The sequence below is a fragment of the Lagopus muta genome, chromosome 1 (assembly GCF_023343835.1).
Source record: "Lagopus muta isolate bLagMut1 chromosome 1, bLagMut1 primary, whole genome shotgun sequence".
Lineage (NCBI taxonomy): Eukaryota > Metazoa > Chordata > Aves > Galliformes > Phasianidae > Lagopus > Lagopus muta.
In genome coordinates this window covers 107,397,486-107,974,201 of record NC_064433.1, presented here as the reverse complement: position 1 = coordinate 107,974,201, position 576,716 = coordinate 107,397,486, and the positions used below count along the sequence as shown (strand labels likewise).

Below are 576,716 nucleotides of genomic sequence, written 5' to 3'. Positions count from 1 at the left end.
AGAAATGAAGAAACATTGCTAACAAGCTGCTTGAAGGCAAGGAAGGCAATTATAATGAAAGTGAATGAATACTTGGTGGCAGATCTGTAAAAGGGGACAAGAAGTCTTAGCAGACCAAAAATAAGATGTGATCTCAGCTTAGATAGCGATCTTGGAAGGTTTTATTATTATCCTTCATAAACAAGTTTTGGGAGAAAACGGCTTATTTTCATGCAGATTTTGATTTCATTCAAGAAGTTGGAGGTTTCCCTAGAAATTTACAAGAAGGAAATGCCTGCTAAGGTGAAGCGCCGGCACAGCTGCCCAGAGAAGCTGTGGTGCCTCATCCCTGCGGACACTCAAAGCCAGGTTGGATGGGGCCTTGGGCAGCCTGAGCTGGTGGGGGGCAGCCCTGCCTAGGGCAGGGGTTGGGGCAACGTGGGCACTGGGGAGATAGGAATATTGCTGCAACACAGCAGGGGCTGTAACATGGTTGGAGTGGAGCGATTTAAGCTCCACTCCAAAGAAGTCAAGAGGAGGAAGGGTGAGGACTGGGGTTGTATCTGTGGGAGTAAATGCTTCAGTTTTAAGTTCTAGGATTTTGTTCATTCTCATAACTGAGGTAAAATACATAGGTGGTCTTTCTGGAGAGTCTGATGATTTTATGGGCATCACTAGCTTTTCATGATAACAAACAAAGGCTTCAAACTGGTGGAGATTAAGCTTCAAATTGTGCCTTATCTTCATGGGGACTTGATGCAGGCACAGTGAATGGTGTACCTGCTTCTTCCCTTATCAGAACAGATGTGCATTGAGTTTGTGAATCACTTTCTCAGCTGCTTCAATACCTGATTTGTTCATTCATCTGTTCCTCCCTTCCTTCACAGTACCCGGTAAAGGTATGCAGTTGAGGCAATCACCGTGAAGACTTGAGAAACTACTGATTCAGCACCGTAATGTTTAGGTAAATGCTACAACACTTATTTAAAAGAGAAAAGCCAGACACTTTCTGCTCTGTGACTCACTAATCACTGTCTGTGCTGTAGAGCCTGGAGTACAAATTCCTTTTGTCATGAAAATGCTTGCTCCTTTGATCCCCACAACATCATTAAACAGTTCTAAAGAGAAAGTAAATCTTTTGGCACGCTTTGCAAAATAAGCATTTCAGGATTCAGACACATGTGGGTGTGTTTGTGATGCTGAGGAGATTGATACCGATACAGTTCTTAGCAGTGGGTGCAGGCCGTGTGTTGCATTGCTGAAGGAAAGAGAGAGACATTTTCCACCTACATTTCCAAAGCAATTATGTAGAAAATTGAAATGCACCAGGTAACCATGCAGGGCTGTAACACAAAGTCTGCTGCTGCAAATCAAATGCTATTTTGTTTGTCTACATGGCAGCTATACATGTAAACCTGCTCCACTAGGGAGGTGGTGCATTCCCCGTCCCTGGAGGTGTTCAAGAGCCGTGTGGATGTGGCACTGAGGGCCATGGGCAGTGGGTGTAGTGGGATGGGCTGATGGTTGGACTGGGGGATCTCAGTGGTCTTTTCCAGCATTAATGATTCTATGATTCTATTCAATGATTCTATAGTATGTACCCATCAGTATACTATGCAGAGCATTTTTGAAGAATTTCCTGTTTTTTACTCATAACTGAAGTAAAATACATAGGTGGTCTTTCTGGAGAGTCTGATGATTTTATGGGCATCACTAGCTTTTTATGATAACAAACAAAGGCTTCAAACTGGTGGAGATTAAGCTTCAAATTGTGCCTTATCTTCATGGGGACTTGATGCAGGCACAGTGCATGGTGTACCTGCTTCTTCCTTTATGAGAACAGATGTGCGTTGAGTTTGTGAATCACTTTCTCAGCTGCTTCAATACCTGGCAATGGTGGTCTCTTCTGCCCCGTGGACATCTGCTGAGTTCCTGGGTCTTCTGCTTTGGAACTGGTAAAATAAAGGGAAGGGGAGGAATAGTTATCACTAAGAATTTCACCAAAGGTTCTGTAGTATTTATGTAGCAACTTCACAAGGCTTTAGCTAAAATGGGAAAAGCTTATGAGCTTACTGAAAGAATAATGTAAAGCTAAACCATTCAAAGAAGCACGACTGTTTAGAAGTGTAGGAACAGCATTTTCATGCCACATAGCTCTCTATGTGAAATAAGTTTATACCCTTCCAACATGCCATCTGGCAGCAAACACTAGATTGGATCCTACTTGTGATCTTGCAAGAAAAATTAACTCATATATAAAAAAATGCACTTTTAAAATGCAACATTTTCAATAACGTTCAGTGGAACTAATGGGTTTAGAAGTCTTTCCAGTTATCTGTTGGAAAACGTCTGCATAAACAAGTATCTGCTCTCAACTGTGATGTGCATATGAGTAGAGGGATTTATGTCATCCTCAGAAATGCTGTTGTTTGTGTGCATATGCACCCTCTGAATGTTGAGAACATCCAAATCTGTATTTGTGCCTGAGCCACTAAAGTGGGAGGAATCGGATTATGGGTTTTGAATTGGTATGGGCTACCCATGCTGTATGCAAATGGTTGTTTGTTTGGGAGAAAAATGGAGCAAGACTGCTGTTTTTGGGAGTTAGAGAAGTCCATGAGTGGTTGCAGCGTGATACAATTAGTGGAAGCTCATGTGCCAAGGGCACCCCTGAATTGCCTTCCCTCTCTGATGTGAATTTTATATTTTGTAAATTTTGAGGGAGAATTATTTTTTGAGGGAGAATTATTAATGTAGGGTAAAGCATCTCTTCAACTCAGCATCTTCCTTCCTAGTACTGTGGTAGATCAAGGAATACATCAGGCTAAATTCAACCCCAGTGATAGGAAGTAATAATAATTTGTTTAAATTTTTCAGGAAATCAGGCAAAAATCTTTTATACGGTTGGATCATGTATCTCAAGGAAGATAAGATCAAATACATGCTAATATATCTGTCCTTATTAGGTTTAATACGAGGAAATTAGACTGCCCACTGGATGCATAATGAAATGATTAGATAGAACCTTCTATCTAGCTGTATACACAGGGTTGCAGAGATTTGATTAGGTTTTATGAAAAATAACAATGGAGGCTTAGTTTTATAAGAAGGATGGATTAAAATAATTCATGGAGAAATCGCTGTAATTAAAAACACTCTTACTAATATCCAGAGTCTATTTGTCTCCTTCCATTAAGGGCACATCTTCAAGTTTTTGTTAATATTCTCTGTGCCTCACATGTCCTCTGTGTCTAGGAACTCTTTCATTTGTCAGTCCACGTAAATTTAAATTCCAGGCTCCCAATCAGTGTTTTGAGTCACTAGGATATTGAGTAAGTATATAATTCTTAGCTTAGATGCTGAACATCTGTTGCCATTTGTGTCCAATATGTAATTACAGCAGGGGGAGCTGGACAATCGGAGATTAAAAGGATGCTGCTTGATCTTCCACCACATGTTTCCACTTAAAAAGAATAACACACCAGAGAAATCTCATTGCAGCTCATGGTATATCTGCTTCTCCTCCTATTCTTGCTCTGTAGAGAAGGCTTCATTTGGTTTCTGTTTGAAATCACCAAAGTCCTCATGTTTGGACCTGGGAATGCATTTACTTACACCTTGTGCAGCCTGTGTGTTAGGCCATGCTCTGAAGGTCTCCATTCCTGTTCGTTTTTCCAAATGAAAAATTGTAGTTTTTGTTTTTTTTTTTCCTCACCTTGTATATGCATGTATTTCTATGGAGTAATTTTTACCAAGAGAGAACCAACCATTTGGAGAAAGTGGTCTCTAGCATCAGCAGAGCCAGGTCTGATAGCTTGGATATGGCTGCCTCTTGAGACAGCTAATGCAATGTTGTCTCAGCTTGTGTGCTTAGGGTACCAAATGTGCCTATCAAGGAGACCATGATGCAGTTTTCCCTTTTCACAGGATGTGACTGTAGATCTTCCAGCAGGTCTGCTCAGACCCATGTACATTTACAGGAGATGGAGAAGAAGCAGCTGTGGTGCAGTGAGGACAAGCTTCAGGGCAGAAGGCCAGTGGTTGAACAGCTGAAAAAGATGGCAGAGTTTGCTTTGTCTTACTGCAAAACAATATTATCCACGTCCTTCTTAATTACATTTACTCAGGAGTGTACATAAGAGCTGTTCCATCACACTGAGCTGCAAGAAAGAACTGGAAGGGAAAAATTGGATGCTATATGGAGTGAGAAGTGATCTTGCAGTGCTGGGCAACACATCAGGGAAGAGTCACAGTGGTGTTTGCCTGAGGAAATTCCTCTGCAAGTGACTTTTCACATAAGTGTGGAAATGTGTGTTGAGCAAAACTACATCAGAGTCATAGCCTTTGTCACAAAAATATCCCATTAGATAGGTTATGGAGAATCATGCTAGCTCAGTGAAGTAGTGCTCTGAGTGTTTTCTAGGTGCCTGAGTGTGCATCAAAATACTGCAACAGCTCACTCACAGGAAGGAGATTTGATAGCAGGTGCTCTTGGGGTATTCAGCTCCTTCTAAGGAAGAAGCTGGAGATAGGCTTGCTTAATCCATGGGTTGTAAAGCCTCCTCATGATCCTTTTTTCTTCCTGAAAATTGACTGTGGCTGCTGTCTGCTCAGAACAGTGTGCCCTTTTCCTGTCCTCTCCTCACAGTGAGCCATTTTCCTGCCCATTGCTCTTTCTACATGCGAATCTAGTCTTCACATCTGTACAGAGGTCCTGCACAACCACCTTCAGCACCATGTCACTCTTGGGCAGTCCAGTAGGGAATTTCCAGGGGTTGAAATGGAAAAACTGGTGTACATGAAGTTCAGATTTGTGCCCTAGTGCTTTAGTGAGGGGTCTACAAGAAAAGCTTTTCCACATTAGCTAAATGTCCTACATTCTCCATGTGAGGTGAACACCAGAGCCTTCAAAAAACATGATGTCAAGGCCCTGGCCAGATAGGCCTATGCATGTTGAATAACTCTGGCTTGAATTGTTCGCTGGGAACAGCAAAGTGTGGTCATTGAACTGAAGATGACAGATTATTTACCAAATGTGTATGGGTGTATCAGTATGTCTCTCCACAGTTTTTGTGTTACCTAAATGTCAGTGACTCTTTAGTATCATTTTACTACATTTGTGAACTTTGTAGAGCTTTTGAACCACTCAAAGCAAGAGGTGGGAAGGTAAGAGGCATCCACTTCATAGCCTGCACAGGTTTGCATGCAGATGGCATAGCCCATTCTCCAATGTTAGATTTGCTTCCACAGTTATTCCGGAGGGGAAAAGATGCATTGCAACATTATTGTTTTCTTGTTTTCCTGATGATTCACCTCTGGATTCCTTTTTTCTTTATAGGTCTATTTTTCTATAAATCTTCAACCCACTAAATTCTACCAAATTTGATTGCCTGAAAAACATTTTTTTGTAAGTTTACATTTTTTCAGGGAGACTGTATGATACATTTTTCAATTTTCTATTATGACGTTGGAAAATCATGTCAGAAGAAACAGTTATATTCATCACAATGTAATTTAATTATGCATTAAAGAGTTTCAGAAACCATATTAGTCTGGGCACCAAAATAATGGAACAATCATCTTTGCAAAGTTTTGCTGGGTTTTGTCAAGATATGTTTCCTGGACTATGTGCCACTGATTTATTTTGGGTATGCATGAAATCCTCACTGATATGGTTTCTTGGATCATACTAACTCTTCCTATATATAAACACACGATATCATCCCATGGATATGATTTGATATACTTTCCTCAAACCACTGAAGAAAAAGTGGTGACTAAAATGCATGCATTTAAAGAGCAAAAGGCACTGTGGTATCTGGATTGCATTTTCTACTTTGTCTTAAAGATCTGCTTCTTTCAGTAATATGTATTTTAGTGATGTTAGTGATTTGCATTACAACATCATACTCATATTCTTTTGGTAATTCTGACCTGAATAAATCCTTTAAATGGAAGATCATAGGAAAAAAGCAAGTTTGTCCTCTTTCAATAACACACTGGCAATGAAGTTCTAGGTTCCCATCAATATATCCCTCACTAGGTCCTGGCCTGATTTTGGCTTATTTAATGTTGCGTGGAAGCTTTGTGGGCTGGTCAGGGACATGGAGCTTTTCTGTGTTGCCCACCACCTTGAGGCTGTTCTTTGGAGGGGTCTAGATTTTGCATAGGCATCCTATTTCTCAAATGGTGCAGCCTGTTTCAGCAGCAAATTATGCTTTATTTTTCTGGTTTCTTAATGCAGAATGCATTGTCTGCCATTCCTTCCTTCTAACCACCCCTTTAGAAAATGATTGCAAATTCTTGCAGAATGATTACAATGATAACACCGGGAAGCCTCCAGCTCTGCAAGAAAATGATTGATGGTCAGCGGTCAACACCTGCATATTGCATCTCTGTTGAAATGAATTCATTTAATCTCAGGGGCATTTATTTCATCTAAACTGCATTTTGCGAACTTGCATACCTTGCTCAAGTTAAAGTGAAGTAGTATTTTAACAGTATCCATTTCTGGGGAATAGTGTGTATTACTGGACCTGTCTTAAAAGTAAAAAGATCTGCAAATTTGCTGAAGAAGAGAGATACTTCCAAAGTCCTGTTCCTTAAAATGCAGGTAAAAATAGCCAAGCTCTTCCCTCACAGACATCACTTAGTTTGTTCACCCAATGAAAGCATTTCAGGGGCTGCAGAAACTGTAACTTGGTTCTCTTCAGAGAAGAGAATTTCATCTCCTGCCTCATTAGCTTACTTCTAGTTCATATTTTTTCCTGTGCTGGTCAATGTTTGCAAAGCTTCCAGTCTCAGAAAATCCTTAAAACTTGGTTTGCTGAACCATGGCCATTTTAGTGGGCTTTTCCATTGACACCAACAGGCTCAGCGTCAGGCCAGTAATGGCTATTTGTCAGTGTATCCATGAATTACATTGACCTGTATCATGCCAAATTTCATCAGTGTGTTTGCAGTTCCTAAGCTTTTTGGCACAGTAAGAATGTTATATAGTTGGCACTGCTCAGAAATTGCACAGCTTTGTAGTGCTGGGCAAATAATAATACTATTTTCTATCTGCTAATGGAAGACATGAAGTTCTTTTAGTGAATCTATATGCTGCTATTCTGATGGGGGCATTTGTCTCCCCCCCCCTCCCACCCAACAAAATGGATTTTCTGACATTTCTGTGACCTCTTAGAGAAAGAATTAGGTGCACCAGTTACCAAGCAACAGAAAGTCAGGCAACACACTTTCAAAGCGCTCTAATTGCCCATAATGGTAAGAGCAGCATCCACGTTCACAAAAGCTTCATAGACTTGATACCTATTCTGCTGTAGGAACTCATTTACCTTTTATTATCAGTACGGTGTTAAGCTGTAATCACCAGAAGGAGGAGATGTACGTTTGAAGGGTCTGTGAGACTTGGACCTGCTTTGCGTATAGAGGGCTGTAAGGAACAACTGTCATTTTCACAATTCATACCTCAGATTTTGTTTATCCAGGATATTTTAAGCTCTTAACTCGCAAGAGGGAAGGCGCGCTCATCTCTACAATATTGAAATCAAAGTGAATGTGAAAAAAACCTCACAAAGCATTTCAAAGATTTAAATAAGAGACCAAAGGAAGTCTTAAAAGGACAATGCATTCTGACAACTTATCCTCTAAGGTTTTAAAATGACATGTTTCTTGAATCACACAATGAAATCTTAATGGAGGGAAGAGAAATACATAGGTGACTATTTGACGGATTTACTTTTTTGTACCTGGCTGGATGTGAAGACTTGAACTGTTCTCTTTGTACACAGCACATCTGGGCCACGGCGTGCCGCTCATCCTTGCCATCAAAGGCTAAAATAATCTCCATCACTTTTCACTACTCGCTTCCCTCAGGGGGGGTTAAGAAATGTTTTGCTTCAGGTGTCACATGGCCTTTCATGGAGACCATTATCATAAAGGGACAGTCCTAATCTTTACGTTTCATCTTTACCTTGTTATTTCCTGCAAAAGATAATAGAATCACATAATCGTAGAACTGCTTGTGTTGGAAGGGACCTCTAAAGGCCATCTCGTCCAACTCCCTTGCAATGAACAGGTACACCTACAGCTAGATCAGGTTGCTGAGAACCCTTCCAGTCTGACCTTGAATGCTTCCAGGAAAGGGGCATCCACTGCCTCTCTGGGAAACCTGTGCCAGTGCCTCAGCACCCTTTATGTAACAAACTTTCTCCATACATCCCACCTAACTCTCTCCCAACTTACATCCCTCTCTCTCCATGTTTCAGCAGTGCCCATCCCTTGCTGTTCTCCTCTCCCTTCTGAAAATGGTGTTTCAGTGTGTTCCACATTGTGGCAGAGATTTCTGGAACAGCATTTTGTCTTCCTTCAGCTATTTGTTCTTGATAACACTTTGATCCTGGCCTTTAAGCCCCCTGCTTGCTGATCTGTTTACTTCAGATGGAGTAAAGGTGGCTTTAACAGGGAGACAAATCCCCCCTACAAGCAGTGGCAGGTGAGGTCTGTGGGCTTGGTGGGGTGCCAGGATGCTGCTTTTATCCCTCAGTCCCTGCAGAAAATCCAAGGGACCACAAGAAGGGAAGAGAAAGACCTCTAGCTCCACCACTGTGCATAGAAGTGCACTCTAATTCAGAAGCGAGCACCTACCTGCCAGGTCTTGGTTGGCTGACTGAGGTGACAAGAACCTTTCTGCAAGGCACACAGATCCCACCCCAGCAGGGATTTGGATCAGCCTCACTTATTTTCAAGCATACAGATGTGTTTCTTTAGAAAAAAGTAAAGCTCTAGAGTTCCATTCTCATGTCATTAATGCCAAGGTAGACTCTGATGAAGACATTATGTTGGCATATGTAAAGGCATGGACCATAAACCAAGTATTTTGCTGAAGTCCCAAAGCAAAGCATACTCTAAACTTAGCATGGCATTCTGAGTAAAGACATGCCTTATACACAAGCCCTTTCTCTAATATATTTTTTTTTTCCCTCCGTGCTTCTGCCCTCTTACCAGAAATGAAGTTTAATGGAGAGGTATCATACAGAGGAGGTGAAACGGCTAGCGGCTCAGTCATGCACTCTGTCAAATGCCATAGCTCCAGTCCAGCAAAGCCCTTAGGCATATGACTGCTTTCAGAGTCTCACAAAATGGTACAATACTTCAAATTGAGCCATGAATTGCCAAGAAACATGCATACAGGGCAGGAAGGTACTCACTGTTTTGAACTGTTAGAAGAAAAAAAAAAAGCAGAGGTTAAAGTATCTACATGCACATAGACATCTGAGCTCCGTTTTTATATTTTGGACCTTTTTACTTCAATGACTGTGTAATTACCATCATTTCCAGTGGAGTTACTTGGAAATTACTATGTAGTTTATAGTATCTGTCTAATTAACTTGTCTCACAACTGTAAGTGGAATGTGCCATCATTTCCAATCTGGAAAGCAATTCTTTGGAACCACATTCCAACAATTCAAGAATATTTCTGCTATGTTTTCATCTCTTAGAGTAGCTGTTGTTTAGAAACATACACTCTTGAGGGATGAGTATAAATAGAGAATTATTGTGTTTACAATGTGCCTAAAATGAAGCTATTTTTCCTGGGTTTGGTTAACCTAATTTTAAAAGGAATTGATCATACTGTGAATTAGAACTTCCATTAAGAATTACATGTCAGAAAAGCACAAGTGGTCCTGGCTGAATTTAGATTTTCATTGCTGGAGGGAGCCTGGGAGCATATTATGCTGACTCTTGCTGTTAATGTGGAAATGTAGGTGGTATCCTCTTGCAATTATGTTAGCCCCTCAAATCTTGCCCACCTTCCTATTATTTATAAATTCAAATATTAACATTGTTATCAGCAGCACTGTCAGTAGATACGTCAAGAAATAAATATCAAGCCCTCTCTATATGAACAAGATCTACAGTTGGGAATAAGAGGAGAAAAATAAAGTTGGAGTGGAAGACTGCAGAAAGATTCCCCTCCTAATACATTTTTTATTTTGCCTCATTATTGAAAAGGTTGTGGAAGTAAACCTCACTTCTAGCACATCATTACTGTGCTGTTATATACCACTATCAACAATAGTTAACTCAGCTTTGTAATAGCAAAAAAGTATACAGATGTTTTTATTGAGGTATGAAAAGCCTTTGTAGAAAGCTTGGTTTAAAAAAAAAAAAAAAAGGTTAATGCCCACTTGCATTTCTGGCAACACACTAATGAAAGCTTATGTGAGTTCCTGATGATAAATTTGCTATCATAGCAAGAGGGCAGTGAGAAAGAGAGAGAAAATGATGATATATATGTACTCTTGTAATGTATGTATCCTCTGGAGAAAGAGATGTGCTGGCTCTCAGAATAGTTCTGCATAGTTCTGTTTTCATGTTGGTGAAAAGATACAGAAAATAGGGGTTTTCTATTGCAAGTGAAGGGAAGATACAAAATGTGATTTCATTGCCCATTTTCCTCACCCAAAGCATACACATATCTGCAAGTGTGCTCTCCAAACTCTTAATACATCTAGAGGTTCTGTAAGTCTCAAACACTGCTTTCTGTCTTTAATTCTGATTTACTTTTTCTCAGTGGTTGGCATTATATTGCATGGCAGAACATTAATCATCTGCCATTAATTTTCTTTACTGTAAAGTCTCTGAAAGATTTTTCACTTGAACTTTAATGCTCCTGGACACTTCCTATGTAAGTTAGTTATGCCTGACACTGAAATGAACAGTGTTGAAAAGAGGTCTTATTTGAAGACCTGATTATACTTCTTGCACCACTTACATACATTTGCACCCATCAGTCAGCTACTGTAGAAACATACCAGACAAAGTGATCTCTAGAGAGTAGATCCCTTTTCAAGTGTGCATGAAGGAAATGAGAAGTGCAGCATCTGGTTATCAGCAAGTTGTCCCATACTCACAAAGCAAGGAGATGTGCTCCCAGAGCACATGGCAAATCACCTAGGTCTATACACAAGACCTTCCAGGGATTGAAAATCAATTGCAGAAAACACAGCCCTTCTACATTTCTGAGATAAAAGCATACGTTCGCATTCTGAATGTTCAAAGAAGTCCTTTAGAGGGTGGGGAAGTAAAAGAGAGCGGCCAAACCTAACTTCCAGCTCCTACTTCCATTTTCTTCATCTAGTTATCATCTCTTGAGGGACAAACAGTGGATCATGTTTTGCTCACACAAGCATGGCAGTCCCACATCTCTTTTGCAGCAGAACCCCTCCCCATGGAGCTTTCTATCTCTGCTTCTTATCTCCAGCACCTTTTGCTACTGCCCTGACCTGGAGACATTGTTCTTTCTGTGTTCAGGACGACATCTTGTGCTGTATGTCAAAGATAGCACAAATGTATTACTGTTTGTGAATTCACACAGGAGCAGACTTTTCTAGCTCTCAAAAATGGAAAATGGCTCTGGATTTTTTTCCTGCAAGACATCATGACATAGCAAAAAAACAACTGCTGCAGAAGACCTCAACTGTGTAGCAACCCTTGTGGTTGTGCTCAAGAAAAATAAATGCAGAACTGTTGTGGCGTGTAACTATAACTGTATTTCATTTACTTCATAAATGCCACGCAATATTACAGGCATAGATCAGTCAGTAAAGTCAGATGTTTGTGCTGAATGAGGCACTTGTTTATCATGCAAACAATGAACAGCACTAGTAACTCGCTCCTAATGGCAACAGCAACTTATATCTGCCTCCTTGCCTTGTATGCAAAGCTCCTTCTTGGAGCTGTGTGTACCTGGAGGCTAGTGTCAGTGGAAGATATACTGGTTTCAGCCGTGCATATGAAATATTAAAAAGTCAGTAAGCTGTAGAAATCTCTTTTTACTGTCAAAGCCTCTTTCTGCACACAAGTACCTTTTCACAGTTAGAGAAGGCCTTGCTATCCAACTTGAAATGTGGTGGTCTGACGCAGTTGTGACCAATCAATGCTTGATTTTCACCTGTCTGACTCAGAAATCATCCACACTTCTGGCCCTCTGAAGGTTAGATCCTGCTACAGGTCATCCTGTGTTTGCTTCTAATTTCTGAAGGCATTGCTCACATGGATAACTTCTGTGCCTGACTTACTGAGCCACCCCTGGAGATGCGCTTTTGGCTGAGGGGGTTTGCAGACTGGTTCAGAGAGACTGCAATCACAGCAGACTGGCTGTGGTCCTAGCAGCTACTTCAGTCACTGCTCAGGTGTGTGGTTCTAAGGTTGGCCCAGCAGCTGGTCCTTGTTACAGTCTCTAGGGCTGGGATGGCTTAGTAGAACTGGAATGTGTGCTGAGCATTCTGCTGGGCTCTGAGAGGCTTTGAGGAGTTGTGTGGCTTGTGCCTCTTTGGGAAGGGGAGCATTTGCATGAACTGCTCCAGCTTCCTTTGGTTTTGATCACCCCAGGTGTCTCCATTGCTAGTGGTGATACAGGTACTGCAGTGACGGAGGAAAGGCTTTTAAAAGTATCAGACGTCATTTCATGAAAACATTCTAGTTTTAAAAGTACAATTTTCTCTTCAAACAGGATAAATGAATGTGGAAGGAAAGATTTTTCTCTTGGTAACCTTTCTACGAAGCCTCCATGCCCAAATTATTTTTAATTTTGGCAGCCAGGAGGCCAGATCTCCTGAATCCAGCCCTCTGAAACAGAGATGGAATGAGGAAAAATGTCAGACTGAGTATATTCTCCTTTCCCTTCTGATCTTCTCATTATCCAGGCAGATGTGTCTCTGCTTGACCTTTTCTGTGTTTTTTTTTTTTAATTTTTATTTTTTATTTTTATTTCTGAAAATGTCTACATGTAAGGAGTTAAGGAACCAGCTTTTTGGCCATGACCTGGTTTGTTCTCACTGTCACATAGAAGCCTTTATGTTCTCACCTCAGATCCTTACGAGTCACCCATGTGTCTTCCCTAAATGGACTCGGTACCCCGTTCTACGAAATGGATTTGCAGAACATTCACTACAGGCCATGCTTCAGCCTTCTAAGTCAGTTTGTCACGAGTAGTTTCCATAGCTGACCTAGGAAGCAGTGGAGCCAGCCCCTCCAGTAGAGCAGGTTGATTATTTTTTACAACACTTTTTTTTTCTAGGAGAGCTTCTCCATTCCTTCTCAGGTAACAGCTTGCTGTTCTGCAGACATGACCTTCAGGGAGGCTGTTTTTGTGCACACGCTCTTGGAGAGTGCAAGCTGTCACAGGGTGAGCAGGTTGCAAATGCCTGGGTGCTACAAATTAGTTTTTAGCACTTCATACAAACTCTTCAAGTGTTTTGCTCAGCTGTTCGCTCCAACTCTGAGGTTTCTCTGGAACGCTTTGCCAACAGAAGGCAGGATCCTCAAAATAACCTTTTTACTGTCTCCTAGAAGTCCCTCTAACTGCAATGCTGTCAGTGAACGTATCATTTTCTGTGTAAATAGGTTCACTTTCTGGATGTTATTTTCCGAATCTGACACATCTTATTGTCTTACTCACGAATGAGAATGAAGCCAAATCTGATTGTCTCCGGAAGTAATGTGGGTATTTCAGAAATGTATGGCACTCCATAGGCCTGCAAGTGGGAGTTACTTGCTTCTAGGAGATTGAAAAGAGATTCTGCAGCAGCTGTCTCTCAAAGGAAGAGTCAAGGACTGTATCAGTAATGGATGGCTGTGCTGCTTTAGGTCTGGCTCTAGGTGCCTTTTTATCTGCTACATATCTACTACAGGTTTTCCAGTTCTTCTTTCCCTTTCCACTCTTACTTACACTCCTCAGTGAGAAAGGGAATGGAAGCCAATAACCTCAGATGAACATCCAGATGATGTCCACCATCCTGACTAAAGTAACAACCTTCTCATGTGAAAAATTGCAAGTGGCAAGTACTCCTTGTCTTTGTTCCACTTTTTTTCATTCTTGTATCAGTCCTCACTCTTTGTCCTCCCATGTGGTATATCCATTCCACATTATGTGACTACCCATCATGCTTTCTGGTCAGAAGCACTATGTTGTCTTTGCTGAGGCACTAAGTAGGTAGTTTGATCCAGCTCCCTGGGAAACATTGCATGCTAATCAGAGAATTATTTACCCATCCTTATTTTCCTTGCAAGAGGAGAGGTTAGTGCACTGCCACTTTGCAGTGGATAGGAGCAAAACATGCTGTGGGAACAGCAGGAGGCACGATCCCTTTCAGCTAACTCCAAACCTCCCCACATCAACTTACATCTAAAGAGTATCAAGGTCAAAAAGATCTGACTTAAGGTAGTTCTTACATCTTGCTTTCACTACTGTGTGTGCTTAGCCTTCTCATCCTGTACAGAGAATGGTTATGGATCAGAATATGTGATTGCATAAAAATAGCCAAGCATGAGTAAGGAGTGAAACAGAATTAAAGTTTCATGGGTTCCTTTTGTTATGACTTTTTTTTTTCTTTTTTTGGTTGGTTGAACAATGCAACTTTTTGAATGCAATTCTTCAAAAATAATCCTGGAAGATTGAATCCTGGAATCACATGAAGCTTTACTAAGTCCTTTGCATCAGTATTCATTCAGATTCCCAGTTTGGATCTCAATCATGAGTTTGATGAATGTCCGTGAGCAGAAATATTCTCCTACTTGTACTCTGTAAGAAAAGAGTGCAAATCAGACACTGCTAGCTGCAGTTGCTTGAAGAATGCATTTTAGATTTTTTTCTGACTCTGGGGAGTGTGGTCACTTAGAGATGTCACTGACAGGCATGTAAACTCAGTACATTTGTGTATGAGAGAGTATGAGTCACTAGTGGAGAACTGAGTGGGCCATCTTATAGCTGAAGTTGTAATTTCACATCAGCAAGAAGGGAAATATAAAACTAGCAAATGTTCCTATTTCTAAAATGGGCATGAGATTATGCTGGCCTACTGCTCACATGAATAATGAGGCTTGGCCAGTGGTACAAGCGTGGTGTTACAGAAAGATTAAAAAGTCAATGAAAATTGCTGTTCTCTTGGATCCCCAAGATGCAGTCTTTGTCCTTTGAATAGAAATCATACACAGGCACATAAAAAGGAATTCCTAATTTTTTCTGGAATTTCTAGTCCATAGTGCCCTCTCCCTCTAGAAGGGCCATCGGATCTGTACATGTCCTGTGTACTGACCTGGCATGAACAACCTTTCAGTAAAAGCTATTGTATTGTTAGATGGCTGTGAAAGCCTAATGTGGCTGTGAAACCTGTACTCTTCACTGGGACTTTTGAAGAGTACTGACATATTTTTTTCTCATTTTAGGCATGTGCAGGAGCTGATGATTTGTAGGCGGCTGGGTTTGTGTCACAGCCTACACCATCCATGCACATTGTGCCCATCCAAGATATCTCAGATTAACAGAGGGGTATCTGGTTTGTGTCCTGCCAGACCTTTGTCTTTGCATTAACTATATAGAAAGATCTGTGGAGCAAATGCATGTGCTCCATGAAGCTGATGTTTGCAAGGCTTTTCTAAGTAAAAATCTTAGGAACTTAGATATGCATGAGTGAGTTGTGGATGCTTCTAGGTGCAACTGGAAGCATTAGCTGCTATCAGCACAAGGCAGCCCTGCAGTTTTGGCCCTGTGTCCAAAGCAGTCTAGTCAGGACATTAGATACCTCCTCTATGACAGAAGAAAACATCTACTTCCTGTGCCATACTACAGATGTGATAAACATCTGGCAGTGCATTTGTCATTTCTTCCTGTTCTATGGAAATGGATGAGAGTTTTGGTTTCTGCGCTAGCTTCCTGGATGAGCGTACACAATAAGTGAATCAATGAGTTTAGGAGGAATTCAAGGCAATGTGAAGGAATTCAACGTGATACAATACAAAGGTATATGCAAAGGAAAGAAATCAGTCTCTCGGATGTCTGGACAAAGTGGGGTGCTTGTGCTGCATAGACTCCTGCCTCACCCACTAGCACAACTTAGGATGTGAGGAATTTGGTCCAGTACAATCCAGATCTAATGAAGTTTCCTGCTGTATCACATAATAAACAATAGAGGTGTTGACTGTGTACTGATTGCAGTTTATGAAATGAACAGCAGGTGGGAGAGAAGCAATATGCATCCTCTGGTAGACCTCCAGCTAACAATGCTACATCTGAAAATGTGAAGCATACCAGTGCTGAAATCAAGCCTTTTATACCCTGCTACTTGAAAACAGGGTGAAGTGGGAGGGAGCAGAGTGATAGGGGAGAAGAAGGGAAATGTGAAATCATGGCATTTGTTTATGAAATGATTTTCCTTTTCAGCCTCTTTGGTCCTCCTTTCCCTATTTCATACATGTATTTCTCATTGCCTGACAGTTTTGTCATCTGTCAGCTGCTCCCAAGCAGTTTGCCTCCAGATGATTTCTGCCTACCTTAGTGGCACTCACCTCCCTGACTATTCATGTCTCTGGATTCCTGCCTTTATATTTTGTCAACCTGTTTATTTCAAAACAGTTTCTCTGCGCCTCATCTTGCTGCTACCCTTATGCCTCTCCATCCATCTCCATTAAAAACTAAATATTGAATATCAATAAAGATAACACAGCCTGTTCAGGGAGGAGGTCATTTGCGTGATGCTTTATGACTGTCTGTTGATTTGTGGTCAAACGGAACGGTCATAAAAGGGCCGTGAATCAGGCAAATGACATAAAATGCACACATCAGCAATTAAAATCAGCTGTATTATCTGGGCACCCAGCAGGGCTGCCTAGTTAAGGCCCTGCCAATGTTTTGATTATTACAACTCTTTACAAGAATTCATGCTGTTCCTCTCCTCTCACCCCCACATCTAATATTTGACCCTTCTCTATGGCTTAGCTGCTTATCCCATGCTTTTATTCTCCCCTGCAAGTCATTCCTAGATCTTTCCCTCCGAGTCATTCTAGCCATAGGAATACAATATTGCCTTACTCATCTCCCTAAACCTGGAGCATGTTTATCCTCTACTGGAATTCTGCCAGCAGTGTTTTTCTACTTGCCATAGCCATTGCAAACACCTTGTTGTACTGAAATCTCACCTGTCTCCATCTCTGTCCTTGCATTTCCCACCCTCCCCCAACTCCTGCCTTGCAGAGGCAGGCATTCTCATCACCTGCAGGCTGCTTGCAGAGGAGGGGACTCTAGGATTTGTGCTGAGCTTATTGCTGCAGTGACACTTTGCAGGAGCACCAGGTCTGCCTGCCTGCAGCTGCTTACAGAGAGGCTGCACAGAGACGATGTCTTTCTCTATCACCTTCACGCTCACTGCACACGCTTGAATTCCTCCTTTCAGTGTACCTCATGCTGCTCCCCGCAGTGTTTGACTCCCTCCCACAGGTCCTTCTCCCAAGCTTTGCAGTTACTCAGGCTGTTGAGCTCTATGAGGGGAGGGTTCCCTGGAGCACATGTGCAGCCTGCTGTGGGGCTTACTTCTCTGTGAAGGGTCTGGAGCACAAGTCTTATGTAGAGTGGCTGAGGAACTGGGATTATTCAGTCTGGAGAAGAGGAGGCTCAGGAGAGATGTTATAGCTCCCTACAGCCACCTGAAAGGAGGTTGTGGCAAGGAGGGGGTTGGCATCTTCTCCAAGGTAACAACGATAGGATGAGAGGGAATGGTTTCAAGTTGCTCTAGGGGTGGTTCAGGTTGCTTAGTAGGAACCATTTCTTTTCAGGAGTGGTGAGGCAGTGGCACAGGCTTGCCAGGGAGGCAGTGGAGTCACTGTCCCTGGAGGTTTTTGAGAACTGTGTAGATGTGGCAGTGAGGGACGTGGGCAGTGGGCATGGTGAGGATGGGTTGGTGGTTGGACTAGATGATCTTAGAGGTCTTTTCCAGCATTGATTATTCTATGATTTTATGCCGCAATGTGTACTTGGAGCCCGTGTGCCTTCTACTGCATATCTACCACCTCCACACATATTGAAAGAACAAAAATAAGGGTGCACAAAATTGAAAAGGGATAGCGGTGATATTTGAGTGCTCATTTGTCACTATAGTATTCCTTAATTGTAAACAATTAGGCTACTTTTAATGAAATAATTTAAGTGTGAACCAATCTATGTAGGTATTTCATTTAGTGTTGTAGTTTTTTGTTTTTTTTTAATGTCTGGCAAGTTGACAGTTTTCAAAGAAATTTTATGCTTCTTATTTGTAATGTGGATTTGTTCTTGCTTGAGAAGGTGCAGAACAGACCTAGAGGAAAGATTTTTCCTGCTGTTCCTGGCCATCTCTGTCCAAAGAGTGAATCAGAGACAGTGATTGTGTCACCTGAAAAGAGTCAAGTAATGCTACATGAGACTCTTCAGAGTATCCAAAACAACAGCTGGAAACTGGTGGATGCAATGCAGGCTCTAGAAGAGGTGTGCACTTTCCTGATGAGGCAGTATCTAAGTGCTTCTACTTGCACTGAATCCTGCAGCGAGTATCAAAAATAGATTATTTGAGAACGTATCCAGATTTCACATTGCCACCTTCCCACCTGGTAAGAAATTCACTTGCAAAGGTGCAGGCATGGACTGTTTTAGATTTTTAGAATGATACAATCATAGAATGGCTTGGGTTGGAAGGGACCTTAAATATTATTTCATTTCAACCCCTTATTTCCCCATTTTAATCAGAAGCTACATTTACCGTCCACATCACTTTAGAAAAGCAACTGCTGATTTAGAAGCTAAGGAACTGAGAAGGAGAGAACTTTCAAGGTATTTTGAGAATATCTGGATGAAGTTGGAGGAGTTCTGGAGAAAAGCATGCTACCCAACAGAAGTTTTGCATTCTCTGAGGTTTGAGCCTACACTAACAGTTTAATAACACTCATGCTCTTTGTTAAATACTGACCGTTCCAGCCAGAAGATTAGTAGAAGGGAGGTATGCCCTTGTGGTGCATAATGAAGATTTTATCTTGTGCTTTGCACGAAATGCAGATTTTTTTCCATGATGAAGCACAAAATAACGCACTTTAAGCAGTGAGTTCCAAATTTTCACTTTTTGTTCTGACTTGCCGAGGCATATATTATAGGTTACATATAACAACATTTTTCTGGTACTAATTTTGGGATAATATAAAGTAATCAAAGAGGATCACAAAGTTTAAACATTTCTTTTTTTATTGTCGCTCTCCTTCCTTACCATCTAGCAAGCACATAAATAAAGTGGCCCAGCCAGCTGCACACCCCTCACCTCTTGAGAGCAGAGAGGGAGTCCTTCCGCCTCTCCAGTGCTACGCTTCCCCTTCTGAGCACTTGTGGCTCTGTGTGATTCCTGGCCTCGTTGAAAGCAGAGGCAAAATGCTAGTTAGCTTCAGTGCTGCTGGAACTAATATTGATGGCAAATGCTCAGGTTCCAGATGGCTAGGAAGATTTCCATTTTCCATGTGCATTATTTCCATATTTTGTAGAATCACAAACATATTTTGCTTCCGTCTATGGCGTTTGTTTTGTTGTGGCAGTGTACAGTGAATGATATCTTGACACTGATGTCTCCAAGGCTCTGAAAACAGCTTCAGAAATGTTTCAGAAAGTTCTCTATATATTCATTCAGCTTTAAAGCTACTTATACGCACATCTGCTTGCTGAGTCACCACTAAATATACAGGGGCGCTCCTTACTTCATACCTTGTCAAATCCTTTATTTCGGTGCCTTTTTTCTCTGGTCTTTTGGTAAAAGAATAGACCAAATTGATAAAGCAGGCCAAATTAGGTATACTTTTCTTGGAGGAAGGATGCCCCAGGCCTCGATGCAGTACTCCAGGTGGGGCCTCACAAGGGCAGAGCAGAGACAGACAACCCTGTTGGACTAATGGGGTGCAAGTGCACACTGACGGCTTGTGTAAAGCTTTTCGTCCACCAGAACCCCCAAGTCCTTCTCCACAGGGCTGCTCTCAATGAGTTCTTCTCCCAGTCTGTACTTGAATCTGGGATTGCTCAAATGCAACACCCTTGATGTAGCTTTCCCTTGATAGAACACAGCTCTGCTGCTGTTAAATTAGGTTAGACATGCTGTTAATTTAGGCTAGACATGAGGAAAAACTTTTTCTCTCAGAGAGTGGTCAGGCACTGGAAGGGCTGCCCAAGGAGGTGGTGGAGTCACCGTCCCTAGCAGTGTTCAAGAGGCGTCTAGATGAGGAGCTGCGAGATATGGTTTTGTTTGTGGTAGCAGTGATAGTGAGAAGACGGTTGGACTAGGTGATCTTATAGGTTGTTTCCAACCTTGTGATTCTGTGATTCTGTGATTCTATAAATGAAGAAGGAGGAGATACAAGGAGAGTGGGGGAAGAGCATGGGCACAGGGGGAGGGGTGCAAGACAGCAACAGGAAGAGCAATTCCAGGGCTTAATTGAAGTGGAGAGACCCAGGAAGGTGACAAGATGACAGCATGGAGGGCCTGTTGCTATTAATTTGTGTGCCTCCATCCCAGGATCAAGAAGGGAACCCGTGTGAGGGGGGCGGCAGGGAAATGACACTTGACAGGAGGTATCATCAGCATGCCAGTCATGAGGCAAGGAGGCAGCAGCAGGGTGCTTTTAGGAAACTTGCCTCTCTTTGCAACCTTTAGCATCCTCATCCGCACACCTCCACAGAGATGGCAGGGACGTGATGGCCGTGCTGATGAGGCAGCGGCTGTGCTGATGAGGCAATGTCTGCACGCTGATCAGGAGGTTTGGGACTGTGAGGCTTCCTGGCAGCATGCTGATGCTTCCGGTGGTGATTTGGGAAGAGATGCATCACTCCCCTTCCAGAGATGGCCAAATACAAAAGAAATTAAATGTCTAAAACGCATGTCAGGGCAATCCTAGCTGGCTAATAAAAGCCAAAGAATTCAGGGCTGCTTGCAGCTAGCGCTGTGATTTTTGCCAGCCTGGGGAGAACAGGGGAAAGGGTGATCCCAAGGTCACTCCCGATCATGGGGCTTTGTGAGGCATCGCTCCTGTCAGTGGGAGAGTGGAGCTGGCAGAGGAGACTTGCAGAGGTTCAGGCCTATAAAAATACATTATTAAAGAAAGTCTGAATGGAATGGCAAACAGTATGGAAAATAGCAAATAATACAGCATTAGAAATTCATTTCAATTGTACAGAATATAGCTTGGGTGTAAATATAAAGCATTGCATTAAAATTCATTATAACAGATTATAGTTTCTCCCCTATCTATACCACTGCAGACAGTATGATTGCAAGAGAGCTAAGCTGAGCAATTTAGAGGCAGGATTGATAATTCATGTGGCAGTTATTGGTGGCTCCCTCCATTTAGCACTTCAAAAGGAACAAGGATGTGTGCAGCACCACCATCCCCAGCAGTATCACCGGACATTTCAGCCTGACATCAGGAACCAAATTACTGCAGGCGCTGAGTGACACTGGGGGCAGCCGTGCTGATAAACAGCAGTGAAGATAGAGGCACGCACCTGCCTCAACCTGAGCTTCGTCTGCCAATGACAGCTTTTTGATCTACAGTTTAATGAATGTTTTCCTACAGCTTTAATGTATGCTAATGTCTCTTTAAGATTACTCCAGCTGAATGGGACACAAATCTTCATAAAACAGAACATGCAACAGTGCAGCTGAAATTTTCTCACAGTTTTCCTTGTATTAAAGCTTTACTAATCTTCCTGCTCTGTTGCTACCAGAGGTTTTTGGTACCGTCTCCCTTGTATGAAATAGGAACTGCTTTCTATTGCCTTGAATTTCCTGGAGAGCTCCTATGAAATTGCCAAGGTGGGAGGGGAATGGTTGATGTTAATCTGTATGGAGAGTGGTAATGAATAGAGATATGGCTTGTGGCTGTGTTTCCTGTGGCTCCATGTCTGAGAAACAATTACTGTTCCTCAGGTACAATAATGACAGGGGTAACATGTTCAGAAGCTTCTAATGGGACATCAATTTTTAGTCAGTTGACAGATTCGAAAATTTTGCCTGAGGTATTTATTATGTTTGAACAATATTGTAAAATATGTTTTTTATCCAAACTCCATGATTACTGACCTGAGCTTCGAGCTCGTAGGATGTTTCCTGTGAAGCTAATCTGCAACACAGAGTTGTTTTGCATTAGAAGGCTTTTATTCATCAGTGTGTGCAAAATGCTGCTGCTGTAGGGAACACCTGGGCCGAGAAGTTATCTGAGATTTCTCTTTCCATAAGAGAACACAGAGTTCTTAGAAAGATGATGAACATTTTGTAGTAGACTTGTCATAGGACGTGAAAGGTATCAGTGTTGTGATCTGGAAAGGCCTGACAAGCTCATATTCTGACTGGTGTGGGTTATGGCATGGGCATTTTCACTGAAGGACAGAATCGCAGCATGGAGGTACCAACATCCCAGGAACCTGATTGTTCACTATGGCATCTCATTGGCTCTGAGATAAGTTTTGCTGGTGTCTTAAAGGTGTCTTGAAAGCAATGCCTGAACTCTCTCCTGCTGTGTTTACTGTGCCTGCAGGAGGCTTTGTGTCTCTGTGGTAGTGCTTGATATGATAAACTCATATGGATCCATATCAGTTCAAGCACTTTGCCATTTTATTTGCTATGTTCAGCAAGCAGACCTCCAACAGAGAGACTTGAGAGTGCCTCTTCAGTATCTAAAGGGGGACTGTAAGAAGGAAAGGGACAGACTCTTTAGTAGGGTCTGTTGTGATAGAACAAGGATATAAGGATGCTTTTCACAATAAGGATGGTGAGGCACTGGAACAGGTTATCCAGAGAGGTGGTGGATAGTTCATGACATTGAAGGTCAGGCTGAATGGGGCTCTGAGCAACCTGATGTAGCTTTACTTATCCCTGTTCATTGCCGGAGAGTTGAACCAGGTGTCTTTTAAGAGTCCCTTTCAATTCAAATGATTCTGTATTCTATGTTCACTAGTTTTGTGAGGATGTATTTAATATCATCATTACACTCATAAATAAAATAGTTATTACTGATACTGGGGGATGTGATCTTCAAGCAAGTGGACAGCACAGTGTTGAGGGAAGTCTATGTGCAAGTTGAAATGTTTGCATTGGCATCATTGCTGGCAGTGCAGCTGGGTGCATTTTATGCTGGACAATGGTCCTTTCTGGGAGACAGAAAAGGAGTCACTTCATCATTCAGGGGCTGTATTCAGCAGCACACAGTCCACAGTGAGTCATTGCCGAAATGAGTGGCAGGGCAGGAAATCCCAGCTGTTGGGAAGGATTGGTTCCCATGCAGTTATGAAATATTTCCCCACCAGATGAGCAAGAGGCAATTTTTACTATCTATTTTGTCTAGGTCCAGATGACTGAATCAAGCCCAGTATTTCCAGACCTCGTGGCTGCATAGAGAGCTTGAAAAAAGGAATAGAGGCAATGTTTGACCGACGCGATGACAGCACCTGTAGGCTGCAGTAGAGACATCAGACATAGCAATAGTTCTGAGATGTATGAATTGCCCAAATTAATCTTTTGGGTCAATTTGAAACCTGAAGTTGGGAAAAGCTAATGTAGCTAATTTCACTGCTAATCAATTTAGCAGAATCGTCCAGTTAATGTGGTTATGTCTTAATCCTAAATCATTTTCCAGACTTTCCCAAGGGCTTCCAATATGTACTTTGATGTTAAAAGCTCTGTTTTCTCCACTTCACTTTCAACTTTGAACACACAGTTCTGCATTTTCTGAGCAAAACTGCAAAGCACTGATGATATACAGCAAGATAAAATAAACTGAATTTAATGTAGTATAGATAATGCAGTGGATACTGCATTACTGTATTCCTTTTCACATTTAATCCTAAAAAGGCCCCTTCACTGAGCTTATCTGATTCTTCTCTAGATGGTATTTTGCACTCTTTTTTTCAGAGTCTTTCGGCCTAGTTTGCTGGGCAAGCACAATAACAGGAGGTCTTTGATTATTCTTTATAAAGGAACTATATATATTTTTGAGGACAGGAGTGAAGGTGAATTCATAAATACAGGAAAATCTACATGAAACAGAGTGACATTGGTCAGTCCTCTGGAAGCAGAGGTGCAGCTGGGACAATATGAGCCTTTCTCTATCATTCATAGGTGACAGTGTACAAATCCCCCTTACCCAAAGTACTGATGAGAAAACCCAGGCAATGTGGATTAGATTTCCAGGTCCTCTCTTGCTCTGCAGCTCTCTAGCTGGAGATGCAATAACAGTGAGCTTTTCTGAGTGAAGCCATCCATCCATTCTGGAGTGACTGTACCCACTGAGCAGATGAGTCATGCAATATCAATCTGACTGAGTCTTGGCTTACTGTGGAGCTTCCAATGCATCTACAGGAATTGATGGAAAGGTCCAGACCCATATCTCAGAAGGTAATATGAGTACATGACATTTTGACTCCACTGTCAGTGAGAAACAAAGGGTTTATTTAGCGATGGTCTCAGGGACTTTTGCCTTTCCTTTATGGTATGAGTAGAACTATGAGCATGTACAGATTTTTTTAATCTTCATTATGCTTTTTCAACATTATGTTGGAATGGGTAGAGAAAGAGAGAAAATTAATTTGTTGGATGTTTATGTTGGAGAAATTGAGGTTGCCTTTCTGTCAGCCTGCTAAAATATTGTAAGAATCAAAACTGGAGCTTGAAAAGGAATAAGGAAGTATATTATCCTCCTGTATTACAGAGATGGGCTAAAATCGTAGGAAAGGAAGAGCTGAAGAGCACAATGTGGAATGAAGCAAGTCTTGCAAAGATTGCAGCCTGGGAATTTTCTTTTTGGATGATCAGAGAGGGACAGGACAGAATGGTATGCACACGCTCTCTGAGCCTTAAATCCTCCCTTTTAATCTTTACCAGACAGAACTATTTCCAGAGAATGAAGGCACTTCATACAAAGAGAAGGGTGACATGACACAGAATACCTGTAAGCAGAAGCTGTCATGTGTTTTTGATCTTTTTTTTCCTGCTGTAAAAAGCATCCTGATGCATCTTGTCTTTCAAGAAATAACCGTGGTTGTGTCTCTCACTCTGTCTGGTTCCTTGTTAATGCTCACCACTCCAGCTCTTTGAGCTTTCCATCTGCTACAGATGGGGTGAGCAGTGGTGCCAGGCGGCCTTTCCATGTTCTGAGCTTTCCTATGTGGAAAGAAAGAATTCAGTGGGCTATAATTGGGAACACAGCACAGTGATTTATGGGACACAATAGGGCAGGATTTTAAGTCTGCTAGAAAATAGATATTTCTTTTCTGAGTTTCAGGAAGTGACATGGCAGAAGCAAGCCATATTGTTGAAGTGCACTCTATTTTTCCAGTTTCTTTCTGTTACTCAGTAGTTCCAGAGTCTTTGGGAAATCCAATAGAAATTTACATGTTCAGCAATCCAGTAAGCAAAGTTTCTACACACATGTCAGTCTGTGGCCAAACTGCAAACAGTTATGAACAAACCCAAGGAAGCAAGAGTACACCTAGGACAGAAAACCACAGGTGCCATCTATCCTCAGTTAGGAAGTGCTGTCTTCCTGTTTCTTCCCCATTTTATTCCACTCTGCTCTTTGAATGACTTCCATATAAAGCTCCCTGGTTCCTCCAGCAGATTTCAGTACAACAAAAAATGCCCTATTTTTTTTCTTCCTAATTATTGTTTATGTGAAATTTTTTTTTGGAGATTGAAATTAAGTGTCCACAATTCTCATGCTGTAAATTTCCTTTTTTTCTGATAGGGAAGGGAGACAGCCAATATTGCCTAAAACACTTTTTACTCATTAAGCTGTTTTTAGTGATAAAAACAAGCTGTTACTACTAATGGCAAATGACTGTTCACACAGCACATTCACTCTAACAGTTCACTCACATGATCACACAGATCCCAGTTGGAGCTGCAGCTCTGAGGGCAACCCCAACCCCTTACTCAGGAGAAGAGGTTCATACTGATGCCTTCGTGGCATCTGCAGTGTTTGGGAATTCCTTTAGAGGGTCATATCTGCATGTGATCTTGAATAAATACAGCAGACTGTTGGTCGTGGATTGATCAGTTCTTGCAAGATCTGCAGGATCATTAATCATAGAAGGGACCCATAAAGATCACTGAGTCCAACCTTGGGCTCCACACCACCAAAAGAACAGACCCTATGTCTGAGAGTATTATCCAGATGCTTCTTGAGCTCTGACAGATTGAGGCCATGACCGCTTTCCTGGACAGCCTGTTCCAAGCCCTTGGCCCTCTGGTGGAGAATGTCTTCCTGTCACACAACCTGACCCTCCCCTGATGCAACTCCATAACATTCCCGCTGGTTCTATCATTGGTCACCGGAGAGAGTATCTGCAGAATTTTCCAGTTCTCAAGAAACTTTTGCTCATTATACTCTCAGCATGTCTTCTTTTCAGCGTGGTGTTTTCTTGCAACATTTTTCCTGTTCATGCTTATAAGTATAGTACCCACTCACAGAGAAGAAGGCTTGATGACACTGAAGTATTACATTATAAAGTTTAGTGCATATTTTATTTCTTTGCCATTAACAGTATGAAGCAACACATTAATGACATGGAAGTAAAAAGAAATAGCGGTAGTTATTACTTTCATCCATCACTTACGCCAAACACTGCTGCAACAAGGAGCATAAGCTGACAAAACATTTCTTCAAGCTGTGCCATGTCAGTTAAGTTTCTGCAGGTTAGTACTGCAGTGTCATCCCCCTGACTGCTTTCTGTGAGGGGCTGTAATTAGTCCTGGATGAAACGGTTCAGATCAAACAGATCATCCATTCTCTCAATCCTTTTCTCCTTCCTCAAAAATGAGTCAAAGCCAATACAGTTTTTAAAGCTTAAAAATTAATATGAAATGCCAGATGTAAGCAACAACATCATCCTCACCTTGATGCTACTCAAATATTGAAAGTGAAAAATTTGAGACTAGACAGAAAAACGTGTTTATTCTCCGTGAATTACAAAGTGAGGACTGGTGTTGCATCTCTCCTGCCTCAGGGAAAACAAATGGCTCCATTTCACATGTGAGCATCATTCAGTGTGAAACCACTTTTCTAAGTAGGCAACTCTGACTTGGTGGGACTTCCTCAGCAAAAAGAACCTGGAATCTAGGATGGTGGTAACGTTTAAAACAATGAAGAGTAAGAGACCAAGCAGGTGAGTTTCCATAGTAGAAATGCTATGAAAAGTCAGAGAAGGTTTGCTGCAGGACATAGTGACCCCCTAATCTAGGGGCAAGGAATGCAAGGAATGATCAATGCCAGATGACATTAACTGCATCCCAAGGAATACCCAAGATACCCAAGATACTGAGGACAGGAAAAACATAGGGGTATTTGTCTGGCTTACTTTAGACATCGAAAGTGTTTTACCTAGCTTGTGTTCTACTCTCCAGCTGAATCCCATGTGAGGCTTTTGAAGTATTATGAAGAATATGAAGTTCAGAGTTTTACCATCAAAACCCGAAGAGCACTATCAGTCCATATGGAACCTTACGAGCCTCTTCTGGAGTATTCTTCAACTCCTGGCCATGGCCTAGGAGCTCCATTTCAACCTAACCTGGGGACATCAGTCTCTGCCCCACTGATAAAGAAGGATGCTGATCTCCAGCTCTGCCACAGTATTGTCCTGCCTGGACATGGGTTACACTGAGACCTTCTCACACTTCTGAGACATCTAAGATAAACAGTGCTTTTTCTAGAAATTCTTACAATATGTATACACAATGCATTTTCTCTGCGAGGAGGCCTTTAAAAAACAAACTTTCTATCATTGTCCTTTAGACTGGAGTAGTAGGGAAAGCTGTGCTTGTTCACTTTCTGAGGAGTTCTGCACATATCTTCATTGATTCCAGTTGTCCTGTTTCTATGAGCCTTTGTCCAGGAAGAAAATCAGGGAAGCCAAATGAAGACACATGGTTGGACTGTTACCAGAAGAGGAGAAGGAGAAGAGTGTGGTTGTCTGCTATGTATGGAAGCCTGGTGGGGTGTCAGCAGAAGGCTGAGGACAGAGATGGTGTAACACCTGGCAGCAGAGAAAAGCCACCTATTCAAGAAAAGGAAAATGCGTCCATGTGGCATAGATCTGTTCTGTGGAAATCAAAAGACAAGGTTTATACTGTACATCTCCCTTGAGGTTTAAGCCTCAAGGCTCAAGTTCCTCAGGCTGAGGAAATCAGTGTGGGCTACTGAAGGTATTCCTGTGCTTGGGAGTCTGGCACTCTTTTAACCGGGTTCCTCTGCCTTGGGGAGGAGACTTCCACAGGCTTCCCAGTGTGGCATACTGCCATACTCAGGATGTTAGTCTTACAACGCATGGGCTATGAGAACAGATGGCCTTACCAACTACGTCCTATGTCTGCATTGGCAGAGATGTTTGTACTATCAATAGCTCCTGGGAAATTAAGCTGTTAGCGAGCAAAATGTGGCTTCTCCATTGTTCTGTGGGTAATACAGTCTATTGATCAGATTTCTTCACTAAAGCATTGGTAAAATGTCTAATGGCGTGTCCAAAAGCAGTGTTTGGTATCTGTAGTCCCTCCTACATTGGACTGAAATGCCCTCTGCAGTCAGAAAATCGAAAGTGCCTTTTGATGGCTGTGATTCTGCAGAAAGATCATGAGTAGATTTTTAATTAAGTCTTTGTTTTGGATACAGCATATTGTTTAATAAATTGGAAAGTAGTAGTTTTTTTCTAGGTCACCTGTCTGTCATTTCAGCTGGTTTACATATTGTTGCTGATTCCTGTAGGAATTCTAAAAGTATAGAAGAAGAAATACATGAATAAAAAACCAGTCACATTGCTTTTGTTAAGGGGCTCACCCCACTCTGTGCTTTGCTTCCGTTGGTCCTTCTTTTTCTTTATTTAGCCAGCCTGTACGAATGGTCCCCTCCATTCCCTTGTCTTCCTTTACTATTGGAAGCCTGTTTTTCTATTTCCTCTTCTGATCAATGAGCACAGCCATCTAGAAGTTGTTTTTTTTTTTTGGGGGGGGGGGGGGTTGCTGTCCTCAGTTACTGTCCAAAATCCTTCCTATCCCCAACTCTCTCCCTGTATCTCCACATCCTGGTACATGCTTCTCCTGTAAACAGTGCATTCTGTTTGCTTTTATTTCTTGCGTGTGAAGTAAAAGTTGTACACATCTACAAAATTAGTGGTCTCCATACAAAGATCTATACAAAGCTTTTATGAAAAAAGCAGTATCAGAATACAGAAAGTATTTTTGTCCTGTGGATCAGCCTTTGGAGTGACTAGAAATGAAAGAGTAAATACCAAAGGTACTAAGTATGAAGTTACATTACTGAAGATACTGTCAAAAAAGTAACCAGCCATAGAATAAAACATATTTCTCTCTTTTGTATAAAATTATTCTACACAGAGAAAACTGAAATGCCAGGCAGGAATATCATGGTTCGGTGCAGAATAAAACAGGGACTGTTTCTCACAGTGCTGCCTCATGATCTGTTTCTGATAATGTCAAGAGGTCCAAGAAGGTTGCAGAACCACATGGTGATGAACGGTCGGGCAGAACCCTGCTGGTGCTTCTTCTGAAGCAAGAACTGGTAGGTGCAAACGTTGGAAATATTGCACTCATGTAGTAGCTTTCAACTTCCTATGCCTTCACATTCTGAAGTCTCATGTGAGAAATGGCTTCATGCTGCAGTGGGAAGAAACGCATTGTGCTGAATGAAAGCCATATAATGACAGTGAAACAAATGCTATAAAAGTGGATATGAAGATATTTGTGAAGGGTTTCTTCAGTGAAACATGGAGTGGAATCTGTATGATTGACATTGTCTGATACTCAAAGACGCTGTACAAAATGCCATATTTTGTTCTAAAAGTAATTTGTAAGTGAAACATAGCAGTCAATTTACAAACTCTGATTAGGTTGTTTTTTTGTTGTTTTTTTTTTTTTTGCATCTGCCCTTTGCTGTTTCAATTGATTGTTTAGACTGAAATTGCAATCAGATCATTTTGAAAGCACTTAAAGAAGATTAATACATTCATTTGGTCGTGTCTAAGAAACAGTAGAATTTCTTTGAAATACTTCTGGTATTTAGATGCAGATATCAACAATCTTCCTGAGATTGCCAATTCATAGGAAAATTGATGCTTTAATTTTCCTTCAGTCAGCTGGTGTTGAGGATAAAGTATTTGGGAAGTAAAGTTTGAAACCCCATTATGGCTGTATTTTGATTGTAGTGAAGATGATGTCTCCTTTGCTTCTCTGTAGCATCATCACTGTTTTGCTCTTCCAAGTCAGTACAGTACATGAGATTTTTAAAAATCTGAATTAACAATTTTTTGTCTTTTTTTTAAAAATGAGCACATTTTTTTTTCTAATTAACTCTTTGCTATCACATTGTAGTTCTTAATTTTTGACATTGTTTGTATCTTAGAGATACTTGAGTTTTTGTTACTTAATTCAAAGCATTTCTACTGTTATGTTCAACTTTAAGCATATTCAATTGGATGCATCCATTCAATGATACAATTGCTGTAGCTAATTGAAATTGGTAGTATTTTCTGGTTCACTGTGTGATCCAAAGGTCTGAAATAATAAAAACTCAGAGCATTTTCTATCTTCTGGTGAACATTTCTGTTCATTACCCACTCCCTCTTGGAGATAGGCTTGAATTTCTAACAATTTTCCTTGGAAAATAATAATTAAAAAAAAAAAACACAAAAATGAACTTAGGCTGTAGACATTACTTTAAGGAACAGATTTTTCTGTCTTTCTAACAGTCCTCCTATTTGCAATTCAGTGATGGTACGGATCATCAGCTTTCACTTTTTGCACAGTAGACTGCAAAACAGCTACTCTGTGTATTGAACATTGAAAATTCATGCTGATAATTGTTTTTATAGAGAGCTTCATTTTAAGATGCTGTGCCTACCCACCAGAAATTTCTAGCTCCCCTAATAGTTCACAATTCCACTATTTCCCAATTATATATCCAGTGACTATGAATTGCATTTAGTGTTTGCAGAAGCTACCCCATTCAGGTTCTGCTGGCTTTGTTTCGGTTCTTTTCTTAACTTTCTTAGGAAACACAGAAAGAATCTCAATGTTCTTTTTGATGCATTCTAAATTTCTAAATATGTAAAGTTTAATTCATCAAGTGAAAAAAGTGCAAAGTTGTTTTTTTTTTTTAATTTTTATATATAGTAAGACAATTAAATGCATTCCATAGTGACATAGGAATTCAGCAAAATGTGGAGCAACCAATAGTTTAAACTGTTGCAACCCTTATCCCTTCTTATGTGAGGGTTGCTCCAAAAGCAATGCCTACAGCTTTATTATGTTGGCTCACATCATCAGAGGCAGATGTTGGTGGTATGGCAATAGAGGTTGAACCTTCCCTCCAGTATCCCATTACATGTTGCCATGTGACAGATGGCAGCAGAGGGGCAGTCTGACACAATAGTGTCTGACATGTGTATGAAGTAAAGGCGTGTCACTGAATTCCTGCATATGGGAAAAAATGGCACCCATTGACGCTCACAGAACTTGATGGAGACTAACCAGTGGATGCGAGCATAGCGAGGGGCAGGTGGTGCATTTCAGCAGTGGCAGAAGCAACAGTGAGTGCTTCATGCAGGCTCTTGTTCATCACTGGCAAAAATGCAGAGCTAATGGTAGTGCCTATGTTGAAAAACAGTGTTTTGTAGCTGAGAATTTGCTTTATCGTATAGTTATGTTGTGCTCTTTGCATTTACTGTAGTTTCTTGGAAATAATTAGGAGGCTTTACTTATGGAGCAACCTACATGTGTTTATGACTGTGCACACACACACATATAACATTGCAGAGCAAGAGAGGGAAGAGAGTAAACTAATTTTACCTCGGTCCTATTCATTGAGAGACAGAACTAAATATTTGCCAGTGGTAGGAACAAAATCAAGGTCAAAGGCAGCAGCACCAGATAGACTGAGATAGGGCTTCATCACCATTTGCCACCTGTGCTAGTTTCTAAGTTCTGACAGCAGAATTACTATGGAAAGTAACAGCTTTATATAAACAGGGAGTCGGTGATAATTTTATTGCTAAAATCAGAGCTGATGTTTCGTTACTTTCCCGTGGCTGGGTAGAAGCTGGAGACAGGAGGTGGCTGTCAGGAGGTGCTGACAAATCAGCAAATTAGGTGATTTCTGGGAGAAGTGAGTGCCTGGCCCCACTCTGCAGTGCTCCTGTCATTTCATCCTGCCAATGCTGTGAGCGTGGGAAGAATGCAAGGTGGACATCATCCCTTGCTCCCTTGCCTAATGTCCAGTATTATGAACAGTGAGGGAAGGCAATCCTGCATCTGGACTACTCTCCTCTCCATACTTTGTTCATTATCCCCTGGGCTCAGCTGTACCAAGAAAGCAGTGTTGCAAGCTGGTTGAGGGCTTCCAGACTGAAGTGCTTCTGAGGTGCTTGTGGGAAGAGACATAAGAACTTCATGAGAGATAGAAGACTGAATATGACAGGCACAGCCCTTGGAAATGTCGGGAGATGCTACTCGACATCTCCCTTTGACTTTGCTTCTTCCCCACCACCTCTCTTTACTCTTGACTACTCCACTCCATTGGATATTTCTCAGCTACTGTTGCAAAAATGGGATCCTATCAATGTGAGTGAAATGGAAAAAATCAGTTGTTTTCTACCTTATACTCAGAATAGTGAATAACAAATAATCAATGTTGCATATACTAACTATAGGGAAGATTTGTGTTGGGTCTGTCAGCATGATATGGCCTCCATAAATGTTACATGGATGAAAAGCTCAAGGAGCTGTTTTGAGTGAGCTTCATCTATACCTTATTTTACCCAGTTCACCTGACCTTATTTTAAGCCACTTTTACACATAGCTAATGCTCTCGAGTGCAGTGTATATAGAGTAGGTTTTTTTGCCAAATGTATATCAACACTTAATACTGTGCTAAAATGTTTGTGTCATCTTATTCTTCTAACTAAAACTTGTTCTTCAGTACTAATCAAATACAGCCTACTAAGCACTCCACACATTCAAATGGAACAAGGGTCCCAAATCTTTGCTCTTTTTGAAGAAAGAAGCAAATTTCTAAGGCCTCACTTTCCTCTGCTTGCATATCTGCAAAATTAAAACAACATATCCAATCAAACCCTTTGGTTGGTTGTGTAGTATTTTCTTAATCTTCCCTTACACTCGCATTTACCTTTAAATTAAAGAGATGCACACAGGACAAAGTAGTTCAAAACTAACTCAAACACAGGAAGCCTGCTGTGTCTGTTCTTTTCCTCAAATTATAGATAAAGTAGCTTTCTCAACAGTTCTACTCACTGCAAAAATTGAAATCAGATATCCCTACAATGTGTTTCACTTGATAATGAGCTCGTCCCATGTGCAGGACATTGCACGTTCATATTCACATTTTTCCAGTTTATATTACTTTATACTTTCTTTCTTTTCCCTTATGCCAGGAATAACACAGATAACTGGTTTAAAAACCAGTTTACATTACAAATTTACATTACCTTTACATTACAAAAAGACATCTGAGAAGGTGGGGCATAAATGTCCAATGCATATCAACTTCTCGTGCTTTATAAATCGATTCCTTCTGTCAAGAGTAGACTTCAGGACACTGAGGGCACTAAAGGGCTGAATGGCCTCACCTGGGACCCCTATCACTTGCCCACAGACAAGTAATTCAAAATGCAGCTTTACAAGGAGGAGAGGTAAAACATCTTTTGTAGTAAAGATCTTGCTGTTTGATTACAGTGACATACACTAATTTTACAACAATCATGAATTACTGAAGTAATGTAAACTGCTCTAGTTAAAATATTGCACATTATCATTACTGTAGCACCCAGAGGTGCGACAGTCAGGAGTATGGAGGCCTTACTCAGTCCTGAATGGCTTGCTGCTGGGGAACTTGTCTGCTGGGAGCCACAGGAGTTATCTTAGGTCCCTGAGCTTAAAGAAAGTCACTGAGAGAACACAGGAGATTTGTTGTATTAATTCTTCTTCTTCTTTTTCCCCCCCCCCCCCCCTTACTCTAAGTAGATTAGGGTTAAGACAGTGCGTGCTCCTGATTTGCCAGGAAAGCTAGGCTGACTCTCAGCTTTTTCATGAACCTGTAAGGCCTGTCTGTGACAATTCATCAAAAACTGCAGTAACCTGTGATAGTGGGAGGTATGAAACATTTGCTTTTGTTACATGTTTTTGACTGTAAGGTTTTGGTTAACAATACACTGCACTGATTCTACTGTCAGACTTATTCAACACAGACAAATATGTCACTCAGTCTCTATGCTTAAAAACCTTCCACAAAACACTCACTGCTGTACATGATTGATGCATAACTACCAAAATTTTAAGAAGTTTCACTGAGTTACCCATTTCTCAAATATTAAATTAGTCTAGGATTTTTTTAGAGCTTCTCTGTTCATTAAGTTTCCACTGAGGAACTTCCCTTGTTTTTAGATCCTTTCCCTGTATGGCCTGGGAAGATACAATGGCTGATCTGAAAGTAATGCCTCCTGTTTTATCACCTTGGCCCATGATGTCAGAAGCAGATGTTGGTAGCATAGCAATACAGGTTGAACCTTCCTGCCAATATCCAGTTACGTGTTGTTGCAGTGTGACAGGTGGCAATAGAGGGGCAGTTTGACAAAGTAGCATCTGACATGGAAGTTTGTATGAAGCAAAGATGTGTCACTGAATTCCTCTATGCATAAAAAATAGCACTCATTGACATTCATTGATGCTTGCTGAATATTTATGGAGATCAAACAGTGGATGTGAGCACAGTGATGCAGTGGGTGGTGCGTTTCAGCAGTGGTGACAGCAATGCGAAAGACAAACCACGTTCTGGACAGCCATGCACAGCTGTCATGATGAAATGAAGAGCATTTCTGTCAGCTCATCTGCGTGAATCAACAGATTACAACTGGGGAACTGTGTACAGAGCTGAATGTCAGCTTCAATGCATTGGAAATGATAGTAGAAACATTGGAACAACTCAAAGTTTGTGCCAAGTGGGTCCCACAAATGCTCACACAGGAACAAAAGAACACCATATGTAAGTTTGTCAGGACCTACAAAATCAATACAAGGCTGAAGGTGACAGTTTCCTGGATCACATCATTACTGGTGATGAGATGTGGTGTCATCAACACAAGCCAGTCAAAATGACAGTCCATAGAGTGATGATGTGAATTCCCTTTCAAAGAAAAAGTGGAAGACAGCCCTCAGCAGGTAAAGTGATGCACGTTGTCTTTGCGATAGGAAAGGGGTGAACCTTCTGGATTTCCTGGAATCTGGTTTATCATCAACTCTGACTGCTACATTGCAACTCTGTCTGAGCTGGAAACATGGACAGGTTCGAGAACAAAACACAAAACAACCTTTCCCTTGTAAGATGATGATGCCAGGTCCCATAGCAGTTTGAAGACTGTGGAGCATGTTGCCAGCCTTGGCTGGACTGTTCTGCCACACCCAACATGTAGTCTGGGTGGCACCTTCTGACTTCCATCTGTTCATGTTGAGGAAAGATTGTCTACGTGGGTGACATTTTCCTAGCAACAGCGCTGTCCTAGCAGCTGTGAAATAGTGGGTCACCTCTGCTAGTTTGTATTTTTATGTGCAGGGCATGCAGGCTCTTGTTAATGTCTGGCAAAAATGCATAGCTAATAGCAGTAACTATGTTGACAAACAACATTTTCTAGCTGAGCATTTGCTCTAGCAAATAGTGTTCTTCTGTTCTTGTATCTGTTGTAGTTTCCATGGGAATGAAGAGCGGGCATTACTTTGAGAGCAACCTACATACATCCATTACTCCTTTTCTGGCTCAAATCAGGAGTCCCCTGCTAGCGCAAGTCAGTCAACAATTTGCCTTTCTAGGTGGGAGTGGTTGTTAGTGCCAGAGTAGTGGGAATTGGTGTTCATAGATAATAAGCCTAAAAATTTTCCTGCTGTTGTAGCAGGATAAAATTTGAGTCAGCTCTGGTGCTTTGGTGGTGGTGAACTTAAAATTTTTATGCTGCATATAAAAAGCATGCACTTTAAACATGAAGAAAAGTAGTTCAGAATGTTGTGATGTCTTCTTGTGCTCAGGACATATTTTAACAAAAAGGGGTCTTGCAGCAGGAAAATAAATAGAAATAAGTTGTAACACCCTTCTGGAGATAAAGTCTCTCACCTCAGCAACACATGAGTCAGGCTGAGCCCCACAGAAGGGACAGTGATTGTGGCAGACCCAAGCTGACCTTCTGGAGCTTATTATAGTCATGCTGATCCTGCTGGGACTCTGCAAAGCACAACTGATGCCTACTTGTCTGCAAATCCTCCTGCTGCCCCACCTCCTTTCTTCACACTGAAGGTTGAAGTTACCAGTCTTATCAGTTTCACAGCTGGTGGAGGTAAGGTGAGTCGGTAGGTGTTGCACAGGAGCTGCTTCACCTGCTGCTGGGGAGGAAAACAAGTTGTGATTCTCTGTTGTTGCTGGTGAAGCGTTATTGGCTTGGTGGAATGAAAAGGGAGGAAGGAGTACATGGGTCCAGAGCCTGGAAGTGATGGTTTGAAATCACCACAAACTGTTCAGCCTCTGGGCAGTACTCTTGGCTACCTGCAGTGAGTCACTGCAGCTTTGGTGGCTGTGTTCAGTAATGTGTCTCCTCCCCTTAAGTCTCTCCTTTCCTTTAAACCAGTTCACTGCTCCGTCTGTGACCCTCTGGCTTTATGTCTTATTTAAGCATCCTGTGTTTTCTAATGAGAACAGAACGCTCTGTTAGCTTGGTAGATTCATAGCCTCGGTTGCTACCATCACATTGGACCTTGCTTTCTACAAGTACTACATTCACTTTATGAAGAGCCAACAAATGTTATGAGAAAAGCCAATCTGTTCGAAGGTACACTGATATACAGGAATGGTTATTTCACATCTGGGATCTCTCTGCATGGAAAGTACACAGAATTTTATAACTCATCAACTCTCAGAGATGCCCAACCGTGCTGAAAGTAGGACCATAAATTTCTAGGAGATAAAACATTTTCATAGAAAAAGAAAATACCAACAAAATAAGCCAGGTCTGTGGTGTTCTGGAATGCATTAGAAAAACATATATATATAAAAAAATCCTGCCTTTTAATTTATGTATAAAAAAATGAAAAGATTCCCAACTTCCAGTAAGAGATAGAAGATTAAATACATACTTCTCATTTCATAGAAGACTGCCCTGTTAAATCTGAAATTTAAATCATAGTGGTTGATTATCAGTGCTCACCAAGAGGATTACAGAACAGTCATTAAATCTTATTACAAAGCGAAGTGCAGAAAGTAATTGCACATATTTGTAAGTAGCTTAGAATTGATTAAAAATGCATAAAGAAAAACGGCAAAGTTTTCTGCTGGCTCAAGCCTAGTAGCCCCGCTGGGTAAACACACACCAGCTCCTTTCTCCAGTAAACTTCTCTGCTTCCTCCCCGTGTGGCAGGAGGAGGATTTCTCCCCGCTCTAGGGACAGTGACACTACACATGATGCTTGGACTGCTGTGAGCTGCAGGAGATAGGGAAGGCCTGCATTCATGCTGAAGTTAGGCAGCTTTAGGAGAAGCTCACCAAGTTTAATTTAAGCCGTTCCTCAGGCTAAGCCTTTCTTCCCCCACCCCCTTCCTCCTCTGAAGGCTGTTTTAAAGCTGCGTTTTCAAAGCGATGTATGGGGAATTAAGTGCTCCGGTTCCACAGCTGTTAATGTGATTTTGTGAGCAAATACCCTCTACTCCAGCACTGCACAGAAAGCCATAGTCTGCTGTGAGGTTTTATACATTCCCTGCATGCAAAGCTGTGCCAAATCAAGGTAACTTTGGAAGTGAGTTATCTCTGAGCAAATTATTGGCATGTGGAGCTTCTTGCTGTCTGTTTGTTTGGGCTGGGCAATGAGGCAGGCCTTCCCTGCAAAGGTTGAGCAAGAGGTAGAACCAAGTAAATTTTGTACGCCATTCCATGCTTAGTTTTGCTTGGTTATATAAAGATGAGCCCCCCCACAAGTCAGCTTTGAGTGAGCAGAGACAAAATCGGTGTGTAACACACTGCAAGGATAGTCTAGTTCCATGCAATCTAGGTCTCAGAATTTTCAGGCTGGATATCAGGAAAACTACTCAGCAAGAGCAGTGATGCAGTGGCACAGGCTGCCCAGGGAGGTGGTGCAGTCACCATCTCTGGAAGTGTTCAAGAGCTGTGTGGATGTGGCACGGAGGGACGTGGGCAGTGGGTGTGGTGGGGGTGGGCTGATGGTTGGACCACATGATCTTAATGGTCTTTTCCTACCTCAATGATTCTAAGCCACTTGCTGATTTTAGGTTTGTGTTTAAGCTGCTCACATATCTCTTTTGGCATTGAAGATATATGGATATATTCCTGAGACAGTGTTGTGTCATGCTTTCCCTTTCCTCTTAGATTCATCTTTTTCTCAGAGCCGAGGCAGTTTGGTTATATTCTACTGTGCCCATCTATGGGGATGTGGTAAGAAGGGCACGTGAAGTTTCTAATTTCTGGTCTCAAATTGACAAATTTATGACACTTCTTTTTATTTTCCTGTCTGAATTGAAGGGATTACAAAAGATTTTTCTGTTCTGTATTCATTTACAACATCTATATGAGCTTTTGAATAATCTTTGTTTGCAACTAGGAGAAAAATGCACATTTTGTCAACTTATCTTCGCTTCATGGGACTAGACCTCAACGGCTGTCCTTCACATTAATACGAATGTAAGAACCGAAGCTCTACATAATGAGTTGAAAATATCTGTCTCAGAGTTTACTATTGATTTGCTTCCCTAACATTTCTGAGAATTACCCGTTGCATAATCTATAGAACCAAATGATTTCTTTGCAAGGTTGCTGCTATCTCTTAAGGTTTTATCTAAAGCCTTGAGAACTGTAATTTTTTTCTCAAAGTCACATAAGAATGTTAGTTTTCTTCCTGCTCTAAAGAAAGTTGCTTGCTTCAAGGATTGTGCAGAAAAGCTTACAAATATGAATGTCAGAGAACAGCATGGGGCAGAGGGCCAGGAACCTGGGCATGGAGGTGACAGGCGACAGGGTCCATTAGCAACACCCAGCAAGGGCAAACATGTGAGCCAGGACCACTGTCCATCCAGAGAGTCCATCGGGAGCTGAAGGAGACAGGGCCAGGGCTGGAGGGAAGGTCATGGTATGGGCCCAAGAGATTCATCCAAAGGACAGGGCAAGAGGCAGAAAGAAGGATAAGCTATGGTGTCTGAAGGGTCCTCCCAGGAGATGAGCTGTTGCAGTGGAGGCCTGAGGTCCATACGGGGGACAGATCCAGAGGTAGGGATGGGGACCTGCTATAGTGCAGATGGGGCAGGCACTCATGGCCTTGAAATCATAGAATCATTAAGGTCAGAAAGACCAATAAGATTGTCTAATCCAACCATCAACCCACGCCTGTGACCACCCTAGACCATGTCACTCTGTGCAACACTGATGCTTTTCTTGTAAATCTCCAAAAATGGTTCCACTGCCTTGGGCTCAGCTGAACCTGCATCTCTGGGCAGGGGTGAGGATTCTCAATCAGCCTGGTCAAGGACCTTAAGGACTCTTAGTGCTTCTAGGTCTCTGACACCGAACCCAGCAAAGGCAAAAGTAATCAGAATATAAAAAGAATACAAAGATAATTTTCTGAACTCGAGATTTTTAAGCAGATTTCATTTGATAGAGAAAAGACAGTTACTTCCTGAAGCACGTTTCATTGAAGAACTGAGGCTGTGCCAGACAAGGCTCACTGTATGCTCTGGTTGCCTTTGCTGCTGCTTGCAAGGTTCATCAGCTTGCTCATATGAAGCAACAACAGGTTACAGGTTCCTCTGTATGGTATGTTTTTAAGTGAATTAGAAAACACCTGCCTTTTGGATTCTAAGCTCTTGATCAATTTTTTCTTATATATCTACAGCTTGACTTAATGCTTCTCATTTTGTAGTAGATAAGGAATTTCAGCGGTTCCTTGATACTTTCAGATCGTCACGTAGCAACATTTCAGAATAATTTACTCTCTTTTCCAGTCACATTTCAAAGCCATGAAAGGACTTCCATGAAACCGCATGAACCACACTTCCATGAAATGTTTGCTTTGACTTACAGCTGCAAAAGCCTGAAGCCAGCTGATATTACCATTGAAAGAGATATTTTGAAAATACTTTTGGTCCTGATTTAGGAAACTGTCTCTATCCAGGAATCACAGCTCAGCATGTGCTTTAAATGTGGTGTTAGGTCATGGAAATCAAATGGGTTTCTATGCATCTACCTCAGTATGATCCTGAATCTAGACCTTTGTTGATGAGAGGTAATCTTTGTTCTGGTTTGTACTCCACTTATACTATCATGTGTTTATCAGCAGCCAAGGAGATTGGAGAAGGGCTGCAATTTGTTAATCACTGCCTGGAGAAATCTCTAAGCTGATCCTAGTATAAAGAAGCAGGCATGAGAATATGCTTAGTAGTTTTCTGTTCCTTTGGTAATGCAGGAATTTTGTTTGACTTTTGCCAAGTGTTGTTTTTTTTTTTTTTTTTTAACTTAGTGTTTTTAGGTAAACACTATTTAAATGGCTTATGTTATTGTATTTTTTCCCTTTTTTTTCCCCTCCCCTCTTTCCCAGGAGATAAAACCAATGAAATCCTCCTCTACTGAAATCAGTGGCAAACCTCTCATTGAATTCAGGATCTCACTCAACCAGAGAGTTTTTTGCAAATTGCACTCAAGGGTGATATTCACAGATTTAATGTTGCTTTCTCAAAATAAAAATTCTTGCATGCTAGCATGAGGAGGCCCTAACTGGAATGCTACTCCTTGAAAACTGATTCCCAGCCCTCTAACTTAAAGTTGTCATCAAAACCCATAAGATGGCAGTGAAGTTAGCTATCCTAGCTGCTTTACACAGTGCCAATGACACAGTTAGTTGTTTGAAAAGGAAAACAAATTAACAAATAAACAGAAAACAAGCAAGACTGAAAGGGTTTGCTCTCCCTGCTTGTACGATCAGACATGTCTTTCAGGCACAAGTGAGATCCAGTATGCTTTTGCATGTATCAGCCAGACAGAGGTGCCAGAGGTGGATTGTGAATCTGGGAGCCTTTCAGATCCCAGGTCACCTTTATCAAGGTTGGATCCCAAAGCCAGGCCTGTATGGGCCATACCTTTTTATTAACTCAGAGGCTTGTCCAGTACTGGGTTCACCATGCTAGTTTAGACTATTTGGCTTTCCTTCTGGCTGCAGATTGAAGATCCTCTGGGTCACCCAAAGCAACCACATCATAGAGTCACCTGACAGAACACAGCCTGTTCCCTGGCAGAGGAAAGTTCAGGTGGACAGGGTGTTGCAGGAACCATCCTTTATGGTAAATGTGGGGTAAGTCCTCATACGTTAGTCCAGGGGCACAGTCACCTTCAAGCTCTACAGTGCCATGCCTGCATCTATTTGCAATGCTAGAGAAGGAATAAAAAGACCAGAGGAAGACTCTGCACAGGACGTCAGGTCTGCTGGTCTGAGCTTTGAGAATGAGATAAGGAATATAGATATAGTGTGTGAGAGAGAAAAGCCAGCTGGATGGGTGAACTTGCAACCAACAGAGATGTAACGGGCTGATCACTGCATTGGGAACCCTAAAAGCTGGCTCCTTGGAAACTGGGAATGCGTGAGAGTAGTTCTTTGTCACAGTGAATGGGTGGGTTAAAGGATTTAGGGTAAGTAGAAAATGCGACATACCTACACAGAAATGGGATTTGTTTCTGAATGTTTTTTCTTGGAAATATTTTTTTCTCTGTGTAAGACTTTAGAATAAAACAGGAACAGAACTGTTCAGTTGGAAAGGTCCTTCAGGATATCATGTAGTCCATCTAGCCTTGACCACTTCAGTTACATGTTTAAAAAGCTTGTTATTGAGGGAACTGTCCAAATATCTCTTGAACACTGGCAGGCATGGGGCATCAAATATCTCTCCAGGAAGCTGTTCCAATGTTTAATCACCCTTATCACAAAAAATTTTTATCCTAATGCACACTCTGAACATCCCCAGGCACAATTTTGTGCCTTTCCTACACATCATAGAATCATAGAATGGCCTGGGTTGAAAAGGACCACATTCATCATCGAGTTTCAACCCCCCTGCTATGTGCAGGGTCTCCAACCACCAGACCAGGCTGCCCAGAGCCACATCCAGCCTGGCCTTGAATGTCTCCAAGGATGGGGCATCCACAGCCTCCTTGGGCAACCTGTTCCAGTGTGTCACCACCCTCCATGTGAAAAACTTCCTCCTAATATCTAACCTAAATCTCCCCTGTCTCAGTTTAAAACCATTCGCCCTTGTCCTATCACTATCCACCCACATAAACAGTCATACCCCTCCTGTTTATATGCTCCCTTTAAGTACTGAGAGGCCACAATGAGGTCTCCCCAGAACCTTCTCTTCTCCAAGCTTAATTAGCTCAGTTCCCTCAACCCTTCTTCAAAGGAGAGGTGCTCCAGCCCTCTGATTATCTTAATGGTCCTCCTCTGGACCTGTTCCAACAGCTCTGCATCTTTCTTGTGCTGGGGGGCCCAGGCCTGGTCTCAGGCCTGTCATCATCCTGTCATCAGTTACCAGTGAACAGTGCCTGACACCTCCCTCTGTACTTCTCCTTGGGAAGGTGCAGAGAGCAGTGAGGTGACATCTCAGACTCCTTTCCTCTAACCTGGACAACCCAAGTGCCCTCACCCTCTCCTCACTGGACATGCCTACTAGCCCTGTTGTCAGCTCCATTACCTTCCTCTGGATGCTTTCAAAGGTCTTTTATACATTGTGGAGCCCAGAACTGCATCGAATTTTCAAGATGAGACCACATCAGTTCTAAATGCAGTGGAATCACAGAATCACAGAATCACAGAATCACCCGGGTTGGAAGGGACCCCAAGGATCATGTAGTTCCAACCCCCCTGCCTAGCAGGGCCACCAAACATACACATTCAGATCAGGTTGCCCAGGACCCCGTCCAACCTGGCCTTAAACACGTCCAAGGACGGGGCATCCACAACCTCCCTGGGCAGCCCGTTCCAGGGCCTAACCACTCTCCTAGTAAAGAACTTCCCCCTAACATCCAACCTAAATCTTCCCTCCTTCAACTTGGATCCATTTCCCCTAGGCCTGCTATTGTCAGCCCTTTTGAAGAGTTTACTCCCCTCCTGGGTGTAGGTTCCCTTCAGGTATTGATAGGCTGCAATGAGGTCACCCCGCAGCCTTCTCTTCTCCAGGCTGAACAAGCCCAACTCCCTCAGCCTGTCCTCATAGGGGAGGTGCTCCAGCCCCTTGATCATCTTAGTCGCAAGTGGAAGTATCTCCTCTTTTGATCAGCTGGCTATGCTGTGTTTGATGCACCCCAAATGTGGTTTGCTGCCTTGGCTGCCAGGGCACACTGTTGGTTCATGTTGAGACTGCTGTCACTAGCACCCCCATATCCCCTTTCTGCAAAATTCTTTACCCAGTATACCTCGACTGGGATAAGTAATTTATTTGAGAAAGAAGGAGAGCTACTTCATGTTTAAGAGGACTCCCCAAATGACACGACTGTTTCTATTTTTTATGACATCTGGGTGGCAAAATAGATAGGGTGACATGGATTATGGTGATGCTGATGAAAAGGAGCTTATTTAAATTTAGGAGATAAAGCACATTTCAGCTTTGTATGTCTGTCTTCTGTACAGACTAATTAGTGTACATAGGGAGATGAACAATGAGAGAGAGATATACCAAGAGAGATCTGTGATATGACTTAACCTTTAAAACATAACCATTGAGTCTCAGCATCTCTCTGTCTGCATTCCTCTATGGATAACACCTGGCCTCTTTAAAGTGTTCCTGCATGTGCAACCAGAAGGAAGAGGCACACAGAATCATGGGTCAAATATTTCAGGTAAATATCAGGAATGGGTATTACAGAAATGTGCATTCTCACATATGTTCACATACACATATATAAATCTGATTGCAGATCTAATTAATGCTAACAGGTAAGTTCTAGCTGTCATTAGACTGTATACCAAATGTACATAAAATGTAGCTAATTGTGCTACATCAGTTGACAAATAAAATACTAAGGTAAAAGAATACCGTACTCTTTATACAAGTACTTCAAATGGAATATGTAATACAAAATATTGATTCAAGAGGGTTGCTGTATTGAAAATCAAATGAGTTTTTGCCAATGCTGAGAGCAGACAAGCCTCGTGCAATCAGCCTGCTCAAATACTCATTACAGCAGTGCTGTTTGTGGCACTCTACTTAACAATCTGTCAGCAATTCCATTAAAAGAAACCTTATTTTTCAGGGGATTATATTTTGGCCATAAAAAGTTGTTCCAGTAAGAAATTAAAAACGTATTTAGAGATGTAGTGGAAGGGAACATGCTCACCCCTCCGTCCGAGTTGCTTTTAAAGGTCTGATCCTGGGTCACTTAAGTCAGCAAGAATTTTGCAATTTTTTTGGTCAGGAGGAGTAGAATTGAGATAAAAGGGTCTCTCAGTGATTAACTGCAGTTAACAGTAGCTTTGATTTTGACCTTAGCCAAGCTTATGTTCTCCAATAATATTTAATCACTAGTATATGAGGAACTTTGAGGTGTCTCAGAGTTATTTCTCTCCAAATGGTTTCCTATGGTACAGTCCTCCGAAAAAGCTTTTCTGATATGATACTTTGGTAAATGAAGGCCAGAACTATGGCCCAGATTTCAAGCCCAGTTCAAGCAGTTCCCTTCTGTGCTAAAATGGGGCCCCCTCCTACTACAGCTCCTGTGCTGAAAGATGGCACTGGAGGCAGTAGACTTAAGGACAGGAGAGTAACGTATTATCTTGAACAGTGAAGTGTAACATTTATAAGATTTGACATTCAGCTAGACCAGATCCTGTGCAACCTGATCTGATGTTGATTTGGGCCTGCCTTGGGAGAGTGGTGGTTGACCAGGCACTTCCAGAGGGTCTTTCCCACTTGCATTTCTCTGTGGCTCATGAGAGTTGTTATGAGGAAGTCTAGTATCTGCTGTTGCCAAGAGCTGCTGGGATTCCTATTCAGAGTCACTGATAAATATAAAACTTTCTGATGCTTTAGGACACAGAGTGTCAGGGTTTGCTCTGATCCATTATAGCTGTTGTGAGAGAAATAGCTTGGCTTGCTTTTCCGTATCCAAAGTGAATGATTTATCTGACATGCTGTGAATTCAAATTCTTCATTTTTTTCTCTCTTTGGGGACCACTTGAAACTTTATTTACGCAAAAATTAACTTGGATTGTAGCGTAGAAGTGCTTCTGAAAATTTTGCCCTGTAGAGTTGCATTAGCAGCAGAGCTATAATTGTGTTTCCTCTCATTTGTTCTGTAATGCTAAAGTCGCACCAGTGTATTTGAGAGGTGTATTAAGGTTATTAAAAGGTACTTTTTATACTTCTTAGACAGTTACTAAGAAGCAGTATGACAGCTACAAGAAAATAAGCAAAATGAAGGAGCATGTGAACTGAGAGTACATCAAGATGACACAAACTATGCTAGATCTTAATATTGATGCTAATTTACTATTTGGAGTCATGCGATACAAGCCACACCAGTCTCTGTGTTCAAGAGAAAGTCAAACTACCAATGTGATGAGAGGTGTTGTCTTCCAGGTAAAAATAATGAGTTCGTGTAGATGTTGACAAGCTCTGTGAGACAGAGATGATCTGTAGTATGATTTGATGAACACTCCTAAAACGGGACAGTAAGCTCCTATTCCAAAAAGATCACTGTAGAAAGCTATGTATCACCTTGTAACATGAAATATATTTAAAAGGCTGACGATGGTTACAAAGACAAAAAGATAAAAAACAAAATTCATCCAACAATTATGATTGTTTAAGTCTTTTGTGTTTAGATTTTACTGTCTTGTTTAAGTTTCCTCCATGCACACAAATATGAAGAAGAGAAGCCTTTCCCAGATCTCATATAAGTTTTTCCTTCTTGCCTATTTAGAGCCAAGTATGCCTGATCCTTCAATTACTGCTAGCTCCTAGCCGTGTCATCTACCTTTGAAATATTCATTTGCTGCCATCTTTGCTGCCATCATTACAGTGATTGCTGTACACCTTTGCTGTATTTGATGCTAGCCTTTGGTCAGTGCTAAGGTCCTTTCTAATCTTCTAATCTGATACAGAAAATGTTCTATTGTGTGTCTTTCAAAAATATGTATATATAAATAAACAGTAGCTTCTGTGCTCAGCTTCTTTGCAGTCTTACACCTTCCTCCTGAGTCAGCTACTGTGCTTGTTTGCTCCATCATTATCCTGGCTGAAAAATGTCAGAGTGATGGAGTACCTACGAGCAGTTTCCCAGTGAAAAAATAAAGGATTTGCTGAGTGAGCATGAGCTGTGTTCCACAGAGAATCCTAATATCTGGTGGCAAAACCAGGACAGAAGCAGGTCCCCTTGCAAAGAGGTTAACCACTGATGGAAACTGAATTGTCACAGAGCCTAAGGAGCAGAATTCTTTCTTACTATTTTTATTCTTATGATGGCTGTGGCAGGTCCCCCCCCCCCCCCTTTCCCATATACATACATACATACATACATACAGATACATACATACATGTTCTCTCTCTCTAGGTGCATATAGATCTGTATTCTCTTTATTATGTGTATATAAATTTACATGAAAAATATGTACGCATGCATATTTATAAGAAAACCACGTCACTGAAACACTAGAAAAATGGTAAGATCTACTGGTATGTATTTTAAATAAGATTCCTCTTTGTTTGTGGGTTGATATAATCTTCAATTACATGACTGTACTAATTTTTCCAGGCAGGCCTTACCATTCTGCACATGTAACCTCCTTGTAAGGAGGTTAAATTCTTTTCAGTTTGGCTGGTTTTAGTGAGGTTTCCTAGTTGTATTTCTGAGCAATACTTAACCTTTGGTAGATAAAATAATCTTATGAATTCATGTTCTCTTCTGTTCTTGTCCCTGACTTGCTCTGTCCTTCCCATGCACAAGTGCATTGACTGTAGGATTGGACCACACCACTGTGTAGTCTTCTTTCAGTGGAGGGTAACAAACCACTGGTGGAAGGAGGATTGAAGACATATGGTTTTGCCTTTGATATTGAGTGGAAAAAAAAGAAAAGGAGCGACATACAGATCTCTGGCCATCACCTTCCAGTCTTGTCCTAAATAGCATTTCACAGTATCTCTACACCCTTCTTCCCTTTCCTAGTCCTGCTTGCCTCACTGCTCCTTGCAGTTCTTATTTCTGCCTATTATTTTATTTCTGCCTATTTCTTTATTCTCACTATCCTTCTCCTGAAAGCTTTATCCCTGACATTGAATTTGGCATGTTTCCCTGTCCTTTGAGGCCCCAGCCACGTAACGTTTTGAGAACAGAGTAGAGATAGCCTCCCTGTATTCTTTTCCCATTGGTAGTGTCTCAGTATTAAGGCTAGCAATTTTAGGAGTAAATCCTTTTCAGCACCTCCATCCCTACTATACAGTGACATTTATTTGGTGGCAGTGCAGGCATTTATTCTGATTGGCACTGGGAACCTGCATAGAGATGGACTAGGCTCTGAGCAACCTGATCTGCCTATGGCCATCCCTGTTCATTGCAGGGGATTTAGACTAGATAACATTTAAGGGTCCCTTCCAACTCACGATTCTATGATTCTATGGAGCAGGCTCAGTTCATGCGTTAGTTGCCCAAATGTAGCTTAGAACAGGTTGCTCTGTACTAGTGAATGGAAATTTTCTTAAGTGAACCCTTATCCAAACTCAGCCCAAGAACACACCTTTGGGCCTAGAGCAAGTCCACCTCCTTCTATCATACCTCTTTTCTGTACATGAATATTTAGAACCTCTAAGATAAATTGTTGTATGTTTTTTTTCTAGTTGGCCTCTATTTTGTAGAGAACTGCCTGAAATACCTTACATGAAACCTCTGAATATGATAATCCTCAGATAAATAATTTCTCTGAAGACTGTACTCACTGCAGTTCAGTAGCATCAAATTGCTACCAATAATAGTGAGGGCTTTAGAATGGAAAGCATTGGGAAATGGTTGGACTAGAAGATCTTAGTGTTTTTTTTCCAACCTAAACGATTCTATGATTCTATTCAATCTTCATTACATCTAATACTGCACTGATTGTATTGCCAGCTCACAAATCACAGCAGCATTGCAGGGATGGGATAGTGGGAGCTTTAGCCATCTCCCTGGCTTCCTGGTAGATGTGGGGCCTGAGTTATTTATATGTCATCAAACATGCCTTTGGCAGGTGGCCTGAAGCATTGTAGCCATGGAGGAGCATTCCTTGTCACTTCTTGTATGTTAAAAAATGCCCAGACTAGGGAGCCCTGAAGCTTGCTAACCCAGATGTAGAACAACAGGAGCTGGCCTGTAATTCATACCAGATATAAAAGGAATGCATTCATGCCCTCAGACACCCCTTTCCACAATGAAGAGAAGAGTTAAGGCTTGTGCCCAGCATTACTTTAAAAAGTAAAGAGTTTCCTGTCCCCAGGTGAATCTGAAATGAAAAAGAGGAGGTGTCCTCATAAGTGCTGCTTGGTTTCTTGCATATTAGTTCCTCTGTGGAAGTTGGCTGTCTTTTTACTGGCAATTATTGTGTTTCACTGTTGAAAAAAAAAAAATGCTAAAATCCTTTGTGGAGGTGGAGAAATTAATTATTTTTGCTCAGGTCTGAAAGCATCAAAAAGGGAAACTTGAAACCTTTGTACTGTACAGTTTTATTCCACTCAGCTCTAAAGAATACAGAATGATGCCGTTCACTGGAGAGAAATGTACTGTATTATTTCAGAGGTTTATTGTTACCAATATAATTTGGGAGTGTGCTTTGCTCCCTATGGAAAAAGAACCGTTTCACAATGTTCTGTACTTTCTCTTCTGATGTTCCTGGTCCTGCTGGATGAATGTGCAAGCAGTTAGGTTAGGACATTCATTCTCCTAAAAAAGTAGGTAAAAATTATTCAGTAGATGTCCCCTGGTCAGGCGCTGATCTTATTTCTCACACTGTGGAGCCCACAAATAGCTGTAGCAAATTTCTGAGGAAATCTGACTTTAACCATCTCTAAATAATGGTATCCCACCATCCTATGGATACACAGCAGCACTCTCACTAGATCCTACCAATCAGCTGTCCTTTACTCCCTCTCACATTACGCTCCAGGCCTTGCTGTTCAGAAGTTCAGCTTCAGCTGACGACAGCAGTATGGATGTACTGCAGCTGCCCAGCTGCAAAGAAAGATCCACCACTTAGCAGTTGGCAGGCAGCTGATTTTTGTGCCTTGTAGTCACATCACAGTGCTGGTGCACACTGTAATGACCAGTATGCCTTAATGAGGAATACCTCTCTCCACTGGTGATGCACAGTCGACATGTAGGAAATCAATACCCAGCAAGGTCATATGTCCTACCCAAGAATTTCCTTTCTGATGTACTTTACAGACTCATAGAAAGGAGGACTTACTGCTCACGGTTGCTTATGCTTTCTTGTTAAATCTGAAAGCAACACATTGTACCCAACAACGCTTCCTTAGGACAGTAGCCCTGCAATGTTGTTTGCTTGGGATGGGGCTCCTGTTGGGAGAAGCTGCCCTCTGCTAGTGTTTCTTGCACTCCTATAGCTAAGAGGAACAAATGCCCTTAGTTTCAATGTACAAATATATTTTGTATGTGATTGAAATAAAGTTTCAGTGCAATTTTTCTAAGTCTGAACCTCACTGGTATACTTGTACACTCCTCTGTCAAGCTCTGGTATAATGACACATTTACGTTTAGGATCATTTTTGTCTCTGATTCAGAATGCAGCAATGAAACGTTGCACACTGATCTGAGAGGAGAAAAGTCATGTTCTCCTAAAACCTGGATTTTAATGACTTTAGAGTGAAAATCAATGTTAAATTAAAAAGAGATTTCAGTGCAACAAATGCCCAAACCAAGAGGGGAAAGTAATTTGCTTGCTTTTTTAGGTTCAGTTTGAAATTTTCTCACAAAGAAAAAGCATCACTGTTCCCCATCCATAAAGGACTTTGTCTGGAAATTTTGAAGGAGCAGAATTTTATGCCTTGCTCATCTCACGAATGGATGTCAATGTCCTGTAACCTTAATAACAAAGGTTACATAGGGATTCTTCAAAATTCAGTTTTCATAAGGAAAGGCCCTGGAGAACAAATGATATTAGTCCTGAGGAAATTACTTTTACTGCATGTATGTGACTGTAACAGACTGAGAACAAAAATCGATGGCTTATCCGCACAGCATGAACCCTTGAGATTATGGAAAAGCGGAGCTTGAATAAGTTATTTTACTTTCAAAAAGAGCACTGGGACAAACATAAAACCAAAAGAAAAACCAACCCATTCTCTGTGTAATGCTCTGTGCTTGCTGCAGCCTTATTCTCACGGTGAATATCACAATATTGCAGAGTACATGTGTCTAAGAGAACACTAACCTTTTCCTTAGCTTCAGAACAGGAACGTGAGAAGTGTAAGTTATTGCTTCAGTGCAGATTTCCTGCGCGATCTTCAATAGTTCATTTAATTTCACTACGTATCAATTTCGTGCTATAAAAGGAGCCTGTTACTTTTCATTCTTTTCTACAATGTTGTGAAAATGTGTTGTAAAATTTCAAAAGATAAACAGCCATGGGAGATATACATAATTGTATTGATATTTAACTCTCCTTTCTCCTCTTTTCCTGCTTTCTTCTAGATATCTTTAAATGTGATTTTAGAAAACAAAACAAAACAAAACAAAAAACAATGCTACAGGAGCCTGTACTACTCTAGAGCACCTCCAAAAAATCATTGCATTGGAAGTTTTTTCTAGGAAACAACTTGGGTTACTTTTTGGGCTGGAAGCAGGATATAGACAGTGAAAACTTCCCTAGAAGGGAGTGTGTAGGCTGAGTGGCTTTCAGTACCTTTATACGACCATTTGACAGGGTAGTATCAGTCTGCAAATTGGTGTAATTTAGGCCAGTTCCTATTGTATATTCTTTTTTTTTTCTTTGCCAGCTGCCCTAAACAACAGATTAATGCTAGTTTCTGCACGGATGACTCAGCCTTGCCAAGGCAATTTGCAGTGTCCTGCAAATCTTCCGTGTTTCTACTAAATCAAATGGGTGATTTTAAGGGAGTTCTGCCTTGCTCCATTCACAAAGCAGACCCTGGCAATTTTTGGAGTTGTCAAGTAAGATTTACTCAACCTGAATTTGCTTTTGCTATAAACACATAAGAAACGATGTGTATTGGTTATTGATAATTCTGTTCAGATGTGATTGTATAGGTGCAATGCAAATATACTTATTTTTATTAGAAGTTATTTTGGTACAGGGGGTCTATGAAAAGCCTCTGAGACCAATTTGAGCCTATTTAAACATTTGAAGTATTTTGCCACACATTGGCCCTCTTCCTTGGGGTACAAAGCACTGCCACAAAAAGATTTGAAGATTTTATCCCAGCATCCCAACTTGATTTCCAGTCTGTGGCTGCTTAGGAATGCTCAGCATCTGACCAGACAGCCAAGCAAAATCATCCCTTGACAGAGTGACTGACAGGTTCACTCATTTGACGTGATGAGTGCGTGTCAGTCCGTCGCAGCATGCACTGTTGCAGAGCTGGCATAGCGTTGGTAGCCCCGTTTTCCTCCCTGTTTCAGCCGTTCCCATTTAATCACCGCTTTTCTCTTTTGTCTTTCCCAGGCAGTGTTGCCATAGTAACGGTGTCTCTTGACCATGCTGCCTTCCTCCCATCAGGGCTACCCCTGTCAGCCTACCATCAGCAAGGCTTCACCCATCTCAGAAGCTCTCTCTGAAAGCTGCTTTCCCAGCATACGTGCAAGTATTTGGCAAACTCTTTGGTGAAGGTGTCTCTGGACATTGCAACTGGCGCCACCAGACCAGCAGCTGGTTTTATGTTGCATACTGGCACGTGTTAATTACCTGTGAGCAATTAGATCAAAAGGAACAAACCTTCCTTCCTCCCATCAAAAATCTCATCTTCTATTTCATCTTGTTCTGATCCTGATGTTCTCCAACATCACTTCGCCAAAGCTAAACCTGCAACAACTCCAAAACCACTTGCTGCTCCCGGGATAGAGGTTTGCCAGATCAATCATACAAAAAGTTGCAGTGGGATTTATTTTTTAAAATTATTGCTTGTTGCCCTTTAATCATTTTCCTAAACTAATTTTTTTCTACCAAACTTTTGCAACAGGTTCATTCAGCAGTTCTAAATTTCTCTTCTCAATAAGATCCAGAGGTTAAAAGAACACAGTATAGGGTTTGATGAATGTATTGAAAGGATTAATTAAAAAAAAAAAAGTTTCCATAAATATCTAAATGCATAAATGAACTTATTTTTAATGAAATATAGAACATTCTGTCACAACAGGCTATTTATACAAGAGATTTCCATTTGACACAAAGTAATGTATCTGTTTATTAAAATAAGGATCAATTTCATGTGTGTTGCATGTACATACTGCTTTATATCTTCTCATGAAGAACAGCAAGTGCAAACATAGATGCTGAACCGCCATATGAGGTGCAGCTAATGGACATGTGAGCGGATGCTAAGTAGAGGAAAATTCAGAGAGAAAATACAGAGCAAGTATCTGGGAAAATTTAGAATCATAGAATCATTAAGGTTGGAAAGACTGCTAAACATCTCGTACAACCATCAACCCATGCCTGTGACCACTTAAAAGCATGTCCCTCAGTGCCACATCCACACTCGTTCTCCAGGGACAGGGACTCCACCACCTCCCTGGGCATCCTGTGCCTCTGCATCACCTCTTTCTGAGAGGAAGTTTCCTAATATCCAGCCTGAACCTCCCCTGGTCAATGGAAGGCCATTACTGCCTTTATCAATCTGATCTAATCTATTCTGGAAACATTGTTATTGAATAATAATTTACCTAAAACTAAGCTGAAACACATAAAGGGACAAAATTAAGACTCTGTGTGAAAACTGTATACGTAAAAAGATATGTTAGTAAATGATTAGATTCTCTATTTATGTAATGCAGATATGTGCCATTGGAGCTGCATGACATCAGTAAAAATGTGGTAAAAACTAGTGAAAATGTTAGCTTATTGCTCCTATTATTAGAGTGGGTAAGATTGCACTCAGTATATCTAATAATATTAAGTATAGAAACATAATGATAGACTCTAAATTAGCTGATAAAAACAAGTCTCTAGGGAAGCCACTGTGAATAATACTCTGAAAGTGTCATCACATTGTCTATAGTATTCAGAAAAAAAAAGGAAGTTGGATTATAAAAAAGGGCAAAAACTGGAATGGAAAAACTCATGTCTGCACTAAACGTACTAAATGATGTTACATGTCAGTACTATCCCTGCGGTACATACATTTTGAATGCTTTACAGTTCTGGTCATACAATCTCAAAAATGACTTCACTGAACAAAAAAGGTGTTGAGAGAAGAAAGAAAAATAGTAGAAAGATAGAACAGCTTTTCTGCTGATTGGGAAAAGTTGAAGTACGCTACACTTTATCTCAGAAAGTACGCTTTATCTCAGAAAATAGATGAGAACTACCAAGGGCTGAGAAATGCCACAACTATTGTGAACAATGTAAACATGGAATATGTTTTGCTGTTTCTCATAACACCAAATTAGGTAGCACATTTAAGACAGAAGAAAAGAGAAATAGAATTTCATTTACCATTCTGCTGAAGCTGTAGATCTTGTCATAAGAGGTGGAGGTTGAAAAAGCTTCGCTGGATTAAAAACAGGATCCAGTGAATTTGCAGAGACACAAGTGCTAAGAAGTTCAAATTAATTTCCTAATTTGCTGGGGTAGTATACAAGGGCAGGAGTGCTGTGTGTCCTCTTCCCTCAGCCTCATTGGAAGATGAGCTTCATTCACCACTCCAAGTGAACCTTTCATGCCATGTGTACTTTGATCTGGTCCAATGTAGTTGTTCTAATATACTTCTGACATGATGAGATGGAGATAGACTGTTGTCCTTTACAGATTATCATGTCTTTCTCAACAAGGCGGAGTATACTAAAGAAAGTATTCACTAGCACAGCTCCAATGATCCACTGCTACAAAACTATTTCAATTTCTCAACTAACATGTGGCTGTTTCTCAACAGCTTCAAGTTTTTTGCAGGTGGCTTTGTGCAAGAATAGTCAGTGCTCAAAATTTATATCTAATTGTTCTTTGACAGTAAGATTCCCACTGAAGAAAAAAAAATATAATGCATGTTGCTATTTTATTTTGCTTTTTTTTTTTTAATTTAAATTCTATAATTTAATTTGAGAACATGTAAGATTTCTACTCATTATAACTTAGAAATGTCCCTGACCTATGGAGTAGTGGTAATGCAATGAAATATAATAGGTCAAATTCCTGTAGAACTACATAGAGGCTGAATTTGATTTTAAATAATACTTTACATCTTTTCCATCAAAGCTCTGAAAGTACTTTAGACTTACATGACTTAAATCTCAGTTGGGTTTTGTAAGCTTTTTTCCTAAAATGTATCACCATAAAATGGTATTTTTTCAGGTTTGCTTTTATAGACTTTTTTTTCCCTGTTGCTTTGGACAAAAATTACTTTTCCATTCCTGGTAACTAAAGTCCTGGGTGGCATTCACTGCCTAGAAGTAGCTACAGGAAATAGAAAAATTACAGTTTATTCTGGTACAGTGGGGTACCTGTGAAAATGTTCCTGTGCACTGCAGTCCTATTGAGACTTTCAGTGAACTCTCTTGCACTATTAGTTAATTACCGAAGAAAATCAGGTCAAGAAATGGATTTCAGCCCTAGAGATTATCATTATATTCCTGTTACAGCCATGTTGCGCTCAGAAATAGCATACCCCGTCTTTTCATTTCAGATGCGTTTCAGTTTAGTCTGTCAGAGAACTGTATGTGGTGTGGAAACCTCTAACCTAACCCTTTGGACAAAATTTCTCCACACAGACATAAAGTTGTACCAGAAATGAGTTCCCTTAATGTGTTTTCTTCTCCAGCTCTAGCAATAATTTTGCTGTTGTTTGCAATAATAGTAACATATTTTCAGTGTTGATAACTACTTGAAAATGTGAATGTTCTATCTTTCTTTTTCATGTTATCTTCTGAATGAAAATGTGAATGAGTTGGTTCTTGATTTTGTTTTCAGTTTTGGGGGAGCAAAGGCGCAAGGCAGATGGGAGCTCTTGCTATGTTTAAACTGTTTATGCTGGGGAACTGCAAGTGGGATGTCACATCCTACTTCATCAGTCATAATGAGTCAACGTATGTGAAGAGTTCAAGATGTTCCCTTCAGCAAAGCGAGGCAGCACACAACGGAGAGAACAGTTCTGTGGTTTTATCTTCAGAAATAACTGCAACTGCTCAAGGAAATGACAGAGGTACAAGTCTGAGCAACATGGTGCTCTGCCAAGGTCAGATAGCAGAGTTAGGTCCATAATGATGAATAGCACAATGTGCTAACCTGGAGTATTGTTCAGTTTTACTTGCCTCAACTCAGCAAACGTGAAGAAGTAAGAAAGACCCAGAAGTGACAGTGAGAATGATTAGTGTTTCCTGAAAGAGAAGATTAAGCAAGGTAAGAGTAACTGACTCCTGGCCCTTGTAGCGGGAAACATGACCGGCCTGTAAGAGATGGATCTGTAAGAGAAAGTCTGAAAGGGGAAATGGATTTCTGTTTACTGCCTTATTATATACTAATGCACTGAGTAGCTATAGAATACCTAGTAAATAACATCTTACAACACTTCTGTCAGGCTTTTTTTTTCTTCCATATATTATTCGGGGGAAAAAAAAGGAACAGAACTTCAGACCTTCCACAGGGTGATATTAAAACAACTTGCTGATAGCCGTAAAAAGAAGGGCAGTAGAGTATGAAAAATGGAAACACTTATTTTCCGAACGACACAGTTTTATGAGAGCTCAACCCTTGCACTTCAGGATATAAATTAAGAACTAATTAAGTGGGTACACAAATTAACTTTCATCTTGGTCGTAACAGTATAAGAGTATTTATTGCTTGTGCTTCATAGCTCTCTCCAAAGCCCTGTCAGACAATGCCCAACACCTGGTGACGTGTCTGACAGGATATGACACTGGCTTGATGTGGTACATCAATTTTTACGAAAGAAGAGAGCAGCCGAGTTGCTTTGTGCCTATCATATTTTATATAACGTGCTTGTCAACCACAAAGGTGATGAAGTATTAAGAGGTTATGTTTTTAAGAAGTTCCATGTTCCAATATGAGATTGAAATATAGAGAAGGGTTTCGATGGCAAATACTTAGGATCTGAAGCCTAAATGGGAAGAATGAAAAAAAGGTGGTAAAGTTAGGATTAAATCCCAGCTGTCTGATCCATTCTGTGTTATATGGAGTTTTCTCAATAAGATATTCTGAGTGTTATCTAAAACTACTGTCTCTAGCCAGAAAGATCCTTATCTACTCAACATAAACATAACAGGCCTTCTGTCCACAGCATGAGATTGTACTTTGAGAAAAAAATCTGTATTAACAAGTGAGCTTGGGTCTGGCATTGCACAGCTGACCTCAAAGCTCCATCTTTTCGCAGCTTAAAAATCTGAGCATTTATCTGGTTTGTGGGCAGCTCTGCAGCCTGCATGTTACTGCTGCTACATTGCCACAATCTATGCAAAATAAAACAAGCTTGGAATTGTCTCAAGGATTTTCAGTAGTGCTGGCAAATCTAAAGAATGGAGGAAGGCTAAGATGAACCACTGAGGAGAACTGGGTGAGGAAGGATGGGAAAGGCCCACAGCTTAGTTGTTGGCAGCCCTGCCCAGAGGGCTGAAGTTCAATCTTTAAGGTCCCTTCCAGTCCAAGCCATTCTGTAATTCTTTGGGAGCTGCAGATAAATTAGGAGAACTGGGGGAGTTCCTGTGGTCCTGAGAGAGACCCATAGGGTTTCCAGGGACTTGTGCAGACTTTGAAGGCCTATGGGTGCTTGCTGGAGTGCTTCTCTCTCTTCTGTTCCTCAGTCTCTCAATTCCAGGAAAGAAAACCACTGCTTCTTTACCAATGACTGCTTCCTTTCTGATGCTGGAGCTCCTCTCTCCTGCTCCAGGTGACCCTGCATCTGTGTACCCTTGCAAGTAGTCCCCTTTTCCTTCTGCAGTAGTGCCCTTCTTTTCCTCCTGCTCCCTCAGCATCTGTCCTGCTGCATGAGGAGGAAGGTGGCAAGGCTTTTTCCTGCAGCAGAGGAAAGACAAACATAAATGGGTGGTGAGAGGTCAGACAAGAGTGTAGAGGCAGAGGACTTGGCTGGTTTAACCTGGAGAGTTACCATCACTTGTTGTTCAAAGGTCAGTCCCTCCTTCCTCCATCTCTCCAAAGTAGGTACTCTGGGATGCTCAGCAATCGGCTGCCTTGGGCAAATGTTGACATTGAATATACACAGATGCAATCTTGTACTTTTGGTATGTTTGTGTGAGCTATGGTCACCTCTTTGACTTACAGAAATAGTCTGAGCTCACCTTGAGGCTGTGGGAGCTAGGGGTGGGTGGGAATTAAGAGGAAGGATTACTGCTGCGCCCACAGAAAGCTCTTGCACGTTGCCAAAGTTGTTTGTCTGAGGCTTAGACAAACATCTTGGAAAAATCCAGCCAACATACTTGTGTGCATCCCACAGTCAAAGCACAGGCACGTATTTATCAGAAAACTATCATGTACCAGATGGTAGAATAAAGTGGTTGTTTAAACACACTGTGACTTAGGGTAACCTGGTATAGCGCATTCTCAAAATATGCTGCATGTGTTTCTTCACAGATCTCAACTAAAGTATGGCAATGAATAACTTCTCAAAAATCCTGGTACAACAACATGTTTTTTGTTTTTTAAATGTTATCTAAGAGTTGCTATAGCAAACTCTTACAGCAAAGAATTAGATCTGTAATTGGGCTTTGCTGAATACAAGCAATGCCATGAAAGAGGAATTTAATTCTAAAGCATGGGCCTTCAACTGTGCATCTGGTGAAGTCCACAGGGACATCTAGAACCTACCCAAAGCACTACGCTGCCATGGGATTGACTGGCTGCTCTCCAGTGCAGCCCATATCTGTGCTCTTCCCCATATTTTGTCCCAGAAGGTACACGTGAGTTCTGCCTAAGCACAGATTCTTGCTTAGTTATGGAGACAGCATGCTTCTGGCAGAAGAACTGGGAGCTGTAGTGAGTTCACATTCACCCATTTTGATGCTCTCTGAGAAAGGTATGCCAATCTGCATGGTGAAAATGCTGTTTGCCTATCATTTATGTGTAAAGGACAGCTTGCACTCGCCAGCTGTCACAGCTGCGTTGAATCCAATTTCAGGTTACAGGGTGAGCTCAGGAGTTTCGTAAGACAATGATTGTTAGCAGTTCTTTTTAACAAGAAAAGCAATTTCTATTGGGAAAATGCAACTTTCTGTATTAGGCATGCTGCTCCCTTGATGGGTCTTGATGGGTCAGTATCCTATGATTCAGAGCCCCGGATGAACTCCACAAAGCTTTAATCACTGAGCATCTGCAAACAGCTTCCTTAGGGGTGAGTGTCTTTGAGTTGTTCATCAAATGAAGTATATGATAAAAAAATGTTTCTTACTGGATTTTGACAAGTTCATTTTCATAGTTTCTTAATTACTTTTCTCAGCTCCCAAATCGTCGAGTAAAATGAAAAATAGAAAAACACTGCACATGAATATTTAGCACAGGTTTTATTGTTTGTATTTTTTCTCTGTTATATAACTACTTCTTCCTTCACTTGCAAAAAGTGTTGTTACTCACATGTGATTCATAATTCTCTCCCTCAGCTCCTATATCTGCTTTTCTCCCCCCCTGAATACTATCTACAAAATTTTATGACGATATTTTCTGAACTACTTTCCATTTTTGCTAATGCTGTGGAGGGAATACAGGCAACAGACAGCGAATAGGCTTCTAGTCTCTTATTTATTCTAATATTCTAGTTCTCTTATCTATTACCTGAAGAATTATGGACTAAACTCTGCTTCTGGAATCTCCACCTCAAATAATATCCAAAGAGAATTTTACGTCTCAAGTGGTTTTCCTTATAGAAGGCTCAATTTGGACAGTAGGAAAAATATTTCCAGAAAGAGTTGTGAGGCTGCCCAGGGAGCTTGTGGAATCACCACCCCCTGAAGTGTCCAAGAGCTGTGGAGATGTGGCACTGAGGAACATGGCTTTGCAGGCAATATTGGCGGTAGGTAGATGGCTGGACTTAGATCAGGTCTTTTCCATGCTCCATGATTCTATAATTCTGTACCAAATTAGGTTGCTAGATGTATTGCTGTGATGCTTGTGCTAGAACCCACAGACTTGGCTCTTGGAATTTGCTAGGTGACAGTCAAAACAAATCTCTCTATAGACCAAGTGGTCTGGATCTGAAAGCCATTGCAAGTCAATAAACATGCAGCTCTCTCTGCAGTGACTTGTATAGAATCATTCTCCAGAGAAAAAAGCAAACAAACTCAAATGCAGCAAAACTTCTAAATCTGTCAACAATAGTTTTAACAGGAGGCAAGATTTTCTGCAAGTACTTCCCCATTCTGTCAAGCATATGGTCAACAACTTGTTGTGTCAAAGGAGCAAATGTGTCTCTGTGAAATGCAAAACACTGTAGGATCAATTAGAGCAGCAAAAATATTTAACAATCAAAAATACACTGGAATGTTCTTTTCTGCCGATGCAAGACCTAGCATAAAGTCTGATTTTTTTTGATCCCATTTAGTTCGTCTTCATGAAATCTACTTGATCTTCTGAACTGATCTGAAGTCATGCTATTCTAATAGCTTTGATTTTTTAATTTTCTCTTTAAGTCTTTGTGTCATTGCTGCTCTTTCCTCATGAGTAAATCATATGTAATGTAAAATGCCTTGCCATTATCTGAAGGGTTTATTTCCCTTTGCCCTGAGAACAAAAAATAATGCCACCTTCAGGAGTGTAAATGTGCTAGTGTGGGAGCAGAAGACAAAAGATGGCATTTTGATACTCCATTAAACTTTGCATTCTGTATCCACCTTGATTTCACCATTCTTCATCTGTAACTGAGGAAACCATGCACAAATGCTGCAGCTTTCCATTCTGAGTTTGAATTGGTGGTGCCTGGGCTCTGCAGATTCTTCGCAGGTTTGTGGTCTGTAGGACAAGGTTTTGCATGGAGCCTATGGTGAGGAAAAAGCTACCAGCTATAAAACTGTGATTTGATGCTATCTTCAACAGAGTTCTACTCAGTAGTTAATTTTTGCATTACTAGTAGTAATGTATATAATAATAGTAGTAGTAATAGTAGTAATAGTAGTTATTTTTGCATTAAGGAAAACAAGTCATATTATCAAGATTTATATTAGGATAGGATTAACCAATTGTTTCTCACAAACCTAATTCATAAAAAAAATATAACATATGGAATTATGCTATATGGTGCTCCTGAGATGAGTACTTAATTTCTCTGCCATGTCAGGCATTAAGTGAGGTTGCCAAAACAGAAAAAAAACCACAACAATGCTTCTAAATAAAGCAATCTTTATTAAACGTAATGAAAAATAAAGACAGTAAAACCCAACAAGTTCTAAAAGTAATTTCTAAAATATACAAATGAATAGACCTTCATAAAATGAATGCATACATACTATGATATATGGCTGCCACTAGTAATTCCATTTCTACTTGAAAAAATAAACTACTGTTTGTTAAATTTTCATACAGTGCAGTGCATTCTGGTCTATGACTCGGTGTTTTAGACTATGCCATAAATGGGAATGAATAAGTAGAAGAAATAACGTGTTTTGTAGAAGCCAACATCTTCAACAAGAAATAAGATGCCATCGGAGCATCTACACAGCCTATGACTACAAACATGGGAAGCTTCAAAGGATATTTTTATGCTATAGTTGCAAAATAACAGCAGATCATTATTAACATAGTTTAGTAACCAGACCTGAAGGGACAATTCAATACTGCATGCTTTTTTAGTGAAGAAATCTTTTCTCAAAATTATTGTCTAAAATGTATCCAAGATCTTTCAAAATTAGGAGAAATGTAGGATTAAATAAATTGGACAGGACAATGGGGTTAAATTAATAAATAGTTTCACTCAAAAATGTTGTTACTAAGTCAAAATACAGGATTCAGAAAGAATGTTCAAAGTCATTTGCCTGTTACTACTTAAGGTCATGCAGGATCATTATGTGCTTATGTCAGAGAAGATAAAAAAAATGTCAGAAAGGTTGAGTTACAATATCTCTGCTTTGCGTGACTGTCAAAATGGCTAGAGAAATTCCAATTAAAGTTTGAGTTAAAAATACTGGAAGTTGAAAAAATCTGTCAAGTACCATATAAGAAGAACGTTGAAAGAAATGAATGTGAAGATTAATTGCCTGCAGTAAGTGCACTGAGGTATTTGCATTACTTATCTTATTTTGGAGAGATGCTGTCCCAAAACATTGCCCAAAGGCAAAGCACATATGGCAAAAAGAATAAATACTGACCAATTTAAGGTAAAAATAAAGCAAAAAGTATATATACAGAACTCAAATCTTTTGGTATTTAGTTATAGTAATCACTATCTGTTTTAATTACTGAGCCAGAATGGAAATATAGCAGAATTCAAAAGAATGTGATTTTTGCACATGTTGAATGACTTCCCTAAATAGAAGAACAGGACACATTGAAAATGAATGTTTAAATAGATTCTTCTTTTTTTTTTAATCTTTTAATTTTAATTTTTATTTTTTAATGCAGATCAAGTATGAAGGTTTAAGCAATTCTAGGAACTGCAAGAAAATTCTCCTTTTGCCCCTCAAGCAAACAAGTGATGATAGCTTTCTTAGAAAGAAGAGAGCTAGTTTTCTCTTTTGCATGTGTTACTTGCTGTGCGTATCCAGGAAAAGAGGGAAAGAGTACAATTGAGGCTGCAGTAAAACAGTAGTTCTGATAGTACTAGAGAATTCTCTGCTATGTTTAAATGGACAGCTAGTTTTAGCATGCCTCATGACAAAGAAATATGATGGTAGTATGGACATGGCTTTAGCATGACTGTCAGGATGTTTCCAGTGTCCTGGCAGTTATGTGACCTTTAGAAAGAAATCTGGCAACCCTGAGACAACAAACTCAGAAAGATCCAAAATAGCATATATTGCTAAAAAGCTCATATACACAGCATATTAACATCAGGTGAATACAAAAACAATCAGGTGAATGCAAAAATTATGACCTTATTGAACTTTAGCAATAATAGCACCTGTTAACGAGGTAATTTAGTAAATTAAGTTCTGATTAAACTCAGCTTAAAAGAGGGAATGCAAACCATATCTTCTTATAGTTATAGTTATACTCTCCATGTAAACAAAGACAATTAGTTACCAAGGCAAATTTGTCCCAGATATCCGATTAAAATCCTATAATTGTTCAATTAATGTTTTCAAGAGAAAGGTTTAAAAATCTGAAGACTGTTATGGAGTAATCATTTTTCTTTTTTGCTTCTGGCATAAGCTTCTCAGATACTATATGGAATAAGATACCTGCACAAAATTCTGTGGAGGTGTGCTAAGGATATTGATTTTGGATATCCCTGAAATCAGAGCCTAGCAGAAATCTGAACCTATGGAAAAATGAGTTGCATTCCAGTCAGGTTGCTGTTCTAGAAAAGCAATTTTTTCACTCTTCAACGATACGTTTTGACGTCCTTTGAACTATAGAAATTCCCAGTAGAGTCTTTTAGAAATAAATATTGATTTCTCCTTTTCTCTTTCCTTTAGAGTAAATGCAGTAGTCCCTCCCTTATCTGTCCTTGCATCCTTTCGTATGGTTGTTAATTCATGTTGCTATCTTTGATTACTGGGAAAGACCCAAAGTCCAAAATCTGCTATTCAGAGTCCTAAATGCTTTCTGTCTTAAAGGTTTTAAAATAAGTATATCTTCCTTATTGGAGAAAAAAATTATCAAATGAATGAGCACTTTCAGTTTATAGTTGGTAAAATTTCAAGTACATCACCAGTTCAACATGATTCTGACCTCACTACCTTTTGGTCATTATATGATGAAATTGAGTAAATCCATCTGTTTCTGGACAACTTTTTAAAATTGATGTGAACTCCCCACAGATGTATCAATAAATATCTCTTCCTTGGGCCTATTTATAATGGTACTGTTTAATTTTATTTAATATTAGTAATGAACACATTTTTGATTCTGAATGATGATTTCACCATTTAGCTCGATTAAGTGACCGTGCGTATTACCTACCCAACCATTAGGTAGCATTAGGTGGGCAGGCTGGTTTAGTGGTTGGCAACCCTGCCCACATCAGGGTGGTTGAAACGACATGATCATTAAGGTTCTTTTCAACCCATTCTATGATTCTACGATTTAACTTTCAGAAAAGCTAAGCTTTCTATGCATTCTTCTTCTTTTCCTAGCAACAGGTTTTAGTTTAATTCAGTACTCCTAATTAAATTATATCAAGACTGAGATAATATTTTGGAATTATTTTTTCTCCGAGAAAACTTGTCTCCAAGAGTATGTCATCACGATTGCTTGAAATTCTACCATATTTTAAATTTATACCTGGCTTTCACCTGGGGCTGATCATTCCACTTTGACTTAAAAGTAGTAAGGCTTCTTTACAGAAACTAATTTTAGTTTCAAAGAAAAACTTTAACATTCACCATAAAAATTAGTATTCTACTTACTCTTGGCATTGCCCTAAATAACTTTGAAAATATCTACAACGTCTTGTTTATGTTGCTAATATTATCTCCTAATTTAAATTCTCAGTTTTTGCTCCTCATCTCTGAACATTCCTATATTTACAAGCTGAAATCTTTATTCAACACTTCATCTAGAAGATCACCGTTTCCTGGAGTTTAAAGGGACCATCATGCTAACGCAGGAGAAACATGCAACTTGCTATGGCCAAAGGCACACAAAGGGAGCGATGCAACTCTCCTCACATCTAGTGCACCTAACTCCTCTTCTTGAATGGCAGGTGTCTACTTATGCTAAGACTGACAAATAAACCTCTATATAAAAATGAGGCTTTATTTGTCCGTAGGAAGATGTCTTCATGCTCTAAGTCTTCTGCTTAACCACGTGTTATTATAAAATTGGTAAGCATGCCTGTATACATCTAGCAGGACTTTTAGCAATAATACAGCATGGAGCTTTGAATGAATAAATAATTCTTAAAGGAGGAGAATTGGAATTATTGGTTAGTCTCTAAATACAAAAAATGATTTGTGTCTCAGTGCTTGTGTGTAGAACAAAAAACACTTGAGTATTTACCACACTAAACTCAAAATCTGTGACCTTCCTTGGAAATAGCACTTCCTTGCACGTGTTTTGAATGATAAGAAAAGTGGCAGACTGGTTTATTTGTTCATAAACGGAAAAACTTTCCCCCAAATAAAGTAGAATGACTGTTTGTTTTAGTAATTCCTAGCAGCCTGTAGGCATGCCTGTGGCCAGTCACATCATTTGTAGCTTCCTGGGTGCATTTGAAAGCATTCATCATAAAAGATCCCATTCATTTTGATACAGAGGAACTTGAATTAAAGAATTCTTTATGCAAGTCTTGAAAAGATGCTGTTGGAGCAGTGCTTTCAGAATAATTATGGTTGAATCTTTGGTCTATTGTTTCTTATCAGAGTATTAATGCATCAACACAGCCACCTAAACAGCTAAAACTGAAATTTAGTCATGGGAAGAAAAATGGGAGAGTAAAAGACTGTCCTTCCTTTTCTATCTTTTGGAACATTTTAAAGAGACTATTTACTACAAACAGCAATACATCTTTCTCCTAGAAGATTCACTGACATTTAAGGGCTTAATCTCAGAGTGCGAGAAAAACAATTAAAAAAATGTAGCAAATTAATGTGAAAGGACAGTGGTGTATGCAATTCAATCTGATAGAGGCATTCATGGCACAGATCCATCTATTTACTTACATAGATAGTTAATATTTTTGAACATGGAGAATTGCAAAATTTCATATTCCTCAAAAGCTTTTGTACCAATGACATCACTGGAATCTCTTTCAGAGGAGCTTGTGAACTCTTTAAGTATGTTGTTCCAATGTCCTCACAGGCCTCATCCATTCTGCATCTTGGAAATTTAGGTAGGCTGAAATCTTGCGTGCTCTGAGGAAATAGAAGAAGAATAAGAAATGATGAAATATGATGCAGGCAGAATTAGATTAATTCACGAGCTTCTGGCAAAGCTGCCTCCAGGAGTAGTTCCATCCCATACTTGCAATACAACACCGATGTACCCCAGGGGACTTTTGGTTGAAACAAGCCTGATGACATAGTTATTAAAGTGTCTGCTTATGACAGGCTATGGCTTCTTACTGGCTCAAGAAACCAGAGAACTTCACAGATCTTTGAACCTGTAAATCAACTGATTGAACAACAGAATTTGTTCCATCAATAACTGTGGCTGCAATAGAAGAAGTAAGTTCTTTGGCCTTACTCTGGAGCATATTAGTTCTGCTTGTGCTGTGCTTTGAGCAGTTTATTAATTTTCACATATTGCATCTGGAGTGGCTGCAAGGAAACTGGGCGACTTCACTGACATCTGGTTTCTGACTTACTAACAAGGACTTTAGCTTCCATTTCTCACATGCATTTCTCTTTCTTCCTGAGATCCTTATCTTGTAGAATAACATGAGGAGCAACAGAAATTTGCAGGAACTGTAGGAGTTGGTCACTTTGAGGTGTTTCTACTCCATTACATTGTAAAATGAATACAGAAAAATCATATTTTTGTGCAAATACTGGTAGAAAAGGAGCTTTCTATTGGATTCCTTTGAGTGTTTGTGTTGGGAGAGATCTTGTTGCATATGTTCACAGAGAGTGAACATAAAAGGGGCCCAAAGATAGACAAAAAATCTGTTTGATTATCTGACAAATAGTCACAGAAACATTTTGCATATTTACCCATCTTCTAAAAGAAACATATTGCTATGCAACAAAAATGTGTTTACTGTAAAATGACACAGACAGTAGTGCTCGCAACATACTTGAAAGAGTTGGATTTTGGAAGCAGCTCATTTGCATAGAAACACGAGAACATTTGAATGCTATGCGACAGCGCCGAGGGATAAAAGACATCCGCTGGGACCAGTCTATATTAACCTTGGTTTAGTTTGGTTTTCTTTTCCTCTCTGGAGTGAATGTTTGTTTAACTGTTAAATCAGTTCATTAAAAGTATAGTAAATAAACGCCTTGCTGCCTGATTAGTCTAAATACCTCCTGAATTGATGTTACTAACTTTTATTACATTTCTAGTACTTCAGGCAAAATAAATTCATTCTCACTTATGGGGTAGTCTCAGTTACGGCCTGAGACCTGCTGATTTCTCACTAAGTCATTCCAATCGGCGGTTGGCATTCACAGTTATCTTTTCTCTCTTCTCAGCCAGGCTGTGCCTCGGTGAGGAGTCAAACTGAAGCTAAATTGAAGTAGCACATTAAAATCTCAACCTTGCTACTAAGGAGAATGCCTGAAGTATCAGGCCTTTGACATCAAAAAACAGTTGCAATAGAGAACTTTTAAACTAGCAAGATGATGAATTTTAACTTTGTGAGCTCTACACAAATATCTCTATATGTCTAAATGTAAGATGTCCTCCAGAACTTATGGTAATGGTATAGTAAGTGTAGATGTTATGATGCATACAAAAACCTGAAAATATTTTCATTATGTAACAACCAAAATCCTTCAATACTTTAAGTTTTTACAGAGAAGAGGTTTTGAAAGCATAACCAACAGAATAAGTTTCAGTTACTTGTAGCTAACGTGAGCTTAAATATATTTCCCTCAATTATTTGATCGCAGGAAAGAGACTCTTTCACCTCTGAATAGCCATGTCAGATCATGTCTGGGTTTAAAGTTGAAAGCTGTTATCCTTTCTGTATAGTTGTGTGGCTGAATCTCTAATATCCTGAGTGTTTTCACCAAAAATGTGAGCTTTGGCTGCAGAGATAAGGGTTTTGCTGTTGTATTTGATTGTACAACTCGTGCACTTGCAGATTTGAACCTAATGGTGAAAACAGAAATCTGTCTTACATTAATCTTCCAGGAAGCATCTAGATTCTTCAGTTGTGTTTGCTGAGGCTTGTACTGTTCCTTCTCTGTGCTCTGGAAAGTGACACTAGCGTGGTTTGAGGCTACAGAAGACAACACTGGGTGCCAGCCTTATAAAAAGGCAAAGTGCTGAAATGCTATTTGGTGGATGCCCACCCAGAAAAGGCAAGAAACAGCAAGTTGGCATTTTCCATAGAAACATTTGTGTTGGCATATCTGATGATGCACACACAAACAAAATGGCTACAGATACTGAAGCATGCCCATCGATGGAGATGTGTAAGAACGAGTTGGACTACCATGTGTCAGTAGTATTGAGATATTAATGATGATCTTGCTTTGGGGTAGGGATGGTCAACTGAATGATCTCCTATGTTCTTTTAAAATCATCTTCTTATGATTCAGACATCTCTGTACACAGTTATGCTGTCTCTCCTAATCCATAACATTCAAACTGCACTTAATAAAGATGTCTGGTATCTCTCATAATAAACAATGTATCTCTGGGTAAGATTATTGTGAAAGTAAAAACTATAAAATAAGAAAGATGAGACATTACTAACATAAAATTAGCCAAGGAAGAGCAATTGCTACCTATGCTGCTAGTGGCTCCAGTGTCCCAACGGATTTTTTTGGTTTACGGACCACATCCTTCTGCACTAGCAACACTGTGTGCAACAGAGTTCTAGCTGAGAGATATTCCATTCAGAGCAAATACTGAAACTTAGCAGATACTTGTCTGCAGCTATACAGAAAAGACAAAGAGCCTCCAGACATGCCAGCCCCACAGAGATTTTTACTTGCTGTATTTTAGCAAGATAAATTAATAGCTAAGCAGATGGAGAACTGGAGCTGGGATGAGAAAGAAATGGAAGCTGCTGGGGATAGGAGTACCGATGTTATTCGAAGTGGAGTCTCTTCAGCTCCCCATGCAGCAAAAGGAGAGCAAGAATATTTATGGCACCATTCTTCAAAACTTGGGGAGTTTAATCAGTAGAGTCTAGCTCTGCTGTGGAAGAAGGGCAAAAAACTTTGGGGAATATATATGACTTGCTTGCTAAGCCAATCTGGTTTCAGCCAGTAAGTACTCAAACTTATCACCAGTAGTATCTTCACGAAAGAAATAATGTGATCAAATATTCCTCTATATTCCACTTTTCTATCCTTTGTCCCTTAAAATTTGAACACTGTGGTCAATAGGGAAAGTGCTTCATTGTGTAGGTGGAAAATACCAATTACAGTTTGGATGGCCTACTAAGCAAACTAGTTTGTTCAGACAGAAGTATCTTCCTATTCCATGTTATGTAGAACACCAACCTCATGGTGAGGCTGAAGGCAGAAAGGGAAAGTTATAGCTCGGGTTTGGTTAATTAGAGTGAAATTCACTGCTGTGCCATAAATGAGTACCAATGTCACACAGTTCCCAGGTAAATGCAAAGTACTGGTGAATTTCATGCCATGTTTACTGTGGAATAGAGCTATTATTTTTAGAAAGGTACCAAATGAGTTCTTCTTCAAAAGAGTGAATTTCCCTCTCTTGCAAGAGTGATACATTTTGATATGTCAAAAATTGAAGAAGAGTTGTATATTATGCATATGGGGTATATATTGCTATGTATCCCAGGAGCATGTTGTATACCTCTAGGGCCGCCACAGGAGAGACATTTCATCTCCCTCAGTTGAGTTGCATAATGTAAGATTTCTCCACTGAACAGTGAAACAAAGGTAGTTTGGTTTTAGAGACAATGCAATAAGCCAAGGTATACCTTGAAAACACGTTAGCTTCCTGCAGTGCTCCATAGCATTGTGCAATGACTAGGTATGAGGCTTTGTGCTCCTTTTGGTGTGGCCAAAAGTCCAGTGTTTTTTACAATCCCATATCTATCACTTCTTCTGTGGTCTGAGTTTCTTAGATTTTATGTGATCCTAGTAACACAGGTAGGTGTCCTAAGTGCTGAGGGTATTTTCTCTCTTCCAACTAATTTAAAAATTGGCCATTATGAAATGAAATCAGATTTTGTGACAGGTGAAAATATTTACTATTAGTTCAACATCTTAAAAATGTTGTTTGCCCTTTCCTGTGGTGCTATCATTTCATTCAGCAACAGGCTCAGTGGTCCCACCTAAATGATACTGTGGTGACCTGTTTGTCAGCATGCCATCTATGTGTGTAAGCGTGTATGTACACTCACCTGAAAATATCACCGTGTTTGGTCTCTGAGCATCAGCAGGAGCATAATTCATTCTGTCACCCACGTGAGAAGCTGCTGTAAAGTACATGTAAAAACCTATTGGATAAATGCACTTTATGCCATAAAATTCTATCACCTGCAAAAGCAGGTGTTAATGCTTCAGGAAAACATACATATTATAGACAATGCTGCAGATTGCAGAAAATTGGAGGGTGTTTTGTGTTCTCCTAGCTCTTCCTTTAGCGTTTGATTATTCTTTCAGGGCCAATGTGTTGCTGCTGCTTATCTATATATTGAAACGATTGGTTCCACGCAGAGCATTTGCTTGTGTCTAACTTTGTTTGCAAAGACTATTTCAAGATGATGCCGGTGGGGGTGGAGGCATGAGAGGAGGAGAGAGAGAGTATTTTTAATTAGTTTTGTGTAGGTGGGAGGAAGAGGACAGATGTACATTGTAAATGCATCCTTTTTTTTTTTTTTATAATATATATATTTTTTTCTTGTGATATCATGCAGCAAATAGACCAATCGCAACAGTCTGGTAGTTTTGTTTGTTCTGTTTTTGGAAGACTTGGCACTGCTGAGCATTCTTATGATGCCTTATTGTTGTTCCTGCTTGACATTCCCTGTCCTTGACATCTCCCTCTCCTTGAATCAATGATGACTGCCATCTTAGCCCTCAGGCTTCTGCGCGGCTGCTTTCAACTGAGCTCTCCCTGTCCACTATTTCTTGCTGCCCTACTTTTGCCCCTCACCACCCCCCCCCCCCCCGCTTAAAGTCTGCGGCAACTTTAATTTGGCTTCTTAGCATGGCTGCTGAGGAGAGCTTTTTTTAAAAGCAGGAGGTTTGTGCACCCGGCAGTGTTCCTGGTGGGCTCGGGCAAGTAGCGTTTGCAGAGCATCAAGGGAGCTGGCTGCAACCAGCCTGCATCCTGCTTCTGACACAAAATGGCAGTTTGAGGCAAGCACGGTCACTTGCCTCGGTAATGCAGTTGAATATAAAAGGGAACAATTCATGGTAGCAATGTAGTTTCTCAGTGGATATGGCCATCATGAGGTAATCGCACCCAAGGGGGATTAGAAGCGCTCGTCTGTTCTTGATTCTTGATCACACCCCAAGGACCTGATTACTCCATGCCAGTAGTAATATTTCTTGTTATATCTTCTTGCTTAATTGCAACATCTTACCAAAAAAGGTAAAAAAAAAAAGAAAAAAAAAAAAAGAAAAAAAAAAGAGAGAGAGAGAGATGAGGTGAGATATTGCTGAAATCATTGCAAGGGAGTCTGATAGTTTCTGAGCTGCGAGCTATGTATATTAATTAACCCTTCTCAGAGAAAATCCACAGAGGCATATTTTCGAGAGAGATTCCCCCTGCTTCTCTCACAAACAGATACGTGGTATAGTCTCTTTCCTGGTATCTCACGCACTGCTTCAGGCTCTTGATGTCAAAATATACTAGCTGAGAATGTAGGATAAGAACAGCCGTAGGCTTTCCTCTGGTCCTCAAGACATTTCAAATCTATACTTTCCTGATTAGCGTAATACCCTCTTTCATCAGGACCAGAGATATTTTTTCTCCCCTGTCTCCAAATGGCAACTTTTATGGGAGTACATGGAAAGACTTAACATAGCAGAAAACTGCAAACATGTAGAAAAGTCACCTGGGAGTGTAAAACTGCAACCTATATTTACTTTTTCCAATGAGGGAAACATTTAAACAATTCCTCAACATTTATAACTGCACATCTATTTGAAATAATTGAAACAGAAACGTTAAAAGAAATTACATTTTGCTAATCCATTTACAATGGTATAAATTGCTTCTCATAGCCAACTGCCAAGGCGGCTGTTTTATTTAATAACTTTAATGCTGAGGTTCCCTGAGGCAAGGATACAGTTATCCCACCAACTGCAGAAGGTTTTACTGAAGTGTCCCCTGGCTATTGTCCAGGGACTGTGCGCGAGCTCAGCTAGCAGGTTCACTTGCATTCCCCATCTCTGACAAATACAGCTGTTACATGTTTTAAAGCAAACTAATTCAAAATGAAAGAGGAAAAAGAAAAAAAAAAAAGATGAACAAGGCATCTTACCAAATCAGACTTCTATTATTACACATTTGTGTCTGAGTCGCTAATAATTTGTCATTTTAAAATATGTTGTTATTACATTTTGAGAACCTGAGACTGAGTAATTGTGACCTTACCAGAAGAATCGTAGATGTGTCTTAAATTTAAAGGACTCTCCAGAAGAAATAACTCACAAGCATAGTCATTTGATAGTCACTGCTCTATGCAATGCAACTGCATCTATGGCATTTATTCCAATATCTATTAGAGTTACAGAAAATAATTCTTTCTCCTGCCTCAGTGATTGTGCTGACTTTCTCTTCAGGCTGTGAGTAAACATGGCTTCACAGGCTATGATCCCAATCTTTATTTTATGTTGGTTTAAGTGGAGTCACCTAATACAGAGAAGATGAGAATCCCATCCATTTTCCCTGCTGTGATCTCTGCAGTACTCAGTGTTTTGCTCATCCTATGATGCAGTGTTAGGTTCAGGCACGGCTCCTATCACAGTAGTTCAGGATACTGTTAATTGCTTCCACCTGAGATATATTAGAGGAGACCTGGTTTTCTCAAAGAACTGAATAACTGCTAAGTAACAGACACGGGACTGCTTTTTCAACAGTAAGACTGTACTGCTCAACATATTCAAAAGCTGCACAACATTAATTGTTTCTGAAGCTTAAAATGACATGCATTTTTCTTATTAAGGGGTAGACTGCATGACAACCTGTCAACTGATTTTTTCATAATTCTCAGAAATAGAACACAAGGAAACTATCAAAGTGTATTAAAACGTCTGTGTAGCCCATGTTTTTGATTAAAAATAATTAACCAGTATTGAACATAAAAGAGACATTATCTGCTATATTTACATTTTCAAATTGTATCAATTGTAATTGTTAATCATCTATAAAGGATGTAGAATCATGACTGCTGCTTTTTTTTTTTTCTTTTTTTTTAGTTATTTCTCTCAAAGAATTGCATTTTTATTTTCAGGAAAGTTGCCCTGAGGGCAAGATTAGAAATTGTTCTCAAGCAGATAGTATAATTAAGGATTGATTTGCACAGTGGGGAAAAGTTGGATGAATCAGACACTGACATTTCTTTCTTTCCACTTCTTTCTTAATGACTGAAAGTCTGGATTCCACCCAACTAACATAAGACACTTAACTATGGAGAAGATGTAGAGTTAGGAGTTTAGATATCCTTGATTGTCAAAGACAGATAGGTACTTCCAGCTGGCAATTTATCCTATATCTCATCTCTAACTTTAGCAGAAGCCTAAGGCGAATATTCTGGTTTAGGCACCTTGAGTAGGTGCCTGAGGTTGAGGTGGGATGAAAGGAGGCTGAAAATCTGGTTTGGTTTAGCAGAGACTACATGTAATCAATTACTTGACTTGGAAACAGTGATAAATATTCACAGAGCAAATTTGCAGTCATAGAAGGAGGTCTTTAGCTTGTTTCCAATACCTTGATTCCCTCCCTCATACATGTTCTCAGATTAGATTTCAGAAAAGCTCAGCTGTATGTCAGGAGCCAGGCTCAGGATCCCCCCAAAAGCATGAAACCTTTCATTTAAATGTCCCCAGTTTGATCCTAGCTCTAAATCAAATTTCATGAAGAAATGTGTGCTCTGTGCAGTTAATATTTTTATGCAGCAAATTGCAAGCCCTTAGAGCATAGTATTTCTACGTATAAGGATATATAGGGAGATACCTATCGCATGCCTTGTTGCTTTGTGCTGCAGTAGAAAATAGTAGCTGATGAAATTAATCTCCTTTGCCATGTGTCATATGTCTTTTGTTGAAAAATTATTTCCATAAAAAATCAATTAAAGCATATACTTAAAGAGAGACATGCATTGAGAAGAATATAATGGATCTTTCAAAACAGTACCTGATTGAGATGGCTTAAAATATATACCCTGAGAAATAAAAATGGTTGGGGATATGTGTTGCCTATCACGTTCTTTGTGCACAATATGAAACTAACTATCAATTATATATAATCACGCTGTCACATACAACAATAAAATGCAAAAGGCCATAAAATAACAGCAGAGATGATCATAAATAACACTTATGCAGCTTATCTGACCAGCACTGAGATGATCAAGACAGAGATACAGGCCATTATCTGCAAATGCTTATGAAATTTATTTTGGTTACAAAGAAGAGGAAACAGTAAGATAAGTCTGGAAATAAACTGCAATTTAATCCAGGGGTATTTTGTAGATTAACTTGACTCAAGACTGTAAATGTCTTTTGCTCAGTGAAGCCTCAATCAACATTAATCAACTTGATAAAATTGCGGATATTCTTGAATTAATATATCTAATTATTGAACTTAAAAAAAATATTTTGTCCTTTTCATCAGTGTAACTGAATGAGCATTTCTCTGTAATAATTTCTCCTTTTTTTGGGTGCTATGAGAATTATCATATCTCAATATACTAAATCTGCCAAAATCGATATTCATGAAGTAGAGCTTTTCCCCTGGATGAAAGGATATAATCTCTAAATGGACTCCTCACAGGATATTGAGAAAGGAACTTTGTTTATAACTTTTTGCTTAGAAATTGAAGTGTCCTGAATTTCTTGGTGAACAGAAACCCAAATATTTAGTATTACCTATTTGATTTCAGGAAAATCCCTGCCATTTTATGAAACTGGTTTAACAATAAATGGTGCTCAGAGAACTTAGTCATTTGACAGTGTTTACTGATCTACCATTTCGCAGTGCAACAGAAGGGTCCAGATATATGCCCCAGTGTGAGAAGCCTTTCAACTACAAGTTATCAGGAGTAGAGTGTGATGTGGAGGGAGTCCTGGCTTGATGCATGGCTTGCTTCTCCACATCTGCTGCTAGGAAAGTGGCTACTTTCCTAGATAGGACTCTGTGGGGTACAAAAAGACTTTTGGTTCAGTTCACAGAGTTGTTCTGGTCATGTAGTTTTTTTCTGTAATATAAATAATAAAGAATAACACAGACTTTGCTGTGACTATTCTGAGATCTGTCAAAGTGGGCAAAAGAAAGTCACAGAATCACAGAATCACAGAATGGCCCGGGTTGGAAGAGACCTCAAGGATCATGAATCTTCAACCCCCCTGCCACAGGCAGAGCCATCAACCTCCCCATTTAATACTAGACCAGGTTGCCCAGGGCCACATCATACATCATCTTTCAGAATGATATATATTTTTTTAACATCAAAATAACTCCATCTGAGCTGATATATCTCATTCATATCCAGAATCCATAATAGTCACAAAGCTTTTGACTGGCTTGTAGATAATGCCAATTGCAAGGAACTTTGTATGATTCTCTGTTCTGAAAGATGCTCCTTATCTTTGCTAAGAGCAGAAAGAACTAATGGGAAGGTCTGTGTCATAACAGTCTGTAAATCACTTTGAATGTTTTCGTGTGGACTCAGTATGTTATGTAGTTCAGTGTCACTCATTTGGTTACCAGTAGGGGCTGGATGTGAGATGTCTTGATGCGGAAGCTTGAGAATCTAGAACATCAAAGCAGTCTAAAAGTGATAACAAGCTTATAACTAGTAATGGTGAGAAGTGTTGTGATGAATTGTTTTTCTTGTTCATTGAAAACCAAAGCTCTATAACGAAGGTAGAAATTATCACAATAATTTTCATTTTTTGAGCAAGAACTAAGTAGATCACTTTTTCTAACATCATCACCATTTGTTCAAAGAATGCCTTATTTGTACTTCCAGAAGAGGCGAGGAGAAAAAAAAGCTTTAATCTCAAGTACTGTTTATCATCCTAGTCTTATCCTTATTATCTGTGGATCAGTCTCAACTGATGCATTTCCTAATCTTGCTCCATAGGACAGTTTCTATTTTTTTCCCCTTTTCTTTTTGGTAAGGGGAAAAAATGATATCAAAGTTATGAAATTCCATATGAAAAGAAAACGTGTTCCTTCTCTTAGTGAAGTTCATTCTGTTCCCATCTATCTAGTCCATACTGAGAAGGGAAAGATCCAGCTTACTCTGGCTGTATGTCAGATTTCTGCTGCAAAATGCTTACAGTGAACAACGGTATGGTGGTGCAGGACTGACAGCTTGAACCAAAGCCTTTTCTTGGAGCTGCTCTATCACCAGAGAACAGATGTCCTGGTTTCAGCCAAGAGAGTCAGATGCGGGAGGTTATGTTGTTGTTGGGCATTGGTCAGCAGGTGGCAAGTAATTGGCATATATATATATGTATACATATTTATAGATAGATACAGATATCATTGCAGATTTGTTTGCATTTTCCTCTTTTGTCCTAGTAGATTATTTTCATCTCAACCCACGACTTCTTTCTTGTTTCAAATTCTCCTTCATCCCATTGGTGGAGCAATGAGAGAATGGCTGTGTGGAACTGAGCTGCTGCTGGGTTAAACTATAACAGGGCATTCTGAGGATGCTATTATTTGGCAATCCCCTCGAAGCAACATTCTGTTGAGGCTTTTTACTCAATCAACAGTGAGAAAACAAATGCTCCAAATCATGATGTCCCGAGGAAGAAGAAGAAATTTGCTGTATACCTCAGATGTGAATTCTCTTGCCTTTTCAGACCTGAAGCAGGCAGATTTTAAATCTCTACTCAGATCACAACATTCAGCTTCCTCCAATCCATAGGAGAAATTATGATCATCTTGGCTAACATATTCTGACACAGTTAATAACTCCAGTGAAGGCAGACCCAAGGTGACTTACTTGCTGTGTATTGTTACACATAATATGTTAATCAGAAAAGCTCTGCTTGTGGAGCAGCTTGTAGTTCATCATTATACTGGACCCAGAAACCTCAATCTCCTGGAAAATAAAAAGGGGGGGGGAGGGGGAGAGGAGGTAAAGGGGAGAAGAGGGTAGGAGTGACTTTTAGGTGAACAATCTTGTTTGAATTTTGATAATGCAGATGCGTTTTGATTTATAGTGACTTCCTATTTCCTCTAGTATGAATGCTGTGGTAGCAGTTGTAGCCAAATCCCAGAGATGGAAAGATGAGAATAATAGTGAGACAAGTGTTGTATGAGTGGCACTGGGTGGTGTGAGGTGGCAGAGAGATCACCTGCAAAACAGGACAAAACCATGGGGAAAACGTAAGTAAGTGCGTGCCCAGGTTTTTCATTTGTTTGTTTTGAACAATTCTAGCAATTGTTGATGTCAGCTGTCTTCTCAGCTCTGTGTTTGCAAGTAAGATCCTTTCTTCCTGGGTCCTTTTTATTGTTCATAAAATAGTTTTTCATGAAATCAGTTTTTTGGGGCCTTTTTCTTTTCACGTAGGAGGAGAGATTTATGTGCATGTACGTGAATTTTTCCTATATATTTCCTTGAAGTATTTTACAATTTTTGATTGTTAAAAAGAAACAAGTGTAGAATTAAATGTTTCTGGCTAATTGTTCCCTAAAACAATGTATTCACAAGGTCAGTACTTTCTTCTCTTTCCCAAACCTCAGACTTCTTGCTATTTTTCACCATGTTTCCTCAGCTGCTTGAATGACTGAGTTTGAATTTAATGAAGTTATCACCTCTGAGGAGAAAGATGAAACCTTCTTAAATTAGGTGAGAGCAGATATGTGCAAAATATATATTAATTTTTTCAAACGCTTCAATGTAAAATGTATTCACTCTAATAGAAAGTCTCAGATGCTGAGGGCATTTACAAGCTTCAGGGCGCAGTTTTTCAGTCACTGGCCAAACTCAGCTGTCCTTAAAGTGAATGGAACATTTCCCAGAATCCTCTTTGGAAGCGAGATTTATATCACTGCTTAGTCCTAGGTTATCAGCTATACGCTTTTTTATATTGACATTCTTCAAAATACGAATGTCACAGGGTTTGCTTATGGGTCTCTGCAGGATGCTGGTGTACAGATGTAAAGGGGTTCACACTGCCTGTTTTATTATCTAGCTAGGGAGATTCTATCTCCAGATAAGCAAGGCTAGAAGATTTCAGAAGCACTTAAAACATATTAATATAAAGTTTTTAGGCAACTCATACAGCCTCCTTGCTGCCTTGGCCTCTCAAAAGTGCCTGTTTGTCAGAGCTTTGCAGTTGACCTTCGGGAATCTCGTGAGTATATAAATGGAGCTGTGATGTGCAAGATCTTCTTTCCTTAGATGTTGTTCTGACATAACTTGACCCTGAGTGGCTTTTTGAGAATGTTTCAGGATTATCAAAATAACCAAGATGGTAAATGCAATGATTTGGATATTGCTACTGTTAGAGTTGCCTTGGCAATGACAAATAAGCTAATTGAGATACAAAGCATGCTGCTCAAGGAAGTCATTTTCCATCGTTAAAGGTAAAACGCTTATGACCAAGTCGTATAATACATATTTAAGTTGAATAAAATTTCTGGCCTGCTTCTAATATATGTTCTAAAATCTATAAGAGATTACTTCCTAGAACATACAGTAAAATTATTACTATGTAATATTAATGAGATTTCAAATCCCTAAGGACGGTCATTTCATACAATGTAGTGAAATTTCAGGTTTGCTAGCATTGTAAAATTTGATTTAAGGAAAGTAAGGACATAAATGAATGCTCTGAATAATAAATATAGAATGCAGGTTCCAAGGATAGAAACAAATTATCCTTTAATAAGGCACACAGTGTCTCATGATAGAACAGTTACCCTTCTGTGCTGGTTTGCTACCAGATTTGCACATACGTTGTTGGTATGTCTCATACTGTGCAGTAGCCAGATAGAAAGATTTCTGTTTCATCCAGAGCAACGAACATGAACATTTTATTGTAATGCTGCTATCAAAAAATTTCATAAGTGTATAGTCATAAAATTATTGTGAAAATGTGGCATTTTACTCTCAAATGTTTTTATTTTACTTCTTCTTCCATAATTCACTTACCTTGTTTTAATTATTTCTTGTTGCTTAACAAAGCCTGTAATTGCTGGATTTTGCTAAGCACTGTGCTTAGGAAAGCACACTGTTATAAACATACTGTTATTTCAGAAATCAGACCTGCATATAAGTGAATAATTTGGATATTAATTATATGCTTATCAATAACAGCAAAACAAAAAGAAAACAAAACAGAAAAATTATCTCGGTTGTAGATTGGTGAGCTCTGATGCAAACTCTTTACAGACTTATTTTTTGTTTTGTTTTCTTTACATTGCCAGATGAGTACTGCTGCCCATTACCTCACATTTTTCACATGCAATCTTTCTTCTCTTGGGTCTGACCCTCCTCTGAATTACTGCAGGTTTACGCCAGTGAGGGTCCATTTACTTAGTTCCTCATGGAGTCATGTGGATTTTAGAAAGCTTAAAGTAAAATCAGCAGAGTGCCTGGGGAATTCTGTAGGAAATGTATCTTTGCCACAGTGAAGAGTTTAGATAACTTCACCTGTGACAGTTTTGGTTTGTGTGATTACTAAATTTCCAAACACCATTCAATGCTCATGCGTCTTGAAGCTTAGAAAAATCTCTTGCAAAATATGTGATCACAATTAATTATCCAATTATTTGTTCTGACTTTCCTGCCACCTCCTTTGTCATGCTTGGTTGTCATCATGGGTTGCCCTTCTAGCACTTTTTATAATCTTTCTCTCTGGTGTGCATAGTTGTGTGTATTAGAGGTATCAACAAAGGGTTTGCATAACAGGCAACAAAGGAGAGACTGTGTAGTCTTTCTGCCGCTAAGATAATGAGTAATTCTACCTATTTATACTGAGTATAAATAGACAACGCTATCTCTAGGCATTTATCCTTGCCATTATTTGAAGAAGCATTAGAATTTTCTTTTCCAGGAAAACATATTTTTGCTTTTGTTTTGTAAAGATGAACATCTTTCTGGTCCTGTGCTAGAACATTATTTTGGATGTTGTACTTTTTCCACTAAAAAACTTAGCCACAGAAATCAAAATTGTTAATGAAAGTGCTTTGGACTATTTCTTGTCTGTAAAATTGACAAAATAAGGGACAAATAAAATTCTAAAAAGTTGCAAAGCAGCTGCCAAACAGACTATTGCACTAAACAGTATTGATTTTAACTTGTCCTTGCCATCACCAAATAGATTACTAATCAAGATCGACTCTTCACTTACAGTGGGAACTTCATGAAAATAAGAAAAAATTCAATTATTTTCATGTCTCAGCTACCAAAATTGAGTTTCTCAGATGTCATCAAGATGGAACTATATACTAACAGGTTACTGTGAACTAATTTCCACATTCACTGGGAATTTCAGTGTTCGCTGCATAAACAGCAAATCATTTTATCATTTTTTCCCCCCCAAATTAAAAAAATAAAAAGTAAAAAAATTCTGTCTGGTTCAGATGATGTAATTAAAGGATCTCAAGGAACCTCAGTGCAGTATTTTAGTTTCTGCAAACCAGTTTAAAAATGGACCAACCCCCCCCTCCAACAACCAACAAGGTAGGCTGTATATGAAGACATAAGTTTAAAAGGAGGAGTAAATGACAGAACAGGTTTCTGGTCAATTAACCTGTCATGGCTCAATAAAAACATATTCAAGATATTAAAACGCATGGAAACTTCTAATGTAAAATGTACTAAAGTGGAAGTAGTTTTTCTTTTGTGAGGACATTTTTATTTAGTAAAGGAAAATTAGAAGACTTTTGATTAGAACAAATAGTTACATCACAACTTTAGAGATGGAGGTTGCAGCTGGGCCAGATTTGAATCCCAAATCTGAGCAGGACTGGAGACAGGGGCAAGACTCAGGTTTTTTAACTTGCATTTGTTTCTACTGTTTCTTTCATTTCAATAATAAGACTGTTGCAACAGATCACTATTTCTATTATGCACGTGCTGTAAGTAACGTGATGCCAGTACTCATGTACAGTCTTCCTAAGTTTAAGTTTTAATTTTGAAATGCTTCTGCCCTAGAAGTTTTACTGGGGCCTTCCAAGACGACCTTCTGATCAGCCACTTATACTGATGGATAGGTGACCAAAAAGAAAATATCCAGGCTATCTCACTTTTACTATGAGGGATTCAGGTTAGATTGAACCAACACATCTGTAATAACCACACTTTCCTATTCAGCAGGAGAAATTCTATGAAAAAAAAAAATATTCTATGAAATATTCATGAGATTTTTGACTCTTTCCATAAGAGACTCAAATTTGGGCTTCACTGATTCCTTTGGACACCCTAAAAGGAATGATGTGCCAATAACTGCAAAGAGTGATTGGAAGATAGCTAACACTGCTGTCACTTGTATAAAGAGGTTTCTGTTGTTCACTGGTCAGTCTGTGTTACATCCCTCCTTTGTGCCTGAGCAGAGAACCTGTGAATCTAATCTCACAGTCCCTCCTTCTTACATTCAGCTGAAGTTTTTGTTCAAATTTCAGTAGATTGCCCCTCAGTCAGTCTCCATAGCTGTAGAAATATTGAGTTTGCTTGGACTCCTTGCAGGAACCAAAAGCAAAACGTGTCAGGGCAAACACATTTTGGCTTTTATTCACAGGCTTCTCAGGTACTCCGCTGTCTTAGGAAGGAGATGTAATGTACTTTGTGGGGGTGAAAAGCACCATGTTTGTCAATATTTGCTTGAAGGGTAGAATCAACCTCAATCTCCAACTTTAATCCTGTGTTCTACCTCAGATCTGATGAAGAAAGGGCAGCTCATTTTACTAGAGCTGGCTAAGGGTGGCTGCAAGGTTAACTACAAATATCAACGTGGTTCTACTTCGAATGTCTAGTCTGACAGAGACACGTGCACTGATTATCTACCTACAGGTGAGTCTAAATAGGAACTGTTATGCATATGGTGAGTTTTCTGGGGTTTGAACTGCAGTTTATCTCAGACCTCAGAGGAAACTTTTTGTACAGTTGACATGGAAACACAAATCAGCATATGTCATTTATCGCGAAGCCAGAATACATGGAGCTGCCATAGAACTCAGTTTAAGGGCCTGGTCCATCAGCTGAAGCTGCAAATACCTCTTTTTTTTACTGTCGGATTTTTCTGTATTAGTCTCTTGAAGCTGCTCTAGGTGGTGGTCTTGGCCTGTGACCACACATTCCACTTAGCAGCTGTTTGCATGAGACTTTCACTTTTGGATAGAAATAATTAAAAAAGAAATAACACCAATAACACAAATAGCATCTTTGGTTTTGGTTTGTACAGTCCAAGAAAATGGTAGTTTCTTAGACTAGCTGTAAAAGCTTTTGCTGCCTACTCTTCTCTGCTGTAGACCTATTGAAGTAAAACTGTGGTTTTATCCCTCTAGACTGAAGATCATCAGGGTTATGTTACCAAGCTGTAATTCCTGTATCTTGCCTGTGAACACTTGAAATCTGAAGTCCCAGACCCTTCAAATGTCTACGTATACAAGTAATTTGTACTCATATACATAGATATTTGAGTTAAGCACGCAGATAAAGAACATAAGGAAGGAGGAGAAAAGCATTAGAGGAGAAAAGACAGCACAAGTAGCCTGGTTGTTCTGTGTACTGATTTTAATGTTTAAAAAAAATGAATGGGAGTGTGTTAATGCACAATGATATAAAAGCAAAATTTTCCTTTTTCCATTTCCTATAGAATGGTTTTAGTTTGTTCAGCTTTGCCTTCTTTGACATCATGTCTGAAAAAAAAAAAACAACAAAAACCCCCCAAAACAGCAACAAAACAACCAGCCAGCCATTTTGGAGACTACATGTCTGTGTGTAGGTCAATTGTGGATGGCTGCTTTCTTACTGAGTGATTACCAATAAATATTCCTGTCACAAATAATGACTTGAACTTTCTGGAAAGTAATTAATTGCACAAGCAGACAACTAATCCTTGCAGCTGCAAGGCATAACTTCTGTTTTTCTCACTAATATCAGTGTTATACTTAACTTTTGAACATCACCAGCATATTTTTGATGTCTCAGAATAATATTTTCCATCTGCCCGTATTTCATGTTGACAGTTCCTACAAGCATCTTACTATGTTGTGAGGAAAATGGCAGAGATGATGGGAGAAGGAACTTTGTGGAAGAGAGGAAGTGTAAGGATATGATGGTATTCTTCTTTCCATAACAACACGCAGTTATTTTGCAATTGTTCTGCATAGTGTTCTGAAAAGAAGTATGGCTTTCAGCCATCAGCTTTTGTCTTGGTGTACTTTAGTATGTAGAACTGATGATGTGACATCAGACATGGAAAGAGAAGTTTACCTGGGAACTAATGAAGAAATGCATATCTGTGCCAGCTTCTAAATAATAAAATGTTCCTTTTTTTGATGACTCCCATTAAATATATTCATACTCTGTTCACATCCCTTCCCTGGGGAAAACACAAACAACTTCTTTAAACAGTATTGCCAATACTAGTAATTTATAACATCTTCCTCTTAAACAATACTCCATCTGTACCTTTCAGAGTACATTGTGAATGAAGTATAGATTCTCAATTGGTTGAGTAAAATGTAGGTGGGATACTGGTTTTTGAGATGTGAATACTGCAGTTTATAGTTTCAGAATGTGGATACACTGAATATTTCAATAATATTATATTAAAATTAATTTTGTAAATTTTGTTTTCCAAAACCCGAGAAGGTAGGAAGGCCTGAGAGATTAGATATTTATCTAATCCTAAAACACTAACATCTATTCCTACACAAATTTAAAGGAGCTATTACTAAAAAGCAAGCAAAAAAATCAATTTGGGTCACTTATTGGCAAATGTTCTGTTTCTGTCAATCACTACTGCTTTGAGAACAATTATTTCTTCACTCCATCCTTACTCAAAGAAGCTGTAGTATCTAATCAAATGCTCACTTAAGCCTTAAACTAAATAGCTAGGCAGAGCTATGAGAGCTAGCAGTACTTTCCAGAGACTATCAATATAACTGTTGAGACAAAGGTTAAATTTTTTAGGGAAAGAAATTAAGAAAAAAATTCACTGGGAAAAATAAAAAAAAAAGTGTTCTTAAATATTCATCAATAAATCACCTTCTTGGATGACTGTCAATAAATTTGAATGTCGCTACCTATTCAATAAATATGCCCTACAATTTTTTTTTTTTTCTGCTTGTTTTGTACATCTGATAAATAGTCTAGAAATAGTAGGTAATACACCATTCAAATTGGCAATCTGCATAGCACATGTAAGGGGAGAGTAATCAACTGAAATACTTTAAAAATGAGTTAATCTTCATTCAGTTTGTGTATAAAAAAACATCCAGCAAAATAAAAAGCTAATGTTTGGTCTTGTTTCATTATTCTGGAAAAACAAACCTTAAAAAATGGAAAATTTTTAGAAGGAAAATGCTGTCAAATTCAAATGTAGCAGTCACAAGTGAGTGGATGAGCAGCCTGGGCAGAGCATTGCCAGACATCTGCAAGAAACAGTTTGAGAACCCATAGGAGATGCAGCCATGACAAGGTGCTGGAAGCATATGCAGGATCTGCACCAGCAGTTATAAGAACAATCTGTCCTGGATTTTGCCCGACTCTTCATTCCTGAATGCCCCAGTACTTGTAGTCTTACTAAAGTGAGGAACAGTAGTTCAGTTCCAGAAAGGCGAAGGCTGTTTCTTTGACTGAGTAGAGGTGCCTTGTGAGAGAAGGGCCAAGTTGCCTTTCATTGTCCCTGAGAGCAGCATGATCTGCTTGCTCAAGAGACTCACATAACAGACAGACACAGGCATTGCCAGAATGGTGAGGAGAGAGGCTGAAATGATTGCATCACCAGGGAGACTGAACTGATAGGTAATTTAGAAACTGTAATTATGGCTCAAGCCTTCTAAATTAATGTTTATATTTGATAGTAAAGGAGTAAGTCATAAAGCACTGTTATTCAGGCAGTAGTTCTGCTTCCTTTAAAGTCACTGGGTAAAAGTCCCTTTAATTTTGGTAGTACTGAACTAAACTGCATGATTCGTTCTCAATTTCCTTTTAATTCTTCAGCACTCCTAATGCATAGCTGTATGCTCCATGTAAGGCTGGCAGCAGTGGGGAATGAACTGATCTTACTGTCTTCTATCAAAATCTCAGAGGATTGAGTGAACTGAAGGGAAAGGTGCCTGCACTTTCATGATTGCTACATTTCAATCTCTGGGTTTCAAAATTGGCATCTCCTTCATCGTGTAGCAAATCCCCGAGGGAGAGCCACAGGCTTCTGTTTCCAGGCCTAGTTCTGTCCTGCTCTGTGTTATAAATGGACTCCAAAGCAGGCTTTTCTTTTATACGCTGTCCTTTGAATCTTGTGACTCACCTTCATAAAAGCTGTCTTGGTCTTCCAGTGAAATTGCTCCTCAGCTCTCACTTCTGTACTGCTGAGCAGCCGAGAGGAAGGGAAGGACACGCAGCTCTGTAACACCGCTCTACCGTACGCTGTCAAAACCTGCCAACGGTTCCTCACGCAAATGAGCTTCCAGCTGACAATGTATGTTTTTAATTTAGCTCACATGGTTATACATGGGCAGGTGAGAAGGGCCCATTTCCCTTTTTCATTTCTTTTTTTTTTTTCCCCAGTGCTGGTAAATGTATTTCATCTTGTAACTCTAGCTTTGGATTAAAAAGCTGTTGCCTTTGGCACTAAAGCTGCGCAGCAGGCTGAAGAAAGTAAAGCTTCCTTTCATTGCCATGTTTGAAACTAGAGGAAGTCATCATATTACTTTAACAAGCAGAAATGAATGAAAATGTTTAATACGATTATGCAAGCATGAGTAGCTGCATAGCTGTGTTCTAACTGCCATGGATTTTGCTCTGTGTGATTCCTCATGCTGGTGGATAGCCTGATTGTTTTCCACTAGCAGCTGAGTTAGTATTTTGTTGTTGTTTGGATATGTGAAGTCTCTGGTGATCTGTTTCTCTCCTTTTTGGATACACAGCTCCTTAAAAACAGGTTCACGCTATAATTTGACATTGTGCTTTGCTGCCAGTGAGCATCTCATACTGCACACCTTGCAGCTATATATTGTTAAGCATACAGGAATGAGTAACAGTCTTCTGATTTTGCTTCTGTTGTGGCACTGTGTAGAATAGAAATTAATTCCTGGCTTGTGTCAGAGTTGAGCAAAGCACCCAGAATGTAGTCACTCAACAAAAACCCTGCCACAGAGAGAGAATGGAGTTAGCTTAGGTGCCAGAAGCAATTTTATCTCCTGAGCATGGTGTTCCTCAATTAGTTAGCTCTGAATGTATGACACTACATTGTGCAACAAAACACATTTAATTGCTGTGTGTTTCACCTTGTCACCTGTTTTTATGCTGATTATGATTGGTGAAGAAGGCTGGGATTCGTCTCTTCTAATTTTGGATGTTGAATTGGGAGCTGGCTGAGCTGTATTTGCACTGGAGAGAGAAGGGGCACCTAATGATATCAACCTCATGTCTATCTCAGCCTAGAATGACTTTTTGTCCAGTGTTGCCTGTCTCTCTCCAGGCTAAATGTATGCCTTACAACATTTTTATTTCAATAAGAGTTTTTATTTGGAAGAAATTACAGAATACAGACAGTAATTAAAGTTGAAAGGGACCTCTCAAATTTATCTAGTCCCATCCTACTCAAAACATGGTCAACTACCGCAGGTTGATCAGGGCTATGTCCAGTTTGTTCTGAAATATCTCCAAGGTTGGAGTCCACAGAATCTCTAGGAAACCTATTCCCAGTTTCTGATCACCCCAACAGTAAAAAAATATAATTATGTTTTATAGGAATTTCATGTATTTCAGTCTGTGCCCATTTCTTCTTGCTCCTTCACTGGGCTGTGTTGACTGACTTGTTTTTTTTAATACTCCTCCTACCAGGTGTTTGATATGATGTTCCATCTTCTCTTCTTCAGGATTATAGTCCCAGCTCTCTCAGCCTTTCCCCATATGTCAGATTCTCCAGTCCATTAATCATCTTTTTAGTCCTTTGCTGGATTTGTTCCAGTGTGTCCCTGTCTGGATTCCAGCCCAGAACTGGTACCAGTGCTCTGAATATGTCTCAAACAGGCAGATGGCAAGGATCACTTCCCTTGACCTGTTAGCAATTCTCTTCCTGTAGCCCAAAACTCTTTTGAATTTTGTCATGTGACTGATCTTTGTGATTTTTTCTTTTTAATCTTATGCCATTTTTGTACAAAGAACCAGTTTCATTGACAGCAAGAAGACAACCTAAAACTTGATTAGTCCTAGTAGTACTTTTTCTCGTGCTTCTCCTCTGACTCAGACAGACCTAACTTCATGCAGACTCAAGGCTTGCCAGATGTGAATCAGATCATGTCCTTGTTAGTGCAGTAATTAATCCATGGTGATAAGACCTCTCTCTCAGTGCTTCATTAATGTGGCTTTATAACTTTTGGACGGGAGCTGACTCATAGCTGGCCAACTCAGAGGACGGGTAGAATTAGCACAGAGCAGTCTGCATTGGGCCATGTAGATGAGCCTCTCTCTATAGGTTAATAAATTAAGGAAAAGATCATGATATCGAGCCATTGATTATAATTGACACTTGTAGGTGCTAGTAGAGCTCGGACAGCAAATATAAGCAGTGTGTTCATGCTAAAATCTCATTGTCTGAGATTGGACAGTAATTTTGTTAATTAATATTTTTAATTTTAGTTTAATCTTTGGAGTATGAATGTATATAATTTAGTGTTCTTATTTTATCAACTAGTAGTGACTCTCTGAATGAGAAATAAGTATGCTGTCATTTACCCTTACAAGTTTCCCTAATGCTCCACCTTGCTTTTACTCCTTTGATTTTAATAGCTCAGAGGGATGGTTACTAAACTGCAATGTGGAAGAGCTGGGATTTTTCTCCTGCCTTCACCCTTTGCAGAGTGAAGTAAAAATAACCCATAGAAGATATAAAGTAGTAAAGAATTGTCCACATATGCTTAGATTGGTGTTATTCAGCTTACTATACATATGTAATGCACTGGAGTCAATGTAAAGGTCTCACGAAAAAGTCTATATTCTAGTAATTATTCTTCCAACATCTACTGAGATCTGAAATTGCCATTAAAAAAAAAATGTAGAAAAGGGTATAGGTTTCTATCTGTCAATTGCCCTTTTGTTGTGAGAGAGGAGCTAGTAGTATCATTTTTTCCAATGCTCATTCCCATTTTCTGTTACCATTACCAGAATAATTGAAGTCACATTTGTACAGCTAGATTCTTTCAGTCTTACAATAATTTATTGTATCATTTGAGCCTTAACTAAGAATCAGGTACGTGTTATACTGTGCTAATTAGAGAAAACTATGAGAAAGATATTCCCTGTGCAGGGAGCACACAACAGAGTTACAGGGGCCAGTAGGCAGAAGAAACAAAGTGGGTTAGTGTGTTTGGAAGGGCAAGAGAATGCTCGGAAAAAGAATCCAGTAAAAGTTAGTGATTATCTCTTTCCTAACGAATAAAATATCATAGTGACATCATCAGGGTATTGTGGCAGACAGAAGGCCCAAGAACAGAGGATGGTTTTCATAAATCTTGCAGGATATTTGTCTTTCTATAGAAAAGAGAACATGTAAATAAACATACAAGCATATGGCACAAAAATGGATATATAGATATGTATGGAGAAGACCTGGAGAGCACAAAACCAAGATGTTGATGGTTTGCTGACTGAAAGTGAGAAGATGGCTTCATATTCAGGCTTTGTGCTGGAAACAGAAAGGAACATTTTTCTTGTGCTAGAGACAAATGAATGGATGTTTCAGTGAACTGTCTTCGGTGGAGAATCACATTGAAATGTTCATTTTAAAGGCTCTTTTCTGTTGTAAATCTTAGCATCTCTTCCTAACTTCAGTGTGAATAATCATTTCTCATAGTAAAATGCCAATAAGAGGTAATTTGTTTTATTTCCCTAATATTTTGGATGGTAAGCCTCATCTTTGTTAGAAGTGGTTTTGAGTTCATGTGTTCAGAATATTTTAGCCTTTAGATTCACAACAGCCTGATTCTTTATTCACAGAATGTATGTCTTGCCAGACTAGAAGTTGCTTCTATTCATGAAGGATGAGGGTTTCTGATTTAGAGGATTCACTTGGATCTGTGATTTTTATTGCCAAGTACACACTGGCTGATGTAAGAGTAGTCGCATGGAAGTTTAGCAGTTATGTACACCACACTTTTACTTCCTTATTGTAGATGACTTCTTGTTTTACAAAGGTACAATGCATTTTGAGATCAACCAGTTATTTTGTTAATCAGTAGTTTCTAATAAAACAAACAAACAAACAAACAAAAAAACGGTGTAGCTCTTAGTTTAGATGCAATAATAAATCAAGCATTAAACAGGCTTTCCATGAGTCAGTCTTCAGTTATTGGAACCTCAGTGGGAAAAGATGCTGAAGGGACAGCATGGAAGTTCTTAATATACAACAGTGTTTCACAGATGAGTTCTCAGAAACGGGAACTCATGAAGCTCTATCATCAGATATCATTCACAATCTTGATATTTCTCTGTTTTTTCCCTATGAGGCATAAATTAAGATTTTATCACTGAAATACTGTTAGATGAAGCTCTATATCATTGCCTTGCAGAAATGAAATAAATCTCGGCCATTTAGAGAAAAAAATCACGTTCATAAATTATATCAGTTTATCCATATATAACAATACAGGATCTAATTTGAACCGTTTAACACCAGGTTGCAAATCTTTAGCAGCCTGCAAGTCAGTTTTATTTTTTGCTGCAACGTAAATTACAGTGCTTTGATTTGTTTGGGCTCACATAAGCTGATAGTGAATAAAATCTACCTATTTTCACAATATATTTTTTAGATGTTTATTTTTGAAGGAAACTGAGTGTTCAATACTTCTTGGTGTCAAGAACCTGTGCTAATTCACTGGCAACATCCCATAGTGGTGTTTTACTCTGAAATTCTTTGAAAAGGGAACTGTGGCCCCAGAAGCTCAGCTTTTGCAGCATGCTTAGGCGAAACAGACACTTTTCCCTCCCCTTTATTTACCATACCTTTGCACCTTTTAGCAGAAGCCCAATTAAGTCAAAGGATTTGTACTCAAGGACAAATAAGACGACACAGAACTCACAAAATGTTTCCTTTTTGCCTCACATCACAATTTGGAAAGTGTTCTTGGGGAAATTTTACTGTTTGTGAGCAGGAGCGTATTTTAAATTATTGGTAGGATACTGAGGATGTGCTTGCTTTCTGATATCTCTACATAAAAAAAGAAAGCAAAAAAGAAAAAAGAAGTGAGGGCAAAGAGATGCCGACAGGAAAATACAGGAATGTAATGGAGTGTAAGCCTTCTCATACTGTGGATGGACCTTAGCTTTACCTGGTCTGTTAGCCTGAAAAATGTGCAAGACCTGTATAGGGTTCAGTATGTCATCCTGACTTCTAATAATGAAGAATTTTGTTCAGACTTTGGAATTAATTACTTCAGAAAATCATGAAGGCAATTCTAAAACTCATGTTCTAGAGCTTAAGACTATCTTCAGTTATCAGAATGTGAGGTTTAAGATTCCTGAAATACGTATAAATGTTGAACTGAATAGTGAATCTTGATCTTAGCCCTATTGATTACTAGTGGCAATGAGATTCACTGTTTAGTAAGTAGTTATGTGATGAAAAATTTCCTCCTAGTAGTTTTAATCATAGTCACAAACTTAGCTTTATAATTTGGTCTTTTCAGGTATGCCAGGCCTACCTCCTTTTACTTTAATAGCTGTACAATCTAAAAAACTATACTTTTTAATAAAATATAAGGGTACTTTCACACATTCACGTTTTTCTACACAGCCGCTTTCTCATCAAAAAAAGGAGAATGTGGAAAAAGGGAAATTTAAGAGCAAGAAGTTTTATTTTAAAGAACAGAACTGAGAGATGCAATTATGTGTTGGCAAATGTTTCCACCTTTGAAGCAATATCAGTGGAAGCCCGAGGCAGACAAAGTTTAAGAACATTAAAACCACAAACTTTCTTTTTAATAATACATGAAGTTGCCTTAATAAATCCTTATGGAAACTGTAGCAACAGTAACTAATGACTGGTTTTAGTTAATGACCCATTAACGTCTTAGCAAAGCAGCCACTAACTGTGATATTTGGAGAGAATCAGTTTCAAAGGGACGATTAATATTAAAATGTGATGATGATTTATTAACCAATACATTTTCAAGGTATTACTTTCTACCTAGAGCAGTGGCAGTGTTGGTAAAGCAGTAATTTTCAGAGAGCTAATAATCTGTTTTGCTCCAATCAGGCAACAGCAGAAAGAAATCACTGTTCCTCCTCAGGGATGTTATTGCTGAGGTAAGTTTCAGTCTTGGATGGATGGTGCTTTAAAACAACGTTGCCACTGTGGGTCTTAACAGGATGCCTAGAAATCTGAGTCATGCACAGGCAGCAGAAAGGAAGACCTACTTTTCCCTTAATTAGGCTGGGGAAAGGACCTTCCATTAGTTCTTCACCGAGGAGGCTGGTATAACAAATGGCATAAATAAAAGTAGGCAGGAAACTACATCAGTTGGGATGTCTAAAACCACTAGTTTTATGTACTTACTTACTAAATATTCTTTTGTGCATGCGTCACAGGCCAAAACTCCCAGTTCTATAATTTTTACCTGTGCTCCTGAACAAAAGAAAACTACTTTCAGTTTGCATCTTTGTGGCCTGTTGTTGGGGTCAGTGTTGTTTCGGCACAACTAAAACCTGTAACATGCTGTTAATTATCTTTCTATGCATACTTCAAGTTCATGCCATGTTTATATCTGCTGGTTGCTTCGCTTCCCCCTGGCAGAGGCAAATAAATCTATCCTGTGCTTAGGGGCGTTAGCTAGCCAAATCTATCAGTACTTCTTGAGGAATGGGTTCTACATCTGGGGTGAGCCTTCATGAAATTGCTGTGTTTCGCACTTAAAATGTTATGTTATTCTACAAAATTTCAGAGTCAGTGATTGAGGTCTTCATCTTCATTGCATCTCAGAACTGAACGTTATAAATCCTTAGGAAAACCTTTTCTTGAGTTGATACACAACTGAAAGACAAATATATTCTTGGCACTTTCACTAGCAAGCTTTGCCTGCCTGAGCAGTCATCTGATTTCTGCAGGCGTCCTTCCTTCATTCCTTCCTTTAGAGTGTCAGCTTGAGCCATGTCCCAGATCCCTGTGGCCTTTCTATCAGGAGATAGAACACTTTGCAAAAACTGAAACATTTTTCTCCCCCAGCTCTGTAAATGGAGTCAGAGAAAGCTGGAGACAGGAATGTGTGCTGGAGGGCTACTACTAAGGCTTCAGATCCACACATCTCTCTTAAGAGTTCTTATGTTGTAGTTAGACCCCTTTCCTTTGTTAATAAGCAGCACTGTGGTAGGTTTCAGTGCTCAAACATGTTTCTGAAGGGTACACAGTGGGTGAAATTACAATATCAGTTACACCACTGGAACCAAATAAGAAGCAAGGTCCTTCACATCTATCATGGGGTGCCAGAAGATAAGGGCATGCCAACAGGTACTTGCTTGCCTGGACATGCTTAGGCACAATAAAAAATTACAGAATGGTCAGGCAATAGCCATTATAAGCCAGCTAGCACTCAGTCTGGTGTTCTGCCAGAAATGTTTTGGCCACTCAACTAAAGAGAGTATTCATCTGAGGTTGATTGGAGGTATTGTTTTCCTTTGCGGTTTGTGTGTGTATATATGTGCATTTGTGTTTTTGAATACTTTGAATGTTTGCTAATCAGCTTGAGATGCCTGTCTGCTGAGCACTTTACTTCTGAAGCCACCTGAGCATGGAAAAGTGAGCCAGCTCATCTATAAGGTGCTACCAGGGCAGCCAGAGAAGATAGAGCTGAAACAGCAACAATTTGTCTGTGCAGATGTGTTCTCTTGAGTAATCCAAAATACTTTCCAGTTCTCTGCAAAACTTCGTACACTAACAGCGCCACTGTGTAAAGGTAATGATGACAAAGGCAGTCTCATTTATGAATCAATTATTCATCATCAATTTATTACTGAGCTATTGTTAAGTGATGTTTTCACACGTTGATTTTTTTTTTTCTTTTAGTTTGAATCCAGATGACACGAAACCATGGACCCCAAGGAAGGGCTTCCCAAAAGCAGCACTGTCTTGAGTTTTGTTTCTTTGAAGAGAAAGCAGATTTATGTGGGGTTATTGCCATGTCAAACAACATTAGTTCAGTCATGCTGTTTCTTTATTTGTACCGCCGACTGTTCCCAGTTGTCGAGAATCACTATAAAACACTGTGGATCTGCACTCAGTTGATATGGATAGTGTTTTATTTTAGGAGAATGAGGCCTGTCTTTTTTTTTTCTTTTTTTTTTTCCTTTAGGAAATATTTGTTTAAACCTCTGCTCAAGAAGCTGTCTTCTGTCCAAAGAGTCTTGCCCTATTTCTTGAGTCTTTTTCTCTTTTCCAGTAATGAACAGTGGTAAGACACAGCTCTAATAACCCGAGGAGACCTCTGAGATGACAAAGGAAAATGGAGCCAGGGCATGCTTAGATAGTCAAATCCACACTTCAATTTATAGCAGTAATAGAACCTCAGCAGCTGTTCCTTGTGACAAAACAGCTAATGCTGCCGGGGTTGAGATAACCTTTGCATGTCAGTGATGCCACGGCTCAAGACACTGGCTATTCTGGTTTCAGGCTGGAGTAAAGCCTCAAACTGAGCTATGTATATCAGCAAAGATCAGCAGGTACAGCTGACAGTGGAGAATTTTTGTTTGGCTTTGGGGCTTTCTTTAGACCTCTTGGCCTGGTTAGGTATAGCTGATGTGGCCTTTTCTATTGTTATTATTTTTTACTTAAGAAGTGCTAGCAAAAATCACTCTGCTGTTTTTTGGTATCACAGGGAACGATACGGCATAGTTGCTTACCTGCCCTGAGGCTCTGCTTGATGAGAATTCACAAGTCCGAAGCAATCCCTCCACTCCTCTTGTATGTTTAATGTGTATCTAAGGCAGCTAAGGAGCTGAGTTGCTTTTTTTCCCTCTTTCTGTCTTGGATTTTTTTTTCTTTTTTCTTTCTTTCTTTCTTTTTTTTTTTTTAAAGGGCAAGTAGTGCTACCGTAAGCTTACTTACAACACCTAGCTTAGATGTTCATCTAATCCAGCTCCAATGCTTCAAATGAACAATTTTGTTGGAACCTAAGTGATGCTGGGGCTTGGATAAATGCCATCTTGCTGATCCTCTGTCTGATGAATACTGAAGAAAACAACTGGAAGACTTGGCAGAAATTACATCAGCATCCCTGATTGAGAGTGTGCACCTGCCACTTGCTGTTCAGGTCTATAACTCAGGTCTTTCTAAAATTCCACCTGCTCCTTTTGCATGGTTAGCTGTTCACAAGAGTGTGTTTTACTGTCTGTGCAGATATTTTTTTCTCTGAATATGGGACAAAAGGGCTCAACATGAAAACTCTTTGGAGCTTCAGCTGGCATGAGCATGAGGAGAGCCTGGCATGACTTGCCACGTGCTCACATTTAACTAGACCCAGATGCTATGGAAAGAGGGGGGAAGATGACAGCCTTGCACATGAGCATGGATGCTGAAAATATTCTCATCTGGGGATGGGAAGGGCCTTGTTAGTTTACCGAAATAGCTTCTGTTCCAGCTGAAGCTGGAACAAGATATATAAGATCCAGATATTCCTATCCTTCTGAAGAGGATCTGAATCTAGGAGCTATGGCAGAAGTGAGAAAGGATCCTGGGGAATACCTGTAAGCAGACAACTACAAGGTATTTTAATGCACACAGACGCTGGGAAGGAGTTAGCTTGGGATGGACTGTCTGTCCTTATCTAGTATCTTCTTTCATTCTCTCTTCTCTATTCCCCACGTTTCCTTCTTTTAACATATGTAGATTCACAATCATGAATACTTAAAATAACAGTATTACATGCTGTTCATTCTGACTGAAGAGAAGGCTGAGGTAATTTTAGGTAATTACAGAGGGCAAAACTGATCCCCAGTTGCCTTTGGTTAGGTATTAAAATAACTTTCACATGAAGATAAGATCTTTCATAAGATCCTTCATAATGTTATCTCTTAGAACTATCTCCTTAACAATATATATAGAATCAGAGAGGTATATATAGTTATACTTGCATTTGTAATGACTTAGATACTTTCAGGAAAAGTGCTAGGAAAATGGTAGAAGAACTGGAAAGCAAACTCAGGAGTATGATTTCATTAATTAAAATTGAAAATTATGTTTAAAGAAAATCTCAGGGAATGGAAGAGTCTCTATTGTCTAACTCAACAAACAAACAAACTCAAGAGAACTCCAAAACGCATCAGCAGAATGCCAATGTGGGACTACAGTGTGGGACTACACATGATTATGTTCATTCCTGGCTTTTTTTTGTTCCAGAGCATACATGATGATGCTCAAGTATTAAGGATGCTAGTAATGTGAAAGCCCTGACTCGTTCCTGGTCTAAAGTGATCTGGTGCACTCATGCTAACAGAAGTATCAGAACAGTATGGAGGAACTGTCCTTCCTCATGATAGTATGTCACCACGTACCCTAGTGCTTAGAGCACTAGCTTAATGGGAGATCCACATTCTTTGCTTGCCTAGGAGAAAGACTCCAACTCTTGCCTCAGAGGAAGATAAGGTTACAATAGCACTACATTAATCTTTTAAGTAGCCCTTGTCCTTGCTGTGTGAAGAGAGTATGGAAAAGTACTACTTTGAGAAAAAAAATAATAGCGACGTTTCAGTCAGCATAGGCAAGTGAAGAAGATAGAGTAGCAAGGGTCAAGGTTTTGTTTAATCTTTGTTAGAGAAGGATTTGAAGCCAAGTCTCTCACAACTGTTGGGTGTTGAACAGATGCAGAAGCCAATTGTGTCCACTTTGCATCTCCTGAGAGAGAATAGAATCAGGAATTTGACTATCTGATATTTTGTACTCTGATGGTTTGCCAAGCCATTTTGATAGTGCCAAGTCAAGAATAGAATATTTGTCTCACTATGGATCATTATTTCATCTTCAGGAAAGCATATATAAAATTGCAAGGAAATATTTCTGGATAAAGGATTCCTGCTATCCATCCTATAAAAAGAAAATAGTACTGGTCTGTACAAACCTTGCTGTTATTTTTGTATATTTAATTTATGTAAAAGGCAAGAGGAAACCAAGTCCATGTTTAGAATCTTACAAATAATTAATTCAGTGTTTCTACAATTAGCCTTAATTTGAAATTTTAGTTTTTTTTTCCTTTTCCCTTTCTTCTAATTCAAGCATCCATTTTGTAAGTAATATCAAGAATTAACTTTGTTGGCTAGTAATTCATTGTCACAAGTGGTCTTGTCTCATAGAATTCCACTTAATTTATTGCCAGTGAACATAAACTTTTAGTAACTGATTTAGGCATTAAGCAACAAAGAAGACAATCAATTATACAAACACCTAGGGAAACACCCTTGTTCCCCTTCACAAAGTTCATCTTTACTTCAGACATGTATCTTCCCTCTTCCTCGACGTTGCTCTTCTTATTTTGCTTGACATTACACTCAATCCCTTCACTGATGTGATAGCACAGGAGGCCAGGCTTAGTGTGAAATGATGTTTTTGTTTTGTTTTGTTTTGTTTTACTTTCTTTTGTGATAGTTCTGGTTTCCTACTCTTTTCTTTCATTGCTGCTTCCTTCTTACTCATTGCCAATGCTGTGTCATGGATTTATCCATAGGCTGCATTCTCTCTAAGAGTGCTCTTTTCCTGGTGTGACTTGCCCACCAACCTTCAAATACAGGCCTCATGTGTCTCCCTTTGTGCATCGTCCTTCAGTGTATTTTGTGTGTGTGCTGTCCCCTAGCAGCTACTACCCCTTCTTAAACCTGAACAGCAGGACCAAATGCTCTACTCTGCACTGTGAGGCCTCACTTCCAGCACAAGATGTGGTCTGGTCACCACAATATAAGAAGGCCATAAAAGCTGTCAGAGAGCGTCCAAAGGAGGACTGCAAAGATGGTGAAGGCTCTGAGGGCAAGGTGTGCGAGGAGCAGCTGAGGCGCCTCGCTGTGCTCAGCGCAGAGCAGAGGAGCTGAGAGGAGGCCTGATGGCAGTTGCAGCTCCTCACAGGGAGCGGAGGGGCAGCGCTGAGCTCTGCTCTGTGTGACAGCGACAGGGCCCGAGGGAACGGCATGGAGCTGTCAGGGGAGGGCAGCTGGGGGTCAGGGAAAGGGGCTGCACCACAGCGCGGTGGGCGTGGAATGGGCTGCCAGAGTTCAGGAGCCTTCAGGATCCGAGTCTGGAATCTGTGATCTAGATCTAAAGCCAAACAAGAGACATTACTTGTCTAGAAGAAAATATGACATTCTGGAGAGCTCCAAACACACTCCGTCTTGTGTAAATGGGAAATGAAGCTATTCCTCTCACTGAAAGATTTATGACTCGGCAAGGATATTGTAGGTAAAGAAGGTCAATATTTGGGATCCTTCTTTTGAAAATACGATTTTATATGACTGAACAAACATCCTTAAAAACAAACACTTGTGCTACAAACAATCCAGTGTAATACTTTTATGCAGTGATCCCCACAGAGTTCCACCTATAACACCTTGATCACCATTAAGTACTCATTACCTGTGCATGTACAGTTGGCACCACTGATACCTTTATCTATTACAGCAAAACGGGTTGCACTTTTTTTTTTTTGGTCAAATGAGAGAGCTGCCTTAAGACGGCAGAGGGCAGGGAGCGAGCAGGGCTGGCTTTGCCACTGAAGGGGAGCAGGGGAGCTTAGCAGCGAGGAGAGCGAAGCAGAGGAGAGGAGAGCAGAGGAGAGCGCAGCAGAAGAGAGCAGAGCACAGCAGAGCAGAGGAGCGATGTGCCCGGCCACCCGCCCGCCTGCCGCCGGGCCGACGGGCGCTGCGTGAGGAGCCGGCCGGCCGCGGGCTCGGAGCTGGGGGCTCGGGGCCGGCCGCCGCCGGGGATGCTCCCGTGCCGGCGCCGGAGGAGCCGCTCACCTGTGGCCCTGCCTGCGCGGCCCCGCGGGCGTCTCCCCGCGCCGAGGACGCACCTGGGCGCCGCGCCCCCGCCGCCCGCCCCCGCCGCCGGCCGCCTCTTCCCCCGCCCGAGAGCCGGGCGGCGAGCGTCGGCGGAGCCGCGGGGCTGCAGGCGGGGCTGAGCGCTCGCTGCGCGGACCGGCGGCCCCGCAGGCTGCCAGCAGCCCCCGGCCCAGGCGGCCGGACCCGGTGCGCGCTGCCTGGCGGCTCCGGCCCGGCCGTGGGCGCGGCGGGCGAGGGGGAGCGGCGGGGGCATGTGGATGTTGGCCGTCGCCTTGCTCCACAGCATCTCGCACGGTGAGTGCTGCCGGCACCGCGGGGCTCCCCTCCGGTCGTCGTTCCGCCGCGGGAGAGGGGAGCGGGCGGCGGGCTGGATGAGGAGCGCTGGGCGTGTGTGACTGTCGGGAGCGGGGCGAGAACGCTCCGCCACCATTTATTTAGCGAGGTGACATTCCCAGCGAGGTGACGTCCCGTAACTGAACCGGGCTGCTGCTAGCGGCGGAGTCACCTTCGCGGGGGGAGGTGCGAAGGAGTTGCCCCCGTCCCTTCTGCGTTCTGGAACAGCAGAAATAGCGAACTCTGCGCCGTTTGTCGCTCGGCGAAGGAGCTAACCTATGTGAAGCTCAGGTCTTCGTTTAACGCTGTCTTAAAAAGGTTGTATCTAATAGCAGTATGCGCTATTTCTGGTGGGCTGCATCTAACGGTTTCCTATTAATCCTTATGATGTAAAAATACATCTGCTAAGAAACCAAATTTAGAAGTAGCTTTTAAAAATATTTATCGCTTTTTCATAAGTATGTTTGCTAAAAGAAATAATTAGGCACAGAGGAAAATTCTGTTCTGGGGTTTAGAAGTATTCAGTCCTTGAGAATTCATTTCTTTATGATAACTATTGAAGCAAATAAGATCTTCCTCTCCTCCTTCATCCCGTCCCCCCCCCTGTTCCCCTCTGTCCCCCCCGTGCCCCCTTTCCCCCCACCCTTCTATTTCTCCCTCTTCACCCCTGGTTATTTAATCTTGTTTGGGTGAATTTTTTTTCTTCTTTACATGAGAAGTTTGTAGCACTTCGGCTGGATGTATAAATGAAGGCATTTTGCCATTTCCCCTCAAAGCTCTGCCAATACCTATCAGTCATGACCTGAAACAGCTGCTGATCACTTTTGAAAATTCCACTGAGTTTGGAGGTTTGTGATCTGAATTCAGAGATGAAAACTTAGAAATCTGCCCTTGTCATGCTGAAGATACCCAATGAAGATCCCAGTGTGTTAATTAAGGTTGAGAAACAGAGTTTGAATTAATGGCAAATGTAATCATAGTGACTTTTCTTCTTTGTAAGTATCAGCCAATAGAAAGCTCAAACTTCATGTGCAAAGAGAAGTTCATATTGTTGCAGTTTCCTCATTCTCAAGCAGTTCTCTTATTGTAATTTGAAAAAAAAAAACAAAAACTGAGCAATAAACTATCACTGAAATTTTAAACTTATACATCAGGGTGTTTCAAACATACTGAACAGTGATTTTTGAAAACTGAGTTACTGTTATCAATTAACTCTTTGATTACCCTTAACCTAAATGTGAGTTAGTGAAGTTTAGTGAGTCAGCCTTGAAACACGTTGGCAGCAGTAACTGAAGTGGTGACTGGCAGACCAGGAAAGACCAAAATAGTAAGAGTAAGAAGTCATTCTCTCAACGCTGCTGTGTAAGAGAGGCAGGAGATGTTATGCAAGATGTGTGCACCTTTTAAAGTCTTCGGGCTTATTGCTCAGCTGAAAAATGGTTAGAGTTCATTGTATTATGGTTCTATCATTTCAAAGAAAGACATAATAAAATCAGGCAGGATTCAGATATATGTAATAGGAGTGGGAAGATACTGTGTGAGAGGAATTCAAGGTTGGGAGAAAATAGTATACTTAAGGAAGAGATGAATTGGCAAGGGCATGATAACAATGCATGTACATGAATGTATAAAGTGGGCATCAGGAAATTGGGTGATAAACATTGCTGTTCTGTGCCTTGTGTTAAACAATCAAGTCTACCCCATCAGATGACTTCATCCTACACTGTTGCTACTGTATCTCAAAGTGTGGGGTGCCAGGTGGGGAATTTGTATTTATTTACTGAAACTCTGGGAGGAAAAGCTTTTTCAGTTACTGTCTGCTAACCCGCAGTCCTTTCCAGGCAAGGTTGGCAATCTCTCTCTCTCTCTCTTTTTGTTCCCCCCTACTGCAAAGGTGATATTTATGCTATTTACTTAGTAGCAGTGACTTTATAAGCAATCTCAGAGGAAAAACCCAGCTGTGGTAACTGTTGGTAAATGTATTTGTGTACACGCATACCTAAAAATAAGCAGTGGTGGTGAAGAGGCCATTGCTGACAGGTGGATGCACTTAAAGCAACAAAACCACTTGTATGGGAATTGCTGAGTCACAGCCTGAACCACTGATTGATCACCTGAGGCGAGCACTGAGTCAGCCACAGGAGCACAGGTGAAGGCAATTCAGCTGTGCTGCTGGAAGGGGTGGAGCCTGGCTGCACCTCTCCTAGACCCATTTAAGAGCTGGCTACCAGTGGGGAAGGATCTCTTCTGGAGATCTGCTCTGCTGGAGTTTTGTAAGTGAGCCCAGGGTAGGGGTAAGCTTTCTATCTATTCTCTTTTTGTTATCATGATCTGCTTTGCCTAACTCTCTTGTTTGTTTTGTAATTATAACATCTTAATATTCATTGATTATACACCACTCAAGGAAAGCTAGGCAAAAGTAACATGGCACCAATGTGACTTGTACCTTTTTTTTTTTTTTTTTTTTTTTTTAATCTCTGTGAAGAAAAATCAGTCATCTTGCCATAGAATCCATGAGAGGCTCTGGGAAATGCTGTCCAACCCTCTCTCCCCAAAGCAGAATTACATACGAGTGCAGGTTGCTTGGGACTGTGTCCCATCTGGCTTTCAACATCTGTGAGAAGGAGGGGGAGGGGGGTGCACTGGAATCTGATCATACAGTTTATTCCAACCCAAACCATTATGTGATTCTCTGGGAAACCTGCTACAGTGTTAGACCACCGTCAGTGGTTTTTGTTCTGTTTTTAAGAAAACCAAACCAAACCTAAAGTTCTCATGTGTAGATGGAGTTTCTTGTTTTCTCTTTGTGTCTGTTGCCTTTTGGTTGCTCACTGAATGCTACTGAGACGAGTCTGACTGCATCTTCTTTTCACTCTCCCATCAGTACATGTTCATAAGATTGCCACCAGAGTCTGTTCTTCTCCAGGGTGAACTGTTCCAGATCTCTTTGGCCTCTCTTCATACTTTTGACTGTTAAATCCCTTGACCATCTTTGTGGCCCTTCACTCAGCTCTCTTCACTATCTCTGTCATTGTTAAATGGAAAAACCCAGAACTTGTACACAGTATTACAGCTGTGATGTTGCCAGTGATTATATGATAATAATGATTTTTTTTTTTCTCTTCCTCTGATAGCAGTCCAATGTATGGGACTTAAATTTTACTTTACAGGGGAGCACTTCAGTGGACAGGATGCTCCGTGCCTTCTCTATTTCATACAGCTTTCTTCTAGTGCTGAAGACCTTTATAGCAGTGTATTATCAAACTTCTGTCATGAAGTATGTGGAGTTGCTTTCACTCTCCAACCAGTTTCTGCTTGTTTGCCAGATTTTCAGGCAAGTGCTTGTTATAGAATCCTCAGAGTTGGACAGGACCTCTGAAGGCCATCTAGTCCCACTCCTGCAATGAACAGAAACATCCACAGCTATATTGGCTTGCCCACAGCCTTATCCAGCCTCTCCTTTGAAGTCTCCAGGGATGGGAGATCAACTGCATCTCTAAGCAACCTGTTCCAGTGCATCACCACCCTCATCGTAAAAGATCTTTTTCTTATATCTAACCTAAATTTACTCTGTTTGAGCTTGAAAACATTTCCCTTTGTTCTATCACAACAGACGCTTCTAAAGGCTCCATCCCCTTCTTTCCCGCTGCTCCCCTTCAGATACTGAAAGGTTGCTATCTGATCACCTTAGTGCCTTCTCCAGGTAGAAAAGCCCCAGCTCTCTCAGCCTGTACTTGTAGGAGAAGTGTTCCATTCCATGGATCACTGTCATGGTTTTTATGATTTCTGTTATCAGCATTCCATGTCTTAATGTCACATAGTGCACTGGGAGTTAATGCTTCAATTCCAAGGGTTGTTGATATTTCTGGGTACCTGGCTCTCAGAGGAGGAGAACTACATCTCCCAGAAGACTTCACTATTCCATTTCTGTTTTCCATTGAGAGGGAAGGATAAAACTTCTCGCGAGACACAAGATTCTCCCTTTCTTTTTACTGCTTGTCTCTGCAGTGTGTACTCCCGAGATGTCTCACCTTCAGCATTAGAGTAAGGCCTTTAGTTTTGGACTTTCTCATTTATTTGCTTCAATTCCAATTATACTGTATTATCTTGCATTCCGCCATCGTATTTAGTAAATTAGTTTTCTCCCTTAGCTCATTGCCACTGTTTTGTTTTTAGGCTCCTCTTCCTTTTCCCTTTTTTTTTTTTTTTTTTTTTTTTCCCCCCCTGCTCTTCTATCTCTATCAGGACATGGGTTCAGTGTGTCCCTGCACCTCATTAGTCATTAGGAATTGGGTGGGACCAGGCCAAAATGTGACAGTCATTTTTGTGGCCCTTCTCTGGATGCACTCCAGTAGATAGATCCACATCTCTCCTGTACTGAGGACTCCCCATCTGGACACAGTACTCTAGGTGAGGTCTCACCAATGCAGAGCAGAGCAGCAGCATCACCTCACTTGCCCTCTGGTCACACTTTGGATGCAGCCCAGGACATGGTTGGCATTCTGGGCTGTGAGGGTACAGTGCTGGCTTATGTCTGGCTTCCCATCCATCAGTACCCTCAGGTCTTTTCTGGCTCAATTCTTTCATCCCTCAGCTTGTGTTGATAATGGGGGTTGCCTCAACCCAGGTGCAAGATCTTGTACTTAGATTTGTTGAACCTCATGAGGTTTGCCTGGGCCCACTGCTGCTCAAACCTGTCTAGGTTTCTCTGATGGCATCCCATCCTTTGGTGTGTTGACTGCACCTCACAGCTTGGTGTCATCACTGAACTTGTTGAGGGCACACTCTACCCCACTGTCAGTGTCACTGATGAAGATATTAAAGCATATCAGCCCCAGCACTGTTGGGAATACCACTTGTCATTGATCACCATCCGGACATTGAGCTATTGACCACCACTCTCTGGACTCAGTCCTGCAGTCAGTTCTTCATCCATTCTTGAACAGTCCATCTGTCAAATCCCCAGCTTTCCAATTTGGAGAGAAGGATGTTGTGGGCTACTGTGTCAAAGGCCTTACTGAAGTCACTTTTTTGCTCTTTTATAAGAATTTCTTGCCCAAAAGACAAATCTATGTCAGACTTCTTTAAATCCTTCTTGTGGGTTACTGTTACTTCAAAGCTCAGCAAAGCTTTGCTGCTTTGATCACTGCTCATCTTGCCTGATTTAAGGCATCAATGGTGTGAGTGACTTTAGCTGCTCTCTGTAGTTAATGGAGAGAGACACAGACACACAAAAACTGCATGTGTACAATTCCTTACTTTGGACAACCACTGTAAAATGAGAGAACTAATCTTAAATGTGCATACTCCTCTGTTCAGACAATTTCATTGGAGCTACGCAAGTGGCTGAGATGGGCCTGGACTTGAAAGGTATGAAGAAAGTCTGTATCTTTTTGCCTTATGGAAACATTTTCCATTAATGAAACTTATGTCTAGTATTCAAAAACAATGTAAATGCAATTTCCTCTATGGATCTTGTTTTCTCATTCTATAAATGTAAGCAATGATAGATTGGGGGTTGGAACTACATGATCCTTGGGGTCCCTTCCAACCCGGGTGATTCTGTGATTCTGTGATTCTGTGATTCGGGACATGTATTGTTGAGTCAAAATATTTGTACAGTGGTATATAAGAACATAGTTTCTTAGTGGTCTGTCACAAAATTACAGAATCACTTGAGTTGGAAGGGACCCTTAAAGCCATCTGGTCCAATTCCCCTGCAGTGAACAGGGTAACCTACAGCTACATCAGATTGCTCAGAGCCCCTTCCAGCCTGACCTTGAATGTCTCCAGGAATGGGTCGTCCACCAATACGTATAATAATGTCATAAAACGTATAAAGCATGGACAGGCATAAAAGAGTTAACAAACAAGGGGGGTCTCAGTTCATGTGACCACAGCTGGAAACAGCCAGGGAAGAGGCACAGACTTTGCATCTGGAATGTATTTGTAGAATTGGTAGAGTTGTGAAGAGCTGGCTTAGCAGTGGATCATCCTTGCTGAGAGAGACCTGGGATTCCTAAGGTCAGACTTTGTGGTTGCTTCTGCACTATGTGTGGTCTGCCTCCGTGAGCTGTTGGGGTTCTTTATTTTTGTTTTCCGTCTCCTCTCTTAGATTGTCTCTCTTCACCAGAATACCTCCAGCCTAAAGCTTTCACGAAGACCTCCTCTGATATCATATTATCAAATGTTTATGATCTGACAGTGAGTAGTCTTTGTCATCAAATGGAAACAAGAACTTTTTATGGGGGGGAGGGGGAGAAAGACAGAAAGCTATTCAAAGGCGAGATTCACTTGTCATATAGAAAGACTGTATGGTGTGAAGAAAAAAAATCTTCCATATGTTGTGTGCCTTTCTCTTGAAGGCAAATGATGGCATATCAGAAGGAACATCACCAACGCAGATGTGTGAATGGGGAAAGTCTGGTTTTACTTTGTGCTCCTTACTCATAGAGCAGGCCATCTGGAAAACCTGTGGCAGTCTGCTTTTGTTCTTGCTGTATAATCTATGATAACAAGTTGGCAAAGAAAGTGTTCTTCACAGGCTTCCCTGATGTAACCTTCTCAAAGAGCAGCCTGGAACCTTTGATGCAAGAAACACTTGTGGCCAAACCATTTTATGACATCCACACCAATAACTCAATGGAAGCAGGAAGAAAAGCAGATGGAAGGGCTACCATTGCCCCACATGAGTAAATGCAATTTATATCTTGTTTCCTTTCCTCATTTTAACACCCTCCCCCAGCAGGCTGTTGCTTGGCAACCCTGCCTCCTTGCTCTACAGCTGCTCTGCATCTCTTCTCCCCCTGGCCTTCGGTCGCAGTGGGGCTGGGAGGAGGCATGTACAGTGGTTTGTGAGCAGAGATGCTGCCTCTTCATCAACACTTGGGTAGGAGGCACATAAGGAAGTTGGGAGAGCATAGCATTTTCTGAGGCATGGAAAGCTCTGCTCTTCCTGTTTCCTTCTGTGTGCTGACTCTCTGTCCAGAAGGGTATTGGCTCAATAATTCCATTCTCCTTTTGTTTGTGGTTGCTATTCTGTGTAAGCCAGTGGCATCTGGGGCAGGTAACAGAGGGCAGGATTGGTTTCAGGGCCAGAGGTGGACTTCTTCTCACATAGTCACAGTCCCTCATGCATTGCATGGTGATTTTATTAGTACTAAAATCAGATCTGTAGAGATATGAAACTATTGTGGTTTTTTTTTTGTCATCGTTGTTGTTTTTCAATAAGGCCTTATGGAAATTGCAGTACTTATATTTTCCTTCTCCCCGTCCCCTCCTCTTTTTTTTTTTTTTTTAATAAGAAGCATCTCTGTATATGTACATGCCCATATTTAAACTCAGAGTAGCCTATATTTCTTGGAAAATGCTATGACTCCTAATCCAAGTAATCAGGAATCAGATTTGAAGGTGAAATAGCACTCTTGACTCAGCCATTTCATGCTGGAACATTATGATATGTACTGTATGGCATAGCTATGCCTATGATTTCAATATATGCAATTCATTCCATCATATCTTGGCACTAAAATCATCTCATGCTTTGATCTTTAATGTCTTTTTGTTATACATACATCAGGAACACAAAGGGTTTAACTTCAGTTCATCTTCAGACTTTTAAATGGCTATCAGCAGTGCCACATTTCTTGTATGTCATGTTAGACTACTTTCCCTTACGAGAACCAATTAGTACCAAAAGAAGCCTTTCTGCCCTTCTACAAGACTCTTTTTTCACCCTAGACTGTTTTCTGATATCTTGCATACTGTGTCCCTGGCTTTTATCTATAGCAATCTTACATGTTCCTTATACCCCCTACCCCAGTCCTTTCTATCATAGGAACAAACTGGTCTGTACGAATATATAAATATTAAATAATTATTTTTCCTAGCTTCCCCCCTCTGTAAGAGAAAATTATTTTGGCTATCAATTCTTTAAATGAGTAAAAATCTTACCTTCCTGATTGTTTGTAAGTGGAATGCAAAAAGAATTACAGAAAGCAAGAAAAAAAAAAGAGAAAAAAAATTATTGCCCTGTGTATTAATGTTGTTTTAAATAGAAAAGTCTGGTATCCTCTCTAGAAAACATGAATCACACATGCTGTGTTAAAATCCTTCCCACAGACTGGATTTTTCCATGCCTTGCCATAGCATGGTTTTCTAAGAAATATCTCTGTCAGGTCCTCTTCTCCTTTTCTCTAATAATATTTTGATCAATTTCAGTTTGAAAAACATAGTTATGTCACTGCATCTGTATGTGTATAAATGTTTACCTGAGCAGAGAGGCTGACTCTAAGTTCCTGAAGGCAATGGAAAATAAATAGGCATCTGAAAATCCAAATGTTCAGAGAAAATTCTTTATTTTCCCCACCAATTCTGTGTTCGCAGCATCACTTTAGGGGTTGGCTTGCTTGTTCACATCTTCCAAATGTTGGAATGAGCTGCAGGAGAAAAGACTAGCTGCAAGCACCAAAAAAAAAAATAATTTTTTTGTGTTTTCGAGCTTAGTAGGTAGAAATGGTCTACACTGTTTTGTGAGCAGCTGCATACCAAGACTGAATGGTTAATTGTGTGCATGCTGTAAGGACAGGTCAGGCGAGAGAGCACATTTTTGCCAGTTAACTGTACTCTTGTATGTTATCACTTTAGAGTTGTCAGTGGCTTCTGATGAAAGCTAGGAAGCAAACTGTACTTACCCCTAATATTTTAAGGGGTGGACTAGATAGCATGTGTTAGTACTGGTGCCTCTCCAAAAATGTATATGAATGTTCAGATTTCTTGGCCATCTTGAGTATCCCTAGCTTCATAGTAATAAACAACATTTCAGTGAGTGTTTTCATAATAGCACTTAAAGAAATAGAAATTGCTTTTAAATTCTTAGGAGTCTCAAGGAAAATATTTAATTTTTGCAGCTTGTTCTGATTAAAATGGCTGACTGTGAGCTTATAAGCATTAAGCTTGGTAGCCAGTGAACATCAGAAGGTTTAGCAATTGGTTTTGACAAGCATTCAACATTTATCTGAATCTTACTAGTATCAAATCGGGCATGAAGTCCTGTGAGGAAAACCTGTTCTCACAAGGCTTTTGATTCTCCTACTTGCAGACTGATGGAAATGACTGAAAGGGTTACCCACCCTTGATTTTCTTCTCCTCTTAACCCCTGGTCCCTTTACCACCCTTTGATTGCATCTTACTTCATAATGATTCTAGTAACAAAAAATCTGAATCACCAGAAAATTTGTAGAAGAGCTGTACAAGCTTGCATTCAGCTTTAGAATAGATTTGATTTAGAAAGAAGCTGAGAGCTGAATGCTTTGGAATGGTATTCATGAGGGCTGCTCTGAAAGTAATGCCTCCTATTTTTTATGATGTTGGTTTATGACATCTGAGGTGAATGTTGTGGTAGAGGCAGTAGAGGTTGAACCTTCCTGCCAGTATCCCATTACATTTTGTTGCCATGTGACAGATGGCAGCAGTGGGGCAGTCTGACCCAGTGGCATCTGCCATAGAAATGCAAATGAAGCAAAGGTGTGAATTCCTCCTGCAGGAAAAAAAATGGCACTCATTGGCATTGATCAGTGCTTGTTGAACACTAATGCAGACAAAACAGTGGATGTGAACACAGTGAGGTGTGGCTGGTGTGTTTTAGCAGTGGTTCAACCAGGAGTTTGAAAGACAAGTATAAAAGTTTGTATAAAAGACCATATAAAAGTTTGCCAGGACCTGTTGAACAAATATGTGTCTGATGGTGATAGTTTCCTAGATCATGTCACTACCAGCGATGAGAAGTGGTATCACCACTATGGTCCATTGACAAAACAGCAGTCCATGGTGTAGTGACATGTGAATTCCTTGTGGAAGAAGTTTAAGATGTAGCCCTTGGTGAGTGAAGTGATGTGCACAGTCTATTGGAATATGAAAGAGGTGATCCTTCCGGGTACTCTGGAACCCCAACAATCCACAAAATCTAATGACTATACTTGAGCTGAAGGCTCAAACTTCCAGAGTCAGGGCAGAAAAGATAACATTTCTTGTAACTTGATAATGCCAGGTCCCGTACCAGTTTGAAAACTGTAGAGTGCATTGTCAGCCTTGGCTGGACTGTCCTACTACACCCACCATATAGTCCAGATTTGGCTCCTTCTGAGAAGACTTACATCTGTTTGGGGTGATGAAAGATGCATTGTGTAGCTAATGGTGCTGACTATATTGAAAAACGGTGTTTAATATCTGAGAATTTACTCTATTAAATAGTGCTATTGCGTTTTTGTATCTGTTGTAGTTTCCATGGAAATGGACAGGAGGCATTACTTTCAGCACAACCTACGTATTTCGGATAAATATTTGCAAATCCTTTACATAGCTCCTTTTCACGTGCTTTCATTAAAAAGGGAAAAATAATTGCATACTAAAATGCTCCAGGCTTTGTTTCTTTACTATTGCCATCTCATGGTTAATGTTTCTGCTCTGCTTTTTTTGCTTGTTTTAAGTACTACAGCTGGGACTACAGCTCCCTTTTCAGTAGAAATAAACTGGAAATGATGTTATTGAAATTCAAATTTTAACTAAATTTAATAAAGTTGGTTTACTTGGATGACAGCCTCTATCAGTTATTTTTACCTGGTCTACAAAATAGAGACTATATTCTTTCTGATAACTGTGCTAGAAGGATGTAGTCAAGAAGACTACAGTCAAAGAAGGGCATCATAAATGAGGAGACGCAGAATGATTTAGAAACTGAGGGATAGGTGTGCCAGCACATCACCTCTTCTGGAAACTGGAGTCAACCAGTCATTTAGAATCTTGCTTCATGCATGTTCAATATTTTTTTTTTTTCTTTTTTTTTCTCCTCCAGGTCTTCTGACTGAGAACTTCCTCTCTCATCATGTTTTCCCTTCACTTCTTCTTTCCCTTCACTTCTCTCATCCCTCAGGTACTTCTTAAACTATTTTCGAAGCTGAAGTTGCAGATCAGTTTGTACATCCTGAGTGACAATAAGGGCCTCTGTTTTGATAGCTGAATGCTTCAATGGCAGACCGAGGTCCCTAAAGCCCAAAGCCTATGGAGCTATCCATGATCTAAATAGAACCAATTACTGCTGATGTCCAGCACAGTCTCTCCTTAGAATATTCCTCTGTTTTAAAAATCCAAATCAATAAGGGTTTACTGTATACAGGCCATTTTATATCTTTTCTTTGAAAAATGAATTTTCCTGCAAGGCTAAATACAGAAGTTATGATCTTGATACTACCTCTTCCAATGTTGAAATGTGAAATATTCATCTTTTTGGGGTGGGGAAAAAAAAAAACAAACACCAAAAAGCAACAACAAACCACCACCAAGAAAAAAAATCCCAACACAGAAAATTCCATAAATTTCCAACAAGATCTGTAGGGACAATTAAACAATGGGACAGGTTAACCTGTGGAGTCTCCTATGTTGGTTATATTCAGAAGCCATGATCATGGCCAAACCTACTCTTGGTGGCCCTGCTTGAGCAGGGGATTGGATCAGGTGACATCCAGAGACCACAATCATTTCTTTTATATCCTCTTGCTACATATGACTGTATGATGTATATACATTCCAAAAGTGGTTTGCAGATCTTGCCATTTAGCACTTTTCAGGTTTGCATAACTGAAAGTTAATGGCTGGGCTGGTTAACATCAGAATGACCGTGCTAATGGTATTTCTCTAAATATTTGTGTTGGTGGCTGAGAACATAGCACATCGTGAATGTATATGGCCAGAACTGTTCCAAGTTATGTTGATGTTCTGGATGCTCCTTTGGAACCTGATGGCTCAGATGCGCAGTTTTGTTCTGAGGTCCTAATATAGCAGTCTTCTGCTTGTGCTTTCTGCATTATAATGTTAAGTGTTCAAGTTACATTTGGCTGGTGTATAATGCTGACATGTCTTTGTTAATATCAAGAGGTCATTCTCAAAGAGTCTGCGTGGTAGCTGCAGAAAGCTTGAAAGTAAGGATGATCAACTTGATACAGTCAACCAGTACAAGAACTAAAGCTAGTTTAAGAGCTTAATTTAAGGTTGATGTAAGATTTTTGGTCCTTAACTGCAGTTACAGCTGTAATTGCATGGGATTATTATTATTTTCCCAGAGAAGATATAATTACGTGCAAATTCTAAATGAGTTATCTTGCTGGAAAATTATTTGAATTTGTTTTAGGAAGAACTCAGCAATTTCCATCCACCTAATCTGGATAATATCGCTCATATTTATTCATATAGAAAACCATAGAAAGGACTCTTTTGAGTTGATGACCCTGAATAACCCTGTTTGCAATTGATGCTGGGTCATCCTTGATTTTTCAGACTTGAAAGATGATATTCTGACTGACTGCATGTACTCTGAGTGGAAGTTATCATATAGTCCCATTTCTCCACTTGGACAGATTGCTTAATTTTGTTTTGTTTTCTGTCAAGTTATTTGCTGTGCAGCAGAACTAGTGAACCCTGCTTTCATGCCATAGTGTGTCCAGCCTTCCCTTCCTTAAATCTAGCTCAGAGCTACGTATGAATATACTGCGTAGTTGGCTGGTGGCTTAAAAAAAAAAAAAAAGTCCTATACCCACTGAAAGTTGGTTTCTTGCCTTTCAGAACCACGAAGAAATCAATTAGGCTTACTTTGTCTGCTGTTAGTGCTTAAAATACCTTGAAACTTAATGAAATTCACTTAGAATTCCTGAAATGAAACTGAAGTTTATCAAAGGCTTCCAGAGTTAGGCAGATGAGAAAAGGAGGTAGAAAGGTATAAGAAGGTATATTTATTCTGTGTGGTATAACACTGCATCTTTTAAGCCCAAAGCTTGATGGGCTTCAAAATGGGAAACAAAGCAATTCTGAAAGAGCTGCAAGAACTTCTCCAAAACACTCTCAGATGAATACTTAGGCATTTCTGCTTCTCACTAGCTCTCTTCTAAGCAAAGAGATTTAAAATAATTGTCATTTTTAACAGAGCTTCACTTCTGGTAAAAGCATTTTTTTTTTTAAACTTTCTCCTTTCCTCAGTACATTTGTACTTTTTCTTTTATTTTTATGTATTTATTTAATGTTCTCCTATAAGCATCAGCTATTCTTTCTCACTGAATTACTTTCCTGGTTACGTTTTTGCCTTGAGGGCAGCTATGAGCAGCTCTTCATGCCTGGCGATGGTCTCAGCTCTCTGACTTTGGGGCTTCAGTGCCTTCTGGCTGACATCCCAGTCAAAATGTGGTGCAGGGCACATCCGTAATGGAGTTCGCCGTGTTTCAGTTCTAACTTTGGTTTTCTCAAGAATTAGAATGGAAGGCTTGTATGGGGCTTTGCAAGGTCATTTTGGTCAGTTCTATTATGTCTTTAGAAATGGCTTCAGACTGATTTTTCCTTCCTATCAGGCTGTCTTGCTGAACTCTCTGCTTATGTTCACCCAACGTATTATGGAGGGGCATCCATTCTTGGGTTGCACTGTGGAGAAATAAGATTGAATTTTGTAAGGATGGCTACCTCTGCTTGTACATAATGTTTATTTATGTATTTTTAAATTAATGATGTTGACTCCATGGATTCTAGAGATCTGTTACTAACCCCTATATGGTGATGTCCTATAAAGGCCCCTAAATGGAAGGTTATCCTGCTTGGTACTGCATGGGGGTTCTGTGGGTTGAGATGCTTTAGGGCTTTACTGTGTATGCTTTTCATCTTATGGCTTTAGCTCAGAGTAGCCCTAATGCTGTTATGTATTTCAGTATATTGATCTATTTTTTTTCCAGCTGTTTTCGTTTAATATATTTTCACTTTTTCCCCCCTCCCCTTATCCTTGTTAGACCAGCCTTTACATCATGAAAGAAAGAATAGATGCAGAAAATGCTTTGGGTAGAGAAAGAGTAAATTGCAGTCTCTCTACAGGGGGGAAGAATTTGTTACCACAGAAAAAGAAACACATGAATGGCTGAACTGTAAGCAGTGGGCAATGTCGATGTTTTTCCCCCTCTCAGTTTTGCAGACTCCCAGTCCATCCCCGGCTGCGCTCGCCTGTCAGGGCTGTGACCTTCCAGAAGGGCCCCCTCCTCCGGTCCCCCCCACCCGACGTGTCACCACATTAGTCACATACAACTCAGCTGATGGCAAACGGCCGCAGTTCAGCCAACTATTGAAAGGCAGGATCTTCCGCTGCGTTCTTCTATTGGTCTTGTTTTTTTTTTTTTTTTTTTTTTTTTTTTTCGCCGCGGAGACTTGGTGCTGCTTTAAGACTGCAGAGGGCAGGGAGCGAGCGGGGCTGGCTTTGCCACTGAAGGGGAGCAGGGGAGCTTAGCAGCGAGGAGAGCGAAGCAGAGGAGAGGAGAGCAGAGGAGAGCGCAGCAGAAGAGAGCAGAGCACAGCAGAGCAGAGGAGCGATGTGCCCGGCCACCCGCCCGCCTGCCGCCGGGCCGACGGGTGCTGCGTGAGGAGCCGGCCGGCCGCGGGCTCGGGGCTGGGGGCTCGGGGCCGGCCGCCGCCGGGGATGCTCCCGTGCCGGCGCCGGAGGAGCCGCTCACCTGTGGCCCTGCCTGCGCGGCCCCGCGGGCGTCTCCCCGCGCCGAGGACGCACCTGGGCGCCGCGCCCCCGCCGCCCGCCCCCGCCGCCGGCCGCCTCTTCCCCCGCCCGAGAGCCGGGCGGCGAGCGTCGGCGGAGCCGCGGGGCTGCAGGCGGGGCTGAGCGCTCGCTGCGCGGACCGGCGGCCCCGCAGGCTGCCAGCAGCCCCCGGCCCAGGCGGCCGGACCCGGTGCGCGCTGCCTGGAGGCTCCGGCCCGGCCGTGGGCGCGGCGGGCGAGGGGGAGCGGCGGGGGCATGTGGATGTTGGCCGTCGCCTTGCTCCACAGCATCTCGCACGGTGAGCGCTGCCGGCACCGCGGGGCTCCCTGCCTTCCTGGCGGCCGGGGAGGGGAGCGGGTCGCGGTTATGCCTTTTGTGCTGTCCGTGCCGGCGGGAGGAGGGCGAAGCCGCGCGGCGGTCATTGAAAGTCGCTCACCTCGCGGAGGGGCAGCCCCGAGCCGACCCGCGCCGCCGCGCCTCCTCCTGCGGCACGAACCGGGGCTGTCGGGCGGGCACGGAGCGCTCGTGCTGCCCTTCCTCCTGGAAAAGTGCGGAATTTCGCTAAGTGCCGCGTCAGTCCGTCCGAGTGCGCGGAGACCGGTGGGAGGAATCGCATCCTGAGCGTTCGCACCGAGAGATTTCTGCCTTTGACGTTCGGTGTTTCGTCCTTCCATGCTTTCGCCTGACCGTTTCTTTTTCTTCTTTATTTAAATTTGAGACTTCTGAATGATTTTCTTTTCAACGTTTCGCTACTTGCTCAGTGGTGTAGTTTTTTTTTTTTTTTCTTTTTTTTTCTCCTTGTTCACTTATGTAAAAATATGCACGGCTAAGCATGACATCATCTGCAAATGTTGAAGAGAGTCAATTATAAAGTTAGCGGGGGGAAATTGGAAGGGAGAAGTGAGAAGGGTAAACCTGACCTGTTTATTTTCTCTTCGTTCTGCAGGCTGCTTCACATACACTTTATGTAGCTCCTGGGTTTTATCTTTTAAATAGTGGATGGGGGTCTTTTGGAACACTTGGGTATGTGTGCCTGAAAGCTGTTGTGGGAAAACGTGTTTAAATTGCGTAACTTTTATTAAGATCTATGTTAGCAGTGCAGTTTTAGGGACAGAAAACCAGTTATGTCATAGTGCGTGATTCCTGCTATTCCATTCCATTGCCTACTTCTCAGATTTGAGCACATAGCATTGCCTGCAACACATAACATCCTGACAGTTAAAACAGAAAGATTAAACACACCGTTTCCAGGCAAAGCAGGTGTGAGGGGAAAATGTTTCTTGTATTGAATGGATGGGAGAGAAGCACGGGGCAAAAGTATAAGGTTATTCTGGAAGATACGAATAATTGAGCCTGTGGCAGAAGGTGAGGAATGGATGGTGGCTGAGGGTGCCTTCACATCTCCTTAAGTATACGCTGGATGAGAAAATGCATTGACAGGCATGGCCAGTCCAGCGCAGCTAGCTGGATAGGTCATAAATCAGGAGGTGAATCTTAAGCATGTGTTTGCAGCTATCTTAAAATATTCTCATGTTCTGAGTATTGCCAAATGAAGAATGATTGAAAATCCCCAAATTTTAAGCTTGAATTTCTTTTTTTTTTTTTTTTTTTTTTGGCATTTCATCTCATAGTGAGACGACTGCAACAAGTTCTGATGTTAAGGGGTTATTTATTTAATTGCAGTTATGTATTTGTTGTCATCAGGCAGCACTCCATCCTTTCTCCATCCTTTTGAGGCAGATGCCTCAGATGGAGAGATCTGCTATTAGTGAGACAGAATCAGTCCAAAAGTGTGTTCTTTCACCAGTGCTATTCTGTTAAACCTCAATTTGCATAGAAAGGAACCCAGCGTCTGTCCAGAAATCTTACATTCTTCTTTTTCTTTTTTTTTCTTTCTTTTTTTTTTTTTTTTTTTCCCAGAAAGAAGAGGCATATGTTTTTATGTCTGCTGTACTGATGCTATAAATGACACGATCTAAGTTAGGCAGTCTCCCTCTCACCCAAAAGGTTTTGAAAATCAGAATGATTTTTGCTTTGTAAGGTTGAAGTGGTATGAAAATTGCTCTCACTTACTCCTAATTTATGAAGTCAATAGCAATTTCTCTTTCAGTATCCTTGTGTTTTTGGACCAAAGGCGGACACAAATTTGCATTCCAAGTATTTTTCTGTTTCCAGCAGTACAAAATGTAAATGATCTGTCCATCTGCGTAGATTCTGTAGTGCCACACGGCAACGTTTACATGCTTGTGGACCCAGGTTACTAAAATAAAATCCTTGCTATATGATGGCACTTTAAGATAAAAACAGAATACTTAATGGATGGGTCAGTAATCCTTTGCAAACTTGAATGTTTCTGTTTTGACATCATTCCTGATGTCAAAATGTGTATGTATTCAGGACCTTTCTAAAGGCAAATTTTGAACATGGCGCCTACCTTCATGTTAAGTGCTGCTAATAAACAAAGCCAAGTGGTTCAAGCCTTATTTAATTTAAACTACCGGATCAGAGTCACGAGTCAGAGAGCAGTATTTTTAAAGGACTTCAGGTTTTAATGCAGTGTCATATCAGATATGTATCTTCTTGAAGGAAATGACTGCGTATATAAATAGAAATGTCACATATATATTTATTTTCATTATTCTATCTATATCGGTATCTGAACTCCATTGTGTGAGAGGCTGTGTTCTTTTATGACTATATCTTAGTGTTTGGGGGGGGGGGGGGAAGTACTATTGAAGCTTCTACCATTGCCTTTTCTGAACTCCTTATAAAGCCATGCCATGTTAGCTTGAAGCACAGGAACATGTATGCTTGGTTTTCAACCATGTCATCTCATTCTGTCTTTAATTTAAAAATGTTGTATTGTTCATGTTTGTATTCTGTTTTTCTTTTTTGTCTTTTTTCTTTTTTTTTTCTTCCCCTTTCTGAGCTGGGAGATAGCTTAAAAAAAAAAATTCACACATTGTAGGTTTAACCCTGTAGTTGTCATCTTGGGCTGTATTTCCACTGAAGGTAATGGAAACTCTCTGAATAACAATAGCAAGCTTGGCCCCCATATTTCCCTGCAGTCACTCAGCACAATGCATTTTGTCAAATTAGATATGAATGGTGTTACTGGGTAGGCTTCATGTCTGTAAAGCAGCTTCCTTCTGGGGACAATAAAACACTGACATGCTGTTACATCCAATTAGTATTTCTGGAACCTGAGACAAAACCTTCCCAAATACCCTGTTAAAATTCTTCGATTTTATAAAGGCTTCAGACGGTCAGAGCTGTGAGTTTCTTAAAATACAGGTAAACAGGTACTGTTAACCAGAAATGCATTGCATCCTTGGTGTGTGCATGGGGCGATACAGGCATCAGTGGGAGCTGTGCAGCTGAATTCACCACTTGGAAAACCTGAGTCATGCTCAGCTACAAGCCTGAGCAGTACCTGGAGTTACCTTCAGGATTGCTGTACCTGTGCTGCCTTCCGTGTTTCTGCACCTACGTGTTCCAGGGGCATGTGCATCCATTAAACAGCACTGGTGGAGAAGGTCTGCTGTAGCCTGGTCACAGCCAGGAAGAGGGCATTTCCTTGTCAGAAGGGAGAGCAGAATAGGAGAGCAGTCTCCTTCAAATCTCCTGACTGTAATTACTGTGATAAAGTTAGCTCAGAATTAGGGTGTCCTGCTCCAAAATGAGTATCATTCAGCAGGGTTTAATTCTTGGCACAGGTGTGCTGAACCTGTTTGCAGGCTTCTTTCTGGCTGTGTTTCTTGTGTGCTGAGTGCCTGGTGCTGTTCTGCCGAAATGAAGGGAGCATCAAGAGATGATCAATGCAGTACGGATAGTATGAAAAATAAATTCCCCCTTAAGCAATTTTTTGTTTGAATCTTTAAGTCCAAAGCGTACCCGTCCCTTTTCGCCCACTATGCCCAGCCATACAGGCTTTCATAGTGCAGCAGAGCACAAAGAAAGGAGCTCAGCACAGAGCTGGGAGCAGGGTTAGCTGGAGGAGGAGCGGGGAGGGCAGCGAGGTGCCAGTGGCACTCTCCAAAGAAAATGGTGACTCGGTGTCAGAAAAGAAATATTTAAGGAAGAGAGCAAATGGTCTCTCAAGTCCTTGTAGAAACATGCTGTGCTGTGTGCATAGCTTATGTAGAATCTCATAGCCAAACCCTCACCTCAAATGAGGAGAAATGTCACTGCAGGTGCAGACAGCACTGAGCTCACTGTGTATTCGTGGATGGCACAGCAAAGCCGACTGTGTTTGCAATCCGGTGGAACCCTAGCTACAAACAGCTGTTAGTTCATCACCGATGCCACACAGAGAAATTTGCGGTAGTTGAGAAAGCGGAGTGCATTGGAGATCTCTATTCCATTTCAAAATAAGCTTTTCCTCCCCTTCGGCCCAGGCTGTGCTCAGGGAGAGATGGAGTCGGGCTGTGGGGAGCGCTGTGCCGAACGGTGCCAGCCGGCGCTAGTGAGCAGCCGCACAACACTAGTGGGCAGCAAACCACACGAGTCTGGCGGCGTTTCTGACAAGCGCTGCAAGTGCACCGTGCCCAGAGGAGGGGTTTTGTCTGCATCGTTTTTTCTTTTTCTTTCTTTCTTTTTTTTTTTTTTTTTTTTTCAAGTGGTCACCGAACTTTTAACTCGTGGATGCTGTGCCTCCTTTCCATAGGGACTGAATAGCAGATGTGTGTGACAGTGTAAGTATTCTTGGTAACAGTTTAAATTTATTTCTCCAAGTGATAAAACCATAAACCCCGTTAAACAACTCACAGCTCTGCACTGTTTTCCTTTCTTGCTGATTTCAGCAGCGTCGCTTCAATGGTGCTGCATCCAGAAAAGTTTGCAAACTGGTTTCAGTTTTTGTTTGTCCCCAAAAGTAAACTTAATCAGAAGTAAAATTTACCATTAAATGAGATTATCTTGTGGATTTTAATGAGCTGCTGATCCGGAAAGTTCCTCCAGCACATGAGTTTGCGCAAGGCTCTGATTACAGCAGCAGCTGTGCTCAGGTTGGACCTTAACTTTTTGTGTCTCTGCCTGGATCAGTGTGCTCATGAATATGCTGTTTTCTCAGGGGCAGCGATGGTTGGAGTGTGAAAATAATCTCCTTTACCTATTCAGTAAACACTGAAAAGATAACAAGCAAAAAGCTATGAAACTAAATGTCCTTGGGGGAGGGAGGGAGTTTGAGAACTGAATCGAGGAGCAAATTGGGTAGGTTAGAGCTATTTCCATTCCCTTCAGTTTCTTCTAGTGAATGTGTAGAATCAGGGCCTCTTCAGATGTACTGCTCATTTAGCCTCTGATTTCAATTGGAGCACACTATGGCTCAGTCTGTCAGCCTAGGGCTTTTTCAGATTTTACACTGGGGAATGCATGAATTCCAACTTTCACTTTAAGGGCTACAGATGGCAGAAAAAAAAAAAAAATCGTTACATTCACCTTTATTATTCTAAGGTACAATTATTGGATTTTCTTTTTTTTTAAAAAAAAATTATTTCTTTTGAGTTACTGAAATGAAAAATATTTAAAAAAATCCATTTAAGCAGTGCAGGGCTTTAGATCAGAATACTCAATTATTTCAAGGTGAATGTGTAGGTGTATGCAGTTAAATTACTTGTTTCACAATATAGTTTGAGATATTTCACAATCCTTTTTAAGCAGCACTTCCTTTTCTTTTAACTTGTTGTGAAATCAATGAAATTAAAATTCATTCAAAATTTATTCAGAAGAACCTTATCAGTCTTCATGTGCATTTCTTTAAACAACTACTATTAAAAAAAAACACAACACAAAAGACATAAGGTATATTTTATAAAAACCTATCACAACACAGTATTACAGAATGCTGAAGAGAACCTCTTTAAGAACAAACCATGGATTCAGGATGAATACAAGGAAACATTTCTTCTTAGCAATTTCTTCTGAGCAAGAGCAGTGATGCAGTGGCACAGGCTGCCCAGGGAGGTGGTGCAGTCACCGTCCCTGGAGGTGTTCAGGAGCCGTATGGATGTGGCACTGAGGGACGTGGGCAGTGGGTGTGGTGGGGGTGGGCTGACAGTTGGACCAGATGGTCTTAGTGTTCTTTTCCAATCTGGGTTTTAATCACTTTTTTTTTTTTTTTTTTTAAATACTGCTGTTGACTAATAAGTTTTTCTTATCTAATGAGGTTTGGTTTTTCTTTTTGGTCTGTTAGAATATTGGGATATTCATTGGAAAAAGCAAAACTAGAGTTCACTAATCTACATTTAACAGAATGGAGTGGGCAACAGATGTGATGATATGATGATGTATATCGAGGAAGGGAAGAAAAGTAAATGAATGGACAGACAGGATGACAGAGATGAACAAGTCTTCCTGTTCAAGCTATTTTTACTTAGAAGGCAGGGAATAAGATTTAGGACTGAGCCAGCAATCTTATTTATAGAAAGAAATGTTATAATGCAAAGGCTTTGAGAGTCACCTCCATAGTAAACACCAGCCTCCCTGGAGCTCACTGGTAATTGAAGGAGGGAGCAGCCTGGTGACCCAAGCTGCTCTGCTGATGTGCTCCTACTGAAGCTTCCAGATGGATGGAACCTGCACAGGCCAACACATGGCCCAAGAGCCTGTCCGAAAATAGCTTCCTGGTGCTTGTCAGTGCAGGAGATGCAAGGGTGTGGATGAGGAAATGGAAGTGTCTCACCTGAGAAATTGTTTAACAGATTAATATTCAAAGCCTTTATGTGCGTGCCACTGTAGAGCAAAATACCAGCCATTCTGCTCGTGGGGATCTAAGTCTGGTATGTCGGGAATACAGTTCCTTCTGATATCTATATCTATATTCATATATTGTTTGTCATTGCTTAAAAGCTACTGTGTATGAAATTTCTGGCACTTGTTCTGCTGTCTAAGTATGTGGATGCTATTTTCTTCTAATTAATCACATGGTAATCCCATGAAGATTTATGGCTTAAGATTTCTGTTTGTACTAGGCTAAAAAATTATTCTCAGTAACCTCCTGTCATCTGAAGAAATTTTTTGAGAAAGTTTTGAGGAGCCCCTCCAATTTCTTAAGAATATCAGGAAAATTTCAGGAAAATGATCCTGAAAGGACCACGTATCTTTTAGTACAACTGGTATATAGTTATGTTGCACAGTGGCTTCAAATAGTCATTTATCTATGTAATCTGCTCACAGTGATCTTGTAGATAAGATCATTGGGCTGCTCTGTTTGTATAAAAATCTGTTTGCATGAAATTCTTGCATATGGTTTTGTCAGGCGGTCACTTATGCTAAAACTGTTTGCCTCCTCCATTTTTGAGTGGTCCCACTTTATAGGTGCCACAGAATTAAATGATTTGCTGAAAGTTGTCTTGGAAGAAAGGGTTTACCTTTGCATATTTTCAGTTCTGCTCTTCAGAAACACTTTTGTGATAACGTGTTGTTCAGTCTCTGAGAGATTTAGTAGTATGGAGTTCAATTACTAAGTACAAGACTTTCACATACAGGTCTTGTTTAACCCGGCAGGGAAGGCTAGATGGGACAGTGAAATGCACAGGCTTGGAGGAAGCCAGATGTTGTTGTTAAAGTGTGTGCCGGACTGAAAGAATCATGGTAGGATCTGAGTGCACTGAGATGCTGCTTGATCACTTGCTTTTTTTCCAGATCACAGGAAAGAGATGACAGAATGCAAGCTCTGGCTTTTGCTAAACCCACATGCATGATTGTTTAGTTCACTAGAAATCTTTTTTTTTTTTTTTTTAAAGTGAAACTGAAAGCATAAAGGAAGTCCTTGGGATTTTCAGTGTAGCAGTTGATATTTGGGATTTTGGTCCTGATTTGGGCAAAAAAACCTCCTGAATGCATAAAGTCAGTCTTGCGAAAACTAAAAGATGGATGTGTGGCAGGCTGTTAGACTTCTGTCTTGACCTAAGGACAGGGGAAGTCCTTGACTTTTTTCTTCTGAAAAGCTGATTCTCATTTCTCTGATTTGGTGGAAAAGATGTCATTCACAAAAACAAGGCTCTAGACTTCAGTTTTAACAGAAAGGTTTAGTGTGGTTCATAATCTAGAATGTTTTACATGACAGCACATTCTACAGGTGACTCTACTCTTTTCCTCTCACTAGGTTGCTTTTCTGTGGAATAAAAACAGTTCATGCATTCTGGAAAAGAGAGTTGAACCGCAGTTTAGATTGCAACTGCAGTTGAAAAGCATGCAGCCAGACATTACTATGTCATGGTATGAAGTAGTTAGCTTGTAAGACGCTCACAGAAGTCCACGTTGCCTAGGCATGTCAGTAAAGCTTTTGGCATAATACAGTGATCCTAGAAGTCTAGAGTAATGATCTGCATTATACTAGTTCATGCTTTCAGCTGTACATATTTTGGAAGCTTCCTTTTGTGCCTTTCTTCCTATTTTTGTTGTGTGACTCTCAAAGGTTCCTCCTCAACTCTGACAGTGTTTCTGACAACTGCTTTGTGTAGGCATTCCAGAGAACAGATATTTACCATTGCAAGGTGGAAAGGGAAGTGAAGAAAATAAGGCTCAATTCACTGTGGGACTTGGGTGATGAGAAGTGCTTGCTGTGTTTTACTGTGACATCAGATGTGGCTGGAGCTTTTTTGTTTTGGCTTTATATGTGTGTATACATATATAAATATAAAATGAAAAATGGATTCTTAAGGGGGAGGTAAGGAAAAGGGTCTGAACAGGATTTTTAGTGGGTAGGATGAGAAAAGGAAAAAGGAGAGCTTTGGACTTCATAGAGATCTAGACAGCATTGAAAGAGGTGTGATGAGAAGAGGAAAGGCACTCAAAGCCTGAACCCCTGAACAGCAGGAGAACAGTGTCTACAAACCAACTCTGAACTGGGCTCCTTATTGTGAGTGGCTTTGAAGTCTCTGTGCTTCATGGTCTGCAGTGGGGAAGGCACACTGATCCTGCTCCCCTGCAAGCAAGAGCTGTGGGTATGGTACTCTACAGCTTGTGGCCTTTGGTCTCTCCAGTGCTGAACCCCATGACCCATCCTGTCTCCTGGTCTTTGCCAGGGAGGAAACAGGTGCTCCATATAGGTCTGCCTTTGTGACTGTGTTTGTGCCCTCCGCCTACCTGTACTTAGGTTTTTCTACAGTTTATATCTGCTCATGCTGTTTCAGCTGTGATTTAGGCTTAATGTGAGGCCAACAGTCCTTTCTCCCTCATTATCTTTGTAGTTATTTGTATTTATTTGGATAGTGAAAATATTCCTCCTGTCCCTAAAAGTTTATCAAATGAGACAACAGATGGATTTGAAGAAGCGAGGGAGATCAAGGACAAAAAGCAATCCTGTGAATGTCAGTACAGCTGTAGGGCAGGAGGTGTGAGTCCCATCTGAGCAAAGGAGAGAGGAGCTGAGCTGCTTTATTGGGCAGGAGGGAGATAATTAATCCTCAAAAAAAGAAGCTGAGCTGTCAGACTTTCTGAAGAGCTCTGGCAGTTGTGATTTGCTGTTGCACTGGAGGAGGCTGCAAGCAGATTTAGCACAACGGGGACTGCTCATCATGTGTGCCCAAGCACAGGCCCTGCTCCTTGGGCCCTCGTAGGCTGCAGGGTCTTGGTGGTCACTGCATACAGAGGACAACTTCACAGATATGGTGGGATCACAGCTTGAAGTAAGGAATGAGGATTTTTTGTTGATTGTTTGCTTTCCTAAGGCCTTGTCTTTTAGCCTTTTGCCATCTATCCTAGTCTGGTAGTAAAATCCTGACCAAACTCATTTCTTTCTTCCCTGATTTTCACCTTCAGTTTGTGTGTTAATGTGGAGCAGTGCAACTTCGGAGAGATATGGTAAAGTGGTAAATGCATTGGTAAAGTGCCACATGCATTCAAGATGAGTTTGCTTTTCTGGTGACAGAGGGAGAGGCCTGTTTGTATGTCCTAGCTAGTGACCAATAGCTAACTCTCTGCTGTGCCCTTGTGTGGCTCATCTGGAATACTGAGTCCAGGCCTGGGTTCCCCAGTATGAGAAAGATCTGGAGCCATTGGAGTGAGTCCAGAGGAGGCCACAAAGATGCTCAGAGGGCTGGAGCACCTCTCCTAGGAAGAAAGGCTGAGAGAGCTGGGCTTGTTGAGCCTAGAAAAGAGAAGGCTCCAGGGAGACCTCATTGTAGCCTTCCAGTATTTAAAGCGAGCTTATAAACAAGAGGGAAATCAACTTCTAACATGAGTAGATAGTGATAGGACAAGAGGAAATGATTTTAAACTAAAACAGGGGAGATTTAGATTAGATGTCAGGGGGAAATCTTTCACTGAGAAAGGGTGGTGAGGTGCTGGCACAGCTGCCCAGAGAAGCTGTGGTGCCCCATCCCTGGAGGCGCTCAAGGCCAGGTTGGATGGGGCCCTGGGCGGCTGAGCTGGATGGGGGGCAGCCCTACCCATGGCAGGGGTTGGGGTGGGTGGGATTTGAGGTCCCTTCCAACCTTAAGCCATTATCTGATTTTGTGATTCAAATGTGAAGGCAGTGCAGAGGAAAAGAGAGGCCCATCTGAAGGCACTGTAGCCATAGCAGTTCAGTGCACATTATGTTCAAAAGTTAGTCCTAGTGGATAAAAGTAATTACAGCATTCTTACTGCATTTCAAAATATGTTTTTGTAGAACAGAAAAAACACTGAGTTTTACTAATTACGAAGGGAGCTAATGAGTTTTCGAAAATATTTTTTTCCAGCTCCATAATAGTAACTGTTCACTGTTTACTTTTGAGAAATTTTGAGAAGTTTGGATCATTACATAGTGTTTATATTTCAGCTGTGTTTAAAGACAACAAAATGACATGTTTTACCTCTATATAATGTAATTACTCTTTCCCCATATCATCCCCATTGCTTTCAGTCCTTGATTTGAACACACATTGGAGAAGGGGATTAAAGTTGTCTGATTACCTAAGCTCTGGCATTTCTGAAGGCCAGTGCATTTGGCCTTGTGCTGAGAGAATTTCATTGAAGATCATTAGTACATATAAAAAAGCTAGCTAGTGGAGATTGAAAGAATTATGACATGGCACAGAGCTGCTGCTCTCGTAAGATTAGAAAATGGAAGAAATGGGGAGCTATTCTGCTGATATGATCGGAGGTTGCTGCCACTTGGCTCAGGACTGCTGCCCTTCCAGAGAGCAGCAGGGGGAAAGGTTTACAAAGGGGTTTGGTGGGATCACAAAATCAGGTATGTTGGTGAGTTCATCAAGACTGTTACGCAGTCTACATAGACTTCAGCAAAGCCTTTGACATTGTCTCCCATAGTAGAGAAGCTTGCAGACCATACCTTGGACAGGTACACTCTGCTGGGTAAGGAACAGGCCTGAAGGGCCTAGAGAGTGGTGGTAAGTGGAGTTAAATCCAACTGGTGACAGATCATGAGTGGTGCTTCCCAGGCGTCAGTACTGAGGCCTGTCCTGTTTAATATCTTTATTGATGGCCTGGATGAGGGCATTGAGAGCACCCTCAGTAAGTTTTCAGGCAACACCAAGTTGGCTGGAAGTGTTCATCCTCCAGGGGGTAGGAATGCTCTACAGAGACATCTGGACAGTCTGGATTGCTGGACTGAAGCCAATAGGATGAAGTTCAGCAAGATCAAGTGCCGGATCCTGCACTTTGGCCACAACAGGCCAAGGCTCCAGTCAATACTTGGGGTAGAGTTGCTGGAAGTCTGTATAGAAAGAATGGATCTGGGGGTGTTGGCCAACGCTCTGCTGAACATGGGTCAGCAGTGTGCCAAGGTGGTGCAAGGAGGTGATCGTCCCCCTGTTATCAGCACTGATGAGGCCACACCTCAAGTGCTGTGTTCAGTTTTGGGCTCCTCAATAAAAGAAAGACATTGAGGCCCTGGAGTGTGTCCAGAGAAGCAATGAAGCTGGTGAGGGGTCTAGAGCACAAGCCTGGAGCTGAGAGAACTGGGATTGTTCAGTTTGGGGAAGAGGAGGCTCGAAGGAGACGTTATTGGTGAGGTGGGGGTCAGCTTCTTCTCCTGCATAACTAGTGATAGAACAAGAGGGAATGGCCTCAAATTGCATCAGGAGAGATTCTTTTGAACATGAGGAAAAATTTCTTCTCTGAATCAGTGGTGAGGTAGTGGAACAGGCTGTCAGGGAGGTGGTGGTGTCACCATCCCTGAAGGTGTTCAAGAGGCATTTAGGTGTTGTACTGAGGGATATGGTTTAGTGGGGAAATACTGGTGGGAGATACATGGTTGGACTGGATGATCTTGGAGGTCTTTTCCAACCATGGTGATTCTATGATAAGACCAAGTATTTACTTACGCTAGAAGTCCAGTGCTAAACCATGTCCCTAGTATAGGTGGTGGTGGTTATCTCGTGTGCCATCCTGTCTCTGACCATGGCACCGTCTCAGATTTGTGTGATTTGTGTTACTAGCTCTGTGTTGCTCCGCTGCCATTTTGTTATATTGCATGTTTTCGTGAGGTGAGGCAGAATCTCCTGGCTTTGTTTTTAAGTTATGGCTTAGAAAAAAACATGCTGGATAGTAGAACAGCTAAACAGTAGAACAGTAGAACAGCTTAAGATATTTTAAAAATGATGAATTTTTTTATTTTTTAGTAAAATTACATTTTAATTAAATGGAGGCCATGTATGCTGGTATATGATCTCTTTCTTTGAGCTGGCAACGCTTGTAGGATGGTTGTTCTACCTTTATGCTAGTGAGAAACTAATTTATTTCCTGTTATTAATTCATCTACCAGTCACATTTCTTATTAAAAGCATGACAGTGCCTTAAAGTGGTATACTGTTGATCTGTCACTTCTGGGTTGTTGTTTTTTTGGAAATGTCACCTGCAGTGGAAAGCTGCATACTACAGTTGTGAGAGTTTCCAGGCTGTGCACACTGATTGCAGGTAACAAGGTGCCCGGTGCAGAGAAATCCTAGGTCAAACTGGCCCTGTGCCTTAATTGGTTACCTTGTGTTACTAATGTGCAGTCATTCCTAGAAGGCTGAAGGGTTATTAGTGTAGCTTTGTAACAGCAGAATAATCAATTTAATTTAGCTCATATTTGAGCCTGTATGATCTGGCATTTTTAAAATGTAAGCAAGCAGCTCATCATTTTGATTTCTTGTATAATATTGAAGGAATTTTTGTCCAATTTCATCTGTAAACGTTGCAGTTCATCATGTTTAAATATTTTTAGCATCTGGAAGAGAAATCTATTTGAAAAGATAAAAGGTTATTTTAAAGAATGATTCAATTACGTAGAAATTCAAACAAAAGACACCTCCTAAGATCTTTTCCCCCCACCATTCTGTTTCCTCCCTCCCTCCTTCCCACACAATCTTCCTGGCTTCCCTCTGCCCATGCATCTCTTTTTCTGTTTAATCTCCAGACAGAAGTGTCATTTGATTGCTTTGATTGTTTGGGTACAGATCAGGATAATTTTCTGGTCTGCTCAGATTTTTGTTTTTGAATGGCGATGTGATTTTACCAGGAAATCTAGACAATATTAGCCAGAACAGTTCTCTTAATATCTCTTTTTCTTCCTATTCTTCCCTGCCCTAAGCCAAAAAGCCCAGTAGTGCTGGTTTAGACTAATTACTTCAAACATGGTTTGCAAAAGAACATTAATGCTTTGTCATATCTCTGAAGGTCATCTAAGTGACCTAAACATTAACGTGGGAAACTCTTGGGGGAGGCAGCAAGGGATGATTATAATGGAAACACTGTTGGCTAAAATGTGGGCTTATGCTCAAGTCTTCATCTGGCAAAGGACAGCGGAGCATTTTTGGTTGCATCTGAATAAGCTATAGTTTGCAGATTCATCTTAAGCATCTTCCATACTGGAGAACTGTGTGTGATCCAGGAGTACTGAAACTGCTCCTTCAGCACTGCAAACCACAATTTCCATTGCGTTTTACGAAGGAAAAAAATAAATCTGTGCATGATCTCTCGTCATTAAAATGTGCTGGGTGCTCAAGGTGTTTCTTCGTCTGTTCCTCTAGCAGCTTTTCCCCTCAAGTGATTATGCTAATTAGTGTTTGATCAGATGATTAAATTATAATTCGATTAATCCTGTGCGCTAAACGCTCTGAATGCATTTCCATCGCCTGAATGCCTTGTGCTTAAGCGTTCATGTTTGCAGCGTGATATGAAGCTCTTGCCTTTTCCCGTACCTAATGGATTTTCTGTTTTAAAAGCACAAAAGTTCCCTTTGACATTAGGAAACAGAGGAGTGGGCTTTTTGTTTCCTACTGAATAGGATGAGAAATACGTATGTTTCCTGCTAGATGTACTGAATATTTCTAAGGATTAAAAAAAAAAAAAAAAAAAAAAAAAAAAAAAAAAAAAAAAAAGGATCCAAGCTGTTTTTCTGTTAAAATATGCACCTCATGATTCATTCACAATTTTCCAAGGCAAAAACTGTGATGCAGCTAAGTCTATCTTCTAATAATTCTCCCACTTTTAAAGCTGGAATATACGTTGGTCCAGAAGTCTCTCTCTACTACAGAGCATATGAACCTATTGGAACGTGTGTGTTTGTGAGAGAGAGAGAGGGAGACTGGGAGAGAAGGTTGTTTTTCCTTCTGCAACTTACTTTCTCTTTCCTTTTCATCCAGGTTTATTTTTACATGTACGAGACAATCTCCGTCAGGAGTGTAGAACACAGAACACACAGAATTTATAACCTTGGTGCCTCTCCAAAGCAAATGCTTAGCAGCAACATTGCTTTCTTTGTCTTTGGGGTCTTGTGTTTTTAGGTTATTTCACATGACTAGGAGAGGAGAAAAACAACAACTTTTGAAGCAGAGGTATTTCACACAATCACAGAATCAGAATCACAGAATGGCCCTGGTTGGAAGGGACCTCAAAGATCATGAATCTCCAACCTCCCTGCCAGAGGCAGGGCCACCAAACTCCCCATTTAATACTAGACTGGGCTGCCCAGGGCCCCATCCAGCCTGGCCTTGAACACCTCCAGGGACAGGGCATGCACAGCCTCTCTGGGCAGTATTAAATATAAATAGGTATTATATATCTAGATGTGCTAACTGACCTCTCCATTTTTGCAGAGGTAGGATGCTGTCTGAAAAACAGTGGCTGAGTTTGGAAAAAGATGCTAAATTTAATATTTTATTTTATTTTATTTTATTTTATTTTTTCCATTCTACAGTAAAAAAAAACCCATCACCACCACCAAAAAAGCAACAACAGCAAAAAAACAGCGTAGTGTATCCTCCCTCCCTCCCTTCCTTCCTCTCCTCAATTTTCCTCAGGGGAAGTACGAGACAGATTGAAAATAAGGTTGCCAAGACCAGTCTAGAGGGATTTGGCTTTGCTGTACCCCAGGTGTGGGAAGGTAGAGAAAGGGAATAGGGATGTAAAGGATGTTTTCACTCTTCCTCCCTTTGTTTGCCTTAAAAGCTGTCAGGGATTCATAGCAATCCTGTAACATCTTGTTTTACTTCTTTCAGCCTGTTTAGCAAACAGTTTCACCTGTGAGATGACTAACGTTACACTGTATTATCAACTATGAAACAAGATGGCATAAATGAGTATCCATAACAGGCGGTAAAGCAGCTTTGTATGGTCTTAAATGCACAGCCGTGTAGCAGTGACTGAATATTGAGATCTTGTCAGGTTTATAGTTGAAGAATACCTATGTCTTGTCAATGAATTGATAATGTCAGCCTCATTCTTTGCGAGCGGTCCTACCCTGTTAATCTGTCTTTCTCCCTTGGCTTTCTGATGCATGATTTTGCTTTGGATAGTCAAATCTCAGGCAATTGTCCCACTTGCTTATGTCCCCCAACCAGACTGTGGGCAGATGTTCATGCTGTAAACATCTGTGCAGATTTAAGGAGTTGCAGCCTATGGATGCCTACTGCTGCCTGGCTGGGAGGTGTAATAACCCCTGCAGGTTACCCCTAGAGTAGTGGTTTATATGAATGCTCCCGTTCTATTTCAGTAACAGGCCAGATTAATGCAAACCTCCTGTTCTAAATTGCAGCTGATACAGTTGTCTGTAAGCAGAACCACACACATGAATCACTCTGCTGTCATAGCCATGTGGGGTTAGAAACCTCCATCTGGAAAGCAGTGATGAGTAGCTGGAGGCAGTAATGCCTTCAACCGATTCAGATAAATAGATCTGGAAGCGGGATTGTGTCAACATACCCATTTTAGAACTGAAAGAATTAGGCTAAGCTGAATTAAGGCTCTAATTCTAAATGAAAGTGCTAGCTTAGGTTGCTGCTTAGCTCATTCTTCTTTAAAGTTTAATTTCAGATTCATTTCCTGAGTTTCCCCATGTGGACAGGTCCTTGGACTCTGCCTAGCCTTGGGTAAGCTACTTAAGCTTGTGACCTGAGGATGTTACTGTAAAATAAGCTAAACTGTGTGCAAAGCAGCCTAGGTATTCCATGTGAACTAGTTGTATGTCTACTCTTTTTCTTTATGGAAAATGCCCTTTGTGTGATCTTCCTTATCAGACAGACATCAACCTTGTAACAGTGATCTTAGATTAGGGCAAGAACATTCAGGCAAAATGGCTGTGGAGATTGAGGTGCTCCCAAATAGTCTGTACTTCATCTCCTTATGTGTGTGGTGGGAATACCTTCTCTGCCCAACTGGCAAACCTGCCTTTGGGTGACTGTAAATATTCTTAGCTCTTCTGAATTACAGATGCAGAGCAGTTCATATTCTGCAACATGCACACCCTGTTGAAAATGCCATCTCTGTGTGACTGAGTAGTCCTTACTTTCTTTCCCTGGCAAATTCACATGCTGATAATCTAGCAGTAGAGGTCAGTACTGATTTGCATTGGAGAAGCAAATCTAAGGTAATGAGGAAGAGGTAACTTCTCCTAACCTACAGAATACAAAAATACACTTTCTTCTTTGTTAATGGTACTCCCTGCTTAAATCATGTTTTCCCTGATGCTTTCATATGAAAACTGATAGCAGTGAAAAGGATGGATCCTCAATAGCTGTTGCTGTTTTGGGCATATAATCTTTTCTTAAGTAAATGGAGCTCTGCTTTGAAAGTACCTGGACAGTAGTTTGCCTGGTTTCCTACCTTCAAATAGTTAAAAATAATAAGTAGTGATAGGTGGGTTTTTTTTTTTTTTTTTTTTTTTTTTTTTTTTTTTTTTTTTTTATTAGGGGATTAAAAAGGTGGATCTGTCTTGAGGAGCATTTAATTCTTACCTTGTTGGTTTTAAGTCTTGCACAGAAACTTGATTAACTTTCTTTTCCTTTCTAAACATGACATTGAATATTTCTATTCTTTGTTGCAGGGATATGCTGAAACAGCCTGTAGTACCAGCAGATTTGTCAGATTGTTGGTGTTCTGCCTGACATATGTATTGTCCTTTCTGGGAAACAGTCACGCTTCCTTGACTGCTTCTCTTTCATTCTCCCAGCTTTTCTTCCTGACCTTCTCAATGGATTCGGGTTGGCTGGTTTGTTTGATTAAAGCTCAATGTGCTGATTTAATGCTAATATCAGCTCAGTGTCTTCAGGTTAAGTTGCCCTTCCTATTTGCCAGTGCCATAGTCTGGTGGTCAGGGGTGTGTACAGTTGCACCTGGAAGGGAGGAGGAGAAAGAGAGCAAGTCTGTGAGCAGGGGCAGCCTCTTCCTTGTCTTAGTGCTTGAAACCTGTGGGGAGAGAGACCACCACCCATAGATTTCTTAGTGGTACTCTGTCCCACTCGCCAGCCTGCTTGTGTATCTTGTTTGCATTGGTGGCTGCTCACAACTTACTCTTTTCAGAAACTGCTGCTCCCATATTGCACACTGAGGTATGTGCTATGCTTGGGTGGTGGTATGCTTATTATCAGTTTGCCTCTTTATCTTGTTCTTTTTTGCAAATGTATACAAGGAGTAGCTTCAGGCAAACTTGGTGAATGTTGATGTGATTGATGTTTAAATGGGCGTATGTTGGCCTGAGTACAGCATGATGTGAGCTGCTGCCCTTTGGCCCACCCCATAGTGAGCTCTTTTGAGGACTCAAACCAACAACGTGGTAAGTTGTTCTTCCCTTGGCCCTAAAACAGTATACAGGCAAGATTTCTCATGTCACAGGCATCACCAGTCAACAGTGGTCTAGGGTGGCTGACTGCCCTCTTGCAGAGGGAAAGAAGCTGAGCAGAAGCTTATCAGAAGCCAATAAAGCTTTCAGCTACTTTCTTATGCAGTTTTGCTCTTAGCTTTTAGAACTTAATCTTGGAGTGTTCACTTTTTAAAAGCTAGATTGATTTATTCCAAGTATTTTTTTTCTGCCTGTGAAAACATTTTCTGTATACTTCTTAAATCATCACAGATCTTTGTTTTCAACTTCCTGCATTCCACTCCTGCAGATAATTCTCTTGCCTTACAAGAGTCTCAGTTCTCTCTCTCTCTCTCTTTTTTTTTTTTTTTTTTTTTTTTTTTTGCAACACCTGTTCTTTATCTATTGAGAGAAAGTGAAGAATAAGTGCTGGAATCATAGAATCAGAAAATGGTGCTACGACACAAACCTGGATCCCATTTTCCTTTTCCTTTTTCCCTTTCCAAAAAAAGCCTTCATCAAAGTCTTGGAGTTGGGTCCATGAGCAGCTGACTGCATTTACCATGAATGGCAATTAGCAATGCTTAGAAACAGCAACTAAACAGAGCAGAAATAAGACTACCTGGGGACAAGGAAAAAAAAACCACAACAACCAAAACAAAAACACTGGATATCCCATATGCTATATTTTCAGAGGAGTTACTGAATGATTTCTATTTAGCTGTGTATAAATTTAAACACTGTGTACTGCATGCACTTCAGCACTATATACTCACTCATATGGAAGAGATTTTCTTGGTTGAAGGGTGTTGTCATTTAGAATTTTGTGCTTTACCTTTCAACAGCTGTTTTGTACCTTAGAAGGAAAGTCAACCACCTTGGGCTGTCCTCCCCTCTCCGGCCCAGGATCATCTGGTGCCATCTCATAGCACTTGCCAGTCACAACACGTTCATTTGAAAGCTAGGACAGCAATTCACTTGCACTTAAATTTATTTTTCTCCAATTGTTCTCCTTTCTCTACTTCCCTAGTCACCAGGAGAGTAAATATTCAAAGATGATCCATCCTCAGAGATTATTAAAAGTGAATAAGAAATATTTCTTTCTCTCTGCCGGAGACAAGCTTGGGTTCAAGCACCTAGAGTGACTTACTTATATTCCCTCTTGGAAAAAGTAACTTAATCAAAATAAGCGTGCTTCCACAAAGTCAATATTTCTTTCAAGTTCTAAGGTACTTTCATCAGGTTGTGTGTGTGTGTGTGTGTGTGTGTGTGTGTGTGTGTGTGTGTGGAGGATGGTTAGAAAGAATATTCAGAAAAATGCTTTCTGGCAAAGGAAGAGATCACAGATCAGATCAATGAAATTTCCACAGAAAAGAGAATTGGAGTGATTTAATTTTATCGGCCAGAAATCTTATATCTGGGAAGCGTTGCGCTTTACTGGCAGCCCCAGTGAATAAACTTATTTGAGAAAATAATAGAAAAATAATTTTGTAAAACCTTAAAAACAAAGGCTGGCACGCGATTTCAAAATGAACACATGTATGTCAAAAATCCACTTATATGAATGACTTTTGATCATGACAGGCTACCACAAATATAAAGCTCCCAGCAAAGTGGTGGTTAATTTGTTGTGCTGTGGTCGCAGAGTGTTGTGTGATGATCGCAGTGTGCAAATGTATGAGCAAATGTGTCCTTCTGCAACTGAAGTTCTCAAGGGACACATTATGTCAATAGCGTTGCATTAGCAAAATAGTGAAAATATGCCTTTTGTGCTCTTTTGTGTTTCCAGTGTACCCAAATCATTTTATTCCTCTTATTTATGAAACGCTAACAAATTTATTAGGGTTGACTAAAAGCTGCTGTATTAGCCCTTAGACCCTTCCCAGTTTGATCTGAACCATGAGAAATCTGCTTCTAGAAGAGTCTTCTCAGCCTTTTGTTTTGTGCTCCATGTACCATCCTCCGTGGTAGCCTTTCGGGCTTGATACTGCTCCTTTGTATGAGCTGGATATGAGCTGTTGGTAGTGATCAGTATGCACCTTTTTATGTGTCTACCTGATATTTTGGGATTTGTTCCAGAATAAGATAAATATAGGCACGGTTAATGAGCTCATAGTACTGGGGCAAAATCGAGACTTCTTTGTCTTTGATGCTGTAGCAAATAGTAACACCTGAAGGAAGTGAGTTAGTGCTTCTGCAAAGAACCTCTACATGTGCATTTTGTTCTTTTTTAAATGAAGCAATACATGTAGCAGGAAATGCTTTCCAGGTCCTATCTGTATGTGAATTTTTGCTGATAAGCCGTCATAAGCCCAGATTTTTTCTGTGCAGAGTGAGTGATACATTATTTAGTTCTTATCATAAAAACGCATGTTGAGGGGCATAGAAAGCATGATGAAGCTGTGTTACAGCTTCTTGAGATCCTTGTAAGTAATGAACATTATTAGAGGTATTTGGTTTGGCAAAAAGCATCCTATATTCCCCACTACAGGTTGCAAGTAATTGCTTGTTCTTGACTCTATCTTCTTGGCTTTGTTCTCACCACCAGTTGCATTTGCCAATACACAGGTGCTTAATTAATTAAGATATTGGTTGGAATATGAAACACTGCATTATATAGTATCTACTAAGGATTCCCATTGCCAGCCTGCTCTTTTTTTGTTTTTCAGAAAAGAAAAAAAAGAAGTGAGCTTTCATTTTGTTTAGCCATCAGAATACAAACAAGAAATGAACAAAAAAATGTATGACCATTGTATGACCATTTTATAAAAATATCAGAGAAAAAGCATATAGGATTTAGCAGTTTTGTGTTCATAGTCTGCGATCTAATTTGTGTGGCTGAAGAAAAAAATACGCAGTCTATATATATGTCTATAAACTTCATAGGCTACTGATAGACTTTCAGACATACTGATTGACAAGTCATAAGTAGTGCTCCCAGCAACGTTTTAGTTCTGTGGATTTACAGCTCATTATCACTTGTACTATCTGGTAAGGATTTAAAAGTAGTACATTTTTAGAACCTGCAATAGTAAAAAATGTGACTAGAATAATTACCTCTGAAATGTGTATTGCTAGTGTTATCAAATCCTTATTTTAGCAGAAGTATGTATTAGTGTTTTAAAACTGAGTAGTGTTAGACATAAAGTTTCACTTTAAATATTTCTGCATTGATTTTGAAAGTGTGTTTGATCTTAATGGCTCCATCTGAGGCAGAAGAACAGTGCTATGGTGTCTAGGCATAACAATTTGGAGAGACTTGAGCTCAAAACTGATTCTTTGCTGCATGTCTTCAGATACAATGCCAGGGAATTTGCTTGTCTTAAGAGTTCAGGTTCCTGATCAGCTAACAAGTGCTTTGCCCCAAAAGCACAGATATGATCAGGAACATAATACATGTGTATGTATCCATGTATAGCTGTTGTGTGCTATACGGAAGTCCAAAAGAAAAAATAAGTTATTACTGTGTTAATCATTACTAAAGAAAGCAGGACACTGAAGTGCTTATTTTAAGCTATATGGCATTGTTCAATAGGCAGTCTAGAAATGTTTGATGTGAAGGAAGAAAATGATGCAAGGATGAAAGTAACTGTCTGAAAAACCTAGAACACCGTAGCTGCATGCACTTCTAACTGTACTATGCTTCGTGATTTGGAAGAAAATGTGTTATTCAGGTGAGAAATAAGCTCCCAGGTATCAATTTTATTTTTTCTTCCCTGGATCAAGGGAGCTCTTTCAAGATAATCTGATTTCAGCATTAACTGTGAATTCCTCTGGCTGCCTCTGGAAAGCAGTGCTCTTGGCGCCAGGCAGTAATTGCGTTAATCATCCATTTTTAAATAACCACATTTGAAGTTAAGTTGAGAATTGCTTTTCAGATCTTTAATTTGCTTTGGAAAACTGAAATAATTCCCACAAGGGCTGTGCTAATCAATATTCCAAAGGCAAGTAACCTTTGCTAATACTTGAGCATGGGATATTCAATATTGTTCTGCTTAAAGAATACTAAGGGAAAAAATATAGTCCAATTTCATCTGTGATTTGGCAGGTTAATAACTTTTCTGACTGCCAGGCATAGGGATTTTTAGTCAACAGGAGATTCATCAAGTGCTGAATTGCATTGTATTATCTCCTTTCCATTGTTGTTGTTTTTATTTCAAACCTTCTTTCTAGTATAAATGATGACAAATCGCGTAGCTGTAAATTTGAATGTCCCTAAATGGCGTTTTTCTCAAAGCCTTTATGCTGAAATGCTTACTTGGAAAGATTTTAAACCTCAGGAGCCGGGGGAGGGGTTTTAATTATTATGCATCATGACACAATGCATTATGCATCATGGTTGTTTTTCTGCTTTTTAAACACTTGTTATGGATGACGAGGCTAATATAAATGGACATACAGTGAGAGCTGCTTCAAAACCTTCTTATGATGTCATATTCTGTTTCCAAAGAATTTTAGCCCCACTGCACTTGGAAAACAGAGAGTAAACAAACTTAAACTGGCACTTGGAAGCACACTTAATCATTAGCTGCCAGGTAGTCATCAAGGCAAAGTCACCTTGTTTTCAAAGGTGCCCTCCTTGTAAACTGGATATCAAACCCATGTGTTAAAAACTAAACATGATGGAGTGAGAGTGCTGCTGTCTAAAACCTGGGCGTATTTGACCCTGCCTCCTTGAAACCACCTGCAAATTGCTGCTGTGGCTTAACATTTGGTTCCTTTAACTTGATTTTCTCCACTCAGGCATGCGTGGTACTGAAAAATACATCGGTGGTGGGATTGATTAAAGAGCTGATGGGATATGAAGTACTCAGTGCTTTTCTTCTTCCATGCTCTCCAGTTTCATCCCACCCCGAGTAAACGTTGACTTTCCCTTGAAACCAGTCTGATACTTAGGTTTTGCAGAGATGGAAGAGGAAAAAGGGGAAGAATTGTGCATTCATCTCTTTAATAAAACCTATTTTTAATAGTCACATAGATTGCCTGGGCTGCATTCTCTAGAGATTGAGGGAGAGAGAAGCTGGTTTGCCTGAATAGATATTTAAGGAATCACAGCAGGCAGTGAATCTGAGAGAATGAAAAAAATTACTGTACTTCCCCAAAAGGCAAGTCGAATACAATATTTCTTATTTGAGGGTTGGAGAAATGAAATTTCAGTGTCATTGTGGACATTACAGACGAGATCACTCAGTGACCCATAGACAGTTGTCAACTGCATTTGTTCCTGAGACATTTATCAGGAAAATCTCAAATCCAGCACCCTCTTGCTCCCCATATAAGCAGAATTAATTGGGTTGTAGTTGCATGCACTTTTTTTTTTTTTTTTTTTTTTTAACCTCCTCTAAAGGGAAATAAAAAAACCCCTTCTCTCTCTATGTATGCTGTTTTTATTAAAGACTGCTTTGGTGGTATATCTTCTGCTGCTAAGGAATGCATTACACTAGTGGAAGGATGGTGTCATCTTCACTGTCCAAGCCTGAGCTGTGAAGTTGTGTGCTGGTATCTGGGGAAGGGCTGCAGCTTTGCCAGGGGCAGTGATGCCTCATGCTTTGCAGCTGGGAAGTGAGATCTGCCTCCAGGCTGAAGCTGGGGGTGCAGTGTGGGGCTCTGCCATGAGATGGGAGAACAAATTTGTTTTGTTTCTTTTTTATATTTTTTATATATTAACTATTCCTAAATTTGTTTTCACCTACGTAGTCCCAGAAAGATAATTACTCCTCCTTCCCAATTTAATGTAAATGTAATATCTTTAGTTTTGACATTTTAATGTTGCTGCTCTGCTCTGCAGTAGATATCAAGTACAAAGTCTTAGCACTTGCTTACTCCCAGCAATCCTGTAACCTTCTATAAAGAAGTACAAAGAAATGCTCACCCTTCTTTTTGGTGCCAGGGCAGTGGTTGGAAGCTCATGCTCAGCAGTAGGATCTACGTGTGTTTGCATCTTATCTCACCTAAAGAGCTCTGTTCTTTATCTGAGATGCTTAGAAGAGCCACTCTCATGTCAGTCTATGTGTTGAGCTCTTGGCAACTTCCACCTTGTTGCTGGGTCAGAAGGTACTTTCTTTCCATCTCCAGTTATTTTTCTTAATACAGGCCTTTAAAGCCTTCATTCACAACGCTTCTATGTGTTCTTTATACAGGATCTCTTCTTGGTTGTCCTTTTGAAGTTCTCTACCAGGTCCTATAAATGCAGCCGCGTGCTCTGTCCTAACCTTTCTTTGTGCTTAAATGTCCTAGGAATCAAATAAGATCTTTATTTACATTTTTAATTGCTCTACAGGAACTCCTACATACTCAGGGAATCAGAAAGGAAATAGGAGTGGAGATTATGCAGTAAGCAACAGGATGAGGAAATATATTTTTGTTTTATTTAACTGTATTGCTCTGCATCCCTGTCTCACGCCAACCTTGCAGCCCTGGATGTCATAATGCCACAGTCTCTCAGAGAGATCTTCAAAGAGAATATAGGTTCACTGTTGAGGAGAGAAGATTGGCAACAAAATTTTTACTGTTACGTTCCTTCCAGTCACTCTTGCAGCATATCCTATATATCAGATAGTTCATATATCCATATCCATAGCATATCCATATATCCATATAGTTCAAAATCATATAGTTCATATGTCCATATATCCATAGCATATCCATATATCATGTAGTTCAAAACTAGCGTGCTGCTAGATGACATTGTAGTTCAGATTGTTCTAAAAATCCTCTTCTGTGCTAGGATGGACTGTCACTTTTGCCATAGTGAACTGTCTCCTGGTCAAGTCAAATAAGCATGCTGTGTTAAGCTAAAATGAATGTGACTTGCCCTCTCCTGGTGGATACACCCACTCGGGTAACCTTCCTTCAAAAGAAGGAGGGACAAAAACATTTTTTTTCCCCCAAAAGACATTTTGTGAGACCCAAGAAGAGAGCATAAAGCCAGAATTACTTGATAGAGGCTAAGCAGAACTTGCTCTGCTTCTTCCTGAAGAGCTTGCCCTTCGTTTGTGTATCCTTCCTTCCTATGGCCACTGATCTCCATGGCAGTGAAGTACATGGAATATTTATTGGAATGAAGAGAAGACTACAGAGCTGAGCCAACTGTGCATCAGTGAAATCCATTACATTTCAGTTTCTCCTTAACTTTAATAAGCATGAGTTGTCCTGCTGCAGTCTGGCAGCCACTCAGTTCTTGCAGGGAGAGGGGTGATTGAAAGGCACTTGCTTGACTTAAGAAAGATAAAACCCTGGGCTTTCTATGTTTTCCTCTTCCTTGTAGGATCTGATAAAGAGATTTATTCTCCTTATTCCTCCTCTTTTTCACTTTCCCATCTCCCCATTCTGCAGTGTGAGTCCTGTTTTATTCACCTTTCCCTCCTAATAACAAAAAAGCACAATTCAATTCAGTCACACTTTGTCTTGAGCTTTAATAGTAGCCAGTTTTTCTGGCATAATCTGTACATTCAGCTCAAAACTTGTCTTTGAATGCAAATGCAGCACTATTTATGGATGTGAAGTTTCTGCTGTTACTACAGTCTAAAATGTGTACTGTCATAGAGTGGGATTCTTTGCCCCTCTTCCTTTTTACTATAGTGCTGGCTGGTACCTTTTTACATCTTCTGAGGTTTTTCAATGCATCCTTTGAAAACCTGAAATCTACATTGTTTTCAGGCTCAACCAGCCGAACCAATGGAGATGACAATGCTATGAAAATGCTGTGCCAGTTTATGGGAAGACTCTTCCCACACCACTGTGCCCCTGCTCTTTAGATGTGCTTTTTGTAGACTGTAAAGAGATTTGAGAAGAAAGGACAATTAGGATGTGTTCAGCCATGCTGTTTACTCAGATATGAGCATATTCAGCACGTGCTTTGTTGGTTTGGTCTTGGTCCCATTAAACTCACAAGCTGATTGTAGTAAATTGCTTTACAGAGAGCTATGCTATTTTCTCCTTCCCTTCCTTCCCTCCTTTCTCTCCCTTCACTCCCTTCTCTCCCTACCGTTCCTTCTCTCCCACTTAATACATCATGGCTCTTTAAAATGTCGTAGTTTTGTATAATACACCTAAGTAAGGGTAAGCCTAACAAGATATTTCTTTCTATGTGTACCAAAAAACAAAAGAAGAGAGAAAATACATAATGAGGCACAGCAAGTTTCTAGTGCCTGGGTAACCTCTGTTATAAGACTCAGTAGAAATTATGCCAGAAAAAGCCTGTTCCATACCATTTAGATTGAATACTGACATGGAACTTTGTAGTTGAAACTATTACTTGTATTTAATACTGAATTTGTCAGGAGAGAGGGCTGCAAGTTGTAGTCAAAGATTAAATGACAAATCAAGGCCTGATTTCATTTTTAAAGTCTTGTAACCTTCTCAACTTGGTCAATGAGTCTTTTCCATTGCAAAAGAAAAAAAGAAAAAAAGAAGTAAGACTTTTTGTGTTTTGTTGTAGATTGCTTATAAGTTGTCTATTCATATGTGTATTTTTTTTAATTTATCTTTTTATTTGCCTTTTTATTTTATTTAATTTTATTTTCAAGCCATCTGCATTCTTCTTCCAGTGAGCTCTTGTTCCTTGTCTACTTTATGATAAATGTATTTGTTTTAGAATTTGCCCATAATGAGCACGGCATGGAAGCATGTGACTGGAAATGAGGATAAAAGAAAGATTTTTTGATAAAATAAAAGTGTTCACAGAACTTGCATTTAAAAAAAAAGAACGGAAAGAGAGAGGTAACTCATTTGGAAAATTTCAGGCACTTTAATATTTATTTTAATTAGAAAATTTATTTGGCATAAACAAAATAAAGTTTCCAGTCATTATTTCTTCAATAAGCATTCTTCCTAAAAGTTTTAGTCAGATGACAATGGTATACTGAGCATAAGCACTAAATAGTTTTTTTACATAATTAAGAAATGAGCAGTAGGCTGTGACTTTGAACGTTTGCAGCACAGAATGATGATTCTTCCATTGCTGAGATTCTATTAAATTTGACAATGAAAGAATTCATGGTTGACTTGCTCTTGGTGGTCTGTCAAGTCTGAAGGCAGTTCTGTTTATTGAGGTTTAAAATCTCTTTACAGAAGCTAGATTGTCCTTTGCAGACTTTCTTTTTTTTTTTAATATATATTAAAATTGACCCCTTTATCTGACTCATCACATATGCAGTTAAAGTGTATGTAGGGGAAATATTAATCCAGAAGCAAATGCTTGTGAGTGAAGTAGCTTCTGATGAATAAACTGTGAAGCTATGTTAAGATGTAATTGAAAAGACAGAAGACTTTGGGGCATGGAAAACCAGTACCTTTGCCAAACATACTTCATCATGTCCAGTTTGCCAAGTTGAGCAAATTTTTAACAGGAGGAAATAAAGGGTAGAAAGCTGCTTTTCAGAGTATAAAATGTCTGAATGCTCCACTTACACAGACAAATGTGACAAGGTAGAGGAGAAATCTATATTTGGAGATTTCTGAATCTATTTATTGCTGGAACATTTTCTCCACAAAACCAGGCAAATCTTCATTTATTTACTTGAGGTATTCTGCACTGTACGCAAGGGCAATTTTATTCATTACTGATGAGTTTTACTTGTTTGTCTGCTGTTTGAGCTATTTGAGCTGACAGTCACTATTTAAAGCTTTAGTTTCAGATGCATACATGCTTAATAAATAATAAAGCTATTAATAAATTATTATTATTATTATTATTAAATTTAAAAAGCTATATAAAATAGCTTATATATATATATAAATGCTATATAAATTAATAAATAATAAAGCTAACTTCTTATTCTTTAAAATACTGTTCTCATGAGTTTTACACTTTATCAAAAGAGCTAGGTCTCTCTTCTCCTTGCATTCTTTTTCTTTTGACCTCACAACTCCCTGAGGTGGGGTTGGAAGGCAAAAGATCTTCAAGACAAAAGATATGTTTATGTGGACTTCTGGCTAAGTAAGCTAAAAAGCGAACAAGATGAAAACAATAGTTATAAAACAGTAGAAACGGGCAAAAGTTATCTTTAGAGTTGTGATCTTTAAGTACTTCTGAACTTCCAGAGGGTGAAAGATCAGTCTTAATAAGCACAGAACCATAGAGTAACATTGCTTAGAATGCTTAACTCCATCCTCTTCAACTAAAACTGTATGATTGTGTCATCAGTCTTGACCTGGAACCACAATATGACCTGCACTACATGCTTGTGATGTAAACAGCCAGTGCAGAACTGCCCCCCCTTAGCAATTCTGGGAAGTGGCAGTCATGTGATCAACTGATCTGAGTGCTCTGATCAGGGTTACCAGAGATGTAGTCAGAGATGATCCAACCCAAACACACAGGGTGGTGCTACTGAGAGGGGGGAAATGGGCTGCATCAGCCACTCTACCATCCTGAGATGCAAACTGCCATGGGTCTGCACGTAGGACATAGTGACTACGTCACTTACTGCAGCATCTCCCCAAGAAAGTTTTTTCATCTGCCCAAGATTAAAATGAATACATCAGAATAATTCTCCACATTTTAAAAATGCTTGAATTTATACCAGTAAAAATGCTTTGCATCTTCCCAGTCTCAAAATGTGACAACAAGTTGTATGTGGTTTGCTGCAGAAAGAAGAGGGAGAAGGATTAAAGTAAAACTGTACTTTTGAAAACAAGCTGCTTTTTTATTGGATAATGCAAATTATATATTTTCTATAATTATGTTGCCTGGAGCTCTTGGTAATGTTGATGAACTAAATCTGTGAAAAAATAGACCTTGCTTTTTACATCTTAATAGTTTAATGTTTTATAGGTACACTTTTTGATTTTTTAAAGGCAGTATCATGTTAAAATGACAGGATGGATGAGAGATGGAATATTTTTCTGGAGCCTATAATATGCTATGCAGTTATTTCTTCTAAAGAATAGCTCCTAGTGAACTGAAGCTAGTACTCTGTCATGAAAACTTGCTTCTCTTCATGTGTATGTGAGATCTTCACCCAGCCTGTAGGTTGTGTGCTTTTGTGGGAGCATATGAAATAGTGCAACAAATGCTAAGTTGTCTGTGATTATTTAAAAACAAACAATCAAAAAACCACAAAAGCAGAATCACCTCTTTTTACTGAGCAATGTGGCTTTTAATTAGGTCAGGACATTTTAGAAAGCCTAAGTAGTCACAGTATGACTGCATTATAGGTACGTGCAAATACATCATCTCTTCAAAGGAAACTACACGGATTCACATTAACTGTTGATAGTCTTTAAAGCAATGCAGATTTTAACTCTGAAGTAGAACAAGAAGGACTGATTGGAGTGCCTGTGATATTTTGCACATTAATTGCTTGGATGAGGATTTTAAGAAGTGAATTTTTGTTTGGGTTTCCTTCTTATCTTCCCTGACCCTTTTTTCTCTCTTTTCTTATAACTTGCCCCTCACTACAGGAAAGGCATTGAGGCCCTGGAACATGTCCAGAGAAGGGCAATGAAACTGGTGAGGGGTCTGGAGCACAAGTCTTACGAGGAGCAGCTGAGGGAGCTGGGATTGTTCAGTCTGGAGAAGAGGAGGCTCAGGGGAGACCTCATTGCACTCTATAGCTACCTGAAGGGAGGTTGTGGTGAAGAGGAGTTTGGCCTCTTCTCCCAGGCAGCGAACAGGACCTGGGAAAATGGCCACAAGTTGTACCAGAGGAGGTTTAGGTTGGACATGAGAAAAAACTTTTTCTCTCAGGGAGTGGTCAGGCACTGGAATGGCTGCCCAGGGAGGTGGTGGAGTCGCCGTCCCTGGCAGTGTTCAAGAGGCACCTGGATGAGGAGCTGCGAGATATGGTTTTGTTTGTGGTAGCAGTGGTAATGAGAAGACGGTTGGACTAGATGATCTTACAGGTCGTTTCCAACCTTGTGATTCTATGATTCTATGATTCTGTGCAGTAGCTGAGCTAGTATAAAAGATCTCTTCTTTTTCAGCAGTTAAAAATCAGTGATAAGACTTAAAAGCTCCTAGTCATAGGCCCATCTCTATCTATTTGGACTGCTGGTCAACTGTATGATCTAATTAAAAAAAAAAATAATTAAATGTCATTGTCATTTTTTTCTGTAAGCAGAAAAGGTAATGATGATGATGTCTCTGTCTTCCCACAAAATGGACATTGACTTCCACCTCTGCCTCAATTCCCCTTAGAAAAGGGAAGATTAGTCTAACTTTTTTTCAGTGGGAGTTCTGTCTCTGTAGGAGTCTGAAGTGGTATTTCAGACGCAGTGACTCAATTTCAGAATGTCATTTTCTAGTCTTCTTTAAAAAAGCAACTCTCCAAGTGAAATAGTTGTTAGCTCTGTTATACATGAATTAAATTTTTATTTCTGGCATGTTTTAGACTGTTCTGTTAACTGTTGCTGTTATCTGTTTCATTAGTCCTCATAAAATTGAACAGGAATGCAACAGCAATCCACTGGGCTAATTTTAGTCTTGGATATTGCATCCTCTTGTTCCAGATGTTAATGTATGTTTTGCTTGGGTGTTTCCTAGGTTTCAAAGGTGCCTCCATTTATTTGGACACTGGAAGATTCAAGTATTTATGGCATTTATTTCTTTTTGAGAATATCTTTTGAAGGAGAAGTGTAATGTATAAATTTAAGTTAGGTATCAACATCAAAACACTTCTTTTCTTAAAAAAAAAAATCTCCATTCTACCCTCTGTCATTTTTTAATTTCTTTTATGCAGCTCAACCATAAGTGGTTGATCACCTTGATATGTCCCCCTGTAAGCAATGGGACTACAAGTACCATGTGCAAGTGGGTATAAAACCTTAATCCTGCTCTACAGGGCTACTTGCCAGGGAGCCACTGAGAGAGGGAGGTATAAATCCAACGCTGCTCCCAGAATGTGGTGCTCTTTAATGTTTCAGGGGAGCTCCTGCAGCTGCTAATAGAAGGTTGCTCTAGAATCAAACTCTGAATCTGTAACAATAAGAATACCTGCAAATGTTAGGAGAGCACTTGAAATCTCTCCAGCTCTGTACAGACTCAACAGGCACACTGCCAAAACCGCAGCTTTTTAACTAAGCAAACAAACCAACAGAAGAAGCCCCTAGGCCATAGAACAAGGAAGTTTGTGCTTCTAACAAAGAAAAACAAAAATTGTTTTTGGAAAAGCATGGTTTGTGTAACCAACCGAATTAAAACGTTTTAGTACCTGAGGGCATGGGAATCCCTATGGGCTGTGTGCTTCAAGCCTAATTTACACGAGAATCTGTAAAACTATTTTTGACCTACATAAAACAACAACGATAATAAGCCTTTATTTTAGGAAGAAGATTCAATGGGAGGTTGTCTGCTCTGAAAACATTTCTAATACTGTGAGGGAAACATCAAATGAGATTACATCAAATGGTGAAATAGAGCCCTCCTAAGGGGAAGAGCTGCATGTAATTCTATACAACTTTCACATTAGAAAATAAACAGTGTAGTATAACTTTGCATAGAAGGGCTGGAAATCATATTTATTTTTATGAAGATTGAATTCATTGTTCTAGCATATCAGATGAGACAGTGTGATATATCATTCATTTTGGGTTCAGATTTGCTCATGTACGACAGGAAGCTCATGTATTCTTGATTACCAAGAATTTTGAGTTAGCTGACAATAAAACATACCCTATAGAGGGCAGGGCCTGAAAATCTGAAAGTGACCTGTTGTCATTGTCCTTCATTTTGTCCTTGTCTTGACTATGGGCCTTTAGCATCCCAATACTTGAGTAATTCACTCTGCTCACAGGATGCATTTGGATGGTGATACGTATATGGCTGCTCTTTCATTATTTTTGGGGGGGGGGGGAGGGGAAGGATGAAGTTTGAGTTTTCTCTGCATGTAAGATAATGGTGTGGCAAGTCGTTATGGGTGATGAGTCTCCAAAGGTCATGGGGATCCAGTAACTCCCAGTGCTGGGGAACTGTGAGCCCCTGTGGAGGGAACTTTTATGAGCTTCAGTACACCGAAGAGCTGTGGCTATGGTGGGGAGAGCAGGCAGCTAGAGAGGACGCCATGGGGGGGTTTGCTGTGAAGTGCTCCCTACTAGCTCAATTCCAGAAGCCACAGAGTTCTTGCAGGAATGAAGGAACTTCATCCCTCTCTTTTCTCGTGATGACGCAGTCATTCTGCGTGCACAGTCATGTTTGCTGGTGTGGCCGTACAGTCAGTGTGTCAGCCTAGCACTCGATTGTGTGCTTGTAGCAGAGGGTATTGCACTTTCCATTACACCTTGTGCATTAATCTTGCATTAGTTCTACGTGACAGGTGGATTTATGTCCTCAAAGCAGTAGCGTGCATGGTTGCCTCCTGGTGCAAAGAGGCAAATGACAGCTCAGTGGGCTCTTTGGGATGTGCATGGTTTCTCTGCCCCTTCCCATGCCATCTCCATTCAAACACTCTAGGAAGGGAATTTATTTACATGTGCCCTTATGGAAGATCAGCTCTGCAGTTATCAAAAAAGCGTACTGTAAAATACTGCATTTTTTTCACCAATTAAAATTTAATTGTGCAGATTCTAATACTACTTTGTATTATAATTCACATTAGAATGCTGGCTTTAGTGAATTGCAAAATGTGATGCAGTGGCATGATTACACCTGTCAGTCTTTGTTTAAAAGGAGAGGAATGTTTCTGATGCTTGAGACCAGGGACCAAAGCTTAAATCTCTTAATTTTAAGTGTAAACATAATCATTATTTTTATTAAATTTAGGGTTTTAAGGCTAATCTTTATAGCTGGGGAACGATGTAAAGCTAAAAACTTTTTAAAATTCTTGATCTTTTTAAAAAGATAGCCTTATTGAAATTAAGATCTTATTTTTTCCCCTTTTTATGCTGTCATTATCACGTGCTAAAGACCCTTCTCCTTATTTCCTTGCAGCCAGGACAAACATGCCAGGGCAGCAAGCATGGTAGCCAATGCTCAGGTGGGGCTGAAGCATATTGGTGTAGTGCAGTCTGGGCACCTGTGAGATGCTGCTCCTGGAGCACCTGATTGAATCCCCTCTGTGCCATGCAGAGAGGTTTTGCTACTTCTCATAGCGCCTGGAGCGAACCTGGGTGCTGCATAGGGAGGAGAATGACCTCTAAGTCCTTTATTCTATTTTCCTTCAAAAGTTTCTGCCTCCCGAGCTTTTTTTTTTTTCCTTTTTTTTTTTAGGCAGTTCACCCTCTTTATTCTTGCTCTGTATGTGAAGAAATTTCTCACCAGAAGTGACCATGAGACTGTGCGCTGAGCACAAATTTTACCGCTCCTCCTTCAGCAGAGAGGAGGAGGAAAGACTGACTTTGCCTTCCTTGCTCCTACATCTAGATCATCTTGTATACATGCAGCCTGGCGCACAGCCCTGCCTGATGTTTCTCACAAAAAAACCCCCACATTTGTAACTATTGTTTGTGCCTTGAGTGGGTTAATATGTTAAAACCAACCAAGATGTGAATGGGAGTTGTCTGAATCTCTAGAGCAAACTAAAACAAGAATTACATGAGAAAAGCAGTCATCCATTGTTGCCTGATGATAGAGGTTTTAAAAATCAAACACTCCAGTATAGCCTGACTGTGCACAGAGAAAAACCTAATTAATTATAAATAAGATGAATAAATAATTTAATTGTATCATTTATTTCTCCTTTATAGTTTAACTCATGAAAAATCATTCCAATTAGAAATTTCAACTCAATCTGAAATGCAACGAGGCATGATGGTTCAAGATGGATATGAAGTCCTTTGTGATTTTCTTCCAAAAATGTGAGCTTGTATAACACTTAGTGATTAAAAAAGGGGAAAAAGAAAAGAAAAAGGTCTCTGAGAGACAAAAACAAGCAAAATTTCCTTTGATGGTGTAACAGAATGTATTTTTAATGTATGAATTAATAAGCATGTTATATGTGATGTCCAATTTGTCAAAAATATCTTGGTTCCCTTAGCATTCATGTTATATGCACAAAATAGATGCTGTTTTTATCATTAATTATAACATCCCGTTTCCTCAAGAGTTCCTCTGCTCTGGCCGTAAGTGCCTCCTTGGTATTACCGCTGAGTTTTTTTCCCATTCATTTTCAACCTTGTGCAAGCATTTATGCTGCACATGGTCATGATGAATGCGGAGGGAAGCAGGCAGATTAAGTGAGAGAGTTGATCCATCGGGCTCATATCCCCTATCCTGCGTGACACTGGCTTGCATACAGCTCTTAATATTGAAACATACCCTGAAAAATGTCTGTTGTATATAACTACGAAACATTTCTGATGGCAGTATCCCCGAATCTGATTTTTTTCTTCCCCTCTACTCTTACGACTTGCTTTTAATAATTTAAAGGATGCCACAGCTAGGACTGTGTTTATTCCTGCATGGATCTTTGTCATTATGCTTCACAGTTGGTTTTCCTCAAGTTTAAACAGGTTTGTCTGTGTCTGTTTGGGGATGATTCTCAGGCGCAAAATATGGTCTAATTGCTGCAAATTACTGCTTTTCGTTTCAGTAAATCATCGCTTGTTTTGTTTGTTGTGTTTTTTTTCTAGTTTCTGCTGTGCATTTCCCTGTTCTCCAAGAATGATCACTACAGAATACACAAAACACATATCTGTGCTTATATCTATGGACAGTTTCAACTGAATGTGTGTTAAAACAAAGATTTTATCAGAACACATTTGGAATAATGACAAGCTTAAGTTCAGTGTAGATGTTTCATTTAGGCAAACATCAACCTGCTGGTAAATATTCTCTGAAGTTTGATATCCCGCCATGTTCTATTTCTGATGCTTTTGAAATTCCAGAGAAATTGGGCTAATGTACAAAATAGTAAGTAAATTTTGACAGCTTAACATCTGACCTTTCAGCGTGTTCAGTGGATCTCCCCTTGCTTCGTGTGTGTTGTATATCAGCATTAGCTCCTGTTCTTTTTTAGATGGTATTGGCATAGCATAGGCAGTTTCCAGAAGAAGGAAAATAGTTGCACATTATACCAAAAATGTGTGACTGGCTAATCAGCTTGAGAGTTCCCAGGTATTAAGGGTTACAGAAAGGAAAGATTTAATGTGAAATGCAAATACGGTAATATGGGAAGAGATTTTAAAAAACACCATAAAACTAATGTAGGAAATTGTGTGAAACAGGTAGGAGTCAGATCATTAGAAATCTCAAAAAAAATGTTGTGATCAGCATGTTGTAATTTTATGTCCATCCCTGGAGGCACTCAAGACCAGGCTGGATGGGGACCCTGCGCAGCCTGAGCTGGTGGGGGGGCAGCCCACATGGCAGAGGTTGGGGCAGAGTGGGCTGTGAGGTCCCTTCCAACCCAAACCGTTCTCTGATATAACAATTATGGGAATACTGTGGGAATAACTGAGGAGGAGAACAGGAAAGGTAAAATTAGAAGAGACCCAAACTAGCAGAAATAGAGTCAGAGCAGCAAGGTAGCCATTATTGAATAAAAAGGAATGAGTACATATGACACTTAGGAAAGCAAAATGAAGTTACTTACTATATCTGCTTTAAGGGTAGTGAATGATTAATATACATACATATTCTTCAGATGAAATTTTTAGTACCAGAAAAATAGGCGTAATTTTTAATGTGTTTTTTTTTTTTTTTTTTTTTTTGGTGGAGGATGGGGAGAAGCAGTATGACATTTCTTTCTATGGAGTTGTCTATAGAGTGTTTGGCAGGCAGGTATTTTGCCATTTTGACCTATATCTTTTTTTTTTAAAAGATATTTTAGAAAATACAGAAAAGATTCTTCAGATTATCTGATCTGTTGGTTTGATTAAATGTAATAATAGTTTGATTAAATGCAGTAATGAAGGAATGAGAGTTAATTTGAGATCAAATTAAAAGACATTTGAGTGCCTGTCTGTATATAATGATCCACTTGCTAGTTAGATATGTGACAAGCTCCAGTTGTAGTTTGTGGACTGCTAGCTATTGTAGCCAATGGGAACCAGAGAACTACCCAGCTCATCCTGAGGTGGACCTGAAGCTGGGGACTTGGTTGCCTAAGCCTACCTGGTTGGCATCATTTTGAGTTCTGTAACATATCACACCTGTCCAAAATCAGCTATTTTGAAGGGAGTGGGTCCTCCCTCAGGTCCATTCTGTGTTTTTGTCTTTTAGTGTGCCGGATAATGATCTTTAGACAACTGAGTTCTTTCCTCATTTCAATCTCTCCTCCTCCACTTTGAAGAGGTCAACTCCATCTCTTCCTGCACGCACTGGAGAGTTAAATTAGATAGTTGGTAGGCTACAATTGGAGTTGGACTGTTTCTGGTCTTCTTAACCATGAATTGAAACCTATAATGAATTACACAACTTTTTATGTAACTGAAGTCTTTCTCATACTAGCTTACCCAAGACGTATTTGTTTCCAGTCTGCTTTCAGGTGTTGATATCAATCTGAGGATACCAAGTTTTCCGTAGATCTCCGGAGATCTTGCACTAACTGCGGTTATTGACATTCCAAGTAAACATTTGAACTATGCATTCAGTGGTTCTGCAGATGTTTTGCCAGACTCATTGGTTTCTGGGCATGGCTGTTTAGCAATGAAGAGTGCATACACTGTCTTCAGCCAGCGTTACTTCAGTTACTTCATTCCTATATGATCCTACAAAACAGGAGATTGGATTATGTTAAGAAGTTTCAGTATTCTTTTTCAGTATTCTTTTAAATGACTTTATAATCATTTTCCTATAACTCTTAGACACAAAAGACTTCATGCAAAATTTTAATATCCTCATTTCCTTTTGAATTAAGTCTTGTGCTGCCTCTTTGTTGTACATGGAATTCCTAATGCTCAGCAGGCCAGATGTGCACATCTATGTTTAATGATTTGATAAGCCTCTTCTACCTTTTTCTGTTCTGAGTTTCCCAAGAAAATCTCGTGAGCATGCATTTCTGATGAAGCATTTGATGGAAAAGCATTGTGTTGTGTTTTTTTTTTTCACCCTCCTCATTCAAGGCACATTTTTGCGCAGATCTGGAAAGCCTAATTTTCAGGTTATAAAAGAATCAGAATGGGGGTGGTGTGCTGTGGGGAACAAGGTTTTTAGAATTAAATTGAGGCTAAAGGTGTACTGGAGAAGAAGCGCTAAAAAGTAAAAGCTCTTTGCTCTTATTCCTTCAGCTCTTATCTGATCCTTAGGCTTTTAATTCCAAGGGCTTATTTTGTTGGAGGTCTGAGTCTTCAGCATTTCCCCAAGGATGTATCATAGACTCATGAATAACATATTAAGGCTACAAATATTTTGTTTTGTGGATAATAAAGCAAATGTGAGTTATGGTAAGTTATCCTCTATATTTATCTAGTTTAACAGCTGATTTAATGACCTCTAACAATCACATTAGGTCCTACTAGTAGCTACTGCATGAAAACCTACAAAAGCTTCTCTGTAGATGCAGTTGTTTGTTCATGGGCTTGTGTATCAGCAGACTGCATAGTGATTCTGGTTTTATTATATGATAAACTAGTTGGGGAACAATTTTCCCCTCATGCAGTAATTTGGTTTGGATGATGGGAAGGGAGTTATTGTGTTGTATTTTATTTTCACAAATAAAAATACAGGAGAAAGATGGCTTCATTGAAGAAAAACCAATATAGGATACATAACCATGGAGTTGAACTGATTGTTCTGAATTTGAATGGGATTGCTTGAAGCCCTCATGAGTTCCCCAGTTACAGGGGCAATGTTATGTTCAGTAACTATTTCGGATTCATTCTGTTTGTGTACAAAGTGAAGATGGAGAGACAAAAAATAATGTTGCTCTGATGACAGTGTACAACTGTGACAGTGTACAACTGAACAGCGTAGGGCAGAATCTTTTCTATAAGAAACATTAAGTGGCATTCAGGTATTAACAGTGGATGAAGTTTTAACCAAATTAAAGCACTTGGAACAGGTATAAGTAGAATGTTGTGAAGATTCCAGATGTTCAGAATAAAAAAGACAACAGAAACATTTTACGTTTTTATTTTCTCACTTTATCTGTTTTGTGTAGATCAAGCATTCTGTAAAGAAAACTTTGAATGCCTGGAGATATTGAAGACCTTTGTTAAAGTTTATAACTGAGCTTCTAATTGCTGCTATAACTGCCATCCCCAGCATGTTTTGTGTTAAAACAGCATTCTATTTATGGAGGGGGAAGATGACCTCACAGTACTAGAGTAATGTACTGAATTGGACTTTTCCCTGTAGGGTGAAAATGAATGTTCTCTGTTATAGTCACAGCCACAGGAGCTGCTGAAACAACCGTGGGAGTTCACTGCTAATAGGAAGGCAGATAGTATTATTGCACAGGAAAAAAATTTAAAATGTAGTTGAGACTCCTACTTAATGCTCCACTGAAAAATAGATGCTTATCTGCTAAATAAGATGCTTATCTGCTTATCAACTACCCAACGTTAGTAAATTGATCCTTCTGTGCTTGACCTCAGGTCTTACAGCACCACAGCTTTGAGAGGCTGTTTTTGCTGTTCTGGTTTGTGGCTCTTCCATTGGCAGTGAATGGAGTGCCCAGTGCCGCCTGAATAATTCCGTTCACAGATTTGATGTGAGGCTGTTTTATGTCAGGCACATTTAGAGCAAGTCATTGTGTAGATTGTAGCTTCATCCTAGGAGATCACCATATATTAATTGCACACTCCGAAATAAATTCAGCGTAGGCCAGGCCCTGTGAGCCTTCTGGAGTCTTGGAGATTAAATGTATTTTTGGTCTGTTTCCTTTTGTTTGTTCGTTTTTTTCCTTCAGAGAAGTATGCTCCATGTTTCTGGTAGTGAAGTTTTGTCTGAATTTAGCTTAACGAGTACAGAGTTGTATGGATGATGTCCCTACTTCCAAGCGTTTCCTCCTCGAGCTTAGTGAATTTAAATAAGGTCCCATTAGTCAGAATTAATTGTAAAAGCAAACTGTTTGTCTTCTGTGTGATTGCCTCACTTGTAACTCCAGTGTCATATTCTGGTGCCATATTTGTGAAAACATGAAACTGAAGAGAATTCCTGTTTCTTCAGTTCCAGCCCTCTGTGGCAACAGGCAGCTGTGCAATCATTGCATGATCTACCCCTACAATGTACTGATTGAGATGGTTGTTTCACTAATTTGTACTGGGAGAACTTGCTTTAGGTTTTAAAGCAATCTTCTGATTTCCATCCCAAATATCTCTGCAGCCACCTTTGTTCTACTAATGTCACATTTGAGCTTTAACACCCCTCCTACTTTTCCAGCATACACCCCACTGAAATAATTATGCTTAGAGGAGGACAGTCTTTATATCTTTCTATTGACTTCTATGCATAAGGAATCAAATACCAACAAAGTTGATCACACCAAGATGCATTTTCTTCCAAAGGATCACGGTAAAACATGAACCATTTGTTCTAGTTCTGTGTGGGATTTGCCCAGCACCTTTAGACATTTAATTTGATTTTGTTATATACATTATCGAAATATAAATGGATTTTTTTCATAAAACACCCAACTTTTTTTCTGCCTTCTTTCAATCTCACCTCTGTTTGTGTTCATAGCACTTAATATCCCATTTTATATACCCATTCCAAAATGCAAGGGAAAGGGCTTATTTCCTTTAGTGATGTGTACGTGTACAATTTGGGTTTACGGAGGAATCTGTCAGTGCCCTTGTAATGATTCCAACCCTTGACGTGGAATTGGGGCTCACCTTTGCAGTGCAGGAATGAAAGTATAATCTCAGGAAATAGGGTGGAAAATTTGTCTGTGTCACTGTATTGTCTGACATTCTAATAATTTAAGCAGTAGATCAGTGTGTGTTAAGGTAACAGCTGATTTTCACCCTAAAATGTTCACAGTATTACAGCTGCATTTGTTCCCTAATCAGCCCTGTTCCATTTTGTAGTTGCACTGACTCTGGTATATTCTTTTGATGTACACTGGAAGAACTTGTGGCAGCCTCTGTCTGCATTCTCATTGCATAACATAAAGGGCACAAATGCTGTAAATGTCTGTGGAAATGTTCATGATGACATAAAATTATGTCTTAAAACTGAGTCATAAAATTATCACTCAAAGGTGTCCTGTTAAGATCATTTTATATCTTGGAAATATGCCCTCATCCTTCTCCATCCTCCTGTGTCTCAACTTTGGTTTTAAAATAGCAGTAAACGTTATGCTAATACCTCCCTTAAAATCTATCCTTAATATATATGTATTCATCAGGGTAAAATGTGATATCCTAAAACATCATTAGCACTAAGCCTTAACATCAGGAAAAATGTGTATTTTCCACTTAAATATGAAAGCCTTTCATATTCTTAAGACACACCAGACTTGTATATTCTTTTCAGGTGCTTTGTAGCTTGGGCAGTTTTTGTCCATATCCTGCATTGAACTACAGGTAAATTTTTGATAAATGTTGCTGTTGATTCTGTTCTTCAAAGATTAGTGAAACGACGTTATTCAAAGCAATGGGCATTCTGAAGACTCTCTATTAGAATAGATACTTGCATCATAATATAACATGAATTTCACCTTCATAACACAACATTACAGTAATAATTTTACAAACAATAGTAATGTATCTAACACCTCTACTAGCATCTGCATGTAACCTGAATAATAACAGGGTGCGTCTTCTGTCGATATGAACATTTCTGATGGTGCCTGAGATGCTGTGTGACCTATATTTGTGTCCTTCTCCCAGGTAATCACTTTTCTTTCACTGTACATCAGCCCTGTTTGACCGTTGGCCTGTACTTTGCTAGGTTTGCCTGTGGAGTTTGAAGGCTCTAATCAAGCGTATATTATTAAGGCTGCCCATTGTTCTCTTTTAGATAGGCACGTAGGAATCCAGTCCTGACTCCCTCCCAGTGGCAGGAATTCATGTGGAATAAAAGATTTGGAATGAAAGCTTTGGAAATGAACATCTTTTAGTAATTTTCTGCTTCTAAATCTTCGTCTCTGCACTTGGAATAACCTAAAAGCATTTATTAATATTTGATGGAATGGTGAAAGCCCTAGGTATGTAGATCTGTGGAAGCTACAAATGCTTCATCTGAGCTTAAACATTCTTAGTCCCTATTCCTTAGCCAAAAGCAACTGTGTCTCTTAAAAAGGGAGCGCCTATAAGTGGACACAGTCTGGTGAGAATACACTCCATGGCATAATTACTCTGATAATTTGTGAATAATTTGTCAGTGATACCAATATGAAAGCCTTTGCATTCAATCAGTGAAAAAGATCTGGGGGGGAGGGGGAGGGAAGATTTTTTGAAATACTGTTTGGCAAAACTTTATAAGATGTTGGCTCATTGTCTGAAACTACGGGGGCTGCTCTGAAAGGAATGCCTCCTATTTTATCACACTGGCTCACAATGTCAGAGGTGGATATTGGTAGTATGGCAGTAGAGGTTGAACCTTCCTGCCCGTATTTGGTTACGTTTTGTTGCATCATGTCAGTGGTGTCTGATGTGGAAGTGTGTATAAAACAAAGGTGTGTCACTGAATTCCTCCATGTGCAATACATGGCACCCACTGACATTCATCGACTTTTGCTGCATGTTTATAGAGACCAAACTGGATGTGAGCACAGTGGGGTAGCGTGTGGTCTGTTTCAGCAATGGTGGCAGCAACAGTGGGTCACTTCCACTGGTGCAGATTTTTACGAGCACAGCATGCAGACTCTTATTCATCACTAGCAAAAATACAGAGCTAATGGTGGTGACTGAAAAAGAGTGTTTTCTAGCTGAGAATTGGCTCTATAAAACAGTTATATTGTGTTGTTTGTATCTGTTATATTTTCTATGAAAATAAACAGGAGGCATTACTTTTGGAGCGGTCTGCACTTATGCTGAAAAAGGGCTTGCTAGGTTTTAACAGCTAACAGTATCCATTAGTATGTTTTGATGCACTCTGATTTGCTAAGTTAATGATTTGTAAGAAATTAGATTTGGGATCTGGAAAATTTGGGTTAAGGAAAGGTCAAGGAATTAAAAGATTATTATAGGCAATGAAAAACAGATGGAATACAACATTTTCAGTGAAGAGGAGTTTCTGCCAGGGCAGAAAACATGAAAGGCAAAGCACCCAGGGTAAAAGCAAATGTGAATTTGCCAGGACCGGCAAAACAACTGGCTTCCACATGAAGTGAGAATGAAGTACCTTCGTTTTACTTCTGCTGTGTAGGTGCAATGACCAACCTCAGAGTGACACCTGTAATATGTGTTCCTGTTATGCTCTGGCCCCAGACGTACCACATTCCTCCACTAATATCTTTCCATCCGGATGAACTGTTCATTTTAAATACATAAAAACGCAGCCGAGGCACTAACCTCCAGGGGAGGAAATGTGGTGAGGGACCCTGTGGGCCACTGCTCACATGCAGGCAACACCAATGAGCAGGCAGCCCAGAGATGGGCTCATTAATCTATTCAGCCTTGCTGCTCGTCAAAGGTGAAAGTCAAACTTGCTGTGCAAGTGCTGCCAGACTTGAGTCATCATCGCATGGGGCTTGCATTAGAGAAGACTGCTGCTGGTCCTGGGAAAATTAAGCAAAAGTGACAAAATCATATTTTTGTTCTGGCTGTGCTACACAAATTATTGCTATTACATGTTCGTCCTGGTATTTAATTTGCCCTGATGATGAGGTGATGTGTATTGCTCATTCTTAATGGGGACGTTTCCTTGGTGCTTCTGTAGGAAATTATCATGCCAGTATTATGTAATTCTGGTTACTTCAGCCTACGTGTGTGATCTTGCTATAATAAGACCAAGGATTAGAAGCAGTGTGTGCTCCAAGACAAACAGAGCAAACACAAACTTTGGACTGACCAAGAAATAGTTTATTGTGACCTTATCCGGTGACAGGAAAACTTAGGTAAAGGTTAACCATGGCTGATGTTAAAACTGTAATGTCTCTACGGACTTCTTACCTGCAGAGAGACTCTGTCCTGTCAGGAAGAGGATAAACTCTCCATAGTTAAATCTCCTCTCTAACATGGAAAATCTATAGGCTAAAACAAAAATGTAACCAAATCATATTCCTGTTTATTTTAGTATAGAATCATAGAATCATAGAATGGCCTGGGTTGAAAAGGACCACAGTCATCACATAGTTTCAACCCCCCTGCTATGTGCAGGGTCGCCAACCACCAGACCAGGCTGCCCAGAGCCACATCCAGCCTGGCCTTGAATGCCTCCAGGGATGGGGCATCCACAGCCTCCTTGGGCAACCTGTTCCAGTGCCTCACCACCCTCTGTGTGAAAAACTTCCTCCTCATATCTAACCTAAACCTCCCATGTCTTAGTTTAAATCCATTCCCTTTTGCCTTATCACTATCCACCGTCAAGAGGAGGCAATGCCAGCTTTTACTGTAGCATGTACTCTTGTACATAGTTCCAATTAAATAGGATATCCAATAAAGCTGCCAATTAAATAACATACCCATTACAATTGCGTAGTTGCATTCTTTTTTTTATAACTTATCTTTTAGATGTGCAACAAAAGTGATTGCAGATGAAATCTTATCTGTGATTTCAGAATTGAAATCTCTTGTGCTGTCTTTAAAACACAACTTTTTGTTCTTTGTTTTTATTTTTGTTTCATTGTTCTTATTTTTATTTTTATTATTTTTTAATTCAGAATAAATGTGTTCTATATGATATTTGCTTGTGAGCAAAGTAATTTTTTCCTTTATACCCTCATTTTGGGAGAGGAAAAGATTATTTTTAACATTGTTAACCCCCTCCCTTCTCTTAGTAGCTCTGAATTTTTTTCTCATTAACATTTTAAGTATTGTTTCCCCAGAACTTTTCCTGTTCCATACAGCTATTTCTTGGTTGTTAGTAGCTGAACATATGTATGCAGCCAATCTTGATTTAAAGACTTCAAGTGATTAACAGCTTAGTGACCTGTTTGTTGCATTGCCTCCGTGGTTAATGATTCTGGTTTTTGTTTGTTTTGTAAACATATCTTATTTCTTGCCTAAATTTTGCTGACCTCTGCGTTCAGTATTATGGCTGAAACAACTAACCATCTCCTTTGCTTGAAGTCCTACAGATAGAAAATGCACATTGAAGCAGCTAGTTCTTCATCACAGCTTAGTGCTGAATGTTTCCATGTTTATTGCTTGAACAGTCTCTTTTTTGGGTAAAAATTTAACTCAAGAGAAAAAGGGAGATTGAAAAATATTTGTCATTCATTTTCACAGCAAAGCACCAAGGACTTTTTGTTTTTCAGAAGGTGTCTTTTTGAGGACAGTCCAGTCCATGTTTGAGAAACAGCAGTATAACATGAAGTAAAGTTTTTGGATTCGGTTCAACTGGCCTAAGTCTGAAATTCTGATATATTTTAGAATTAAAAACTGATAGAAATCTTTCATGTGCTCTTTTGACAGTTATTCTCTAGTCCTGTTTTCATTTTCACATTATTTTCTCCCCTACACTCACTAGTTTATCATCCTGTTCTTTTTGTACCTTCCTGCCTTCCTCTCATCTTCTCACCCTCCCTGCATCTTCTCTTGCTAGCATCCCTTCTGCTTACATCCATCTCTGATGAAGTCACAATTGAGTAAAATTGAATGGAATTATGAGTCCTTTATATCATAGTAAACTACATTTTACAAATGGAGGTGAAAATTTCTTTTTTTTTCTTTCTTTTTTTTTTTTTTGTGGATGAACTGAGTTAAGAAAAACAACATGAAAATAATTTAGAGATAAAACATAAAAATAATATTTTATTTGATTTGAATGCTATCTTCAGCTTGGATCCTAACACCTTGCATTTATGAGGGACAGTGAAAGGAGTGTAAAGTTACTTCTCTTTATTATTATTTTAAGATAAGAAATTAATGTTGTCTTAAATAATGAAGAATACTACTGTGAGATAAAAGCCACTGTTGTGTTCAGGAAATGTTGAAATAACCTTTCCAGAATTTTAGATAAAAAAAAAAAAGAAAAAAACATTATTTCAGTGTTTTAAAATATTTTCCTGTCTTTATCTCTTTTTTTCCCAGAGCTCTGCAATATTTGACCTGAGCTAGCAAATCCCTCCACCATTCTCTGATCCCCCCAGAAGGATCCTGGCACTTTGCTGTAAAGGCACTTGACAGTTTAGTTAGCAATACCAGCTATTTCTGTAGAGGAGATGTGAACCTATGCATATAACCTGCTTTGCTGTCCCAGACTCCCTGAGACTTATACTGGCACAGCCTGGGTTGCCTGTGGAGAGTGGTTGCCTGTGGAGAGCTGGCATCAGTGCTCAAAGATACAGTTACAAAAACCAGGATAACATGGCATACCTTAGTGAATTTATTTTTCTGACTTGCCCCCAGAAAGATGTAGCAGAACGTAAGTATCTTCTCCGAGGAAATTCTAGATAATCTGGAGTTAAAACACCTGTTTATTTCAAAAGCTATACAGGAGCTCTGGCATAGTTTTTGTATGTGTGTATGATTTTGTATGCATGTTCCACTCTGTAGATAGCTCTGTTGTATGCTGAACTGTAATGCATCAGAATGACTGAGGCTGGAAAGGGATCTCTGGAGGTCCCCTGGCCCAACCCCACTCCAGCAGAGAGACACAGAGCAGGGTGCCTGTGATCTCAGGCACCCTGAAGATTTCTAAGGTCTCTCTGGGTAACCTGCGCCAGTACTCTGTTACTCTCACAGCACCTAAGTGCTTTCTTGTCAAACAAAGTCTCCTATGCCCATTTCTGCCCATTGTTTCTTTTCCTGGTGCTGAGCACCACTGGAAAAAAAAAAAAAAAAAAGCCTGGCTCCATAGTCTTTGCACGTACTCTTCAAGTATTTGTGGACATTGATGAGATCACCCTGAGCCTTCTCTTCTCCAGGCTGAGCAGCTCCACCTCTTTCCTCCTCAACTTGTAAGAGAGGTCCTCCAGTCCCTTCATCATCTTTATTGGCCCTTTGTGACTCTTTCTAGGATGTCCATGTAACTCTTGCACTGGGGAGCCCAGTGAACTCAGAACTGAACTCAGCACTCCAGGTGTTGCCTCATCATTGCTAAGTAGAGGGGAAGGTTCATTTCCCTTGACCTTTTGTCTATGCTCATTATGCAGCCAAAGTTACCATTGGTTGTTCTTGCTGCACGGGTGTGTTAGTGACTCATGTTCATCTTGTTGCTCACCAGGACTCTCAGATCTGTTTGTGCCAGGTTGCTCTCCATCTGGATAGCCCCTAGCACCTACTGGTGCTTGGAATTTTTTCACCTCAGTTACATGACTTTGTCCTTCTGTTTACTAAACTTCATGAGCCTTCTGAGGTCCCTGTGGTTAAGAGTATGACCATCTGGTGTACAGCCACTTCTCTCAGATTTGTATTATCAGCTGGCTTGTTGAGGATACACTTTACCCCACCACCCAGACTGTTAATAAGAATGTTGAACAGGATTGGATCCACTACCAACCCTTGGGATATGTCACTAGTTTCTGGCCTCCAACTAGACTTTATACTGCCAGTCACCACTCTCTAGGTTCAGCTGTTCAGCTAGCTTTCAGTCCACCTCACTGTTTGCTCATCCAGCTCATACTTATCAGTTTCTGAAAGATCTTCCAGAAGACAATGTCATAAGCCTTCCTAAAGTCAAGGTAGCCAATATCCACTACTCCTTCTATCATCTACAAAGTCAGTCACTTCATCATAGGTTATTAAGTTGGTGAGGCATGACTTTCCCATACTGACCTCTCCTGATGACTTTTTTTGTTCTTCGTGTATCTGGAGTGTTTTCTAGGATTAGCTACTTCATCATATTCTCAGGGATGGAGGTGAGGCTGACTAGGTTGGTCCTTCTTCTTGCCCTTCTTGAAGATAGGAGTGACATTTGCTCTCTTCTAATCCTCAGTCACCTCTCTGTTACCATGATTCTTCAAAAGTTATAAAATATGGCCTTACAGTGTGTGGCCAGCCAGCTTTGACAGCACTCGAGCACTTTCATCAGGGCCCATAAATTTATGTATGTTCACTTAAGTATTCCCTGATCTGATCCTCTTCCACCAAGGGTACTACTACTTACTCCAGGCTTTCCTTCAGTCCCTGGGACCTGGGGAGAGCAAGAGACCAGTCTTGCTAGTTAAGGCTGAGATAGAGAAATCTTTTAGAACCTCAGTCTTTACCAGTGAAGGTGCCTACAGATTTGACATCTTTTTTTCTGTAGGTATAAGACTTTCTGGTAAGAGTAAAGACATTTTGGCAAAGGATTTTTTTCTGGAAGAAACATCTGTATTTAAAGATTCTGCTGAGAAGAGGGCACAGCAAAGTGATGGTTCTGATGTCAAATTCTTTTTCTTGCGAGATAAGAGCATCTGCTCTTCTGTGTGTTCATTTTGGTTCCTTTTTTTTTTTTTTTTCTTTCCCTTTTTCCTTTTTCTCATGCAGAATTTTATAATTTCCTAGGAAACTGCGTGGCATAACTCAGATTTGATACCTCCCTGCCCCTTCTGCATTTTTCTCTACCAAGTTGAAAGCAGTGCACTTCTCATTTTGCAGACCTAAATATAGTGAACATGAATCAATCTACTTGCAACTACTGGCACCCTCCGCTAGTAAAATGAGGGTGCATATCCTAAAGGTCATTTTTGACTAAAAGAGAAGTATAACTGTAATAACATGGCACTATTGTTCTACCGTGGTCTTCCTTTTTAATTAAACACATGTACATTGTTCTCTATTTCTGCTTGTCTATTTCCCACAAACCTATTTTCTGTGTAAAATCTCTACCTTTTACAACTTCTCTATATTGCCAAAAATCCAATTTTCTGTGGCATTTGGCCTTTAGATCAGTCCCGCTGTATTTTATGTTCATCATGAAAGGAGTTGATAACTTACACCTGTGAGTTACTGTGCTATAAATATGATCAATAGCTATTTGCATCCTATTATTTTTATCCTACTTATTTTCCTATGGGCAGGATGTAAGATTCATTGTAGTGTGTTGTGTTTAGTCAATAATACTACTACTACTGCTAATAATAATACAGCTTTTTATCTTGATGGTAGCTTCGTGAAGGAATTTGGAAACCATTTGTTGTGTGAATAGTGATGTGAAACCTTAATATGAACACCAGTCAAGCTGCATGTTCCCTTCAATTTTTTTTTGCATTGAGTGTCACCTTCCATTATGCTTAAACATGTAATGCAGCTGTGCTTTAAAGTGCTTTACTTGCTTGTATGTTAAATAATATGAGGCAGATGGATGTTTTGGCTTTCCCATGCTGCCAATGGATCACAGGAAGAATCTAGCTTGGAGTTGTAGTCTAATTGCTACTTATTAAATATAATGAACTATCTTACCAGTTCTACTTTTCTGCTGCAGATTTAATTAGTGTTCACCTACCCCTCCCCACCTCCAACTCTTTTGCTAGGCTGACAGAGCTGAGAGGAGGGAAACCGAAGCAATTTGAAACCTTGTTAGAAATTTATGAAGTGCTAAAATGTTTTATTCCCAGAGGCTGGTTTGCCAGCTGTCACTGGTGAGCCATTCGCTGCCTGCCTCAGAGTGAGGATGTCTATGATAGCAGGGGGAGGCAGTAGGCCACAGCCAACATGAGCGTGTACATCGTTTGGCAGATTATACACTCTGTAATTAGCAGGAAGTAGAGTGAAACTAATTATTTTTCTCCTCAATTGGGCCAATGACATTTGAGAGGAGGATGGATGTAGAGCAGGATGGGGAAGATGCAGAGTGGCTGTGGTATCTCTCCAGCTACCGCATTGGCACCCTCTGCGCTGGTGGGGATCCCACTGCCGGCTGTGACGTGGAGCAAGGAAAAGCACCTGTACATCTCCCACGTGCACAGTCTGCAGCCAGCATCTGGAAAGTTATGTATTTGCTCCCCAAACAGTTGGTGCTTGTTGTTTTTTGTTTTTTTTTCTCTCCCTGTTGTATATTATTAGCATCGGTCTGTGAACATAATCCCTTTTGACCACAGAAAAGTTGGATGCAGGCACTGCTGTAGGTGACTCCTTGAGCAGTGCTATGTAGGAAGGGGTGCAGGCTTTAGGAGGGAAGGTGAATTTGCTGTCCTTTCAGTAAATGCACAGCATCTCTGCATGTTGATCTGACAAAATGATTGATTTGGCTGAAAAGTAGACTTCCAGTTGATGATATAGGAAAATCTATTTTGGCAAAGGAGTAAGAAGTCTATTAGAAGGTTTAGTGTAAATTTTATGTTTCTCTAACAAAAATGAAAATCAGCCTGCTTCTATTTTGTTGTTCTCCTTTGCAAGTAAAGCAGTCACCTCTTACCTGCACATATTGAGTGCAGCTTGGACACCAGATATATTTCTTCCCCTATAGGGCTGACCTTTAAAGTTCATTTCTATCTGTGCATTTCCAAGAGAAGACTTTTACAAGGTCAGCTCAAAGACCTTATTATTTAAGTGGAGACACTTGAAGTACAGTTCATGAAAAACATACTGCTGAAAGATGAACCATTAGAAAATGCACTAAGGGGGTTCAGAAACACAGAAATAGCTGCTGCTTTCTATCTTTAGCACCAGGTGAGCATCAGTGTTTTTAAAAAGCAAGTTGTTTTTTGGCTTTGTATTTGTTTCTAGTTAGATAAAAATGTTGCTTTATTTTTTTAGTTTCTGGGCCATTTAGATTCTGTTCCTCACCTCCTGGGCCATTTGGTCTGTCCTTTAATTAGAGTAAGAATTGTGATTTTTGTTTTGTGTGTGGGATTTTTGTTTCTTAATTTCTTTTCTGTTTTCCTCCATCCCTTCTTGTGCTAGTTCCTCAAATATTGTACTGATCATTTTCTTAACACTTCTAATGGCAGACCCTAAATTCTCTTCCTAAACAGACAACTTATTTGCCTAATTGATGTTAAAGTTAGTAAAAGCAAAATGTGTGTAGCTTTATTATTTTATTCCCTCATTTAATTTCAAGGTGTTTTCTCCTCAGTATGCCAAATAGGCCTGAGGATACAAAGGCTGGGAAAAAGAAGTGTATATTTATTTGCACTCAGAAAAGGAAGCCAGCAATAACAAGGCATTTAAGTGTTGGCTGTGTACAAATTGAACTGCATGCAGACAATACACATCCTTTAAGAATGATCTACTTGTAAAAATGCTTTAAAAAAAAAAGGTGGTTTTTTTTTTTTTTTTTTTTTTTTTTTTTTTTAAGAAATACCTTAAGAATTTAAAATAACAATTATTTTGTGTGGAGAGTTAGTTTGTGTTGATTCTACATCTGAGAAGCACAAAGGAACTTCTGAGGATTGAGTCTTGAATGTATTGTATTCAAAGAAATGCTGCATTTACATTATACTAATATTCACTGAGCTTTCAAAACCAGAAGTAGAGTATACTTAAAGACCTTTGACTTTCTTTACCTACCTACTGGTTCTTTGTATATCTACAGATGGCTCTTACTTATGGAGTGCTCTTGCCTAGTTTTTAGCTACCAGTGTTTGTGTTGCAGCATCTCAATGCAGAGGAACATTAAGGTTCTTCACTGGTGTAGGCAAGAGTCAGATGCTTTAAGTCCTCTTCAGGTAGCAAAGTTCACTTTTGCATCATGGTCCTTGACAGACATCCCTACATGGCTTATGCTGCATAGCCCATGTGACTTTCCTATTCTCTTATGGGCAGCTGTGATGTGCACTTCTTGTCTATGGCCCCACTACAGTCTGACTTCTTAATGTAGGGTAAAGCTGCCCAGAGAGATTGTGTAATCTCCTTCTCTTAGATATTCAAAACCTTCCTGGATGCTTTCCTGTGTAACCTAATGTGAGGAACATACTTTAATGGTGGGGTTGGACTAGGCATCTCCAGTGTTCCATTCCAACCCTTTATGATTATGTGAAGGCCACACAGAATAGAGCTAGCCTCTCTTCCATTCTTTCTCCTCTCTCCTTCCCTGCTAGCACATCCGTCTACCAGTGTTGACTCTTCTGCCAGCCATAGAAGGGTTGAGAAGTGATGACTAAGCAGAAGAGGCCACATGATTTATGGGGCTCACATGGCTCCTTTATGAGCTCCTTTAAGGATAGTGGGAGGATAGACAGGCTGGGGAGGCTGTTTAAACCAGTGCTAGTCAGGCAAGGGAGCACTGCTACAAAAGAGAGCACATCTTTATATCCTACTTAATGCCACGTATTAGCTTGTCCCTGTCTTTCTGGGAAACTGGCTGCTCTTCTTATGTCTGAAGCTTGCTTGGAGAATACATTGTCTTGGTACCTGCTGTCAGCACACTTCATGCTACTGGAAGGTCAGTGCAGCTTGAGGGGTAGGAAAACAGTGAAGGAGTCAAAACTCTTCTTCAGGGGATTGGGTGAGCAGAACAATGGAAAGAAAGGAAAGAAAGAAATTTATCTCAGTTTATTGAAAAAAGTAATGAATTATGGTTTGCACTTGTTTGAAGAAGATCTTTGGTCTTTAAATGAGTAAAAGCATGAGAAGTTTAGAAGTTTGCTCGTACTCAGCTTGTATGGGAGATTTCCCCTAAAATTTGAGTCTGTGGGAAAGAAATACCAGCTTCACGAGTGATGCAAGTGTCCACAGAAGGTTTTCCCAAAGAAGCCGAGGAGTTAATCCTGAGTATGACAGACGAACTCCTGATGGCAGTCCAGGATGATACCTACAGGAAGTATAGAGAAATGTAGTCATTAACGTTGCTTCACTGAATGATGGAAATCAATGCCTTTCTACTGAGGACTGCAGTCATTTGGAGCTTTTCCTTACCTCCAGCATCTCCCCTTATTCACTAGTGACTGTATGTCTCAAACATCTTACTAAAAATGACATTACATTACAGTCAGCTCACATCTTCACAAAAACTAACTCAGCATTGTAGGAAGCAGGACTCTTCAGAAGCCCTCTTTAATTTGAATTTGTGTTGTGCCTCTGTTGATATGTTCACCTTTGCATTTGTTTTCTATCTTCACCTGTTCTGAGCTTTCTGTTCACTAAATCAACGTTACCTGTGATAGCTTTTGCATAAAGCTTCAGTATAAAGATCTAAGAACTTCACAATGCAAATCTATCTAGCTTTTAAAATTAAATATCATTGATAAGTAAAACACTTAGCAATCAAAATTTGTGAGAAGTTTTTGAAGTTCTGCAGCACCTCAGTTATAAATATAGACAAAATGATTTTCTTATTGGTGTAGATCAAGAATCAGCGTCTCCTTTCACCACTGGCTCAGCAAGACAGATCCCATATGAGTTGCCATGAGAAGGATAGTCCTGGTGACCACCAGGGGTGAGCTCACCGACACAGTGGTACCCATGAATTTAATCATTGCAAAATAATCTTTACAGTAACTTACAGTGGTAACATAGCAGCCATATCAGTGTGGATCTCCAAACAGCCAAACCTACCTGATTGTCAAAATATGCCATAAATGTGGTTGCTCTGCAGCAAAAATGCTGTTTCTGAGTTTGCTTAAAATGAGTCTCATGCAGGCCTGTGCCAAACTGTGGTTGAAGCAATGACTGCAGTGTAGGCAGACGGCTACTGTTGTGCTTCGCAAAGGCTGTTTGTAGCCCTGGTATGGAGCGAAGGGAGTTGTGCTTCTTTACTTTTTTGCATGACTAGTGTCAGGCTGGGCAGTGCCCACAGTTGGGTTTTCAGCTACCTCAGCCCTTCCCATAAGTCCTCAAGCAATTCATATAGTTTTTGCTCGTCTGCTGCCATTCCACTCCTTTTCATCAATTTTAGAATCTTTATGTAGACCTGAAAATAGTGTTGCTTCTCAATTTTTCTTGCTTAGATTGTTGCTCTTGCACTGCTTCTTGCCTAAGAATTTCCAAATGTCTATCACAGAAGGATACCATGTCTGAGTAGATCTTTGTCCTCCACAAGGAAGTGTCTTCTTTCATGGTTAAAGCAATGTGTTGCAACTGTAATAAATACAATGCTGTAACAAATTGTTGTGTAAAGATATATTTTCTCTACTAGTGAGGTCCCTAACAAACCACCTGAATCTCTAGATGGAGACTTGCATATATTCCTTTATTCTTTTTCACTAGGTTTAACATCAGATGTTTTTATCCATTACATGCTTAACATTCATCCTACCATTCTACTGAAAGTTAACACACGTGTTTTGCAGAAAGTCAGTGTAAAATTTTAGTTTTGGCATAATGAAATTGATCAATCTACTTTTATCTGTAACCTGAAATTCGTATGAGCCACTTTTGTATACTCTTGCTTTCTTTTAATAATGTTACCTATGCTTGCTATCAGGAAAATCCCAAGTTTCAGCCCTATAAACAATGTCAATGGTAATTTCTGCATATTGCAAAACTGTTCTTCAGGTCATCAAAATCTGGATTACTTAGAGTTTTTCCTGCTTACTCAGGCCTTCCAGGAAAAACTAGGCTATTATGTTTCTGATCACTGATTTACTTTACTTAAATCTTTCTGATTTGCTTTGTTACATTTAAGACCTATTAGAGAATCATAGAATGGTTTGGGTTGGAAGGGAGCTCTAAGATCATCCAACCCCCTGCTATGGCAGGGATACCTCCCCGTAGATCAGGTTACTCAGAGCCTCATCCAGCCTGGCCTTGAGTGCTTCCAGGGAGGATACATCCACAACCTCACTGGGCAACTTGTTCCAGGGCAGCGTTTTGGATGAATAAGAGATTCATGACAGCATCTGAGGAAAGGTTGCTTGAAACTCCAAAATGGGGCTCACTATTGTCTCAAAAGTAATACTGGTAATCACATGCTATTTTATTTAGGGTTTTTTTGTCTGTAAGATAAACTGATTATGCTCTTAATAACAGCATTCACTTAAAATGCTTAATTTGGTACTAGTGATTGGTGTAAAATGATATATGTACCTTTTTCCCACTAGATCAATCACATTTGTTTATTAGTGAGATGTGTACATAAGAATAAGATCCCAAGGGTTAGAATTCTGGAAGAAACAAATTATTTCCAAGCTTCCTGAGAGTAAGAAATACAGAAATTTAGATACTGTTGAAATCCCTGAGGAAACTGTCATATTATCCTCATGAAAGCTTCAGGTTTCTATATATAATATATCTTTGTAGTACAATGCTTCTTACTGTTGTGTTGTTATTTAACGTGATCTGAAAAGCTGTTCCTATATGTGTGTGTGTGCTTGGCTTTGTTGCTGACGGGGGTTGTGCTGTACTGGCAAATCGCTGTTTAGGGAAACAAGAAATGCCTGCTTGGTGCCATTGTTCAACCCTTCTGTTGTTTCTTATATTCTCAAATATTTATTCAGTTTTATACTAGATAAGAGAATTGTAAAGAAAATTGCATGCAAAGGTAATACCATTCCCAAGGGTGGCATTTTATTTGATTCTAATGTAGAGATGCTTTATTTCCCCACTCTCAGGGTTAGCGTTCTGGGAGGCTAAGAAGGACATGTAAGCTCATGAAAACTGATACAAAGGTCAATGTCTCCCCTTCCTCCCAGCTGAGTCCTTTATGTAATTAAATGCACAGTTCTTAAAGCCTACCCTACTTGTTTGGGGTTTTTTTTTTGTTGTTGTTGTGTGGTTTTTTTTTTGTTTTTTTGTTTTTCTTTTTTTTTTGTCATTGTGATCAAACATGACAACAGATCAATGGGGGAGTAAAAACAAACCATTAAAATTAGGCACAGGCTTAAGCTGAGTATTCATTTCATTGTGGAATAGTAAAGCAAACCAGAACGTCCAGAATTTTGCTGAAACTACCTGTTTGTATGCTGTAATGACTGATGTACAAATGGGAATTTTTAATTGAATACTTTTAATTGCAAAAATTAAATGAACATGAAGTGTATGGGGAGTGGGGTGGATGTTTTGATTAGGTGGCTTTTATTCTTTTTTATTTACTGTTATTATTTTTTTCAAGTCTGGGAACGTGAGAACAACCAGAGAGGGAGTAAAAATCTCTACTGGAAGCAACAATGTACCAAGTTGTGGCTAGTACAACCAAATAACGGAGGGAATAGAAACTTTCAATTGTGCTGTGCTGTAACTATAGAGAAGAAAATAGGGTGATGGCCTTTGCAGGGGGGTGATAATGGTGCACTTACTTGTGTGTGTGTTCATGCGCTGTCATCTCCAGTGTGAAGCAGTGCAAGTAGGCCATTAATTTGATCTAGTAAAATAATTATTATATTACCAAACATTGCATGCTTGGCCATTAATTTTCCTGTTTTAGTGTACCAGCTGCTTAGTGTGTACACCTTTACAGATGATGAATTAAAAAATTCCAGACTATTTCACGAAAAATAATAACTATTTTTCATTTGTTTGCTTAACACTGCAACTATGGGAGAATAATATGATTTCTTCCTTTCTTATTTTACCAGTCAGCTGATCTTATTTATGCTTTCAGTTCATTTAAGGGAATGGTTTATGGTGATCATAGCCAATCATGCCACATATGTTTCTACCTTTCATGTTACCATTCCCAGAACAGTAGAATAGAAATACTGATTTTCCATTTTGTTAAGCTTAATCTTTAATGGGAGAAAAGAAAATTTCCAACTCCCTTTCTCATCCTTGCCAGCTCCAGATACTTAGGAAAGCAGAAAATTCTGAAAACTCTGGATGAAGAAAGAAAGGGAGAGGTGAGGCAGGGAGGTTTAGGTTAGATATGAGAAGGAAGTATTTCACACAGTGGGTGGTGACACACTGGAGCAGGTTGCCCAAGGAGCCTGTGGATGCCCCATCGCTGGAGGCATTCAAGGCCAGGCTGGATGTGGCACTGGGCAGCCTGGTCTGGTGGTTGGCGACCCTGCACATAGCAGGAGGGTTGAAACTAGGTGATCACTGTGGTCCTTTTCAACCCAGGCCATTCTATGATCCTATGATTTGAAGTGAAATTATCTGTTTTGACCATCAGAGTTGAAGTGGCTGATGAGCATGCTCTTCATAAATCAAGACTTCTTTATTCATACATGAAAACACGACTTAGGGAGAACTGTAGTGTTATTCTGTACCCTGACTTTACTGTTAAGCAACAAGGATAAAGTTTCAAATGGTACTTGGTTGATTAAAAAATAATGATAATAAAAATATACCCTTTAACCTGAACATTGTGCCATGGGTGGCTCACTGCTCTCTGTAGTCATATGGAAGTTATGAATCAGAACTCAGCTAATGCTACTGTGCAGTCTGATATTTCTCATGATTAGTTAAGGTGGTTTTCGGTTTACATGCCCTTTTTGTTTGAGCTGTGTGAGAGGTTTCCCGTTCACATAAAGTTTTGGGTGAAATGACAGCTAGGAGTCAGTACTTCTAATCATTCAGATACTTAAGCCTTCTCTTTTATTATCCTCTTTCCTCTCATGCTGCTTTCTTGATGCTGAAGTGAAATAATAGCAATTCCATTTTCAGGACTGCATCACATGGGAAATGCTAGTGATATAGATACTGACTTTCAGGAGGCTCATTCAAGTCAAAGAACTTATTGACAGTTGTAAACCCGCTGCCATGATGCTGAACAAAATGGATACATTTTTTGATAATGCTTTGAAGTGGTCATCAAATGAAAACATTTAAAAATATGCATGAAGTTCAAAAGCAACAAGAATTTCTCTTTGCTTTCTTCTACTCTGCCATAATTTGCCTTTCCTCTACAGGTAGCATGACTGGTGTACCTGCAGCTGAACACACTTTCAGGAGCTGTTTTTAGGCAAGCAGGCATGTCTGCTTATCAAGTCTATGAGAGAAAAGAAGTCTAATTTTCCCTTTCTCTACCTTCTGATTACCTCTAGTCAATGTTTGTGTATATGGTCTGTTACATCTACCTGTGGATACCACATAAATTATCTGTGGATTTGTTTGTGTGATGGGAAAACAGATTCTTATTGGGGCTTTCCTATATTAATTTTGTTAATTAAGATACAAGACACTTTAAAAGTATCTTGTACAAGATACAAGAACTTTAAAAGGATAAATACAAATTGGGAAAAATATAAGTTAAAACAAATAAATAAAATATATTAGACACTTTAACTTCTGTTCATATTCCTGTTCCAGCACAAAATGTCATTAAATTGTGATAGTGATTACACATAATGACTACTTGATGCTTAGATTTTGTTCAAAAGTTCTCTTTTATCTTGTCATTGTTTACACTTTAAACTCTGCTTCAGATTCTATATTGCTGTCACTTTGTATGATGCAGACACTTAATTAGCACTGATTAGGAGCAGGAGTGTGTGTGGGAGAAGCTATTTTGCAAAACACAGTCATTTTATTAAGCCTTAAATATTATGATTTAATATGGTTGATGAATGAAAAGATGCATTTTCAGCTTGTTAAGGCTAGCTAGGTCACACCAATTGGAATGCAGTCCATGAAGCTGAAGGGTGAAGGGCACATGTTGTGGTTGGAAGCTTCAAGGGAAGGTGCATTCTCACTGCTTTTGCCTTAGTCTGACATAGCATATAGGAGCTGTCACTGAATCGATTTAAGAGGTACCAGTGACACAGAAAACAATAACAAAAGACTCATTAGAAGTAGATTGTATTAATAAAAAGCTAGACAGTAGGATCTCTCCACTAGCCTTTTCTTGAAGGCTCTTGTATTATCTGCCAGCCTCGGTGCATTGCTGAATAAAACGATAATGAAGGGAAGGAGTAAGATTTCTTTAGGGAAAAAGAATCCTCTAAAGGTAGGCTGAGGGGTGTCATGAGCCAAAAGATGAGGAAAATGTGATGATCTGAAACTTAAAGATGGACAGTGGAAGTTGACAAGTATGAAAGAACATACTGTTTGTGAAGACTTGTCTTCTGGAGCTGAAATCCTGAAGAATATTTTTGTTCAGTCCTTAGGTTCTCAACAAACGTGGTAAAGGCTAGGTGAAAACTAGTAAGAAACAATATAGAAAATTATGAAATTAACCAAATGTTTAAAAATGGCAGTCTGGGCCCAAATAACTCAAACCCTAAGGAGCTGGTGCTAGAAAACTATTTTAAAATAATTTTTAGAACTTCTAAAAGGGCCAGACATTAAGTGTACTTTATCAAGAATGAGTGAATGTGGATAAGCAGGAGAGTACATGGGACATATTAAAATCATCCTTCATAATATGTATTGTTTCTCAAAATGGAAGAAAAAGAAGTTTTTCAACCTTACCGAGTGAAATACCTGTTTTATGATGGAGCAGATTTTGAGAAGCAGCTTGCCTAAGGCATAAAAGATCTGGTGAGGATGATGAAGGAGCAAAGGAAATGTCCAGGGATGCAGAATTTCTGCAGAAAAGCTACATGAATTTTCTGTGCTGACCTCCTGACTTTCTCGATCATGATACTTCCACCAGCAGAGATGTTTTAAGCCTGGATCTGTTGGTCTCTGGTTGGTCTGCAGTCCCATATGAAGTGTGCAGAAGATACAAAACTGGACATGTCAGACTTACTGCCCATGAATTGGATGATCTGTCTGCACTGGCAGTTTCAATACCTGAGCCATGTGCACAGATGTAGGTTTCACAGGAGCAGCTTCTTAGTCCATTGTCAGGACAAGTGTGCTTAATTGCGCTGCACAGCTGAAGTAGAAAATTCGAGCAACTCTGTGCACCTTGTGTCTCAGTGCAGGGAGTAAGATAATCTCTTACTCATTCTCTTTGAAAGGCAGTTCTTAGGAATGATCCAAAAATGCAGTGCACGTGGAAGAAATTCTAGAAGAAACTCAATCATAAATGAGATTCTTTCAAGTGTTAATAAAATTAGTTATATAATTACCTGGAGAAATGATGACTACTGTAACCTTTTGCTTACGTTGACTTATACTTACACCTTTATTTGGAAATTTAATGTCAGAGCTTTTGTTATTTTAGAGGAGTATGGTGGAGGCTAGAAGGTCTTTTTTAATGTCAAACTAAGAATGAACAAAGTTATTAGAGCACATGGGTAAATTCAGTTTGCAAGGCAGGGAAGGAAGTCTGAAAGCCGTGCCTTTTTAAAATGCTTTTTCTCTTTTTTAATTTTTATGAAGAAGAATCAAAGGTGGGCAGGGAGAATGCAGTCAGTATAAAATAAGATCTTTAAAAAGAGTTCACTGAAGTGTCATGTGAAGAAGTATGAAATGAAGATGTCACAGGATGAGGGAGGTCCTCATGAAGACAAAATGGTAGCATAGAAAACAGATGATTTCATGCTGGAGAGAAGTCACTGTGCAAGTGGTTCCAAGCTTGGTTTTGTGCAGAAATGAACTGAAGAAGATCATAAATAATTAAGTGAAAAGGTTTTCTGATGAAACACCTTTTAAGATAACCCAATAGCATGTAAGTGCTGTTCTCCATAATGGAGATCATTGGGAAATATAAAGGGAAGTGAGTGTTGAACATTACAAACAGAGAAAGTAATCCTGGTTAGTCATGTGATATTGAACTTCAAACTAGCAGTCACTATTAAGAAAGTATTATGAAAGATTCTTTCCTAAGCATCCTTTATCAACCACTGTTGGATGTTGGATGATGAGTAAATAGACACTTGTACTCGCATTTTGTTCTACTGTAACAAGAAGAGGCATGTGTTGTTGTTTTTTTTTTTAAAGAAATTTAAGGAAATTGAGAACAAAAGAATTTTCTTTTCCTTTCACTAAGATAATTTTATCACAGAATCATTTGAGCTGGAAGGGATCTTAAAGGTCACTTGCGATGAACAGGGACTCCCCTGCCATGATGAGGGACACCTACAGCCAGAGCAGATTGCTCGGAGCCCCATCAACCTGACCTTGAAAATGTGTTGTTTTGGAGGAAGGCAAGGAGAAGTGTCTCATCTTCAAGATGATGCACCAGCACAGGGAGCAAATCCGGCAGTGTCATGCCTATACTTCTACAGCAGAATGGCATCTGCCCTCAACCCAGGGCAGTGGACTCAGCCCTTCATCTTGGTTTGTGCTGTTGTTCAATGCAGGCAGCTGTGCCACGGAGCCTGGACTGTTGAAAGTGCCTGGGAGGAATGGTGGCTGCTTTTTTTATGAGGTGCCAGCATGTCTTCACCATATTAGCTCATTAGGCTGCTAGGTTTGGGGTATCCCTTTGACTTATCAAATACGTGGTATAAACAAGGTATTGGAGGGGGAAGTCAAACAAGTGGAGTCCAAGTAGTTGTGCAGGTGTAAAGCATTGTCATTCTGTTGCCAAAAATGATTTAATAAAATGATCTTGTGCAGTTATTCTTAAGGCGCGGTCTTTGTAAAGAATTCTGCCAGGGAAGCTAGAAGGGAACAGATTTCTTTAAACTGAACTTAAAACACTATAGTAAGAAATACATCTTGTTTTTACTTCAGTTGTATAAGTTTTAAGGAATATTTCACTTAGGTTGGTCATTTACTGCAAGCTATTGATGCTATTTACTATACCTTTGGATACATTTATCAAAAAATTTTCTTTAGATCAACTGTTTTAGAGGATATAATTGGAAAGCAGAGACCACAGTATAAAGATGATACTATGGTACTGGTAGATATTTGCATGTTCAGCTATGATGTGTATTACTTTATCTAGTGATGTTGTAAAACCTATCTCATTCTAATTTTTTAGATGTATTTGATTTCTTCATCTTAAAACTTTTCCTCTCCAGCAAACCAACTTTCTGAAGCTTGCACCACTCACTAAATGAAAGAATAAAAGAAATGTAATGCTACACAAGGGAATAGATTGTTTATATTTTGAAATACTAATATTTTCTTTATTGGCCTTATTATTTGAATTATACACTAAGCTCTTGACAAAGAGAACACTAGACTGCAGTTGTTCAAATACTGTGGATTCCAGAATTCATATCTTGGTTGTTTTTGTTAAGAAACAAAATTAAATCCCCCCAAATGTTTATGATCTGCCGTTTTCTTGGTATTTCTTTTTCTTTTTGGCCAAGTGGTATGTAGAGTTAATGCCTAGTTTTGGTACTTACTTTGTTAAAATTGCAGTAATTTGTCATAGCTCTAATCTTCCATAGTAGTAGCCGTGAAAACCAACACATTTTTCTTTCTTTTCATTTAGTGAGATCAAAACGAAAATTGGTACATCACGATGGTCTCTGAAGCAGTGTAGGAAAAATGGGAGCAATAACCAAATGCTAATGAGACTTCTTTTCTTCATTAAGCCTTGTTGTGTTGCACTACTTGAGCTCAGTGCCTACATAATTACTGGTTTTATTTGGGTGCTTACTAAAGCCAAATCACTTCAGGCATGTTTCAGATGTTTGATCATTAAAATAGTATTATATACAACTTCAGTTTTTGTTGCAAAAGTGAGGCTGTCTACTTACACTTACTGCTTCTGGCTGTTTACACTGACCAAAAGTGATTGTTACATTGGGGGTATTTTTTCTTTTCTCTCACTCACCTTTATTTGAACTCAGCATTGCTTGAAAGCCATCCCTCAAGCAAGATGGGCAGCTGTGCCCCCTTCACTCCATGTTCAGGCAGTGCTGAGTGTGGTACCTGGGTAGGAAGGGCTGCTCCAGCTCTGTAGCTGGGATGCTCCTGTGACTCAGCCCACTTTTCAGAAAGGGTGGTCAGGCACTGCAATGGATGCCCAGGGAGGTGGTGGAGTCACCGAGCCTGGGGGTGTTCAAGGAAAGGCTGGACGTTGTGTTGAGGGACATGGTTTAGTGGGAGCTACTGGGAATAGGTGAACGGTTGGACTGGATGATCTTTTAGGTCTTTTCCAACCCTGGTGATTCTATGATTCCATGATTCTATGATCTATTCACTGTCTCCCCCCTCTATTAGTTTCCGTGAGAAATTTTATTTTACTTCCATCTTTGTGTGAAAGAGATCTTTAAGAAAATAAAAGGAAACAAACAAACAAAAAGGAAAAGGAAACAACTCTGGGTTTTTCCTGCACAAGCTCAGTGAGAAGACTGCTGGTCTTTGCTGCTGTTTGGTTCTAAAGCTGTCATGTTGGGATGTGATGCACATGACCAGAAGGCGCTAGAAGAAAGCATTAGGTCAGTTGCAGTGTTTTTCTAGACAAGGCTCAGACTGAAATCCAGTAGATCTCAGCCAGTGGTCCTTGTAAGTAGTTACTCTGTTTATAGAAAATGTGATAAATTCGTAAACCAAAATAAAAGTGATATGAATGTTGTATTTTTCAGAACTCTGTAATGTTACATTCCTGCTGCTCGTTTACAGATTTTTGAACCAGAAATATAAAACTGAGGGCCTTTTTTTCATTTCTGCACAGTTGCTTTTGTTGATCTTGCAGTTGAGAATGAGAATAGAAGGTGGAGCTGAGGTTATGAGTGGGCTGCTCAAGAAGAAACAATGCGTATGTATTCCCCCCAGACTGGCAACTATTTGTTTGCCTTTTATTTAGTTTATCTTTGTTCTTTTACACAGAATCACACAGAATTGTAGGGGTTGGAAGGGACCTCCAGGGATCATTGAGTCCAACCCCCCTGCCAAAGCAGGTTCCCTACAGCAGGTCTCATTTTAAATAAACAAGAGAAAAGAACCTACCTGTGTCTTAGTGTGGTAGTTTATAGCCCAGAAAAATGCAATTTTTTTTTTTTACCTATCACACACAGGTTGAATGAAAGGCTAGCTATTTATTATTGGCAATTAAAAGTAAGCATTTAAATCACAAGTGGGTTATTCCTTTTTAGCTGATTTTTAGCCAATTAAAGGTTCTTATGACATGTGTCTATTGCATTTGCTACTCATCATTAGCCTGTGTGCTCAAGTCTCTATAATGCAGTATACTAGAACTCACATTTCTTCCCCTTTTCAGAGGTGTAACTCATTTGTGAGTTCTACTTCTTCTTATGGCTTGACCCAAGGACCTTTTCTATTAATTGTGGAGGACTACTTTGATTTAATAGGGGTTGCTGTCCTGTTGGACTGATAATATAAGACTGTGGGTTTTTTTTTTTTTTTTTCTGTCAGTGTTTTTTGGCAGCAAAAAAATATATATATAATTGCATACTTAATTATCCTCATTAGTGTTTCTGATTTTGAAACTGATTCAAATGAATACTATTTTGGATTAAAAGGTTGAGCTCTGGCATATTGAAGTAGAGTACCAATTAGAAAAAGCATAGTCAGTTTTTTGTTCCTTTTGGGCGTTGTGTAATTTTATACTGTTTAGCTCTATAAATACTGGCTACCATTACACAACACGTTACATAGGAAATAGTTCTGCATTTAGAGATCACATACTGTGGAAAGAATTTTGGCTTCCTAAATGTTACCAATTACATAATCACATACATTACAGAAGTAGAAAAACTAACTGGCTCATCTGTATGTGCTTAGATTACATCTTTCTAATATTTTTTCCCATCGCTTCGTACTGCTTTAAGAATTGTAACAATCTACATTACTGCTTGAACAACAAAAAGTCAAACATTTAAGATACGCTTTCAACTTAAAAATTTTTGTTTTATCCTAATAAACCATTCTCTGGGACGACTACTGAAACTGAGCAAGTGACATTAGTGAATAACTTGGTAGTTTTTTTAGATAACAGCTTTGAAATGTTGCATTTTGCAAATTAATACTCCTCCAGTTCCCTTGGAGCCTTTCTTTAGTAGATATAAATAACTGATAACTGGCGTGTCCTGTTCTTTAGGCTCTCTGTTCCTGCCTTTATTCCTTCATGTTCTCCCTTTGGGAGGTGGGAGAAAGATGTTCTGGAGAACAGGGGAAACTTTCCCCTGAAACTAATCTTCACCTCCTTGTTCCCCATGAAGTATTCCCCATCTCCTAGAGCACCCTTTGTCATTATACCCTGACATCACATCTGGGAGAAATCCCTAGCAGGGAGTGAACAGATTCATTTTGTCGTCTGGTTTCATCAGGGTCTCTGATAGCTATCACAAAGAGAAAGTAAGGAGCATTTTAGTTAGATGCAGAGATTTCAGGTTTCAAAGCACTATTCTGAGGTGCACTGGGTCTCTGCCCTTGCCCTCTGCTGATGCAGTTCTGTGCAGGTTGTAGGATTTGCCCTCAAGCCTATTTCATGGTTTTAGGGTTTTTGTTATCAGTATTCCACATCATAACATCATGTGGAGCACTGGGAGTTATAGAGTTAATGGTCTAGTTCCAAGTATACCTACCTGTCTCAGAAGGGAAGAACAACATATCCCAGAGGAGTGTTCACTGTTCGGTTTCCCTTCTGTGTTCAGAGGGAAAAATAAAACTGTTTGCAGGATACAAGATGTGCCTTTTCCTTTTCTGCTCGTATCTGCAGTGTGTGTGCTCCCAAGCTGTCTGACCTTCAGCATTAGAGTAAGGCCATTGTGGTTTTTTTTTTTTTTTGACACACACTCTCTCTCTCATTTTATTTGATTTATTATCTTCAATTCCAATTATATTGTATTATATTGCATTATCTTGCATTCTAAAAGTAAACTTACTTTCCTCCTCACATCATTGCCGCTGTTTTGTTTTCAGGCCCATTTCCCCACCCTTTCCCCTCTTCCCCTTTTCCAAAGGTATGGCTGCATGGATCCCCCCACCCCATTAGTCACAGAACCAGGACAAACCAGCCCGTAAACCGCTGACAGCTATCAAGGTGACTTGTTGAGAACTACTAGTTCGCCTAGGTACAGCTCTCATTTGGACAAGTTAGTGTTCTTTAATTGAAAAATTGATGGAGAAGATTCTTGTTCCTGCTTGTTCACAGTTTAGGAGGCCTTGGTAAGAGATATTGGTGAAACTTGTTTCGTTAGACGAGTGGGTGCTTCAGCATTTGTTACTGGAAGATGTATTTTTTGGGGGGGAAATCTTTTCTTCCAACTGTTACCATGAACACCTGTTGTCTGAGCACAAAAGTTATGTTCCGTCTTGTAGGTGATAATAACTTCAGGCAGTTTTTTTCCCCAGCTTTTTGCAGTAGCTTGTGAGAATGTAGTATTGATCAAGGAGGTCAAAGTGGGTGAATATATTTTTTCCTTGACTCCATTAGTGACTGAAAACTGTTGTGTTAAGGTGGTATTTAGCTGGTGCTTTTGTATCAACTTGTCTGAATGTAGTAATTTAGCATAGTCACCTATTTGTTAATTATACTTGTAATGACATATCAGTTTGTGTGCTCTATTTCATATTTTTTTTTCCCCATATTGAAGGTATTTTCACCATTCTCTCATTTTTTCCTCTAGTGTTGTCTTCAGTCCTTTTAGTTCTTTTTAGTAACATATTCTTTGGAGTCTGATCAGAGCATCTTCATGTAGTGCTGTTTTGCTGTACTGCGGGTGTGATGGCTGTATTGTTTCCACTCGCATCTTAATCCTTGTATAAGTTTTACCTTTCTTCCTCTCCAAAAAAAAAGTTGTGAGGAGTGTTAAATTCTTCTTAGTTTACAGGAGCATATGAGGAGTCAGAATCTGAGCCAAAATTGCAAAAGGTTGTTCATTTTACTCTTGCTGTAATAAAATTTACAATATTTAGCTATCCTGTACTTCAGTCATTAGTTAAAACCCCTAGAGGGAGACATGATCACAGATGGATTATTGTAATTCCTCATTACTCTGATCTTTCCACGATAGCTGTATTTCTCTAGGTCACTTTGCATACCTGTTACTTGATAATTGAGTAGTGATAACAATGTTAGTGTTTGTAAGTGCCCAGTCTTTCTCCTTTTAAAATAAATCCATTTCTCTGTCTCTTCCTATTCAAAAACAGGTCAGTAATAGTGATACAGTAAAGCATCTTGAAAAAATTCATCCTGAATAGAAACACAGATCACTAGCGTGGCACTTTGCAACACATCCGGAGTATCTTTGGCTGAGCTTGCACCAAATAATCTTCATACTTGTGATTAATCAGAGATGGGGAGAAATAAATCTTCCTTTGTTTTTCAATTGCTATTAATTTAGGACCAGACTTTCCTCTTCCATAAACATCACAAGAATAGTGTTTAGTTTATGAACGAGGCAGGGAAAACAATGTAAATATAAGTATCAAATCATTGAGAGACTTTTTCCTAACATTTTTGAACCGAAAAGTACCACAATTCTTTCACGGAGATAAAACTGGGGCTTTTAATAGTTATATATAATATATAGTTTCCATATCCATAACAGGATATGGAGAGAGGGCTGAATAAAAATTTGAAGAATAAAGAGCTAGCTGTGAGAATAACAAATATGTTATTTGAACTTCATAAAACTAGAAAGAATATGATGAAAAGAAAATGCACAATACCAAGCTGCTGTACTATATTCTGGCATCCAGTTGTACAAATAGAAAATTTTCTTATGATACCTCCAATATCTGAGTAAGTTTTCACTTCTGAAGTTGTTAAGGTGGAGATTCTTAAATGTGACACAGTCTGGAGGAGGCAGACACAAATAAGTGGTGAGGAAGGGAAGAGTATGATCTTCCTTGGACTGGTAGTTTCACAGTTTGCCTTTGCATGTCATCTTTCATCTCTGTTACAGCTGGTGCTGATCCCTCCAGGGCACACAGTCCTGCACAGAGCAAGCCCAAGCCTGACCCAGTATGATAGTTTATGTAGCATCTTCTCCTTCATATCTTAGTGACATATCCTTCAACTCACTAAAAAGGAAGGTTATGAAGAAACAGTTTCAGCCTATTTTGTCTTGAGCAACTTATCACGAAACCTTGGCAAGCAATACCTTTGGAGGCAGAAATATCCAAAGTGCTGTGTGCTAGGATATTATGTAAGGCCTTCAAAAATATGCAGCATATGTATATGTAGGTGTTGCAGTGTCCTGGATGCCTAAGGAAAGATGCCTATCAGGTAAGAGTAAAGGTAACAAAAAGCCAATCCAGTCTCAGCCACTGAATACTGAGGCACAGCAAACTCAAAGCCCAGCCTATATGTTTATACCTATGTCTGTGTAGTCTGGTTATGTCCACTCAGACTAGCTGGCTGTACAGCACTCAAGCTTACTTTCTGAGTGTGATTGATTTGCAGTCCCACTGATAACCTTTCCTTGAAGTAAACCAGTTTACTTGACAAGAAACTTCTCAACTGCTAAAAGAAATTTTGTGTCCTGCTGGTGTATTCAGAACTTTTCTAGGCAGAGCATGGCAGTGTTATCCTCCTTGAAAATGAAGAGAAATTTCCTTGGCTATTATACTCCGTCAGTTCACTTTATCACTTCAAGAGTTGAGTCTAAGGAATTTTGACTGAACTTGCAAAAAGTGCATCCTTTCTTCCCGTTCTTCTAGGAATAAGATTATGGTATCTGTTTAACCTGAGATTCAAGTTTTTCTTGCCCTGTGTCTGTCAGATCAATAAGCTGTTTATGTGCACCTCCAACCACATGGATAAGGGCAAAGATCTTCACTTGATGGCCCTGAAATGCTTACAGGTGCAGACTGTTACCTTGAGATTTCCATTGGGACATCCACTTGTTCTGCTGAAAATCAGAATTGCTGTTTCCATCAGCTGTTACTGGTTTCAGTAATACAGAGTCATAGAATATCCCAAGTTGGAAGAGACGCATAAGGATCATCATTCAGAAGGAATCTCTGACATTCCTTCCCTTGACTACTAATTGATGTAATCTTTTCCAAAGTGCTGATGTTTCTTTGTCCAGGCCAAGTGTAATCAAATTCCACTGCAATTCATTTCCAGTCTGACTTAGTGGTGCTGTAGAGTCCATTCCTGCAGAACAGACTTTAGAGAAAACCTATGCCTGTTTGCTTGGACCTTTGCCATTTTAGCCATTTCTCTGGAGACAAAGCACTTTAAAACCTTGTTTTTAGAGTAGTACTTAGGTAGTTACTAGAACCAGTCTGATATATTTTTCCCTTTCTATTCTTACGGTTCCTTTTGTCATCAGCTGTTTCTGCTTGCTCTTTTATAGCTCTTTCATCAGATTTCACCTGCCTGGATACCTACCTGTGCGACCTGGTGTAGGGAACCTGCTTTGGCAGGGGGGTTGGACTCGATGATCTCTGGAGGTCCCTTCCAACCCCTACAATTCTATGATTCTGTGATTTCCCTGTCAATCTCCATTGCAACTTTTAGTTTGCACTTGCTGCTGTTTACTGTAAAATACAGTGTTTAATTGGATTGCATTTTAACGTTAATTAACATACAATTACATACCATCTTTGACTTGTCTTGGTTTCAGTTAAGTTTTGATATATCACTTGTAGTTAGCTAAATAACCGAACTCTCTTCCTATGGAACACTGCTGAGAAATATCCTTAAAGGATTCTGAAATCTCATTTTTGTCATTGAATGTATCTAAGTAGCTTGTTTTTCACTACAAAATGCATCTGTATTGTCAGCACTGTGCGTGTATTATAGTGCTGCAATTATTTTCCAGGAATCTGAGTGTGTTTGTGACTGCCATTAAGATGAACGTGTACCAGATGCTTCTTTAAAATGAAGCACTATTGTATAGGCTGATGGATGGAAAGTTTGTCAAAAGTATTCAAAGCTCTTACCAGAGATACAAAACAGCTGGAAAAAATCATTGTTATGTGCTAGTAGCATGAGTCTCTAGTTTGGCTGTTCTGCATTTTGATTATAGTTAAATTCCATGGAAGTGTCAGTCATAGCTTCTGTTATTCTTTATTTTTATGGCATTTGGAATTTCATATATACCAATTTATTCTTAGCCAGAAAATCTATTTTTTTTAGTGTGAATGTCGCTTGAGAAGCAGCATGGCATAAAAGTTGGCCAATATGAACTATATTTATTACTTCTATGTAAACGCCTTTTTGGCCAATGGAAAATGAAATGCCCTGTTGATTATTTCCCTTGTATTTGGAAAGAATAGCTTGTACAGCAGATGAGCAATACCAATTTTATTTTTTTACTTCTCTATTATGTTACCAACAATACTTGTTCTCTGCCTCAGAGTACATCTATAATTAGCAGTGTATTAAGTAAAAGTGGCACCATCTTGTTCAGCTGTGCTTCCTCCTGTGCTTAGTCCTATTATGCCTTTTTTTTGCTTTCCAGAAACCCAAGTTTCTACTAGAGTTGAGCCAACTAGGAAGAACTTAATTATTCTGAGTTAGCACCTGTCTCATCTGTATGCAAGGACTTGTTGGCTCCAATGCATGAAGTTTCTCCTTTCTAACTTTCCAAGTGCCTTTCATACTGTTATGTGATGTCCATTTATTCAGCTGTCTTTGTTATGCCAGATGTCTTTCTCTATTGCCCTAGGAAAGTCTCTCCTATTTCTTTCATTCTAGGGCTTCCCAGAGCCAGCCCAGCCTCTTCTTGGATGGGTTCTTCTGTCAGTACCAGATGATCTCTTCCCACCTTTTATCTCCCTCCCTCTGAATGTCTGGAGAGAGAAGGAGAAAATAGTCCATTTTGTGCTTCAAGCTCACCATAAAACTAAGTGGCAGAGGCAGAGAGTTCACTTCGTGACTTCATGTTAAGATTGACAGTTATTTCTGGAGGGCAGTAGGAGACTAACCCTGAATACAGTCTCACTGGACTGATCCATTATAAACACGTTTTCAAAAACTTCTTACCAGACTTGCATGAGTAAATCATGTCAGTATTCACTATATTCAAGATATTGTGAAATATGTAAGTTTATCTGTGTATCTCAAGGAAAACTGGTGGTTTTCAGTAGTTAGTTTTATATACAAATGGACAATAGGGTGGTATTGTTTGTAGTGTCACCCAGTGTTTATTGAAAAACAAAAACTTTGACTTATGCTGGTAGTCTCTCAAGCAGAAGAGCATTAGGGAAGTATTTCAGATGGAATGTTAAGGAAACTGGAATCTTCAAGCTATCTGGGTAATAGCTGAATAGCCTATTGAATAAGTTTCAGAAGAATGAGGGCTAACCTTGTGTTCTGGCCAATGCTAACTACCACTGTGTGACAAAATCTTCTGTTTCTGGTTGGGAGGGGGACTACAGTTACACAGATGGCAGAATCACCATTACCAAAAAAAGCGTCTCTTTGCTTATTAGAGATGCCTGACCAATTAGATAATGTGTCTATTAAGTTGCACCTGTATTAGAAATATAGCATGTGTTGTTATTAAGGAATGATGGTGAATTTTCACTGTTTGTGCAAAATTTGTGATTACTTCATATGTCATTTTGCCATGCAAATATGAATTTATAAATGGTAATAGAAATAGCTTGTGCTTCAGGTTTTCAAAATATCTCTTTTCCCCCCTTTTTTTGTCTTGCAGTTTTCAGTGAAGATCTACACGCCAGTCTATATTTTGTCAATGCATCTCTGCAAGAGGTAGTGTTTGCTAGCACCACAGGGACATTGGTACCCTGTCCAGCAGCAGGGATCCCCCCGGTGACGCTCAGATGGTACCTAGCAACGGGCGAGGAGATCTACGATGTCCCAGGGATCCGCCACGTCCACCCCAATGGCACTCTCCAAATTTTCCCCTTCCCTCCTTCAAGCTTTAATAACTTAATCCATGATAACACTTACTATTGCACAGCTGAAAATCCTTCAGGGAAAATCAGAAGTCAGGATGTTCACATTAAGGCCGGTAAGCACAGCCTTTTTTATGTCTGAAATGGGCTTGGGGAGGGGGGAAAGTTCGGTGTTTTGAAAAGTAGTAGCAATTGTAAATCAAAGGAGTTAAGGTGAGAAGAATAACCTCAGAAATCCTTATGATTATTACTTGAAATAGTGTATTCTTTTTCCTTTCTTCCTGATTCGTTTTTGCTTTGGTGGTGAAAAATTAGTTTTCCAAAGATCATGATCAGCTGAGCTGAGCAAAAATGAACCAGAAATGAAATTTTTAATCAGACCATGCTTACTGATTAAAAAGCTGTGAGAGATAAGGATGTAGTCTTTGGGTTTTTTGAAACAGTTGGGGAAAAAAAAAAAGTAAAATGCTTGGCTGATCATGCCTCTTCTTAGGTGCTTGTGTTGAGTTGTGCCTTCTTTTGAGGAAGAAGCTTGTGTCCTTGATAATAACTTAGGTACAGGTGTTGTTACCTAGTCAGTACTTGGTGTTTGAGCTAAAACATGCAAATTAGCATAATGATTTGTATCTGTTTTCTTGTGCTGACTGTATGCAGTCTGAGTGAATAAGTAGGGAACTACAGTGGGATCAAAATCAGGCCTTTTGCTGCAATATGTAAACACGATTGCATACTTTCTGAAGGTTTTGTCTACCCTCTTCAGTTAATTAAAATATTCAAACAAACAAAAGCTGCTTTGGAAGCTGACCCTTGCCTAATGCAAATCCGTGTAGCCTTTGTTGGTGGTGGAACTGTGAGTCTTTTCTCAGAAGTGTCTTTTCTTTTGAGATACGCCTTCACAGGATTCATGGAGGGATAACTGTGAGCAGTTACTAAGTAGACTTGACTTCATCATCTCATGTGGGGATTTATTCTACTCTTTTTAACAATGAACTAACATTCAGATATTTGGAGTTTGTAGGAAATTGGAAGGTAAACTGAAAAAAGAGATTTTAAGAATTTCATTTATCTTATTCACACTAAATTTAGTGTGAAATAGCGCTTATTTTCTTTTACAAGAAATAACTATGATAACCAAGTTTGCATGTTACATGTATGTGGAATTCCTGTAATGACTTATGCTTTCCCTGAAAATACTTCATTGTTCACAGACCAAGAAAGATTGAATTTTTTTCAGCTGTTGGGATAACTTTGATGGATTTGCTAGCAATACATCTGGCAGAATTATATTTTATGAGAACATATTTTTGTCCTTTGCAATTTGTTAGTTGGGATAGCAATTTTTCCCAATATATAGGAAAATATTCTGGCAGCTTTTTCTTTTTTGAAATGTTAGTTTCCAATATTTATATTTCTTAGATAAATAATTTTGTTAGCTGTGATTTAATGCTCATTCAGTTGGAGAAGCATACAATATAGATGATAGGATATGGCTATATCTGTTGCACAGCTTTCAATTTTTTCATGGAACTCCAGAAGTCTTCCAATTCTGCTTGAGAAATGAACTTTCCAAATGGAAGCAGGATGTGCAAAAAGGCTTTACAAGAAGTATGAGTTCTGCTCCAGAAGTAATGCCTCCTATTTTTATTACGTTGGCCCATTATATCAGAGGTGGATATTGGTGATATGGAAATAGATGTTGAAACTTCCCGCCAATATTTCATTATGTTTTGTTGCTATGTGATAAATGGCAGCAGAAGGGCAGTCTGACAAAATGAGATCTGACATGGGAGTGTGTGTGAGGCAAAGGCATGTCACTGTATATCTCCATGCAGAAAAAATGGCACCCATTAGCACTCATTGATGGTTGCTGTACATCAGTGTAGACCAAACACTGAATGTGAGCACTGCGAGGCAGTGGGTGATGCAATCCAGCAGTAGTGACAACAGCAGTAAGTCACCTCCACCAATACAGATTTTTATGAGCATGGCATGGAGGCTCTTGTTCATTGCTGAATGAATGCAGAGAGCTAGTGGTGGTAACTAAGTTGACAAATAGTGTTTTGTAGCTGAGAATTTGCTCTATCAAATAGTGATATTGTGCTCTTCGTATCTGTTGCAGCTTCCACGAAAATAAGTAGGAGGCATTACTTTTGGAGCAATGTTCCTTGGCTCACTTTTTTTAGCCCCCTTTCTTCTCCTTTTTGGCTTCTTACCTTTGATCCATTCATTTGAGATGCTGCTTCATGTGGATAGTGTGCAACTTAGGTAACAAATTAAACATGTTCCCTTCCTTCTTAAGAGCTAGTATTGTGCTCTAGAGCTCTAACTGGGCTTGATAGCAGATAATAGTTACTAGTGAGTCTTACCTTGAGTAATTCTCTGTCACAGGAAGCCACAGGAAGATACAATTTTTGAGGAAATTTCCTATGCATATTAATAATTCATTCTCAGTCAGCTTGCAAAAGCCTGAAACTAACTTACTTCCTTAAGATATAAGATTATGGCATTTATAAGATTTCAAACTTGCAGATGATAGTATTTGTGTTTTTTTGAATATAACTATTACACACAATGATCTCTTCCCCCCTCTCAAAAAAGAAAACTACCAACTAAAACAAAGCAGAAAACAAATGACAATAAAACAAAAACCAGAGTCAAACCCAAACTCAATCTTCTTCCAAGACAATCCTGCATGGGAATAGAGGGGTGTGTGTGTGTGTATATATATATTAGAAAGAAGGCTGAATTTCTCGTACAAACTCATGATTCAGAGAACTGGGATTTTCAAGATGATCAGCAAGTCTTTCATGGGAGCCATTTATCCTTCGGAAATAACTGAGGGCATCTCTGAAACCACAATAATGTAAACTTTTCAATAAGAAATGAATAAGTCTCTTTTTAGTTTTTGTGCCTCACAGATACTTTCTGTTCACTTACCGAAATGATCAGCTGGGCAGTAAGATTTAAAAATTTGGCAGATTTTCAAAGTAAGAGACCTTTAGCAATGTGCTAGTGTATTGCTGCTAAAATGAAAAATAACTAAGGAGCTGCTTCATGCCAGGGTAGCCACAGTTGTGACATCATTATTATTAAAGGTGCTTATAATATCTGTTCTGCCCAGAGTGTACTTACAGTGGAGTTAAGAAATTCAATTTCTGATTCAAAATTTTGAATCAGTCTTTTGTTGTTGTTGTTGTTTTGTTTTGTTCGAATTCAGTGAATGATTGCATTGTAGAAGGTGGATTTCTCTTGATTTTATTTTAAGCGATATTTAGTTAATCATTAAATGCATTTACTTCTTTTTAGTGTTTCTAGCTGCTCCGTTGATACATCCTGTTTGGGATTGAGACTGGGATAGAGAGCTCCAGTCTTTCTTTCTGCAGTGGTTGCACTGGTCCTGAAAACTTGCTACTGTTTGCATTTGTGAAAAACAGTTACATTCTAGTATGCTGACTTCTTTTTTTCTTTAAAGACATTGAGTAGGAATGACCTTTAAAAATTCTAGTGCTCCTGGCATATATCTCTTCAGTCTAGAGTGAATGTGGTTAAGTGTAATGGGTAGAGCATTGTACGTGATTGTGGGCAGGGTATATGGGCAGGAAATATCACTGTAATATGGCAATTTCACATTGCTAATTTGGTTATATTGCTGTGCTGGAGTTGCCAATAATTTTTACTTTCAGACCTATGCATGCATTAAACACACGTGTCATTTTACCTTTTTTTTTGCTGAAACTGTTCCTCACTTGACCACTGTCTCTAGCTCCTTAACTACATTGGCTGTGGTAATTTATTTTCTTGCACCTTGGTCCTACAATACTGTACAGATTTTACATTAATGCTTGTCCTTCATTTCTTACCCACTTAGATGCTATCCCTTACAAGCGGTACTACTTCTCTCCTCTGCCTTCTTCTCTGTTAATCACTGCTTACAGATTTTCACCACTCCTTCATTGTGTTGTTTCAGTGTTAGAATTTTCCTTCTTTCCACTTATCTTACCAATGTAGTTTCATGTCTTTTGATTAATGCTAGTTTCACGTGAAGAATTTTCCCTGTTCCTTTTTCTTCTATTTGGCTATTAACTTAATTTTCTGTTTGCTAGTCAACTCAGATCCTGGATCTTAATGCTTCCATATGTTTTTAAAACAACTCCCAGTCACAGCTACTGCTTTCTTATCACTGTCTTATTTCTCTCCATGCTGGCAATTAAATGTGGTTCTATCTTACCTGCTATAATTTCTCTGTGTTTCTGAAACACTGTTGTTGGTGGTGGGTTTTTTTCTTTTTCTTTTTTTCTTTTTATTTTTTTTCTTCTGTCACCTTCATTGATTTTCTCCTTTGTTTTTCACTTCTTCAAAATCCTAAATGACACTGTCCTTCTCTTCTACCCTTTGGATGCCTTTTTTACCTACAGTAGTTGCATGTAATTTGTACTCCTGGATAGAGTAGAAAAACCATTTGTGATGATAAATATGGCACGAGAGACAAGAGAAGTAACGGAAGGTGTAACACAATTCACCCATAGAGTTTTGCAGTAACTGCATATTTATTTCTCCTTGTTACCAGAATTAGGAGAGGAACACAGAAACATGACGAAATACAGATTCTGAGTAAATAGGAAGATCTGGGAATTGTACTAATTCTCAAAACTATTAGTCTTGCAAAACCATCATTTAAACACATTTAAAAAATCACAACCTGAGGAATCTTGATGGGGGAATTTTGTATTAGATGGGATGTGTGATTATGACTTGCTAATGGAACCTACTCCTTTCTTTTCAGTTTTACGGGAACCCTATACAGTCCGTGTGGAGGACCAGAAAGCCATGAGAGGCAATGTAGCAGTGTTCAAGTGCATTATCCCCTCCTCTGTGGAGGCATACATCACTGTTGTCTCATGGGAGAAAGACACAGTCTCGCTTGTCTCAGGTAGGCTCTTATGATTTTCTTTCTCAATTGGCAGAAGTGGTTGCTGTCTTTTCCCCAAAATACCTGCTGTTTACTTTGAGTCAGTTGTAGACTCGTATGTCACCCTTTCAGTAACATATTTCATATTAGTGTTGCTGCATCCTTATGACTGTATGTGACATGAAGGTTTTAGACAGCCTGGCTTTTTCTAACATGCTTGAGGGGATACTAACATGGTTTTTGTTTTACACTAGATATAAAATCAGCTTCCTGGTTGCTGTGACAGTGGGCTTGTGGTTTAACTTTGATAAGAAACCCTTACATGCCAAATAAATTTGAGTGTCATAAAGCATGTGTTGAGTTGTACTTGTTTTTCAGTAATAGTGTTACTCATGGATTAGAAGAAATTCTGAGTCTAAATTTTGTTTGGTTATCTTTAAATGTGCTGTGTAACTGGTATTCATGCCTTCATAGTATTTTTTTTCTCAAATACCTTCATAGGTAACTCTAGAGGCTTAAGCACGCTGTGAGCAGTGCTACAAGGCAAAAAAATTCAAGTACAGCAATAAATTCTAAAAGTTACATGCATCAATTGCCAATGTGAGGCAATGCTCAAGAAGTATAGGGATTTCATGCAAAGAACATCCAACATTATAAAGCTTAAACGTTTTAAGAAATTCACAGGAGGCTGTATGTATGCATAAAAGTATTTTCACTGTGGTACATATCCAAATTATATATTACACTCAGCACTTCTGTTGTTACTCATACAAATGATTTAAAAGCAGAAAGTTGAAGTATATTTTTTCAGGGCAGTGAAGAATGGAAAAAGTAGTTTAAGTTGAATGTTGCTGCAGAGTGTATTTAAGAATGTGTTTGTGTTTATGATCCTACAATATTTAGAAACGTTTTTGCAATTCTCAGTGCATTAATAATCTTTCCTTTCCTTTCTGACAAATGTGACATTGATGAAAATACGTTTCTTTATGACTCATGTTCTAGATTTTATTTCTCTGTGTAGTTTATTGATTCCTTTGATTCCTTGTGTAAGCTTTCTTTTTTTTTTTAAAAAAAATATTCTTTTGGGAGTTATATTCCATATAGTTCTCTAAAGATTTTGTAACTATTTAAGTACCATTTAATTCATGATCACTTGTCCTACACTTGTGGCACACTGTTTAAGTTTGTCAAGTCCACTTTTTTGTGCTTCTGTATTTTGATCAGGCATATATTTTGCCCATTTGCCACTGGGCAAAATAAGCATTGCCACAAATAGGTTTGTTGTATCTGTATTGTAGGATTCACCAACAAATAACCAACACTGAAAATTCATAGTTAATAGACAAGTAAGCTTTCCATTATTCTATTCGTAATGGTACAGAACTGTGATTAAGGTTATCTAATACAACAGTGGATGAATGTATTTATGTCCTTTTCTGACAGATGATGCACATACATCTGCATGTGAAAGAAAAGAATGTGTACATGTACATGGTTAATTACCAAAATATTTTCTCAAGTTTATTCATTCTGTAATAAAATATGCCTGCTTTCTTTTCGGGAGTCAGGGTAAGAAGACACAGGTCTATAGGGAAGAAAGTGTGGCATCTCTGCAGACCATCGTGACTACTGTGTTTAAAATAGTTTATTTCTGGTTAATCTATCTTGATTTTTATCCTTTAAACTTTTGGGGGATAAACGTGCATAATGAAATTTAGGTCTATGTACTTGCATCTTTTTTTTCTTAATGCCACTTCTGACTTGGTTGACTAAGCTACAGACATTAAAAATCTATTAAAGCACTTTGAACACTTAAAAACCAGTTTTAATTATCTCACAGTCCCGTGATTTGACAGTTATAAATCTAAATGGAGATAAAATAAAACTCATTAAAACCTGCTCTTAAAAATCTCTGTTTAATATATTGGATCATGTTACAGAAAAGATTTAGTTTTAGAGATGAAATCACAAGTTAGATTACAGGTTGATGCTACCTGATGTGCAAGGGCAAAAGTGAGATGGGAAAATATTTATCTAGTGTAACCAGAATAGCTGCTAGATTAGTTTGTTCACCACTTAAATGCAGGTTGATAGTGAGCCTGCATGTGTTTCATAAAACCATTGCCTTGAGTTTTACCTATAATAAATTTTGCAATAATCTGGCCATGAACTCAAATGGTAGATATTGATCAAGCTTGTCTTCTTAGAATGCCAGTGCTGATGAATAGGGTACTAGACCTAACACAGCTATTGAGCTGTTTTCTACTAATGATCAATGTTCTGAGGAAGTGCATATCCCTGCTTATACACACATTATAAGTAAGTTAGGGTTTTTTGTTTTGTTTATTTTTCCAGTGGAGAAGCTTCATATGAAAGTAATACACAGACAAACTTCTGAAAGTCTTAAGTCCCAATGTAGTAATTCCAAGTATAAATTAAATATTTCATACATCTGTCTGTGTGTAGTCCAGTTCTGGCTACTAGAACAGTGAGATTTTTGAACCAGAATCTTTTCTTTCAACAGTTTCTTACTGTTTTAGATGTCATTTCTTTCTGTGGAAATCAAACATTTCAAATAAAAAGCAAATTTTTTTATATTTCTTTACAGCAGAAAAGCAATAATTAAAAAAACAAACGAACAACAACAAAAAAAAACACCCAATGAACTAGTTTTTAGAAAGTGGATTTAAGGGGCATATTCCTTGTTTGTTTTTTTTTAAAGTATTATTTATTTATTTATTTTGATATGGCAGAATACAACTGCCTTTGTATTGTATGCTTAGTTTTCAGGGAGCGCAGTGGAATGTTGTAATTGAGGTACATAATAAAAATGCCTGGGCAGCTGAACTGTATGTTGTGCCTCCAGGTTGTCGCAAATTGTGGGTTGTAACCTAGAAAGACATGAAGCTAGACTATTTCCAAGGGGTGTGATGTTAGATCAGGCTTCTGCTCAATGAAGTGGAAGGTGGCAATGTGGTAAGCCAATAATATTGAAGTCCATGAAATATCCATGTTCAGAGACAGCTGTGGACTAAAAAAGTGTACGTGTGTCTGTCTCCAGGGAAATGATCAGGTAGCTGAGATTTGAGGTACCTGAGCTCCTACACTTTGTATTTCTATATGATAGTAAATCTGTGGCTAAAAAACATTTTCAGGATGTCTTCTTGGAGCAAAGGTAGTGTGGAAAAAGAATTTTAAATCAAGTCAAGAGCGATTGTTAGGATGAATCTATTCTGGGGAAAAATGGAAAACATCAACTCTCAACAATAAAGAGACAAATAATTTCATGCTAGGAAGAACCATTTTGAATAATTTTTAGATTAATTATTCAACTATCTCTGCTAAACACAGCTGTGCTGCACATCGTCATGATAGACACATAAGAACAGCAGCAGACTTGCAGTTATCAGTCTATTAGAAATGCATGAAATGTATAACTGTCTCAGTGTCTCATACTAAAATGAATCAGACATTTCAGTGGTGTGTGTCTTGCCTAACAATCTCTTAAGTCCCAGTAAAATAGAAAACCAGCACTAATTTTGAGACGTCTTTGAGGGCTTAGCAAGTGCAAGTTATCACTGCGCAAAGATCTGCTGCTGTATCTTCAGAAGCCATTTTCAACTCTTGTCTGGAGAGTTCTATGTTGTCAGAAGACTTTAAACAGAGTCTGAAATTCATGTGAATTATAAATAGTGTAATGATGTGCAGTTTTCTGTCCTGTATTTGCATCAGTCACCAGCTCTTATTTGTTTTCATTAGATGACACTAAATAGAAAAGCTTAAATAATCCTCTAATGCTGTGTGACTGATAGTTGCATGCATGTTGCTTGTAGGTCAAGTTTCCTTCTCACTCCTCTCCTTTACGTACCATTCCCAAAGAAATAGTCTTGAATCAGCGTTGCGTTGATCTTGTAACCTCTGGAAACAGTACAGGTCCTGCAGGACCAAAGAATGCATCAAAGCATTTCTTGCATCCAACAGTCATAAAAACAAGGGGTATAGTATAGAAATGTGTCATGGTGCAGATTGTGCTCCTGCTTCTGTTGAGCGACTGTGAGGCAGATGGGAGACTGGCGCTTGACTTGTAGTAGTAGTTGTTCTTCACACACAAAACTGTGAAGGCTGGGATGGAGAAGAAGGCAAAGACAAAATAACTGCTGATTCTGCTTTGTCTGAAAGGAAAGAGCAGAGTCCGTTCATGTGTTAATTAGCTCCAGAGAGCAAAGAATGAGTGTGGGTATAGAGGAAAGGAGAGCAGAAAGGAGTTATTAAAAATAAAGGTTGGTATAAAGGGATAGAAAAAAGGGAAAGGAAGAACAGACAGAAACAAAGGGAAAGACTGAAGAATAAATTTTGGTCTTTCATTGCATACTGTGATACTGTGTTTTCTATCTGGATGCCTCCTGTCTTGGTGCTGGTAACTATGAGATGATTTTTTCCATGTATCTGAATAGCTTCCTGCCAAGGGCAGGATCATGAATAGGTCATGCCCTGACCTTTCTGAATTCCCATTTTCCTATCTAATGACATACCTTGCAAGAATCTGTCCAATTTATACACAAAATACAACTGCTTAAAAAAGGCAAAAAAAAAAAAAAGAGAGAGAGTTGAATAGTAACAGTAGTGCACAATGGCATATTCAAATCTGCACAGAAAGAATAGCAGCTCAAGTGAAAGGTGTGTAAGCATGAATGGAACACAGCTCCCTGAAGGGTTATGACAGACGTGCAGATGACAGCCGATGAGCCTTTCAGTCAGCACCCTTTGAGTGGGCCAGAAATTAGACACACTGGACGACGACTTGAAATGTCATTGTTGTACAGTGACCTCCATTTGATTTAATGTGTTATATTATTTATTTACACACCATTCCTCAAATCTTGTCTTAAAAGGCTCGGGGGCTGTTGGATCTCCTCCTGCACAGAGGGCTTTTCTGAACTGCTGTGGTTTGCAGCAAGCACCCGGTGTTTGCCAGAAGTTAGCTTGCGGTGGCACGAGCAAAATACAATTATCGTTTCTGTTTACACTGGGGTGGAGATTACAGTGGTGATTCTGTTTATACAGAGCCTTCATTCTTTTTCTTTTGTTTTTCAGCCATGAAGATGGCATGTAGTGAGAGGAAAAAAATAAGTCTCTATAGCGAGTGGCCCTGTGTGCAAAGTCCCGCACTTAGAATTATTTGATTGATGATGATCATATGGATTTTTTTCAGCCATTTGCTTGAGACTATGTCTAGGAGAGATGAGTTGTGGTCTTGATTTGGTTTGGTGTCTGGGCTTGCATGGGGTTGCTAATCATTCAGCAGGCATGTAACCTATTCCACTGACTGCTCTAGATGGAAGCTCTTTTCTAAGTCTGGGTGCAGTTGTATGCAGAGTGCAAGTTTTTTTACACTTTATCAATGTATATATAAGAAAAAAGCTCTGAGTGTGAACTATCTTCTAACAGAAATACGGCAGGTGACACAGAAAATTAAGCAGCCAGCCTCCTGCATCTGCTGAGCTTACTTGACACACTGGAGAGCTACTGTGTGTAGTTTTCAGAAATGTTCAAGTCAGACTATAGATATGTTCTTACAGTAGCGTGGATTTTAAGCTTTCTGAGGATGTGTTAAGTGCAGATGCCTATCTCTAAAGAAAATATACAGCTTCTTTGCTTTCTTTTTCAACAAAGCTGTTTTCCTAAGAGACTTAGGAAAAAGTCATTTGCTACATTATTTAAGAAACGTCTTGTTACCTTATTTTTTCCAGAGAGCGCTGTTCTTTTGAGGAGAGTGTTTCGTAATACTAGCAAGTGAAGGCACTATAAACATAGCACTTCCAGGTTGTGCAAATATTTTGCACCCGCTATTTTGGCTTTTCAGGTTGTATATTAAGGAAATGTTCTCAGAAGCAGTTCTAAGGCAGTGGCACAGGCTGCCCAGGGGAGTCCCCGTCCCTGGAGGTGTTCAGGAGCCGTATGGATGTGGCACTGAGGGACGTGGGCAGTGGGCATGGTGGGGAGGGAGGGCTGGTGGTTGGACTGGGGGATCTCAGCTGTCTTTTCCAACCCTAATGATTCTGCAGTTCACTGTAAACCAAAATTGTAACTGAACAAAGTGATGTATTTTACTGTTCCTTAGAAGACTTTTCTTTAGGCTTCTTTTCAGGCTACAGGCCATGTTTGTTTTCCACGATGTTGCACTTGGAATGTTTTGATCAGGCTAACCATCTAAAATTAGTGCTGGTGGCTTGAATGCTAGGTTTTCCTTGGCTTTGTGGGGGCAGCTGTTTAGAGTGATGAAAATGGAAAGTGTCTGACCCACATGTCATAGAGTTGTGTTTTGGTAGTACAGAGGAAGATAGGCAGACCATATGCAGGGGAGTGTGCTGATCATTTAACCAGCACAGGGAAGCATGCATGTGAAACAGAGGTGTTAATATTAGAGAGGCTATTGTTTACCTATCGAAAGGATCTTTCTCATTGTGAATGAACATCGTGGCTGCTATGAGGGTGTAGAACATCAGTGGGTATTTGTGACAGAAAGGAGAAAAACTTGTCTGAGTGGCAAAAAAACCCTTATGTTTTGCCTGAAGCAAAGCCAAAATGTGCTCAGGCTAGGGGTGAGATATGTTGTAATTTTTTTTTTTCCTCTGCTGCTCTGTTATGGATAGCTTCCTGCTACCATCAATTCAAAGCATCCTTTCCCTCTACTCAATTTAAGAACAAGCAAAGAAGCAAACAACAAAAAAAAAATGTCACGAGAGCCCTTCAATCCTTTCTCTATTTTTTTTTTTCCTCCTTTTTTTTCCTTCTTTCTACTTATTCAATTAATGAGCATGAAATCATGATTGGATTCAGGCCCCCTTCAGAATTACTTCTTGTACTCTTAGGAATAAATTGAAAAGAGAGTGTAAGAAGGGGATTGCAGCTCTTCTTCCTGCTTTAGGGATTCAGCTACCTGGATGTTTTCCTTTGATATACATGTCCCTGTTTCTTTCTTTCCTCCTCTCTGTATCAGTGAGCGTGTGTGTGTGTGTGTATAAACTCACATATACTTATCATGGCTATCTATAGGCCCAAGGATCTGTTGGACCATGCATAACATTATCAAATCTGATGCCCTAACTGTTCTGTTTTACCACCTTGTTATTGATGTCGCCAGTCATGAAGAAGTTTCTTTCAGCATGGTTGAATTCAGTGGCACATTTAGCCTCTCACTGGAAAATATCTGTCACATTATTGTCCCTCCGGATGTACTGGAAATTTCTTTCATTTTCCTGGGGAGAATCTCATTTTTTTCATCTGGCCAGATTTTCCTAGCCTCAATTCCTGCAATACTAATTCCCTTTGAGGTTTGTAAAACCTCTAAATAAATGCTGCCTACACTTTAATTACTGTGATGTTTACCAGGTCTTTATTAAAGGCAAAATGAGAGCAGACTGACTGCTAACCTTCACAGGTATTTGCTAAGCAATTTTCGATTTTGTCTTTGCTCTTTGTTCACCATTCTTCAGGTTTTCCCTGAATTCAATATTTGAAGCAATATATATATATCACCTTGGTCTAATATGCAGGATTTGTGTGTGTCTGTGATATTTAGATAGCAAGACCTAGTGCTGTCAGATTTAGTAGCAATGGTCTAGGAGCTTGAACATATGCAAGTGAATCAGTGTGCTGATTTTTAGGTCTGATTCTGTTATTTCCTTTCAGTTTTATTTTTGAAATGGTGGTCATAGCATTTTTTTATACTCTGCTCTGCTAGTGGCATGTGACCTCGTCACCTTCTTGAGCAGTAATGGATAAATATATGACCAAATTAAGCACTGCATGCTTGGGATTTCCCAACAAAACCATGTCTAACTTGAGCAAACTGCCAATGAGCTCTGACAGTCTTGATGTGAGGGAACAAAATCGATGCATGAGAGTCATTCTGATGAACGCACTCTTTGCTGCCCAGAGCTCATTATGCCATAAAACTTTTGCCTGTGTATGTAGCTTAATTGAATTAAAATGTCAAAACTATCACCAGCCATGTGGTATTATTGTTATTTTGAATACATCAAGGAGACTCCTGATAAGTGATAATGGAAGGAAAAGAGAAGTAGTGTGTTGTAGCAGCTTGCTGATTTCCAGTGAAACAATGTTGTACATTACAGTGCTATCGCTGTCGATAAATCTGCAAATTTTTGAAGGTAGATGGCCATACAGATGCTCATTTGCTTTGTCTTCCCTGTTGAGAGTCCAATTATAACTGGAAGGTTCATTAGAAGAATGACTCACTAGAAATAAGTGTAATGTCATTCTGGTAGATCTTGGATTAATTTCCTGTGACATCAGTGTCTTATCTCTGCTGCTTCACCTGCATTGCTAAACTATAGAGACATATTTTAAGAGTGGTATGCATGATGTTTCATCAGAGGAAGTTTTAGTTAGAATTAAGGACATTTTTACCATCGGTGAGGTTGGGCTGTGCAGTTGTGCTGTGGTGGTAGATGAAATCTGTTGTGATGTAGAAAGGTGGAAGATACAATATCTGTTTGTTGAAGTAAACAGTAGCTGATCCAGACTATTTGGTTATGCTAGACAAGTTAAAACTAGTGGATTTCTTATAGAAGTCAGAGTAAGAAAGATGAAAGATTGAACTGGTGAGAAGTTCATTTTTCCTACCAAAACCGAACTATTTTCACCAGGAAAAATTTCTGCAATTAAAATTGCAGTTCATGTTTGTGTGGTTTGAAATAAACTCTCCGTGTTTTCACCATTTGCTCAAATACTGCCTGTACTGCAGAAGTCGAAATGCTTAGTGAAGGCCATGGAGACCAACGTGATGCCATGCTTTCAGCTGGCGGAGGAGTGTGATCCACAGACCTGTCAACAAAAGCAGGTCAGCGGGATTGAGCAAGGAAAAAAAAAATCAATAAATCTTTGAATTAATCATGCAACTGCCGGAGAGAATTATGGGTGCATGCAATGAAGGATGTAGGTATATATCTATGGCAGCTTATTCTTTCCTGCCTCATTGTGTCCTTTCCTATCTCTGCAAGTTTTCTCCCCTTCCCCCATCTGAATGTTCCCATATTTATTCCAATGCCATCATGGAATAGTTGCTGCTTATTTTTAAGTGACTAGTTCAATATGAATCAAAAGAAATCCCTCTTACAGTTCTCTCTCCACACTGCCACTTTTCTCACTGACTTTCTGCGCACTCAGTATGAATTAATATAGGAATTTCACCTCTGCATAAAAATAAGATTGTACATCTTGTGCAGTGAACTGGACCAAAAACAACTGCTGCTTCGGTGAACAGAGGAGTTAAAAATTCATGCCCATACTGCTGATGTCTCAGGTGAGTGGGCATCCTCCCTGAGCCCTTTTGCAGCAGCACGGAGGAGGGTAAAGCAATGACTGGGATGGGGCTCAGCCCCACTCCTGGGTCTGCCACTAGGGCAGATCCCCAGGACAAGGTCCTACCCTGGCCTCACAAGCAGCTGTGATCAGTAAACATCATTACTAAGGGAACATCTTGAGCCCTGCTCTTCAAAGCTGGGCTGTGGTCAAATGCAGCCACGAAGAACTAAAAAGGCAGCTCTGGAAGGAGAAATCTGACACCAGGGATATGCTTGAGAGGATTGTGAGGAATTCTGAATTAAAAAGACACGTCCTCTTGGTATAGCTTTGTTGCTTCGACTCTATGCGTGGGTTTCATTCTTTCCACTTTGAAGGATACAGTTCATTGCAGTGTCCTGGAACTGGGCTCAATACAGCTTCCCCATGAAAAAAAATCGGTGTTCTACTGCTGCTCCACTTCTGGCTTTGGAATTGAGAAAAGCTGGTGAAATAAATGCTCCAGTGCTTTTAAATCCTCACCTCCTCAGAAGATGATGCTCTCCTGCCCCTCCTCTGTGCCCAGGCCAACTCTCCAGCTCTAGAACTTGGTCGCGCTTCACCACAAGGATGTCTCATTGGCTCTCTGCCCGGGGATTCAGTCTGGCTCTCTTCCAGCTGGGGAATAGCCCAGTACTGGGTGTTCACTTTGACTGCAATTTCATTTTCCTCTTCTATCCATTGCTTTCTTTTTGAATAGATGGTGATATTCATAAAATCCCTGAGAACAATTACCCCCCTACTCATGCAGGGTCAGGGTGGCACTGTTCAGGGATTACATATTCCTGCAGGGAAAAAAAGATCAGACATACAGCTCTCTTGTTTTTCAATTGCATACCTAGGGGATTTTTTTTTTCCCAAAATGTTTTTCGCCCTTCCTCATTAAAAGATAGCACCAAATTCTTGACACACTTGGAAAACACATTTGACTTCAGCCATGTAGTAGTTATTTTTTAATGTCTGTAATAAGGAGAGAAATAGAATAGTCTTCCAGGGACAGATAATTTTTTTCTTTCCTCTCTTTATAAAATATACTCCCTAACTGCCTCTAGTTCAATGCTGTTGTCTAGTAAAACACCTTTGATTTTGAAGTGACATATCCCATACAGAAGAAATATTTTATTTCTTAATGCTATTTCTGTAAGTGATCCCCCAGACACTGCCTGAGTGATAATAATGGAAAAAATCTTTCTCTGTGCTTTTTAGGTTTGCATTTGTTTTGTGCATGTGGTACCATTTTGTCTGCAGTGAGGTCTGAGAGTCCCTTCATGTACTCTATTTTCTCTTGATTTTTCACATCTTTCCTGACAGTTTTTCACTCAGCACGTACAAGAAAAACATTTAATTAAAAAAAACAACAACAACAATTCAAAAACTGAAATGCCGGAATTCATTTCTGGAAACATATAGCTATACTGTAAATAAAATGGAAGTGTATAAAACAGGTTTGAGGGTTTTTTTGTTTTGTTTTGTTTTAATAGATTCTGTGTGAGGAAATACTGATTATAGTTACTGTATTCTGACAGCAAATTCTGTAAAATAAACTGTAATGTTGTATTTAAATGCAGACATCTTATGGAAGAATCTAGAAAAACAAGGAGATTAATGAGCTACACAATCTTTTTTTATTCACTTAAGTGTTTTTATTTTTATTTCATAAATACACTGGATATTTTGAAATCTTTCTTGCTGAAGATAAATTAAACATGAATTTTCTTGGAAAATCCACAGATTTTCCAATATCCATAGAGAAGGAGAAACAGAACTGTCCTTTTGAAAGTGGATGTTGTTACTTGCAAAAAAAAAAAAAAAAAAAAAAAGCAATTTCAGGGCTATGAAGCACAAGTGCACCCATAAACATGAAGTGTTTGGGTGATGTGTGCTAAGCCACAGCATACATCTGGCGCTTCTATAGAATGAGGGAGAAAGAGGGAATCCCTCTAAATGTTATTGCTCCAAAAGCGTTTTATGAGATACTGTGTTTGCAGAAGGAATTTAAGAAAAAGTACTTACTGAGTAGATTTTGCTCTCCTTCTCTTTTCTGTGTCATCTTCATTATGTGAGCTCTGTTTGATAGTACTTTGCATCTCTGTGAGCAATTACAGCAGCTTCTGGAGCTGATTTTTTTTTTTTTTTAAATTTTATGTGTTTCAGAAATATTTTATGTGTTTCAGGTATCACAAGCTGTGTAGAAAATCAGAAAATACTGTATTCTGCACATTTTAAAACTTATTTTCCCTTATTACAAAATCCCCTTGAGTTAATACAAATGTTTACCCTCATTTTACGTAGAAATGAAAGAAAAAAAAAAAAAAAAAGAAAAACCAAAACCAACCAAACAAAAAAACCCAAACCCAAAACAAAGAATCTTGAAGATTTCCTGTTTCTTGTGGAGAGTATGGTGAATACTCTGGTAGAATCTCCTAAGCACCGTTCTTCACTTGGACCCATATTTTTTGTTTCTTTGCAAGTGCTTGAATAATGAAATACACAGAGAAAGCATGAAGGAGGTTCTTAGGAACCCTTGCTAGTTCGGTGTGAATGTTTTATTTTCCCATGAATAAATTGGTACCACATATTCTCAGTGCTTCAGATTTATTGAGTTCTTATTGCCTTGGACTGGATCCATCTGTGTGAAGACTTGGTAGATGAGGTTTGGTGGGAGAGTTTGATTTCGAAAGCATTGCTCATAAGCATTGTCAGTTAAAAGGATTAAATATCTTGCCTTTGTCGTGTCATTTTCATTTAGATTTCTTTTCTTACTGTGTCTGTTATGCAAGGATAAATCCTTGCAAGGAAACCATAGGACTATAAATGTAAATACCCTGAATTTGTTTAAAAAAACAAAAGGGTGCAATATTAATCAATGAAGATTAATTGCGTTTAGAATCAGAAATATCTTTCTCCTTTTTATCTTAAAGATTTCTTTCTTCCTTTCTTTCTTTCTTGTGGAATTTAAAGTCTATCTGAGTTGGCTCAGCATTTTCTCTGTCAATTATTTTGTAAGGAAAAATGTGTATTGGCATGGCTAAAAATGCTTTCCTGTAGAAAAATCATTTTTCAGGTGGAGTAAACAGAGAAAAAGAAGACTGCAAAGGGTGCAGAAACAGCCATGCTTTTTTTCATTTAAAATATTTTCAGAATCAGAAATCTTTCCTTTCCCATTTCAAAGTTAAAACTGCCTCTAAACTTCTGTATTTGTACAGGTGGAAAAAAAATCTTAGGACGAAAAGGTTGCATAATTCTTGATTAATTGCTTGGCTGGGTTGTCTGTAATAGCACATCTTGTTTGTTTGCTTGTTTGTTTACTTTTGCTGTGTTGCTTATTTTTCATTATTCCAAGAATTTCTGTTTTGGGAAAAGGAATAGTGAATATTTTGGGTTAATTTAAGTAAAATACAAATGCTAGCAAACTCCTCCAATAGCAGTCATGCAGGATACTTACTTTCTTTGAATCAAAATTGCCAGAAAGATTTTGTGTGTGACCATTAAACCGCACCATTTATCTGAGCTGCTCTTCTTAAGTAAAATCAATGCTATTTTTTGCATTTTCCTAATGGGAACCTATTAAGCTAAGTACACAGGCATTTTTAACCTTGGACTCATTGCAGGGGCAGGTCACTACTGGATTCAATCCAGCATATTAACAAGGAACATTGAAATGTACGCTCTTGCATCTGGGTATCTTGGCTACTGGGTTTAGAAACACTTTGTTGATGTGCTGTATCACATCAAGATGCCAATCTCGAGAATAATTGAAACTCTTACTTCTCTAATACTCCAACAGGTATCTGTTTACTTGCTTAAATGCACCTTTTAATGCTTCTGTCCAGAATTTTTATCTTCTGGAGTTCACAGGTGATCATAAAAAATAAATTCTGGATTGGAATTCACTCCACATGATTTTAACTTGAATGATAAATGATCTGTTAGGCCACTGAAAATTTACTGCCTTTAAAGTCAGTAGGGATGGGAGGGCAAAGCAGAAGGACTAGCTGTACAAATGATACCTTATGATCAGAGTAGAGAGGGAAACTAGAAGAGCAGGGGAAGGAGAAGTGTTTTATGTTTATTCTGACTTGGGAAGTGTATTTTTTTGTTAGCTTGTTTTTAAGAACATATAAGAAATAGAACAACACAGTCTGGAATAAATAGTTACAAAAAGTGTAGGAGAGTGAAGAGCCAATAGACTGTAAGTAAAAATAAGGCATCTTTGTTCAACAGGCATCTCCATCCCAATGGAGGATTGGAAAGTAACTGAAGAGAAGGGAATTAGGCCATCTCCTTATAACAGACTGCCTTTGACACTTAGTCCAAATGTGTCCCTCTGCTTCCAAGAGAGAATGTTTCGTTCTACTTCCAGAACATTAGAGGGAGTTCAAACCATGATTGCTGGGGGCTCAGAGGAGCTTAGAATTCGATCAGACTAGTTTATGAGTTGGAAAATTGCCATTGAAATATTTCATATCTAACCTTTCACATTGTCTTTTTAATCTTTTTTTTTTTTTTAAATCCTCATTTCCCTTTTCTCTCATCTCCATTTTCTCCTTGTTTTCTCCATTTCACCTTGTTTACCATAAATTGTGAATTTAAACAAAGGCTTTTTTGTAGAAACTCTCTCCCCAAAATGAAGCGAGTTTTAAGAAAGTACTTGACATCTCTAAATGGGAACAGAGGGTTTGAAAAGAAATAATGAGGAGAAGAAATTGTACATGAATTCTGCTGCACTCAGAACCTGAATGTTGGTGGGGAAAGCTGGGATAAAATTAACAGCTCTCCATGAGGGTATGTGTTGTGGCTGGGAGAGAGCCACAAGATGAGCCTAAGATTGGGAGCAATGCTAAATAGGGGCTGAGTACCCTATGCTGTTTCATTTATTTATTTATTTCTTTATAGCTATATGGAAGATCTTTGACTTCTGATCCCTTTTGGGATTTACAGGTTGTAATATCTAATCAGTATGTGAGGAAAGAGAAGCAGCTAAGCATGAACTTCTGTTCTGTTCCTTTTTTTTTTTTTTTTTTTTTTGACAACTTTTCATCTAGAATGACCTGTATGCCTTTATTTAAAAATTTCTACAATAATAAGACCCTCAATTTAAAAAAAAAATGCTGAAACAAATATCTCTTCTCAAAAAACTGAGTAGTGAACTGTACTGTGCACTTTTAAAAGCTGATTCAAAGCCTTATTGCTTTCCATTCTGTTGAATCATCATGTTTCATCAGTAGGGCTTATACTGATAAGGTATGTTGGCTTGATCTTCCTTTAGTCATCATGATTCCTATTACTTGGAGAGAGTTGGTAACGCTGTTACTGCTATTCATAGAAGGGCACTGAAAATCACCATTTGCATTTAGGGCGAAAGGGAATAAACCTCATTAAGAAATATGCCAGATGCTCATGTGAAGCCTTACCTGCTGATTGTTGTAAACCAATAACCATCATGGTGAGTTGTAAAGTGGGTTTCAGTTATCGCTCCCCTTCTTCAAGCACTAGCACTCCCAGGCCCTTCAGAGAAACACAACGTGTCCAGTGTTTGGTTTTCCTCAAAAAATGTTGTCTTCTGTCTCCTGGCAGCTTCTGGAAAAGAAAGAAAAAATAGCCTTCTGGATATGTTGGATTCCCAAACGGAAAATCCAGTCTTGTGTGGGCAAAAGAAATACCTAAGACTTGTGCCCTGTGCAGAACTTCTTTCTGTTTTCTCTTTGTTTAGTCAGTTCTCAAGAGACAGCATGTTCTCAAAAGATTTATGATGTCTTTATAAGCCTAGCACATGATAAAATATGAAGTTTGTATTCAGATTTACCAACTTGGATGGTTTAACATCTGAGAGATGGTAACCTTGAATATGGGGATAATTCATGGATAGTAATACGGTATTTATAATACAGCCTTGGAGTGGTGAGCCACCACTGGAGGACTGTTCAACTGTGACAAAGCCCTTCTAGAGCTCCTAAAACAATCTCAGGCAGGAAAAGGGGAGCAATGCTCCCCTTTGTATAAGTTCAACATGTGTTGTAGTTTGTTGCTTTCCTCCCACCATCCTGCCTTATATCTTTTTCTCACTGTAGTGTTAGATGGATTTACATCTGTAAATAGCAAATAAGTCATCTTGAAGAAACCATTTCATTGCTTGCTTGCTGATGAGTTCAGATGCAGCCTGCATGTCTGAACATCTGGCAAAACTTTGGGAAATGCCTTAGTGAGATGGAGAGCAAAGCAATGGAGTAAATTTCAATGAAGATGTTTGCCAGTGTTAATGGTAGAAGGGCCTGTTGGCTGAAGTCCTGCAGTGGAGTATCTGCAACTCAAAGCAAGCAGCAGCCATCATGGCCTTCAGGTGTTGACCAAAATGTACCTCTGTCTAGTGGTGAGGTACATCAGCCCTGTTAGACATATTTGCCAAGTGAGTTTCTATGTCTGCTTTTCTTGGGTTATTGTCAAGAAGCAGTATACCGGGCCACAAGCTCTGATGCTGGTTTCGTGTTACCCAAGCTGCCTCAGGTGCCTCAACTCTTTTGTCCCTGTCTAATAGCAGTGAGCATGACTCAATTTTTCTAAAAAGCAGGTTTTTCTTCATTTGATTTCCTGAAATTAAGAAAGTGGCTGTAAAGTTGTCTTAGAACATTTAAAAATAATAAAAAACAGTCAGTTTCCTCCCTTCTCCCTCTAGGACACCAGCGCAGTGCAGGTAAGTCCTTGGACGTATAAAGCATTGACTTTGCAGAAACATGAAAATGCTGTTTTGATAAATCACAAGCATCTCTCAGTGGCTCAAAAGGCTATTAAAGTGTCACAGTGAAACAAATCAGCATTGCCATTCTTTCCTTGCTTCTTTGAGGATATGGTTTGAAAACTGTAAGAAGCAGATAATTTTGTCTAGAAAATAGGGGAATAAGAATATTGCTGTACAGCAGTGAACAGTTAATGGTATTTCTCTTACATCAGACTTTCCACTTTTCCTGTGTAAATCTCTTCCTACATAGTAAGTGGTAATTCAGTAAGTACTATTCTGTGTATTCAGAAACAGAAAGTGCATGAACATGGGATAAAATCTAATGTCTCAAACTCTTTTCTAGATTTGAAGTTCTGTACTTCAACATCTTGGCCCTGCATTGTACATACTTCAGACTACATTTTCATACTGTTTCCCTTAGTAAGTTTGTGGGTTTTTTGTTTAACTCCATAGAGTTCTTTTGATTTAAACACTTTGGGACTTTGTTGAGTACATTAAGACATGAAAAAGTAAGAAATAACACATTTATGTTCATACATATGTTCATTTGCTCTCCCCTATAAATTCTTATAATCTTAGACAATCTGCCTGAACATGGTAAAAATGCACTGCATGCAATGGAAGGAAGTATGAAACAGAAGCTTGACTGTGATGGAGAGAAGAGGACATGAATGAACTAAGGAGAAATATGAAGATATAGTAGTGTTTGCCATTATTTATTTGAATTGAAAAATGTCAAATTATTTTTAAAGTATTTATGAACACTTGTGCTCTTTGAAGGAAGAATTAATTTACATTTTGTCAGAACTGTACTCTCTAAACGTGGAGGCACTGGTTTCTGATAGCTCCTTTTGTCTGTAGCTCAAAGGTTTTTCTAGGAAGTTTGAGTAGAGTGGCAGAGAAAAACATGAAGACATGAAAAGAAGTATTTAAAATTGGAATTTTGGCAAGAAGTTCCTCCTTACACACTATTTTTAATATTCATAATTTCAAAAATAAACAAGAAAAATATTATTTTTTAAGGCGTAAGAGAATAACTTGAAATATAAGATACGTGCCTGAAAATGTGTATGACTGACTTTTTGAATTGATTCTGTAAGACTTAGAGAAGGAAGACCTGTGAAATCCCACAGACACTGAAATGACTCAGCTTTATGAAAGCAAACATTTTACTAGCTTGAAAGAACTGCAGCAGAAGGAGAAAGCCATGATTTCAACTATTTGCAGGTTGGTAAACAATAAAGGTTGGTGGCTTTTCTTTTTATAAACGCTGATGTTGTAGAAGGCACAAAAAGTGGCACCCAGTTTAGTTGAAATTATTAGACGGCAATAAGCTAGTACCATAACAGCCTCTGTACTTCAACTATTACATTCCCTTCTAATGAAGGAGAAGTAAAAAGTATGGAGAGGATTGTCAGAGCAATCCAAGATAGGTGTAAAACTCGGAGAATAACTTCAGACTACTCCAGCAGAGAAGGACTTGGGGGTTCTGGTGAATAGAAAGTTTTATACAAGCCAGCAGCATGTGTTTGCAACCTGGAAGGCCAGCAGTACCCTGCACTACATCACAAGAGGGGTGGTCAGCAGGGAAAGGGAGGGGATTGTCTCCTTCTGCTCTGCCCTCGTGAGGGGCAACATTGGCTGTGAAGATAAATCAAGTGCCCTCAGCCTCTCTCTCCTCATAGGACATGCATTCCAGCCTTTCTGTCAGCTTAGCTGCCCTCCTCTGGACGCATTCAAGTGCCTTAATGTCCTGTTCATGTTGTAGATTCCATACTTGCACACATGGAATGCACCAGCTCTAAATATAGAGCCACCTCTTTTGATCTGCTGTCTGTTCTGTGTTTAATGATCCAAAATGTGGTTTGCCCTCTTGGCTTGGCTGCAGGGCACACTGCTAACTCATGTTGAGCCTGCTTTTGACCAACGCCACAGGTCCCACATCTCTAGAGCTTTCTAGAGAAGGAGAATAGATAAAGGAGAAAGGCAAGTTCAGAGATGTGGGCCTTAACTAAGTGGTAGGTAGTTTATTCCTTAAGCAATGTTGCCAGTTCATGCACATAGGAAGTCATAAATGGCACCATGGTTACGTAACTCTAGGTTTTCTATTACCATTGTTTGGTAAAGCTTTTAAAGAAACTCTGCTGATGTCAATTAGGGAACTTGACATTTTATGGTGTTTCTAATCTAGTAGATTTTGTTGTCTTGATTTCACAATTTCTAAGAATGTTGTGACTTGACAAGATCATAAAAAACACTGTAATATAATACCTGTTGCCAGAACTGGCTAAGTCTCTGAAAACAGTGGAAAGTAAGTACCTTAGTACATTTTAGAGGTCTCTGAAAAAGCATATCCAGGACTGCTGATGTAAAGCAGCTAGATGTCCTGCTATCTGTGGATGTTTTGAGGTGCAGGTTGTTCTTTTCATTGGACTGTCACCACTGAATGCTCTATTATGCATTCCATTATTATACATTTCAAGAAATATAGCTTGTTCTGAAGAATGACAGTTAAAAAAATTTGAAACCATGAAAGTTTGGAAAAATGTTGTAGCTGTTACACAATATGCTAGCTGACTTCCTATTATGAACCAAGGCTGCTATTGTAGAGTGCCTACTTTATGCAAAGGCATAGTTCTTTTGCCTCAAAGGATGTATAATTTCTATTTTAAAGGGAAAGGATACACTTGACCTCCATAACTGTTTTCTCTTGGAAAGGCTGAATCACCCAGATTTAGAGCTGCTACTAGCACTTCCACAAATGTGTGCGTTCCTTTCAACAGAATATGTTACATTGTGGATTGTGCATAACCAGGCCTCTTTTTGATAGGAAAATTTGCATTAGTTGTAGATAAGAGAGAAAAAAGGACAGAAGACAGCACTAGGTTATGTATATTGAACGTTTCATTGAGACATGACAGTGCCTGAATTGTCTGGGTACAAAGTCATAATAATATAACCTTGATGAACTCTGTGTAGTCTCTTTCTTAATACAAATGTTAAGTATTTTTTTCCTGTGAAAAAGTCAGGATAGCTATTTTTATTTTGTCCAATTTCATCCAAAAGAAGCATCATAAAAACTCCATAGGTGCTTAGCAGTTGTTTTATTCTGTGGTTATTGATTTGCGTGAACATTCATAATGATATCATTTTGCAAAGTTTCTCAATAATTTTGTTGTGCAAAGAAAAATAATTCCTGCAGTATTTTTTTCCCCTTGTAGTTAAACACAGGGATGTGCATTATTTTCCACTGCAGAAGACTGATGTAGACAGGTTACTCTTTAGGCTTCTGCAAATGAGACAGCTGCCTAGGGCATAGTCAGCCAGAAGGGGCTGAATGTCCTTGGACACTATTTCCACTTTCCCACAGCATGGTAGAGTCCTCTGGGTGTCCACAACAGTTTATTTTCCACCATCACATCTAGCACCATGTATCCACAATGCAAACTTTTATTTTATTATGTAACACAGAAGTGACTACTCCAGGTGCTGTTATATGATAGGATAGTCTTGATCCAGACCTTGAAATAAATTTCTCTGGACTACAGCAAAGTGTTATTTTTTGCACTTCTGGGAATTCTCTATTTTTTTTGTTTTGCCTTTAAAGAGCAAATACAGTATGCTGCTGCATTTCTGAGCTCAGCAACTGTCTGCCCTTCAGGAAGGGAGCTATTGTATTGTTCTCTGCTGAGCAGACCTTGAGAAAAATCTTTTTGTCTTGTGGGACTACGGCCTATACATGTATATATGTATAAACATATAGGTAGAAGGAAAGCAGAGGAGAGAGAGACGAATGAGAGTGCTTTCTTATTAATTGCTCCTGCTCCTCCTTGCTGAAAAATATCTACTTGGAGATATGCTCTAGCAATAGAATATGAATGGGGACAATATGGTCTTTATGCAGCCCTTTGTAAATGGATTATTGCCTCTGGCTGTAGTTTACTGTCACTAGTATGTTCCACTTGTAAGCAGAAGGTTGTGCCTTCCAAGTAGTTTTCTGAAAATGGAAAATCTCTCCTGTGCATGCATATTTAAAAGGCAGATACCTGATGTATTATACAGACAGAACACATGAAGGTAGATGGCAGCTTCACATAACGCAGTTATCTTTGAATTTTGCTTTTATACAAAGCAAGCAGAGTTTGGAGCATATTTCTATGTGGAGGTTAGAGAAATGTGTGTCTCATCTAATGATAAGCAAAGGACATCTGGTTATACTATCCATCAGTCTATTGCCTAGAGCAACAGATATTCAAGTTTGACATCTCTCTCTTTTGGGAGGGGGAGAAAGGAGAGGGAGAGATAGTAATGTGCTTTATGAAAATGCAGGAGCTGAAGTTGTTTTTTTTGTGCTGTTTTCCCAGAATAATTTCTAGTAGTATTTGCTATGTTTGTTTGTGAACACTAACTGTGTAGATGATAGTGAAATACTTCCCCGAATATGAGATTAAAATTAAAATAATTTGAGCATTAAGAAGATTTGAATGTTATTTGTAAAAAAGTTTTCTTACTTTAAGTAGGAGAGCATTGGAGAACCTAAGTTCATTTTCATTAATATTCCAAAAATACCATAAACAATAGAACTACTTCATTCACGCTTAATGATATCAATAATGCTCCTCTAAATTTTAGAGCATCAGCCTGGCTTGTCTGTGATTTATAAATGCTACTATAATTGTTAAATAATTCACAATGTTCATGTAGTATTTCTATTGAAAATAAGAATCACTGATAATTAAAAACTAATTTGTCGCTGCTTAAATAGTATTGCACTTCACCAAAATATATGATTTTCTAGTTTTCTGTTCTTTGCCATACAAGCAGTTCATAAACATTTCCATTCCTTAAGGGAAAATGGATGTTGAGCCGTCTTTCCACCCCCTCATTTCTCCTATTCCTTCACAAAATGTTCAGGTAATGTTACATTGTGACAATTATTTCAAATTGTTGGCTACATGCATTTTAAATCTTTTGTAACCAAGAAAATTGTTTGTTGTCTGGGTTGTGTTTTCTTCCCTTCACTTTTCAAATGAAAGTCTTCTGAACAGACTTTCTGGTTTCCCATGTAACTCTTTGAATGATTCTGATTTATTTTGTTGAGTTGTCAGTCACAGCAGGCTTTGTGTACCTCGTTTGAAAGCAATCTTTAAGGAAGAAAGTATTTTTAGGAAATGAAGAGCATCTGATACATTCATGCAATCTCTTTTTAAAATTATAGGATTGGAATTGTCTATATGGTTGCTCTGGTGACTAGAGAGTTCATCAAATTATTGTGGTATGGTTATGAGTAACAGGAATTCAACAAACAAGAGTTGACTTAGTTGGAATTGTTAAACTCCTGTTTATTTTATTTCTTTCCAACTCTGATACATAATGAATATTTGTGAGAGGAGCATTTGACCTAAAGATACAGCATCTTATATATTTTGAATGATTGAGCTTAAGCTTTAGTTCTATATTTGAAATCTGAAAGAAGACTTTCAGGAAAATTAATGTAAATTTGCTGTTAAGATTAAAGGTTTGAAAAAGGAAAAATATATGAGGAGATATATATGATTAACAGCAGGAAAAATCTAATGTTTTAAGAGAAGAAAGTGGGATAGTTTTTAATTTTTTAATTTTTTTTTAAATGAAATACATCATTTGTCAACTTCACGTGATTGTCATTGGAGACTCTGTCTGTTGTGGATTAGAGCTAGAGCAATTATTTTCTCTGTAACCCTGACATCTACGAGGGTCAGGGCCCAAAAGAGTAATGACTGCAGAGCTGGTGGGCAGCCATGTTGGCACTTGCTCCATTCACAGTTGCTGACTGGATTTCTTCATCCAGCAGTCTTTCTGCTGAGGTAAAATGAGACGTCTTTTCTCTTCAGAAAATTTCTGCCAGTCCAGTTATACTAAGTGATAGAAAAAGATTTGAAAATCATCTTGTTGAAAAATAACTCATTTACTTCAGCTAAAATTTCTTTTCTATCTAACTATATCATGGTGAAAAACTCAAGTACAAGTTTTCATTTAGTAGAACTGACCATGGCAATGACTGATCTGGTACTTCAGTAATAGATATAATGAGTTTGTAATAGTAAGTTTTTAATGCAACTGCATAAATAATTAGATTTTGTTCAATTTGGCTACAAAAACAGATAAACATTTTTTTTTAAACAGTATGAATCAAAATTACATTTTTTTTTCCAATTTTTACTCTGTTTGGGAGACAAAAAAGACAGAATTCTTCTCTGAACAGCACAAAATATTCAATTCACATTGAAGCAAAACCTTTGCTTGCCCTGTGTCATCGTTAAAATAATAAACTACAAAGGAATAAATTTGAACACAATTGCTTGATCTTGTTAAGACACCAAATATGTAACTATTTATTACATCCTTCAGAATTTAAGTTCTTTTACCTATTCTTCCCAAAGCTATTGTCAGCAAATGTCTTTCATAGGCTAAGGCCAATTTCTAACCTAATGCTAGTTTTGAGCCGTACATCTCAGTCTAGTTCCTGTGCACTAAGTGGCAGTTTTCCTATACAAATTCAGTCAGTCTGTATTTTTATTTTTATTTTCTTTCTATTTGATAGAACCATTCATATGTTTCCATTTGTACTGTATTGAGCACATAGAAATTTCTGCTATGGGAATAGTTTTTTAATCATAAATACTAAGCTCTCCTATTTTGCAGATACAAAAATTATAATAAGTAAAGATGAGAGTAAGTCAGTTTTGTTTTTATTCAACATTTGCTGTGGCGACAGGGATTTATAAAATCCTCCCAGAAGATAAGTAACTTAATTTTTGGCCCTTCAGAGTTTAATTGCTGCAGTTTAAATGCAAATGTTATTATTTCTTTTATGTTTAAATTAAGATTAGCATTTCAATAATAGGTGCTGTTTCTTGCAAAACTGGGCTTTTTTCTTTTCCATTGTCGAAAGTTACAGAAATTAAATCTTGAAGGTCAGAAAGCAGTTATTGGAAAGCATCCAAAAACATTACTGCTTCATGTACATTATAAGTCTGGGGCAGAGCTTTTCTGACTCAGATTTTGTGAAAGAATTGTTTTCGTACACTTCATTTTCAATTCAGTGTGTTTTAAAATGTATATAGTTCACATTTTCCCCCTCCTTCCATGTTTAAACAAATGAAAGTGCATCTTTTGTATTGTACTGAAATGCTACTGAACTTTTAAATAATTGGTGTTAAGTAGTGAAATACAGGTAATTGGGGGTTATTGGTATGTGATTTTGGGAGACTTTTTTAAAGCTTGATGCATTTATACTATAAAAACCCCTCCGTCTAGAAGAAAAAGTAGAAAACATAAATATAAAGATATGCCACTCTAGAGGTCATATGACTGTGTAGAGAGTTTAGGCTTCCGTAATATGTGAAGGAACAATTTAAATAACTTAAAAACAAAATTCCACTTACAGCTTAGAAACCTGCAAACTGCAGGTCAGTTTAGGAAAGTCCTTTGGGTACATATTAGAAGTTGGAGCGTTACTCAATAAACTAAAAATATCCGTTTTCCAAGGACAGATATTTTTTCTGACTTGTGTTACTTATTTAGTCGTAAGTAGTATACAAGCTACTATATAGCTAGCTACTCTTCAATGAATCTGGAAGTAGCAATATCTAATAGGCTTATAATAAATAAGAAAAGCTTAGAGGTGCTTCATATTTAAGTACTGCTGCTATGTTTTCGCTAATCCAGAGCTATTTTTACCACAGCAGCGGCAACTTAGGGTTTTATTTCAGTAGTCGAGGTAAAAGCTGGAATCTCCTGGACCCCCAAAGCATCTCTGAACTTAAGTCTCTTAGCTGGGGGGGTATATGCTTAGCATGCCAAAACAGTCCTGATTCTGTGAGAGGCTGTGCTCAGTGACACAGGCTTGGGGCAGTTACAGGGTAGGAAGTATGACCTTTCCTCAAACCATGCATCAGCTTCACTGTGTAAGTCCATGATGAACCAATCAGGATAATCAGCCTCTTCTCCCAGATACCAGTGTAGGACCAGAAGTAATGGCATTAAGTTGCATTTGGAGAGGTTCAGGTTGGATATTAGGAAAAACTTCTCAGAACGAGTGGTGAGGCATTGAAGCAGGCTGTCCATGGAGGTGATGGAATCACTGTTCCTGGAGGTGTTCAAGAGCTGCATAGCTGTGGCAGTGAGGGACGTGGGCAGTTGGCTTGATGGACATGAGTTGGCGGTAGGACTAGGTGATCTTAGTTGTATTTTCCAACATTAATAATTCTATCCTGAGAGAGGGCAACAAGCAGCCCTCCAGTTAAAACAAAGTGAGCTCCCAGCATGCTCCAGCACAGGATGGTGCTAAGTTTGAAACATGGAAATGGCTTTTTATCAGTTATTTTACTTTCAAGCTCAGTTCAGCATCTGACACGCAAGTCATACATTGTCATGCTGCCAGTTAGAGTTTGGGGCTCACTCTCTGGTGGCAAAACACATTTAAAAACTCACAGCATGCATAAGTTAAAAGAAAGTAGGTGAAAAAGAAGTTAGACTATTTATATTTGCGCTTTTTGCTTGTTAGTTGTTATGGCTTTTTGTTTTTTGTTTTTTTAAATATGTGAGTTAAGACAAGAAATGGTGCAAACCATCCATTTTTTTAGTTATGATATTGTGAAACCTCTTGCTCTGTAGTGCAGATTCACTCTGACTGCCTTATGAGGAAGGATACTGTTCTCAGAGTGCATGCAAAATATGCACTAACCTTGAATTCTTAAATATTCTTTTAGCACTATTAGAAAATAGTTTATTGCTCGAGATACTAGTATATTCTACAGTCTGTCTTCTCTAGCTTTGCAGAAATGTAAGGAACAGGAATGAGAGAAAGTTACCTTTAAAAATAGACTGAAAAGAGGAATGGGGAAAGGAAGGATGAACAATGGAAATGAGAGGAAGCCAGATAAAAGCATATTAGTACCGGTATTTCTTCTGTGGTACCTTCTGTCCCAGAGGATCTTAAAAAGCATTACAAAAATGCAAACTTCTCTGCTAACCTCTGTGTATGTATGTGCAAAAACCATCTACTGAAAGTCCTACAATCCATTTTGAGTCCTTACTGAGTGATAGATGTCCATGCAGAATTATCTTTTTTATCTACAATAATAGACTGTTTTATTTAGATCTGTTTACGCAAAGGCTTCGTGCTGCTACTTGTTTGTAATTTGTATTCATAGACCATAGGTTTATCTTCCTAATTCTCTGAGTTCTAAACAAATTGCTTACATAGAGATAGCAATCAAAGTGGATTACCTTATAAGTAATATTTTACAAATTTATATTTTGGAAAGCTTTGCTAATTTTGAGACTCTGAAGGATGTGTGGAAGCAGGGATTAGGTTAAAAAGGATTGCAGAGCCCAAGGGAGGACAACACACTTACAAGATGATCAATCATGGCATTTAACTCAGAGGTATCTGGCAAAGGAGAAAAGCAGGAAAATCAGTTCTCAGCTTTGGGCGAGAAGTGTTGCAGGATGATGATGAGAACAGGTTAGACTGAATACAAGGGGTGAAGGTAGGATAGAGAGAGTTTCTGGAATGGGTTGGGAAGAGGGAATCTCCAGCCATGAGGATCACTACTGTAAAACAGATATGAAAAGATTAATAATGTTGCTTTAAGACAGCCCTCTTTATAAAATGAAATGCTCATGCCAAAGATTACCAATTTGCTTTGCTTTGATAGAGACAGTGACAAAGATACGTAGGTACTGACTCTAGGGAGTTTGCCTACACACTTAAATTTGACAGACCTCCCTGACCACTGTTCCTGCATTGAAATTTGCATTCTCAGAAACATTCATGAAAACAAATATTCCTGCCTTACGTTTGCTACTAAGTGCACATATTAACCAAGAAAGATAGCAGCACCTTTGAGCTTTCAAACCTTTGAATTTCCCGTGAAGCATCTTTGTGCGACCAAAGTTGTTGCATCTGGGAACTAATTTTGTTGTCGCTGTTGTGTGTATAGAAAAATTTAAAGGATCTGTATTTCATTAGGTAAAAACAAACAAATAAACAAACAAAAAAAAAGGGTAAAAAACAATCACAACATAATTCATTGTAGAAAGCAAAATTTGCTAAACAGGTCAATGCTGCATAGTGAACTGAAGATTGAGACCTCTCTTTTTGCCCTATGGAGCTATTCTTCTACTCCCGTTAGAGCTAATTCTGAGAAGATGCTCATTATTTTTCTTCCATTAATCAATACTGTTGTATTTTAATAATTACTGATAATGTGGTGCATGTTTTGTATTTTAAACTTGTGGAACAAATAATCCCCAAGAGGCCACCTTGCTTCTGCTCTAATTTTTTTTTTTTTTCTTTTTCTTTTTCCCCCCCTGCACTTATCTACCATTTTCTTGTTTCTCTTGATGTGCTTTTAGGAATAGCAGAGTGTAAGGATGCATTTAGACACCTTGCCAGCAGCTGAATTTCACTGGTCTTAGTTCTAGTTCCTTCTGAAATTATAAGACTTCTGTCTAATTCTTGCAAGTCTGATATTTTTGTTGGTTTTTGTTGTTGTTCATTGAAAGATATGATCTGATAAATATTTTTTTAATCTGAAAATACTTATCTATAATAATGTAAGGAATAGAGTATTGTATATATTGTAAATGAGAAGGCCTGAGTGAGCAAGAGAAATCTTTGCTTGGAAAGGTGGGTGGAAATCTACTAACTTGAAGATGGAAATAGTTCCATAACCACAGAAATACAGATGCAAATTGTATAGTCCCTATCTCTTTCTAGGATCTGAAGAGCTTTGAAAAGATTACTTAGAAATTTGCTACTTGAAAACTATTACAGTCAGAGAAGGTATGAGTCATGTAGCTGCAGTTATGTATGACAAATGTTTCTTCTGATTACTGTGAAGAAATTGAACCTGAACCTTTTGGACCAGAAGACAGCACTTGCACATAACTCTGCATCTTCACTAAGGGATTTTTTCTTGAACTCATTCATCTGGTGGTAATGTTCTTCTGTTCCACCTGATAGTGGGTAATAGCAGGATAATCCTATTTCTTGGCATCCTCTGAGGACAGTGTTTGGTTAAAGGAGGAGAGAGATGTCATGGACCTATTTACTTCCTCCTATGCCTGCCTTCCCACAATTTTTCCTGTAACTGCTCTTCATGATATTTGTTATTATTAGTCTTTATTCACTGAAGTTTCTGTGGTTTAAATATACCTATTCAAGTGCTCTTTGACACCACCAGTATTTGGCCACCTCTAGTCATACCAATTTGTCTCATGTTGCCATTTATCAGTCAACTGTCTGTTTCATTGTGTTATTTACTTCAAGTTTGGTGTCTCAATCCTGAACTGAACTTTCTACCCCTCCCAGTCACGAATTCACATCTGGCTGTGTGTTACTCCAAAGCCTTTCTCTGGATACACCTTGGTGTCTTTGTTTCCAAGGTCTTTAGAGGTAAATGAAAAGAATACTCTCTTTGCTCCCTTCTTCCTGTGATCTGTAGACTCACAGTGAGTGGTGCACCTTGTTTAATTGTTCTGTCTTCAGACTGAAATGATGCACCCAGTCCAGGACTTTCATACTATTCTTTTTCAGATTAATTCCTGTCTCATGGCTGACATTGACAGCCTCTACAGCAATAGCAAAAAACTGATGAATCTCCAGGAAGGACATAATGACATCTACTCTTATCCCTGTCAAAAGAGCTTGTATATTTTGACCCGTCATTGTTTGTAATCTTTCTGTTTTGTGCTTTACTTTGTGAGTATTTGGATTTTGTGCATGTAGGTTTTTTTATAGACAGTAGATATCCCCTACAGTTTCCCCTACAATTGAGGTATACCTCTTATACCATATGTGCTTTTTTTAAAACTCTCTTAATTCCCAAAGGTATAATTTTTTTTTTCCCTCCCTTGGCTGCTGCTCTGTTTCTTCCATGTGTAGTATCTGTTGATCTTTTTTATTTTTTTTTGCTTACATTAGTGCCTCTGTGCATCTCACTGACGAATCTCCTGGGAAACATCTTCTCTTTGTTCATGTTTTAGTCTTAAAATCAGTACTTGAATATAGCTGTATTTTACAGATTGGCTATTTTGCCATAATTAAGCTTCATGAATATGAAGATTCATGTAGTATTCCCATGGTGTTCTACAGTTAGGTTTAGCAGTAAGATTTTATCTCATCTCACTGTAACCCATTATCATGTCACTTTTGCTAAATTGCAACATCATATTAATTCTCAAGAAGTGTGGAGTATATACTTCCTAATATTTTTATTTTTAAATGTACAGAAATGGACTGAAATGGCTGCTTACTGGATAGTGGGAAGGGAGAAGGGTGGAATAAGAGTTGACCAAAACCTAAAAGCCGTTTTTTTTTACAATTTTAGTGTGATTTTGGAGTTTAATAAGACCTTTAGTAGTAGATAGTGCTGTCAACTGAACAAAGCCATTGACTAGAAATTTTTCAGCCCTGATTGTACTTTTAGGACTATTCCTGGCTTTCTCTATGTTTGATTTGGGCTGATGCCCTTTGTGTCTCTGCCTTTGGCCTTGGTTCCATCTATCTCTCATAAGATATTCACAGCAGGTACTGCCTTTCATTACATGTGATACACCATCCAATGCAAGCAGCTCCAGTCTCAGGTGGGTTTCAGGCAGCAGTATCATGCAAATAGTGATAATACTGGAAAACTCAAAGCATATTTGTAAAAGTGATTGTATGCTTTCTGTATGGTGGAATTATTAGCCATTGGCTACTGCAGCAGATAAAATAGAAATATGTACATCACTCCAAAAGTAGTGCCTCCTATTTATTTCCATGGAAACTATTTAGAGCACAATAATGCTATTTGATAGAGCAAATTCTCAGCTACAAATCAATGTTTTTGAGCACAGTCACCATTGTTAGTTGATTCATGCAGATGAGCTGAGCAAGGCACTCTTTATATGTAACAGCTGTGCATGGTCATCCAGAACATGGTTTGTCTTTCACACTGCTGTCACCACTGCTGAAATGTACCACCCACCACCTCACTGTGCTCACATCCATTGTTTGGTCTCCATAAGTGTTCAACAAATGTCAATGAATGTCAATGGGTGCCATTTTTTCCCTATAGAGGAATTCATTTCCACACCTTTGCTTCATCTGCATTTCCATGTCAGATGCCATTTTGTCAGACTGTCCCTCTGCTGCCATCTGTCACACAACAACAAAATGTAACAGGATATTGGCAGGAAGGTTTTACCTCTAAAGCTATACCACCAACATCCACTTCTGACATTGAGGGCAAAACATAATTAAGTAACAGGATTATTTTTGAGCAGCCCTCATAACTCCTAAGTAAACTTTGACACAGTGTTTAGACAGTTGACTGAATACTCCTGAATTCCAAAAAAAAATTTTCTGGGCTTTTATTAATGGTAAAATGTAAGATTATCTTTGTTCTTTTCTATATTCCTCTGCCTCCATAACTGCTTTGCAGTTTACTCTACATGTAATATATTAGTGATTATTATAAGCTCTGACTTGAAAATCAAAAGCTCTGCAATTCTCATTTCTTTGGAACTTTAGTCATATTAAATTTTGCTAAATATGAATCATATATTAAGAGTACTATTTAAGCTTAACAATTTGTGACCAAAGTTACATTTTATTTGTTTTATTAAGAAAGCAATTCCAAATTTATTTAAGTTCTGGGACATTTCGGAATACCTGGAGCATAAATTCATCCTCTGCAAACCTCAAACAAAAGCCCACGTGGTATCATGTTGATATTGGTAGAAAGAAAATATCTTTTTTCCTAACTTTAAATGAAAATATAAGAATGAAGAAAAAGGTTGAGAAATAGGCTCAAAATACTGTATAACATAAAAAAGCAAGTGTTCCATTTTTTAAAATCAAGATATACAATAGCTATACGTAAATTCATAAAAGGTTACTGCATATTTTAAAATAGAATTGTAGAAGTCCTTTTATTCTGCTTTTTTATTTAGAATTATTGACTTCAAAATTTGACCTTCAGAAATTGCCTTCAACTTCTAAATTTAACTAGCACAAGAATAAGGAATCCTCACCCTTTAAATATAAATTCTGACTCAAATAACTGCTGTAACTTGTTAAAAGATATATGTTTCAAGATTTACTGATCAGCTCTGGTTTATACTCCACATAAAGTTCTAGCTCTCAGCAATGTGCAATTGCAGTGTATGGTAGAGAGGTCTCATGCTAATCAGATTTACTTATTCCCTCAAAATATGGTACGGAACATTAATTTCATGCTACTTCAAAATGTATTAGACAAGCACCAATTCCATTCAGAATCATGGAAAGCCTGATTTGGAAAAAAAATAAAAAAATAAAAAAATAAATCCCTGAAAGATGGCAACATAATTTTAATTTTGGTGGAACTCAGGCTTGTCAGAAAACTCAATCTTGCTCTTAGATTCAAAAATATGCTAGACAAGTAGCAGTGATAATGGACTGTAACATCATGTAATTGACTGACTGTCATGAAAGTAATTAAAAACATTTATCAGCATAGAAAAACTACACTGAGCTTTCTAAAGTATTTTACAAAAACCACCCCAGGCCACGTGATATGCCTCAAAATTAATAAGTACCATGACTCACTTCTTGCCTAATGTCTGTCAATATATTTATCACCTGGAAAGAAACAGGAAATGGCTTATGGTAAATTGCACAGGCAACCCAAAGTCCTATATGCTGCTGATGAAGAAGGAATGTCTTGTGCTGATACAGTGGCTTTTGAGAGCAGAGGACATGTTGTGCACAAGCATGACTTAGAACAAAGCAAGTACTGACTCCAAACTGGGCTCAAAAAGTGTTACAATATTCCTTCATCGTTTGTCAATTTCTGCATAGCCAAAAACAAGATTATGAGAACAACCTTATGGGTTGGATTGAGAAGGTAAAGGAAGAGTTTAGATATCTTTTTATTGCTCTTTGTTTTAGGAAAGCCCAAAAAAGAAGCTAATGAAGACGTACCATGCAATCAGCCATCAAACTAACAACATCTGGAACAAAAATGGTGTTACAAATTACACAGAACAACCATGTTTGTCTCTGTAAAATAGGCTTGGCTTCTTTGGATGCTGTGGTTGTTTAAACATAACTGAAAGCAAGATTATGTTGTTAGGAGCAAAGAATGTGTGTTAAGCACAGGCTGGAGTGGGGTCTCACAGGATGCTAGTTTAAGCTGATGTGTATGTAACTGGTGAAGTAGTAGTGGTGAAACAACTAAGCTGCTACAGTATCAAGTAAGTATGGAGCATGATTGAGGAGATCCTAATATTTTTGCATTTGGCTTTGGTGATGAATTCTGTATTTTGGATGATGGAATGTTAGAGAGAGTTCAGTAAATCATTCTGAAAAACAGTCCCCAAAGGAGAGAGACTGAAGAAGCTTGCTCTTCAGCTTCTTACTATCTAGAAGCAAATTATTTATACACAGATGGTGTGTATTACCAACAGCTAGAAGGTAAAATGCAAAGGCTGAGGCTAGTTAACAACAGGAGTGAGAATAAAAGCAATGTTTTAACGATGACAACAGTCCTTTAACATATACCATTTATATCAAGGCAGAATGACGTGCAGAAAGATATGCTCTAGCACAACCAGAAATTATAAGCTAGAATAACAAGGGAAAACGATGAACTGTGCTGAGACAGATAATATTTCTATTCTTCAGATAAATTAATCTCTCTTAAATAATAATAATAATAATAATAATAATAATAATAATAATAATAAAATAATAATAATAAAAAAATAAAGTGTGCTGTCCAGGGTGCTGAACATAAAAGCCATTTTTTTGTCATGCAGTAGGAAAGATCTGAAAAACTTAAGAGACAAGAAATAAATATAGAAATGCATACTAGAGGGAAAAAAAAAAAATCACCACTCTGTCATTCAGTATTTGCTTCTGTTAATGTTGTTTGTTGTTAGACATTCCTTCCACTCCCTCCTTTCTCCCCAACCTTCCTGCCCTTCTCCATGGATGGGAATTTTTGTGTAATTGTTTGTCAGTTCATTGACCAAGCATTGCAAGATGCATAAATTCTGCAAAAACTTAATTTCAAAGTAATAGTCTTAGTTCTGTCGTTGAATGAACAATTTCTTAAGGACTGACTTTGGTATGTTATCCATGTCAGCTGTAAAGAAAGCTTTGTAGAGAAGATGTTGTCCAATCTGCCATGCTATATTAAAAATAGGCTTTGTGTGCGTGTGTGTGTGTGACATGAATTGGTGTTCTGCAGGGTGGAGCTCATTCTGTTTCACTCATTCTGTTCCTCTCAAAGTAAATTCTAAATTGAATTTCAGAAGTGCTTCCTATTTCTGGGAAAATAAATAAATAAATAAATAAAAATTGGACAGTAATTTCTGCATGTAATCCAGAACACTACATAAACTGTGCTGAATTTTACAGAATACTAGTTCTTTGCAGTCCATCATTTAATTTTTATGCCTTCTTGGGAAAGTGATAATTTCATTCTCTTCAGAAAAAAAGGTGTAAGAAAATGTTCTCTTGCTCAGTTGGGATCATACATCAAACATACTCCTTTATGCTTATATTTTCCTTTTAACTTTGTCATCTCCCCTTGTCTTGAGAAGCCACAATATCTCTGAGCTCAGAGAAGGTCATGCTCTGTACACTTGTCATTCTTGATTGTAATCCCATGCTTCATTTTCTTTTCCCTATGGACAGACAGGCAGAAAGACCATATATAATATCACAATTATCTTTTCTGAAGCAATTATGCCAGAAGAAAGATATAGACCATTGATGGTAGAGACATTGTTAAAATAAACTGTCCTTTTCTCTCAAAATGTGTGTAGGTTGCTGTAGGAATTGTTCAAGCCATCTTTTTGCTCTGAAGTACATAATAATGCAATTTAGTTCAATTTTGTCAGCTTGAGGAAATATTTAAAAAAAATAATAATGCAGCTGCAGGTTGTTTGCCATCCCAGTGACTGTTAGGGTAAGTTACAGTAGCTTTTTGCTCAATGCACACCAGTAAGTGCCTAGAAATTTTGTGAAAATAGATGAAAAACAGTGGTATCAAGTGAGTTGGGGAACTGAAGGGAATGAGGGTGTCTCAGAGGTAAATTGGATAAGTAGCCTGTGAAACAATGAAAACAAAAGGAATTCAAACAAACAAACAAAAGGAAACATTAAAACTTACAATTTCCTGCTTGGATATGATCAAGTTATTTTTTAGGGTTCATAATGTTGTAATGTTTTCCAGTTAGAATCCTTCAGCCATGTGGAATGAGTGATAAGTATAATCTGGTTATACTTAAACATGTTGAAGTTGGCTTTGTTTGAACATGACAGCATGAGAAGTGATGTAGTTGCCTAGTCTGACTGGTTTAGATAGTTAGCAGTTGAGGATGAAGTTCTGAATAACGTTATTTGTTTATTTACTGGTGGGGGCTTAAAGAAAGCTGACATTTTATATGAAACAATAGGTAAATGGTTTTTAAAATGATTGTTACAAATTTTCAAGTGCATACATTCTGACATTTATTTCAAATTATTTGTTTGCTTATGCTAAATTTCTAGGTCACCCAGGTAGTTTAGGTGAAGAATGTTCCTGGTTTCAGGATACTTATTAAATTCAGCATGCAAATGTGCACAAAGTTCTATTATAAGACTTGATATGGGAATGTGACAGTGTGTGTCACCTCAGATATATAAATGATGTTATTTTCCTTCTTTCTTGGGTGGAAGGGGCAAAGTTTAGTCACAGAGACCTGAATACATCCATCAAAACAGAAGGGTTTGAATGAGCAGGTTTCATACAGCTTGGAGACAGTTTAGCATTTCTGAAAATAAGGCTAAGACTGGGAAGGAGTAACTTAAAGACCAAAGGCAGATCTTATGCTTATGAAATATTCCAAATGAATTTGAAATCTGTGCAGATAGGACTTGATAACTTTGAGATGTTTTCCAATAATTCTTATCAGATAGGAAGAAGTAAATTTCCTTGTAGTTAATTCCTAATGGTACTTCCACTCTATCACATTCTCTACACCTTGGTATGGAATTTGATATTGAATAACTCTGATGATCTGGTTACAACCCTAACAAATCTCTGAAGTACACTGAAGAAAATTTTGCACTGCTAAATGTTACAAATGTGTAATTACTCCTGGAAGATCTACACAGGCTGCATTCTTAGTTCTTATACACTGTGCTAAGTCTTTTTGTTATTATATTAGCAATTAAATACGTGAGGTCAGTACAGGATACTGTACTGGATATTCATGTGACAAAGGGTTTTTGGTAGCATTTAATTGATAGGTTCAAATGACAGGTTTATTTTTTGTTCAAATGGCCACCACCAGAATCGTAACTGCATCTGATGTTTTATGATGCTCATGATAAGGCAGAATATTAATAGAAAAGACCTGACAGCCTTGAAAAAAAACTTTGTTTAAACAACTGCTTGAACAAAAAAACCAATATTTTGAAGATGTAGCATCTGCCAGACAGGTGAAAAAGATTTGGTATTTATAAGTGCTTCAGACACACTACACTTTCCTTAGTCTTTATTACAGGGAATAAATGCCTGCTCCCTTCTAGAAACTACTGAACTATGCTGAGTTGTTAATACAAACAGCTTAAGAGTGGTTGTTTGACCTCTGTAAGTGGTATAAGGAACATGGGGGAAGGATGGTCCTGGAGCTGGGGGCTGACTTTGGAGTGATGCAGTGTCATCATGCAGTGGGAAGGGAGTAACGTGCACTGAGTGGACACAGCTTGGGACTCTTGGGAAAATAATGTCAGGAGAATGCAGAGGGGGTTGAGTCTGTCAGATAAAATTTTGGAACATAGCTTATTAGAGGTATGCTGTTGGTCCTTCCTGCATTAGTTCTTTGTATTTTTCCTTTTCTTGAGCTTAGAATAATAGTTATCACAAATAGTCATTCCTGATGAGATATTAAAGTTAGCAGACTAGTTTAACAGATCTCCTATTGGTACTTCAGTTTTTCTAGGAAGTCAACAAGATTCACTCTCACTGACAAATATCCACATAAATTCACTCATAAATCCACAACACACTTATTTTCTAGCATCAGCTCAGTCAGTGTGCATTATTTACCTGAGAGTCAACCCTCTTTTCCTCTGGTTAACCTTGTTTGTCTTATTCAACTCTTTCCATATGAAGTATGTTTGAAATCTGATTTATTCTGTACTGGATAAGGAGTACACGGAGGCTACAATTCTATGCATCATCCAGATTCTTTTTATTAAATCAGCCATGTACATCAATAATCAAAAGAAAGACAATTTTTTCCAATTCTATGGACTACTCAGCTGAATCCCCAGCTGCTTAATGCAGTCTCTGTGTTCAATTTCCCAGTCACCCACTACCTTTCGCACTAAGAATACTTTCTCAATTTGACTTTTAATATTACCCATTTTGCTTTTCCACAGCACTTTATAAGATAAAGAATACACATTGCCCTTTGAAATAGACTTTGTTTAGCTTGGCTATAATTATGTTTCTTCAAGCACCTATTTGTATTTACCCCAATTAATTTATATGGCAGTGGCTCAGGCCCTGACGTGCCATATTTACCAGGGAGGGCCTTAACATTCCTGTTTTCAAGAGTTAGAAAACAATGCAAGTCAATGTGTGTGTCAGAGTGTGATATCTCACTTCTTTAATTACTTTAGACCTCTTCTGCACTGCCAAATTCTATTGCCTTTTTTTTTTTCTTCACTGCAACCTTCCCATATTAATTGCAAGCAACACAACCCATGTAGAAACACTACCTACATTCTCCTCTTTCCTCCCTAGAAAAGCTCTCCTATGACAGTTAGGCAGTGGTAAGTTTTTGTATGGATGCCTTTTAGTAAGAAACCTTTGAAAACAGCCCAAATGCTATGGTCGTGAACATTTGTAATGCACTCTGATCTAGGAGGACGCTTTGAATTGAAAGATTGCATCTTGATTTGTGAGTTGCTCTTGACTTTGCGTTCCAAATCTTTTGCACAGAAAGTGTAACTACGATTCTGTTTGTACTTGCAAGGAAGTTTTATTTTCATCCAGTTATTCTGTTTTAACCTGAAAAGCAAATGATCCAAATATGTATTTTCATGAAAAATCTTTAGGAAAAAACCATCTGATGCTAATTTCTTTATTTTTTTTTCTGTTATGAGGTTCATAATTCAGTCTTGATAGGCAGCAAGTGAGTCAGCAGAAACCTTCATCTTTTCCTGGAATAGATGCTGCACCTCTCACAAAGGACCTTATTTTATTTCATCAAGCTCTCTTCTCTGGCTGATTTTTGTACTCCAGGGAAAAAGAAGCTAGTTGTTTTTCTTCATCTAAGACCACTTGTGCTCATAATTCCTTAAAAAAGAATAAAAAACACTTTTAATACTCATCTCTATTTCATAGCAGTGAATAGTGTATAAGGCTGATCATGGGGAAAATAGTCATCATGTGGTTTAGAGCAACCCAGAAGATCTGAGCTTAGTTCCCAGATTTCCCAATGGTCTTCTCCTTTAGATAGGCAGTTAAATAAATGGAACACAAGTGCCTAGCTGCCTTCAGCTATTATGGAAATCTTGCTGGGTGCCAACCTATATCTCCAGGGGCAAAATATGATTACATCTTTGAAAGTGTTGGCCACCATCATGTGACTGATCTCTCTTTGGAGCTTCTGGCTGTTCCTGTCATGAAAGCAGTAGCTACTAACAAGTGGAATGAAAAATGCCTCTGTTCTACATTTCCTATATCTAATTATTTCCTTTTCTTTTATGATAGCAGACAAGGGAATGAAATGATCTTGAGTGTGACAGTGGACTGGTTTATAATGAAGCAAGTTTTTCAAAATCCAAAGGATTTTGACATTTTTTTCTAGAGAATGGCATGTTAAAACGCTTCTAGCTGGCTGGAAAATGTAAGTACTGTATTTGTCAGAAATTTCTTCAAGGAACCTGACAGAACAATGGTACAATATATGACACAGTACAATTAATAACATCAATAACTTTATATTAACTGTTATTCTGGTGTCTGGCTTAGAGCAGCTATTACAAGAGTGAGTTGGCAAGGCACCATCTATTCCATTTAACTTTCGCCTTCATCCAAGTCATCTTGCTGGTAAAATTCTGTCTCTCTCACTCTTGTAGCATTTTTTTTCTCTCCATTCTTTTTGTATGATGTCTATTAGTACAACCTGTACCTGTTGCAAAATTTACTTATGTGCTATTTTTTGTTTGCCAAAAAAGCAAACACATTAATTTTTTTGTACATTTTAGCACCTCTATGTTTTTCACTGTTAACAAAGCCAAAAGTGGAAGGAAAAAATGGAAGAAAATGTTACTGATAAGGGAAGCAAGCAAACTAATTATTTATGAAAGGGAGGCAATTAAGCAATTGGACTTGAAGGATGTTTTACATTTGTCAACTCTGATGAAGGCTTTTCTGATATTAAAAACTGTATTGTAATGAAGAAGGTAGCTTTCTTTTGCTAACCTTCCCTCTCTCCCAGTGGCAGCCTCTGTAAAACTTGGTATTTTGGTTCATTTTTTCTTCTAGCTTCACTCTTCTCTGTGCAATTCTAAATATTCATTTTCTAAAGAAACTGCATAGATAGATATGATATTCCTTTGGCTACTCTTAGAAATAAAAGCTGGAGCCTGCTGATGCAGCTGTGCTAAGTAATTAACCAGGACTCAGTGTAATTGATCAGATAGCAAGGTGGTGTCAGAAGTTAGAAGTAGACTCTCCTGCTGGAGTAAGGGTCTGGAATGATCAATGCTGAAGGAAAGAAACCGTGGGAACAGTCAAATCCTGAGTTTTCTCTACAATATAAACAGAAAAATTGTGTGAGGAAGTATCAGGGAAAAGGAGTTCTTACAGCTCACTAGGGCACGTGGGCGCTTTTTACATTCTGAGAGAGGAGGTGGTAGCTAGTTGTAAACATCCTTTTATTTATTAGGGGACATAATACCATCTTGTTTTTCTTAAGCATTGTAATTTGTAAGGAGAACACATAGTCTTGAACCCTGAAAACTCTCTTGACCCTTAGTCTTAAGCACCTTAACTGAAATAAGTCATCTTACGTTTAAAAAGGTGATATGTCTTTCTGGAGTGGCAAAAAGCATTGGGTTGAGCTGTCTTTCCTTGTCAGCTTCTAGAAAAAAACAAAGAGCTGAAAGCTATTGAAACCCTTTACAAATAATCTTTTTAATGCATGTTGAAATATTTAGGACTATGACCGTTGTTTGTGATAATCAGTGAAGTCTGAAAGTTAAGATTAACAGTAGCTAATCCATTTTGTCCGTGAAACAAAACTGAATAGCTTTTTGTAGCTTTCAATTACATACAGGTTCCAAGAGGAGAGACCCTTCTTTCCCATAATCCCTCAACATAAAACGGAAGAAAAAAATATAAAGGAACGACAGAAGCAGTAAGTCATTCCAGAGCAACTGCAAGAGCTGTTCTGCTGGGCAGAAGCCAAGGGACTGGGGTTGGAGGTAAAAAAAACCCTACTGTGAGGAGTGAAACCATAGTGTGGTAGTATGCACATATTGACAGTGACTCCTAGCAGCCAGAGGTGACTTAGCACTTAGGAAAGCCATGAGGCAGAGTGAATGAGAACTGCTGAATGATGGCCTGAACCTCTGATTGATCACCTGAGGCAAACAAGTAGTCAGCCACGGGAGCACAGATGAAGGCAATTCACCTGTGCTGCCAGAAGGGGTGGAGCCTGACTCCATCTCTCCTTGGCCCATTTAAGAGCTGGCTACGAACGGGGAAGGATCTCTTCTGGAGATCCTCTCTTCTGGAGTTTCGTAGTAAGCCCAGGATACAGGTAAGCACTCTATCTGTTCTGTTTTGGTGTAATAACTGTGTAGCTAAACTCTGGTATATTTCTGTTTTGGTGTAATAACTGTGTAGCTAAACTCTGGAATATTTCATAGCATCTGTACGTTTATTGATTATATACAGGGTTGAGCTGGAACTCTCATAAGTTTTTAATGACTGTCTTCATATAATGTATGCATAAGTAACTAAGGTAGGCTTTTCTTCTTATCCACTTCATTTTAATTTTAAGAAGAAAACAAATACCATTTAACTTAAATTCCCATAGGGTACTATCTTACTGGATGATGTTTAATAAGGAAGGCACATTAATAAAACAAAGCTTAAGAGTGTTTCTTTGGATGAGTATTTGGAAGAAGTTGGCAGTGAAATTATATTGGTCATCTATCTTTTTAGTCATTGGAAAAACTACTTTGCTCATGGCTAAATCAGAATCAGGGAGAGGGAATATATGCTTAAATACTGAGAGAACAATTTGTTTAGTTTGGTCAGCAAAGAAGTTAATGTTCTGGCCCAGCCAACCAGTTCGTAGATACACTGAGGCCATGTGAGTTTTGCTTGGATGAGTAAAGTAAAACTTAAGTGTGGTATGCTTCCATGGAAATAATACTTATTTGTACGTGCTGCTTGATTGGTAACCTCCTGTTTTTTCCTCCTAATAAATTGCAATTCATTCAAGTTTTCATGTCATTTAAAACATCTTTTTTCACGTATTTGGAGCTAACCAGTCACATCTTGACAGTCTGGTTTAGACTGACTGGATTTATGCTTTATAGATTCTGAATCTGTATAAATGGCCCAATCAGGAAAGGCAAACTAAGTTACTCTAAAGTGTTCTGAAAATATGTTTATGTTACTGATACAGCAAATCACATTGTATTATAATACAGGCAACTATATCAACATACATGTATGTATATGCATTAATCTAATACATTATATTTTATTAATATACAGCCAATTACATTATATTAAAGGCAAGGGTTGTAATTGTATATTCCTATTCATGATTTATCCATGTATTAGCTCTGTTTTTCCTATTCACACACTTAAAATAATTTTCTTTGCATAATAATACAGAATTTCAATGTGTGTGCTGTAACTTGCAGTCTATTTGCTATATAATCATTTTGTTTTCTCAAAGGTTGTTTAACTTGTAGTACAGCTTATAGTGGTGAGACTATAAAACGTGTGTGTATATAGATTCTGTAGTGGAAATGAGGGGGGTTTTTTCTTCACTTTTGTAAGCTGAAATACATTGTTGAAATTCTTGCAAAGGAACCAGACGGTGGCTGTTTACTTCCCAGATGGTTTATTCATCAAACAGATTATACTTTTTTTGTGTGTTTTTTCTTTTTTTTTTCTGCCTAGCCAATGGGATTTTGTGAGTGCTGCTGCATGTATTAGATAGGATAGCAGTTTAAAAGAAGAAAAAAAAAAAAACAAACGAATTTTAGTTACTCTTCTGCTTCAGAAAATGCATAAAGTTATCTTTGTAAAAAGAAAAAATGTTATTTGGTGAAGCCCAATGCTAAAACGTAAATTGCATTGTATCTCTTGCAACACAGATGGAAGAATCGGTCAGCACAAATCTTGTGCAACTCAAATGAGGTTCTTACTCTAGAATCAGTCTTGAATTTTGTTTTACGTGGCACAGTGATATTACAGTGAAAACTTTTTTTCACTACAGTCTTTTTGCTACTTTTGCATTATGTAAATCAGCTGTTCAATCCAACCTTTGAAACAAAACAAAATCTGGTCAAACCAGGTTACTCCTTATGGATAAATTCAAGTGTATCCTCCTGGATATAAGTGGGATATTCTAAAAATTGCTCAGAAAGCAATTCAAGAGTACTATTCAAATGTTGTGTATTATGTAATTAATGATACATGCTCTTGAGGAGTCAGTGATGGAGCACAATTCCGTTCTTCTGAGCATCTCCTTCTGCAAAATTGCTACATATTGGAGAAGAACAGATATAGTGTTATAATCCAAAAGTTTAGGGAAGAGAGGCTCTCTTTGAATCTCCCAGATAGGAAGTCTGTCATACTTACTTAAGAATTATTGAGTGCAGGGCTATTTTTATTAGAAAATAATGATTGAGTGAGAATGGAACTTCAAACATGATCAAGTCGTTCTTGATGACTTGATGCCATCCTTGATGACTTGACCATTGGTTCTGATTGTACTTCAGGTACTATCAGAAGTTAAAGCAGGCTACTGAGGATATCATCCAAACACCTCTTGATCACTGACAGGCATGGAACATCAATGATCTTGCTAGGAAATCTTTGCAGTGTTTGACCATATCCATGGAAAAGAAATTTTTCCTAACATCCAGTCTGCCCCTCCCATAGTACAGCTTTGTGTCACTCCCAGACATCTTGTCACTGATTAGCAGGGAGCAGAGCCTGGCACTTTCCTCTCTAGTTCCCTTTTTCAGGAGGTTGCAGAGATCAATGAGGTCACTTCTCAGCTCTGTTTTTTCCAAACTGAGTAAAAGTGCACTCACATTCTCCTCATAGGAAATACCTACCAGCTCTCTTAACAGCGTAACATCCTTTTTATATTATGGAGCTCAGATATTAAATTAGCCCTGTGTAAATCCACTGAACTGCATCTGAAATCTGTTTCAACTTGAAGCCTCCATCTAAAATCTAGTTAGAAAATCACAAACAACAACAACAAACTACCACCAAAACCAAACAAAAAAAAAAATCAACAAAAAACAACCCACAAACAAAGAAAAACCATGAAAAAATTTGAAGCATGCAGATGCTTCAGATTGCTATATGTCAGTACCAAGGTTAAGCATCTTTCCAAGTCCTAGCTTTTGAAATTTTCTATGCTTATATGCACATTAATCATTTGACTAGGAAAATCCTTAGGAGCTGAAGATAGAAAGTGCCAGGTGTAATTAAATTTCATTAAGAGCACAGCTTTACAACTAGACAGCAATTCTTTTTCTTCTGTTACAATGAAGAAAATTCATTTTTTTCCTCAGATTATTTTTGAAAATGGGAAAAGTGAAACGGCTAGCAGATTTATTTTATTCTTTGTGGAGCGTGGCTAGAGAAAAATATCACCTGCTTTTTTTTGTCTGAATGTAATATATAAAAAAGTAGTGCCCTGACCTTGGTGCTATGTATTATGGCTGGCAGGAAAGTGCTCCCAAGTGTTCAAATTCCAATTGCTGTTTTCAGGGCAAAAGCTCAACTTGATTTAGTGGAACACACATTCTATCTGAAGAAATAAGGGATAGTTAGCTTTCAGTTCCCCACCTGGTGCAAATATATTTCCATCCTAACACTGAATAAATACAATCTTAATGCTACAACCTTCCGTTTATAAATTTCCATAGAGCAGCATACACTTGTGTAAATAAAGTACTTGTACCTTACAGTTATGTCACTGCTAAATTGTTGCAGTCCTAAATTATTGCACAGACTTAGCTCCTTTAGACATTCTCTTATGCTTTCCATTTCTTTGTCATTACTGTGTTGTTGCATTCTTTATCTTTACCTCACTTCAGTAGTGACAGCTCTGCTTGTCCATTGCCACAAGACTGCACAGAGTGCACTTCTGAAGCTGTTCTTCTCTGTTGGTGCAGCTGGAAGATGTACCTGGGTGTGCTGGCAGCCCAGCATCTTCTATTTACCTGCAGACCTTCTAAAACCAATGCATTGATATTCTTGGCTTCAATGATAGCTTGAAATGGGACTGTGAGGTCATCTGTCTGTAAATGTCATAGCTGCTATTCCTCTCCTTATCTCTACTTCAGATATACAGATGTTGTAGTCTCCATGATGACAATTTGTAAATATCTCAAGCCCGCTATTGTGCATGTGCTAACAATGTTCTTACAGATCTTGCCATGTTGTCTTTCTACTTTTTTCCTCTTTATGATCTCTACCTTAATAGTTTTTTAGAGGTCTTCCAGATGTCAATATGTAAGAAAGCAATTGTGGGAAATGGCTGTCTGATCTGGTGGGTAGCAGCCCTGCCCACTGCAGTGGGTTGGAAGGGTGATCTTTTGAGGTACCTTTCAACCCAAGCCATTTTATATTTCTACATTTCTATGAAGTACCATGTGCTTTTTGCTATAGAGGGAGTCTTGAAAATGAAACTAATACTCAGAAATGTTAAAATACCATATACAATCAAAACTAATTTTACCTTTTTGGGGGAAGCTTGTCTCATGTGTTGTCTCCTATGTTTTAGACCTAGTAAATGCTGCTTCATGTGATGTGAGTGATGCTATATGCTACAGACTTTATATTCACTTTACTCCTATTGCATGATAGAAAAACCATATCTTTTATGAGTTGCTGTGAAAACAACTGTCTCCGAACTGTGAAGGGAGCAGTTAGAAACAGTGTCTAGTAGCTTTCTACCAGACAAAAAGTCTAAGCAGTAGGAGAATCTTCCAGCTGCAGTACTGTCCATGCCACCTGGCTAATATTTGATTTACTAGTAATGCTGAAAATTTGTTACTGCCATAAATGAGGAAACTTTTGTGAGACATTACGCATCTAAAGAAAATGGAAGATTATCCACTGCTACTTCATGCACTGATAGTAGCTATTATTTATGATGAGACTACTTCTAGTATTATTTATGATGAGAGTAGGTTTTCTTAGGACTCTTAGCAACATAAATCTTTTCAAATTGTTATGTGTGTGTCGCTATCAGTGTCTTTATATCAATTACTGTTTAGTTTCATCCCCAAAATTCAAATCTCACATTAACTGCTGGGAAATTCATCAGTCTGTCAAATTTGTTTTACACGTTATTTAGAGGAAGAAAAAAAAGTAACAAGAGGTTGGTGAAGGAAATTCTACTGTAAAGAGTTGAAGGAAAGCAGAGGATATCTTCACATAAAGTACTTCTTTGGACCTTCAGGCATATTAAATTAACCAATTGCATTCCTGAAGAAAAGCAGATTTGTCTGCCTCATGCTTCCTAGCAACATTTCACAAGATGTGTTAAGTTTAGAATGTCAGAAGGATACTGGTACAGGGCAGTCCAGGAACCTGCAAGTGTCTCAGTGGTGGAGCTGAGCGTTACTCTGCAGCTGGGACTTTGTGAAAGCAAACAAGCTGTGACCTGAATACTTTTGTCTGTTTTTCTGTGTGCATTTTGGGTAAAATCCTAGAAAATGTTCTTGTGAATGGAGTTAAAATATGAGGTTGATATTTTACAGCAGAGGGATAACAATACTTATCTCTTCAAGCGCATGGTTTCTGCTGTGAGTATTTTACTCTACATTTCAGTCCATCCATAGGTAACAGTCATCCATCCTCTTCCTCAGTGCGATCCCTAAAGTTTTGGAGTAAGGAAAGATTTGTACAAAATAATGACTAAATAAAATCCAGGTTTAGATGGGAGGGAATGGGGAAGTAAACACCAATGACTTGGCATAAATAAGGTCTTGCCTCCAGCCTCTTTAGTTTTCCATGCTTGTTTAACTGGGCTAACAGCACTGATGGTTCTTTGCAGCTCCTGCCCTGTGGGCTCTGATCCGGCTCAGATGCCTCTTGACTAAAGCCTTGTAGCTGCAATAAATATAAACCAATTTGTGCAATAGCTTAGCAGTATGGAGCAGTGCCCATGAGGGAAGCTGCCTGTGAGTCGAACAGCGTTTGAGCCAGACTTTTTGGAGAAGGGTAGCCTTTCCTGCGGCATCTCACCTCCTTTTCACACCAAGCTCTAATATGCAGCCTGGTTTTAATGAGAGGGTATGATCATCTTGGAAAAGCTACAGGAGAAATCATTGTATTCCTTTAAAAACCATAAAAATGAAAAGCTGTTCATTTCTTTCATATTTTTCTTAGCCTGTAATTATTCCTAATCAAACTACAACAAACAGTAAACACTAAAAATGAAATAAATGCAGTGACAGTTTGCCAGTAACGAGCAGAAAATGCTCCATCTGTCTAGCAGTGAGTAAAATGTGTGTAATTACTGCTCATTTTTCTTCTAATTGCTGAGTTATTAGTTTAAAGCTTACGCACAACTGGTGAACAGTGCCGACTACCCATTCTCTAATTACAGCCCCTGCTTTATTGTGCTTGAAATCAAGAAAAGTAAAAAGCACAGAATTTGCATTTTAAAAGAGTTGTAAGAATTAACCCCTCTGGTAAGAGCATCTTTTAAGTACTGACCTTGCAGTTCAGTTCCTTGGCTGACAGAAATCAGCGTCTAGCTATACCAGCTGAAGATCTGTGTCTCAGTGGAATTATCACCTCTTTTTTTTTTTTCCCTAATTTTTTTCAAGTCTACATTTTAATTTCTAATTCAAAGAAGATAAAAGAATGCTCTAAAATAGATGGTAGATCAGGGAAAGTAATTCCAGTGAGGAAGAAAAAGTCATGGTAGCCATGAGTTAGTAATACTTGCTTCGTGTTGTGCTTTTTCTTTATCTGATTATCACAAAGTGGGTCAGATGACGGTATGTCTATGCTTCTGTCTGCACTGTAGCACCAGCATAGCTGAGCAGTCTTTATCTGCCTTCCCTAGCCTAACTGATTTAAAGCTAGTGTGCGCCTGAGGTGGCTGATCTGTGGTCAAAAAATCATTGCCACCTTTGCCTCTATCAGGGTGTCAAACAGCATCTGTCCTCAGGGGCTCTGAAGTTCACAAATGTTCTTACCTTTCTTTTTGTTGACAGCTTGGTGTGAGAGGTGAAAGACAGAAAATGGACCTGTTGTTTGTTTGTTTTTTCTCTTTGCAAATCCTGGAGATGCTGTTACTGCAAACAATAGAAATGATAAAAAATAACAGAGAGTAGAAAGAAGGTTGAGGAAGCTGAACAACAGAACTGTCAACTGAGCAGTTACTGGGACCACAGTTAAAAGAGATCTGAGCAGAGGAGCAAGGCAGGCCTACTAGCTGGTAGTCTGAAATTTATATGGATCCACATTCATGTTGGTGAATATTTAAAAAAAAGATTGAAAAACAAGCATGCTACACTATGGTGGGAAACCTATAAGCCAATTGCTAACTTGTTTAGCATTGTTATTGGAAAGCAGGATGAAACTATGGGTGTATATCATGGAATGATATGCATGAGAAATCAAAGTATAAGAGCAAGTAATTCATTTATGTGGGCGATCTTTGGGCTGGTATGGCGTAGATGGTGAAATCTCCCACTTCAGGTGGGAGAATGCCACTAGGTGCTGACAGAACCTAGTCCCATCTGCAGTGCATCTGAGTAAATTGCCCATAACTGTAGAGAGTTAAGTTATCCCTCACCTCCTTGGACAGTGGTTATATCCTACTGATGGCAGTGGCAGAACCCCTTTCAGAAGCTGAGTAGGTGTGTTGGCTTCTTGTTGTCTTGGTCTGATTGTTATCAGCACAACAACCACTCAGTTTAAAGCCTTCTGTTTGAATTTGCTAAAAAATAAAACAAGACTTTCCTTTTTCTAGGTATATTATTGCTGGAGAAGGTGTGAGGAAAATAGGTGAATGCAAACAGTATAAAATATGAAAAATATCCAGCCAGCACCTATGCCTCCATGCAAGGTTCCTTTCAGAGGTTTTGTCCCAGTCTTCTGAAGCAACATGTTTTTAAAAGCTGGGGTGAAGGAGGGGTGTACAACCCACATTCATGTTCACTGCAGATTTAAGATGGTGAAACAAAGTATTTAAGAGAAACTACTCAACAAAAAAATGATTGTTGATACTTAAGGCATTATCCTAGCTGTGGTGATAGTATTTTAAGAATAGTTATAAATAGTGCAAAGTATTAATTACCTGTGATAAACAGCCAACAAAAAGCTAGCGGTGTTTTGTTTTTCCTTTAGATTTTAGAATAGTGTTTGTATGTTTGCTTGCCCATGAGGAAGTTAGAGGAGAAATGACTGACCTCTAGGATGGTGACAGATGTGGATACTCGCTGACTTACCTTCATGTACCTGTGTAACTCTCACAATGATAGAATCATAGAATCAGCAAGATTGGAAAAGACCTCCAAGATGATCCAGTCCAACCATCAGCTCAGTGCCACGTCCATACAGCTCTTGAACACCTCCAGGGGTGGCGACTGCACCACCTCCCTGGGCAGCCTGTGCCACTGCATCACCACTCTTTCTGAGAAGAAATGTTTCTTGATATCCATACTGAACCTTCCCTAGTGCAATTTAGGCCATTCCCTCTTGTCACTGTTACCATGGAGAAGAGGATGATTATAGAATCATAGAATGGTTTGGGTGAGAAGGGACCTTTAAGATCACCTATTTCCAACCCCCTGCTATAGGCAGGGACACCTCCCTCTAGACCAGGTTTTTCAGAGCACCATCCAGCCTGGCCTTGAATGCTTCCAGGGAGGGGGCATTCACAGCCTCACTGGGCAACATGTTCTACTGTCTCACCACCCTCACAGGAAGGTATTTCTTCCTAATATCTAGTCTAAATCTACCCTCTTCCAGTTTAAAGCCATTTCCCCTCATCCTTTTGCCACATGGCCTCATAAAAAGTCCCTCCCCAGCTTTCCTTGTAGGCCCCCTACTGCTTGAAGGCTGCTATGAGGTCTCCTCAGAGCCTTTTGTCCAGGCTGAAGAGCCCTACTGATCATCAGTGACAAATATTTATTTGAAAAGGAGGAAAGGAAATATTCTATACATTTATCTAGTTTTAGGAAACAAAAGGAACCACATCCAGGAACCACACAGAAAAAAGCTCTTTTAAGTATGAACTGTTTTGGCAGGGAGCAGAGTGGTTTTGGTGATGCTTTGACCTTGTTGTGAGAACAGAAGTGCAGGTAGCAAGAGGTTGGGATTTGAGGAAAAGGATGGAAGAATCATTAAAAAAAAAAAAAAAAAAATTAAGCTTTTTTTTGCTGTGTGACTAGGGAACTGAAGCTTTCCTACTGCTTTCCAGTTCTGAATAAATGTATTTTCTTCATGGTCTCACATGCACATTATGCATAATCCTTTAGATACGCTTGCCAGCTGTGTGGTAGAGATAGGGGCTGCTGGGACTTTGCTGCTTTAAAAATGGTAGGGATACTTCACCAAAAAAGGAGCAGAACTGAAATAATTATTTGCATAATCTTTCTAGAGTCACCTAGATTTCTTGAAAGCAGCTTAACACGTTTGAATAATCTATTAGAGAAATATTAAGGGAAAAATACTCCCTTCCCCTTCTGACTATGTGCATTTTGATTTCTCTCTCTTGGTCTAACAGATTTAAACTGCTTTATACTCATTTTAAGAACATATTATTTCAGAATAGCTCCACTTTTAAAAAGAACTATAGCTTCAATCTCCTCCTGTAGAACAACAGGAAAAGATTAAAGTTTTTTTTCTGCAAATTTAACTCACAGCTATTTATTTTGCCATAGGTACTGTGCTTCCAAATAGCGTCTCTTTTTGACTCAATACAGCCTTCTGTTCTTTGTTGAATTCTTTGGAAGCTACATTTCTTTGCAGAATCTCAAGGAAGACAGGACAACATGAGCACTATGCACACGTGTAATCTCCACTGTGGATAGTTAGATTGCTTTCATAGCACAAGGACTCTTTGAGTGAAGGTCTTTATTTTACTCATCTATGTAATTTTTTTTTTCCTCCTTTCCCTCTTCCCCTTCTTAAAAATTAGGATGGAAATTAAATCACAGAGGAGAACTGGATGTTTTTTGAGATATTTAGATACTTGTGTAGTTTTGAGTAAGAACTACAGTGAATGAAATCTAGCACTTTAAAGACCAGAAAAGGAAAAAGAAATATGTGATTTTAGGCTGTTTTTTCCTTGCAAAGTAGATATCTGATATTTACAGCAAAAACTTCTAATATAGCAGTGTAAATATCCAATAAAAAATCAGGATTTACATAACACAGCTGTTTCTTTAATAAAAAGGTGTTTGAATGCATTTTTCTGGTGCACTGGTATGACTGTATAATGGGTGAACATGAAAATATTTTGCATGGCTTTCCATAGAACGCCTCCATTTTAAACTGTGGTATATGTGAATATTATGTTGTGTTACTGTACATGTATATTCTCTTGAATATGTGTGTAAAAGTGGGTATTGGGTGCTTTTAATAATCTCTGTTCCAAATGCAACAGCTCTAATAACTACTGAATTCATTGCTCTAAAAACTGCTACGAGCATCTAAAGCTGATTTGGTCATTCATAAAGTATCATTTGCCATCAGAATGGATCTTCTTTCAAACCACCCTACCTTAACAAATGTGTTTCATACCTCATGGTTCAACAACTACTGTGCTGAAGCTTTGGAGAGCTAAAGGGAGAGCTGGTATAAATGGCACACTGGCCTTTGTGCACAAAGAAGCATGTCAAACATTGCAAAGAAAGTACTTGGAAGCATGAAATAAATGCCTGATTCATTTCCATCAGAGGAGTAGGCCTTGGTTTCAGGCACTAGATCATAGGCTCCATAGCTTTCTTGCACCCGCGTGGTTTGCCAAGGTTAATCTGCTCATAGGCTATTTACACAAGTTGCATTTGTCTTAACATCAAGGATTATTATGCCACTTGGCTTATCTGGAACTTAAATGAGTCTATTTTAGTTCTAACTTGAAGTTAGTCTTGATCACTTATATAAACTGGTATCAATAATAAAAATGAAAAACTTATAGCAGAATTCTGTGATAGTATCAACCACAAAGAAGGAAACCATGTATACGTTATTGGAGACTAAGAAAGACTGAAGAATTTAGAGAAAATGGGTATTTGCCAACTTTAAAAAAAAAAAAAAAAAAAAAGAGAAAAAGGGGAGGACTTACAAAGAAGAAATTAATTTCAGGATTGTGAAAAACTACTATAAACTATACAATATTCAGAACAATAATAAAAGCTATAAAAATAGCTTTGTGTCCTCATAAAATTTTAAGAAAAATAAATTTGGAGGATAGTTAATGTCTTTTATAATAGATGATAACTATCAGTTTTATTGTAACTGTAACCTATAAGGATGTTTGTTTAATTCTCCAGTTGTCAGGCATGAGGTTGAAAGTTTTTAATAGCCTCTGGGTATCAAATCTATAGCCTCAGGCTGCTGTTTGTAATTTAATATGAGTAATTTATTATGAATAGAGAAAAAACATGAATTGCCCAGTAGCTATGAAAGCACATTTACATTATAATTATTAGGAACATAACAGCTAGAAAATAGATAAAAGGAATTTCAGAGTAACATTGGCAGCAGCAATAGTATCATCTGCTAAGATAAAGCAGCGAAATATTGCCCTGGAGAAATTATTGGTGAGGGGAGTGGTGGTGATAGTTGAAAGGTCATTCTCATTTCAGCTGCTGACTTGGTTGTAATATATACCGCTCAGAAATTTGTGTTTGCAACAGAAACATCATCTTTATCTTCTATCTAAGGCTGTGTGGCAATAGCTACAGGCACAGCAGAAAGAGTGGTGCTCACAGGGCATGCGACAGTGGCATCGGTAAATCTATAGCTGACTTTTAATTTTGCTTTTTTTTTTTTTTTTTTTGAATGACTTCAGAAAATTCAATTTCAGTAAACAACTAATATTGTGAAGTATGTAGTATTCCCCTTCTGAAAAGTAAACCCAGTGGACTGGGTTTCCTTGAGGAGCTTGGAACTGAAGAATGTTCCCCCAGGACCCAGGCAACATCACATTTTTTCCAAAATGTCTGTGTTCACTGCTTTCAAGCAGGAGAGCAGTTGAAAGTATTGCCTGCATTATATAGTGGCTGAATTTCTGCTCTGACTGCTCCCAGAGAATTATGTTGGAATTTCCATTTATCTTCAACTTATTTAAATGACTCAATAACTAAAATAAAATCACCTAAATATTTATGTAGATGCCAAGTGCTTGCTTTTTGAGTGTGATGCAGATCTACCTCGCTGTTCATCTGGGTTCTTTTTAAGTAATTGTATTGCAGCCTAAGAGCTTCTGGGATTGTTCCTGGTGGTGATTTTTCTTCTTACCTCCTGTTTTTCTTTCCATTTCCCCCTGTTGTTTCTTGTTAGAACCAGTAATTTGGAAACAATGTCTCTTTTTTTTTTTCTTTTTTTTTTTTCCCCCCCATTTCCTTAGGGTAAGAAAAATGCCCTGAGTAGGATGTAGTTGTGCTAACAGGGGAGTTCCTGTCCAATTGTGAGACAGTTATGGAATCATAAATCATAGAATCTTTAGAGTTGGAAGTTACCTCCAAAGGCCACCTAGTCCAACTCCCCTGCAATGAATGGGGATGCCACAGCTACAACAGGCTGCTTAGGTTCTCATCCAGCTTTGCTTTGAAAGTCTCCACGGATGGGGCATCAACCACATCACTGGGCATCCTGTGCCAGTGCCTCACCACTCTCACTGTAAAAGATATTTTCCTTTTATCTAACCTAAATCTACCCTCTTTAAGCTTGAAATCATTTCCCCTTGTTCTGTCACAATAGACCCTGCTAAACACTGTCCCCTTCTTTCCTGTAACTCTCCTTTAAATACTGAAAGGCTGCTATCAGGTCACCTCAGAGCCTTATCTCCTCCAGGCTGAACACCCCGATCTCTCTCAGCATGTCCTCATAGGAGAGGTGTTCCATTTGATGGATCGTTTTTGTGGTCCTTCTCTGGATGTCTTATCCGTTCCTTGTGCATTCTGCGGGAAAGACTGAGTTGTGCTTTAACCCAGCATGCACCTAAGAATCATGCAACCATGTTCCTTTTCAGGAAACATGGCCCTTACTGAGGGAACATTCACTATTTTACTAAAATAACCTTTGTGCTAAAATTCTGTTGTTTTTGTTGCTTTTTTCCCCTGTCGTTACGACTACTGCAGTCTGCACATATTATGTCAGAATCCTTCAAAGGTGAGTTGATAAGCTCTCAAGGTCTTCTCTGATTTCATGGTTTCTCAAGAATGTGGTACAAAGCGGTATATGTCTATCCATTACCTTGCTACAGTGGCAGCTAAGACTACTCCCTATCAAATAGGTTTATAAAGAAAGCATTATTTTTAAATCTGCAAGAGCTAGAGTGTGTCTGTTTTATTGCTGCAGTGAATCTGTCCTTATGCAACAACAACCTAGGAGAAAGCATATCCAACAAGGCAGTGAAATCCAAAGGTACACATCTGAGGATGGCAAAAGGACAGTAATGTTTAAAAAAAACAAAACAAAAAAACAAAAAAAACCACCACCACCAACGAAAACTCGAGCAAAGTAGGCAGAAAGATGTATGCAGTTAGAGTCCTCAATAAGGGAGAGACATAGACCTGTTGGAGCACAGGTCCAACAGGTCTTCTTCATCCAGAAGAGTGATGCAAAAATGGTCCAAGAGATGGAACACCTCATCTATGGGGTCAGGTTGAGAGAGCTGGAGCTGTTCAACCTGGGAGATCTGAGAATGGCCTTTCAGAATCTAAAGGGACGTTATAAGAAAGAAGGGGACAGACCCTTTAGCAAGAATTGTGATAGGACAAGGGAAATGGTTTCAAAATGAAAGAGTGGAGGTTTGGATTGGATATGAGGAAGAAGTTTTCTACAGTGAGAATGGTGAGGCACTTGAACAGGTTGCCCAGAGATGCTCTGTCCGTGGAGACGTTTAAGGTTGGGCTGGATAGGGCTCTGAGCAGCCAGGGGAGTTTGACTAGATGGCCTTTAAAGGTCCCTTCCAACTCAAATAACTCTATGATTCTGTGAGTTCAGAACAAGTGAGAACAATGAAACTACAAAGGGAAAAAATCAGAAGAAAATAAGATTTATAAAAGATGCTTATCACAGAACCCTAATCAAGATAATGGAAGTACTAAGAAAACTCTTAAAATCATTCTCGCAGATATTACACACCACTTGTCACATCATTAAATGCAATTTGGAAGTGGCAAAGAAAGCTGTCAGGTACACATCTCTATTCTCTTTGTCTATGCAGACTACTCATAGACTTTCAGAAGAAAAAAATGCACTGTCTATTCAAGACATAGAATCTGATTAAGGCATGCAATCCTAACCACTGCAGACCATTCAACATATGCTTAAATTCCTTTCTCACTAGAGCCTTCATTTTTTAATTCATTTCACTTTTATGAATGATTGTTAATATTTTCTTCTCTTCTGTACCTTTAACAAGAAATGAGTAATAATGCATGCATATTTTGTCAAGAATTAAAAATGTTTGCTTCAGCTTCTTGGGGTTTAATGTTTTTCATGATGAAAATGAGTATCAAAGAAGCATTTTTCTTGAGGTTCTTTGTTTCCTCCAAGACACGCCATTCTTAAAATGCTAAGTCATTTTTGTGCCATACTAACCAATTGCTAATAGGAACATGAACGTATCTTGGGTGAGACTTAGAAACAAAAGAATTTCATTCTGATGGGGTGCTTTTATTACTTAACCCCAAAGCAGTGAAGAAGATGAAATTCAGGCCATGGTGCAATGATTTGCTGAACAATAATTATACAATATGCCTTTCTGAATGAGAAGAAAATGATAAAAGAATCATAGAATCACAGAACATCCCAAGTTGGAAGGGACCCACAAAGGTTATTGAGTCCAACTCTTGTCTTCGCAGAGCACAACCCAAAATTTAAACCCTAAAGAGAGAGCACTGTCCAAACACTTCCTAAACTCCAGCATTTGGGGCCGTGCCCGCTGTCCTGAGCAGCTTGTTCTATGTCCACTGCCCTGTGTTGAAGAAGCTTTCTCTAACCCCCACCTGACTCCCCTGATGCAGCTGAACTCTGGCTGCCACGGTGAGCTGAAACCTCAGTGCTATAGTGCCTGCTGGCACCCCAGTAATAGCTGACTTGATGCTGAGCTGATTATTCTCAGAGTGTGGAGTTTCAAAACAGTAGGATAAAACATGTATCTTGGAGTTTCAATAGCACATGGAAACTGAAGAGGTTTTGGTATCTGAGAATATATCAGCAGTGTACTTTCTGTTGTCCAAAATTTCTGTACGTTTGTTGTCATTACCATCTGAATTCCTGTTATGGTCTCAAACTCTGAATATACAGCATTTAGAAGTTGTCCTCTTTGCTTCGGATATTTATCTCTGTCAGTGGAAAGAGACCGCTAAGTACTCATATTAATCTGATACAGCAGATTTTTATATTGCTTCAGAGTCTCAAGACCAACTATTGACTAATGGATTTTGGTTGTTTGCTTGATAGTGGGAAAACCAATCAGGCATTTGTCTGTAAGATGCTGACCTTTTATCCATGTATGTTGTGGAAGAGTCTGGAGTCACTGATGAAGGATTTGCTATATTAGATTTGCCTGCAGACGTTTTCTGTGAGCCCTTTATTAACAGTATGTAAGATTTTAGTTGGTGACTTGAACAAAGATCTAAGAAAGGTGGATGCTGGCAGTATGTCACATAGGAATTTGGTTGAGAAATACCAGAAGAGGTGGAACTGTGTGCTTGTATGTGTGCCATGGAGGCAGCTTTTATGTCACTGGGTTCCATTGGCTTTTATTTGGATTATGGTGTGGGTCTGGGAGCATTTACTTACTATATTGAGAAGGTCGCTCTGTTCTAACTGGACCTGCAGTACAAAGAACTGTAGCTTTTTAGAAACACTGATGTAAAGTCCTCTGTTTATCTTGTCTGCAACGGGAAGTTTGTGAATGCTGAATTAACTGTGCCCAGAAGCTTTAAAGTAAAACACCTGTAATGCCAGTCTGAGAAAACTTGAGACTATTCTGGGAAAGCAAATATGCTTAATTACCCAAACCTCAATTACAAATAAATAAATAAAGAGTCTGTGTATCCCCACCTCAGAAAAGCTTTAGTGATAATCAAATTGTCTGTGCAGTAGAAACTACTTCAAAAATGGGAAGATTTTCCTTTAATGTGAACAGCTATGAAAATAATTTTTCTGAACTAATCATTATAGGTCAGGATCAAAATGTGAGTGATACTTCAGACTATTAAAAAAATAGATTAAATTATTTAAAAAGGAATAATTTGCATAAGAGCAGCTTGGGACAGAGGAAGTTGACTAATGTAATGCCACAGAATTGCCATTATAGGATGATTGCTGTTAATTTCTTGATTACCCAGTAACAGAACAAGCAGTACAGTGATTAACTGTCTCATGGAAAGACAGGGAGTAGTTAATCTGAAGCAGTGCTGCCATAAAATCCAGAAAAAGTCTGAGCTGGATTGCTGCAGATAAGTAGCTGCTGCATAAGCATATAAACTAAGGAGTATCTTAGCAGCAAAATGAATGTAAGCCCAGCGGGGACTCAGAGCAAAAGAATAAAACAAATAGCACCGGGCCATTATACTGTAGCATTTTGTCAGAGGTTTTAAAACAAGGGTGTAACAAGCATCTTTCTACGGTCTTTTGTACCTACTGTTTTACTCTTTTTTTTTTTTTTTTTTTTTTTTTTTTTTACTGCAGAACCAAATGTTTGCATACACAGAGCTAATCCTTTTGAGTCTCTCTCTCTTGGATTTTTTGTTTTTTTAATGGTAGTCAGAAGCGGTGTGACAAAATCAGTAATTCCTATCTGACTAGAGATTAATAAGCAAATTGGAGACAGAAAAGAAATGATGAGTGCTTAGGGTTCTTTTTATTTCCTTTTGATTGAAGAAAACAGTTCAACTTGTATTAAGTAAATTTTTTTAAGTTCAAGAGACACACTTAGATGTTGTACTAAAGGACGTGGTTTAGTGGGGGAATATTGATGGTAGGTGGATGGTTGGACTTGATGATCTTGGAGATCTTTTCCAACCTTGACAATTTTATGGTTCTATGATTTTGAACACCAAGTAGATTTCTTACTTTCTTCCACCACAAAGTATTGCTACTTGTATTTGAATTGAATGGCCATATACAGGTCATTGGAATGTAACTGAGAAAATAATAGATCTCTTTGTATGCCAGAAGGGATCCATTGTGTTGCCAGTGAAACATTCTTTGTGGATGTTGGTCTTGCTCAACTGTGGGGAGCATCAGTGGAAACTATGACCCTGCTTGATGCGTCTTGTGCTGTTGTTATTCTGTCATAAGCAGAGGATGCTACCACCTTGCTCCCCATCCTACTCCTCACTGGAAGAGCTCTGACCAACATTCCTCCCTTTGCCACACATGATGAGGTAGTAAATCAGTCTGATCAAAGGTTATTAGAAGGGAGGACCCGCTGTTGAAGACGTGACAATCTCACACAGAAAAGTTGAGTTATGGGGGTATAGAAAGAATGTCAGCTGATTTTGGCGCAGTTATTGTGCAACTATGGAACTTAATTGTCAGTGTCTGAATTCCAGCCATTTCAGTGCCGTAAACGTGCAGTAGCAAAGGGGATGTCTGTGACCTCCAGTGGACAGCAGTAGCCAGCAAAGATACAGATGGCACTTCAGGTGGTTTGCTTACCTTACCGCATTGTAGCAGTCTTGCTTTATCAGCTGTGTGTCTTGGTGGGGAAACATACTTTTAAATGTCCCTTATACAACTATATATAATGCAAAAGAGTAATGAGGACTGCAGTGTTAGGCTTTGTTAGCCTCAGAGCTCAGTTATTGGCCAGTTAAGTGAATGATGAATGTTCAAAAAATAGCCTGTTTACAACCTAAGATTGCTCTCGCTTGCACCTGTGTGTCTGTTCTATCAATCACTTATGCCTATATGCACTGGTGACAGAGTTTACTTGCACAAAACTCCTTTAGAAATAGTGAAGAGCACATATTTACCTCCTGTAACTTGGAGGTTAGTAGGGAGTAAGGGAATGAACAGGTGTTGGTGAGAACAACTCCATTGAAGCATAAGTGAGAGCTTGGTTTGGAACAACTTGAAAGTACTTCGACATTCATTTTTTCATTTTTTACAGTGTAGTATGAGAACAAAACTAAGTAACTTATGTTCTGGGAATGTAATTTTTATAGTGTGGCTTCAGAAGTTGGCATCTTTCTAAACTCTCAAATATCCTTGGAAGAAATGATTCATTTGCTGCAGATGAAGCCTCTATTATTTTTTTCTTTGTTGAAATCATATTGGCGGAAATTTGGAACATTCATTTTACTTCAGAACGATGCAAAGAATTATGAAATACATACAGTACATAAACATTAACCTTTTTAAACTTCTCTAACTAGTAAATAAATGGAGAAGAAAATGCTGTCTTCTAGCAAATTCTTTAAAATATCTGTATCTGGCAACATTTCCTTCTAATCCATTTCCTCTAAATCTCTAGAAGGTCTCCCTTATTGAAAAAATGCACTCATTCATTATTTATTCTGATTAACTGTGAGTAAATTCAGCCAGAAACACCTTCAGGGACTGTTTTCTCATTTTTTGTCAGGTAAGATAGAAAATTAGTATAGTAAAGAGCAAATTTCAAATGTTAAGACAGAAGGTTATTGTGAGATACCAGTTCTCAGCATCACACTCAGCTTTTTATTTCAGTGGAAAAAGATCAAATTAGGAAGGGATTATATGAAGGCAGAAATGCCTTCGTCTTTCTGAACTGCAGTATTGTAATTGAGAATAATTGAGAGCCTTCCTCTTATCATTCAGAATCTGTGTTCTTTTTAATGTTGGGCTGAGATTCTGCCAACACTGAAAAGTGAAGTGAATCTCAGTGTATATTTCCTCATATCAGTTACTTTATTATAGTTACTCCAATCGGAAACATTTGAAATTGTCCTGTGTGTGCACCCTGCAAACATGTTAGGAAAATATGGCAGCATTCTGCTACTTCCCTATTCACTTACTGAAGTGATTTTGCTCATGTATTGATCAGTCCGTTGCACCATGAAGCAACAGATGCTTTTGTCCCACAGCTGCCAGTGCCATCCACTTATGGGATAATCACAGAATTGTAGGGGTTGGAAGGGACCTCCAGAGATCATCGAGACCAACCGCCCTGCCAAAGCAGGTTCCCTACAGCAGGTCGCACAGGTAGTGCGACCTGTAATAACACACAGATCCCAAAAGTGCATGCTAGCCACATGCGGATAAATACTTTTAGAGTGCACTTTAAGTGCTTTATTAAATAAGTGGAAAATGGTGATAGAATGAAAATGCATTAGAAAACTAGCACAGAAAACTTGGTGGCCTGGCAATTTTATACAAGGTTGACAAGGAGATTTTATAGAAAGAGTTGAATGTGCAGTTTGTATCAGACCAATTGGAGAGCCCTTGTTTTGCAGCTGCAGAGGAGGTGCACTCTCTACTGTGCTGATAAAATGTCACCTGTTGAGCTGTGTGCAAACTGACCTTTTTTGGATGGCCACATAGCAGCTGGGATGCCATCTGCATGAAGTGAGATTGCAGGTGATAGTGAGAGAAGAGCAAATACTCTTAGCAGCAGCAGCTAGGACCTTTCAGTTCTGTTTGTTTTACTTGTCCCAGCATTTGTCAACAGCAGATGTGCCCATCAAGTTTTGATCTTGGAAACTTACTGGAAGAGATGAGACTCATTGTGTGATATTTGTAATATCGAATAAAAAAAGTCCATGCTGCAAAAACCAGCACAAGAGAAAAGCCAGTCTGAGAATACTGTGTTCTTTTTTAGTGGTCTTTTCTTTCGTGCTGTTCTAATGCTTTTATGTAGAAGTAAGTCACTGCTTATTGCTTTGCCCTTCCAATTATTTGTATTCGGTATCTATATCTATATGTGTCTATCTATATATCTATCTTATTCTGTATCTTATCTATAGCTTATTCTGTGTATTGAGAATTCACTAAGAATGATCATTGTATGTTATGTATTTTAACACATTCATACATTTTAGATTACTGAAGGAACAGAAAGCTCTATTGCTATCTAAACAAAAAATATTCATGCAGACTTCACCCTTGGAAAAATAGTATCAGCCAGCATTTTCACCTCAGAGAAACTTTCAGGGAAACTTGACAGTTTCCCATTTCCTTTTAATTATCATATAAATTAACTATGGTTTTGGGAGGGGTGGTGTTTGGAGGGGACGGGAGGGTCAAATTATAAAGGTTTTGGTCATTTCACTCAGTTATTAACATTTTAATATGAGCTACCATCTGTAGCAGAAAATGAGAGAGTAAATATTCATGTTGAGGTGTACTCAAATGCACCAATGACATGTTAGGAATAAAAATTGAACAGATCTTGAGCTGTTGCAAGACCATGCTATAAAATATATTGAAAGGTACACCATTCTTTGCAGCAGTACAAGAGTAATATGAATGCCACAATTAAGAGTATAAAATATGAAAATGAGAGAATGCATTCCTTTATCACCAGCTTCAAAAAAGAACTGAAGCATGGAAGGAGTATGCAGAAATAAAGTAGGGAAGGAAACTACATCATCTTAATGATTGCTGCTCTGCTATTGCGTATTAGAAGTAAAAGCTTTTTGCCAAAGGATCTTTCCCTATTCCTTATCACCTGCAGCAAATTTCATGCACAATTTATGTCCCAAAAGTTAGTTTTCTATTATGCATCACTGGAAACTTTCACTCATTTTCTTTGTTTTATTTTTACAGCATACAACTGGTTAAAGCAGCAGAGATGCTGCAGGCTTCTAGGAAAAGGGAAAATGAACACCTTGTGCATAAAACTGTTGCTTTGTTCTTGTTCCTTTACCTCGCTCCATGTTTTCATAGTGGTGTATTGCTTTCTTCCTCCAACATCCCCTGAAAACTCTCTTCAAGGTAAAAGAAGGCCTTGTAACATAAATTGTAATAGGAAAAATGAAAGGGAGTGTGTAAGAAGGGTTTAATAGGGCTGATGAGAAAAAGAAATAAAGCCATAAGCTTGCAAAGTCAATGAAAGCATGAAGGTCAATTGTACTGAAGCAAAAAAATTATATTCAACTCCTGCTGGACGCTTGGCAGAGATGTGTGCGTGAGTGCAAACCCACACACATGCCATGTGAAGCAAAGTCAATCTGCAGAGAGACAGGAGAGGTAAAATTTAATAATTCCATAAAAATACCTCTGTTTCCTTTTCCTTTTGAAGTTGTTGAATTCCATAGAACTGGTGTGCAGATGTTGTCACCAAAAAAATCAGCAATCTGCAAAGTAGGGTAGTTCCTTAGACTGTCAGGGTGGGATTTAGCTTATCTCATATAAACATCGATGGTGTAAATGCTTCCTCTGAGCAAGTCATCTGATGTTCTTATTAAGATACCAGAGCAAGAGACATTTCTAGGGTGTGATTAATCTTTTCCTGAGGAAGGCATTTATGTCTGGTCAGAGAAATCATGCCCTAAAAGCATCTGTTTTTATCCATTTGCTATAAAACAAGCCTGGGCTGAAGAGCTTTAGACATAGACATTAATAGAGAAGCTGTAACATTAGAGGCAATGAATCCTACGTTAGTGTTTAGTTCTGATTATCACATGAAGAAGGGATCGTCTGACTCTCCTACAAGTGCTGTGAAGGCAGATAATGGGACAAGAATTTCTGATTCTCTTTCTGGTCCCTATGGGAACCCTCCTGTGCACTACTGCCAAGAAGATTTATATGGCAAACGACGTTAGTACAGACAGGCTAAGGCACTAAGGAAAATGGAGGAACCTCAGCCTGCCTGGCTTTACATGAATAAGTTTGCTTTATCAGTACTCCTCTAACAAATGCTGTGGAAAAATACATTCTCTCCCTTACACTGCATCCTTGGTTTCAGATGCGCACAACTATCCTGACTGCATAGATTTTGGAAGTGGCTGTAGGTAATTTTAACTGATGGGGATTTAGGCAGGGATACTTTGTGAGCCAGCACTGTTGTTCATTTGACTGTGTAATCTGAAGATGTTCTGAGAACACTGAATTTCCTTGCTCCTTTGGAATGATCTATAGGGCAATGTGGTGGCCCCAAGTCACTCACTGCCTTATGCATAAAAAAACCCACAACAGCAACACAATGAAAACAAATAATTCCTAGAAAAAATGTAGTATATTGTAGTTACTCATAGCAGATGCTTATACCCTCAGTGGTAATTTTTAGGACCCAGTTTTATTTGTAAGAGAATCTTTTGAGTAAAGGAGGGGAGGAAAAGGATGTGTTCTCTGTCGCAATCTATCGTTGCTGTCAGTTATTTCTGGGTCAAGCAACTAAATACCTCCTGCAGAAACAACCCCTTCTGCTTCTCGCTCTCCTGCCCATTATTGTAGACGAAGCAGCACAAGGTCCACTTGTATAATTAGGGTCAGTACTTAGGTGGATGTTTTATAGTATAATTAGGGTCAGTACATCGGTGGTATTTTATTCTATTTGAGGATGTGATCTGCACCTTTTATTCTCTCTTAAATTCAAAATAAAGCCTTTTATTTTGAGTTTACTGTCGTCTTCATTTGAAAACGCATTCAGCTCTAATACCACCGGGAACAGAACGTTTTCCAAAGTGTGAGACTTGTGGATAACATCAGTAACTTCTCTAGGGCCAGCTCAAATCCTTTTCTGCCTTCAGCATTTATTTGAATCTGCTAATGCCAGACAGAGTACGTTCCTCTTTTCTTACTCATCCTGTAGAGGCTATCACCAATGAGCTACAATTTTCCTTTCCCAATTAAAGGGTCCTATGCCATAGGCCCCCTTCTCTCTGTTTCGCTTCTTTTATGTATGATTCCAATTCAAAGGAAGAGACTTCACATGCAGCAAAACATTTGTTTGCACAGAACAATTCCTCCCTGTTGTTTGCCACATATTTATTTTGTCTCAGCATTATAAAAAGAGTCTTGTTGCTGACTCAGAAGGAGCTCATTATGGAAAGACTTCACCTTTCAGTTGCAAACGATGTTTCCTTGAAATGATAATGTAATGACTGTTAGATCAGCGGTATGTAGCCGTTAGGCTATTCTTTTGATCGGTTGGAAATGCATTTGTTAAAAAGCTGCTTTATTGATTTCCTGGCTGGTTTTTGTACAGTTTGGATCATCTGTACACACACACACACACACACACATCATGTTTTTACCACTTCAAAGTAGTTAATAAATTCACACTGCTCAGGAGATTGAACACGAAATGGAGTGAACCCTTTCTATACAGAACTCTGTTGTTCAACCTTTGATGGAAAGAGTCTTAACTGCACGCTGAGGGTCTCCTTTAAAATACTTTTAACATAATCTGCCACAAAGGGAACAGCTTACATTAAAGCAAAAGAATGTGGCTCCTTGGGAAATAAAGTGAGGGGTTGTGAGTAAGACTTCAGTAACAAAATTGGGTGAATTTATACCAGACTCCATACTAACCTATCCGTATTTACTTTGTTAGTGACTTTTTTGTGTTTATGATGTATTGACAGTATAAATTTGATACATGGTATTGTTAAAAATGAAACCTGTGCTTCTTCACATGCCCTGCATGTTGCAGGGGGGGTTGGAGATTCATGGTCCTTGAGGTCCCTTCCAACCCTGGCCATTCTGTGATTCGTATAAATGGCTAAGAGCTATGTAAAATATTTGTAGTTTTGGGGGCTTTATTGGTCTTGTATCTGTCTTGGCTCACAGAATTTTTGATTGTTCTCTAAAATCCTGTGTTCATATCTCCCCAGATTTGACAACACCAAAGCAACTTATTTCACTGAAGTATAAATTAAAATTTGTTGTTGATAGAGTTTTAAGATGCAGCTTCTATTTTTCTTCTTGTTTTTCCTTTTTATTTTGTTTTGATGTACTAAACCACTAATATCTTTTTGGATCACAAACCTGAAGAGCCATCCTTGAATCATTTAAATGAATGGAAATCTTAAGGAATTGTGTTAACTACTGTATTGCAGTTCACCTTTGATCCCCCAGCTAAGGATCCCATTTGCAGTTTGTCTCTTGATCTCCTCCTTCCACGCGGAGTTGCTAAACTTTTTTTCATTGCAATGTGATGCTTGCATTAGCAGCCAGCTCTTGCGCTCATGTGAGATCCATGAAATATTATCCACACCTTGACAGTGTATTTAACAGGCTGTTGAAACAGTCATGCTAGTTATCTGAGTGTTTGGCTGTATTAATATTGAGGGTAGGATATCAAGTCAGAAACTGCTGCCTTAGCATGAGTTTGAATTATGTTCAGGTGGTTAAATTAAAATGCAAAACCTGGATCTTTCAAGAGTTGTGAAGTTACTGAAGTTATCAGATATAAAACTACAACAATGACACAATCAAGAGGGACTTCAGGATTATTTAATATTTTATGCATAACTGTCCGTATATATGCAAGGGACCTTGAATAAGAAGAATACAATAAAAAATATATGACAGAAACCGTTTATGTTTCAGCACCTGAGTCCTCTATCTATGAATAAGGATAATAGACTTTCCTACCTCTCAGGAGGATTGTGAGAATAAATACATTAAATATTGTAGTGTTATGGTAATTGATACCATGTGCCCAACTAAGATAGCAGGGAACAATTTCTGAAGAGACAGTTTTTATCCTGGAAACACAGAATTGTTATGGTTGTTGAAGAACTTTGGAGATTATCTGATCCAACGCCTCACTCCTAAAACAATAAATAAATCTTTAGCCAGTTTAATTCTATGAATTGTAGGTATCTGACATTGGAAAAGATAAAGAGTCACTCTAAAAAGTATTGTTTAATGAACTTTAATTTTAGGTAATTGACAAAGTTTAAAGAAACCAGAAAATAAAGCATTGTTTTCAGTTCTTGAAAAAATATAGCAGGCAATACAGGATCAAATTGGTTGCTTTCTTTCTTTAATTTTTAAAATATTAAGTACTACTCTTAAATTAACAATGAGTAGTAATTTTTTCTTTTACAATGTTAAAACTCTGTTTCCTATTTATTCTTTAATTTGAAGAAACTGTAGCCTAGTGAATGCAATCTCAGAGCATTTTGGTGTCAAAGTTGAATATTTCCACTAAAACAGAAAAAATATTGCCAGTTTCTGTCCCTTTTTTCATTTTTTAAAATTTTTCTTCTAAAGTAATTAAGGTCTATTTTCTTCTAGACCATTACTTCTTAAATACTTTTGGAAGTAGATTAGGAACAAATTCTTTACTGCAAGGGTGGTGAGACATTGGAAGGAACAGGTTGTCCAGTGAGGTTGTAATGCTCCCTTCCTGGAAGCACTCAAGGCCAGGCTGGATGGGGCTTTGAGCAGCCTGGTGTAGAGGGAGGTGTCCCTGCCTATAGCAGGGGGTTGGAACTGGATGATCTCAAAGGTCCCTTCCAACCCAAACCATTCTATGATTCTATGATGAGTTTAGTGTGCAAACACTGGTAAGGGCCTTAAACAGTTGCTATATTTGTCAGTAGATAAGAGGGAAATGTAAAAATATCAAATATGAAGTAGAGAACATTGGAACCAAATCTACATGTGCTCACTAGTAATTTAGTTCTAATAAACTGGCATTGATCTTGAAATAATTATTTAATACTTATTTATTCCTTAATAGCTTCCTTAATGTTTTAATGCAGTGATACTTTTTAGGTTTCATATAGCCTTTGTCAATTACTGAATGTAAATACTACCAAATTCTTGAAAATGCCATCCATTTTTTTATACTTCTGTATCACCACCCTCTATCTAATGTAACTTAGTGTATTACTCATTGTCTTTGATTAAAGTAGTTTCTAGGTTAGCTCTCACACTAAAATGAACAAACAAACAAACAATCAAAAAGTAATCAAACAAGCAAACAAAAAAATCCCAAACATAACAGTGTTCAGTTTCAAGAAATATTTGCCTGATTTATATTCAGCAGGGATAGTAGATGATAAAATTATTTATCAATTGGGTGTACTTCTAAAAAATGCAGTCTACTTTGCATGTTTTGAAACAGTAGACCTGTTTGTACACTTTTCAGACACTGAAAAATCACTTTTGTCTACAGTGTTTTTACTAATTGATCACCTGTCAGTCTTATTTACCTGCATTTTATTTTAGACCATTGAGTCCTTTGAAAGGTTAGTGATCTGTACAGAGCTCCAGCCCCACATTGCAAGCTCTATTCTCAGTTGCTGGCTGCATAACAGTATATGAAATATATCAAATATATTAAAACATTTTAAAACATGCAGAGTATCCCCTGTACTACTTTTCCATATAAACAGCTGCTTTGCTTGCCAAGGTGTATCATAAGTCTAAGGGGAAGTTTCTGACCCTGAGGTGGGAGGAATGACCTAAGAGGCAATCTCTCTCTCACTTGCATGCAATTCATCATATTCACACCAGGAAGAAGTTTTTGAACCAGTACTTCAAAGGAGAGGGGTTCATTAGCTTTGGAAATCAAGACATCCGATGTATTATGAATGTCCAAACAGTGCTCATGATCTAGTTTTTTATTAATTCTTCTTAGGTTTTGCATTACTGTTACTTCATCATCTTGCTTATTCTCATCACTGTTCAAGCTATACAGGAAGTGCTGTGCATTTCCCATCAGAATTTGAGGTGGGATTAGGCCATGTTATCTTGTTCTTGACAAAACAACTGTTGTTTTCTGTTCTGACAACTAAAAATTGTGATATGTCTGATCATTTTACAAACACCAGGGACTGTTTATGAATGTTACTGTGGCTTGGAAATACAGAATGAATGCTAAGTAGAGTTTCAGATGTGTTTGTTAACCATTAGAGGGAGAGAGGAAAAGAACACTGTAGAGAAAAGTTAGCTCTGTTGACTGATGTGTAGTGACTACTAAGAAGTGGAAAGGCAGCGCAAGCAGCAGTAAACCTCAGCTTGCTTGCTTACTTACCCCCGAAAGGGTCTGGACCTCAAAGGTTGCAAAGCTCTGAGTGCTCAGGAGGAGATGGAGAATCAAATAACACCAAGTGCACGGTGGTGGTTTAACTGAGGACTTTACTGTCATTCTCAGACTTTGCAAGTCTCCCTACTGATTTGTTCTGCAAGTTGGTTTTCTCAATCTGCGCACCTGAGGCAGAAGGAATTGCTGTTATTTTTGAATTGTCTGCAGCGTGTAATGAACAGCAGAAGTCTGCAAGCAGCACTGCTGAGATCATGGCTGAAATTGCATCTCACTCAGTCTCTATATTAAAAAGAATATGGAAAATAAGAGTGGGGAAAAAAAAAAAAAAAAAGGTCTGCAATAACCTAGTGTGGTGGAAATGCTAAGTCACAGCCTGAAGCAATGATTGATTGAGCACCTGTGGGAAGGCAGGGACAACTCCAGGGGAGCTCAGGTGCATTCAATGAATCTGAGTGACCAGAAAAGGTGGAGCCAGGATCCATCTCTTCCCTGGCCTCATTTAAGGGTTGGCAGTGGTGGCAAAGGTATCTCATTGGTGATCCCATGTGATCGTGAGTGGTATTCCAAAGGTGAGCAGCTTGTTTTCTTTATTTCTGTGCCTATGGTTGTTGTATATGAGCAAATCTTTTCTTGCTGTAGCTGAAGACTTTGCTGTCATTGCTGCACTTGCCATCATATTACATCTAGTGTGATGAAAGCACGTCTTACTTTGTGTAAGTTAAAGAGCAAGATTTATTTTGTTTATTTATTTATATCAAAAGTGGTGTTTGATTTTCAATAATGGCTTCCCCCTGATAGAAGGATATACTCAGGGAGAAACTACAATTTCATGAATGTACAATAAAATCTGGAAGCTATGGGCTTGTTAGAATATACTTGTTAATTTTTAAGGTAGCTCTATTGTAGCCATACTGCAAAGCATTGCAGTTGTTTACACAACATTTCATTTTTCAGTCCCCTCCTTATATAGCCTTCTAAAAGATATGTTTGGGATAACTAAGAGGTACTCAAAAGAGTGCAAAAATCACTGAGGCAACATTTCTGTGCTTTGTAATAGGAGGGATGAGGTGAAATGTTAATGGTGTTCCTGCAAAATGCTCTTACAAGGATTAATTTCTCTCCTAAAACAGGAGTGACAATGTTCCTTACTACATCTGGCCTATTTCCAGTTTGCTTAAAGTAACCTGAGTTGCATGGAAGTGAGCAGAATGATTTGCAGCTACTGTAAATGGTTGTTAGATAGGGCTCAGTGGCCACATCTGTACTACTAAATAAAATAGCTGAGGTACCAGAATGTCCAGTGTTGATTGTGCAAATGCTACCTAGCTGTTAGCGGGGTCTTGGGCATGACTTTGCCTAGCACCAGCCAGACATTACAGTCTACAGAGCTGAGATTGCACTAGGTCCCCTTACCAAGTGGGCAGTGGGGACAATACTGAAGCTGGGATGAATCCTGCTGTCTTATTGTGTTCTGCCTCTCCATTCTAAAAGGTTTTGCAGTTTCAGACGCTACCAAGTTGAATATCATGCAGCTCTACCTCTCAGTGTTGAAAATACAGCTGTGATGAGTGGCAGGCAACCTTTGCACTGTGTTGTGTATTTGAAGTGCGTAAATACCCGGTGGAACAGGAAAGTCATCAGCCATAGAAAAACCATGCAAGGCCTGGAGGGCATGGAGACTTAATCTTGCATAGCATGGATGCAATCATGGATTTGATTGAGGAGTCTAAATATGAGGGCTTGCCCTTCTGTATTTATCAGCATAGATACGGTCAGCTGTGACCCTTTTGTGTCTGGATGGCTGCTTCTGCTTCTTCTTGACCACCAGTCGTGCTGCAGGGCTCCCTGCTTGTTCAGTTTGTCATTGTTTTTGTGCAGCTAGTGTCAGACTGGTCTTAACAAATATGTCTTGGGGTCAGGAGAACAACCTGATGACATAAATGAGTTACCTTCAGTCAGTTTAGTATGTTCTTTCACTGTAAAATGCTACTGATACCTATCTTACAGCAGCTCAATTATTTTTACTCCTTGTACTCCTTGTCTGAGACTTTTTTTTTCCATCTGAAGTGGGCTTTCTTGAAGTCAACACTAAAACAAAAAAGGCAAAACATATCATTTCTGTATAGAGCACAGTGAGCAGAGAGGTTGCTCTTCTTTCATGACAAAAGTAACTTTAAAACCTTCAATTATACATCTGATTAAGATTTAAAGGCACATGAAGTCTTCCCTAAATTCCTGTTTTTTGGAAAGTGGTGAAGCTGAAGTAACTCATAAAATGTTCAAAATGTCTCCAAAGAAATTGCAGAAGAAGAAAATGTAACTCCAGGAATCTGGTAAAATTTCATTATCCCGTAAGAATGTTTATTGTTGAGGAAGACACTGAATTGATGAATATGTAAAATCCCAGGACACTGATATCTTTAAAGTCCACTTTACATGTTCTTTTCATACATAAATATATCATATAATGTACGCATTGTAGCAGTACACACCTGCTTTTCAAGTTCATAGGAAACATTTACTGAAAATGAGCAATAGAACCCTAGGTCAGAAACCTCTTGGTATTATATTGAAATGTTTTGTTTTTCCTAGCTCTTTGTCTTCAAGAGAATATTTTCTTATCCAAGGTGATATTTTGGAAGTTGAATGTATATGCATGTGCTTGTGCAAATGATGAAGATCCTGTATTGAATTCCATTCTGTTAATATATTCCAAGCTGAAATGCGCTGAATTAACAGTTGGAAAATTCACTGACTTGGAAATGGGGGGAGGGGAGGGAGAGAGGGGAGCAAAACAGTCAACCGGTGAGTCAGTGACAGTTGGTGAATCTGATGAACCTCTGAGCACTGTTAGCATGGATGGTACTCTCAACTTGCAGGTTCAGCCTTAATGATAACACCAGTAGGGAGACGAAATTGGAAAGAGAACGCTGTCTCTTTGCCAGCTCTCTTCCCATGTCCTGCCATCAGTGGAAATGGATCTGGGTAAACAAAATTTCCAAGGCTAGTTTATCTGGCAGATTAGGTTTTTTAAAAGGAGTGGTTTCTGTGCCTATTACCTTGAAGGATATGTAAAATTAAATAGTATTCTCCTCTTATTGTTTTCTTTATTTTCTTTTTCCTGAGTTATCTTTTTATTTTTTGCCAAACAATGATTTGAGAGAGAATCTAGTACATACATGATAATGGTTTTAAACTGTAAGATCAATTTAGATTAGACCTTAGGAAAAAGTTCTTCCTGACGAGGGCTATGAGGAACTGGCGGAGGCTGCCCAGAGAAGTTGTAGATGCCTCATCCCTGGAAGTGCTCAAGGTTGGGTGGGACTTTGGGCAACATGGCTGGGGGTGGGACTAGATGATCTTTAGTTGTCTCTTCTAATCCAAGCTGTTCTATTGTTTGGTGATTATTTGATATAGCATGTGTGTATTCAGAAAGTTGCGAAGTGGAAGATTCCTACATCATACAAACATTGGCATCTTTCTGAAAAGGTACCTGCTGTGATTAGCATTTAAGTGAACAGTAATGCAGTTTTTCACAATTGTATATTAAAGCATAGCTAGTGCCAGCAAGTCATCAGATAGTAGTGGGGAGGTTGAGAAACTGTGAATATTTAAATGACAAAGTTTGACAGTAAAAACAGCATGTAAATAATAACCAGCAAACGCAGCAAGTACTTCAGGTGGGAGAGAAGAAAATGATGTCTGCAAATTAACTAATATGAAAATAATACACATTTGTAAAAGGTCATATATGCATGAAGACAGCTATAAATTTCCTTATTTCCTTCACCAGGAAAGTAGAGGTTAACTGGCCATATTGTCCTGTCTAATAGCTGACATGTAAACCTCATGCACTTACATGGAATATTTTTGCAATATCAGTGCCACTGACTTTTCTGGCTCTGAACTCTCATTGTTGCCTGTGAAGAGAGAATGAAGAGTTTCCTGTGTTGCTTAATTACTGATGTACTCCACATGCCTTTCCTTCATTTCTTTCCATTTACTGTCTTTGTGGTAAATTTTGAGATGGGTGCTTTTTCCTATGCTGAATTGATGTTAACACAAGATAAATAAAAACCAAAAAAACACAGGCAAAAAAAAAAAAAAGCTGGTTAACTTTGTAAATTCAGTGTGAAGCCATAACTGACTCCAGTATTGGTGAGAGCAAATAACAATTCTCCCTTTCCTGAACTCAAAAACAGTGATTCTTTTGAAGAGCTGAGCTCATCTCTGGTATTTTTTAACTTTGAGCAAAAAAAAATAATTGAATGGATGCTAGTATAAATGTTTTCACATGAAGCAGTGTATGTGCATCTGCCGGGAAAAATGCATTAAGGACAGTAGGTGCCTGAATGCATCAAACAGAATCTGGTTTGATGTACAGTGAATTATGTTAGCAATATGCTTGCTCCTTATACTGTGACTGAAAGGGGAAAAGATCTGTAAGTATGCAAATTGACCTCTTGCTAAACTAAGTATCTTCTGGTAGGCACAATTAAGCTGTGTGTGAAGGCTGTGCTCTCATCCAGGTTCAAAGGGGTTGCTTTGAAGTACTGTGTATTCTGTGAACAGACACTACCATGGGTGAGTAGAAGGCAAACATCTGCTGGTGCTGAGCTACAAGGAAAGCAGCTATGCTGGTATATTTTATTAAGAAACAAATAACAGTAATTTCTGACTGAATGATCAGATGCTGGTGAACAGTGTTGTGATACATGTGTAGAGTGTGAAGAGACTAAACCAGGGATGTTGATAACTAGGAAGCAGTAGCAAAATGAGCAGTGCTGGAACAAGTAGTATCAGTAGCGCCTTAGCCTGCATGGAAAGAGGAGTTCTCCATTCAGAAAGTGCTGCACAACTCTATTCTGGTTATTTGGACATCTGGGGAATCCTAAATGTACTTCCACTCCTTGTGTGGTTACTGTGCAGATGGAGTTTGTGGTAGAATGGTACAAACTATTTCAAAGGAAACTGCAGAGGAACTAAGTAAAAGCAGCTTGTGCATCACTCTACCCACATCTTACAAACATAAGAGAAAACCAAAAATCAGATGGCTTTTTGGAGTTTCTCTGGACTCACTGATGCAGGAAGGCAGATATGGTATAGGCTTCTGAAGTCAGAGTATTTCAGTTTTGAGAGCCAAGAAAGTATTTCTTCTGAGTTGAAAGGAATCATACGAGACTAGCAGCTGGCTGGACAAATGAAACAGTCCACATCCAGAGACCAAAACTCTGTTTAAATGAGTGGGTTTATTTTTGGATCTGTCAGGGTATCTGACTGTTCTTATGCTTTAATCTGCCTTAATGACAGTAGAGCAACAACTGAGTGTCCTCTATTCAGTTGTTTCAGCATGTAAGTATATGGCACAGAGGAATTTATATAGCTATGTGCTTATATATGAGTTCACAGAATCGTTAAGGTTGGGAAAGACCCCCAGAATGACCTAGTCCAACCATCAGCCCACCCCCACCACACCCACTGCCCATGTCTCTCAGTGCCACATCCACACAGCTCTTGTACACCTCCAGGGATGGTGACTGCACCGCCTCCCTGGGCAGCCTGTGCCACTGCCTTGCTGCTCTTACTGAAAAGTTTTTTTCTGATATCCACCCTGAGTTTGTTACTCTTCTGTTTTCTTTTGGAAAAAAGAGGTGAGATAGCAGCATAATGTGGGTGGCATCAGCTTAATACAGTATTTTGCTGCTTCTTCTGGCCTACAGTAATATTAACAGCAAGAGCTCATTTTGTGGGAAGAAAGGAGGATAGGCTTGTCCAGCTGTGATTTTGAGAAGTGACATCTTATGATGCCTAAGATGCTGTGGGGAGCAAACTTTTTGCAGTATCTGGTCAAGCACAGAGCAGAGACTCATTATCCCACTTAACTCCCTGCTCTGACAGCCAAGCTTTCTATTCTAGTAATAGCAATTTGTTTTTATGGTACATGCTTTGGGGAGGACTTACCAAACTAATTTAATTGCAGACTGTTATCTCAGTGTATGTCGCATCCAGGTATAACATTTTATTTTTGATAAGTGTTCTGAGATAACTTTTTGCTTGCAAATAAACTAGTGTAGTGCATTATCTTTTAGTTATTTCTGGTGCGTTTGTCAGGGTTCATTTAAAAATTACTACAGTTCTAAGTCATAAGCCCTTTCCCTACTTTTTTTTTTTTTTTTCTTTCCAGAAATGGTTGTATGAATGCAGGTTGTGAGGATCTGAGGACTTGTGCCTCTTGTAATTCCATTGATCAGACACTCAGAGTTTTAGAATCTACCAGTGGCATCACAGGTTAAATACAGCTTTTACTGGTTTGTTTAATCTTTTTTTTTTTTGTATTGCTTGGTCTTACTGCACATTAAATGGTACTGGCAATGTGGAGCATTAGCTTTCATGCTTCGTGGATAGTATTGCCTGAATGACGTTTTATGATCCAAATCATACTGACAAGAGCATAATCAAGTGCGAACAGAATATAAACATTCAGTGACCATGAATTGAGTCTGCGTTATATATGATGTTGTGATGGAAGTGTTCTCTGTTGTTACAAGTGGTTTGCACACTTCAAATTCTTTCGCTTAATGAGAAATATCTCATCTCACATGCTTTAGGTCTAAGATCAGCAATCGTTTAAGTGATAGTTAATTAACAGGGTTTAAAAATGAACATAATGCACACCCTGGAATTCTTTTTTCTAGCATGGTTTAATATAGTTGGCCAAAATGCTTGCCAATTGCACAACACCAGGAAGGTGCTTTGCTCTTTTCATGCTGTAAGTGAATCTTAAGCATGGTAAGGGCTTTAAGTAACTTAATTGACTTGTTTTCTAGACATCCCTAGAACTTGGGTATGTTCAAAATTAGAAAGGCTCTAGCTGTGGGGGAGAGTCAAAGTAAGAAGGGGGGGGGGAAGTAAGAAGAAGGGAATCCAGCTTGTCAAAATGGGGCCATATTTCCATGTTCTCTGAAGATCTGCTGCCTCATTTCCCTCCTGCATTGAGGCCCTTATGGAAAGGTGCTGCCCTGAAGACCATCGTAGGATCTGTCTTCTCTCATCCATAGCAATTTAATTATTGAGCCAGCTTTTTTCTTGAACATTGTACTTTAGGACTTGATCTCTTTACAAAGCAGGTGTGTGTGCATGCCTCTTCCTTTGGACTGTGCATGTGGATATGCTTAGATTTTTGGTGTCTGAGAGCGATTTAAAGGTTTTTTTTTTTTTTCCTAAAATATAGGACTATAAAGTTTAAAAATGATCACTACCAAAAAAACCAGTTCCATGTGCAGGAAGGTTATTTGTGTGTGCTAAATCCTGGGTATTTTGATATTTATTGCTTCATGTTCCTCCTTGCTCTCTTTATTTCTGGTTTCTTTGTGTTTACGGTCTCCCTGGCTTATTAACTCTGCAGTGCCATCTTACTTTGCTGGTGGTGACAGGCTGTCATACCACTGTAGATTTCCCCATTACAGAACCCCGCTAGTGACAAACAGTGACTCATCACACAGCACTGGTCCGAAATGACAATTGGAAAAATCAGAAATGCAACCTCTGAAGCCTCCCTCTAAGGACTACCCTGAACTCCTACAGTTCTCATCCCCTCCTCCCCTCCTCCTGTCCCTTCTGCTCACTGCCACTGCCCTGACCGTGGCTCACAATGTGACTGGCTCACAGTCTCTGGGCTGCCACAATCATCCCTGTGTGCTGCACAGCTATGCTAAGCCACAGCAATGTGGCAAGCTGCTGTGGACAAGCAGGGCAGCCATTCATGAGTGTTCATTTCATGTGCCTTGTGCTTTTTCCTAGTTCTTCTTAATGCTTCTCTCCAAAGATGGGTTATTTTATAACACTATTTCTGGTATGTTACTGGTAATCCTGTTGGGTGCTAAGAGAAGGAAAGAAGAGAGTTGTGTGCTGGGAGCATCCCTAGGAAGTGTTGCAGACAAGGAAGTTATAGCTTGGTATGGTGAGGAATCAGCATTAGTGCAGACAGTAATGCAGTTTATGGGTTTGGATTTTCTTCAGCTATTATAAATACATTCCATGTCCCCATGACTGGGGAAAAAACAACAACAACAAAAAAACCCAACAAACCACACTTGTGTTATTTCTTTACAGAAAGTCGTGGGTGATAGTCATACTGTAGCAGAAAACAGTTTATGCCATCAACGGCATAAACCTAGAGGGGGTGAACAGTGTCACTTGCCAAGGGGACTAATTCTATCTTCTGAAGAGGGAGAGGAATGGGAAGGTCACCCAGTACTAAGGTGGGAAGAGGCAGAAATTGCATTTTGCCAGTTAATAACTAGCCAATCTATGGCCTGTAGCTTTCCTGCAGACCCGTAATTAAGAGCAGAGCCCGTACACCCAGCCTTCAGACCTTCCAATGAGTGATGCAAGATATCGTTCTGTGGCAAATCGTCAGTAGAGGACGTCTGTGCTGTGATGCATAGTACCATTAGCTGATCAATTTAATTCCTTAATTATTGATAATTCTTGATAGTTCCATTGCTTTTTTTTTTTTTTTTTTTTAAACAATTTTAATTACTAGTGAAATTAAGTAGTTTATTTGAAAAAAGTGGGGTAAAAATAGTTTTCCTTAATTAAGTCATGTGTTCAGGCTCTTTGTGGGAAAGTATTTGAATGGGTATTTCAGGGGACTTAATTTAAAACAAACAGAAAAAACACTCCACAAAACATTAAGCTTATTATAAAAACAGAGGAAATGATGAAGAGCACTAAGAAAGAGAGGGAGGATGAATACAAGGGGAAGAGCATTTTAACAAAGGGATCTCTGCTCTCCAAAGAAGGCCTGCTTCCTAACCTGCATCTGCAGGCAGTGCTGACTGGGGAAATTAAATGACTTTTTTTTTCCCTTCCCCCTCTGACTCTATCCCTGAGGACTTAAAGATGTTTAATTTGGTATTCTTTCGAGTCCTCCCTCCCATCCTCTGAAATCTCCGGGGATATTTTATCATGCAACACTAAAATTTAGATGTTGTTAAGCTATTATTATGGCTGGGATTGTACTTCACAGCTTTCTTCATCAAAAGATAAAACAAGCAAAGGACTTGAAACGTATACAAATAGTGTGTTGTTTTTTTTTATAGGCAAGCTGTGTAGGTTTCAGTAAGCAAAGCATTGCTGCAAACTCCCATTCCTGCTTTTCCATGGATCAGTGGGTTAACTAAAGCCTATGAAAAGGCTCTCAGTTGTGTGATGGTTGTGACAGGTATTAGATTGGAGGCAAAAAGAGACAAAAAGGACTATCACTCAAAATGGCACAAGGCTGGAGCTTATAAAATACCAAAAAAAAAAAAAAAAAAAAAGCTCAGACAGTAGAATTACCTATGGCTTACTGGCATTTTACAGTATCAGTAGGCACTAGTAAATGAATTGGATTCTCAGCTTTATCTTCTACTTTGTTTATTAATTCTTTATTTTTTTTTTTTAATTTTTAAACCTTTATTACCCCCATCCTGAATGAGCGAAAGAGTTAAAGCTAGGAACAGCGAGACAGCCTCTTTGGGTGATCACAAAGACCTCCTGATGTTAATAACTTTTCAGAACACTTGATAATACCATGGGAGGCTCCAGTTTTGAAAGCTGGCAGAAACTGCCCTTGCTGCAGTGAAGACCTGCTTGGGCAGCTGTGGAATATCTGCTCCATTAGCTACTGTTTTTAATGCCTTTGTGTCCTGACAAGAAAGAAAGCTGTTTCTCTGGCACGTGGTAATTTTGGGAGCGAGCTGGACCTAAGGTTTGTGTAAAAATGTCTGTATTATATGGCTCCCAGCTGTGAAATTTTGCCTGCAGTTTATTTTACCTTGAATTAAATGGACGGTGCGTGGGAATGGTGCAGGAAAGTGAACAGCAGCATCTTGCCTGCAGTCCCGTGAGATACCCTCTATGTTCACTTGCAGCCTTTGTGCTATGATTTCATCATTTTTAACTCTCAACACAATAATGATTTTTGTCTGCTCAGGATGCAGAGCTGACTCCTATTAAACCACAAAAGAAAACTGGAGATTGGGATGCTATGGCCTTGAATAACAGTGAAGACCTGAATAAACATCTAACCTGTGCTTTTGTGAAAACAGTTTGTCATGTTTCAAAAAAGTTCCACTTAGCCATTATATTTGCTGTTTAGATTCTGCACCTCACTGAAGTGAATAAATACTCATATGGCTAGTCATATTAATGTGATGTAAATCTCAGGAGGCCAAGACCCATGTTAGCTTGTGGACTTTACAATTTCATTTCTATTTATTTTCTTTGTCTGTAATATTGTGGCATCACTTTCTTATTCTTCTGCAGGATCAGAAATGGCATTACCTGAGCTTATGCTCAGCTTTCATTTTTAAGGGTGTGTTTACAGTCTAGAAAATCATCGTGGAGCTGCAGAGGCAGTACTGCTGTAGAGGAAAGATTCGGCAGCAAATTCTGAAAGTGTGCAGTCAGTATATACAGCATTTTTTATCTTAAGTCTTTTTGGGGGGAAATAAAGAAGAGGAGGCAGAGATGCATAGTTCAGAGACTTAAAAGAACTCCTTTGTTTGTCTTCTTTGCATATGTGTTAAACCTGGGTGGATGCACTGGCTTTTTTTTTTTTTTCCCTTTAATACTCAAATATTTAGAGTGTTTAATTGAATGAAATAGTTGTTTGGGAAATAAGTGGTGCACGCACTGCAGACAGTAACTGGGCTATGAGGGATGCAGAAAAACCTGTTTTTGAATTCTGTCTGTAGAGTCTGTTGCAAGTGAGGGGTTATTTCTTTTCCTCCTCTGGAACATTTCAGTAAAGATCCTATCTTTCTTTTGATAAGGTTGAGTGGCAAATGGATTCATTTGAAGAACTAAAAATAAATGAAATCTGTAAGGAATTTTCTTTTCTTATAGGGTTAATTCCCCCTCTCCTCCTTCCTACCCTCTTCGTTTTTATGCTGTAATATCAACAAAGACTCTACTACAGTACCTGGGTGGGGAGAACAAAAGAAGACAAATAGAAGGTTATATTATTCCTGCACACATTTGGTTTCTCTCTCCTTATACTTCATATGTTTCTTAGAGGTTTCCATCAGGCAGTGTATTGTCTGATGCAGTGTCATTATATGGTAGGAATCACAGTAGTTCTACAGCTTTCTAGATGTCATCCTGCCAGATATGTGAGCCCACAGCAGTTTGCATTTGTTAGTCTTTCTGGTGTGCTCAAAATATCTTCTAGTATTCATGTACAGATATGAAAGGTTGCTTCACAGAGAGATGAATTGAACCAGCTTGTCATACCTATAAAAATCAATGTTTTTTTGGAAAGGGCAGACACATGAGGGATAAACCCAAATCTGGAGATTCTCAGCTTTGTATAGTTCTGTCAAAAGCCTGAATTATTACAACAGGAGTCATAGGTCTGAAAATGACAGCATTCCATATAACCTGCATTTTGTTTGAAGGGGATCTCCAATTAGGAGAGGTGGGGTTTGTGATTCCACTGACAATGTCTACTTTTCACGTAAGCACTGCACCGTGTGCTTTGTTTCGTGACGCCTGGATATGATAAATAACTGCTTTTCTCATGGCTCAAAAAAAGAAGTCAAATGCCTGAAAAATAAAAAGTATTTTCCTCTTACTCTCTTTAGATCTTGCCGGAACATGCAAGTCTGCCATGTCTTTATCAGTACTGTTCTTCCTGTTACTTAATGTTGATGCTGTTTTACAGTAGTAGTGCATGTATGAGCTCTGCTGCACACATAGGTAAAGAAGCTCATCTCCAGCATGCTCTGTTAGTGCTCCATAAAACTAGAAGCGAGCTGAGAAACAGGAAATAAAGAAAATAATGTATTTTACAGGAGGAAAGCAGTTTGTTGCAACAGATATATCCCATTAGTGTTGTGATGACATTACATGCCAGGATATTCCGTTTTAACTCAATCATAAATGACTTTGCCTAAAGGATTTATCATTGGTGACGTTTCTGTCCCAGTAGCTTCTTTATGGTTTGCAATCTGAACATCAGCCTCCCTTTTAAGGCATCTTTTATCAAGAAATTGGAACTCTGTACCCTTGTAAATTAGGATTGGAATGCAAAGCTGAAATTTTGCTGCCTCCCTCCTGTTGACAAATGTTCTTTCTTTTCATCTAACTAGCAGACAAGAAAATGAATTAAACATCAGCTGAGTTGGTGAGCTAAATGTCAAAATCCTTTCAATATGAAGGGAGAAAGCATTTCACCTCACATGTGACTAGCAGCCCCTTGGTTAGTTAAGATTAAATTTGAATAGGATTGTTTTGTTTTATCAGAAATGAATGAAACCTACATTTTTTTTTTTTTTCTTGATTACCTTTTCCTTAGCAAATGTTTCCTTTATAAAAAAAACCTTATTCTCCTTCTGCAACAACTAGGATCATCTTATCTCCTGAGGGGGAGGGGAGGGAAGCAGACAGACAAGAACAACTGCACCATACTTAATAATTACTTAATTTAAAGAGAAGGGATATGGTAGAATATTGGTATTAGACATACCTCACTTTAACTACAGATAAAGCAGTAAAATATTTATCTTAATCCCTTGCTCATAGCTTAAATAACATGATTTAAATACTATTGTTTATATGGTTTAAATGCACTCTTGCTTGTACAGCTGCCTGCCAATGTGGAATTGACATTAATTATGGGGGGGCTTTCCTCTTGAGTGGGATTTCACAGTGCTTCTATTAATCAAATGTTTTCAGACAAGAGTAATTTCAGTAGACAGATATAAGTTGACCTGTACTTAAGTTGAATAAGTAGAGGAAGATAACATATCTAAATTACGGGTGCCTCCTCCCAAACCCACCTAATTGCCAAAGAACATTTCCACATTTCCCATACAGATGAGCATGGTTTAAATTTATTAGCAGCTTAATTACAATAAGGAAATGAATGAGTAAGTTGGAGGTGCTGAATTCAGAGTTAGGCCAAATGTTGGTATAAGTAGGACTGGATTCATTTCAGTATCGTAGAACATATATATATGTGTGTGTGTAAGTGCAGTGACTGTTTTCCCAGTGGATCAGTACTGGGCTTTCTCTTTTCCGTGTGAAGCCTTGCTCGTGAGTTACTAGAAGCACATAGTTGCTCAATGGGATTCTTCTTGGTTTGGCTTATTCTCATTCCTTTGGTAGCTGTTGCAAGTCCTTTTACCCTGGAATATCCCTAGAGGATGGAAGTTGCACTGGGCTTCCTTTGGAATTCCCTTGTTAAAACAATCCCAGACAGCACAAAGGGAGCTGTTTGAAGCCCACCAGTGCATGAAGCTGTGTGCATTAGTGCTTTGCCACTCCCTTACAGGCAATGTCAGCTCTGCTAAGACCTATGGCAGTATTTCTCCTTACAAAAAAGTGAATCAAAGTCTCACTTCTCCATAGGCATATGTGAAAGAAAGGTAGCCTCCAATTAAGATATCAGACAATATCTCAGAGAAAACAGTGATGTCTATACATAAGGGAGAGAGCTCTTGGCAGCTGAATAACAATACCTCCTCACTCCATTGCCTTTTGAAAAGGAAAGACAACTTCCCTTCTTATCCTTATCTGAACTGTGCTTATGAGACAAGAAACATCCTTTTTACTTTTATTTTCTCATGTACTCAGCATAATCTGATAAAAGTGAAAGAATCAAAATCCATCACCTGATGTGGAGAAGTATCATTTACTGCCTTATTGAACTCTGTTTTGCAACTGTCTACACAGTCTTTTCCATAGGATTTTGTTTGCTTGAGCCTGGCTGGTCCTTTCATGTCTATCTGAGAAATGTCCCCTGCTGGTTGTTATACAGGTGGTAATCTTCCAAGTATTATTGCCTTTATGTACATGGGCTGTTGTAAAAACAAAGCAAAACAAGACAAACTGTTTTTTTTTTCCTTTTGAGCATTTTCACAGGAATTAATTATTTTTCTAAAATACACTCAGCTGTGATCCTGTTGACCCTGGAGAGTGCATGTATTGCGCTTAGCCATTTTAGTTGTCTGCTCCCAAGCTGTTGGTGGAGTAGGGACTTGGGTGAGAGGTAAGGACAAGGTGAGGGCTATGTCTGTGTCCCTGAACGTGAAATACCTGGTTCATCCTTTTGTGTGTGAAGGGCTGATGCACAAGGAGTGTGCCTAGAAATGTGATTGGCCCTGGGTCAGACAGTCAGACAGTGTTTTGCATGATGACTGCAGCTACCTACTAGTGGGGTTTCCAGACTCTGGTATGAAAAACCATCTGCCATTGCTTGTACTTGCAGCGTACCTTAGCACTGAATTGCTGCTGTTGGGCAACTATAAAACCATAGTCTCTCCACAGTATTGATAAGCAAGCAAAACTTCATGTGGTAGCTCCTATTATAACCCTTGATGAGTGGCATTTCTGTCTTTTGGCATGCACTGTAGACTGTATCTTCAATACATAATGATAACCTTTGTGTAAAATACTTTGCCTAGAGAAAGATATAAAAACGTTGTCTGTCTTCCCCTCAATCCTGCTGGTCCAGTACCATGTAGAAAACATTTTTCATTCTGCCTCCTTGAAATAGCATTTTGATATGAGAACTTTCAGAATAATGGGCAGAAGTATACTTTGTGCTGAACTTTCTCGGCTGATCAGTGTTAAAGATGTTCATTATGTAAGATTGCTACAGTAGGTTTGCATTCTCTCTTCACCAGTCTTCCTTGGCGAATGACTCCAATTCACATTGGGGTCCAAGAGGTTAATGTGCAACTGCGCTGTGAATGACTGTCTGTCGGTTAAGCAGAGGAAACTAAAAAAGGAAACAATGAAAAAGCATTTATTGGAGCCTGCTGGGTGATTAGGTGGACTGTAGACATGAATTAGATGTTAACTCATATTTTTAGAGCCTTGGATGTTTGAATCAAGCCTGCCATAGAGATAACACTGTATCTCCAGCAAGACAAATGCTTGCTGTAGAGGAGGGGATCATGGCAGTTCATCAGGGAGCTCTTTGCCAGTCTCTTAGGAGCAGTCAGCATTCAATTCGATGACCAGCTGATCTACCTGATAACCAGAAATAAGTAGGACAGGAGAAAAAATAATAAAGCTTTTTGTTGAGACTGAGGTTTTAGTTGATATGTACTTAAACATGATGGGATTTTGTTTAGTTTCCAGAGTATCTGCACTGAAAACAACAAAAATGGCTGCATTCTGCTTCAGTTTGGCTCCTGCATTGGCTGAGGAGTTCCTCTCCCTATGTATTTGTACACTAACACTTTATTTAATCATCCACAGAACAAAATCCAGCTCTGGAAAATAAATGACAGATGACATTTTGGCTTTTCTTAGCTACAGTGCCTTGCATCTAAAAAAGATGGTAATATTGGAACAAAGAATGTTTGTTTTTGCTGTAGCTGTGCTATTGATAAATGTTCTGTCTTTTCATCTTGCTTCAGGAAGAAAATATGAATTAAACATTAATTGAACTGTATTGACTGCCAACATGTAGAAATCTTACTGTAGATGTTAAAGAGTGCAGAAGGCTGCAGGGCAGATTGCTGTTTCTTCATTGATTAGTTCAGTGGTAAAAAAGACTTGTTGACAGAGTGATTTTCTTATGAGAGTGATATTTACTTCCCATAATATTGCAACAGAGGAGATAAGTGTAGGAAAGACTGTAATATGTGTTCTATATGTGGGATAGGAAATGCTGATTTCTCTTACTTCTTTGCTTCTAACTGCATTAAGATTTTCAGCTTAAGAGAAAGATATTGTACAAAATTAAATTCTACTGGTGGCTGTGTATTTTCTTTCCCTTTGCAATGTGATTTTTAAATAGTTGCTGGTGATGCTGCAGATTTATGTGCCTTTTCTTTCTTGTGGCTCTTCTCTGTGTACAGTAATAGGTTTTCCAGTACCCATAGTAACGCGTATTGAAGGTGATGGGCAAAGAATCCGAAAGCTGAGATTCTTGGCCTAGGTGACTGCACTAGAATATAAACGAAACATACAGTAGCATCTTTAAGAGACCCCTTAAGCACTGAATCAGTGGATGAGCAGAGGACTTTAAAATACACTATGGCTTGAACACTTCTCTATTATACCCATAAAAGGGGATCTTACTGAAGTGATGCTTTTGCTTTCAGAGATGGACAGCCAACATTTGCAAATAGCCTAAAAATAACTATGGCTATGAAAAACTGATAATGCTCAGAAGAGGTGGCCATATACAGCATATTAAAAAAAAAATCTGCACAAAATGAATTTCCTGGATGGTTTAGTTGATCTGTGAATACTGTAACTATTAATCCTGTATGATACAGCAGCACACAATACACAGTTTTCATTGTTTCCTTCTGTAATGCAAGCCACTGTATAATCTTTTTGGTTTTGTTTTTCTTTTATGTCTTTTATAACAAATAAGCACAAAAGCTTGAAATTTTTGGGCAACTTTGTTCAGTGCCACCAAAATCACCTAACACATTTTTGTGTTGACAAATCCTTTAGAACCACAATAGGAACAAATTTATTTTTTCCCCATCCCTTTCATGCTCATCAACAACTTGCTCAAGCTGTAGCAATGGGTAGCAAGTGAACAGTGCACCTTGTGTATCTCTATGTATTTTTCATAGTACTGAGACTGAGTTTATTTTGCTTATTTTGTTTTCTCTCCACCCTACCTTGCATTTTCAGATTAAATTCATTTCTTACTGTGTTGATGGACTACTCACTACAATACTAATTTGCTGTTAGTCTCAGGCCAAGGACAATGGATGAAGCAGTGGACTTAAATTTCCCTGCATGTGTTATGAAATCAACCCTAAGTATAAGCAAACATCTGTAGGCATAAGAAAGAAAGATCACTTTCTACTCCTCATGTCTAAATTTAGAGAAGTCCATCTTCCAAGGCTGTCAGTAATGTTGATCACTGGTGAATTACTGATGTGGAAATTCAATAGTTTCATTTATCTGAACTGCGCTTGCTATATCTCTAATGCAGCTATATTTTATCCAAACTACAAGTACAAGAACGTTTACTTGTACAAATGTATTTCTGCTGAGGTGCGATGGCCACCCATTGTCCCATCTCATGTGGCACTTGATAGAAATAAGTTTTCAGGTGTTATGCAAAGGTGAAATTGTCTTCAAAAATTATTTTCTTTCCTTCTGTTGTACGTTATCTCCTCCCCCTCAGGATTTTAGGATCGAGACTTTAATAACAACAATGATAAGAAAGGGTGTATGTTTGTGACACAGGCTTTTTGCAGGATCTTCCGTGCCTCTTGCTGGATACTTCAGGTATCAGGTGCTTTAGCTGTAATGTGAGAACATATTCATGACTTTGCCTGCCTCATTTTGGGCAAACAGAGGGAATGCCATAGTGTAAAGTGTCAGAGCTAGTTAACTTTGTGCAGAGATGTGTATCTGGTTGTTCAAGTCAAGTGGCCTCCTCCTGTGTCATTTCCTACTAGAGGAGAAAGTTCTGGCTCAGATCACAGGTACATTCAAACATACCTGATACAGACAACAGATTAACATCTGTTTCCAGCTCTGCCTAAATCATTCTGCAGTGTTCTGCCTCAGAACATAAATCACCTTAATAAAGACTTTAGCGTGGATTAAAATCAAATGCATTCCAATGCTGGAAGTTTGAGAGATCTAGACCAAATCTGATTATTTACTTATGTCAGCTGTCTTAGGGAAGTGGAGACACATTAGTGGACACGAATGTGTGTTAACTACGGGTTGCACTCTGACTGACTCTGTGCCCTGAGATCAACCAGTCAACATTATGAATCCAGGTGCTTGAGAGTAGGGGAGTTTTATGAAATACCTTTTTTGTTGTGTTTCTTTTTTTTTTTTTTTTTTTTAAAGGAGAAACTCTTACCCTTGAATAGCTGAAGATTTCTCTTTCTTCAAGACTTAATTTTCAGCTGAGCTGGGCTCTGAGCACGTCCAAGGTCTGCAGGTATCCAGCAGTGCTCACTGCAAGATCCCTAGAGAGATGGTTGCAGTGGGGGCAGCTCAGCTTGCAGCATGGTTGGTCCAATGTCTTATTACAGTGCAACACAAGTTGTGTGCTTTTCTAATGTGTCCTCTTGATTGCATCATCTAAGTAATTAAGCACAGTTGACCCTATCAGTAGTTCAAGACAGTGAGCCTTCAGGGGCCAGGTCTCCATGTGGGTCCAGTGACTCCATTACACACTTCTACCAGATATATGCAGACTAAAGCAGAAGAAATTTCCCAATATGTCATCACAGCTGCAGGTTTGGGACTAGCTCCTGCAAGTCTCTCTGTATTCAGGTTTGCCAGAAGAAGTGTGGGTTCCTTGGGAAGCCATGTGCTTCAGTGGCTGCAAAACCCTCACCTCCCAGCTCAGCTGGGGCTGTGCCTGCTGGGGAGGGAGATGCAAACCACTCTGCACTGTTATCTTCGCTGTATCCTGCTGCGTGTGGCTTTTTGTTTAAAAAGGAAAATTTTCTGTGAATTGAAGATAATCACACCCCCCTCTGCTTCAAACTACCCACCTTATTTCAGCTTTTGTACTCACGTCCTTGCCATTATTTAAATTAATGTCTGATAACTCTAAGGATTTTGCTTGCTCTAATTTGTAAAATGCCCAAGTTCATTCAGTCAAACATTAATTCAGTCCTCAAAAGATATTTACGTTATGGATTGATAGTATAGTTTGCACTAAGCCAGCACACTGGTGTAAACCTAACTGCTAGAAGCAGCTGCTTTTAATTGTCTCCAATGGCGACCTGTCAAAAATTGATCCTCTTTCTTGGTCTGAAACCACAGTGACTACTTTCTAAGGTAATTATCTAGGTGACTCCCAGAAAGGAAGATAAATGCATGATAACAAATTCTAGCATAAAAATCTGGTAATTACAAATCATAGCCACCTGTGCCTTTTTCTTTTTTTTCCCCATATACTTATGACAGTGATTAGGATTACAAGACCTACACTAAAGTTTTTCTTTCTACATGAGTGAATGAGCAATAACGTCCTGTATAGCTTTGAAATCTGCAATATATAATGTGCTCAAATGAAAATATTAGGCCTTTTGAAAGCTGATTTTGCAGCATCAGGACTGTAGTTATCAAGTAGAGATTTTTTTTCTGTTAACTGTGAAAGCCCTGCATGAGGTTTAGAAGAGGTGATTTGAATGCAAAATCGCAGGTCTGGCTTCAGGTATGATGTGATTTTCTGTTTTCCCCAAATCAATAACTGTAGCTTACAAAGGGCTCTGGTAATGCTTGTGGATTTTGACTGCCACTAATTTTTAACTCAAAAAGTGTATTGAGCTGTGGTGTTGAGCACTTGTCTTTCTATTACTTTGAAGTCTATGCGTTGTGCTGTCTCAGTTGGAGGAAAAATATTTATTCTGTTCTGAAAATCTTTAATTAATCAAGATTAGTTTTTGTTGCCAGTGCAAGGAAGGATGGTAAAGAAACTGTTTATATCTGAGGGCAGAAAGATTTCTCTCTAACTGCAAAGCTGCGTCAGATCATTTTAAATATGGGTACGTTAATAATGAAAAGCCAAATGATGCTTCCTGTCATTTATTAAGCTTTGTTAATGGTTAGTGTCTCTACATTTGCATTTTGCAGACTGGACCTCTCTATGTGTACTTTTCTAAGACCTTTCAGTTGAGTTATCCAAATATGAAAGCCTAGATTTGCATTTGCATTTGAGGAGGCCCTGGATGAGTTAGTGCTGGAACTGGATGCGGTTTTTCTTGTACAGGGCTGAATTCACTCCTATGCAATAGCAGTTTTTAAATTTACTAATTAATTTAATAAGGCTCAAATACAGCATGTCAGCATAATGCAACGTATCTCTCACTTTTCGTGTTTCATGATGTGTGCCTTTTAAACTCCTGATGGACAGAAATTAAGTCAGTGCTCTTACCTTATTCTTTGTGTGAAGTCTACATTCTGTAAGTGTATGATTGCCATTATTTTTCTAACACCACACGAAAATTATAACCAGGTCCCTTCCTGCAAACCAAATGTTAATGGAGTTCATAATACAATAGAAAACATTTGATTCTATGCTTCTATGATTTGGGTTTGTTGAAAATCTTTTTTCTTACTAATTTTGTTAATCTAGTTAGCAATTAGAACACGGCACGTTTCAGAAAGCCGTACAATGTGCATAAAATGTTCTTGTGTAAAGTAAGCCTTCTTGTGATTGATACTCTTCGGCTTTTAATATTTTGCATGTGTCTTTTTAAAAAAATAAAAATAAAAAAATAAAAAAAAAAAATGCATCTCCATTTCTTCCCCTCATTATGATTCAGGTTTTCTCTTCTTTTTTTGCATTTTGCTGGCATATTCATTGCAGTACCTCTGCTTCATTGAAATGTTTCAACAGTTTACTGTCTCATCTTTCCACTTATTTGAAAATAAAATTTGTGATCTAAAACTGCAGCATTCTTTAATTGGCTAAATGTGTTTAGTTCTTCCTTCCTGAAACGCTATTCTTTGCTTTCAGCATCAGATTCATGGCAGGTATCTGCTTCTGCCAGTGGCAGTTGATTTCTGATGGTTTTGCATTTGTTTTGTGTTCGTTTATTTATTCTCAGCTAGATTGTGGTATTAAACCTGTTTCTTCTTCCCTGGCAGCTTCAATTTGCAAAGGCTGAGCAGGTCAATCTATTGTCCTTGCTGGCGGCCTGAGATGCTGCTGGCCTCCTTCACAATAGGCAGCCTTTAGGGGTCAGAGTCTGCGTGTGGCTGATAACAGTGCTATTCTTGGCTGGAAAACACCATGATTAGTGAGCTTCAGTTTGCCTCAGCGTGGGACTGAAGCTCAGTGACAAATCCTAGAGATGTCACATTCAGGGATCTCATCTGTCCCGGCTTTTTCTTTAAGAATGGGAGCTGCAAATTCAAATCAGAACACTGCTGCTTTTCTTTTCGCTTCCTTGCTTTTTTTTGTTGAAATTTAATAAGAGTATGAAGGAGTATGGAGGGGGCAGGCATCAGACTTGCTACCTCATCCCTACGCTGTGTGTGTACAATCTACAAGTCTCTGACAGACAGAAATTATGCTTCCTGATTTCTGTCCTCACAATCTCAACTTCTTTCCCCTGCCTCTGGGATAGTGTGAGCCCTGGTCAGGGCACAGGCTGGGGATGGCCTGGCTGGGTGCAGCCTTGCAGGAAGGGTGCTGGAGTGCAGTGGGCAACAAGCAGGACAGGAGGCCTCAGTATGTCCTGGCAGCAGCCAGACCTGCTTGTAAGTGTCTGGCAGGAGGATGAGGGATGAAAGTAATGAGAACTGCAGTCTGGACATAAAGAAAAACTTCCCCACTGAGGGCAACTGGGTAGGCTGCCCAGAGAGTTTGTGCCATCTCTTGAATGTTTTCAATACCTGACCGGAGCAAGTCTCAGAGTTAACCCTGCTTTTGAGCATGAAGTTGGACTAGGGACTACATGAGATCCCTACCTAGCTGCATTATCTTGTGTTACTCTTGTCTTTCTCCTTTGAATACCTTTTGAAGAAATCACCTTGAGCCTAACTACTGATAAAGATACAGAAAGAAGTATGAGTCAAAATGTAGGGCAGGACTTAATATTTCCATAGGTTTAAAATTGAAGTAGACTTTAAAGTTCTCAAATTTGCTACATGTAGCTGGAAACCATGGAAAAACTATGAAAAACCTTCAAAATGAAATTTATTATGCATGGATTCTGGTTGAATGGCTTAAATGGGTAGAATCAGATAACTTATTCAGGCCTAGAAAAGGGTTGCAATCACGGACAACAGAGATGGAACTATCTTCCATCTGCCAATTATTAATGCAAGATCTGGTTAGGAATGTAAAATTTTAATTACAGTAGTCCTAGGTTTGTTAAATGCAGTGCTCTAGGCAAGACTGCTTACAGTATCAGTAGCATAGTACAATCTTTCAAGAATTCAAATAGGAAGAAATGAATTAGTATATAGAACAGTGATGAAAAGATGGAAATAAATTACAGCAACGTAGAGCACTCTTCAGTTACTGATGTTACTACAAAAGAAGAAATCAAAGAACAGGAAGTAATAAAGTAACTTTAAAAAGTGTTGTTGTGAAATCAGGATAATGCAGGTAAGAAAGAAGGAAATGTAAAAATGAGTGGATTTAAAGTCTTGCATAGGAAAATGAAGTAAATAAGAATGACTTATACTGGTAGGGAAAAGATCAAAAGGAAAAAGCTACATCAAAGAAAAATCACCATATTTTAGAAACCTGTAAATACAGAAGTATATCCTACAGATTAAAAATTAATCACGTTGAATGCACAAGAAAAAACATAGACTAAACTGATAGTTCCATTAATAAATGAAAGAGCTAAAAATGTAATGTTTTTAGATGTTGAATCCAGTGAGACACTTTTAGAAGTATCTTCACATGTGTTGTGGAGAACGTAAAAGTATGCATGAAGCATATTCAGCATTTTGGTGTGAGGTTTTACAAAACTGAGAAAGACAATATCTCTCTTTAATAATGATATTGGGGCATTACTGTTCTCTTCTTCACTTCTAGCGAAGTTAGGTAATAAAATGTCTTTGCAGGAATGCATTCTTAAGTCCTTGTTTTGCTATCATCTACCAATACACCATAAAGCCAAAGAATCAAAACTGCTTCACTGGTCAAATAAACATGAAAGAGCAAAATTCACATTTGCTGCATTGTTCTTAAAAGTTGCACAGTACTTTGAAGACTTTCTTTTTTATAATGGGAAGCTTTATGTAATATAGAAGTTAGACAAAAAATGCAGGATTGTTGCATGCTACTCAAGATGCGGGGAAGTAGACTGGACAAAGCTTATAAAATAACAGAAGTGCTGAGAACTTTTTAACAGTGAGTAGAGCTGCAAACGTAGAGTCCAAAGGTGTTTGCTTCACAGAACCCCTTTTTTATTTTGATCTTTGATACACTTATTAAACATATTAATGTTGGGGGATTTAAGAGTTTAACAGCTTGTATTATTCCCACATGAATAATGTACTACTCATCTGTAGACATTTTTCTTTTTAAGACATGCCTTTTTATTTAAAAAATGCTGATGACATGACATTTTTATAATGATCTGAAGTTGGTGAAGAAATGAGTAAATTAGTTTAGTTACTTTTTCTTTGTACATCATGTGTACATGATCGTTATTATCAATAAGCAAATACAGAATATTTAAGAAGTTTTTTCAATGAACTTTCAAATAATTTTTAGACAACAGACTTCAAGTAGGAAGGTCCCTACTATTAGTGACTAGGTTATTTCCCATCTTGAATAGCAAAACCTTTAACTTTTTTTAACTGAAATTTTGTACTCCTGATGTGTTGTAATACAGTGTCAACTTCCTGGTCAGATTTGATCACTTTACTTTGTTCTGCCTGCCAAGATTTGTTAATGAATACTGAATCTAATGTTGTGCATGTTCTCACCATAAGCCTACTCACCGCATTCTCCTGTGTGTTTCCAAAACAAAATATCCACTGAAGACAGGAAAGTAAAGACGTATAAGAGAAGTACAAATCCTATCAAAGGACTTCTCCAGAACTTTCAAGGAAAAATTTTCCTTGAAAGCTACTAGAAGTTTCTTGTCTAAACCAGTTAACCTGTGAGGGATTATTGACTGGGGGAAGAAGGGAAGTGCATAATAATATTGATGTTTATCTACAGACTAATTTAATTAAACAGAAATAGAAATACTGAGTTAAGGGACCAGCCAGCTAAGCAGTATTCACATCCCTGGGAAATAAGGTCTAAGAGGGAAACAGCAGTAGCAAGGGAAATCTGTTCCAGTTAGAACAGAGTTCTCTGATCACCTATGATGAGGAGTCTTACTACACTAAAAGGTATTTATGGCAAAAAGGAGAGAAAAAAAAAAAAAAAAAAAAAAAAAAAAAAAAAAAAGATGAGGTGACTTTTTCACTAGAGACAGGAAAAAAAAGCAATCAAATGTTCCCTTTACTGTGTCTAAGTGGAATCGGCGTAAAATCTGCTTAAAGGATACTACTGAATAATTATGAATAAAGTTTTTGGTTTTGATAAATAACCACCACTCAATAAACATCTCTAGCAGTGGTCTAATAGTAGAAGAATGAAAAGCAGAGACCATTTCACATGGCTTTCCACTTCAAATTTATTCTGAGTCAGATTCCACCTCATGCAATTTATTCTGAATAGCAAAATACTTTACAAAAAAAAATTATTTGCTACACAGTGAAAGGCTGCTCAACCAAAGCAGGTTAATAAAGTAACAACAGAGAAGCTCCAGATGACCTTAGCTAATCAAATGCCATCGTGTCTGCTTAACAAATCATTGTGCGTTACAGTGAAGTTGAGGCCTTCAGGTGACAAGCAAGGGAGTTCAGACTGTAGATGTCTATTTAGGTTTCTGAGTTTTCTCTCCCACTGTGGGATTGTCTCAACTCTTTTGTAGCATTGTACTAGCCTGTACGTTGTAGGAGACTACAGTGGAACTAAACTGCAGTCTGATTAAGTGTACAAGAGTTGAGCACTGAGGCAAGAACTGGTCCTGCCTTCTGAAGTAAGACATCACTGTTCATCACAGTCTGTTTTTTTTCTGCACTTCTATGTAGTCTCTGATTGTATAAGAGGAGATCTGGAATCAGTATTTCCCATTCAGCCTTCTTCCTACGTGACTTACCCCCTCTACAGGAGATTACCTACCACTTGTGTGATTGCTAAGATCTGAACAGCAAGATGACCAGTTGAAATGTCTAGAGCTGGGCTTCTAAATTAGGGCAGAAGATCACTCCTATGACTTTGCAGGTGAACATGGCCAGCTTTGTTATGTGTTCAGCTTTGTATTATGAGGCTCTCATTACAAGAAGTCTAATTTGTTAAGCGTTAATGAACACTTGTTTGAGTTTTACTTTGCTTTGGAATGTGATATTCAGTAGAATGCATTGTGTATGTGATAAGGAGACCATAAACCCTTCTCATAAGTAGGACCTCCTAAACTGGTTCTATCAACAGAGGGACTGTAACATGCAAATTGAGTTTCATGCATTTGAGGGGACTCAGAGACAACATTTAGAGCATCCCAGCTATCTTTTTTTCTCTTATTGCTGTGGGTGAATTTGAGGTTTTTTAAAAAATCTATGTAAACTCCTTCTCTTTGCAAAGATGTTTTATAATATTCACCTTTATTTTTTTTTCTCTTTTCATGATATTTTTATAAAGCAGTTATGGGGAGGAAAAAAGAAACTTTCGACTAAGGCTGTTCATAAAGCAATACTTGTAAGAATGGTATGAGTTAAAAGTGGGATTTTTTTTTTAACTAATCCATCAGATTCTGATGTCTCAAACTGCATTTGCAAGGCAAAACAAAGTCCATTAGCTGCTACAAGCAACAGAAAAAAAAACAGCCGTCTTTATTTAAACATCTAATAATAACACCTTTGAGACCCTGCTAATTGGTCTCAGAAATGTGATTGAAGGAAAGTCATCAAGAAAGCATCCCTGACTCATGTCTCTTTTTTTTTTTTAACATCTTAAGTATCTAAGTAGTTATCATTTTTTATTTCACATAACATATTTCTGGGGAGTCAAATTTGCCATTCTATGAAATATTAAAGCAAAACACCTGTTATATGTCAGTTATTCCCTTACATTTGAGTAAGAGAGCAAATCTGCATAAAAGCCACTAGAAACAAGCACAAAACTGCAGGCATAATTCTCATGTCTGAGGTGGTGGATTGCTTGTCATCTTGAGAAATGTAGTTGTCCTTTAATCCAAACACCATTTTATGTACATAGTAAAAATGATTTCTACCCGGTAGTCACATCTAGCCATTGGCTCATAAATTCTTACCAGCCCCATCTTGTTGTCCCTGATGAAGGACGTTCCATTACTTGAAGCCAAGAGTACTTCCAGCTAGCAATCATATGATGAGTTTTGAAATAAGCAACAGTAGGCATCAGAATTAACAGGAAATAGCTGCCTGGGAAAGTTAAAGCAAAATTAGATGAGTCTTGTCCTCTTCTCTGAAGTCTTCTGAAATAAAATATAAAATATTGTATGTGCTTGTGTACATGAATATCTGCATGAAAATGCAGTGCTTCTGGAGTTCTAAAAATTATTTTCACTGAGACAGAAAGATAAAAGTCTTCTGGCAATGTTGTTCATCCGTCAACTGTTACTAAATGGAGAGTGAAGTCAAGTTGTAGTAAATAATAATAATCATACTGTAGACTGATTACTAGACAACTACTCGATAAACCTGGTTTATTGCAGCTGAGAAACTGCTTTCCTGAAGCAGTTATGACCACCTCTAAATCAGCTTTTTTAGTAATGTGTTAATTCAGATTCCATAAAGCCTGCATTGCTTTGATTGAGAACACAATTTTTTTTAGGAATGCAGTTAAAACATGGCCACATAGGATTGAATCTCTATAGAAGCTCATTTTCTTACAGGATTCTCTGCAGTCAAAGTTGAGCCTAGGAATGCTGTGTTTGTCTTAAGTGCTGTTGTATTCAAACAGCGTATGTGCCAATCATTAAGCAGAAATTCTCTCTTGAAATTCTCTCTTGAAACTCTTCTACTTGATGTGATATCCAGTAGAGAGCCAATTTAGAGAGTAAGAGGACAGGTGCATTATGTCCAGGCTGTAGCTTCCTCCAGGCTGGTAGTTTTGTACCTAAGTTGATTGTGTTGTTTTAAGCCAGTCAGGAAATAATCATGACTTTTATAAATCTGAAACTTTTTATTTTTTTCCTGTGAGGGCAGATGTGATACTAGAAAATGAGTCAGGAGACATGGAAAAAAAAAATCCCAGAATGTATTTAGGGACTGTCAACTGAGGTTAGGAGCTAATTACAGTGGCTAGGTGAGAGCTGATGTTTTCATTGAAATAGTGGTATAAGCAGATGGTCAGAGTTGTTCTTTCTACTCGTTAAAAACGTGGGTTACGTTTCTGATGAACTGGTTTTAGGTTTTTGTGTTGTTTTTATTATTCTTTTGGGGGTGCCATTCTATTATATTTTCTGACTTTAAGAAATTGAAAGAAATCGGTCATCTATATATTTACGTATTTTTAAACATCAATTTAATTGATTTATTACATTGATTTCCAGAATCTTAGCAGTAGAGTTAGAAAGAATACAGTATAAGCATACTAATTGTTGCATTAGTATCCTAGTTACTATACCGTTCTTAAGGCATACCTCAAAAACTGTCATTGTTAGTTAAAATTTGTAACCAATTTTTCTTCAGTTTGTCTCATTCTTCAGTTTCATGAGATTTTAAGTTTTCTGTTGGCTTTCCACACATAAATGTGTTATTATCTACTTAGAACTGCAAGATCAGTCATTTTATGACCTTGAATATCTGTGTGTCTTTGTATAGCAGTAAACAGAACAGGATCCTGCTGGCATACTTAGTAATTACAAAGATTATGAGATTAAGACAATATTTAGTTATTATAAGATCTAACTGTAACAGGTTAACCCTTTCAAAGTTCCCCCTTAGTAGAACTGTGCTGTCTTTGTGGACCAGCTTTCTGCTCTAGGAGAGGCAGAGGCCAAAGGAAATGTAAGGCAAGAGGAAAACCCATAGCCATGAGTCAGCATGGCTCATTCTGTACCTTGACTGTAGGTCTTGACTTGGAAGGGAAACAAGAGGGTTGGAAAGCTCAAAACCGTATTTCTCAAAGGGAACTCGGGCTATAGAGCTCAAATGAACCCTGAACAAAGCCTTGCTTTGACAAGTCTAAATAATTCAGTTGGCTTCGGTTTTTTCTTCTGATGGAAGATGTGATCTTAGGGTCAAAATCTTTCATTTAGAAGAGTTCCAATGCATGAAAGGTTTTCATTTTTATTTATTTATTTTCCTGCCAGAAAGCCTTTATTTTTTAGTCTTTTATTCCTCAGTCTTTGATGATAAGCAAATGATTATCCGAATTTTTGAGGACCTTTAGCACTTCTGGAGTAACTTCTGCAGAATGTATATATTTTTTCAAATAAGTAGCTGTGGCTAATATCTATATTGAATAGGGGAGAAATTTTAGAAACTCTAAGTTATCAGTTATTCCTGAAGTTCATTAAGAGACAAGGTCTTCCAGCCCCTCAGCCTTAAGAGGTTGGGAGCCAATCAGCATCGTGGCTCACTTTTTTTTTTTTTTTTTTTTTTTTTTAAATTTTCTGTCTATATTTTCTTTCCTCTGTGTTACAATGATTTTGTTGACAGAAGTGTGGTATGCACATATGGGAGCTATAACATTAACTCGTGATTGATGTAGAACATGCCATAGCATAAGGACAGGAGTGAAGCTGCTGAAACTGATTGGGTTTACATCAGCCATATGTATGAGTTAGCTGTGCTTTATTATACAGACATCAAAGTTTTTGATTTTTCTAAGCTTAATCAAATAGACAGTTAATTGTATAGACAGTCTCATATTTCTATATGGAAAAGAAATGCAAGAAAATGATGAAATAACTACATTAAGAAATAGATGAAGTATTTTCACAAAATCTTCATTGTCTAACTGAAAGCAGTTGGTTAAAGGTGTAGAGTTGAAGTAGATATTAGCACTAAGGAAGTACTACATGAAATTAATTTGTAGTACTGTTTCTTTCAGTAATAATGTGTAATAGGCACTAAAAGTGAAATGAATTATTATAAGAAATTTCCTACATAGCATTGTAAGTCTTTTTTCTTTTTTGTTTTGCATCATAAAGAAACATTATTTCTTATGCATTTTTTAGAAATATTTCTAGGCATGTAAGTTTCAATTTCTGTATGTATTGCAGAGTAGTATCTGATTTAAAAGAAAGGAAATAAAAATTCAGGATTGCAGTTACCTTAAAAATTACTGTGATTCCACTGTCCCATTCAGGAAGCTTAGTCTTGCCCAGGGAATATGGACAGAATCCATTTCCTAAAAACACAGAAATGCTAACTTGTCTTAAAAATTCAATGTCTCAAAACAGTTGGGCATGTGCGTATATATATATATATGTGTGTGTGTATGTGTGTATGTACGTGTGTGTGTGCGTGTATATATATATATATATATATATATATATATATAGCACATAATATTGGTACCAAACAACTTTGTTGGAAATAGAGGTTATAAAGCTGCAGTTCTTCTGCCCTGAGGATAATACTGCTTTTTAGATACTGACTTCTTTAAAATTCAGTCTGAGAATCTAGCTAGGCCTATAAGTTGGGTAAGTTGACAGGGAAGTGTGCTCAAAGAAAGTGCTAAATCAGGGTCCTCGTTCTGGAAAAAATCCTCATTTTAGTACACAGAAAAATTATACAACTAGATCTGAAACTGGAACACTGTAACATTTTCTCTTTATGACCTTTTCAAAGTAGAAATATATATATATTTTTAAATTTAACCTTGTAGAGACAATTTGCATAAAAAATAAGGGTATTTTTTCCCTGTATTTTGAAACAATTTCTGTTTTATTGAAAGGCATCCACCTGAAATAAAAATAGAACTGTTACTAATAGCTGGTAATAGAAGTCCTTGAGGATGAGGGATAAGAGCTTTCTGTTTGGAGTATTTGTTTCTTTGTTTGGTTAGTTTGTTTTCTTAAAAAAAATAAAGAATAAATAATAATAAAAAAAATTCTACTAGTTGCTGAATTTCAAATCAAGGAATATTAAACATAATTCTTAACTGAGAAAAATTAGATGTGGTGTTTCGTACTGTCTGTCCTATAAGATATTTGACTTTTTTTTAAAATTAAAATTAACAACTCAGCATACAAAAGAAAACGTATTGAAAATGTATTGAACACAAATGTGTAATTTGGATTTAGCCAAGTGTATGCAGGCTTGTTAAGATTTGAAAGCAATTAGAGTAGTCTGTATTCCAAGCAAAACATTATTTACTTTTACATTAATAAAAAAGTGCATCTTTAAGTCGTAGGTTATTTAGATGAAACATCTTACTCATCTTTAGATATTTTACATTTTATGGTTATTCTTAAAGCAAATTCATTTCATTGGCTGTGTAAGACATCCCAGGAGGCATGTCACCTAAAGCTTTGTCAGAATTTTTAATGTGTCTTACAGATTGCCTCGTTTCCTTTTTTTTTTTTTTTTAATGATATGTATTCTTCCAAATAATTTTTTGTTTGAAACAGCTTTGAAAGAGTCTGTGAAGATCTTGATTCTTGCAGTACATTTCCTTCTCTCTCTTTCTCAAATTTTACAGTTTCATTTTGTAAAAACTTTTCCATAGGGAATTCAAGATGGGATGGGGTGAAGCAGCATCATGGGTAATAAATACTGCAGCTGTTCAGCTGGTAGCTGAATCTGAAGTAGGAAAGGGGAGACACAAAAGGCATGGAGATATAATAAAAGAATTAAAAGAGGAGCTTAAAGTTACGAGGAAAGAGCTCCAAAATGATGTTGCTGTTGGTAGGAGTGCAAATTTTTCTCCTCTGCACATACAGTTTTACTTGGAGGATATGTCAAGTGATGTTTTAATGAAGAGTACTATAGTTAGCAAGTAGGCAATCTGCTGACTTTGACTAGTGGTTATTAGTTTTTCATCTCATGTGAATTGTTATTTAATTGCACAATGTTACTTCCTATCCAGTGATTGAAACAAATAATGGCTAGTAAATAGAATAAATTAAAAAGAATGCAAGCGTAGCTGAATAGGCTTGACATTTGAAGAAGCTTTGTAGCTGCTTGGTATATTGCAGGCATTAATCAGGAGCAAATCTACGCAATACTATTCATGCTCGAGAATCTATTCTTGGGTGGCCCATTTGCAGTCTACTTCTCCCCTTCCTCCCAACTGTAACCAAACCTCTGTTCCTCACAAACGAAATTATTTGTTGTGCTGTATTTGAAGCACAGTATTCACAATACCTCCCATCCTCCTCTACTGGCCCATTTCTTTAGTTCTGGGAGTCAGTAGAGCACTGGAGGTCAGCAGTTGGTCGTCTTGCCCAGTGTGGACTTCAGGAGTAAATGTCAGCAAGCTCTTAAGCCAGCAGTGGATTTCTCATCAAAGTTTAAGACGTTGGTAAAGCTCCTAGTAATGCTGTGGCAATGATCAAGATGCGGTATGTATTTCCATTTTAGAGGATAAACACAGGGACTTGACTGAAATAAAACAACTCTACAAGAAGCGCTGTGATCTTAGCAGCCTTTAAGTTTCTTTAATATAAACTGTTCATAAGAAGCTTTGTACTCTTAATCCTTGCTGGTTTATAGACAATTTGTTGTCTTACAATTAAGTACAGATGGTTTGGAGCAGTAATGCTGATAAACAAAGATGCTTAGGATTGCTTCAATTTCCGGGTTGGATTTTAACCATAATCCATGTCTGAAACATAAGAAATCTGTTTTTGTCTGAACTTTAATGGTCGTTTACAGATAGCTGACATATTTTTCTGATTAAAGTATGTATGTAAGATAATTCCATAATTATATTTAGTGTAGAAGGAAATCTGTAAGAAGTCTGTATAATAGCTGTTCAATCTGTTCTACATGTGGTACAACTTGATGCTTTATGTGGTCATGCAAGAAGGGTCTTCGGGGAGGTTTGATTTTGCAGATGCAATGCCACATTGGACATCAATCCAACCAAGACAATTTTAAACAGCATATGCTGGAGAACTCCTGCTTCTTGGCCTCTCCTGGAAGCTTTCCACACCGGCAGGTGCTTCAAGTCCAGAAAATACAGAAGTTTTCACTGCTGCTCTGCAGCGACAGTCATCCATTGTGACAGCCTGTGTGCTTCACTGTCCTTCCATTTCGGTTGGCTCAAGGTCTCTTGCTGACTGCCACACTGTTAGGGACATTCCTGCTAGCAGCAGTGTCCCTGCTCTTATCTCCAGGGACAAGCACATGCAGAGTGAGGAAAGTAACCTTTCCCTTCTTCATTGTTGTAGCAGTCCTCTCTCACTTTTCTCTGCAGAAGCAGATTCTGAGCACCTATTTACTTCTTAATTTCAGCATTTTTCCAGCCTTCCACACTCACCTTGCTCCCTTGCAGTGCCACTATGGCAGGTTGGTTTTTTTTTTTTCCCAATACAGTACTTAAACTCTGCATGTTACAGAGAAAAAAATGGCTGATTTCCTTACCTGGCTATTGCAATCAGTATCAGCTGTCCTGTTCAAGAAAATGCATTGGCAGCAGAATACCCATCATGACCCACCATTCTCCAAATCTGTTTAAGGCAGTGAAGTATCTTCTCTTGTGTGTGGCTAGAGTCTGCATTTGGACCTGATTTCTGTATGTTTCTAGTTGTTATTTATTTCTTCAGAATTGTGATTCAGAGTTAAGATGACCTATCACCATTTGTTCCATTGTAATTAATGTGAATGATTCCCTTTCAGCATCTAGAAGGAGGCTTTAAGAAGGAAGGGGGTAGGCTCTTTACCAGGGTCTGTTGTGATAGGGCAAGGGGAAATGGTTTCAAATTGAAAGAGAGAATATTTAGACTGGACAGAAGGAAGAAGTTGTTTTTTTTTTTTTTTTTTTTTTTACATTGAGGGTGGTGAGGCACTGGCATCCATCGCTTTGCCCAGAGAAGTGATGGATGCCCCCCCCATCCCTGGAAACACTCAAGGTGAGGCTGAACGGGATGTGGGGCTCTGAGCAACCTGATGTAGCTGTAGGTGTCCCCGTTCATTGAAGGAGTTGACTAGATAGTCTTTAAGGGTCCCTTCCAGCTCAAAAAATTATATGATTGTATGATTTTGTTTGAGGGGAAACAAAAGGTAATGCAGTTGCCTGGTTTTACTTTGCAACAGTGGCTAAATTATCCCTGCAACATGTACAGCAGCTGATAGGCAAAGGTATGTGTGCTTAGTTTTCCTTGAAGGTAACATTTAAAGAAAAAAAGGTCGTATCTGTAAAACACTCAGATGCTCTGATGAGGAGCACAATAAAAAAAAAAAGTTTAAAATTCAGAAGATCCCATTTACATGGGTCTACACCTTCAGAGAGCCAGTAACTGTTTTAACAACATTCCTGGGTTTTTTGATTCTTAGTAGCTTTCCTTATAAATACAAATAATAGGAAATCAAAAAGAGAGGAAAATTAGCATTATAGCAAAACATTGCCAGAGGCATACTGCTATAATAACCACACATCCATAATTCATAGGGAGCCTGCAGGAAGCTTCTTTCTTCTGAAGAAGGTGAATTTGCTGTGAACTCCGTTTATTTAGAAGCTTGCCTGTTTTTCCAACCTGATGCACAAACTAAACAGTATTTTTCCCTTTCTGTTAAATGGGAGATGTTTTGTTTTATCTTAGAATATTGCAATTAGAGATTTGTGTATTCTGTAACACATCAGAAGGAAGTTATTCTTTACCACTGATTAAAAAAAGTTCTGCTTATATAATAATGCCCTGAATTTTTTCATTTTAAGTTCAGACTCATTCTTCTTCAAGGCACTCAGAGGTTGTAGCCAGGCACAAATCTTAGAGGGGCATTCACAGTACCTTCTGCAGTGTTTGCTGAACAGTCCAATAGAAACCACGACCAGTTGCTGGGCCTTACGATGTAACAAAATGTTGCAATTACTATTCACATAGGATGTGCTAAATTATATTCTTTTCCCGTTAGCAGAAAAGTAAGGTGAAGCAAATCTCATTCTGTGCTTGTTTTCAACTTAGTCATAGCTGCGCAGACTGAAGTACAGTGAAAAGAGGGCAGGCCTCATGTCTCCTTCACAGTGTTTGCAACAGCTCCTTGATGTTTTACAGTCCGTGTTCATTTGCTGAGTAACTGGCACTTGCAAGGCTAGCTGTTGGGTCCTGGATTACTGCTCATTAATCTCTTGTGGTTTCTTAGAGGGTATATATACAGATATATAATTTTGGTATAGCATTCCAAGAATTAGGAAAGCTGATATTTTTTTTCTATCTGTAGCTGCTTTACTGTACTGTGCCACAAAATGGATAACTGGTTCTGCCAATTTTTGTTAATTATTTCTTTCTTCAAAAGAAAAAACAGATTAAATTCCTGCTTGTGTAGACATTTCTGTGTCTGTTAGCCTCTGTCTCTTACCCAGGACCCGAATTTGTTACAGTACTGTGGATTTCTAGCCTGATCATTTTTTGATTCTTGAGTATTTATTCATAGAATCACGAATTGTTTGAGTTGGAAGGGTCCCTTAAAAACTATCTGGCCCAATTCCTCTGCAGTGAACAGGGACACCTACAGCTAGACCAAGTTGCTCAGAGTCCCCTCCAGCCTGACCTTAGATGTCTCCAAGGACCGGGCATCCAGTGCCTCTCTGGGTGACCTGTGCTGGTGCCTCACCACCTTTGTTGGAAAGAAGGAAAAAAAAAAAAAAAAAGGGGGGGGGGGAGGGGTAAGGGGTTGGGGAATTACTTGTTTTATAATACTTTTCTCATGAAAGTGGCAGAAAGAAATATGGTAAGGTGCTTCAGAGGAGTATTGCAGCCAATACAAGCTGGTTATAGTATTGAAGCTGTGTAAGACACTTGCAGATGGTGTGTGTACAACAGACTCTTGATTCAGTGATTTATGTCTGCCTACAGGTAATGATGTCAGACAATCGAGCACAAGAAAGAACGAAGGAAAAAAGTTTTTCTTCTTTTAAATCCCCTTTCTAGTTCGTATCAGAGATGAGATGTGTAACTGAGATCTCAGTGTGGCTTGCTTCCAGTGAGATGCAAATTAGAGCTTGGCTTCTGCAGGCTTCAAAGGCGGGCAGAAAACAAGACGCTGCATCTTTAAGAAGTGCTTATTTGGCATTTACTTATTTAGTTAAAGATCATTGCCAAGCAGAACTCCCGTGGGAGGAGTGGATGGCTCATTGGGCCTCATGGGGAGGGCGGTAATTAAACTCTGAAGGCAAGCAATGATGTTAAGCTAAAAGCTCATCTTTAAATAGTAATACACTTGCAGTGTAAAGTGGAAGGCCCTCGGGTGCCTGTTGACATAGCGTTAGGAGCTGGCACTTTTTTATATAAAAGCTAAATTGAAGAAACTGTTATGAGCTCATCTGCATAAAGCAATATGATTCTGCCTGAGGGTGTGGGCAACAGGGAGTGATTAGCAAAACGTCTTTTTCCCTGCTACTCTGTTGCTCTGCTAACATGCCACTTGTCACTGAGAAATTTGAGATACCATATGCCAACCCGCGTCTACAGAGACCTCCTTGCTGACTGCACATTGAAGAATTCCTCTTCAACACATGAGGTGCTGTCAAAAGGCATTTCGGAGACTGCACAAAGTGTGCTGGAAAGAAAAATCTTGCATTGCCTTCCTATTTCTTCCTCTTGTGTTGCATCAAACCCTTCCTAGTTTTGATTTTAGACTACAGAAAAAGAGAGGTAGAGAGGAAGAACTGGATGCTCTTTGCTGACCTTCATCTCCTCCTCATTGCGTGTGGGGTTGGAGTATGGATGAAAACTAACCTTCAGCAGGAGAATGCTTCAGTTCCTACAGCAAAGCCTGAGCCAGCTTGATTTCCATGCAGATCTGGATGAGGGCATTCGCCTTGCTTAGCAGCAGTTTGAATCCCTCATAGTTGTCACATGGGACAGGGAGGGGGCAACCAATAGAATGATATTCATGATGAAAAGAAGGTGAACATCAAGAAATAATGATTTTCTGTCATACCAGTTGCAGAACTCAATTACTTAAAGAATACTGTACACCTGAGTTCAAGTGGCATTTTTTTGTTTGTTTGTTTGTTTCAAGGATTGGCTTTTTATGTCTTAGCAAAATAACCCTGATTTTCTTTCTTAACACTTCTTAGCATTTTGATTTTCATATCTGATTTTGAGTGGAGGATGTAATTAGTATGTATAATATGTGCATGCAAGTACACACTGAACTCTTTAGGAACATATTTTAATGTGACATTTCAATATCCTAGATAAGTATTCTATCTACATTTCAGAACTGAAAAAAATCCAAAATCCAAATGTCTGCATATTTAGGTTGTTTTGTTTTTCTTTGAAACCGAATGTACTGATATGGTAAAATGCAAGGCTGTCTGAAGTCTTCTCTTCACTAAAGATACATGCTGGTGGTTATTCTAAAATTTGACTTGTGAAGTCAGGGAGGTATTTATAGAGGATTGTTGCTGATATTCTGAAATGTACCTTATGAAGTGACTTCAGTACTGTTTGCTTTTTTACATATTTTGGTATAGACCTAAGCTATCCAAAAGTTAGCCTGCTAGATGACTCAGCCTAGATCCCGAATTATCCTGGATGAATTCTAGGAAGGTTGTGCCAGTTGACATGCTTCAGGAGTACCACTGTGCTCGTCTAGTGTGAGAATACTAAAGTTGGTCACTTCTAGTATTGGACTTGCATTGAAGCACTACATGCACTGAAGCTCATTCCTTAAAAAGAGTTCTTGGACCTTTTGAAGACCCTGTTTCAACGTATAAGCAAAAGTGCATGCTTCTTTGCATTTATATCCACATACTTGAAATTCCAAAGGAAGCATATTCAGTAGTGTAACAGTGATGGCTAGAGACATTCATGATTAACTCTCTGATTCTCATACAAGAATGACAGTGAGCGAACCCATTTCCATCTGTTCAGTATTAGGTGAGCTGACTAAAATGTTCACTGAGGTGGAGGTCGTGTTGATAACGACAGCATGTCTATGTCTCAGGTCCACTGTGGATCAGGTTCTTCATGACCATTCCAATAATAAATCAAAATACTGTCAAAATAATGAAAGTTTTCATCTTTGGGAAGGTTGGTTCAAGTATTTAGCAGCAATTCATAAACTTGGGAGCATTAAGTCAGTCTGAAAGGAATATGAAAGAGGATCCCCTCATAAATAGGACTGAAGCATTATGACAGGTTAGATTTGGAAAGCTGGTGTAGCTATCATGCCAGTGCTGTTTCTAGTGTATGCGTAGAGGGTTTCAGTGCCTCAGGCTGCCTGTGTATGCTGAGTGTGAGAGGGAAAGCTTGTTTATTCTTCTTCCCCTGTCATGCCACTTACGACAAGAAGAGACATGAAAGGCTCAAGGGGCTAATGAGTTTTTAGGCACTGACCCACATTTTGAGTTAGCAGTAATTATGAAATACAGGAATTCTCATGTCTTATTATACCCCTAGAAAGGCAGTGATTCCATAACTGCTCCTGAATTAACTTTGTGTGAAAGAGAATTTAACCAGATGAAGTATCTCTTTGAGAAAAACTAAACTGTGGAAAGGACTGAAAATGAAATGCAGGTGGAATTGCAAGTGAAAAGGGTGGTTTTTTTTTCATCCCAAAGCTGTGCCAGGGACATTGGAGGCCGCAGGGAAAGTAAGAAAAGTGCACAGGCTGGGCACGAGCACTTAAAAAAAAAAATAATAATAAGATCGAGTTGGTTTCAGCAATGGGTTGAACAGGCCTCATAACATGTTTTGTACTTGAAATTGTGAGAAACACCCACATGTCTTGACCTATAATGTTTTCATTAACACATCTGTTTCTAACAGTCTAAGCTGGAACAAGCAAACAAACAAAACTACATCTATTGCAACTATCAGTGAATGTGATTGCTCTAACCGCAACATTCCCCACTTACGATATTTATGACATGCACGTGACTATAAAAAGGACAAAAACAAAAGCCACATGGTTGTGTAGATTTATTTTCATTAAAAGGTTCTCTAATTATAGTTTTATTTTTTTTTTTCTTCAGAGGTCTGGGATATGGGTTGAATAGTCCTGAAGCGAGAACCAAAAAATGCTCTCAAAAAGGACAAGGAGATTGGTGCCTCATTTTATGCTATGGAACTGTTAATATCATGTTCAGGGGAACTCTGGGAACAGGCACTTCCCACGTGTGTGTTTTTTTTTTTTTTTTTTTTTTTGTTTTGTATGCTTTCAGACATGATTTTAGAGCAGATTGAGAAGGGCATATGTTCACAGCACTTGTAAGTTTAGAACTTTATATTAGAAGAATAATACTCTTTAATGTATCATGAGATAAAGCTTAAAAAAATCCTGTTAGTGTCAGTGATGGTGCTTATTTCTCTTGTCCTCACTCTTTCTGTTCTTTTGCTCTAGCAGCTTGGACCATTGATGCTAATTAGTACTGAAAAGGACATTTTTGGCAAGGCTTTTAAATACAGCTTTTATCTTCTCTAGCAACAAAGTTGCATTTAATGGTGTTTGACATCTGAGAGAGACTGCAAGGTCTTTTTTTTTTTTTTTTTAATATATATTTTTTTCCTAAAGGATCTGCTTGTTCTTTCAATTTATTAGGAAATCAAATGTACTTATATTTTTCACATACTTCTTTGCCTTGCTGAGAACACAATGTTTATATGAGCGTTTGAGATTAAAAAAACAAATATGAATTATATCAGCGTGGTGTTGTGTTAAACATCAGATTTCCTTTTATCTTACTCTAAATATTCTTATGAGGTGCAACTTTGTTACTTTTTTTTTTTAATCTAGAAATAGAATATTCTCTTCTTTTAAGGTTTTTAGGATAACTCTCAGCATCCTCTAGTTATTGGCCTCTGTACTTGGTATATAGTTGCAAAGCATCTCAGGAGAAATAGCTAATACTAACATTACTGTGGTGCTTTTGAATCACTGTTACTGTTTTATTTAAAGGGATATTTGGGATTTCTGTGTGGATGTTGATTTTGGCCAATCAGTATTGCCAGATGTGAATGTGCCGGTGGTAGATTATGAGTGCTGCCATTGCATGTAAATTCCTGGAAACAGAAGCAATGAAATAACTACAGCCTACAGCCTTCAGTAGACTGACTAGGCGTATAATGTGAATCCTGTTCTCAGCCAACTTTCTGGTGGCTGATTCTTCATCATGACAGGTATACCCACATCTAGTCAATCTACTTTTGCTACCCCAAGCCACTATTTTTTTCCTGGTTTTAATAATTTACTTTGTAAACTACTAGGACTAATCTGAGCAGGGTGTAGAATACACACACACGCACACACACACAATCTCTTATAAGACATCAGCCTTAGAGTTACTTTAGGTTGAATTAATAGATAGGTCTGGATATGGTAACTGAGTGTCAGTCATTAGTCTGCAGAAATTCATGCATTCTCCTTTGGCCATCTTTCTCTTTCATTGTTTCCTGTAATTCTGAGTTGCTAGAGCTCATTTTAAGATCATATTTTGGGAGGTGGAAAAAGTGCTTTGCATTTCTGTTGCAGAAGGCAGCTCTGCAACATGGAACACTTTCAAATTACTTTCTGAAACTTTCACCTTCCATCTCTGCTATTTATCTGCTCAAATCAGAGCATGTGCCATCAGTGAAAACCCTCATGTGGACTTCTATGAACTTTTGGCTAAGATTCTTGATCTCCCAGGAGCTTTAGCCATCTGCTATCGGAGGATGATCTTAGAGCAGCAAACTGGCCTAAGGAAAGCTTTCTCTCATGTTTGAATTTTTCAGCTGCATGGCATGCTCCATCACAGCCTGGAGCTACAGTTCTGGCACTGTTAGCGTAGATCATGGATACACTTATGAGTAAATCTTAGAATTTTTCCCTGACAGTTTTCTGTATGCTGGTTCTATTGAAGTAATTTCCAGTTAAATTCTGTTATTTCTCCCAGATATATTTTATTTCAAGCAAAACCTAGAAACACTGTTCCCTTTGTATTTCTTTACTAGCGTTACATATTGGATGCCTCTTCTAAAAAGACTGCAGAGATTTATTTTGGTCAGCTGTTTAGTCTGGTGTGGACTTGATGGACACTGTATGGTTTACAGCAGATACAGTTGGATAAGAAAGCTTTGCACAGGCAATAATATTGTCACTCAGCTCTCAAATTTCTGTTCTGATTAGGCAACACATAGGCTGTGCTAGTGTGAAAAGAATTGTTCTTCCTGTCTGGACACAGCTTTTCTTTCACAGCGAGAATAATATAATAATCAGCATTTGCCAGTTAGACTACCCCTATATTCTGGAGTTAAAGCTTGTAACAGTTAACGTTAACTGAGATGCTGAAATGAAGATTGGTTTGCTGCTTTTGGGAACAGCAAAACTTGGAACAGTACAGTCAGTAGAGTGAAATTCCACCATGAAAGACCTTTAAATTAAGCTTTCTGAGCCCAATCCAAAAATCTAATGGAGTCACTGAAAGTTTCTGATTGAGCTTGAATAGGTTTTGGACCATTAGCTTTCACAGTAGCTGTTCAGCATCAGTGCTTCTCAGAGGTGTAGTAACTAAAAAATTCCTACTGTTAGTTTACAGAGCCATCTTTTCTCCTGGCTCTTAGTTGGGATCATATTTTCAAACAAGTGCCCAAGTTTTCCTGTAAATAAGAGTACAAAGGCATTTTATATGCCTATTGTAGGCACCTGTGTTTGAAAATTTGTTTCTCAGAGTAATTACTCTTTGATTGTAATACCTTATATATACCAGATAATTTTTTTCTTTTGGAGGCAGTTGTCTGCTGTCAGCATTATGACATCTAGTCAGGAAAAATGGAAGGAGAAGAAAGGACAAGAATCTAAATGTCTTTCCACATCCTAATTCTGTTCTGTAAAGCCAAATACTCCTATATAATACCATACATCATACATATACAAATAATACCATATCCATATTTGAAGCTTTAGGAACGAAGAGACCTCTTCCTCTTCTAAATATCAGACCGCATTTTACTTGTAGGTTCTACTTGATTTCTTCTTCTTTACGCACAGCAAATATAACTTCCTTTCAACACTTCTGACTTCCCAAGTAAAAGAATCTTGCTTTAGTAAGCACATAATGAGCCCATTTGGTCTCGGGTGTATTTTGCAAGAATGAGGCTACGTATGACTTTTTTCAACAGTCTTTGTGAGTTGATGGAATTTTACATCTTTGTATTTCTGACACTTACAGGTCTGCCACATCTTCCGTTCTTTTATATCATGTTTATTCTCCTTGTTTGGGAAAAGTTCTTTTTAATGTATGAGCAACACAAATATTGTTAAATCTAAATGGAATAGGGTGACTTTTGTCCTTTTCCCTAAATTTTGTTGATTTTTTTAGATAAGTTTCCTTCCTGACATTTCTACAGTCTGCATGGTAATGGCATTCCAGTATCTGCAGCAATAACATAGAACAAATCTTCCTTAGCAAGAGGGCTCTCAGCGTTCCAAAGGGCTAATGAAACATGCCATGAATAGGATTTATATAGTTTTCAGCTACGTTTCTGAGAGGGATGAGGAATTTTCCTGGTAAGTTTTCATACCTTGTGTTTTGGAAGCATTGTTTTGTTTCATTTAGAAAAAAATATTTGATGTTCAGAGCACATGCCTTTATAGTCTACTGAAAAGAACAAATATCTCTTGGTCTTCAAAAAGATTGACTAAATGGTAAATGTTGATTATTTAAAAGAATGGAAATAAGTATTTCAGGATTCTCTCTGGAACACCTCAACACAGGATAAAATGAAATGCTAACAACTTTTTTTTCATATTGAAATAAGGCATATATTTTCTGCATCCACAGTCCAGCTTCTCCGAAGTGTGTAATAGTTAAAGAATGCCACCAATAGTTACAGAAAATAGGTTGTGATAGAAAGAAATACATATTATAGAGAAGAGCAGAGCTTTTATTTCTCTGTGAAATGTGATGTCTGGTGATTTCTTGGAAATCCAGTGAAGCATGCAGTTTGGTTACCTGCTTGTTTAGTACGTGTTGCTCACATAGAAACATACAACATCTGGGATTTGTGATCCAGATTGATACAGTCTCTTAGAGTGGGTTGCAAGGTGTCCTAATTTCTGTTGTGTGTACAAAGATCTCAATTTGTTTAGAATATTCGGAATGTCTTCATGCTTACGACTCAGGCAGGGAAATAATCCTGAAGTGAGAGGATCCTCCTGATAACTAAATGAAAGTCTCTTCAGAATTGGTTCAGCTGTAATGGTGTGAAGCTCACCCTTTGCAGTAGATGTTGTGCTCCACAGATCTTATTAGATTCTTACTGCTAAGATAAAATAAGAAAGTTCTGTTTGCACAGAATACACCTCAGCTGCACTGAGCCTTTGCAGTGACACACACACCCCATACGAACTGTGTTCTCTGGTCTTTCCCTGAAATTGTTAGAGGTGTTAGATAAAACCACTCATATAGTCATAAGGCAATTCCCCAAATTTGTTAAAGATTGCCCCAGGCTTTTGCTTTTTTGTCATATCTGGCCTTACTACAATTTTGGCAATCATCCTTTTAAAGACGTATGTACCCTATATTCCTTTCCATCTAATGCTTCCTTGGTCCAGTCATATCTGTCTGCAGTCTTGCCTAGAGCTGCAGGTGCCATTTCTGCTGTGCAATGAAAAGGAGATTGCTTAAGGCAAAAACAGGATATGAGTGGAGCAGCATTTAGGTGGTGTTGAGAAGCTTGGAGAGATGAGGAAAAGGTAAAGAACCAGACCATGCCAACTATTTAATTTCAGGCATTGCCCAAATTTTTGCTTTTATAACCTAAGTAAAATGTCAATATAAATTTTTATATGCATCTTCCTACTAAAATTTTATTTAAATAAAGTGAGTTAGTGTTAGAGTTTTGGTCATCTAGCTGCACAGTAGCATTCTGATTGGAGGACTCATGCAGGAAGTGGTGGCAGCAAAGATGTGTTTTTCTTTATAGGAGTTCAGTGATCAGATGAGTATTTAAAAATATCTTAGTACCAATGATTACGGAGAGGAATTTCAGGAAACCTACAAGTTCTGGGAAGCACTTTTCTGGACTGATTACAGACCTTTTCCATCAGTTTTTATTCTGATTTTGATGCATTTTGACCTTTTTTCCTTTTTTACCTGTGCCCTTTACATGATCTGCCCTCTAGGAGTTGTTCTCTTTTTCAGACCTGTATATCCAGGTCAGTTGTTTTTACCTTCATTTCCTCATTGCCAGGATGGGAAACAGGGAGAAGGATTAGTTCTCTCTATCTGACCTACTGACACCATGCTTCCAAGGAGAAGCAGTCACAGATCTGCCTTCAGATTGTAGAATGCTCAGTGCAGATTTGAGTACTGGAGGCACAAATGCCTATATTTTGATTTAAGTTAATATACGCTTATATTCTCTTTGTTCATGCATTCTGTTCTTGTTACTTATGTCATGCTGTTCTCATTTTCTTTAGTTGTCAGAGTAACTATCGTTTTGGGCCATCCAGTCATATTAAATAAATAATGATGTCAAGTTAAGGTGAGTTAAAGAAACTAGACAGGAGGGAGCATTAAAATGGCAAATGATTCATACCAGTAAATCTGTCATGTAAACTTTGATAATTAACTTGCACCATGGTTGAATTTTGTGCCTGGATCTCTGAGGTGCTTTTACTCGAGGACTCTAAATGGATGTCCTCATGTGCACAGGTTAGCACTGGCTTTTGCTCTAGATATTATGTTCTCGTGGAAGACCAAACCAATAAATTTTGCTATAGGTTCTTAAAATATAACTTTCCATTTATTGAGAGACTCAAATGAGATCACCTGAATGAAATGAAACACCATCAGAATCCAAGAAAATTGAGATCAACTAAATGACTGAAACAATACTTCACTGAAATAATACTTCTCCTGAGTAATACTTACTCAGAAGTATTCTCCTTCTGCCTAATACGTACATAGATCCTAATCTTCCAAAGAGTTTAATAGCTGTTTGCATTTTGATTGCCAATATTTTTTGTTTCCCTTTCACTTGTGACTGCATATAGTTTCAGAAAGTCAAGTTGTTCCTAAGCGACCTGCAAATGTGATGGCATTTTAGGACAGAAGTAATTTATTCCAGTGGAGGGAAACATTTCTCTTAGATCTGGTACAAGTAAACATGACTGGGAAAGAGGAAAAAAAAACAAAAAACAACTTAGTCAATTACTTACTAATTTCCTATGTTCATATTCAGATTTCTTTTTTTTTTTTTTTTTGTTCATTTATTTTAAGGCATAAACATAGTATTTTCATTATGTCCCTACTGGAAATGATAATGTTCACAACAGCTTTAAACTGTTAACAGCTTTAAAGCTTCGATTTAAAGAATCGAAGATTTTACATAGCAATCCAGAGCACATATTTTAAATGAGTAATATTTTATATTGGTTTGGAAATTGGGTTAGAGATGTCAAGTAGTCTATTCCTCAATATGCTTTGTAGCAATGTCATTTTTATATTGAAAGGGTTCTCCAGAAACTAATCCAACCCAGTGTCCTGCTCAAAACAAGGCTAATTAGATTATGTTTCTTAGGGCCATACTAGTCAAATGTTGGACAGCTTTGAGGTTTGGGGTTCCTCAACTTCTCTGGCCCCAGTTCCAGTATTTAACCATGCTCATGGTTAAACATTAATTTGTTCTCTAGCTCCACTGGGCTCTTTCAAGTCAGTATCATTCTTATGCTGGGAGCCCAGAGCTGGTACAGCTCTAGGAAGGGATTACTAAATTGAGCTTTTCTATCTCTAATGTCCTACTTCAGAAACTTTCAGTCTTATACCCTAACATTTTAGTCACTTTTCTTGGCCTTAATTTGTTTGTTTGACCAACTTACATGATCACTGAAGAAAAAGAAGCTTAAGGTATGTTGTATCCCAGCCTGTGGCTAGGAGTAATACCAGTTGCCACAGAAGAATATGCTGTGTGTGAGTGAAGTAAAGATTATTACGTGCTGGGAAAATTTCCATTAGAAGCTGCCAAGCATATGGAATTTTGCTGCTTTATTGCCAAAAAAACAAATAGCATCTCCTCCTCAGTGAAACTGATATCAGAAGTTTGAATTTAAGTGTAAAGAGCTGGATCAAAACTTTACTGCAGTTCAATTTTGAATAAGTTGATGGCAAATCGTGCTTTTCAGCTTGCAAGGGAACTGCCTCTGACTCCTGCTTCTTTGTTTTTCTACTCAGAGAGTACAGGAGGTGAGTGGTTCAGAGTTTTGCTGACACACCAATGCCTATAAAATAGTATGTTGTACTGATGCATGAAAAGCACTCAGCATTAAGTTTGTGAAATAATCAATTATTTAGCAGCTCATCACATTTACTGTCCACTGGAGGATCTTTATGGCAATAATGAGGTCACTGTGATCAGATTCTCTGCTTTTGGTGTTTCATCTACAAAGCCTGCACGCAGAAAAAATCTTAGTATGGTCTGAAATCTAATTCAGTCTCAGCAAGATATGATTGCTTTATAATTCTTTGTAACTAGGCATCTATATATAATTCTTACTATCTAGAGCAATGAAATGCACAGGTAGGCAGAAGAGAGGATGCTCTGGTCATTAGAACAGTGGCTGCATATTATCTTCACTGGCCTTGCATAATGCCCATGGAATAGTGCTACACTTGTGTATTCAGTTTGGGATATTTTAAGCAGCTTTCCTAAAAAAAAAAAAAACAAACAAAAGCAAAAAGAATACTCACACCCACAGAATACCCTTTCGGTACTATGATATGTGTGATATATCCTCCCTAAATTTAGAAATGGTTTGGAAAGAACAGCAGTCAAAAATGAATCTGCAACATGGTCATTTCCACTTATTTTCTGTTTTTTTTTTTTTTTTTCTTTCTTTCTTTGCTTTAGCAAAAGGGACTCATTTTCAAGATGATATGGTTCACTATTTTTTATTTTGCTAGATTTCTTAAGGGGACTGCATTTACAGTTAGTGAGACAAAAACAGAAATACTATGTGGGATTGAAGAGTTATCCCCACAAAGGCAGATAAGAGATTAATTGTTAGATGAAGGCACATGAAAATGAGTTGCATTTGGGAAGGCTATTTCCTGTGTTGCTGTCTATTTTTTTGTTTGAACTTCTCTGGCAAGGGAAGTTTGCTCATGGTGATGTTTCATTTGCAAAATGTGCAGGTGCCTGAATGTACCCAGAGCTGTAGGAGAACCTGTTCTTCATTATGGAAGCATTACAGCATGCTTCTGCAGACCCACCATCATATGTAGCTGATCAAAATGTGACAGTGATTGGTAAGGGTATTTCAAGGAGATAAAAAACAGAACTATTGTAGTTTTTTCTTCAGCCCCTCTTTCCTCCAAGACATATGAGTAAGGTATTAAACTTGGTTTACTCTAATTCAGGATAGTTCTTGTTCTTTTCACAGGGGTTCAAGTATTTGACGTAGCATGATGAATGATTGTAGTACAATTAACAGTGAAATGTTGATAGAAGGATTTGTTAAACTGAGGAGAATTGAGAAATGAAGGCTTGCCTGGAGTTCCTGTTTAATTTGTATTTAGTATTAATGATTAATTGATGCTTCAGAAACAAATAAATTGTGGAAGTTTTCAGAAACATCTAGAGCTTTCCACTGAAGTCCAAGCTAGAGTTTTCTGAGGTTAAAAATGCATACAGAGGCAGATGTATTAACTTGTAGTCAGACAGACTGATAGATTGATGAAAGTATGTTGATCTATGGATATGGAGAGAATTTTGCATTGCATGTCAACAGAGAAATATTTATTGGTACTACGTTATATTTATGGATGCAATATCACAGCCTAAACATAGAGCCATCTTAAAATGCAATGCTAGAACTCATTAAATACAAGTAGGAAATTTGAAATACAGTTTTCTTTTAAAGGTGTCTTGCAATTCACTAGCACTTCATGTTAAAATCGTATTAAATCTGGTAGGTTGTATTCAAGTCCATCACTATAGAAGTCCACTGAGAGTGATGAATTTACCATAATAATTTGGCTCTGAATCAGTGGAAAGCAACAAAGGGTGTTGGTGAATGTCAGCTCAAGTTCACAGGTCAACAGTTCTAGAGCTGAAATGAAAACAGTCATGCATATCAGGGAAAGAGTAACCTTGTAGACAATTAAGTCTGAGTTCATATGGATGTTGTCAAGACATGAAAGATTCTAAGTATTACACTGCTCTGATAAATACAATTTCTTGTTATGCACAGCATGCTGCTATAGCCCAGGATCCTGGGGTGTATGATAAGCAGTGAGGTACAAATATGTTCCCTGGACTCTTCCGAAAGCAAAACCTCTTATTTGCATCATTAGATTAAACAAACAAACACAAAGCTGGTAGTTTTAAAAACATAGCATTCATATTAAGATATGCAGATAGCTTGAATAGATTTGAAAACTAAACTGAGGATATCAATAGCTTTCATATATACCAGTGTATAGCTTCCAGATAGGCATACCTCCAACTTAATAAATGGACCGAATTTGTTTTAAATTAGAGGTGTACCAGAGCTAATTTCAGTCTGTCTTGCTCAAATGACAAGTGACAAAGTTTAGAGTCTCAGGTAATTTTGTTCAATCTCCCTCGGTTTTATGGATACCACTTTTCCTGCTAGACAGAATGCAGCAGCTTCCATTATACCTATGAGTGCTGCAGTCACACTTTAACTTGCACCTAGAGTCCAAGTGTGTGCAGTGCTGTCTTTATCCTTGATGAATCTGATAGAGAATTTATATTGAGAAAGCATGATAGACTATGATTTCATCCTTTGCATTGAACATGTAGAAGAAAATTATGGAACTTAGCAAGTACTCATTTGGGGGGGAAAAGTAAGCAAAACTAAAATCGGAATTAAATTCTGATCTTGCTGAAGACACCAGTAGCTTCAATGTTGATTCCAGTAATGACAATCACAATCATAAATGAGTCCATACAAAATTTTTGCAAAAAAAATCTTCTCCTAGTCTTTTAATATTTTCTGTTTCTTAAAGTCATACACAGTTGTGAAATCTATCCCATTAAGCAAATAAGGTATACATGGCTGTATAGAATCAGAGAATCACAGAGTGGCCCGGGTTGGAAGGGACCTTCAGGATCATGAATCTCCAACCCCCCTGCCACAGGCAGGGCCACCAACCTCTCCATTTAGTACTAGCAGGCTGCCCAGGGTCCCATCCAACCTGGCCTTGAACACCTCCAGGGACTGGGCATCCACAGCCTCTCTAGGCAGCCTGTTCTAAATGCATATATGAACAAAAAGATTTTTTCCCTGTTTTTAAGCTGTTTCTTCAGATATCTGCATTAATCTTTAAGCTGAGGAGAGAGTAAATGGGAAGTGCTGGTGCATGTAGTTAAATATTTATTAAAGTAGATGTAGAACTAAATGAGGGCAAGTGATGAAAATGCAAAGACCTGGAGGGGCAACAGTGTTAGGATTTATCTTCCTAACCCTGAAAAAATATTTCAGCAACAAGAATAAGCCTCATTTTCTTTCCTTGATCAGGTTGTAGCTGTTAAAACTCTGACAGCCAGGATATCGGAAGATCTTGCCTCTCCTCTGGGATTTCAGTGGGAGATAAAATAAATTCTATAGGAAAAACAAGGGATTCAGCTGTACTCAGAGAAAAAAACGAAAAAAGTAAACAAGTTCCTCTTTATGGTGCCACCAAGTGTTTGTCAGTTTTTAAGTTCTTTTAGGAAGAGCAAAAGCCCTACTGGCTTCTGTTAAGCCTTGTGCATCTAATCTGTTTAGATTCTAATCCCAACCTGTTGTGGATTTGTCTTCCACCACCACTCTCCACCTCCACACAACTGTCCGTGGGCCATATTCCTCTTAGTGCAGAAGCCACCTGTACTTACTCCATGCATTCTTAACTTCTCATTGTAGGCTGCATATCCTACAAGCAAGGTGGGTTCTCAGCTTTAAATCAAACTGAGGTAAATTTTGAGGTTTACAGCTGCTTTGCTGTACTCCTTATGGGACTCGTACAGAAAATAAACATTACTAACAGCATCAACGATACATCCTTTTTCTGCAATCCTTCCTTAGCAAAAGCACGATTTGCCACATTTTCAATGACTTCATACTTAGATAATTCAAACAGTCCAAGGTTAATGTCTTGTCTGTTAAAACAACAATGATTTTATGACTGTAAGGGAATGTCTCTGTGACTTTTTTTAAAGATGGAGACAGCCTGGGGCAGGGAGGTCTCCCATGGAACTGCACAACCTCAAGGGACATAAATTTCCTTTCTGAGACTACTGTTCTCATGCAGCTGGAGGTTCTGTCTTCTGCCTGTCTCTGTGGCTCTGAATCATGTGCAAAAGTGTAAATTCACTTCTTATAATTTTTAAATTATAAGTTATATTATAAATTATAAATTAAATTATAAATTATAAACCTTCTGTGCCTTTGTTCTATTTCTTGTAATACAGCGTGCATTGAAGGAAGCAAACAAAGCTGTCCCTACTGCCTTCTTTTTTTTTTTTTTTTTTTTAATTTGATCAGTGTACAAAACAATGGAGAACGTAGGCTCAGTCAATAACAGAAAGAAGAAAATTAAAAAAAAAAAAAAAAGATGAAACAAGGATTTCTATCTTTCACCTACTTCCCATATAGATAGGGAAACCGAGTGGTTTGTTCACCAGTGACTATTTTCTGAAACGGGTTGCAAATGCAGATCATTTTTCATTTCTCTCAGAGAGGCCATCTTTTCTTTGATTCAGCTCTTGAAGAATATTCCTAATCTGATTTCTGTTCTAGAGTAAAGCCAAATATGCAAAGACAGAACAGAAAAAGTTATTCTATTTCCATGGCAACATCAGTTCACATTCTGCAGGTACAACAGCTGCCAGTTAGTCCACTTGCTGAATGAACGCTCCTGAAGGCTATTTATACTGCAACATTTGGCCAAAAATAACTTGGCATGCCACCGTTCTCCCACAAACCCACAGAAGAGTGAGATTAAACTGACTGGCAAGCAGACTGTCAACTCGTTTAGTGTCTTCGTGCTAAGAGGAAGAAAACAGCCTCTCTAAACATTTGAGAGGAAAAAGGAATGTTTATGGCTGGCACGTTATTTTCATGGCCTGAAAGGTAAAATATTTATGCTGTTGAAAGGAATATGAAATATGTTCCTGTTCTAGTTCACCCCAAGGGCACCAGGTAATTTGTTTTCCAGTAGAAAACTATTAAAATTGCATACATTCTGATTCAGAGTTAATTAGCATTTTTGAAGTTACAATGATAATACTAGGCAGTTATTTAAAATGAATTTTAATGGAAATAAAACCGTTCCTCTTAGTCAAACTTGGACTTTCAAGTGGAATTTTCAGAGAGATGCATAAAATTATTACCTTTCATAACCATTTCATGATAAAGTTCTATCAGTGATCAAATATTATCATACGACACTAAAACTGGTATCACAGTTACCTGTCTTGAGCAGATTTTAATGGGAAACAGGTGTTGTATGAGTGCTTCATAAGAGCATTCAATTTGATGCTGTAAGTAAAAAAAATTATAAGGCTTTTTTTGGCAAGTGCATAGGTAGCGTTTAGACTTGTAATTATGTCTAATTAACTTAATTAAAACTGGGACAGACAATCCTGAGTTGATCTGTTGAAAATGTGCAAATAGGCCATCCTCATGAAGGACATGGGGTGATGGTTTTTTTGTTTTTTTTTTTATTGGTAGTTTTGCAATATTCAGACCACCAGCTCCTGCACGAGGAAAAAAGAGCATTTCACCACTTAAACTGGGACAGAAATAAAAGGTTTCCTTAACGCAAGGGGTTAAAAGCTTTCTAATTCAGGTTTGTAAAGCAAATAATCTAATTATCATGCTTTCTTGAAAAATTTTGCCTTTGTTTAGGCAAAATTTGAGGTGCTGCAGTTCTGCCAGCCTATTGAGTTTACTGAAGGGTTACTGCTCTGGGAGGTAACTGGCCAGACTGCAAAATGACTTAGATTTGGATTTAAGCTAGTTTCAGGCCCACATCACAAGGTACTTAGGATGCCAGAATTACTAGTAGATTTATACTTCATTTTGAGTTACTGTTGTAAATTCTAAAGCATGCCCACTCTGAACATGTTCTGGTAATTAAAAGGCTGCGTTCAAACAATGACGTTTACTCCAGCTGCAGAAGAAAGGACTGTTTGCACAGATGCACAGTAATTGTAGTTGCATGTTATTTTTGTTTGTATATATTCATCATTGCTGTTGGGTTATATTACAGTGTTGTACAGTATTCTTAAATGTCTGTGTTTTTCTAGCCAACAGTATAGCCAATGGTAAGAATCTCACTGTGATATTTTTAATATGCAGTGTGCTGATATCGGCACCCTAGCTTAATCATGTTTTCTAGAGATTCTTCTGTCCTGGAAGATGCTTCATTTTATGTATTGCTTTGGGTGTACTGGTTCTGAAACTCTTCTCACATACGTGTATACATAATGGTAATGCATCCAGGAATTTTAGCGTGCTTATTTTGTTTTAAAATATAACGCACATATAGAACATATTTCTGTCTTCTTCCTCTTCTTTTTCTTTGGTGGCCTATTTTATGGATGGTATACAACATACGCTTTGTCTGAACTTGACGCAACTCAGAAGCGCACATTAAGTGCAAGGCTTCTAGTGTGACACCTAGTGGGCAATCCACATAGATATACCCGAAGTGCTCTTCACATTAGGCAAGGATGATTAGCTTTTATCAAATCTACAAACATGGCATGTGAGAATAATATGTGAAGAAGGCATAAACATTTCCAGGGCATCCTTACTGATGCTCGTGTGTGTTATTTCCATGACCTGTAATGTACCACTTTGCTGTCATTTAAAGGAATATCAGGTACTTCCTATCTTGTTCACACCATTAGATGCTACCACAGGCCATTAGAAGGCACATCAGTGCAACATGGCTGCTTTTAATGGTATCTGTAAATACAGGAGAAAGTCAGACAAAGCAGTTCACGTTTTGGTAATGCCCCATTAAAACACAGAAAAAAAAATAATGGTAAAAACAGTAGGGCTATTCACTCACCTCATTTTAATTAGGGATGAAACTGCTGTCTCTCTCATTGTTCTGTGAAAAACATCCTTGTCGAGTAAAGTGTTGGTATCTCATTCATTAAGTAAATGTAACTTGAATGCTACAGGGTACTTAGAAAGATTACAGCCTCTATGTTTGACTTTGGTAAGCCCAGAATCTTCGTATTTTTCAGCTTGTGTCTTTTCTGTTGTTTTCCGTAGTGGTTTTTTTTTTTTTTTTTTTTTTTTTTTTTGATACTTTTTACCAATAGCATTTAATGGACTTTACTGTATTTCTTTTTTTTAATTGAGTACTACTATTTAGCCGTCTGTTTCTCTGAAAAGTGAACTGTCATAATTTGATAGATGTAGAATTGAGGTACAGAGGGAGGAAGGGTAAGAGTGAGCTTAGGTTGTAAGAATCTGAGCTCTTGATTCTCATTTCACCATACTAATGCCTTGATGTTCCCCTGTATATAATTGTTTCCCACACTCCTGTTTTTAACACCTCTTCAATTACATCTACCTAATGAGAAATGTTGACAGTACTTTACCACACACAGTCACATATCAGTGCTGCAGACCCCTTTAGAAGCTGTCTTTTGAACTATCTTCTATAGAGCTAGGAATAATCTAGCAGGATGATTATTGCTTTGTGCTAGCTCATTTCAAACTACTTCAGGTGTACTTTCCAACTGTCATCTACAGTGATGGCCCAAAACTCAGCAAATCCTGCCTGTAGTAAGGTCTAAGTAATTAAGTAGGGTTATCAAATAATTTAATATGCAACAGCTTCACTGTGATAGTGTTTTGGCAGAATATGTATCTCAATAAAACTTTATGCTGTGTTATGCACTCTTCAGAGAAGTGTATTTTGAAGGATACAGATGTCCTCTAGAGCAGGCTGTGCCAGGAGGCTAGGTTGCATTACTGGGTAAACCATGTCCACAGAGAGCTGTGGAGTCAGGACTGACAACTGTGGAAGTATGGAAGAAGTCATGAAGCAAGGTTAATATCCCAGCTCACTAAAAGGCATTCAGATCACAACTTCTTAAGTCTTTGATAGGATTTGTGGAACGTGGAAAACAATTAGATTTTTGTGCTGAAAAGGCCAGTGTTTCACTATCCTCTTACTGATGTTGAAAGGTCACCACTGGGAGACATCCTGCTGAGGAACGTTATTTCTCTTAACCGACTGAACCTTTATGGTTCCTCTATTTTTTCTGAAAGTTTTTTTCTGAAAGTCTATTTTTTTCTTGAAAGTTTTCATGGAGAAGACTAAAATTGATGCGACTGGAACTGACTGACATTGTAATAGGGGGTGAACATTTTGAAACTAATATTTTTGAATGAAATTAAATGGTAAAGGAATTATCTTAAAAGCAAAGAGCAGAAATCTGTTGGTGATGCAGGGAAAAGGCAAATTCATGGATGGGTGCAAATAGAAAACTTATCCTGAAAGCCTGAACTTTTGAATTTAAGCAATTCAAAATAGCAGTCAACTGCAGACGTTAAAATGCATACAAAAACAAACTGTGTATTTACCAGTGGGGGGAAGGAAAACCATTCAGAGGATGTTCGCATCCAGATTACTTGGAAGTGGAGAGCCTAGTGGAGATTTAGTCCCTAAAACTACCCCCACATCACCTTTTATCTCGTGTCATGTTTGAAAATCAAGCTAGTGTCTTCTCCCTTCTCTCCCACATGAGCACCAAATATAGATTGCCACTACTATTGAGCAGTTGGCAGTCTTAAGTGAGACACTGACCTAGTTTTTCTTGAGGATCTTCTAGCATACCATGGCTTAAAGGCTATAACCTTATTCTCCCTCCTTAGGCTGCAGATCCTATCCTCCTTGAGGCTGAAAGTCTGTCTGAATTTCTCTAACGTTTAAATCACAAATTTTCAAATCTGTTTTTCTCTCCTTGTTTCTCTGCCACTATGCTGTTATACATCCTCCAAATAAAGACCGGAAAAGAAATATCTCAAAACATTGTATTTTTAAACATACAAACTGTTCAATGGTATTCATGAATTAGAAACAAAACTCAAGTTCTCAGGTACATTTAGTGATAAATGAAAATATTTTACGCCAGGCAGTGAGAAACTAGGCAGAAGAAGGAGATGGACAGATAGAAGAATCCAGTACAGGAAGAATAACTTTCTACAGACTGCTTCAGCTACTCCTAAATATTCTGCTCACTCAGCAAATGTATCATGGACTTAGGAAATACACCCAAGCAGTAGATTTAAGTATGTTAAATTTAAAAAATCCTAAAAGCAAATTTAGGTATGTCAGCTTTAGGATCACCAAATACCTGTTCTTCTATTGTCCCTTCTCTGCTAACACACCTACACACACGCACAAACGCACACAATAATTTTGACTGTTATATATCCAAAGTTGTATTTTTTTTTTCCAGATGTAGCCTTGTTTTTGTCAAATTTAAATTTCACATTTCTCCCATGAAATCTTTTGAAATGATTGTAGCAAACTCATGATCATGTTCCCCAAAACAATTAAGAGCACAGTTTTATTTAAACATAGAAAGACTGATAAAATGGAAAATAGGATAGAACACATTGAACTACAGCATTCAGTGTTACCAGAAATCAGATATCTGGGAAGTACTGAAGAAATGATTGCCATACTGTATTTGTTTCATAAGAAATAAATGGTGCTGTGGGTTTGTTTGTTTTGCTATTAATTAAATATTATTTTTATTTAATGAGTTTCCCAATGTGTAGTTATCATTTTCATAACAGGTGGAAATCAAAATTATTTGGCATTTCTATTTTCTGTTTTTGTTTTATTTTTACTGCAGGGAAAGTGAAAAGGTCACTTTTTGTTATAAAATACATGTCTACATGTCTCATTAGTTGATGTACTAAAATAATACAGCATGCTTTTCTTGGACTCAATTCTACAAATCCCTTAGGTGCTCAGGTAACAAGACTGTCATCAGGTTTATGCAATTTGGGCATGCATGCTACATTAAAATTTGTGCTATTAGGTGGCAATCTACAAGATGATGTTAACTTTTGCTCTCTTTGAAGCGTAACTGGGCCTGTAGGGAAATTTTCTGTTCTCTGAAGGTATCAGTTCCCTGCAGCCCTGGTGATGTAACAGAGATCTCAGTGAACATACTTTCCATGTAGTCTATTTTGGTGTTTGACTATCACATCTTAAACACAAACATATGAATACAAGTACATAGAAGATCACATAAATTCAAGTATGATCTGTAAGACTTTCCTATTTTTTGCTGTTTTTAAAAGCCACTGCTTTAGGTGCACATTAATATGACCTGACCAAGCATCCAGCTGAAGACGACAGTCCAGGAATATGACAATTGAAATGTTTTCTGCAGAACAGTGCATTTCAAAGTTAATTATGGCTGAATTGTTCTTGACCTTCGACCTTTTCAGTTCTTGAAATTTGGATAGATTTGTTTCAGCTGAGAGAATGAGCTAAAGAAACTGGTAAAAAAAAGTCCCCAGTTGCAGCTGGTACTTTCAATGACTCATTGGTGAAACCTACAGTACCAGCTCCTGGAAAATTAGATCAGCTGCCTAAATGGAGCAACTATAATTGCATGAAATACTCATTCTTTTATACCTTTACTCGAGAGCAAATGCAACATTGCTATTATTGTTTCAGTGCACAAGCACTGGGGGTAGAGATAAGTCTGTAACTAAGCTCTGACAGTAGTCATTGGTCTTGAAGATTAATGATGCAATTCAATACATTGGTAAGGTATTAATGAAATACGAGTGTGGTACATTGTAATGAATGTTTCTCCACTAGCCTGTAAAAGAGCCTTTGAAGCAGCGTAACTCTCTATTGAAAGTGCTTATTTACTTACACTGTGAGAAACTGTCACCACTACTATTTGTGGGACCTTCTGTCACTGTCTGTGCGAGTTAAATTGAATCCAATAGCTTATTGTTTGTCCATGGTCATTAATTGCAAAGATGTATTTATTTCATAATTATCAATCTAGTGTGAGGCCAAAATACATTTCTTACTGGCCACTAAGAAACTGCAAACTATATTTACAGTGAGGGGATTTTTCTTTTGTTTTTAATTGGAAGCGTTGTTTGCCGCTGTCCCTGAGCAGGCCTCAAGTGATCTTGTCTTGCAAGTGTAAGTCCCAGGGGAGTAGTTTAATTGGAGTACTCGAAACTGAAAGTTACTCTCTGCCCACCATCTGTACCTTATTAGTTTGGTCATTTATCAGCATAGGCTACTGCTGTAAATATAAGCAGGTATGAAATGCTGTAAGTCAGATTTTACAATATATAAGTCAGATTTTACAATTGTGAATTATGGCTCTGGTAAAAATAGTAGATGTTGCAATCAAGAAGACTTCTACATTTTCAAAATAATGGGAAAGCAATTAAGGTGAATTCCCTGTTTTCTAAAGATTGCAGATGTTTGGTGTGAAATTCATTAACAGCTCTGTAAAAGAGCTACCACTTCTTTCAGCCCAAAGGATTTATATAAAGTGTTGTTACAGTAAACAACTTTCAAAAATCTAACTGTTGTTCACATGTTATCATATAGAAGAGGTGAAGTCTCCAGAATAGTGTGGGTCTTTTAATTGAAATTTATCATTGTCCATGATTTCTAAGGGATTCTAATTGCTGATGCCAGCCCAAATCCTTTACCTAATTTTAAAGATGAGATATGTGATGCCAGGGAAATAATAATTCTTTTTTCAAAGATGAGGTTACTTTTTTTTTTATTAAGAGGAGATCCTTTGGAAAAGAACGTTGAATGATTCAATCACTAGTGCTACCTACTCAAACTTGCTCTTTATCTCCAACGATTATTATTCTAAAATTGTATTTTTGAAATAATGAAAATATGAAAGCTGTAGCATCCTTCCAAATGTTCTCCTAGAGCAGACAAATGATATAAAAATATTTAGCCAGGCTTGTGGCTGTATCAACTCTAGTAACAACATTTTGGGGATTTGTGTGCACACAGATACTACTTGCTGTTATCACATTCATCATAGACGTGACAGAAAACAAGTTCTCTGTAATATGAAAAGACTTTTATTTTGTAGCTGGATGGAAAAGTCATCTTTTGGAAATTAGGGATGAAGAGATTTGAGAAAGACAGTGGAAGTTGGACAGACTGTCCCTGTGCTATTAAAAGGAAGCACATGCCTCCTTTCCCATAGCTAATCTAGGCATTCATCCGAAATGAGACAAGGTCTTTGACTTAAGCAGAAAAAGCTAAACTGCTTAAAAGAAGGCACCTGTAACACTAGCTATATACGTAAACCTTGGGAAATACTGAGGTGTGTCACATGATCTGGGCACTACGCAGTGGAGAAGTTCTACTCCTGATGTTGTCTTTACGTGAATTGTGATGCACCAAGCTTCCAACATTAGGTATAAGTACTATAGAAGAGGAGGTTCAGACAGACATCCTTGTATTACAGCTTTAACCTCCAAATGCCACTTGTGAAATGGCAAAACATCACAAGGTTATGAATGAAATCGGCTGTTTCTTTGCAAAAGTTTTCTAGATTTAGTTCCATGATTCTTGAGGTGTGTGACACAGAAAGTATCAAAATTGGGGTGAATAAAACTGAAGAAGTGAAAGCTCTGTGAGAAAATGAATGTTTGCTTACTTGCTTATTCTCGTTATTGCATGGCAGTGAGAAGAGAAAGTATTTTCATGCCATAAATTTATTGATAGGTTTCCTTTGGTAATCCAGAATGATTTATGACCAAAGTAACTGAGATTTCCCTGTCAAAGCTATAATCTTGACTAAAGCTGTTGTGCTTGCTGTAAAGTAAAGGTAGATCAAGTCAAAATAGCTTGCTGTAGTATTTCATGTTCTGGTGTGCTGATGTAAGGCTTCACAGAGAAAAAAGAAAAAGTGATCAGATATTATGATATGTTAGGTGAATTTATATATTCAGAAATAAAGGTAGAAGAAATAGATGATCATCTTGTTTGCTGCTATAGATAGCATGTATCATATAATTTAATGGAGGTCTTGATAACTCCAGTTTTAACTCAGAATTGAAATATGTTGCCTTGAAGCTATTGATGTTAAGATAATTATGTATCCTTTCATATTTCAGTGTAATTAACTTTTAATTTATATTTTCTAAGCCATTAAATCTGGAAATGCAAATATTCTGAAATTTAATTTATAGCAACAAGTAGTGGTCAACTGGAAAAACACTTAAATAAGGAAAATTTTTAGTGTTTCTCCTGTGAAAACTGCTGAAATGAGGATTAGGGAATAGTTGCTTCTTGGCCTGGCTCCAGATTTGTAAATGAAGAGGAAAAAAGCCAGTATAGTTCTAACAATACTTTCTTGCACCTCCCTCCACTCGCCATTGAAATAAAACACCGAAAATGGTCTGTTGGGCCCAGACCAGCATGCCAGACTTAGAATAGCAAGATATTTTCTCTTTCTTCTATCCTTTGAAGCATGGTATTATAAAGTGAGTCATGTTGGCATGTGTGTCAATAAAGCTTAGAGTTGACAGGTATCACAAAAGAAAATGAAATAAATAATACAGGTTGAAATCTCAGGATTGGACAGAAGCAGCAAAGGCTTCCCTGCTGCCTGTGCTGCCACAATTGATGAAATTGTGAAATTCACCAATTGATGAAAGCAAACCCAGAAGAAGACAGGTCAGTCTTACCTTGGACCTGAAGAGTCTGCAAGCACAGTTGTTATAGAATCATCACTCCCTCACAATGGCTGTGTTGCACTTAGGCCTATAAGACCACTTTTGCAAGAGTGATACAGGCCAACAGTCATTTTGCATGATGTGCTTGAAAGCAAAATAAAAAAAATAAAAAAAAAATAAGGAAGCTAAGAAAAAAAAACCAAAAGATATCTTTAAAAAAGGAAACTAAAAGGGACAGTTGAAAGCATGAAATATTTGCAGGTGGTATGCTGACTGCTGAAAGAAAACATATTGCAGACAGTGTCATCTATTATAAAGGCTTTAGAAAAACTATCAAAAGCTGCAATGTTTAAACAGGAGGTTAGGGGAGGATGATAGAAGAAGGAAAGCATCCTTCAGAAATCTACTTACTGGTATGACCAAAAGAGGAAATAATACTGCTAGAGGTACAGGTTTTTTTTTAGAAATATAGTATGTCAGGCTGCAAAGAGTTTTAGCAGCAACTTGAAAAGCTATCAAGAACAGAATAGGTCTACTTTTTGATCCAACAGAAACAGAAATTCTGCCAGAGTATGGAGAGAGCCAGTAGATTAGGAATGTGTGAAAAGACTGCTGAGAGAAGATGAGAGTAGGGAAAAAAAAAAAAGAAAAAAAAAAGAAAAAAAAAAAGATCAATTACCAAAGATGAGATCTATGGAAAATACAAACAATAACAATTAGAGAAAATGAATGGTACTGAATTATTGCTAGTTCCATGCACCTAGAAAACAAAACCACCAGCAACGAAATAAAGCACATAAAGTTGGTGAGATAGTGTAAAAAGAACTAAAAATCATCCAGGTAAAAGGGAATAGTTCCTTGCAGATATAAAAACCCGCCTAAAAATTAAAATGTAATTTTAAGAAACTTCTGTTAGGAAGTCACCACCAAAAGTGTGATAAGAAAAACTCGGTAATATAAATACAGAGTACTGTATGTATACATAGCCATGAGCTAATCGTTAATGTTCAGTTGTCAGACCTTGAGGTTATGGTATTGTCAGCTGAGCATTCTTTCCTTCAGGTCAAGGACAAAATTTATTTTAGGGACTCAGAAAGGACTAGGCTTCAAAGACTGTTACTATGCTATAGTCTAAACCTGTGGTGTGTGTGCACATCAGTCCATGCTGCACCTGAATGCTGTGAGCAATTTTGTTCTCTACCACTTCAAGGCAGAAGCAAGAGAAGCAAAACAGATTTATGGGAAGGTGACAGATTTCGTTGGTATGGATCTGCTCATGCACACAGAGAAATACTTCAGTTTGAGAAAAAGGCAGCTGGAGGGGGGTCACGTTACAGAAGGCTGTAAAATCATTGAGGCCATGGAAGAGATGTGGTAGCAAGTGATTGTTCTCTTTCTCTCTACTTCCTCCTGCTTTCCCATAAGAACAACCCATCAGATTGCATTACCCGATGGTAGGTTTGAATGAGCAATGGGATATGCTTCCTTACACCGTTTGTAATGCAGATGAGAATCTTATTGCACAGGATGACAAAGGTACTACAAGTGTACATGGATTTAAAAAGTGGTTGGACAAATTAATGGCAAGAAACATCTTACTGTTAAGTACAAAGATGCCACGAGAAGCTCCATAAGCTATGGACTACTAGAAAGTTGTGCCCCTGAAATCATCCTAAATTATTTTGGAAACGGTCACACCAGAAAACCATTTCCTCTCTTCTCTCCTCTTTGCTTCAGTTGCTCCTTAAATATTTTAAGATTGGTCTGAAGAAAGGGCCACCTTATTTAAAAAAAAAAAAAAAAAAAAAAAAAAAAGGAAAAGGCAGTAATAGGATGCTTATTGCAAATGTGAAAGAATTATCACCTTCATTTAATCAGTTACACAAACTAGAAATAATCAAATCTGCTTACAGCATTTCTGTCAGGAATTCAAAGACAAAGTTTCAATTACTGTTCTGGCATAGCTGTAATAACAACATGGAAAATTCCTTCAGCATCTAACATTTTCAAAACTTTAAAAAAAAAAAAAGGAGATTATGTAGTTCTCAGAATTAAATGTCACGACTTTAACACTAATTCCGTGGTTTGAATTTTGTCATCTGGTTGTTAAGTGGTTTTTGTATGCTTGTATATCATCAATGCAAGGTTTTATAACTTCATTTTCTTCAGATTGTGCCTTATGTTATCAAAATGTAAATGAAAGCAGAATTTGGCTTCACTTGAAAGACAACATAAATACAATTTTTGATGAACAAACCTCAACCTAATCAGGGATATTTGCCATCGCTTTATTTATTCTCCTGCGTTAGCCTGAACAAAATCTGTCAAAATCAGAATTATTTCCTGACAAATTAGGTTTGATATGACTGGAATCACAATCACAAGGACCTGTCATGAAAGGAGATGTCACTTCTCTTTTATCTTCTGTGTACCAAACACAAAACATTTGCATTTGAATATATTTTGTATGCTTCTTTGAAGCTGCTGAACTGAGGTGAACACTGTTGTACAGAGCTGGTCACTGAAGTGCAAATGTGAAATTGTCATGTCAGGGTAATTCCAAGGGTGGCTCTTGAGCCTTCTTAGAAGGTCCTTGTTAGTGACAACTCTTTTCTACAATGCAGCAGTTGTGATCTCTCTGCAGCATTTAAGGCACTTGGTGCATTGGTCCTACGGCACAACTCAGAGCTCAGTAATAATCTTTCATAGAAGTGAGAATAACTTCTTAACTAGTTCCTAGTACTATGAGATGGTTGAGTGTTCTCAGGTGTCAGAGGTGCTCAGGTGTACGTATACACCCAGGTGGAGGAACGTTTTTACTCTCTTCTTCCAATATGTAAATGCATTGCTCTTGCTAATGTGAAGAAAGTTCCATGAAAGATTCACAAGCATTAATTTGCTAAATAATCTCACATTACCACAGCGCTTGAAGCCTTTTCAGCAAAGGAAGTCAATAAAAAGGGAAAAGCAGAGCTTTATTTGCACACATGAACAGGCACAAAGCAGGATTTTCAACTGGCACTGGAGTGATGAGAGCAATCCCCAAAGAACGTTTCCTCTGGACCAGTCCTTGAATATTTAATAATGGTGAATTACCAGAACCCTTCAACCATAATGAAGGAATAAGCAGGCAATTAGAGCAAACTCCAAATCCCTCACCCTAAAAACCCTCCAGCCTTTTAACTCTCTCGTCGCAAATACCATTCCGTCTGATTTCTCTCGCTTATTTAAAAATCACAGTGAGAAAACAATTTTATCATCTCTTAGAAACCCTGCTCCATCGCAATCCTTCTCAGAAAAAAAAAACAAACAAACCCAAAAACCTGTATTAATATCTTATGTAGTAATATTCAAAGCCACTATTACTTACTGAAGTTTTACTGCAGCATCTTGAGCTGCTATCACAGCCATTCTCATATAAAATATATCTGATATTCTTTGGAAACTCCCTTTCAGCTGTAGAAAATGAAATGTTTAATCCTAGCAGTGTACCAGAAAAGGGACTAATTGTCAGCACTGTCCTAGATCATGAGCAGCCTTGTGTGCTGGCCATCTTTCTGTTAGTATTAGAGAAATTAGTTGCAATTACAGCTTCACAATTGTTTTAAAATATTTCTAAGATCCTTATAAGTGAGGAATGGGTTGGAGAGATGAAAGAATGAGTGTTTAGACCTAATCTGAATGTAAGACAGAAGATTCAAATATATGGACTGCTATAATCATTAAATATAATTGAAATGAGTAATTATTCAGTGCATCTATTTCAGAACATTATTCTGTGGGATCTGTCCCTCTAGATTGGTTGAGGGACTTGCTGTCTTAAGATCTACTGATAAGTGGATGTAGAATGGAAAAAAAGCCCTCGTGGCCTCTGGATGTCAAATCTAAGTTAAACACAATTATGAGAAACTGCAGTCACACTGAAGTGGATTTGAATCATTTAGGTAACTGGCCAACAGACAGTAAACATAGAGTGGTATAGAAAAACATAGAATAATTAGTTTAGGAAAAAGAAACCAATCATCCAGTACACTGGCGAGGAAATAAGTTGTTGATTATTATGGAAAAGTCAGGGAACTGAGACAGTGCACAGCAGTGTGGATCAACACAAACCAATCATTAGGCTGATGCAGCAAGAGGGTAAAGAGAAAACAGGTGATCTAATTCCTATTTGTAACATGAATTTTATATATGGCCATAAAATTTGGAATAAAAACCAGTAAAGTGATGCTTAAGACCTTATTTAATAGAGATATATTTCGCAATAAATATTCACTGTGAAGATGATGCATAATTGCATAAGAAGTTTTTCACTACCATCTAGTATTTTGTGTGTAACGTTGCTCTCTGGTTAATGGAAGCAATCTCATGGTCTGTGGGGTAGAAAGAATTTTTTTAACATTGTTCTCCTTTTAATGTGCATAGACATCCTCCAAACTATATCAGGCTCTTCTTCAGCTTGATGAAAACACAGACAGATGGCCTTTGATTTACCTATAACCATCTGAAAAGTCATGTCCCCTGAGACGAAGGAAAGTGGCAAATGGCACAGAGAAAATGGAGGAGATGAAACAAAAGCATGCTATTTTTACATGCTGTGGACATATGTAATAAGAACTGTTGGATGTATAACACGTCAGGCACACTTTAGAGTGAAAACTAATGACCAGCCATACAAAGGCCAATCAGTGATATGGGTCCTAGTATGAGTCCGTGTTTCCAAATGAGAAAATAATCAGCTAAATTCAAAACACTACATTTACTGGGTTACAGTGAAAGAGTAGGTGTCAAAATAGACATTATGTTTGTCAGGAGACACATAAGACTGTCAGACCTGTCTTATGAATTGCTGGCCTTGATTTTTATTCCCATATGCTCTGCATAATGTCTTTGAAATGAAGTGCTGTTCATTAGTAATACTCCAATACATTACTCTAATATGTTATTGAAATGATTAGCTCTATATCTGCATTGCATTCTCAAGGTGCTCAGATTTCTTAATTTAGAACATTTTGAGTTTTAATTCATTCTGAAAATCGTATGCAACAGTTGGCCTAAGCAGAAATTTCAGTAACTTAAAGTAATGCAAATAATTATCGATACAGGTTATTTTTCTAATGCATTACTTCATCTTCTCAAGCAAAGTAGAAAGGAAAGAAGTATGTTAGACTTTAATTTAGATAAACAGGAGAGTTGAAGCTGAAACTTCAGAAACTGAAGTGATACTATTTGTTATTTGGTTATCCCAAGGATTTTACAACATCTATTAGAAAATAATCATATTATTTTCATCATACATATGATGAAACATATGATGAATACATACGAGGAGTACACCACTCCTTATATTAAGAGTTTGGATTCATTATCTTTAATCAGAAAATATATATGTGAACCTCACGTACTACTTTGCACAAAATGAAGGGTTTTCACTCCCTGCTCATTCATTTGATCTGTGACAGAAAACCCTACTCTTAAAGCTATCGTTGCTGTCATAAACATGAATCTTTATGTTTGCGGTATTTTTTCTGGACAGCAGATAAAATTATTTTCCCCTTGTCAATTTATTAGTATTTCCCCTGTGTGTATTGCACAGTGTAATCTAAAACCACAGAACTGACAGTGTTGTTACCTCTTACTTTATATAGAGCAAATTATATTTTATGATCCACACTTCCATCTTCTTCTTTAGATAAATAGTAAAATATGCTACAAGCAATTATTCTGAAGAAACATTTTTATTGCTGTTGAAAAGGATTTCTTGTTCCTCTCCTCTGTTCTGTGTCCTCAATTTAAATCATATTACAGTGGCTATTTCGATCTGTATTTGCAATAATATTTTGCCAGAAATTATATTCCCTCTAAAACTGGTTTGTTCAAGACTCTGAATCTCTCCTTTGACGATTATAGTAATAGAACAATAAACCCTTTTACACATTCCTGCAGCTCGTTTTCATGTTGCAATTGCAATCAGCTTTCTTGCTTCACTGAAATATTTTGAGTGTTTCACTGTTTTGACCATTAGTTATTGAAGACAGAAATACTAACACTATTCTTCTTTTATTTTTTACCCTTTTTGTTCTTTTGTACCCTTCTTCAGAGCAGTTACAAATGTAGACATAATGTGGAATAAGATCATTAATGAGACTTTGTTAATGTTGGCAACTCCAAAAGACTCTTCTTACTATGTTAAAGAAATACACTTGTAAATCTGCATGAGAAGGTTAATGCTATTGTTCAGTATCTTAACACTTAGCTGCTCACTGCTTTTCCTGCTTCTTTGATAACTTGCCAGGCTGTATTCCAGGAATTAACCCCATGTTGCTATTTTCAGTGAGTTAGGAAGCTGTTTAGCAGTGTGCTTCTATGTACAGAATTGTAGGCTGTGTCTTAAAAAAATGTAGAAATTTTTGGTAGCACTCCCAATGATGGCTTAGTTGTGTCAAAACAGTGAGTGGAGAGATGTGTGTGACCTTGGCAAAGTCATTTTCTATGTTTCTGTCCTTTTCCCTCTCTGTCTTTTCCTTTCAAGTTGCAAACTCTCTGAAGGAGATTCCATAACAGACTATTTATGTCTTTATACAGCATGAATGATAATGGTTATAATAATAATTTTATATAAATATATATGATAATTTATAATATAATAATTTACAAAAATGAATGTAAGCTCATTTCCTCCCCACAAAAAGACTAACATAATCTGCTACAGTGCAATTATGCTGAAGGAGAAAATTATTTTCATGAGACCTCAGTTTACTGGCGATGTTTAAGGTACTGGGTGAGAAAGAATGGCATGTGGTAGACTTTAAAGGGCATAACATGGTCTCTTGCATCATGTGTCCTTGTGGCCAAGAGGGCCAATGGCATCCTGGGATGCATTAAAAAGCGTGGCCAGCAGGTCGAGGGAGGTGATCCTCCCCCTCTACTCTGCCCTGGTAAGACCTCATCTGGAGTACTGCGTCCAGTTCTGGGCTCCCCAGTACAAAGAAGACAGGGATCTCTTGGAAAGAGTCCAGCGGAGGGCCACGAAGATGGTGAAGGGCCTGGAGCATCTCTCCTATGAAGAAAGGCTGAGTGAGCTGGGTCTGTTCAGCCTTGAGAAAAGAAGACTGAGAGGGGACCTGATCCAGGTCTATAAATATCTAAGGTGTGGGGGGCAGAATGGCGAGGCCGGACTCTTTTCAGCAGTGTGTGGAGACAGGACAAGGGGAAACGGCTGGAAACTGCAGCATAGGAAGTTCCGCACAAATGTGCACAAGAACTTCTTTACAGTGAGGTGACGGAGCACTGGAACAGGCTGCCCAGGGAGGTGGTGGAGTCTCCTTCTCTGGAGATGTTCAAGACCTGCCTGGATGCCTACCTGTGCGACCTGCTGTAGGGAACCTGCTTTGGCAGGGGGGTTGGACACAATAATCTCTGGAGGTCCCTTCCAACCCCTACAGTTCTGTGATTCTGTGATTCTGTGTAATGCATATGTAGGTATATAAAAACCTAGGGCATAATACCTCCTGGCACACTGTTCAGCTTGATGCTCTGCAGCCTTTTTTAAATTTTTTTAATTCCTCTTCATGTCATAATTTATCTGCATTTTGAGATGATGAAATGCTGGCTTCTTTGCTACAGGTAGCAAAGCTCCCTTGTTTAAGTTTCAGTTATGCTAGAGTGGTAACAACAGCTCACTCTTCAGAGGATGCTTGTAAGAGATGAGTATGTTATATGGTTTCATTAGTGAAAAAAATATGCTATGTATGCATTATCTTGCTTTTCTTTTACGATCAGAAATAAAAATAATCCCAGTTGTTCTAGCTAGGATATGTGGATATCTTGCTCTAACATATGTTCAAAATACGTTTAAATGTGGTTATGGTTATGTTTTTTGAAGTCTTTTTTGGAGGACGATGGTAGAATATTTGTCCAAAGGAAAGTTCTTGTTAAATTGATGTATGTGAACCAGAGAGACTCCTCCTTGAAAGGAATACTGCCAGAATATCCTTTTACTAAGGAGGGAAGTGGCAATTGCTGATCTTCACTTGTCACTTAAAAAAGGGACCAAGCAATATTTCAGTATCACCACTTCAGTAATAACTTTAAGACAAGTTGCTATAGTAATGATTGTAACACTGAATAAACAAACTGTTGTAGAGGCAGTCAAGTGCTGTTTCTCAGTCTTAATCATAGAATCATAGAATCACCAAGGTTGGAAAAGACCTAAAAGATCATCCAGTCCAACCGTTCACCTATTCCCAATAGCTCCCACTAAACCATGTCCCTCAACACAACATCCAGCCTCTCCTTAAACACCCCCAGGCTCGGTGACTCCACCACCTCCCTGGGCAGTCCATTCCAGTGCCTGACCACCCTTTCTGAAAAGTAATACTTCCTCATGTCCAGCCTGAATCTCCCCTGCCGTAGCTTGAAGCCATTCCCTCTGGTCCTATCACTAATGATAATGATTAAGTAATATTTATTCACATTAATGAGAATGCTCCTGCCCAGTGGTTGATTGACAAAGCCGTTGAGAAGTCTTACCTGAGAAACAAACTTGCAAATGTCAAAACCTAGAGTAAGAACTATGTTCATATACCATTTCTTCAGAGTTCTGCAGTATTGTGCTCTGTGTTGTCCCATTTCATATGAAACCTTACTCCTTTGGTCAATAAAGTAGCACTGCAGTGTGTAATGTGATTGTGGTATTTACACTTCTTTTGATCAGGAAATACTTACAAGTAGTCGGTGGAGTTGTAGCAGTACAAATGAGTAGTGAAAATGTTGGCTTCATTATTTAAAAGCAAAAATTTATGCTAAAACTGACAGTAGAGGATCTAAGTGCATTAAATTACAGAAAATTAGGGTTTTTTTTCCTTTTTTGATGAACAGAGTTTTCAAAATGGAGTGATGAAATTAGAGATGGAACTCTAATAAGAGGAAATAACATAGTGCAGAAGAAATTTTAAATCCAACAGTACAAAATGTTACATTAATTTTATCTGCTGTAGGCTTCAGTGTTTATAAAATACAACCACCACTTCATATTTTTGACATGTTTGTTTGATACCAAAAAAAAAAAGTTATGATGGAGTAACAAAATATTCTGAGGAAAAGAATTAGCAAAACATGAGCAAAATCACTGTTAGCAGCAGATCATACAAAGCAATTACCTCAATATAACATTATTCTACAGGACATAATTTTTTTATTTTTATTTTTGTTAATGTAAATGCTCATGTCACTTGCATTATTTCTCTTCATTTGGGAAAGGAAAAAGGAGAAGAGAGACAGAAATATAAACAAGTGTGAAATATGCTTCTTTTCTTGTGGCATTCTCCTAAACCATTCAGGATTTAAGATTATCAGCAATACTTGTCAAGAAACGCTGTCACTCATGTTTTTTGCCATCTTGGCTATTTTCTGTGCTGCAACAGGGCTTGAAGCCCCCTGGGGAATGTAGTTCTTCTCTTCCAGACACGTACCCAGAACTTGAGTATTAACAGTGTTCTCAAAGACTTTTTCAGCTTGCTCTTTATGAAACTGAACTCACTTAAATTCCATAGTGAAAGACTATATTTCACATATTTATATCAAGCACAATGCCTTTGCAGGATTTTGATCATTCATAACAAGGAAGGAAATTTATAGTTTGTTCTGTTCTATTTGTCTTCCTAAAAACAATCTTGTATAGCAATATAGGGACAAATTATAGTTGCAAATTACTTTTCTGCAAAATGATTCTTGAATATTGAGATTTTTTTATAATTTAAAAAGGAATCCTACAGGCATATAAAAAACCGTAATTCTGTTATTGTTCCTACAAATGATTCTAAGGACACTTTTCCAAAGAAATCGATCTACACATTGCTTATAATTGCATGTTGGGATTTCATTGCCTTCTTGGTCAACCTGATCCACTGCTGTGCAACTCTGTTACTGAATTTTTTTTTTTTCTTAAATGAGAAGAAACTTAACCAAAGTCAGTGGAGTCCTCTTCGTAGAAATGCCCATTGAACTGGCACTATGCTTTTATAAGAGGGAAGTGTTTATGTTCAAGTTAATGTTAAAGGATCCAAGTTCATTAAACTGCCTACCTGATAAAAAGACCCTTAAGGTGGCAAAAGGCAAGAAGCTGGACAGGAGGCCACTGCACAAAAAGAGGTCCAGCCGCACCCTGGGAAGCATAAACAGGAACATCCAACATATGGAGGGAAGTGACTATTCCTCTCTACTCAGTGTTCATTAGACCTGATTTGGATAAATGACAGAATTTAAGACATTATCTATCCTACTGCTTGAAAGGTAGTCACTAAGATGACGGAACTCTTCAAAGTACTTTGAAGAAATACATTGGTTGGCCACATGGCACAGATTCCAATTAACATAATTGAGAGCTGTGAATGCATGCAGAGATTTCTCTCCTCCATTGCATTTTGTACACACTAACATGATTTATACATAAGATCCCTCTGGGGTTGCCATGTGGATCAGAACATTCTTCCAGGTCAAATCCCAGTCAGCGCACTAAGATAGTGGAGATCACAAGTAATACAAAGGAGTAGGGCAGGATGGTCTGCTACCATAGTAATATTGCCCCAAGCTGCCATTTGCTTGTTGCTTAACAGTTGCTTGTCACACCAGACTGTGAATTAGTGATGAGAAGTCTTGCAGTTAGTATAGATGCTCCTCCACATAAATATTTGCAGGATCAGGCTGTTAGTTCAGCTATGTTTGAATACTGAGGAATAGTAAGACAATAAAGTAATGAATGGATTATTTCAATAGGGACATATTTTTCCTTGCCTATACAAGTCACTAACAATACAAGCATGTTCTGTTTGTATAACCTGTCTTACAGACAGAGAATGCCGTGGAAAAACATAGGCTTCACATAACAAACAAAAAAAAAAATTGTGTTTGGGCAAGTTATTCTTTGATATTCTTCATGTAACAATGAAAGAAAAAAGGGAAAAAAAATAAAAAAGAGAGATTGCAATTTCTCCATTACTTTATTTTGCATCTTTCATTTCCTTTTCCAAGTCCAGATTTATTTCCATCTCTCTAATTCTGTCTTTCCATTTTCTGTCTGAAATGGTTGCCGGAGTGGTTGCCTGAGATAGACAGAATGTCTATATATATGTGGAAAAACTATTTAAATTCGAGTTGATCATGAGAGATATTTTATCATGCATCTATCTTATGTAAGTGTTCTGCTTTTTTTAATGCCTTCTATGAAAAGGGCACTTGCAGACTGTACAGAAATGATTCCTTCCTTTCTTTTCCTTGATAAATTGAAGCACAACTGATCTCATTTGGAACAGGGAGGTAAAGTGGCAGAAACTGAATAGTTTATTTCTGAATATATATATATATATATATATATATATATACTGCATATTTATTCTTTCATTTTGATTTTTAAATTACAGTGTGATTTTACTTGGCTGGAGAGCATGCTTTTTGTTTTATTGTAAAACAAATTTTTTATTTTATTCTTTTTGTAAATGTGAGAGAAGTAAGCCCAGAAGCTTTGAGTTCCCCCCTTTCCTTTTGCTTAATCAGGTTATGACTGACTATATTCCTCAGCTCTTCAGGGATTAAAAAGAAATTACCTGCTATTAAAGCAACAGATGTCCTGGATTCTGTGATGCCCTCTGCTGTCAGATGTGTTTTAAGGTCTTTGTGAATCCACAAGCCTCTTTATGGCTTTGCAGTTTACCAGTGTCTTCTGGGAATTTCGATAATGTTTTATATTTTCAGCCATGTTTCTTGTCTGGAAAGCAAATGGATTGTGACTTTCTTCAACAAAGAAGTACTTTGAGGACAAACAATCAGTATTTAGTTAAAAATGCAGAGTATATTTGTTCATTACCTCACCTGTGGACCCAAGGAAAGATAACTGCTACCTTTTTTTTGCCCTGATACTCCATTTGTGACAGATGTCCCAAGACAGTGTTTAACAGAGAGTTTAGTCTGTTCACCCACTTGTACTATTGGCAGAACAGACAGGAAACAGGAACTGTCCTCAGACATTCAGAAGTTTCAACACGACTGATCTTTATTCAACAGTTTTCAGTCCTTCCTGAACCCAGACATATCAAGCAAATTTCTGGAAGAAAGTTCTTTCTCACTGTCAGCTCTTAACATTTTATTCCTTCTTTAAGCACAAACATATGATCGACTTTGGTGGCATTTAACATGACCCAGTAGGAATGGAGCAAGTAGAGTTTAAAGGCCATGACAACCAAATATGCATGTGCATGTGTGTATATATATATGCATATAAATTCTTTTCATGACTTCAGCGAGTTAGGAAGAATTTAAATGCTTTTTAAAAGAAGAGAACGGACTGAGAGCAAAGCCTCCCAGTTTTGTTTTTAGAAATAAGAACAAGTGAGCTAGAAAGGAAGAAAGCAAGTTAAAGAGATTTGGTGGAAAAGTAGATAGAGACTTCATTCAGCTTTAAAATGTACATGTTGAAAAAATGATGTGCAGAGTAAGAGCAAAATTCTTGTAAAATGGGCATCTGTAGACTTTTGTGATTTTTATTTAATTCTGCTGATGAAAACGGATTCTCTAAATAATAAGGAAAATCTGTTGTTGTTTCTGGAACTCGTGAAACTTAATTTGTACAATATTTTCATGCTCAAAACCAGTCTTCAAATCACAGTCTTCTCAGAGGTCTCTTTACTGATGCTGAAGATAAGATGTTTCAACATAAAACAGCACTAAAATAAATTTGGGTGTACAGGTCTTACATGTAGTGTTGAAGGGGTGAGGAGAGGGCGTCTGAGAAATGCTGCGTGAAAGCAGAACAATATTTGACAAGCTGAAAATGGAGGAAACCTTAGGCGGACGTACTTCCTAATGTGTTGGATCAGTTAATACAGAGCCAGGGAAAACAGAATCAAAGTAGCTTGTTGGGGTTGAAAATCTCCTGGTTAGCAGGCATGAATCCTACTGTTTGCGGGCTACCATCTCAAGCCTATGACTACTTATCTGGCCTACCTAAAATGTGATATTTGTCCATTTCTCTCCTTGCCTACAAGTATGATGGGGTGCATTACAAAGACTTGTGGCCAGCAGGTCATGTGAGATAATTCTCCCCTTCTGCTCTGCTCTGGTGATCTGGAAGACTGTGTTCAATTCTGGGCTGCACAGTTCAAAAAGACAGGGTCTTCTAGGGAGAGTTCAGTGGAGAGCGACAAAGATGATGCAGGGCCAGGAGCATTTCTCATATGAGGAAAGGCTGAGTGACTTGGAACTCTTCAGCTTGGAAAAGAGACAACTGAAGGGGGGACCTTATCAATGCTTATAAATATCTAAAGGATGTATATCAAGTGGATGCAGCCAAGCTCTTTCCAGAATTGTGCTGTAGCAGGATAATAGGCAATGGGCACAAACTACAACAGAGGAAGTACCGTATGAGCAAGAGGAAAATCTTTAGAGTGAGGGTGACAGAGCACTGGAACAGGCCACCCAAAAAGGTTGTGGAGTTTCCTTCTGTGGAGATATTCAACAACCTGTCAGTACGCCTACCTGTGTGACCTATTGTAGGGTACCTGCTTTAGCAGGAGGTTGGACTGGATAATCTCTTGATGTCCTGTCCAGTCTCTATAATTCTTTGATTCTGTGACAGTAGTGTTTGCAGGGTCAAATTTCAGCCAAATGTTCTCTAGGAAAGATATTTTTTCCCAGTATGTATATCTGTGACTGGAAGGAAAAAGAATGAAGATTGCATGTGAGAGGATTTAAAAAAACTGAATGACTGTCTGAATGCCTCATAGATCACATACCATCTGCTGTTAATTTTTATTATTGCTTTGTACAGGGAAAAGAAGCTTTCCCTCCGCTGGGAGATTCTGCTTAATTTAAATTAGACAATAAGAGAATTCATGTTACCTGATAAGTAGTTGCATTTGGGATCATTTAAATCAGTCTGAGATCCTTTTATGAAGCCCCATTCTATCTTTGGAGCCTTTGGCTACTACATGGAGATACTGCAAAGCAAACAGAACACCTCTTTTACAAGGTAATTGGCAGGCCTGAGTGGGTGCAGTTGTGCCATACCTCATGATTCTGCTTGCTCTCCATACTATTGGGTGCTAATCCATCCACAGAGCAATATCAACATGAACATGCCATTTTTAAAGTAGTAGACAGAGAAAACTGCACTGAGCTGAGCTGTAGTATGCTTGCTTTTCCACAACTTATCTGCCCATATGGCATGAGATTTTTGGACTTGTAGTAAGATATCAGCACACCTAGGCTCTCCTACTGCAGAGGCTTGTGGAATTCAATCTGTGCACTGTCCCTGCATGACATGTAAGTCTGTTTTTCAAAAAAAATCTTAAATCTGGGTTTAGCTGGTAGTCAGAATCTCCCAGAGCATGAATGTATTGAAGGGTTTAGACAGGGTGCAAAAATTCACTACATATGAATAAGGAAAGTCCGCTGAGGGGAAGAAAAGGGTCATGCAAGAACTTGAGTCATGGTATAACAAATACATCTTGCACATTCCAACACTTTCTACGGACAGATGCTGAGTTCCTTTAACATCATAGATATTAAAGTCACTGTGAAACAGAGACCAAGGCAGTAAATGGATATTGAGAAGAGAAGAAAAAGGAGAATGTGCAAATGCTGAAATAGGAGTGTAAGATAGCATTAAGATGTACAAATGTAAGCAGATGTAAGATAAATCCTTTTTTGAAAAAGCTAAGAGTTTTTAAACAAAATGTTCTCAAAAATGAGTTCAGCTATGTGTTTCTCTTTCCACACTCATGACTTACGTTTGATCACTTTGAACATTTGGACATTGGGACTGGACTGGAAGGAGGAATAATAAACAATTCTTACATACTATTTACATGTCCAGATTAGGATTTCTTTAGATAAGCTGGACTTCTGTTCTAAGTTACTAATCTAAGTTAGTAAGTAGCTTTTCACTGATGGTGGAAATGCTCAATGCATATCCACTAATGCCAAATAGCATCTGGTGCTAGTTCTGGTTGAAAATATAATTCAATATGAAAGGGCTGAGAGCACCTTTAAAGCTGTCACAGCCACCTAAACTTATCTTGTTGTGTGTTTTGCAGTCTAGCACTCATCCAGCTTTTTTATCTTCCATAACATTTTGTTTATAAAAATTGCAGGCAGTAAGTGTGTTGCAAAATGGCAATGTTTACCATATAATGCACTCCAGAAGCATCTCAGGAATACTTTTTTTTTTCTTCTTTCCCCAAATCTGTTGGTACACTCTAAACCCAAAGCAATTGAGTGAAGTATTTTATGATTTACTAGGATCTAGACCATTTAAAAGATCTAGATTATATTATATTGAAATGGCAGCTTGATCTAACACAGAAAGCAAGATATTCTTTTAATAATTATATCAGCATCACAGCAGCTCCACTTTAATTAAATCTTCACAATTAGTCAGGCTTGTTATTGTATGTCATTAGTCTTCTTAATTCCATTTTACCTATTATCACCTCATTTTCAAGAAGGCATCTGTCAGAGGGAAGCTGCTTTTCCACCTCACTTCATCGCTTACTGATTTACACCTAAAAGGCTTTAGGCAGTTATGTTAACAATTAGGAATTGTCTTGATGAAGGTCTAAAGAATAGAAAATAATGTGCTGGTGCAATGAACTGAATATAAACATAAAGAACAGATTCTGGAATTCAGTAAGCTTTTTCCTTTTGGGGTTTGCATAGAAATTTGCTTTAATTCTTTCAGAAATGTTCATTCTAGGAGATATTTCAGCACAAATTCTTCGCTCAGTTTGCTTTCTGAACACAAGGGATGCAGTGAAATTGTTACATTCATTGGCTAAAATGTTAGCTGAGCATCAGGGTTTTCTCGGTTTTACATGTCCAAAAGAACAGCTAAGATAATGATAACAATGATTAAAAATGTGTGGTACTTTGATTTTGAGCATTTCAAATATTACGCAACCTTCATTCATTCTCATGACTGACATTCAGCTTGTGCTCAGCTGTAAGATTTGTTTGTGGTGTGAAAGCTGAACAGAATTATTGTTCAGTCTGACCTTCTATCATTTGAGGTTTTATTATGGCTGAGGGAGAAGAGGAGGCTCAGAGGAGACCTTATTGCTCTCTACAACTACTTGAAAGGAGGTTGTTGCTAGGTGGGCATCAGCCTCTTCTCCCTTCCCCTAAATAGAGACAGGACAAAAGGGAATGGCCTCAAATTGCACCAGGGGAAATTCAGGTTGGTTGTTGGAAATTTTTTTTTCTGAAAGAATGGTCAGGTGCTAGAATGGGCTGCCCAGGGAGATGGTGGAGTCACCATCCCTGGAGATGTTCAATAAATATTTAGATACTGCACATGGTTTAGTGGGGAAATATTGGTGACAGTTGGACTGGATTATCTTGGAGGTCTTTTCAACCTTGGTGATTCTATGCTTCTGGTAAAGTTCATGGCAAAACTGAAATGACAGATATGCTCTATTATTTTATTGCCAATGCTTGTCTTCAAAGAATGGAATAAAATAGTTATACAGAACCTGATAAGCAAAGTGCTGGTAACAGTTTTCCTGCTTGAAAATCTGTGGATTTTATTTCCCTTTGTGCAGGAAGAACTTTTGGTCTCTCTCTCCTCTTGCACATCATATGTGGATATACTTTGGCAGTTTTTTTTCTGATGGGGAAAAAAGCAACAATAGTACAATTGATGTGTTAATTTAAAGTTCTGTAGGAAGTATATGAGGAAGATTGGTGTAGACTTCAATAGAGTACTGAGAAATAACTGGCATTCAGAGGAGAAAAAAAATCAAAGGTATTTTTCATTTTTTACAGTAACTGCTCTGAAATTGCATATCCTGACTGACTTCCAGTCCAAAAGAACAAGTAGTGAGCCACAGATGCAATATTAATTTCAGTCACTCACTAATGCCTCTTTATCTGTTAACCCATTGATAACTCACGCATCTTCTAAGACAGTACATTTTGCGTGTCATAATAAGTTGATTCTTGTCTGTAAAAAATGTTTTGCTGGTAACTCCATATACTAGAAGGGAATTCTCCTGCAGTCATTTCTCCTGTTTCATGCTCAAATCTTCTCTGGGATGAGCATTAACAGGAAATCTGGTCCGGGAACGCAAGAAATGCTGAAACTTCCCTGACCTCCTTTGTGGATAAGCTCTAATAGTAGTGTCGTACTGTCAGGGTCAAGATTAAACTGTCTAACAATGCTAATTTTATCCAGAAACTGAAAGTAACATCACTTTGAGCATCATAGGTGTCTCTGTAAATAATAATGTAAAACAATAGCTATTAATTTATTGACCCCTCACTCCCAAGTTTTCATCAGAAGCAAATTCACTATCTTTTTCCAGATATGATCACTCTTTTTTAAAAAAAAAGTTGTTTTTGTTTTATTTTATCTGGGGGGGTGTTTGGGATTTTCAGTCTAAGGAAGATTCATTTGCTGCATATTCTTTTTACAGCTATGGTGGTGGTTTTCTCGCTCCAATTTATATGAGAGAGAAGAGGTTCTTTTAATATCTGTATACCAAGTGTGAGATTAAGAAACAACGGTTCAAATGTTGGTCCGACCAGTTTATTACAGATCTTAATCAGGGAGATGGGGCAGGGGAGGACGGACACTATTATGAATTAGTGTAATGGGGAAGGGAAGGAGGGCAATAGAAAAGATAGGAAATAAGAAGCAATGAGTCTTTATAGGAAGCAAGAGGGAGATAGTCACCACCACGGATCCAGTGTGGTTCGTAGTTCAGTCATTGATCTTCAGTAGTGCTGGGTCATTGTTGTTCTGTTGACGATGATGGTGACCATGGCGTTGATGGCCACTTTTCAATGGTAGTAACAACTTATAAATAAGTCCAAAGTGGTCGAGTCAGCTCTCTTTGAAGTGACAGTTCTGGCTCTGGGATCTCAGCGGAAACTCCTTTGTTCCTATCTTCCTGACCTTGCCAGCAGATAAGAGGGAGCAGAGAGGTGCCAGCTTGTATCTTGCCTTTACAGGATACAGTGGTATCATCCCCCATCTCCCATACAAGCAGGAGTTACTTGGTCACAGGCTAGATCTTCCACCAGTAAACAGTCCTGAGCACTATCTTCCAAAGGTAAACAGCTCCAAAGAAATGCTTTCAAGTGTAAAATTGTCCACACAGTGATGTTGATTACCACACAGCAACACCCATCTCTCATCTCCTAGAGCATTATCACAAGAAATACCTCAGAAAGCAAGCTTTGAGCCAGAAAGCAGAGGATTCATACAGTGATCTTTCATCTATTTAAGTGTATCAGAGAGGCAATATTTGTAAAAGCAGAGGTTTTCCTTTAGGCTAAAAGAAGAAAAATGATAGATCTGAAGAAGAACTTGAAAGTTAGCCTGTTTCTTCCATTCTCTTCAATAGATTTAAAAAGATATTACCACATCTGGTTCTCTGAAGCTCTGCACAAGCATACAGCAGAATAATGACTGGCTGGTGCTCTGAGCAACCTGATGTAGCTGTAGGTGTCCCTGTTCATTGCAGGGGAGTTTGACTAGGTGACCTTTAAAGGTCCCTTCCAATTCACATGTTTCTATGATAAGTCAAGGCAAAGCAGATGATTTCAGACCAATGTGGTGAACAAGGAAGCAGTGAGATAGTACTTGTCAACATGGTGCAATGTGTAGCAGAAGCTGTTAAGTTTCCATAGGCATCAGAGAAGAAGAGCATCTTACAAGGATGTGTAAAGGAATATGGTGTTTGGAGATGGCTGAGGAACTCCTTCCAAGTGTGAGTTTGTGAAAGGTGCAGGAAGTTGGGACTGCAGGGCAAGTGGATGCCAAATTACCCCTCCATGAGTGAGCAGAGATGAGGAACATGTGGGTAAGAAATAAAACACCTCAGTGAGAATGACAAGTAACTTTTGTTTGATGTGATTAATAAAGTGAAAGCCAGTGGAGGGATGAAAAGAGAAAGGTTGTGTGGTGAGCAGCAGACAAGGAAAAGATTTCTCTCAGAAGTACTCTGTTTTGATACGAGGAAAGCTACTAATGTTTTTTTAAAACTTATCGGAGTGAGGAATTTTTAAAAATTAATATAGAACTGTAAATCTTTTGCAGTAAAAGAGAATGGATGAGTTTGCTTTTTAAAATACTCATTATGAAACTGGGATTTGAATCACTTTCATTACATCATTTCATATATTCTTTTTTGCAGTTTATTTTTCTTTGGCCTTGACAAATACAATTTGTCTTTCTCATACCTTACCTGAGTACTTCTAAGATAAAATTTTAAATCATGTGAGGTTAGACAACACAGCTTTATAGCCTCTGCTAGAGGAGTATTTTCTGCCTCTTGAACAAAGCTCTAAAGCCATTTTAACTGTTGTTGAGTATTGTCTTCTAAGAAATCTATACAGTTTAAGCAGACAAATTTCAGCAAGACTAATCTAAGCCCTTAAGAAAAGTCCTGATATGTCACCATCTGGAATCCCACATCAATAGTGAGCTCAGTAAACAAACACCATCTGTATATCAGTGCATCAGATTGGTAGCCTCTGCCTATAGAACATAGTAGTGGTCCAACACGTCTACACAACACCTAAGATGTCATTGCTAAGATTCCATTGTTTGGCACCCTGTCAACCCCATCAAAAACAACCAGAAATTTTTAAAATGTAAAAAGCTGATGGTACATAACCTGCAATAGCCCCCTATATGTGTTACGGTAAGTACAAGGAAAATCAAGAAAAATATAGGCTATTTCTGATCTCCAGCAAAGCTTCCTCATATTTGTTCCGTGTCCCACCTATGCTACAGATTCTGGGTGTAGGTTAGGAACTATCACATCATATGTTGAGAATGTCATTCTTTTTTAACAGATAAAGCTTAAATACAAGGGTAGTTGGCTGATGTGGCATCAACTGGAGCTTATGTTGTTTCAGAACAAATCTGGTGACTCCCAAATGATTTTCAGAAATTCTGGTTATTCATCAAAGGAAGGATCTAGGGTTGTCTGACACCTCTTTTACAGACTCTTTCTAAATTTGAAACAATACTAAAAATGCTATTTGTTTCTTTTCCTATCTGATGTAGTGTGAAGGGATAATGAAACCATTCACACATTAAATAAATCCCTCATAAAACAAACAAACAAATAAAAATCCTAACCTCATTACAACTAAGAAAATTCTTAATTGCTGGCGAGAAATGAGAAAAGTGGAGAGAATGGTGAAGCTCTGTAGTGCTCCAGAGAGCTCCACAAACTCATAAACCTGCATAAACTGCAAAAAAAAAAAAAAAAAAAAAAGAAGAAAATATTTTTACTTTTAGTTGCAGACATCGCATAATTTGGCATTCATTTGCCAGCAGTAGTGAAAAATATGCTGGCATTCTAGTAGTCAGGTTGTCAAAGTGACCTTTTTTAATGTCACACGTCACAGAATTTCATGTCACACTAAGACAACATGACAGGACAGAGCCAAGCTTTTCTAATTTTTCCCCTCCACCCTCTTAGAAGTGCTTTCATCCTAAAGAAGAAGGTGTGTGCATTCCTTGATGATTCAGTGGTCACTTCAAAGAGAAAGGTCACATGGCTATGATTTTTTTTTTTTTAAGAAATACTGTAAAATTGAAATAAACTGGGAAAGTAGTTGTGGTGTTTAACATTAGATGACAAGAACAAACTTGAAATGTCAGAGCTGCTTTGGAATGTCACTTGGATTCTATATGCAGTCATCACCGTACAACTAACAAATGCAACCTAACTGAAAATGCTCAATTCCAGCTGCAGCTTACAGCTGGTGACTGAGAACACTGAAAGGCACGGTATGCACAAATAACAGATCCATTTTCACAAATAGAGGGTATATCTAATTTTATCATTAAATGTAGAAATCAACTTTCATATCTCCTTTTATAGACAACAGATACAGGCAAATAGATTACAAGAATTTCCACTTTTTAGATTTTTTCAGATTTTTTCTTTATTTGACTTAAAACACTAGGAGTGCAATGATGAAACAAAGGAAATTCTTGATTTGGTACTTATTTTTTCGTATTAATCACTTAATTGCAAATGCACCATGGAACAAGGGTAAAATGTGTAAAATTATCACAGATTTTTTCCTGTTCCAGATGTAAAAGGCAGATGGTCATTTTTATCCATGATTACTATAGTGTATTTATGACCAGTTTTTCAGATAATAGAAATGTAGCTCATCATTCATGCACAAATGCATATTTTTCTTGTGTTGCCACCTGTCTGGATATGGTTAAGTACCACAGAGACTGCGTGTTTAATATGGTTTGTTACGATTTCCTACATTGAACTTGGACTATAAAATTAATTTCTTCCACCAAAGTGAAAGCTCAGCCCAACCTGTGTCAAAGGTAAAAGAATAATACTGACTTCTGAAGAAAACAAGACTTACCCAATCTTGTTGCTGATTTCACCATCTCTGCCCATATCCTCCTTCCTAGCTCTTCCTTGCAGGCCCAACAGCTGTGGTACATTCTGACCAATAGGTTCTGTTACATTTGACAAATATAGATGATCCCAAAGATACAGCCCTACAAGTCTTGAGAAAGTGCAAACAAGGCGGAAGCTTAGTGAGGGGAACTCTGGGTTCAGCTCTTATAAGGTTCACAAGGATCTGAATGGGCAATACTTGCTGTGAATACCTCAATGATGGGGAGATCTTCAGTCAGTGTTTGTGTTTTATACTGCACCAGAAAAGCCAGCTCTGCTGCAAAAGTAAGAAACTTCACTGGCTTTGATGCTCATGTAAGGAATCATCAACTGTAAGACTGGGTGTGTTTCCAACTTACTGTATAGCGTACCTATCTTTTCATTGCCTGAAGCCAGAAGTGACAGATTCTAGATGACCTAGGTTAGCAGTAGTTTTCTTATTGAAAATCTGGATCTTTACCTTTCCTCTGGAAGAGTTTGAGTTCAAGTTTGGGTTTCTTAAGGGAAACAGAAAAAAAACTATAAAGCTGGCATGCCATTTATTTTTCGTCATAGTTTACTTTTGTATTTTGGAAAATTCTCTAATGACATATATGTTAATTAAACTCATGGAAATTAGTCTCACATCATCTTGATGCTAGAGAAGAAAATTTGAGCCCAACGCTTGTTACTATGAATAGGATGTCCAACTATGAAAAAGTATAGAATTATGAGGTTCTGCATTAGTTCAATACATTAGTAAGTACTTAACAGTAGTTCCAAATAGTATTGGGAAATATATTATTATTGTCCAAAAAAGCCAGGGTATTTTGAGAAGGGAGGAAGAATAAGGTGTTGTTTTTTTTTTTTCTTTTTCTTAACTTATCATGATTTGAGCTACAGTGATAACTAGGAACGGAAAAGATGAGAGATTTCCAAGGATCTCTGTATGTGTACAGTCATGTTGTTTTTCCTTCTCTAGGTCTTTGATTGAAATTGTTTTCTGTGTTCCCTGTTTTTGCTCTCACTTCCTTTCCTACGTGGCATTTTAGGATGTTTACAGATGCATAAACATTGCCAGAGCAGAAGCATGGAAATGTTTTAGATCATAACAACTGGCTTCCAGCTGATTTGCAAGGAGGGGTGCTTTCCTACATGTTTATCCTTATTCATCCTGTAATTATAGCAAACTGATGGTAGGAGCTTTAAAAAGCACCAAAAAGAACCATTTGCTTAAGTAACAAATCATTCCCAGGCTTTAAAAAGATCACATGTAATCATCACATGTAATGAAATTTGAACTTTGATATGGTGATTTGCAATTAAAAACTCAAAATGTAGTGAATTTGTTTAGTTTTATGAGTTTAGTATTTGTCCTTATTTGAATTAAGCTGTGCTAGAAACAGTTTTTAAAAAGCATACCTTGTTTTTCTGTGTTTTCATAGAATCATAGAATCCCAGACTGGCTTGGGTTGAAAGGGACCTCTTGGATTGTCAGATTCCAACCCCCTTACCATAGGCAGAGTTGCCAGCTGGTAGATCAAGTACTAGATCAGATTGCCCAGGGCCTTATTCAACCTGACCTTAAACACCTCCAGGGACGAAGCATTCACAGCCTCTCTGGGCAGCCTGTTCCAGCACCTCACCACACTTAAATTTTCCCTTTTGTTTTTGCAGTTTGGTATGGATTCTGTCTTATTTGGAAATCATGATACACCCTGGGGAGGCAGAAGAGCCATAATATCTTTAAAGCTTTGCACCAAACTGGAATTATTTGACAGCCATGTAGTTCAGTTAGAAGTTGCAGAAGATAGCTGGATCACCTCTTAAAAATTAGGTTTTAGGAATGCGTGTGCCAGGATCCTGAAGGCAGATCTCCATGGACTGGTTGTTCTCTGTTCATTGGATGCCACAATCTGAGCTGCAGATGAGAAAAGGCTGGTGATAGTGGCTGCCAGGAATTTCTGATTTTATTTTTCCATCCTTTGCTGGCAAAAATGAACAGAAAAATCTAACAGAATTGAGTAGCTTGAAAACATAGGTATGTTTTCACTGGTTTATTATGGTATTTCATGCCTGTCAGGACCATCAGTAAACTGTTCCAGAAATATTTATCACACCCTTTGCAGACAGTTATGCAGTGATTTTTAAAAAATAATATTTACATTAGTGCCTGTAACACATTCACACATTCAAGAAATGCCTCTTCTGGTTCATTTTCATCAGATTCTCACAGCAGATAATAAGGAAATCTTGTGTTTTCCATCACCACTAACGCAGTGAAAATTTGCCATACTTGGGAGCCATTAACATGTAATCATTGTGACATCTGAGTAAGGGTGATCCTGAAGATGACCAGGCTGGCACTACAACAGACAACCTCAACAATCATAGCAACCAGAAACAGTATCTGAAAAGTTATTTGCACCCTTTCATGCAGAAGCATGACAACATTTCACGTATTAGATTTGCAGCTTGAGGTTTAATTATAGCCTGGGCTGAAGAACTAGTTGCAGATGCAGAATGAACGGTGTTCTCACATCTGTGCCTAGTGAGAAAGGTCTGAGTTTCACAAACAGTTCAGCTTTTCTGTGGTCATCTAAATCTAAGCTGCCTCAAAACTTGGGTATTGTACTTTATAAGTCTAGATATGGTCCTGGACACACTGCTCTAAGTGGCCCTGCTTGGGTAGAGGGCTGGAACATATGATCTCCAGAGATCTCTTCCAACCTCTGCCATTCTGTGGTTTACTTGGAGCTGCCAACCTTGCAACTTGGCATCTAATATAGCTGCTGGAGGTGTAGCTACCTGCCAGCAGGTGATTTATTGACTGGGAAAAATGTGATGCAGCTCTCTAGGTTTTGTTAGAGCTGATTTGTTCCTTGATTGTGCTGTTTCTCATATGTCATAGCTAAATTGTACATTTCTTGGCAGTACGAGGGGTTACTGCGCTCTCCTGGTGACACTGATATGCAAAGCTTCTGAATACAGAGATACAACTTTCTGGATATTATCAATGGCTACTCATCAGATTCCCTCACTGTCTGAACATGTCAATTTTTGGCATTACAATTTTAAAACTCACATTTTCCCTAGCAGATTTCTGAGTTTGGGCAAGGAAGAGCTGGAGACGAAGATAGTGTCAGTGAGTGTCTTACAGTAGGTAAGATTCTTTCTAGGACAATATCTGAACTTGTAATACTTGTGGTAGACATCAAAATACAAGAGTGTAGTTTGTCTTTGCATAATGAGTAATTTGAAATCTGTTTTTGGCCAATAATAAGTTCACCAAAAAATCTCTGTAGAGCTAGTTATTTTTTAGCCACATGTGATAGGGTAATATTTTGACTACTACCTGACAAAAACTCTTTCTCTTACAAGTGTTAGAACTTCAGACGTGAAACAATTCCTTCAGTACTGTGTAAACAGAGTTTTATGATATACATGTGCACTATTCAATTTCTCTGTAGTAAAAGCATTTTCCAAATAACAGTGATGTGCAAAAAAGAACATCAGTGCTTCTGCAATGTTGTTTTGAGTAATGATATCCAGCAATTCCTTGGTGGTTGAGGCTTTGCTGCAGTCTTTTGTAAGCAAGTTTTATTTTCCACATTTGAGAATGACAACAAGGCAGCCAGACTCATAGGAAAAAGAGCTCAAAGCAGTACCTGCTTTGTGTATCAGCTTAGCTCGGAGGAAGCTTTCGGCATCATGTTAAAGCTGATAGAACCGAATTATGCTGCCCTAAAGAAGAGGGACCTGAATCACAAACAGATGACTAGTGATATAAGGAAAGGGCTGATGGCCTTTAAGTCCTTAGGAGGTCTTGCTGCAGCAAAGGAGGGGGCAGGAGGAGGAAAGTGGGTGCATTCTCGTGCTTCCTCTGTAAGAGATCTCCCTGTACATCCCATTGAGATGATGGGCTACACAGAGTGGTTACTCTTCAGCAAAGGTTATGAATGGTCGCTCCTTTAAACTGAATTCAAAGGGGATCCAAAATGTATGAATGTAATGGTCTCTGTCCCAAAGATCTGAAAATCTAAATAGGGCTTACTAATACTATTGTTCACTTATACAACTGTGGAGCATAGCTGAGGACACTAATTTTAATTTTTCATGAAACAAACCAAAATTTTTGGGAACAAATGTGTGTTTTTTCAATTCAGTATTTTAATTCTACAAGTGACATGAAAAAAAGTTCTGTTGTAATAATAACTAGCATTGTAAGAAATACGATGGTGGAATTGCACTGCAAATTTTAAGTACTATTGTAATCTTCATTTTCTTCAGAAAGTATTTGGATCCATCATTTTCTTGTTTTGGCTTATTGCTACTTTACTAGAAAGAAAATATAATCTAACAAAATAACTTACATTTCTGCAAATCTCAAATTTTACAAGTGCTTTGACTAAGAGTTGACTCTTATTAAAATAAGTTTATTTACTCCATGCTTCTTATGTGTGTGTGTATATATGAATTTTTACTCAAGCACCTAAAGTGTAATGTACTTCATGTGCCCTTTCTCTTTCTTAAGCTCTTTCATTTGCTGCAATCCATGAGAGGCAGCATAATGTCATTATAAACACAGAACAATTTCCTCCCTACTGGAAAGAAACACATCGTTCCCTCTCAGTGAAAGAAAATTGTAGCTTTCAGTGTTGCAAATAAAACAAAATACATTTAAGTTGCTATTTATCCTTAATTACTGTAGACTTCTGAGAAGCAAGCAAGAAACTGCATTTTGAAAGCAAATACCTTTTCTTAGTCCTTTTTCTATTAAGAATCTTGGTGGTGGTTTTGTTCCTCCCCACAAGGAGGGCTGTATTTGTTTGTGTGCAATGTTTATTTCTTCTGTGATCCAGGTTTTGTCAACATAGCACCTGGGGCCATTTTGGGTAACAGGATTTTGTGGGTCAAGTACTCTCAGAACCTGAGTAACTACCTGGGGTGACACACACTGTCTCATCAGCATTCAGATTCAGTGCTGAAGTGGGAAAGGGAAAGGGGTATGAGATGAAAAACACTCCAAAATAAGACAAAATAAAAGGAGCTTACTGAGAATAAAAGACAGCAGTTTTCTAATTGAGCTGGGGAGAAAAACACAATGGCCTGTGTCGTGCTCCCTCTGATCTATCCCTTCTTCACAAGAAGAGATGATGTTGTACCTGGTAAGTTGTCAGCCCTGTGATCAGAACAGTCACAGATGTCTTCTGTTGCAGGTGGTTAAAAAATTGCTGCCATCCTTCTTTGCAGCACTTGCTATTCAGGTGGCAGTGCTCAATAAGAAATTTGCACATAAGCTATGAGATTTCTATTTGAGAAGCCTAGTTCCTTCCTCAAAGCGGCTAGTGTTTACTTAGTGGGTACAGTCAGTATATTAAGTGGGAGGGCTTGCATTTTCTTTCTCGAAGAGGGCTTAGCTATGGATGTGGTGATATTATTTTGACTGTAATTCCCTTATCGTGGGGCTAAGTCTGTGGTTTCCTAATGGCAGCCTGAACCAGCTGAGAGTGTAGTAGTTCTCCATGGTCTTTGATGCCATTCCTGCCAGAGCAAGTATCTTTCCATCCAGCTGTGTGGGAAGTTGCCACCATTCCTTGGTGAAGCCCTGCTTTAGCTCCTCCAGTTTACAACATTTTAACTATACTGTATTGAATTACTATATACTGCTTCAGGCATAAGTTCACTGTCAGTCACTGAGAGGCTTTCTGCTGCTGTGAACATCAGTAGCCTCCCTCCTACACAGGGCAAGCTGTCATGGCTACAAACCATGTCTGCAAGAAAAGTTTTGATTTTTCTTCTTTTCTACATGGCATTCATGCAATTAACCGATTTCTAGGTGGGTGATTGATCTAGTTTTGTTGCTTTTTGCTCTCCATCATCTTAAGAAGAGATTGGAGAGCTGGTGTGTGACTCCTCATTACAGAATTAGTGTAACTATTCTTTTCCTGTGAACCTGATTACTTGCTCTCTGGCTGCAAGGAGAGATCACCAAACTGAGAATACATGTTTTGTTGTGACTGAAATTCATTTAAGCTCCATATACAGTATCTGCATCTCTGTTGCTTTGTTATCTCAGTTTTGGCTCTTCTAGGCTCTAGTGAACGGAGGGGTACCTATTGTTGTCTGGGGCAGATTAAGATCTTTCTGCTTGTCCATAATCATAAAATCATAATGCAGAAAGGTATGAATTGCAAGAGACCACAGATACAATCTGGTTCCAATCCACCAGCTATAGACAGGGACACCTCCCATTAGACCAAATTGCCTAGTGCCCCATCCAGCCCAACCTTGAACAGTGCTAGGGATGGGGCATCCACAGCTTCTCTGGACAGCCTGTGCCAGTGCCTCACCTCGTAGTAGAGAATGTCTTCTTAATATATAATCTTTTTAGGTTAAAGCCATTATCCCTTGTCATGTCACTGCACAGCCTTATAAAGAGTCCCTCCTCAGCTTTCCTGTAGGTTCCCTTTAGATACTGGAAAGCTGCTATAAGGTATCCCCCAAAACCTTCTGCTCCCTAGGCTGAACAATCCCAATAAGACTTTAAATTTGGAAAAAAGTGGGCATGAAAGCAGACTGGCTAAAAAGATATTTAGCAGACTGCCTAAAAAGGAAGAAATTAAGCATATTGTCTGCAAAAATAAAAAACGACTTTCAGTAAAGAACCAATAGTGCTGAGCTTACTCAGAATTGTAAAAGCTATGGGAAAAATTGAGTAGGACCTCAATGGGAGATCTCAATCTCTTTTCTGATGGAGGCCATATTAACTACATCTGTAACATACTTTGGAAAAAGAAAATAGAACATGCTATATCTTAGCCATAACAACAGAGTGACAAGTTTTACATTGCTGACATGCAGTGTCAAATTAGCTGTAGTGAATCTGAATTTTACCTCTAGGGAAAATGTGCTGCAATTGCAAACTAGCAGGGCACAGGTCATCTTGTGTGTATTCATAACTATGCAGTGCCGCTGTTCTGACAATGTAATGCAATGTGCTCGTATTTTTGTATTTGCTGTGAGATAGTAAGTTCACTGAATGTACAGGAATCTGACTTCAAGCAAAATAAATATCTTAGTTTGTCAAAAAGTTCAGAGTTGTAAAGCTGGTTGGGGTATGGTTTATGATAGCAAAATTGAGATATGTGATAAAGAACAGGAAGTATTAAATACAAGAACACGTACTGACTTTTTACGTAGGCAGACACTGGTAAGAGAGAATGATTTAAAACTAAAAGAGAAGAGATTTGGATTAAATGTTAGTATGAAATTCTTTCCTCAGAGGGCAGTGAAGCCCTGGCACAGCTGCCCAGAGAAGCAGTGGTGCCCCATCCCTGGAGGTGCTCAAGTCCAGGTTGGATGGGGCCCTGGGCAGCCTGAGCTGGTGGGGGGCAGCCCTGCCCATGGCAGGAGGTGGAACTTCATGGTGTTTATAGTCCCTTCCAACCCAGTCCATTGTATGATTCTCTGATCACTTTTTAGACCACACAAATAAAAGACATGTGATGTAGTTTTCTTTCACAGATTAATAGAATCATAGAATCATTTGAGTTGGAAGGGACCCCTAGTCCAACTGCACTGCACTGAACAGGGACACCTATAGCTAGATCAGGTTGCTCAGAGCCCTGTCCAGGCTGATCTTGAACATCTCCAGGAATCGAATCTACCACAGTTCTGGGCATCCTCTTTCAGAGGATCACCACTCTTATTGTAAAAAATAGACAGCTTGATGATGATTGTGTGGCACTGATTAATTTCCATCACATTGTATTTAAATTCTCCAAAATTTCTGTGGAATATAAGTCATTCTTTCTTTTTATTTTCATAGGAATTTATGTGTAGTTAAGTGTTTTGCAAAACAATCTATTGAGATTTGTGCCAGTTTATCACAGTGTATTTAATATTTCTGTGTGAGTGGAAATAATATAGTGTTTACAAGACAACACAATAGAATTAGCTATTTAGATCAGACTCCTGTTCTACTCCTTTAGAGCAGGTAAGAACTCATGACACAAACAACCAAGCCCACAAAAACATAACAAGACTAAATTTTCAATTTAAATGATGTGAACAGCTTTTAAATGTATTTTAGTGGGACTTTGGAAAAGCATTGAGATTATTACAAGCTTAAAACTGTTCAAAATAGTTAATTAAATTTTTCTTCTTTTTCACTTTTTTCACTTTTTCACTTTTTTTTTTCTTTTTTTTCCTCTCTTTTTTTTTTCTTTTTTTTTTTTTTTTTTAAGTTGTTCTTGTTTGATTGCTTGGTTTTTGGTTTTGGTTTTGTTGGTTTTCCTTTTGTCTTGGTCTTACAGCCCTTTTTCTGGGCTTAGCTCTTGCAACTTGGAAGAAACATAGGAGTCACACTTCTCACCACACAATAGCTATCTCTTTTAACTCCTCCGCTTCCAGCTTAGTGTACCTGCAGCTGCAGCATCACCTTCATGTCTGGGCAGGGGTTTGTTCTATTTTTTTCTGTGAGGAGTGAGAAGAAGAGGGAATAAACACTGTTTTATTATTGTCTCCAGATCAATTGCAGACCAGGCTTTATTAGGAAACAAGAAGCTTGAAAAGAGCTGGCTGCAGCAAGTTTCTTGTTGCCTAGTGACACCATCAGACCTATAAACTCAGGCTTAACTCCAATTCTCTTAACCCTCTAGAGCTCAGAGTCTGCATTTTATTACTGAGCAATTCTTATTTTGACCAGTAAGGAATCAGCATTTTTAATAAAAATAGTGCAGTACCACTAGATGCCAGTAAGAATCAGAGAGAGATGGTTGGAAAGCTTGTGAGGAATTTAAGAAAATGTTAGATCTTCAGTGTAAGGCAGATAATAGATAATGTCCTCTTCCGGCACAACTGAACCTGGAAATTTCGTACATATGTAACATGTAAATACAGATGCGAGGCTGTGTTTTGCAAACAACATCCTGTCAATAAGAGACAGGAGCATCATCTCCTGGGATCTGGGATAACTCCTAATAAATCTTAATACATGTTCCTCTCTTCATCATGTATGTGGCAGAATGCTTTCCGTTGTTTTGTTGCTTTGTCTTAATGTGCTCATTGCTGATAAGGGTAAAATTCCTTTGTTTGTTTGTTTGTTTGTTTTGTAATTAGCAATTGATATGTCCATTTGCTGACCATTGCCAGAGGAAGATTACAAGGCAGAGGTGCTCTATACGTGCGTTGGAAAGTCATTAAAGAACAGCTACAGTTGCTAGTTGGGCTATAGAAGCTGATAGTTTAAGACAACAATATTTATACAGAATGTGCTTTCATATCAGGATAGCTTTAATAATTTAAATTTGGGGATTTTTCCTGTTACTTTCAGTTGTTCTACTAAGCTGTATTTTAAAACATTATAGGAAGCCTAGAATCCATAGAAACCACTCAGAATCACCCAGAGGGATCCAGGTGTGTGGAGACACCACAAGCCCATAGGGACAACACCAAAAATCCCCAAAAGGAACCCAGGTGTGTTGAGATCCTCAAAATCCATACAAATCTACAAAACAAAAAGTTTGTAGCTCCACAACTTAATATGATTGAAAGTGATTTTGGCAGTACCACTCATTACACCATTTAGATTTGGGAATTGTTTAAATTTGAAATCAACAGAGACACTGTTAGTGTGAGGGAGGTCTGTCAACTGATAGTGGCAGAAGCAGAGGGACTTTGAAATGTCTCTCTCTCCTGTTATAAAAACAGATACATACAGCAAGTAAAACCATCAGTGTGAAGGCAGAGAAATGCATCAACTGGGATTCCCTCTTTCCAAGCTGCTCCTGTTTGGATTACCATGTTGTGTTTTGTTTTGATTTGTTCTCCTGAAGACTTTCCCCTCGCATTACATGAGAAGAGAGGGTTTCCCAATTTTACTGTAGCACAGTGAGGCAAGTTTATGGTTTCTGTCTTACTATACGTAAATTGCATGGCTGTGTTACCTAAGTACCATGCCAGAGTTAAAAAAACAAAAACAAAAACAAACACACAAAGCTCTGCTTTATCATGCTGACAGATCTGGATGGATCTGGTACACCTGGGCAGGCAGACTGAGACAGCAAGCACAGGGGGAACACAGTTTTAGGTGACTCAAGATGGGAGTAAAGGGAATAGAAGTGTTTGAAACTACCCAAATCTAACTAGGAGCATGAAAATTCACGTATTTGGCCCATGCTTACTGTTAACTGAAATACTTCTCAGAATATTTTGTATGAAATTACCTGACCGAAGGGCTCTGATTCTTATATAACCTAGTGTATTATTTCACACAGACGCTGGTCAGATAGTAACTAATAGAAATTAAACATGGAAGAAGTGATAAACTGAAACTTCTGCTTCATCAATTTTATTTTCTGCTTTTGTAGCCTGTTCCTTTTTGGTGGCGTCTGGTTGGCAATTAAAATGTGATTAGCATGTAATGGTAACTGCTAATGTGGAAGAACAGAAATTCCTTGTCCTGATGATTGCTTTCTCATTAGCAGCAAGAATTATTGAGCGTTTTAACTGCTAGCCAAAACCAAGGAGCCAGCAAATGCTGAAGCTTCCTGTGAAATCATAGAAAGTGTTGATTTCTTTGTCACAGTCTCACAGTCTTTGGGCCTACAGAAGGAGTACAGCATGCTTTTCATTGAATACCAGGCAGTCATCAGAGAACAGTGAGGATAATTTCCAGGCTTCTGATGGAAAAGAGAATTCTATTCCATAAGGGATAATCTTCCAGTAAAATGCAACTCCAGAAATCCCTTTGTTCCAACCTCTTCTTCCTAATTCTCTTAAATCAGATGTTATATATTTTGGTATATAATTCTTTCTCCAGTAATATTGCTCTTGAATGTTCCTTATGGAAATATCTTTGCTTACACAGACAGCTATCACCTGTGGAGGACTTTAGCATGGCTAGCTCATAAAATAACATTAGGAGGCACTAGCCATTCTGAAATCAATCAGGGCACTATATAGGCAAAACTGGATCAAGAAGAGACAGAACTTGCAGAGAAAAGAGATGAATGACGTGTGATAGAAGAAAAGGAACAAAGTCATTTACATTGTAATTTCATTCTGGTGTGTTCCCACTCATTGAAAATACAAGGAATTCACAATTACAGTGGGATGTACAGTCAAATTGCAAATTAGCTATGAGCAAACAGTTTGGGTGAGACTATGGAAGAAGCAGATGTGATCCTTGTTGAGCAAAAATGAAGTAATGTCTAGTTCATTACACCTGCTCGTCATGTCCTGGGTAGCCAATCTGCTTCTGCCTTCAGCAGCTGTTGTGGTACCTCAAGTACCATCAGATTAGCTTTGTGATATATATGCATTGATCTATCATTGAACTTAGCAGTCCATATATCCATTGCTATAATTGAACCTATCAGCATGTGTTCTATCGACTACAAAGATGTAAACTGGGTAGTCCTGCATGTGCACAGTCTTTTTATCTGTGAGGGATAGCCTGGATTGATAGATGTTCAGAAAGTCAGTAGGTCACCATCCAAAACACAGAGAGTAACTGGTAGATGTTGTATTTCAAAAAGAGATGGAAGCTGTAGTATTGTTATGTGAAGCAATATACAATTTAATTTGGAATATTGTGTTCAGGATTGGTCATGAACAGAGATGAATTCAAATAGAAATAAATGTAGAGAAGAGCTACTGATGGGACTTAGGGATAAAGAACATTTATTAGGAAACTAATGTTTCCTAATGTTAAGAGTGGGGCTAATTTAATTTATTACAACAAATATTGCAGATAAAGGGGTAATACTGTTGTCTTCTCTAAACAGCAATGTGGTAGTGTCAGAGAGGGAGAAACACTTTTAAGCTAGAGGAAAACATCAGCATAAGTTGATCCCAAATGCATCAAGCCTGGAGAGGGAAGAAAGCTGCCAGGTATTAAGCAGATATTAAGTTTTGAAAAAGCCTTTCAAGAGGAAGCAGTGCTGGCACAAAAGAGTTCTGTATGGTATTTCCTTAGTCTGTGAATGAGATTATCTGATGTGTTTGCCTACTAGAGCAGAGGGCAATGGTGAGTTACAAAGGGAAGTTCCTTCAGGTTCCTGCCTTCTTCTGTATAATTATTAAAGAATTGTTGAGTGAAAAAAAAAAAAAAAGTGTACCATAATAACCAAAATGTATTTCAGGTTAAATAAGACATGTTTTTCATTTGAAATGTGAGAGAGAATATGGTATTTACCATATATAAAAAAGATAAATGAATAGTTAAAATAATGGAAATAATAGGAAATATGATAAATGCAGATTATGTAATTATTTAATTAGTAAACTTCACAACTGTTCCAAATTAAGCTGTCATTTAAATGTTTCTTACATGAGGAGACTTCCTAAATGGCTTACAGACATGGAATATAACTTTGTATGCAAAAAAATACCCCACACCAAAAGAAAACAGAACAACTTCTGCACACACACACATACACACCAGATAACTTCAGTATTTATGATTTTTCAATTAGATCTATGTTACTCTCTGTTCTTATCATTTTTCTGCTTTCTGTGGCTACATTAAACATTCATCTGAAATAGATTTTGGTAAGAAATATTTTTTATTTCCTAGAAAAATAACAATTGAAAGTTTTTTTTTTCTCATCCTATAATGAGATATCTATAGGATATATGTCTAGGGCTGGACTAGGTACATTAATCCATATCAAGCTTTCAACGTTTGTTTTACAAATTAAAATTCACTATTCCAGTGAAATAGCATTTTTCTCTGCACAGTTCCTAATCGTTTCTATTTGTATCTGTGAATAACTCACGTTCCTCAAATAATTCTGCTTTTTATTGTCTGGACCATCTGCTGTGCTGTGAGCAGCTACTATTTTGAGCCTTTTCCCTTCAAGTTTCAGATTAAATTAAGCCTTTGTAAAAGCTAAAATTATTGCCAAAGCATGTTTGTAAGTGTTGATGTCCTTTTGTGGTTCTTTTCTTCAGCCTTTTCAGAATTTTAGGCTGTAATGATAACACGTCCCTTCTAATGATAGTGGTATGAAGGATGGGATGACGTAATCATTCTTGAATTGTCTCTGAGGATGCATTTTAATAAGTTGCTTACAATTAATTTGATAAAAGATGCTAGCCGAGAATCTTAAATCTTGAAAAAGTGTTGTGGTGAAAATCCATCAAGGATTCCAGCTGTTCATGGCATCACTGTCATAACAAATAAGCAGAAAATTAAGGTGAGAGTAGCAGCTGTCATGTATGTATAATGGTATCCAGGTATTTGCAGGGCTGCACAGCTAGTAAATCATCCTATTAAATCTATCTGTTATGGATGTACTGATAGACACCTGAAGAACAAAGGTAGTCCAGTGCCTGCTTTCTGGATGATTTGCTACTTGTAATGCAGATAAGATCATGGCTTGTCAGGTTAAGTCTGCATTGCCCAGTTCAGTAACATTTAGAGTTGAGTAACCTGGTCCAGATACTAGAAGCACTATAGCATTCTGAGCTTGGCATTTGGCCTGGGCTAATTTTTCATCCTTCTCTCAGTACTCTTTCCAACATCTGGATGAATTCAATTACAGAGCAGCACACAGTGCTGTGCAGGCACACTCACAGTGACCAGGAAGTTGTTTTACCAAGTGTAAAGACCAGATAAAGGTGTGTTTTATAGGCACATTACAGATTTACTGCAATGGGCCTACGTAAACAGAAGATGGAATAAAATAAAAGGAATTACAGAATTCACGTCTCTGATATGAGAGTTTAGTTTCAGGTTTTATATGCTGTACTTTAGGTAAAAATTATGTTACTAACTAGATTCAACTAGAATGATGTAGCATCATTGTTTAATTCCCACTACAGTAACTAGGCAAATTTCCTTATTACAAACTCATTCAACTGAATTGCAGTTGTTCAAGTAACACCATTGACTCTAGACAAGAACTGGGATTGAAAGTCCCTCATACCATCATTTTAGACTGCATCTTAGTCTAAAACATGAATTTTAAATTTCAGATGTTGTTCCACAGTTCAGGTATATAATTTAAAAACCTTCCTTCCCCTTCTAGTAGTTGTGTAGTTTCTGTGTGACGTGCTTCAAATGAAGGATAGCAGCCTGTGTTCTTCCCTCTTCTTTTGTCTAAAATTACTCTTAAAGGCAAAGGTTGGAAAACCTGTACCAATATTCCAATAAATAACTGATATGGATCTGTTACTGTAAATAAAATTGTGTGAGGATATTGGTCTTAACTGGTGTAATTTTTTTTTTGTCAGAAGATATGTTTTGATATGAATTTGAATGACAGATAAATATTCTCTTATTACTAGTATTCTCTGTTAAGGGTACTGTGACATGAACAGTTGCTCTTAGCTTGAAACTGAGAGGAACATACTACTGTCCATGGAAATATGTACTAGAGTACTATATGTACTAGAGTAAATACATACTAAAGTACCTATGCCGACCTTGTAACTAGAACAATTATTGTAAATCACACTTATAGTTAATGTACAACCCAGGGGAAAAATGGTGCCAGTGGAACTGCTTTAATGAAAAGCACTTTTTTTTCTGTGCGGGTTTTGTTTTACTGCAGATTCCTTTCAGATTTCTTCAGTATGTATAAATGTTGATTGTTTTCTATTTGATGCATTAATCTAAAGCTCAGAGACACACTGTGTGTAATTAGAGTACATCCAGCAGTTTTTTCCCTACTTGAAAGCTCAAAGATTAAAACTGTGAATTACCTAGACAATATCAACTACTGCTTCTTTAGGCTGCCTATGAGTGGTGAAACATGGTGTTAATTTATCCCTCAGTACTTGAAAATTTAGCTCATCATATTTTGATTTATTTGCCCCATTTGTGGAATTTTCATTGAATGTTTTGCAAATAAAATGCTCCATCACTGTGATTTCAATAACTTAGTGATGCACAAAAAAAACATAATGTGAAGACATTTTATTACCTTTCTTGATAACAAAGCAAAAAAAAAAAAAAAAAGCAACAAACAAAACAACAAAAACACCAAACCCAAAATCCCAAGTAAGCAAAGTATGCTACCTAATTTACTACTTAGTAAATCCACTTTTCATATCAGTATATGTAAAACTACTTCAGCATTTGTCAGGAATGTAGAGGAGATTAGTACACTAAATCCTTAAGAATCAAAGTGTTGTTTGGATCTCATCTCTGCCAGTGCTGTTGTCTTGCTACTCATATCTAGCACTACTGTTTTTGGTACCACTTGTATGTAAGCAGTACACACTTGTTTCCAGCAACCTGTGTCTCTTCGTACTTCACACACCTCAAAACTTAAACAGACTCGGTGCATATCAGTACTTGAGTAGGTAGCTATAGAAGAAAATCAATACTACTGCTGGAATTGGAACAGCTGAATTTAGAGATTAGACAAACAGTTTTGGTTTTAGACTTCAGTTATAAAACCTTGGAGAAACAGTGCCTGATAAGAGCACAGCAGCTGCCTCCCCTCCTTTTGGCAGGTGTGGAGAGGTAATTGGTGGTAGTGTTTGTGATAGTCACTTACCTTTTTAATTTTACATTTGTTCCATTTCTTCAGATTCTTCAGTAGTTAACTGTAAAGGTATCTTGACAGAGGAAGTACTTATTCCACTTGACTACTTCAAGATCATGATAGAATTCATTGGCATTTTGATGTTTATGTGTAATGTAAGACACTACTAATACACCACTTGGTTTTGGCAAGTTATGTTTGATCCCATCTCAATGCATTCATACTTTAGCAAGAGTTTAAGCACTTAAAAACCATATTATTAGATATTTTCTAATTATAATTTTGACTGTAACAAGTAAGATGAGTATGTATGTTGAGGATGTACAACAGGACAAGGCAGTTCTTCACATTCCTCAGGTGACCTCTAAGTTTCCTTTCTGCTTGGTTATTGTTTTTGAGAAATAACAAACAGATTATATCTAAGTAAATAGCAATGAGTGGCCCTTGACAGCTTTATTATTGCTATTATGTTATGGTACATTAAGTTTTTAATGAAATAAAATATGGCAGATTGCCAAATTAAGTGATGATAATTTCAGGAAGCCGTAAACAGGTTACTCGGTAGTTTCTAATTGCTGCAGGTAATTTAACATTCAAGAAACTTCCACCCACTGATAGTAATTAAGATCGCATTTTGGCTCTGTGCATTGATAATGAGTATCTGATCAAGGGAAGCTCTGTTTTTCTGTCTCGTGGTTTTTCACACAGCTAGGAGTAACTCTCACCATTTTATTTCACATTGTGGAAAGTGTCAGCGGAAGATATTGTTGCAGTATGTAACCTAACTGTGAATAATCTTACTGCATATGACTGGAATTTTACTGTTGGAAAGAACTGTGCTTGTGCTGGAGATGAAAGTTTCCTCTGTGGGCTGTCATGTGAACAGGGGTCTTCTGGAAAGAACAACTTCTGGTTCCAGGCACATGAAAGGCTCTAATGCAACAGTCAGTGATGTCTGAAGGGTGCATCCCTGGTGATGCAGCCTCGAGATAGCTGGTAGGAATCCAGCATCAGTAGCATTAGATGTTCCCAACCGAACCAAGCTGGGGAAGAGCTCAACTTGGTGTCTGTGATGGCATGTTCTCAACTTTAGTAACTTGCTGGAGCTCCACCTCATCGAAGGAGAAATGGCACTGCAGTGTTACCGTGGCAACGGCAGGGGCCTGTCAACACCTCTCCAGCTAATAGTGACAAATGGCACTTATTACATCAGCACTAATTTCATCCGATCCCTTTCAGATGAAGATACTTAGTCCTCGCTGATCAAATTGTGTCACTGTAATTACTGAGAGCAGACCTTATTAAATGACAGTGCTCCTTACTCATGGCCTCGTCTCGTGCTGAAGCTCAATACTTGCCCAGGTTCCCTGCTTTTGGGGGTCTGTGTGGCTTTCCTTGGGGCACATCCTACACCTGGAACAGTGCCAGTGCGTTTAGGTCCCACTAGGTGCATGTAATTGGTAATGTGTTGCATCTGATTCCTACGTGATGTTGTACCTTTGGAACAGATGAAGTGAAACTGTTGGCCCGCAGGCCAGTGTCATTGGTATGATTTTCCTCCACCAGCCAGTCTGCAAAAGCAGTGGAAAGTCCTGAAGGACACCCAGAAGCCCTGCTCACAAATGAGAACCCTCTCGTCATGAGCAAATTTGCCCCCACAGACTTTTCAGTTTAAATTGCTGTTATGGTTTTCTTGCTGGTTGTAGAGGTGATGGTTGCAATTGTTTCTTGCTAAGTTTATTTTATTTCCCGTTGGGATGGCAGGTTGTAGTCTGATGCTCTTCTGTGTCAGAATAAACAAACAGTGAACAGAACAGGCCTTCAGAAAATGTCTGCATTTGGTTGTGGATAAACAAACTGGAGAAAGAGGGAAATTTAGGAGCATCTGTGTTAGAGCTCAAATTCAGGTACTGTTTTGAAAAAGATGAGGGAACAAAGTGTGCCAAGTTATACACCAGCTTACAAAGGAAAGAGAATTTAAAAGAAGAATGTACTTACTTTCTGTCATTGTTTCCATACAGCATGGTACTTCTGTTTTACAGATGTCATATTACAACATATGTGCAGCTAATATTTTCCATAATATTACTACCTCAATATTTTAATAAAATGTCAATATTACTGTTAGTATTATGCTTTGGTCATCCCATAAAACGACAAAATCACACAAGGATTCTTTTTCTGTGTCCATGTACTTAAGCCCATATACTTCTGAATATCTGTTTAAGGGATAATAACAGTAATTTTGTTATCATATAATAAATAACAGAGCCATTCACATTATCATGAGAAAAACAGAGGAAGTCATAGATATAATGAAGGTAAATATAAAATCATGGCAAATAATTACAGCTGGGTCACAGCTAGCAAGAGATGGGAGATGATAAAAGAACTGCTCAGGATATAGATAAGTGCATCGTTACTCATTTCATCCTTTTTCAGAGGCATTTTAGCATAGTTTCAAACAATTGGGAAGTTGATCTGAGGATGATAAATCATCTGTGTCAGATTGCCATTTAAAGGTTAAAGTGTCACTAAAATCATCTTTATATATTTTTAAATATTTATACTATACTTTAATCATTTCATGGCCTTCTTCAAGTCTTCTTTTCTAGAATGAATTCTCATTTGTTATATAATACATTTATGGAAAACTTAAAAATTAAAAGATTTTGGAATTAGACTTACCAGCTTATATTTTGTCTTTGAATGTCTGAATTTTTTTATTTTATTTTATTTTATTTTATTTTATTTTGAGATTCTGAGACATTTTTACTTTTGAAGCAAAATCAACATGGCTAACATGCTAAATTCCTTAAATACCAGTACAAAAAAAGAATGAAAGAGATTATGTATTACTTTTTTAAAAATTTTAAAAACTCAGATAATAGAAGAGAAAAATTGCATTTTTTTAATAAAGTGAAAAATTTATCTGGAAAAAAATAGAATATGTCTCCTAAGATGATATAGTTTCTTATAATTCAACAACATTTGAAAGATTTTCACTTGTTACATAGTGTCGTTCGTGTTTAATTTTCTACAGAACTGTAAACCATCTATACTAAATTCTATTCACAGATATCTATTCACAGAGATCTATTCACGGTTCTTTCAAGGATTTTAGTGTTTGCTTGTTTCTTTTAAATCTAGATAATTGGAACAGTTTTGAAATGTGAAAATGTTAAATTATTTAACATACTGATTTTGTTCTTTTGAGAGTGTTAACAAAATTACCTGAGCTATTTGAAACTTCAGTATAGCCAGTTGATAGTATACTTCGTAGCACCATTGAGGGCACTGTGGAGAGAACGTAGCTTGTATAAATTGCACAAAGACAACTAACAGTTTTTTTCCAGGAGTTAGCTTCAGCTCTATTTCTCCCTGTCTTAGCCAGTAAGCTCCACAAATGAAATATAGAAGAATTCCAGCATTCACAGTTATAAATCATTGATACTGAACCTCATTTTCTGTAGATCAGATACATTTTTTTGAGTTTCTCATTTATTTTGTTGTAGTTCTCTAAAGGAAGACTTGTCTAGATTCTCTAGCAGTATCTAATAATCAGTTCACAAATACAAGGCTAATTTCTAGGCTCTTACATTAGAATTTGCTCTAATTTTCTTCAAAAGATTTATCTGTTCTTCAGATGTCATTTCTTTCCTTTGTTGCCTTTGAGCTTTATCAATTCCAAAAAATAAACACTTCCTTAACAATTATTCAGTGATTTCTCTTAATATTAACATCCTCTATTGATGTGATACTCACTAAACAAATGACTTAAGATACTCAGAATTAATCTGACTTTTTTCCTTTTACTGTAAGGATGTTTGGTATGATGTCATATAATTATTTATTCAGCATATTTAAAGTCCGTTGAAGTCAAAGACTATAATTCCTGTGGTTTCAGTGGATTTTGCATTAGGCTGGTGTAAATGCAGTAAGGGAGATAACTTCAAGTGATTGGAAGATTAAAGCACCTGTATTTTTCATTAGGCTAAGAGCTGCAGAATTTTTATGTTGCACGTTTTCATGCGTGTTAAGGAAATTCTCTTATAAGCCTACAATATTTCAGGTTGCCGATTAATGCACACGTATTTCATGACTACCGTGGTTTTGTGTTTTGTTTTAAATCCTCATTTAATTACTGGAACATAACAATACTATCTCAAGGCAGTGATGTTCAGTCAGTCCTCTGGGAAAATACATCCACAAATCATTTCAACCCAAGAGTAGGTCAAATGGTAATAATTAAGTCATATTCATAACTCATTGGAAATAGACTATTCTGAAATTGCTACCTGGTACAGAACGAATGCCTCATTAATCAGAAATACATCAACATGAGAACACTAGTTATGTCAGCTAGAATTGTGAATGAGATCTCAGGGAATGCAGTGAGCAGCGTTACATTTAAGTAGATGAAGTCTACTGTAAGCCTTGTACATGCTTAGAAGACGTGTTTTAACATGGAAATATGGTACAAAGCTTCCATAAGTATGCAAAAAAATATATATATATTAGTTCTATGAGAAGCAATCTATGTGATTTTACACACTGAAACAGAAATTTTATTAGATTAGTCTAATAAAGGAAACCTCTTTAGAATATCTCGCCACATGGTGATTAGCTTAATTTCATATCAATGAATCCCAAAGTCCTCTGTGTTAGAACTCAGACTGGAGAAAAGGCAGAGCTTAGCTTGGGCAGAAAGAATCTCAGGATTAGAGACTGAGACTATATATATACACTATATATAGAGACTATAAATCTAGTGTAGACCTATAATAAGTATTGTGTGTATATATGTATATAGATATACCTGTATGTATATATATACACATATATATATAGAACAGTTTAGGTAAATATGTAGTTTAGGAGAATATGTATGACATGAACTCCCAACTGACAGGCATGTAGCTGAGAGCTCACTTTTTCCCTGAACGAAATGCCCTAAAATCATGTATGTGTAAAGGCAAAAAAGCTCTTATGTATAAGCCAATCACTTGCTGTGTTTGCATAGTGTTGAGTCTAACCTGAGATTCTTAATCACTCTGCAAAACTTTGTATCCAAGCTCAGAAAAATCACATGGGAGCAGTGGTAGTTCATATATCTCAGATGATACGCAATGCTTTCTTCAGTGTGTAATGTACCACATAGACAGACTGTGGGAATGATAGTCTTAAGATCATTAAGTTGTCTGATGTTTCAGACCCACCTCTGAAATACACTCCTCATGTCCCTGAGATAGGAAATCTGCAATTTATACACGTATACTTCACAGCACAAAGTTGCACTTTTAACAAGGCCTTAGACAAATAAGAAAAACTGCAGTCCAGCTTTCTGTGGACATTTTGGTGACTGAAATAAAAATGGAACAATGTTTTCTTGATTGAGCCTATAGTTACGTTATATATGAAAGATCCCTAAATTTTGACCTGCACAGATCTCCAAACATCCAAATTCATTTCTGTCACATGTCCAGAATTACCGTCCCTTTAATGTCAGTGACCAGTGTGGTTCCTATACTGCACCTGAGCTTGCCAGTATCTTCAGCTCCTGCTTTCCAGTCACTTCATTTTCTACATGTCTGTGTGCTAAATAGGACTGTCTCCACACACTGATGGACTCTAATGAAAACTCTTGTATTTGGGTTTTACAAAGCACCTTCTGCATCTTAAATTCTTCTGACTTTTCCTTGTAATGTAAAAGCTGGGCTTAGAAAAAAATACCTAAGATGACAAAAATATTGAAAGATTAATGACTGAATAGGATTATCTAGAAATAAAGTGGTTCAGTAGTGATGAAAGTCATTCTGAGCCCCTGTGTCCAGATAAATAGCCTGGTGGCATTGACTCCAAATCATGCCTGTGTATTTTTTCACTTCTGTTTTTCTTTGGTAGTGTATGTTGATTTAATATGTGCTTTGTTCTCATCATGTGCAGCATTTCTGAGGAAAAGATGTTCTGTTCGGCAAAGATGTGTTTTGTAAAATATTGTAGCTTAGTATATGTGAGAGAAAAATGGAAACACTGAGAGGAGATTAAAAAAATGCGTAAGAGAACATTCAGAATATGCTGTCTGTTATCTGTAAAGACACGGTGGCTGAATACGTATGGTTTTATACCCTTCATATATATTGCAGAATGTCATGAATTTTACATGTCTTTCGATAAGTATTGTAATACCAAAGTCAAAATGTTGACAATAGTATTTTGTGCCACAGGCATGATGGAAGATATTCTATTGTTGAGGAACTCAAATTATTAATATTGCAACTACTTTTAATACTACTTCAGAAGAAATCACTGATTAAACATTTGCTAAAAGTCATCTGTCTTCATCATTTTTTGCTGTGTAGTCCTGAGATTTTGAGAGTTGGATCCTTTTGTTTCAGGCTCTGCATTGCCTGATTTGTTCTCCATGCCACTGTCCAGATGTGATAACTACTCATACAAAGGGATGTATGTAAATAAGTGCATTCTTAAATACTTGTTGTTCATGCTGCCTTAATTAGGTGTTGTAACTACTGGGATGTAATTAAATTAGGTACTGACATTAAGCAGCTGAAGAATGTTACCAAGTCATGGCTGGTGAAACTCTCCGCAGTCAGCTGCAGAGAAGTGGGTCTGCTGTTTGACTGAGACACATGATGCACAGCCCAAATATGATGCTTTGTCCCAGAGTCAAAATAGCAACACTGAATGGCAGTACCTATGGTTAATGTCCACTGTCGTTCCAAAATGATACCCAAAATGATCCATGCTTACTTGCATAGTGCATTTTAGGAAAATGGGTTTCTCGGAGGCATTCCTTTGTGTGAGGAAAAGTTTACATGTGGAAGCAGCTATTATTCTCATTTGAATAAAACTGACTTAATGTATTGAAAGTCTCTGATTTTCAACTTTGCATTAGAGTGAAATTATTCCCATTTGTGTTGCTAAAAACTATGGGTGGCACTTTTGACCGTACTGGAAGATGGTTCTGCTTGTGGTCCCAAGCTAAATCTCAGACATCCCAAGAGACACCATGCCTGTACGTAAACAAAAAGAGCTTGCTCATTGTTGCTCTGTAGGCAACTCACTCTGGACACAGCTACATAGGATGTGGTGTGTGGCAAAATATAAATTAGTGAATAGAGTGGAGGACAATGGAGAAAGAAATTTAAATTGAAAGTCAATAGAGAAGATACCCAATGACCAATATTTTTTCCATGCCTTAGAGATATGTGCTATCTAGACAATTTACTTGCTTAAAATGACAGTGAAATGAATGTTAAATTACTTAGGATTACTAAAATATATCTCTTGGAGAAGCATCCTTTAAAAAATTCAGGGTAGAATAACTGTGCCACAGAATTAAGATCTAGATAAGTTTTCAGCACTCTAAAGTTGTTCAGTCAAATAAAGTTGTTTAGTTTAAATCTAATTCTGCATCATGTTCAAACCTGATAAAATCTTTTTGAAAAAGAAAGGAGAGAAATCTTTTCATCTTTAAAGGGGAAAAATCATGAATAATTTGAAGTGAAAAGTCGATTCTAGGAGTATCAGATCTTGCTAACATATTGTGAACAGGGAAAAAAAAAACAATGAAATTGGATAAATAAATGATTTGTTGTAAATTATTTGTGGGGAATGGTGCATCTTCTAGTCGTTCATCTAGCTGTCTTGCATTTATAATGATTTTTATGATTGTTGTTGCTACAAGACCTCTTCATTTTATGAGGATTTGTTCTGGTTTCTCAATCAGGTGATGATAAATACTCTTGGCATATTATGTTCCAATTATAAAATGAAAAACTAGATTAAAGACACTTCCTACACAAATGAAAAGTTGTTCATTTGTTCAGTTGTACAATAGGGGGAGATGGTAACTGGACTGAGAGCTGAATTTCTAGAAATACATTCATAAACTTTTCTATTTCCTACTTTTTTAGTCTAGTGGAAACTAAGCAAGTGGGAGTTTTCTGATTTGCTCCTCTTCCATTTTGTGAATGGGTAATAGTGCATCTTGAACCTTGCAACCTCTGGATATTTCCCAGGTGTTGGGTTCTGTTAAGGACTTACATATTTTCAATGGTAACTTTGATCTCTCAGCGCATTTACCTTGCTAAGTGTGAAATCCAAAAACACATTTGAGGTTTGCTGGCTAGTCCTGACTTCCTCAGCTCAGTACCTCTCAATGTTCCTTTCTGAGCTTTTTGTATTTGTAATTTTATGTGTGCTTGAAGTGAAAGCTGGGTGGGAAGGAGAGTCAACTTTTAGGTTCAATTATAATTATGTGCAGAAAACTGTATTCATGCAGAGTTTGATTTCCCAAAATCAATATGTGGCAAATATAAAGCATTTATTGCTTCTCTAAAAATAATTAATCCAGTCTGAGGTGAATGTTGTTTATCATCTCATCCATGTCTGGTCAGATAAAACTATAGAAGAAGTCACAGTACACTCCCCAACAGCAACTTCTGTAGGTACTGATACATTATTGATAGGTGTGCATACTAGAAATATGTACATGTGAGCATATCTTTAAAAATGTTTCCTTAATGCTGGCTTTTGGAAAGTTATATTCTGTCTTGTCTTGGAGATTTAACATCACAAATGGTTTTCAAAAGTGTAATGAGTCACCACATAAACACAGAAGCACTGGTGTGGTAGATTTACATGCACTTGGGAAAAAGAGACACAGCTTTTCGATCAGACTAATGGCTTGGAAGTGGCTTCAGGAAGAATGCTGGTAATCACATTTGACGGTCTGAATTGATGGCCGATGGCTTGTAAAGGGCAAAGCACTGGAGTGATTTCAGGGAGCTTTTAATAATGCTTAGCAAATGATCAGGCTGCACAGTCAATCGCTTTGTAGATGCCAATATCTTTCTCCACCTCCCAGTAAGTTCAAAACAGTGAAAAGAATAAAACAAAAGGAATCAGAGAACTGCATGCTTAGTCAAGATAATCGTAACACCTAGAAGGAAAAACAAATCAGATTAAAGGAATAGGCTTTATATAGAAAAGTAGTAACTGTAATTTTCCCCTAAGATTTGGATGCTATTTACGAATTCTTGTAGAATCCATTTTCTGTTTACAGTTGGTGTGATAAGCCTCAAAACCTACCAAATCTGAATTCATAACCAATATTTAGGAATAAAACAGTGTTACCTAGCAAATGGGCTCTTAGGAGCAGACATGGATTTTTGCTTCCCTGAATATGGATGCAGTTTCCAAGATTTTTCATGTACTTCTCTTCTATTGCCAGATAGTAGACTTAGTGAATGGCCATAGTCTCTTAAAAGTAGAATCCTCACCTTTATTCCACCACAGGAGATCTGATAAGTGCTTTTTCTCTCTTTCCATTCACTTACATTCTCAGCAAAACTTGCTGGAGTATCTGAAAACCTAATACAAAGTCAAAGACTTCGTATTCCATGGTCAAGAATATTTAAAATAGTAATGATTTTTTAACACCTCTGCTTCAAGATAAGTTGTAATACTCAAAAAGGATCTTTAGGAAAGCAGAATACTCAACAGGTGATCAACTTAACTGTATGTATTATTTCCTATCATGCTTTGTTCTCAGTTTTAGCTTTCTAAATTCCCTGTTGCCAATAATATTATTAGAGGGACTGGTGAGTACTATATTACCTGTAGGAAATTGTTTGGGGAACAGTCCTGTAATACAAGCTACGGTATTGCACACAGTACGTAATAATATTTTAATTTCTAATGTGTAGAAGATTTTTTTAAATGGCAACAATGAGCATGTTGGAGTATTGCCACTGAACAAAGCAGATTACTACCTGAGATTTTTGGATCCATTTCCTTTCTTCAAAAATCAGTACAAGACAGTCTAGCTTTGTGAGATCTTTCTGTCCCCAGCTTATTTAGATGATGGACTGCAGAGACATTACGTATTAATTTTGGTTAGCACCTCATAAGACTTAAATCTTCTAACAGTCATTCATTTTGCAAGATTTACAGCTTTGTTTTGCTGCTGATTGTGAGATTGACAGAATGTCTGCTTGCAGAGTAAAGTCTCTCAGTAAATTGCCTTTTTCTCAAAAGCTGAAGTTGGGAGGCTCCACTGTAGATTTCAGTTTTCAGGGAATGTATTGTGAATAATTTTGAGGGAGAGACAAAAACAACTATTGTTGTCCAATAATCTCTTAGGAAACTTCAAGATTACTCCTGCCAACAATTTGTGCTATAAGATTGAATGGATAAATATGGTAATTTACTGTCTGTTTCTACACATGCTCTATGTCTCTGCAACTCCAAGAAGAGCATCTGTTTTGTTATATTTTCCTTAGATTCATGTTTATGGGTTGGTGAAAGGGTACGTACACTCTGACTTCTGTTTCATTAAATGTCCTCTAGACCAGGAGAGATTTAGATTGGGTATAAGAAATAAATACTTCTTGGGAATGGTGGTCAAGCACTGGAACAAGTTGCCTGGGGAAGAGTCCCCATCCTTATGTGAATATTTAAGAGATGTGTAGATGTGACACTAAGGGGTGTGGTTTGGTGATGGTACTCAGTAGATCAGGTTGGTGGTTGGACTTGATGATATTGAAGATCTTACCCAACCTAATTTTTTCTGTGATATCATGTTCACCTGCATTTCCAGCAGATGCAAAGACATTAGTTATTACTAACCAGTAGTTGTTAATAGAAGGATGGTAAACAGACTGGAAATGTGTTAAGTTTCTCTGGTGATAAAACTGGTTGTTTTATCTATCTATCTATCTATCTATCTATCTATCTGTCTATCTATCTATCTATCTAGTGTCATTTTTATGTTGTATTAATTTCATGAAGATGTGACCATTCATATCAGTAGTTTGAGAGTTTGTGTACTAGTTTTTTGGCAAAATATTTTATAAAGAGAGAGCTTCAATAAAAATCATAGAAGAACCTTTAGTGCTCTTGTGGACTAAATGCATACAAATAACCCTTCACTATATTATTCTGTATTACTTTACAGGTGCATGTTCAGCCAGTCTAAGTTGCTCTTACACCACTGTGCCCTCAAATACCTGAACTATGTTACACTGTGCTTTTACCATCTCCTGGGAATCTGGCTACTTCCCTACTTGCTCACCCCTCCAGAATTTTCCTTCTGCCCTGTAATACAAAATAAGTAGTAAATTATTTTCTTGTGTTTTCCACACTTCTTTACTGTAACAACCTCTTATAATGGCAAATCACCAGAACAGTGTACATCCATTGTATGTGATCTTCAAAGTCAGAAATCTTTCATGAGCTTGTTGGTCTTTGTTAGTGCTGCGGTTGGTAGATATAATGAAGTGGTAGTATTATACTCCAAATTTATATTTTTTGAAGAGTTTGGAGGCCAAACTGTTACTTTTATATATTTGCTATAGTTTTTCTTCCAGGACAGTTCTGCATCTTAGCCTCTCACATGTAAATCACTAACAGTATTTAAACTGATCCTTAAAGCTGTCTCTAAATTAAGACAACTGTGGTAAGAACGGTAAGCAGAATACCTGTCCATCCAAAATCTTCCAGTGGCTATTTTCACAAACACACTGTGGCATGAATAGCCACAGTATCCAAACTGTAAACTGGAACAGAGGCAAATATTTTCACTGTGTATGGGCTCTTTTAGTGGCTTTGACTAACCCTGTAGTTTTGCAAAGAATGACATGGTGCATGAATAGTTATATTCATTATTATATTCTATCCTTTGTGGATACATCTCAAAATATAGCAATCATGTTGTCTTATTTTCAAGAAATGTTAGGTGGACTGATTTACTGCTGTCTGTTTTGCCTTTAACTGACTCCAAATAAGTGCAAGAAATATGTCAAATTAGACATTGAGACATTTTCTGCTAGGAAGTGAAGCTCAGATAAGTTCCATGGGCTGCAAAGTGTGCAGAGTTTGAAAGAAAACAAGAAACAATGACCAGGAAAAAAAAAAAAAAAGAGAGAGAAAGAGAAAGAAGATTGATTTTTTTTTTTTTTTTTTTTTTTTTTTTTTTTTTTTTTTCCAGCTAAGAAACTTTTCCACGGTCAGAAACTCAGTTGAAAAGGGGATATAAAGACAAAAAGTAACTATGGTTGCCATTATAATTTAGGAAAAAAATGACCTGGGTCATGAAGTTCTGTTGCAGGATCATAAATACATAATACTGAAAAGTTCACAGAACATCTATTCTTATTCTATTTCATCCCTCTCCCCCCTCAAAAAAAAAAAAAAAAAAAAAGAAAAAGAAAAACCCCAGAAAATGACCTTAAAACCCTTGACGTACAGAATCTAAAATTATAAATATGTAAAAAAATCAATAATATGACACAGTGAAGACCAGGGTTGAAAAAGCAATGTTCTCTAGCCCTCCAGTGTCAGGGTAGTTCTCTCATAAAAAACTTCCAAGTAATGCAGAGGAAAGTAGATCACCCATATGCTCTTGCCAGTCTAGTTTGTATCATTATTCTGTATTGATCCCAAATCAGGAGACTTTCTGCAATCCTGAGCACGCAAACAGGTGCCAACGAAGCACTTCGAGTTTTCTAAGCCCTTAAAATATTGTTTTCTGCCCAGTATCCCATCACTGTACTGTGTGATCAGAAGACAACAACTCATCACAGTACAGTCTGGAAGAACAAATACCCCCAAAGCCTACAGATAATTATTAGAAGATCTGATATATAGGATCAACAAAATGTGATTTAGTAGATGCTGAGAAAGATTAACAAATGCCAGTTTGCTTGAATTGAATGTTCAAAGCTTTTCTTCAGAGGCAATCCTTTCCAAAATCGCCGATTGTCTTAGTCGTTTCCATCTCCTTCTCAGGCTACATATTAAAACAAGTTAAGTTTTCCCTGCTGCTCTGTTTGGGACGTTCCAAATCTTTATCTAATCTTCTCCAAATGTCTAGACTCAGTTTTATTCATGACTAATTCAAAGCCATTAAATCTTATTCCAGTAATGCTCAGTAATTCAGTAATTCTTCTCCCTCTTTCCCTGGTGTATATACTCCCAAACTTATGTATATATATTTATTTTACTATAAAATTGTTTTTTTCACATTTATTATTTTTTTTTATTTAGTAGTGTAAATAAAACAGCTTATTAAGTTCACTTCTAAAGCAATAGGTTCTCTATTTACCAAGGGATATATAGCTTTCTTGTTATTTTTATTTCAGACGTCCTTTGTGAACAAAATCAAGCTGAATTACAGATGATATTCTACAAGAGCTCTTATCTACATCTTATTCAATTCTTCTCTTTGTCTATCAAAACTCTTTATCCGTTTAGTCTTAGAATCATAGAATAATGTGAAGAATATTAGGTTGTTTTCTGAGCAAATTATGACTTCTATGTTTACCTGAAAATCAATTTGAAATTGAAAAAAAAGAAAATATGTTCTTTCATCATTCTCAAAGGATGAGGAATAGGAAATCCCAAGTATCTCTGCTAATTTTGTAACATAGATTTGGTCCTAATCCAGACTGTAACCAGAAACTAAAGAAATTAGAAGGAAGAGTATGAAGAAGATCTGGATCTAAAATTAATTCACCATCCTCAGCCCTGTCCCTCCAAGTCTGAGAAGAATTTTGCTTTATCTTTGAGCATGTTATGTTTGGATTAGCAGCTATTGAGACCAGTTCTTTCTCTGTGTGAGCTAATTTCCTGCTGTAAGTATTTTAAATATTTGCTCTGTTCATTTATTGACAGGCACTTTCAATACATCTTTCAAGCCCCTGCCTCATTGTTTTAATATATAATATTCTGATATTCTTCTGTGAATTCAATTTGACCTGGTCAAGAACCCAGAAGTAATGATAAAGTTAGATAAATGGCTGCCCATGTGTCCTGAGAGTTTCTTTGCTCAGAGAACTGGTACTATGAAGGGAGACAGATGTGAATGGCAATATTCAGAGAAATAATTTCATTATGAAGTTTTTTTTAAGTCAAATTAATAATGAAAAGCACGTGTCTTCGAATAGTTAGCTGACGTCACATGCAGAAGTTTTCCTTTTTCCTTTTTTTTTTTCCTTTTTTCCCTTTTTGTAGGTCTTTCCTGAATCCTGACAAATATTCAATATTATTTCAGTTTTGTGAAATTAAATTTTTTATATATTTTTTCCATTTCTTTATTATCTTTTTTTTCCCCAAAGTGGAGCACAGTAATTGCACAGGTCAGAGCTATTGTTTTGAACTTACATTTTATTCATATGGCAGCTCTTTCCAGCAGGCAGCAGGTCTTCAACAAGCTCTACCACAAGCTTCTTGTGGACCAGTGATTTTCTTGTCATTAGCTCTAGTTCATATATTATACATCTCATCTATAATTTACCATAAAGAAGGACCTTCTATTATTTATTACCTTCATAAAGATATTCATGTGCACACATGCATACATGTGATACTTTCTTACCTAAATACTCTTATTAATGTATAAATATTTAACAGAGGTTATAGTCTAAGCAAATAATGCCCTTTAAGGTTCTTTACCCCCCTAATTTATGTAATATGTACCACAAGGCATAATCATGTAAGAAATAGGTGGTGCATCTCCACAAGGTAGTATTTTATATTTGGGAAAGAATTAAGATAATTTAAAATTTTATCATCATAATAAAGACAAGTTCTATTTCCAGATATTCCAAATTCTTGTTCAGAACATCTTTTAAGATATGCCATTGGGCTTAAAGTTATGTTTTTTTAAAAGAGACAAGATTTTATTTATTTATTTAAGCATTAAGCACTGGAGTCTATTGGATGGGGCTTTCAGCAACCTGGTCTAGAGGGAGGTGTACCTGCCTATACAGGGGGGTGGAACTAGAAGTTCCATCCAACCCAAACCATTCTATGATTCTATGGCTCTATTTCAATTATGTGCTATGATGCATTGTTAAGTCAGAACTAGAAAACAGATTACTATAGCAGTCCTGAATAATTGCATTATATTTCATGTAAGCACTGTCTGTCATTCAGAAGACAAGCTAGCAATGAACCTTTAAAATGTGTAGTATTCAACCAGTCTTTCCTGTGCAGAATAAAATTCAGTGTTAGTTTTGTCTGAATAAAGGGAAATATATGCTTGGGTCTTAAGAAAGCATCATCTGAATTAAACACAATCCTGAGTTGCAGATATCCATTTTTAATATCTTAGGTCCCTAAAAAAAGAAGGGCAGATGATATTTGAAATGAGATTAATCACATCACTTGTCCCAAATATTCAAATACTTGCATCTTCTATTTAAGTGGGAAATGTTTCTTGGAAATCTTAGATAAAAAATATCTCAGAAATTACATGAGAAAGGGTAGCTTTTTTGGAGTGGTTTTTCAAGGCAAGAATATATTTGTTAGTGCATAGCTCAACTTTTGATAATGCGCTTTCTTTACTTGACTGTGTCTGGATGGCTGCATCTGCATAATAGAATTTGAAAGTAGATTTATAAACACTACGTAGGCCTATAATACAGAGTCCTTGTCACCAAGCAAAATCAGGTCTGGGCTTTTTTAGCTTGGAAAAGAAAAGGCTCCAGGGAGACCTCATTGCGGCCTTCCAGTACTTGAAGGGAGCCTATAAACAGGAGGGCGTATGACTGCTTACAGTTGACAATGAGTTGATAATGATAGGACAAGGGGGAATGGTTTTAAACTAAGACAGGGAAAATTTAGGTTAGATGTTAGGAGGAAGTTTTTCACACAGAGGGTGGTGACACACTGGAACAGGTTGCCCAAGGAGGCTGTGGATGCCCCATCCCTGGAGGCATTCAAGGCCAGGCTGGATGTGGCTCTGGGCAGCCTGATCTGGTTGGTGACCCTGCACATAGCAGTTGAAACTGATGATCTTTGTGGTCCTTTTCGAACCTGGCCATTCTGTGATTCTGTGATTCACTTTGTATTATCACATGAGATTAGTCTGCAGCTGTGCCACAGAAAGGTAGGTAATAGGTAGGTACTAACCTGGTAACTAGCCAGGTAATAGGAAAAAGTGTAGAACTGTTTCAGTTTTAATATCTCATTTTGAATGATCACATTGAAGGAAGTCAGTGTAACAGATTGTTCACAATCAGATCTCATTCAATCACTTACAATTAATTATTCAGGCCTTTCCTTGCGCTGTTGTCAATTTGAACTGAAAAGCTGTCAGCTGCCGAGTCTCTATTGAAGACTAGCCTTAAATCGTTATTATTGAACTGATCCTTACTAGACTCTTGGGCCAATGCTGCTGCCAGAAAGAGAAAAGAAATGAAGCACAGTATATTGACTTTTGAATCTTTGGGATATTATTTATTTGTTTATTATCCTATCATCTTCTACGCTCTCTGCTCTGCAAGTTGCTGTGCTTTTTACTGTGGCCCCCTTGCTCCAAAAGGAACACAAGTCAATGGGACTTAATTTACAGGGATTGCATGTATGTTACACTTTCTTAATGGCAGTGCTCTAGGGAGGAGATACCACATCTCAGCTGTGAGCATGGTGTGGAATGCAAACCCTAGGGTCAGTGATATAAACTCTTGGAGGTTTGTCTAAGCGAATTTAAATGAACAAAAACCGACTTTCTCCTTGAAGATAAAGACTGTGAACTGTGAAAGTAATAATGCTGACCCAAATAACAGTTGCTCAAAAAATTGAACCAGTGCAGAATTTGCTTAGAATGAATGTCATGCAGCTGTCAGATTTTGCTACATTAATTTTCTCTTTATGAGATTCATTTATGGCTGTTCACATCTTTAAGCCATTGGCTGCATGAAAGACTATATCCAGATTATAGTTGAATATCAAGAAAAGAGAAGAAAAATAGGTTTAGTTCAGAGCTCTTTCATCATTACTTTTTCACTGTCTGATTTTGAAAAACAGGGATAATTATTTTAAATATTCTCATTTCAGAGACACCAGCATTTTTCAAATGATCACTTAAAATGTCAAATCCACAAAACTGCAGTATGTGTTCTCGATACAAAGAAATACATTGAAATAATATAGGTAAATACCTCTTTGTCCAGAATACCTTGTAAATACCTTTGTCCAAAAAAGAGTACTTACAGACCTTATGTGTGTAAACCACTGTGCACAGGTAAAAACAAACCAGATTCATCACTTTAAATCACTTTTAAAGCCCTGTACTGATGATGCGAGTGTCACATAAACATGCTTCACAGTTTTTGTAATGCATTGTTACACAAAGCTATATTTTATCCAAATGAGCTAACCCTTCATAAAAAAAATTCCATGTATGCACTTGATCTTTATTGTTCTGTATGTAGAGTTGTGGAGCTGGTCATGGATGTGTCTGCATAATCATTTGTGCACTCCAGCAGTTGTACTACATCAACCGCAAGTGCAAAGGATGCACTTTAGATTCTGCACATCTAGGACTGACTGAACATGCTGTACATTTGCAGGCATTTCTTTCAGGTCAGTTCTGTTCAGGCAGCTTCTCTGCTGCTCACGTGTTCTGAGAATGTGAGAAATATTAACCATACGGATCTTCATATATTTAATACTATTAACATGATCAAGGCCATGTGTGCTAATATAGTATGATGCACACAAGCAAGGCTACTCTGAATCAACATGCTTTTAATGGTCAGTGGAAATAACGAAAGAGAGAATAACTGCTCAAAAAGACTGCTTAGGGTCCAGGCAATGCTAATCTCCCTTTGGTTTGATGGTTTGTTGGTTTGTTTGTTTGTTTGTTTGTTTTTTGTAATACCATTTTAGAAGTCGAATAACATTATATGCTATATATGACTCTTAGACAAAGTCTAATATTTAGGATATAAATGATTTGTAGTAATTTGGTCGAAATGCCACTGCTTTCTTAATACTCACCATTTAAAAGATGCAAGTAATCTCATGACAGTGATTCCGGTTGTTTAATAAATGGTGACGTGCACTTGTAAACCAGAGCTTCAGTTAAAAAAAAATCATCATTTGTAGTACTAATTCTATCTTTAAGCTAAGGAAAAGCAGAAGAAGGTTTAATGCAAACTTGCTTGAAACAATAGTTTAGCAAAAGTCAAGATTTCAGAACTTTATATAAAAGGAACAGTAGCACAGACAAGAAGAGCACAGTGTACTTGCAATTATCCTGACAACTGAGATAGCAGAACAGTAGTAATATTTAGCTCAAACATAGTTTTACATGTTTAAGCTGGTATCCTTGTTACGTACCTACACAAAGGGTTAACAAGTATCTGGCAGTTGCTAGGGAAGAGCATGTAAAATCAGAAGTAAAAAAGGAGGATTCAGTGCTCAGAGCTCAGTGTTGATATGCAGCATTCCCAAATCTGCCACAAACTTTGAGCTTATTAATCAGTTTTATTTAAATGTCTCCATTTCCCAATCAATTAAAAAATATGCAAATTATGAAAATTACCTGAGAAATGTGCTTAAGCACGTTTGGATAAAGATTCTGACACCTATAAAGGCTTCCAAGTCATTATTCTCTAAACAGGTAATAAAATATAAAAGTAGTTAAAAACTCTCTACTATTTATTCTTCAGGAATGATGTACGTTGTGCTTATAGTGATATTTTTCTCTGTGATGCCAGTCTAAGGAAAGTAATAAAACAGAATCAAAGTTATCTTTGTGAGAATGTCTGGAACTGTATATCCTTCCTGTTTTTATCTTATACATATCTTTGAAATTAAGTTGGGTTGATACAGCACAGAAGTCTTGAGTTGATATTCAGCATAAGCCACACTGTGAATTTAATCCATACTGAAAATGTATGCCTTCAGACCCTTTTCTTGTTAAAAAGTTACTTTGCCAAAGAGCACTTCTTTCTTAGCGAAGAGGCTAACCTGACAAAGATCAGAAAATAAACACCATGATAACCCTAACTTCTTACATTAAAATTCACATTCAAAGTCTCTTTGATTATAGAAATGTTGTAAGAATCACAGAATTGCAGGGGTTGAAACGGACTTTAGGAGATCATTGAGTACAACCCGTTAAAGCAAGTACCCCGAAATAGGTCACAGAGGTGTCTATACAAGTCTTGAATATCTCCATAGAACGAGAGTCCACAACCTCTCTGGGCATCCAGTTCCAGTTCCATCACCTTTACTGTAAAGAAGTTCTTCCGCATGTTAGCATCAAACTTGCTATGCTCAAGTTTTAGGCCATTACTCCTTGTCCTATTGCTACACACCACTGAGAAGAGCCTGGCCTCATCCATTTTCCTCCCACCTCCCTTTGTATATTTATAAACATTTATCAGGTCCTTTCTCAGTCGTCTTCTCCCCAGGATCAACAGACCCAGGTTACTCAGCCTTTCCTCATACAGAAGATGCTCCAGGCCCTTTATCATCTTTGTGGCTCTCCACTGGATGCTTTCCAGGAGATCCCTGTCTTTTTTGAACTGGAGAGCCCAGAACTGGACCTACTGTTCTACATGTGACCTTGGCAGGGAACAGCAGGGGGGAAGGATCACCTCCCTCGACCGGCTGGCCACACTCATTTTAACAGCTTTGTAATCCACAAAAAGTAAGGGGTCAGTGCATACTAAGTCCCTGTACACTGATGTAATACAACCTGGAATCAAATTCTGTAGGAATTGTTTGCATTTATTTCAATACAAATTCAGTGGTGATTTTTTTTTCTCCCTTCCTATTGACTGTATGTGTAGTTTATCTAGCATAATACTTAGTTGCTGATTTTCTAATATTCCAATATGTGGTAATTTCATTGAATCATAGTCAGCAGAAGTCCTTTTCTTTCCGAATACAATATGGAACAGAATTTACATGCTTTTGCTGCTGTTATTGTGATCTTGGTTCTGTGCATCTTCTGTTTAAAACATTGCTTCACCAGGAATTAACGTGTTATGCTTTACAGGGACCCTGCAAATTTCTTGTATTGTTTTATACTGAGGAAAATGTATATCAAGTTCTAAAAGGTGGGACTAGCTTGACAGGAGACAATTTTAAAGATGCAAGCGTATCAGCAATACTCAGAACTGGATGAAGTATGTAAATGAAATAAAGCTCTGTGCCTTGCCTGTGTAAGGATAAACCCATCACAGAATTGGGGTTCCCTCATATGCTGTGGCACAGTGTGCTCAGAATGAAAATCAACATGTGTGAGAAGGGACAAGTTTCTAGAGAAATAATAGTATGCAGCCAATGGTAAGGGAATTAAAAAAAAAAACAGTAATAATTTTAAAGAGCTGTTGAAATGTATCTTTGTAGACTTAACTCTGGCATCTTGTTGAGAAATATAAAAATGTGCATCCTTAATTGCTTTTTTCTTCCTTTTAAAAATGATTTACTGAACACTGGGCTGATGTCCCCAGGGAACTGACCAAAGGCCTCAGGAGGGAATTATTTAATTCAGATTGAATTCCTAGTGAAGTTACTTCCTCTCACAGCAAATATTTTCAATAATTTTTATCTGAAGGACAACATGATTTTTCATTTTCAAATTGAGAAAGAAATAAAATAGCTCCTTCCCGCACAATTACCCTAGAGGCAAATTGGGTTTCCCTAATTTTAAGTCATAGGGTAACAGTAAAACACTAGGACAGAAGCTTTATCTGTTAGTTACAGCAAACATCTTAAATAAAAATTCTCAGTACTCAGATGTGTGAATCTCTGAATAGAGTTTTTCAGGAAGGGAAGCCAGTACTGTTCTGACTTTCTCATAAAGCTGTTCCTTCAAGGTAAGATGCTTCATTACCTCCAGTTACCTGCAGAATAAAAGTGGTTAAATACGTGGAGCCAAAAAGCTGCAGCTGCTCTAACTAATGTAGCATAATATTGATTATTTGCAGTTAGTTAAAATAATTCTCCTGTTGGTGGCGACTGTAATTCTGAGCATGCAAGGCTGTGATTTATTCTGATCATCTTGCCTATAGCAGTATGAATTCTGCATGTACAATGACTTCAAAGCTATAAACTATTAAGGTGCACACTTGATGATGGTGACATAAACTAACTGCTGTTCAGACCATAGGAGACAAAGGTTCTCCTTTTATTTACAAAGCAAATTCTTGTGTTCATATTTATGTGCAGCTAGAAGGAGAGATAGATTGTTTCTCGATGTTGCAAAGAGTAAAGCACATGTTTATCTGTGCTAAGCCTCCGGTCAGCTGCAGGCCAATGTTTATTTGGAATGCACCAGCAGAAAGCTGAGAGAAAAATTTTAATCTTCTAGACAACTCTATATGTCACAAGCAAAATGGAATCCTCTTTAATCAGAGCCCTTAATGCTAGCTAGTGATTTAAAATTATCTGCTTTCTTTCTAGCTGAAATGAGAAAAGTAGCTTCTACAGCAATGTGTGCATAGACCCATATCACCTAAAACTGTGTTATTAAAGATTACGGCAGTTTTATTTAATATCCTGGAGAGCTGACAGTTAACAACAGTGGGCAGAGAACTGTAGCTTCTCATGCCTAATATATTCATAACAGATCAAGAAGGTGAACAATTAAGCATTATGTGATCAGTCACGCTTATTCTATGCAACCATCAAGTAGTAACAAGTAACAAAACATTGTGTATACAAAAATACTTTTGATTATATACCTGTATATACCTGTATACCTGTAAATACTTTTGCTTAAAAGATTATGTTTATTTCTCGTTCATAAAACTTGAACACTGCATACATAATATAAGTGAAATTGGTACTGACAGTTGGCATGAAATATGATTTTGGAGCCTCGGATACATGGAGGGAGCAATAAAATGATCCTCTCTGTGTTCTGATGTGTGTAATCTAAGAATTTGATTTTCAGAATGACCATTATGTGAATATCTAAACTTATTCAGAAAATGATACCATTGTGCATATAACACTAATGCTTATATGTCTTTCCTTGTTCTGTGGTTACAGAAACACAAGTGAACTCATACTACAGTTGCATTTAAAGCAACTGAAACCGTGAATAATGATACCAACAACTTTCAGAACCAGTTTCGATTTTTGAACATTGTGTTCAGGTTTCATCCTGTCTGAATTTGAATCCAAGCTGGGACCACAACCATGGTTCCTATGGCAGTTCTGTAATGGAGCCAGCAGATAAACCATCTCAGCTCAGTTTATAAATCCATAACTCCCTCTTTCTTCATCTTCTTTCCTCCATCCTTTTATTTCTTGCTTTATTTCTTCTGCTGCTTTATTTTTTTTCTTTCTCAATCTCTCTCTTTCATTTAAATTTTATTTCACTTTATATTAAAGAAGTATGTAAGTTTATTGTCTTAGAATTGTAATGCTGCATGTAAAAGTTTAAGGGAGAGTAGAAAAATGTAGCTGTACCACAATCTCAAGTATAAGAGACAGTAAATCATTTTGGAATGGAGAAGTAAAAGCCATGATATCAAGATATGATTAAATCCATTTTCTTAAGAGATATGCAAAGATAGAATTTTGGTCCCTAATAGTCATGAAAAGTGTAGGTGCCAAAGTAATAATAATAACAAAGTAATAATAATAACTTAATAATAATAGTAATAATAATATCAAAGTAGATAATAATAACAAGCTTATAAAGATAATGCTATCTATACCTCTTTTATCTTTTTTACTTTCAGTATGTAGTAGAAAATATTTTATGACTTTGTTCCTTTTGTCTCCTGATATTTTAGAAAAATGGTGATGATGATGATGTTAGACCTTCCATATTTTGAACATCTCTGGCCTCCACTGACTGAGGGGTGGGATGGCAGATCAGTAACTGGTTTATTTGCATCTCCTGAGGTAGACTGAGCTGCCGATATAATAGAGGTTTCCTGAGTGGGGATCTGACTGAGGTAGAGGGCATGAGGGGGGTGAAAGCAAGTGTAAGAAAGCGATGGTGTAAGAAAAAAAATACATATTTTTAAATAATTTCATTTTTCGAGCTACACAAATTTTGGAAAGTTAAGAATCAGACTGTCTTACAATTAGAACCACGTCAGCCATGATGTTGGAAACTTTCATAAATGTCCTCAACTTTTTGCAGAAAGATAGCCTCAGATATTTTTATTGAACACAAAAGTTTATTTGCCCACAAAAAAAGAGAAAAAAATGACTCGTTTGAGGTGTCTGACTTACTTTATAAATACTTGAGTTTAATTTTGAGGGGGAAGGTTGGCATAAGGAAAAGGGGAAATGCTTATTGCTGTGGAAAGCTTCAGACCTACAAGCTCAGTCTAATGAGATGGATGTATTTCCAAGAATTTTAAGGTGTCTGGAACAACAATTCAAATGTGCAATCAGACACTTCTCATGGCTTTTATGCTTTTTTTTTTTTCCTTGTGTCAGGATAAATTGGGGAATCAATGACCTTAATTCCTTACGAGTGACGTCTCCCTCTGGTGGCACCTGAGAAACTTCATGACTGATTTTTTCATCTGGAAAGCGAGTCACAGAGTCATGGTGGCATCTCCAGTTACTAAAATCCAGATCTGTGAGAGTTAAGAACTAGGCCATGTAGTGCAAATAAGTATTTCTTAATTCAACAGGTATGCCTGAGGGGCAAAGGTGCTAACACAAAGGAGGTTTAATGTCAGTGTAATTCGTTAAGGAAGTTAATTGGCTGCAGGGCTATACTGCAGTTTCTCTCCTGCTCCAGTTCTACTGAAAGTTAACTGCAGACTGTGTCCATAATGGGGACTCTGTAGACCCCAGATCTGAGAGAATATGAGGAGACAGAAAAATTAGTTTTATTCTCTGTAATGTCTGCAAGTGGCGCCTGGAAGCTTGGCTACATCTCTAAAAGGGAAGGCTGTTCTGTACAGAGGAGCGTAGCCATGTTTGGACCATCTATACCACTTACTGTGAGCAACACTCCAGGTGTAGGCTGAAAACATTATGTGAGTGGTGCTTGGAAAACTGAAATCCTTCCCTTCCTCCTTTCCTACACGTGTCTATTTCCTCATCTGAACTTTGGTTTGTTTATGTAAAGTGCTGGCAGGACTGTGACTTCAGCATACTGTTTCAGGATGGATGCTTCTAGCACATTTTCCATGCCCAGAGCAGCAGACTGTTTTGCTTTGAGAATGATGTTGCAGCAGTACTATGAAACTGTGGTAGGTTACTCTCTGTTTTGGCTCTGTGGGAAGGTTTCTTCCCTTGCTTGCACAGGTCATGCTAGAAACTTGCCAGCAGAAGTAGTTCTATCCAGTGGGGAAGAAAGGTACAGCTGATAAAAGTTTATTTGTTCTATATTATCATTTTGCACACGATTAGAACAGCCATCTGTTCTGTTAATTTTTATCAACCTAATTTAGACAGCAATAACATAATGCCATAAGATGTATTTCCAACAAAGGGAAAATCAAATATGATTTTTTAAACCATTTCGAGGATAACATTTCTTCTGTTTAAAGAGTACCAGCATGCTGAAGGGAAAAAAAAAAAAAAAAAAAAAAAAAAAAAAAAAGCATGATAGAAGAATAATTAATGTTACAATTTTCAAAATATTCTCAATTTCATACAAGAATATTTTACACTCATTCTACGGGAAAGTGTTCACATTTTCTTATGAATTATACATGAGAACAATTTCACATAGAAAACCTAAACAGAATTATTTTAACTTATTGCTAGGACCTGTAAAATTTTGTTTTAATCTCTGATATCATACAGTTTAATGGAAGGCATTAAAACCTTACATAAGAGCAATTTCATAATTGTTAATGTGACTTCTTCTCACTTAGAGAAATGAATACATGATTTACGAATGCAACTAAATTTTAATGAAGTTACTAGGTTATTCAGAGTGCTAGTCAGCAGATAGTAAAATAAGAGGTATGCCTCTAAAATGTCATAGGATTTGGGGCCCTTGGTAGAGGTTGATCAATCCAAGATATGACCCAGTTTCCTTCTTTTCCCTCTTTCTTCTCTTCAGAATTTTACTGCTTTGAAATATATATTTTGAAAACAAATTATCTTATAATATCTCAGATGAAATCATGAAATTTCATTTAATGAATGTAATTTAGAATCATAGAATCATCAAGATTGAAAAAGATGTCTAAGATCATCCAGTCCAACCTACCATTAATATTTCCTCACTAAACATGTCCCTTAATACAACATTTGAACATTTTTTGAACACTTCCAGGGACAGGGACTCCACCACCTCTTTGGGCATCCCATTCCAGCACCTAACCACTCCTTTGGAGAAGAAATTTTTCCTGATGTCCAACCTGAATCTCACCTGGCACAATTTGAGGACGTTCTCTCTTGTCCTATTGCTAGTTACATGGGTGAAGAGGCTGATCTCTGGTCACCCCTGAGCCTCCTCCAGACTAAACAATCCCAATTCCTTCAGCCACTCTCCACCAGACTTGTGCTCCAGACCTTTCACAGCTTTGTTGCCCTTCTCTGGACACGCTCCAGGTCCTTGATATCTTTCTTGTAGTGAGAGGCACAGCACTTGAGTTGTGGCCTCACCAGATCTGTGTACAAAGGTATGATCACTTCCCTGCTCCTGCTTGCAGCGCTATTTCTGATACAAGCCAGGATGCAGTTGGCCTTCCTGGCCACCTGGACACACTGCTGGCTTGTGTTTAGCCGAGTGTTGGCCAACATCCTCAGATCCATTTCTTTCACACAGTCTTTCAGCTACTCTGCCCCAATCCTTTGAAGCTGCCTGGTGTTGTTGTGGCCAAACTGCAGGACCCAGCACTGGGTCTTGTTGAACTTCATCCCACTGCCTTAGTCCAGCTATCCATCCTGTCCATATTGCTCTGTAGGGCCTTCCTGCACCTAGGGAGATTGACACTTCCTCCCAGCTTGGTGTAATCTGTGAACTTACTGATGATACTCTCACTGCCCTTGTCCAGGTCTTCAGTAAAGAGACTGAACAGAACAGACCCACAACACCGCTTGTGATCAGTTGCCAGCTGGATTTAACTCCATTCACCACCACTTTGTGGGCCTGGTCATCTAGCCAGTTCTTTACTCAGCAAAAAGTAAAGGAAATACTGTTTCCTGTTGATGAAGTACACTAACTGCACAAATGTTTTTGTAATGTTAAATCAACGTATGGTTTATTGACTTATGTAGGAAGAACGGGTTGTATGATAAAGATGATAAAGATGACATTGCTTTCCATACAGTCAATACTAATATCAAGAAAGAAAGATGGTAGGTTGTATCTGCAGATTGGAGGAAATCTGTCTTGTAAGTCGGAAAAAAAACAAGTTTTTGATAAATAATTCAAGCAAGATAGCATCAATAAGAGGACCAACACAATTTCTGCATGCATAAATGGAAGGGAAATCTCTACGTAAAAGAACAGTGACATTTTGCATTCATTATTACCAGAACTGTTAATTAAGCTAATCCAAACTTGAAAAGAACATCAAAAACTTGTTAAGGTGCTGGTCAAAAACCGCAGGAATATTTCATTATATGAATTATTCACATTAAATGAGTGAGGAAGTTCAATCTATGTAACTAATTAAGGAAAAGTGTGGTATAAGATGTAATTTCCTCATATACTTAAATGGGCAGAAGATTTCTGACTGTAAAATCTTTAATGAAAACATGGGAAAAACCAATAGCTGAGGTCAAAGTCGAACAGACCACAAACAATACTCTAACTCTGAAAAATGAGAATAATTAACCACTGGAATAATTTACCCAGGAGTATATCACATGCTCTCCACTACGATAAGTCTTTAATCAAGACCAGTGTCTTATTAAAAAAGCTACAGCTTAACTTTCAGATATGGATTTGATGCAGGAGTTAATGGGTGAAGCATGAAAGGTGAGAATAAATGACTTTAATGGTTCTTTCTAGTCTTTGGATCTGTATATTTTTTTAGTCTCACAACAAGGCAACTTTATGTATTACTGACAGATGGGACCTTGAAGAAAGAATGATGGATTCCATCAATGTATTTATCTCAATAAGCTTCTTTGTAAAGCTTTTGAATTTTAAAAAATAATGTTTTACTATGCTTATCTAGGCAAGGCAAAAGGTCTTAAGGGCACTTAATGTTCTTTGAAGCCATTAAATGAAAGACATATTGCAGATATAGGGCCAGATCTTCAAAGACACCAAACAATGAAAACAAAAGAGATGCAAGCTCTCAGCACCTCTGGAAATCAGATTCTGAAATCATTATAATCAAGTTTTCAAAGCATTAATATAAACATTTATGAGAGAGAGTAATAAATGGGAATTATAAGATATATTTTGACACTGTTCGTTTTAGTTGTTCTGGAGGAGGCTTCTCTGTCTTCCTCCCTTGAAGTCTGCCTACAGCCAAACAAACGGAAAGTTCAGTTTATCCGAGAGGATGTTCCACTAAAAAAATACACCTTATTTGGCATATTAAGTAGGTAAGTCAAAAAAAATTAGGCCTTGTTACAGCAAAGGGAGAGCGATTAAATTAAATGCGCTTCCAGAACAGAACAGTCCCATAGATCAACAGGGTAATAAAAGCTTGTCGATCCCCATCCTGGTGCTTTTCTAAACACTTTTTGAAGTACAGAACACAGAGCGCTCAGCACTTCAGCTTTGTCACAGTTGACAGCCTGTCGTTTTTAATGAAAATACTCTCCGTTTAGAAGATGACAGAAATTACATGCATTTCTCCTTTTATTTTTCTGTCATCTTTTCTGTCTAGCATTTTTACAGTAGCAGTTGGTTATTAAAGCATTACATAAGTATGCAAAATATATTAAGAAGAGAGGAAAAGAAAATGCTATAGCCCTGCAATTACATATAATGTGTGTTTGTGAGAAATGTACACTGTAGGATAACATCTGGCATGTGGCAATAACTATTTATTTTCAGTTATCTTTAAAGAGGGTGAGACAAATTCTCTAGCTAATGCATTAAGTGAAGGTTTTATTATACAATTGCCTGAGTAATTTCCAACAGAGAAAATGATCTAAGTAGTGTTAGATAGCTCAAGTACATTCCTAACTTCTCCAGAAAACACGGAAGGGTCACACTGAACAATTAGTTGGCTCTGCGTTGCTTTTACAAACCCCTTTTAATATGTGGCGAACTTTTAGTAAGTGTACCAGCACTGGTTGACCCAGAGAATCAGGTATGTAATTGCACCGGAGGAAGCTTGCTGCCTGGAAAGCTGCAAATGTGAGGCAGTATTATGTGAGCTAGAGGTAGCCCACAGTTCTGTATATAGCCTTCAGCATGGCGGTAGCCACTCTGTGTGTTTCCTGAGTTCAGATTCCAATGTAAGCATTCGTGAGAGCAATGTTTGCTGTGTTGAGGTACTGAGGAAGTGTACTTTTAGCACTTAAAAGGGAAGTCATGGTTTGATCCTTTGTGAGAAGCTTATCCTAAGAGTTACTGGTGATAGCCTGTATAGGCTATATGTAACTGAAAATTTTGCACGTTTTAGAAAAGCATGGAGAATGGAATTCATTTTTAAGCTTTGGACATGTTTGTGCAATCTTAAACTTGTGCCTACTAGGGACCTCCATTAGTGTAAACTGGAATTATGTTTATTTAGCAAAGCTGAAATTGGAGCCCAGGAAAAGAAAGTTGCGTGAAGCCATTTTACAATAGGCTCATTTCTACTTCCCAGCTGTTTTGGTTCCAGCTGCTTGATACAAATGCAAAATCTGTGCAGGTTTACTGGAGGGACCAGACATACTGCAATCATTTCACTAGCACCTTCTTAACTTACATGTATTCCTGGTCCTGTGATGTTAAATCACCTGAGCAGTCTCTCCACTCATATCCACCCCAGCTTAAAAAATCTGATCTGAGTCTTGATTGGGCTCCAGAGAATGTCTGCATCATATGTACAGCTCCTGTTTGGCAGCCCTGCCAGGCAAGTGGCATTGCTGTGGGCAAGCACACAGTTGACGTGGCTGTGCTGCCTGAAATACAGTGCTATGTAATGCTCACACAGCTGGAAGGAGAAGCAAGAAGAGATTGCCTTTGCTGAATACCCAGCATTAACCCCCTAGTAAAGTCCCTAATTGTGATTCCTGTCTCCAGAAACTGTGATTTTATGCTGAAGGTAGACCAAAGGGGACAACTATGTTTTAATTATCTTTAGTCCTTGTAATATGTTTCTTGGTAGATTTGCTTTTTGAATATTTAGCTGTGCAGAATCTGCATGTGACACAAGAATCAAATAACCCAGGGTTTTCACACCATAGCTCCAAATATTGTTTCTTATATAGAAATAGTGGTGAACCTTGTAAAGGATACAGATAGAGGGTACGTATGTGATGAGGAGAAGAGGTGAAATAGGCTGAGTGATTATGTTTGAGTAACTGAAAACTAAAAAACGCTCTGCACAAGGTATGCTATGTTTAGAAATTGTACTGTGAGAATCACCAAAAATAAATGTATTCTCTGACCATCAGGTACTATTGCCTCTTTGTTAATTGACACAATGCTGCCTCCATAAGAGGAGGTAGAATTATCATCAGCTGTGGATTTGAAACTGGGCTGTATGACTGATGGGGGCTAAAGAGCAGTTCCATGATGGCTGTGGGATGCACTAGCCAATTGCCTGCAATCTTGTGGTCCAGATGTTTTCTGGTTGCTAGTAGCTGTTAGCTGCCAGTCATTTGTAGAAAATGTGATTAATATTTTTGGTCAAGCCAAGATATTTTTCAGACTGGAAAATAAACAACTTGTTAGTAATTCAGAAGCTTCGTAGAACGTTTTGTTAATAAATCTATTAATGGTACATATTGTTTTCCTCAATATATTAGATCAGAACATATTCTAAGATAAAATGCAGGATAACTTTGCTTTTCTCTTGTAACCTCTACAATGCTGCACTTCAGACACCTGGCTGTGAAACAAAAAATATTACCTACTCACATGCTTCTTCTACTATGCTCAACCAAACATTTATTTCCAAGTAATATGCTGAAACATAAGCTTTCCGTTTTGCTAGCACTCAAATTTTCAGGGCAAATTATATCAATATGGTCTGTATATAAGAGGGAACAACCTCCCAGTCAGTAACTCACTCCCCTAGGCAGGAATGCAGTATTACTATCCACTGACAGCTCATGGTTGGGGAAAGTGCTGTTGCCTTCAAGTTTTCCCTCAGGTCTGCTCTCACCCACCTCAGCCCCTTGGTAGCACTTAGTAGCTCAGCATCTTCATTCTGTCGTGCCATGGATTTGTTTTATTAATCCATTTCTTATTAATGGTACAGGCTGTTAGAACAAACCAGGTACTTTAAAAGAGTATGTGCAGCGTGGCATGTGCTTTTCCAATGGTGTGACCTGACTGCTTCAATGCTTGTTCCTTGACTTTGAGGAGAACAGGATCAACCAAGACAGGTCACAGGCATGGCTATTTTATAATTCAGTATGCATACAGTGAGAGAGGTGGGCTGAGGTTGCTTTATTCAGTATTCTGTGTTTTAAGGGTCAGTCTTGTCCTAAGGTGTTTTTTTCCTCTTCTTTTAGACTGTGATTTAAAGGAGATTGCTTTCCATAATGATGCCATTTCCTTTCTGTCTTTTATCTGCCAGATTACTTTCCCACTGATGCAATTGTCAGCAAGCACCTTGACTACACTCAATTATTAAGAAGTCACTGCTCAAATGGAGCACTGAAGAGAAAGAAATATTCCTTACTGCATATTACTGAATATGTGTTTCATCTTTGTGTATTCTCTCCCTTAGTTTGGAAGACAGATATTTTATAATAGTGTGAAAGTTTTAGAAAACCATACATAGCTTAGACTTCCATATTTTTTAAAAGAAGGAAGTGGTCAGTTGTGAGGCTTAGGTTTGCAATGCATTCCAACCACATGATTTTCCACATGTCCTAGTATGGGAGAAGCTTTAGAGCAAATGTAGAGGTTGGCTTTTTTGTGTCCTTGACCTTAGAACAGGCATCTACAACAGAACAGATGTACTGTGAAGCTGTCAAATGATCCAAACTGCAGGTGTGTACATATGTACCATGACATTTTCCACATGTTCTGGAGTCAATCATAAAAAATATGTATTTTGCTGAGAATTTCAGGTACGTTATTTTCATTATGAATGAGCACTGGGAAAAATGCTGGCCCTGAACATATCAGCCTTGTTCAATTTTAAGAGGCAACTGTCTTCCTGGACTTGTTCTTCTTCCCAAAATAAACCTCTCTGTGTAGGATTTAAACAAACAACAACAACAACAAAAGTAAAACAAACTCCTGGATTATTAGATTACACATTCCATTATCGTATGGTTTTTTAAAGCCCTTCTTTCAGATGCAGAGCCTCTGTACCTGCTTACATTGTGCTACTCTAATTACAGACTGCAATTCTTCTAATGTGTACATTTCTTATAGTACGTTACCATAGCACTCTACCGTGTAAATTAAGGTGGCTTCAATTTTTTACTCTATATTCTATTTCAGATACCTCTTGGATGCTGTTTTGTAATTGTGATATGTACCAGAATACCCTTCTTTTTTTTTTTCATTCCCCATGTTTTTCTTACAGATCCTTTTCTTTTTAGTAAGAAGTATGGGTATTCATATCTCTATAAGCATTTGCAGTGAGCAGACCTAGTAGGCTTTTCTTGTTTCTAGACTCTGGCAACGAAATCTTCAGAACACTCTAGCCTGCATCTTCCCTCCTCCAGTGCGAGGAAGCAGAACACATTAACAACTTGTAGATATTTTAAGTGCTGCGAATTCTTGTGTGTTTCAGGACCTAGATTTCTCATCACATCCACGGGAGCCTTGTATATTTTAGACGTACAGAATGAAGATGGACTGTACAACTACCGATGTATCACAAGGCACAGATACACTGGAGAAACACGACAAAGCAACAGTGCAAGACTTTTTGTATCAGGTACTGCCTTATAAATATTGTGTTGAAGTAAGTACTGTATATGCCTATCTCTAGTATGCTGAACTGGCAAGGCATGATGTTGTGCCCATATGCACCAACAACCAAGTTTTCTATCAAAAGGAAGGTAGAGTTGGACCACTGTGAGGTTATTGCTTCTCTCTGTTTTAAAATCCTTTTTATTTTTTCTGTTTTCCTACCATTAGTAGATATTTCCAAAGGGCAGATAGTGTACACCTTCGCTTTGGCACTTAGTACAGTGAGTTTTAGTAGGCTTAGAGTGCTTTGTGAAAGGCCTGTGGATGGGATTTATCCCATTAAAGGTAGACATTCAATGTGAAAGTATCTAGTCCCCTTAACCTCCCTTTTGAAACAGAAGGGGATGCAGACATGCAGACCCTTTAAGTGGTAATGTGTCTGGCCTGCTTCAACTGCCCCTATTGGGGTGAGATGAATCGCCCCATGGTGCCTATTTCTCTCTGTTAATCACAGCAAGAGCTCAGGTCATTTAGCTCAGCTGTAGGTATTTCTGCTGCAGGCATCTCAGGTTAGCTGAGGTGCATTTCAGCCTTCCTTTTCATTTCAAATGCTCCTTCCCCAGTGCAAATAGTGTTTTCTCCTGCTGCCAGGAGTCTCCAGCCAGAACAGAAATGTGACTAGGCTCAGGACGCTCAGGGTACTGCAGATAAACAGGAGGGCTGGTGGGAGGCTGTTATGGGCAAATGGCCTAATGCAACAGGAAAATTTGAAGGTAACTGAGGTGTTTTCACATTTTCTTCTAAACTTAAATCATCTACTGATTGTCATGTGTGTGAAGAAGGATCACCCTGTCCCTCCCACAGCAAAACACTTGAGTTGTCAATATGATATTTCTTCAATTTCCCCTTCTCATTTTTTCTGAGTGAGAGAAGGTGCCTTTTGTGGATGAGGTGAGAAGGAGGAGCAGCCCCTAGGCATGAGTTTGCAACTTACTCTCAAATACATCTGTATACAAATAGCTCTTCTCCATCTTCCACATCTGCTAGATGCCTGTGACTGTATTTGCATGTGCACAAATCTGCAGTTTCATTCTCTGATCCACAAAGTCAGCTGACAGTAGACTCTCTCCTCTCTCTCTTCTATTGCAGAAGACAAGTCCACCATCATGTTGAATGCCTCATAGAGGTTTTTTCTCCTTTTCACTTATAACTAAATCCTACTGTTCCACCAGAGTATCACAGAATTGTAGGGATTGGAAGGGACCTCTGGAGATCACCAAAGCCAACCACCTGCTAAAGAAGGTTCCCTAAATTATCTTGCACTGGAAATTACCCAGGTGGTTTTTTACAATCTCCAGAGAAGGAGACTCCACTGCCTCTCTGGGCAGCTTGTTACAGTGCTCTGAGACCCTCAAAGTAAAGTTTTTTCTTTTCACAAGTTCAGATTGAACTTCCTGTGCTCCATTTTGAGCCCACTGTCCTATCTCTGTCCACCAATTAAAAGAGCCTGGCCCCAGCCACTTGGCTCCCACCTATTAGATATTTACAAGCACTGATAAAATCCCATCAGCCCTCTCTTCCCTAGTCTGAACAGTCCCAGATCTCTCAGCTCACCCTCATAAGGGCCATGCTCCTGAACCCTAATCGTATTTGTGGCTCTCCGTTGGGAGTTTCTCTAAGAGTTACCTGTCTGGAACTGAGGACCTTCATAACCTAACACTGTGGCATTCTCCTTTTGATGTTATCCTCTTCTTTTTTAGTCTTTTTATCAGAAAACAAACAAACCCAGTAATTAGGTCTCAACTCTATCATCTACCTTGAGAGCCCTAAGGGAGTCAGAGGTGAGCACAAGGACTTGTATAAGTAATACACCTCCTGCCCTTCTCCAGTATGAACATTGCCGAAATATTTTGGAGTCTTCTGAACACATAAATTAGTACTTAAAGATGCTAATGCTAAAAATAGTGTGATTGAACAGGTTAGTATCACTTACCATTCAGATCCTTTCTTTCTTGATGTCTGTCTCTGGTGGCCAAAACTCTGGCTTTTCCTTTTCGCAGGCAGATAAAGAATTTTTTTTCTTCTGCAGAGCAGTCTTCCTGCTTTGGTCTTACAAGAATAGGCAGGGTCCTGTCCTTCTAGCTGGCTCCATAATATGGTCTGCTTCTGTATAAAATCATACTACGGATGAGCCAGTGGTAACATAAATAAAATTAGGCTTGTACCTTGGTTACCATAGGAAAATTTTAGTTATTTCACTGAAAAAGAGGAAAGAACTGAAAGCTCAATATTGTTTATAATTCATAATAAGCACTCTAAAAGACTTGCCCTCTCCGGACTTGCCTCTTCTGGTCCCCTCAACAGACAAAAACAAAATAAGAAATGTTACCTGTGTACAATGATTGCCTTTTTGAATTCCGTGGGATTAATTATAATTCATTAGAGCTATGCTGAGCTCTGGATAGCAATTATGAGCAGAGTTTGACTCTTAATACTTCTCTAACAGGTTTGGTTTGGTTATCTTTAGTGGAATTTATTATGTTGTAAAGTAGCGAGTCCTTAAAGAACTGAGATCAGAGAATCCATGAACATAGTGGACCTTGTGATTTTTTCCCTGCCTTTTACATTTCAAATGTAAATTTTTCCCTGCCTTTTACAGCCATAAATATTCTTAGCTTAATTGGAGATTAAATATTTTTGTGGATATTGATTTCATTCTTATGGCCATATTTTGTAGTGAAGTATTAAGCTTATTGACTGTTTGAAAGAGTGAAGAAGAGAATGTGTATATAAGAGAAAATACACATCTGGATAATTAGTATGCCTATGTCTAAAGCAGAATTCTGAATTGCATTGGCAGTAAGAACATATCTTTGAAATCATGTGGCTTTCAAAATAAAACCCAAGACAAATAATGTGCTAAAGAATATTCCTCTAATGCCCATTATAGTGTGCATTTCCAAAAATAATCTTGTCCAGCCATGAAGCCTGAACTCTTGAACTCCTTCTAACCTTCCACCCTCAAAAAAAAAAAAAAAAAAAAAAAAAAAAAAAAAAAAAAAAAAAAAAACCACTCAAAAACCAGCCCCATGATATTGAAAGCATAATGAATTTCTTGCTTTATCCTTAAGAAAAGATGCAAAGGAGAACATTTTAGCATGTATAACAGTATTTTGCCTCATTTTTCTTCCCCCTTGTCCTTGCCAGAAGTTATTTGCTGCTGAGTGTTGAAGCACAGTAAAAAGAAATCATTCAAAACAGCCCATATCAGATATTGTAATTGGGATATATTACTTTACCTTTGCCTCACTGGAGATAATTGTTTGTGAATCCTGGCATTTCTTTTGTGCTTTTCTTTTCTTTTTATTTACTTAACTAGAATATATGTTATGTATGAGTTCTAACCAGAAGTCTCTTCCACGAACATCCTAAAGAGATGTTTTAATCATCTATTTAAGTATATAAGAAGACAGTGTAAGAAAGCAAGTCACCTGAGTTATATTTTGTGCTTCCATTAATATATTTGAAATATCTTCTCTATAAAATCCGTCTCAAAGCTTTGAAAGAACATAGGCAAATCTTAGTTCAGCTTTTCTGCAGATGGGTGTTCTTGAGGATTTTTGGGGATTTTTGAAAAAACAAAATGATATTAATTTGGAAAAGATGACCTGAGGATGGGTGGGTTTCTCTTGAAAGGGAAGAAATGGTAGTTGCAGAGACAGGACATGCTTCCCATGGCAGCTACTGCCATTGTCCCCACCTCCTGAGGCAGCTTAGATGGCCTTCCTGGCTTCTGCCTCGGTGTGGGAGCCAGGCATGCTGCTTTGCTGCCATCACCAGCTTCTCATTCAAGGTAAAGTCACACTTTACCTGGGCCTGGCATTGAAGCAAGTGTGGTTCTCTGCAGAAAACTGGGAAACTGTCAACACATGGTGTTTGTTAGCCACATCTTTTCCTTACTGTTTCCTTAGTTTTTCCCCTGGTGACCTCTACCCTCTTTTGAAGTCTGTGTGGTACTTCATATATTCATACTTAAGAAGTTGCAAATGGAACCACATATGTCCTCCACACAGTCTTTTGAAATTAAAAACATGCTGGGATAATACAACGATACTGGGAGTTTTGAGTAGTAATGTACAGGCAATAACTCTAAAAGTCAGTTTTACTTTTTCATTATTTAATTGTAATTTTCAACTAAAGAAGCTGTTTTTATGTAGATGCATTCTTGCTAACAGCCATAGCTGTAATTCCACACATAGTTACATTTTTATGGAGTTAATTCCTCAGGCTACATAGAGAAATCTGTGCACAGAAAGCATAGATGCCTCATGATCCCAAAGGGGAAAAAGGAGCTGGCTAATCAATTAGTCAAATTGACATTGGCCTTTCCAATAGCATCTTGGCAGCATGTTCCTTCACTAAGCCAGACATAAACAGCACGGCAAGCTAAAAAATAAATTCCTCCATGCCAAATATGAACCCAGTGGCTACTGATGCATGCAAATTCGTCTGTTTAACTACTGGCTGACATATTTCTGATGAGACAGGCAGTAAGTTACTGTAAACTGAATGTGCTGTTGCCCTTAATGGCTCAACTACAGAACAGAAAAAAATCTTCCATTATTCTTTAATTGAACTCAGCATTTGGAATTTTACTTAGCTATCCACACAAAATTTACTTAGCCCATCCATTTAGCATCAAAATTTGAGTTTCTAGATTGACAGAATAACATGCATAGTGCCTCTAACTAATGCAGTATAGATATTTGGCTCTCAAGTGTATCCTCCCAGGTCTGTGGAAGATGCATACATGAGATGAGTTCATGTAGATACAGCTAAGATTTTAAACTACCTATCTTAGGCAGCAATTATACAGTATAGCTTGAATTTAGTACAGATTGCTCATTTAATCTCTTCATCTCCTGATAAGGATCTGCTGCAGCTTCCTTGTGAGCAGTACCTGAGCCAGTTAAGTCAACGACTACTAAAAGGACAAACTGTAATCACGCATACATGTAGACAACTGTGCCTTTAATTTAAAGCCTTCAGACCACCGAGAAATATGGGGAGTGTTGGCTTCACTCTAATCAAGTAGTGGAGGGATAACTGTAGTAATTGGTCAGGCAACACATTTTTGGCTCTTCATTCTTCTCGTAGAGGATATGAAGGATGATCAGAGAAATGGTTGCCACCTGGAAAAAATCCAGTAGGAAGATTTCCTAGTAGTCATAAGGTGTTTTAGTAGTATGTGCTTCTGGATCCCAGCCATCACCATTGAGATATTTCAGGTTGATGGCTGGGGCACAGTACCAAACTGTAGTACATAAAACACTGGGTTAGAGAGTCAAAAAGCCAGGAGAATAAATATTGACATACTACTTAGTAAATGCAATAATTCGAATGTTCCCCTTGAAAATCTCTGTTCTTTCAGATCCAGCGAATTCAGCTCCATCTATTCTAGATGGGTTTGACCACCGTAAAGCCATGGCAGGACAGCGAGTGGAGCTGCCTTGCAAAGCATCAGGGCACCCCACACCAAAGTATCGTTGGCTGAAGGACAACGTTCCCTGGGAGCCTGACAGCAGGTTTCGGCAGACAGTTACAGGTCTGCTGATAGAGAACACGCGTCCCTCAGACTCTGGCAACTATGTCTGCGAGGTGTGGAACAACTATGGTACTGCCGAGATGATAGGGCGACTATATGTAAAACGTAAGTTTTGTGACTGACTGAAGCTCTTGCACTGCTTCTTGCCTGGACATTTGCATGTGGGAAGATGTTGCTATATCTTTTTGTACCTTCCATTTTGTTACTTTACCTTAGCAATGCTTAAACTTCTCAGAATTTTGCAACGTTAGATATTAGACTCTGGGGAGACGAGTTAGTTGGACAATTGAGCGATCAGAAGTGCAAATAGATGCAATTTATAATGTAGCTATATAATTTATCACACAGAGGATATGTAATTTAGAATCTTCAATTGGATGCTTAAAAAGAAATTGCAAATGTTCTCATGAATAAAGCTACCAAACTCTTGTTGCCATGACTCATGCTGTTCAGTAATATTGAATACTCATACCTCCTCTTAGTTGAGTATTCATGTGTGAATATTCTGAATGTTTCACAAATTCTAGCAAAGATAATTATTACTCAGAAGCACTGCACTGGAAAAGTGTTATTCTTCTATTGTTAAAAAGAAATGATTTCCTGGAATAGAAATTACACTTTGTGAACTAACATTTCCACCTGTGTAGCACAACTAGCAAACGGGAAAAAAAGAACAGTTCAGACCATTAAAATGTCTTCACCAATAATTACACATGATGGATTTGGGCAGAATAAAACAAAGATTAAAAATCAAAAATTTGTGAGTTATAACTAATGAGCTTATGCATTAAAATTCAGTTTGTCGTTATGTCAGTATGACACAAAATTAAAACTTTTAGAAACACATTGTGATGGAGTTGCTGGTGGTACTGAAAGTATACCTAGATGCTAGTGATGTGTTTTACATATGGACTCACTGATCAGCAAGTAGATATCCTCTTATAAGGTTGGCAGGAAGAAAGACTTGGGGAAAACAGTGTTATTCTTCTGTGTAACGGAAGATACTCATCACTTTCTTGAATCTGTAAGATGTTGGTGGTACTACTGGGCTGTTCACAGTTTTGAGCCTTTCTGACCTGCTTATAGTAAATGTTCAGTGATTGTAACACGCATGTGATCACAGATTAGCTATTGATTATTGGACAAAAAGACTGTTACATAAGAGTCTATGATCTGGAAGGATGGAAGTCATTGGCACGTGTGTGTTTTTCCAGGCCTCTGTTCACGGCAGATCAGTAATTTTTGGCAATATATATTGGAGAAGCAGTAAAGATTTATTGCAACTTCTGTGTTATAAAATGTTCTGTAAAGTGAATGATTTGGTTGTGGATTTTTTTAATGTAGGAATATACATGCATGTGTGTATATGTAAGTTGGCAAAAAAAAAAAAAAAAAGAATAGTACATATTTATTATGAGAGGTGACATCAGTGTTGATTATCCACAACTTAAAAAAGGAAATATGTTGCACATTTTTTTCTTAGTGGCAGAGGTAGTACTGAACCTACACAAGAAGCTAATATGAATATGTATTTCACAAAAGTCCATTATCTTTATAAGGATGAACCAAAATACACAAAACATGAGATAAACTCTGCATTCAGGAGTGTTGGTAACTATTAAAAATGGGATAAATATCACATGTACATTTATGACTTTTTTTCAAATCTTTTCATCCTCTTTTGTTGCAATATAAAACACGTATTATTAACTAGGTTCTACTCCATTTTAAGACTGACTTGAAAATACTGCAGTCTTTCAGTGTTAAAGCAGAAAATTTAGTGAGCCCACACAAAGAGGCATTTACATGAGGATAGATCCCACACATGTTTATGACTGCATCTGTTGTTAACATTTCAGTAAGTACTTCCACTGTTAAAAACAAATCTGGTACTGTAATTGTCATTTACAACAATTGTTCACATTAGGTATTCTTAACTATGTTCCTTTTGGAGGAAATGAAACCAGAAGATGATCTTCAGAAATGCATCTAATACACCAGTACGAAAGTCCACACTGAACTAATCCAAAGTAACATCCTGCCCTTCCAAAAGATGTAGTACTATTGATTGCCACTTAGCAACAATGCTGTTACTCAGTAGATCTGTTCCTACCATTCATTTAGGCATAGTCTAGGGGGTTATATCATATGTTAAGTAGGTTAATCCTTACGTTTTGTGTCATGGATGTTCTTGGGGGAAATGCTTGTTCAGAGCAAGCACAATAATCTGTGGTGATTTTAAAAGTTTGTTTTACTGCTGCTTTTTTTTTTTTTTTTCAGAAGGATATGGATGTGATTTATGTTGTTTGTCTTATCTGAGGGTTAATGTGTTACTCTCATGTAAATGTAGATGTATACTTAATGTTCTCTATTTCCCTTTCCCTCTCCATTGTTTTGGTTTAAATCCGCAGAACCACTAAAAGCCACAATCAGCCCACGGAAAGTAAAAAGCAGTGTTGGTAGTCAAGTGTCCTTGTCCTGCAGTGTGACAGGAACCGAGGACCAGGAGCTCTCATGGTACCGTAATGGTGAAATCATTAACCCTGGTAACAACGTTCGGATCACTGGGATCAACCGGGAGAACCTTATCATGGATGGCATGGCTAAGAGTGATGGTGGAGCATACCAGTGCTTTGTGCGCAAGGACAAGATGTCCGCTCAAGACTATGTTCAAGTAATATTAGAAGGTGAGTCACTACCTGTTTAGTGATTCTAATCTCCGTGTTTTACAAGTTGTCTTTGGCAACACTTTTGTAAAGTGAAGTACTGGAGGCTCTAAACAAGAGAAGAGGGTACCTTTGAGCTGTCGGCAGATGTTATTGTGCCTCCCTACTCTGAAGAGAAGAAAACTGTTGGAAGGTATTGATTTGAAAAATATATCCCTCCTGAATAGTCTTCACTGTCCTTTTTTTTTAGAGATGATGGTGTTGATTTTTTTACACTACTTTTTCAACAAGACATGTGATAAGCGATCCTTATTCAGGACCAGACATTTCCTTCCTGGTATGGCATTTCTGGTTGGGCATATTGGCTGAAGATCTAGAGATCATATTAAGTACCTGACACAGTGTTCCACATGATAATCAGGCGGTTTGTACAGAGCCAGTTCATTAATGAGAATGTAGTGCAGTTGTGGCATGGACACTATTTTTAGTCTTTACAGAAAAAAGAGGAGATTACCTGCCTGGACCAAGTTACCTCGGCAACCATCTCCTGTGACTAACAAAGCCTAAAGAGTGTATTGATAATCTATCACAGTGTCGAGAGAGTGCAGGTTATCAGAGAGTAACAGCAGGAAAGATTTCAAAGACACCCGGGTCTTGCTGGGAAAATACTGTCTGCTTTCATCTCCAAAAAAAGCCTGTCACTTGAATTAAAAAAAAAAAAAGAAGAAGAAGCAGAGGGATGGCAGAGGTACATGGTGTGCACACTCAAAGATTTATTGGTCTGGTGACAGTTTCCTTTCAGGATAAAAAGCTTTTTTCCTATTGCTGTTGTTTTGTTTCTGAGGGATGACAGTATCTAATACACAGCAAAGGAAAGGAAGAGAGTCAGAGATGGAAATAAATAAATAAATAAATAAAAACTCTTGTCACACAACTGATGGGACAGAAACAAGACAGGAAGAAAGAGGAGAAAATTATGAAATCAAACCAAACAAAATGCCCTCTTCCTATCTGAGGTCTTTCAGCAGTCTGAGAATGGCAGTACCTTATGATTTTCACTATTTGGAAAGCAAAGGAATATTTCGGCACTATTTTTAATTTTACTGTGACTCAGCATATTTTGAGGCTGGCTTTATATCTATCATGCCTATTTTCTCAGAGTGATGTTGTACTGAAATTGCAATGTAAGAATTATGATTTCCAAAGGTATTATTGTGGTTCAACCCCTCAAACACGAGGGTAAGTACATAGCAGAGTGTTTGTAAGGAGGCAGTATATAGTACATAGTGCTCTCAAATAGAGCATGAGATTTGTTAATCCTATTCTGGCAACCTCCGGCCTGTATGAAACTGAAAGGAGTTGTCCATAAAGGGCTTCATATACAAGACGTATTTTCATGTGTCTTTGGACCCTCACTAGGTAATGAATAGCCTTTTCCTTCTGTTTCTTGCAGATGCTAACAGTGTAGGACAATTAAGTTAGCTTACTTGCCTCTTGATTCTATAAAATCAGATAGTAGCTGGCAAAACTGCTGTCCAAACTTCTAGCATGCTTGCTGTGTTCTGCACGCTGCTCTTGACATGTGGCCTCTTGCACTTTTGCCCCCAATTATATTGAAATCCCTTATAGATACGGCTTTGAAAGTATAATTTTCAAGGGAGAGCATGCAATACGTGATTTCAGAAGGAACTTTCTAACTAATAGCAGAGTGTCATCATTCCTAAGTGTTATTCCTCTGAGCTCTCTGGGTAGGTGGTTATTTAATCCTGCTTCCTACTTAAAACCTCAAAGTTTCTGTCTCCATGCATTCTCTTTATTCATTTGTCTGGTAGAGGATGAGTACATTGTGACACAGATAACAAGAAAAATTATTTGAACATTCTCATCACATAAGGTTATTTATCTGCAACACAAAATGACCACAGAAAGAAATTGGCATCACTATTGTTACTTGCTGCCTCTATTCAGGAAAAGCTTAATTCAGTACTTTTCTAAATGCGATAATGTGGGTCAGGACTAAACTGAATTGACACAGCTGTGTGAAATTAGCCTATGCAAGTTATGCCTGGCTCATTGACAGAATTCATCTTTAGCTTTTAAAGGAGATGAAATGTACCAGGAAAGGAAAAATTCAAAGCATGTGAGCGGTTTGTTACATGTCATTACTGGTGAACTGTGTATGACTGACACCTCTCTGCAAGAACCTGACAGTTCATATAGCCCTGCAGAGCCCCCATCCTTCCATTCAGGTGGTTTTTCCTGAGTGGAATTCACTATTGAGTTTCTTAGTGATGATAAAGAAACTTTCAGTAAGGAAAGAATTCCGTAAGTAATCTACCAAAGTTTGTTTCCATCTCTCAATAATTAAACTTATGTCCAGGAATACAGTTATTTACATGTCTTCTAAAAAAGATTTTGTCTTGTGACAAGCTTCAGGATAGAGGAAACAGCTTTACAGCATGTAAGCATTCTTCTCTTCCTTTTCTTACTTTGGCAGATGGTACTCCCAAAATCATTTCTGCCTTCAGTGAGAAAGTGGTGAGTCCGGGCGAGCCAGTCTCCCTTATGTGCAATGTGAAGGGGACCCCCTTGCCTACCATCACTTGGACACTGGATGAAGATCCCATTGTGAAGGATGGCAGTCATCGTATCAGCCAGATTATCACCTCTGAAGGGAATGTGGTCAGTTACCTGAACATCTCTAACACTCAGGTTCGAGATGGTGGAGTTTATCGCTGTACTGCCAACAACTCTGCTGGAGTCGTCCTGTACCAGGCTCGAATAAACGTAAGAGGTGCTTGTCAAATCAGCTCCTCAAAAAAACACACATAACTCATTGTAGTGGAGAAAAAGATTGTTGCATGTGTTGAAAAGAGTCTTGGAATGCCAAAACCAACTTACTGTTTTCCCTCTCCTTTTCTTCCTCTTCTCTTTTTTTCCAACCTGCCTTCCCAGACCCAGAAAATGTATGATGTGGTTAAACTTTGGAAGACTTCTCTTTGTGTTCTGTAGTCTCTTTTTCGTGTACTCATCATTACTAATTCATATTTTCTTTACTTTAGTCCTGTTGTGCATGTTTTTTCTTTTCCTTTCCTCCTTTACTTGTCCAGCATTGATTGTAATTATTCATGTATACTATACTTTACCTTGCATTTCTAGCTTTACATGGCATAATACCCATCGTCATGGTATTATACTTCATATATGTCAAAATAAATGCTAAGTTTGTCAGTGTTCTCATGTGTAACAGAATTTTAGCTTTGTATCAGTGCTAGTATTTCACATTAATTAAATCATCCTCAGACTTTTAATTTGTAATGCCGCAAAGATTTTATCAGACGAGTGTTGGATAATGCAAACATATACCCCCACATAATTAGTATGTATGCTGCAGGGTGAGGAAAAACTAGAGCACACAAAGATTAGGGAAACTGCTTAAATGGCTCTTATAAGCAGAAACTGTCAAATACTAAGTGTTGTACAAGCCACATTTGTAAATGTCATTAACATTGGTATATTCAGAAAAAAAAAGAAGTCTATTTTCTCAAACAAACGTGCCTATATTCACGAGTTCCTTTTTACTTTCCCAGGGCCAGCAAGCATTCGACCAATGAAAAACATCACAGCAATAGCGGGACGGGACACCTACATCCACTGTCGTGTAATAGGCTACCCGTATTACTCCATCAAGTGGTACAAGAACTCTAACCTGCTTCCCTTTAACCATCGTCAAGTGGCTTTTGAGAACAATGGGACATTGAAGCTTTCAGATGTGCAGAAGGAGGTAGATGAGGGTGAATACACATGTAATGTCCTTGTTCAGCCCCAGCTGTCCACCAGCCAGAGTGTTCACGTGACAGTGAAAGGTAAGGGTAACTTGGAGAACTCGAGCTGGGGTAATGGCTTGTAGTTTATAGAAATGCAAGACAGAGCATGTAAGATTATCTTGTCAGTTAGATAACGAATCCTTAAGATGATTAATCCAGATTTCTGTTCATTTGTAATGATGACGTAAATAATAATCAGGCACTATTTCTTGCCTTGCTTCTTGCTTGCTTCCTTGATTTTTACCCTCCTTTATTCAATTAAGAGATCATTGCTTATTAACAGGAGACTGCTTCTTAATGGGAAACAAGCTTTCTGTTGTCAGTTTTTGTGACAGCAATTTGGTCAGCAAATGAATACTTTGTGACCTAAATTTCACTGGTGACTCTTTTTTCTGCTAAGTGGCTGTCTACATTTTCATTAGTCAATAACTTTCTAACTTTAAACAAGATTAGAATTTTGAAGCATGTTTTTCCATCAATAAACAAGAGACAGGACCTACAAACATTAATTGTTATTAAGCAGGTTTTTCTGACTGTCCTTGCTGCTGTAGAAAGTTAGTACTATAAATAAATTCTAACAGGATGTTTAAAATCTATTAACATAGTCCCAAATGAGGATAAGCTTAAGTACTTCAGAAATAAATGAGAACAGAAATTTTCCTAGCACTATGTTCAGACTATTCTGATCTTGGTAATGGTCAGACCTATTCACAGGGACGCAAAAGACATAAAACCTTACTGGAGTTGCACTTGGTTTTGAGCAACAGGACCACTCTACAGTCCACCCATGAGAGCCTGTAGGATGAAGTGTAATTTCACCATTCTTGAAGTTCTTCGGAGCTTTTCCTTGGCTCTTTTTCTTTTGGTGGTAGAGAGGAGAGAAGAAGTCAATTTCTGCATCTGTTCTCAGATAAGAAACAGAGATCACAAGTAAAATTGCTTTGTTACAGACATCTGAGCCTTTATTTTCTTTCTCTTTGGTTTGTTTAGCTCTTTCTTGTTTTCAATCTGAAATGAAGTGATTGTTAATTATTTCAAGAGGTCAGGAGATTAGCCATAAGCTACTAGCAATTTGTTCTGTGAAAGACGTAACATCTTACACACCTGAGACCAACAGGACCACTGATCATATCATGTATCATGAAAAGCTAATGTAACCATTTATTTTAACGCATCTGGTGTCTTGCTTGACGTCACAAAAATATTGCAGATCTATTGAGGGAGCTGAAGAAATGTGTCCTGAGTTAGTTAATTGTGTTGCTATTGCACTGAGAGCTTAATGTGGTAAATCTGGTGAGGAATGCTGCCTCTTAAATGATACCTTTCTTCAAGTGATGGTAAAAATGAATATAGCCATGTAAAATAATCCAGTGGTCCATCCTTGGCTTGAGCAGTTACATAACATTACTAGTCACTGGGAATGTTAGGTGCAGTATTGTTGTTACTTCCGTTAGTTACAGATTGCAAATTTGACAATTCCACCTTAGAATGCAAATTGGTCAGTCCCATCAATGATTATCCCTCTATCAGTGATGTTGCATCCTACAGCTTGAAGATATTCTGCCTTAGTCTGAATATTCAACTGCCAGAGCTGTTGGCAGGTCATAAATCTGAAAGTGACTGTGTGTGGTCTGAATAACTAACATAAAAATGTGATTCATTCAAAGAGTGGGTGAGATGCCACTGCACCTGTGATACGGGCTTCCCCTGCACGTGGTCTAAAGGCAGATGCACTGGAACAGTGCAAGTTGCAATATGAATGGTGAATTGCAATGTGATTTGCACATGCAAAACAGATGTGTTAGTGAGGATCATATGTATTCCTCTGGAGCTGCCAAAGTTGGCTGCAGAGACTGTGCTAGGCAGTCAGCAAGCCCTGTCTTGCCAAGACATTGTTTAAAGAGGTTACTTTCCTGACCTCATATGCTAAACCCAAAATATCAAAGCTTAGCTTCGTATTAATAAACCCCAAAAGTTCTCAAGGTTCTGTGGCTGGAGGTTAGTACTGTACAATGTTTGCTGAAATAGTTAGATATTATTTTGTTCCATAACCACACTGTGATTTCATCCAACTTATTAGCAGATTGTAGAATCATGCAATCACCAAGGTTGGAAAAGAACTCTAAGATCATCCAGTCCAACCGTCCACCTATCACCAATATTTTCCACTAAACCATGTCCCTTAGTACAACATCTGAACATTTCTTGAACACCTCCAGGGATGGTTAGTCAGCCATGGCTTGCTTCAAAATATTGCTAATGTTCATGCTGTCATTTTTCTTTTATGAATTCCTAAGGGAATGTGATGAGTTTTCAGACACTTACAGTTTATTCCAAGAAATACGAACTATGGCTCTGCTTGCATTGTTTAGAAGAACTGTGAGATATGACATTGTAAGAGGAGTTAATGTCAGTGCCAAAATCTCCTTATTTTATGATTCAACTTCTCGTATTATCACTCCACTTATTTAATCTCCAGAGAAACAGAGGGAGGATTATTGCTTGTGTTCAACACTGGGTCCTTTGGTTTGTTCTTATTTCCGCTACAAGCTTACTGGGTGACCCCAGACCAGTTTTTAAGAATAGGTGATACTTAATGAACTGTAACTTTGTATTTTGTTTCCTTCATATTCTGTTCCGAAGACATAATTACCAGTTTCCTCATGAATTTTTCTGAACTGATCATCTGTGGCATCAGAGTACTTCAGAACTGAGTCCCTTTTCAAAACCCACCTGGGCGTTTAGGATCTCTTTGGAAAATGGCAGCTGTGGCACAAACTAAATCTTTATCTACATATTTTTTGTGTTCAATTTCAGAAGCTTATAGCTTGATTTTTTTTTTTCCAGTTTACTTGCTTTTGTAAAGCATTTGTATGCACAGAGCACAGCTCCAGTTGAAATATATATGCTTCTCCAAGTTCTTTGTCTTTCTTAAACAAGTCCCATTATGCAGACTGGTTACCCACTGGGAAAGATGGACTGAAGTCATTTAATTATCATCATCTCAGAGATCCATGACAAAGGTAGATACAGAATTTGGCTCTACAGGGAAGCACTTTTCTGCATTATGTATACAAGTGGCCATTCTTGTCTGCTATCCTCTGCCTCATTTACACCCATTTTCCAAATTTTCTAGTATATAAAGCATCCTCTTTCTGTCTTGAATGAAGTTGCATCAAAAGCACCATTCAAATAAAGATATTCAACAGCATGAGCATGTAATTAAATACAAAAGGATTGCCCATTCTGTAGAGTATTTTGAGATATTTATAAGTATCCAAATGAAAGCAAATTCTTGAGGATATTCTTTAGAAATCACTGTAAGATCTCAGAACAGAAAGTTTCACGACAAACTTCTGAATGAAATCCTGACTGCCAGAGAACTAGAGTTTGCTCTGCACCTGGCAGGCTGTCAGGAAGCCAAAAGGTTGAATCTGGGCCTATCATCTCTCTATTATTTGACCTTGAGGCAGGTATTTCTTTTCACTGTTGATCAGAGGAATCACTTCAAGATTACATTAAATCTGCTGCAGCATTTTTAGGAAGATCTGATATTCTTGACCACATGGGCACATACTCTAAAGGCCTGCATTGCCAAATGACTGGGCCAGAGATACATGGCATGTCATTTTCTCCATCCCTTGCCTGTTGACGTGAGGAATCAAACTCTGTAACCCAAGTAAGATTACAAAGCAGGTACCGTTTATTCAGTGCTGCGCGGACACTGGGTGCAAGGGGGATAGATCCACCTAATTTGCACACTGTCTGGAGAAACCATGGTACAGATATAGGCAAAACTAATATATAATCAATAGTTTTCTCAGAATTCAGATACATAATCATTACACCCCCGAGAGTTCATTAGCATGCAGACCCTCCCCTCTTGTGCGTGCATAGTGGGTCGTGGGATGAAGATTTGTTGTTTTTCTTGCGAAGGCTTCTGGCCTTTCTCACTGTAAACTCCTGGCCTTTCAGGGGGTATCCCCCCAAACCAGTTTCTTCTTGCCCCATGGACATCTAATCACCTCCCTGCCAAATGTCCTTGGGCTGTTCTCAAACCTTTATCTTTATGGCCTTCTGTATGGCAACTGCTGAGTTACGGCCTGAACCTCTGATTGATCACCTGAGGTGAGCCATGAGTCAGCCAGAGGAGCACAGGTGAAGGCAATTCAGCTGTGCTGCCGGAAGGGGTGGAGCCAGGCTCCACCCCTCCTGGACCTATTTAAGAGCTGGCTACCAGAGGGGAAGGATCTCTTCTGGAGATCCTCCTCTGATATCTTCTAGTGAGCTCAACCCAAGGGTAAGCTCTTCTACTTATTCTCTTTTGTGATCCCTGTTTGTTTTGCCTTACTCTTTTGATTATATTGCAATTATAACATCTTGGTTATACACCTTCATCCCCCTTACTATCCCAGTCACAGTGTCTGCTATCCCTTATTTTCTAACAAGCTCTACATTCTTGCTTCTATAAACTATCTCTAACTATTCCCCTTTACCCCCCTTATTCTCAGTCACTGTGAAGCCTTCTTGCCTTTTTACTTTCACTTGTGGGGCCCGTCTCACCTTTCACCTGTCCATTGTCTCTGGATCTGAATCTTGGAAGCTAGCAATCCTGTAAGATAACTGATGGAAATTTGACTGAATATGCTGGCAGGAAAATAAGCAGGTTTCTGCTTGGCAGACGCAGCACTGTTGGAACTGTGCCTGAGTCCTAGAGGAGCATTTTGGAAATCAAGCCATCTTGGCATTTATTTTTTTCATTTAGACAAATGAATTGGCCAGCTCTGATTTCTGACAACAGTGATGAAATCTACCCACAATGTAATGCATACATAAATGGGTGAGGCTATGGCTCTACATTCATACTGAATTTCTGATATTTCTTACCTGTCAGATGCTTGTCTTTACAGCTGTAATCACCTTTCAGTATGTTTTACTTTGGCCTGTGTTAAATGCAGTTTCCTTTTAGCTTTGTAGACTAAACTGAGCACCCTCTTCTTCTCCTTCTGTAAATGGAAACAGCATTTACTGACATCCTTAAAAGTACTCATCAAGACCAGCCTTGCTAAGGATACAGCATGGGTCCTTGCCAAAAACAAAATTATTCTTAGTAGCACTAGTTTCTCTGTCCTTATTTCACCCAGCTCTAGTGGTTTGCCAGTTCTTATACATCTGCTGACAGCAGAAGACTATTACAGGCTGATATCCTACATATAGGAGAAGAATATTCTGGAGAAGACATGGGCTTTTGATCAAAGTGTGATCTGTCTCCAGCTCGTCTTAATCCTTACTCTTCTGCTCTGCATTCCAAAACCAGTCTGCCCTCCACATCTTTCTCATCTCAGCCTTCATTTTCCCAGTGCCTTGTTCCCATGACTCAGAAGTGGTCTTTACCTTCAGAGCTCCCTGCATTCCTCTCTGCCAGCAGTTAGACTCCCTGCTTTCTGCCAGTCTTCATTTTCTCTATCTCCACTGGCTTCTAGTCTCTCTCTCCTTTGTGTTGTCTTCTCTCATTGATAGTTCTCTATCCCACCAAACTGCTTTTTTATTCTAACCTCACATCTCCAGCCATTTTCCAACTTCAATTTACCAGCCTTCACGATCTCTTGAATCCCATTGCAAGCCTGATCCCAACTTTTGATTTTCTTCTGCTTCTCCTAAGTCCAATTCTGCAAGCCCCTTTTCTTATCCTGGGCAATGTTGTGAGTTTCTGCTCCATTGCTTGCTGCTGTTGTCTGCATGCCCAGTAAGAGAGGCTGGTTTTCCTTTCTGTTTTGTTGGCCCCATGATCTCCCCTATTCCTCTGTACATTCAAATTTGGGCACTCTTTTGATGACTTTCCGTAGGAACAGCAAGGGCATTTGATGCTTGTGTCTTTGCCCGCTGAACATGAAAGCCATGGTGAGGCTACTCAGATTTTCACAATGGCTTTTTATTTATTTATTTTCTTTTAAGGTATGATGAAAATGCAGTATATCCTTACATTTCAACTCTCTCTGCCTATTCTCGGAAGTGACCAGACAGCTGTAGCTGCAACCTTCCAGCTGAAATGACTCAGCCTGAGGCAGACACCTGGCCTGGAAAAGTGCTATCCAAACAAAAGTCAAATTGCAAGCAAATAAAAGTAAAAATAAAAGTAGTCTTAAAATGGGAAGTGTTGTCAGACAAAATAAGGGGTTATATTACACACCCCATCTGTAAGTTTCATATTTCCACTGAAAAACAATCCTACTAGAGGCAAGGTGGTAAAATAATAATAGCAATATCAATTCTACAGGATTTGTTGGATCTGGAAACATTTTAAAAGCAGGACTGAGTCATTATCTTTTGTTTTGTTTTGTAATTTATAGTTTTCTCGGCTATAGTAAAAGTTATCAGTATTAAGTGGTGATGTTCTTTTCATCTGTCTCATGAGACACTCTTCTCATATGAACAGCCCGCTGCTATTCACACTTCTCAGACACAAATTAATTGATAAAGAAGCCCCAGTGAGGAATGATGCAGCATCAAAAAAAAAAAAAAAAAAAAGTATGGTGCTCAAAAGTGCTTTTTCTGATCTTGCAGAGATTATGGTATGCCATTGATTTAGGAAGTATCTTCTTTTCTGATGGTGAAGTGATAGCACTTCACCTGTTGTGAACTGCAAGAAATTGTAGTTGCCTGTTTCTTTTCAGAAAACATGCAAACCTAACAGAGGATTTCTAAAAAAAACTTAATTTTTCAACTATTTGAATAGATTCTTTACATTTTTCCCAGGAAGTATCCATCTTTTCCTAATATGCAAAATGTTATTGGTGGATTTGAATTGCAGATCAGTGGGCTCTTCTGACTACTGAAAACTGCAGACACAGTAGGGGAAAATCTCCAAGAGGGAGTCTTTCATTGCTCCTTTGGACGATTGTGCACACTGTCATCAGACAGTCTGCTAATTTCTTTATGCTTCATGCAATCTACAGTGTGGATTAGATGAAGTGTGAATTCAGCTTTGTACCTATATGTAAGATATAACTTCTCATGCATTATTTATTGAATGTTGCCAATGGTTTGAATGAAAAAACTTCTGGTTTTGAGATCCTTCAGACACTTCTTTCATTATACTTCCTGCATTTCTTTCTCTCCAGTGCAATACCTTTTTGAATCCCTCTGAGCTTATACACCCTTCAGGAAGAAATAATCAGATCTTCCAAAGTAACTGGAATTGTCATATGCATAAATCAGAAAAGTGCTGTGTGATGAGAATGGGTGTCCAGTCACAGAAAAGATCCTGCAAAATCCACTTAAAAGTCCTCCACAGAAAACAATGTGGAACAAGCCTTAATACTTGAATAAGAGTTCAAGACTTACCTGTATATTTAAACTTGGGTTCTTCCAAAGCTAACACTCTTCTGTCTTAGAATGCAGCTGTCTCTAGTTTCTGTTTGGAAAAAGCCATGCTCTTTCTCTTTTTGCATTCAGTTATATTTGAAATACTTATATATACATTTGTTAGAATTGTTCTTAGAAATGCTAATCACTTTATTTCTAGTTGGTTTGTGTAGCAATGTGTATAAGTCCAGATAGTAAGTGTGTATAGAAAGCAAGTGTGCACGAACACAAGAATGGAAGTATGGAGTATGCTGCCCTAACTTGAAATCAGAACACAGTACAAAGGATGTGCAGAAAACAGGACACCAATACTGTGGTAACAGAAGGGTGGTGTAAAATTAGCTCCTTGTGTGCAATCATAGAATACTGGTGAAGGAGAAGTTAGTATGAAGCCAGTCAAACTACTTATTGGAATAATTTTCAAAGCACAAAGTCCTTCTCTTTCAGAAGGTTTCAGAAGGTTGAAGTCCTCTCTCTTTCAAATCTGGAACTTTTGGTTCCAGTGATTTAGTTGTGTTCAGCTTTTCACAGTGTTACCTGAGGACAGAGATCACTTTAGATCACAGGGGCTAAATAAGAGCTATAGCTCAGGACAAAGTTCTAAAAGCGTATGAAAAGTAGTGGACTGGGTGAGTGCTTCTAGATAATGCACAACCTGCAAGATGGGCTTTTTGTCACAGGGCACTTTAACAATGAATGTAACAGCTTGTTGTATGTACTCTTGCATTTACCCTATGGCCACAACAAAAATGTTTCCTCTTTAAAAAATGCATAAGCAAATGCATCCCCTTGGGCAGAGAACGTACTGCCTTCATTCTAGGCTTACAGGGTGTGATCCCTTCCCCTCACAACAGAGGCTAAAATGGGGTGATCTGATAGATAGGTGAAGCAGTCTTGGCTTCTGCATAGCGTTTTAACTGATCCCTTGTTTTGAGGGAGTTCTCAGAACAGTATTGTATTGCAGAGAGAAGAAGTGGGGACTGAGGCTGGAGAAGGTGCACAGCAGCATTTGCTCTGTGATACAGTTGTGGTAAGATTTTGAAGAATTTTGGATACTGGGTCAGTTTTGGTAACTAATGAACCTACAAGCACATGGAAACATTGTGAACAGCAAAGACATTATAGATAGTGATTTGGTTCTTTTATTTCCAATGCATACATTTAGGTCTGTAGAATATAACAGTATTTGCTCTTTTCAAGACAGGATGCATTAGCAGTCAATGAGGGAACACACTATGTGTCTCGGATCAGTAAATGCCATTGACAGTTCAGTGAATGACGTGCCCTACTGATAAAGCCCAATAAATAAAAGAGAGAAGCAGAAGAATCCCACAAGGGATGGAGATGTTTAGGTGAAACAGTCAATGGCTGGCTAAACCATGACTAGGATCTGTGCAAATACAAAGCAGTTTTGGCTTTTGCAGTCCTAGTGCATGAAATCTTGGTTTACATGGCTTCTTTGAGATCTTCTATGAATGCTCTGAAAGTTATCCTTCCTATTTTATGATACTGGCCTACAGTGTCAGAGGCAGATTGTTAGTAGGATGGCAGTAAAGGCTGAACCTTCCATCAGTATTCCATTACATTTTGTTATTGTGTGACTGATGGCAGCAGAAGGGCAGTCTGACACAGTGGCATCTGAAGTGAATACTGTGTACGAAGCAAAGATGTGTCAGAATGCGTGCAGAAAAATGACACCCATTGACATTCACTGACACCTGCTGAATGTTTATGGAGACCAAACAGTGGATGTGAGAGCAGTGAGGTGGTGAGTGATGCATTTCAGCAGTGGCAAAAGTGACAGTAGGTCTCCTCTGCTGATGCAGGTTGTTGTGAGTGTGGCATGCAGGCTCTTGTTCATCACTGGTGAAAATGCACAGCTAATGGTGCTGACTGTGCTGACAAATAGTGTTTTGAGGCTGAGAATTTACTCTATCAAAGTGTGTTATTGTGCTCTTTGTATGTGTTGTAGTTTCCACGGAAATAAATCAGAGGTGTTACGTTCAGAGTGACCTACATAGTTTGTAGCTATTACTTTGCATCAGCCAATGTTGTGTGTATTCATTGCTAAAGTTATGTCATAGTGTGGGCTCCTCCAACAGAGTTATTGCATGAAAATCATTTAGAGAGCAGTTTCTAGTGATAAACAGGAGAACACAAGAGAGCAATGGTGTGTTCACAAAACTGCTGCAGAAAACAAAGCATCTGCAGGATGTTCTGTTTTAGTGAATCATCTGAGCAGTTTCTTCCAACATAACTCCCACAAAACAGAGGGCAAAAAATTAAGGATGTTCCTCTGCTAATGGAGAGCATCATGGAAGCCTTCTTTTACAGTGATCTCCCAGAGGCACAGGAGATGTTGCTAGGGCACAAAAATATCATTTAAATCTTATACATTAACAGTAATGAGACTGGCCCATAATCCTCTTTTTAAATAGACACTTAATTCAAGCACTCATCAATAAAGCATCCCCAAGCCATTGCATTCAATTGCATAGAGCACAGATTGTCTTTTGACTGTTGTGAGTAAGGGAAGAAACATCCCTTTCAAATACACAACACATATGCACATAAAACCCTTTCTGTATATGGGTAATATGTAACATGTTATATGAAGTAAAATAATTTAGCAAACAAAATTGAATAGAAACTCTGAAATATAGTGAAACAAAAGCTACACATAGAAAAGAAAAATACTGTGATACACCTTAAAGTATTTAAAATACATTTTAATATATCTGTCCTATGGTAACTTTTCTCTAAGATTTGAAGTAGTGTACACGCATCCTACTTTTTTGTGCTTTTTGTCAATGATACAATTTTTTTTACTATACAATTTTACCAAAAATTCTCAAAGTATGCTGGTTAATTAAGCCAGATATTTCATATTGTTTGTCAGCTTTTTTACTTCAGAAATACATATGGCAACTTTTGATTTAAATGACTTCAGATATGTTTTGTTCTCTTTCTATGCTTTTAGTAAGTGATTTTTGGTGATTTTTCCCATCTTCAAATTAGCAAGAAGACCTGTATTAGGTCACATTATCAACCCAAAACAGTAAATACTGTAGCTGAAAAGCATTATTCCATACTTTGAAGTATGGAGATACCATACTTTGAAGAATACCCCTTGAGTATTTACTTTTTTAAAGTACTGATTTTAAATTACACACTGCTTTTCAAAATAACCTCCTTGTCAGGAGTGCAAGCTGCTGCAGGTTGAATATACATTATATATTACGAGGCAGAAATAAATGTTGGTATCTTCAGTATCTTAAAAACCTGGGCAGAGGGAAAATGTGCTGCCTATAAATATTTTAACCGGTATACGAAATGCTCTGCAGGCTGTTGCTTGAATTTTAGAGTCAGTAAGTGTAACCTTGCCAATCAATATTTTGTGGAAAAAAATACTTCAATGTGACTTCATGATCTTGCTCGTGGTTTTCTTCATTGGGGAGCTGGAGGGTCAAGATGCACTGAACAATCCTTGAGAAGTATGTTATCTTATTCCTGGTATATTTTTGTCTATGAAAGATAAGTTCAAGTCTCTTACATGCTCAGCAGAAAATACTGAAGCAGTTTGCTACTCTGCTCTGAATTTTAGCTTATCCTTGGTAATGATGCCTAGAGAGAAGAATTTAAGGGAACGTGCAGCAGAGATGTGCTGGCTAATACAGTCAGTGCAGGGGGTTTAGATAGCTGCACTTAGCAAGGGAAAACGTGTCAAAACCTCCTGAAAGTCCAGTACTAAAAATTCCTACTTACATTGTAAGCTCAGTGCTGCCCCTCCGCTCCGTGTGAGGAGCTGCAGCCGCCATCAGGCCTCCCCTCAGCTCCTCTGCCCTGGGCTGAGCTCAGCGAGGGGCCTCAGCCGCTCCTCACACACCTTGCCCTCAGAGCCTTCACCATATTTGGATGCTCTCCTTTAGACACTCTAACAGTTTCATGTCCTTCTTGTTACTGTGGTGTGCAAAATGATCTGTCAATGACTCAATGATCTGTCACATGAATGTCTTAGGTGCACTAAAGCAATTAGAAGAAGCAGGCAGATATTTTGTCACTCTGTGTAACACTAGGTCCCAAGAGAGAAAGAAAGAAGTGACAGAAAACCTATAGAAAGAAACTATTACACTCTGCATCTGTATATCTGAAGCCTGATTTAACCCCTTTGTGACAGACATGCACTGCCATAACATCTCCTCTTCAAATGGCATCGTGGCTTATTCTGGAAACAGCAGAGTTAACATCCTCTTGCACTGTTACGCTCACAGACACCAGCGTACATCACTGAACAACGCCTTTGCCATTCAGAGGGATTGGTATCACGTTTTTCATGAATGGCAGAGCAGCCAACAGGTGTGATGATGAAAGCAACAGCATCAAACTACTGTAATAATGGTTACAAATATCAGTCCCTATCATCCAGTAGGAAACTGGCAGAGGAGTAAAAAAATTGCTAAGAAAGTAAAAGAGGTGGCATACATTGCAACCATTTTTGAGAGCTTTTCTGCTTCTTTTCTACTTCAGTTTCTGTAAAAACAAAGCTTTCATTTTGCTAAAGGGTGGTAGAACAAAAGACACACAAGTAAGCACAGAGCCACCAGCTCTATTTTCTTCTGAAGCTAGCTAATATACAGCAGTATAAATGTTTCTCTGTGGATGTCCTTTGAACTTTCTTGTTAAAGATGTTCAAGTGTAAAGATGTACAAGTGTATAAGGACTGTATACAAGTAATCTCTCGGTCAAGAACAGGAATTGCACTCCTATTTCTAAGATACATAACTTCTAAGAGCCTTCTCTTTTAATAAATGAGTATCTGAGTATTGACTGCAAAGCTGGTTTTATAGTTCCCTCAGGAGAGACTGATGGAAAACTGTCAGATCAATCAATGCCCTGGTTGTTAGAGTGCTCCCCTGAGATTGGGAGAAGGTTCAGACTCCCACGGCTGGTTGTGTGTTTGATTCCCAATATGCATGACTTTTGGCAAATATTTCAAACAGCTGGGAGAAAGCAGGACATCTCCATTACTTCCTGTTTGTTTATTAAATCCAACTCATTGCTTTATTTGTTTTTATTGGAAGTACCTGAGAACAAAATATTTTCATTAAAGATAAATTATTTCCTATGATGGAAAAATAAAGGGGTGCCTATTTTATGTTATTTTGGTTTTTTTTCAACCACAGAATAATGAGGAAAAAAAGTAAAAAACACCATCAAGCAAAATACAGTTAGCAGTATTAAATGCCAACTTGAAAGTTTAGAAATCAGTTTTAATTAAAGTTTACTGCTGTATCAATACTATTTGTACCTTTTACTGCATAACTTCACACAGTCTTATTAAAAATTGTGCCTTGAATCAGAAAGAAAGTAAGTTCCAGGAAGAGTTTTAGAATCTTACACACCCTTTCATCACATTTCATAGGCAAACTGGAAATTCTTCTAGATCTATTCTGTGATCCTAAGCAAAGCCTTTTCCCCAGACTGTGAAAACTGGTGAGCTCATCCTGGACTACCTCAGGCAACCCCACATCTGCAGTCATGACCTGTCAGTGGGATTTTTTGAGGAAGGACTGATTGCTCTCACAGGATTCTGCCAATGATGATCTTTTGTGTCTAAAACCAGGATCTCACTGATTCTCATTTCTGCTTAATGCATTTGGTAGCCAAGAAAAAATCCATTTCAGAAAGGTATCTGCAAAAGATGTAACTTTTATTAGTTAAACAATACCCTGTGGCTGTTGATGGTATTGCTATCACATACTCAGTTTTGCACATACTAAATATCAGCTCCATTACAGCTTTTTCAGAAGTGAGATCGTACCTGCAATAGCTCCTCTTTTCTCTTTTGTTTCAGTTCCTCCTTTTATCCAGCCTTTCGAGTTCCCAAGGTTCTCCATCGGGCAGCGGGTCTTCATTCCCTGTGTGGTTGTCTCTGGAGATCTGCCCATCACCATCACCTGGCAAAAGGACGGCAGGCCCATCCCAGCCAGCCTTGGGGTGACCATTGACAACATTGACTTCACGAGCTCCTTACGGATTTCTAATCTTTCGCTGATGCACAATGGCAATTATACCTGTATAGCTAGAAATGATGCGGCAGCTGTGGAGCACCAAAGCCAATTAATTGTGAGAGGTAAGTAGACATAATTGGTTTGAAGGGCGCCAATTAAGTGGATTTCATCAGTATTTTGTAATGACATCTGTTTGATGGGAAGTATAAAATGGGAAAATGGTAATCTTATCATAAAAGACAACGCACAGAGAGGTGAAGCACAGAAACAACAAAAAAGACTTTTCTATCTAAAAGTAGTGAGTCTTGAAATTAATCAACAACCCTGAGTTGCAGAGTGTGAACAAGGTAGCCACAGCACTGACTTCCCAAACAACTTTGAGGAGCAAGCCCACTCCTTGGGATCAAGTGTTTCAAAGGATATCAAATTAATCTCTGTTATTTTTCTAGGCTGATTATCCTCATTTTTGATTTAGAGCTGCTTCTCATATAACATTACCTCAGTATAAAAGCAAAACATTTATAATGACGTTCTTTTTCTTCTTTGTGTTTATTACTCAAATAACATGATCCGTTTGCTCTTGCTCATTTCACAACATTTTTCCTTGAAATAAATGTGAATATAGAACTTCAGTAAGTAAATATTTTATATGAAGAAGATCTTTTAGAGAAATACTTCCCACATCTTACGCCTTTCAAGTCATACTTTGGCCAAATTCCCTAGAGAATATAACTTCTGATATATTTTAAAAGTCAGTGTGCAAAATTTAGTATGCACACTTAAAAAAAAAATAAAATAAAAAACAAAAAAACCTACTCCTTTTTCTTTCTGAAAGCTTTACAAACTGTTTTTAATTTTTCACTTTTTAATAAAGTAAAGCTATTACTTTCTTCTCCTGCCACTATCTCCTTCCCACCAAGCCATTAGACTCGTCAAAGTAAAGAGGCATACACTGTAATACTGTAAGTGCCCCTGTTTATTTCTGCCTGTTGAAAATCACGACATCTTATAAGTTTACCAATATATTTCTGGCAGTGGTGGTGTAGCTTTTCACCATGTGTTGCCCAGGAAAAGCTTTCTGGAGTAGCAGTCCTGAAGTTTACAAGGGCTACTCAATTTTCCCCCTCTTGCTTATCTTTCTGCCCCAGCTAGTGCTCTGCGGCAATCTTCTTTAAGCCCTTCTCTCTCTGTCTATTTAAATGGTAATGGCTTAATCAGTTTTACTTATACATCTGGGATAATAATTCCCACTTGGAGGGGAAGATGGAAATATAATATGACATTTGACCTGAATTTTCTGCCAGAACCCTGGACTGACCTCTTTCCCTCAGTATTGAACTGCTTCAGCTCTCTTGTTCCACAGAGGTCAGAATGTAGACATTAGAGGGCTAATTGTAATCACTACTAGTCCCCATCCAACCCAAACTGCACATATCTCAGTAAATACTTGATTTCCTTCTCTATTTCTCCTCCAAGTTTTCTGATCCCTCCTCATCTTTTTGTTCTGAGGTACAGTGTAAAGGAAAGTAGTAGCAGTATTTTTCTAAATCCATTGAGCAGTTTTTCTCTAAGTAAAGGAAGAAGAAATGGCATTTAAATTCCTCTTGTGGAATTTAAATAAAGAAATCAAAGGGAATATGACTGTTCCCCACAAAGTTCTTGTCACCATTTTCTTTTTAAAAGTACTCAAAATGAAGACTGACATGTTTTCAATATACGTGAGAGTCTGTATAATTCAACATAGTACATAGAGAGACCTAGAAGTATCATCTAAATCCGATCCATTTCTAAGATGAATGGAGAAACGCAAGGCAGCAGCTTGTTGCTACATTGTAACCATTAGTACATAAATTTTTGCAGAATCCATACAGTCATGTAAATACTTCAATGTTTTTCTCCCTAGTATTTTATCTCTCTGATCATGTGTGCCCTGTTGTTTAGCATTCTTGTTTTCCTGTAGATTTCCTATGTTCTTCCTACAAATATTTTTGATATCTAACATGAACTACCATTTTGCTAGGAGTATTAGATGGCAAAAGATAATCACTGGTCTGTTAAAATTTGTGGGCACCTCATGGTTTGTCCTCACTGCTTCTGTTCCCATTAGTCGTTCCTGTTATTTTGTGTTGTTTAAGAAGAACTAAGCAACAGTAAGAAGATTTAAAAATATCTAGACAGCAAGGCTGGATTTTTCCTGCCTTAACTATCAGAGCAGGTGAGTAGCTTCCACAGATTTTCCTTGCAGAGCATCATGTATTAAATGGAAGACAGTGAGAGAAATAAAGTGAGGGTAGAAGGCTGTTGAGCAGAATCTGCCACGCTGGATTAAGAAACAATCAGAGCAATCTCAGTTCTCTCTGCTGTGGGTTTCTTGTTGAGGAGCTGGAAATAAGTCTTAGCTACATGTTCTGGGCATGGGTCTTCCAGTACTTCTCCTTTCCAACAAGTTACTGGCCAATTTCAGACACATTTGAACAGGGGAAAATGCCTCCAGTGGAGCTGAAAGAATAAAATCATAATGTAAAGATTGGAAATGTCTTTGCTGAATGTGATGCAGTGTACTACCGAACAGCTGATAATAATGAGCTCAAGAGAACAGCAAGCTCATGTGAGGTCCTTTGCAAACAAGAACTAGAAGTTGATGAAATAGACAATGGGAGAAGCTTCCCTCTTTACTGCATCAGGGACTACAAGTAGGAACTGCAGGTGAGTGGAAGTAGAGCTTTCATTCTCATAATTTCGAGCTGCACTGGATTCCATCCTGCAATTCCTCTTGGAAGTTAATAAAGAATTTACAAGCTATAATAGCAAGCTAGAAAGGTTTCTCAAAAAGTCATTCATCATTGTTATTTTATTTATTCTCACACTCCTGGTTTGCTAGGCGTGCTATTAACAAAAAGGAAAGAGTAGGATTCTGTCATGAAAGCCACCCATGGAAATCAGGAAAACATCTTCCCTGTCAAATACTTACTATGCAGGATTAATTAAGGCTTTACTCATTATGACTGTCTTCTAAAGAGTGGTTAAAGAAATATATACACTTTGTCACATTTTTCACTTCTGTAGAGTTTCTGAAAATGAGAATGAAAAAATTATGAAATAAAAAGCAGTGAAAAATCTTCTGGTTGGAAACTGAAAAGAAAGAGCTCATAAGTGTATTATAATTGCACAGGTGCTGCAAGAACAGAGAATTCAGTGATAGCAATGGGTGCAAAAACCATGATGTTAAAATTCCTGTTAATGAATAGATCATTAATTAAAATTGAGACAAGCTCTTTAAATATCTAATAATGCCCCTTAATACGTTTAGTACATTAAGCATAAATGTGTTTTCATTTTGTACATGCCAGAAATATTGAATATCATTACGTAGGTAAGCACCAAATGAGCAGTCCATGAGCCTTGAATATAGAAAGTATCAGTCTGCTTTCTTATGGTTGGAGGTGGTGAGATGCAGCAAATGCAGTGATGGAAAAACAAGGAAAAGATTTATAGTTGCAGCTAGTATCAGAATTCCTTTACTTTCTTTGCTGCAGCTTTGCAGGTTACCCTTGGATGATTTTCTTTCTATGTAATGTTTTCATTAGACAAACCTGATCAATGCAAACCACTAGGCTTTTTTTTTACTTTAACCGCATAGCAAATAGTTTCTCTAAACCAGCTAAATTGACCCCTTAGGTCCAATGACCAAGTTTAATAACTGTTCGTTTTTCCTAAAGTACAGTGTTTAATGATCTCATTCATTAATACATCAGTCATTGCTTTGGCTAATTAAAATTCTTCCATCATTTTGACAGTATGATTTAAATGTAAAGTACAAATATTCCCTGTAAAAATGAAACACTGTATTCTAGGTAAATGCCATAGATTATTTCTTTGCTTACTTCAGTAGCCCACTGCAGGAGCTTATGTTAGGAGCGCTTCAGGATTGTACTCATCTGTGCTTGGGAGGCAAACACATTTCCAGGGATTGGAAGTCTATGAAGGAGAGTTTGAGTTTGTCATCTGAATCTCTGTCATAAAGATGAGCCATAAAAAATTTTTGGATTTACAAGAAAAAAAAAGTTATTAGGAAATGTCAGCATACACAAATTAATTAAGTTACTAGCTAGTAATGTCCACCCTTTCAAACTGAAATGACATTAGTAAGTGGTGTCTTCTTAACATACCAACTCATATTTTCTCATCTTGTCAGGATTGTTTCAAACAAGTAGATAATTTAAACATTTTCCTTCCTTTAATATGACAGTGTGGCATTTATGTTATTTTCAATATCCTATAGTAATTTTTCTCATCCTTTGTTTTCCTTGTGTGAGAGCTTGAATTTGCTAATCATCATGTTGATGGAAAACATGGTTTTTAGGTCCTTTGAGTTCAGCTATTAAATAGTTTACATTTGCCAACTTACTGCTCTTACACTAAATGATTCAACAACTCGTTTTTCATCACAGATCCATGGACTGTATTAAATGAGAGATCCTAACAGAAACTCACTGTTAAAGCAATTTCAAATGCCCTCTTTATGGGCTCAAGAGACTGGGGTGGTGAAACAAAGGTGATAGTAAAAGTAGAACTCTTCAGTCATATTCATAAGCTATTTCAGGTTCTTTTCTTTTATAAATGGGTAGAGGAGGCTCACGCTTCTATGACAAGAGAGAGAAGAAGGAATCTAATTGCTTTATTTCTCCATTAACTCTACTTAAGCACATCAGACAAATGAACTTGGTTAAGTTTGTAATGAAGAAGTCTTTTTTAAGGGCTAATGAATTCCTTAAAGATAAAGAAATAGTGAATGTTGCTTTGTAATCTGATGCTAAGTATCAAAATCTTTACCAAGTAGTAAACTACTTCATCTTCCAAAATATGATAGCACATAGCACCGAAGAAATTATTCATCTGAAATAACATTTAGAAAGAAACTATCAAAGGGGAAGAAAATACAGAGATCTCCTTTTACTTCTTATTTCTATATGCAGAAAAATCCTGTGGTTTTACCTGGATGGAAATAATTGAAAGGTCACTGAATGAGTAATTTGTTTTGCTGTAGCATCATTTATGATTTTTATTGGCAACATTAAAACTAAGGGTCAGGTACACCTGTCCTCAAAATCACAACAGCAGTTCACACTTCTGTAAGCAATCCTAAAATACTACCTAAAGGAAGACTGAAATTTCACTGAATATGTGGAAATCGATGCTGTTACCAGATGAAGGCACAGTTTTTGCCTAGGTTCATACATACTCTGTTTATGGAGCACTACAGAGAAACAGTATGAGTGCTGATCATACGCCTAGTTCTGAAGCTTATATGGCAAAATTCAATCTCCATGGTTGCCTTCCTGATATCACATTCTGTGTAAAAAATAATGGTTACAATTAATGATACCAAGAATGTAAGAGCAAGATCTTATGTTTTGTATTTACATGTGTATATATATATATAAATACAATGAAATAAATGTCTTAAAAGCCCAGGTCAGAGCTTACCATCATTTAAGGTGAACGCAGCACATATATCTACAGTCCATGGGTGTGTTGAAGATGTGTTGAAGCTGCATTTCCATAGAAATGATTGAATACCATTTATCCATGTCATCTATCCATTTTTTTCAATACATGCCAAAAAGGATTAGATAAATGCATTATGGAAATGGATAATTTAATGCAAATAGTATTTTAAGGTCTGATTTCCTTTATTACATAATGTGCATAATATACAATCTTTCTTTTTCAGAATTCAGAATTCTGCTTGTGCCCCCCCATTTAATATACTAATCAAATTTTTTCATGAAAAAAATGACAGTACATGTCATCAATGTGATCCAGAGTAGATGAGGAATATAAATAAGTAGTTTTTAAATGAGAAGGAAATAAAGAATTTACAAAAATTTTGTATTATAGGAGAAAATTTAGAACAATATTATGCAGTTCACACTTTTCAGTGATAGAAGTGTCTGATAATCATCAGTTATCTCGTTGCACTGATTTTAATCATTCACCTGTAAAACTGACACAACTGAGGTGAATTTTGGGGGACAGAGGAGATGGATGAAAAGTCTTTCAATTTCAGAGAAAGCACATCTTTTAATTCAATTCAAATAATCTGGTGAAGTCAAATGCTTTTAGATACATTAACAATACATGAGTGATAGTCCTCTTTCCTTTGAATAATCTCAAGAGAAGAACCTGAATATATTGCCTTTAATTTTAATTTCTGAACATCCTTAGGCCCTTGAATTGACCCATTATTCACTACAATTCCACCTCAATTACTTTCTGTCTATTGGAATGCCACACACTTATATTCTCTCCTAGGTGATGTAATGAGAGGTAATTAGGTTTGCAAAATCAAGAAGGTGGTAGATAAGAGGGATATGGAATGGTTCTTCATCAGGTCTTCCATTACTGAATGCAGGAGACACACAGTAAAACTAAGTGGAGGTCTGGTTAAACAACAAAGGAAGGAATACTCCTTTTTACAGCGCATAATGAATTTCTATAACTTTCTAGCTAAGGAAGTTGTGAAAGTAATATTTGGCAAGTTTAAAAGGTGATTAGGCAAACCAACATGAAACATCTTTAAATGCATAATAGGCATACAAGGGCAGTTTTGGTCGCTGAGGAAATGCAAAGGGAATGGGCCATGGAATCTCCCTTGCATCTCCTCCCCAAATAACATGTCAGGGTCAGCTTTGCCAGGGTCAGCATGCTGGACTATATACATTTGTTATGTATATGCAGGTTTATCACCAGTTGGACTTCTGTGAATATAGTTTGTCCATACACTTTAAACTCCACTATCTTTACCTACACAATATCTTTTAATCAAAGTGGTGTGGAATTTGGGTTGGTGTTATTTGTTTTTTGGGGGTTTTTTTTGGTGGGTTGTTTGTTTGTTTTTTTAATGAGTGGGTTTTTTTGTTTGCTTTTTGCTTATTTGTTTGTTTTGCTTATGGTATTTTTCGATAAGCAGCTTGTAATCGATTTTTTATAAGCTAGGAGTAATAATTTATTTACAGTTCTTCGGGTGAAACAAGCTGATGCCTTCATACTTAGTATTAAATCAAATATATTTGTACAACTAATTATACATTTTGTCTGCTTTGGAAAATAAGTACTTAGAACTCCTTTGTGTTAGATGATAAACTGAATATAGAGCAGTGAGAACTGAGCTACCAAAGTGAATGTTTTCTCAGAGTAGATAATTAAAATAGGGTTGGTGATTGCCCAGGGCTGCTGCTGCTGAGGCTTCATGTTTGGTGCTTACCTGTCATGAATTAACACAACGCATGATTTCTGTTTGTGAGGGTGGCAGCTGTTTGGAAAGCTGAAATGTTTGACAGCAATAAATATAATAACAGTTTCCATTATGGAAAGAGGAGAAATAAGATCTCTCCTAGTACAAAGGTGGCTCTAGCCAACTGTTGTTTTTGGTTCCTTCTGTTACCTGCTAACATGTTCCAAGAAAGTGAACCTTCTTTTTGTTAGGCAGTAGGCAGCTTTTCACTGTATCTTAGGGATTCAGTAAGCAAAAAGGACAGATAAAAGGATTGTTTTCTCTCTAGAGAACTGTTCTAATCTTTTAAAAATCACTTGTAGCTATGAGGCTGGAAAGAGGAAATTTGGAGAGGAGCACTGCATTATGGAGACATAGGAGGAAGGCTCAGGCCGTTGTGAGAATTCTCTGCACTTGGGGAATATCTTTAGATGCCTCCAAGTTTTGGCACTCCTATCTGTACCCAACACTGACAGCTTAAGTTTCTCTTTAATTAAAACTTATGACTCTAGTTTAACAAGAGATGCTCTTTGTATATAAGAGTGTTTATAATAATAATTAAAAAGTCATTTATTATAGCATTGGTGGTTTTGCTGTGCTTCAGCCATATAATTTTTTTCTTGTATAAGCAGTGTATAAGCAGTATTGTACTCATGGCCATTCCAAACTGTTTCTGGACCCTGAACAAATGTTCACTGTATTGATGATCCTTTTCTTTGCTGTCTTAAATCTCTTCATGTCACATCCCCCTCCCATACTTCCTTTATTAATATCTGCCATTTTTGGGTAATGGAAATTTGGAAAAATGGGATGGGCCAAAGCAAGAAAGGATGTCAGGGCTTTCTATTCTGCTTTGTGCAGTTTCCAGACAAACTCAGCCATGGCTGGACCTTGGGAAGCTATGAAGTCATGACCATGCATGTGTCCCCATGTGCACATGCCCTAACTGTTAGTTGAAGCAATGAACTACTAGGATTTTTCCTTATGATGATAGATCTCAGCATGCTACTGTACTCAATTTGAGATGAAAAAAACTTTATCAAGCTCATTGACCTCGCTACATTTTCTCTGTACCATTCAAAGAAACAACAACAAAAAAAAGAACTTGTGGAATAAGAACACAAATCATTTACTGTTTACTTCAGTGCACGTACAGCTATTTCCAGTAACTACTTCATTTCAACTTAATCTAAACGTAATGTGTTGAACCTTTCTATGTCTGTGTGTTTGGAAAGAATTCAAAAATCCTCATTTTAATATGAAATGGTCTGATTGTTATTAAAAGCGATTACATCTTTAAGGTTGTTTACACTATATAATATTTTAATTCTTTTTCTGAAACCTGCCAGTTCACAGTTGTTAGGAAAAAAACAAAACAAAATAAAACAAAAAAGCCGACCACAATAAACTTCAGTTGTTCTTTGACATCTGTCAGACCTCCCCATTTGTAAGAAAGTATTTCTTTTCTGCTTACGACATTTTGGTTTGTCTGTTACTCCACTTTGTAACCTCTCCTACAATGAGATTTTTATTCACTTATTTTTGTACCCTATCAAAACTAGCGCTTTCGTTACCTTTGGCAAGAAATGCATAATTTTTTTGACAGTAAGTAAATAACTTCATAAAGCCAACTTACTGTGTCACTGGATCAACCAAAAGCTGCTTTTAAGTTTTTTGTGCACACTCTCACTGCTTCTTTTGCTTCTTCCTGCAGTGCCCCCTAGGTTTGTGGTTCAGCCAAGTGACCAGGATGGGATATATGGAAAAGCTGTAATTCTCAACTGCTCTGCAGAGGGTTATCCTGTTCCTACCATTGTCTGGAAGTACTCAAAAGGTATGTTTCTCTCTATGATCAATGGGAGCAAATTAATTCTATTTCAGTTTACTTACTGCTAAGCTACTGGTTTAAACTTCATGTAGATGAAAGCAAGTGGAGTACAATAAGGGAAGTATTTGTTTTTACAGCTCCATCATATTCCAAAGCACACTGTGCTGGCCACTGTCACAGATGCAAGGCTGACCTCTATGGACTTTTAGACTGCCGTAGAGAATTTCTGAGTTTGTGGATGAGCTTATGTGTTAGCTATGGTCTCAGCAGGAGAGCAGTATAGTGGACAACTGAGAGGGAAGAGATATGCCTTTAATTGAAACAACCTCAGAACAAGGTTCACAGACAGAATTTGGCTGACTTTTTTTTCCCCTTCAAAATCTGTGATAACACGGCCAATCATAGCTTCTTTGCAAAGAAGAAAGGTCAGGTAGCATTAGCATAAGCAGTAATTTGGTATGCACTTTACATAATGCTTTAACATTTTCTTCTCATGTAACAGAACGTTAAAACTGCCCCCACTTGACCCTAAGTAACCACAGGAAATTGACTACTTTTTAATTAAAATTTGCTGCCTGTTAGGTTTCATCCTCTTGCCTGTTGTCTTCTGGTTGATTTTAATGAGAAAACAAACTCACCAAGTTCTGTATCCCTTGTATGTGAGTTAAATCTTTAATGAACTTTAAACGTGCATCAAATGAAACACAGACAATCACTAAACTAGGTGCTATAAGGAAATCCTTATGTTCCATGCAATGTTTGGTTTCCTTCGGATTTAAATCTAAATTAAATTTAAAGAGAAAGCACAGGGGGAGATGAATGTTCACGTTAAAATCTAGTTTTGCTTATATTCATAAATTCAGTTTTGTGGCAAGAAGGATACAGTTCAAAATCCCATTAATCATCATGTTTTAATTATGGATATAGGTCACAAAGAAGTAATTCGGTTTTGTATTGTTTGTGCATTGAAATAGAAGGCCAAGTCAAGCTAGCTGAGTTATAATTAACTGTGAAGAGATAAGCTGCCCATTTTAATAAAGGAGAAAGGGACAGTGATTTGATTTTAGTGATATTCTATCATCAAGAGACTGTTTTTAATGTTTTTGATTAACAGCTCTGAAGTAGTCAAGTCATTGAAAGTTTTAGTTAATACTTGATGTAGGCATAGCTATCAAATTGCAGTTTCAGTTTTTGGTTAAAGTAACTCTAGGTGAAAAGGTCAGTGTTTTTACTGAAGGCTTTTTTTCCCCCAATATATGATTTCAGTTTCAATACTTGGTCTGTACAGTTTCCTAGGGTGTCTGGCACATCTTGCCTTAAAATGACCCTTCATATAATTAGCTTATCAGCTATGTTTGTACAAAATTCTGAAATAATCAATCAAATCGTAGCTTATTTGTATGCTCCACAATAGAGCAGAACATGCAGATCATAGCTTATTTATATGTTCCACAATAGAGAACAAAGGACATGTGTATGCCTGTAGGAAAGTTTGTGTCATTGGCCTTTTGTACATGGAGAAAGAGAGCTCATTCTTTTTATATGCTGGGAAAGACAGGTAACTGATCCAAAGTTTCTGGAGCGTAACAGAGATCAGTGCAGACACTCCATAATTATCAAGAATATGTTAAGACTTAAAGAGCACAGAATGAAAAATGGGAGACTGTCTGAACATTAAAAAACACTGTTTTTACTGCAAAGGTGACAGAGCTGCCCAGTGGGCCTCTGGAGTCTCCTCCTTGGAGACCTTCAAAAGCCACCTGGATGTGGTCCTGGGTACCCTGTTCTGGGTGTCCTACTGGAGCTGGGTTTGGGCCACACGGCCTGCAGAGACCCTTCCAACCTCACCCATTCTGCAATTCTTTGATTCATAACCATATAAGTCCTCTTGCAGATGCATGCAGTTGCATGTGATAAGCCACTGTCATTACTCAGGATATATTTTGGCTGTAATAGCAGAAATGTTGTGTGGGAAGAGTTATAAGTCTTTGCAAATTGTTATGCAAAATGTTGTCCAGATGTAGATATCATTAGGACTAGCAGCTCTTTCCTTTCTACGGGCACCAAATTTTTACCTCAACTTTTTGTGTGAAGAAATAAAAGGAGTATTTGTATCTATCTGCTTGGGCATTGCAGACAGGTAGAATTAGTGAAGCACAGATGTTCCTTCCAGCTAAGTGATAGGAAAAATGGATAATTAAAGAAAAAAAAAAAAAAAGATTAAAAAGGGAAGGAAGAGGATAAGTATATGACTCAAACAGTTGAAAAATCAACAGTGACAACTGTTTTTTTTTCTGAAAATATTGTCCCTACGTTCATAGTATCAGCCTCAGAAAGCTTCTGTGTAACTGTAGAAGTCCTCAGAGCAAACTTTTTTAGGACTAGAAGAAGTTTTAGTATACATGTGCTCTTTTTTAATATTCTAAACGTTGTATTTGTGGGTCTGTGATAGCTTGCTATTTTATATCAAAACAATCCCCATAGTGTTTATTCATTCTATTGCCTGCTGGGCTGACTCAGCCAACTGCATATAGTAACTAATGCTGACAGATACCAACTTCATGTACAGAAAGTTGCATAGCAGAATTACATTGAAGAAGACTATCTTGTGATTTCCCTGGAAAATCCCCTCTTCTGCTGCTAATGTAGGCTGCAAAGCTCTTGTTACAAGAACTGTATCTTAATACATACTGAATGAGTTCCTGATGCTGGTTAAACCTGAACTTGTGATGCAACTCTGAACATATGCCAGTACTGACAGTATGGCAGTGTCCTGTTCTCTGTTCCCTAAATCACCACTTTTGTGATGATTTAGGTGTCTTGTGATGATTTTTTGTGTCTTATTTCCATGGTAAAGTAGCTCCAACACAGCCCGCCAAGACTAGGATTTCAATCTTTGCTATTTATGCTATGGTTAATACTCCAACAGTAACTAAAGAATTAACAGACACTCTGATCAGTAACTCTGCTAACATGTAATTCTCAGCTTGTTTTTCATGGTGGAAAGGAGTAGAGCATTCATCTGCAATATTGAAAGATGAAATAGATGTTCTTTTTATTTCTCTATCTTACCTTGTTTAAGGAGAACCATGAAGAAGTGAGAGAAAACGTTCTCTAGGAAAAGACAAAGACATGATAGTTCATCAACTTGAAAAGTAATCATCTGAAAACACAAGAGAAAACATATGTGGGACACGTCCACATGTATCCATGTGGATGTCCACGTATCTTTCTCCAACCAGCTGCCACTTCTTATTATTAATTATTTATTATTTATCTTAATTATTTATCTTAAAGATAAGAATTTTGGTGCCTATCTGCATGTATACTTATTTCATAGCTTATAAAAGATTTCTTTAATCTTAAAGTTGTATTAAGGTAGGTTTTTGGTTTTTTTTTTTGTTTTTGTTTGTTTGTTTGTTTTCCATGAAATCTAAGTTAATATAAACATCTTTAGCTTCCTGTGTTTTTATGGATGTTCCATTATTGTGGTATTACCAAACTTGGCACTCCATGCCTGATTAATGTTCTGAGCTCTCCCTCTTTCTCTCCTTCCCTCCCTCCCTCCCTCCCTTCCTTCCTTCCTTCCTGCCTTCCTGCCTTCCTTTCTCTATCAATCTTTTTTCTTAATAAATCTGAATGAATATTGGCTCCAGACATGGCAGAATAGACATGTGATGTGTCATCAGTCAGCTATAGGAGGAAACAAGCAACACAGTCTTTGATGTGTTTTCCCATGTTACCCAGAGTTCAGCAAACAAGGTCCTAAAGGTCCCTTGAGTATTCCATGTTTACTACAACAAACATGCCTTTTAGTCATAAGAAATTAATCTGGTGTATGCATAAGGGATGCATATTTGTATGACTGTTCAGCTGTAATTGTCAATAATTTATTAGCCTCTAAATGTACAACAAATGTGCTTTTTTACCCATGAGCTGTCTGAAAATGTCTTTCATTTTCTCTCTCCCCCTTCCTGGTTCTTTCGCTCCTGCTTTCTGCTCTTTTTATTCCATTTAACATGAACAAATATTGTTACCCTTATATTCCAAAAGCTTTTCTTCATTCCATTTAATGAATTCAGTTTTGGCAAAGAAACAATCAGTTTCTTCCAGTGATACCAGAACTGTTTGTATTGTAATTGAATTGTGTCTCTAAGAACAGGAGGCAGTAGTTTCTTCCTTATTTCATAAAGAAAAAAGAAACATGAAACCATTTCTTTCCTAGCTAATCTGTTTTTGCATTGGTCCTGCTGTAGGTGCCGGGGTTCCTCAGTTCCAGCCAATTGCACTGAACGGTCGTATCCAGCTTCTCACAAATGGTTCCTTGCTGATTAAACATGTGCTAGAAGAAGACAGTGGATACTACCTCTGCAAGGTCAGCAATGATGTGGGAGCAGACGTCAGCAAGTCCATGTACCTCACTGTTAAAAGTAAGAACTAAAACACTTCTCTGTGATCCAGATATTACCATTAAGTGACAAGGGCTTGCATATTGCATCCTTAGGTTAGATGAGGGAAGTTGTTTTTGTTGTTTCTAATTTCTCACTGTTATTCATCTGCATGTGCTAGCATGTGGAAGATCAGTATGGTTAAGAAGACATATTACATACTAAAAGGACAAAAGGAGATTTAAAGGCATGAAGGGTTAACACGTGGTTTTTAACCTTTCAGCTTGCCTGGGCTGCATTGAGCAAACAGGAATTGCAATGGGCCAGATATAAAATGTGTATTAAACCCATTGTAAATAAGCAACAAAACTTATTTTTTGATATATATTTTTATTAGAACATAAAAACAGAGCAACAAAAACATAAAACTAGTGGGATGTTTAAATTTAAAAAAATAATAATAATATGTATTTTTTTAATCAAAATGGAAAAAATGGCTGCATCTTCTTCATTGTTTGCAGGACTGTTTTTTTTATTATCAATCAAAATGCATGACGTTATTTGCCATGACTTGAGCTTACCATAATTTTAGTTTCATTTCAAATGCTGTTATGTCTGAAATATAGTGCAGATGAAGTAACTTTCATCTTGACGGCACATGTTTAACTCATTCAAATGAGCAGACAAATCCACCAAAAATACTAAATCTGTGAGCCATTTTTAATCTTCATGTTCTGGCACAAATTTTCCTTTTGATTCCATAAAGGACTTGATTTTATTTCGCAAAGCCTTTTTAGCATTTTACCCCAACTTTGCCATCTTCCTTCAGAAAAGTAAACCACCTCATAATCAGCACCCATACTTTTTTTTTTACCAACCATTACCGGGTCACCATCAGTAGCTACATCAGATAAATTGACAAAAGTTAAAGAAAATCGCTTACATGTATTGTTTTAGTGCTTCATACATATCAAGAGATTTAGTTGTGTCTTTCAGTAGCACCAAAGAAACCATTTCTTCAGTGATACTGTATTCTTTATTAGTACCTCTAACAAAAATGGCAAGTTGAGCCGTATCCGTAGCATAAGTTTTTTTATCTATTGCCAAAGCATAATATTTGAGATTAGCAACTTTACTCTCCAAAATTTTTTGATAGATTTTCCTTTTTGTTCAGTTCACCTGCCTATAGAATAGTGAGACAAACTGATTTTAGAAAATTCTGTTTTCTTATTAGAACACATTATATCTGTTGTGCTTTCAATATACTGCCAAACAAACTCACCATCACCATTTTGATTTTTTTGCACTCAATATTTCTGCCACGTAACTAGCTTTTATAACAGAGTCCATTTGAGTTTTAACTTTTTAAAAAATGTACTTTTTTGAGGTTACAGACTCTTTTCAGTTCAGCTATTTTGTCTTTATGAAGTCATTGATATGAATCAAATTTGGCAGCGTGTTTCTGAATACAGTGTCTTTTCAAATTGTAATCTTTGATTTCCTTGCAAATTAACCACAGTGCCGTATTATTTATCAGTACTGCACTGTGCCCTCTCCATGTCCCAGGGATAAGCTGGGCTGCCTGATGGGGCAAAGCTGCTGCCATGATGATGCAGCAGCGGGGGGTGTGGACCGCACTACCAGCTGAGCTGAGTGCAGGTGGTCTGCAGGCCATAGGTTGGTTGGGCATGCCTGGGTTCACATCTCATTTCAAAAATTTATATCCTGTTTATTAGATACAGTTGAATAATGAAGGAGAAGTAAAAAAAAAAAAATTGATCAAGGACAAAAAACAAAAACAACAAAAAAAACCAACCTGAGAAACAGAAGAAATGCCAACAGCAACTCTTAAGAACCTTGTAAATAATAATAATAATAAAAAAAAGAGATTTAAAAAAAAATCAATTCTCAAGATACAATACATAAATACAATTGGTACAGTTGGTACAGTTGCAGTAGATACCACAGTACAAGATATTATATATAATGTAACAGTACTCATTTTGACTCAATCATAAAAGCACTCAAGCATAAAAGAGTCTAGTTTTTAGGTTCATGTTAGCTGTAACTCCAAGTGTGAACATGGCTTAGAATATAGAGGAAAGACTATGAGAAAAGAAAAGAAAATATCTTTCTTACTGAAGAGAAAAAGAACCCATTGGCACTCCAGTGCACCAGGTTCTTAGGTGACCATTTTGAAAAGTGTTGAAGAAAACCCCCACGCCATTCACATTCATGCTTACAGGATACTTGAAGATTGACTGATTTCCTTGCAGTTCTGAGATGATAACTGGCTTGACAAAATTATTGCCCTTAGAAGTAATAATAAAGATATATTTCTGAAAGTAAAGAAAAGCCAACTTTTTCTCCACTGGAGAGCTATCTGTAAGACCACAAATGTTTAGAGGTGTTCATTTGTAATAGTGTCAGAGAATGATAGCTAAAGAAAGGAAGAGTATCAACCCTACTATATTTGCAGACCCCAGTACCTCCACTCTCATTTATCAAACTGGCTGTGTTTTCTCCAGAAAAAAACCCACGATATTCTGTGATATTCCAAACCTCTCAAGCAAGTACTTTAATTGCATATTTCTTCGGTGGGTCCATTGAAGTTCCAGCTTCTGCGGCTTCCATAACTGGGCATTTCTGGGCCAATCTTCAGCTGTGGTAGTGATGCACTGCTGTAATATGCTATAGAAAAACAGCTTTCCTCTGGTTGGCAGCTATGCACACTGCCTGTCTGATCACTGCATGCAGTTTCATGTGTGATAAAAGAGCATCTCTTATCAAATAAGAGCAGGAGCTTCCCTGGAGAGTCAGTTGCTGTTTGAATCTAATGAAAAGCCCTCTGGCTCTGAGATAGCAGGCAATCACGTGTCTGTACACCCTCACACATCTACTAACACACGTACTGTTCCCAGCATGGCTATTAGAGCAGATGCTGTTAGTGTGTTGGTGCTGGCATAGAAGAAGCACAGCTCTAACTGTAATTAAACACACATTAAGAGCAAGCTGTGTTAGGAAGCGACTTCAGTGGAAATATGCCATGATGGACTTCAGGTATACTTGGATCCCCATTCCTGGTGACGTGATTATGGCGCAAAATCCTTGCACCAAATCATAAAGAAACTCCAAAACGGGGGGGGGGGGAGCTATGCTTGCTTTTATTTTTGTATCATTTTTGTTGTTTTCTTTTTTTTTTTCCCTGATTATTCTGTCTTCCTTTCTCCCTTCCACAAAAGCTGGTATCTGGACCCAGAAAAGTTAGAGCTTCCTCCATGAAATTCATAGTGTTCTTAATTAATTGATCCTGCATTATGTGCTACCTTGCTCCATAAGGTCACCCTAAATATTACCTTCACTCAGAGGCAGAAGGTGGTCAGACCTGTCCCAGGTAGTTGTTTCTGGATTAAAAAGTTGGTAAGAAGCAACTTTCCAAAATGTAAACAAAGATTAACAATAGTATATATTGCTGTGGCTTCCTTCTGATAAAATGTCTTTCAGCCCTCCTTCAGTCTGTATTTGGGTTGTCCATGTGAAGCAGCTCCAGTCACCTGAGAAAAAAGTAATGGACTTAGCACTAGTTGAGGAACTGAACTGCCTCTCAGAGAGAAAGACCTGACAGCAATCCTCTTACAACTACTTTTCTTTTGAACTGCTCCCTGTACAACTGATACCTTGTGTATACATATGCTAACCATGGATAGCATCCCTGTGAACTTAAAATCAAAACCCTATTTTACTCTTTCCCTTCACATTTAATGAAAGCTTTCACCCACTCTGTTTAATAACACTGCTGGATAAACTAGTACCTTCTGCAATTCCTATGACAAATCTTCTCTTAATGAGACTAGGTGCTTTACTCTTCCAGCACTTTCTGTGTCACCTATATGTAAACAGAAAACTATTGACATTTAATGTCAAAAGAGGGTAGATGAATTTTTGTTTTGGCAGTTCAGGGGTGGTCAGAATCAACAGTGACATAAATATACTTCCATGACTTGATACCTCTAAAATTGACAGATTTCTATTTGGTGTAAAAACAGATTAAGCTTATTTAAATCAACTTAGCTTGCTTAGCAAGGCTCCTGAAGCTATGAATGAAATGTTAACAGTTGCAGATACACATTTATTTAGTACCTCAGTGTTTGCTGTGTGACACCTTCACCTCGAGAAGTAGGTCCAACTTATTGTCTGAGGAGAGTTCGTATGAGGAGGGAGTGCAAAGAAAAGAGATGAGAGGGGAAAAAAAAAAAAGGCCTTCAGAAATAGTAAAAGAGATGTAAAAAGAAAGAGCTGCCAGAGTCACTGCACGATCAGGAACCACAGGGCTGGAATGGCAACTGTGAGAGCAGAGAATCTTCACTTAGCAGTTATTATCTTCCCTCCTTCTTTTTAAGGAATAAGCATAAAAATCATAATCAGACGCTTTTTATTTTCTTCTGAATCAAAGATAAGCAGTTCTGAATAGTTATTCACTAAGACATACAGTATTAGAAAATTATGAGAGAGATCTGGAATAAGTAAGCTCATGCTGTCTTGAGAAACTATTCCTGGAGCCTGGGACAAGACTTCTAAAGAATTTCTATACAAGATAATGAACCGTTAACATGAAGGGGAGAGCTAAAATTATTTAAAGGTTGCTTAGGAGTCACAAGGAAAGAGATGTCTGCTTAAAATGGACTGCCTGCCTGCCTTCATCTCAATAAATTCCTTAATTCCACTTTAGAAGCTATATATAATCTGATAGAAAAGCATTGTGGGGAAAAAAAAACACCCTACTGGAAAACAAGCTGTTAGTAAGGTATGCATATTTCTAACATATGTTTCTATGCAAATAATCCTGTTGGAGGTGTTCATCTTAATCCTGCCTCTTCCTAAATCCATCTTTTATTTCAATGTCATTATGGAGACTGAAGTTTTCATTTGATCACTAAAACATCTCCAACAAATCTCATCTGCAAATAAGTAGGAATTGTTTCATTCACTTTCCCCTCAAGTATGCTTCTTAACTATTTGTATTATGTGTTTAATACATTAACCTAAAGCTGTACACTTCAGTTAGACCCACACCTCCCTCCGGCAGGAATACTTTAATCTCTCCTAATACTTTAATGCTAAGTACCACCATTTAAACATTAAAGAAACAAACAAACAACAGAACCAAACACTTTTTAATAAAATACTTTATACTTGACAGAAAATGTTGTTTGGGAAAGGCTACCTGATGATGTCCTGTGTCTTGGATGCGGCAGTTCACCACAGCGACTCTACTGCCTCTACCTTCCTTGATCCCTCTTCTCTATGGAGACCATTTCAGATCTCAAGGAAGGAACTTTCCCTCCACCTTCACTAAACTCATGAAAGAAAGAAACTGTGATTGCATAACTAACTTCAACTGCAAAAGAAATAAAAAATAATAGTAGTTATAAACACAAACAAACCTAAGATATGTTTGTGAAAGGAGATTCTGAATCTAGTGAAGCTTTTTCACTGTACTGCTGACATGCTGCAGCATTTGGCTATTAAAATGTATAGAAATTTTCACCTGGCTGCCTCCATGAACTTGATCAGAGCAGGATAAATGTGCACTTCTCATGTGACCAGTCAAATGAGATTGCTTTGCAGCAATATCTGCAGTACAGTCAGCATGCTGTGACTGGAGAATTCACTGTGCTTTGCTCACTAGGGTTCTTCTAGATACTCATCTTACTCTTCAGGAATATAATTTTTTTTCTAGAGTGTAGTGATATTGAGACCTGTCCAACCACTGTTTTTCTTTATGGAAGAAAATAATAGCATTTACATAGAGATTATAGTCTTTTGTCTATGTTGAATTTCTCATCAAAAATTCATATGCTTCACAAGAGTCTACTAAGGGTGGCATTGCCTGGTGTGCATTTCCAAAGTAAAATTATGTTGTAAACAGTGGTAAAAATCATCATCCCCAACACTTTTAAAAATATCTTAAGAGGAACAGCAATTATACTATGTCAAATTCACCTAAATCTAGCTATTCTGATATTCTGCAATCTCTACTCCATTTTTCACAGTCTGACGGCTTTTTTTTTTGTGGCAAAGCAAAACAAAGTCCTCTAGTCTGATAGCGTACTCTATTACTTTTTTTCTCCGAGCACTGTCATCTTTGAGCACAAGGCTTTGCTATTCATTTGCTTCTTCAAAACTATTTTGCAGCTATCTCAGGTAGAATGTATTTTTGCCCAATGTACAAATTTGGCCTGAAATGGTAAAAATCTCTAGCTGGATTATTTGCATATCTCATCAGGGATAAAGGAATTGAAAACCAAAAACAAATTTAGTGAACTGGAGGTGCCTTTGTAGCCCCAAGAGTCCTTTCTCGTGATCTGGCCAGCAAGCTACCATTACTTATCTTTGCCTTTCCCCTTATCTCAGATAACAATGATGTGAACAAACTACACTACAGCTCAGTTCTAATTTTCAAGTCAGTGGTGATGGATTATAATACTTTCTCTGTTTTAATTACTTATTTATTTTCATTAAATGCACGGTCTAAAAGGAAGCTGTAAGAAAGCTTCGGTAAATCTTTGAAACATGAAAATTCTCTCTAGACACAAATACTTTCTCTTGCTATTAAAACAGCCCATTCTTTTCCTAATGAGGTCCTCCCACTAGCAGAAATGCATGAGGTCTGAATGCTGTTTTCTGCCTCTTCAGACCATTGGCACAGCTTTGATTTAAGGACTTGCACTTTAATCACCCATCATGTGTCATTACCCCGACAGGCGGCAGCAGCCGCAAGATACAAGCTCCAATAAATTGCACTGAAAATCGCTGAAGCGATCCTTTGTTGATTTTCCTTTACAGCTATTCAATGGCAGATCAGCTGTCATAACAACACAGTGCCTGTGGCAACAGGGTGAAATTAAACGTGAAGTATGTTCAAGGTAGCTGGTAGAAAGCTGGAATATCCCTTTTCTTCTGTAAATTCAAATGCTTTCTACTTCTTTCCCTAATGCCAAGCCTGTGGCAATTGGCCAAAATGAATGCTTTCTCTTGTAAGATAATTGTCAGATGCGCTGCAATACAAATACTCAAGTGCTTTTGTATGCTAATCTTGCTAATAATGCTGTTATTTTAGAACAGGACAGAGGCAAGGACTTCTCTCTTTAAAAATAAATAAATAAATAATAAAATTGTGTCTAATTGGATTCAAGGAGAAAAAAAACTAACAAACAAGCAGGCCTTTTTTAATTTCTAGGAGACAGGCTGCGCAGCAGTGTTTCTAGCAGGTAGGTCATACATGAATTTCTGCCCAGATATCTAGCTAGCTGGAAAGCACACATAGGTCCTATTATATCTTTTGCATTTGTATCAAGAGTGTCTTTTTCATTGTTTTTTTTTTTTGGGGGGGGGAGGGGGTTGTTTTTTTTTCAGGATAGTTGTCCTTCAGTTTTATATTGCCCAAATTTCAGCATTCAGAATGAAGTCTGTGTGGAAGTTATTTTAATGAAGTCTGTGTGGGAGTTATTTTCAAAAAAATTATTTCTATTAAAAATTTCATATTTCATTTTTCTATTTTTGTTTTTCATTCTCTTAAAAAAATAACCCTGAAATAGCAATCTGTGCAAATGCGTGTCTTAATGCAAATGGTGTCAAGACAATGTTCTGACAGGTTATTTCTTTTTTGCCTTCAGTCTGTGTGATAGAGGAATAATGACTAAACAGTAACCATGCCCTTAAATCAGTAGTGATGTTTACTGGTCTATATAGAGTCAAAACAGATTTCAAATGCAGCACATACATCTGTGCACAGCCTCTTTTTTCTTGAATATTTACCATTTAATGCTTAAGGTGAATATAGCTCCCTGGATTTCCATGCTTCTGTCTTATTGAACCAAGTGATTTTCCTGAGAAATGCTTTAAAATATTGATGCTTCTGTGAAAACAGAAATTTCAACTTGGGGATGGGGGAGCTTTATGTGTGTGCTGGGTTTAATGTTGACTTCTAGTGAAGGAAGTGCATGCAGGATATATTGTCAGTTATTTTTGTATTTGCAATGTCATTAGGAGTTTGGCCTATTTCACTAACAAAGGTTAGATAAATCTAAATCAGGAGAGCACTGTAAGGCAATAGTGGGATGTAAATTAATTTTGTGGGTATGTACTGTACACATGACTATTTCCACTTCAAGAGCTGGCTTTTATAAACTGTTTCTTATCCCTTTCCCTTCCCCTTCACTTACCTGTCTCTACTTCTATCCTGTCATTTCTTTCTCTGTGTATAGTTATGCTAATCTTAAGATACATTTCCTTTATGGTTGTAGCCAGGTTCCAGCAGGACAAAAACTCAGGCTCAAAAAGAATATTCTCATGTCTCATGTCATTTTCTCTTCCCTTTCCTTTCTTCTGTCTATTCTCATCTAAACACTTTCTTCTCTTGTAGCAGAGCGGCTTTCTTTTCACAAATACTACCTGCAGAATGATTTTGGTTGTGTTGTTCTTCAAAGTTCATCTGATGGAAAGGAAGCCAAAGTTCTACCCATTACGAGAAAAGAATGAAAATGGAATGGTGTCTGACTCAATATATTTAAGTATCACCTCCTTACAGCCTTTAAACAGGCAACCTGTAAAGGATGCTGTGACTCTTTTCCTCTTTTTCCCTTGACCTATTCCAACCTGGCTGTTGTTTACCACACTTTGCCAAAGGAACAGCTACTTGTTAAGGGCTGTGCATCCCAACTAGCTAACCCACACCCAGAAAACGTTCAGAGTTCATCAAGGCATAGCAAGAGCGTAGCAGCAAGTTGCATGCCAGATTTTGCTGGGTTTTTTGTTGTGGTGGTGGTGGTTTATGTTGTTTTTATTTAAAGGAGACTGTTCTTTTTTCTCAGACCATTTGGATTGCTTGATAGTTTTAGACACCACCTGTGTACCTATCCTTCCAGACCTTGCCCTACCTTACTACCTGTGAATGAGTTGTCTCATCCCTCTCCTACAGGTTTGCAGAGTTCATTCCCACTGGGGCTTCCTACATCTCATGGTCACCACCATTCCACATTCACTTATTCATCTATCCATTTCAGAGCTTCACATTATTAATCCTATGTGAGTTGAGGATTTGAACAACAAAGAGCATGGACAATGTCTTAAATCATATTTCTTCTCATATATCGTTTGTTCTTCTGTACTTTGAATGAGATAACCACAATCTTTCTCAGCATAAAATCTATGTTTCAAAAGATTATTCAATGTTTTTGATTACTGCATGCTGCTGTGTGAGTCACATCATAACTCTTATAATTTGTTTGGGACTTATGGCTATTGAAACATTTTCATTCTATTCCCCGTAAAAGAATGGTGGTTTGCTCCTTTATTAGTATGTGTACTAAAGAATCTGTCTTCCATGGTTGAATGTTTCTCCATAGTTTTAATTTGAGGTAAAAATTTACTTTTGCATAAAACTAGGAAAGGAAGAACAGTTGAATTACAACAACAAAAAATTACAAAAGATTAATAACATGTAAGCTGTAAACTGCATGTGAGTATCGAGTGACAGAGACATCAAATCAATTACTACATTTCCCTTTACGATTCCTCTATAGGCAATCTCATACATCTTCTTCCACTAGTGAAATTCTAAACTTTTCTTAAGACATTTTATCTCCAAATTAAAGGAAAATGTCATTTTATATAGTAATTTCTTTTCACTTGACAAACAGTTTTTTTCCTACTCTTCAAATAGACTTATGTTTGCTTTGTTCAGAGTTCTCTGTGGAAATCCTACCATAGCATGCAGTACAAATACATACAGATTCTATGATAATCAAATAAAAACAAAAATTTACATCTGTGAGGCATACAAAAGGCACAGAAAATACAAGGTAGGAAGATGAGCTGTCTTAAAAGCAGAAGGTGTTATATGCAAAGGAATTTAAGGCATTGTTTCCTAGACCCATTCCTGCTGTGCATGTCAGGTACAATCAGAATGAAGGATTTGTAAATGCAGATTTTCTTTCAATAGTCCCAGTGTATTTTCCTTGCATGAAACAGGTTTCCTTCACTCTGAATTTTGTTCCCAGCCATTAAGATTCAACCTCTGCATCAGCATGCATGCTTGCCTCTACATTTTTTCAGATATTTGTTTGGTATGTGATACTTGAACATATCTTAGTCTGTTGTTTTATAGTCTTTGGGGATGAAAAAAAAGAATTGTGGAGAACTGAAAGAGCGTGGCTCCATTCTCAGATAAATCTTATTAGAATTCAGCAGGGTTAAGGAATTAATCGATTAGGTCCGTCAAACCAGGAGCTAATGAATGAATGAGCTTTTACTGTTGTCCTAATTATTTATGATTAATCCAACAAAATCTATATTTTTTTATCTGTTTCCATCAGGCCACAGAATAATGAGTCTTCCGTTCACTTTTCTTTTTCTTCTCCATATTGAGTTATAATATTTGATCATGTGGGAATTGTGTTGTGCAGGCACTATATACATCTTGATGAAATTCATTTTGCCTTCTCCAGCATAATTTATTCAATGCTTAATTTCCATCTGGCAATCTCATAGTAGACATTGGAAAAGCTATTTTACATAACTCTATAGATATAGATGAACATATGACCAGGGAAAAAAGAAAAATGGTTCTTCGATGAAAAAATAAAATAATTTATTTTTTTCGATGAAAAAAAAATAAAAAAAATATAGCTTTTAATTGCTGCAGTAGTATTTTCCACTAAAGTTGCTGTCTTGTGAAATACACAAGACTCCTGCTGACTTTGCAAAACAGTAAGTAATGGTATCCACAAAGTATTTAGATATTTATCAAAGATGCGCTCTGTACACCCTTAGCAGAGCGCTGAAGTAAAACAGTTTGTGCAGGTACCAGAAGGTCCAAGTAGAATTGCCAAGGTGAAATTGTTTTAGCTGTGGTGGCTGTAAGGCTTTATCATGACATACTGCTCATGCAAAGACACGTGTTCTCAGGCAGTCCAGCAGTGTGCATGGACGTGTGGGCACTTGCATAATTATGTTGAGTTTCAACCCCAAAAGAAAGAAAACAGAAAGTAACAGAAATATCTAGACACAATCAGATGGTGTAGGGATTTCTTGAATGTACTTACATTGTTAATCCAGTTTGATGTGAATGTACTTTAATTGTTAATCCCATCATTTCTCAGCTGTCAGAGAGATACCTAAAATGACTGATTTTTGACTGATTTGATTTCAAACCATTACAACAAAATAAAATTATGCATCTACAATTTTAGCAGAAAAAAAGTAAAGAGCTATGACAGAAATATTGCCTTTGTCAAACAGAATAATTATTCTTGTCTGTGGTGTTGCTGTTGATTTTTTGATGTTAAATTTATTCCCTAATACACATTCACCTAAAAATGCACTGTTATTGTTATGTTGCTACAGCCACTAATTCGGTCTTAGAATAGACCCCTGATTTATAAAAATGGTGTGTATACAATGATTTTTCATATCATCAGTGACATGCTGAAGAATACTTAGAAAAGCAGATTGATATTTAGCAATTTAAGCGTATGTTGCTATGAATTGCTTCTAGGTTTGTTTTCTGTTGGTGTTTAAACCTTAACTTAAACTTTTAAGGACATCAGTGTATGTATCATATGTCATACTTGCAAAGAATGTATAATCAAGCTCCAGAAATTGTTGTTATATTTGGAAGTGAATACGTCTGTTGACAACAGTAGTCTGGCTTTCAGTCAGCACCACAAGTTCTCTTAGTTGCAGCTTCCCATTCTGACATTTTGCCAGATCACCTAAAATACTTTCCCAAGTATTTGACCTAGCAAAAAGTTAGGTTTCTGCTAACTGATGTATCATGTTGAGCTACAAGTACCTTACAAACTATTGTGTTCTTCTCTTACTTTCATCTCTTTGCTCACTAAGGACAAAGATTTTCAAAAGATCAAATGTATTTTCTGAAAATGCACTGATAGTGACCATGAAGTGGGAAAGAGACTCCATTCTCAAAAAGAATTTTCCTGCAAAAAAAGGAATACTGTAGCAGAGCTCTTATGTAAATACATTTTGTTGTGTGTGTTCAGACCAGTAGAAGGAATATCTATGAGATGGTTATTTTTACTTTTTTTTTCTTTCTTTCTTTTAATTACTACTCGTTGATTTTGGTAATTGCACACATGTACTTAGGCTTCTTCTTCTGTGGTCTTATCTTAAAACTGGCTTTTTCAATGAGCGTCCATTACTATAAGTGCTCTGCAAGAAAGCAATGCTCTGCTGTTTTTGTCTGACTTTGTAATGCAGTGTAACTGTTGCATTTACCACTGGTACAAGCTGGCTCTTTGCCACGCACTTAGAGCCATAAACCCATACTTTCAGCAAAGAAAATCTGCTGCTATTAGATTTTGAGTGGTGACTTGCCAAGCTGAAATAAGGAAGACCAGACTTTTTGTAAGTGGTTGCATATTGCTGTTGAAAATGAAATTAACGTTTGCTAAATGCCCATCTTTAAGATTTAAATAATACTTAGATGAAGTTCCTTGCTTTTAAGGAAAGTGGGTATGTACTTACATGCTGAGGAAAACCATTACAGGACTGCACAATGATCCAGGATGCCCTTAGGATTTTTCACTGGCACCACAAAGCATTTCTGTATGTGTTTCCAGATATATTTCAAGGAATTTGCTAGTGGATAGGCTAATGTGATTAAGGAGTCCTGGTGTTTGTTTGCTTATGATATCCCTTTTCTTTCTGCATTGACTTCATTTAGGCATTCCAAAACAAAGAACTCACTGTGTAGAGGTGCTATTGCTCTCTCTTTTTGGTCTTAGAGCCTTTAAGGTGGATCCGGAGACCTTCCAAAGCAATGTAGGAGGTGTTCAAACAACTAATTAAAGAGTATACCTGGCGAGGAGTATGTTCAATAGTACCCACTATATAGCTTCCCTAGGATGACTAGGGCTCCTTCTTCTGCTGCAGCCTACTTTTAAACACTGCTTACTAGTTGTGTCATCTGTTGAGGTACAGGTAGCAGAATAAATCTCTCAAAGGAGGGACTCAAATAAGACATAAAATGAGCTACAGTGACCTAGTGGCTTGGCCTGTACTGAGCTGTGGTACCTATCCATGTCTCCCTAGCGTAGAAGAGATGCAAAGTACTTATTCAATAATTAAAGTGGCTGAATTTCTTCTGTTTGCTGCAGAGTAACTTGGGAAGTTACCGCAACTTTGCTAATAAACAGTAAATTCTTCAGATGCTGCAGATGTGTATCTATGTGCCTGTACACGCATATAGCAATACATATGCATGCTGGCTTCTGCAGTTCTCCTTAAGTTTATTAGCTCTTTCCATATTCAAGACTATTTCTGCTTTTCCTAAATATTGTAGTATGTTCTATTAGTAACATAACTTAGCTGTAGTGTGTCTCACATGAACACTTTTTCTGGAGTAAAAGTGACTTTTTGCAGCTTAGTTACAATTATTTCCAAAGAGAGGGGACTCATGAATGGACAGATGAAACCTGAAGCAATAGCTTGAAAAAAATTATGCTCCAGCTTCTGTATATGAATGAGCATGCTGTTTGTGTGAAGTATAGGAGCTTGAAGACAACAGAGATTTAACCCAGAGCCATCCAGGGATACTTTTGGATAGCGCACACAAGTCAGAATGCTTTTAGGGGTTACATTATGTAGCTTGCTGAGGGCAAGCCTTTCTATCCTGACTTGCAAGTATGTTAACCCTTTTCTCATGAAGGTGCAATGTAAGCTAACCCAGTGAATTTCATGTCTATGCTGAAATGAAGTGAGAAGACATACATTGGAATAGTTATGCATTTCAGCTTTCTTCCTTTTACTTTGCATCAGAGTAAATTATTCTCATGCTTTCATGCCCAGAAAAAAAAGAATGTCATCATACTACGTGAAATGTTATAAAACATTTAAATTTCTCATGTCAGGTGGGATCTGTGTACTTTCTCCCACAGACTTAGTGGAGCCCATTAGATACCTAAGCAGAACTGTGAGACCTTGCTGAAATGATGACACAGGGGAACAGAGGGGAGAATGTAGAACATGTATCCATTTAATATTCATTCAACAAGGCAGTAAGTGAGGAGCTTTCAGACCTTTTATGCAAATCATTTAATGGGTTTTATGTGTTGCTCTCTGCATCAAGAGAGGAATAGAGTGTGAAGAACTGTCCCTGAAGAATGGCCATGAGCAAGTCAAAAGCTCATGACTGAGACTGAGGCAACAAAGGGAGCCTCTTGCTTGGTGTGTACTACAGACCACCAGATCAAGCAGATCCTGTTGATGAAGCCTTCTTCTTCCAGCTACAGGAGGCATCACAACCACAGGATCTCATCCCATGGGAGGATTTCAAGTACCCTGACATCTTCTGGAAAAGCAGCACAGTGAGATGTAGGCAATACAGGAGACTCTTGGAATGTATCAAGGATAATTTGTCAAGGCAAGCAGTAGACAGCCCCACCAGCAGGGATGCAGTACTGGACTTGTTGCTCACCAACATGAGTGAACTGATTGGTGACAACAGGATGGAAGCTGCCTGGGCTGTAGTGTTCATGCTATGGCAGAGTTTATGGTCCTGAGAGATATGGGACAGGCAAAGGGTTAAATCAGGATGCTAAATTTTAGGAAAGCTCCTCAAGGAATTAGTCAACAAAATCCCCTGGGAATCTGTCCTCAAGGGCAAGGGAACAGAGCAGAGCTGGCAGATCTTTAGGGAAGCTTTCCTTAGGGCTCAAGAGCTCTCCATCCCCAGGTATAAGAAGTCTGGAAAGGAAGGCAAGAGACTAGCGTGGCTGAACCAGGACCTGCTGATCAACTTCTAATCTGATCAAATTCTACAGTTATGTAAACCAGAAAAGGAAAATATAGCCCAGAAAGCCAACCATATCTTGGGCTGCATCAAAGAAGCATGGCCAGCAGGGTGAGGGACGTGATGCTGCCCCTTTGCTCTGCATTGGTGAGAACTCAGCTGGAGCACTGCGTCCAGATGGGGAGTCCTCAGTACAGAAGAGATGTGGACCTGCTGGAGCATGTCCAGAGGCCATAAAAATGATCCAAGGGATGGAACACCTTTCCTGTGAGATCAGGCTGAGAGAGCTGGGGCTGTTCAGCATGGAGAAGAGAAGGCTCTGGGGAGAGCTTAGTCTTTCATTATTTAAAGGGGGTCTATAAGAGGGAAGGGGATAGGCATTAACAGAGTTTGTTATGATAGGACAAGAGGAAATGGTTTTAAGTTAAAAGAGGGGAGTTTTAGGTTGGCTATAAGGAAAAAATCTTTTACAGTGAAGGTGGTGGGTTGCTGGCACAGGTTGCCCAGAGATATGATGGATGTCCCATCCCTGGAGACATTTAAGGTCAGGCTGGGCAGGGCTCTGAGCAACCTGATCTAGCTGAATCTCCTTGTTCATTGCAAAGGAATTGGACTAGATGGCCATTAAGGAGTCCTTCCAACTCTAATGATTCTCTGATTCTGTTCTATGAAACAGATAGACAGAAACAACTAAGGCAGTGGTATCTCTTGAAAAACAGTTTTGTTGATTTGGTTTGCAGGAATATATCCAACCATTCCTGTTCTGGAGTGCTTCATGCACCATTGAATTCAGTTCAAAACTTGTCCTTTGGAGGTTATGAGGCCTCCAAAAGCAGTAGCTCTGGCTGTAGTTCCCCATTTCCCTCCTCTCCTATCCCATCCCTGTGGATGACATGACTGATTGATTTACTTAAGGATGATTTCAAGGAGCATCTTTTGAACAGAAATGGAGGCAGGGACAGTAGGATAAGCATGGAGGCAGATTTTCCTTTCATAGCTGTGCTTAACTATGTGGTGTGCTTAACTGCTATTTTCATCTGCTTGTAGAATACAGCATGATCCAGCCTTCATCAGCTTTAGCTTCTGCAAACATTTTTTTCAAATATCTTCACAAGATTCTGGTCTCATTCCAGTCTCTTAGACAAATCATAGGCAGTTTTCCTGAGGACTGTGACTGTGGCAGGTTGGCAATTTTGTTCACTCTCAGCTATTCTTGTGTGTCTATTCCTAAATGCATATATCTGTCTGAAAATATTCTGTATGCCAAAGATAGCTTTCTGGAAATTCAAATAAAGCAAAATAGTCTCTTTGCTAGCCTGAAGGGAGGGAAGTGAAACATTGAACTTGAAAACAAATTTGAGGGTATAAATATATCTGTTCTTTCAGTAAGCTGTAAGTGTTGAAAAGGATAATTGAATTGTAATGAAAGTACAGCATACAGTATACTAAAGCCATAATATGACTAACATCAGGATACTGGTCATATATGTTGGCAAAAATATGCCAACAAATATGTCAAAAAATAGATTATATTTTACCTCAAGAGGATGCTCATTATAATAGTAAGAGATAGAAAGAATTAAAGTTTTGTAAGAAACCATCACGTTCCTGAGACCACATTTAAGACAGTTTTCTTCTCTGCAGCATGCAGACATGAATGTAAGAAGTCTATTTTTCTGTCTTATGGTTTAGGGCAGAAAGACCCTATGCAGTGGGTCTGCTATCTACATGTCTTCGGCTTCATTAAGTCATCTATGTATACTGATGAAATATAATTATTTTCTGGATAACATTGATAGGAGATAGGTTGACAAAGGGTTTTTGAGCACTGCTAGGTTCCTGTTTCTCTCATTGATCTCTACAAGAACAATTATTATAATGATTCTAATCCAAGCTGCTATAATATAACAGGAATGAATGCTTCTTGGTTAATATGCCTCAATTAATGGGTCACCCAGTGTAGCTGCAGCAGGTTGTAAGTAAGTAGCTTTCAGGATGTGAGCCCAAATAATTATAGGTTTTCTTTCCCTTTTTAGATGAAATGGATTCATAAGCCTTATTCAAATGAATCGCTCTCGTAGTCATTAATTATAGTATACACATGTTAATGACATCATTATCAGAAGATAACATAATGTCCCAAGGACCACGTGTCACAGTTGTCTCCTGTGCAAACAATTGTGCTTGATAACACAGCCTGTCACAAAACGTCAAAAGAAACCACATGGTGTCTTGAAATAATTGTGAAATTATCATGTATCACAGCTATGTATGTCATAAACAATACCATCATGACTAAATTTTTCATTAGAGTCTTGAGTATGGGATACTGAAGGGAAAAAAACAATTAACATTTTGAACATCTGAAGTGCAGCGCATAATGCAGCAGTGAATTGTTTAAAGCACGCCCTGTGACTGAATCAAAATACATTAGTCATGAATTGAGGATATGCATAGTAATAGACCATATTAAGTAGCTTTGGAGACTTTTAGTGATTTTATTAAACATAGAAAGGAATATATATGTTTAATATTCTACTGTTTAGGTCTCATTTAATGCCTCATTTTAGCATGTATGAGGACTGAATAGTAAGATTGTAGAAGTTCTCAGTGTAACTTGTATTCTGCCAAGTGAAATCCTAGGGAAAAAAAAAGAAAAAAAAAAGGTCAGTGACAGAACTCCTCGGGACTTTTACTGCATCAGAATTTCACCCAAGTGGCTATCATTTCATTCTATAAAACTATAAGCAATCTCACTTATACCTCTGCAAAGAGAAGCTGGTGCAATAGCAACCATTTCAAATCTGTGGCTGGAATGTGGGTTTTCTGGCTGATAGTCACAGGAACAGAGCTTTTGCCATTATCTGAGTCAGTTGGGTTAGTGTCATCCCACACTGCTTATCTGCCTTCTCCCGCAAGCCTGAAGGTGTTGAGATCCATCAGTGTTTCTGCAAAGCATGGGTTTATCTTCCTCAGGCTGATCAGCTTCAGCACAGCTTAAGTCTGGCTGCATCCAAACCATTTCCAGCAGATCTAGAAGGATGTCACCTGTCTCTTAGGAGACTGCAATTCTGCATTTTAGAGGCAGTGCTGGAGATGGGGCATTCACACCTCTCTTGACTTCAGAGGCTCACAGAAGTAGTGTTGTGGCATGGATGAGGAAATTGACTCTACCAGGGGCTAGTCTATGAACAGTACAACCAGAATTAACAAAACTAGCTGTGCTTTGATTTAGTCTCAGTAGCTGTTAGGCTCTTCCTATGGTTAGAGGAGCTTCATCCTGTTTGAAAAAGGATCTTATTCAGATCAGATGAATTGCACAATGGTGGTGCCTACTTCTCCCTCTATACCTGCATCCTACACCTGTTCTGGTTTTGCCTCTCCACATCCTAGTGCAATAAGAAAGACTGAATACCTCCTTTATGTTACCTCTTTGTTAAGTGGAATCCACTGACAAACAACTTGGTTTTAAAGTTTCTCATGTTATCATCTTCCAGAGATGTTATTTTTTTAATCCTCAAGACTGTATAGACTCTCTGCTGATAGCAATAATATTGTTGCAGTCACACAGCAATTAGTTGTCAGTAGCAAGTCTTAGTCCCTCCATCTGCTTTCTCTATGCGGAGAGATTATTGTGTATGAAAGACATACATGAGTGAACCAGTCTTGCCAAAGCAAGTCCAAGACAGCTCATATGCAAATGTTTCAGAAAATTTAAACTTGACAAGGGTTCCTTCTTCTGCAGTGTACTTTTAAACATTGCTAGCTAGTTGTTTTATCTGTTGAGGTACAGTAACAGATTAATTCCCTTTTCTAGAAGGAGAGGCTTAAATACGCTATCAGGTGAGCAACAATGACCTGATGTCTCTTTTCTTTCTGCGTTGATTTTGTTTAGGCATTCCAAAACAAAAAACTCACTGTGTGGAGGTGCTCGTGCTCTCCCTTCTTTATCTTAAAGCAACAGTTTAGTTTACATCTATATATTCTATGGTTCTAGGTAATTCCAAATAAGGAAGAGAACACTGTTTTACAGACTGCTTTTGAATTATGTATTTTCTTACCAGGAGTGATGACATGGTAGCTCTTGACATGATCTTTTTTTGCACTTCTTGAAATGTTTCAATAAAATTAAAATAAGAATTCAGATTCCTCTCTGGTTTTCCATAAATTGGAGTACTAAATGTTCCAATGTTTCTACTAAGCTAATTTTTCAAGTTTAGTCCAGCAGTTGCAAGCAAGCTCAGCCCTGGTACATACAGTAAATTACCACTGACCCTTTTTTCACCTCTTTGTCTCATTCACTACAAGGGATGTCATCTAATTAAGAGCGCAACAGGGGCCTGTTCAGAAAGGAACATAGACTTAGGGGGAAAAACATTGTATAACATTACTGGGATTTATTCTAGCAAAATTTGAGGCAAGGAACATGAGGTCTGGATAGCAAAGTGTAAGAAATCAGTGAGATTTACAAGACTGGTAGGGCTGACAGTAGAAACTGGAGGAGTTGCCGGAGCTGCCAACAGCTTTACAAGCTTGTGGAAAGAAAATCAAAGGATTATTATTTGTCAGTAGCAGCATTAAAAATGTATTTAGCTGACATGGGGCTGAGAAGATTTTGACTTTCTTAAGTACTTCAGAAATTACTGTATCTTTATTTTTTTCCATAATTCACTAGAGTTCATCTCCCTAATGAGCTCTTCATTGTAGGACTGGCTCTGGGCGCTCAGTCTCTTATACAGAACAACTGAGTCAAGTATGCAAGATCAATATGGGAACATTTCAGAAGTTCCCAAATTATCCTTGGAAAGACTTTGTTTAATGTATTTTGATCTTTTCTTTTCAGCTTATGTAACTACCTCTAGAGATAGCAAATGTGCCCCGTGTTATTTGTAGATATACTTCATTTTCTAGACAATTAGGGCATATTTTTAGAAAGTCTTCAGGAATGTTAAGCAGTTTTGTATAACTTGAACAGCTAGAAGTAAAGGAAGAAACATAGAAATGTCAAAGACTGTGGGAAGTCACCCTTTAGTAAACTGTAATTCTACCTTAGAAAATGAAATATAATGAAAATATCCCTTCTGGCATTCAGCAAGCCTAGCTGAAAGACAAGGTTGTTTATTTGTTTCATTTCTTGAAGTTTTTCACTGCATTTTCTAACCAAGTGCGTAGCCAAAAACAAGGCAGGAATAGAAAAAGTTATGTAGTTCTCTAACTGCATAACCCTGATCACTGTGTACTTCCTGTAGTACTGAGATTGTCTTGTGAGAAAGCAGTGATGGTGTAATTAAAGTATGTATCATCAAACACGACCACAACACAGTAGTAGACTGTTAGTTGCAGTTCTTCTGTATATCCTTGAACTGGCCATTTAAAATAAGTTTATTTCATAATCCATATCAGATGAATCCATGGAGGATTCCTTATTTTTCCACTTATACTTTACTTCTTATATATATTTTATGTAATTTTTTTCAAAGAACAAATGGATTTTCTATCAATTAACAGAGAGCAGTGAACTGCAAGTGACTCTCAAGATAAAATCTCAGAATGTTTTGATGGGATGTTAGTAATGTGATAAATCCCTTTTAACAAGGGATTTAACCAGAAAAAAACCTAGGTTTGAGTAGTTATTTGCAAGTGAGTAGCAGCGTGGGTATTCAACATTAGATTGAGCCCTTTCCATCAATCATGCAGTCTGTTCTTAGCAAGAAACCTAGAAGCAATCATTTGTGGAGAAAGAAATTAAAGTAGAAGCTGAACAGGAATTACTGAAAACTGCTTCATGGTAGAAAAGTGATTTTTGCCTCTGATTACACAATACCACAACTTTGTATGTTATATTTTATTTCACAGAACAACTTTTTCAGTTCCTTGTGGAACAAATGAAAAAGTCAGAAATGTATTTTGGGAAAGTCAAGAACTGTAATACACGTTTTTACTGATTTCACCATGTTATATAACCTCTAACTAAATCTCATCTGTCAAAAATACCAGGAGTAGATCAAGCAGCATACAGAGTCATGAAACAAATGGTACCATTTCTGTGCTTATGTCATAGTAGTCTTTATAAGACAAGCAACTCTGTTGTTTACTATGGTGTTTCCACAATTAAAAAAAAAAAAAGTTGAAGTGCTTAAGCCACTTCATTGGCCTTATATTTTACCAGTCAGGTTATGAAAGGAGTTGTGTAGCCTTTTGCCTGTTTGAACTCTCTCTGTATTCATGGTGAATGAAGTAGCATGACTATTCAGCAAGTGCTTGGTGCTATAAATGCAGTTTCATAACAGAGACAGATAAGCAAGAAGGGAAGCTTGCACAGCAGCTGATGGCTGTTGCACTTTTTAATGAGCAAAATAAACAGAAAATCTGTATGTCATAGACAAATGATAGCAGTTGCTTGCTAAAAATTATTACTTCAGTGATTTCTTTAATTTTAAATATGCTTGTGTATGGGAACTACTGAGTCATGGCCTGAACCTCTGATTGATCACCTGAGGCGAGCCATGAGCCAGCTAGAGGAGCACAGGTGAAGGCAATTCACCTGTGCTGCAGGAAGGGGTGGCGCCTGGCTGCACCCCTCCTAGACCTATTTAAGAGCTGGCTACCAGTGGGGAAGCATCTTGTCTGGAGATCCCTCCTTCTAGTGTTTTGTGGTGAGCCTAGCATAAAGGTAAGCCTTCCATTTATTCTCTCTTGTTATCATAGTCCGCTTCACCTAACTCCCTTGTTTATTTGTGATTGTAGTATCTTGATGTCCATTGATTATACAGCTTGTGAATGTAAAAAGAAAATGGTAGATATTTGCACAGAGAATTAAAAGAAAGGCTCAGAAACATTTACGAAGTTTGATCAATTGACTCAATACCAGCAGATTTCATTTGTAAATTGATGCCCAATAACCAGGTACTGGTGGACCTGACTAGCCATGCCTAACCATGAATCTTCCTAAAGAAGGCGGTAATAATGACTGACTTGAGGGCTGTGGAGTTCAGAGGTTGATGCCACTCATAGTGTCAAGCCAGATTCAGGGACCTCACAGTATGATGGAATTTTCATTTCAACCTGGGTTTTCTCCATTTTTCAGATTATGTCTTGTAGAGCCAAGGAGAAGTAGGGCACTGTGCTATAGTCAGGGACATAAGAAAACCTTTTCTTTCCATGTAGTCTTAAAAAGCAAGAGAATATCCCCAGAAAGTGATTAGATGCAGTTTTCAAGCCTCACTTGGCTAATGTCACATCTTGATATCCTTACAACCATCTTATAGTTGGTATTTTTCAGTGTCTGCTATGGGGAATATTTTGTTTTGCACATACAATCAAATGCTACTTGAATTACCTGAAGATAATTAACTAACAGTTTTTGTCTGCCTTGTTTCACTTTGTTTATGTTATTGACTTTGTCTAAGTTTGCATAAATGGTTTTTCATGCTAGTAAAACAGAGAAAGGGGAGGGAGATACTAAGGCATTTTGATTCAAGGTTGTATCCTGAAATAGGCTTGACTATACTGCTTACTCTGCCTGTTTGTAGCCTCTTTTTTCTTTTATTATAAACAACTGAATACTGAGCCAATAAACCATTTCAGCAGTTTCTCCAGAGAGCGCACTGTTTTGGTTTGAAGAAATCAGCTCTTTACTGACAGATATATGATAGTCCAAAGTACCAACAGAACTGGTTCCAAAAACATTCCTTCTGACTTGCAAGAAATTGTAAAATGTGTCATAGAATAAACAAGACCCCTATAAGACCTGGAGGAAGACCTCCCTCTGTATGTGACTAATAAGGTTGTTATATATTGTATAGTCTCATGATATTCCATTGTACATGGAATTTTCCTTTTATAAAAGAATATAATATAAAAATCAAAAAACAAAAACAAGTTCCAGAAACTCGGTGCTTCTACACCAAGTTGGTTGTTCTGTACCAGCACTTAAAACTCCTGGATATCCTAGAGCCAAACTCCTTGTGAAGATATTTTAATAATTTACATAACAAAGTTAGATCTAAGTATTGACAGTGTGTATGTATTTTATGGTTGTGATTAAAATAGAAATCTATTTCTGTTTTAAACAGAAAACAGAATCTGGTTAAAATATATGTATATATATTTATGTTGACCATGTAACCAGCTGCTTCATTTATTATATTCAGTGTTCATTGCATAGAATGTGAATCTGTGTTTAGCATCATTACTTCTTTCTTATTTTTGCATTATCACTGCTGCTAATTTGGCTTCTGCTGTATGTGAAAGAGGGAACAGAAAATCCTATTCATCTGAAATATGATAGAAAGGAAAAAAGTAAACCAAGTCCCTTACTATATTTGTGCTGTCAGAAGATACTGTGGAGGGAAGTGACCTGGAGCCCCCTGTGCCATGTGCTTTGTTCAGGAAACGGATGGCTGTAATTTACTCCTGCCTGAAACACTAGAATTTATGATGCCTTCCCTTGGCCAAAGGATAAACACGGTCTCCAGAGAAATGGAGGTTTTTTTTTTTTTTTAAAGACAGTATTGAAAAAAGAAGTCCATAGAGCAGCTGAAGGTCAAAGGAAAGAGACAAAGATTGTTGCTTTTTCTTCATTTCTGGGTAACCAAAGTAACTCTGTTTTTGACTCTGTGAAAAAACAGTCTTTAGCTCATACATAAATGGATGTAAACATAAACACATACAAACCCCTTGATCCCAGAAGTACAGCAGTCATATAGCAAGATAGTTTGATATTGGGAACAGCAGCTTAAAATTAGGCTTCAAAAATCCTTTGCACCTGTTCTTTGATTCACAGCTGGATGAGCGTATTGGTCCCTCTGAATAAGCCAGAATAACCATAACCCTAGTTCACATTAGGGTCTAAGGCGTTTGGGTACTGAAGCCAACTTGTCAGCTGCTGCCTTTGTCTGGAAGCTTTAGTAATTGTTCAGTCTCAAAATCATCAGTGTAAAGACAGCCTTTAGATTTCAGAAATATTTTGAAGCACAAAAAATTCCACAAGTGGGGTCCTAACTTTAGAGTTAACTGAAACAAGTGAGATTTTACCTTCTGATGTTCTGCTGTTAAGAATGACTGCTTGTTTATGGGTACATGTATCTCACAGAACTACTATATTGTATATATTTACTCTATGAATACTGTGTTTATTTAAGCTCTCATAGATCTTCAGTACTAGCAATTCCTTCTTTCCATAAGATATGTATTTAAAAAAAATCTTTAAGAAAGTTATCCATCATCTTTTTCCTGGACTGTTCTGCCTTTAAGGTGATTTCCCTTTCTACTAAAATCTTTCTTCTTTTTTTGACCAGCTGAAGAGATCTGTTTTCTGTGTAGAAACTTCCAGCCAGTTGAGAAGCTAAAATAGGAGAAAAGACCTCACAGCAAAACGTAGAAGATAAACTAGATTGTGAATCAAGTTTGTGAGGTGTTCTTAAGCAACAAGTGGAGCTAATAGTCAGTATGTGATTTGACCATTCACAGATCATCCCCTGATGATCTCCGTGACAGAGAGCTAACATTGGAATTTTAACTGGAAAAAAAAAAAAAGATTAATATCCATTAAAATAAGTGCCTTCAGATCTTTTTATTACTTTCTTTTTCTCCCCAGTTGAATCTCCTTTCCCATCTTTCCTAAAAAGATTCCTAAATTCCTAAAAATTTATTGGCATCCTAAGTAACCACCAGAAGCGAGGTTAGGATGAACGAAACTGCCTAATTCTGTGAACATACTCTAACTCCATGCATACATGAATAATTTTGTGTATATACACAAATGCCATAACATCTTTCTAATGGTATTAACACGCAGAATATATATTTTTATTTATGTTTATGTTAATGTATTTATGTAATAAATGCCTACCTTAATATATATAGAGAGTACCTTGCTGATTTTAATATCTTTTTTATTGTTTTATTTTGTAGAGTTTTTGTTTGTTTGCTTTAAGGCACAATATCACTGGAAAACATGAGCTCTGATCAGGATATATTTTATATAATTCTCATGAGCCTTTTAGGTTTTGGAGGCTGTGAAGTGACATGTGTTCCTATCATTAGAGTATTGGATGCTAATGGGATATCTGCAGCTATCTAGTAAATCAAAACACAGTTCTTCTGGAAGGCCAAGCAAGACTAGTTCTACCAGAGCTCACTTTCTTATACATTAGCAGATAGTATTTCATGCCTTTTTAGCTCAGAATGGTGCTGTTATAGATCCAAGTCACTGTGCTTACTTGCATGAATGAGCAGTGAATGAAAAACATTAATGTCCCAGCATGCACTGCTCACCAATACTCATTTTTGTTGTAGCCAGTGTTTCTTAGCATGTTTCTGCTTGATTTAAACCCATAAATACCTCAATTAGTGCTTGCTTCTCTTTCACTAAGAGGGACACTTACACATGTCACTTCGCAGCCTCCAGAACTTAAAAGACTCATGAGAAAATATATCCTGATCAAAGCTCATGTTTTCCAGTGATACTGTGCCTTAAAACGAAAACAGCAACAAAAAAACTCTACAAAAATAAAACAAACAAAAAAAACCTCAACAATGAAAACTGACCTTTAAACTGTTATTTTTCGTGAAAGAGTACAAATTGAAAGCTTAAAGAGTAACAAATTCTAATAAAATGAACACTCCCCGGTGCCATTCTGCAATCTCTGTTTTTTACTGATTTGTTTTTAAGAAGTCTCAAAAAACAAGACCACTGTACTTTACGATTGCAATAGCAATAATCCTCTCATTAACATTAAAACTTGATGACGTCTCTATGTCAGACTGAATTCAATTTAAGATCAAAGCAATGGGGAATGTATCTAGAATTATGTATTGCTAGTTTTAACCATACTAACAGTTCTGCTCTTTACTATTTGACTTTTATACAGGATGCAGAAAGACAGTAATTGATCTGGAACAGAAAGTTACCCTAGCAATGCATACTTAATGGATGCATATTTCTAATATAAATTTTTAGGCATCCATACTTTTCAGCAGTGATGATGGTGATAAGACTGTCCATTAATTTATTGTGAAAGGAGGTGGTCTTAGTCTAAATTTTCATAAATAATAATTATATACATGTTGAAGTATTTATATTTTTTATAAATCTTTGATAACTTATTTTTCTTGACAATTAGACAACCTCCAAGAATACTGTTGTTTTTTTTTTTTTTTTTTTTCTTCTCTCTCTCCCCAGTGCTTCATGTGGATTACAATAATTTGTCACAAATTTCCAGAGGCTTTTACTATAACTGACTGCAGGGAACAAAGCTGTCAGCTTATCATTTTCCATTTTCTTTCTCCTGGCTTTTAGGAAGTACAGTTAGACAAAATGGGAATTGAAGCTGCATGACAATGAAAAAGGAAGTCACATTCATTTTGATACCATGTCAAAGTCAAAGGAAAGACCAAAAAATATAAGCAGCTGCTGGTCTCATGAGTATTATTTGCAGGCAGCAGTTTGCACTATACAAACATAAAACTAATGCAAGAAAAGATCTCAGGAAGAGGGAAGAATTGCCTCTGCGGTTTGAGAGAAAAGGCCTTTTTATTTTATTAATGTATCTTTTGGTTAAAATTCATAGTTGTCATGCAAAATAAATCAACTTCTTTTTCTATAATATGACCTGAAACTGCTTCTGAGTGAATAAGATATAAACCCTAAATGTTCACAGCCTTTACCCTGACATATTCAATCAGATCGTGAGGCGCCGGTGAAGCTGCCAAGTACTCGGGACATAATTGTCATTCTTATTAAAGCTTAGAATCAAACAAGGCCTGTTCTAGCTTCGAAATGCATGTTTGAATAATACTTATAATCAAAGTAACTTTGTTTGCGTCAGTGGAATAGCTTGCTGAAATCATCTGTTAAAGTGAATAGAAGCCTTATTCATTCCCACGTGGTGATATATTCTTTCAGATTTTTTTTTTTTTTTTCAGGATTACCTTGTAGAGATACTTAATGTTCTGATAATGCAGTTTTTACACACTGCTGAATCTCATGTTTAGATATGGGATTTGTAATGCCAACTTAGATAGCTGGGACATGGGCTGATCATACTCATGTTTGCTTTTTCTCTATTATTTACATGTCCTAATTCTCATAGTTGTCACTATTCACTAAATATAAGACAGTGGTTTCTATGGAGCCCAATCTCTTTTTTTTCCATAGCAAGTACTGTTTTTTCATATTGCATTTTCAAAAAGTTTGTTGTTGAACTGTTAATGAAGCTCTTGCCTATTTTCCAGAAATCTGTTCAGGTAAAAGATGCTAATGAAAAGTCAGTAGTACTCCTTTTAGGGCAGCTTGGGAGTAAAAAGTCCTTTCATTTGGTATACTTCATTAAAAATAAATAAATAGAAATATGTTCATCAACAAATTATCTGAATTTCTGTAATGTATTCTGTAGACTCCTGAAACTAACACTGAGTAAATAATTCAGCCCATCACATTAATTCATTGTTTTTTTTCCCTTTTCTACTAAAAATTGTCTGGTTTATATGTTTGAAACAATTTCTCCTAGTTTGAAACTTCAGCTGTAATTAATTTCTAAGGATATGCTATTTGATTTTGAAATGTATACCATACTGATTATTTAGTAACTGCTTGACTTAGCTAAGTAATATTTCTATTTGAGAGTCGTATTACTTACACAACAAATTCATTACTAATTCTAGGCAACAATAAAATATGCATTCACAAGTCACTTTCATGAAATATTTAGATATTTGAGATTGATTTTTTTTTTTGTTATTTTAGGAGAAATATTTTTAATAAAATCTCTGAAGTTTCGCAATAAAGGAACATGACTGGGTCACAGACATGAAATTCATGCTTAAAATGATTATTGAAAGAAGACACATTTTTATTATTTGCTAATTTCCAATATTTCATTAATTAAAACAGAAGAAAGTAAATTAACAGTGTACTCATTTTTGTGAAATTAATTTACATTCAAACAATTGGTTGCTTACTTTTGTGTTAACGTTCTTTTACCCTTTGGGACAATGCGGCGTTCTTTCATTTTGAGGATGAGGGCTAAGAGCAATATCTTCAACTGCTAGGGAAGTCACAGTTTTGCCAAGAAACAGTGTGCTTAAAGGACCATAAAGTGCCATTAAAGTACCATTAAGTACCCACTGATTTTTAAATTTTCTGCTAGTTTCGTTGTACCATTTGAATTCTGGGGAGATGCTACTTAAGTAAGCAAAAATGTCACAACAGAAAAGGAAAGGTGAAGTTAAGAATTCAAGTTATTTGCTAATTGACTTGAAAAAGTCAATTATATTTGAAAATAAGATAATCAATAGAAAACAATTAATTATAGGGTGAGAACCTGACCCTTTTAAACGTTAGTAATTCATTTTTATGAACTGTCTTTACCCAAGCAAAAGTAGGTTGGGGAAGAAGGAGTTTTTGGTGTGTCATGGACAGAAGCATATTCTCAATTCACTAGACCAGCATGCTAAGTTTGACTTAAATATTAAATTGGAATTGAAATTCTGTTTTTTTTCAATACAATTCAACTTTAGAGCAGCTTTCTATTACCCAAATTCCTATCCTTATCCATGATGCTATTTTTACCTGAGGTTGTTAAACCATTAGAGAGTATGGTTTCTCTATCTCTAGGTGTATGAGAAAAGCAGATGGAGTTCATCATCCATCATTAGAGCACATCTTTGCAACTGAGCAAGGCACTGCAGGTTCCTGAACAATCAGCGTAAAGGGTGCTTTTGAGGACACAGTTCACCTGGTTAGATGAATACTGTTACAGAAATCTTTCTGTTGAGCCTGTTGAGGCTAGATTGGCAGAGACACTCGCACGATGGATCCCACCGCAGTGGTAGACACTTCCACTCTGTGGAGCTGGGAGCAGGGCTACTCTATGGATGGGTGACCTCAAATTGGACGTTTTAGGCATGCTCCAGTGAAGAAGTAAAGTTCTGTGGGAGCTACGCTCAGGCAGGGCAGAAATCCTTAAACTAGGAGATGTGGAGGACAAGATTTGATATTAGAAAAAAATTCTTCACTGGGAAAGTGATTGTGCACTGAAACAGGCTTACCAGGGCAGTTGTCCCCACGTCTGTCAGAGTTTAAGAAGCGTTTGGACAGTGCTCTCAGACAAATAATTTAATTTTTGGATGGTCCTCTGTAGAGTCAGGAGTTTGACTCCATGATCTTTGTGGGTCACTTCCAACTTGGATTTTCCTATGATTCTGTTGTTCTGTGGAGATATGGTGAGGCATGTTAATGTGCCAGGAATTGCATCATGGGTGACAGCCAGGACATATCAGTTATCAAGCACACTCAAAGACTAACTGTGTTCAGTTATGCCTATGCCCCTTTTTTCCTCTGCTGCTTCCTTTCCATTCTCAAAAGCATATTTAATCTTGATTAATGTTTGGATAAGGGCAGCAATCTTAACACTTAAAACAGCTCAAAACACATTGCACAGTGTCGCATGACATCTCCCATCAGTTGTATTGTTGTCTATGTGGTCTCCTCACCACAAAGTTTCTAGAAAAATTATCCTTTGGAAACTACAGACAGCAGTAGTTCTTAAACATATAGAGAACTTCATTTGGTCATAGAATCATTTAAGGATGCTGCTTGAAAACTTATTGTTTAATTACAAATTGAAAGTCTTGTCAAGATAATGTTTTCTTTTTTATTTGCACTCATTTACCAGTTCCTGGTAAACATTCAGCAATGGCAGAAAATAAAAAGGCAGTTAAAGGAATTTTTACTGAATCTCAGGAAATGTCCAGATTTTATTTCATTTTAAAGTTAAATAAGAGGTTTTTATTTTGTATAAAACACTTACATGAGTATTACGAGTAATCTCCACTCCTGAATTTTGCACTTTTATTTTTTTAATAATGAAGTTGTTAATAGTGTGAAACAATTAGGTTACTCCCAACAAATTTGACACAAAGAAGGGGAAGATAATGGGTTGAACTGGGAAAATGAGTAGATGATTCAGCTTTCCATATGGAAGGCCATATTTAACTAAAGAGATCTGCTAGATTAATGCTACCGTCACTGAAATGGAAATCACTATAGTCTGTAGAGTGTGTATTCTAGTTTGTCCAATAGGCCGCCTTTATGATTGGCCAGTTCCACCTGGCATGTTTCAGCTTCAGAGAAAGATGAGAACTCCAGAGGAAAGAGACTTGGATTAATTTGTCTGATTGGAAAATCTATTTCAAAATTGTGGAACATGATACTTCCACACGCATGGCAGCATTATCTTTCCTTCCAAAATTCTCTTACATAAATGCATGTCAATGTACGTGTGTGTGTTTGAAAGAATATGAGGCGATCCACATTTAAATGCCACATTTTATGACATTTAAATAATCTCAGTATACTTCTAAATGCATTCAGTCAAATTCTTTTTAAGGCATCCTAGGAGAATATCTCATACATATACTATATACCATAGTTTCAATTTGCTTGTTTACAGTTTTCTAAATTATTTTGTCAGTACAGAGGCAGTGTATTTAACTCAGTTATTTGCATCAGTAATTTGATAAAAGATAGTTGGAGGATGAAGAAATACGTTGCCTAAAATATCTTTGAGAACATGGCTTTGTTACCAGAAATCTTTTGACATAGAAGAAGATAAAAAAGAAGAGCTTATGATTTAGGACCATTGGAGATAAATTGCGAGGAGTGAAAAATTAGCTTTGAAAGAAGGGAAAAATATTTAGCTGTGAGGCATTGCTATGGTAATAAGGAATCAGTGTGGAAGATTATGTGACAGGAAAGGAAGGATAAGTAGGGATAAAGCTGAATCTGAAGAATGAAGTCATCTTTTTGCATTTTTATGCTGTTCTTATTAAGAAAGTTGGATGGAAAAGAAATTGAGCTTTGCTAGGCAGCCTCTGTTTTTCAGAAAGGAAGCAAGATGGTCATTTCATTTGGTACTGTTACCCATGAGAGGACTCTTGGTAGACGCTTACATAGGAGAGTGGTATGTGGAGAAGTCTCTGAGATAGACTCCTGAAGGTCCATAAATTCAGTTTCTGCATCCCATTTTTTTTTTTTTTTTTTTTGGTGCGGCGCACACAATGTGTTGATACCTGAGAAGAAGGAGGAAGGTAAATCTCCCAGTATAAGGCTCAAAATGCTGAGACCTCCTGCCATGAGGCATGGGCACTCTAAGTGCTCAGGCACCTTATAGGGAGAAATGTTCAGAGTAGGCTAAGTACATGCTCCCTTCATCATTAGAGGGCAACAGGATGTTTGGAGTAGTAGATAAGTAGAGAGATATTGATAGGAAAGAAGACTGCAGTTTTAGACAAAGTATGTAACTTAGGGCACTTGGGATGTTGGAAAGATTTCATTAGGGAAGGAAAATAAGACTGGAGAAAGAAAACGCGTCTGTGGGGAGCCATGTGGGAATATGAAGAGGTTGCAGTAGGAAGAAGGCAGGGAGAACTGAAGGGAACATGAATTTATTCCATTGAGGGAAAATGAGAGGAAAAGTGCAAAAGTGCTGTGAATTACAAACTAAGGAACATGTTGGAAGCCTGAGAGATTATGGAAGAAAGAAATGGGGTGACAAAAACTAATGATGGTAATGTGGATTCTTTAATAACCTGCCACTCATCTGAATTGTGTCTCTTACTGCATAAGGAAATATATTGCTATAGTTTAAGTGTTGCAGATGAAGGCAGATATATTCAAGTGCACATACCTATGTATATGGGGCCCACGAATCAACAGCTATTGAGATTTAGTAGTTTCTTTGTTCAGACACAAAAAGACGATGGCCTCAAAAAGTGCCTTTCTGATAGACTTGTTGTGAGTATCAGTGTCTGGAAAGAATTCAGGTAAAGCTATTTCCATTATCTAGAAGATGATATCAAACTTGTCCTGATCTTCTGTACTGTTCATTCATCATCTTTTCTGATGCTTTTCTTTGACGAAACTAATTGGTATATAATAGCAACATAGTCAAACAAGATATACATTGTCACTAATTTACATCACTGCCTAAAGAGCCTTATGTCTTTCACAAGACTTTCCTAAGTATTTTTCCTGTAATTATATCCCACTCATAATTCTAACCCACAGCTCTGCAGCTCTGATAATTTTAAAATCAGTTTGTTATGGTTCAGGAGACCATTGTACAGAAATGGCTGCATCCTGACATATTGTCATATTCAAGCATCAATAGCTCTGACATCTGAAAAGGTCATGCCACCAAATATTAACATTTTAAAATAGAAATTATAGTAATCCATTTAAATTCAGAATTTTTAATTTTTTTTTAAATTTATTTAATTTGATTTCTGTCTGGTAGTCATAGAAGCAATCTATGCAGAAGGAAGAACAGAGAAGGTCTCAGACCAGCTTCTCTGCCAGTGTCATCTTCTTAAAATTGATATCCAGAGAAGTTCAGATGGAGTAAGTTGTGGTGAGGAGAGGCAAGTGTTCATGCATAAAAAAGAGTATGCATAGCATAAAAATGAGTATCATAGAGCTAAAGGCACCTCTGGAGTGCAAGGCCTTAGAAAACAGACTTTTTAAGTCCACCTCAAATACCTCAAAAGGAGTGGACTGATACATTTGGGGGAAGCAGCTCTGAATGTTATCAAGGGCTTTCTAGATTCTCCTAAGCAGATAAATGATCATAACTAGGAGACAGACTTCTGGACTTTTGTTTTTTTTCTTCACACAAATGCCTAACTTCTATTAATTGGTAGACAAATTATATGGTAAGAAAAAGACAGTTGAGGACATTAAAGAGAGCATCTTGTTTAAAAAAAATGAATTATCATTCCAAAATATGAAAATACTTAAATTTTAAGTCCTTTCTTGTTAGGCAAGAGAGTACCTTAAAACTTAAAAAAAATTTTAGATTCCTGAATGGTTAATGAGATTGACAATTATGTCTCAACTATTCTGCAGATTCTGCAACTAACTTTCAGATGTATTAAGCACAAATCAAAATAGGTTTGTTTTCAGTTTAATTATACTTGCAGTTCAGTACAGTTTAGTTATGTGCTCAGCACACACATGTACTGTAAGTCCTTTGGTGAGGTCTCTCTTTTCATTTTGTACATCTCCTTGTTTAATGGAGCCCTCATTTTGACAGGCCATTACTGTCATACGCAAGAATAGAGCATATATCTGTCAGCAAATAAAACAAGTAGATGTACTTTCTATTAGCTTTGTGCACATTTGTGATGAATGTATAATAATATGACTGCCTCTCCAGAAGGAATAAGAAATTTATATCAGTTCTTTATTGGCCACCTTTCTGAATGCTTATTATTTACAATAGTTTTATGTGCTGTGCATATTTTAATCATGGTACAAATTGTCATGTGGGCAAATTTAATGGAGGCAGGTTTTGTTTGTATGTTCATCTTCTGTCTCTGTAGCCACATTGGCCAATCCCAGGTCCTCTCTGCTAAGTTTCCTTTGAAGCTCATCTTCACTCTTAAGAATTCCTCACATAAAAGTAAAATTAAAATCCTTTCTCACATTTTCAACCATCTGGTCAAGTATGAACAGACTGAATGAGACCAGCATGGCAGACCAACACTGTGTCAGGATATCTCACTGAAATGCCATCTTTGTTGCTTCGTCTCATTTTAGTTCCGGCTATGATAACTTCCTATCCAAATACAACCCTGGCAACACAAGGTCAAAAGAAGGAGATGAGCTGCACGGCACATGGAGAGAAACCCATCATAGTCCGCTGGGAGAAAGAGGACCGAATCATTAACCCTGAAATGTCCCGTTACCTTGTTTCCACCAAGGAAGTTGGAGACGAAGTGATCTCTACTCTACAGGTAAGCAAATAAAGTGACACAACTCATTTACATGTGTGAGATTGCTGGCTGGTTTGATTCTGATGGGAATGCACAGCTACTTCTGTCCTAGGACAGAGCCCCATCCATGGCACAGCCTTGAAGAGCTAGGCCACTAAAAGGAGGTGCAGGAAATGTCTGCATCCCACCTCCAGGGAAAATCACTCCCCATCTCCATCTTCTCATGCTCCAGAGCCAATAAGAGAACAAGCCTGACTCACAGCCCCCTACCATCTTTTGTCTCAGAAAGCAACACAGCTAGTGCTTCGGCTTGTCCTTCCTAAGAGTGTCATGGCTCAATTTTGACTACACTGCCAATAAGCATTGAATGATTATCTGACAGCTAGTCCAAGGTGCACCAGGCTTATCTTCACCAAAATCATTAAGCTGTTCTGATATAAAAATGCTGTCTTCTAAGGCACTTCTATTTTCTTCCTCTGTTTCACTTCATGGGGCTTGTGAGCTACCATTTTATAAAGTCAGGCTGGTCATCAGATTCAGTGAGATAGAAGGAAAAGACACATAGATAAATAAGTAGTAAGTAATCTCTGTACAAATACCAGTAGTATTTAATACTCATCATACACAGTAGCAGAAGTGACCAAGCCACCTAGCTATGGTCATAATCTGCATCTTCACTTCTACTTCTCTCACAGGCAGGTCTTTGGTGATGTGGCAAGCGTGCATCTTGACTTGACTGATAAATCTGTATGTGGGACTCTATGAATGCCTAAGTGGTTGATGTAGGTTACTTTGAGGACCTGCATGAGTAGCACTGCTGATCTACGGAGTTAATCTCCCCCCTAAGTGCTGTGGATGCAAAGGAAACTCTTGCTGTTCTGGTGTCACTTACAATGGGTGGGGTTATGATGTTGCCCTCACTTTACCAGGATACAACTTTTTTCACTCAAATTTGAACTTTGCCAGCACAAGCAAGTTTCCGGTCCGTTGCTTTATATTTTTACATGTGCTTTAGAAAATGAAAAATAAATTGCTAATATATATATGTTCTTGGTCAAATGTCTTGATTTCCATTTGTCAGCCATATTCCTAAAAGCATTTTCACAAGAATAATTTTCTAGCTTTCTGATGGTTCCATCTATATTCTGTTGTAACTCTTAAGATGTATCTCTTTCTTTGCTGGTCAAAAATTGTGTTGGATAATATCCAGTAAAATTTTTGATTTTGTTCTCTGTGAGGGAGCTCTGTCATGGGTTTTTATGAAGGAGGATAAGAGTGAACTTGTATACACCAGTATAATTGAACTGTGTGCACTACTTAATTACAGAATACACCTATAGGCATCTCTGCCTTCATTCCATATTTACTGTAATAGGATAGTGCCTGGTTGCAAAACAGTATTGATTTTGGGAAGGCTGGAGACCTGCTTGGTGAATTCTCTTCTGAAGCAGTTGTATGTAGTTGTGGCATCCTACATCCTTATCTTTGTTACATACAAAAAAACTTTGAATTTTGGGAGAGAAAATGCTCTTGAATAAGAAATGCTAGGATTAAGATTGTCTTCAAAGCCTTTAATTTGGTGCTTTTTTGTGCGTGCATGATGATGTGATCTTTAGTTGTATACTCAGCTTTTATTTTTTCTGCAGGACCCCTGCCTCAGTCAGGCATGACTTGGATTTTCTCTGGAGTTGAATTAGGGTTGAGTAATGAAAGACACTGTGTGATGCAAGGCTGATCATTGAAACCAAACTTTTCACAGGTGGCCAATAATTGTGTGTTCTTTGTTTTCTAGGTACTTGCCTTGAGCCCTTGGGGTCTGATTTGCAGAAGTACTAAGCCCTCATAGCTGCAGCTTAACTGAAAGGAAGCTGTTAAGAACGCATGAAATGCTATTTATTGCTAAGTCTCTGAGAGGGAAAAGAAGGCCCTAGATGTATCAAATTGGGCTCTGAAATTTTTTGTTTTTCTAGCTTAAAACTCAGCCACATGTGCAACTTACCTGAGCAGTCACCACATCTCAGATGGTAACTCTCCAATGTCCTTATAGCAAGAGGGAAATAAATCCCTTTGTTTTAGCCAGTGGTAAATAAGGGTTGCACTCACATTACCTTGGCTTTGCTGAGGAATAAAGAGCATAAGGAGTTACGATGGCTGAGCTAATAAGTGGCAACTTGTCAAGCAGCCCCAAACATTATCATATGTCTGGTTCCTTAATTCCCCATACAAAATGGTGGTATAATACTCTTCATGATGTCAGGGTTTATGAAAATACATTCCCTCATGTTTCTGAAATGAGTATTGCACAGAAAATACTTTGAGAGAATGAATAAGTCTATCTTGAGGGCACAGTTTGAACTGTGTGCAGTAAATAAAGTGTGGAGAGCACATTGAATGATAAGAAAATGGCATTCAGAATATCTGCTCATTTATAGAATCTTCTCTCTCCTGTACTTTGAATGATGCAGTGGTCCTGTAGAAAAATATCATTATGATCATGTATGTAAAGAAAATACAATTTTCTATGTTGTTAAATAACAAATTGAAAAGAAAGACCACCCAAATTTTATTATGAGGCATCAAGCTGAATACTGCAGGGTTCACCAGCAGTGTTTGAACCTTTATTTCCTCCACACAGACTTCAGCCACTTGAATTATTTTCAGAAGTAACTGGAAAATTTTGGAGGCAGCAGGAGGCACCATTTTGTATGGAAAATTTCAGCCAACTGTTAAATGCTTGGCAAACTTACGAGTGACTGGAAACAAGGCTCCTAATGAGAAGCAACAGGAATAGGTGATGCTCCAACTCCTCTCTACACATGCAGAGCTGATAGCCTGCTTCCTCAACCTAAGTGTTGCTAGTTTGATAAGTCTTACTATTTTGGATGCTTTACTGTGCATATGTATGCTAGAGTATAACATACAATATCTATTTACTACTGTCAAGTAAAACAGTTTGTACAATTTTTCTTGCACCACACAGAAAAGCTGTTGGTTTATTTTCTCTGCATGTTGTTCAATCAATCACTTCTTTTCAAACCACCTATAGATTTTGCCAACTGTGCGTGAAGATTCTGGCTTCTTTTCCTGCCATGCCATCAATTCTTATGGGGAGGATCGTGGAATAATTCAGCTCACTGTGCAAGGTAGGAAGAGGACAACATAAGGAAAAATACACAGCTATTGTAGTACAATAAGTGTATGCCATGCTCAGAAATCTGCTGGGGGAGGGAGGCCCTGGTTCCTAATTGAGCGTATTCCTCATTGTCAAAGAAATGAGGAGCTGCATTAAGATTCTCAGTCTCTCATTTTCCAGCATTACAAATTAAATCAAAACAGAGGATAAGCTCCAGAGTCTTTCTAGATCTGTATAAATTAATAAGCAGAGCTTTTTCTTAAATACACTAGCTGATTATCTACTAAAGATATTTAAAACTAACATGTTCAGTAGGAAGAGCGGGTAAGTGAGGGTTACTTCTGGGGGAAGGGATAGAGGGTTGCATTGTTTTCAAAAAAACAAATGTGCTTAAAACCCCACTAAAGCAAAAACAATCTGATTTTATTAAACCTACTGTGTTTTGACAAACAAAATATTTCAAGTTTAATCAGTCAAAATAAATTTTAATCAGTCTGTACATCACAAGCTCTAGGAACCTGTGTTGCCTGGGGCTGGGTTTCCCCTCCTGCAGGATTTCACTCAGGCAAACAGCAAATTCTGAAGCAGCTAAGATGCAGAGCAGAGGCAGGATTTGGCCATTGGCCACTGCTTACTTCTGTGATGCTTGTTCCTGCAGTTGTATGCCTTTGAGCATGAACACAGCCAGTCTCCAGAACCTGCAAATTTCTTTTCCCTCACTCCAGAGTTCGTGTATCTGCAGATTTCACTGAATCCAGTGATCACAGGATCATAGAACATCGTGAGTTGAAAAGTACCCACAAGGGTCATCCAGTCTACTCCTGAAGCAGTCCTATCAGTAAATTCAGGTGGAATTTGGGTCAGGCTCTCAATTGCACCTGAGCTCCTTTACACTGCCTTGACAATTTAAAAGGACACTCGATTCAGTGCAAATGCTGGTTATTTACATCCTTAATGCTGTAGAGGTAGAAAAAGATTATAGTGTAATTAAGGCTTTTAAATGCTCATAAAATTGATTGTTAATAAATTAAGTCTTTAAACATACTCAAAGAGGCAGAATTCTTCCTCCCTTCCCCTACCAAATTTAGTAGTTTAGTATTAATATTTCTATCACCAGCTTTTATGTAGAAACTGTAGAACTATCTGTTAAAACACAGTGTTCAAGGCAAAAATATTTCCCAGTCCAATCTGCAGCACTTTTAAGGAAATGCAGCTACATGTTGCATATTAGAAGGTTAAACAGAAGTTAGTATTCAGTATTACATCAGTGAGTCTTAGTTGAAAAGAGCCTTCTCGTTCCTCTCTTGGGTATTCTTCAGTGAGTGATTAAGTGGCTTGGGGTACTAATGAGTGACTGGAGAATTCAACATGAAAGCTTACCTCCAGTAAGCCATGTCAGTGCCACGCTCATTAGTGTTATCTTGTTACTGACATGAACTTTCCTCTGACTGAAACTCTGTATGTGTGTTTACTCAGAACCCCCTGACCCTCCTGAGATAGAAATCCGAGAGGTGAGAGCACGCAGCATTGCCCTCAGATGGACCATGGGATTTGATGGAAACAGCCCTATCACTGGCTATGATATTGAATGCAAGAACAAGTCAGGTAAGAAATAATCTTCCTCTGAAGTAATCCCTGTCACTCTCTTCATCATTGCGCTTGTATTGTAAAAGATAATCCATAAATTGAAAATGCCTGTTGGAGAATTTTACTGTGGTTTATTTAGTCTTTCACAGTCAAATTTATCATCATTTGTTGTCTTTTTTGGAAGTAATGACATTATGTGTTACAACTGCTGCTTTTTTCATTTACTTGAGAAAGAGACAAGTAGGAATGGAAAATTCTGTTACTGAAAAAAAAGACATACTAAGTGATAGCTGGTAATGATGATTTTACTAGCTGATTCTTGATCCCTATCTTTTCTCCATTTGAATTGATTATTATTTTCTGTTTCACTCAATAGAAAAATACCTGCCTTTGTAAATCATCTTCTATTTTCTATCAATATGTGAATACATGGCATCTTATGTGAAAGGTTAGCAGTGAACATGGGTACTTATGATAATTTCTAGTTGAAAAAAATTGTGTGGTTGTTTGGTAAAGCACCATGCTGAGTTTTCAGTAATTTGTAAGAAATACTCTAACGGATAAGAGCAGTGCAAGCATAGACCTTTCTGCTAGGTCATCCTTTAGTCATATCAGTGAATATCTAAGAAGATGAGTGAGATTACCGTGGGGAAAAAAAAAAAAAAGTACAACTTCTCAATTTGGAGAAATATTCCTATTTGGGTAGATGTTTTAAAATCAGCTTTTTCTTAAGCCCAAAAATGTTCGTTGTCTGTTGAAATCTAAAAAATATTCAAGATATGTTGGAAACATATTTGTGATGTGGGATCATATTTAAAATTAAGCACAATGATAAGCACTGTCCTGGAGCCATACTTTGAGAGTGGAGATTGCAATGGAAGTGCACTGTCATATCCTAAGTATGATTAAAAAGACTGACTAATTATATTACACTGCCATTTGTTGGAGTTTGTTGCATTATTTTTAAAGGGACATAGGAATTCTGATGGGAGGCTTAAGTGAAATTTATGTACTCTCAGTTTATGTAAGAAGCTGTAGTGTTTTTATAGCCTTCTCTTTTTATTTCTGAGACATAAAAATGTTCATAAAATTCTGAAATTTAAAAACTAAAAACATATTCTACTAACCATCTTTATTATCCTTCATTCGTCTACATTGTGTATTTCCTTTCTGCTTTACTTTGTTAAGTAAAAGTTTTAAATCATCAATCGCCATTTTAGCTTTGCTTTCTAAATGAAATTGATAATATTCAGGTGAGCATGGTAACTGAGAGGTTATATGTAGAAACTCCCCTCTGAGTCTGTGGTTAGGAGTTGAAGCTTTGGAGATACAAACTAGGCAAGGATGCCTTAAAGGAACATGCTTGAGAGTTCCCAAGCTTTGTTTTCTCTTAGATTCTTTTCCTTTCTTTCCACCCAAGCCCTTTTCCCAGAGCAATCTTTGGAATTCATGTTTAGTTCCATGTGTATGAAGGTAAATACTTGAGGACGTATCCTGTAAAGAGCAGATTATCTCACTACAAATAACTGAAACATTATTTTATTAAGTCTGGGGCTGAATGTTTGGAGAAACTAAGATCAATTTTTGGTATTCTTGCTCACAATTTTTTTCATAATTATTAAGAAGACAAAACACTGAAATGGTTACTTAAAACTTCTTCTGGTTTAAAAAATTATATTCGTAATGTGGGACATCAAACAAGGTATGAAATGTTCAGTCTTCATGGCTCCTCTGACAAAATGTCTTTTGCTAGTTGTTTCTTTTCAGTCCTACTATCTGATGAGAGGCCTTTGTACATCAATCTGACTAACTGACTGGATTGTGCCAAAGCCAGGAGAGAACATGAAGAGAGGCATGGCCAAAATAGCATTTTGAGAATTAACACGACAAGCAGTATTTAGCAATTACATTTGAAAAAAATCTACTCAGTCATAGCTCATTCTACATTGTTGAATTTTGTGTGGGTTTGGGTTTGTTTTTTTTTTTTTCCAATGTGTGTTGATCACTCTGAGGACTCAGAAATGGGTGTATAGCAGGATGCATCTCTAGATTTTTCAAGAAGGAAAATTGCAGAACTTTTCTGTTTCAGAGAATGTTTAGGTGACCACATATCATGGATGGACTTTGCTACATGGTACTAAACTCACATATCCTATCTACCCCTGACATACTAGCTAGTAATGAAGACCAATTAAATACAAACTAGAAGGAATGTGGAATGGCCCTTCGTATATGTAGATGTGTGTTTATGGTCTAGTTGCAGTGCAGGTGCCGTGTGAATAGTGGAAGTGTAATATTTCAGGCCATTTCAGTACTTAGACACAGTACCCATACAGAAACGTGCCTGTGGCACTCAGACCTGACCCTTCATTGATACCACTGATAAGTAGCTACCTGATCTTTCCATCTGAAGTGTACAAATATATTGAAGATGAGAACTGGTATGTCGGTGTTTCTTTATGCCTGTCTCCTCACCCTTTTTATTTTTGACGCCGCTATGGAACACTGAGGTGTAGACTGAACATCAGTTCAGTTTAGGACCCAGTTTGGAGGCAGAGGACGGTAGTTTGTGCTTCTTTGTGCTCACTTCTCCCTCAGGATGGTTTTGCAGGCAGGTGCAGTGCAGGGCTGTGTCACTAGATGGCAGCGAAGGCAAAGACACCTCCTCACCCAGCGTGGGAAGAGGCACTCCTTTTCCTGAAATTAGAATTTAAAGAGCAAACAGATGTATTAGTCTTCTGAAGAGTGATCCCAAAGCTTCAACTTTTATTTTAGGAACGGGTGAGAAGCTGCTGGTCTTCATAAAATCATAAGTTTTTCATAAATCATTGTGTCAGTGTGCATTCTATGTAACACTGAGAAATGCCTGCAAGTGACATTTTAGAGACGGATAAAAATTAAGAATTCCAGGCTTACTTTTATCTTTTCTTGGTTTGCTTGTTTTTGTTAGCCTGTTGCAATTTGTTTTCTGTGCATTTTCAATCTTTTAATTGAGTAGATTTTAAAGCAACTGAAAAAAAAGGTAAACAACTAATAGTCAATTCTAATACCTCATGGAGCACCTGAAAGCAAGAAAATATTTTTAGGCTTTGCCAAAGAAAAAATAAGCTAACAGACTGACTCAGTTGGGAGTGATTGCTTTTCTTGATTTGTTTTCCCTTTCAAAAAGAGGATGTATGCATCAAAATATAGTCCTGGAATCTATGTCTTAGTCATAAATAAACACTAGGAGCCTACATTTAGCAGTACAGAAGACTGAGTTTTAGTCTCTTTTTTTTCATGCTGTGCCATTACTTAATCTACAAAAAATCACAAGAATTTCCAAATCTGTGTCTCTGATTTCAACAGTTTATATATACTATAGAAGTTTACCACTCAGAGGTCAGTGTTTCAAACAAATAGTAGAAAACCCGAGCAATTTATTAATATATGGACAATGTTAAAAGAGTGTATCATCCACATGAAGGGAAACTTAACAAATTCTTCAAAACAGAAGTGTTTATTTCTTCTTTTCCTTCTCGATTCCTTTCCTGTTGACATGGTACTCTGAAACAAAGTTTCCTTCTGTGCTTGTAGAACTTCAGACATAACTGATTTCTGAGGGATACTGAAATAACCAGTGTCACTACCACTGTGCAGTTCAGCACAGATTTCCCCTTACAGCTCACAAGCTTCAAAGATGCCCAGATTTTGCCATGACCTCTTGCAAATCCCTGGTTGCCATGCTAACCAGGTCTAGGATTCTCTTAGTAGCTGAAGATAGTGCCTGGGTGTCACCATACCACACTCTAGATCATCTCATCACCTCTCTCTAGGATCTACAAAGACATAATGTTCATTAGCCATATCTATAGAAAGCCTCTCACTTCTAGCTAATTCTTAACCAAATGGTGTCTGAAATCTTCTAATTTTTGTACATTACGGGAGCCTTCCACTCTCCTGTGAAGCATTTGGTTTGAGGAGCTTCAGGTGTGAGCAACTGGTTACTGTGGCACTTGGTAAGTGACACATTTTAGGTGAGACTATCAAGCTTTACAACTTATAGTGCAGGACATTGGCAACACTTGATTAGTAGTGTATTCAGGAAGTTCTGTGAAGTTTAAGATAATAAACTCAAAGAACGTTTTAGCAGTGTTCCCTGCAAGTAACTCCTTTACAGCTTCCAAAGTTATTCTACAGAGGAAGTTTTGGAAATCTCAGTTACCACGTGAAAGTAAATTCAAGTGTATTTGATTAGCATTTAAATGTCTGATTCCTAAATGTTTTCTGGGTAAATTAAGCCACATACAAGCAAAAAAAAAAAAACAAACAAAAAACACCAACCAACAATCCTGTAACCAGTGAAGCTGCAGATGTCATTCTGACAATTTCTGTGAGCAAGCTACTGCTAAAGAATTTACACAGTATGTGTAAATATTCTGTGTCCGAGTGAGCTTTCTATTTTAAAACTAGTCTTATCTGCTGAGCTTCCCATGATCTTGCCTACAGTGACCCATACTGTAAAACACTGCTGCAGAGCCCCCAGTGACATCCCCCCTAGGATGTGGCAGAGGTTAAAGGAAAAATATTGGCTGCAGTAAGGGGGGAAAAAAAGTCTACTCATAAGAGATATGAGGGTGTTTTAAAAAGGTTCTGTTTTTCTTCCTGCAGAAAGAATGTGCATAGCTGAAATGGACGGGTTACTGTGTTTAGCCAATTTCCATCCTTTTCCGTATTATATGTCTGGAGAACTTATAAAAAAGTGTAAGAAACAAATGAGTGGTAGCAATGAATATAAACAATGCTATCCTTCTTTTACAGATATATACAAGTAAGAAGGTTTTTAATCCCCCTTGTGTTAAAGTGTTCTTGTGTTCTAACAAGTAAGGAAAATAGCATCAGTTCTGGAGGGTGCTGAGCTCCATGTCTAGTGCTGCTCTGACCATCTCTCAAAATAAATGAACAAACAAACAAATGAAAAGGAAGCAGAGCAGCTATTCTCTCAGATTTGCTGGTGCTCCCTGGGCTGAGATCCCATTCTTCAGAGCACCTCACTGGAAGGACTTGAGAGAGCTGTGAAGAAATGTGATCACTTGGTTTTTGTTTGTAGCGCTGGGAATTTTCTAGGTTAATTCATCAGGGGCAATATCCTGCTCTATGAGATAGCTTAACTGCAGAATTGTGTCAATAACATTAATGTTATGTTTTATTTCTCTGTTTTGTCTTAATCTCTTATTAAATAGACTCTTGGGATTCTGTTCAGAGAACCAAAGATGTTTCTCCTCAGCTAAACCAAGCTACTATCATTGATCTCCACCCTTCCTCAACTTACAACATCCGCATGTATGCCAAGAATCGCATTGGCAAGAGTGAGGCCAGCAATGAGCTCACCATCACGACAGATGAAGCAGGTACTCTCTGGCTTTGTAGCATCTGAATCATACTGAAAATTATTGTTCTTTGTTGAGAGGATTCTTTACTTGAAGTGCTGCTTATGCTGCTCTTGCTGCATCAGAAGAAATACTGAATTTTTCCCATAAAACTCACTTCATCATTAGGGTTTATAATTAAAGCTTCTTAGTGGCATCTAGTGGCCAGAAGACATTATGCTCCAAATTTTCAACTTCTGGAAAAGGCAAGTGTATTTACAGTTAGGCACCTCAGTCAACATTATACTTCTAGTGGTGGCCCACCCCTATGCATTTTTTCCTTAGGTGACTGGATAATACAGACAGGTAACTAATTTAGTATGCATTTAGTACAGATAACTAATTTAAGCTACCTCCTTTTGAAAACATTAATCCCCATGAAATTTTTTTTTCTTTGTCTATTACATCCCTGAAAGCCCCCATCGTGTAGTTTTGTGATTACTCTGCAAGTCAGTCATCTTTCATTAGTTAGCACCATTCCCCTTGTTCTTTGTTTCCGTGTATTCTTCTACATCATTACAGGTTTCTGTAGCAGGAGAACCATGCCTTCAATTTCATTTCAATATCTGGAGCCTCTCATTTCTGTACTCTAGAACTGCCATCTTGTAAAACTGTTTTTTTCTCAAGGCAAGGAGAAGTGGCAGCATGGTAAAGGCAGTGGAGCCTTGTGCCTGCTCACATGTCACAAGTCCTGAATGTTACAGGTAACAGTGGATAAGACTTATGGATGAGAAGAAGAGGGTTACTGTAGTAATTAGAAATTCAAATTTTGTATGGATGTAAATACTTCTGCCAGATATATACTATTGTATGAGATGTACAAAGTGTGCTGGTGAAAGCGGCTAAGCAGGTTCAACACAACCCGTTGAAAATGGGTAAAGTTACTCTGAAAAGTCTAGGACCAGATCAAAACTTGATCATTTGCATTTGAAAACGTTTTTATCATGCTAACTTCAGCTTTACTTCTATTTTATGTAAAGTCTAAAATGCTTTTTTCACTAGGGATTTTGAGAGGAAAAACATAGTGCAGATATGTGGATGACAGTTCCCTGGTAGTGAAAAACCCTATTTATTTTTGAAGCTTCCTGTTGGCCCAGACTTTAAACACTTGGTGATAGATTTTCAGTCCAGTTCGTATGAATGCAACTCAGTAATTTCCCCCAATTTTCACTGTTGGTGAAACTACCCAAAATATACCCTGTGTGAGGAGAACGTGGTCTTCGTTCCAAGGGACTTTTTGAATAAGAATAGGACACCTGGGCTTTCAGTGCAAAGCCCAGTAAACAGGAGGCAACACAAGCTGCATCTGTTCTTTCATCAAGTGTCATTTTTTATCCTAATAGAAGAAAAAGAATGAAAAGCATTCCCATGTTTACAAGCTTTCAGTATGCAGCTTTATTAAAGGTGAACGGTTTGCAACATAATTCTCATTTCATTGTGGTTTTTCTCTTCCTTTGTTCAATGAAAATATGAAATCACTGTAGAAAGCAGATTATCTATTCTTCCATCCTGTATGATCTGTATCCACAAAATGCCCATCTTTCTTTGTAAACATCAGAGTGTTGGATGTTGGGTCTACTCTCTCATTCTCTGTTGTTCACCCGTTCTCAAAATACTTTTTACTTGCTGAGTTTTTCCCAATTGACAATTAAATTGTGAGGATCAGTAGCTGACCTTGAAATGAAAAAGCAGCTTCCTCTAGAGCTAAGGTTCCACCCTGCATCACATTTTACTCAGTTCTTTGTAACTAAGCTTCAGAATAATTGATCCTTTTGTCACTACCTTTAAAGGAGCTGTCCATAAGGAGAGAAAGACCAGCAGTGTGGAACTGTATTCAAAAGTTACTGATTTACCTAGGGAACAATTGAGGGAGGGAGGGTCAGGCCTAGGCAAAGCATGTGTGCAGGTGGTATGCAGTGTACAGGATTATCATTTTTTGATCACTGTTTACCTCTGTTCTCTGCTTTTATAATAGCAAATGGAAAACAGTATGAGCACAGGGAATAAGGGAGAGAAGGTAATGAGAAGAGAGCAAAATAAAGGGAGAGGAAAGGCAACAGAAACTGAACAACTCAAACCATGCCGTTGGCAAGGGTGCAGATTATTTATCACATATTACTGTAACCTGAGGTCTCTGCAGCAAAACGATAACTGAGCACATAGTTTTGTACTTTTCCACAGCTACTCATGATTCCAAAGCTTATAGACCACACCTTTTCCTCCATACAACTACAATTAGTTCCTGTGTTGGAAAATACACTGCAACTATATACGTGCATGTGCTTGTCAGAAAACAAAACCTTTTAAACTGTTGTTTAATACTAAAGTCAGTAGAGGAAGCTGAGGTATCTGGCTTATGTCTTTGTCACAAGCTCTGTATAGCGCTAAGTATGTAAAATAAATGACTTCTTATTTAACATTAGCATTTTACCACGTGTGCTAGGAACTGTTAACTACTCAGGTCTGTATGAACTTCTAGGGTCTTTCAAGGAAAAGTTTCTAGGAGTGCATTTTAAAACCCATTTTCAGAATTGAATACTTTGCTCTGATTTCACTGTATCATAACGTTCCCAGAGAAATGGTATTTGTGTTGGACAGAATCAAAGACAACATTCAAAAATTCACAGAGGCCTCGTTTTGTGTCAGTGAATTTTTTCCCCTCTAGTTCTTGTTCATGATTGTAAGGGGAATAGGAATAAAGTTCTTTCGATCTGTGAATATTACTTCTGTAAAGGACAGTCAAAAAAGGTTCAGAATAAGGCATATTTAATAACTTAAATATATTATAAGCTGCATTCTGAGTCTCTCTACTCTCATCAGTTAAAGCAAAATGTTCTGGTTACTATCAGTATAGCTGTCATATACTGCTGCTCCACCTCTAACAGCCACCTCTCACCCTTTTTATTGCTTTACATCCCTTGTCATTATATTAAACTTAATTTAATACCTTTTATTGAGGCCACACTTCATCTAAGGAACTCTAGAGGAACAGCTTGAGATTACTTCATTTCTTTCTTCAGTTCTTTCTTCTGCAATGATTTATCTTCCCGAGCAAATAATTTTTTTCACACCTCTCCATTCAAACCTAACCAACTCTTGATCTGCTTTGTAGCTGTCCAGCTGACAGGCAGGTCTCAGGCTTTTCTTTAAAGCATCTCACATACCCTTGGCAGCTTATCAATAGTAGATGAAGCTTCTCTTTATTTAGCAGGAGCTTTTTCCATCCAATAGTTATTTTTTGTCTGTTTTCCAGACTGGAATATCTACATTGGTCAAGAGGAGGGGGGGCACAGTAAATTGTTAGGTTTTCATGTATAAAATGTGTAGTATTTGACTATATGTGCTCAATCTGTAGTGAACGAGGAGGAAGGGGTGGGGGGTGGCAGGATCCTTTGAAAATTGTGAAATAATGAAGGCTGACTGACAAGTTCCTATCTCACCTGCTTTTAAATAGGTTCTGTTGCCTTGCTATCACCTACAGCATTCTGACTCACGAAAATGTGTCTTGCTTACCTACAAAATGGAAGTAGAATCATGAGCATGTCCCTAGACAAGAAAAGTCATTGTATTTCACTCTTAATTTTTTTCCAGGTTGCTCCATTTTAGTACGTGTTGTATTTTACAGTTGTTTGGAGATGGCACCTAAATGACTAAGATGCTAAGGTCTGGTTTTCTTTGATCGAAGCAGCAGCTTCAGTTTTTTTGTATGATACTGTCACAGTACAAATCTTTGTGATACTACTGTGTTAATACGGTAACATAGCACGTGAAGTGCAGAATTCTGTGTGCTATGAAGGCAATCTTGATGAATCTCTCTTCTTTCCTTCCAGCTCCTGATGGTCCACCCCAGGATGTTCAGCTTGAGCCGATATCTTCACAAAGCATTAGGGTTACCTGGAAGGTAAATATAAACAACCAAGAATGTAATCTCTGACATTATTTTTGTGTTTTGTAGCAAAACAAAGGCTTCTGATCACTAGGCACAGGGTTACTTGATGAGTGAGGGGATACATAATAATTTACTTTAAAAAGGTATAAATAAAACAACAATTTAAAGTTCAATGCTGTCAGCAGAGCAAAAGGATACTGAAGTAGTGCAGAATGTACAGTGATTTTCAACAACCGAAATAAATGTTTAATGGGTTCTTGCCTTTTTAAAGCATTCAGGAAACATGAGTGCCATCAGATCTAGCCAACTGTAACACCCAAGTTTCTATACATGAACTTGTTTTATTGTTTTCCCCTTCTTTTATGGTTGTGTTGGTAGGCAGATTGAAAAACTTTGCTTGCTTCTTTAATTTTTACTTTGGAAGAGATTTTCAAAAGAAATGACAAAAGATAGGCAACACTGGTTTACTACTGCAATTTATAGATGTCCTTTGTGATTCTGAAAATTTACCATTACACTTTATAGATGTAGATATGTGCAGACAGCTACAGGACAAGCAACATTTTCACATCTAATGGTTCAATTTCTTACTTCCACACCACTTCAGCTACAATCTAATGCCCTGATCTCTTGGTGTTTTCTGGAAAGCAGAATCATACGAAAAGAGAAGCTAGAGTTTAATTTATGTTTAAACAGTTCTCAGGATCGTATTTGGAAATAGATGGATTTGTAAATGTCAGGTGTCTGATACAACAAAATAACCACAGAAATGAGCTCTATATTGAATATATACTCCATTGCCCCAACGAGTCTCATGAGCTGAGTGTAGAGAGGGATTTACATAACTGAAATGACTCTAAGATGTGAGCTGCTTGTTGCTGGCTAGTACCCCTGCAACACATATTCACATCGGGAAAGGGGAGTCCATGCTCCCAGAGCTTTGATCCCATGTGAATATAGTACCATGCACTGTTCAGGTGCTGACTAGACATTTGGCATTTGCTATAGACAGTGCTATGAGACTGCACACACAGAATGCAAAGAGCACATAGTCTCTTGTGAATCTTGAAGGTCTTATTCCCATAAACCCAGTCTGTGTTAAATCTGACTTTGCAAAATTCTGCTGTCTGCCTCTTGTTCTGCCACAGCCAGGGCTGTGCATTGGCAGCACCACAATGTTTGTACATGTGCCAAATGAACAAGATGGCAGCTCTTTCATTCATTGACTGTCAGTGAATGGTGTATGGTCAAGTAGCATGAGAGGTGCTTTGACAGTGAGCTGCTCTTGGTGTAAGTCCTCTAGCCAGGGGAATCTTATAGTCTCATAGTCCCACAGAACCCCACTGGGTGCTGTTTTCCAAGCAGCAGAAACTCCGGAGGTCTGATTATGAAAGGATGAACAGAAAAAGGCAACGTTGTGTCTGCACTGAAATTTTGTCCATTGTATTCTTTGTACTCTCAAGCCTATGCTTGCTCAGCTTGAAAGCTATTTGTCTTGATTTACAATCATTACTTTATCTGGTCATAGGACAGCTCATCAGATGGGTGCTATGTTTCTCTGTGGTACAGGAGGCAAATTCTAATTCTTTTCCTTGACTGTTGCCTTTGCTTCGGCAACCCCTGATTAATGTCCCGCTGTGAAGTGCTCAGACAGCCCCGGCCAAATCACACGCTTTTATGACACCAATGTGGTGAGCGGCAAATGGCACTTATTGCAAGCAACACACTCTTCTTATAGTTGTCCCTTATATCACAGTGCTACCAATCACCCTTGCTACGGTTATCTGTGTCCAATAGACATGTGGCATGTCTTGTCTTGCCATGTCTCATCATGGTTTTCTTATGAGTCAAGGAGCCCCTGCAGAGCCTGATGACTGTTACAGCCCCCCTTTCACATATTCGCTAACCATGCAAGGGGCCCACACAGATTACGCCTGGTTATGCCTGATGACCTTGACAGCCCCCGCTTTATGTATTTTGTTGACTACATCTCTAACTTGCGTATTTTGTTAACTACATCTCCCCCTCCCTAAGCTCAAGCAAATCTACTACAACTCGAGAGGACCCTAACCGCGTACACCCCGAAATCCCCGCATTGCGCCTATACATGCCATTGTCCTCTCAGTTAAGCCTTTTGCCCCATTACATCGCAATTCGCCAAATAATCCTACCCTTATGTCTTAAACCATACTTATAAATGTAATATACCTATATGCCTATATATAATATGATTATAAGTGTAAAGCATATTAATATTAGACCTAATACAACTATAACTGAATAACGAATAGAGTTAAACAGAGTTAAACATTCTTGTCGCTTTGGTGGACCATCCCAGAAGCACTTCCCATCAGTGGTGTTCTCCGTCCTTCTTTACTCTCTCTAGGACACGATGTATCTCTTCTGTGTCATGGTGAACGGTGATCAAGGTTTTCTGTCCATTATCTCTTACATGTTTCAGCAAATGGTGCAGGTCATCATGTTGCAAAAGCTTCCTTACCAACATCCTTCCTTGGTAAGCCAAAACGAGATTCATCCCACTTAGAGTAGGTGATAGGTCTTTAATCACCATATAATTATCCTGCAAGAACTGATGTGATGTCACCGACACTAATTAAAGCCACATCCTACAATACTAGTAAAGTTATAGACAGAGAGGTTAGAGATTAGAGCGATTGCTGATAGCTCTAGTGGCACTATCTATGAGTATGAAATTACAAAGATCCTTATACAAACATAACCTTTCCCAATATATACCAATATTGTCTTAGGTACCTGTTGGAGTGTACCTCAAAAATGACAAACATTTGTTCAATATCAAGGCAGATGTCTCAGGCTTTGAGAGCATTGCTCTCACAAACCAGCTGTATGGAAAATGTACCAGGCCTCAATCTGGCCACCTGTCCCTGAAGGGAAACCATTCTGATGCCCACAATGCATACTGCACTGGCTTAAGCACCATGCACATCAGATTTGTTACATGAGGAAAGAGAAGGCTTGATGCTGTCAGGATTTCTAACGTATCATTCCCTACTATCAGGAAGGTCTCTAGTGCTCTTCCTTCCTCTATCAGGCTAGATCTAAACTTCCCACAGTCTGTTAGTGCATTCCTCTTAACTCCCAAATGCAAATTCACCTCTCTCCTTTCGCTATCCTTTTCAGTCACAGCTGGAAGCTGCGGGCTCCGCACCGCTCCCACTGTGCCCATCTCCCTTTGATCAAGCACTGACTGTTGTAGAGACTTCTGATTGGTTGCATACGCACTCAATCTTGTAGAAGGATGTGTGGGTCGAGTCAATGGGCCTGAACACTGTGGCAGAGAGTGGGTCTGGAGACTATCGTTATTTCTTTCTCCGTCGGGTGCAACCTGAGCAGAGGGCGCCAGCCGGACGCCACCTACACCTTCAGGCGCAGTCAGGGTGGACAGTGCTGGCCGGACACTATCATCCCAGCGCCTGTAACTTACATCGCTTCCCTTTCTCTCTGCTGTTTTTCTGCCCCCGCAGAGCCTGATGACTGTTACAGCCCCCCTTTCACGTATTCGCTAACCACGCAAGGGGCCCACACAGATTACACCTGGTTATGCCTGATGACCTTGACAGCCCCTGCTTTACGTATTTCGTTGACTACATCTCTAACTTACGTATTTTGTTAACTACACTTGACCTGGAAGCTCTTTAGAGAAAAAAAAAAGCGAAGTTACTGAGCTACCTTCCTGAAGGATTAGTGCTCACTTAGTCCCACCTTACTGGAAGAATTATTTCCTGAGTGACAGGTTGTAACAGCTGTCCCCTAATTAAGAAACGAGAAGCCAGGAATAAGCCATTCATTTTCCTCAAATTTTTGCTATTCTGTCCTGTGCAGCTCACTTCTTTGGGACTGTGTTAAGTAATGGATCAGAAGTCCTATAGTTCTGCTGAATCCTAGCTTTTTTAGTAGGTCTTCATGATGCAGTAATTAATAGTCTGGTCATTTTTATTTGGAAGTTTGTGAGGCTTTGTGAACCATGTTTATGCTTAAAGCTGACAAACCTTATCTAAATGCAGATGGTGTTAGTAACAGCAAAAGAAGAGAATAATAGATCAGTTACGTTTTGTCCTGTCCTAAATTCTATTTCTGCAGTTTACTTCCATTGTTAATCTTCTGCTAATGTTTCTTTTAGTCCACCTTTTAGAAAATTCCGGTTAAGCAAGCTTTCATAGGTCTCTTTAATCCCATCTATTTAATCCCTTCTCCCTCATAACCAGTGAACACAAGCACACAGCACAAAGCCACACCAGGGGAAGTTCAGAGTGGGAATCAGAAAAAATTTATTTACTCTGAGAGTGGTCAAACATTGGTACAGGTTTCTTAGAGAGGTGTTTGATGCCCCATGCCTGTCAATTTTCAGAAGTCATTTGGACAAATAGTGTGCTTTAACTTTTGGGTAGCCCTGAAGTAGTCAGGCAGTTGGATTCGATGTTCTCTGTAATGCCCTTCCAACTGAACTTTTCTATTCTATTCCACTTCTGTGTGTCTTTATACGATGTTGTAAATCACTGAATTTTTTAACCCTCAGTATTTTTGGAGTTCAAAAGGTTGCAGAGAAAATGAGAATAAAACAGGAACTCTCGTTTAGGAAAAAGTATGAAAACAGTCATTATTTTTCCTTGTAATACTTTATTAAGTAAAAGAAACCATTCAGTTTAGGTGTGTGAAATATCCATTCTCTTCTTTATTCATATACACATGTTTACATTTACAGAATGTTGTGCTTAACAGAAGTCATTGGTATTTTATTTTAAATATATTACATTTTATGGAATCAACATCTGAAATTTTTTCATAATATTCTATGACTACTGATGAAGTTAACAATATTTTTCCCCATAAACAATTTTCAGTGAACAAATGTTATTTCACTGATGTTTTTACTAAAAATGGGCATATAAACAAGATGTAGATATCAAGCGTGATTTATTTGTGCAGAGAGTAAATCCAAAATGAAGTATTTTTTACTTATTACTTAGATAGTAATTAAGGGGAGCATTTGATTTTTTTGTGAAGCAGAACATTTCAATACTCTGAAGTGACTTTGAGCTTTTTTTGCACTGTATGTTTCGAAGAGAAAAAAGAAGTTTATATTTTATTTAAAGAAAAAGCCTCTGATCTAAAACAATTATAAAGATGTTTCATAAAAAATTCAAAATTCACTGTTTTATTCCAATTCAAAATGAGAAAGTATATAATTACAGAATTCCCACTGAAAAGGCTATTCTGGCTCTAGTCCTGCTCTGAGAGCATTTCAATGCAGAGTAAATATATGGTTCAATTTTATCATTATGTTCCATCTGTTTTACAGTATGATATGTGCATATTTGTTGTGTAGTTCTTTATTTTATTGTGTAAAAGATGCACATTTACTTTTCTTGGTATACAATGCAAGCCTTACAGTATATAGTGTATGAATACATGGTATCTTAATGTGTACTGTAAGTGGCAATAAGTAGGGGGTGACATTCATAGCATAAATATTCCTCATGATACAGTGCATGTTTTTATATATGTTGCTTGAAAGTTCAGTGTGTTTGTGGCAATGGCTTTTGTTCAAAAATCTCCTACGGTAATGCGTGAGAGTGTTCCAGTTGTGGCCTTTAACTCTGAGATGCTTTAGACCTCGAGACCACAATGAGCTCCTGCTAATACTAGAGACAAGAAATTCTTTGCAAGCTGTTGAGAATTTGCCAAGGTATGGTGGAATCCAACATTAATGGAGAGAAGTGATGTCCTGGAATAATTAAAGTGGCATCTCCTGAGTTTTGTACATTCAGAAAAGAGACAGTTACCTGCAACATTGTCTTAAAGCTCTTTTACCTCTGACATTCAAGTTGTTCACTACCTTGCCCAAGCTGATTGTCCTTTAGTCAATTTGGAATGTTTAGATTATGTTAGCTCAGCCTTTTTGCCTCTTCTTTTCAAGACTGACAGTGCACTGACATCTTTGTAAAGAAGTTTTTTGTTTACAACAAAACAGAAATGTTCTAACGTGGAACAATTATTCTGTTAGATTCTGAGAAAGCAATTCTAATCCTTATTGTGCTCCTTAGAAGGGATTCAAGTCCTGAAACTGAGTTTTTTGCATGCTGAATGCTAATTTGGTCACCTATGGCTGAGCAGACAGCGCCGTGTATGCAGAGAGCTTATCAGTAACAGAAGAACTAAAATAACATGGGAAATTCTGGAGGCAGCAGGAAGGAAGAATGTAAAGCGTCTGGAAAGATAATACAGTCAGATCCATCCAGTGATAGCTTTTAAATATGAGGAAGGTGCTGATTTTTGCAGAGCGATGATTTGTCTGTAGTGGATAAAATTTGAATTCTGTGCTGGCTTTATTAGCTCAAGTGAGACTTTGCTCCAGTGGATGAGAAACATGCTGAAGCAGACAAGTCCTGTGGCAGAAAGAAGCAGTCTTGAGAGAGAGTTTCTCAGTACATTTAGTTGGATATAGTAACAAGAGAAATTGCTGCCTATGCCAGTGAAACTCATCTAAAGTTTCTCTCTGATAAGCTGCATCACCATGACCTTTCGTATGGGTCAGTGGAACAGATGAGCTTGGTGGTATCTGGTGTGAATTTGGAAGAAAGCTGATGGATTTAAAAGAGCTTTTTGTCCATGGATTATAAACTGTGCCTTAAAATGTTTGTACTAATTACATCTAGTATTCATTGGAATATCAGGCAGGAACATAATCACATACTGAAATTAGCCCACTACTAATTAAATAAAATCATAAAAGGTGTTTCTGATAGTAAAGGTCTTTTTCCCTGAGTTGCCAAGCCTTATTTTACCGACAACAATTTTTGCTGCAGAATGCTGATTATTTCCACTAGTTAAGATACAAAGAATCTTCTACTCTGACTGAAAACTACCGTATATAATTATGGCTAACAATTTTTGTACTGACCATATTTTTGAAGGCCAGATATCTTATTCCTTGTCTTCCTAGCTATTCATTATGCAAATCCCTGCTTTCCAATTCATTATTGCTTTCAGCACTCATTATCTAGTCATCTTTCTACAATACACCCTGAATGAACACAAGCATATTTCAAAGCACAGCATAAAAATTTCCCAATACTGACTCAATAAACTACACCTAACTGCTTTCAACAGATCAATAAATGTGCTACTAAAGATTTAGTGAGTGAACGGTAGGGGCTTCTGGCAAAAACACTATTAGTAGGAAATGGTATGCCTATAATGCAAATATACTGTTAGCAAGTCAACTTTGATTCATCTGATAGGAGAACATAACATGACACAATTAAACTTTATTCAAGAAATATTTCTTTCTCAGATTTTTCCTTGTATGACCATTTAATGGTCTTAATTTCAGCTCAGGAATGCACTATTAAAGCAACCTATGTTCAAATTTATATATAATTGTATAAAGCTTTGATTTCATGTGCAAGGAGGATTTTTGAATTTTTGCTTAGAAAGAGACTTGCTTGCAATAGGAGGAAAAAAAAAAAACTTCTTGTGAATTCCAAAATTTTTAAGGGACCAACTTGACTTTGGAGATATGTATTTAAAGTGTATTTTTTCATATCCTGTTTAGGCTCCAAAGAAGCACTTGCAAAATGGAATTATTCGTGGATACCAGATAGGTTATCGGGAATACAGTGCAGGTGGCAATTTCCAGTTCAACATCATCAGTATTGATACCACAGGGGACAGTGAAGTTTATACCCTGAATAACCTGAAGAAATTCACACAATATGGCATGGTAGTTCAAGCTTGTAACCGGGCTGGAATAGGACCTTCTTCTCAGGAAATCATCACCACTACTCTTGAGGATGGTAGGTCTTGGCAAACAGCTGTTGTGAGTCACATTATGATTTCTTTATTTCTTTTTACCTTGTATATTTGCTGCTCAATTAGTGATTGTTGTAGACAGAATAATGTAAGACCAGGCTTTGCACTTGCTAAATATAGTGAACAACTGGGAAGGTGGATAGGAGGAGGCTAGCCACTGGCTATGTACAATTATCATTGCAACTGATCCAGAATCACTCAGGTAAATAAATGCTAACTGTACTGATGGAATATATCCTGTTGTGAATAATATTGACTAAGACCATAACTTTCATTAAAAAGCTCATTACTCTGGTGTTTACATATTTGCAAATTTTGTGATCTCATTGTAGCTTCATTATGCACTTTGAGATGCTAACTGTAACTCAGAAAGGGGAAGTGATACTGTTGGCTTTATTAGTTTTGTTGGCTTTATTTTGTTTCCAAATCAAACTGCTGGGAAACCAGGAGGCCTTGTATTACATAATCTCTTGTCACCCTAAACAGAGATGTGTGTATTTTCAAGGATATCCAAACTTATGAGAAAAAGAAAATAAAGTCATTATTTCAGCCAAAATGTAAGCTTTCTAATCTAAGAAACAATTTAGATATGTTTTTCAAACTGTGTAAAATGCACTTCTCAAACAATGAAAGGGAGTCCTCTAGTGGAAAAAGAGAATGTTTTCATATCCAAAAAGAAGCTCAGTATTTTAGGGGAGTACAAAAGCAAACTCTATATAATCCTTATAGATGGTATAGGCCAGATTTTCAGTGTATTGAAGTCAGTGCCAGCTAAGAATCTGACTTTTTGTATGTGGGAAATTGAGAAAATTCTTGAGAGCTACAGACTTTGAGGCATATGCTTCCTGGAAGGCTGGTGATTTTCATTTTCTCTGAATGTTTCTAGGCCCAGACACATTACTGCAAGAAGCCAGAAAGCAGTATGCTTACACTTACATATTTTGAATTATAATGTGTAATATTTTTATCTTCAGAATCTGTTTTTCTTAATATTCTTTTTTTGTCCTTGTTCAGTTTTGGCTCACCCTCAAAATTAAAGATGAGCTTTTAAAGCAGCATCAAAAACTAATACTGGAGTTATTGCTGTAAAGCTAAACAGCGAACAGAAAATACTTAATATCTCGCTGATTTTTTTTTTCATCTAAATGTTAGTGAAAATATTCCATTGATATTTTTCCCAATACTTTTTCAAGCAGCTGCTTCCTTCCCCTGCTCTATACTGATTTGAGGAGACAGTTAGGATTTTTCAGAAAGATGGCAATTTGAGACAGAGCTTAGAAAAAAATTTAAAATCATTTGTTAAGTATGTTCTGTATTTTTCATCACTAGGACACATTTCAATTAACACAAAAACATAAAAAAAAATAACAGCAAAAAGCAAACTGCTGTTGAAAGACAAGTCAGCGAGGATGGTATATATCAAAAGTCATTCCAGGGACATCAGCTACACTTGCAGAAACATATGGATTCTAGCAAGACTTAAGGCTTAGCACTTTTAACAGTATGTAACTGACAAATAATGGGTGGTGGGACAGCAATGCAGATTTCCCCTTTGGTGTAGCCAGAGGGAAGTCTTCTAACAAGTATGGAAGAGTGCTCTTTTGTATACATTTCTTCAAACTAGATACATGCATGTGGTAAACGTTGAGTTGTATTCATCAAGTTAAAGATAGTGGATATTTTATTTCAGTGCCCAGCTGCCCTCCAGGGAATGTGCAAGCCACTGCCACATCACCAGAAACCATTTCTATTTCTTGGTCAACGCTGGCAAAAGAAACTCTGAATGGGATTCTGCAAGGATTCAGGGTTATCTACTGGGCCAATCTCTTGGATGGAGGTAATAGAATTCTAACAATCACTAAGTAGCAGGCCATATATAGCAATTATGTCATTTATTATCTGTTGTGAAAGCATTGTACTTCCTTTACTCTTTGGTTGGGAGAAAGCATCATCTACCTGTGAAAGGAAGCTATCTTCTGTAGAGCTTTAACACAGTAGCGGACATTGCAAAGCTGACTGGAGAGGCCTTTGGGAAGGCCACCATGGGACTGCAACATTCCATAGACCTGAAAAGTACCCAAAACGACTCAACAAATTTCATCTCATTTACATAGTCAAGTGGGTCTTCATTAAAGAATGATAATATAAACTTTGAAAACACCTGCCTAACCTTGTACTTTGTTTTAGTTCTCTTTGTTATCTAGTTAACCAGTTATTGACTTTTTTTTGGGGGGGGGGCAAGGGGGCAATATATTTTAACACCACAGTTGAAGACAAAAGAAGGAAATATTTTGGAAAAAGGCTTATTATTTTCATACCAGCTTCTTCTGTTCGGCTTATATTTTGTACTCTTAGCATTATTAGCATATTAGCATAATAAGTAAACCACTGAGTGGAAAATGAGTGAAATGACCAAAAAAGAACAAAGATGCCCTATTAATCTGCAATTTATCACATGATGGCAATAATTCTACATGTGGCCCTTTCTTGTATAATAGGTTTGAGTTGCACATGCCTTTATTCCTATTAGCTCTGTTGAATTTTTGCAGCTCTAGGGCAATGACCTGTCTTCCTTCTTTTGTGTTCATCCATCAGAGTCACAGTTCATTCTAATATACAGTCATCTTGTAAATCCTGACCTCTGTTAGTATGACAAGGGAAACTCAGAGTGGAAGTATAACTCTAGGGCCCATTCTTACTTCTGGCAACATCAGAAATAAGCCACCAATGCCTTTGTTTATTTAAAGTTAAAAATGAAAAATACATTAAAATCATGCATAAAAATGTAGACGTGACTGACTTAAAACTAAATGTTCAGTGATGACTGTAGTATTTGGATCAGTTCCTATGTGAATATTATCAGTGCATGTCTAAGCTCCTACATGATGTCTTACAGCATGATGAAAAAAAGATGATGTTCATGCAGTGCTTAAAACTGAATTTTCATCTTTTTTTTTTTCTCAGCTTTATTTTCTGCCCTAAATATGTCCCAAGCTTTTTTTTCCGTATGGATTATAGTTCTTAGCTTGTTGAAAAAACAGTACATATAAAGTGCATCATCTTTCTGCAAGTAAATCTGGTTTTACTATGTTTAAACCTATTGCTAGCTGGTATTACTGCCATCAAGTGCTTTGCAGAAGCACTTGATTCATATTTTAAAACGAAGAGGCTGTTTTTTTGTTTGTCTGTTTTTCTCAAAAATGGAAACCCTTTGTAAAATAATTGGCTCATTTTTGCTTTAGGTTGTATTTTAAAATAATTTATTCTCATATGTTCTGTCTGAAATATTTTATAATTAAAAATATTAAATTCTATTCTCTGTATTTAAAAAAATGAAATGAGTTTGAAGCCAAAAACAGGTCTGCTTTGAACTGTAATAAATCCAAATATAAAGGAATTTAGTCCATTGCTATTTTGTAATAATAAAGAATTACATTTTTTAATCTTCAAGATATTCACAGTAGGTATCAATAGCTTAGAAAAGACTGACCTTGCCAATAACTGTATTTCCTTCTTATTCTATAGAGCTAGGAGAAATAAGGAATGTCACAACTACACAGCCATCTCTGGAGCTTGATGGTCTGGAAAAATACACCAACTACAGCATTCAGGTGCTGGCTTTCACGCGAGCTGGAGATGGAGTGAGAAGTGAACAAATTTTCACCCGCACTAAAGAAGATGGTAAGGAGTAAAGCATTTCCATTCCTGCTTCCGCAAGAGGCTTGTATGCCTCAAGCTTTTAAAGTAGTGGAAATATTGTATACAAACAGTCAGAGTGAGATTTCTGTCTGAAAATCTTGAGTTAGAAACACACAGAGAGCAGTTTGCACCCACATCTTTGAAAACAGTCTGAGATTTTCCAGGACTCCAGTTCAGATTAGCCAGGAGTTTGTAGGTAATTCTCATGATCTAAATAGGTTTATCTTTACTTTTGTTTTCAAATACCTCAGGATCTAACAGGAGAATTTTGAGTGCTTTTGAGTTAATTCAAAATGATTGAAAAGGGGGAAAGAGGAAATGACTATTCTGGGGTGTTCTTATATAACTGAGATGCCTCTAAAAAGGTTTTCTTTGATATAAGGCAAAAACTTCCTCCAAACACCTCTTCTTTCAGAAGCAAAATGGAGAATAAAAATCTCCTGCCTTTTTTATTGATTAGAGCATGGAAAATATAGGTCCTAATGCTGAAATTTTAAGTTTTCTCTCTATCCAGTTTAGATGCTTTGAAAAATCTTTGAGATGGATGAATACTTCTGTGAAGACTTCCGAACATTGGATGCTATTAGATAAGAATATTTTGGCAGGAATAAACATTGGCACTGTCCTAGCAATGAAGTTAACTAAACAGGTTTGATTGGAAAATTCTCCTGTGAATTTTTTCTAGGAAACTAATCAATGGATTTTCCTTGTTACTCATCCAGTTTACTGAATATATTTGACTTTTTTTATTATTGTTATTTTTAATAAGATCTACAAAAGTGCCAGTGAAAGTGAGAGTAGGTTCAGTGATTAACTGACTGGGTGAAAACTAAGAAATTTTTCCAACGAATACTAAGGGACTCATTCTAAAACTTACATCCATTGGAAGGCCATGTGGCTGTACCTGTAGATGTATCAAGGGACTGTAGTGTAAAAATTTGGACTTCTGAACTTTTGTTATCATGCTATGAATTTGATTATTTTCTCCTTGTTCTATTTCAACATACTTACTACAATCCATTATTTTGATCAAAGTTGTGTTATCATTAAAAAAAAGTGAATGCTTTATAGCTGAGAAATGTGAGGAAATTTAGGCCTCCACCTTTGAACAGCATTGCAGCTTGCTGCATTATGTGTTGAACTGGCCTGCTGGTCCTGTTGCCTTACATCTCAAACTGACCAGAGAGACGTACTTCCAGAAATCCTTGAAAAGCCCAACAGTAGAAATGACCTCTGGCCCTTGGATTGGCATTTCATATTAAATACAAGGGAAGTCATAAGGCCCCTGTATTAGTTCCTTTTGAGTTAAAAAAAAAAATAATAATAATTAAAAAAAAAATTAAGGGGACCTATTAGCCACCAAAACTTGCTTGAATGTGGGTAATGTCTGGGCTCTGTATGAAGTTCTTCCAGCTTTAGAAAACTGAACAGATGACAGAATCGGTGCCTGCAGTATCTCTGTCTCTCATCTGGAACAACAGTAGAGTGTTTTAATGTTACTGAAATTTTTCTGCCATTGAGCTGAGACCACCCCCTGCAAGAAAGAGCATTGCAGCCATCATAGTTTACTAAGCTTGTCTCAAAAAATAACAGTGATGGTGACAGTTTTAGAGGGGAAGATGGTGGCTGGTGGCTGAAGTCCACAGCAGAGGAGGCTGAGGTCATGGTGGCCTACAGCTCTTCAATACTGCACAGCACCAGCACCCAAGGGAACGGCATGGAGCTGTGTCAGGGGAGGGCAGCTGGGGGTCAGGGAAAGGGGCTGCACCACAGGGCGGTGGGTGGGGAATGGGATGCACAGGGCTGTAGGCACGGCCACCAGTGCCGGAGTTCAGGGAACAGCTGCACAGTGCTCTCATACATAGGGTTCAGACATAGGGTTTGATGTTGGGTGGTCCCATGTGGAGCAAGGAGCTGGACTTCTTGATCCTTGTGGATCCCTTCCAACTTGGGTTATTCTATGATAATACGATCTCCACTGCTAAATGTGTGTTGAAAACTTCCATCTCCTTTTCTGGCCAGGGAGACCAATGGATGACTTCCTGCTTTATAAAAAGTATTTTTTATTGGAAGGGTTGCTGTGGCTGTTGTTCCCTGACCTTTTCCATCCTATCTGTTTCCAGTTTAAAACAGTCCTGAAATAGTAGAAGATCCACATTTTTTATTTTTGTTTTTTATTTTTCTTAACTCTCTTCTGTCTAGTTTGCTTTTCCCTAAATCTTGGTGGCTCTTTTGCTCTCTCTGTTTCTGAGATCAGACAGGCCCTGAGATCTGGGAAACACATGTCATCTGCCTATGTTTGGCTGCTGTGCAATGGCTCATATCTTATCTTTAATCCCTCTGGTGATGAAACCACAGGGCTGTTCAGCAGTAATTCACCCTGAGGCGGTATGCTAAACTTTTCTGATGTTTTGTGTTGCCTTACAGTGATTCCACTCATTAAATCTTTTGTCCAGAAAAACTGAACTGAAAGGTGTTGCTAAAAAATGCAGTCATTTCATGTTTTGCTTCAGCTTGACAATTTTTTTTTATTAAAGAGCAGTAAAAGTCTAAAGTGGAATACACGAGGGGCTGCCATGAAAATTAAGCTCAAACTCAAGTACCACTTTTAACCATCCTTAAGGCTATGGAAGTTAAATGGTAAAAGAGCATTCATATTGCCATCTGTAAGTATCTAGTAGATCTCTTGATCCTCAGGTATTTCTTCTGTAGTATTCTAAAGAAAAGAAACTCCTGTTAAAAGTAGGGCTAATTTCAGCGCATCCAAAAGATTCTACTCTGAAGTAATTTTTGAGCATAATCTTAGCAGGACGAATACAAATCATTGCAATCTTAACAGAGCTTAGATCTAGAAATATTATATTTCTACTTCCAGTCCTTTTCTTGTTAAAATTGTGACCTAAGATATTCCATTGTCCTCTAATAAAAATCTGTAATTCTGAGATATTTTTAAGTGGCTGCCAAGCCTCCCATATCGTTATTACTACAAGACCTTATCACACCATTGATTTATTTTCCTTTTTTCATTTCTTTTGGATTAGAGGAAACTTTTCTTTGCAAAATCGATGGTGCAGCATGATCCCTTGCTGCTTTTGAAAGGCAGATCGTAGCCTCCTGTCACTTCTCTGCTGCTGTTTGGTTTAGAGACATCAGGCCGGAATTTCTTTTGCAGTTCTGAAATCTCCAGTGTGGCAAAATAAGAGTACCCAGGGAGTAAAGCAGTCAGCCTGAATGAAATGAATTGAAGCTTCGGTTTCTTGTAACATTTTGTACTTATTTTAGACACCAGGGGTCAGACACTACTGCTGATCAGCTTATGAAATGGGAATAGTTCTAGCAAATAGTAGGGAATGAACTATCCTCTCAATGTGCTCATATTTTGGCTTTTGTCTCATTTTCAGTCGTGATGGTGTTGTCATTTCTCTTGAAGTTCCCCTTGTCAGAAATAGAAGTGAAGCAGAAATGACTATTTTTTTAAGAACTAATTGTGTTTTTGTCCCTTGCCCTTTTTACTTTGCACAGAGTTTTAAAAAAGCTGGTTCTCTTCTTCACCCAAGGACTCATTTTATTACGTCATTTAAAATTGAAGTTTCTTCAAATTCTCTTCCTCACACTGTATAAAGTATGGCCTCAAAAGCTACCCTACTCAGTAGCAATGGGGAACAATGAATTTTCTTTCTGTTTCTGTGTTGCAAATATGATATTATAAAACCATATTCAAGAAAATGTGTTTGTTCCCCTTATAAGCTGGATGCGCCATGTAGCACCTCAGCAAACTGAAGCATCTCCAACCTTAGGCGGAAGGGATGAACGCAGGACACAGCTCTCAGGCAAAGCTTCCTATAGTTGGCAGTTAGGACTGGAATGGCTGCTTGTCACTTGGTGCCCAGTAGACATTGCTTCTGGGGTTTATGTGATCAGGAATCATTGAATCATTGAATATCCTGTGTTGGAATGGATGCAGAAGGATCATCAAATCCAACTACCAGCTCCACATAGGATCACCCAAAAAATCACACCGTATGTCTGAGAGCGTTGTCCAGATGCTTCTTGAACTCTGTCAGCTTGGGGCCATAGTCATTGCTCCTCTGGGGAGCCCGTTCCACAGGGAGGAGTAACACTAAATCCCTTCATGTAATCAAAGCTCAATTCTGCCTGAATCCAATGAGATTTCCCCCCTCTCCTCTCTCTCTCTGGACATTATATTCTTGGCGATTGGTGTGACGGGGTGGATGTACAGATGCCATCTGATGAAGCTCCATATTTTTTCTTAATGGAATGAGCATAAATCCAATAAAAGCAGGCTCACTGCTCAATTCTGCATAGTTTCTACCCACTGGTGATAGGGGTGGCTGTGTAATTCACCTCTGTCCTGAAGAGGCTTATATGGCTTAAGTCTGGACACTGTGGTGTAAATTTGCCAATAATGTACCCATAATACATTATTTTATTTTATTTAGTATTTCAGTTAGCATAAATTGAAATTTTAGATGTAATATGTACATCAACATAGGACTACTGGAAGTAATAAGGCTTTTATTTAGTTTTGTTTTTCATAAATGTAGCAGTTCTTAGGGCAGTCTTGTGTGGTGTGGAATTAGAAATCTCTTAGGGAGCCATGTTCTTTTTTCTGATATAATGGTTATATTACTCCTAAATGCACAGCACTTGCCTCCCTGCTATTCAATACTGTGAAGAAAAATGGTGATAATTTAACTACTTATGAAAAAGGGAATGAGAAAGTTCCTGGAGCTCCTCCCCATTATCCTGCACATCTAAATGCAGTTCCCTGGACTAGTCATGTCAGGATAATTGCTTTCTCTGTGTTTGCATTTCACTTGCAGTGTCAAGAATACAAAGTGTTCTTGTCTACATGAAAGCTGCATGCTATTTCTGTGACTCTGAAAGCCTTGTTAGCTGGAGCATGAGGCTATCTTTGATTTTAAATCAAATGCCAAATCTACTCTCTCGAAGCTGGCAAAGTTGGCTGGAAGCAGTTCTCTGCTTCCCTGTGCTCTACCCTGTTTTTTCTTCAGCCTCTTACCACTGTTTTAAACCTGGTGACCACAGGAAGAAGAATCTGTGCTATAGCACACGTTTAGCTTGTCTGTGTTGGGATCTATGGGAATCAGTGTTCCAAATAAACATCCATGGACATCTCTTTGTGCTGGTGTCTCAGCATGTCTGAAGGTAACAAGGCTACAGGATGCAATAGCAACAAGAGAAATACCTCAAGTTAGTATAACAAGATGTATCTTTCCTTACCAAGATGCAGTACGTACCACATTCCTCCTGCACACCTTCTTCAGATATGAAAGGAACCCATGTTTAGAAACAAGTGTTTCAGCTAAAGCCACATTAACTCATAATAATCTTGTTTAGTCTAGTGAATGAGCAGGAAAATGACTTTATCCTCTGGACAAAGGTCAGTGGGGATCTTTAAAGTATCATAAAATGGCTTATGTTAGAAAGGACCTGAATCAAATGATACCCTGCAAGATTCTTGATAAGGAAATGTGTTAGCCCACACACTATCATTTCCATGCATACAACCTGGCAAAGTTAAGCAGTGTAATAAGAGGAGGATTAATAATTGAACATACGGAGTAATTTTGGAAACACTGCCAAAACTGTTACCCGATTCCAGCCTCTGATCCAAGAAGGTGGAAGGGTTCTTAGATTAGAAAAAGTTCAGAAATTTGACTGTGTAACTTCCTGAGTTCTTTCTAACATCCCCTTCTACTGGTCTGTATACCAAACAGAAATACTATCCAGTGTCAAGTCATGTTTTCCATGTGTGACCAATGACTAGAAAATGCGAGATGAATTCCAAACAGTTGACAGCTATGACCAATTACCATCTGAATGTGTCCCTATAGATCACACCCTAGTTTAACAATAAATTACTTGAACCTCATACATCTATTTGCAGTGATTTCCAGAAAACATTACTAACTGTAAAGGAATCCCCCTGTGGGTTAATTAATTACCCTGGAGAGCTAGCTTTCATTCTTCAGCAGCAGGAGCAAATAGCATTTCTAATGAGCTGGGTACAAATAGCAGTTGAATGCTGTCAAGCATCAATATTTACTCTGCATTGCACAGAGCTGCGAGCCGAATTAGACCCTTTGCAGCAAGTGGCTGGGTTTGCATGCAATTATAATCACAACATTTTCACTTGATGCCTTATTAGCTTTTTCAAAACATTATAAGTAGAAAGGGCATATTCAGAAATGTTGCACTGAGTGATGCTTATCTATCAGTTTTGCTGCGTCTTCCATTTGTATGTATATAGACATAAAACTGAAGGTTTCTTTATATGCTTTTTAAAATCCAAAGCAGTTATCTAAACAGCTAAGGTCTCGGGCAGTCAGACTTTTCTTTATGAGCAAATTTTTGTATTCATTTAAACTTAGAGAGCCAAGATTAAGGGTCTACCTATGAAAATCTGCTTGCTGGGAAAGATTTTGTCCATCTGTAATACACAACAAATGTTTTCTGTTAATATAAAGAAAGCTGATCAAGCTCTGGAAGCATTTTTTTACTGGAAATTCTAATATTTTGGTAGTTTTACTTGAAATTAGACAAAAAATGTGAAATACCTCACAAAAAAATTCAGCAGAAGACAAAATCCATACAAATGTGTTGTTTCATCTTTAATAACCCATGCAGTTATTTCCAATATAACATACCTATTTTAATAATTTAACATGAATATTCTGCACATGCAATATTAAAAACATCGTGTAAATTATTTATTTTGATGGATTTAATGCTATTTTTAAATATTTTCCTGTTCAAACTTCTTTTTCCAGGAAACTTTATTCTACTCTTACTGCTTTGGTTAACTACAAGATTACATATATGTGATACTTAATGGATATTCTAGCATGCAGGAGGTTTATTTTCACATTATTATAGGAGCAAATCTAGAGAATGTGACATGAGCTTGAAAATGAACATGCACATAAATTTGAAATCTTTCTCAAAGTACAAGTATGCAAAGAGTCAATATGATGTATCAAGATTTTTTCATTTCCTAGCCTGAGTGTTTTCCATTCAATTTGAGAGAAGCATTTTTTCCTCTTTTTTTCTTTAACAGTTTTCAATAGCTTACACAGATAGCTAATTAGAAAAATAAATGTGTACATGTAGTGCAGTGCCAGATACAGGTCAGAGCTGCTGAGGGCAAGTCTAGGGATAGGAGGCTGCTGACACATCATATGACTAGGTATGCCTGGGTCTCATCAGGCTAATTGCACAGCTCCAGAGCTCGTTTGCTCTCCACTTCATTAAATTCACAGCTCTACTGTGTGTAGCCATTAAAGTATTCAAATACATATTATTTATACAGTGAATAATCATTTGGCATGATTTACATCTTCAAAACTAAGCTAACATTTACATTAATACATGATTTGGCAGTTTTCACTGGCTGCAGCCAAGGTAGTTATTAAAGAATCATAGAATGGTTGAGGTTGGAAGGAGCCTCAAAGCCCACGCACCCCATGGGCAGGGCTGCCCCCCCCCAAGCTCAGGCTGCCAGGGCCCCATCCAACCTGGCTTTGAGCACCTCCAGGGATGGGGCACCACAGCTTCTCTGGGCAGCTGTGCCAGAGCTTCACTGCCCTCTGGATGAAGAATTTTCCCAACACCTAACCTAAATCTCTCCACTTTTAGTATAAAGCCATTTCCCCTTATAAAGCCATTTCCCTTTCAACTATCGCTATCTGCCTGTGTAAAAAATTGGTCTCCATTCTGATTGTAAGCTCCACTCAAGCAGTAGAAAGCCACAATGAGGTCTCCCCAGAGCCCTCTCTTCTCCAGGCTGCACAAGCCCAGCTCCCTCAGCCTTTCTACGTAGGAGAGATGCTCCAGCCCTCTGATCATTATTGTAGCCTCCTCTGGACCCATTCCAACAGCTCCAGTCCTTCTTGTGCTGGGGACCCCAGGGCTGGATTCAATACTCTATATGAGGCCTCATGAGGGCAGAGCAGAGGGGGACAATGACCTCCCTCTCCCTGCTGGCCACCCCTCTTCTGATGCAGGATGCCACTGTTGGCCTTCCAGGCTGCAAGCACACAAAGTTTCATGTATGCAGGCTGGGAATGGTGCTTCACAGAAGTTTAACCAGCAGTGGCAGTGTTACTTTGGGTCCCTCTGAAATTCATTGAGGCTTCCCTCCCTAATGATGTGAACACACCTTCAAACCCTCTCCCCCAGCATGCAGGCTACTACAGGGTGTCCACATTGGTCCACAGGATCATGGTTATCAAAGTGACACACCCCACTGGGCCGTCCTTAACACAGCTTTTCTCTCCAGTTCCAGGCCCTCCTGCTGGCGTTAAAGCAGCTGCATCTTCAGCCTCCACCGTCTTCGTGTCCTGGCTCCCTCCCCTCAAGCTCAACGGCATCATCCGGAAATACACCGTGTTCTGCTCACACCCCTACCCCACGGTGAGTCCCACAGCACAACCATAAAAAGGCTATACTGACCTGCAGAACTAAAAATGTGTGTTGGCTCAGTGCTGCTCTTAATTTGTTTTGTTTCCTTCAACAAAGATTAAAAGGGGATTCTGGGGCTAAGGGAGTGATTGAGGGCTGGTTATGTTTTTTCCCACATACTGACCTTCAGTAGTACACAAAATATAGTGCAGAACAGTGACTGAGAAAATGTTTCAAACCTACGATCAGCCCTATTATAGCTGTAAATGTGTATTTATTTACCTAATTGCCTAATCTGAGTTGTGTTTTCATGCTACTTCCCTTTTTGGCTTGCGTATTCTTGTGTGAAAGAGCATAATGGCTTGTGAACAACATATTTGCTTGTGAGTGAGCTGATTTGTGCCCAGGAATATTTGCTTATTCTGGGTTTACATGCTATTACTTTCTGAGAATGCAATGAGAAAAACAGAATTATTATCAGGTATTTTTTTCTCTCTACGAGACACAAAAGAACCCAGCTATCTTTAAGTAAAGGGAAGAATTGTTCCTTTTAACTAGCAAGTGAACTAATTTTGCAGTTACTTGAGGAGAGATGGGACAAAACTACGTGTCAACTGATGACTAAGCTAGAGCTTTCACATCCTGCTGTGAGCAGGTCTTATTAGCCACTTCGGAACCTAAGGGCTGGAGACTGTCGCTTCATTCACGCTTTAGGACTGCTGGTTCCTAACTCTTAATTTAATAATTGTAGCCATGCAAACAAATATCTCTTGACTATGCACTTTAAGTGTAAAGTGGCCACGAATTTTTCCATCATGCTGGGGTCTGATCAGAGCAGGGAGCAAGCACTTCTCAGGGGATGGAATGAACACCAGGTGGTGCTGCTGGCTTTGCTAGCCGCTTACAAGACAACGCTGCAGTGTTTCTTCCCGAGGCTTCTTTGCTAGCAATATTTTTTTGTATGTTTACATCATCAGGAAAATAAGCATCCACTGCTACACGTTTTTTATCCAGTTTTGTGCTGTCTTCTACGGAATTACCTTTTCATGATTGTTTATTTTATGAGTAATTTTGGAGTACCTCAGAACAAAATAATTTTATGAACGATGACAAGAATACTTCCTTTTTTTTTTTTTGCTGGTCTTAGCTTTTACTGAATTTTACTTCTATTTTTGTGATACTGATTATATGTGATGAAGGTATCAGAGTATACTGTAGTTCACAATAGAAGTAATAGTCGGTTTTCATTACTTACTGATAGGTACATATAATTATCCTATTGCTATCTCTGAGCATAAAGGGTTGTGTGTGCATGTGTATGTACATACAATTATATATCTATGGGGGCAGTCCCCTGTTTCACTTAGTACTGTTTTGCAGATCAACATAAATGGTGGCTTACAGAGCCCATCTTCTGTATCAGTTCTGTGTTTTGAGCAAGGCAATGATCGTATGCTGTTTGTTTCTGAAGCCAGTTTGAAAATCTCTAAATAAGTGCAAGACTGCAGAACACATTTAATATAAAACACGACAGCTTCATTTCTAACAAAGTGCTTGGCTATCTTACACCTAATAAATGATTGCTATTTTTTTAATTATTATTTAAAACTAGCTTTGCAGTGAAACAAGCCTGCTGCAGGGGTGTTTAAATGCTAGCACTCCTTGGCTGGTGTGGTCTGTATATGCCAAGGAAGATCGTATATGATTCATTGTTGACGGAGACAAGTAGTTGACAGAGAAAACAGTCTTACATAAAGTTGTGGAGGGGAATAAATAGAAAACCTCTTTCTTTATCAGTTCTTCTGCCACCATAAGCTGTAAGTGCTGTAGTGGATGTATGAAGCTATTTTTCCTTAAAAGAATTGTTCAGTCAAAACCCTTGTTGCAAAATAATTTTGCTAAATATCTGCTATTTAAAGAGAAAGGCAAACAGTTTTTAAGCAGAAGTGAAGTGAAAGAGAAACGGCAACAGCAAAGGGAAGTTAGCAGAGTGCATTTTATGAACAGTTTGTGGATACTGAGATTTCAATACAGTACACTTCAGACAAAGTTTTTAGACTAACAGAATGGTTGAAATTCCTTTACATAATGCTGCTTTGATATTTAAGTCACCAAAAGGAAAGTTAACCAAAAGTATACTGTGTTGGTCATACTGTACACGTTTTTACTACAAAACACTATCATCATAGGATGCTGAGTTACTCACAGATGAAGATTTGCAGACTCTTGCACAGTTCAGTTTGGTTTGTAAGAGCAGAAGCTGCTAAAACTGATGCCTCTGCACAGAAGGATGCAGACATTTTCTGTTTAATTATTTTGAATCCCAATTACTGTATTTGCCTGGGAGGGTTCAAACAGCAAATATGACTAATGTGTGAAAATTAGAAATTGTTCTCTGCTGCAATCTACTCTTTAGGCAAGATAAAGGGCAAACAAGGATCCAATGTCATACTGTTTAATTATGTTGTCTATATTATTGTAGAACTATATCATGCAGAACTTTTTTATTTTGGAAATATATAAAAATACAAATATATGAGCACTTACACATTCATTTACAAGTTGACAGCTAGCCCTAAGTGCTAATTGAGTTAGATTTCTATTTCAAGCCCTGGCCTGAACAGAGTGACTTAATAGGTTTTTCATCCTTCAAATTTAACAAAACATACCAGAATTTAGGTTAAAAATGTTATCCTCTGTGCCAACTCTTAGTCCACTTTCCTGCAGTACTTTTAACTCACTTCTTCCAAAGTCTATGTTCATCTCCTCTCAGGAGCTGTCTTCTCATGGTACCATGTTGGCCACATTCCCTGCAGTTGTGCTTGTCCTTGGTGTCCCCATATCACTGTGATCAGGCCTGATATAGTACACTATATAAGGAGAAATTAGTGGAATTAGATTAAATAAAATTTACAAGACAGAAAAGTTTTAGAGAAGATTGCTGTGACACAAAGCATCCAATGTCTTGCTAGCCTGGAAACTGCATGTTAGTAGAACTGCACTACAGAAGAGTAATAAATGGAGACTTTTTCTCTCCCAGTGATTTTCTTTTTCAGGGTGCTGTCTTCCATTCATATTAAGATACAGAGTAAGATGACCTCGCAGTCGCTGTCTGATTTCCTGATAGTAAAAGCTAAAGGCAGAGCTTGTTTAGACAACCATGCACAGAAAGTGTTTAGATATGAAAGACATACAATCTATCGATGGCTTAAAATGCCATAGGAGTCTTTCTTGCTGTATGAGAAAACGTCTTGGTGATGTTTTAATGCGTTTCTTATTCTCAGAACTGCACACTGCCCATGTCAGTATTTGGTTTCAGTTGCTTTGTTATATATATTTTCTATGGAACTGGATAGCCATTTTTAAATTTTCATAGAATAGTAGAATAATTTTGACTGGAAGATACCACTGTGGTCCCCGTATTCCAACTCTCTTCTCAAAGCAAGTTTAATCACATCAGGCTGCTCAGAGGCCTTACTCATGTTGAAATTGCTTCAAGAATGGCTTGGCTCTAGCATCTAATCAGGTACATGTAGAGAGCAATAAAGTCTCTCCCTGATCTTTCTCTTCTTAAGGCTGACAGACCTAGCTGGCACAGCTTGTCACTGTATTTCTGTACTGTGCTCGAGACTCCTGACTGTTCGTGACAACCCTGTTTTGTGCTTTCTCCATTATGTTCATGTATTTTTTTTTCCTGGAGTCCCAAAACAGGGTGCAGTACTTAGATGCAGTCTCAAAAGTGTAAAGTATAGAGTGGAGGGGAAGGATCACTGACCTGAATCAACTGACCTATACTCTTATAAAAGCAGAGTTGGTCACAGCAGACCACCTTTTATGCAGAGCTTTTCCTTTTCTAACCCTATCCCTACAAACCTAGACAGTGTTTATCTTCCTCCCAAGTAGCCTGTCCCAGCATTCACCTTCTTGCGTGATCATTTTTGTGTTTGAGCTCAATGTGATTGTGTGGCCTTCTGCCAATCTTACTTGACTTCTCATACTTTGCAAAAGACCGTTCTTGCATTCTGAGTAGGTTGTATGTGCAGATTAGCCAGATGTCCTGAGTCCCTTTATTCTTGAGGACAGCGTCCCATGGATCATTCCTCTCAGAATCTTAAAATCTAGCCTCTTGATTGCCTCAGGCAAAGTGATTGTAGATCTTCACATCTTCAGTCAGTTCTTCCTTATCTGTGGGCAACAAGTTTTGTAAAGTATCTCCACCAGTCAGCTTGCAAATCATCTTCAAAAGAAAAGGTCTTCAGTACTCTCCAGAAATCTCTGGTTATTTGCTTCTAATTGTATTGCCCATCGAGCAGGCTATTGTCCCCCACTCCTATTCCCTTATGAGGTTCCCATCTGGAATACTGCACCCAGGTCTGGAGCCCCAGCACAAGTAGGATGCAGAGCTGTTGAGATGGTTTCTCTTCATTTTTAAAGATTTGAATAAAGCTCATGTAAAGCAGTGCAAAAATAATTATAAGCAGGAAATGATCTGTTACTCCATAAAGTCTTTGGTAGTTAAATGTATGCTGGAAGTCTCTAAAAGAGAGGGAAAGGTTACTCTCAGAAGAGGGCTAAGCAGATAAAGTTACTTTGAATTGAAGTTTATTTAGAGTTAGAATCTGTGAGGTTGAATTTAAAATGCATGTTCATTGATTTATATTCTACAAATAGTATTTATCACCGTGCCTGTACAGTACTTTTCACAGCATGAAGATATTTATGCTTATTAATTCTTGTTCTTTATATAGCATAGAGCTATTCTATATTTTGTGGAGTTATTTTGAAAAATCTACTTGGAATAGTATTTAAAATATGTCCTTTTTAATATACCACATGTACTGTTTACAGCTTTTTCATAGTTATTTCACAGATTTGTTACCACTTCCCAAATATAGCACATTCATTCTTTTAACTGCTTTGCCAACTTCACATTTTATGCCATGGAGCAGAACTCAAGAGAGACATGACTGAGTATAAATTAATTCTGCTGCTGTGCTGCTTGATGCAATTTTTTAAAGGTCTCCTTGCAAATCCCTACTAAAACAAATTTGATATTGATCTTTTTCATAAAACTCTGGTTTGGTTTCACTACCTAGGCTCACCTACACGTATATCAATATAGTCCAACAGTTAAGCCTTGGCATCAGTTGCAACTTATTTCAGCAGGTGTGGATTCATCATATTCCCTTCTGTATTGTACAACAGACAAAGGACCTGTGACCAAAAGGCACAACACAATTGGTGATTTGATTGAAATGCTCTGGACAAACTTAGTGACCATCAGAAGAAGCAGTAACACACAGCTAGCAGCCCAGCAGTCAGTCTCCTGCCCTTACTGTGGTCACCTGCCTGTGACAACACATCCTCCTTCCCTGATCATGACCTGGGGGAGGCAGATGGACTCATGGGCTCCTGTGGGTTGCTGCAAAGGGACAAGCATGTGATGTACCTCTGTTGTTCCTAAGCAATAGAACTCCTGATATGAGCTACCTGAAGGTCTGGGCGGTGGGCTGTCTTAAGGGCCTAGCTCCTTTGCTGTTACCAAAATCTCTGTCCTGCATTTTCCAACATTTCAGTTCAGAATTTAAGAAAAGAAACAAAAATACTTACATGGAAGCTGTATTCTGTTTTGCACACAGCTTTTGTTAACAACAGTTAGTTTCAATAACACTGAGTGAGGAACAGATGTCATGTTTCATGTTTCAAAACATGAGCCAAATAACAAGAACCAAGGAGAAACTATTACATGGCCTAAATGGTGCCCAGTCTAACTGAAATTGTGGACTTGGCTGTTGCTGGCAGCTCTGACAATCTGTCCATCTGTGAATGGAAGCAAGGCAAAAGTCAGCAAATTTGTTGCCATAACCCCAAGAAAAAAGTCTGCATGCAGAGTTTCACATTTTTAGGGAGTTCATCAAGGGCATACTCACAAGTCTCCTTTGTTCAGAGACACAGAACCTGAATCTTTGTATATACAGTAATGTATGGATTTTATATTAAACCAATTCACCTCTAGTTAGAAACTGTTTGTTTTGACCCCCTTTACTAGATAACTTATCAATCAAAGAGACTCTAAAACATTGTTTCCAGGAGCAATGAACGTATGAGGTAGAGCAGGGTGGTCAGTTCCATGATATTGTTGTGCAAGATAGAAGTCTCTGTATTTTGACCTTGAAGAACTAAAAATTTAATTACAGCAGTGATTCCATTACCAGAGGTCAGGTTGAAAAGCAGTGTGGACCCCTGGGGTTAAGGCACTCAAAACACTTCCTGGCTCTCTCCCATTTGGCAATGAAGATAAGTCTATAGAGAGCATGTTTCTTGAAATAAAACTGATCAGGCAATTGCAGTTTCAGAGACAGATAAAGATAGAAATAAAACTGATCAGTGCACTATGAGAGGTAATGAAACCAGTTTTTCCATACTAAAGGCAAGAAAGAGCAGTGCAAATATCTTTCAAATCCAATTAATTCAGTGATTTTGTTAGTAATCCAGATAATGAAATATTGAGTGTTACTATAAAATTTGCAGAACTTTAAAGACTGGGAGGGATTTCAGGTACGCAAAAGGCAGGTGTAGATTCAAAATATCTTGATAAATAGGAAAATTGGTCTGGGGAAAAAAAAACCAGCAGATAAAATATAGTGTAGGTAGTAGTACAAATAAGTGAGTGCTATGAATAACCAAATAAAATGATCGTGGGCAGAAATCAATTTGTTAGATTCTTCACAAGAGGATTTGAGGTAATTTCATATCACAGAATGAACTTTAGCTAGCATTGATTCTGTGATTCTGTAATTATATTCCTGTTGTGAAAAGCCAAATGCCATACTCTGGGATTGTTGAGTATGCTATTTGAGAAGGCTGTGGACCAATGGTAGACAGTACAAATTATAATGACATGTTATTAGCAAAAAATTTGATTTCTTGGAAATGTTGAAAACATTGGTGTTATTAAGCCATAAAAAGATAAGTATACTGGTGAGGAAAGCAGTGACAAATCTTTGTGCAGATTAAAGACTGATGGAAGGATGAAGGTTATAAACTATTTTGTGTTCCTAATACACTGGAAAAGACAGAGGCTTATACTGCAGCAGAAAACTCAAACTAGATTTTAAGAAAGCTTTCTAATAAGTTAAGGACTAGGACAGCTCATGCAGTTTAGGGAGTTGCAAAGTCTTCACTTGTTGTAGGTCTTCATAATCAGGTTGAACAAATACTTGTCTAAAACTGCTCAGGTGTAGTAAAATTTGGCTTAGAGAAGGAGCATAGACTTGGGTGAAATCTGAAGGTCCTTCCAGGCATGATTCTATATTCATATTTTACACCCACATTTATAGAGAAAGCACACAGGCCATTCTAGGTAGTAGAAATACGTGTTCTTAATTTTCATTATGTGCTCTCTTGCTACACAAATCAAATTACAAATCTGCTTTTCTTGCTTTTCACTCTCGTCTGCTAAGTCTCCACATGGCTTTCACAGATCACTTCCAAGTTTCCTCACAACTTGGAAAGAGCAGAGATCTTAAGTGCACCTATCTTGCATCAGAAGTTGCACAGACATAGTTGTAGACAAGATACAGCCTTTCTTTGCCTGAAAAATCTTTCAGGCACAGTAAATTTTGCCTGCTACCTTTATTCCTTCATGTCTCTCTTGAGTTCTGCTCTGTGGCATAAAACATAAAGCTGGCAAAGGAAAATCCCTCTTTTCTTGAAAACTGTTGAAAAATGTACTTTTCTAGCACACTGTTTTGAAGATTTTCCAGCCTGGGATAAAAAGTACAGACAAAAAGTCTGATTTTAGGCACATTGCTTATTTAATTGCTTTCTAAAGGAGTAAGAAATGCCAGGAGATGGCATACTGTTTCAAAGCATGCAAAGTATTGAACAGGAATACCAGTGATATTGCATCAGAATGAAACAGTGCTACCTGCAGTGTCTGTTTCTCAGAAACGCTTACTGTTTCCTGGTCTGAGAAACAGATTGACTGCAATCTGATAAAGGACTTCAATTTCATTCTATTTTGCACAGCCTTTGCTGGACTTTCAGAGTTTGTGCCTTCTTGGTGCTTCTTAGACAATGAACTGAAGGCATAGGAAAAGAAAAATCACCCTACTATAAATTAAATTTTAAAAAAGCAGCTGAAAAAAATCCCTTGAGCAAGCATGTTATTGCTTTTGGAATAATGCAGCAGTAAATGTTGGACACTGGCACATACAAAGGTCAATATATGACAAGGTGACATTCCTTTAAAAAATTTCTTACTTCAACTGTTTAATCTTCTCTTTGCTGACAAAGCTCCAATTTTTTTTTTTTCTTTTTGTGTAATGAAAGTCTCTGGCATGCTAATCTAATTGACATGACAGGCAAAAGTTAAAAGTATAATTGATTTTTTTTGTCACCGGAGCATCTCCAAGTACTTAACCAGGAATGTTAGCTGAGGAAACAGAAGGTGTATGTTAATCAATTAGAAACCAAAATCTTTTGCGTTAGCAGTTTGTTTTAAGAAAATAAGAATTACTTATTTAGTGAAAATTTATTTTCTAGATTCAATTAATAAATTAGTTCCATGAATAATTGAATTCATATTTGAAAGAGCTGCAGTTGCAAATGTATGAATGATGCTGAGTTTGTGGAGGAGAAAGAAAGGAATTGAAGACAAGGTATTAAAAAATGCAATAGAGAAGCTAATTCTATGATTCTTCTCCTTTTGGAGCTCCAGGGAAAGTGAACTCCTCTGCTTTGAGACAATTCTACCTTTTCCCCTAGCTACCCACATTATAAGCACATTGGTTGTTTTTTCAGTTTTTGCTGTTACTTCAAGTCTCAGAGCAGAGCTTAGACACAGTGCTATAGTTTCAAGGTTTTCCTTTTCCACTTACCTTCTCTCACTATTCCTTACCTAAAATCTCAAACCACTCTGCTCCAAGCTGTATTTAGCAACTGTATACCAGGTACATGTATGATGTCCTAGCTTCTACCATGACAGAGAAGAGCTTGACAGTGAGGCATTTCAAGCAGAAAATCTGCAGTATTAGTACTGGCTTGCTAAGTCAACAATATGCCTTTCATAAATCACAGAATCACAGAACTGTAGGGGTTGGAAGGGACCTCCAGAGATCATCGAGTCCAACCCCCCTGCCAAAGCAGGTTCCCTACACCAGGTAGCACAGGTAGGCATCCAGGCAGGTCTTGAACATCTCCAGAGAAGGAGACTCCACCACCTCCCTGGGCAGCCTGTTCCAGTGCTCCGTCACCTCACTGTAAAGAAGTTCCTTCACACATTTGTGCAGAACTTCCTATGCTGCAGTTTCCAGCCGTTTCCCCTTGTCCTGTCTCCACTCACCACTTAATAGAGTCCGGCCTCACCATTCTGCCCCCCACACCTTAGATATTTATAGACCTGGATCAGGTCCCCTCTCAGTCTCCTTTTCTCAAGGCTGAACAGACCCAGTTCACTCAGCCTTTCTTCATAGGAGAGATGCTCCAGGCCCTTCACCATCTTCGTGGCCCTCCGCTGGACTCTTTCCAAGAGATCCCTGTCTTTTTTGTACTGGGGAGCCCAGAACTGGATGCAGTACTCCAGATGAGGTCTTACCAGGGCAGAGTAGAGGGGGAGGATCACCTCCTTTGACCTGCTGGCCACACTCTTTTTAATGCACCCCAGGATGCCATTGGCCTTTTTGGCCACAAGGGCACACTGCTGGCTCATGGCCAACCTGTCGTCCACCAGGACACCCAGGTCCCTTTCCGCAGAGCTCCCCTCCAGCAGCTCATCCCCCAACCTGTACTGGTGCATGGAATTATTCCTCCCCAGAGGAGACACCCCAATCATGGGTGTCAAGGAAAAGACAATGTAAATTTAACTGAACTGATGCTCATTGTAATGAAATTTTGGCAATAAGGAGGTCTTTAATGGTTTGCTGTTCCTAACTGCTGTATTCATGTTTCATCTTACTAGTGTTTTAGGAGTAGCTTTTGCTCAATGACTGCATTAATGAGTGGACTTAGCCTAGTGTGTTTGACTTTCAAATTAATCCTAGGAAATGCTGCCTCATGAATATTGAAACTCAGCCTCCTGTGCCATGATCAATACATTAACTTTTATGTATGACCTCATGAAGATCCAAGTTGCCAAGCCACAGGCATTTGTCCAATATTCTCATGTAAATGTCAAGACAGATGATTTTCAAAACCTGCTGTAATATTTCACATAATAATAGAAGTGTCTGCCTGCACTGACCTCTTCATATCAGAAGTGGAAACCCAGGCAAATGCTTACTAAATGGAACAAACTGACTTGGCATTTTGACAGGAGAAATCAGATTGGATAGAAAGTATGGTGAGGTCCTTATTTGGACTTCTGTTGAAGATAGGTAACTGTGAGTCTGAGCAAACCAATTTCCCCAGAAAAGTTAGCTTCTGTGGAAGAAACATACTGTGTTCTTGCAGAAACAGAGGGACACATTTGTGTGAAAGCCAGCATGTTAAGTATTCTAACAGTCAGTCACATTATCTCTATGGAGTGTTTTTCATCTTACTTTAGTTGTGTTCAACACAGACAGCTGTCCTCAAGCTAGCTATGTTTACACTTCTAGAGTTGATGGGGAAAAATAGGTGTGTCTAGGTCATGATTCATCCTACTGCAATGTGTCCCAAATAAGCTAGAAGAACTCTGACTTAGAAGTACATGTTCTTTTGCATGGTCTCTGAAGGGAGAAGATTTAGGCTAGCATAAATCACTACAGATTTCAAAAGGAAGTCAGATGAATTCCACCCTCCCCTGGCCTAAGGAGATGCCAGCTCAAGAACACGATGACCCCTTCATTAGCTGAAACTGGCAACAATTTCACACTGGAGAGGTGTTTGACAATATCTCAGAAAAATATTTTATTTCTTTAGAATTCACTTTGAAGGACTATGTATTCCAGTGCTTTCAGGTCAAACTACTTTTTGAAATGCTAATCAGCTGAAATTAGCCTTTACCACCAGCAGATATTTGTATATCAAAGACATTCTGTGCACACCTTCTGTCAGTCTGAATCAAGTTTAGATTACGCCAATGCATTATTTCTAATGCAGATTCCTAGTGAAAATTTTCTTTTCCTTGTCATTAACACTCTAATTATTTTTAGCCTGGTGTTGTATAGCTATTGTCATGGCATAGGAAAGTGAATCTTTTTTCACTTAATCTTCTGCTGGCTAGTAACCACTCTGTTTTCACAAACAAGAATCACAAAACCCATGTCAGAAATAAAAATGGCTAGAGTGATGCAATGCTGCTCAGGGTAGATAAAGTTACCTTTCTTTTCTACTAAAGAAGTAGAGTAACCTGTGGAGCATAGGTTGAGGTGCACAAACTCTATATCCCATTGAGAAATCTGTAAAAATCCCAACCTAAATAACAATAATTTGAAAACACAATATAGGCCCAAATTCCCTGAATATAAATTGATTGCAACGACTTATTGTGTCTTCCCTGTTTATTGCCATCTGCCATCTGCTTCAAGCAATTGATAGTCATTCCAATTACCACGAAGTAACAGGATTTGTAGCACTCCGCTCAGCGGACTTTCACCAAATATTGTTTATTTTAGTTTGGAAACATTTATCTCTTCCATCACAGGTAATCAGCGAGTTTGAAGCCTCTCCCGACTCATTTTCCTACAGAATCCCCAACCTGAGTCGGAATCGCCAGTACAGCGTCTGGGTGGTAGCAGTGACAGCTGCAGGAAGAGGCAACAGCAGCGAGATTATCACTGTAGAGCCACTAGCAAAAGGTATGATGACAGTGCTTTTTAAACCAATCCGGAACTTCCCAATGCTAATTACTGCTATATTGGCACGTGGCTTCTTTATGTCTCATTGCTTACTAAGAGTGGGATGTGTGAGGAGTAACTTCAGGTTTTTTGCAGTTTTTTCCAAAAGTTAGGTGATAACTCTCAGCTAATTACCCAAGGTTTTGCTGTAGTCAGCAGAGAGAAGAAGAATGATGTGCTCCACTAGGGAGTAATTTATCCCACATGCCTTAGAAGGAAATAAATTGCTTTTTGAAGCAATGCTTTTATACTTTTGTTGAGTACAGAGAGTTTGAAGAGTTTTCTCTCCATTTTCAGAATGTGTCTCTTTTTTTTTGTCACACAAGGTAACCTCCTTATAATCCTTCTCCTTACTAATCTCTTGTGTACTCTACAGATACTATCTTCTGTATCAAGTGGCCTGATTAACATACCTAAATTCTAAACAATTGTTCTCAACTTGCATTAGCTTTGATTTTTGCTGCTTCTATTTCAGATTTAAAGAGGGGATAACATGCCTCAATTATTGCATATTTTTTTCCAGCTGTATTAGTTGTTCTAAAAAAAGATATTACTTGGGCTCATGTAGTCTGCCTTACCTGTACTGTGAGGCATGATGCATGCAACACTCAAGCACCTTAGCTTAGAAATAGAAACCTAAATTTTTACATAGCAAGGTGAGAAGAGTCAGATCAACAGTCAGTCTCCACCTGGGATCTTCAGACTGGTCTTCTATTTTTTTCCCATTCAAATTAATAATTTGACAGTATCTACCAGTATCAACAGTGTAGTGCACAGATCTGTAGCGCTTCAAAAGTATATGCATCAATTTTAGAGTTTTGCGAGACTGCTAGTGTTTCGGTCATATAGCTAATGATGTAATAATGTAAAATAAGATGTCTAGTGCTTTATGAAGATACCTACCTACATAACAGAACTTCAAACAAATGCCACCAACATGAAAGTAGTTTCTACCTGGAAAAGAATGTACTATTACCATAGGGAAAATTGCTGTTTCTACCCACTCAAGTGATAGTTAACCAATTTGATGATGGCAAATTAACTATCAGAACAATTGTCATGAATACCAGTAATAGTGGTTGGATGGTATTATTTTAACACATGACATAGTATTGAGTACACAGAAGTCACAGAGTTCCTCAGACTTGTGATGGGAACTCACGTGTCCTCTGCCAATTCTCTAGGCCAAAGTTTTTATTATATTGGATGGACGTTTTTCTCAACTGTAGTAACTACAGAGTTTCTACTGTAGAAAACAATGAAAGGTTAATCAGTGGTAATGTGGGGAGTGTCTATCAGGGTAGACAGGTAAGATTTGGAACAAACAGATAAATGTTTGCTCCCTAGGCCATTGCTGACAGGTTATTTTTGTCAGCTGCAAACTCACTTCAACTTCCTGCTTCTTTTGACATCCAACACTTTTTGTGTCTTCTTTCAGAAAATCTTTTCTGAGAAGAAGCTATGCAGTGTTAAGGGTCCTGTTGCATGGCTGAAGGCTATGAAAAGTCCAGGAGATCTGAAAAAATTTGGAGGTTTTCCTTGTAACACAATTGCATAAAGCATACTGAACACTTGTGAGACCGTAGCTGAAATCTTAAGTGGTGGAACATAAAGAACATCAGATGAACACCTCAGAGAAATGGGGCAAAGGTTTCAACGTGTTCCTCCTTTGAGGTCATCTGTTACTAGGCAGTAATGAATGTGTAATGCTGAATAAAAAGTCAACAAAAATAGAAGTAAAACATTAAAGCCTGAATAAGAGCAAAGCCGATTAACTAATACCGTGCAATACTAATATAATAGGGGCACAGACAAACCTGGAACTTTTCAAGGAACCCTGCATATAATGCACTGCAAGTTTTGTATTTCGATTTCTATTTAAAAGAGGAGGAGGCATTCAGACAAGATAAATGCAAAACACTGCAGATTTTGTAGGTACCAAGATGAGCTGATCTGGTTATGATGAAATTTAGCATGTGACAGTTCTTGGTTTGCTAAAAATAGATGCACTACAAGCTGATCTGCATGTACCTAACCTAATCAGGCAGTTATAGCCTGATTTTGCTAAAAGGAGTGCAAAGGGTTGCTATACAGCATGAACATCTGACAGGTCGTTATTGTGAAGTTGTTAGCTTTGTTTTTTCCCAGCTTATTTCACATTAACCATCCAAGTAATTATACCATCATGACAGCTCATGAGAGTTTACCTGGAATTGAATTATGTCAGCTTAATTATAACCCCCTTTAAGGGCCCCTCTGAGAACAATGAGAAAGTCTTGTTAGGGGATTGATGTGAAATGGCTAGTCCAATTTAAGTGAAAGTTTAATTCATGTCAACAATTCTTCCTTTTATGTCTCCATATCTCAGAACAGATTGTTATTCTCTGTAATTAACTGACAAAAGTAAGCACAACTAACCCCAACAAACGAAAAGTGACCATAGAGATGAAAATTCAGTCTCCTAAACTGACCATGTCCCATGACCATGTCCCTCCAAATTATTCTTCCTTCCTGACTAGCAAGTTGCATTTTTAGTCCATTAAATGTATCTGTAAGAAGGAAAACCTTGCAAGTGCCTTGTTCCTCTTGTTTCCTGACCATGTCTGATGGAGAGTGGCATTTGCCAGCAACATGATAATAACAGAACCAGACCTATGGCAATCTGAACCTTTGGGGAGAACTCCATCTTCAGTGTTGAATTTCATCTGTTCTTGCAGGCTGAGTATTAGCATTGAACAGACTTACCTCCTAGTCTGTGTTGCATTCTGTATTCAATATTTTTAAAGTATATCTGGGGCTGACATAGAATCACAGAACCATGGAATCATGAAGGTTGGAAAAGACAACTAAGCTTATTTAGTCCAACCATTAACTCATAACAGAATCACTGAATCACAGAATCACCTCAGTGCCCACTAACATTGTCATAGAGCCATAGAATAATTGAGGTTGGAAAAGACCTGTAAGATCATCGAGTTCAACCCCAACCCACCCCCACCATGCCCACTGCCCACGTCCCTCAGTGCCACATCCATACGGCTCTTGAACACTTTTGGGGACGGTGACTGCACCACCTCCCTGACAGCCTGTGCCACTGCATCACCATTCTTTCTAAAGAGAATTTTTTCTAATATACAACCAGAAATGATACTATATACACGTTATCACTCTGTTTCTTTAAAGATTCGGCATATTGGAGCATGCAGTATATTCTTCTGTGAGAAAGTAAAAGAAATTCCTGACCCATGCATTCACTGACTGCTCTTTTATTTGGATGAAGCTGAGCCACAGTGACCTTCCATAACTCGTTTCCCCATGCAGTTTACCTTTAAAATTGTGTTTTGTTCTCCAGAGAAAAAAATAAAATGTAATAAAATAAAGAACACTAGGGCCTCTTGCAAAAAAATTCTGGCTGTTTCTTTTTCCATGACGATAAATGTAGGTAATTGGACTCATAATTTAAACAAATAAACACAGAGAAAACCTCATTAGCATGAAAGAGTGCAGTGTTCAGTGAAGGTACGTCTTTATCTTCAATTAATGACTGGCTAATTTGCAATAAATAGGAACAGACATGGTCCTAATCCAGTGCCATGCCATCTACTGTGATGCTGGTAGGCATTTGAGTTTCTTTGTTAAAAATGAGACAAGTCCAGCAGCTGAATTGCCTGCACGCTGTGTAAAGCTCTCTTAGCTCAAAACGGAAAGGTCTGTGAGAGTCAAGGTATTTTAACCTCATGAATACCTCTTAGCATTTCAAACCTACTGCTGCCAGATGAACTTCACTAGACATGTATGTTGTTTCTAGTTCTCTGTTTTTGTGAACCTGTTTTGCCACCTCATTAAAAGTACTCAGTGTATGAAAGAAATGGATAATGCATAAGAAGCTGTGGATACTTTCACATAAATAGTCCTGTGTGCTTTTGAGTTATGGTCTGTGATCCTACTGCCGAGCTGTGCTGTGAAGTTTGTGTTGCTTGTTCACATCACAGTACAATGAAACACACAAGATACAAAAAGCAGGAACTACAACATAAATGGGAGATGTGGTACAAAACCTATGATTTTATTAAGTGTTCACTGTTAAGATAACTTAAAAATAAATGAATATCACCGCAAGTTTGGTAATAATGTGTCAAACCATGCTGAAGGCTTCAGCAGGATTTCTGTATTATAAATGCTTTGTCCTAAAGTAACTGGCAGCAGTTGGAAATAAGTGTATATTTTAAGAAACACTAGAGAGGTGGGAAAGACAGGGAGAAAAGGATTAATTGTTCATTTTAAATGAGAGTTCAGATTTCATGGTGCAGAGAGAATGTTTGCATGGAACAGGAATTCAAGTTTCTGACCACCATTTTTCTGAAAGCTGCTAGAAACAGTCCAGATACTTATAGATGTATTTTGTAGACAGTCATAGCTGACAGCGTCTTCTGCTGCTTTTTAAAGATGACAGGAGTACTACTAGACATCTCCTGCAATACAAACCTGGATCAATGAAGACAAACAAGTGTTCTAGCACTAATTTCAGCATTTCTCAATGTATCTGCAGTCTCCAGGTGGACTGAGCATTTTTCAGTTTCAATTACTAGTTAATTAGCCCATAGCTTGTGGCAGTATAGGCCTTCTTTTCTAAAAGAAGAAGCCTAAGGAGGGCCACAAGGGAAAACATGTCTGTACCATCAGACTTAATGACTATGTACAACCTTAGCATTACCTTGGTGTGCTTCCACCTCATGGCAACAACTCCTTCCTGCAGAGGTCAACCACAAGCTGCCAGGAGGGAGCCAGGACTGTTCATCTGCTGTTTTGACAGGCGTGAGCATGTCAGTGTTTGGGAAAGTGTCATTGTGCCATTATATATCTTGGACTTCATTATCTTAAATCTTTAAAAGAGCTGCTTCTTACTGTTTCAGTTAAAATTGTGACCAGAGAAAAATCTCATGGAAAATTGAAGAGAACATAGGCAAAATCATCCGAATTGGTCATATAAATTATTTTTCATGAATGAAATTTTTCGTTATGAAATCACTGAGTATCTCAAATCCCACTGCATACCACTGAAGTAATTTCCCTTCACTCTTCAAGGCCTGTTCTTTTATGCATGATTTTTAAACATATATATATATATAATTAGTAGAGGATAACAATCCACTGAGATCAAACGTCCCAATTTTATTTGATCGTGGCTCTCATTTTCATGTTTTTCTAATTGGTGCAAAATGGATTATGAAATGCAAGTTCTGCTCAACGTGCATGATTGAAGTAGATCAGGATTAAAAATACAGTATTTCATTTATGCATGTTCAGTATATGTCTTTAAATGTATATTTAAAGACCAAAAAGCAATTTATTTCTATCAAGAGTCATTCTAAAGTAATAAAGCACAGTGAAACTAACACAACTCTAGCATTTCTGTATATTATGCAGAAGTGACATATTGATGATATATTTAGTTAAATATAGCATGAATAGAACTGACTTAAGAGTCTGTTCACGTTTATGGACTTCAGATAGACTCGTTGCAGTGTACTAATATGTTGCTACAGTAAAGTTTATTTTGCTTAATTTCATAGCTCTTGTAACAAGCCTACCCTCTTAAAGTTCATGAGAAAATTTCATCCTTAAAAAAAATAGCTTTGAATTCTCTAGCCCAAGGGGAACGCATTAAAATAGAATTTTCACTAGGATTTGTTATTTAAAAAGAAATTGAGTGTTCACAATAAATAGAAAGGAAGAAGTACTTCCAGGCACTTCAGTAGAATCTCTGCTTTCTCAGAAAGCAAAGGAGATAACTTTCTATGTGTTGACATGTTGACATGTGTTGAACTCCTTCAGTCTGAAGGTCTTAAGCTAAAAATACACAATTAGCTCCACATTTTTCCATGAGCTCTTCTACAGAACATTTTCTTAGGAGAAGCTACTCTTACTTCTGCATTTGAAGTCAATGTTCTTTCATAGCATAGCCTCTACTGAGATGCCTGACAGACAATATACATAAATGTTAATTTGGGGTTCTCTTTTAAGTCCATTATAAACTTACTAGACTTCAATTTTTGTTTGTTTGTTTGTTTGCTTTTAAAACAACAACAGAGAGTATGGTTGTTGATGTTGTTGTGAAATCATTTCTACACACTTGAATGATTTTTTTAAAGCCATCTGAAGCTTCTCTATGCATTCAATCTGGTATTTTGCAGCAATATATAAGCTGTTCTGCAGTCAGTCACATTCACTTCTCGTAATTCCTATCTGCAAGAATGGTTCCAATTTGTCATTGCAAAAAAGGCTGAGCACTCCTTGCTGGCTCCACTCCCTGACCAAAGTGATGGCAATGAGCCATCTTACCTTTAACTGACCTGGAAAAAAACACCAGTGCAATCTGAATCCTTTCTATAGAATCACATTTATACCACCCCACTGAACAGTGTGATTGCCATGCTCTCCCAGTTTATAGCTGGAAAGTGAAATTATCTGTACTTTTAGTCTCAGATGTTTACCAACACCACCCTGTGCCCAGGCATAGTATGTACTAGACTGTAAGATTACATAAATCACCTCACCTAGGATGGTGTATTGGTGTAAGTACCAATTTGGCCTGGAAACAGCAGAGTGCATTGCTGGAGAGCCTCACAATAGTCCATGATTTATGTAGAGTTAAGAGAAGTATGCTTATAGTAGGTAACCAGAATCACCAAAATAAACCAGGAAAGGTAACAAGAAAATTGAGATCACAAGAACTCCTTAAAAATTACCTGTTTTAAGTGAAAAACAAGTTAAAACAAGTTAAAACAAAGATAATTCCTGAGCCAATGAAAGCACAGATTAGAAATTAAGGACTAATCCCAATAACCTAAACCTGGCTGAAAAACTGAGACTACCTGCGTTTTTATCCTCAAGTGTAGTTTTCTAGTAGTTTAAGTGACATCAAGACTTATTATAACAAAAGTTATGTATTACTCATTTAACTTTTGTAAGATATCTGTCTATTGTGGACACTTTTTCTGGAAGTTTCTGGAGAGAAGTATGTCTTTCATATAATTTTCATCCATAACAATGACAATGGAACACGTAAGGATGATGGTTTTACTCTTTTCACTCTGCCAGGATTCTTTCACTCTTCATCTCTCTGCTAGTTGTTTGTCTTTTTTCTTGTTCTGGGATAGCTGATATGAGTTAAATGGAGTTAGGTTCCTAAAAACTTTGCTTTGGAAGAGATTGGTTTGTTTTCCAGTGTTTAGTTCTGGATATTTGTTTCCCTTCAAAAGCTGTATCTCATTTCAGTCTTTCTCGCTCTCTTGTACTCAGCTCCTGCCAGGATTTTGACGTTCAGTGGCACAGTGACGACTCCCTGGATGAAGGATATTGTCCTCCCTTGCAAAGCTGTTGGAGACCCAGCTCCAACAGTCAAATGGATGAAGGATAGGTAACCAGCAACTAAATGTATAGCTCAAGTAAATCCCATTTCCTTAAAATCCAGATGATGGTGAAGATGGTGATCTTCAATGACTGCATTAGGAAGAAAAAGGGTTATTTGTGGGTACCACATGAGAGCAGCAGAGGAAGAATTTAAAAATTCCATGAACTAGAGCTAATTGCCTGTGGTAATTAGAAAGCTTTAAAAAGGAAGAAAAGTAAATATCCAAAATGTTAAATTGCAGAGACCTTTCTGTCTGAACTTTGGGGCCACAGAATTAATCTGAAAAAGCAAAATGTTTGATGTATTTAAATAACCTTTTGGACTGCAGTCTGTAAGCATGTGTCTTGCATATACCTTGTTTCCCCTTAGTCTGTTTTGATCTGTAGTTTCACAGTCTGATAGAGTCACACATGGAAAAAGACATGGACACTATATATTTTCATCTAAGCACTGTGTAAGCAGTGATAATGTAGTGCTATGAGGCTGTTGATTGATACATGTAATTATTATTTTGTAAGGATAGACTTTGTAGGAAGGAACTTTTATTCTTGCATTTTTATGAAAGAGTTGATAGTTAAGGAGTGATTTCTCAGTTTCACTCAAGCTTGGGCCAGGATATGTGTGTTCTTCAAATGGCAGGTGTTTCCCCGCAAAAAATATTTCTTTACTGTCTTTAATAAAGAGCACCACTTCCCCACCCCCACACTCCATTTTCTTTCTTTCCATTCTTAGCTTCTTAAAAAAAAAAATCCAATTCTGAGTATCTTTGATTGTAACTTCTTTAATGTATGCACTTTGCTTCCTGTGAGGTAGTAACGGGACACCCAGTCTAGTGATGATTGATGGGCGAAGAAGCATCTTTAGCAACGGCAGTTTTGTCATTCGGACTGTGAAAGCAGAAGACTCTGGATACTACAGCTGCGTGGCCAGTAACAACTGGGGATCAGATGAAATAATTTTGAACTTGCAGGTACAAGGTAAGAATTCATGTCAGAATTATTATACAGCTATTAATTGTTATGTGATGGTAGTGCATTGATATGCGTGTTTTGTAATGCTAATACATTAGTATTAATGTGCATTAATAAAAATGTTGTCCTTCCAAATTAATTAATTATATGATATACATATTCTACAATTATGAATTATGTTACATAGTATTTTGCAGATCATTCTGACTCAGCTACCAGCATTTTCTGCTATGGTAGATGTTTTGCTTTGGATGAAACAATTAACACACTTGCAGTTAAATCTGCCTGCAAGCTTCTGTCAGATTGACAATTGAGTGTTTGCATTCAGTTATTTTCTCATTCTTCACAAGAATTGCCTTATGCTTTATTCCTATGAAAAGTACATGTATTCATTTAAATATTGCAAATTTCAGAAAGAGCTGAAGGCCTTTTCTTTAGCTTCTAAGAAGCTATCAACAGAAATTTGCTCTGTACTGATACCTTGGCCAAAAAACTTCATTACTCTTGAGCAGAGTTTTATTGATGGAGAATGTGAGGAACTATTTAAAATGAAATGTCAGCATAAGGTCAACTAGCATGTAATGCCAACTGTTCTATATGCCTGCTGAAATATATATAGTGTAACTATTAAAATATATTAAAGTAGTTCAGTTAGAAGGGACATTCGGAGATTATGTAGTCCAACTACTCTACAGGGCTAACCAAAAATTAAAGCATATTAATGAGGTTATTATTCAATTGCCTCTTGAACACTGACAAGCTTGAGCCATCAGCCTTCTCTCTAGGAAGCCTATTCAGATGTTTGACCACCCTCACAGTACAGAAATTTTTCCTAAAGAATTTTTTCCTAACAGTGTTGGCATGTATAAAAGTAATGACAATACAGGAGTACACATTGACAGTAATATCAAATAGAGCATGTATATTCATATATCAAGAATTCACTGCTAAGGATATTTTTTTCCTCACTTAAACCAAAGCAAAATTTGAAGAAATGCTCAGATGCTTAGTGTGCTTTAATTGGCTGCAATTGTCATACTACAGGTACAACCACTAAGCTGGGAATTTTGGCTATACTGCAGCCAGTTACTCTAGTCTAAGCTTCTAGTGCAGATATGTGGGGAGAAAGATTCTCTCAGCCACAGTGCAACTCTCTGCATAAACATGTCCACTAAGCCATGAAACAAATGCCATAGTATATATTAACTTACCTACAATCCAAGAGAGGCTGAAGATGTTCTTTTGCGATGTTTGAAAGATGACAGGGAATGGAAATGGAAAGCTTAAATTTATATTTCACTAACTATTTTTGAAATTGCATATCCTTGCTTTTATTGAACTGCAGTAACTAAAAGCAAATCAATATTACTTCCCAGAAGGGCAGAACAGAATGGCATTTAATATGTGAGACCACCATCTTTCATAGATAGAGTGAAGCTATGATGAAAGTTTTTACAATAAATCTTCCACAATGTAATGTGTGCAGTCCCTCTCCCTGGAATAAGCCAAGTCAGTCAGAATAATGGAACAAATCCATCTAATGTAGGGAATTTTCCTTTAGAATATGAATTTTCCTTTTTGTTTCCGTCAGCATTATTTAAGCCTGTAAGGGCAGTAAAATGCAACTTCTTTCTAAGCTAGGCAATAGCTGTAAACCAACAGCCTCCAATTGATGTCAGCACTCATTGTTTTGCAATTTTATTACTTGACAAGGCACTGAAGTGAGAGTGTTTCTTGGAGTTTTTCTTTGCTGGTCGAGGTAGAGGCAAAGTAAGGAATGCCCCCTGGGAGCAGACTGCTAGACATGACAGAGGCATCACACATTTGTGACATCCAGTCTGCCTTGCTCATTGGACAGTGGCTGGCAAGCAGGAACCATGGCGGTGAAACTGCCTTGACAAAACCGGTCACCAGCATCAACACCCCTTTCCCACTCTTGCAGTGACAGTGATCGTAAACTTGTTTGGTGTCTCTTCTGTGCTTTCCATCCCAACTAAACCATATCTCGCAGCTCCTCATCCAGACGCCTCTTGAACACTGACAGGGACGGTGACTCCACCACCTCCCTGGGCAGCCATTCCAGTGCCTGACCACTCTCTGAGAGAAAAAGTTTTTCCTCATGTCCAACCTAAACCTCCTCTGATACAACTTGCAGCCATTTGCCCGGGTTCTGTTCGTTGCCTGAGAGAAGAGGCCAAACCCCTCTTCACCAGAACCTCCTTTCAGGAAGTTGTACAGTGCAATGAGGTCTCCCCTGAGCCTCCTCTTCTCCAGACTGAACAATCCCAGCTCCCTCAGCCGGTCCTCATAAGACTTGTGCTCCAGACCCCTCACCAGTTTTGTTGCCCTTCTCTGGACACGCTCCAGGACCTCAATGTCTTTCTTGTAGTGAGGGGCCCAAAACTGAACACAGTACTCGACGTGCGGCCCTCACCAGTGCTGAGTACAGAGGTGGATGATTACCTTTCTGCTCCTGCTGGCCACACTATTTCTAATGCAGGCCAGGATGCTGTTGGCTGTCTTGGCCACCTGGGCACACTGTTGGCTCATGTTCAGCCAAGCATCAACCAACACCCCCAGGTCCCTTTCTTCTTCACACTCATCCAGCCACTCATCCCCAAGCCTACAGTGCTGCATGGAGTTGTTGCGGCCAAAATGCAGGACCCGACACTTGGCCTTGTTGAACCTCATCCCATCACCTCAGCCCAGTGATCCAGCTTATCTAGATCCCTTTGAAGGGCTTTCTACCCTCAGGCAGATCGACAGCACCTCCCAGCTTGGTGTCATCTGCTATCTTACTGAAGGTACACTCAATCCTCTCATCTAGGTCATCAATAAAGGTATTAAACAATACCAACCCCTGGGGGACACCACTTGTAACGGGTCGCTAGCCGGACTTCACTCCATTCACCACTGCCCACTGGGCACAGCACTCTAACCAGTTCCTTACCCAAAAAAGGGTATACCTGTCCAGTCCAGGGACAGCCAGTTTCCCCAGGAGAACACAGTGAGAGACCGTGTCAAAGGCTTTGCTGAAGTCTAGGTAGATTAATATCAACACCTTTCCCTCGTCTACCAGTCTGGTCACCCAGTCATAGAAGGAGATGAGGTTGGTCAAGTACGACCTGTCTTTCATGAACCCATGCTGGCTGGGCCTGATCCCCTGGACACCACGCACGTGCTGTGTGATCTCACCCAAGATGATTTGCTCCATTACTTTCTCTGGTACTGAGGTCAGGCTTACAGGCCTGTAGTTCCCTGGATCCTCCTTACAGTCCTTCTTGTAGATGGGAGTCACATCAGCAAGCCTCCAACCTTCTGGGACCTCTCCAGATAACCAGGAGCACTGATAGATGGCTGAGAGCGGCTCGGCAATCACCCCCACCAGCTCCCTCAGCACCCAAGGGTGTAGGCTGTCCGGTCCTATGGACTTGTGACAGTCCAGATGAAGGAGGATCTCTCTGACTGTCTCCACCTGAATCGCTGTGGGTATATTCTGAGCAGCATCGCAGACTTCCAGGAATACCTAAATGATTCAGGCAGAAGACAAGAGTGAGCTTTCCAGGTTGTAACTGGGACATTAGTAAACACCTTTTACATGACAGATTCATGATAGCTTTATAAGACTGGAAACAAAGCTTGCTTCATTGTTTTCTGTCCTGGAGTGTTGAGCTCTGGAAACCCACCCATTTATCTTGATGGTCAATTGGATAATCAGAGGTCTTTTAGGGTAAGCCTAAACTGTCTAATTTCCCTGATCCAGTCTCTGTCCCAACATACAATTTCACTTCTCCCTAGACTTTGTGCCTTGCTGGGATACAGCATGGCTCTTTATTTGAACTTTCACATTGAGTTCTACTCTGTGCTGAGGATGGAAGGTAATATCTGTCTTACTGCTGCGCCTTGTCAGCATCTGGTTCTGAGAACCACGAGGATCTTAGTTGACACACTGCCACAATGTTTATGAGGAGCAACAGAACTGAAATGTTTCCAGATTTGTTCAGCTTCACATCTACACCTGCAAAAACTCGTTAGGCAATTTTTCTTTTGCCCATAATTGCTTGCAAAGGCAATCATGAATGTGGTACAATTTGTGAGTGGACACCTATTTACTACTGCTAAGAATTCAGCTTCTCCATAAAACAGACATGAGTAATAATGGGGAAAAAAATGGTTGGGTAGTTCGTAGCACTTAAAGGGATGTTTGATAAGCCAGGTAAGTAGGAGAAAATCAAGAGTAAAGAACTGAAAGACAAAACTGTGTAGAATTTTAAATACAAAAAATGAGAACTTGTCTGCTCTGTCTTAACCAAGGATCTCATTTAAACAGACACTTTGACAGAAATCATGTACATTTTTTCTCAACTCAAAACAGTTATTTGATAAATGACTGTCAGATGGGATTAAGATCACATCTAATAACCTGAATCTGTTTTCTGTTTTTCAATATTTCCCATTTAGTTCCACCAGACCAGCCAAGACTTACTGTTTCCAAAACTACATCTTCCTCTATCACTCTTTCCTGGATACCTGGAGACAACGGTGGCAGTTCCATCCGAGGTAATATAATTCAGGTTAATTGTAGCTTCTTCCTAAATTGTCAGATGTTAATAGCATAAGCATAGAATTATGAATGGCCACAAAAACAAACAAACAAGCAACAGCAAAACAAAAAAAGCAACCAATGATCAGTATTGCTGTCATCATTTAATTTGCACTATTGTAGTGATAAAAGCTTTCAGTAAGTAGCAGTTTCTCTTTGTGCTGGTATAATCACAGATTTAATCACTTTCTTCCAGTGTATCCTCATCTGTTATGACAGTTACTCTCTCTGATTTTCCAGACATGTAATCTCTAACCATTCATTTTTGAGGGTCCAGGTTCATCATCTGGTCTTTGACGCTGATTGAAGGGTATTTAGAAATGTCTATCCTTTTCTTTTCCCTTTGAAGCTATCATAAAAATGGTATTTAAGTAGTTATAAGAGTAGGCAGTATGTATATTGCTTGATGTCTCTTAGGGAAGAACTGTATGTCTTCCTGTGCTCAGGAGTTTTCTAGTTTTATGAGGTCTTTAAAATGACTTGTCGTATTTCCTGTGGAATTTGTGATTCGTGTCTGGCTTATCATTGCTATTTGTGCTTTGCCTGTAGGCTATATTTTGCAGTATTCGGAAGATAACAGTGAGCAATGGGGCAGTTTTCCCATTAGTCCTAGTGAGAGGTCCTACCGCTTAGAAACATTGAAATGTGGCACTTGGTACAAGTTTACTTTAACTGCACAGAATGGAGTGGGACCAGGACGCATCAGCGAGATCATTGAGGCCAAAACACTTGGAAAAGGTATGTTGATTTGCATCCCATTTGCTTACCTAAAGCTCCTGCCTCCTGCTATAGATCTTGGTTTGATTAGATGACAGGTTTGAATTTTTAAATATTGGCTTTGGAAACATTTCCACTGTGTCCATGTTTTGATAGAGCAGGCTGTCACTGCGGAACTTGAATTGCGTATTAGCTGGTCTTCTTTCCTTGTATCATAAATAATTTTGTTCTAAAATGGATTGCTAGATATTTGGGAAGCCAATGTCTCTCTTATCACAGGCTATAGCAATTCCAACTACTATTTCCAAGAGGAACTTTTTTACACTACTTCAAGAGTTTATTTGTCTGAGTGCTGAAGGAAGATGGGAGGTACATTTATGAGGTGTATATTGAGGCAATCTCATTTCTTCTCCAAGCTGGTATTACAAGAGTCATCCAGTTGAACAGAATAAGCGTAAAAAATACAGAAGTTTGCATAAAATACTGTAAGGCTAAATAGCCAAAATGTATGGAGTAACTCAGTAACTTAAGTAACTTAAGTAACTCAGAAGTGGGTGTCATGGTCATTGTTGCTGAGGGTAGTTCCGCATGAATGTGCATCACATTATGAACAGATTTGGCAACAGACTCAGTTAGAGCTGTGCTGTTTCACAGAGTGGAGTAGCTTTGCACATTGCCCTAAAGATCAGCTCATCTTGCATCTCTTCACATCAGTTGTAAGAAATATTCTGATGTGGTTTACCATGAAAGGTGTGTCTATGCTCTATACTATTCATCATCTCACCTGTGCAGTTGCAGATCTCCAAAGTGTCACAGCAAGGTGAAATTTTTCTCAACACCCCCTGGCGTAAGGAAGAGCAAATATACGGCAAATGTAGTTGGTGTGATTTGCTGAATCTCAGAAGAGACAGCAGATCAATTCTGTACATGCTGAGATTATCATTAGTCAGGGAGAATGATCCACTGACACATAGAGAAGTAGTTTGATGTTCCAGATTTTTTTTTACCTGAAATGTAAGAGTAAGGGGAGGTTTATGTTTCAGGTTACAATAGTTCATAAAGAACCAAATTTCTCAGCCTTTTGATTTTTTCTGGGCTTAGATATAAATACCCATGTTACATCTAGAGATTAAATGGAGTATTATGATTTCGAATGTTGAAATTATCATTATACATGTGATTGCTGTAGAAGCAGCTCTAAACTAAACTATTAACAGAACCAAATAAAATAGTTCATATTACACAGCAGTTGATTCTTGTAGAAATTATGAATAAGTATACATTTTGATACAGCTCATCAAGGCACAGCAGTAGCCTCATTCGCAGAATCATATTATATCATGGGCAATGTTGGTATCCACACAGTCAGGCTGCCCAGGATGCCATCCAAGCTGACCTTGAACTCCTTCAGAGATGGGGCATCCACAGCTTCTCTGGGCAGCCTGTGCCAGCACCTCCCATCCTCTTGGTAAAAAATTTCTTCCTGATCTATTTAACATAAATCTTTTTTAGTTTAAAGCCATTCCCCCTTGTCATATCACTGTCAGACCATGTTCAAAGTTGTTCCCAGCAGTGTGCTGTTGTGCTGGGGGCCCCAGGCCTGGATGCAGTAGTCTGGATAGGGCCTCATGAGGGCAGAGAAGAGGTGACAGTCACCTCTCCCTGCTGGACACTGCTCTTTTGATGCAGCCCAGAATACAGTTGGCATTCTGGGCTGCAAGCACACATTGCTGGCTCATGTCCGGCTTCTCATCCACCGGGACCCCCAGGTCATTCTCTGCAGGGCTGCTTTCAAGGAGTTCTCCCAGTCTGTATGCGTTTCTGGGATTGCCTTGACCCAAGTGCAACACCTTGCACATGACCTTTTTTAAACCTCATTAGATTCTCAAGTGCCCACTATTTGAGCTGTCCAGGTCCCTCTGGATAGCATCTCTTCCTTCTACTGTGTCAACTGCATCACTGAGCTTAGTGTCATCAGCAAACTTGTTCAGGGTGCACTCAATCCCAGTGTCTGTGTTGTTAATGAAGATGATGAAGAGCAACGGTCCCAAGATGAACCCCTGGGAGACAGCACTCATAACCAGCCTCCACTTGCACGTAGAGTTGTTGACAACAACCCTCAGACTATGCCCATTCAACCAATTATTTATTTACCTAATAGACCAGCCTTGTGCTTCTACTATATAGAATAAAATATAATATTATCATTTTCATTACATTAATTGTAATATCCAATGGTAATTTTTTTTTTCTGCTAAGCAGTTAGCAGAATAATACTTCGACATACTTTACAATTTTGAATAAATAAATTTTAAATAAATAACATTTGTCGGTGATTTGTCTTGTCCACCTACTGTTATTATATTCGTTCAAAGGTGCCACTTTTACTGTCTGTATAACTTTCTTGCATAGAATTGACTAAGAACTTTATATAGCAACTGAAAGTAAGGTTTTTTCCCGAAGCAAGAACAGTAAGTAGAAATGACAATCCTCTTCTGAATGGAAATATCTTAAATTGTAAATGCAAAACTAAAAGTGTATATTATTTTCAAATACATGTGCAAAGTCAACATATCAATATTTTAAAAAATATGTATTTACTTCTATATTCTCAAAATGGACATTTTCTGCAAATGAAAACCTGCGTAATTTCCCAGAATCTACCCAATTCCCTTCCTCTTCTGTAATGCAGTGAGCAGAGGTATTTAATGAGAAGTTTTTGCCCTCGTTTTATGAGTTGACTTTTGCCAATCTGTGCAAACAGGAGGAGAATGTATAGATATTGAGTTTAAGATGAAGTTAGGGCTTTCCCAGAAATTATTCTCTTAATATTACGTTTTTGAGAGCCCTGTAACTGTAATACTTAAGTGTTTCGTTTGAAATATGTCACTACCAGAGCCACAGTTTTCAAAGGAACAAGAGCTCTTTGCTAGCATCAACACCACGCGAGTGAGGCTGAACCTGATTGGTTGGAATGATGGTGGCTGCCCCATCACTTCTTTCACCCTGGAGTACCGGCCCTTTGGGACAACAGTCTGGACAACTGCTCAGCGAACATCTCTGTCAAAGTCCTACATACTATATGACCTCCAGGAGGCAACTTGGTATGAATTGCAAATGAGGGTTTGCAACAGCGCTGGCTGTGCAGAGAAACAAGCCAAATTTGCAACGCTCAATTATGATGGCAGTAAGTATATCTTTTTAGTAACATGTCTGAGGCATTGTTTTTATTCTAACTTCTTATGTGATGTTTTTCCTTATGTCTTCCTGTCTGCTAATCCTTTTTAAATCTGGTTAGCCATGCTGACAGAGGAGTGACAGTCTCAAAGATGTAAAATGCCTATAGATTTCATGACAATAGGCTGACAGACAGAAAAGAGGGATTGTTTATTTGTCCTTGCTGAGAAAATGTTCCAGTACCAAAGTCAGTTGACTATGAGACACGTCACCATAAGACTGCAGGTGTCAGTAGTTCCAGTGCTCACAGAGGCATGTATTTCATGCATCTGTTCCATGAAGTTTTTTTTTTTTCCCATACAGTTAGTTCCTACAGTCATTCACTATGGTGACCAGCTGCATTGCTATTCCATACAGTATCCTTGTGACACAACTCAAAACCCATTATGTGACACAACGGTGTGGCTAACTAGCTTGTCTTCCAGAAAAGCTTCCAGACAGCATTCTCCAAGGGCAAAGCAATGGCGATGCTATTATTCCTATTTACAGACAAGGGGGAGTGAAGCTAATGGCTGTGGCAGATGGCTCTGTCATGCCCAGCAATCGGGCACAGGGAATGAAGGAACTGTTGCATCCTGCCTTTCTGCCAGGGGTTACTGCCTGCTCCTGCAAAGCCAGAATGAGAAAGTGAGAGTAAATACTCCAATTTGTCAGTCACTCCAGCTCATATCGTGGCATATTTATTGGAAATGATGGTGGCACATGTGTGCTTCTGCTGACTCTATAGTAAGGAATGGCCATATTTCTGGCAAAAAGGCTGTACAGATGGCTCCAGATGGCAATCTTTTGAATTACTTTAGTGTGAACTGCCAGAGCTTTTCTGGAATGTCCAACATTGCTATGTTGCCAGGGATATTGTGCTGCACTGTGCAGTCACTTGGCTACATCAGTACTGTTAAATTAAACAGGGCTAGTGAGCAAGTTCAAACAAGAGCTGGTAGCTGTCCAGCTACAGCACCCCAATTCTAACCATTCATAAATCTGTAGTATTAACCTGTCTCCAGTCACAGTTCTGGCCCACACTGAGCAGCACTGTCTGGGTCAATAACCTGGTACGGCTCTGGGAAGAACAGGCAATTCCCAGACAGAAGCAGCACATGAGATGAAGGAAATGTCATATCTTGCTTTTCTGCCTGGGTTACTGCTCACCTCTGTAAAAGCCAGAAAAAAAGGGCAGAAGCAAACACATCCATTTGCCAGTCACTCCACCTCTGGCTGTGAATCAAGCAGGGCTTAAATCTCTGCATCTTACACATGCTATAATGCTACCACAGCCATTGCAGCAGCAACAGGGTCCTCACAATATTTTAAAGAATAATTTTGTCTCAGCACTGAAGGCCTGCAAGTAACTAAGGTTCAAGTACTTCTTGTATAAATGCTGATAGATCTTGCCAGGTAGACCTAGGAGCTGTTTTATTATGTGATAATGATGTTGCCAATAATAACTCATTCAAATATTATGGGCTAACTTCTTTCATTTTACTAAGCTTACCCTCTGTCCTTTCCAGTATTTTTATACCAGTGACATCTAATCATTTATTTTCTACAATAATTGTCACATATACATGTCTTGGGCAGTCTTAATCCGTAACTTAGAATGGAATAATCTGCAAATGCAGGTCTGGAATATTAAGCTTTTACTGAAAGCACTGAAATCAAACTTTCCTGAAAGTGTATTGATCTAAAAAGTGCATTGATCTGTTTTTTCCTTAGGTGATGACACAAAATTTGGTTTCACATATTGTGATCTACGTGGCATTTAATCTTGAGTTACTGTATGGCATCCTTAAAAGTGAGAAAATGAAACAATAAAAATGGTTGCAGCATTAAGTTCCCTGGGCCACTGCTTTTTGTCAGCTTGAAAATCTCTTATTTACGGCATCAGTGGTTTTGTTTGTCAAGCATGACTTGTCAAGACTATATTGTTCCATAGAGAGGCAGTATGATCTCAAATAATGACCACAAAGTTGAGAGGAGAAAACATGAGTGGAAAAGCAAATTCCAGTTTCCAAGTGTTCCAAATTTGTTAGGTTTGATACAGAACTGAAATGATAAGTTCATCCATAATTACCATATTATTATGTGTATTCCCACATAAAGAATTTTATGGAAGAGCTATTTCAGTGCTTCTAAAATAAAAGATATCTCTACAGAGTCCCAGCTTCCTATTCATTCATTCTTGATACACTGTGTAGGCTTAAAGGAGCTTCAAAGCTGGAAAATAGTGTCCGATTAGAAATAAACATTTTCTGCAAGTAATTCCTGCAGAATCTTTGCTTTCATAGAGTGAATTTTTCTTTCCTGAAAACCACAAGTGGAAACCTTTTGGCCAACACTTACTTTGAGTGCCAACCTTACTTCTACCACTGATTTCTCTTGTGATGTGAGCTTAGCCCCTTCCATCTTCTAGGGGTTGCTGCCCTTAAGGTAAAGCACATAGAAGAATAGGTCTTTGAAGATTAGATAATGCTCCTGTGGTTGCTTGAGGGTACAAAATGCTAAGAACAAGTCGGGAACATTAGCAGTCTTAGGTAAAACCTTCACAAACTTTGTAGAAATCCTTGAGTTACATCCTCTTTCAGTCAATCTGTTTGAACTGCAGTAGCTGGCTATTATCTGCACTAGAGCTCCTGAGAAATATCATGGCTATGTATTGTTAACCTGAAATCTCTTCCTGGAGAACTGGGTCAAAAGGTTAATGACAGATCTATGTGCAGATCTTTGCTTTCTGTTCATAGATATTTCAGCTAACCACTTTCAGCTTGCAGAATATTGTGACCTCCTTGCCCTTTGTTTTTCAGAACATTTGCACTGAACACTTAAGGAGATATTTTTAGCACTCTGCAACTGTAGTATATGGCACTGCAAAGCAGCTTCCTGACTCAGAGATCAGCTACTCAGTAGCCTGACATTAAATCAGATCAGCTTGGTAGCTGCTCTAAGCTATGCTAATTGATTCTCACTCACCAGGGGACTTCCTAGTGTGAAGAACAGTCAGGACACTGGAAAACTCATGACAGATCTAAAGTCACATGAAGCAGTGGGAGCAAATTGGGTCAGAAACATTCATATTTCAACTCCTATGAAGCACCAGTTGGGCAGACTAACAAAGGCTGATGATTAATTGACCTGAAATTAAAAATAAATGCATAAATGAATGAATGAATAAACAAATAAATAATCCCAATTTGTTTGAGACTTTTTTTTCTGGGAAAATCTTTCATTTTTCTACTCTTACCATAAAGTAGGAGGACAGACAACAAATATCGAAATGGTGCTTTCTATGTGGATGGTAGTTTTAGGTTATGGTAATTCTTAATTCAGTTGCTGTTCATCTGCACATGAATAATGTGAAGGATACATAAACTTGAAGTTTTTTCTTTCAATTAAGTTGTAAGTAGTGGTCTAAGGTTTACTTAGAAGATGTATGCAAAATGATATTCACTTGCCTAAATACTTAAGGTTTAGCTGAAATTGAAGCCACTTGATTGAATCAAAGTGTTAGGAAGATCAAGACACAATTTTAGGTAATACTGAACCCAGCAGTCCTTAGCCAACTGTCTGTGTGACTATAATTCAGTACAATTTGGCCCTTTAATATTCAAGGAGATTTAGGGAAAGTTATTGCTTTTCATTCAGGAGTTCATTGTTCTTTCATTTCTCCATCTAATCCCTTTCTTTGCTTTTAGAGTAGTGCCAAAATGGTTTCTCAGTTAAGAAGAAAAAATCCTACTGTTTATTCCAAACCATGGAAAATTAGAAAAATATTCAAATTGTAACTGTAAGAAAATGTTTTCTTTGGAAGTACCTGATATGGATGGTTGTAGCTTTTCTGTTTATCTCCATCCCTTGAGGGAACTACTCTTCTCACTATATGCAACTCAAACAGTTCTTCTTTAAAAGAAAAAAAAAACAAACAAAAACAAAACAAAAAAAAAAAAAAAAAAAAAACCAAAAACATGCAAAAGAATTCATATTTCCATTGTACTGCTTTGTTTCCTCCCCTTCCCTCCCCTCCCCTCTCCTTTCCTCTCCTCTCCTCTCCTCTCCTTTTCCTACTGTATGGTCCATAATGGGATGTAGCTATGCCACACAGTACAGCAATTAAAATGTAAAAAAGGATGTGTCTGTTTTTCTATCTCATCTTCCTATCCTTTTAGGAAGCGAGTAGCCAATTTTATGTTTCACTAGCTGGTTAAAATTTAATAGCTTCCATCGACAGTCATCACAGTTCACAATACTTGTGTATTTCTATCCATTTCAAAGAAATCTGCATTTTATAGCCTCATTTGTAGTTGCATGCAGCAGTTTAGTACTAATCAGGAAATGGGCAAGAAGCCTTCCATAACTAAACAGCCTTCCAAAGAAAGTGCTGTATTCTTCTCACGTCCTTTAGAAATAAAGGAAAAAATAGGAAAGTTCAGGTATTACGTATCACTAGGAAGCCAGGTATATTCAAAATGCAAATATGTCCCAAAATGAAAAAGTGAGCTGCCTGCCAATGGAAGTACTTTGTAGATTCATTTCCCTCATTTCAATCTCAAAATTTGCATATTCCTATCCAGTTTTGGTCTTCTGTTTTATTGATGAATGTAACATCAGACACTCTGTAATGAATTAGCATCAGATTGCCCATCTGAATCTAAGATCAGTAGTGCTGCTGAAACCCTAAGATGTGATGATATCTGGGTAGAGGATTCATGTGATGTCTTTAGCACAAATTGTGTGTTGTCATACATGTCCCTTACAAAGAAAAGCCAAGCAGAGAGCATAAATCTCTTACAGCAATGCTATTTTTCTGTTCTAACAAGTAATATAGGCAGGTACCGATTCTGAGATCTCTTACAACTTTGTAGTGATATAACGTTACTTAAAAATTGATTGCAACATTGTCTGTGCAACAAACATGGGCTTCTGATAATCAATCTGCAGTCAATGGCGCACACACCTGCAAGACCGATTATGCATGCATGACCACTACACATACAAGCATTAGCATCCGTCTTGCATATGATAAGTCCTTAATGTTTTGCATGTGGTGAAAGCATATAGCATGCTATATATCCTGAGAACTCAATATTTTGTCTTCATTAATAAGCATCTAATGTCATGACACTGTTTCCAGGTACAATCCCTCCACTTATTAAGTCAGTTGTGCAAAGTGAGGAGGGACTGGCAACCAACGAAGGGCTAAAGATGCTGGTGACCATTTCCTGTATCTTGGTTGGGGTCTTACTGCTTTTTGTGATGCTGCTGATTGTGCGGAGAAGGAGGAGGGAGCAGAGGCTTAAGAGGCTGCGAGGTAAGATGAGCACTGTGTCACTTTCTTCCTATGTGTGCATACTCACCAAACATGAAAGTACAGGTGGCACTGCATGTTACCAAATGGTATCCCCAATGAGCAGTATTTTCCTGTAATATGTAGCAGGTAAAGCATATTTTTTTTAATATATATTCATATATATATTATATCCATATTATATATATATCCATCTATTTTTCTATATTCCATATATTTTTTTAATATATTTTCCATCATTTTCATTTTATAGTCTGGTTGGAAAAAAAAAAGACTCCTGTGTCCATTGGTATTATTTTGCATGAAGGAAGGGAAAGTAGTTCTCACAGCTGATCTTCCCTTCCCTTCCCTTCCCTTCCCTTCCCTTCCCTTCCCTTCCCTTCCCTTCCCTTCCCTTCCCTTCCCTTCCCTTCCCTTCCCTTCCCTTCCCTTCCCTTCCCTTCCCTTCCCTTCCCTTCCCTTCCCTTCCCTTCCCTTCCCTTCCCTTCCCTTCCCTTCCCTTCCCTTCCCTTCCCTTCCCTTCCCTTCCCTTCCCTTCCCTTCCCTTCCCTTCCCTTCCCTTCCCTCCCCTCCCCTCCCCTCCCCTCCCCTCCCCTCCCCTCCCCTCCCCTCCCCTCCCCTCCCCTCCTCCCTCTTTTCCCTTTGAGTGCTCTAAATAAACTAAAATCATATTTTTGAAGTGTAAAATCAGGTGTTCTGAAGATGAAGGGATTTCAGATTTATACCAGATAGTATCAGTGATTCCAGAATTACAGAATTAAAGTAGGGTAGAAAGCACATCCCTATTCTATTATATTATCCTGTATTTTTCTCTATGATGTATTATACTAAAACTATTACAACTTTTTAATCTTCATTGACCTGTCATTGTCACTGACATGTTATTTTCTCTAATCTTTATTCAAAATCATGTTTCTCATGTAAATAAGCCTTAGATCTGTAATTCACTCCTCTGTGTTGATCTTCTAGTAAATGCTGCCAGTTGAGCCCAGTGAGGTGTTAGGAGCTTGTACTCTGCCACTTCTGTTTTCGGTCATCTCAGTTTTGCAGTAGCACATGATAGTAAACATTACACTGAAAATATCTGGAAAAAAAGCCACCCAAATCACAAACTGAATAAATAGCAACATCATTAATCATCCACGAACATAATTCTGAGAGTTTCCAAGAACTACCAAAATGCTTAATTATTCATATTTTAACCAAAATATGCTTATGATATTAAAACCAGAGTCCATCCTGGGTATTCCTTCTCACCTTAGCATCTGTTCTTCTCTCTTTTGGGTCTCATTTGTCTCTTGTAATAGTATTTTGGATATTTTTGCAACAAGGACAGAGACACAGAGCCCCCTAGGCATGGATAAATTCGTAGATCAAAGAGGACAACTAGCCTTATAGTTCAGATACTGCTCTGGAAATTAGGGCATTTTGATTCTTTAGCTTGTTGTATAATAACTTTCTCATTTGAAATCTTTTAAGTCATTTACCTCTGAGCAATACTTTTTTCATTAAGTAAGTGGTGGGGTAGCGGTGATGAAAATGCTATTATCTTATCTTCTCAGAAACATTGTGTAATTCCATCCAGTAATGAGCAGGATATTTTGAGCAATTTGGCTCCAGGAAATCATGGTTCTGCACATGTACTTTTTTCTTAAATTCTTGAGTTACAGTCCCTTAAGGAAGGCTGATGATCACTGGCCAGTATGGCTTTGCATAACTTATCTGAATGATTTCCTTTCTGAATATAGGAATTTAGAAAAATAAGTTCTGTTAAACATAGGCAGTAACAAAAAAATCCTTGCTACTTTTGAGAGTCATCGGTAATTAATTACCATTTCTGTAAAGCTACATCTCACTTCTTATCTGAATTTTTCAAGCTATGGCTCAAAATTGCAACCATTTCATTCCATTATACTTCTGTCTGTCAGATAGGGACAGAAGTTCTTTTGTGTCACATTTTAGATCTTTAGTGATATTCTTTTTATACAGTAGTGATCAAGTGATTTCTTAATATTTTCAATGGAAAGCTAAACAGATGTTGAATTTTTCTCTGTAACTATCCCATCATGTATTCATTTTGTGGATTTTCCCTGGTTCTGCTGTAATCTCCTAGTAATTTTCCTCTTCTGTATATGCTAGAAATGAACTTAGTATTTCAGAAACAGACAATCAGCACCAGATAAGGAGGAAGAGTCTTCTTTTACCTTATGTTCATCTCTACGTTTAACTTCTGATCCATTAAGATCATCCTTCAGTTCTTTAATTACAGTACAAAAGGATAACATTCCCCATTGTATAGCTAAGGCTTGTATTTTTGATATATATCACCACATACTAATATAGCTAAGTCACTAACCTACCTGATGGTCTAGATTGGTGACTTGTTATTTTCATTGTATTCTAGCTAACTTGTTTGTGTCATTTTTTAACATTTATCAGACATTATCTTATTTGCTTCCAGACTGAGGAAAGTACCAACAGTGTAATATCCTATGATATATGAGAAAAATATACACTCTGCTTAAAATTATATTTTGATATTTATCAAACTGTGTGTTGGAAATCATATACGATGGGTAATTTTTTGCATTATGCATTCTTAGTAAAATCACAGAATCATAAAATACTTTGAGGTACCAAAACTTTAATATGCAGAAAAATAAATATAATATTTAGAAGTTATCTAATCCCATTTCAGCGGGAGTATTTTCAATATTATTAAATGTTGAGAATTTTATTATCATAAAAATACAGTCTTATCTTGACATGCTATATTCATTGGTCTTAATTATTCAGACTACTTTCATTGATTCCAACAAGCTTCATATCAATTTTTTCCATCAGTTTATCCACTCCTAAGATCAGATTGATAATAATTGTTTGTTGGGTTTTGTTTGTTTGTTTTTTGTTGTTGTTGTTGTTTTGAAGAATGACTTATTATTAACCATATTTTGCTCTTCTGGAGAATATTTCATGTTCTAAAAGTCCTAATCACAATCAAGATTGCTGTTTCAGAGAACCCCTTATTAGGTTATCTAAAAGCTCTTGTTTGTGTGTTTTCCTGACCTCCTAGCTATTAAAAAAAAAGTTTTACTATAGTAGTTCTCATGTTCAACTTCCTTCTGAATTGGTTTTCAAATGGAAAATATCTTGTTATTATCACTCCATATGAAACACCCGGTGGTGTTTCTTGAGGCACAGGACTAATTTTTCCTAAATCATGATATTAAATCCATCAGTTGCTTTCCTTCAGTCTACATCAGAAATAACAATTTAAACCATGGGTTTTTATAAAAGATATTATACAAGTTACAAATGTAATTCTTGCAATTGTAGCTCTGAGAGATGTGTTTTCTTTGAATGTGCTTGACAGAAGGAGCGGGAATTGCAGATTTATTTTCTGTACATTCTTCATTCAGACTTGCAGATCTGTTCTTTCAGCCGAGGGTCATGGTTTCAGTTTCTGTGGAGTAAATGTAGCACAAGAGCAGTAGTCTTTTCATTTTTAATCTTTTTGTTTCTTGTTTTAGCACACTGGAACAATTAAATCTTTGTCCTCCTCCTGTGCCACATCTAGTAGGACTTATTTGTCCAGGAGCACTCATTTCAGAAGGAAAATCTAGTTTTCAGCAAAGCCCTTATTTTTTACCCAATTCAGTAGTTCCACAAGACAAGGCTCAAGAATATCAATTGACTGCTGGAGTTCATGAAACAGTGGAGCAGATCAATTAGAACAGATAAACCCCATGACTTACTCTCCAGTATTAACCTCTGAAATCGTTTTCCTGTTGTCATTACTCTCATCTTAATCCAAGCAGAAAGTGTCAGTGCAGGGTGGCAGTTCAAAAGTGGCAGCATGCAATTTGAAACTCTATTGTGGACCCTGGTTTCTCTTCCAAATGGCAAACCAAACGTGTTAAGCATTTTAAAGAAGTGAATGGAAGTGAGGGCTGTTGTCTGGTCTGTGTCCAGTAAAGGCACTGTTATCTTTACTAATGCTGCTGTCCACTGTAACAACTTGCTTAGAAAGATAAACTCTGCTGAATTCAGTATTTTATTTTCTGCAGTACTTTTACATTCAGATATTGACATGTAACATAGTCTTTCATGACGCCTCATTATTTTGGTTGGTGATGCACAGACAATATCCTTTGCATTTCCGTGAGAAGGAATATGTGTAAATGTGCATTTGAATATTAGTCACATGTAAGTGATAGCTTGACATCTTTCCCAGATACAGCATGGATCATAGCTGTATGCTGCGTGGCTTCTGAGAATGTACAAGGGAAGTTGTTTCAATCATAGGGAAGAAGCACAAGAGTGAACGTACCTGTGCAGATCCTCAGGAAGTTTTCACCAAAGTGAGCGTTTTCTTCTGAGCTGGTCACCCAAAGCATTCTGACAATCTAGTCAGTACAGCTGAAAAACTGCATTACACACTTCAGAACTCTGGAATTCTTACATTTTTATACCATTTATGGTTGGAATAAAAAAGAAAAAAAAAAGAACAACTTGGACCTGGACTTTTTATTTATTTGTTTATTCTTTGACAGATCTAACTCCACTTCTGGATCCTTTGAAGTCAGTAGCCAAATTGTCTCAGATGTTATTTGGGAGCAGCAGCATGCTGGTAGCTTGGTTTATGACTGATGACAAAGATGTTGTCATCTTTGTATCATACTACTTAGTACCACTTAGAAGAGTGTTCACAGAAAAAGCCAATCCCAAACAGTATGAAAAACAGAAAGTCTGTATGCCCAAATGGAGTACTGTTTGGATAAGATCAGACAACATAAAGAGCCCTTCCCTTCAGTAGGAATTTTCCATTCTTTGTGCTAAAAAGGGATAAGGGAAGATTAAAAAGAAGGGAATGAAATAAGCAGACATAGAAGGAACACAGAATTTCAGCTGCTACATTAATAGGTGAGCTATAAAACCTAAGACTGGCAGGCTGGCACAGCATCAGAGCAGAATACAGAATGTTATTAGAAGATATTTTGTTACAAATGAAAAGCCTTTTGTTCATTCCTTTTAAGAATTAATATAAATGTAGTCAGAGTGATACATTAAGATGGTGACTTGTTTTTGCCTGCAATCTCTGAATTTTAAAGGCGAGATACTTAATGATATTACTAGCAAGGAAATTGCAGTAGGTGTAGGAGACCCAAGAAGTAATTAATGAATAAAAAGAGTTTCAGAAGTGAGAGCAAGAAGACAAAGACAAATTCAGTAAATGTCTTTGAAGATGCAGGTAGATTTACAAGCAGGAATTAAGAGAAGTTGTTCAAAGTTTCAAGTAACTGTAGAGTTCCTTGAAGATTTGGGACTTGAATGGTTTTCTTCTCAGATTTGCTTCACTTGGTTGCACAGAAGGCTGCTTTGTTACTGTGTGATAGTGTTACTTAAGGACTCTGAACTCAGCAGTTTTAAATGAGTTTGTGTAGTTGCAGACTGTAGGAGAGCAAAGTATATCTCTCTTTTTTTTTCCAACTAATATCACAGCAATCATTACTTGTGTTTGATGAAATTTCACAGGAAGCTACTCAAGGAATACTGGGTGAACCAACTTTCAGCTGTGTCCTTTGATCTGATATTCACCGGAATATTGATATCCCCACAGGTTTTTATGTTAATAACAGCAGCAATGACAACAACAGGAATATTTCTCCTTCAGCAATGCCTCATTCTGCAGTGCTGCTCCATGTGGGAATAAGCTATCTCCTGTTCAGTGTACAGTCTTCTGGTGACCCAGAAGTTGTTTTGAATTATTACTCGTGGAAAAGCATTCATACCTGAGAGCAACCAAACAAGCTGACTCCTTGGAGACCTCCCTTGCTTAAACCTCCATGCAGTCGGGTTTGGTTTGAAAATGGCAGACTGGCAATTGCTCATCCAGATCGGCTTCTGCTCCAGCCCAGTGATGGACGTCAGCATTTCTGTCTTCTTCACTCACTCACTTGCTAACCATGGCATGAAGAAACAGTCTTGTTAGTTGTTCAGCTGCCTGCCTCCACTTCTAAAGAGTATCTGCAGTTTTTTCTTTTTTATTCTATGCTTGCTTCAAATCCAGCAGGTGTTAACACATCTCTGAGCATTTTCAGTGCAGTTGGGGAATTAACCAGGACTCTTTTGGGGCAAAAAGTTATAATGTACTGAAATGCAGTTTCAAAAAGAAATAGGATTTTTTAGAGACATTTATCTTTGTTACTGATCTGAGAATTGACAGTATTTTTATGCATGGCTGATTCAAGTAGCTCCTAGTAATCTGTCTATCAAATAGATTTTCATTTGTGATGTAGATTGATGTCAGCCTGACATCTCTTCTGTTTTCTTCTAGATGCAAAGAGTTTGGCTGAAATGCTCATGAGGTAAGAACAAATTTAATGTTTTTAAGTTGGAAAATATCTGTCAGCTATGGCACTGTATTTAAACATTATTTAGAGTCCAAAGAAGTAAGTCTTCTATTGTTAAAACCCTTCTCAAAACACACAATTTGGCTGTTTGCTGAGAACTAAGACACACTGATAGGTAGAAATAGGGGAAAAACAATTGTGGACAGTATCTGTGAATGTGAATACATCAGTAAAAAAAAATGTGAACTATTGTATTAGTAGATTAAATTACAGAATATGTGCAGGTCCAATTTGACATTTTTTCCTGTTCAGAAAAACATCTTCATAATATGTGCCAAACTAATTGCTCTTAAGAATCACAGAATCACAGAAACACCAAGGCTGGAAAAGACCTACAAGATCACCCAGCCCAACCATCCACCCATCACAAGTACTTCTCACTAAACCATGTCCCTCAACACAAAATCCAAATGTTCCTTGAACACCTCCAGGGTCAGTGACTCCACCACCCCCCTGGGCAGCCCATTCCAGTGCCTGACCACCCTTTCAGAGAAGTATTATTTCCTAACGTCCAGCCTAAATCTCCCCTGGCGCAGCTTGAAGCCATTCCCCCTGGTCCTATCACCAGTTACACGAGAGAAGAGGCCGACCCCCAGTTCACTACAACCTCCCTTCAGGTAGTTATAGAGAGCAGTAAGGTCTCCCCTGAGCCTCCTCTTTCCAGACTGAACAATCCCAGCTCCTTCAGCCACTCCTCATAAGGCCTGTGCTCAGGATGTGAAACTATCCAAACTTTTCAGTTATATTTATGTAATATTTCAGTTATATTATATAGCTGCTTATACCCTAAGGTATATAAGAGCAGAAAATCCACTTATTTTTCAATTCTGTTCCATCAGTTCAGGAACCAGAAATCTAATTCAGTTGTGGAATTGCAGCAGAATGACTGTTCTGGCATCTCAGTTTCTTTAGAGATGGAAATTTCATATCTTCAGTGTTTACTGTTTTGTCTGGGGAAAACACTGAGCATTTAAAACTGATGCATGTATTTGAAAATGAGATCAACAAGGGTTTCTAAGTTCAAGAGATCTTTGGTTGCTAGAAAATCTTTTTATTTTTAAGCAAGACACTGAGAATGTCACAGATATTTTGTCAAATGAACTGTACTAACCTATGACAAATTTCATCTTCTACTATAAGAATACACTTGCCCATGATATGGTGATAGATGGTTTTAGTGTGAATTCAGCTCTGTGCCATCAGTCTGCAGATACACGTGCATAGTCCCATTGATTTTAACAAGACCGGTTGTGAAGGTCAGGTCATGCTGTTCCTATTTGCAAGTTAGAAACCTGCTAGCAGTAGATTGCACATTTAAACAACTTCAAGAAGATGTGCTGTGATATATTTTCATGCCCTCCCAAAAAAGCACAGTTTAGCATATGCATTGTGTCTGTTCCCTAAAGAAACCTTGTATGGTCTGGTAATAGAACTACTGGATGAAGATATTCAGTCCCAGTGACAACTACACATAATATCTCTGCGATACCGGTAAACCTCTGCCTTAGCCCTGCTTAGCCCCACCAGTCTTACCATCTCTTCTGGAAAGCCATTTCAGAGTCTCATTCCTCTGATGCTTAGAAAACTATTAAACTTCCAGCCTAAATGGCCCATTTTCCCTCTGCCAGTGCTACCGTGAACTTATAGAGCTTTTTACCTTCACCACCTGATACACTAGGAGAGCAGTTGGATCCTTTCCCAGTCTTTGGCTGAGAGCTGTCCTGCATAATCGTCTACCTCATATCTTGGATCTTTCAAAGTGATGCTGTTTTGGGGAGCTTTCCACAGGCTACATTCTCAGTTGATTCTGATACAGCTATGAAATAACTATAACCCAAACCTGAGCCACCAGCCATCATCAGATCATGAAATTTACAGAACTGTGAGGGCTGGAAGGGACCTCTAGAGATCATCGAGTCCAACCCCCACTGCAAAGCAGGCCCCCTACCACAGGCTGCACAGGTAGGCGTGTTCCTGACGATTTAGTATATTTACAGTCAAAGGATAATAAAGCTCCAAAGCACTTGTGACCTATTATAAATCTCCTTATGACTTGTATCTTTTAGATTTCAACAAAATCTGCTGTGGTACACTTATCAAGAGAGTGGGTTGTGCCTTGTTCCTTGAGTATTGGACACAACGCATTCCTGCTTGCTAGGAAGGGCTGAGGGATAGGGAGATCTATGTGCACCTTGCCCTTTGAGGAGATTTTTATGAGTGTGTGTAAAGCAGATTAAGAATGGAGCTTTAGTCTTTGCTTTGAAAGTTGCCAGCTTTGGCTGTTTAAGTCAAATCTGTGGGGAGCAGCATAAGCTCCAGCAGTTAGCAGTTTAACTGGAGCTGCACAACTTGTTGGCTGAGACGATACCTTAAACAAGCAAATAAAAATCCCTGCTTCTGCAAAGTCATGGCTTTTTGATTATTCTTTGCAGTGAAAAGATAGATACAGATAAGTTCTTTGTAGTAGTTCTCTGTGAATTAGTATAGAAATTGATTGAGCATTCTAATTTTGAACACAGGGTGAAGAATATTTTCTACCTGAATATCTTTTTGTCTGATTGTTTACATGATTTAGTTTTCCGTATATTTTTACAACCACCAATGTAGATATTAAGAAGCAGTGAGGTGTTTAACTCTGCCAGCATGGAGAATGACTTTATGTAGTGCCACATTTAATCCCTTTACATATCTGGTGTGTTCTAAAACTCCACTGTGCATGCAGACACTTTCAGTCACTCAGATCAGTATTTTTTTTTATTACAGATTTAGAAAGATTGTTTAATGAGGGGTTATTCTTTTAACACTCTTTTAAAATACATCACACACTTCATTGCTCTGGAAAAGGGCTTGTTTATCCACAGACCATACATAAAAGCTGTACCCTGTCAGACCCAAAGGAATAGGTGTTTCCAAGTACCTGCCTATAATAGTCACCAAAAGCAGACTCTTCGGTAGAGTAAAAGACAGCAGCAAGTAAATACCAACTCATTTCCTAGACAAAGTTCCAATCCCCAACAATTTGGAGCTCAGAGATTCATGGAAATATAATGAGTTGTATTACATGTAGACCCTTACAGAGTCTGACAGGTGAAGAATAGCTGTAGCACATTTTTAAGTTTTGGAATTCTGTATCTGTAAGTGAATGAAAACGCAGTTAGATGTGGTTCCTCCCTTCAAAGAATTAGGTGTTAGACTCCACATCCAGCAGACTGTTAAAAGTTTTAGATGACTGGATTTTCCTAGGTTAGAAAATACTTGGGCACCAAACTTATATTGCAATCCTAAAAATCTCTGCTTTGCTGCCAAGTCCTGGAGGCACTTAATTGCTGTTGGCACTTCAGTTTGTTTTTTTTCTAAGCTGAAAGTTGAGCTATTATGGTCTACAGATAATCATTTAAAATTCATCGACTAGAAAGAGATAGCATGCTAATCAGCAGTAATTCTTCTTGGCACTGCCAATTGCCCGTCCTGTGTTTGGACACTCCAATACAGCAGTGCTTCTACATAGAGGAGAATTAATTAGACCAACAAGAAAGAGAGGAGAGATCACCCACGATGAGGCAAAACTCAAGATTAGAGAGAATTCTCCTGAGTGTAAAAAGGCCTGGGTTTCACTTCAGACTTGAAAGATTTTCCTTGCATTTTGTACTAAACTCTCTCTCGTACCAAGAATGAATTCAGAGTTCCCTCTGGACAGGTGAGCAGTACACCTGCAAAGATGTGGAAATGTCCTCCCGCCCTCTGTGGCCTGAACACTCATTTGTGAATGGTCAAATACTTTGCAATAGTGGGGGTGCAGAGTTTCTGCACTGCAGAAAAGCTTCTAGCTCTAACAACGATCCCAAAGTCTGCATCCTCTGAGGAAAATATGTCATTTAATCACTTTGCCTCCCATGTCTCTGGTGGGCAGACAAAGGGTGCAATGCATCTACTGGATTTGATTTTATACTGCATTAATTGTGTATGTATCTGATGTATGTATCCAATAATTATTGGATCATTGATTATTGTTTGAAATTGAATCTCATAAGTTCAGTTTTCTGCTTGGTCACAGTTTTGCTGTATGATTTTGGACAAGCCCAGTGTAGCCTGACTTTTGAAGGGCAGCATATTTGGTATGCAGATAACGTAGGAGTTTCTGATTCTCTTAATATTTCTGTAGGTTGAGTGGAAACAAGTAGGAGAGTGGCACCTAATCCATGCAGAGACTTTGCAGAGTCTTCGAGAATATCAGCATGGAGTTTATCTGCATTTAAGAATCCTAAATGTCTGTGAAAATTTATGTGCTTAATAAGACACTATGACTACTATTCTCCACTGATTATATATAGAGACAAGTCTGGCAGCCCTGGGTAGCTCGCCTGATATTTTGCTTCCAGGGTGATTAAATGAGGCACCAGTTGTAGGCTGAATGCATTTCAGCCATCCATCTGTAATCATGGCAATGGTGCTGCCTGATCTCTGAAAGATAGGGACATTAAAGTCCGTGAGATGCCATAGATAATGATTGTGTTGGGGAGCACAAGAGCAGTGTAACACAGAAGGTGAGAATCAGCCAGAGATAAGCACTTGCATGCCTTGAAGATCCTCGATGTGTGTGTCACAATTACTGACCATTGAGTGATGAGGAAATTCCTTGTAAGAAGGACCTAGGGGAACCTCCCAAACCTGGAATAGTTAGGTAGAGACAGAGGAGGAAGCTCAGGCAAATTACCTAGTAATGTGGGCTCATCCAGCGTACATCAAAGTACATTAAACTGCAGTATGGGGGCCCTTACTCAAGAAAGAAGTGAGCTTATCATCAAGCAGCTTAATAGTCCTCTGAAGACTCCATTTATAACAATAATTCATTGCCAAAGGGGAATTAAACTGAGTGATTTACAGCTTCTTTACACCAGAAAATGAGCCTCGCTTGAATTTTAAAGCTCTTTGATACGTGAGTACTTGGATCATACCATTAGCTCATTTAGCTCAACTTTCCTCAGCCACCCTACCTAACCAAGTATTCGGAAGTATTTCTTCTCAAAGGAGTAATTACATCTGAAAGGGCAAAAAGTTCCTGGGTTTTTAGTGCAATCTGAAAATTTCCTGGTGCAAGCTCTGTACTGGAAATGATTATAGCATTCCATTTTACTATGCAGTTTCATTTGCTTTTAGAAGACAGCTTATTTAAGAAGTCATTTTCTGGTACACAAACTTCAAAATGAAATTGTTTCAATTTGCACAACGATAAAGCAATTGGTTTATATTCTTTTGTAGAATATTGCATCAATCAATTAGAAATAATCCATGAATGCAAGCAAGATTTGCAGTTTTACTTTCTCAACATCAATATACTGAAAACCTTTATTTATTTTATGTAATTTGTTAGTATTAATGGAATCCCTAGCAATTTATTTGCTTTTTCATTTATCAATTCTAGTGATATTTGGAATTAATCTAATGAAAAATAATGAAAATTTGAAAAATAATTAGAAATTACAAGACATCATTTTCCTATCAAGCTGTTCAATCAGCTACATATTTCACTGCTCACATTTGTGAGGAATGAAAGAAAAGGTCAATTCTACAAACTTTGAATTGATTTCATTATATTGCAATACTTGAAGAAAACGGCATGAAATTTTCAGATCACTGCTGAAACAAATAGACCAAATCTTTGTGCATTAATCTACCATAAATTATTACCATTTATTTGTTCTGAAGTGGGAAAAATAAGATGTATTATTATTTTGCTGATTATTATTCCATTATTTTTAGTTTAAGCTGGACATATTTCTATTTAGGAAGTCTTCAAGTATCTTTTCAGTCAGGCTAACTCTTAATATGTTTACCTTTCTTCTGTTTCAGCAAGAATACCAGGACATCAGACACACTTAACAAGCAACAGCAAACACTGAGGATGCACATAGACATTCCCAGAGCACAGCTTCTGATTGAGGAGAGGGACACGATGGAGACCATTGGTAAACTCTTGTTGGGTTTATTTTTACTGGTTAATGTAACAGGCACTTTAGATAGACATCCTTTACCTCACACATTTCCTCTCTCTGCACACATCAAGAAAGAAGAGCTGCAGAGTAATTTGGCACATTTGAAAAATTAACAGTTTTTGTCTCCTCTTTGAATTATCTTCTGCTTTATGTGCTCTCAGTACTATATTTAAAATAATTCAGGACATCAGGAAATTGAAACTAGTGGAAAGAACAGCTTGAAGAAAATGGAGACTGGCAGTTTAATTATTTTCATTTTAATTTCTTTTTTGGCCATGACTAGATGGCAGAATCATAGGCATTACACATAAGGAAAATGAAATTCAGAAACTGCAACACTGGCATTCAAAGGTTTTGAACAATCATCTCCTTAAGCTTACATTCTGCATATTGTATCCACCTTCTTGTATCAAATCATACAATCAATATTTTGATTTGTTTTCAACTTCTATGTATCTATGCAAAATTCAAGTCAGAATGTTTCAGTTGTCAGAAGACAATATTTCTCATGTGGCTGTCAAATAGCTGAAGTCCCACGTAAACAGATTCATTTGCTTTTTCAAACAGTCAAAACACAACATGTTCCTGATCTCATGGCTTTATGGGTACACACTGGAAAGACCCTCCAGAATGACTGATCTTACTGAATTTCCAACTTTTGGGGATCAAAATCTATGCAGAAAAAGAAATTTGATGGTTAAGAATATAACAGTATCCTAGGGACTGTGTAGCTGGAGAAGCCACCATGAACTGGAAGCAGCATCTCTCCATCTCCTACTCATACTCGTACTAGGAGAGGGGAATCTTCTTCAGTCCTGTGTCCTGTCATACCTGAGGTAGTCTAGCATGGTGGGCAGTTAACAGTGCAGTGGATTTGAAGAAGAGGAGACCTATGCTCAAACTGAGAAACACTTTTTTTTTTTAATTTAAGTTTTAATTTAAGTTTACCTATGTTTGCTGTTTTGATGCAGTATATTGTGCCAGACTTCATCCTGAAGACAGTTTTTACTTTTGATTTACAATTTATTGCGAAGCAATACATGGATGTGGTAGAAAACCATTAGTGCCTTAATTACAGATGTGCAATTTGTGCCTTGGAAATAGCCAGCTCTGCTCAATGTACTCAGGATAAGCAGTCACTTTGGCAGGCTTTGACATAGTTTACTGTGAAGAGGCTTTATTTCCAACCTGAACAAGAGCTCATCTTCTGCCAGACAGAATAATTTGATTTCATAATGTTCTTTCTATTTATGGCCTTCTTTGGGTAAAAAATGCTAGATATGTTTTTGTGCAGAATTGCTGACATTAATAGTGTCTTGTCAACTTAAAACAAAATAAAAAACTTTCAAAAAAGACACCACCACCAACAAAAAAAAAAAACCAACAGAACACAGGAATGTTTAGAAGTGCATCAACCTCTGCTCAACTGCAAATGCATAGAAGCCCTATTGCTGCCATTGCCTCTAGAAATGCAATATAAAATAACATAGCATAGCATAGCAATAACTTTTTGCGGATTCTATTACTGCTACAAATGGCTAAGAAGATAAAGAATGCAAAAGAAAATATGATAGCATGTATATAATTGTGCTGTGAGCACAAATTCAGTGGGAATATTATCACTGTAAAGCCTTCTGCAATCAAGAGGATCAAATCTCACTCTGAAGCAAAAGAAATACATTTGGCGGTCACAACTGAGAAGAAAAGTAAGTGCAGTATAGCACTGGCTTTCTGCAGACAGCATGATCTGTGTAGAAATTTGATGAACATATTTTTCTCCACAGAGAGGCAATAAGCAGCCATATACAGCAGTGAAGGTTGATACTCAGTCATTCTTTCTAGTCCTTCCTAAGGTCCAGCTTCATCTCACACCCTTTCTTTCAGCTGACAGGAAAGCTCACAGTCAGCTGGACTGACTATATTGTGAAAAAATTATATGATTTGCACAAAGCTCCCAGAGTTTTTTTTTCAGACCTATGGTAGGTAGCGAGTTTTGTTGCAGGCAGGACTCTGGTTCAGAGAAAGATGGTAGAACTAAGTCTTCAGCTTCCAGAAGAGCAAAACACTGGACTTAAGGATGCTTAGCTGCCTTACGATAGTATTTCCATTGTCTTTAGTGGGGTACTAAGTTACTTAAATCTAGGAAAATCCCTAAGACAAGTCTTGGGTCATGGTCACCCCTCTGCGATATTCCCTCTGTAGAGAAAAGGCTGACATGTAGAGGATTAGTTAGCAACATTAACTGAAGACCTCTTTTTGGAAAGACATGGGTGATTACACTGAGGACATTAGTAATTATGCAAATGAAAATAAATGAACTGAATATAAGCCTTATGAAGAGTGGCTGTGGGAGCTGGTATTGCTCAGTTTGGAGAAGAGGAAGCTCAGGGGTGATCTTACCGCTATCTTCAGCTACCTGAAGGGAAGTTGTGGTGAAGTGGGAGTTGGCCTCTTCTTCCAAGTAAGTAGCAATAGCACAAGAGGGAATGGGCCCAAGTTGTGCAAGGGGAGATACAGGTTGGACATTAGGAACTACCTCTATTCCAAGAGAGTGGTGATGCAGTGGCACAGGCTGCTCAGGGAGGTGGTGGAATCACTGTCCTTGAAGGTGTTCAAGAAACATGTAGATGTTGAACTGAGGGACATGGTTTAGTGGGAAACATTGGTGGTAGGTGAATGGTTGGACTGGATGATCTTACAGGTCATTTCCAACCTTGATGATTCTATGATTCTATGAACATATTGCTGAAGGTATCAGCTGAGCCCTCCAAAAATGAAGGGCAAGAGGGCAGCATTCAAAAGATGGAAGAGAAGGAATTATGGCCAAAAATATTTATACAAAATTGAGCTTTAGAAGAATGCTTAATGGCCTGTCTTGGTTGCACAACTCCAAGATTAAATAAAATGAGGAAAAATACACTTATTCTTTATTTTTTTGTGAACTTTGAAATTTAATCTAGAAGCTCCCAAGCTGCTGTGCACACTTCAAAACCATCTTCAGCCCTGAACAGAGGTGAGAGCTTCCACTGTCTTTGGTGAAGCCCAGCTGAAAATAAGTTTGGGAACTTACACTAAAGCTATTATGTGAACAAAAATGAAATACATTTTTCAAAATCTGATGGGTACTTTTGCTTGCAGATGACAGATCCACGGTTCTACTAACTGATGCTGACTTTGGAGAGACATCTAAGCAAAAATCACTGACTGTCACCCACACTGTACATTACCAGTCTGTGTCACAAGCTACAGGACCACTGGTGGATGTTTCTGATGCCCGGCCAGGAACAAGTAAGTGTATAAGAGAGTATGTTATCTGGGGAGTAGAAGGTGGTAAGAAAATGAATATGGTGCTCCTGCCTCTTCATGGGGTTTTCTCTGAAAGCTGAGAGAAGTCTATTTAGGTTAGGAGAGAACATTTCTTATGCAATTGAATTTAATGATTTAATATGGTAAAAATTGTGTATGTATCTGAAATGCAGGTGTAATTTGAAATAGTTCATACTTGGTTTTAATAAAACCAAATGCATGGTATATTTTAATTTCTAAAATGGATTGAGTAAATTAACTTAATGGCTTTTAATGCCTAATTTATATTTCTTTTTAGTGAACAATCTATATTGTATTTCAAAATAAGTCCTCTTTCCTTACCTCTCTGTCAGGGAAGAAATGAATTTCTCATTATTGCTTTTCTGAAAAAGTCATATTTCCAGTTTTAGTTATTATGGTGAATTATTTTTTCCCAGATATCTTCATGCTGAGTTATTCTTACAGTGATTAAAAGCTATAATAAATTAATACACTTCTGAAAATCCTCCTTCTTAATTTTTCTCATGAATGTATTCCATATCTATGCAAATGGAAAAGAAATTGACCAGATTGATGGAATGTATATAAACTATGAACATTACAGAAATACAGTTCTCTAGCAGCATGCGATCTCTGAAATCTCTTGGATTATTTTCATCCCCTGACAGTTTCAGAATTTGTTTACTTGGTGAGTCCAGTGAACATAAATGCTGAAAATTAATTTGTGCCTTACTTAAAATGAAGACTATTTAAGAAATCTTCATATCGTCTTTATTACCGCACCAGTCTTTATAGATGACAGCTGTTGTAGTCCTGACCTTGCTAATTTTCTAATTCTGTTAGTTTTAAGATATGGTTCATTATTTCTTGAGAATTAGATTAGTACCATCATGTAGAATTCCTTCTTTGTTTATGGAGAGTTATGACATTTGCATTAGGAAACTCAAGATACCTTTATTTTTCTTCTGGAACCAATCTTTTCTCCCTCCTTTGGTCCATGTACACTGTGGCAAACCTACCCAGTAAGAACAAAAAAAATCATCCAGATTTCTGTCAAATGGATAGATCAAATTTGGATGAGTAACCAATTTGCAGGTCCATTCTTTTTCCTGTCTTTTCTAATAAGGAAAAACGTATCACCCCAAAATTACCTGCCTGTCCCATGGCACAGCAGTCTATAGCACTGGCTTCTTCCATTCCTCATTTCTTTATGTATAGTTATGTGCTTCAGTCCACTGGATACAGGGAGAAACTTCCTTCAAATTGAACTGGTGCTTAACTCATAAGTAGGAGCATTATCAGTGTTCAACCCAGCAAGAGAAATTCATCAACACTTTTGTTATTTGGTAAAGACCTGATTGCAGTGCACAGAGCTGGACTTGAGACGTTAATGTGGCTTTGGGAGAAACTACTACAGTATTTGTAAAGCTGCTTGTGCAGGAACACATGGCTTAGGTTGCAAACATGCCTATCTGAGCACACTCACGTCCAGCAGTTGCCAAATTTTCCCTTACAGCTATTTCCAAATTGATGTGTAGCTCTTTTATGCTTACGAACCTTTTTGTTTCATGAACCTTTTTGTTGCTCACCTCAGCATTCTGCACTTTGTTTCAGTATGTGACAGCAGTGGTATCTTAACAGCTGGGGCACCAGATGCCTTCTGTTTTCCATCACACAGGCAGTGGAGCTTGCTGAGTCCTGACTACAAAGTCCCTTCTGCAGACACGCTGCTCGGCACATGCTCAGCAGAACTAGTGCTGACCTCCTGCATGGCAGCAGCAAGCTCTCCCACCTTCCTCCATAGGTGAAGTCCTAATGAGTTAGAGCATCAGAGAATGGTTCGGGTTGGATGGGAGTTCTGGAAGAACCCCAGCTCCAGCAGGAACAATGAGATCAGGGTGCCCATGACTATGTGCACACGGCTTCTGAAGATCTCCAAGCAGAAAATTCCACAGTTTCTGGTCAGACAGTGCCAGTGCTCGGGTACCCTCACAGCACAGAAGTGCTTCCTAATGGCCAGACACAACCTCTTTTGCTCCAGTTTGATCCCATTGCCTATTGTCTTGACACTGGGCACTACTGGAAAGAGCCTGGCTTTGTTTTCTCTATTCCTCTGACAATATATTGATGATAACCCTCCCCACCATGCCTTCTCTACCCCAAATGGAACAGTCCCAGCACCATCCTCTGTGCTTTCCCACCAGCACTCTCCTGTCCTTTGTGACTTCCCTTGCTTCTGGCCATGCAGCAGCCACATGCCAACTTTCCACAGCTACTACTACCAATGTTTCATACTGACAGACTACACTGGGCATGTTGTGCCAAGTGTGCTTTTGGATGCTATCCATGTGAAGCTGTTATGTGCTGCAGAACCATCAGGATCAATTATCAATGGTGCTAAGTTCATATTTTTCCACTGCTGCTGGGGGAGGAAGATGTGAAATGTGAGACAGAACAAACCATAAATGGTCTGTTACTTCTTTACATATTCTTACTGGGAATCCTTAGGCAGAAGAAATGTTCAGAGTCATTATCTGGGTCTTGTTGGTTTTATTTTTTTAAAATTGCTTCTGCTAAAGTCTGTTACCTCAAAGACTGACAAGTGCACCATTTGAATGTCAAAGAACATTTGCATAGATTTGAATTTTTCATTTCTAATATCTTTTCTCTCTACTGTTAGTAATATCACTTCAAAAGCTGGTAAGAGAATTTTTTTTCAGTGCTGATTTAGTAACTTTCTTTTTGCTTAATAATGTTTTTTCTATTCCACTTGCTTTCTTAGGTACCAGAATCACTTTTACAGAAGAATTATTTGTTAACAAAGTCGTAGAGGTCGATTTTGGTTAATAATTCATTTTCACTCTGTTGGTCACCAGATTTTCTCTTGGGCAATAGATAGATAGATAGATGGATAGATAGATAAATATTGCTGAGCTTACATAAGTAGCAGTAGCTCCTTGATAATGAACAATTATTTCAAATTGAATGAATTAAATTAATGAATTAATTCATTTTCTACAAAAAATGTTACATATGCTTTATTAACCAACATGAGTCGCCGGTCCCTTCTGAGAGGAATTGTTTCCTTCTGTATTCAGTAACAAAGACCTTTCTCTGTTACCTATTGCAGATCCTACCACAAGGAGGAGTGCCAAAACAGGACCCACAGCTCGCAACCGCTATGCTAGTCAGTGGACCCTCAACAGACCTCACCCCACCATATCAGCTCATACCCTCACCACAGACTGGAGGCTGCCCACTCCCAGGCCAACAGGATCTGTGGACAAGGAAAGCGATAGCTACAGTGTCAGCCCCTCACAGGACACAGGTATGGGGCTAGCTGCAATAACGTCTTGGTCCATTATATATTTCATTTGGTGCTTAGGTACTGTTATTTATTCCTTGTTAGGGTGTTTTTTTCAGTAGGCTATTCATAACAGCTGCCACAACTCCATATAGTCCTAGTGAAAACAAATATTGTTACTTTAGTTTCTCATGCTACATGCATAATAGAATTCTTTGAAAGTGATGGTAGTAATTCTTCTGGTTGCCAAAGCTCTGTATTTCCCGTGTCTGAAGGAAAAAGTAGAACTTGCTGCATGAAGTGGCATTGACCAGGAAGGGACAGTATTAGCAAGCAACAGTACAAATTGGTCAAAGGTGGAGATGTTTTAAGACTTGAGCTATACACCCCACAAGGTAAGGGGTTTTTTTCTGTTTGTTTTGTTTTTTTTTTCTTTTTTTTTTCCCAGCCATGTAATATGTTTGTAAGGATAGTCTAAGCTGAAAATAAAAGGAGAGAGGAGCATCTGCAATTTGAGTCCAAACCAAAACCCTTACATAACGCTAAATATTGTAGCATCTAGCTCTGAGTTTCCTGAGAAACAACATAGTTTTTGTTCCTCTAGATGTAAGTGGGGAGAAACTTAATACACATTATGCCTGTCTTCATTTCCTCTTGATGTATTGACATTATAAATTGAATTTTAATGGAAAATAAAGCTATCTCCTTCTGCCTTACTCCGAACCAATCACAAAATTACAGGGAAAATGAATGAATAAATAATCATACAGAAGAATAGTTAGGAAGCAAATCTAATAAAGATTACATCTGAAAAAAAAGTAAAATATTTTTCAAATGTAGACCTGACAGAAATGAATCTGGGCATGTTCTGGCCTCCTCAGAAGAATTGCCTATCTCCTCTCCTGATTTGGGAGAAAAAACGTGGGTCATGTAACAGAACTGTGTATTAGAGAGAAAAAGAAGTAGATGCAACTGGCCTTTCACCATTAAAAAAAAAAAAAACAAAAAAACAACAACAACAACAACAAAAAAAAAACCACCAATATTACCTCTATAAGGACAGGGATCTGATTTCTCTTGCATCCAGTAGGTTGAAATTCTCATCTCTTCAGAATTCATTCTCTTAAACTTGCAGACCAGTATGTTGTCTTCACAGAGTAATGGCACTCAGCAGATATCTCCAGCCAACTAACAGACTTCTCATTGATTTCTTCAGGTAGAAGGATCCTGAGTCTTTAAAAATTGGTTATAACAGCTCTATATAATAATAATATAAATAATAATAATATAAAAAGCAGGTGTTGTCTCAGAAACTCTTACTATAGACAGTCCAGATTTCAGGTGTGCTTGCCTTTTGTCACCCACAGTTATTTTCCAATGAGCATGACCAAGGCAGGAAATTCAATTTGCTGTCTAGTTTAATTGACAAACTACATGCAATTCTGTAAACAGACTTCATAGCCTATGTTTTAGCATCACTACTTTCCTACTCCTTGTCTGCCCTTGAATGCACAGTGATTTATGTAATTGATCTTGAGCTTTAGATCATGTTCAAGAAAGGATTCCTTGCGGCAAAATGTAGCTGTACTATGCTTCTTCATCTCTCGGGAAAGAAGAGAATCAGTGCAACATAAGTACTTCAAATGTTTAAAATTACCAAGTAAACCCAAGTAAACCACATGATATATGTAGCCAAATCATGTTTTCAGTAATCAATAGAACTAATATACATCTTTGATCACTTTCCCAATGCTGTGTTCAGATTTTTGAATCCAGTTGACGTCATTGATATTTAGCAGAATTTATCATTTCATGTTAAAATGATTCCAGCTTTACAAAGTAGTAGTTTTTAATCTTTGTAGAAATGTCTTGCAGCAATTCATACCTGTAACTAATTTCAGGTATTCTAATTAGGGGCCATTATATATTTTCCGATGCAATTAAACTTCTTATTCACCCTGGGCTTGGATGAACTTTCATCATATCTGAAGTAGATGTAAAGTAAATGTTCAAGCAAGCCTTCCTGGAATATCTGCCCCAGGGTTTGGAATATGAGAGTCTGTGAGTCCTAAACCTCATGGATCAAACTGGGAGCACTGCATGTAAATAATACCAGCATCTTTACAGATACTGCTTCAGACCACTGGGAAACAGCAACCTTCCAGGAGTTTCCAGTTGATGAGAAATTTGAAAAGACATTGTTTAGGTCTGATTTACAAAACAAATGTGAAAAATAGAATGATGTTTCTGGGCAAGGGAGTGGGAAGTGAATTAAAAAAGAAAAGCTTTATTGAAGTTCTGGCCAGCTCACAATCTTAAGCAAGTTACAGCATATTGTTGAAACGCTTGTCATTTTAAATAGTGCATGGTCTTGTTTGTAAGTAGCAGGACTGTTCTTTTTGTGCAGTGAAAAACTGATGCAAGGACTCTAGCATACAATAAAAAGATGAAGATCTGCAGTAACAACACAATCCTCTAGCTGCTACAGGATTCCCATTTCTATGAATTAGCTATTACATTAAGCCTGTTTATTGAACATCACCAATAATGTCTGGAACTGTACAGATCTTCTAAGAAAACATGACCTCTGCCCAAGGAGTTTTTGAAAGTTCTCTTCTAGCCTACAGAAATAGAAGTATGATGGGTGCAGCTGACCAGTGATTTGACCCCATAATAAAGCAGAAACCAGTGCTATGTTTCCAGAATGTCAGAATGGGTTCTAGGTCACAACAGGTCATGTGTCAAATATGAAGTCCCCATTAACTTCAGCAACACTGAAAAAAGTATTTGAATGACTGCAGGTTGATAGCTACTGAAGAGTATTGCTTTCTTAAGACCATTTCTTCTGTATGAAAGGAGTCAGTATTTCAACTGGTGTCTAAACTGAACATAGGTGTCTCGGAGTCACTGTCTATATATTTGGCCTTTGTTCTCAGGGATTTTTCAAAAAATAGTATAAGCATGAAACAGATGTAGAAAGACTCTTTTCTCCCTCAGATGTCACCCCTCAGAAATATCTCAGATTCATTAAAAGGATAATGTTAAGAGACTCCTAGTTTCGCTAAATCTGTTCTCTGAGTTTCTAACATTTTTTAAGGCATTTAACTTTTAGAGAAATTATTTTTGTACATAGATATTAAAAAAAAACCTTTCCCATGCTTTAAAGGTTATTTCTTCTAAACTACCAAGTTGGTACTAAATCACATAAGGCTGCTAGCAGAGTAAGACTTCACTTTATATTTTCTGTAGTTATCAAGCTACTGACTAAAAATTGTGCAGACATTTACAGTGAAGCGAACTAATTCAAATCACCTTGATCATTTCAAAGGTTCTGCCTTTTATTAAGAAGCACTGTTGTGCTCTTCTCTTTTATTTGAAAAAGGATTTTGCAGGTGTTTTCTTTCTCTCACTATTCATGTTTCTGGTGTACAGATCGAGCAAGAAGCAGCATGGTCTCCACAGAAAGTGCCTCCTCAACATATGAAGAGCTAGCAAGAGCATATGAGCATGCAAAAATGGAAGAGCAGCTGAGACATGCCAAGTTCACCATTACAGAATGCTTCATATCAGACACATCGTCAGAGCAGCTCACGGCAGGGACTAATGACTACACAGACAGTCTGACCTCAAGCACGCCGTCAGAGTCGGGGATTTGCAGGTTTACCGCATCCCCTCCCAAACCTCAGGATGGAGGGCGAGTGATGAACATGGCCGTTCCAAAGGCACATCGGCCAGGTGAGATGCTAGAGGTAACATTTCAGTTCTTGAGGCGAGCATTTCACTCTGTGCTTAGGCTGGTTAACAGGACAGGTACTTCACAGGAAGGAAAGAAGGCTCACAATATATCCTGTAAGTATTTAGAGATAATTGCTTTTTATCCCAGTTAATATAACATTTGAGTAAAATCTGTTCTCTCATATGCTCGTAGTAAAAGGAGCGTGGAAATTTAGGAATAGAGAGACACAGTCTTGGCCATTAAATTCACTCCCCTACAGCTGCAGCCATCAGGCAAATAAACCCTTCTGGGCGAAAAAATACCATATGCCCATCTCCAACTCAAGCCACCCACTAATAAAACATGTCTTACAGCGATAATTTCTGCGTGCGAGCAAAATTTGCTATCACAACAATTCAGGAAGACAGATTGTAGAAGATGCACTATCCCTGCTGCCCTGTTGCTTGTTGAGGATGTAATATCCCTTTGGTAATGCTATTGAGCTGTTACGCTCTCTTTGACATTTCCAAATATCAAGTTAGGATTATCTAAAGGGGGGAAAATAAAAACAAACGAAAAAAATAAATACAGTGCAAGAGCTCAAGGGATATAGAACTTCATACCTTCAGACAAATTTAAATCCCACTCCAGCTTCTTACTGACGGAAAGTACCTTAGAGACATCTGTTTATAAGGCTCAATCATATTTCCACTTCAAAAAGAATGCTGCTTCTAGTGATAATCTAGTGCCCAACAGCATAGGTAGATTATTTGTGATACTCTGAGATCAAGTATGTTATTAAATCCTCTCAGAAAATATGTGACTTTCTGTTGTAGAATACATTATGTGACCTTGGGAAGAAGGATTCTAACTGGGAAAACCACACTTCTATTTTTGTGCTTACTGAAAACATTATCTATTTTATTTTATTTATTATTGCATATACATTTGCCACTGTGGGTGAAGCTACTTATATACACAGAAAGTAAGCAGTAGTTCTGATACATGTGAAAAAGAATAGTTTTGCTTAATGTACACTTTAAATGAAAGTAGTTGTTCTGGCGACAGAGGAATGGAAGACAGACAGTAGCACCAGCACCAGAGAGGTCATTCAAAAGCAGAACCTGACACTGCTAGAAGAGCATTAAGGATTTTGAAAGGGAAGGCTAAAAGTAGAACATGGGAAGAATAAAACCAAGCAGAAGGTAGGAAGTTATAATAGACAAGGCAGGAAATTACTGTATCGTACAGACAGATAAGAGGGAAAATAAGTAGGAAATAATATAGTGAGAGAAATGGCTGATTTCTCTGTAGTCACAGAGCAGAACTGCAAACCTAGAAGCTGAAAAAATAGATAAAGATAGAAATAATTTTCATTTCTTTCTATTAAAAAGAAAAGATATTTGTACTTGCTCTGCTGAAGGGAACCATCTACATTCGCAAAACCACAATTATCTCCTCTCAGTTAGTCAGCAAACATTTTTATAATCATTTAACAAATAATTTACTTTCTTCCTTTTCTGTTCCATATGCATTATTTATGTATACTTAGTATTTGGAATTATTTGAATATATTCACATAAAGAAGATTTTTTAAGGGTATACAGCACTAAAATTCAGTCCCTGGACTTGATTAAAAAGCTTCTGTGTTTGAAAAATAATCATAGGCCCTCTAGTGAACTACAGACCTGTATAATCTTTGAGTTGAAATGGTTTGAATTTGAACCTCTTTCACCTGTTTGGCTTTATGCGTTACTTTGCAGTAAGAAAATGATATGTACTGTGGACTGAATTATTAGTTGCAAAATCTTGAAAATAAATTGAATGTTCCAGTGGAGCAACTTCAATATTGGCCCATAAATATAAGCTATTAAAGGATACTTTATGAAGAAGTTTAAATAAAACATGTAAGTAAAGAGAATTTTTAGTAGTAATACAAACCAATGTTTAGTGCTAAAACCAGTCAGGGAAAACTTATGAAACATATTTATTCTTTCAGTCACCATTTCAGAAATTCTGCATAAGTTCTTACTAATACAACTATAATTAATCAAAGAAACCTGTATGTTTGCAAACCATTTTCATTTAGAAATTGAATCAAAATATTTGTCTTCATTCACTCCATCATCTTCAATTAGATTTGATAGTTCATCAGATGTCTAGGCAAGCATAATAATTGATCATTTCTAGAACTATAACTATGAATTACAACTGTCTTTTCAGAACTTCTACACAACTACTCTATTTCCACAATTAGTAATGCATAATGTTTGGCTGCCTCATGTTCTAGCTCACTTTAAGTCTTCTGATAGACCTTTTCCCTTCCAGTCAGCAGGTAATGCAGATACACACCCAGGTTAGCAATCAGAACCACTTCCAACTTCTGTATTTCTGCTCCTCTTTCCTGACATTTAATTTACAGAAACAAGAATCAGTTTCATGAAGTCAGCTCAGACATGGGAGCTAAAAATACCATAATTTGCCACAAAAAAGTAATCATATGTTTATTTAAAAAAATAGAGTAATATGGCTACTGTTGTGTTAACTGACCAAAAATGGAACTATTTTGTTATACTGAATTGGAGACATGCACCAGGACTTCAGAAGGATCTGAATATTTGGCATGGTTATTCTTTTATAATTCAGACAGCCAAACATATTGTGCTGTAGTCCATGTCCTTGTGTATCAGCAAAACTTACTGCACCACAAAATCACAAAATGATTGAGGTTGGAAAGGGACCTCTGGAGGTCATCTTGTCCAACCCCATGCTCAAACATGGCACATTTGGGCCACTTGTTGAGAACCATTTCCAGGCAGCTTCTGAAGGTCTCCAAGGAGGAGACTCCACAGCTTTTGGACAGCCTGTGCTGGTGCTCCATTAGCTACACAGTAAAGACATGCTTACTAGTGTTTGGTCAGTCCTCAAGAAACTGGCACTCTGGGCAGTGATCTTAACATTATGCTATGCTAGATCCTTCCAGATCAAGATTGAGGCACCCTGTCATATTAATAGTCAGAGGTTTCAACAGCTGTTCTCCTAAGTTTACCTGGGAGGTTAACAGTCCTTTGTCCTCCAAAGTTGTCATTCAAACATTGCATTCAGAAACTGGGTGGGACAGAAATTAGAAAGAAATATACACTGTCCCTTCCCTCACAAACTGTGCCAAAGCCTGTAATGTAAAAAGGTGGAAGATAATTGTAGAGGTTGAAAAAGGTTTCTAATATTGTTTTTCCTTTCTATTTCAAACAATATTAACCACAAATCGAGTTATCAAGACAGTTATTATTAACTGTAATAAAGGCAGCAGTAGTAATGTTTATTAAAAATATATTTCTTTTATATCTTTAAATCTCGGTAATAGCCTCAGACAAGAAGCTTTTTTTTTTTTTTTCCTTTTACAATTAAATTATTGGACTTACTAACTGGGCGATCTTTTGATATGTCTGTGCTTTCCCAGTTCTATGAATATCTCTTTGTAGTCAGATCACTTGCTTACATCCTCTGGTAATGGAATTCATTCTTAGAAGAAATAATTGCTGACCAGTGCTTGAACAGGAGATGTTTAGAAAATTTCAAGTCTCTTGATGAAAGTTGTCTACCATCACAAAATAAACAGAAGCTCATTTAGACAGTCTTTCTTCCCTTCCTGTTTGGACATCCTCTTTATTTATGAACCTTGAAGGACAAACAACATCTCAGATGTGCATTTAGAGAGAAGATTTCATTCACTGGGTATATCAGACCAGAAGATTTCAAAATCCATTTAAAGGACCCCAAGAATAAACTCTCAGACCCTTCTCTACAAATGGCAGAAGGGAGTCAGTTGGGAAAGAAACCTACATGGGGGTGTGGAAAACAGAAAACAGAAAAATAAAAATTGAAACTGATTCCACAGACATGAAGATGGCAAGAAAAATATTACTCCATGGGAAAGCTGAATGCTTTAATGTGTCCCAGGAACTGCACAAAGCAGGAACACAAGTTTGCTAATCCCTCACTTGAAGGAAAGTATGTTCCTCTTGCAGTCCAAATTTCTTCAGCTGAGCATCTAAGTCAAGCAGCATGAGTACAGCCCTAGGCTTGCTGCACATTTACTAGAAAAGGCATGAACACTGAAGTTCTTTCAGTATTTAAGATACTTTAAGATACCTTAATTAGTGTTGTTGGTCCAATTAACAAATTTCTTGCTGCTCTGACTAATCCTGCAGACTTTAATGGCAACACCTTAGCTTAGAGACAACCGTTAAGCTACAGAATGAAAATACTTTATTGAATAATTGTCTAAAGGCATCCCTTAAATAGAGACTGGACTTCATCCACATTGCATAAATGCAGTTTTAAACAACTCAGAGCAAGGTAAACTTTATGGACAAGACACAAATCTTCTTTTCTAGTACTCAATCACTACAGCTAAAATAAGCTGCTTAGCATAGTAAGGAAAATATGAAGTATGCAACAACAGAACAGTGTATTTCCAATGTAAGCCTTGTAATCCAAGATAAAAAGATGTGAACTTTTTTCCACTGATCTATGAGTTGAAGGGTGAAGGAGTTATTTCCTTCTTCCACATGATGAATACATGCGTAACATAGCTAGAGAATCTATTTAGAGACTTGCTTTCTATGGAAAAGATGCTGACAACGCTCTGTGAGCCGCAGCAGTAACTGAATTCAATACAAATTCAGCCACTGGGGATTCATTAATGGTTGGAACTCTTTACTTCAGGCCTCCAGCTTACCTTTTGCCTTCTTTTCCCATGCACATTATATTTTTCTGGATTGACTGGAAATATCGTTGTACAGTTCCATAGTTTACAGATCCCAAACTGTATTTCTTGAAGATACAGGGGAATCTACATTTGACATTTTTGTGTAGGAATTCTGAAGCAAACTATGAAAAGTATTACATATGAGTTCTTTCCTTTTTTCGTTCCACCCTTGCACTGCTTGGTTGCAAATGCAATAGAATATATACATATATATATAAATGCATATGCGCACACCATATATAGTGTGTATACAGAATGAAGAAATCATCAGTATGACTCTGCAGTGGGAGATTAAGGTCCAGTTCTGAGGAAATGACATCAGGAGACAAATCAATAAAGGCAAGTGGCAAAGCAACAAGATAGGCAGAGATGTTGAGTGAGAAAATTAATTCCATGCCTATATTTATATCTGTAGAAAATAGAATCATAGAATCATTAAGGGTGGAAAAAGCCTCTAAAATCATCTGGTCCAACACTCAAGCTACCACCAACACTGCCCACCATGTCCCTCAGTACTACACCTCCAGTAACAGTGACTTCACCACCTCAAAGGGCAGCCTGTTCCAATGCCTAACCATTCTTTCAGAGAATAAATGTTTCCTAACATCCAACCCGAACCTCTGCTGGCACAACTTGAGGGCATTGCCTCCTGTCCTTTTGCTGTTACGTGGGAGAAGAAGCTGACCCCCACCTCTCCACCGCCTTCTTTCAGGTGGTTGTGGGGTGCAATAAGGTCTCTCCTGAGCTTCCTCTCTCCAGATTGAACTAGCCCAGTTTCCTTAGCTGCTTCCCATCAGACTTGTGCTGTAGACACTTCACAGCTCCATTGCCCTTCTCTGGACGCACTCCAGGGCCTCAATGTCTTTCTTGTAGTGAGGGGTCCAAAAGATCCTTTTCTTCTGTGCAACTTTCCAGCCACTCTGCCCCAAGCCTGTAGGGTTGCATAGGGTTTTAACATGCACATAAACTTTTGTGTATGCTTACTTACACGTATATAAAATGCTCTGAAATTATTCCCCTAGATGTGCATCTCTAATGTTATCATCTTACTAGATTCTTTTGTAACTGGAACACCTTTTTATTTCCTATTACACTGTAGGAAAACTAGGAATGTGTCACAAAAAGACAGACTGTGCTGTTTGCTCCTTATCATGGAAATGGCACTTTGAGGATGAGTCTAAATTGCTTTTATCCTCTCTCAGCTTTTATTTCTGCAGAACATCAGGAGCTTTTTCTCCTTCTGCTGTGAAAACTGAATGTTCTGCTGAGATGAAACCTATTTAAGTCCACATTTAATTTGACATGAATACATACTTGAAATCACTTCATTGCATTATTCTTCTGGTGGATTTGCAGAGGAAGGTTCACACTACAAGTTTTTTAACCATGCTAGTATAATGAAAAAGAAACCTAAACAGGATCAGATAAGAAGTTAAAGAGCTGTGAGATCAAAAGGGAGAATTGTATTGGTGTATTCAAGACTTTAAATAGGTCAGCTGTTCACATCCAAAGTTTCTGTGCAATTCTAATGTGAAAATTCCATTTTAGGTAGCACACAAGATGTCTGAAAGCTAAACTCAATCCTGTGACAATAGAAGTAATTTGAATTATTTTTACAACACTCATCTATGAATCAGTGATAATGTTGTTAGGAAGATTTATTTTTTTCTTAGAGGAAAGGAACAACTGGTATTGGGTCCTCAGGAAATTTTAATAGGGGTGTCTGACAGCACAGTTATCTTTTCCTACTGCTCTGTAATTGATTTGTTGTTTTAATTTGAAAATTAACAATGCCTGTAGAAAAATACCGTATCCCAAACTGTGCTAGTTTGTAACACTACTGGTTGGACTCTTTTTCGGCTTTCTTCTCAGTTAAAAGCAGCTTACTGAGGGAAAGCCCTTTGCCAGAATGCCCATCTTTTTATTAGGAACGAGATCTTTCTTAATAGAAAAGAGTAGTTGGGATTTTTTCATTATTTCAATTTAATTTTTCTAAAGCTGATTATTTGTGATCCTTTTCTGTCCTCGGCTGCAAGTAACAAAATAGGCTACTCATGTTTTCTGTACGTTTGGAGGCATTGGATTCAACTCCAGTTAGTGAAGAATGTTATGCCTAAAGCAAGGATTACATTTATCATTAAATTTTCATAGACTTTCATGTTCTTACAGTCATAACTGCAATGTTAAATTTCTGGAACTACCAGAAAATTTACAAAATTGAACAAAAGATGCTGCATCCTCTTCAATTAAAATAATACATTTTTAAAGCAATTCTAAGTCTGCATCTTAAACCTCACTTTATTTAAAAAGAAAAAGAAAAAGAAAAAGAAAGAAACAAAACCCACTATAACTGGATATGGCTTGTTCATACCATTTTAGTTTGGAGAATGTCAAAGTGATGAAAATTGATAGCGTTGAGATAGACAGTGTGTGCCTCAGTCAGCCCAAGTGTGTGCCACAGAACACTATTGTAGTTTTAGATTTGTAAGAGGTTGTGGCTTATGAAAATGTAAATCAAGCCTTACCTGTAACAAAATATACTTGCATTATTTATTTAAACTAATTAGAGAACTGATATAACTAGAGAAATATTATGTCCATATATTCTTAATCAAACTGCAGTGACAACCTTTGTCATCAGTGTAAAAGCTTATTTAACCTACTTGCCTTTAAAACACAGTTGTACATATACATGGGCATATTTCAGTATAGTTCACCTTTTTGTACCAGCACCCTTAAGAGTGAGAGCTGGGCTTCTTATCCCACCAGATTAATTTAAAAAAAAAAATGCAGCGATGTGCCTTGTCAGCAACGCTTGAGTGATTCAAACTGATGGACCCAAGGAGACAAGGCTACAGCAATCCATCCATTAATAGATGCATGGACAGGCTACAGAAGAGCAGCTGGGTGGGGCTAACAGTGGTTTTCTTGCTGCAGCCTGACCTCTCTGTAACTATTAATGGAGCCGTATGCCTGCCCATCACCCAAGCAAAGTCAGGTTTAGCTGAGAGTTGATGGGCACAGTGCAAAGCACGTTGAGGTCAACAGAGTGGCTCCCACTGACTCCAATGAACCGTAAGTACAGTTCAGATTTTTCATCCCTCCATCCTCAGTGGTGGGTGAAACTGCACTCCCAAGATATCCCAGGAATAAATTTGTGATGAAAACCCTTTTCCATGGAGCCACAATTGATTTAACCCTCAACTGAAGTGATGCATAATTAAACGGTTTCCATTCACTGCACCCAGGATCAGCAAACTAGTCTTGAAACTGCAGTGTTGCTAACTTCAGGCACCTGAGCACAGGCTGCAGCACAGTTCTCTTGAGCTCAGCCAGCAGGCAGGAGAGCGCTGGCTCAGAACATCCTTAAAAATGCATGAAGCGGCTTGCGTGACAAGGCGAAGATGGAAACAGAGGAATGTGCTTTTCTATCACAGTTTCATTATTTATTGACAATTTGTCTAACTTTCACTTTTGGAGTACGTATTGATTTATATGGTGAGGTCCATTTTACAAGTTTTTTTTTAAGTATAGATGTTGCATTAAGTTGAAAAAGAACAGACCCATTTCTGCAGGAGCACTGGTCTTCTGAGACTGAACATCCACAGGAGTACTTCATAGGTCTAAATCCATCTGGCCCCTGGAGTTAATCAGTTCTTCCTGTTACATCCCCAGTGCAGCAGTGGGGAAGCCCTTGACAATAACACAGTTTACCATAAACACTGGAGTTACTTCTGAAAGGGACAAAACCTATTGACGGGTTTTTTAAAAGTGCAGTATGTAAGACCAAAGTTCTGCTTCTACAAATACCAAGCAAAAATGTAGTGCTTCAGTTCCTGTTTCATTACACATTTCAAGACAAGGCAACAATATCATAATCAGATCTCCGGTCACCCTGCTAGACAGATGCACAGTGTGTTATGCTGATGTATTATAGATGTATGATCTCAGTTTAACTATACGAGCCATACTTCTGCTCTAAAACACATTGATTTAGGACTTTTTCTTGGAAATAGGAGGCTTAAATCTAAACAACAAAATGAATCATCTTTAAAAAAATGATCCACATTAGGTGGAATTCTCATTTTCAGTCACTTAAACCTAATCTCCAGTAAGTATAAATCAGTTTACAGTCTTGCTGAAATCAATATTGCTACTCTGATTTATACTGGCAGAAAATTTGGCTCCTGAACTACAGTTTTATTCATACCCTGATGTCTCTTAAGAGGTAACTCCAGTGACTGCAGTCAACAACATTTGGAGTGCAGTTATTATGGAGGAATTAAAATGAAACTTGCCAGATGTAAAATACAGCCTCAAAGATGTGATAGGGAATTCTGATTTCTCAGTCTAGAAATGGGAAAGTTGGTGTTTTTCTGAAGAACTTTGTCTGTTTCCTGTGTGATCACAAACATGATTTTATTTCATCTGCCAAAACATTGTGAGAAGCATGAGATGTTTAATGGGATAAGTGTCAAAGGCATGGAGCACGGAGCTCTCTTGTTTGCCTCTGTGGACAAGGGAACCTGGCAGGCTGCAGGTTAGCGACTGAAATGCATCAAGATGTTTTGCTGGCCTCATCCAGCAAGGACAAATCATTATGCATTCAGTCAGTATAAAAGCTGGACCCAAATGCTCCATCATTTTCTTGGGCAGTTGAGCAGGAGCTGAAAACAAAAGAAATGAAGAGTTTGCGCACCTGCTCTCACTGCAGCTTCTCCACTAACAAGCTGGGCATGCCTCCTCCTTCCTTCCTTTCCTTTCTCCTACCTGGCTCTTCACTGAAGCTGTGATTTAAGGGAGTGCTTGGAACTTCTACCTTTTATTCTAGAACGCCTTAGGCTGCAGAGCTATTGAGGGACCTCCTGAACTTGCCAATGATGCACTCCCATGCACTGAGGAGGAGCTGAGGTGGCCTTTTGTATGAGCAGTCAGTAATCTGTGTGGGCGAATGTCACCAATACTGATCAATACAGACACCAGAGAGTGGAGCTCTGTTGTTTAAAACATCTTTCTGAATTATTTTTTTTTTACTGTTTGATTGTTCCATTTTGCTGCCACCTTCCTAAGAAAGTGATTATTAAATAAAGAGCACTGGGAAGGTGGTGCTACATCCAGAGTACTGTGTGCAAGTTTGGGTGTCACAATATAAAAAGGACATAAAGCTGTTAGAAAGCATCCAAAGGAAGGCTGCAAAGATGGGGAAGGCTCGGAGGGCAACGTGTGCGAGGAGCAGCTGAGGTGCCTCGCTGTGCTCAGCGCAGAGCAGAGGAGCTGAGGGGAGGCCTGATGGCGGCTGCAGCTCCTCACAGGGAGCGGAGGGGCAGCGCTGAGCTCTGCTCTGTGTGGCAGCGACAGGGCCCAAGGGAACGGCATCAGGGGAGGGAAGCTGGGGGTCAGGGAAAGGGGCTGCACCAACGGCTGCACAGGGCTGTGGGCACGGCCACCAGTGCTGGAGTTCAAGGAGCATCTGGACAGTGCTCTCAGGCATAGGGTCTGATTTTTGAGTGGTTCTGCATGAAGCCTGAAGTTGGACTCAGTGATCCTTGTCAGTTCATCCACATTTTTCTGGCTGATTTTATGTCATGCCTGTCTTCTTGCCGTGGCAGCACTGGTGGTGCAGTGTGGGCTGCTCTGTGCTGGACACACTGACAGGAGGTGAAGGGCAAGAGGGCATGAGCCTGCTTCACACACCAACAGCACCAATTGTGCAAATTTTATTGCTGCTGTCAATCCAGCTGCAGCTGTTTAAGGAAGCTCTGCTTGCTGGCTTTAATGGTGTGCCAAGTTTTGAAATGGCAAAGACTCCAAACATAGCTTGTGCTATTTCTCTTCATAAAGCCTCTCACCTTTGTCTAGCAAACTTTCCAGTCTCTCCTCATTTACAGTATGCACTTTTCCTAAGGGCAGTCTTTTCCTGAAAAACAGCCTGTGAGCATCAGCAGCCAGCTTGTGAGCATCAGCAAAGGCTCCACTGATTTATTTGCTGTGCTAGAGAGCTGGGAAGCCCCCTCGACTTTTTAATCAGCATAAACCTGAACTTAGAGCGAGCTGTCAGCAGCTCTGTCTCCTTTGCTTCCTTTCACATGAGAACACAATAATCCCATCAGCTCTTTCTTACAAACACAGGGCAAGGCAAACAATGCCCAGCACTTCAGCTCTTCGCACACTCCTACAGCATTGCACAATGGAAGGAAGCCTCCCAAGTCAAAATAACTGCATTAGTGAGGTGGTTTTTCCCTGCTGACTGAGCTATACAGGTTCAGTTCTGGCATACCCTCTGATCCTATGAGATCTGTAAGAGCTTTTGTACCCACTCCCTTCTTCAAATAAGAGTCATGTGAGCACCCCGTTCACCTGACCTTATTCTTACCTTTGTTGACTAAAATATCCTGTCACAGTTAGCAGTCATTATACATTATACATTATAAACTTTCCTAAAATAATTTGCAAGTGAGGTAGAATTTCTTTCACATGGCAATCAAATCTTGAAACTCATCAGTCATCGGCACTGAAGAGATTTGTGCTGTAGCATTGTGAAGAAAAATTGCCTTTGCTTTAGTAGAAGTTATGATTCATGATCAAATGCATATAACTATCACATGATAGCTTGTTAAAAGTATATTTTTTACACTCTGTGATGATCTCTGGATCCAATATAGCATAGTTCTTTAGATTTTTCTGGAGCAGATGAAAGCAAAAATACATGCAAATTCTCTGGCATTTGAAAGAATGAGGTAAATCTTCAGGGAGAAAAGAGTACATGGCAGTGTGGTTTAGTTCTGCGAACAAGAAAGCTATCTTGAATAAAATCACAGAAAAGATAAGCAGTGGTATTTTTTCTTCATGTGAAATTCAACCCAAGCCTCCCTGTACCTGATGCTGACCTCTAGAAGAGGATAAAAATACATATTGTGTGGGTTTTTTTCCAAACTTCTTGTATCAGCTTTGTTGTACTGAAATAAAAGTACACTGTTTTTGCTCAATGCTCCATTAACTGAGAAACTACTCCCTTTCTGGTAAATTCAGTTGTTTCTGCTATATGTGGTAGGGGATTTTTGATATTTATTTACAAATGTTTATTGAAGGTAACATTTTCTTCAATGTACTGTACTAAATAATTCATTAGAGGGCTGACCAAAAAAAAAAACCAACAAAAAAACACATGGAGGTAGCTTTGGTTTAAGTTGCCACATTTGGATTTGATTGGATGCTTGTTATTTGTGTACAAACTCTTGAGTTTCTAAATATAGCAAGCTTCCCTTTTTTAAAAAGTGCATCTTAAAACTATGGGTTTTGAATGACTTTTGTGCTAATTAAAGCCAAAGCGCATGAATTATTAAACACGCTCATTTGTAGTGCTCACGCACTTGAAAGGTTTGCTTTCATTACTAATAAGGCGCACACACCGCTGAGAAGAGGTAATTAGAGCATCAAAGGCAGTGAACCATCCTGAAACTTCATAATGTTTTGCCTGAAAAAATGTATCATTCAGCTGATTAGTAAGAAACCAAAAATGTCTACAGGAGGACAACAACCAAAATATCTCCAAGTAAACCCATACGGCAAGTGTCTTTTAATCTTCTTTAAAATACCTTCTGAATTGATGTAGGAATGCCAAAAGTGTGGTTGCAGTTCAAAGACAATGTTTTGAAGTCAGAAATATGCTAGTTCTTATAAATCAAAGGCTGGTTTCATACTGTGATACCCTTTCAATCCTAGGAAAAGAAGTTACATTATCTTTTTTTTTTTTTTTTTTTCTTTTGCAGTGGTTTTTGAAGATTTATTGTGTAGGAAGTTGCAGGGAAAGATGTTTCTTGCAGATTCTAAAGAGCACTTCTTATGATATAAAAAAGTGTACAGCACATCAAATAATTAGTGCACAGTTTAAGCAAGTGTTGGATATTGTGCACTGCATTTCTAGCTCCACAGAAGAAGTTCCACTCTCCAGTTCTCATTACTACAGTCCTGTTGAAACGTTGCTGCAAGTCATTTAAAAAATCACAGAAAAGTGACTGCATATTGTTTACACAGATTATTGATTATGTCTTCTTGTGTGGATTTATGGAGGGGAAAGTAAAACAGGTCTTTTTTATATAACCCAAGGCTCTCAATTTCATGTGAGAAATGTCTAGACAGCAGCTTGAAAACCAGCCTTCATCTCTGTAAGGTTCAACACTCATCCCTTTTAATAGTCTGTGCCTACCCACTGCTTTCAAGAAACAGTGATATGTTAAGCTACAGAAATGGCTGTCCATGTCCTGACGTACTTCACCTCAGAGTCAGGCACGCTGCTGTCTCAGCTGAACCAGCTCTCATATGCCTGATGTGTTTGGCATGGGAGGTACTATGAGAAAATAAGGCAAACGAGTAAAGCTAATTAACTCTGCCACAGTCCATTTTTCAAGTGGTAATATGTGTGATGATGTGTACAAGCCTCCCCCTCTCTCTCCAACCTTACATAAATGTTGCTGTTGTCAGCCTAACCTTGAGATATGCATATGTTCGTAGGGGTTAAACACTCTACACCACCGCAGATGCACCCTGTGCGTCTGTGCGGGAGGTGCAACTAGAACAAAGCATATGGTGTCAGACAGTGCCTGGGGCATTTCTATAGGAATATAGAGTGGTTCTGTCCAAATGTAGCTTCTCAGCAATTCTTGGTCTGTGACCTGAAATCTTGGGTTGAACAGATGCTGTTAGTCTTTCGGGTACGAATTGCAGTAAAGGACTTGTTTTATTTTAGAGCACTGAGCAGCTTTTACCTTGGTTAGGAAAAATGAAATTTTTATAGCTTGTTTTATTACAAATAAGTGCTTCTCTGGTCTACTGTTTATGCCACTGGCACAGGTCAGCCTTGATTTCTATGGCCGTAAATAGCTCACGTAGACAAAGAAGTGGTAGGACCAAGAGACTTCTGCTTTAAACATTCAGGCTGCATCCCATCTGTGGATAATATGGTGTTGATACCAGCCATAAGAAGGAAGAGATATACCTGCAGAGGTCTGTAAAGAAGCAAAAATGCTGTTTTTGACTGTGCCTGTAACAGCGCTTTTTTTATACAAACATGTGAGGTTACACCATCAAATATTTTTAGAAGTTAATGTCGTTATATATCTGATTGCCCCTCATTTCCTTGAAGCAATTTCATGAATACCTAACAGGCAAAGGGAGAATAAATAAGTCAATCTGATTTCTGTAGCAGGTCACGTAGATGTACAGATAAATGGAAGGTAGTGCTTACGTCTGCTTAATTCCGGATAGCAGGGCCAAGGCACCTACTGAAACTCAGCAGCTTTGCAAAGGCAGATCCTCTGGACTGAGCCATCAACACACACAAATAGAAATGCTCATGAATCAGGGAAAATAATAAACAAGGAGTACTGAAAAGGCTATTTCCTGCATGTATTTCATGTCAACACAAGTATGTCCACATGAGTATTGTCAAGACTTTACTTGGCAAAAGGGAACAGAAAGGAAGAAGGGTAATACCAGAGCGAGGATGCCAGTTGCGGTGCATTTTGTTGCCACAGAACAGCAGCATATTGCTGACCACGGGACTGTTAATAGTGGAAAATCATTGTGGCTTAAAAACGATGATAGATGGCAGGAAAATATTGTTATATTTAGGACAGGAGTACTTTTATTCAGAATTATCTATAAATCTGTAACCTTAACTTTCTTGCATTGATTTTAAATGATTCTAGATTGGAAGTCATTGATTCTAATCATGGAGGTTTCCATTCAAAATGAAAAATAAGGCATGGAACTCTCCCAGCCATTCACATTATTCAGGTTTTGACAAGTGAAGACTGAGATCTTTTGTTTTAGGATTTTGAGAAAAACAACTGGCTTTTTTTGATTTATCTTCTTCGTGCCTTGAGAGTACATAAAATACATTGCACTTCTCACTACAGTCATTATTTCAAGATAAGAAATATGAGCTAAACATTCTGAGGGAGCTGCCCAAGTAGCTGGTTGGTCCATTGCCATTGACTGCATAAGAACACAACATAGTTACATCTGAGAAATGTATCTGAGATGATGTATTATTGTTATAATCGTCAGTGCTGCAGCCGGGGCGGTTACAGATTCTCTGCTGAGTTGACCAAACCCACCCACCTGAAACCCCCAGCAAGGGCATGGGCTGTAAGTAAGCATGTATTTCTCCTTTTTGCCTCCCCAGGTGATCTTGTGCATTTGCCACCGTACCTTCGGATGGACTTTTTATTGAACCGCGGTGTGCAAGGCACAAACAGAGACCTGGGTTTGGGGCAAGCCTGCTTGGAGCCACAGAAAAGCCGAACCTTGAAGCGCCCCACTGTCCTGGAGCCAATCCCCATGGAGGCGTCCTCCACGAGAGAAGCTCAGTCATGGCAACCCGGTGCTGTGGCAACTTTACCTCAGCGAGAAGGAGCTGAGCTAGGACAGGCTGCCAAAATGAGCAGCTCTCAAGAATCCCTGCTGGACTCCCGGGGCCACTTGAAAGGAAACAACCCCTACGCAAAATCGTACACCCTGGTATAACAAAAAGAGCATGGCTGGACAGTGGCTGTAAATATTTACAATGAAAAAAAAAATCCAATGAAAGCTACCTTTTTTTTATTGAATTCCAATATTTATAATTAAAGAAGAAGATTGCCAAAATATTTGACAAAAAAAGAAAAAAAAATTAATAATATGAGCAACAGACAGTGCAAAGACTCTCTTGCTTTTTTTCTGTCTGAGTGTGACCTTCATCTGACTGGGCATCTGAATTTTTGGGTAAAAGAGTCCAGTTTTCTGATCTTCACAAGCATTTGTGTTTTTACTGATTTTCTACGAAGTGCATGGAGACTCAACTTAAACATTTTAACTGGAAGTTCCATCGAACAAGATTAAAAAGGGAAAAAAAAAATCACTAAAAAAAAAAAAAATCACCCTATTTGTGAATTCAGCAGGAGCATTGATTTGGGAAAACAAAAAGTCTTTTGTCATGTTTTGCACTTTTTTTTTAATTAGAAAATGGGTCCTTGATTGTTCTTTTTTTTGTTGTTAATTAGGATGAGTGATGTCTGTGGAGTGAGGGGACTGGTTTTGTTTTGCTTTTTTTTTTAATATTAATTTAATGAGACACTCTTTGCATTTTGTCTATGCGAAATAAAAGGGTCTTCTGCCTTTATTTGTGATGTCTGCTTCCATTGCCTTCTGCTATACTTGTGTTTCCTAAGCGTTGGTTTTCCCTAAGCATTTCATTACTGTCTTCTAAAATATGTATTCTTGCACTTTGGTCAGAAAAGAAAAGTGGAGTAATGCCTCTCAGAAAAAAAGTAATTGGATTCACTCTCCTAAAGCTTTTTTGCTAACAGGGCAGAGAGCCAGGATAGGGACAGTGCAACTTCTTCCCCATCAGACTTACCTAGATGCTGCATTGCCTTCATCTGAAGCCAGAAGGCTTTTGTTGGGTTTCACTGTATTCTGGATGAGAAGAAATGTGTTGCTGTTACTTGACTTATTCCCCAGGGTTGGTTCTTTAGTTCATTTGGGAGCAGTGCACACAGAAGTGAGTTGCTTACGTAAAGACTGGCAAAAATTTGCAGCTTTTCCAGTAATAGGAGAAAAGGGAGGAAAATGTTATTCCAGTTTGAAGACCAACATGCCTTTCTCTAGAGGAAGAAAATCATTTTATGGTGAAGCTGTCAGCTCATATTACTTTATTGTGTCTTTTGATTACATGAGAAGTAATTCTACATAGTACGTATAAATGATTGAATATTCATTTTAACACAGTGTTGGAGCTGTCTTGCTAAGTGCCTCCTTGAGTGTGTTCTGGCTACCTTTTTGTGTCCTGATCAAGAAAACATGGTGTAGGGCATCCCCAATTAGTGATCCTTCATGCTCACACTGCTCAGTGCTGGTTGGAAATATTAACCAGGATCTGAAAGCAGTAAAAACTCATTTAGCTTGAGCATGCTGAGAAACTCATGCAATTTCCCAGGCTGCTGACAGTGTGGGCACCGCTAATTCAAACATTTCTGCACCATGCTCCTTTCAAGTTGTTTTAAAATAGAAAAATGCAGTTATGTATAATTGTTTCATTGCTATTATTATTGCAATTATGTTGCTATAATGGCACTAACTTAGCAGAGTTCTTAAGTGTCTTGAAATGAATCAAGTTGCATTTCCATCCTTAGCTCTGTCAAGCCTAAGCACTAAATTTCTGGAAAGTTCTACAGAAGAAGCCATATGAAGATGTCCTTGAGGTATGTACTTATTGTAGAATACCAAGAAGAGCTGAGATCTCGCTCAACTAAATAAGCATTTCCCTTCTGGTCTATTTTACCAATATGTTGTTAAAACACATTTTTAAAAAATAATAAAAAAGAACAATAACAACAACAACCAAACCACCCACTTTTGCTTCTGTAAAGAATAATTTTAAAGATGCAAAGATTGGCCACAGAGTATTTACAGATAGTATGAAAAAAAATACGTGTTTAAAAAAGATGAGCTTATTTATTAGCTTTGCTGATTTTTTTTTCATAGAGAAAAGTTTTCTTAATAAGAACCTAATTTAGGCATACAGAGATACATTTATTTTATTATATCCAGTAGAAAATTTCACACAAAAAAACTTTTTTTCATTGGAGATGTGATTTTTAGTCAATCCAACTCTTTTTAATTCCCACAACAGTATTTCCAGTGTACTCAGCTTGAGCTGACTGGGGCATCACTACTGCGTTTACATACAAAAGCTGATTTTCTTTGTACTGTTCAGGATTTGCATCTCAGGACATTTTCACCATCCATTCCAGGATCCTTCTTGCCCCTCAGTATTCTCCTAAATTTACATTTAAGTGCTAACTTTCTTTGTTTTAACAAGGCTTTCTCCTCATTTGTGTGAAAGATGCCTGCTATGCAGTGAAAGCACTTTTGGGGGCCCCATGTTCAAATAATTTGATGGCAGGTCCACAACTGGTTAAAATTGGTTAAACACACACATGGTCCCCTTGGATTTGGGGCTTTATTGGCTCTTAATTTTCAAAAGAGTGCTGGAGCTGTAGAGCTAGTTAAATGTGTAAGAGGAGCTTGAAAGGAATGCCTGTCCTGCTCTCATCAAGGCAGGGTTTGGAGGTAGGAGAAATCTGTCGTCCCAGATCAATATAGCTGGGAACAGTCCCCTCTTTGCAGTATGTGTTGTTTTATAGGGACAAGATAAGAGAAAATGCACTGATGCTCCTCTGCCAGTACCATTTTAAAGACTTGTCTGTAACATAACAATCAAAATCCACAGATCTTATATGTCTACATCCCATCATATATAATACACATCTGTCACATTAAATGCCCTCTTGGAAAATATATGTGGAAATGGGAAAAAAACAGCAACAACAACAACAAACACATTTTGCAAGAGCTTGAGATCTCAAAAGACAAGCACTAATGTACAAGACCATCAAGGAAAGCACATCCTGCGTATAACTGTGATCCTCTCTTAGTCCTGAGGGTGAGAGGAGACCTGCAAACTACTTCAAAGAATGAAATTAAGAGCTAAAATTCTTCCCTGCCTTCTGTCTACTAAAAATCACACCTCCTTAGAGAGACCAACTCTTTTTTACGTTATACTTTTCCCTGTGTCTCAACCTTAGCTAACCCTTCAGTGATTCACAGATACTAATTAACTTGTCCTTTTTGTCTCAAATGAATTAGCAACTCCCTCACTCTTGCCTTTTGTAAGAACCCTTTTATTCCTCTTTATTCCCTTAACTGTTTAACTTCAATTTTCTCATTAACACAATTACATTAAACCCAGTGCAGTTATTCCCTCTCCTTGTTTTTAGGTATGAGCTTGTTTTTCCTATTCCCACCCAAAGACAGTAGTGAACATTTAAAAGTTTGTCCTTTGATAGTTTATTTTTTTAACCAAGTGAGATCTATAGCGGGGTTACTGTAGGTAGCTAAGAGGAGTTAGGATTTATAGGCAAGTTGAGGTATAATTAAACCAAGTACTATCAAAAGCCAAAACCAGCCATGGACACTAGCTGGGACAACTGGAGAGTGAAGAGGAGGTTTGTGCAAGTAGGTTTCCCACTTTCCCAGTCAGGTGCCAGATGATGTCCAGCTCCAGCTCACAGCTGGTAAATGACAATAAGAAGTTTGTGCCTAGTTCCTTGGTTTAAGTAAGCAGGGATAAATACAAAAAACCTGGGAGGTGATCCAAGACAGCCAGCATGGCTTCATGAAGTACAGATCATGCCTGACCAATCTGGTGGCCTTTTATGATGGAGTGATAGCATTGGTGGGCAAAGGAAGGGCAACCATGTCATCTACCTGGAGCTGTGCAAGGCCTTTGACATGGTGGATACCCCATCCCTGGAGGCATTCAAGATCAGGTTGGATGGAGCCCTGAACAACCTGATCTAGTGTGTGTGGAACTGGGTGATCTTTACAGTCCCTTCTATTCCAAGCCATTCTATGAATCTGTGATTCCATTAGATATTTTCTATTCTGAAATCTCAAAAGACTTTTTCCTGCACAGCTGGATATATATGAAGGGATTTTTTGATTGGCTGATTGGTTGGCTGAGTTTGGTTTTTGTTGTTGTTGTTTTTCTTAAGGTATGGACATTGAATAGGTGGAATAAAGGGGATATCTGGAAAGGCAAACTCCTCCAGCATGTTATTAACCTATCTTGGCTGAAAAGTGTGGGCACTTGTCTTCCTCCAGGTGAGAGTCATAGCAGTGTGTGCAGACACCTTGCTTCTTCCTATGGATGGCAGGGGGGGCTATAGGGCAAACAGCTCTTTGCTAGCACCAGCAGATAAATGCTTCTAGTGGGAAGCAGAGGTGCTTGGCTAGCTTGCTGCACAGCCTGTTCAAGTCTCGCAACACCCTCACAGGAGAAAATTTCTTCCTAGACTGAAACCACCCTGTGTCAGTTCAAAACCATTTCCCCTCGTCCTGTCACTACATGCCCTTATAAAAAGTCCCTCCCCAGCTTTCCTGTAGGCACCTTCAGGTACTGGAAGGCTGCAATAATCTCTCTCCGGAGCCTTCCCTTCTCCAGGATAAGAGCCCCAGCTCTCTCAGCCTGTCCTTGTAGGGAAGGTGCTCCAGTCCTCTGACCATGTTCATGGCCTTCATCTGGACCTGCTCCAACAGCTCCATGTCCTTCTAGTGCTGGGGGCTCCAGATCTGAATGCAGTAATCCAGGTAGGGTCTCATGAGAGCTGAAACAAAGCTTGTTCATAAATGCTCGCCTAGATGCTCAGCTGCTTAAAATGCTAACCCAGCTACTCAGGCTTTAAAATGAATGGAGCCAAGAATATTAGCAGGGGAAGTAATGGAGTTCTCTTAAAATAAAGATAAATAAATAAATAAATGGAAAGAGCAAAATAAACAATACAGTTCGGACACCTCCTTCGTGCTCTTAGTGTTAGTCAGGTTATTTTATGTCACAGCAGCTGCCTAATGGGCTCTCGTGGCCAGCCACAGGGATACAACAGGGAAAAGAGAGTGTTTTGCACCATTAACTTTCTCTGGGCTTTCATGAGCATTCCAAGGGCAAGGGGATCTCAACTCCTGTCCAGGTATAAATATAAATATCAATGTAGATTCGCCAGCAAGAATTCACATCTGGAACCAACCTGACACAGTCACACCAAGAAGTGGCAGCTTCTTCTCCAGTGACAGTAGTTGGGATTTAAATGCATACTTGTCTCTGTAGGATGTGCTTTCTATGGTTTTCAGTAGGAAGGATGTGACAGGTACTTGTTCTGGCATTGCTGGACTGGAAACAAATGGAACTTCTAGGGAAATATTGACAGAAGTTAAGATTTTGAAATCTCTGGGACTGAGCTTGAAAGAGAACGATCCCTAACTTCACTCATGGAAGTGTTGTGCCAAAGACAATTTCTTTGAGTATGGAAATAAATAATTTTACTTTGAGATAAATTCTGGAACTTACAGGTCTTAGTCTGAATCTGTCAGATTTTCATTATCTGAGTCTCTGTGAGAAAATGTAAAGAAAAAACAACGCTGTTCAGACCTTTAGACTCTCAACTGAAAACAGGTAAGATAGATGTCTCATAAAAGGACATCACACAATGGTGAGAGAGCAGGGAAATCCACAACACAACACAGAAACAAGATTAAAAACACAAAGAAATGCAGTCATTAAAGAAACACATCACCAAAACTGATACAGTAATATCATTAGGGAATATTGCTCAAGTTCTATTAAACTATCTCTAAAATTCTTCCAGTATGATTTTTTAACAGTGCCAGTCATTGTGAGATGACAAAATTCACTTGATTCAACAGTGTAATAGGAAATTTGGTTCTGGTGCTATTTTTAGTGCAGTGGAGGCTTTGGGGGGAGTAGGGAGTGAAGGCAGCGTTGCATCTGGGGACTTGGAAATACAAAGCATGCATTGACCCATGTGTTGTGACAGATCTTCCATCATCCAAAGCCTTGCTGTGGATGGTCCTAATGATGCAGCATTCCCTAAAGTGAGTCAGGTGAATGGAGAGCTTAAAAATAGACTCTCGATGCAGCTTCATTCACATTAGGGATATTTTTCCCCTTCCTTTAATCCCTGCTGCCTAGCAGCACCTCCCACCCATGGGTGCAAGAGCCGATCCGTGCCCTCGCACATCACTATGCTGATGAACAACATCAAACTGCTACCTCCCATGCATCTGGGAAACCCAGATACTGGGACTGTTTTGGAGGTGAATTATTCTATCCCCAAAGCACCTGACAGTGATACTTTTTTTGTGAAGGAAAGTATTTGAGAGCTGTAAGGCTCTGCTCTGTGTCAGCTTCTTCACCTCTGGGTAATTGCTCCGACATTAGTAATAGTAAAATTATATGCCTCCATGAGAAAATTTTAATTGAATGTAACCTAAATCAATTTGAACATTAAAACACTGAGCTCATACCAGTCTTACCTATAGAACAAATTACATTTAAGCCCCAAGGTCGGGAGAAAAGAGAAAGCTTAATTACAGTTGGTGGCAGAGTACATAATCACACCTGAACCTACATACAAACAGATTAAGCACCAAAAGCTGTTTATTTTATTGCAGTATCCTTGTCTGGACTCTAATAAGTTGGGTTTTGTTTTTTTTTCTTTTTAAACGTTAACAGCTTCAGCTGTGTGTCATCATATGCCTAAAGAAATGAATGGCTGCACTGGCAAGCTGCTCTCCACTGAGCAGAAAAGCTCCTCCATTAGTCTCTGACACACTGGGCCATAGCTCTTTGCACTTCTAATTAAATCATCATCCTTGAAGGTGAACCCTTTCCAGTACTTCTAAGCAGCATCACTGCGGGTGGAGCGGCCCGGCATTAGCAGAATGCAGCTGATGAGACCTGTTAAAAATAATTCTGAGGCTTTCCCATTACTTCAAAGACAGCCAAGATACAACTTGAAGGAGGGGGTGAAACTCCTTTCAGGGCAGCCTGGACATGTGGGAGACTAGGAATTTAGTAGCTGGAGCAAAACTAGTGAGCAAGGGGTTGCTCACACAACTAGCAGAGTGCAGGGCAGGGCTATGTTTGGGCCTCTCTTGGCTCTTCCTGGGGCATGTGTGTATTGCCAACCCAAACAGGGGCATTGGAGAAGGGTTGAGGGTCCTTTCTGGTCAGTCTGGCATTTCAGAGCCAGCTGTCATCAGTGTTGTAAGAGGATTTCCCTGCACACCTCTCAACAGTGCAGGCCACCACTTTCCAGGCAGTCCTACAACCAGGAGATGCCTAGGAAGTGTATTTGCTGCATCATCCTAAAAGGTGTTACTGTGGTGCCCATACCTGGAGGTGCTCAAGGCCAGGTCGGATGGGGCCCTGTGCAGCCTGAGCTGGTGGGGCCCATGGCAGCGGGTTGGGGCTGGGTGGGCTTTGAGATCCTTTCCAACCTTATCCATTCTGCACTTCTATGATTCTGAGATTCTATGATTCAGCTTCTAGGTAGGAGCTTCAGAAGGCTCCTCCCAGACACCAGAACAGATCCTCACCCTTTAGGTGACGTTGGTAGTCTTCCTCATTTGTCAGGAAGCAGTTGATACCACCCTCTACCTCAAAACAGGCTGGAAACAGAAAGAACACATTTGGACTGTTCGTTTTTTTCCTTCATAAAATAGGAAAAGTCAAGTTTCAGACTTTCTGTTTTCTTGGTAAGCTGCATGTTTCTCTTTTTTTGCCCTGGGAGCAAAATAATGGCATTTTCAACATTCTGCCATTATCTGAATACACAAAGAATTCTGGGTCACATCCAAGGATTATCATGCTTTATCCATGCTGCATTTTCTGAAGAAGGGAGCAGCTGGACAGACATTGAGACTCAATACTGAGCTCAGGATTAAAATCCCATACCTAGCACTTTGGTTTGTGTCCCTGCGTAGCACTTGTGTATCTCTGCATGCCGGGCCTGAAGGAGGCTGGGAATTTTATCCTCTAGGTTAATGAGAAACCAGCTGATGCTGATGGGCCTGAACTTGTCAGCAAGCTTAGGGTGTGTGGAAAGCATGATATAGTCCACCACTGGGAGAGGGTTAGGCTAAGAGAAGCAGGCAAATAAGCTTGTAATAAAGAAAGCAAATGGCAGCATTTTTCAGGGATGAAAAATGGCAAAGAACAAGAGCTAACACCTTGGCAAAAATTGCCACAATTTGAAATTCATCAGGTCTTGCCTTGTAGACATGCTATGTGCTGCTGATGCATCAAGATGATGCTTGACAGCACAGTTCTTTTTGCAGCTTTAATCAAAATTGAAAACTTCAGCATTTAGAAACAGTGGCAGTGTCAAATATTATTGTGGCTCTGATGGGGACATGATGTCACCTCAAAGATGGCAAAGCACTATGTTCAGATGTCTGTGAACTTTTCATTTAATTTTATACCTAGAAAATAGGACTCTCGTCTCTAAATAGAGTACAGCAACATTTCTGACACTAGGCAACTAGGAACTGTATGTCTTATAAGGAGAAATCTGCTGGTATAGTTTTTCATTGGCACATCTACAGCATACATCAGGAGTGTAACCAAATGCCTCTGAAGCTTGATTGCTTTATCCCCCCCACACTGTATCTATGAGGAAGGGAAGGCTTCAGGGATCATGTATTTTCTTCAAGGTCACTCAGTGTTTTAATTCAGGGCTTTGTTCATCTCCACCAAGCTTGGTGGCAGGTTGCCCAGAGAGGCGGTGGGGTTTCCATCCCTGGAGGTACTCCAAATTCAAGAGGGCAAGCCCTGAGACATCTGAGCTTGGCCCCACTCTGAGCAGGTGCAGGATAACTCCCCAGATCTAAATTGTTCTGTGATTTACTGGGGAGAAGAACTGCACATGGAGAGCTTGTGTGCAAGGACCAGATTTCTTCTTTATTAGTAGTAGCAGAGCACCAATCCTGAACCTCAGGAAAAAGATGAATACTTCCACATTTGGAAGTAGAAGAAGAAGAAATCTTATTTCTCTGGTTCCTCATTTGCACATCTTATAAGGCATTGAGGGGAAGCTTCTAGCTTTAGGCTCTCCAAATTTGTTCATATGTGGGCTCTGAAAAATCAGTTGAAAGTTTGGCCTTCGTCTTCCTTTGCTGTGATAAAGGGTTTGGGTAATTGCTACTTCATCTCACCACACTCTCATGCAAAGAAACTCGGAGATGTTTGGGGGGGTGCTTGGACACTGGTGATAGCATTCGTGAAATCAAATGAAAATCATGAAACCTCTATGGTTTTACATTCAGTTTGGACACGGAGCAGTGAATTCTGCATGAAACATAGGTGCTATAAATTAAAACAGGAAGTAATTTTCCATTCATGGAAGTAGGATTGAGTTGGAGAGGTGAAGGATATAGCCTCAAGAAGTCGAAACCTATGTCATAATGCATTTAATCATAGAAGAGTAAGTGCCAACAGTACTGCAAGGGTATCTAATTCTGGCATTTCCCAGCTTCATTAGGTTGGCTTTGCAACCTAGTTTTTCCAGATGTGCAGAAATCTTCTGATGTTTTGCTACCCAATGACTGTGTTTGGAAAGAGCATCTATGATATTCTAATGACTTCCAGATAACTTTTATATCTAATGTTTGCAACCAGCAGCATTCTCTTGGGCCCAAACCTAAATATACACTGCCTGAAGAAGTGTCAATTTTAAATTAAAAAAGAATTCCTTTGCAGTTTTACAATGAAGGATGTCAACTACATCTCAGAATACTGCAGAATTTTTGGAAACATCTACTGAACCAATGCGTGCATGTGTATATACAAAAATGTTTGTTAAAAAGAAAGAAAGAAAATTCTGAAGACAATAGTTATGACAAAGTATATTACTGTGGAGAAAAACTTGCAAAGTTGATGGGTTTTTTTAAAAATTGAAATCCTTCCTATACTTCTGGAAGATGTATCCCTCCTTTTCTACTCAAGAATTTACTGCATGATTTCTAAAGGCATTGTATTCCATATGTTTGCAGAAGGTCTGTGCGTTTTTACCCTGAGATGCTTCTATTCCAAACTTCTTTATTATCAGAACAGCACTCCTAAGCAGAGATAGAAGACATTCCAGTATTTTCATAAACTAAATGCAATGGCTATATCTGACAACTTCAGATATAACAGTAATCCCTCAAACAGCTGAACAACCACCTGAAAAGAAGATCCTAAAGGAGAAACACATGCACTTTTCTGTCATGTGCTGTCAAAATGCTTTCCACTCTCAAGGGCAAAACTGTGTTTATGCATCCTGTGTTCCATGCTCATAGATGGTGTTGAGGGCAGCCAAGCAAATCTGCTCCTGGTGGCACCCGGGGTCCCTCTGGGGACCAGCAGCAGCAGCAGTGACTGCCGGCTGCCCTGCCAGTGATGGGTCCCAAGGTCAGGTACCGCTATAGCACAGCAGAGCTGCAGGCTGCTGTGGTGAAGTCATCTTACCAAAGGCAAAGAACACTGCTACAGGCTGGTGCATACATATTTAGACGTTTTTTGGTGTTTTGTTTTTTGCTTTCCATAAATGCTCATACATATTAAAGGTCACAACCTTTTCTGACATTTCCATTTCTCTTTTCCTGCTGGTGCAGCTTACAAGTTGAAGCCAAAGTGTAATCCAAATAAGTGTTTATTGAAGCCCTCTGTTTTCTCGGCTATTTCTGAGCCCTAGGTAGTGTTCATGTGACTGCTCTCCGACAGCTGGATTTTACCCCAGCCAACCCAAAGAGCATCTGTCAGAGGGCAAAAAGCTCCTGTTTGACAGACAAAAGAGCAGTGGGACTATAAAAATAAGGATGTTGCGTAAAGTTTTAAAGCCATTTGAACATATAAGAGAATATCCCATGTGACTAACCCAAATTTACTCCAATTTTCATGTTTTATGATTCTTTTTTAATTGCCACAACACTTTTGAGGGACAGATAGCAGCTTTCCTGTCCTGGAGTTACATTGCAAAGAAGCAATGACTTCTGCAACTGGGATCCTCCCCCAAAAAGTTTCTGTAGAGAGACCTCCCTGCCTTTCTTCCCTGGCCCTTGGGGAAGCTGCTGCACAACTTGAACCCATGCTACCTCCACAACCCCAGATACAAAAAATGAACACCATTTCTTTTCCAGGTGATGCTGATATATCAATGCATATTATCAAATCCCTCTTCTTGGTTTTGATTTTGTGCACTTTGAATAGAGCCCACTGTGTGTCCATGGAAAACCACTTTTAATTCTCTCTCTTATATTTGGGTTGCTTTGCCACATTTTACTCGTCAACATCAGCAAATCTGAATTTTTTCCACTCAACACATGGAAAATCCATTTGTCCTAGGCAGTCCCAAACACTGCAATGCGTAGCACAGCTACTCTGTTCAGTGACCACATGGGGTCCCGAGATCTCCTGGCAGCAGCAGTGACCAAGGAAAGAAGGCTTAGTTAATCCTGTCCATCAGAAGGTGAAGAGCTTTCCTTTTCTTAATGGGAAAATGCACAGGTAATTGTCTTTTCGATTTATCACTGCCTGTATCAGGGCTGCTGACATAAGGTGTGCAGATATTTTGCTTTGGCTGTCTAGAAGAAAAGAGAGGAAGATGTGGAGGATTTTCTGTAGCGGTTCAGTTTGGAGGAGCATCTGGACAGCAGCCTGGGAGCAATTCATCAGCTCTGCGAGATGAAGCACAGAAGCCAAAAACCTTTTTTCTTCTGTAAGAACTAGCTAAAAGTAAACCAGATTCTGCTGGGATGAATTATTAAAAGGAGTTCATTTAACATCACTGTGATCTGGCTTACGTAAAGACAGGTCAAAGTGGTTTCCCCAATCTTATTGACTTCCCTAAGTGTTCTATTATATACTTAGAGGACAAAAAAAAATGTGTTTGTCAGCAGAAATATCTGTTAGAGAAAACCTAACACAAAACAAAATAACCTCTGGAGAAGGAAAGCAGTTAAATGCAAGCTCCTAGTGAAAAAAAAAAAAAAAACAACCCAAAAAAGTAATGGTTTAGTTTTATTTTAAGCGGTTAAGAAAAAATGTGCCCTGATGGCTCTCTGATACACAAACGCCCGTGATGCACAAAGGTTTGCACCTGGGATTATGGATATTTTCTGTGTGTTGAAAATGCACATTCATAACAATACAGAGAGAAATATATATATATATATATAGCCAACTGTGTAGATCGTCTCTGCTCTTGAGGATCAGAAGAAGTGATTCACTCTCCTTTGCCCCTGTCCTGCCTGGGGCCAGCACTCAATGAGTCAGCACTGCATTGTCACTGTGCAAGAGCAATCACAATGGCCTGCATCCAGCAGCCGGAAAACATCAGGCACAAAGTTTGGACTCTCTTTGGAGATTTCAGGGTGAATAGATTCGGTAACACAGGGATTTTGAGAGTTCAGCAATTTCTTCATCAAAAACTACAGAGGAAATACTTAGAATACTGTTGCTTCTTTAGTACATAGCAAGCTAAAAATGAAGTAGATTAAACTATGAGAAGAAAGATGCTTTCTTCTTCTCATAGTTTAATCTATGAGAGCTGAGCCACTGGGCAAGGAGGCTAGTCTGACTGAACAGAGACTTTTGGCTGGAACTCAGAAATAAAAGGAAAGTTTATGGTCTTTGAAAGAGCAGGCAAGGAACTTGTGATGATTACAAGTATGTAATGAAGCTGTGTAGGGAGAAAATTAGAAAAACCAAAGCCCAGCTAGAACTGAATTTGGTCACTAAGGTGAAGGACAACAATAAATATTTGTATAAATACATCAACAGGAGGAAGGGGGCTAGGGAGAATCTCCATCCCTTGTTGGATGCCAAGGGCAACACAGTGACCAAGGATTACGATAAGGCTGAGGTACTTAATGCCTTCTTTGCCTCAATCGTTAATAGTAAGACTTGTTACTCCCTGGGCACACAGCCTCTTGTGCTGATAGATAAGGATGGGGAACAGAATAGGCCATGTATAATCCATGATGAGATCATTTTGGAACTGCTCCGAAAGCTGGATGCTCGTAAGTCCATGGGGCTGGATGGATTGCACACTAGAGTGCTAAGGGAGTTGACAAATGTGGTTGCCAAACCACACTCCATTATCCTTTGACAGTTCTGGCTAACTGGGGATGTCCTGGTGGATTTGGAGACTGGCAGATGTGATGCTCATCTTCAAAAGGGTAAGACAGATGATCCTGGTAGCTACAGGACTATCAGCCTCACCTCAGTGCCAGGGAAGTTCATAGGTAAGAAAATCTTGGGAGCCATCATGGATCAATCAAAGGTAAGCGAGGGGATCAGACCCATGTCAGCATGGGTTTATGAATGGTAGATCCTATTTGACAAACCTGATTTTGTTCTATAACAAGGTGATGTGATTAGTGGATGAAGGTGAGGCTGTCAGTGTGGACTTCAGTAAAGCCTTCGACACTGTCCCCCACAACATCCTCACGGAGAAGCTGGCTGCGCAAGGTTTGTATGGGCAAGTGCTCCACTGAGTGAAACGCTGGCTGGATGGATAGGCCCAAAGAACTGTGGTCAATAGAGTTAAATCCAGTTGGCAGCCAGTTGTGAGCGGTGTCCCCCAGGGCTTGGTACTGAGGCCACTTCTATTTAACATCTTTATTAATGACCTTGATGAGGGGATTGAGTGCATCCCCAGTAAGTTTGCAGATGACACCAAGTTGGGAGACAGTGTTGATCTGCCAGAGGGCAGAAAGGCACTACAGAGGGACTTGGATAGACTGGATTGATGGGCCAAGGTTAACTGTATGAGTTTTAGTAGGGCCAGGTGTCAGGTCCTACATTTTGGTCACAACAGCCCCAGGCAACCCTACAGGCTTGGCAAGGAGTGGCTGGAAAGCTGCCTGACAGAGAGGGATCTTAGTGTACTGATGGACAATTGTCTGAATATGAGCCAGCAGTGTGCCCAGGTGGCCAAGAATGCCAATGGCATCCTGGCTTGTATCAGGAATGGTGTGGTGAGCAAGTCTAGGGAAGTCATCCTGCCCCTGTACTCGGCACTGGTGAGGCTCCACCATGAGTACTGTGTTCAGTTTTGGGCACCTCAGTACAGAAAGGACAGAGGTGCTGGAGCAGGTCTGAAGAAAGGCAACAAGCCTTGTAAAGGGCTTGGAGAATATGTCCTACAGGGAGAGACTGAAGGAACTGGGCCTGTTTAGTCTGGGGAAGAGGACACTGAGGGAAGACATTATTGCTCTCTTCCAAAACCTTCTGGAGATTGCAGCAAGAGAGGGGTTAGTCTCTTCTCACTGGTGACAGGTGACAGGACAAGGAGAAAAGGCTTCAAGTTGTGCCAGGGAAGGTTTAGGTTGGATATCAGGAAAAACTTCTTTAGAGAAAGGGTGGTTAAACACTGGAATAGGTACCACAGGGAGGTAGTTGAGTGTTTAAAAACTATTTGGGTGTGGTGCTCAGGGACATGATTTAGCAGAGGGTTGTTAGAATTAGGGTAGATGGTTAGATTGCGGTTGTACTTGATCTTTAAGGTCTTTTCCAACCTGATCTATTCTGTGATTCTATGATTCTAAGTGACCAGATAAAAGAACATCTGTAAATGCATTTAATAATTGAGCTGTTTAGTAGACAATATTTAGGAACAGAGTGCTTAAGACAGTTCCATTATGTTGTGTTATTGATAGTATAATGTCCAAAGAGATATTATCCATGACTAACGATTGAAAGAGATCCCAAAACTCTGTGTGAAATAATCACAGTGCACCCATGTTGATAAGTATATCCATGAAGAAATATTTGGCTAATGTGCACAGCTATCTTCACTAAGTCCCAACCATCTTCATGACTTGGAGGGAAAAGCCTGTACCTAGAGCAGAAAGATGCTGGTCTACAGACCAACTGCCACAGTGTAGTGTTTGGGCTGCACTCTGCCATGGATTTAGCTGGCTTCATATGATGGAATTCAGTGACACACCTCTGCTTCACACACATTTCCACGTGAGATCCCATTGTGTCAGATGGCTCCTCTGCTGCCATCTATCAAACAGCAACAAAACATAGCAGAGTATTTGTGGGAAGGTTCAGCCTCTACTGCAATCCCAACAACGTCCTCCTCTGATGTCATGGGCCATTGCCATAAATCAGGAGACATTACTTTTGGGGCAGCTTTCATAGCATTTTGTAAAGCATTTAGTACTATGAATTTTTAGTATTTATAACTATGAATAACTTTGAAATTATCTGCTTTCTGTACGGCAGTCAAGACATGTAAACATATGGTCTTTTTAGTTTCCCTAATGAACATGGCAATTTCTTCAGTCTCACACAGAATCAGCGTATATGAGTTTTCTAAAAGATTTGTGTTTTGCAGGTAATCAGAGTGATTGGTTATGACACAATTATTTCCTAATGGAAAATGCACATTACAATGAATGTTCACATAACAGTGTGAGACATTAAAGACCCCTCTGATCTACAAATGTAACAGTGCTAACTTTCTGAATAAGTTCTTCCTGAAAGTTCTTTTTTTACAGGTGAGAGAGACCAGAAATTGTATATATACTTAAATATGATATACATACTCATACACATACACACTCACACACACACAAGTCATAGAATCATAGAATGGCCTGGTTGAAAAGGACCACAATGATCACCCAGTTTCAACCCCCCTGCTGTGTGCAGGGTCGCCAACCAGCAGACCAGGCTGCCCAGAGCCACATCCAGCCTGGCCTTGAATGCCTCCAGGGATGGGGCATCCACAGCCTCCTTGGGCAACCTGTTCCAGTGCCTCACCACCCTCTGTGTGAAAAACTTCATCCTAACATCTAACCTGAATCTCCTGTCTCATTTTAAAACCATTACCCCTTGTCCTATCACTCATGACCTTGTTGCAGAGCAGTCTTTGCTACCATGGAGGACAGCAAGGAAACAGAACCATGAGATCAAAATAATTTTCTGCCTGGATTTTCAGGATTGCCATTCTCTATCATTTTGAAAAGAATAATCAAATCCCAGAATGAACTTGAATAAAGTCACTTGTTCTTTTCAGCTTGATGGGCTAGTTATTTTTAGTTAGGTTTAGTCATTGGAAACAAGCTCTTTTTTTTTGAGGATAGGGTTTGCACAGATCTTAAGGGTTTCTATACTACTTTAGAAGCATAGAAAACCACTCTACAGCACTTTCTGATGCTTTTATGGTATTTTAAATGCTCTAACAAAAAGCTCAGAAAGCCTCTCCAAAAAATGATGTTCTATCTGTAAGAGTACTAACACTTCTGCCTTAGCAATGTTACTGATTTTTTTCGCTGTTTTTATCCAAAATCTAGTTCTTTCATGCCCTGCAAGGCAGACTGGTTAATTGCATGCCAGTAGCTACCAATTTTAGCATATGTAAGAACTCTTGGAAATGTTTTAGGCTTTGGGGTGTTTGGGGATTTGAAGTTTTTGTTGTTTTTATTTGTTTATTTTCTAATAAGGCTTTTTATGTCTAATAATTTTCCCGATAGCTTTTCACCTTTCGTGGAAAGCTAATTCCCTTCAGTATTGAGGTGCAAAAAGAAAGCAAAGAAGTATATTACTCACTAAGTGAATTTGTATATAGGACAGACTCTCCATCACTGCTAATACGCTCAGGTCTAGGAGGTCAGTCCGCAAGGAAACTGATCACACATCTGGGAGCACGCCCAGTGATCAAACGCCGCCATTTTTCTCCCCAGTGAAGTCAGTGAAGGCATAAGAAATACCGTGCTAATGCAACTGATGCAGAATCTGATCCCCTTTCAGCCTTATTTTTGCACTATTTAAGAACTGTACCATGAGATTGTGTTCCTCACCTGCTGTTCAGGAAGCAGCATTTTTGAGGGTTGTGTATATACACATAGATGTGTATCTCAGTATATGTATATACGTGTGTATACATATACATGTATGTTTGTACTCTAATATATAAACACACTTTTAAAGAAGGGAAGAAAGAGGAGGAGCAGGCCAGACTGATCAGGGTAGTTCACAGTGCTGGAGGCTGGAAAAATGAGCCGTTTGGGCTGATACTTCACACATCAAACAGTATTATGTATGCGGCCTAATGCTGTAAGTTGGGGGGGTTTCTAATCTGCCACTCGCTACAAATACACATTGCACAGAATTCTTTTATATCCTGCCCTGCATATTTTCTTTCTTCTTTCATATTTTATTTCACCTAGAAAATTTACTTACAAAGGCTTAAGCACCACCACCTGAGGTCTGCTCCGCCTTTCACAGAGGCGGGCTGAAAGTGCATGTTTTCTCTCGTTATATGGCTTTTATGAGTTAGGAAATGGATATTGCATTCTCAATATGCAATTGATGCATGGTGCACAGATGCAGTGCCTTGGAAAACATTTGCATTGACTATCATGATGCTTCCCTAATTAGATGAGCCTGAATTCAGATCTATTTCCAGCATGGTTTTACATCGAACTGCACAACAAATCCAGTTCAACTGGCAGTTTAGCTTACCCAAATGCCATCAACAGAAGTTAGCTGAAATAAATTAAAGAGGCAGTAATGTGCTTGTAGCATTAACATTAGCATTTCATGGCCTTTAGCTAACTCAGGCAATAAACAAACTTGAATAGTGAAAAGTTTCCTGCTTATGCAGATGGAAAGATGTCTGATCACTGAAGGCTGACGGCTGCATCTCATCAGGCACCAGCACTTGTCTTTTTTGATGGGGTTTGACCATGTCCACAAAGTACCTTTCTCTTCAAGAGAGGGTTAAAGGTGAGAAGGAAAGCAAAGAAAGATGAAATGGAGGATGGACATCAAAGAAACTCTGCTTTCCAATAAGCTGTTCGAATGAGTAGTTCAGTAGCCATCCCCATTACAGCGTTCCTTCCTAAATTACTGATAGGAGTGATAGAGGCTTGCTGACAGATAACTAGCTGGCACAGTCTGTGATTAAAGGTTTTTTCCTCCAGTCACCTTCAGCAGAGAGCTCATGTGAAACAGAGGCTGCAGAGAGAATGAGAAGATATCTGTTAGGATTGCTGGATAAATTCAGAAGTACTTACATTTTCTCATATCATCCTACTCTTTTCATCTCTGCTGGAAGCAAAAATGCTTTTAAGTGCCTGAAGTTGCATATATAAGATACAGCATAATTTTAACTGCTACCTCAAACTAGTTTCCTAGAGCCACGGACGGGCATGGAGGTTAAATTGTTACACCATCAGAAGAGCTGAGCACTCAGCAGCCTGCCTTGTTGAAGACTAGCTAGTGCTGATTGAAAACAGCTCCTCTAAAAATGATCCATCATGGAAAGAAGAATGATTTTACCCGGTGATTAACGCTGTGGCTTTATCAAGTAGCCAAGCAGAAAGCAAAGGGACAGATAGAAGGCACAGAAGTGATAAGGGAACGCAGCGGTAGAACAAAATGTTGCCAACAGCTTAGCTGAGATAGGGTCAGCTGGGGGAATAAAAGAGGGAGTTAAAGAGAAAAATCTTACCTTTGCAGAAGTACAATCTGAACTGAAGTGC

General features: G+C 38.4%; 1 protein-coding gene and 1 long non-coding RNA gene across 7 annotated transcripts; one reads left to right on the top strand and one right to left on the bottom strand.

Annotated features, from left to right (window-relative positions):
- Positions 1–60,510: 60,510 nt before the first annotated feature.
- LOC125703008 (uncharacterized) lies at positions 60,511–84,580 on the bottom strand. Its single transcript, XR_007380742.1, has 3 exons — positions 84,451–84,580; positions 69,177–69,251; positions 60,511–65,037 (listed from the first exon to the last, which is right to left on the bottom strand). It is a non-coding gene; the product is annotated as an uncharacterized LOC125703008 (long non-coding RNA).
- Positions 84,581–97,369: 12,789 nt separating this feature from the next.
- On the top strand, positions 97,370–558,998 carry DSCAM (DS cell adhesion molecule). 6 transcript variants are annotated; one of them, XM_048966667.1, is made up of 34 exons: positions 97,409–97,466; positions 108,358–108,435; positions 182,068–182,385; positions 187,053–187,199; positions 379,522–379,668; positions 385,075–385,353; positions 387,660–387,935; positions 390,412–390,708; positions 391,505–391,780; positions 404,961–405,239; positions 414,108–414,227; positions 418,478–418,651; positions 452,023–452,219; positions 455,245–455,341; positions 456,808–456,936; positions 462,141–462,308; positions 466,157–466,227; positions 473,813–474,053; positions 475,760–475,906; positions 477,595–477,750; positions 486,092–486,225; positions 497,840–497,993; positions 505,335–505,452; positions 506,260–506,423; positions 510,879–510,977; positions 511,570–511,758; positions 514,634–514,924; positions 520,100–520,276; positions 526,611–526,641; positions 532,537–532,652; positions 535,818–535,967; positions 539,116–539,313; positions 542,722–543,024; positions 557,962–558,998. In XM_048966667.1, exons 1-34 carry the CDS (start codon positions 97,424–97,426, stop codon positions 558,300–558,302), a joined length of 6,105 nt encoding a protein of 2,034 aa, XP_048822624.1. In that variant the 5' UTR covers positions 97,409–97,423; the 3' UTR covers positions 558,303–558,998. The 6 variants fall into 6 exon arrangements, with proteins under 6 accessions (XP_048822639.1, XP_048822667.1, XP_048822658.1 ...); XM_048966682.1 differs by lacking the exon at positions 108,358–108,435 and having other exon boundaries at positions 97,370–97,466; XM_048966692.1 differs by lacking the exons at positions 97,409–97,466; positions 108,358–108,435 and adding an exon at positions 112,292–112,372.
- Positions 558,999–576,716: the final 17,718 nt, after the last annotated feature.

Excerpts from the sequence above, each read along its gene's own strand:
- DSCAM (XM_048966667.1), top strand. The coding sequence starts at position 97,424 with ATGTGGATGTTGGCCGTCGCCTTGCTCCACAGCATCTCGCACG. Across the intron at positions 535,968-539,115 it reads TGATGCCCGGCCAGGAACAA|ATCCTACCACAAGGAGGAGT; the intron begins GTAAGTGTATAA and ends TACCTATTGCAG. Across the intron at positions 539,314-542,721 it reads CAGCCCCTCACAGGACACAG|ATCGAGCAAGAAGCAGCATG; the intron begins GTATGGGGCTAG and ends TCTGGTGTACAG.